Consider the following 576,716-nt stretch of genomic DNA (forward strand, 5'->3'; position numbering starts at 1 on the left):
AGGCCTCCCAAGGAAGAACCCCAGGGCACTCCAGAAGGGACACGGCTGCTGCAGAGCAGGTAGAAGCAACACCAGAGGGAGCTGGGAGATCTGGGGCCCAGCCGGGTCACTGGCCTCGAGCCAGGTCACGGGCAGATCAACTGCGTCAGCCTCTCTGAGCCCCAGCCCCCTTGTCTCTAAAACGGAAGGGAAAGACCCCTCGCCTGGGACCCAGCTGTGTCTCAGCAGGTCCTACCCTTCTCTGCGCCTCATTGTCTCCACCTGCACAATGGGATGGGGAAGCTGAGGCCCAGTGAGGGGCAGTGACTTGCCCAAGGTTGCGTCTTGGGTGAGCCACTGAGCTGGCACTTGATGCCAAGTCTCTGCCCCCGAGCCAGTCCCAGGAGAGCCCCTCGCTCCCAAGAGAGAGACCTCGGCCACCCGAGCGGAACCTTGGCACAGGCCTCGCCTGTGAACTCTCTGTTCCCTCCTGTCCTCTCTCCCACCCCCTCCCCCGTGTCCTCACCCCCAGATAAACCAAAGTGTTTTCAATTAGGGGTCTGCTCAGCGAGGCAAGCCCGGAGATGTCCAGACGGGTAACTCCCCCACCCCGCCCTAATCCTTGATTACCTCCCTGAGGGGGACTTAGTTAGAAACGGTCATTACCACTAATTACCAGATGACCGCATCGCCCTCCTCGGAGTGGAATCCACTGCCTCCCGCCTGCGCGGCCCGTGGCCGCCCCACACGCCGCGGCTGGTGGCCCTCTGCCCGCCCGGCCTCCCCCGGCGCTCCCTGGGCCTCTGCCCACGGGGGGGCCTCCAGATTGCTTCCTGTTTGTCCTCCGCAGCCTGGACCATCGCAGCCTCCTCTGGGGGTGTCCTCACAGGGTTTCCCTCAGAGCACCTCCTTTCACCACTGGCTGGGGAGTTAGCTGATGCTTGGTGACATCAGCGATGGACACACGGAGCCCAGAGTGGCCCAGGGTCCCCAGCCAGTGCGACCCCAGGCACCAGGAGCACAGAGCAGCCCTCCCTGGGAGCCACAGCACCCAGCACTCAGGAATTTTCTAAACAGAGCTCCCCAGGAAGGGCTCAGCCACGTTGTCCCACTTCTTGGCTTGAGCAGGAGCCCAGGGAAGGGACTGAGACCTGAGTGTCTCATCCCGCAGGGTGGTGTCTGTGCATCTCCTGGAATCCCTCAGCCGTGAAACAGAAGTCAGCTCAGAGGGCAAGGAGGACAGGTGGGGGAGGTGAGGGCTGGTGGGCTCAGGACTGGCTGAGTGTGGACGGCCCCAGCCCAGCAGAGAGGGGGCCCGGGTCCAGCGGAGGACAACTCAGGAGGCAACAGAGCACCTGGGCCCTGGAGCACCTCGGTGTCCTCCTCCGTGCAAAAGGGGATGGCCCCCTGGCCCAGGCCACCCCTCTGGGTGTCGTGAGAATCAGGGTGCTGTGCCCATGGGGGGGCCACACGTATGCAGTGTTTACTGTGTGGAGGAGGGTACAGGGGCTGACAGCCGAGGGGATGGCACCTGCTCCCTGTGTGACACCTCACCCCGCACGGGCTGCAGGAATTCAGGCAGCAGGGTCCCCAGGTGTCCCGACGTACTCGGGCCTGCGTGGCTCAGAAGGCCAGGAGGGACCGGACAGTTCAGTTTAGGTCAAGAAGCCATGCCTGAGGTCTGCTCTACGCCCCGCCCTGTGCCTGACGCTGGCGATCAGGGACACCAAACATCTCCCTGCTCATGCTTTGGGGATGGGGATGGGCAGGGGTCGCAGCGAGGGGAGACTGCCCAGGACTCACTCCCACGATCTATTCAGACAGGCTGGGCTCTCTCACCCACGCACACCAGGCCGTGCCACGCCCTGGTCTGCTCCCCAGGCATCTGGGAAGACCTCTCTACTTGGAGCTGTCAGATGCGGGGGCACAGCTGAGAGGGAGCGACAGGAGGAAGTACCCTAACCTCTCAGTGCTTGATGTAGCGCAGAGGATCTCATTCAGCCCTGCAAGAGCCCTGGGGTCCTCATTTTGTAGTTGATGCTTAGAGAGGGGCAGCAGTTTGCCCAAGATTGCACAGCACACAGAGGGCAGAGCTTGGGCTAGAACCCAGGTCTTCTGACTCCCTCTGTTCACCCAGCAACAAGCAGGGGGATCCCAGTTATGAATGTTCCAAATACTTTACATACGTTATCTTACTGAAGACTTGGCGTCACTTTTTTTTTTTTTTTTTTGGTGAGGAAGACTGGCCCTGAGCTAACATCTGTTTGGCATCACCTTTTGAGGCAGAAATGATCATTTTGTTGTAACAAAAGAGGACTGTGAGGCCCAGAGACACTGGGTAACTTACCCAGGTCACATAGCTGGTGCCCAAAACCTGTGCCCTTCCCTGGGCCAGCCCATGAGCTGGAGCGGTTGATAGGTTTATGCAACCATTAATATTAAGGATCTTTGTCATGTTTGTTACCGAATGAGTCTGGGAAGAGCTGGTGCTGCATACGTAGTCCTTTCACCAGAAGACCGAGTTCATTTACTCACTTAGCTGCAGGAGCAGAGGAAGGCATTCCTGGCGTCAGGAAAAGCTGGGCAAGGGCACGGCAGGAGGGCAGTCAGAGAAGCTGGGAGGGAGCCCGGTGTGGCCGGATCTGAGGACACGGGGAGGACAAGGACAAGAGGCTGGAGAAGGCAGGGAGCCGGGTTTTGAGGGGTCTTGAATGTCAGGTGGCAGCCCCTGACCGTGACGGAGTGGGGAAGGCCATCCCGGCAGTAGTCGCAGTGGCTTCCCTCACTGAGCGCTGACCACGGCCATCAGCCGGGCAGAGCCGTGTCGCGTCCCGTCTGAGTTAGTCCCCAGGGAACACCTGGGGGCTGCTGGGAGAGGAGAGGCTAAGCGACTTGCTCTGGGTCGCGAGGGGAGTGACAGAGCTGGAGCCCCTGCTGTTCCCTTGTCACCAGGCCCCGGCCCCCGGGATCTCAGCCTCTCCAGGTCTAGGCGCAGACCTGGGCGAGGACTGCGTGGGTGCAGCGGGCGGGGCACACGGCGCTGGTGGCGGCACATGGGCCTCTGCCTAGTGCCAAGGCTGGCCAGCTCGGGGCAGGGCGGGTCTCTGTGGAGCCCTTGAAGGCGTGGGGTGTCTCTAGCCTGCACCTCAGAGAAGGCCGGGGGAGAAAGGCGGATCCAGCATGGACCCCTGGTCCTAGAGTCTTGGAATCCCAGAGCCAGGATTTGGGAAGCCCTTAGGTCCTGGGACATCACCAGGGTTCATGCAGCCTCCCTAGACCAGCGTTTCCCAAAGCCTGGGTGAGATCCGTGCTCCAAAAATGAAGGGCTTTGTGCCCAGCAGACTCCAGAGTTAAACAAAACCAAGGCTGTCGCTTTGCTGCAGGACTTCTCAGCGCCTTTAAAATGTAAATGTGCATCGTTACTTTCCCACAGGGGTTGTAATATATCATGTTCGTCAAATGTGCTTGACCAGGATCCCTTTTTCAGACTGTCTTGCTGGAACCCATTCTGGGAAACACAGTTTATAGGTACAGACACTGAGGCCCAGAGAGGGACAGTGATTTATGGAAGGTCATACAGCAAGTTAATGTCTAAATCAGATTTAACCCAAAACCGGGTGGCTCCTTAATCCTTTAATAGCAATCCCTTGCATGTATGTCGGACTTTATAGCCTAATAAATGAGTTTAATAATTAAGTAAAGCAATAATGGGAAGCTCCTGACTCATGTGTGTAGCGAGTGCTCAGTGAATAGTAGCTATTATTATAATAATGATTAGAAGAACCTAGCACTTAGCACAGTGTCTGGCACGTGTGAGTGCTCAGAGCTGAATGAATGTTGAGTAACGGGTACTAATTCTCAGCTGTGTGAGAACTAAATCAGGTAATGGATGTGAGGGCTTTGTGAGCTGTACACCCGTTTATTGTTGGTATAACTGTCATAAAGCTTAGGCAGGAGTGAGGTCGGGAGTCTATGGTATGAATGCGGGCCGGAGGCCCAGAGAGGGACGGTGATGTGCCCAAGGTAACACAGGGTGGGAGGGGGAGCCGTTGCTCTGCTGGGACAGCCCTCTGCCTGCTGGTGTCCTGGCCCCTCCAGCTGAGGCTCCAGGCCGCCACGGAGAGGCTGGGCCCCGGGGCGCGAGGACTGGCCCCTCACGCCCCGTCTTTCCTCCGCTGTGGCCTCGGGCGCCGTGCAGGGCGCTGTCCAAGACGCCGGCGGCGCTGGCGCTGAACCAGACGCAGCACTGCAAGCAGCTGGAGGGCCTGGTGTCGGCGCAGGTGCAGCTGTGCCGCAGCAACCTGGAGCTCATGCGCACCGTGGTGCACGCTGCCCGCGAGGCCACCAAGGCCTGCCGCAGGGCCTTCTCCGACATGCGCTGGAACTGCTCCTCCATAGAGCTGGCCCCCAACTACCTGCTTGACCTGGAGAGAGGTAGGGAGCCAGCGGGGCCGCGGGGCCGCGTGCGGGCGCGGACGGCTGGATCCGGGCATAAATAGAGGTGTGTTTAGATAGGTGGGTGAGTTTGTGGGTGGATGGGTGTGTGACAGGCGGGTGAGTGAAGAGATGGTGATGGATGGAGACTCAGAAGGACGCGGGTGTGGGTGGACGGGTGGATGAATTAGGCGTAGGTGTGGGCAGTCAGGCACGAACTGATGAGTGAACAAACATACAGTGAATGAGTAACCGGTGCGGGGGGCCTGAGGGACAGGACACATGCACGTACAGCCTGAGCGTGAATGAAGGCATGGATGAGGTCAGGGAGGCCCTTGGGAGGGGGTGTGGAACCAGACTGCGGCAGCGTGCACTCTCGGGACAGGCAGCCGTGCCACAGGTAATTCTAGACCCAGCTGACTGAAGTTGCCGTGAGACGCACCAAGGGATGTAGGGGCTGGAGAACATCTGTGGGGGAGACTTCCTGGAGGCGGTGGCTTCTGGGGTGGCTTTGGGGGTCCCCTGTACGATAGAGAGACTGTCGATGGGCAGGAAGGGCCCACTAGACCTGACCTCTCCCCTGCACGGCACCGGCTAATGTCTGTGCAGCACTTGACCATGCTGCTTTCCTTCCCGGGTTATCTGACCACAGAGTACGCCTGCGAGGTAGGTATGGTCCTCCCCGTTCTGCAGTTAAGGAAACTGAGGCTTGAGAACGGGAGGTGACTTGCTTGGACCCAAGGGCTGGACACCCCACAGCCGGGGCACGTGGGGCTCTGCGGGGATTTCCCGAGGCTGCTGCAACGAAGTACCGTGAGCCGGGGCCTCAAACGACAAAAGTGGCTTGTCTCACCGTTCCAGGGGCTGGAAGTCGAAATCAAGGGGTCAGCGGGGCCTGCTCCCTCCGTGTGTCTCTGTATCCAGAATCCCCTTTTCCTGTAAGGACACCAGTCGTGGGATTAGGGCCCACCCGGGTGCAGTATGGCTCATCTTAGCTCAGTTACACTTGCAAAGACCCTATTTCTCAATGAGGTCACATTCACAGGTCCCAGGGGTCAGGACTTGACTGTATCTTTTTGGGGGATGCATTTCAAGCCACAGCAGGCTCTTGGCACGCTGGTCTTGCCCATCAGGTCGTGAGTTCTTGCCCAGCTCAGAGCCTGGGCCTTCAATGCTCTAAAGCAGCCCTCACACTGCTCGGAGGGCCGGCAGCTGGAGGGGTGGGGACTGTGAGTGTGCATGAGGGAGGGTGTGCCTGTGGCTGTGCGAGTGTGTGTGCAAGTCAGCTGGTGTATTCGTGGGAGGACGAGGGGCACAGATTCATGGCCCTCTCGTGCTGTCGTCCGCCTGCACCTCCCTGGCTGCAGCCCGTTCTGCCTGACCTCATGGGTGGGTGGGGGCCCAGGAGGAGGCCCTCAGGCTGGGGTGGGGTCCTATCCCTGGGTCGCCCAGCCAGCTGACCCTGCACCTCCCCACCCCACAGGGACCCGGGAGTCTGCCTTCGTGTATGCGCTGTCTGCGGCTGCCATCAGCCACGCCATCGCCCGGGCCTGCACCACCGGCGACCTGCCCGGCTGCTCCTGCGGCCCCGTCCCAGGTGAGCCACCCGGGCCCGGGAACCGCTGGGGAGGATGTGCGGACAACCTCAGCTACGGGCTCCTCATGGGGGCCAAGTTTTCCGATGCTCCTATGAAGGTGAAAAAAACAGGATCCCAAGCCAATAAACTGATGCGTCTACACAACAGTGAAGTGGGGAGACAGGTAACCACCCCCCCCGAGATGGTTGTGCTTGTGCCCATTGGCAGAAAAGGGCCACCTGGCGTGCCCTGGTGGAGGGGGTGGTGGGGGGACGGGCCCTGACCCACCCACACCGATGTGCTCCCGGCTTCCCCAGCTCTTCCCTGTCCAGCTTCTTGGGGCCTGCCTGGCTGTCCTCCTCCAGGGGGTCCACCGGGATTTGGGTTGCAGAACGTTGACTGAGCAGAAGGAGGACTGAGCTAGGAGTCAGGAGCTCCGAGTCCTACCTTGGCTCTGGCACTCAACTTGCTGTGTGACACTGGGCAAGTCACTACCTCTCTGGCCTCATTTGTTCCATCTATAGAATGGGGTGGCTCGGTGCTCTCTAGTGCCCGTCGGCCGTGTTCCTCAGGCTCCTCCTCTGGGGCTCCGGGCTGAGGCTGAGTCAGGTGGAGGCATGGACAGGGCTGTGGGCAGCAGCCCAGCCTAAGGAGCCGTCTCCCTCGCTCTAACAGGGACCCTCTCCCAGGCCCAAAACCCACCCCACCCTCCAAAACACAGCTTCCCCTTGACCTCTGCGCTTAGCGATGTTTCATTAATTCTTCACCTCATTCCACAGGAGGTTGGGTGAGCGGATGCGTGAGTGAATGAATGGACTGTTTTATTTTTTGAAAATTAAAAAAACCCAACTTTATACCGATCTGTGTGCCAGACACTGTGGTGGGTGCTTGGTTGGTCTCCTCTCCTGTGGTCCACAGAACAACCCTGGAGGAGGCAGTTTTCCCTCCTTGCAGGTGGGGAATGGGGTCGCAGCATCTCTCGACCTCTACCCCACAGCCCCGTTAGGCCCGTTAGAGTCACCAAGGGAGACAGAAAGAGCTTGGGTGGCTCGGCCAAGGACATGCGGCATGATGGAGCCCAGGGCCATGGGACTCTGTGTCCTCGCCTGGTCTCCCTTGTGTAAGGATTCTAGGATGTGCCGGCCATCTTTGGACAGTTGGGGAAACTGAGGCCAATTCACCCTGTGCCTCTGTAGCCGAGCCTGGCCAGGGACCCAGGACTCCTGCCTCCCAATGCTGCCGGCCTGCCCCCCATCCTTGAAATGCAGCAGGAGCCCTTCCCATCCCCCCAAGCACCCAGCCCACTCCCCTGCACGGCCAGGCGTGGGTCTCCAGCGCAACAGCCAGCGCCTCCCACAGTGCAGTCCACTGGGTCCTCAGCCTCGGGGGCACACTGGGCTGTCCCTGGGCCCTGCTGCCACGGACCTGGCCTCCCTGGGGCCGTCTGCAGACCACGCCATCCCCTTCCCCAGCCGCAGGCCTCTGAGGGTGAATGTCATCATCACAGCTACAATGTGTCAGAGCTGACACACCTGGGCCTCAGGGAGCTCTGGGCCCTCCCTCCGAGTGTGCCTCTCCTTGCCACTCAAAATGCCCCTGGGAGGCGGAACGGGCCCTGCGGGGGCTGCACTTCATTCCTGTGCTCCCCACAGGCCTTGCTGAGCCAATTCCACACTTTAGACCCAGACGGACTCCCTCACCCCCCACTTCCTGGCACTGGGGGAGGGGGGAGCCCTGGGCCCTTGACCAGCTCCCTGACTGATCACTGAGGGATTTGAGGCAAGTCCCTGCCTCTCTGTGCCTCGGTTTTCCCATCTTTCTGATGCAGGGGGGTAGGCCCAGGAGATCCATTAATACTTGCAGCTGTTGGCAGGAGGCAGGCAGGAGGGCTGGCCCAGGTGGAGGGCTCTGAATCCTGTGTGCAAAGAAGCGGGGATTAAAACGCAGAACTGAAAGACCCCTGGATACCCATGGGGAAACTGAGGCCCAGGGAAGTTGGTGGGAAGAATCTCTTCCGAAGCCAGGATTAGAGTCTCCCCAAGCGCCGGAGCCCAAGCTTCCCCTCCACCAGAATTATTACTTAGACTGATGTTTCAAGACCTGTGTTGGCTTAACTTTGATAGTCCACAAAACCCTTCCCCACACGTCCTCTCACTGAATCCTTACAACAGCTCTGCGAGGTGGCACTTACTGCCGCTCTGGAGGGCAGACAGAGGTGCTGAGAGGTAAAGTGGCTTGCTCAGGGTCACCAGGCAGTGGTGGGAAAGGCCAGCCAGGCCAGGGACCAGCCCCCGTGCAGTCTCCTCCTGCCCCTTCCCCGGCCCCCCCATTCCTCCCTCCCTCCCTTCTCCTCTTTTTTCCCTCTTTTTCCAGCAAGCATTTTGTGAGCCCCGTTTTTGTGTGAGAGAAAAAGGATGGAACAATTAAAAGCCATGGCTTTTGGCATCACCCTTGGACCTGGGCTCAAAGCCCAGCTCCAAGATTTTCTAGCTGTGCAGCCTTGGGCATGAGACAGCCTCTCTGAGCCTTCATTTCCTCTTCTTGCAGTGGGGGAAGTAATGATACCCCGTGTGGGGATGTCTCGATGATTAAGCCATATGTGTTAGAGCACTTGGTATACAGTAGGTGTATAAGCGGCATCCTTTACCCCTACAAATGTCACTCTCTTCCTGCCCCTCCCAGCTGCCCCCCAGGTCAGAGGAGGAGCTGAGGACCTACAACGCCCACCCAGCTTTAGAGTAAAAAGCCCCATCACTTGAGGCCCGGGCAGACAATGACTCCCCAAGAGCACCCGGCCCGCAGTGGGTGGGGGCATGGAGCAGGGCAGGCTGGGGAGGGGGCGCTGGCCGCCCAGCCCGACGCCCTCCCTGTCTGCAGGCTCTGCGCGCCTCTCTGGAAATGAAGTGTAAGTGCCACGGGGTATCCGGCTCCTGCTCCATCCGCACCTGCTGGAAGGGGCTGCAGGAGCTACGGGATGTGGCCGCAGACCTCAAGACCCGCTACCTGTCGGCCACCAAGGTCGTGCACCGACCCATGGGCACCCGCAAGCACCTGGTGCCCAAGGACCTGGATATCCGGCCCGTGAAGGACTCGGAGCTGGTCTATCTGCAGAGCTCCCCTGACTTCTGCATGAAGAACGAGAAGGTGGGCTCCCACGGGACACAGGACAGGTAAGGGCCGGCCGCCCCCCAGGCCCCCGACAGGAAGGGGTCAGCTATTCTGCGTGTGCCCCACCCCAGCTCAGGGCCAGGTGCACAGTCAGGCCTCTGTGGGCATCTGGGGAATGGAGTCCCTGCCCAGTGGAGGGAGGCGGCCCCAGGAATGCCAAGTGGAGGTGCCAGGGTCCCAGGGTCCCCCGCAGAGCTTCTGGGAGTGGCTGTTGGACACTTCGCCCAGGCAGGCGTCCCTCGGGGGTAGAGGCTGGTGGGAGGCCCCGCCCCACCTTCTTCCTAGTGGGGAGACAGATGGGAAGAGGCAGTGGCTATACTGGGAGACGGGGGTTAGGAGCGAGGCTGCCCGACGTAAACTAGATCCTCGGTAAATGTCTGTCAAATGAATTAGTGAAGGATAAGTGTCACAATCTGCTCACTGGACAAATGAGGAAGTGAGACACGAGGGGCGGTGGGGGCAGTGGCCAGCCTACCGCCACCCGGGAGGTCTGCACAGGGTGGAGGCAGAACCAGGGCAGCTGCCATCCAGAGGGGCAGCAGGAGAGCGAGGTCTGCCTGCATTCGTAGGGGAAGTGTTCCCATGTCCCCAGACATGCGTGCACCCACCGGGCCCCAGCGCTCTCCCCCTGGTCCCCAGTTTCAGAGCCAGGGCTGGGGTCCCTACCTCTGGCCCCATCACTGCTGCTGCAGTCGGCTCAGGACAGGAGAGGGAGTGAGCCAGTGGTGACTGCAGACCTACTGTGTGCTGGGCAGGGCTGGTGAGGATGCAGGGGAGCAGCATTTCCCAGAGGTGGTTCTGTAAGGAGTCAGTCCTGCGATGCTCTATCAGAACCAGTTCTGCAATCAGATACGTTTGGGAAATTCTCTTTGGCGATCCGCGAGGCACAAGAGCACATGACGGCTGGGAGGAATGCGCAGGAAAGGGGCTGTGGCAGGCGGCGTTTCCCAGAGGTGTTGGGCTGTGGAACTCTTCTATTAAGGAGCCCCTAATGGCATTCCACAAAACTCGCGTTCTGCGGGGTTAAAAGAATATTGAACCAGAGCGAGGGTGTCTGAGAACGTGTCTGGCACATAGTTGGTGCCTGGCCAGCCTTTGCTTCCTCCGCAGCCCACGTTCCTGTCTCCAGGAGAGGGGGGCTGCTGTGGGGGCCCCGTCCTCACAGGCCAGGGCAGCAGGCTCTGTGAAGACGCCCCAGCTCCCATCTGGAGGCCAGATTGAGGGGGTCGGGTGGAGTGAAGATGGAACCAGGTCGGGCCAGGGAGACGGGAAGGAGGGAGAGGCTGGGCTGAGGCAGCCAGGGGGCTGTGAGGAGGGTGGGGAAGCCTGTCGAGGACCCCAGATCTCCCTGGATCTGTGGGGGGCTGTGTGTGTGTCAGGGAAGGACGGTCCCCGCTGACGTCACAGCTCCCTGGCTCTGGGACCTGGAGCAGAGCCCTTGCTTCCCTGGGGCTCAGTCCCATCCTCATGCAGTGGTGATGGTACCACACACCTTGGAGGGGGATGGGAGGTTGGAGGCCAGGTTTTCAGACATCGTGTGTCAGGGATCCAGAATAAAAATGGAACTGGCCTCCTTCCCACCACCGTTTCCTGGAGGAATGTCCAGAGACCTTCAGGATAAGGCTGAGGGGGACTCATGGTGTAGAGTGACTAAACAAAGCCCAGAAAGGTTAAGTGACTTGCCTTCAGTCACACAGCCAGTAGGCAGCAGAGCTGGGGTTTGAACCCAGGTCTGTGTGGCTCTGGGGATGTGTTCTTCCTGCTGTTTCCTCCTGCCCGGAGCTGCTCGCAGCCTCCACGTGCAGGTCCTGTCACCTCCCGGCTCTCCCTCCAGGTGCTCCCCTCCTTCCGGCCCCACGGCCCTTTCCAGCTCAGCCCTCGGCCTCTCTTACTCGGCGGCTGTCCAGCCTCCGTGCCTCCAGCCCTACCATCCGTCTGTTCTCTCACCGCTGTTCTGTTAGGTCAGGGCAGGCTGTCTTTTCTCTGCCCCCAGTGCCCTTTCCCCTCCTCTGCATCTTAGATTCCTGCTTGTCTTCCTGAAATGGCCCGCATGGCCCCTCCTCCTCCAGGAAGCCTTCCGAAACGCTCACAGGAGTTCTCACCCCGTGGGACCTTGTACAGGCCTCCACTCCATTCTGTGCCTTAGTCTCCCCATCAGGAAATAGGAGTGTTGGATTTGGTCATCTCTAGGGCTCGCCCGTGTCGGACATCCTGGGATTCCTCGGCCACATGGCTGTGGGGACCGAGCTGCATCCCATGACAACATCCCTGTCTAGCCAGAGCCCAGCCAGAGGAGCTGCCAACCTGCACAGATGTGTCCTTTCTAGACAGTAGAACCAGTGGCAGCAGTAGGATATCTGGGTCTTATAGGGACCTCTGTGTCGTCTTCTCCCACAGGAGTGATGCAGGAGGAAAGGCAGCCCCTGGCGGCCTGGGTTCTCTTCCCTTTAAGGGAGGCCGAGCTCGCACTGGACTTGGTCTCTGGGCCCTGAGCTTAAGCGCTGCTTGTCCACAGGCTCCCGTGAGACCCTGAGCAGACCTCTGCCCTTCCCTGAGCCCGCTTCCATCTGTAAAATGGGCGTAATCATTTCACCGAGGGCCCTGCCCACCTCAGATAAGATAAAATCCTGGAGGGAGGCGCCTGGCCTGTGGGGGCAGAGGGGTGACCCTCTGTCATCGCACTGAGTGCCGGCCGCTCGCTCTGCCTCACAGGCAACGCCATCTGTCCATTTTGGAATTCACCCTGGGATTCTGAAAGTAAAAACCGCCTTTACATTTGTTACAATATAACTGGGGTTAGATATGAAGATGGGACTATAAGAGTGGTTTGAGGCTCCGTGGAGTATTTACAAGTAGAAGAAATAGAACAAAAGACCTCTTCAAGAAAACAGAACACCCCATCATTTTGACACATGCCTATGAGAAATACCAGGATGAGAGAGGTTCCCTCCGGGCAGTAGGGTATTTAAAATTCCCCAAAGACCGGACGCCTCCCGAGGGGGCTGAGTGCAGCCGTGGGGGAGGGTGGGGAGCTGCCGGGCTGGGCAGGGGCTGGGGTGGCCCAGTGCTCACTGACCTCCCCCCCAACCCCTGCAGGCAATGCAACAAGACGTCCCACGGCAGTGACAGCTGCGACCTCATGTGCTGTGGCCGTGGCTACAACCCCTACACGGACCGTGTGGTCGAGCGGTGCCACTGCAAGTACCACTGGTGCTGCTACGTCACCTGTCGCCGGTGTGAGCGCACCGTGGAGCGTTACGTGTGCAAGTGAGGCCGCTGCCCCAGGCTCCAGCGGGGCCTAGAGACGCCCGCCCGTGGGGCTTTGCTTGTGAATTCCAGATGCCGGGTGCGGGAGGTGCCGTGTGGCTTGCCTCCACTTGGAAGCCACCAGGAAGAGAGGCCTGGCCACCCTGGAAGGAGGGCCGAGACATCAAAGGACACCGACAAGATTAAAAATAACCTGGCAGCCTGAGGCCCTGCAGGGCCCATTTGCAGCCTCCAGGCTGGTCTACGGAGCCGAGGACATGGGTTTGGCAAAACTAGTATGGACCCGACCTTTCACGGCCAGAGACACCAGCCCCTGGGGAAAGGGGTCTGCCTGCTCTCCTCGGAACGGCCCTCGAGACCCCAGCCCACCCCAGGCTCCGAGCCTGCGGGACCCACCATGTGGAACCACTAGCTTGGGTTGTAAATGGTTTTTTGTTTTGTTTTTTTCTTTCTCTGGGATGTGGGAGCTACAGAAATATTTATAAAACATAGCTTTGTCTTTGGGGTGGCTCGCCTCAATTCCTCTTTATATATTTTATATATATAAATATATATATAATGATCTATATTTTAAACAAGCTTTTTAAAAACAGCTGTATGAAATAAATGCTGAGCGAAGCACGGCCTGCCCCTGCAGTTTCTGCCCTCCTCGAGTGAACTCGGAAGACCCCGGGGCTGGGTTCCGGGGCAGGCAGCTTACCATTGATGTCCCTGGCCCCCCGCTTCCCCGCCTGACTCTGGCCCCAGTCTCCCTGTAAGACCTCTTGGTCAAGGGCGAGGACAGACGTCTTGAAACATAAACCCAGCTGGCAGATTCTTTGTTCCTCGGGGACACACATGCAGGCGCGCATAGCCCAGCGGTGTCGTCAGACCCCCTAAGCCAGCTCCGAGAGGAAACCTGGCCCGGGAGCTGGGGACGAGGACCTCAGGGAGGAGGTGGCAGACCCAGGCTCCGCCAGCCCTGGCGTGTTTTCTGGGTGACTGTGGGGGAGGCTTTTCCCCTCCCTGAGCCTCAGTTTCCCCATGTGTAAAGCAGGCGGTAGAGATTGAGGTTGGCTGTTAGAGGCTGCAGCCTCTTGCCTGGAGCTGGCTGGCTGCAGGGGGCTGGGGAGACGGGCTGGGTTCCCGTTGGGGTTTGGAGGCGGAGCCATCAGGCTTTCTTCTCTTTCTGGAGGCGGGATGAGGGCAAGGAGGAACAGAAAGTGCTGGAAGCACTGAGGCCGGGCGGTGGGGCGGCTGGGGTTCAGACGGGACACTTCGGGGTTGTGATGGTGACCCGGCCCCAAGTGGAAGTACTGAGCAGATGGGCGATAGTCGAGTGTGAAGTTCCAGGGAGAGGCTGGGGCTGAGATGCACATTTAGGCACTGTCACTAAGGGGCGGGACAGAAAAGCACAGGGGACCGAGGCCTGACCTCCACAGGGAGATGAAGAGGAAAAGAGGCAGAGGCTGAGAAGTCACAGCCAGGGGATGGGGGAAACTGGGCCCCCAGCTACTGCCACGTGTAGACAGGGTCTCGAGGGGGCAGGCTCTCAGTGGGCACAGCACTGTCCCTCTCTGAGCTTTGGCTTCCTTTCCTGGCACGTGAATGGCCCTGAGGAGCAAGTGAAGGGTATCCTCGGCCCCCCACCCCCGAAAGTGGAAGCAGTTATCAATATTCGTCACCTGTATCTTGCTCTGGCTGTGGGGTGACCACACCAGACCGAGGATGAAGAGAATGTTGTAAACTGAACTTCTGTGTGTGGGGGAGGAGATATGAATGTGGAGGGAGGGCGTTCCCCTGCCCAGAGCCAGCTAGGACACTACCCAGAGGGTCTGGGTGGTATGGCACGGACACACCCTGAGGCTGGACCGATGGCAGGGCGGGAAGCGGGAGGGCTATGTGGCTAGGACGTCCTCTGAGTCCTTGCCTGAAAGCTTGCAGCACAGTGGCCAGAATCACAGAATCACAGGCTGGAAGGAACCTCAAGATAAGTCTTCTGGTCTCTCAATCTGTTTAGCCGAAGAGGAAATTCCAAGATGGGACGGGCCTTTCCTGTGGTCGCAGAGTTGATAAGGGGCTGGAGTCTGGTGGTGGGGTTGTGGGGCATCCCTGGGCAGGAGTCCTGCCAGCGTCTCTGCAGAAAATTCAGTCTCCATCAAACAAGCCCCTGGAGTGTGCTCTCTCCCAGGCCCAGGGCTGCCCCTACTCCACAGCCTTCATTGGCTCCCATGGCCCACAAAACCAATCCCAGATTCTCTGGCCTGGCACACAAGGCCCCTCCCCCAGGGCCAGGTGACTCTTCCAGCCGCATCGCCGGGAACTCTGCAGGCCTCCTTCTGCTCCTCCGCACATGGATACTGAAACCTGACTGCCGGACCTGCCTCTGGGCGTCTGCTGTTCTCTGCAGGCCTGGAATGTCATTTTCCCTGTTGTTCCCCCTCAGCCTTCACAGCCATCTCCACGGAGCCTTTCCTAGTGCCCTGGGTGGAAGGGATCTCCCCCTCCGTGGGCTCCCTACCACCCTTTGAACCTTTAAGGCAGCCGTCGCACTCATGCTCCCAGTGTCCAGCCACTGCCTGCTCTTCCTTCAAGGCCCAGCTGAATGGCCTCCTCTTCCAGGAAGCCTTCCCTGGTCACCCTCAGCCTGGGCCAGTGGCCTCCTCTGGGTTCCCATGGCCCCTGTGCTCCTCTCGACGTTGCACTGAGCCAAGGCGTTGTGGAGGTCTGTGTCATGTCTGTGTCTGCCCCCCACCTGTCTGGTCTTTCTCCTGTGCTAGAACGAGCCCAGTGCAGCCGTGGGGCCCAGGGATCTGGGGGCAGCACACTCAGCTGAGTGCTTGCCTCAGAAATGTTGGGTCTGGGGTTGTCCTTTGGACCTTAACCAGGACAAGCAGATGGGGACACCAGACCAAGGACCCAGAATGACTCTCAGAAAGGGTGGTCTTAATATTACAAATGCTACCCTTTGAGTGCACCTACTGTGTGCTATTCCACACACACTGTCCCAGGCGATGACAGCAGGCCCCACACACACACTGTCCCAGGTGATGACAGCAGGCCCCAGCGGGGATTGTTACCTCCATCTCACGGGAGGACAGTGAGGCTCAGAGAGGGGAGGCAACTTGGCCCAGATCTCATGGTGAGTCCCCAGCAGAGCAGGGCCATGGGGCCAGGTGTGTCTGACACCAAACCCCGCTCCCTTCTCATGCGTCCTTGCTCCAGCCAGGCTGGGGGAGAGCCGCATGGAAGGCAGAAGCTGTTTCCGGCTCAGGACAGGAGACCCGCAGGGCCGCTGACTCAGTGGGCCTGACGTACCCACCACTGGCCAGCGCCCAGGCCTGCAACGAAGGCCTCGCCTTTCTGGCTGGTCAGGGACTGGGCAACCCAGGGGCCTGGAGAGCTGTCCCTGGACCGCCCCTCGCGGCCAGGTCAGGGCTCCGAGCAGCAGCCAGGCTGAGCCCCCTCAGGTGAGGTGGGCCGGGGGGTCCCCCAGTGTGAATCCCAGAGCCCCAGGATCTAGGGTCTCAGGATCGCAGTGTGTTCAGAGATTTAGAGCCATAAAATCCTGGTACCTTGTCCTTTGGGAGGAAAAATCCTCCAGCCATTGCCTTGGAGGCCCTTCGAGGCCCCAGGCCAATAGCCACGGCGGAGAAGTTCGAAGGCCCAGGTACTGACCTGCAGGGTGGGAGTGCTTGTTGCCAGCAGGATCCCGACCCCAGCCGGCCTCCACCTCCTCCCTCCTAAGGGGGCGGCCATCCCGGACTGGGCTCTGTGACCCCCAGAAAGCCCTGGAGACGTGGAAACTCCCCAGGGATAAGAGCATAGCACATTGAGGAGGCTTCTGAACCAAGCGTGGGAGGCCGGCTGGAGACCTGGGAGAGACAGGCCTGGGGAGAGACACGGAGGCGGCGAGAGGAAACAGGAACTCTCGAGAAGAGGGAGAGATTAGTTTGGTGGGAAAGGAGGGAACGGACAGATAAGGCCCCCTGGGGAAGGAGGCCAGGTCAGGCCAGAAGGACAACTAAGGGGGGCCCGAGCCCAGGGGGGCCGGAGCAGGCTCATGGTCTGTTGTTCCTCAGGCCGTGGAGACCAGCTGCTGGGTTATACAGACCAGGCCTCCAGCAGGATGCAGGCCCCAGCCCAGGACCCCAGACCCAAGAGAGGCTGCGTGGGGTGGGAGGAGGCTGAGGCTGGGGGGCAGGAAACCCAGCATCTTTTCTATCCTCTTGCTGTGTGATTCCAAGCAGCCACTGGCCTGCTCTGGGCCTCTGCAGCATGTGCCTCATTTAATTCTCACAACCGTTTTGAGGGGTAGGGCCCAGTATCCATTTTATTGATGAGGAAACTGAGGCCCAGTGAGAGAAGCAACTGGCCCAAGGTTAAGGGCCACACATGGCAGAGCGGGCATTCAAGCCTCAGACTGCCAGGCTCCAAGTCTGTGATGGGCATCCCAGGGACGGAGGTGGCCTCTGGCTGAGTGGATAGTTGACCCTGAGCCATTTGCACTGGGTCTGGAAAGCTGAGGAGGATTTCAAGAGATGGAGAAGGAGGTGAAGGAGGGGGTCGACATGAGCAAAGGCACGGAGGCAGGGTTTGCTTGGAGGATGACAAGAAGTCGGGTGTGGCTGGAGTTCAGGGGCCTGTGGGCACCAGGGCAGCACAGGTCCAAGCCAGGCTGCCTCAGGCCCTGGGCTAGTACGTCAGAACCAGGTTGCCTAAGGTCACCCCCAGGTGGGCACTAGCCACTGGCTGGTCCAACCACCGCCTAACCGCTAGGCACCCACCCACCTGCCGAGATGGCTGGCATCAGGAGAGAGATTTAACAGACCACATTTAATGGTCCCTTTGCTCCCATAGAGCAAATCAATATCCGCTCGGCTCCCCAGGCTATGGCTGCTGAACACATTCTCCTTACGGGCCCCTGGGTCCCTCTGCCTCACCTGCTGGGCTCCAGAGGGGCTGAAGGGCTGGGGCAGGGCGGAGCGGGTGGGGGCAGGTGACCCATCACACAACCATCCCAGACACCCCCATCCAGGGGGCAGGAGGACCAGCCCTGGCCACAGGCTGGCAGGTGGGGACAGAACCTGCCAGAGGCCCAGGCCCCGGAGCTCCTAGACGGGGGCATGGCCGTAGTTAAAACCCAAGTGTTTATTTCGTGTCTCCACCTTCTTTGCATCCATAAAATTCCTCGCGGGGGCGGCGGAGCATGAGGCTGTCGTGGGAGGTGCAGGGATAGCAGCCAGTTAGGTGTCACGCCCTTGAAGGCACCTTCCAGATTTGGATCCAGCTTTTGTCAGCTCCTGACCTGCAGAGCCCAGGACTCCAGCACTGGAGGACAGTGAGCGGCCAGCATGTCCAGAATCTGAAGAATCAGAAACCGTATGCGTTGCTTTCCTCCCCCTGACGTGGGAGCCTGGGTTTTTCAGTGTTTACATCGTCCTTCCCTCCCACCATTTCTCCTCCCGCAAGAGCTGTCCCCCCTTCCAGACACATCTGACCCCAGGGAGGCAGCAAGCTTCCACTGCAGACTCTGGTCTACGTAGTACTTCCCTGGACATCCCTGGGAGAAAGGACGGGCAGCCTGGGCAGCAACAGATCGGAGGCCACCTCCTGGGGACAGGCCCCTGATCCAGATGGTTCCCCTGAGGGTCTGTGATGGGCTTACCTGTTGTTCTCCACATGACCACCAGCAGACCCCTGCCCCTTGCGAGTCAGTTCAAGGGGCTGTTCCCCTCCTGACCGTTGCTGCCCCCGAGGGCTCCTCTCCCTGCAAAAGAGACCAACCCATTGTCACCCCCAGTGATGGGGACCTGGATCCTCAGGAATGGGGCAAGGATGACTGCCCTCATCATTCCTGGTCGGGGTCTAAAATCCGTTTCTGGAGCAAAGGAAACAGACACTGCCACCTCCTGCATGCACACAGCTCACCTCCCGCCCCCAACACACATCCACTCCCACATGCCAGAGACACCCGCCACCCTCCCTGTCTCTCCCCAGAACACACCTTAAACACACAACTATGCTGGGGCTGCTTCATGCAGCAGGTAGGGGCCTGGCCTGTTCGAGTCACAGGGACAGCGTTTTGTTCCTGCCACTGTCTCTTGGAGCTGAGACATCCTGGACAACTTTCAGCTCCCAAGACTCCATGTGCTCAGCTCTAAAATGGGGCAAACACAGCTTCTCCTGCGCTCTCAGGGCTCCATGCCCCACCTGGGCAGCATGCTGGGGACACAGGAGAGCCAGGCCAGGCTCTGGGACGACACGCCTGTCGGGAGTGAGGGAGCACCACTGGGGGAGGACTCTGCCATGGGAGGGGCCAGGAGCACTGTGGTGGCTAGAGCACAGCGTTGCTGTCGGCCAGGTCTGACGGCCTCCTGGCTCTGCCCTCCCGGGCTGCGTGACCCGGAATAAGCTACTTAAGCTTTTTTTTTTTTTTTTAAAGATTTTATTTTTCCTTTTTCTCCCCAAAGCCCCCTGGCTTTGTTAGTTGTATATTTTTAGTTGTCCCCTTCTAGTTGTGGCATGTGGGATGCTGCCTCAGCATGGCTTGATGAGTGGTGCCAGGTCTGTGCCCAGGATCGGAACCTGCAAAACCCTGGGCCACCGAAGCAGAGCGCATGATCTTAACCACTCGGCCACGGGGCCAGCCCCAACTTAAGCTTTTTGACTCTCGGTTTCCTCATCAACTGTAAAGTGGCATCAGCAGCAACACACACCTCTTTGGATTGTTGTGAGGCTCAAACTAGATAATGGACCTCAAGCACTTGGCAGATAGCAAGTTATTTACCAGTGGTCATTGTTATTAAATCAGAATCGAGTCACTCGGTCAGTCAACAAACCTCCACTGAGGACTGTGTGGAGCCAGGCTCTGCCTGGCACTGGGGAATCAGAGCTGAGACCAACATGGCTCCAGGCCTGAGTCCCCAGACGTGGGGGAGCAAAGTGGGCTAGGAGCCTGGGTCCAGGGGCTGGGGAGGGAGTCAGGGCGGTCTTCCCAGAGGAGGCCCCTTGGCCCTGCAGCTGGATCGGGAAGAATGAGGAGCAACGCCCAGTGGACTGGAGGACGCCCAGGCAGAGCGGACAACATGGCACCGAGACGGCAGGGGCAGGGTCTCTTCCTTCGGGAGTCATGCTCTCAGGGTCCTTGTGGTTTAAGAAAAACCCCTCTCTGGGGGATGTTGAGAGAAGGTGGGTGAGGTCAAGGGCCGGGGACAGTGGGGGGCCGAGTAGAGGCCTTGTAGATATTCACCGTGAAGATCAGGCTGTGGGGACTTCACCGGGCTCTTCAGACTCACCCCCAGCTCGAAGCTGATCCCCTTAGCCGTGTCCACGGCTCCCCACTCCGGGGGAACCGAGGCCGGCCTCCTGCTGGGCCCTGCCACGGTGCTGCGACAGAGCGCGTGCTCTTCATTGTGTGGGGAGGCAGGAGAATACAAGCGGCATTAGCAGATGCTGTCTTGTAAGCCAGACCCTCCCCCACAAAAACGCCACCCTGGTAAAGAGAGTCCCTCCGAGGCCTTCTGTCCCTCTGTGCCGTCACCGGGTCCTCCCACCTCCCTGCTCAGGAGCGATTGTCCCCTTTGCAGGTCCTTCCCTGCTGTTTGCTGAGGGCCAACTCTGGGGCAGGTGCCCCACGGGGGAGGTTCAGAGGGGCCGTGGTCACTAGAGAGCTGGAAGGGACCTCAGAACTCAGCCTGTCCAACCCTCCTGCCCCTGCCCCACTCTATAGGTGGGGAAACTGAGGCCCAGAGGGGCAGGGCTGTGCCAGGTCCCACTGTGGCAGGAACGGATTCCCCGGCCATGCTCTGGCCTTCGAGCGGCTGGCGGGCGCTGGGGCCTGGGCTGAGCAGGACCTGCTGCGATCTGTCTCAGCCACCCTCCTGCCCTGCCCCCGAGGCAGGGTCCCCCCTCTCCCATAGCCCCAGAAGCCACACCAGAGGGGTCCTGGGTCCTGCCAGACAGGGGAAGGAGAAGCCCAAATATTTAGTCTGTGCGGAAGGGAGCAGGGCTCAGATCCCGGCCTGGTGGCCCTTCCCCAGGCCACGTGCCAGGAGCCACACCACAGAAGGCCACGAGCCCCGCCCCCACCGTGTCCTGGGGCCCCGTCACAAAGATGTTTTTACACAAGCCTGTTATGGTGCCTGAGATGCCACCATCCATTATTCCTCTGGGTCTTCCTGCTGACCCCACTTCCCTGAAGTCGTAGCAGTAATAATAATTATAATCATAATCATAATCATGTCAGCAACTCATGTACACACAGGGTCACACAGTTAACACAGAGCTGTCACATCCCACTACCTCCTAACTCTGTAAGGTGGGCACTGCTATTGCCATTTCACAGAGTCCCGCCCCTCCCGGGCTGGGAGGGTGTCACTTGCCCGGGGTCACAGAGAGCGGGAGGCGCTGGACTCAGGTCCGGTCTGACTGCAGAGTCCTGGTCCCGGGCCTGGGGAGCCATCGCTGCAGGGCTGGGCTCAGACCAGCTGGGCCTGTGAGGGAGGTGCCCCAGGCTGTGGCGGAGCCCACTGTGCCCCCTCCTCCTCCTCTTTCCTCTACAGCCCGCCTGCCCCTGGCCTCAAGCCTGGCTGCAGTGTGACACCCAGATCTGGATTCCAGTGGGTCCTCAGGGAGCCTCAGACTTACCCTCCCTTCAGCGTCCCCCAGTCCTGAGCCCCTCAGTTCCCATCACACCCCAGCCCGTGTGTTAGAAATGCAGATTCTCAGGCCCCGCCCCAGCTCTGGAGAATCAGACCCTCTGCGGTGGGGCCTAGCAGTGAGTGTTTAACCTCTGGGTGGTTCCAGTGCTAGAGATTGAGAACTGCTGCTCTAGCACACACATCCTACCTCTTCCTTCTCCTGTTTGACACCCTCTGTGGCTCCCCCTTACCTGCAGGATAAATCCTAGTTCCTCAGCCCGGCCCCTCTGATCTGGCCTCCAGCCCCTGTCTCCAGCCCCTCTCCCAGCCTGCTCCTCTCAACACCTACGGCCCAACACACGCACTCCGCTCCTTCCCCACTACCTTCCTGAGCCCCACGACTCTCACACGTGCCATCTCCTTGCAAATCTCCAGGCTGGTGCTCACATCATCTCTCCTGCAGGTCCCTAGGGAGCCCGGAAGCTCCTGGGATCCTGCAACCCCCTCTGTCTCTGGGAAGTCCTCCCCGGCCACTCCAGGCAGATAGGGCCCCAGTTTGGTATCCACAGGCCCAGGGCTTCCTGTGGGACAGCACTAGTCACCCTGTGTGGTCCTGCTTGTGCTGACATCCGCCTCCCCAACTGGTCTGTTCCAATATTCCCACGAGAGCTGGCCGGGGAGGCCCCGGTAAGCAAGGAGATGAAAAGAACACGGAATTTTGGCTGCAGGGGTCAGGGGCTGCGTCTTCTAACTGACTCTGGCCGGCTTAGACCCTCTCTGGGGACCATGCCCTCGGTGCCCCCACCACCCCTGCCTCACCGCGGGCCCTGAGCAATCCCTGCCCCGTGGGCTGCTGTCTCCCTGTGGGGGGTGGGGCGAGTGGGGCAGAGGCAGCCCCTTGGGGATTTCAGTGGCCCCTGGGTCAAGGTTTCAGGGCTCCAGTTCTGCCCACTTGCTGCCCCCACATCCCCAGGAAGGATGACCCCTGCACTTGCCCAGGTCCTGCACAGCCAGGGTGTCACCTACCCACCCCTCCCAGAGACCACTTTATAGAATGGAAGGGAGGCTGGGGAAAGAGGCTCCAGCTGCACCCCCTGAGGTTCGAGTCACCCCTCACTGGGAAGGCCGGGAGGAGGTGAGCTGTCCCCTCCCCAAGCTGGGAAGACAGCTCCCCACTTCATCTCTGAGCTCCCTGGGGCCAGCAGATCTGCCAGGACTCCTCGGCATCTGCCAAGTTCCTCAACCTCTCTGTTTCCTCTGCTTTCACACGGCCGTGACCAGGCTCACCCCACACGGCTGCACACCGCAGGAACCCAGCAAAGGCCAGCCTTCTCCCCCACACATCTTTCCTTCCATCTGCTCTGTGCAGGGTGCTGGAGACACAGGATGCTCTCCTGGTTGTGGGGCCCCTGTCTCCTCCTGGTATTCCTGGAGATCCTGTCGATTCTTCCTGCTCTGTCTACGAAGAGGTTCTGCCTCCTGGGTGGATCTGAGGGGCTGGGAGCCCCCTCCACCCAGCCCGAGGCTTCCTGCCTGGGATTCTGCCTCGCAGCTGCTTCCCCGGGAGAATTACAGACCCCTCCTCGTGTAACCAGGGCCACCCGACCTCTCCCAGCTGACCCTGCTCTCATAAACAGCCAGGCCAGACCCTCTGCCTACTTCCCATAGGGTCCAACTCTCCTCCAACTGCTCACCTACTCTGTGGGCACCCACACAGTTCCCAATGGGAGGGGCCAAGCTAGGGACAGGGAGCGGAGACTCCCGGAGGGGCACACCTCCCCTGTGGCCTCAGTGGTCACTTCTTGAGTGAGAGAGCTGGACCACGTGACTTCTGTCATCCTTTCTGGTCTCAAAGATAAACTGCGGGCTGGAGAGTCCGTGCTTAGTTTCTCCGGATCGCTTCAGGTGTGCGTGGCTGAGCTGTCAGATTAATAACGCGTGCATAAACAGACGAATGGGGAGGGGGTGGATGAATAAACTGACACACGGAAAAATGTACCCAGGGATGGAGGGATGGTTGGACAGATGGATGGATGGATGGACAGACGTTCTTTAAAAGTTGACCGAAGTCTCACCTCCCCCCAAAAACCATCCTGGATCCCCGGACTGGGTCAGGGCCTCCCCCAGACCCTGACAGCCCCTGGGCTTTTCTGTCTCAGGAGACTGAACACAGACTGGGCGGGGGTCTGGGTCATCTGTGTCCACAAAACTCGACCCAGGACCTGCCCAGAGAGGCCTTTAGGGAAGCTCTGGACAGTGAATGGCTCAGCTCCAAACACACAGTGGTCCAGTCCGACAGGAGAGGAGCAGGAGGGGAAGACCTGGGAGGTCAGCGGCGGCCAGCCATGATGCCACCCTGCTGGGGATGGGGACGGTGGGTTGAGGAGGAAGGCACTGTAGTTAAAAGTAACCCCCGTCAGAAGTGGTGTACCCACAACATGACTAACAATAATGTACAACTGAAATCTCACAAGGTTGTAATCTATCATAACATTAATAAAAAAAAAAAAAGTAACCCCCGTCAATGCCTTTGGTGCACTTGCCCTGTGCCAGGCACGTGCTAGACCCTTCACATATGCCGTCTTATTTAAGCAGACACTGTCGGCATCCCTGTTTTCCAGATGGAGGAGCCGAAGCATCCCACAGAGATATAGGAACTTGCCCAGGGTCACACAGCGAGGAGGTGGAGGCCAGGATTTGCACTCAGGTCTGAATGTGCTGTGCTGTGCGGTCCCAGTCAAACGCCAGGCTGGAGCTGAGGGCAGTGGGAGCCCTGGGGGCTGTGGAGGGGGGGGAATGCTCCAGATCTGTTACATACACCCTCCATCCTGGCAGAGAACAGGCACATTCAACGGGCTCCTCCAGGGAAGAAGTTGGCACCCCGGGGTCCTGGTTCCAGAAGAGTGTTTCTCATGCTCCCCCTTTTCCAACCTTCTCCCCTCCCCCCAGTTTAGAGGCTTCAGCGTATCTGCAGCTGGGGGTCCATAGGAGCTGCTGCTGCTGCCCTGGAGCAGGACAGCCTCCGCCTGGAAGCCTCCCACATAGGTGCCCTTCTGGTTCCGGATGGCTGTCCATCACCCACCCTCCTGCCCGCCCTCAGCCCCGAGTGCCCACCCTGTACCCCTCCCCTCAGCCTTCAAAGTCACATGGTCCTGAGTTTGCATCCCAGCAGCCCCCCTTATTAGCTGGGTGACCTCGGCCAGTGACTTCACATCTCTGAGCCCAGGTTTTCCCAAATATTGCTGAAATGTGAGTGATAACACAGGGCCCATCACCGAGGGGAACATGTGCCGGGTGGATGAGGCCGCCTGACTCTCACGGGCCCCCTCAGCTCCCTCCCCTCCTCTCTCAGCTCAACCCTGGGATAAATCACTCTCAGAGCTTAGGCTCCCCGGAACTGGTGTGCTTTCTTAGGTCAGACAATGCAAAGCATTTCACTCATCATTTCTTCCTTTACTGCCGTGGTTAACAGGAAGTTCTGAGCTAAACCCCATCCTAGTCACAGCCATTATAGAGGTTACTACGTGGTGACCAAGTTTACTTCCTACTCTGTCTAAGGGGTTTTAGTTAAAACCTCCATTGCATCCCTTCTTTTAAACTATCCTTAATCTTTAAAAAAATTATGTGGGGAATACGCTTATTTTTCAATCCTGCCTGCCATGTGCGGCTCTCTACTGTCCAGCCCAGCCTGCCTGTGCCTCTGGCCTGCCCTCACCTCCTCCCCAGCCTGCCTGTGCCTCTGGCCTGCCCTCACCTCCTCCCTAGCCTGCCTGTGCCTCTGGCCTGCCCTCACCTCCTCCCCAGCCGCCTGGCCTCCCCACTTTCCCATGTCCATATTTCGTGTTCATACCTGTCCCCAGGTGTTTGGTTGTGCCCCAGACTAGAGTGCCTTCCTTTGCCATCTAGCAAGTGCCAAACCTTCGCTCCAGGTCCAAGCCAGTGCCACTTGCTTCTCTTTTCTGAAGTCCTCCTGCCCTCCCGCCTCCCCCTCCCTGCCCATCCACATTCATCGATGCCTACCTCAATGAAGGTGCTGTCTAGGGACCCTGCAGTACGCCAGAGACAAAACCTCTGCCCGCGTGGAAATGACATTCTAGCTGGGGAGAATGACCATAAACAAACAAACAAAACTTGGGTTTTTGTTTTTATCCGGTGGTGGCAAATATTGGGGAGAAGGTTAGTAGGACAGCCTGGAGGGGGTGGGGAGTCCGAGAGTGAGGAGGGCGGTTGCTGGTGGGGAAGGAGTCTGTTCTATTTAGTTGTCCAGGAACAGCTTACAGAGTGAGCCGTGTGCTTATGGTGGGGAGGTTCCAGGCGGTGGAGTTAGCGAGGGGGCGGCAGTGGAGATGAAGTCAGACAGGAGGGGGTCGGGCTGAGAGAGCACGGGAGCCACTGCAGGCTTGGGAGCAAGGGCACTCCATGATGTGCCCTGTGCTTGACGTCCCACTTCTCACCTGATCCTTCTGGTAATCCTGTGACTTAAGGCTGATTTTCAGACCCATTTCAAAGGCAGCAGAGGCCCAGAGAGAGAAGGGACCTGCCCGAGGTCACACAGCAGTGAGGCCCTTTCTCCTGAGTCTGCAGCAGGGTGGCAGCTGGTGAGGAGAAGAGGCCTGGGGAGGAGCGTGCCCCAAGACTGCTTATTTTTCCCCAGCCTCTCCTCTCAGCATCTGCCCATAAATCACTCTGACACCCCGACAAGGGGGGTACGGACAGATTCCACATCACCTCCGTGGGTGAGCGCTTCCCAGGCCCCCGCCCTCCAGCCGAGATTGTGGTTCTTGGCTCCGGATGCTGGCCGCCCAGCCCAGGGCTCCGAATGCCGGGCCCACACCACCAGGGGAGTCATGCTTGCCCTGGGCTGGGAGGAGGGTTCTGGAGAATGGGGAGGACCCCACGGGGCCAGAGGATCTGGCCACCAGATGAAGGGTTGGAAACACTCAAGCCCTGCCGCCCAAAGATCCGGGTGAGACCCCAGTGTCCCCTGCAGGGTGTGGAGGGCGGGGCGGGCCGGAGCTCCGGGAGGGGAGGAGGGCCCCACCTCGCAGCTGGGGGCCTCCTCTCCAAGTTGCCCCCCTCCCCGCCTGGCCACTGAGACCTCCCCAGGGGTGCCGGGGGCGTCTGGGATCGTTTTGGAGCTGGTGCAGGAGCAGAGGCAGGCAGAGAGAGGGAAGACCCCCATCAATCCCGACTGCCCTCCACCCACCCACCCCCAAGGGGGAGTCACAGCACAGGAACCATCAAATGCTTGAACCAACCAAAAGCAGGCTGGGGGCCTTTTTAGAGAAGGCCTCGTGGCTTCCCAGGCCCCTTTGTCTGACAAACCTTGGGGATTCAGGGAGCGCCCATCCTCTGGGGGCTCTGAGCGGTGCTGGGACATGGTGTGATCAAGGCGCCCTGCACCCAAGGCCTTGGTAGTGGGCCTGGCAGCCCTATCCTGCCGCCCCGCCTCCCCACCCCTGTCCCCCAGCACCCCATTGCTGTCTACACATGCCTCGGACTCGGCAACCACCACACCTTTGTCCAGGCTGACCCCTCTGCCAGGCACGCCCTTCCTTCCATGGGCTTCTTCAGAGTCTGCCCATCATTCCCAGGCTGAACCCAGCCCCCCACCCCCTCGCTTGTCCTCAGGCACCTGCCCACACCACACCTCATTTCCAGGTTGGCAGTCACTGGGCACGGGTCACACCCGTTGGTAGGAGGCAGCATGGGGCAAGGGAGGTGGGAAATCATGGATTCAGGGGTCAGAGGGACCTGCTGACCATCTGGCTCTGCCACCTACCAAGTCATTTACTGGGCAAGTCTCTAGACCTCGCTGAGCCTCAGCTCACAGGCGGGACACTTGCTACCAACCCTGCCAGGACGAACAGCGTGGTTGTATCAGCACGCACTCGTGAAGGTTCAGTCAAGAACTTGGCAGGCACGCTGTTGGCAGTCATCAATATTCCATAGCTCCAGCTCAAGTGGTAGCCCCAAGGTCCACCCCCTACCGAGGGCCCTGCACTGTCACCAGCCCTGGGTGCGGCACCGTGAAGAGGGGCCCTCCCTGGATGCTGGGAGAGGAGGATGGGAGTTGCCCACACTGCTCTTTTCCATCCTCAGGAAGATGAGGCCAAAGTGGGTCCCCGGACCCATCTAGGCCCTTCCGGGATTCTAGAGGTCCAGGAGGGCAGGGTTGAAGTCTGTCCCCCTTCTGAATCCTCTTCCCTTCCAGAGTTGAGGGTGATAAGAGGCTGACCCCCAACATTCGCCTGTTCCTTACAGCCTCTCCTGCCCCGATGGTGGGTCTCCAGCTTTTTCTCTGCAGCTCGAGTTTCTCTAGGCCCCCGGCCTCCCTCAGCAAGGGGCAGAGCAGGCTGCGCCCCCAGCACCCCTCACCTCTCTGGGAGCCCGGCTCTGTGGTCCAACAACTGGCTGTTAGATGGGGTCAGGCTGGGAAGGAGGGGTCCTTGCCATCTTTAGGAGCCCCGCCTACCCTGAGTTTGTGGGGATCTGAGCCCCACGGCAGTGGTGAAGCGGAGGGAGCTGCCTGAGCCCAGCTCTACTTCCTCATGGCCTCACTGTGCAGCTGTGGACAAAGTGCTGCCCTCTCTGGTTGGTGGGAGGGTGGGCCTCACAGGACTGTGGAGGTGTCCATCCAAGGCGACTGAGGCTGAAGAGGCACAAAGGCCCCTTCTTGTTCAATCAGAGCTGTTAGTACACGGGGCGAGGGGGACCAGAGGGAGGAGACAGCAGGGGTCTGGGGGGGTAGTAGTAGAAGGGACTACTGGGGACGGTGGGAAGTGGGCAGGAGGGCAATGGGGGACCAGTGAGGGTGGGGGTTGGCAGGTGGCCAGCCCCGCTGCAGGCCTCCCCAGGGCCCCCTAATGGACCCCACAGAGGATGTTTGTCAAGGCCTCTTGCCTAATTATCAAATAGTTCCCAGATCCCCTCCTCCGGCCTGACCTCCTCCCAGCCTGAGTCTGTTGGGGAACCTCAAGCCCAGCCCGGAGGAGGGGGGTGGGACGCTGGTTTGCAGGGCAGCAGGGCCCTGCCCATGCCCCTCCTGCTCTACCCCACCCCGGCAGACTTCTGCCCCCCAGCCCTACTAGGGGGACCTTGGCTGGATTCCCCGGTTCCTGGTTTCTTCCTCCGTGAAACGGAGATTTCAGCCCCGACCTCCTAGGGTCATTGAGACCTGTGCTAACTCTTGGGGGAGCCAGTGCCCCCCTGCCTGCACCCGAACCAGACTCTAGGAGATGGAGTGGCCCAGGGCGGAACCAGGCTGCCCCCCTGCCCAGCCCTGACACCTGGCTCCTTTCACTCTCAGCGAGTGGCCTTCCCTCTTGGATCCTCCTAAGACACTCCACCTCCCATGGGCAGCCTCCCTGTGGAGGACTGGCTCTCTGCAGGTTGACCCCCAGGCCAGGAGAGGGGGTGCACTGGGGCATGCCCCCAGCCCCGGAGGCCTGCCGGGCCCTGCTCTGAAGCATACTGCTCAGGCCCTGGGGGCCTGGGCACGGATTGGGCAGGGACGCACCAGGGTCCCACCCTCAACCCAAGCAGAGCCAGCCCCATCCCCAGACCCCCATTTGGTGCTTGCCCCCCGGCTCAGTGCACCCTCATATATATGTGTAGACACACATCCAACACACAGACGCACACGTATCTGTGCACAAGCACATAGATGCACGATCGTGTGCAAGCGCACGCGGGATCCAGCAGGGGTAATGGGGAGCCGACATCTGCCCGCCAGGTGCACCCCAGCTGTTAATCAGTGCTTGGCAGGATCCGCCAGCGCAACGACCCCCAGGGAGATGAGGGCAGCCAAAGGTCACCTGCAGTTCCCACAGCCCCTCACGGTGGCCACACGGACCGAGCCAGGAGCCTGTCAGCCCCTCACTGCCCTCTCTCATTTCCAGATGGGGAAACGGGGTTCAGAGAGGGGCGGGGACTTAGTGGGGGGCCGCACATCGGTGGCAGGTGGGGCTGGACTTCCTGCCCAGCCCTTGTGGGCTGGGGGGGGCCTCTCCCCTCCCCACTGCAGCCCCAGAGGTCTGCCCCGCACCCTCGCCTGCTCTGTGCTCCCTGTCTGGAAGGAAGATGACCCAGGGGGCCTTGGCCGCTGTCCCCAGGCTCTAAAGGGCCACAGGGAGGCGCAGGGCACTCAGCCCTGGAGGAGGAAAGATATCCACCAATCAGAGCTGTCCCACAAGGGGGAGGCTGCCACACACTGAGAGAGGGAGATCCCCGTCCCTGGGGGTGCTCAAGCAGAGCCTGGAGGCTGCTGGGGAGTTCGGCGGGTGGGCTCAGTGACCACCAAGAGTCCTTCCAGGCAAGGCATTTCCCTGTTCTAAGATTCTGAGTGTTAGCTGAGAATTCCTCTGAGGTTTGGATTAAATGCAACGCCTTCCCCAGGCTCCTTCCGGTCCCCTTTATTCCAGGACTTTCTGAGCCTCTAGAATCCTCTCAGCCACGCCCCACAGCCCATGACAAATCGGGACTCCAGTTCCTGCTCATCAATGACAGCCAAGGACTTTGCCTCGCCAAGCCTTGTGGCTCTCTCTGTAAGATGGGGACCGTCACCACGGCACCTGCGTCATGGGTGGTTTTGCGGGGGATAAACTGAGGGGCCACATGTGAAAGCCACTGTGAACTAGACCAGGGGCTGTGAACCTGACTGTGGCTTGGAGGAGGAGGAGGATGTGGGAGCGAAGATTGGAGGTGGTTGGGGAGATGGATGGGCTGAGGTGACAAAAGGGCTGGGCATGAGCAAGGGAGCCAGGGGGGCCTAGGCTGGGGGCTTCAAATGCCAGGCAGAGGTCCTAGGGCCTGACGAGTGGACATGTGTCTCCCAGCAGGACACCAGGCCGGCACATCCGTCACTGCCCGGGGGCCTCCAGCCCAGGCTCCAGCCGCTGGCTATGGCAGCAGATCAAAGGGCTTGGAGGACGAGGCCGACAGCTGGGCAGGCCCACTGCCTTTGCTGACCCTGGGCTAGCGGCCCAGGCCTCAGGAGAGTGGGGCCCGGAGGGGCCTGAGGACAAGGCTGCAACAGAGCGGATTCAGCTTCAGCAAACAGCATCTACCGGGCACCAGACTGGGCCGGGTTTTGCTCCATCACTGAACTGGATGCCCACGTCGTGTTAACCCACATGATAGATGAGGACATCGACCCCAGAGGCCTGTTCTGTCTGTGTCTCCTCCTGCTGGCCATCCTTACCCACAAAGGAGAGGGTATATCCAGGGAAACCTAGTGGAAGCAACCAGATGGAGCGGGGAGAGATGCAGGAAAGCTGGGGAGGGGGAAGGAGGCCCTTGAACACCAGGATAGTGTCTCTGGACCTGATCTGTTCAGCTTGGAGGGCTCCAGAACCACAGCTCCCTCCTCACCTGGCTCGGCCCTCCCAGACCCACAGCTGGCACAGGGACTGGAGAGGTTGCTACAGGCCTCCAGCTCCCCGTCTGTGAAATGGGTGGGTCGGACTCTGCTCTCCAAGAGGCCTTCTAGCCCTGAGGTGGGGACGGGGGCGCAGAGGAGGCGTTCCAGAAAGGAGGCCTCTTCAGCTGAGATTTAACAAGCCGTCTGTTCCGTTGGAATTGATCAAAACCAGACTTGAGCTCAGCCGCGTCTCTGATTTGCACGGACCGAAGCCGCCAAGAATTCATCCCTCACTGTTTCCAGTAAATAACTGGGCTCCCACGGGGATCCCAGGGCCGGCAGAGGTCTCACCTCCTCTCTTCACGGTGAACCTGAGCAGGGGAGGCCCCCAGCCAGGCCCCCAGTCATGCTCCTCCCACTCTGGCCACGGTGGGTGGGAGCCGGCTCGGGCCTTCCCCTCGCATCTGAGCAGCAAGGCTGCCAGCTGGAGCCTGCATTTCCCTCATTCACACAGTCAACAAACCTTCCCGGAGCTCCCGAGAACTGTGCTGGGAGGCAGTGGCCCTGCCCCTCCTCAGAACTGGCCCCCAGCCTCTCAGGGGTCCTGAGGGGTCACCACCTCTTCCCTTGTTGTTCCTCTTGGTTTATAAAAGAAATGAAGAAATGCCCAACCCAGCTCCCAGCAGCGAGTTTGTGGGCGCTGCGCGGTGAGCGTCCTCTCTCAGCTCTGCTGGCCGTCGCTATGGCTGTGGGTGTGCGTCCTGTGTGCGGAGCCTGCAAAAGCCCAGGGGCCCGCTTAGTTGGGGTGATGCTTGGGCTGAAAGACCCCTGCATGGTGCACAAGCGCGTGCACGCACACACACACACACACACACACACACACTACTTTGTATCAGGACCTGGTTAACACAGGGATGCTGATTCACCGGGGTGGGGTGGAGTCTTGGAGGCTGTATTTTAACAAGGGTCCTGGGTGATTCTCCCTCCTTGCCATATTTGAGGACTCAGACCATAGCCTTAGGCTCCTGACCTTGAGAGGATCTCTACCTGGCCTCTAGGGTTGTAACCTTGGAGTTCTCTGGGCGTGCAAGTCGCCCTTCTTGCTCCAAAAAAAAAAATTCTATACAAAATACCAAGACGTGGGTGACGATGGGTCTCCATTGGCTGCCATTTCACACTAGAGTGAGTGGTTTCCACAGAAGAGAGTTTGCATTGAAGAGGTACTGACCAGCCCATGGAGTCTAAAAGGCTGACCTGTCCAAGGACAGTGTGGCCTGCAGGGCTGGCCTCTTGCAGTCCCTCCCCCATGAGGAGAAGGGACACGGGAACCCTGTGTACTGTGGGTCTGAGCTCTCCCCCTCACTGCTGACCTTCTGCAATGATTCTCTACAGGCAAGAGGGCAGGGGGCCCCGTCACATGAAGGCACAGCTCAGGCCTGTGGCTCTCACTGACATTTAGTCACAGCATTGAATTCATTTTGAATTTGAAATAATATTAAAAGATGGCACAAGATTGTATGTTTACCGAAGCGGAGCACGAATTTGAAAAGTTTCAGAAGCATTGTGGGGGTTGGTGGCTGCCAGCCCAGCCCACGCTCAAGGTCCTCCCTCGGGCTCCACATCTGAGTTCCAACTTCAGGTTCTGACTTACGAGTTCTGATTCTAAGCTCCAGTTGATTCAGACCAAGGTTTAACAGATCCTAGACGGTCCTCTGGGCCCCCAACAACACTCTGTGAATAAATCCACCGACCAACCGAGCAGGAGAATGAAGAGGGCGGAGGGAAAGCTGCGGAGGGCCCGCCAGTGGCCAGCGGGGGGGCATGCTCTGAGCAGCTCCACCTCCTGGGCCCTGGCTGTGCTGAGCGGCTCCATTTCCCCAGGGCCCTGGCCATCCGTCCCCTCTTTGGGTCTTTGGAGGCCCCTGTCCCCGCCTGGACCACTCTGGCCTCCCCCTCCTCCTCTCCCAGGGGCTCCAGAAAAATAGCACTTGAGCCCTTCCCTGCCCCGGCCCCTTCCCTGGCCCCCCTTCTCACAGGGCCGCCCTCCTCTGCCAGGCCCCCGCTCACACACAGCAAAGCTGGGGGTGTGGAGGAGACCCCTCCTCTGCCTCCTACCTCAGGTGGATGAAGCTCCAAGAGATCAGTCTATGACTGGAGGGGCCTTAGAAACGTGCATGTGTGCACGTGTGTGTGTTGGGGGCTCAGCAGGCATCACCTCAGTTGGTTGCTTGGTCCCTTCACAAGCCCGGTGTCTCGCTCTGGGGACCTGAGAGGAATCCCACTGGGGACAGGCCCACTGGGATCATCCCCAACTCTCTTGGACCCCAGGCTGGGGGCACTTCCTGGGCGAGCGCTGGGTCAGATCCTCCTCTGGATCCCAGCACCAGCCCGGGCAGGGAGGGTCTGAAAAGCTTTTGGAAAATATGAGCAGGAGCCCAGCCTCCCCCAAGGTGCCCTCCTCTCTGGGGGCGCCCCTCACCCCTCTGGGACACCTGCACTGCCTGCCCAGGCTGCCGGCATCTCCCACGGCCCCAAGGCCTCAGACGGGCTCCTGAGCCGCCCCGGAGGGGAGAGGAGCCACATCTCACAGAGCTGCCGGCTGGGGCTGGGGCGGGCGGGGGGACACACAGCCTAGCTTCCAAGAGGCCGGGCTGCCCCCTTCCCTTCCACACCTGAAATAACAGGCACGTGCCTGTGTTTCCAGTCTGGGACTTTTACTCCCTTGTTGTCCCCCTAGTCTGACAGATTAATATTTGAGGACACAGCCCACGCCGCTGCCAAGGGATGGTTGGAGGGAGAAGGAGGCAGTCCCCGTTCTGCCTCCTCTGCATCCCAGACCTGCAGATGGATGGCAGACAGGTGCCTGGGGTCCCCGCCACCTTCCTGCCCTTCCCAAGCCCAGCCAGAGGAAGTCAACATTGTGCAAGTAATTGGCCCCTAATGGCCTGTTGGATGCAGTTCTGGGCCCCCTGAGGGGAGGGGGCTGGGTGTCAGGCCGGATGGAGCTGCCCTGGGGTCCCTAGTGAGGGGTGTTGCTTGACTTCATCTGCAGGCCCTGCAGCCAGGAGACCTGGCCTCTACCTGGCCTTTGAGACGTCTGATCATGGGTCCCCTGACCCTGACGGCCCCTGACGGCAGCCACACCCAGCCCTTACTTCCCCAGGGAGGGGTTGGGAAGGGCGTGTTAATGGGCACAGCAGGAAGGACCCTGCCAAGCCTGGGGTTTGGGCTGGTCTTTAGGTTATGGACCAGGAAGAGCCTTGACATCGTGGTACCCAGAGCTGCCCCACGGCTTCCGGCCAGCACAGCCACTCCCTTGACAGGACAGATCCTTGGGCCCCTCTCACCTTCACCATTTCCCAGAGTCAGCTCTGCTTACACAGTTGACGGGTGGCTTTCCCCAAATGCTCAAATCCCCTAGGGCACCCTGCAGCCTGCTGGGTCATATCCAGATTTCAAGGCCCCCATGATCCCACCCTGTGGCTATTCAACCCTCATCCAAGAAGCATTTCTAAGCACTTCTCTCTGCCCAGTCCTTGAGGATCTCTCAGAGGAAGAACTGGAGTCAGAAGAACAGATGTCACAACCCCAAACCAGCCTTAAGTGCTGTGTGACCTTGGGCAAGTCACTGTCCCTCTCTGGATCTTAACTGAAAAGAGATGCCTGGATTCTGGGCCTATTATGATCTCATTTTTCATTCTGTCACTTTCACATGCCATCTTCTGGCGCTTTAGATGGTGGGTAAGCAGGGGTCTTACTCTCTTTATATCCTAGATGTAGGGAACGGAGGGAAGGGAGAGCTGACACATATGGACAAGGTTGCCCGCAGGGACCTTGCTAGGGACGCCCATCCAGCAATCCCATGAGGCCTAAATAAGGAATCCCAGCCTATGAAGAGGAACCCCAGCCCAGAGGGGTCAGGGACTAATCTCAGCAATAGTAACAGCCAGCATCAGCTGCCTGCTTGCCAGGTACCGTTAGCTGGCCTCACAGCTTTGCGTTATTAACTCCTTCAATCCTCAGAACACTCCAAAGCGTTTGGCCCTGTTATCACCCCTGTTCCACAGATGACAAAACCAAGGCTCAGAGAGGTGAAGTGATCTGCCCGCAGCCGCACAGCTTGTAAATGGTAGCGCTAGGATGTGAGTCAGCTTGTGTGACGCCCAGAGTCAGATCTTGTGACAGTCCCTGACAAGACTCGAACCCAGACATGCCTGCCCCAAAGCTCCCCAGACAGGTCTGCTCCGGCTGCCTCTGCAGGCTCATGTGGGGAGGAGACTCCCAGGCTGCAGACAGGGCGGCAGCTCAGCAGGGACCCCTCCCCGGGCTCCTTTTCCCAGCTACGAGCTTCCCAGTAGACAGCGGCAGCCAGGGTGGGAGGGCGCTGCCCACCTGGGGCCATGCCAAATCCTCCAGAGGCCAGGGCTGAGCAGAGAGTGGTCAGTGGCCAAGTGGTTCTCCTGGCCCAGCTGCCCTCCCCTCATGCCTGGCATGGAGAGCCTGGGGGCCTTGTTATCTCTGGGAAAAGGGGGGCAGCCATCCTGGGAGGGGGCTCTGCTAGTTCAGAACCAGGAAGGATTTTCCATGGGAGGAGGGGAGAAGCTTGTAGACCCAGTCAGAGAAGCCCCCAAACCAGCCAGCATTAGGTGGCCACAGACCCAAACCCCAGTCCCCCATGAGCTGCTGCCATCTGCTCCTCCACCAGCCCCATTTCTGCGCACAGAGGACAGAGGCGGCTGCCTATTGCCCTGGTCCAGACCCTCCTTACACCCCGGCCAGGGAGGCCTCCAAGCAAGCAGGCAGGGAAGGCGACACTGATGTCCCATAAAGCTGTGTGGCCTTAGATAAGTCATTTAACCTCTCTGAGCCTCATTTTATCACACAGCGGTATTCACACAGACCTCACAAGTGCCTTTGAGGCTGGAGTGAGAGAGGTATGCAGACGGCTTGATTCAGCACCTGGCACGCCGCAGGTGCTCAGCTGCGCGTGCCCATCACCTGCACCTCCGGTGGGCCGGGTTCTGGCCTCACGCTGGGCACCGGGAGAAGGAAGTCAGGTGGGCTGTGGCTGCCGGAAGAGAGGGCCCAGGAGACATCTAACTCCTCCCCACCCTCAGGGCAAGATGGAGACACTGGCCCACAGAGGATGAGTGTCTTGCCCAGGGTCCTGTGCAAGCCAGTGACAGTCTCTGCAACCTTCTGGGCCTCAGCGTTCTTATCTGTACAATCATTCCTCTCCCTGCCTGACTTGAGGAGGCAGCTCGGAGGGAGACGGGGTAGGGACCTTGCCGAGAAGAGCTGGAATTGCAGGCTTCTTCCTGCCCCACTTTGGGGTTCCTGTCTCAGGGCGCAGAGGTCAATCTCTGGCTGCAGGCTGTGTGGAGACGGGCCAGCTCCCTCCTCACACTCACCAGGACGGTGGAGGTGCTGGGGGCTGGGGGCCAGGGCTGGGCGCCACCCACAGTGGCCGTGAGCCGTGCTCTCTTCCCAGGGCGCTCGGCAACAGCGTCATCCTGCATCCCCGAAGTGCCACGTGAGCGACTCTGCGCACAGCCAGCTTGCACTGGGTAGGAGGGCCCTGCAGCGGGGACAGGGTCCTGGTCACACAGAGGCCTGGGAGCCCAACACGAGTGAGGCAGAGAGACAGACGGGGAGAGACAGACGCGGCTTGTGCTCTGCTCCAGCCTCAGGATTTGCTGTCACTTTCCCAGTCTCAGCGTCACATCTTCATGTGTAAAGTGGGGACGTTGGCCCTTTGTGGGAGAGTTGGGGTGAAGGTTAGACAAGGGGGGGTCCTCAACAATCCTAAAAGACTTTTTGTCAGATACCACTCTGGGGGTCCCCTGCCTCCCAGCCTCCCCTCTCCTGGCCTCAAGCTGTCCCTCTGTGCAATGGGGAGATTGGGTTGAGGGACCCAGAAGCCTGCCTCTTGCTCTTAAAGGTCGCTTGTCACCTCCCCAGTTGGGAAGGAGGGGCCCAGCAGGGTTGAGGAGGAGGGTCTGCAGAATATTAGGGGGTAGGCTGGGCTCCCAGAAGTGAGATTCTGGGGTCCCCTAAAAGACTGCAATGTCCAGCAGAGCCCCGGCCATCTGGAGCAGCCTGGAGCAGGGCCAGGCCTGCCTTGCTGGATATGAACAGGGCCCCAGGGATCGAGGTGAGGAGGCAGGGGCTGGGGAGGGGGTCCGTCACCCACTGGGCAGGCAGGATGCCGGGCGGGCAGAATGAGCCGAGTCTAAATAAATCACTAACACACGGGCGGAGAATTCCTCAAACAGGCGCCCTGGATTATGGACAACATAAGGGGGAGGGGCGGGGAGCTGTTCAGGGGGACCATCGCTGCAGCCTTCTCCCCCTCGTGCATCCTGGCCCTTCCCCCTCCTGCATCGGGGGCTGTGACAGTCGAGGACTGGCTGCCTCTGGGGGGAGGGGTGGCCTTGGTTGGGGGCCTCCTCCGCCCAGGCCCAGCCCCATGATCCATGCTGTGAGAAACTCGAAAAGCCCGGAGTCGGTCCGAGGGGAGAGAGGTGTTGAAAGCCGCATCCTGTTCCGAGGGCTGAGCCGAGGCCAGAGATAATATCGTGTGTTGGAGAGCGGCCCTCCTTCGCCACCGCCCCATGCTCTGCACCCCGCCTGGGCCTGAGCTTGAGCCATGGGGCAGGGGCCTGTTGCTTCCAGCCTGGGAGGTGGCCTGGCCCCTGTCCCACGGGACTCACTCCAAGCCTGAGAGCCCCCAGGCCCGCCCAGGGCCAAGGCAGAGACCAGCCTGGGGAGAGGGGAGGAATAGTCTGAGGCTGAGGTCTGGAACTGGCCAGAGCATTGTAGGATTCCCTCCTGCCTCTCTCTGGACCCCAGATGCCACATTAGGAAAATGGAGCTGGGGAACCCCAGGTCATTTCTCAGGGTACCCATGTGCTTGGAGGGCCTGTATGGTGGCGGGGGCCACGAAGCTGGTGCTGGGTGGTGCCTTCCAGGCTCCTGCTGCAGCCCCTGGAGAAGGGGTTACTGGCTGTTGGATGGATAGATGGGGGTATGAGTGAGTGAACAAGAAACAGTAAGGATCCATGAATCCTACAATCTGAGCACGAGTGGAGAGAGCGCCCAGAGCAAGGTGTCCCTCTTCCCTGCTCGGCAGTGACCCCTCATGGGCCCCGCACTTCCCAGTTTACAGAGGGCCTCTGCATTCCTCCCTCAGCCCTTCGAGCAAGGACAGGGAGGGCCCGATGCCCCCTGGGCCAGATGAGCAAGCTAAGATGAGCCCAGAGCTCAGTACCCGGCAGTCCCCCCACGGCTCCCACGTCCTGTCTCTGAGCTCCCAGGAGCCTGGAACTATGAACAGGGCCAGGAATGTCACTGTGCTCAGTAGATGAGACACCGAGGTCCCTGGGGGGTCAACACAGGACTAAAGGCCCGGGCAGGACTAGAACTCAGGTGTCCGGCTCCTAGCCAGGCCCCATCGAGCTTGAGCTGCTGTATGCTCGCTGTGGGTGACACGGGCACCGCCACTGCCCTGAGCCCGGGCTGCTGCATCGTCAGTGCCCCTGGGAATGTCTGCCACGGAGGCCGGGCCCCAGGGCTCTCTCCTACTTAAGCCCTTCCTTGCTCAGGCTCTATGCCCAACCCCTGCCAAGCCCTGTGGTGTGCCCACCTGAAGCCTGCGGCAGTGCTGGAACCCGAGCACGTGCCAGGAGCTAGAGGGAGGCCTGTTCCACACCCTCCAGCACGGGTGGGCCTCGCGACCCCAGATGGCAGCCCCACCCACCTTCAACACACCTCTGCTGGGGGCCTGAAAACGCCCCCTTGAAGAATGGCTGTTGATCCATCTCCACTCTCATCATGACCCAACACAAACGTCCCCTGGCGGGCCCCACGAGGACTGGGGAGAGGCTGGGCTTTGGCTTTGCGGGGGTAGACGATGCCGCTACCACCCGGGTAACCTTGGTCCTCCCACCACCCTTCTCTGAGCCTTGGTTTCTTCATCCAGAAAATGGGGTGATGACTCATACCTTGAGGATGCAGCATTGCAAGACTCGAAGGGAGGGAGAGATGTGAACGTACTTCACGAATTGTAAAACGCTGCTCAAAATACCGATGGAATGTGAGCCAAGGACTAGGGGACTTCCAGGACCACACAGGGGTGGGGAGGACATTCCTGTGTAAAGGCTGGGAGGTGGACAACCTCCGTGTGGGTCCTGGGGCCAGTCCTCCCGCATGGGAGGGCCCGACCACGGGCCGCCTTCCCTGGGAGGACTCACGGGCACTGGTCAGAGGGCTCCTTCTCCGAAAGCAGGGCCGGGCCCTGTCCTGTGAACTTCTCAACAGCGCCATTTAACCTCACAGGAAACAGGCCCAGCAAGGGAGGGACCCGCCCAGAGTCATGGGGCCACTTGGAGGGGGTGCAGGGGCAGACCAGGTCGGGGTGTCACCAGCTGGGTCAGCCGCCTATGAGCACTCACACCCCCTCAGGCCTAGAGCCAAAGTCCCCCACACCAGCCACTCCTGAGACTCCCACCCGAGGAGCCTGACGAGGCTCAGGCAGGTGGCCGGGCAGGCGGCCACGATGTGTGCAGGGGGGATGGGCAGGGAGGGCGTCTCCGGAGAAGAACCAGGAGTGGTGCTGAAAGGGGTCTGGAGGAGGCTGGTCTGGAAGAACACGAGAGAACGATGATGGGAACCAGAGGCCCACGGGAGGGGCTGCTCCGGGCTCATCCCCGCCTGCTCGCCCCTCGAGGGTCAGTCAGGGAGACTGAGGCCTGGACCAGCACTCTCCCTGCACTGGATGTCCCCACAGCGGAGGGGTGGGGGTCAGCCGGTGCCGGAAATTGGGCACTTTGTGGGGCTTTGGGAGTGGGCCAAGTGACATTTACTCTTCAGAAGAGTTTGTGAAGCTAATCGATAAAGTCAGCACGATTGCTTAACTCACTGAGGACGTTCAGCAGTGAGTCAGGATCACGGAGGGCAAGTGAGTTCAGTGTCCCCTGCCAGCCAGCAAGCAGTGAGACCCTACTGTGTGTCTGCACCTTATTTCCTTTGCTCCTCACAACAGCCCTGAGATGAAACAACTATTTCCTGACTTACAGATGAGGACACTGAAATTCAGAGCTGGGAAGTCACTTGTCCAAGATCACATAGTCAAGAAAAGACAGAGGAGACACTTGGACTCTGGTCTTTGAGTTTCAAGTCTGGGTCCTTTCCACTGCCCTCCCCGCCACCCCACCCCCGACTCCCCACCCCCAACCGCCACCCTATGGTCCAGAAAGGAATTTCACAGGAGAATGGGGCCCTGCCCTGTCACCCCCACTGGCCTCAGCAGGAGAAGATGCTGGCATCAGGAGTGTGGGTACCACCCCGACCCATGTGCCCTCACATCAGGTGGGTGCCAGGGTTCCTCGGAGATGGACAAAGGCCTCTCCTCACAGGGGCCCCTGGGGGTCACTGCCCCCTAAGGCCTGTCATCCCTGCTGTCCTCAGCATTCACCTGTTGGCCCCCTACCTTTGCTCTGCCCCCAAAGCCCACCTCTCATAGCTCCTCGGGGAACCAGGGGAGCTCATGAAGCCCCAAGGGGTGGACCACCAAGGACCAGAATGCCCAGCTATTCCATGAGGGCAATGGGGAGCCACAGAAGGGTGTTGAGCAGGGAGAGACAGGGCAGAACTAAGCTGGAAATCAAACCTGAAGTGGATTTCCTGAGAAGCTGATGAAGCTGGAGCTCCGGGGCCCTCACTCATCGGAGTTCCTCTCAAGGCCGCGGCTCGGGGTGAAGGGGTGGGACTAGCGACGTGTTCACACGATTATATGTTTTTGTAAAATTTGCAAGAAGATAGTGCTTTACCTGTAACCAGTTAAGACCGCTGTCTCTCCTGTCTGACGTCCGCTGCACTGCCTTCTCTGGAGCAGCTAGAGAGATTTTGGGCCCTGACTGAGGCGAAGTTGAACCGAGTTTGAGTTTCATTTGAAACGCATTGAGTTCATTGAGTTCAGGGGGGTAGCTGTGGACATGGTCGCGGTGTCTGCACATAGAGCTCTGTTAGCTGGCCCTCCTGGTGCGGATGGCTTCCAGGAATACTCCCACGGTCTCCTGCATAGGGACCCCAGCACCGTGCTGCTGGAGTGCCAGGCCACAGGTCATACTACGTCACCGACATGTCTTTCAGACCCTGGCGCTGGCAGCAAGGGGCAGTGCTGGAGAAGCACCGTTTAAAACAGATAGAGCCAGTCGACAGTCTGGAAAATTCTGCTGATCATCGGATTGTGTAAAGTTGTGGAAGCTTTGGTTCTCATCAACGCATACTCAAAACGCAAGCTATTTCCCGTCAGGGAGATACTTAAGACAGCGACAGGCTTAGCTATAAAAGCACCATTAATTTGTTCTCTCTTCTGCTGACAGTCCTATGAAATAAATCTATCAGAGGTCCTGCATTTTTGGCAAACCTGTAGCCGGTCTACAAACAGCAAACCTATCTGTGTACTAAGTTGTGCCTTTCATGCCTCCCGAGTGGTGGGACCCCGGGTTAGTATGCTGACTCCCCTCGCCCGACGGAGTCTGGCCGGCCCAGAAGAAACGTCGGGCAGAATTAGTTTCTCCACAAGGGCTCTCCACCCTGTACAAACTTCAGGCCCTCGGATGTCCATCTGCCCCTGGGCCACCTCAGGGGCCTCCTTGTAACCGCTACGATATGCTGTCTCTGGCGGTAAGCCAGGTGACCAGAACCAGGCACCCCAGGCCCCGTGTGCCCTCTTGGAACCTCTGCCTGCAGGTTCCCTCATCCCATACCCTTTGCCGTCCGAAGACCTCCTCTAGCCTCCCTCACTGGGGTGCACGGTGGCGGGCAGCACCCGGTGGCTGCGCTGGAGCGGCAGAGCAGGGGTTCTGAAGGAGTGGACACCAGGGCCGGCCCACCAGGCCACGGCAGCTGGACCGCACGTGTCTGATGGCACAGCCGGGAGTGCCGCTGGCGAGGGAAGGTGTCTGGAGGCCTGCGTGCCAGTGACCGGCTCTCAGGGCCGGGGTCCTTGTGTGGTCAGACCCTCACAGGTCCTCCTCCTGGGCTCAGCCTCTGCGGGCACCCTTCCACGCTTCCAGAGGTTCCTCTCCAGGAAAACCCTTGCACCCCTGCCAGCCACAGCTGCGAGACACCTTGTGCAGAGGCGACATTTGCCTCCTGGTGACCTCCACTCACCCTCAGGTCTTGGGTCCACCCCTTGGATCAAGTGGAACAAACTCAACCTCTCTTTCGGCATCTGGAAAACCCGTTCCCACTCATCCTTCACGGCCCCGGTCAAACATTGTTCTCTTTGAGGTTTTTCCTGCTCCCTATCTCACCTCCAAGACCAGGAGCTCCCGCACGGGGCAGAGCAATTTATCCACCTACATGGCCCAGGCCGGGAGCTCTTGGAGGGGGGCAGGGGCTGGGCCGGGTCCTCGCTGTGCCCCAAGGACCAAGCCCTGAGGCTGGGCTCAGCAAAGGTTTGCCAGCTGCCCGCCTGCCTGCCTGGTGAGATGCCCAGCCAAGGGCAGAGTGGGAGCCACAACCCCAGCCTGCGCTCCTCCCAGGATTGTCCCCATCAGCCCTTGGGGCTCCTGCCCTCTGCCCCCTCACCACACCAGGCCCGGACCAACTTCTCAGCAACGTTTTTGCTGCTGGCCACACCCTTCGTCTTAAAACACCCTTTCCTCTGGACTCCTGGGTGGTCCTCTCTCTCTGGCCATCTCTTCCTAATCTCCCGGGAGGGTTCCTTTCTTCCTCTTTCTCCCACCTCTAAGCAAACCCACTCCTCCCCGTCTATAAGGTCTCCCCGGCGAATGCCAGGGACCTCTTATCTGTGCCTCTAGTAGCTACCAACATCTACCTTTGTGAGTCTGACAGGCCTCTCAAACCGTGTAAGTATGAAATCAGTATTTCTCCCCATAAACCTGCCTTTCTTCTTCTTTGCGTTATAGCCCCATCCTGCCTAAGTTACCCTTCCAGCCTTCTACCCGGCTGCATCCACTATGTTTTTTTAAAAAAAGTCCACCCATTGAGGTCTAATTGCATACAATACACTGCACCCATTTAAAACATACTTTTATAATTCCTATGTCTCCCAGTGTATTGAGCTTTTTATTGTCATCATGGAATGTTCTTCTTTATTCCGCTAACATCCTCCTTCTCAAGTCTACCTGGTCTGATGTTAATGCAGCCGTGCCAGCCGGCTCGCGCTCACCGTTGGCACGGTGCGTCTCCTTCCATCCTTTTACTCTTGGTCTGTTGTGTCCTCATTTAAAGCCTGTCTCTCTGAGGCAGCACAGCATTTGCTCTTGCTTTTTCATCCAGTCTGACAACCCTGCCTTTTGAGTGACATACTTCTCCATCTGCATTTACTGTAATGTTGAGATGGTTTTATCTCAGTCTGCCCCTTTGCTATACATCTCGTGCTTGTCTCATCTGGGTTTTGTTCCTTAGTTCCTCCTTTCCAGCTTTCTTTTGTGTAATCAAATATTTTTCAGCATTCCATTTTATTTCATTTTTATTGGCTTTCTAGCCATATCCCTTTGCATAACTTTTAGCGGTTGCTCTAGAGACGACATATTGTATTCATACGTATGTGACGTATACATATGCATATCTTTATCAGAGTCGAAATAAAATTTAGGAGTGTTGCAATAATATCTTTCTATTTATCCCTCACCCCCACTGTCCTTAATGCTATTGTTGTCTATTACATATATATATACTTTACAACCCCCCAAATTTATCTGTAATCTTTTACTTGACCCACATATTTATCAACTCCTATTCTCTTCTTTCTTTACTGTAGATCTGAGTTCCCTTCAGCCTGAGAGATTTCCTGTAGCATTTCTTGTCATGAAGATCTCCTGGTGATAAATTATCTGCTTATTTATTTATCTTCAAATGTCTTATTTCACCTTCATTTTTGGAGGACAGTTTGCTAACCATAGACTTATTGGTGACGGGTTTTTCTCTCAGCACTTTGAGTGCGTCATTCAATGTCTTCTGGCCTCCATTGTTCCTGAGGAGGAATCAGCTGTAAATGGCATCACTGCTCCATGTGCAAGGTGTCTTTTTTTTCTGGCAGCTTTCAAGATTTTCTCGTTATCTCTGGCTTTCATTCCTTTGACTGCTATGTGCCTAGAAGGGGTTTTCTCTGTGTTTTCCTGCTTGCGATTTATTGAGAGTCTTCACTCCTGAAGTTAGTTTTTCACCAAATTTGGGAAGTTTTTAGCCAGGATGTATTCAAATACTCCTTCTTGCTTTTCTCTCTCTCTCTCCCTCCCCTCTGGCACTCCAATTACGCATATATTGGACCTCTTGGTATTACCCTCAGGTCTCGCTCAAAGGCTCTGTACATTTTGCTTCTATCTTTATTCTCTCTTCAGATGAAGTGATTTCTGTTAATCTATCTTCACGGTCAGGGATTCTCTTTTCGCCATCTCCAATCTATTGATGAACCTGGCCAGTGAAGTTTTCATTTCAATCATCGTACTTCTCAGCTTTGAAATGTCCATCTAGTGTTTTTAAAAATATATATACATAGTTTCCATGTCTCTGCTGAGATTCCCTTTCTCTTCGCTCAGTAAGACCACTTTTTCCTTTAAATCTTTGAACATATTTTCCTTTTGTAGTATATATAAAAGCTGCTTTGAAATCTTTGTTTGCTAAATCCAACGTCTGTGCCCACTCAGAATCAGTTGCTGGTTTGCCTTTTTTCCCCTGAGGATGAGCCGCATTTGCCTGTTTCTCTGCAGTCTGGAAACGAGACATTGTCGTAGTTCTGGGTTCTGTCGTGCTCCTCTGACGATTGTTGGTGTTTGTTCTGGTGGGCAGTTAATCTGCCCAGATGCAAACTACAGACTCTGTGCCCCCTACAGCACGCAGCTCAGACATCTCTGCCCAGCTCCTCCAGCTTCCAGCTGCTGCTCTTTTCAGCGTGGCTCCCCGGGGTCTCCTCGCACTTCTGTAACTTGACCATCATGCAAGGATGTGGGCAGGTTATATTCAGATTTTGGTGCTCACTTTTCTGTGGTTCCCTTGTTTCTGTGGATCCTCCCCTAAATTTCCAGCTGCTCTGCCAGCCTTGGGCTCTATCCTCTGACACTGCAAGCCAGCAAGGCTTTAGCTTCTGCGACATGCACTGCACACAGCGTGGGAAATTCACTCCATTTTTCGACCAGCCCACTCATATATCTTCTCCGTCTAGTGCAGCTGTCTTTCAAGGGCAGCTTCCTCTCTGGGCCCTGCCTATTTTTTCACCATGCCTTCTAGCATTTGCCTAAAGATCTGAACAGAGTTTATGCTCAGATTCTGGGTTTTAGGCCTTCTGAAATTCTCTCACTTGCAGAATTTCCCCCTTAAATTTCCAGTTGCTTTTCTAGCTCTAAACTCTACTCTCTAGTGAGGCCGTGGTTTTCCACCTGCCATCGCCACAGGGGTTTGGGAGCACCAGCGTAATTCTTATCTCTTTCAGTTGCAGTTTTTCAAAAGCAAACTCTCCTCTGGCTTTTGTCTGTTTTGAGACACTTCCAAGGGCCTTTAAATAATTGGTCTGTTTTTTTTAAATTTATCTATATTTCAGTTTCAATTGCAGGAAGGTTCGTGCAGTCTCTTCCTGTAGCCACCTTTACAGGAAGTTTCCCCCACTGCATTCTTTTTAAAGATTTTATTTTTCCCTTTTTCTCCCCAAAGCCCACCAGTACATAGTGGGTCCTTCTAGTTGTGGCGCATTCTTTTTAAAACACATATTAGAGCATGTCACTCTCCATGCTTAAGACCCTTCAAATATTTCCCACTGCACTTAAGATAATAAACAAAATTCCTGGTAAGACCTCAGACACCACACAAAAAGTAATGTGTAGACTCTTTTAAGGTGAAAAATTCCTATAGATCCCCTAAGGTTGAAGACTCATCTTTATTTATGATATTGCCTGAACAAGCCTGTGCCAGCACAGGCTACTTCCCTTCTCCCTCCCTCCCCGGAGCCTGGCACACACTGAAGCCAGAAAACAGAGGGGGCATTTGGGAATGTGGCCAAGGTGAAGCAAGAGACAGACACTCTCTTGGCACAACGACGCCAGGAGGGGCTCCATCTGGGCACTGCAAATGGTCAGGCTGTCAGCATGGTCCAAAGACCCCTTCCTTCTGCCCAGACCCTCCAGAGGCTGAGGGGAAGAAAAAGTGGAACCCACAGAGGGAGGAAAGCCCAGGATTTAAAGACATCCAGAGAAACCGTAGGGAGGGGAGAGGGCCCAGCAGAGAGGGGCTGGTTGCAGAGGGCACTCAAGGTTCTAGAACAAAGGCCAAGGATGGGAAAGGTGAATGCAGCCCCTCCTACAGCCTCCCCTCTCCTACTTCAGGGAGCGGCAGGTATGGTCCAACCCTGAAGTAAAGACTGTTTACATCTCCTCCTGGATCCCGTCTTGTTTGGGGGCACGGCGAACGCCTGCAAGGAAAAATTGTTCTCTATAGACTGTTCCACCCTTCCACTTTCACTCTCAAGAACATTTTACAAACAAAAAACTAAATACAGACTCATGTTTATAACTCTCCTACAACCATAAAGCCAAAACAAGGTTACCAATTAAAATCACTCAAAACGACAAGGCCAGTTAAATCCCTATTAGCAATATTAAGTGCATGTGATGGGTGGAGTTTTGCTGAGACTAAACCACCTGCCCCCTGTGACTCTGGCACTACCTGCCACGTGGCGGGTTCTTCAGCCTCGAACGTGCCCACACCACTGATGACTCACGTCTCCCGCCATTTCTCTCCCTCTGAACTCCTGGGATTCCTTTGTTTGGGCCACAGGCCCTGACGTCATTTGGGCCTCGCTCGGCACGAACGCTTCCCTGTTTGTCCAGTTGGCGCCCCGCATCCCTGCTCAGTGGCAGTGAGAGCGGTGAGGCCTGAAGCTGGGTGTTTCCTGGTCCTTCGACCCCTTCACCTGCCCCGCCGTTTTACCGCTGCCACCGCAGTGATGCAAAACAGTAAAGGGAACTGCAGTGTCCAGTGTCTCCAAACTCAGGCTTCCACTGCAAGGCCAGGCCTTGTTGAGCAAGAAGAGGCTTTGTGATTATGACCAGGCAGAGCTTGGAGCCTGGAGAACTTTGAGTGGACAACCATAAAAAAAAATAAAACGAAGAGGAGAGAAGAAGGCAGGCAGGCGATGATGCACCAGCGTTTTCCCACCTCTACAACAGGAGGTGAAAGTTGGAAGAGCTACGGCGGGGGTGGTGATTGGAAGGGGCAACGCCAGACCCCAAAGTCAAAGACTGGCAGGTCAGAGGGCAGCCTTGCAGAGCAGCGAGAGGAAGTGGGCCAGGTGCCCCGAGTCCGACCCCAAAGGAACCAAGCAGGGCTGAGAGGGTCTGGGTCTGGGTCTGGGAGAATGACATGAGTGTGAGGACCTGGAGGCCAGAACCACAGAAGGGCCTTGGTGGGAGAGGCCAGCACCAGGCACTCAAACGAGCCGCACCACCGGCCGGTCAGAGACTCTTGTCAGAAGCCTCAAACCTGGGGCCAGAGAGGGCAAAGGGCGGGCTCAGCGAGGATCTGGGAATCTGAGCACTTACCCCAAAGAGGATAAGTTTTAACCAGAAACTACTGAGTTGCCTTGAAGCGGCAAGATCAAGAGTTCTCGGCAACCAACTGAGAAAGGCCTTCACAAGCTTGGTTAGGGACAGCTTTGGGGAGATGAATTTACACGTCTGCATGTTGGGGCTGTGAGTATACATTAAGCCTATCACCTGTGACAGCATTCCTCGTGCCAGTGGGGTGGGCCACACAAAGGCAGGGGTCAGCACTGAAGCTGCGTCCTAAGGGGGCCAGCCAGAGGGTCAGGATGTCCCTTCACTGTTAAAAAAAATCAATACTCATTGCAAAATATGACTGGAAGAAAACAGCCCCGGATAGGGAGACGGTGATGTTGTGGGCCCCAGTTTGAGGAAACCTGGTCACTGTCCACCTGTGCAGCCTGAGCGCCCCTCACTGCACTCCAGCCCCACTGGTCGCCTTTGAATCCTTCACGTGGGCTAAGCTGCTTTCTGCTCCAAGGCTTTGCGTATGCTGTTCCCCAGGCCTGGAATGGGCTCTCTCTGACTTCAAATCCGTTAAATTTCACTTCCGCAAAGGAGGCTTGCCTGAGATCCTGGCAAAGCGGATCCTTCTTGTCATACTTCCACGGTGGCCGGTTGCCAGTGCTGTTTCTCCACGGTGCTGTTCCATGGTTCGTTCAGCCAGGGCCAGACCAACAGGGGGCGCCAATCAATGCTAAATGGATGGAGCAAAGGGAAGTGGGGGGCCGCGCTGATGTAATGTGGAGAAATGGCTCACCAGGTGCTGGTTTCAAGTCCTAGCTCTGTCACCTTCTTGCTGTGTGAACTTGGCTGCGACACTGACTTCTCTGGGCCTCAACTGCTTCATCCGTAAGGAGGGCACTCAGCACACTGACACTATCTAGCAAACTCTCCTGAGTGCTTGCTGTGCCTTCAAACAGGGTGCCTGCCCTCTGGGAGCTCACCGCCTACTGGAGGCGACAGGCAGGGAAGGACAGAGGAAACCAGCAAGGGCTGTGGTGGAAGCACACCTAGGTGGTGGGAGGAGCACAAGGGAGGAGTCTGGGGAAGAGGTAGGGAGGACTTCAAAGGGGAGAGGAGGATGGCTGAACTCTGGCTTACAGGTTATAGGACAAACAGACGTCTGCTGTGGGTTAGGAGAAAAGACAGTCCAGGCAGACACCCTGGGGGCAGAGGCCCCAAGGGACACAGGAGTAGGGCATTCTGGGAGTGACAAGCATCCACACGGCTGGAGGACAAGGTGTGGGCTGGAGGCTCCAGGGTGAGTGATGGGCCCCCATGGCCCATCACCCATCACCCACGGCCAGTCCTGTTTCATCTGCACCCCACTGCGCACTGCGCCCCCATCCCAGACTTGAGCATTTCGTCTGTGAGGACCTGGAGACCAGAACCATGGAAGCGCCTTGGCTGTGGAGCCCAGCGCCAGGCACTCTAACTCATTTCAGTATGCATCTCTCAGAGACAAAGACTTTAAAAAAACGATTATGCCATTTTTTACAATTAAAATTACTACACCTAAAAAAATTAACGTCTTTAATATAATCTGACATTTAGTCAGGCTTTACATTTTGATTGTCTCTTAATTTTTGTTTTTTTAGTTTAATTTTAGGGGAACCAAATGAGGTCCACAATGGGATTGACTGATATGCCTTTTCTTTAAAAACATGATTTTATTTATTTTTTTCTTCTTCTCCCCAAAGCCCCCAGTACGTAGCTGCATATTCTAGTTGTAGGTCCTTCTAGTTATGGCATGTGGGACGCCGCCTCAGCATGGCCTGATGAGCGGTGCCAGATCTGCGCCCAGGATTCGAACCAGCAAAACCCTGGGCTGCCGAAGCGGAGCATGAGAACCTAACCACTCAGCCACGGGGCCAGCCCCTGATATGTCTCTTTTTAACAGTTTTTTTCCTTCTCTCTATTTTTCCTCCCAATATATTTATTGGAGAAACTATGTTGGACGTCTTATGGAGTTTCCCACAGTCTAGGTTTTGCTGGTGGCACTTGCAGGTGTTAACACGCTCATCTGTCCTCTGAATTTCCCGTAAACTGGCAGTTAGAGGCAGGGCAGCGCCGGCCAATGGTGATATAAAGTGAGCCACAATCACAAGGCAGGTGTGCAATTTAAAATTTCCTAGTAGTCACATTTTAAGAAGTAAAAAGAAACTGATGAAATTAATTATAACATATTTTACTTGATTCAATATAACCAAAATATTATCATTTCAACACGCAATCCATATGAAGAATACTAATATAGAATTATTTGCATTCTATTTTTGTACTGTGTCTGAAATTCATTGTGTATTTTACACTTACTGCACGGCTCAATTTGGACTGTAATTTTCAATTACTTGCTAGCTCCATGAGGCTGATGTGCATGGTACTGGACATCACAGACAGAGGTTTGAGCACATTTAGGGTCAAGCCTTTGCCAAGAATACCTCATGGGAGTGTGTTCTTCCATCAGGCATAAAATGTCTGGTTTTCTCTCTTCTTGTGATATCAGCAGCCGTTGATGAGCACCGCCTTAGATGCGTGAATTCATCAGAAGCTGCGAAGTGCTGACAGTCTAATCTTATCGTCCCTCTGAATCTTTACTAGGAATATTTCTATAGGAGAAACTGCCCCTCATTGACTATTTGGTTAACGAGCGTGTAAATATACAGCAAAGGTGAGTGAATGTCTGAGTCTCCTTTATTTAACTGTTCTTACAGGATTGGAGCTGTGTTTAGGACAGGGCACTGTGTTTGCAGGGTGAACAGGCTGGAGAGCAAGAGGGTGGCCGAAGGGAGGCAGGGGAGGAGGTGACTGCAATCCAGGTGGCAAGCCCAGCCACGTGGGACCCCTGGGCAGTCAGCCAATCCTCTCCCCTACACCTCAGGAGTCTCCCCCAGAAGGCCTGGGGAGGTCCCAGCCACGCTCACAGTGCCCCTTCTGCCCTGGGCTGTCCCCTGGGAGGGTCACTCCAGTCAGGCCCCCACCCCAGGCTAGGCAGGAAAACCGGCAGCCTCCCACCTGTTAGTCCTGTCTTTCCTGCCCGTCCTCCTGTCCTTGGCTTAGCCAGGTGACGTCTTCACCAGAGGCAGGGTCTCCCCTCCCCGCCTCCCCCCCCCCCACTCCCCTCCACCCTCATTGTCTCTGAGACCTTGCTCCTTTCATTGCCCTGTCTTCTTCCTGAACCTTTTTCTTCTCCCCGCTACTGACTGGCTCCTTCCCGTTACCATTTATACCAAGTCTTCCCTCTAACTCAGTTCCTTTCCAGCTTTCTCCATCTCTTTACAGGTAAACTTCTTGCAAGGGTTGTCTACACTCGCTGTCTCCACTTCCTCACCATCCGCTCTCACTGGGCGCCGTCTCCTCGCTTCCTCGCTGCACGCAGGACGGTCAGCAACCAGTCCTTCAGTGAACGAATGAATCCAGGTCCCTGGCAAGTCCTCTTCTGCTTCTTACCCTGGCTGGTACCCTGCCTCCATCCCCCCTTGACCTACCCGTTAGATGCAGCTCAGGTGAGTCCTCCCCGCCCCTCCGGCTCCCTCTGCCTGCATGTCTGAGTCACAGTCTATGTGGCAGACCTCACAGACTTTTGACAGTTACGTCGCATTCCTGACAGTTACAAATGTACATCCCCCCACGCGGAAATTTGCACCACGTCCCATAACGCAATGCTCACGAGGAGCCAAGTTTTCCACTCTCTGGGCAGACCCGTCCTCCCGATTGGCTCCTCCTTCTTCGTGAGGGTCTGCTGAATGGGGAGGAGCTCCGGTAGCTGGCAGGGAGTTCAGACGGGTGGGGCAGGGAGGCAGCTGTGGGGCCTTGCTAGGATTCGGGTGCAGAAGAGGCCCCTGGGCAGAGGTCAGGGCCTGCTCTGGCCTCATGTGGCCTGGAGATTTGCATGATCTTGGGCAGGTCACCCTCCCTCAGGGGTCTCCTGTGGGCTGCCTGGTCAAGTGGTGATGGTACCATCCTCGGCATCACATAAGGGATCGGGTTGGGACAGGAAAACACTGCCCATGTTTGAGTGGTCCCTGCATCACCAGGGAGAGAAAGCAGGCGCCCCAGTGCAGATGTGTGCGGGGCCGGGCAGCAGAGGCTCAGCGCCCGCCCTGCTTCCCAGCTGGGGGTGGCTCATCACCACTCTGGATGTTTCCTGAGAATCTGTGATAAACGTGCACCTCTTCTTACTGTTTACAAAACCCAGCTCCACAGTCTCCTTTAATCCTCAGACAGTTCTGCCTCCAAAGGTCACGAATGAGTTTTGATGCTGACTCTGGGCATGCTGGGCCTTCGCAGGACTCCCAGGGCACCAGGAGACAGACCCAGGCTTGAGGAGCAGAAGCCTTGGATCTCTGTTCTGCCTCAATCTCCCACTCCACCCACTCCATGAGCAACTACTGTGCACCACTAAGGCTGGGGGGGAGAGGGCGGCAGAGGCGTCAAGGCGACCGGCAGGCTTCTGGAGCAAAGGGCCTGGCCTCGAGGTCAGCAAGCTCCAGAGACCCCTGTTGCATGAGGAAACGTCACATACCACCGTACGGTAAGGTAGCTCCGGGGTCTCCTCACATCGCAGCAACAAAGTGTGGCTGAGTTCCCGACCAAAAGAGCAAGGAATTTGTGGAAACACAGTGACACTGGTTTCTTCAAGGAGTAAGGTGTTCCCTGTGAGAGAATCTTTAAAAGAAGGTTTTTCAAGTAAATTTTCGAGGGGACAAGTTTATTCCTCAAAGCATCAAAACTTATTCCAACCATTTTGAATAATATACTACCTTAAAATATTTTATGCATTTTCCGATTGAACTGAAATTAATTGATCCTTTTTCTGATGACCGAGGGCCATGCTTAGGAAAGTAAAAGTCACATTCAAGCTGAATCTTTTAAGCTGGCTCTTTTATTAATTTCTGTGAAGTATTTTACAAACCCTTGTGTCAAGGCTCTTGAGTAGATGGGGGGGTGGTGGGGGGGGTGGGTAGCTGTTACGCTCTGTACAAAACCCAGGCTGTCATCAAACGGCTTAGCCCTACGTTTCACGACAGGTACAGCGCGACAGGTGAGACTCCTCTCGTTGCCTGCCACGCTCTGGGCCCCTAGGCAATCCGACAGCTTTTGAAAAAGGAATACAAATTTGCTCCTAGGACAAAAGCAGTCTCTGTCCAGGCCCAAGGGGAGACCTGAGCAAGGGGCTGACTCCACTTTTCGGAGGAGCACGTGGGAGAAGTCCAGCACCGGTGAGCGGCAGGCTGGGATCTGAAACGCCCCTGACCGGCTCTCTGTGGGGCTGACAGGCCCAGACTGCTTCCTTCCTGGTGCTCTGTATGCTTCTCAGAGTCAGGAGATCCATCATTTCTGCCCATTCCCACCCTCCCCTCCTTTCTAATTTGCTGCTTCTAACTTAATGGACACTGACGGAAGCTCCTTAGAATTGTGCTTTGTACAAAACCCAAAGGAGCCGAGCCTGCCACTCTGCCCCTTGTGGTTCTGTGCCTGGGCTGGCCTGGCCCACCCTATTTCACCAACAGGCTCTCTCCTTCCTTTTTATCTAGACTCACGACCGTTCTTTTTCTGGATTTCTGATACTGCCGCCCTCTGCAAAGTGTGATTATTTTATAGACATTTATTTTTTATTCATTTAAAATCCACAAGGCTGAGCTGTCTACCTACAAAACTGTAATTAGATGTGCTAGGAGAAAGAAAAAAAAGAAAAAGCTTCTATCTACTTCGAGCAAAATTAAGAGCTCTGGGCACCAATTCAGCGTTTCAGTGAGGCAGCCAGGAGCTGTGTTAGAATATTTATGGATGAGGGGGCCTAAGGAAGCTCATCTGCCAGGTGCTAAGAAACATGGAAATTAAGCTAATTAGGCTTACAGGCCATGTCTCAACACTGCGTCCACGCCACCCACCAAAACACTTCCAAACACCTGACATTTGTTTAGAGCTTAGGTTTTCAAAAGAACCATTTCAGCCCTGACACCTCCTCGGTGTGTAAAGAACGAGTGTGTGTGTTCCAGTGGTCCCACCAAAGCCTGACACTCGTGATGCAAGAAAAGCCTGTTGAATGACGAACTCCTCCCTGCCTGCACGGTGCTTTGTAAAGATCACTGAGTGATCTTTACCTAAAAATACGTAAAGATCCACAGACTTATTTCTCTGACACTGGATCCATCCTGGGAGTGGATGGATGTTATCCTCATTTCACAGATGAGCCAGATTCAGAGATGAGGCGGCTGTGCCGGAGCACTGGAACAGGGAAGGGTGATAACAGGTCTCTGGGGGGCCTCTCCGTCACTATGCCACGGCCGCCCACAGGACAAAAGGGAGCCAACGCTGATGGTGCGGGCCCCATCCAGACAGGATGGCAAGGGCAGAATTCTCTCCAATTTTTTTACAGATTAAAAAAATGGGGGTCCTGGGGACCGGCCTGGTGGTGCAGTGGTTAAGCGTGCACGTTCTGCTGTGGCGGCCTGGGGTTCACTGGTTCAGATCCTGGGTGCGGACATGGCACTGCTTGGCACGCCACGCTGTGGTAGGCGTCCCATATATAAAGTAGAGAAAGTTGAGCACAGATGTTAGCTCAGGGCCAGTCTTCCTCAGCAAAAAGAGGAGGATTGGCAGCAGATGGTAGCTCAGGGCTCATCTTCCTCAAAAAAAAAAAAAGCGGGGTCCTTAAAAGTTCAATGACTTGACCAGAGTCACAGCTTCAAAGTAGCTGAATTGGGGCATTGAGTTAAGCTTTTAAAGAACAGACGCTGGCTGCACACACTTTGTACCACAGGGTAAAAACCCAGTTCATTATTCACTATTTACCCTGAAAACATTAGGGACACAAGGATGCGTCTCTTTTCCAGACACAGATTTCTTTTTCTAAACAAAAATGCAAAGATTAAACAGACCCAAGCAAGCATCGTTACAGTCCAGCCTCAACTTGGCTGCTAGTCGTTCTCTTCTCGTGGCACCTTAAGTCCTTCCCCATTGGTCCACACTTCAACTTCTCCTCCCATCTTTCTTCACATCCATTCAGGCTCTAAGCACAGCAAACTCCTTGCTGTTTTGCAAACACACCTGAGGCCCTGCCTGGCCTCTGCACCTTTGCCCATGCAGTTCTCTCCGTCTGTGAAGTGAAATCTCATGCATCTTTCATCTGTATTACTTCCATGAACGTTTCCAGATCGTCGAGTCAGAGGAGCCTTCTCCGCATTCCCTAGCATGATGCATCTCTCCATCATAGCACTTACCACACTGAACTGTGAGTGAGTGTTAATACATAACCCTCCCCTCCCCCCGCTAGAGAATGTGGCAGAGGTTGAGGCTTATTAATTCTGTGTTAACTTTACTTGGCCCAGTCCCTGGCAGAGAGAGGGAAAGAGAGAGAGTGCGCTAGCTCAGTAAAAGCAGAATGTTTGAGAACTGTTTGAGGCGGACTGTTTGAGAACAAGGATTTCACAGTTCACTCAGCTTCCACACAAAATTTAAAACAATGAAGAAGACAGGACGCAAGCAGAGCAGGGAAATAACGTACACTTTTACTCTCAAAATAAATACTAATCAATTTTATTTTATAAATACAGATGCTGAGTTTTCTTCCAATGACCAACAGAGCAGTTCCACATGCCGTTTATTATTGGTGGTGGTTTAAAAAATCATTTAAATAACCGGTTAGGTCAGGATAAATGGGCACCCTTAGAATTGCTAAAAAAAATATAGCTGGATACAATCTTCCAAAACTAATATTCTGAGGGGGAAAAAAAATCTCTGGAATTTCTAAAGTGGGTAAGGGGAAGTGGAGAGAGAAAATACAATCAAATATTCATTTGATACTATTTGCCAGCTACTATAAGCATCTCAGCTACATGAAAACTGAAAGGGCTCTTAGCAGTTTGGAAACGGAGTAGTGAGTTTTCATTTCAACTGATACCCTCAAACCAAATTTTATCTTTTTTTAGTGATTTACAACACTAATTAAAAAGATCAGTAGGAAATAACAACTCATCCCATATTTGGCGGTGGCCACTTTAAACAGAGGCAAACTGATTCTGCAGCATTGGAAAATGCTGGACAGGTTACTCCTGGCAATACTGTAGGTTCCAGCCAGGTCATGGCAGAAGATGCAGACGTCAGACTCAAATGAAGACACAAAACCCCAACTAAACAAACCCAATAACATCATTGGACACAGTGTGGACCAAGAAAACGTGTAGGTAACTACTGATCAGTTCTGAGCAATCTAATCACATTCAACGACAGGGCTCCACACTGTGGGGGTGAAGAGCCGTGAAGCCCAGAATCAGGGGGTCCACAAAGGAGACTGACAGATGGAAGCCCAGAGCTCCAGGCTCTATCCGGCTGTGTGAAACCTCAGATGGACACTGTAAGCACGGGTGCCCCGGCCCTGGTCCCTCTGGGTGGTGCCAGGAGCCAGGCTGGAGGGCCTGCAGCTGAGTGCACCTTGTCTGTGAGTTTGGCATGAGGTTCAAAGTCCACTCCCTACCTGGGGAAATCACAAAGCATGTGACTCACCACTCACCGTTCACTATAACACAGTCCTTCAAAACCTTTTTTTTTTTTTTGGAGGGTAGATGTTACTTCATTGGAGGACCCCACACATCAGTCTGATGTACATCCAAGACCGTGTCTGTCTCCACCCTCTTTGACTCTAAAATGAATGACAGAACACTGCAAGGAAGCCACGACTCTACAGACAGCTTGTGCTCCAGTTTTGGAGCAGTCCCACCTCTTTCTGTGGCATGTATATGGATTTCTTCAGATCAAGTTAAAGCTTTTAATTGTTTGCAGGTTGGGTCTGTCATGCAATGATTCTGTGAGCTCTTTTTACACGGACAATAACAACAGGAACTATTCCGTTTCACAACGTAGCTATAAATTAAAACTGAGCCCAGGAGTGCTTGGCCAAAATATGAAAATGATTATGAAACCTATGAGTTCAGTGTTATGTAGGACACATGCAGCTGCTACACCTGGGAAGGTGTTTGTGTTGCTGTACACAATACGTAAACGCAAATGACGTCCACGACATTAGCTGAGACACAGTCATGGTTTTGTCCAGGCTAGTCCTGTCATGATGTGACATACAGAGATGTAGCTTCAAGAGGAATTTCAAAGCTGGAAAAAAAAAAATCAGGTCGAGTGAAGTAAACTCAATTTTTATTCTTCTATACAATACATGGATATATGGATAAATTTTCCTTAAAGAGCTTGCAACCCTGAGGCGATATCCTTGGGTATATAAAGTATAAAGCAACAGCGAATAAAATCTGAGCTCCAGGAATGACAATTGGACTTCAAAAACATAATTTACTATTTATGCAATTGCACACATACCAATAGCATTCTATGCCTCAGCTAGTCTTTAATCCAACTATCTCAACTGCCTTCCAGTTCGCGCACTGACAGTCTGACTCTCCACATATATTTCATCATATACAACGCCTTCCTTTCCAAAAGCAATTTAATAAATTAACATGGGATTTACATAGGGATTTTTGTTTGGTGAGTGCAATGCCTAGTCTTTGACTGCAGCATCCGCCCACAGAAAAACTTTGGTCCCCAGAGCGGGCTGGGAAGCCATCTGACTGCAGTAACCTTAGGGTCCTTGAGGGCTCCCCGGGATCCACCAGAGGGGAGGCTTTTCATCTAATCCGAGGCTGCATCAAGGGGAGGGCCGAGTAGAGGAGGGGCGGTCACGGATGCTGCATCCAGGACCCAGGGAATCTATGTCCTCAGTTTTCAGGATGCACAGCCACCCACTGTGAGGCTGGGGCACCAGTGGCGTCTACAGGTTGACTGCAGAGCCTGGGGGCGGGCGCAGGGGCAGATGGGCCTGGGTGTAAGGACACCATTGTGCTTCTTGTTCGCCAACCTAATGGCTGGCTAAAGATCCTTCCGTAAATGGTGGAAATCTTTTTCTGAATATTCATTTTTCCCAAAGTTTTATAAACTATGGTGAGGGCAAATGCTTATGAGAAACTAAAGGTGAGTTTATTATATTATTTATATATTATCATCTTCCCTCTGAGGATAACATAGAAGTGTAAATAAAAAAGCAGACAAGTACCTATAAGGTGACTCAAGCTAGAGAGTGACTTTTGCCTTAGAACAACTGTCAGGCCTGAAAAGCAAATCCCGTAAGCAAAGCCTAACTCTGTCTGGCCCACTGATACACAAGGATCCTGAGTCCCTTCTCGGTTCACAAAGTCTGTCTTTCTGAGGAATATCCTCCACTAATACGCATTTCATGTCATAATTATCACAAAGGGTAACCAGTGCAGCTTTAGCCTCCTTTTAGGCAGTGACCCCGTCCTGGTCCTGCAGCCCGTCTGCTCGCTTCACTTATCAGAGCTCCTGCGGGGCCGGCGGAAGCTGGAGACGTTTTCATTCAGTGCGTAGATCCTGCGCGAGAACTCTTCGAATTCTCCCAGCACCTGTTCGTCACACTCCACGGCCACGGCACTGTCCACTGGGATGCAGTTAAAGGCTTCAAGCTGGTCACCAGAGGTGAGCCCCGTGGCTTCCATCCCGATGATCTCTTCTGCTTGCTCCACAGCACAGCAGAGCTCAGCTTCGGAGACTGGGCGGAACTCACCCGGAAGCTGGACGCTGGAGGGGCCAGCCTGCTCGCTGGGCAGGAGGGTGCCATTTACTGTGGCTGGATGTCCAGAGAGGGCTTCTCCTTGCTCTTGGCTAGTGTTCACACTCTCACGGCCTCCATTTAAACTGTCCCCCAAGTCTACTCCCTTTTTCTTGTTTTCTTTGGAGAAGTCCAAGGAGGTATCCAGGGAGGAGGACAGAGACGCTGTCTTTCTCTCGGATTCTCCCACGGAGGGGACGGTGGTCACAGGCTGGGCTACCGCTGACTTGTAACTGGGAGGAGGGGTTCTGCACTGGAGTCTCTCATTCTCTGAGCTGGCCCGTTTTCGGTGTCCTTTGTCTGGTGAAGGGATCCCCCCAGAGAAGCCTACGTCTGCACCCCCAAACGTGGAGCTTTGCCTCTTTGGCACTGGGATTGCACTGGAGGTGTGGTGTCTGTCGCTAGAAGACAAACAAAAAGAGAAGTTACTTTCAACTTCAGAACTCAGCTTAAGCCTTCTGGATCCACAGAAAGGAAACAGCATATCTAGGTGTGATAATAAAAACTGGTAATAATCAATCTTAGTAGTAATTGTAGTGTCCAAAAGGTAGAAACAATATGAAGCATTCTGAGTTCAACTCTGGGAGCTTCCTTCAAGAAAGACATGAGACATACTGGAAAATATGCAGAAGAGAGTGCCCAGGGTAGCACGGGGGAGAGCAACCACGTCTGATGGGGAGAGCTGAAGTAACTGGAGGGATTGGATCTAGAAGAAAAATATATGAGGGACGTAGTCAACTCCACAATCTGAAGAGCTAACAATATTCCCACTCTTGTTCTTAACATTCAACTCTCACCCTATCTTCATAAAGCAGGTGTCCTTCCTCATTTGTCAGAGAGGTTAAATGACTCGCCCATGATACTTCAGTGAGGCAGTGGTGAGGCCAGACTAAAACCCATACTTTTCTTTTTTTTATTGAGTTATTGATAGGTTACAATCTTGTGAAATTTCAGTTGTACATTAATGTTTGTCAGTCATGTTGTAGGTGCACCACTTCACCCTTTGTGCCCACCCCCCACCCCACCTTTCCCCTGTAAAACCCATCCTCTTGACTCCACCATCAATGGCTTTCCCAATACCCAAATGCTGATCGCTTTGTATCAGAGAACTGGCAGAGGACCAAGAATATGTATATATATAAAATGTATTTAAAAAATATATTTTAATGAAAAATTAACTTAGGAAATGACTTCTTTATAAAGCTACTCTCACATGTTTTGCAACCTACTCTTCAGTGCCTTCTTTAGACCCTGAGTTACGTCTCAGGAAGATACTCTGGGTCAGCAATAATAATCACTGTTTAGCTATACAAAGCATTCTAGTTTCTGAAGTAATTTCATATACGTCATTTCACTGGGTCCTCATAAAAACCCTGTCAAGAAAGCAAGGTATACATTATTACTCTTAAATCTGAAATAATGAATTAATAATTAGTGATTGGAAATAGAGTCTCCAGACCTGAAAATGGCGGCCATGTGATACACTGTGCTAGTTAGGCCAGCCCTGGAGTGCTGGTCACAGTTCTCCATGCTGTATCGGAGGAAGCTGGTCAGCTTCAGTACAACAGTGAACAGACCGGGCTGGAGACAGAGGGAGGTGCGCACACAAGACCCATCTGACTCGTGGCCTTCAGATGAGGAAACACATACAGAGAAGTGGCTGCAAAAGGGCAATTACCAGGCAGGAGCAGAAGCTGGGCTGGAAACTATACCCTCCCAACGAGAGCGGCTGCCCGCGCCAGGCCTCGGGGAGGGAACAGATGCAGGACAGGGCAGGCCCTGCCTCTGAGGAGCTTCCCGTCTTGCAAGAGAAAGACACCTATTAATTATTGAAATACTACATTTTCAAATTACAATTGTGATAAGTGCCCTGAAAAAAAGAAAGGATCCAGGATTCCTTCTACCTGTGTCCACAGCCACAAGTCTTTGAACCAGCTCCTGCTCCCCCTTCTCTCAGATTTTCTTCTGATGCTGGATTATCCTTGTGGTCTCAGTCACTTAGGCAAGGGTTATTCTTTTTGAGAAAAGGCAACCACAAGGCTTCTAAGCCGGGGCCCATTAGACTCCCTTCCTCAGCTGTAAGTGTTGGTGCCAGGAGAAAATTCATAATTAGGGGTGGTCACTGGGCCGCATATAGAACTGGGCAAGTAGACCAGTAAATTACTGTTTTTAGTTTTCAAGAAAAACAAAACAAAATGGAGCAAAATCTGCTGGCCTTAATCTAGGTTTTCAGCTAATATGTTGTCAAAACTTGCAGTAATTGGGTAAGCAACACATTTTTGCAAACCTTGTTGTTTTCAATCTACCACTTGCTGACAGTGTCCCTCTCTAAATGATTTTGCAGGGGGCCTAGGTAATCAAACCAAAACGGAGCATCAGCACCACCCACAGACAGTCTGCTCTAGGCAGACAGGCCACGCTTTCAGTTGCCACCCTAGCCCAGGTGGGGTGGGAAGCACCAGGTGACCCAGCCTGGAACAATGAAGGTGATACTGCTGGCACGCGACCAGAGGCCAGGGCCTTAACCACTCACGGCTATGAAGGGTGACTGATGTGACCCACTCCTTGCCACCACCCCACCCAACTGTGTCCCCTGGGCATCCTGTCTGCTTCTCTGCTGGGCTCCAGGTGGGTGGATAAAGGGCAGTGCATGAGAGCAGGCCAGGGTACAACAGCAGTGCTCATGACAAAAGGGGGAAAGGGTTGTGTAGCCCGTTTTGATTCTGATACCCCCTGAAAGCTGTCCTCAGTTTTGCACAACAGAAAAGTAATAAAGTGTGGTGGCGTCCCTCCCCTAAAACCACAAGGGGAAGGGAACTACCATTGTCTTGCACATCAGTAATGTTGAACTCACCTCCACCCTGTGAGAAAGGTAGGCAGGCAGGTGGGTTATGTGGTTTGTTCAAGGTTGCAGACCCCACAACTGAACTAGATCCCGTCTGACTCCAGAGCCCATGCATCTGTTCTATCTCACATGGGAAACTCATACTCAAATTGAATTCACATTTGCGAAGTGCCAATGACATGCCAGGCATCAAGCTACAAGCCATTCTACGTGCCTGCTCATTTAACCTGCCCAACCTCTATCTAAGCTCTAAGGTGTCACTCTTATTTTAATGGATGGATTCTAAGGCTTTGAGAGGTAAAGATATCTTGATTTTGTGATATTCCTCTCCAGTTTCCTTGGACTTTTATGAGAATCCATGTAACGACAGTTTCAGATACAATTTGGAAAACCCAAATAACAGCAAAGTGTGCCCTTTTAAGAACAGTAAGAAAATGAGTTATTCTGAATAGACAATAAAGAAGTCTACATATCTAAAGTTTACCCTAGAATCACATTTTGTCTTTTTTTCCATTTTTAGCCATGTGCAATGAAATCTTCCCAAAAAATTTTATTGAAGCCCTTCTTATAATCTTAAAAGAGTATAATCTTATAATCAGAAAATGTATTTCCTTGATAACTGTGGGCCAACAATGTGAAGAGTACTACTAAACTATGACACAGGGAAGAGACGACAGGACCTCCAGCGGCGTGCTTCCAGGACCTGAGCGTGAGGCGAGGCTCTTCAGCGTGCCCGGATGCTTTCTGTGCCTCCCTCACGGTCACGCTGGCAGGGCCGCTGTGCCGTGCTCTTGCCCGTGGGGGCCTCTCTGTTTAATGTTTGCTTCCAATTAGCTGTGTTCCTGCAGAGTAGATGTCTTGAGAATTGTGTGCAAAGTGAGAGTAAACAGGATTTGAGGGACGGGCAGCAGATGTCCTGGGCATAATATGCTACATTACATGAATTTTGTAACATTAGTTTTGGCTGCTCAAAATTAGTTTTTTTATTACTTCCAGGATCTCAGCAATGTTCCAGATTTTTAAGATAGCTGAGCTCTAAACAGCTGAAGTGTCGAATGATTACATCAAAATATATACAAACACATGCATTTTTAACTATTATAATAATTTATACTCCCTGGAAAACTCGAAAAATATAAACCATGTAAAAAAAAATAAAGATCACTCACAAGTCTGTTATCCAGCAAATAATCACTATTAATTCTGAATATTTTCCTTTCAGACTTTGATTTTATGTATATGTGTTTAATTAAAAAAAAACCCTCAAACTTAAAGTTGTGTTTGTGGTATATATATATATATACAATTCTGTATCCTGCTCTTGGATGTTATTAAAACCTCTTGGTAAACAATTCTAAACGGCTGCTCCACTGAATGGAATATTATAATTTACTTAATCATTCCCTTTGTTTTGTAGATTTAGGATATTTCCAAAATCTTACTGCTTGAGCATCTCTGTATGAAATCATAATGCACAGATTTTTAATAAAACAATTTTTATTTCATATTTAATAGGTTTCCAGAAGGAACTTTCATTAATAAGCTAAATTCTTGAAAGAAAAAAAGGAGCATTTACTTCTACTATTGCCTAAAAAGAGAAAGGCAGCAACTGAAAAGGCAAATAATAGATCAAAAACAAACGCTTGGAAGGTTTCAAGATTCCTTTTGTCAGATTATGGTCTGGCTTCATGATTATTTCATCTAGATGGAAGAAGAGGTTGAAGTGCTTAGATTTATTAATCATATGACCAATTTTTAAAGGCTGCTGACAATTTATTTATCAAATGAAATCAGTACATGATAAGTGGTGATGAACAACTTAGAGGGGATTTCTACTCTTCGGAACCCCACAGTGACTGGTGCTCCAGGAGAGGGGAGGAGCGGCAGGAGGCGCAGGCGCTTTTCGGTACCCTCCACTCCCAAGGGTCCCCATGCATTCTAGGCGCTAGATCTGGGGGCGCAGAGCCTGAGGTTTAAGCGACGGGACCGAGTCCCCAGGTCACTGCACTCGTTCTCCGCGTCAGCCATTTGCCCCAAGTGGATGTCTCTCCCAGCTTGGCTTAGGTTCAAATTGGAAACCTGGAAACATGACATCTGGGGTTTAATGTTGAAATTAAAAGGAGTTTATTTAAAAACAACCCAAAGATAGCATAACTGCAAACTCACTAGGCCACAGCTTAGTGAAACACGGCAAAGGTCGCTGAATAACTGAACCACTCTGGGGACTGTTAAATTACTTAATACATTTTTTTGCTACAAGTAAGAAAGGATATCCTAGGGTCACAAACAATAGCAAGATGAGGGAGAAGCCAAGCAGTCGGGAGTTTAGAGGTCAAGGAGGACAGCCTGGTTTACATTTGGCCTCTTTGGATCAAGTCTTCTCTGATCTCCCTAAATTAAGGTGATTAATTTCGTTGTAATTTGTGAGTGCTTCTTTATCACAGTCCGTTACCTTTGGTTATCTCTTCAGCTCTATCTGAGATAGTGGTGGTGATGAGAAAGGATGCTGAAGACGTAGATTCTACTCCCAGCTCTGCCAACATGACCCTGGTCTGTCTGGAGTTAGAATTTCAGGTTGAACTCAGCACTTATTAGTTATGTGACTGTAGGCAGGCACTTATCTTCTGTTTGCTCCAGTATTCTCCTTCATAAAATAGACAACTAGACTGTGGTAAGGATTAAATAAGATAATGTACTTCAAATCCTCGGCAGAACAGTGGCATGGACACTGACGGCAGTAGTAGCTGTAATTGTGGGTTGCTGTCACTATTATTAGTTTCCATGGGCTTCAGCTTCCAAAAGTATGATCCTCACTTTACAGAAGGGGTCACTGAGGCTCAAAGACATTAACGCCTTGGGTGGGAACACAAGATCAGAGGCAGCAGAAGAAAGAACAGAGTCTAGACCTCCTGCCTCCGCTGCTTTCCCCGGACAGAACACTGTCTAAAGCGGGAACACCCCCCAGCCACCCCCAGCTCCACTTCCGCCTAGCAGGGAGCTAGCTGAAAGAAGCAGATAAAGAATTAAGAAAAGTGTAAAAGAGTTTTGGAGAAGAAGTGCTAAATCAATCAAAAGATGCATTCTGCCCAATGTGAAACATCAACTCTAGTTTCTTTTCTTTTTGCTTGAGAATATGGGGTGGGGAAGGCTTTGAATAAAGTAGAAATGCTCAAACCGCCCCTCTTTATATGATCTACCAAATACTTGGGGACTAGAAGAACTTCCCAGAATCCTTTGAGGTGTATTCCAACTGTCCCTAAACCCCGGACATATCATTTTTCTGTATGAATTTAGCTTCAGGGGGAGAAAGTTTTCGTAAGAGGGAGAATTTCTGTTTCCCTAACCTAAATGAGGAGGACCGTGTTCAGAGTTTTTATAACCATTGTACAAATACCCTGCCATGAAGCCGACCTGGGAGACAGTTCATTCCAATCCACCATCCTCGCCCCCAACACTTTCCCTTCCCCTCTTCCTCTTTCTGTTGGTTTTATTGCCTGAAGCTATAGCCTCCTTTTACAGAAAAGGAACTGGGAGAGAGAAAACAAGATAAGAACGCACTGGTCCCACATATGACATTCCAGACCTCCACACGTAGCTCCGCCGTCATAAAATATGGGCGACTGCTGAAGCACTTCACTGCTTGGAAACTGCTTCCTCTTCTGTGGAATGGGTATACCTCCCTGACAGTTGTTGCAATAGGGAGTAAATGAGATATACACGTAAAATTCTTGGTATAATGAGTAGGTACTCTATAAATTATTAATAATAATAAATCAGGAGCTGGCCCTGTGCCGAGTGGTGGGTTCACACGCTCCGCTTCGGTGGCCCAGGGTTTTGTTGGTTTGAATCCTGGGTGCAGACATGGCACCGCTCATCAGGCCATGCTGAGGCAGTGTCCCACATGGCACAGCCAGAGGGACTCACGACTGGAATATACAACTATGTACCAGGGGGCTTTGGGGAGAAAAAGGAAAAATAAAATCTTAAAAAAATAAAAAAAGAAAACAATAGCAACTAACATTTATGAAGTACTGTGGAGTAAGTACTCCTAACAGCTTTATATACGGTCTCATTTAATCCTCACATCTCTATTAAGTGTATTATGAACACTGTCCTCATTTTACAGATGAAGAAACTGAGGCACAGAGGTTAGGTAATATCCTCATTGTCACAAAGCAACTAACAGTGATTTAACAAAGGCAGTCTGACCAAATAAATGTTAGTTCCCTTCTCTCACAATCCCTAGGACTTGCCACCAAAACTACTACGTTTGATCTCTCCTTCCATCTGAGGGAGGAGTGAGAAGCAGAAGAATAATTTTTAGGTCAAGGGCTTGGTATCCTTTCCTTCTCTTGTCTTCTTGCCTACATTACGTTTGTGTGGCCTGTTTGATTTCCTAGGCCTTACGCTGTTACAGGAATGCTGATGCATTCTAAGCATCAATTACGACCAGAAATACATTCTGCCATGAAATGATATAAATGTGGAGACTTAGGGAAAAGTGAAATAAAAGAAAAATGTAAAGATTTACCATATCAACACAGTTCTTGAGGCTGGGGTGAATTTTCAGCTGTTTGAAAAGATTTTTTCCTATTCTTTTTCAGATTCACTTGTGCTTCTTTTATCTGTCTACGACCAGGTCTCACTCTGTAAAGTATTAGAAAAGGGTACGGTTCACAGTCTCAAGTATGCGTCTCTCCCTCCTACAGAATGTTTCCTCCGAGCAACATTACTAGATCACAGCTGGTCAAAAAGCTAAATCTTGATTGTCTGGATCTCGGCCAAAATCTACAGCTATAACTCCGTGGAATAAGAATACTTAAAAAGAAAAAAACCCCAAACTTTCAAACAACATTTGATCTTCTTCTTTCTCCCCGTCGCAGCGAGCTGTGACCTCATGGCAGTGAGACCCTCCATGGAGGTGTTTGAGTTGGTCTGTGGCCATGAGAAATGTTTGAAGCTCCAGGTACAGCTCTGTGCCAATATCATGTCAACTGTGCTAAAAAGCAATAATAGTTTCTCACCTTCTTAAAGATTACTGCTTAAATAATGCAGAGCAACGACAGGGCTGCACAGAGTGCCAAAAGCAGGTTGCCAAGGCGAAGCTGAGGTAGAATTACGTCTTTTGGCAGCTAAGAAATTATGACATAAAGTTAGTTTTTTCAAAAAAACAACCCCCATAAATTAGGCTACTATTCTTTTTCAAAATCCACAAAGGTTGGGATTTATCTTTTTCCTCTCTCTCTCTCTCTGATCAAGCAGGAGTACAGAGCCTCCTTTTGGGAAAGCCAAATTTAACAGCTAGGTTTTATCTCCCAGGAGGAAGTTGGGGGTTAACAGTTTACGCATGCCCGCTCCGGGCCACAGCGAGCAGTCTGAAGGCCTCTCACCATTACCTGATAAGTGAAAGTGCTTCATCTTTGCCCTGGACGTTAACAAAAACAAGAAACAAAATAAAAATAGAAACAATCTTAGGCCAAAAGCATAGGCTGAAATCTGTGCCAATGGTCACTTTTCCTCTGGGCTCAGCTCGGAAGGTTTCCTGCCAAAGTCCGACTAAATAAAAACAGAGTTTTAAAAGGTATAACTGAACAAGGGAGCCTTTACGTTTTATTTAAACTGAGTACTGATGGAAAGACGAATTTGTGAAAGAGAAAGTTCCACAGGCAGAGGATAAAACAAGCAGGCTGAAAAAATTCATTTCCCCAGACTATATGATGTGGAGGCCTGGCCATCAGACCTCCACGGCCCTGGGCAGCCGGGCCCAGCTTGGAAAAGACAGGTTCCCGCGCAGGCCAGTTGACAGGCGCTGAGGGGTGTCCACAGCCAAGAGCCCTTCGCAGGCCAGCTCGGTCTCAAGGCTGACCCAGGAGGGGTCAAGTCAGCCACTTTACCCACCAGCGTTCACTTTAAGAAATCAACATACAAATAATGTACTGAAATCTCAGTGAGGCAACAAACATCAGGAGGACGTAAAATGATCTGTAAAAACAGAAGGAGATGCCAGGGATGATGCCTGGGGACCCCTCGGAGAGTCTGGACAGCACTTGAGACAGGGGAGTCATAAAGTGCTTATGCAGAAGGCTAGGAAAAAACCCTCTACCTTCGCCAGGGAAACCAGAACAGCAACCACACAGAGCCCAGCCCCAGAAAGAACTCGACAGGGAAATTAAAACCCTGGTTAGAGCACACTTTCTGGATTTAAAGAGTAGCTTTGCAAAGAGAGCTAAAGGAAGCTTTGGACTCCAGAGGCTAACGACAGAATTTGTGAAGCTAATTCTTTGAAAGATGCTGCTCGGGCTGCACTGCCACCACATTTCTAATAAGCTCTGACATGAACCAAACCATGGGGAGTTGGCTGTTTGTTATTTTAAAGGAAAAATGGATAGCTATGCCACCATTTCGGAGATGCTGGAGGCCTTCGGAAGAAGTGCCTGAAACCCAGCGAGCCGCCGTGCAGTCACTGCTTAGTCAGAGACTGGGGGGGCTCTGGGATAAGGTCTCGGGAGCCGTACCTTTTGCGGTCCTCTTACTACTGAAAGAGGCACGGTATAAAGCTATATGCATGCTAACAAACATATTAACCAAGGAAATGATTTACTCCCTTATTCGAATACACACTGAGTAAGTACCATGCACTAGGCACTGTGCCTAGACTCTGGGGCTACAACAATGATTGAAAAAAAAGGCATGGCTCCTGCTTTTGTGGAGCTTACACCACAGTGGTCTGAGAGGACAGACATCTGTCACAACATTTAAGATGAGTGTAAAGCGCAACCTCTGACACGTGCTATGCAGGAGTGTACAGGAACTAAGAAAGCTCGTAACGGAAGTGACCCAGAAAAGGCCAAGATTCAAAGGGCTAGGAGAATTCTTCACCAGGTGAAGAATAGTCTGCTGGATGGGAGCATCTTCCAGGCAAAAAGAACAGCAAATGCTAAGACCCTGTGTCAAGAAAGAGAACAGGGCGCCAGCCCAGTGGTGCAGCGGTTAAGTGCACACATTCCGCTTCTCGGAGGCCCAGGGTTCACCAGTTCGGATCCCGGGTGCAGACACGGCACCACTTGGCATGCCACGCTGTGGTAGGCGTCCCACATAGAAAGTAGAGGAAGATGGGCACGGATGTTAGCTCAGGGCCAGGCTTCCTCAGCAAAAAGAGGAAGACTGGCAGTAGTTAGCTCAGGGCTAATCTTCCTCAAAAAAAAAAAAAAAATGAGAGAGAGAACAATGTTTGAGGATCCAAAAGCTCACCAAGTGATGAGCAGCATGGTAGAAGAGAAAGCTGGAGAGGAAAGCAAGGTCTAGACCAGGCAGAAGCCCACAGGCCAAGCGGAGAATTTTCCTCTTTATCTAAGTCATTAAGTGTTTTAGGCTGGGTGTGTGTGTAGACGTGGGGGTAGGGGAGAAAGAGAGAGATTAACTGATTGATTGATTTGGAAAGTGCATTCTGGCTAAAGTTGGAGAATAGAACGGAGGGGCCCAGAGTGGATGCCGAGGGACCACAGGCTGCGCAGTAGTATAGGTGAGAGATGATGGAGGCTTGGACCAGAATGGAAATGTATAGATACAGACAAATGTTCATATTAGGGGAAATCAGCAGGGGTTGCTAAGGCTGGATACGGGGGTGAGAGGGAAAGGGAGGAACCAAGAATTATGCCTGGATTCCTGGCCAGTATAAAAGAAAGGATGGAGATTCCATGTGCTGAAAACAGAGTACTGGAAGACCACAAGGCTTACGGTGGTCAGAGTGGAAGACGGGAATAAAAAACCATGGGCACAAAGAACGTGCTGTGAAAACGTCCAGGAGGCAGTGTGAATACAGGTCTGATATTAGAAAAGAGATCCTGGCTGAAGATTACACTTGTGCTTTATTTCAATGTGGCTGATAATTAAAATAATGGTTGTAGATAAGATCATGTCGGGATGAAGAGGAACATGAGAGAAAGGAGGGCCTAGGACTGAGCCTTAAGGAGGCTCCAGTCTTTTATGATGACGAGGAGAAGAGGAACCCGCACGTGAGAAAAGAAGGAGCTGTGGAAAAGGAATGAAGACTAGGAGAGGGCTATAATAACAGGCTTCCTTTTCTGGAATCACAAGATGCTAAATGATCTCTCGTGTAAAACATTTTACGCTTAACATAGATGTAAGAGAGGCCATACTGAGTAAGAGTCCAAGAAGGGGCCCTAAAACTCTTCTGCCTAGGTTCAAATCTGAGCTCTTTCACTTGATGGCTGTGTCACCTTTTAAACTATTTTAACTTTTCTGTGCCTCAATTTCCTCATTTGTAAGATAAGATAGGATAATGGGTCCTAATTCACAGGGTTGTTGTGAGGGTTAAATGAGTCAACTAAATATCATATTCAAAATGCTCTGGAAGAGTGCCTGGTTTGTAGTAACAGTCATTTGATATTAGCTCTAATGACATTACTTATTATTATATATTGCTATCCACCAGCAGAAGACTGGTTGAACAAGCATCATATAAAACAATCTTTAACAACTCCAAAGCTGAATCACAAGGAATTATACGTAAATTGAGCTTAAACTCAAAGGTCACACTGAAGCAGCCAGTGCTCATTTCTAACGCTGCATACCTGTGTCAGCTTTTGACGGGCAAAGACCATCTCTACAGCGCTTCTGAAACCCAGGACAGTGCTTCAGATCGAGAAGGATGCTTATCTGCTGACACTTAGCATACGCTAAAGAACCCCTCCTGAAAAACACTGACTTCTTAGTACAGGATTTATAAGTGGCTTTTCTGCTAATTCCTTCCCTCCATTCATTTAAGTATGCCCATGTTCCGAAGCCCACACCATTCCTACCTCCTTCATTAGGCCTTCTTCAACCATGCCCACTTAAAGTGATCTCTCTGAAGGCTGAACAGCTACAGCACTTGTAACTACACTGTCCAACTGATGCTTAATATGATCACTGGTATTTCAACACGTTTCGGTAGACATTACTGAAACCCGCGTTCACTCTCTGGCAGTCCACTCAGCTCTGGGAATAACGAGGTGTACAAAATAAGGTTTCTATCATTAAGGAGTTGCCACTCTAGTAGAGAAGGCAGAGAGTTAACCAATAACCAGAAGACCATGGTGCTTTGTATACAATATACATTTTGCCTCTTATAATGGAGAAGGGAGCCAGCAGTCATCTGGAGGACCCATCAGAGCAGGCTGTATGTGACTGATGCCTTGAAGGGTGAGGGGAGTTAATCGGGCTATGTGTGTCTGCAGGGGGGGAGTAAGAAACGAAGGCAAGGATATTTAAGACAATAAAACACAACACGCGTGCCACCCAACTGTGGAGCCAAGCCTTGTAAACGTTGCATGGGAAGGACTGGTCTTCTTCTGTTTCTTGAAATTCCCCCTTCGCTTTTCAATCCAATGGAGTACAGAGCACACAGTAAATACTAACAATATATTTGTCTTACGAATAAATGGATTTAATTAGTTGTACTCAAAAGGAATAATTTACGGTTTTTTCTTTTGGCGAGGTGTTGAAAACATTCAGTTAATGTAAAAAAAGAATACTACAGGGTTACTTCTAACATGAAAGACGTCTTTAGAAAAATCTAAAGACAGAGTTAGAGTAAATCTAAATGATGAAATATTGTGCATCCATTAAAACGATGCGAAAAAGTCTTTAGCATCATTGATAAAAGGCTTAAGATGTGATATGCACAAAAGCAGTACATACAATTGCAAGGACTGTGCTGTCTAATACTGCAGCCACGAGCCACAGCTTCCTGAGTGCCTGCAATGTGGTTAGTTGGATCTGAGATGCACTGTAAGAGTAAAATACACACTGGATTTAGAAGGCTTAGTATGAAAAAAAGGAATATAAAATATTTTATTAATGTAAAAAATATGGGTCACATGTTGACAAGGTATTATTTTATTGGGACTAAATAAAATATATTATTACAATTAATTAATCTATTCCCTTTATTTCTTTTCAACATGGCTGCCATGGCTGTAGGGTACTTGTCTCTTAAATTTACACCTGCAGCCCGGACTGTATTTCTATCGCATAGTGCTAGTAGAGAGGATGTCATCTCAGCTACGTAAGAAACACACAGAAAACTTAGTAAATTAAGGGTTTTTGTCTGCAGATTGTGGGGCTATTCTGCTCCCCTCTTCTGCATATTTTTACATCTTTCAAATTTTATTCATTGAGCACATATTATTCTATAATCAAAAGGAATGAACAGAAATAAAGAAGACAGAACTAAAAACAAAGAAAAAAGGATCTCAAGTTAGTTCAAAGACCTGGTTGCTGGGGGTTGAGAAAGGGAGCCTGGGGACACCCAAACGACTCCGTGTCACTGACGGAGGGTTAGCGCACAGAGGATGCTGGCCAGCTGTTCTCCATCCTGACTGGAGACAGAAAAAAGCGGAAATGGGTGTTAACCGCAGGAGAGGGCCTGTAAGTTCAATATAGGGAAGAATTTCCTGAAGCGAGGGTGTTTAAACTCTGGAATGAGTTATGGAAGAAGCCTGGTGCCCCAAGGTCTTTTAAAATACAGCAGATACCCATATGCCTTGTGCGTTCCTGTCTAGAGGCAAGGAGAGGACTTGTCAAGGTTCCTTCTAAAATAGCTATCTTAGAGTAAATAACTCCAATAAAACTTTCTTTCTCATTTATTTTTGACCAGGCTTCACTTTTCATATTAAAGATGCCAGGCTGCAAGAGTGCTCTGAAAGGCAAGCCTGTCTGGTGCAGCTACCTTCAGCAGTCCTCTGAGACTTCAAAGACAATGTCATTTGATCTAAATTTAAAAACCAACATCAGCTAGAGAGCATGTTGAATTTTAAGTCCCTCGGGGATCACCTGCCAGAAACTAGTTCTGAATTCAGCACAAGCATGAGGGAGGGAAGGAAAGAGGATAGATCTGCTTTTTAAAAGCGAGGTTTTTAAAAAATCTTAATGCTGGATACTGCTTCATTTTCAAAGGTGAGTGGTTTGGCTTAAAAGCTGAACTACCATATTGTTACCCTCTGACTTTAAAGAAAGTAGACTGGCTTACTTGCTCTAGATTTTCATTATTCTCAGTTACTGAAAAAACCATTTTCTTAAAATATGCCAAAGTTCTTAGGTACTTCCTTCTTATTTATTTATTTAAAAAAGCTGTGGAGCTTGATTCTCTTTACTTATAAAAAATAATGGAAGACGAGATCAGAAATAGCTCAGCAACAGCACTAGCTAGAGATTTTATGACTGAAGTGCGATGACTTCAGTTGCTTCTCCCACAGCCACACCATTAAACGCTAGAAGGAATCTGGAGAAGTATTCCCGCAAGCTGCAGAGTAGCCAAGGGTACTTCTCCTCGCTAAGGTCACTGAAACTGATGCAGTCACTATAAAAATGTCACACTTGGTCCTAAAACAACAAATAAACCAGTCCAAGGCTGGTGATCACTGTAGCAGAGCGTCCACTGAGGCGGGGGCTCAGGCTCAAGTCCCACGTGACAGCAAGAGTGAACAATGCACTGGAATATTTGTGCAAGTCATGTTCTTCAAAATATTTAATTTGTCTTATCTACTAATTTAGATTATAAACCAAACAACTGTCAGCTAAGCAAAGGCAGGGCAGATCTTACACTTCCGATTCGTCTTCCGTCTCTTTAGCAGTGCTGTCCACAGAGGAGACAACGGATTGTTACACGCGTGAATAATACCTAACACTCCTTTGTTTAGTCCTTTTTAGTTTATAAACCACTCGGATAGACATTATCTCATTCGCACCATACAACTATGCTTGGGAAACAGGGCTGGTGCTATTAACTCTATTTCTAAAAACTGATACTCAAAAACGATTTGTGAAAATTAAATGATGGCGCTGAAGCTGGAGCCCACATCCACTGCCAAGTCCAGTGCTCCTCCCACTGCACCACACTGCCTTGCATTAAGCTGCCAGAGAGCTTAAGCTTTATAGTCTGGAAAAATTAAACTTAGAACAAAAAATTCCATATATGCAGCAGGACAGATGGCTTTGAAATCTTGCTTTTATCACGTCTTACTCTGAATAAAGAATGTGAAATTTAAGGAAGACAAACACGACAGGGCAAACATGTTTTAGACCAACCTACGGGCTTCCTTTAGTTTTCTTGTTTCTTAACCAATGGAGTTGAAACATATAATCATTTTTGTTTCCTTTAGTCTTAAAGTCCTTAAACTCTTCACAAAGTCTCACGACTCTTAGCTTCCTAGTTCGCTGAGGGAGACGGTACGGGACGAGCAAGAGAGAAGGTTTTCACCAGAACTGTGGCCTCGATTTGGTGGCGCGTTTTTTCTGGTGCTCTGGATGGGACTTTGGTGGATTTCCCCGTGGAAGGGAACAGGTTTTAGAAACTCAGCAGCACAGAGGCGGGAGGGCTGGGGAAGGGAGAGAAGGGACAGAGTGACCACCGACTACTAAGGGGCAGCAGGGTACAGTAAAAAGAACGTGAGACTAGGAGCCAGAGAACCCGGGCTTCCGGTCCCAGTCCTACTGCTGATTACCATGAGATCTAGGCAAGTCACTTCGCATTTCTCAGCCTCGGTTTTCTCAAGTGTAAACAGTGATCACTATCCTTGCCCTGCTTCCCTCACAGGGCTGCTGCAAGCTTAAACAAAAACAGAACGTTCTGCAAATAACAGACTTTCATTATTCACAACTTCTAAATGCAGGAGAAAGTCACCTCAGAAGGTAGGCACCAAAAAAGTAGGTAGACAGACAGACCTGTGGGGTACTTGTCTCTAAGACTTCAGAACAGTCTTTAAAGGATTTGGGGAAAGCGAGAGGGAGATGGCGAATATTTTACTGCATTAATGTGCAAGACAGCATGAGACACTATTAGAGAAAACTGACCAAGAACCATATTCTATATCTATTTGTGAGGAGATGACTGTAGATTTTAAAGGAAAAACAAAACAGCTACAACAAAGAATGGATTTAATTTTTAAAACAGATATAACAACTATGACTCACTTATCCATTCCATTTTTATACTAACAGCCACCATTTATTGACTACTATTATGTGCCAGGCAGTATGCTAGGTATTTACATATTTAACCCTTATGCAACTCTATTGGGTAGGCACTATTATCGCCACTTTACTAAAGTCCCAGAGACAGTAGGCAGTGGAGTTGCTATTCAAGCCCAGAGTCTTTATATGCTCTTTACAACTAGGCAACTGTTTCTTTAACCTATTTTGTCCCATACCCCGACCGTCACATGTCCAAATCCCTCTTGTGTCCTAGGTCCACTCAAATGCTATCTCCTTAGTGAAGGCTTGTCCAATTCTCACCCACACCCCTCACACCAGGAAGTAAATGCCTTCCTCTCAACATTCCAAATAACTTCCTTTCTAATATTGTTTGTTCCTATTTCATTGCTTCAATTAGACTGACTATAAGCTCCTTGAATGCACTCAAAGAGCACAGTCCATGAATAGAACAGGACAGATGGCATGCTCATTCACTCACGTGCTCATCACTTACCAAGCACCTGCTGCCCTAATGCCAGGCTGGGACCACAGGAGGAGTAAGACACAGGCCCCAGCCTCAGGCTGCTCAAAAGCCTAGTGGGTGAGACGTGCTGGGAGAAGCAAATTCAAGCTACTGAGGGAGTATATGTTTATCCCCGTATCTGCCACTGTGCCTGCTGAGTGAATGAGGTAGGGTATGAGCTGGGTCCTAAAGTGAGAGCAACATCTGGGTAGGGCAGAGGCAAGGGCAGGCCATTCCAGGTAGTGGGAACTTGTCTGAGAAAAGCACTGAGTTCAGAAATGAGTGTGGTATGTCTGGGGGTCAGTTGAGAGGGGGCGAGAGAGAGGTGGAGAGACATAACGAAGGCACTGTCCCAGGACCCGTGTGCTGGGGCCCCAGCAGACGGCCCGCTCACAGCAGCCACAGCACATCATCTCCTCAACGCACTTCTACACTTAGCATCTTGCTGGCAGCTATCAAGTAGCAGCTTGCGTGTACATTCTTCTCTGACCATAATTCAGCACTAGCATCAGCTGTGCATGTGCATGTCAACTTGAATCTTGGACCACTTTGTAGTTAGTAGTAAAAGAAAGAAACATGGTATGTTTAAGTTGCATGCTGGTGGTTTTTAACCAAAATATTTAAGAGTACAACCTCTGAGCCGAAATTCTGCTTTTCAACATTGTGTTGCTTGGCAGTTGTGATGGAGTCAGTTACCCCAGGACGGGATAATGAGGACTTCTTTGGGACAGAGCTGGCATAAAGCACTGAGGGCTGTGCCCCACGTAACTGCTCATGGGGAAAAGGGGTTAGCTTCAGGATTAATCAGGTAAATGCTTTTGATATCAGATAAGAATTCTCTAATGTGAAAGGAAAAAACCCACTTCATTAAAGGAATTTCAATCACACTGTCTTTTCTTTAACAAACAAACCAAAACAAAACAAGCTGTCACAATGCTTTGAAGCTCACCACCAGGAGGAATTCAGTGACGGCACTGACCCTCAGCCAGTCTGAAATCCTCGACACCGAAAGAACATGCAGCTGTCCGCTTCCGCAGGGACCAATCTGTGGACGGCAACCACTACACAGAGAATGGAAGTGTTTCCTTTACAAAAGACGTCAGAGGCTCCCTCAGGAGCATGAGTTTCTTTACCCTTTGCCCCAAGGAGCACGGGCTCGGGAGGCAACTCCTCAGTCCATGGCTGCTCTCAAAAATTCTCAGGTTTCCTCTGAGGCTAGAAGCGCTTGTTCGAGCTTTGTTTAGATTTGTAACTTCCAGCCTGGGTTCCCGCGGTGGTCTTGACTCGGAATCATTATGCACATTCATTTTGTAGCACTTTGCGTCTATCTTAGTAGCCCATTTTTCATTAGAGCACCATAAAGTGGTACCTACGATTCATTCAGTGTTAATGCGCTTGGCACAGCTGGCACAGAGGGGCACTACAGAAATGTGTGAATTTGGGGCTTACTGGGTTTACTGCATCAGTGCCAGGAGACCTAGATTCTGGTTTTATTGCTACATGTTCACAGGTCAACCATGCTTGGAAAGTCATTTTATTCTCTGAGCCTCAGAGATGAGAGCTGCTAGAAATTACAGTGTTTTAGCGGGGGAAGGGCAGCCAGGCTGCAATGAGGGAGCATTTCCATGTAAGCATTTGGGGTAAATGGTCTAAAGAGATCTCCAAAGAAAGGGATTTAAACTCTAAAGTTTTAGTAATTTGTTGTGATGTTGTTCCTCATTTTATTTTATTTATTCATTTTTTTTTGAGGAAGATTACTCCTGAGCTAACATCCGTGCCCATCTTCCTCTACTTTATATGTGGGACGCCTACCACAGCATGGCTTGCCAAGCGGTGCCATGTCCGCACCCGGGATCCGAACCGGAAAACCCTGGGCCGCGGAGAAGCGGAACACGGGCACTCAACCGCTGTGCCACCGGGCCGGCCCCACTCCTCATTTTAAATATTTACTTTTATCTGTAATTTTGTATTTGCCGTTTTAAGCACTAAGTACCACAGAACTCAGATTCTCTCTGTTCCTCAAATGAATGTGCAATCTAGCCAAGGGGGTCTGTTCTCTGCCAATAAAGCGACTGTGCCTTTTCTACAGCTGTTCCCTCTACGTGAGGGGATGGGGTGAGGACGGTGGTGGGAGAGAAGAGGGAGAGCACATTCTAGGCGGCAGGACTGTGTGTGATGACTGAGTCAGGAAAGAATTGGTTCCTACAAATAAGAGGAGGTCAGTATAGTGACTACACGAGAGTGAGGGGAGAGTGGTGTCAGATGAGGCAGTGGGGGAAAGGCGGGGGCCAGGCAGACCACGGAAAAGAGCTTGAGATTTCATTCCGGCCACTGAAGCTAGGGAGTGACTAAGATACAGCTAAAATTTAAAAAGATCACTCTGGCTATTGTGGAGAATGAGCAGAAGTGGGACAAGAGTGAAATCAAGGAGACAAGCTAGACCAGGGCAGCGTCTGGATAAGAGAAGGTGGTGGCTTGGACTGGGGTGGCAGTAGCAGAGATGGTGGGAAGTGGTCAGATTTGACATATATTTCGCAGGCAGAGATGAGGGTTTGCTGAGGAATTAGCTTCCATTCGGTAGCAGTGAAGAAAAGAAGGGAATCGCGGATGACCCCTGAGTATGAACAAGTGGGTTGAGCTGGAGAGCATCTGCTGAGAGGAAGAAGACTGGCGGAAGGAGAGTTTTAGATATGTTGAGGCTGAGACGCCTGTAACACTCCAAGGGGAGCTGTCAAGTGGGTCTTTGATTACACAAAGTTTGTAAGAGAGGTTTACGCTAAAAACATAACTTTGGGAGACATAAGCATATAAACTGAGGGAATGGATGAGATCACATAGTAGAGAGAGAAAAAGAGAGGAGGACTTAAGATTGGACCACGGAGAACCCCATATTTAACGATCAAGTAAAGGGGGAGGAATAGGAAAAGCAGACAGAGAAAAAGCGGCTGAAAGGAAAAACCAGGTGAGGGTAGTACTGTGGAAGCCAAGAAGGAGGAAGGTTTCAAGAAGGCAGGAATGGCCAGCAATGCCAAATGCCACCAGATGCGAAACAGGACAAGGACAGAAAAGTGATCTTTAGGTCTGGCAACATAGGGTTCAGCAGGCACCTACCTAGATAAAAGGAATTTCAGTATACTGATAAAACTGGAAATCAGACTGGAGTAAGTCAGCAAGGAATTGGGAAAACAGAACATAAATTAACCTATAATCATTATAAAAATTAAATCAGTAGTTAAAAATCTATACTTCCTCCATCAACAAATAAAAAACGTTAGGTTTTCGCTAAGTTCTATCAGACCTTCAAGATATAGATAATTCCTATCTTATATAAACTGTTCCAGAGAATAGAAAAGAAGGGAAAGATCCTCAATTTATTGTATGAGGCTCTCATAACTTTGTTACCAAAATTGGACAAGGATTATTATACGAGAAAGAAAACATATTGGCTACTCTCATCTCAGTTCACAGATACAGATACTCTAAAAATATTAGCAAATCAAATCCAATAACATAGGAAAAAATAATATATCATGACTAAGTACAGTTTATCCCAGGAGGCAAATCTGGTTTAACATTAGAAAACGTGTTAATATTTATTAACACATTAACATAGTAAGGGAGAACAAATACGGTACTACCTCAATAGATTCAGAATAAGCATTTGATAAAATTCAAAATACACGCATTCATGATTAAAAAACAACTCTTAATGAGTTGGGAATAGAAAGAAACTTCCTTTTGCTAATAAAGAGTATCTATTCAGCCCTGCAATAAATACAATACTTAATGGTGAAAAGTGAGAAGTATTCTCTTTAAAGTTAGAAATAAGACAAGGGCGCCCACTATCGCTGCTGCTCTTCCATAGTAAAATATAAGACAAGAAAAAGTAAAGAAAATGGTAAAAGCAGAAAGGAAGAAACAAAGCCATCGTTCATTAAAAAAATACGATTGTATACATAGAAAATCCAAGAGAATCTAAGACAAACTATTGTAATTAATGTTAGCAAGGTTGCTGGATACATTCTCAAAATACAAAAATCAGTGGGATTCCTTTATACCAGCCACAACAAACTTGGATGTTGTACTGAAAAATTTATAACAGCAACCAAAACAGTAAGCTACATAGGACTAAGTGTCTATACAGATGTGCCAAACTTCCATGAAGAAAATTTACAAACCTCACTGAAGTATGCTTAAGAAGTAGTAAGAAAACATCTAAAGAGATACCATGTTCACAGTTAGGAAGATTTGATATCATAAAGCTGTCAAATCACTCAAACACAACTGATAAGTCAAGAAAAGTCAAGACAGTTCTGAAGAAGAACTGTAAGTTGGACCCTTACCCTACCAGATATCAAGAAAGTTGGGAATATCTTCCTTTTCCCAGCTATGAAAAAACATGATTTAGGGGGCTGGTCTGGTGGCACAGTGGGTAAATTTGCGTGTTCTGCTTCAGTGGCCTGGGGTTTGCTGGTTTGGTTCCTGAGCATGGACGACACACTGCTCATCAGGCCATGCTGTGGTGGCGTCCCACATACAAAATAGAGGAAGACTGGCACAGATGTTAGCTCAGGGCAAATCTCCCTCAAGCAAAAAGAGGAAGATTGGCAACAGATGTTAGCTCAGGGCCTATATTCCTCACCAAAAAAACACCAAAAAACAAGAAACCCCCATGATTTAGGAGTAACACTCCTGGTCTCTCTCCATCCTCTCATTCACTCACTCTTAGAGGAGGCAGGCCTCTTCTGGTTGGTGAATTTAGAGGGAAAAATAGAACCTGTGTATTCTTGGCTTAGCCCCGTCTGGGCTGTTGCAGGGGTCATCGGACTGCTCTCTGCAGTGTGCTTAAGGGCCTGCCTCTGTGGGGAGAGCCTGGGCTTCTCCAGTTCACACGATTGTGAAGGTAAGTTCAATTCTGAGTGACTCTTTGCAAGCTCTTGTTATACATCTAAAGCCATATTTTCCAAGCAGCTTTATCAGTAATAAAACTGAGCTTTTCATTTCTATTAGTCTGTCTCTTATATCTCTTCTTTCAAATGGTCCCAAATGTCAGGGGGAAGAGGGATGCTATTTATTGGGCATCCTCAAACCTCAACAAGACTTACAGAAATTCTATCTTATAATAATTAAAAACGTGGTACTAGCCCAAGGATAGACAAATAAAAGAAGGAAGCAGACCAGGGAGCCTGCAAACAGATCCATGTATATAAGTGAACTTGGTATATGAGAGAGATGGCATTATCCAACAGTGGACAAAGGACAGACTCCAACACACGATGTGGGACAATCTGCTGTCTGTACTGAGTGAGATTCATTTAGTGGTTAATCAGCTAGTGTTGTAGGCTGCCTCTTTTTTTGATCATCTTAGCTTATCTACCATTTGTGTTATAAACCTTTGATGAATTATATAGCTCGTTTCCAACTAGGTCACAAACCCCCTGAAGGGAGGGCTTGTGCCTTCTACTTCTTGTTTCCTCCAGAGTGCCTAACACAGAACCTCACACACAGACGATACTAAGTAAGTGTCTGCTAGTTCACTTTTATTATTACTATTCTTGTTATTATTTTACATTCAAACTCCATTTCTGTCTTTCATTCCTCAGGGCATATAGGTGCATATCATCACTCAGCTTTTCTAAGTATTTTCATATTCTGAGTAGAATTCTTTAAACAATTACGTATTTGCTTAACAGGAGTCCTATCTAAAATCAGACATCTGGAACTTGCATTTTGAAGATCATGTGAGACAGAAATCAAAAACATCACAGTAAAGGTTAATCATGGATGTCGCTTTCTTATTATCTTGAAGGCTTATCCTTATGGCACAGAAGAAAACAGAACCCATCTTGTACCTTCCTCCCCACAAACAGTTTTTCCATTTAATATCTCATTTCATGCTCACCACAAACTGGCAAAATGGGCAGGGCAGGGATTACAGATGAGGAAATTAAGTCTCAGAGAGCTAAGACTAAGCTCACAGAGAAGGTTAGAAAAAGATCTGGGATCAGAAGCTAGCGCTCTTTAGAAGAAAGAAACTATGCTGCTCCCAGCTGTCTAGCCCTAAGGCCTGATTTCCATTCACGTGATTTTATAAGTTACTGCCCATCATCCAAGGATTCAAACTTCAAGAATTACTAAACAGCGAGAGCCAACAGCTTTCCACTTACGTAAGTCAAGTGAATCAATCTAGGGTCTCTTTGCAGCAGACTTTCCCTTTCCCCCTCTCTCCTTAAAAGGGTCACGTCTGTCCTGACAAAGCGCTTTGAAGCAGCAGCTTGCCCTCATGGTACAGCAGGCACTGCCATCAAGTACTGTACAGGAAACATTCCAGTATATGCCTCCCGGCCTCAGGCTAGGTCCCAGCAACCTGACCTATTCCTTGTCTGCTTTCTTCCTTTAACTCTCCTAGCCATTGATCTTGACGCTCATTCTATAGTTTCGTCCTTTGTTGATTCTTTGGAGAAGTCCTAGGGGCTCCACGTCTCCCTTGTATGAATCACATCTGCTGTTCTCTAGTCTCTGCCTCAGCAATGCCCTCAAGGATTCCTTGCCCAGCCAACCTCCAAATGTTCCAACCATAGCCCCTCAAACCCGCCCCCTCCCGAGGGTGCTTCAGTCTCCTCAGCCAGCCTGGAGCTGAGACCTACACTAGCAGGAGGGCTGCCTTTCTTCTTCAGCTATCTTATCACAGAGAAAACCCAGACGGCAGGTGCGGAGCAACGTGGAAGTCAGGAAAGTTTCTCAGGATTGTTATCCACAATACAGTCTCTGGTTATGAGAGATGAAGGTACTTACCACCTGACCATTAGTCCATGCTCCATAAAGTTTTTCAGGTTAGGAAGGGTTTGCCTCAAGTCTGGAGTCCCTAGTCCATGTTGATATCTGAGCTGCAAAGGGAGAAAAATAGAATTAGAAGAAATTCTGGCAGATACTAGGCAATGCTTCCAAGATACGCACCACTAAACAAGTTTTCTTTCTTTTTTTTTTGGAACTCTAAAGGAGGAAATGTGAATGTATGATCTCAGTATCATCAACCACACTTTTGGGATGGTACTTAAAAGTAGTCTTTTCATTTCCTGCTCCCTTGCCGCCTAAACTTGGAGAAGACTAGGGATGACCAACCTGTAGAATCAGGGTATTTCAAAGACCTCTGGAGGGTTGCTACCATCAACTCCAGGGACACATACCAGTATGAAATGAAAACCAGTATTTCATTTTGGATACTAAAGGCTGGTATATACTCTGAGCACATTCAGCCCTTCTTTCATGGACTCTCCCTTGCACAATCAAGCGTGAGGGTCAGGTTGGATTCATCTCTGATTCCCAACAGTGTCTGACACAGTGCTAGTGCTCAGTCAAGGCTTATTAAGCAAATAAACAGCAAGCCACTTTCCAGAGGCTGTGCTCTGCATTTCTCTTGTATCTCTAACTCTCCTCTTTGTCCAGAAACAGAGGACAGAGCTGCAGAGCTAGTATGAGGAAGCTACTGGCTTGTGGGCTAGATCGGCCCTTAGTGTAACTGATTTCTGCTGGTAAGAGGCTGATCGTCTGAGATTGGTGTTCCTCCATGTCCTTCAGGTAACCTGCTAAACGGCTGTCCTCTGTCTGTTCCTTGCCTCCTCTCACTCCGTCTCCGAATACCATTTGCTTCCTTAAGGGGCCATAACAGAGGAAGTGTACCACACGGCCCCTAGAAATGTATTTTTCAAAGAACCTAAGATATCTGAAGAAAATACTTTGTAACCTGTATACTGGTGTACAAACGGGAAAGGTCATCGGTCTAGGTCTTACTTTCCAGCACCTACATTCAAAAGTGGCTAAATCGAACTTTTAAATATTTTCTTTTCTTAAAAAATAAATCCACCATCCACAAAAAAAATCAAAGTAAGTCTTCTTTTGTTTGTATCTAGTACTCAATCAATTTTTCTCTGTGAGTGCGTGACACTTAACAGAGAAAGAGTTCACTCTCACCACAATGAGCTTTTCAAGGAAAACCCCAAAACCGAATTGGGTCTCTTGGAAGGTCTGCACATACCCATAAAGTAAGGAGGGAAAACACAGAATGTCAAAGCTAAAGGGTATCTTGAACATTATTTAAGCTGACCCTTTCCTTTTGCAGATGGGGAAACGGAAGCCCAGAAAGGGGAAGTAAACTCTTGAGGGCCACATGTTTCCACGGCAAAGATATTATCAGACAGAAACCCCTTTTCACAACCACGCTACTCCGCCATCCACCCCAACGTCTGAGCGGAAAACTCCTCAAAATACTTGAGAAGACAGAGGGAAAATATTCTTTCCTTTTCCAAAGCTAGCTTGGTGACCTAAATCACCTCCTGAGATTTGCTGACCTTGAATTATACGATCTACTCCATATTACATGACATCATTTCTTGTACTAATATAAAAGCATTTTTTCCATACATTGATAAAAGCAAAATGGCTGATATCCCAATATGACATTCCTGAATTCATTGTTTCAATAAAAAAGTGAAATTGTTTACACATGGCATGGAAATTTCGCTTGTGATTCATACTGAAAAATATTAAATATCAAAAAAACCATGCAGAAATAACACTAAGCTATGTGTCCCTGAGCCAGTGCACAGTCAATGCCTGCCCCAGGCCCCACAGTGGAAGGCTGGGTGCTGAATTCTTTGCAGAGACCACAACGAAAATTTCCCTCCCCGTTTGATTTCAACCAAAAGAGGAAAATGTGGGAATTTCAAGCCTCCACCCGGGTCTTAACTCTTCACGTGCTGCACAGCACTATTATTTTTATCACAGAATCTTAGGACACTGGAGCTTAGAGAGATCCTGGAGGCCATCTTCTCCAAACTCCTTCCCTTCATACATGAAGAAGGTAAGACTCACTAAGGCAAGTGTCCTGCCCAAGGTCACAGAGCTAATAAGGGACAAAGTCAAGGCTACAATCTCTTAATAATGACTTCAAATTCCTTCTCCTGTGTCACTCTTTTAATTTTCAACATAGAGAACTAAAAAAATTCATACATAATACATACATATTAATTTAATTTCTAAAATAAAGTACATGTGGGGGCCAGCCCAGTGGCGTAGTGGTTAAGTTTGCATGCTAGACCTTGGAGGCCCGGGGTTCGTTGGTTCAGATCCTGGGTGCAGACATGGCACCGCTTGGCAAGCCATGCTGTGGCAGGCGTCCCACATATAAAGTAGAGGAAGATGGGCAGGGATGTTAGCTCAGGGCCAGTCTTCCTCAGCAAAAAGAGGATCGGCGGCAGTTAGCTCAGGGCCAATCTTCCTCAGCAAAAAGAGGAGGAGTGGCAGCAGATGTTAGCTCAGGGCTAATCTTCCTCAAATAAATAAATAAAGTACATGTACTGTTTAATAAGTCTAAACCACCATAAGGCTTATAACAAAAAAGCAACAGTTCTTTGCTCTTCAGTAGCAACCACTTTTAGCTGTGTCTTTTTTACCTCCATATTCCTAAATAATAGGCTTATATCAATATTTCTTGTTCTTTCCCTCCCAGTTTTAGACATCATCTACTATATTTCTACTACGACAAATGAGAAGCTGTCTCTCTCATATTACTCTTCTCTTACACAAACATTCTATCCCCTTACCCGTATGTTATGCATTGACTTTTTATTAAGGAATGAGGGTTTAACTCTCTACCCTCCCAAATACACATCGTCTTCCCACCCTCTCAAGATATTCAAGATCACATTTTTTGTTCGATTGGTATTTAGTGTTTACTTCATTATACCAATAAAAATACTGTTCATTGCTGAGCCATGTAATATATTACTCCTTTTTTGTAGTTTTTGTTTGTTTTTCCTGAAGTGCTAATTGCCATTTTTTCCCTTGTTGAGTACCCATCTTATTGACAGTACTACTTGTTTAGTACCTAACACAAGATCCTGCCCAAACTAGGACAAAACCTTAAAAATCCTCTCAATCTGATTAAATACAGCATATAACCCATTAGGTCCACTTCCCCCCTTGGATATTTCCAGAAGCACCCTTCTCTCTCTCCACTCCGAACTGGCTGCTCTCTAGCCTGCTCCCTTGTTCTCTTCCTAGACGGTCCTTCACCATCATCCTGGAAATCTTGCTTACTTCTCTTCTGTGCTGAAGCTGTTGTTTCCGAGATCTCATGACTTCTTTTGTGATTTACTGTCTCATCTTGGTGAAGCATATCCTATAGTAGCTTTCTGAGAAAGGGAAGCGTGGGTGGTATCTTTTCTGACATTTTGAATATTTAAAAATATCTTTATTTCGTTCTCACACTTGAATGATAGCTTGCCTGGGTATAGAATTCCAGGTTGGGAATAATTTTCCTTCTGAATTTCTAAAGCATTGTTTTACTGTCATTTAACTCTGCATATGGTAATTGAGAAACCTGATAACATTCTGATTCCTGACCCTTTGTATGTGAACTAACACTTCTCTTTGGAAGTTTTCAGGATTTTATTCTTTAACCCGAGTATTCTGAAGTTTCACAGTTGTAAGCCCTTAGTGAGTCCCTTCACCATGAAACTCTTATCCCTTAATTCTGATTACTTTCTTGTATTATTATTATTTTGTCTTTTCCTCCTTCTTCATTTTCTGTTACTTTTGGGTTTCTTTCTTTCTTTTATTTTTAGACTTAAAAAAAAAATTAGAGACTTTCCTTTAATGTCTAGTGATCTTTGGCTGTCAGTTCATGTTTACGAATGCAACTTTAAAAAGCTGATCAGATAGTCTACGTAATGGCAGTGCTTGTTGACTGGGGTCACTGCAGAATGAGTGGATGGAAACTTAGCCCTTTCTGTGGCAGACATGTCAGTCCCAGGAACTCTCATTGCTGGGACTTCTTTTTTCCAGAGGGAGTCCTCCGATCTTCTACCTAGGAGTACAGTCTGGATCCCTTTGGGGGAGGTAGCAGGAAAAAGTGGTTGGGGAATTCAGTGTTAGTATGTTGGGCTTTTCACTGAATTCCCTTGTTTTCAGTAAGGCATCTTACTTCTTGCCCCAGTATACCAGGCAGTTCAGGGTTCAGAGTTGCTTGGGTTTCATTTTTTAGAAAATAAACCCTCCGTCTCCCAGTGGGGTGCATGCAGAGGTAGTTGCTTGGCTATGCAGGGTGGGGAAGTGAACTGGCCGTTTTACTTCTCTTTCTATAGACTTTCAAGTAATCCTACTTTTAGACCTATTTCTTACCCCTACACTCTGTGAGGTACTTGGCACCTCCAAATCCTAAGTCCTTCTGGAGTTCTTTGGTTTGAATTATGCTGCTTCTTGAAGGCTACAGCTTTCATTTTTCTCCATTCTGCCAACTCAGTTTATCACTCATTTATTTGCTTGTGATTTTCTAAAAATTTGTGAACTTTATCATCTGCTCGTCTCTTCTATTCTTTTCATCTTGTGAGTTTACAATTTTTAAATTATTTTATCTTTACTAACAGCGTTTCATTAGGGAGCTGACATGAATAAGCACATTCAATTTGTTCATCGTCAAGTTCCCCACATAGAACAGCTTTTCAAGGGAGGCTAACAACCTCCCCTCACAGCCTTTTGCAGAGTGCTCAGCACGCTGGCAGAGAGCTCCCTTTCCTATGCGCAAGTCTCTCTCCAGGCCTCCTACCTCTGGTCACATTCTAGCCCTTCTCCAAGAGGCAGCACAAGCTCCATTTCCTGCAGGAAGCTCTCCCTAATTACTCCTCTCCCCAGATCCCTTCCAATGCCACCTTGCCATTTGCTGTCTTTGGAAAGCCTTAACTAATTGAATGGGCATTTGATAAATATTTGTTAATTAATAAGTTAAATTAATGCAGTATGGGAGGGAATGAGAGGCATCATGACACACTAGAATGAGCTGAGAGGCATAAGATCCAGGTCTGAATACCAATGCTGTCACTTACTAGTTGTTTGACTCTGGGTAAAGTCACTTCACTTCTCTGAGTTTCAGTTTCCTTATTTGTAAAATGGGGATGTTATCTGCCCTGCAGAGCTGTTGTAAAATTTAAATAAGATAAGTATATAAAGTACCCCAAACAATATCTGTGCACAGTAAGTGCTCAATAAACAATACCAGTTATGATTAGACTACATATGCACTCTCTCTCTATCATCATCATAGCATCTGCCACTAAGCTGGGAGTAAAACTGGTGCTCAATGGCTTATCACTTAACGAATAAGAATGAGAATCAGAAAATGGGGGGAAAAAAGTTCAAATCAAAGGGAAAAAAATCCTAAGTACACTGTTCACTTTTTTAAAAGCTAATTTCTACTAATGTACTAAGCTTTTGACTGTGAGGACTCCAGAGCGGCAGCAATAAACACATATAAATGTACTATCTTAAAATAATTACACAGAGAAATGGAAAGACTGATACGTGCCGTGGGTGGTCAGGAGACCAGGGTGACAGGCCTAGCTCTGCTCTGTGGTCACAAGGAAGGCCCCTCTCTGCTGGGCTGGTCAGATGATTTTCAAACTGTTTTTGGCAGTCCTGGACTCCTTTGTTCAGCTGAGATATGCTGTAGAGCCTGAGTATAAAGCAAACAGGGACCTGCCCGAATTGCAGGAGGTGGTGGTGGAGTGGACTCAGAGCCCAGGCAGGCATTCCCACCTTGGAGTGAAACTCCCCTGGCCTAGATCATCTCTAAGAGCCTTCCAAAGTCCTTCAAGTCCACTTTAAATGACATAAAAATTACAAGTGTGAACGAGGCATCTCAGGATTTTGATATAAGATTATGTTTAGTGTAGTGCACATTCACAATGGGAGCGACGAAGAGACATCAGCCCGTTCAGCCCCATCTCTGGTTTTGCCCACTTGTGATGGTGTCAGAAGTCAAACTTGGCTAAGAAGGTGTCAGATTTTTACGTATTTGCTTGAAGGGCAGGTCTGATGGAACAGCCTACAGAAGATCCCCTGCCGACACCTCAGGGGAAGTGTATAAAAACGGAGAGGGTGAGATGGGCTTCGTCTTACGTATACGATGTCAGGTAGAGCTGACCCACTATGAAAACGTAAATACTTCAGGAAGGAAACAAATCTAAATTTTTATTAAGTAATTCTTTAAGAAGTTAACTCCCTAGTAAGATATTAGTAAAAACAGGAAAGAGCAGAAAGAATGAGGCCAAGGAGGAAAGGACAAGAATGGGGAAAGGTGAGAAAGAACTACATTTACTAAACTCCTACCCATCCTGTTCATTCACTCAACAAATATTTATTTAGTTTCCACCAGGCTAGGTACTGTGAATCAGCTCTCTGTCCTCAGAACGACAGGCCTGAACTCACAGTCTATTCTTGCCATATAACGTATGTGACCCTGAGCAAGTGACATAACCAATCTGTGCCTTGTTTATAAAACAAGACCAACAATATTCGTCTCATAAGATTGCTGTAGGAGTTCAGTAAGAATTTTTATCGAGAGTGGAAACTCCTGAGGCCTGACTTTTAGAGGGTATTCATTAAAATCGCTGAAGGCCTAGAGTGCTAAGCTGAGTTGGGGCTTTATCTTCCTTGTCAGCAGTAAGAACCTACCATAGAGTTCTAAGCAGGAGAGTGAGTGAAGAAAACAACTCCAGAGGCAGCTGTGAAGGAGATTACAAGACTGAAGCACTCTTTCCTCTAAGAAATCTTACTGCGCATTCCATCAAAACCTGCGCTTGCCAACTATTATCGATACCATACCTCTGCACACGAGCGCTCTCCGCTCTCTCTTCTGAGAGGGGAAGGCAGATGCCAAGAAACCAGGCAAATAAAATATTGCTTCGGGTCTGTCTAACTGCCTCAAATTAGTCTCTGAAATAAACACCTTGTGTGACAACTTCCTGCCGCACCACCACCCAAAGAGTCTAATCAGTTTTTAAGTGGAATTTTGCTTTCAATTAGCTCGAATTTCAGCTTTACTTTGATTGGTTTAGAACTTCATGGGAGCAATTAAATTTTTGTTTAAGTCATATAGTAGGCTAGTAGGTGAAAACTACACAGAGATGATCAATTAGATGGGAAGTGGGGAGAAGCAACGTTCAGTGGTTTCCCTGGAAAAATGAACAAACACTGTTGTCTACTAGCAAAAGAAAATCCCTATAGTAAAATATCCAGAAGATCTGGCTTTACAGTCACTGGAACAAGCAAAAAGAAAGAACACCAGAGCAAAGAATACATTTAGACTGCAACAGACAACTATAGCCATCTCAACTACATTAGCTATCTTCTCTGTTTGCCTCTCCCACACCATCTTTTCATATAAAAATACAAAGCCACGTGCTGGTTTCATCTCAAATCACTATACATTCACTGTGCGTTTTACCAAATAAGACAGATCAACCATGATGTTAGAGCTCTTGTAGCTGAAACTAACTAGTTCATACAGCTTGATAAATGGTGCTCCATCGACTCAGTAAGACCATTTGCAGCTCTGGAGATCATATTTAAAAATAAACTGGGATTGCACTTCTGAGAAATAAATGCTGAGTTCTTGTACTCAGTGAGCACATTCCTATTGAGCTAAGAGGCCTAATTTACTATCAAAGTATTTCAATTTTATTTTTATTTTTCAAACACACAATTTTCTAGGCCAAGAAAGACTCTGGGGGTTCAGGAATCATTCTGTCATTTAGGTTTTGGCAGGAGAAATTCAGTTTAGACAACACACACACACATATCCTCTTCCCAACTATATCCATCTACACAAGGCCACTTATTGCACGGCTTATTAGTTCCATATGGGGCTTGAGCTAAGCTGCATGATATGCTTGATACAAACCGTCTGTTATCGTGAGAGAATGTGCATTAATACAAGGCTTCAATAAAGGTTACTAAAAGATCAACACTTTCGTGATGGGATCACAATGAATTTGACTACAAAGAGAACTAGTCTAGAGGAACTCAAAAGATAAGAAATTAAAAATGCACATATGCATCTAAAGACTACACGTTAGAGTTTTGGCTTATGTAGTCAAAAATCTCTGAAGGACTAGTTGCCAGTATTTCAATTCATTTTTAAATGCTAAGGTTCACTGACATAAAAAGAACTAGATTAAGAGTCTAAAAAAAAGGGCACCATCATATCAAAGATAAAATCTGCTTTTCTAGAAGAAAATACAACTCTTTTAAAGATGTGGACAATCTTCTTAAGGAATATTTAGTTTAAGCAGTAGTATTGTTTCTAACAGTGAGGTATTGCGATATTTACCTCTCAGGAAAGGTATACAAGCCTGATTATGGGCCTTTGGTTGCAGGAACAACCTAAGTGGTTTCCCCTGCCTATCTAGAAACCATATCAGTCCTTTTCCAAGATAGATATGTTCTACTGTAAACACTGGACAAAGCTGAGGCTGGCCATTCTGAGGTCTGAGAAACCTCAAAGCCAAGTGTAAAAGCTCTTAAGTCTAAGAAGTGGAAAAGTTTCTTCTATTCCTCCTCCCAATCATACTATCACCTGCTCTCAGAATCCTGGGATCCATGTTGGAGCTGAAAGGCCCCTCTGAGAGCATCAGCCCGCCTGCCTCATTTACCCCGTAAGGTAAGTGAGAAGTTAAGTGGCTTGTTGAACAGACTGAGTCCAGGGACCAGAATCTAAGTTTGCTGAGTTCTAACCACAGCTCTTTTCTTTATATCACACGTGGTATTTAGGAGGCACAAGTTATATATGAGCCAAATTTATCATTATAAAATCTGTCATATGAAAAGCACTTCAATTAAGATGGTCCTCTGCTTCAGAATCTTATGTTTGCCAGAAAACAACTAGAAACACTATTAACCTGAGGCAACTCTGGGTCAATGTGATCTATAAGTGTGGTCTCTATCACTACCAATTTTTGTGGGTTGCTAAAGAGGGTCAGTAAAGCATATTACAAATGGACAAGCAAAGCAGAATGGGAAATTTGTTAAAGGCAGGTAAATCATACTCTTGACAGCACCTGCAATCAGCTTTAATTAATGATCATCAAAGAAACGTTATGTTCTCTGGAGGCTAAAGGCTACGTGAGTGGACAAACTCGTGTAGAACCCATTAGAGCAGATATTCGCACTGTCAGGTGCAGCAGGCTCGACCTTGGCTCCCTGCCCTCAAGTTAATAGTCCTGTGCACCCTGATTTACCCCAAACTACCTTGTACTGACCTTTGACTCAATCTGGATTCCTGATTCCCTTGGGAGCTAAACCTTGCTTCCCCAAACTGATCAAACTAGCGTTTCTGCTTCCACTTCACTGACTTTGATGGAATCTTGATGTGAAGAACTGTATCAGACCAAGAAGATCACAGTCTAATAGGGCAAAGATAGTTTTCTAGAATGTCTTATAAATGGAATCACAGAATACGTAGCCTCTTGTGTCTACCTTCTCTCATTTATGTTTTTGAGATTCACCTGTGCTGTTGCATGTATGAGTAGTTCATTTCTTTTTATTGCTGAGTAGTATTCCACTGTATGGATGTACCACAAACAGCTTATCTACATGCTAGTTAATGGACATTTGGGTTGTTTCAAGTTTGGGCTATTACGAATTAAGGTACTATAAATATTTGGTTTATACCTGTGTATAGCACAGGTTTTTTCTGGACTTGTATTTTTATTCCTCTTTGACCAACATCTAGGAGTGAAAATTCTGGATTGAATGGAAGATATATGTTTAACTTAAAGAAAATGCCAAATTGTTTTCCAAAGTGGCTATACAATTTTGCATGCCCATCAGCAACGGATGAGTGTTTCAGTTGCTCTGCATCATCATCAGGACTTGACACTGTCAGTTTTAAAAATTTCAGCCTTTCTAGTAAGTATGCAGTAGTATCTCACTATAGTTTGAATTTGCATTTCCCTAACAACTAATAAGATTGAGCATCTTTTCATGTGCTTTTTTTTTCCTGCCATCTCTATCTCTTCGGGTCCTCCTGCAGTTTATGTGAGCTATCTCTGATGAATGCCTAATACATCTGATTAATACCTCTGATTAATTTTAACACTTTATTAGTATCCTTCCAATTAATACCATTTCTGCTTAATCTACTTAAGAGTAAATTCTGTTTATTGCAACAACACAACTCTTTTTGTAATGAGGAGCCACATGGGGTTCTTACACACATAGAAGACAAAAAGGAAAATGCTATTATAAGTGCCAGGATTCTTTCAAAGAGATTCGGGTAAATCTATGTATCAGAGTTTCAGCAGAATGAAAAATGCACTTAAATCTGTTGTCACAAATTAATTTACACAAGGAATATAGAAGCCCCTTCTGGCATCTCCCCAGCAACGTACAATGACCACAAACATCTGATGTGATCACTGGAAGAAATTACTTAATTTAATTCAACAAATAGTTACTAAACAGTGTGGGTGTGTGTGTGCATGGTGGTAATAATGGTGGAAATGTAGATATGTTTATGGTATTGTTTATAACAGGGGAAATTTGAAATAATTTGAATAATATATGCTAGGCCTTTGGCTGGGTTATGGTGGAACGACGACTATATTAATGATAATGAAAATAATGCTACAGCTGCTAACACATTCATTGAGAAATTAATTCTGTGCCAGGCATTATGCTAAACATTTCACTTTGTATTGTTTCACTCAGTCCTCTTTTATGGTTGAAGAAACTGAGAACCAGAGACAGAGTTAACAAGTGGTAGAACTTGAATGTGCCCTCAGGTTTGTCAGACCCTAGCACTCTGAACACTTAACCACTTGAGAAGGATGATGATGATAATGGTAATATCAATAGCAGCCGCCGTTCTTCTCAACCTGCGATCTGTGCCAGGCATAGAGCTTGACTGTTCACTTACATCATTTCATTTAATCTTCACAATAACCCCATGAGGTAGGGCATAGACTTCCCTCTCTACACATGACAGAGTTTAAAGGAGCTGCATGAAACGTCACGGGGAGCAAGAGAGCAGCTGGGGTTTGAATTCAACTCTGATACTCCACATCCCAGCACACGGTCTAAAGACTGCTTCCAAGTTGGTCAGAAAAGATTGTTTTCTCATTCCTCATTTAACTCCAATACCTAGAGTGAGACCCTCAGCTCTTCAGAGAAACACCTTCCTTCTCCTGATAGCAGACATTTGACAATTCGCTCCCTTCCCACTCAGCTGTTGTTCAGCTAAGTGATACATACTTAGTCTTTTAAAACCTCTGCTTGTAAGCTAACCCCTGCGGCCTCTTCATCATTCCTTATGTTTCTGAACTCTCTCCAGTTTCCCTTAAAGACTCTGGTAATGAGGTGCCCTAAATGGAACACAGTTTCCAGAATGCTCTTTTCTCTCATTTTTCCCTTAAAATATTAATTTCACTATTACATCTACTTCATGCCTTTTAAGTTTTTTTGTGGAATTCTTCTTACTTCCTTTGAATTGCATTAGAGTCCAAGCCCATGTGTCCACTGTTTAGTCTCTTTGGTTGATGATAAATAAATGTAGCTTCAAAAAAGGAGAAAGAAAAACAAAAACGGCAATGAACCGTCAAGTGCACATTGCTCCTCCAACGGGACTGATGTTCTTACAATTTAGTCTGGAACAATTTTACTCATCTTTTGATCTCACAATTCATTTAACAAAAAGTGACTCATTAGATATGCACTGAATACCTACTACGGGCAAGGTGTGCAAGGTATGATGGGGTATCCCCAAATGACTAAGCTGTGGATGCTACCCTGAAGGAGGTCACCTCTTAAACGAATGATAACTAGTGAACCTAGAGGGAAAGTACAACCTTGTATGAGTTTGAAGGGTGGGATGGTCGGCAGAATTTTAAGGTGGCCCCCGTGACCTTCATCTCCTGGTGTTATGCTCGATTATTTTACGTTTATGGCAAAGGGAGATAATCTGGGTGGGCCTAATTTAATCACATGAGCCCTCTAAAAGCAAGACTTTTCTCTGGCAGGCAGCAGAAGAGAAAGCTCAGAGACCCCTGAACTGGGAGAAGGGCTCGATGGGGCATTACTGGTCTGCAGATGGCGGGGCGGTGTGAGAAGGAGTGCAGGAGGCCTCTAGGAGCAGAGTGGCTCCTGGCCACAAGCCAGGAAGTAAATGGGAACCTCAGACCCTCAGCTGCAAGAAACCGGATTCTGCCAACAATTTAAATGAGCTTGGAAGCAGATGATTCCCCAAGAGCCTTCAGACAAGAGCCCAGCCTGAGCAACACACCTTGATTTTGGCCTTGTGAGACCCTGAGCAGAAACAACAGATGAGCCCACCTAGACTTCTGACCTAGAGAATTGTGAGATAAAAACGGATGCTGTGTAAGCTGCTAAATTTCTAGTAATTTGTTATGAAGGAAAAGAAAACTAACACCAGTAGAAAAGATTACTTCTACCTTCTAACTGAAGATAATGTGGAGTGAATTCACGGGGAGAAGTGGCCTGAGTTCCTTGACGGACGGGTAACATTTTGTGTACCTATTACATGTCAGGCACAATGGGAACAGCTCTACAGAAGGGCACAGAGGTTTTCAGTTAGCAAATAATATTTTGAACATTAAACGCACGCTGGGACACACTTCTCCAATGGCTAATGAAGTGCTCAGGGGGAAAGGGTTAGAGACACTGAGGAAGCATCCCTAACTTTACCTATTTTTTGGGGGGGAGTCTGAGGTTTTGTTCTCCAGAGACTATGGTTCTCTGAAGTATTCTGGAAGATCCTGTCAGGCTAACAGCCAAATTTAGATGCTCAAGTTTATGGAAGACAGACTGAAAAACTAGAAAACACACGAATAACTAGTTCAGAACAGGACAAAACCTCTGGTGGTTAAAGCAGAGCACACAGCACTAAGCGGCCTTGTTTATCAACTGGGGACGCCCAGCACACCCGAGCCGGCTATGGAAACCGGCGACGGCAACAACACCGAGTCTACTCCTTTTTGTCCGACTTTCAGTCTTGTATAGGTACAAACAAGCCCGGCAGCTGCAATCATGTATTCATTCAGTCAATGCCATGCACTAGGTCATGGGCTGAAATGAAGAAGAGGCAGTTCTGCTTTTAAAGTAATCACAACATAATCGAAAAGTCACTTAAAAATGAGAAACAATTATATTAAAGAATAGTAAGTATCATATTAGAGGAAATTACAGGACACAGAGGAGGGACACCTAACTAAGTCTAGGGGAGACAAGGACATTGGAAAGGAGGTGATAATCTCCTGAGCCACACAATCTAAGCTGGATTTTCCTAGGTGAGAGGGTCGTGGGGAAGCCGTATTCCAAACAGAGGAATTGCATGTGTAAAAGCCCAGAAGCAAAAGAGAACCTGGGAAACAGCAAGCAGTGTGGCAGGAGCCTAGAGCAACGCAGGGTTACCAGGGAGTCAGCAGTCTAGAAAGGAAGACTTTAGGCAAGGTTCCAAATTCTGAGTGCCCCAAAGAAGCACCAGCATGTCAAACGACAGTGACTAGGTGCGACGGAGAGCTGAACAGGTAAACAGCCTCAAAGAAGGATGACAGTTTTACACAAGGAGGGAAAAATAACGGTCTGGAGAAACGGACAAACTGCCCATCCCTCCTCCACTTCCATCACCTTCTTGCTCTGTGGCGAGTCAGAAAACAAGCTTCTGCTGGAAGGGGTTATAGGTTTCAGTTACGATTCAGACAAGGAAAGAGTTCCAGGCTACTAGGGTTCACAAGGGGCGGCAAGCCTTCTATCAAGATGTCTGGAGGCTCCTGTTGGTGTGAGGATGCTCTTGAGGTCTGTGGAGCAGCACCAAAGGCTTCATTTGGATGAAGACTGTCTCGCTGAGTTCAGCAGGACTGTGGAGAAGGCCCTGGTTCAGGCACCATCAGGAGCCTGTTCCAGTGAAAGCCACTGGAGGTCTCTGAAGCAGCCGAAAGTGCTGACGCAAGGAAAGGTCTGCCTCAGGGTATTTGTGACCATCGTCAAGGTCCTAGTTCATGGAAAGGATGTTCTGGGCAAAGCCTGATGCAAGATTTACAACCTAAATGACAGCAAGAGCCCTGGTTAGGCACAGGATCATACGGAAAAGAGCATAAGCTTAGCAGGCACACTTGGTTTCACCTTTTCACAGAACAGATCTGTTTTCTACAGCATCCCTGATAATCATCTAGCTTTAGCATGTTCACCTCTAATGACTAGATAATTCATTCCCAGGCTTTCCATTCCATTGCTGGACAGTTCTACCTGTTAAAAAATATTATTTCTCATGAGAGCTAAAAAAGTTCCCCTTTCTGATTTCTATCTATCTGTATTAATTTAATCCATAAGCAAGGTTTAATTTTACTCCTGCTTCCCCCGACAGTCTTTCAAATATGAAGACAGCTATCTCCTTCCCTTGGATACATTCTTTACTTATGTTCTGACTTATGTAGAACAACTATATATTTAACACACAATTTTTCAGGTTTATCAATAACTTCCATGACAATTGTGACCTCTATCAGATCGCGCTGTTAAAAAGCCACACTAAGTCAGCTTCAGCAGCGAAGGGGTCCCTGACTCTCCGCAAGAGCTGTGTTTGTCTGTGTCTCACTGAGCGTTGCGGCGTGAGAACACTGGCTGGTTTATTGCTAAGGTGCCCATGTCAAGGCCTGCCCGGCCTCCCTCACGCCACGGGTCTCCTTTCACGTGCTCTGCAATCCAAACACCTGGAAGCACTTGCCATTCCTTAAGTAAGCTCAGACTTCGCTTCTTTGACACAGCTGTGCCCTTGTCATGCTATTCCTTCAACCTGGAAGGTCTAGCCCTTTCCATCTCCGGCTCATCTGTTCAAATCTTACCCTTTTTTCAGGTTTCATCCAAAAGTTCTGCACTGAAAAGCTCTCCCCGATTGAACCGGCGAGAAGAAGAATGGACACCATCTAATGACAAGCTTCTACGTGCCGAGCTCTCTGCCAGGTTCTTTAGTACTGCATCTTATTTAAAGTTGATAAACTTCACAGACGAAGATACAGGTGGAGAGGGTTAAGTAATTCCTAAAGGTTATAACAACTAACCAAATGAATAAAACTCTGGGCTATCTGATTTAAAGCCCATGAATTTCAAATGATGCTGCTGCCATGATACTGTTTACCTTCTTCATAGCATGTTTATATGTTATCGATAAATATTACAGAGAGAGAAAACCGACAGTCCCACCTCCCTCCTTCCCTCCGTCCCTTCACAGTCTAAATGTATGAACTGTCTCAGAAGGTAATACCTTCCTCATCAATTACTTTTAAGAAGCACGATGAATAGCTCTTAGGAACACTGTAGAAAAGTGTTAGAAATCAGAGGAGATGTCTCTAATCTCCAAATTCCGTGACTCTGTGGACTTGAATTCTTGGCCAGGAAACGACAAATATTCGGAAAAACCTGGCTGTGGCTTTGGGACATTCACTAGCTGTATCTGGATCTCATTCTTCTACTTTTGAAAATGCAATAAAATCAGGCTGAATTCAGTTAAAATAAAGAGGACATCTTAAAGCCCACTGTTTTCTTATACCTTTTAAAAACCTTCTTCCTCCATTTAAAAACTTTTTTGGGGGGGGAACTTGTAGGTTAAGATGGCAGATTAAACATATACGTTTACTTTTGCAACCTCCTAAAACTCCAAAAGCAGTCGGCATGTTCATGCTTCCACTGTTTCTAATGAGAAGACAGTAATGTCTTAAATTATTGTGCCTCGTACGTAGTGTGCTTATATACAAATGAAACAAAGACAGAGAATAGGAGAGGGCACAACAGCAACAAAATTTTGGAAGCTGAAAAGCGGACGGACAAGTGATAACTAACTTAGCAGACTTTACAAACTTGAGTTCTAAGTCAGAGGAGGGGAGTTGAGGGGCAATCTGAGCTACCCCTCAGTAACTCCCATAAGGCTCAGCAACTGGCGGCCCCATGTACTTCTTGAAGTGGGAGCAAAACTGGGGTTAAGAACAGGAACACTGGTTGGAAATCTATAGGACAGTTATCATCTCCAGACCCCCTCCCAACTCCACAGAGCCAGGCAATAACCCCCTTCCAACTCCACAGAGCCAGGCAATGACCTCCTCTCAACTCCACAGAGCCAGGCAATGACCCCCTCTCAACTCCACAGATCCAGGCAATGATCTCCTCTCAACTCCACAGAGCCAGGCAATGACCTTCTCTCAACTCCACAGAGCCAGGCAATGACCCCCTCCCAACTGCGCAGAGCCAGGCAATGACCCCCTCTCAACTCCACAGAGCCAGGCAATAACCCCCTCCCAACTCCACAGAGCCAGGCAATGACCGCCTCCCAACTCCACAGAGCCAGGCAATGATGGCCCCCTCCCAACTCCACAGAGCCAGGCAATGACCCCTCTTGCACCCTAGCAAATAAACTAGAATTTTATTCTTTGAAGAGGGAAACATCAGCACAATTGAGAGCAAAGGCAATGTACTGAAAACACGGTGATTAAGTAAACATATGTATATTCAGTGCTGAGACCGTCAGTCCTTGTTCCCCTACTCGGCTTCCAGAATACGGGCAGACATGTCACAGGCCGGCACTCTACAGGCAGATAACTGAAAGACCCTTGACAAGCCCAAGAGGAAGGACCTAAGTAGAATATTAGATGTTCCCTAAGGAAAAAAGCCCAGCCGAATTACCCTACAGTAATCCCCACAGTTGACAACCTCTATCCACACACTAAGAGCTTCCAATGCTTTCTAGTCCTCTCCTCTTAAAAATAAATATGCAACTGAGTATCACCAAACTTCTAAGAAAAGCCTCTAACGCAAGATACATCAAGATCAAACCAAAACCAAAAATTTAAAAAGTCATTAATATGCTCAGATAGATAAGAGACGATACTACACTCATAAGACAACAGGATGCTATTCAGCAAAAAAGAGCTCTGAGAAATTTAAAATATGAAAGCAGAATATGAAAAGTGAAAAACAGAAGGGCAAGAAGATAAAGTGAAGGGAATCTCTCTCAGGAGGCAGAAGCAAAAGACAAAGAGATGGAAAACAGGAGAGAAGAGAGAACAACATTAGAGGGTAAGTGCAGGAAATCTAGGCTCTAAATAGTAGTAGTCCAGAAAAAGAGAAGAGAAAATAAAGGAGAAGAAATCATCAGTGAAATAATTCAACGACATTTCCCAGAACTTAATGACATGAATTTTCAGACTGGAAGATCCACCGAGTATCCAGCACAATGGATACAAATAAACCCATACAAAGGCCCATTAGTCCGAAATTTCAAAACACTGAGCACTGACTTTAAAATTAGGAAGGAAAATTATTTCCAGCCTAAAATTCCATATCCAGCTGAAGAAGAATAAAGGTGTTTTCAGATTAACAAAGTCACTCAAATTTACCTCTATCTACCCTTTCTTAGGAAGCCATAGGAGGACGTGTTCCAACAAAACAAGAGAGTAAACAGGGAAAGAGTAAGACATGGGATCTATCTGGGAAACGACTTCAACATAAGTGATGAGAATCCCTAGAATTATGATAAAAGCACAGAGCAATCAGACACATTGGAATAGGTCAGAAGGCTCCAAAAGAGGTTTCTCCCAAAGATGAAATTGATTGAATACCTGACATGCAATTCATCATATATCTGACAGGAGATTCCAATAACTGGTAGAGAGTTCAGGGTGGAATTAGTCACAATCACATTAAAAACTAATCAAAGAAAAAATACGCCAATCATAAATCCCAAAGAAAACAAAAACATTAGTTAGGAAAAAAACGTAATCAGAGTATACCACGTGGTTTATCTGAGTGGGATTTAGATAGATGTAGTAACTAAAATACTAACCTACATTGGTAGAATGGGGGAACAGAAAGGGAATATGAACGTAGTAAAGAGGTGGTGAAAGGGAGCTAAATTCTCAGCTTCCACTGGAGGAATTAGTGATAATCCTAAAACAAAACCCAACGAGTAGCAATATTATCAGGTTACTTAGTGATTTGGAGGCAAATACTAAGAGAATCTGCTACAACTGTTGAAAGTGGTTGCCTTTGGGGAACAAGGAGAAATACTTTTTTTCATAATAAGCCTTAAGGAACTGTTTGACTCTAAACTAACAGCATGTATAACTTTTATAAAACTAAAACCAAAGTGTTAATGGACAGAGCGCTAGGGTTGAGTTGTCTAAAGACGCAACCCCTTCCCCTCCATTTTCAGATCTTCAAATGTCATCATGTCATGTACCCTTGTTGAGCTGGTAACAGTCTGTCCTATGATGCCATTATAAATGCACTAGTTTAATTACACACAAGGGCAGTAACTTACCACTGTATCTGAAATAATGAAATAAAATTATCAGCGAAAGACAAACTATTAGAAAATGCTGATAACACTTTGAAAACATTTGTCAGCTCTCTATATTTGACTAGAAGCAGTGAAAAAGGCACTCAATAACTTATAACAACTTATTACCAAAGGCGTATGTTTTGGGGAAAATGCAGACTTACTGTATAATTTCTCCTTAATCTCACTTCACTTCTCAAAGGCCTCCATTATCTTCCTGAAGACATGGAAAGCCAAGCACATTGATAAGTGAAGACAGTAATTTCGTCTGACACAAATGTACATTCTCCCTCTCCTTTCAAATGGCAGGCCATTCCTTTTAGTGTTGAATTCTTAGTCCTTCATCCAAGTAGGAAGGTCACCGATTCATTCTACCTTTGATGCACAAACCTTTCCTAAGTGCATTTTATGTGCTACGTACCGTGTTAGGACAAAGGGATGAGTAAACGTCAGTCTCTGGGCCTGAAAGAGTTTACCAGTCCAGCAGGGGAGACATACACACACAGTAAATAATAAGAGACATCTAAGAATATTGATATATTTGACTGACTGGGTTCAGCAGGGAGAACAGCAGATGAACGATAAATTTGTTCAGGAGGGTAAAGCAAGGATCCGTAGAAGGGAAGGCGGCCTGGCCGGAGAGTGGAGAACGAGGAGGAGTTTAGCACACAGACCACGGGGAGACTTTAGGCAAAGGGAGGATAAAAGCAAAAGCAGAAGGAGGGCCTCACCTCAGTGGAGTAGTTCAGCTTTCCTGGCATAAAGGGCCAGTGGCAGGGGTTTTGGGGTAAGTGGCAGCAGGAGGTGAGGCTGAAAAGGGAGGAAGAAGATAGATAATGTGAAGCCTTTGCTATGCTAAAGTTATTACTTTATTTTTATTTTTTTAGGGGGAAGGGTCATGGGAAGCTAGCCTATGGTATTAAAAGGTTTCTTAAGCAAGGGGTTGACATGAATAGATTTGCAAGGCTTTCCCCCGCCCCCCTTTGTTGTTTCTTCTCATTATAAGTGTGCTGACTTGAATTCCAAGTATTTGAGCTGTGACTCTTCCGGGGAGGCAGTGAAGAGTCTCAACAACAACCAGTGACTGAGAAACCACAAGGGCACCACAAGGGTGTGACCAATGCCGTTACTGGCCTATCAACGTTTACAAACGCAAAGGACTATCAGGGAATCAGAGGATAGTCCTGAACTGAACCAGGCCCATTACAGTGACCATGGTTAAGTTACTAAACCTCTTTACTCAGTTCTAAAACGGGAACAGAAGCGCTTAAGGGCTGTTAAAAGGATGAAATAAAATAACGTACATAAAAATCTTTTGATAAAGTATCCTGATCCTTCACTTAGCAATTGTATGACTTTGGGCAAGATGTTTAATTTTTTTCAGCTTCCGAAGTGCTCACTTGTAAAGTGGAGACAATTTCATCTATCTTACTGGGTGCTACGAGGACTGAAACGCCTTGACTGACACCCAGTATTTCTGCTAATGTCTCAGCCGTTTGCACTGGCTTATAGAATATCAATTGGTCAGTTATGCAGTCAGTAAGTATTCACTGAGGACATCAAGTGTACAGAGTTCTGATCAGTCAGAATTCCTAGGAAAAACATGCGAAACTGGAACAAAATTTTAAAATACTACCATACTATTCATGATCAGGTCAATTTAAGAACATAGTAACAAGTATCTATAGGCTTAAAGATTTCTCCAGAATCTCATGCAGGAATTAACCAAGAATACAGCTAACTTTCTCGTTGGCATTCCTAAGTACCCACACACATTCATAAGCAAGTATCTGTGTGCGCGTGTGCAGAAACATTAGGACTCACTAAGGAAAAATAAATCTCTCACACTTGAAAATTAAGAAACTGCACAGGCAGCAAATGTCTGCGTGAAGGTGATGCAGTGGGTTATACTAGCCAATAATTTATGTTAGGGCTTCACAAAATGCTAGACACTAGGAAAGGAACCAAAATAAGTCAAATTACATCAATAAAAAGGTATGACTAGCTGCGCTGCCTGGGCTGGGATGCTATTTCTTGCTGTAAACAGAAATGGCTAGAATTTGGATGACTGACTGAACAGTGCAATAATGAAAACAAAGCCTGTTACAATAGCTGCTGCTAGAGCCACCACCTTGGGGATCAATGAAATGATGCCCGTTGCCATATATACTCGATCTCGTGGGTTTTTGTTTTTTTGGGAAAAACGAGTTCAGATCATTTCTAAACTAGCAATTTGTCTCCCTAGGTTTTGTTAAGTCTGTTATGGTTAGGATAAAATATGGTCTTCCATGTTAAATCACTTATGACCTTGGTAAAATATTACTTTATATTAACTTACTCTTGGGATGCTTTAATGTTATGAAACATGCACTTAGTAGACTAGGGTATTCCTAGTCTACTGCGATCATGTTAACAAGCCATCAAAGATCTGGGAACACATAGGAAAAATTACACCACATCTCCATCTAACTAGTTTCAAATACGAAGGGATACCTCCAATTAAAAATGACACACAACCAAGACTCTAAATCCACAAACATACAAGGAACAGGTCTGATTGGCTCCTGGATTTGTGTCTCCCCATCCAAGTTTATTCCACAGAAGAAGTTACCAAACAAAGTAAAAGGCTGTGGGAAAATCCGACACCCACTTCAGGGCAGAGGTCAGCAGCTCTACAGATGTGTGACGACAAGTATTTCTGGAATACATGGTGAAAAGAACTAAAGAAAGATTCTGGCCCATAGATTAAGCTAGGACATCCACACTTCAAAAATATACCTTATATAGTTCCATTAACAGGCTCACATCTTACACTACAAATACATAACTAGAAGGCAAGTCGTCTTTGTATTACTTATTTTAAATCAGATTAATTTCCTCTTACGTGGTGACCTACCTGCTTACTGAGGGAAAGGGACTCTGAGGACCCTGGAACTGGGAGGGAAAGTGGATTCTGGTGGGCCATCACAACCTGGAGGCTTAAGGTTCTAACAGGCCAGCATGAGAACACTGGGCCTCAGCAGGCACATGGTATCTGGCAGGTAGCAGGAGCTCAATAATCACAAGCTGATAGATGAGCTGGGAAAAAGCCCTGGAAATACGGCAAGGACAAATATGCCTACTTTGATATTTAATCACAGGACCTGAAACTGACAAACGCTAGAGGTGCCGCTGGCTGCCACTGACATAAGTAACATGAATGGTCAATGCTCAGGTTAGAGTGGTTTGCTCTGTAGCAGACAAGCAGAAATACATATGATAAAGCCCCATATATAATGAAAAATAAAATCTGTTTTTTAAGCTTTTTAAATTTTTATTTTTTTTTTTTTGAGGAAGATTAGTCCTGAGCTACATCTGCTGCCAATCGTCCTCTTTTTGCTGAGGAAGATTAGCCATGAGCTAACATCTGTGCCCATCTTCCTCTACTTTTTATAAGTGGGATGCCCACCACAGCATGGTGTGCCAAGTGGTGCCATGTCCGCACCCGGGATCTGAACCAGCGAACTCCGGGCCGCCGAAGTGGAACATGCGAACTTAACCACTGCGCCACCAGGCTGGCTCAAGAAAATCTGGTTTTTGAAAGGATCTTATATTTTGCGTTTTATATTTGACTAAACCCCAATGCCATTCAAAGTGCCAGTATGTAACAAATAAGGACTTGTGGCAGAATATAATAAATGCACTGCTTCGTTCACTGAGAATGTCTTCACAGGAAAAAAAAATTGCATCTGAACTAAGCCGTGTGTTCAGTGACATAGCTGATTCACATTTGGTACAAGCTCCTTATCTTGCTGCAGACTGATAACAAGCAGCTATGTGGACAGCAGATGGCCTGCTGGCCTGTGGACCACACTTTGAGCAGCACTCGTATAGACAACCTCAGTGCAATTTATACCCTAATGATGTTTTTCTAAGGAAAGCAAGTTAGACTATTTGAAATAATCACATGCTAATAGACACGGGGACATAAAGGGAACTAACAATTATCAAGTATTAATATGTTCCAAGGTTTTTACATATATCATTTTATTTAACCTTTATAATAACCCTGTGTTGGCAGTACTGCCATGCTGAATTGAGGTTCAGAAAGGTGCTAAACTTATCTTAAGTCATGCAACTAGTCTGGACGCCATGAAACGTGCCCCTCAGATCTCCTGTGGTGGGGAGTAGAGTTGACTAAAGGCTTCAGCATCTGCAGCTCTGGACTCTCACTGCATTCATGCCACCCTTCCTGCAGGCTGCTCCCAGCCAACGACGGTGCACAGCAGTGGAGCCAAGGCAGGCCTATGCGGGGGAGACATGGGACTCCTTCAATGCGCAACTTTGGCTTGAAGACTTCCCATTAACCTAGATGCACCCTTCTCAGAACTGAGCTGCAGTCCGAGACTCTTCCTACCCAGTCCTCCTTCCTTCTCTCTCCTTCTAGAAGCGTCATACCTGCAGTGCAGTCTGAAAGCTCTTCCCACCTTCCTCCACTCCCTCCTCCAACAAATCTTCTGTCCATCAAATCTCCTCTTGGAGCCTGCTTCCTGTTGAAGCCACACTAAAGCAGTGAGTGAATGTGGAGACTGGTATTGAACTGTGTGACTGTTTTGGGGGAAGAAAATGTTAGTATAAAATTAACCACAGTGAATCTAAGACATTCTATTTTACTCTCAGTAAAGGAAGCCCGATACAAGGAGCAAATTAAAAAGGCTACCACTGTCTAACTTTCTCTTTCTGCACCTGGGATAATATGTCAAGCATAAGGACCAGAGCTGGAAGGTAATGATGCTGGTAGTGAGACTAATACAAGTGCGTGTGCTAGCAGATTTGCAAAATTGCCACTTGGTATTATTAACCTCATATTTCCAGTTCTGAAAAAGTAATAACAGCAAAAACCCCAAGCAAAACATAAGGGCACCAGGCTACGACGGTGGGGCCAAAGCCTCCGAAGGCAGTAATTGACGGATTCCTCAAAGGGCAAGTCACATTAGCAACTTTGCTAACTGTCTCAAATGGACATGATAACGAACAGAATTGAAGAAATATTTACTGAATATATATTCTGGTTAAGGTCATGTGGTGGGGAATTTACCAGAAGAATGAGATTTTATATACATGTGGACTATTTTTCATATGGGGCAATTTCTTTCATAACCCCGCACCCAGAGTCTAGTATAGTACATTCAATTATATTTTTTGGCTGATATATCCAAAAGGTATCCCAAACTGTATATATTCTGAGTTTCAGACTAAAATTAGAAAACCCAGATCACTTATAAAGTACAGGGAAACTAGGATAATATATTTTGTTTAGAAAAGGAGATTATATAAAAGTAAGATATTAACTAGCTTTAAAAATAAATGATATTATGTATATTTTAATAGCTATGTTTTACAGAAGGAAAGAAAATAAAAATGACAACATAATAACAAATATCTTTGCTTTTCACATCTTCTAGTCTTAGCAGAATAAAAGATCTTAGACCATCACTAAAAGCTCTGCATTCTCTTGGACTCAAATTCAGATATTAATAACTCCTTTATAGAAATAAATAAAAAAGCACTGATGGAAGATGTAAAGTGCATTAGTGTTCATGTTATCTCTCCTGGTACGAGTTTAATGGGTATCTTAATAAGGAGATATAAACTAATGTCACTGATTAGGAAACACATCCACTCACATCCTTTAGTAGCCTCCAATGCAGCTTGATGATGACGTCTGAGTGGAATTACTATAAAGCAAATGATGAATTAATGTCGGGGCGAAGGGACACACAAATGTGCCTCAGAGATGAAACAATTATGTTCTTTATCACAAGTTAAAGGTCGGCTCCAAAGACAGTGCAGTCGGCCCTCAAGCAGGGCTAACCACTTTGGCTAAGGCCACTGCTTGGAACTCCCTGAAGCTGAGCTGTTTTGATAGCTGGGCCACAGGCTTCGTCGGCTGTAACAACCCGAAAGTAACATTTACGTGTTTTAAGTCTCTCTTAATCTCCTAAATACCATGAAGTGATGTTTATCAGATTTTAAGACATAGGCACATTCCGCTCAGATGACTTCATTCTCAGCGGCCTGTCATTCCCAAGGCTTATCAAAAGAAGGCAAAGGTTCACAAGCCTTTAAGAAGAATCCTAAGTGACTTACAAACTAAACCTAAAAAACTCTTTTTTGGCTTGGCTATACAAAGTAATTTCCTTTTCGTGGTTAGTTCAGCAAACTTTGGATAAAGTGACCACCACAATTAGTATATTAAAAACGTAGACACTGTTTCTCTCACTTTCTCTTCCAATTAGGTTCAATTTTAACACTCAGTGCAGGGGCTTGACCTACAAGTGGTAAATGGCCAAATACCCACAAAGTCATTTACTACTAGACACCTGGGAAATCTTCCATACTTTTAGGAAAATTTTAAAGAAAAGATACCTATCCCAAACTCAGTCAATTCACTTATTCAGAGCTTATTTTTAAATCACATATACTTAAAAATGGTCACAAACGTCATTCCCAATTTATCTTTCCATAACATGGAGAAAAAAATATCAAAAATACTCCACGCAGATATGTTTCAGTGATTTATTTAAAATTCCTTCTCTACCAAGGAATTATTTAATTACCCCAAGCCTCACTTTCCTCTTTTGTAATATGAGGATAATAATAAAAAACTTGAAAGGGTTATAGTGAAGATCAGAGATAAGGAATAAAAAGTGCTTTGTATATAGGTAATCAACAAAAGCAGACATTCTTATTTTGAAGATAAGACAAACTTCCAAATGCACTAGTTCAAATTCTTTTTCTTCCGGTATATGACAATGAAATATCAAGTCCCTAGTAATGCAAATATTTCTCAGAGACTACAAGAATTCAATGAAATGGTGTCACACATACATTTTTTACTGTTATAATTTTTTAATGTCAAGATATAGCATGCATATAGCATAATGCTTACAACACATATATGCATTGTTTAAAGGATCTTATAAAGCAAACCCCTGTGTACCCACTACTCAGTCAAGAAACAGAACGCTGGGCCGGGCCCTGTGGCCGAGTGGTTAAGTTCGCGCGTTTGGCTGCGGCGGCCCAGGGTTTCATCGGTTCGGATCCTGGGCGTGGATATGGCACCGCTCATCAGGCCATGCTGAGGTGGCATCGCACATGCCACAACTAGAAGGATCCACAACTAAAATATACAACTATGTACTGGGGGGATTTTGCGAGAAAAAGCAGAAAAAAAAAGAAGAGTGGCAACAGTTGTTAGCTCAGGTGTCAATCTTTTAAAAAAAAAAAAAGAAAAAATGCTTCTGGTGCCCTAGAAGCTCCCGTGAGCCCCTTTCTCATTATAACCCCATCTCTCTCCCTTTCTCATTGTATAGTTTTTCACCCCTAACAGTATGGTTTAATCTTGCCTATTTTTGAATTATACATAAATACATTGTGGAGATTCTCTTTCATTTTGTTTCTTTTACTCAACATTATGTTTGTAAAATTTATCCTTATCATTGCAGATAGCTATGGTTTCATGGCTGCACAGTATTCAATTACATAAATAAATCATGATTAACGATAAACATATTGTTGACAGATTTTAAGTGGTTTCCAGTCTTTGGCTATTATGAATAATGCTACCATAAACATTCTCATGTGCATGTCTTCAACTTCACTAGGTAATGCGAAATCGTTTTCTAAAATGATCTTATCAATTTACACTCCCATCACCTCTACTTCAAGAGTAATGAATTTATGATGTTTTCTTCAATCATGTATATGCTCAAAACAAGATTGAGCAGAATCACAGAGCACTACTGTAGAAGGAAACACAGACATTACTCACTACATCTTCCTTATTTTAGAAGAAGGACCTAGGGCTTAGAAAGATGGAGAGACTCGCCTGATGTCACAGTAAGGGAGGCACATTGAGTTAGAGAAGCAAAGAGAGGCAACTCTGAAGCTAGAACACAATCTCGGGCTCTTTCTAAGACATTGACCTGCCTTGCAAGGCAGTCTGGAAACACTGAGATGCTATTATCTATAAATATGAACGCAGTGGGGACAAAGATAGAATGTTTTAGAGCAGTTTACAAAAAGCCAACCACCACCTTATTTTGTACAATAGAGCTTTGTAAGTCCCATTATATAAATAAGGACCCAGAGGCCCAGAGAGAAAGTTCTTATACAACATCACAATTATCAAATGGCAACAGTGAACCCAGAATTGAACCCATGTCCGTTTGTCCCTGTGCTCCTAACCACCTTAGACTGCCCTAAAACCTACTCAGCCAGGGGAACACAGCTGTATTTTAGAAAGTAGGAAAAATTAATGTTAATTTTGTTAATTTTACTAAGAATTAGTGAATTAAAAAGGGGAAATACACAGTATCAAGAAAAAAAATGTATCCAGGCAACTCCTTTATAGCTAAAATCTTAGCATCTGCTGGCATGTCTTCTAATTTGATGGCAGAAGCCCGGCACTCACAGACAGATTAAGAAACCTGGTTTCTCGTCTCAGGTTCACCACGAAGCGCTTGTGCCATTTTAAGAATGTCAAGAAACCTCACTGGGCCTCAGTTTTTATCTGAAAAAAATTATTATTCTATATATACACACACATTTTATTATAAAAGCAATATGTACTCAATAAAAAGAATAAGAAATAAAAAGCAGAAAGATTACCCCAAATTCCACAAAACAAACATATAATACAATTTTGGAATACATGTGAGCAGTCTTTTTTCCCCTATATAAACAGTAAATGTTTGGTGCCTTTAAAACTCATTTTAATAACTGTAATCATAGCATACATTTAATTTCACACTCTGCTTTCTCCACTAATAACAAATGTATTTCTATTACTTAATCTTCACAAAAATTTTAAGGACTGTGGACATTCCTCAGTTTATTTAACCTACCCCTAGACAGTTATTTTCAGTTATGATAAGTGTCTTTTAACTGCTTTCAGGAAGTTAAAATTATTTCCTTATTATAGAGTTCCTAAGAACTACTAAATCAAAGGTGAAAATTATTAAATTCACTTTAGAGAAGAAATTGTGAGGATCAGTGTATGAGCTTTTTGTGTGAAAGCATTACATAAATGGATGGTGCTATTATTGGTATTATTATAAATTCGTATTGTATTGGACTTACATTGACCCGTTATTTACCTGGTATGGTACTCCATAAATCTCTGCTTATTTTCTATAAACAAAGTCACCAACGCACATCATACTGTTTGTCAATTTATCTTAGAGAATCTTAAAATCTTTTTGGTCATGTAGTAAGTAAAAAAACTTGAACTTGATGATAAAAAACAATAATGAACAGACTGAAATATGAATGGTGAAGTTAAGAAGCATAGATTCAAAGAATACTAGGACTGATATGGACCTCAGAGTACATGAGGCCCAAGCCCTGTATTCTTGAGATGAGAAGACTGAGGCCCAACAGAAAGAAACCAGGTGCCCAAGGCATTACCAAGTTCACCAAAACTTCTAATTGTTGGCATGATATTCTTTCTACTAAACCATTTTATCCACCTTTTTCGGAGATCGTGGATGACAAAATTTCCTTCCTTCCATTGTATCTACCCAAGTTATTTAAATGCAAAATGCTAGCCTGAGTTTGGCCAGCCCTGGTAGTCTGGTGGTTAAGATTCAGTGCTCAGTGCTGCGGCCCGGGGCCCCGTCAGGGAACCACATCACCCACTTGCGGGTTGTCATACTGTGGCGGCTGTGTGTTGCTGTGATGCTGAAAGCGATGCTACCACTATTTCAGATACCAGCAGGGTCACCCATGGTGGACAGGTTTCAAAGGAGCTTCCAGACTAGAAGGACCTGGTCGCCCACTTCCGAAAAAACAAAGCCATGAAAAGCCTATGACTACCAGCAGAGCACTGTCTGAGATAGAACCAGAGGGTGAGAGGATGGCGCAAAAGACTGGGCAGGGTTCCGCTCTGCTGTCCACAGGGGCGCTAGGAGTCAGAACCGACTGGACGACAGTGACAAGGCTGAGTTTGTAATATAGTACACATCTTTTAAACTGACAACCTATACAGGTTATCTCCAAAGCCATTGTTCTAAATATAGGACTTTCATTTGTGTCTATCCACACATAACTGTGAGTCTGTAGGAGAGGATAATTGTCTTTTCTCCCTCTTTTGTTAAAAAAAAAGATAAATTAGCAAAATATAATATAAGTTCCAAAATCTAGAATTTCAAATCAACTGTGCTGTTCTCCCCTAAAAGCTAGAGATCCTGGGTTCTGAATCAGAAGATCTAGGTTCAAGTTTTGGCTCTCCCACTTAACAGATCTGTGTGACCGTGTGGCACTGCACTGAACTTCTCCAAAGCTGAGTTTCCCTGAGCAAAAGAAGGCAATGGTAATCCTCTAACTCATAGGGTTATGGGAGACTATAAGGAAAAGAGCCCTGTGACCTGCACAATGCGAGGCTGTAAACATTATTGTTAATCTGTAGAACTATTATACTGAGCAAGAGAGAAGAGATAAAAGTTTAATACTCAAAACCCAATCTACCATGCTTAATCCAGCTGAGTCAAAGCCTGACTCAGTTTCTGTTTTCATAAGGATGAATAGAATAAAAGGAGATTTGTACTTTTTGTTTTAATACCTTGAATATATAGCACCACATTTTTTATACAGTTCTAAAATGGTCTCAGTTTATTCCACTGTGAGTGTAAAATATCGTATCAGTTTACTAATAGCAAAACGGAAAGAATACCACTAAATTTGGGGGAAGCATTCCAGGAATGCAATATTCCACCTGATTAAAAACGTAATGACCCAGAAAAGGGGAGCGTGTGGCAGTCATTCAATGCAGATAAGGAAACAGTGAGAAGGGGCTTTATTGCCCAGGAACAGAGTGCATCAACAAGAAGCCTAGAGGACAGACACTGACTGATCCCAGCAGCTATGTCGCCTCCGAGCTTTGCTCACACTGCTGCCTCTGTCCGGGAGTCGTCACTTTCCCGTCTCCACTTCCCTCTCCTCTGCTTCTTTCAGAGCAAACCGTGACTCAGCTTTACAGGCCCGGCCGGAAAGCTTCCTTCAGGACTATGTCGCAGAGAACTCTTCACGTATCTATCATCAGCACACACTACACTGTACTGACTCCCCAGCTAGAAGGTGAGCGCCGAGTGTAGGAACAAGTCCTATTCATCCCTGTCTCCCAGCGCCCAGCCCAGCGCCTGGCACAGAGTAAGTGATCAATCGGCTCTACCTGGAGCCACAGAAACATCGAGAGAGTAAACAGAAATAGTCACTCGAGTTGTAGGACTCAAATGAAAGAAAGGAAACATTTAACAGCATACGAAAAGTGCCAAACAGAGGAAAAGAATGAGGAAATGACCCGGCAGTGGGAGAGGGAGTTTACATGCTTCCTCCAAAAGCTGTCTTCAGTCCAGCCTTTGCCCTACTGCCATAGACCACCTTTATATAGCAAGGGAACTGACAATCCTAGAGAGGACTGGGCGAAAAAAGGAGGTAAAAACAGAAATAAAGACTGACACAAGTCTGTGACTTAGCAAATTCTTCACACTTAGTTGCAAGGCCAATGCATTATTTCCTTAGATCTTATTCATTTTGGAGGTTCCACAGTCTACCTATAATTTTTTTTTTTTTTTGAGGAAGATTAGCCCTGAGCTAACAACTGCTGCCAATCCTCCTCTTTTTGCTGAGGAAGACTGGCCCTGAGCTAACATCCGTGCCCATCTTCCTCTACTCTATATGCGGGACACCTACCACAACATGGCTTGACAGGTAGTACGTAGATCTGCACCTGGGATCCGAACCAGTGAACCCAGGCTACTGAAGCAGAACGTGTGAACTTAACTGCTATGCCACTGGGCTGGCCTCTCTACCTATAATTTTTAAAAAGGCATATATATCAAAAGTGTATTGGGTGTTCACAAAATATCTTGAAACAACAAATAAATATATGTAACACATAACATTCAGTAATAATCAGAGCTAGAAATAAAAGCAGAGAAATACTTTCTTCTCTCATATAAAGAAGGTTAATAACACACAATATTGGCAAGAGGGTAAAGAAAAAGAAATGTCAAACTTTAAAATGTGTATATTCTTTGAGCCAGCAATTAGGTATTTATCCTAAAGAAATAACTGAGCACAGGTGTGAATAGCTAAGCAGAAGGATGCTTCCTCACTGCAATGTTGTTCATAACAGGGAAATCTTGTAAACAATCTAAACGTCCATCAACAAGGAAACTGTTTATTACAGTATGGCCATACAACAGAATGTAATGCAGAAAACAAAATTTTATAGAACTATATTCATCAACACAAAACTATCCTCACAATATAGCTAAATGAAAAAAGTAGGGAAGGGGCTAGCCCTGGGGCTGAGTGGTTAAGTTAGTGTCCTCCACTTCGGCGGCCTGGGGTTTGCTGGTTTGGATCCTGAGCGTGGACCTACACGCCGCTCACGAGGCCATGCTGTGGTGGCATCCCACATAGAAGAAGTGGAATGACCTACAACTAGGATATACATCTATGCACTGGGGCTTTGGGGAGAAAAAAAAAGAGGAAGATTGGCCACAGATGTGAGCTCAGGGCCAATCCTCCTCACACACACACATACACAAAAAGAAGGACAACAAAAAAAAGTAGGAACACAACAGGGTGCACAGTATGAAACCATGTATGTAATATTTTACCTATTCAACTTATACATGTATATTCGCACAGATGTTTGGAAAGATGTTCACAAAAATATCACAATGGTTATCTCTGAGTAGAAGAACCCCACTGGCTTTAATTTTTTTCCTTAATGCTTTTCTGTATTTTAAAACAAATTGATACTGGGATTGGATCATTTATATGATAAAAAAGTTACTTCTATTTTGAAAAAAAAAAAGGAAGAAAAAATATCACCTTAATTTGAAACTAAAGGCTCACTGAGTCAACAAGGTGTCTGAATACCCTTCCTTCCTTATTCATGGTACTCTCACTGATACAACTCAAGGCAACTTCCCCCCCTTCTTTGGCCACTGACAGACGAGTGGTGTAGGTCCACGCCCAGACACGGAAACTGGGCTGCTGAAGCGGAGTGTGCTGAACTTAACCACTAGGCCACCAGGGCTGGCCCTTACTTATTCTTAACTTGCATTCAGCTTATAATCTACTTCCACACATCTTCACCTCATTTCACATTTATGGAATATGGGATTTCTTTATCACAAACATTACACTGAACTTTGCATTTTATTTATTTAGCGAACACTTAGCACTTACTCTGTTCCAGGTACTATTCTAAGTGCTTTACAAATATTATTTAATCCTCATAACAACTCAAAGAGATAAAAACTACACCTATAATTATAGGTATTACTTTTATTATCCCCATTTTACAGAGGAGCACACTGAGGCACAGAGAGATTAAGTAACTTACCAGTCATACAGCTAAAGTGACAGAACTGGCATTTGAACCCCTGCAGTCCAGACCCACAGCACCTGCTCTTCAACACTTAGCTATGCTGCATTTATTTCAGTTCATTTCATTCTAGGGTTTTGGCTTTTCACTTGATAAGTTTACGTTAATTAGGCTACTACCTTTATCCTCCCTGAAAACCCAAGTCTGCACTTTAAAATGCTTTTCTCTAATCGGTACCAAAATTTACATATAAAAATTTTTTCAAGTTCATTTCCTTAAATAGCTTAAATCTAAGCTATACTGATCCCTTTGATGCCAACTAAAATCATACCAAATTCCCTTTTCATATATATTATTTTTCATAATTCATTTTATGAGGCTTAACCATAAAAAATAGTTAGAATTTATATTCTACCTTCTCTGAACCAAGCACTGTGTATTTCATTTCAGTTGAGGTGCATTCTTTGAATATTTTTCTCTTAGCAAAAAACATCACTCATGGTGATGGTTTAGAAAAGGCTATCACTAGTGAATAAGCAATTTATTTCTTTAATCGAAGAAAATAATTTGCCAGTTTAAACTAGTAAAATATGCAAAGTAAAAGGCCAAAGTGAATCTTTTAAAACAACTAGGATAAAGGAAGAGATAGAAGTTATCAAAGATGCTCAACTAAGTAGCGTACTAAATTTATCCTTAGTTCTTACATAGCCACAGATAAAAGGCAAGCCAGCAAATATGGTGCCCTGAACTTAAGAGCCAGATGATCAGGGTCTGAATTTCTTTGCTCACCCTTAAGAGGCTCAGTTTATCTAAATGCAAAATGGGGATAACCATACTAACACTTTTAGGGCTTTTGCAAAGGGAAAAAAGGTAATATATGTGAAACACTCCTGTGCCCTAAAACAAGCTGTATAAATGTAAGACAATTGTTTTATTTTTCATTTGGAAAGATTTTTTTGGCACTGGATTTCTAGTTTTACTTTACAGTGGAAAAATGTCCAACTTAAGGTAAAATTATTTTATTTTGTCAATTTATCACTCTCAGCATTTGAAGAGTACAGTGAGCGCAGCCAATATCATTAAAAATGTCTAGTCCACTGGTTAACAGCTGCTATGGTTCTTAAAAAAATTAATATAAGAACACAACCAATTACTTGCAACCACAAAAAGGTAGAATGTTATCCCCTTAAATACAGAATGGAACTTTCTGGAAACAACTATATACATAATTTTTCTACTCAATTAAAGCCTTCATTTAAATACACATATGTAAAGATGCACTTAAATATATATTTAAAGGCACACACACATTTACATAGAAACAAGTTCATTAACTATCAGTCTTAAGGAGGAAAGAACAATCTCCTGGCTAACTCATTCACCATTCATTCTTTCAATAACTATGTATTGAACATGTGAAACATGCCCCAGGAGCTCACACAGACTACTTTTAGGTCCGAGTATAACAATGGGTAACCACATGTTGCCGGGCCGATCCGTGTTAACCAAAAACACCTTTCCTATGTCACTAATCAAGTAACCTGCTCCCGCCAGGCTGGTCCTGATATGCCTTAAGCAGCCCTTCCTCTGCACGCACTTAGCTCCCTCTCCTCTCTCACCAGCCAGATACCTCCATCCTTGAATTTCCAACTCAGCAGCCCTATCTTTCTCCTGAAGCACTCCCTCGCCACATCAGCTTAACAGGAGTAACAAGAACAACATGAGGAACACAAACAGCAGCTACCGTTTACTGAGTCCTCTTTCTGTGGCTACAAACTCGGCATTCATTGTTTCTAGTCCCCACAACAATCCTCTGACGAGTATCCAATCTCGATAGAGACAAGGGAAGAGAGGTGCAGCAAGATTTTATTACACGCTCAGGGTCAGCCCAACAGTCAGTGGGATGCACAGCCAGGACTGTGGGGCTCTGAACTACCACAGGGCTCCCCCTGCTGCGAGCCAGAGTCGCACTTTGAACAGAACTTCTCCTTCGACAGTGATCACTGCGTGCCTTGTATTGTTGGCTAACTATTTACATACTGTGCTTATTTTTATCCATCCCCCAAATATAAGCACCTTGAGGGTAAAGTCAGCCTCTCATAGGCCTCACACAACTCAGTCAGATATCTGTGGACTGAGATATATACACATTCAAGAAAATGATCCTTCTACTCCTAAAGAGAAAAAAAAAAAATCACACAAAAGAATAATCATGAGTTATCATTATCTTTCAAAGTGAGGATTTGACTGAAAATTTGCTTTGATCACAGTAACATAAGGCTTAAGGTTGAAATGATTTAATGAAAACACTGTAGGACCCACAGAAAAGCTGAAGAGACAGGATTTCTGTCACTATGAGCTGCTTTAATGTTTACCTTCCTGAATCTCTTATATCTGAATATGTTACTCTACAGAGTGGAAACATATTAACATATGTATATGTAAAACACATTATGAGTGCTAACTAATATGTAACTGAAACTTTATTTTTAAGAAAAACCTGGAAGAACAAATGTCCAAGACTAGAAGAATGTTGAAGTAAATTATAATATATGCACGCAAATGAAATACTACATATTAAAAATACTGATTAAGGGGTCAGATTGGTGGTGTAGTGGTTAAGTTCACACACTCCGCTTCGGTGGCCTGGGGTTCACAGGTTCAGATCCTGGGCACGGACCTACACACTGCTCATCAAGCCAAGCTGTGGAGGTGTCCCACATACAAAATAGAAGATCAGCACAGATGTTAGCTCAGCAATAATCTTTCTCACCAAGAAAAAAAAACTAACAGTTTTTAATGGTTAGTAAAATGCTTGTGTTTGAGGGAAAAAAGATATACAGCAGTGTATATAATATTATCTGAACTAGGTAAGAAAAAGACAAAAGTTTGGAAGAACCAGAAGGTGCATGTGAATGGTGAGACTGTGGACTATTTCAAAAATTCTGTTCTTCTATTTTCTTTTGTACTTCAAAAAATTTCTATAATTGGCATATGGTATTTTTGAATTTAGAAAATATTCTGTAAAGAAAAGAGATATAGAGTGGTACTAGCATAAGAAGAGACCCATAGATTAATGGATAAGAATTTAGAGCTCAGAAACAAATTCTCGCATTTATAGTTAGTTAATTTTCAACAAGAGTACCAAGACAATTCAATGGGTAAAGAGTAGCCTTTTCAACAAAGTTTTCTGGGACAAACAGTTATCTACATGTAAAAGAATGAAGTTGGATCCCTTCCTTACACTATGCAAAAAAAATTAATTTAAAATGGATCACAGACCTAAACGTACAATTAAAACTACACAGAAAAAGTCCTAAAAGTACTTGGGCTAAGCTTTCTTAGATATGACACCAAAAGCACAAGGAAGAAAAGAAAAAATAGATAAAACTGGACTTAAAACTAAAAAACTTTGTGCTTCAGTGGACACTATCAAGAAAGTGAAAAAGGCAACCTGCAGAAATGGAGAAAATATCTGCAAATCACAGACCTGAGAAGGGACTTGTGTGTAAGTTGCATAAAGATCTCTTACAATGCAATAAATAAAGACAAATAACCCAATTTAAAAATGGGCAACGGTCTGACCAGACATTTCTCCAAAGAACATACACAAACATCCAATAAGCAGATGAAAAGATGCCCAACATCATCAGCCATCAGGGAAATTCATACTAAAACCACGATGAGATACCACTTTACATCCAGTAGGATGGTTATAATCAAAATGACAGAAAATAACAAGTGTTGGTGAGGACGTAGAGACACTGGAGCTCACATATTGCTGGTGGGAATATAAAATGGTGCAGCTGCTTTAGAAAACAGTCTGGCAATTCCTCAAAATGTTAAACACAGTTCCCACATGGCTCAGCCATTCCACTCCCAGGTATATAAGCAAGAGTCATGAAAACATATGTCCCCACAAAAACTTGCACATGAATGCTCATAGCAGCATTATTCATAATAGCCAAAAAGTGTAAATATGCCAGATTTCTGTAGCCTGATGAATGGATGAGTAGAATGTGGTATATCCACATACGTCTTCAAATTGACAAAACGATTTGGCAATAAAAAGGAACGACCGATACATGCTACAACACAGACGAGCCTTGCACCTACGGTAAATGGAAGAAGTGGGTCACAGAGACTACATATTTTATGATTTCATTTATATGACATGCCCAAAATAGGCAAATCTAAAGAAACAGAAAGCAGAATGGTGGCTGCCTAAGAATGGGGGTTTTGCAGGAATGGAGAGTGACTGCTAATGGGTACACGGCTTCTTTAGGGGGCAATGAGCATATTCTAAAATTGACTGTGGTGATAGCTATGCAACTCAGTGAGTAACTAAAAACCACTGAATTGCACATTTTAAATGGTGGGTTGTATGGTATGTAAATGATATCTCTGTAAAGCTTTTTTTTTTAAGATATAGGCATAAGACTTTCAAAAAATCATTTCTACTACATTACTGGCAAATTTTGTAGGCAGCAGGGGGAAAAAAGACATTTTTAATTAAATGTATTAAACCATATTTGGAATTTGTATTCTTAATTCCAAGGAGAATTAAGAAAATAAAAATGCATTTTCTCCCCATGTGTCATATAGACTGGACTATATGTTGAAGAAATAGGCATGAATTTAAGCTGCTGGGTAGAAGCTGGCATTGATCCCCTCTAAATAGTGTGCACTGCGGGCCCACGAGTCGTCAAGTTTTAGAGAAAGACCATGGCCTTGGCAGAATAGAGGTTTCCAACTGTTTTTGGAAGGAGAAGCTACTTTTACTTTCTATGAAGTCTTAAAATAACTTGGAAAGAGGTAAGAGAGCAAAAGGAAGAGAGGTGAGAAAGTCCTCACATTCTAATCCTGGTTCTTCTACTTAACTCAGGGTCTCCTCTGTAAAAGACAGATAACTGTCCGTGCCCTGTCGACCTCACACGATTATAAGAAGGCCCAAATTAAAAAAAAAAAAAAAGAAAAGAAAGAAAGAAAAGATACAATGTTAGTGGGATATAGCTGGATTTGACCTCAGAAGATTTGGTCTTGGGTTCTGTTTGCCACTTAACAGCTTTGTCATCCTGGGGAAATTAGCATAACAGCAGCTCAATTCCTTATCTCTAAAGATAGACCTGGTCAACACCCTTCAGAGAACATGAAACGAGATACAGAAGTAAAAGTATACCAAAAGCCACTACACTCAACACAAACGTAAAATCATCACTAGTATTTGTAAACTATATCCTCAAAATATTACTCTGAAGTCCCTGGGCTTTCAAGAAAGGAGAGAAGAGCTCTGGCTTAAGAAAAGCCAAAAGCAGTCGGGAAGAATCCAGCGTTAGCTGCCAGTCTTAGGGCTTGTTCTGCACAGTATCGTCGGAATTCAAATTGGTAGGTCTCCAATAATGTTTCCACATTTGGGGAGCTGACACACGTCTTGGTTTATCAGACTATGAGCAACTGAGGTGCTTCATAGGAAATCTGGATGGTCACATTCTCAAAAGCTTTTGGTCTCAAGTTCCTTTTACACTCTTAAAATTATTGAGGACCCTAAAGAGCTTTTGTTTATGGGGGCCATAATCATCAGTATCTACATATTAGAAGTCAAAATTAAGAAAACTTTGAAATGTGTATTAATTTATTTAAAAATAATAATAGAAATCAATTACTTAATATAAATAATATTTTTAGTGGGAAACAAGCATAAGTTTCCAAAAAGAAAATTTAGAGATGAGTGACATTGTTCTACAGTTTTGCAAGTCTCTTTTGCAATGTCTGCCTTAACAGGAGACAGCCGGATTCTCATATTCATCTGCACTCATTTTGCTACCATATGCTGTTTCCTAAGAAAATCCAGCCTCATACAGATATGTAGTTGGAAAAGAAAGGAGTATTTTAATAGCCTTTTCAGATAATTGTGGATATTCTCCTCTGATACTACTCCCAAATTCAACAAGTAGCAGTTTCTTAATGTTTAATAGCAATGTAGTCTCTGAAACCATATCAACATGCTTTTCACATTTGTTACATTAAAACCCATTGGGGTTTTTTTTTGTACTTTGAACAGATCTTTACTTGTACATGATTTTAGAGCATCATACATTAGTCATTTGGAAAATACTAGCTCACTGAGTTATATAGATTTTAAATGTCGACACATTCATTATAAAATATTTAAAAATCACATTTGTTAAATATCACCACCAACCTCAACAAAAACATCTTTAAGGAGTAGGAAGCTCTCAGTCTCATGGGGGCAAACACAAGTTTTCTGAAATACTAATTTTCATTCAAAACCTTAGATTTTATCATAAGTTTATTTCTTTTAAGAGAGAGGCTCACTTCATTCATTTTTGGAAAAACGTCTGCCAAATACCCAAGTCTGAATAGTTTGTCATTTGTCTGTCAAGTCATTCTTTCCAGGAAAGATGGCGCTCCATGAAGAAATGCGCTAGTGTAGTCAGCAACTCAACTGAACGAGTGCTGTTCCTCGAAACCACCACTACACTTCAGTACACAGCAGACGGCTTTATGTATTTCCCCCTTCCATCACATGGAATATTAAAAAGATATGTAGTCAGGGTCAAGATGTAATATAAGTAACAATTTTTACTCATCAAGGACATTCTTAAGTGGAACTGGCTTTTTTTTTAAACTATGAGTTTGTTGAAAGCGCCTCCTTTTCCTCTCTTAGATCAACACGCTCACTTACGTTCTGTATCCTATTTCCTCTCTTCTCAAAAACTTTACTCCTTCAAGCGTCCCTTCTTTCTCTTGTATTGACAATTTCTCCCTCTCTTTGATCTCTCTCATCAGCATATAAACATGCCCTGATATCTCCCATCTTAAAAAACAAAATGAACCATCAACTCCACATCTCCACAAAACAAAAAAATTAAAGAGCAAAAAACAAAAAAAACTTCCCTTAATCCCACAGTCTTTTTGAGTTATGAACCCATTTACTTATCTCATTTCACAAAAACACCTTAGAAGAGCCGTCCACAATCAATGTCGCTTCCTCACTGCCCATCCACTCAACACACCTACTGCTCCACTGAAACCGCTCTTGCCAGTGACTTCCACGTTCCCACGTCCACTGCACACTTGAACTGACAGTAGGATCTGACAGGTGATTACTCCTCCCTTCCAGAAATTGACTTTTCTTAGTTTCCAAATCATTAAGTCTTTGCTGGTTTGTCCTCCTCCATCCAACTTCTAAAAGTGATTTCTGGGCTAAATCCCATTCCATGTTTCTGTATGTCTGCATCTGCCTCTCTTCTCAGCTCTGCATTCTCTCCTTCATTGATCTCACCTGGTTCCATGGATTTAAATATCTTTATATTGATGATTCCCAAATTTGTATCTCCAGTATTGACCTCCATTCACTGACTTGTAGACCCATACATCCTGTTGCCTATTTGATAACTCTACTTAGATTTCTAAAAGGCAATTAAAACTTAACATTTCCAAAGCAGAACTTTTGATTCTCCTACCCATCCTCTGGACCCTTCCTTAACTCAACAAATGATATGTTCATCCATTCAGTTGCTCATACATGAAATGACTAGGAGTCATTTTTGATTATTCCTTTTCCCTCACCTCCCAAATTCAATCCATTAGTTCATCTGTCATAATATGGTTTTATTATTTTTTATTAAGATGCAATTGACACATAACATTATATTAGTTTCAGGTATACGACAATGATTTGATATATGTATGTATTGCAAAATGATCACCACAATAAAAGTCTACTTAACATCCATCACCACACAGTTACAAATTTTTTTTTCTTGTGATGAGAACTTTTAAGATCTACTGTCTTAGCAACTTTAAATATACAATACAGTATTATTAACTATAGTCATCATAGTGTACATTACATCCCCAGGACTTATCTATTTTATAACTGGAACTTTGTGCCTTTTGACTACCTTTACTCATCTTGCCCACCCCTCTATACTCCACCTCTGGTAACCACCAAATATGTTCTCTGTATCTGAATTCGGTTTTTGTTTTAAGATTTAACACATAAGTGAGATAATATGGTATCTGTCTTTCTCTGTCTGACTTATTTCACTTAGCATAATGCCCTCAAGGTCCATCCATGTTGTTGCAAATGGCACTATTTCCTTTTTCACGGCTGAATAATATTCCACTGTATACACACCACATTTTCTTTACCCATTTATCCACTGATGGGGACACCTAGGTTGTTTCCATATCTTTGCCATTATAAACAATGATGTAGTGAATGTCAGGGTGCAGATCTCTGTTCAAGTTAGTGTTTTCGTTTCCTCCAGATAAAATAGTCAGAAGCAGAAGTGCTGGATCATACAGCAGTCCTACATTAATTTTCTGAGGAACTTCTATACTGGTTTCCATGGTGGCTGCACCAATTTACACTGCCACCAACAGGGCACTAGGGTTTCCTTTTCTCACATCCTTGCCAACACTTGCTATTTCTTCTCTTTTTGATAACAGCCATTCTAACAGTTGTGAGGGGATGTCTCACTGGTTTCAATTTGCATGTCCCTGACGATAAGTGATGTTGAACGTTCACAATATATTTTAAATCTGTCACTTCTCTCCATCTATATCCCTACTATCCTAGTCCAAACTAATGTCAACTCTCATCTGGTCTTTTGAAATGGCCTTTTAAGTGGTAACTTTGCTTCTACTTCTAGTTCCCTATAATCCATTAGAGCAGCTAGAGAGATCTTCAAAAAAACAAATCAAATCAAGTCACTTTCCTGCTTAAATTATTCAATGGCTTCCCTTCATATTTAGAACAAAATTCAAACCCTTTACTATATCTCTAAGGCCTTATATGATATGCTGCCTGGCTACCTCTACCCTTTATTACTATGCTCTTCTACCAGATTAGCCTTCTACCTGTTACTTGAATACAACAAGCTCTTTCCCACCTCAGGGCCTTTGCACTAGTAGCTGTTCCCATGGCCTTAGGAAACTTACTGTTTCCAAGCTCTTTGCATGGCTGGTTCCTTGTCATCTCCATGTCTTAGCTCAATATCACTTCCTCAATAAGGCCTATTTGACAACTTTATCTAAAGTAGGTACCTCTCCAGTTACTTCCTATTATATCACCTAATTAATTTCTATCATAGCACTTATCACAATCTAAAATTATTTTGTTTATTGTCTGTCTCTTCCCATCAGATGGTAAGCTTAATGAGGTAGGGACTTTTCTTGTTTTCAAACAGTTTTATTGCAATAGAACTTACATACCAACAATTCATCCAATTAAAGTGTATAATTCAATGGGTTTTAGTACATTAAATTATTTTTTTAATTTTTGTAAAAATATACATAACATAAAATTTGTCATTTTAACCATTTTTTTTTTAAGATTTTATTTTTTCCTTTTTCTCCCCAAAGCCCCCCGATACATAGTTGTGTATTCTTCGTTGTGGGTTCTTCTAGTTGTGGCATGTGGGACGCTGCCTCAGCGTGGTCTGATGAGCAGTGCCATGTCCGCGCCCAGGATTCGAACTGACGAAACACTGGGCTGCCTGCAGCGGAGCGCGCGAACTTAACCACTCGGCCACGGGGCCAGCCCCGTCATTTTAACCATTTTTAAGTGTATAAATTCAGTGGCATGAATTACATTCACAATATTATGCAAGTATTACCACTATCTATTTCCAAAATTATTTTAACATCCCAAACAGAAACTGTACGTGTTAAAGTAATAACTCCCCCCAGCCCCTGGGAACCTCTAATTTACCTTCTGTCTCTATGAATTTGCCTAATCCAGATAGTTCACATGAGTGGAATCATACGACATTTGTCCTTTTGTGTCTAACTTATTTATGACTCAGGGAACGTGTGTGTCTTATTGCCTACTCTATCTGTTGGAACCTAACTCTCTCTTTCTCTATAGCACACAGTAGATGCTCAACAAATATTTGCTGAATAAACTAATTCGTCAATTTTAAGCAAGTCACAACTTTTCTGGATCTCAGTTTCTTAGCTGTGTGATGGCCTATATCACCATTTATTCATTTATTAAATATCTTTTGAGAATTTACAGTGTTTCAGGCATTGTACTTACTAATGGAAATAGCTTAACATGCAAAATAGTCATTGTCTTTGCTCTTAAGGAACTATTCAGTTCCTCTTCTATCTGGGAATCATCTTCTTTGATTCTGTGCACTTTTAGGATGGAAATATATAGAACAATGAAGTATATGCAAGTAAAGGAATCTCTGCCAAGCCCATCAGATTATGTGACACCACACTGGAGTGACGGATGTCAAAAGCCATACTATCTTCAAATTCATTTAACATTAACTGCCCTTTTCACTTTTCAGTGTGATACTGAGGGTCACATGGATATATATGTATGTACCTTAAAACTATAAAGCTCTTCATAAATATAAGACAAAAATTATTGTAATTTTTGATTCTTTTTTTATGCTCTGGGAACTAAAGGCAAACTACTGTGCTATACAAGAATTCTAATAAACTTACTGACAATTATAGGAGGATCTGGTTTTTAAAATCAATGTTAATTACACTGTACCTGAATTTTGCCAGGCACATTCCTATAATGTTACATGCTGACCAACCGAAGGCGGCTATTTCCAGACAAAGAGGCTGACACTTGAAAAATATTAGTCAATGGTGCTAAAAACAAAGCATTTTGCTTTATTCCCTTTTAGTACCCAATCCAGCCTACACAGACACACACCTTCAGACAGCAGTGACAGGAAGAGGACAAGCAGGCCTTACCAATCCTCTCAGCTCTTCAAACAACACTTGAGGATTTCTACTTAAAGGCCTGTCTTTCTAAGCCTGTGCTTTCAAAACCTGGGCTGGACTGATCCCAAATACTGAAGTAACAAATATTACTAAATTCTGTCATTTCCTCTACCAAAAAAGTGATTTTACTACTACTTCTGGTTGTGATGAAAGGTCCTATTGACTATTCAAGTCCTCAACCAAGTTATGGATGCAGTATTAAATGACTTCACTCCTTTTTTCTCTGGCACTTTAACACATGCCAATGCTTTCATCCACCTCCACTAACATGGCTTATAAATTACTGAGGTGGGGCCATTTTAACAGTATGATTTGTTCACATCTCTAGAGATGGGGTATAAAGGAAACTGGCTGAGAAGACAGACTCCCCTTTGACAACATGTATTGGTATATATGTATATAAAAACAAACCTTCAAAAGCTGGAAATATCTTATTGATATAATACTTGGTTACAAGCCATCATAATTAATGGTTCTTTGATTTGCTATAAATTCAGATGTAGTAAAGTGATGGTAGTACGGCCAAAGACAAAATGAGACAGTTCCCTAAAACAGTAAGAGATGGTACAGAGTTAAAGCAAAAAAAGGTTAAAGGTCATAAATTTGCTAAAAGTTTTCTTCCAAATGCTCAGAAGAAGTTTCCTGAATGAACCACGAAATCTAAGAAATTCTGTTTATAAGAAGTCTATTGTCCTCTCCTTTTAAAACTACCATGGCAGTGATGAAAAAACACCACAGAGCAAGATAGTTGCTCCCTATGGATTTAGAGAGGTTAACCTATTCATCTTAAATACATGCACAAAAGTAATTTCTCAATTTTCAAAAAGAGTATAAAGTTGCAGAGGATATAAAATTACTAGAAGTAATCCATTTTTTAAACAGATGAATAAAACCAGTTCAGCATACACGTGGCCTTGGTTCAGTTAAGAATAAGGTCGAGGCTAATTAGGAAGTGCTCCAGAGTAAGAACTGAACAGGTGCCAGAGCCAAGAGTCTAACGTGAAGGGCTGTCTTTCCCAAATTTTCTACTGCACACTGTCAGCCTCCACCTTTGTCTTGCTTTCAAAGCAGGCTGGGCTATTCTGGGAACCTCTTTATACCATCTTTTGGCATTGCTAGTGGGCTCTGAGAAGAAAGAACTAAGAGTGTGTGTGTGTGTTTGAAGCTGGGATTTATGAGGAAATCCAGGCATTTCGGACCTAGCCTTAACGAGGAGTTAGTTTTACCTGGAAGCTTCCAACAGACTTGTGACCTTAGGGCCTATGTGCTTAAAGCAAGAAATACAAAATATGGTTGGTGTCAAGGTGACAGCATAGGCGGACTCTGAACTCACCTCAACCCACAAACACAACCAAGTCACAGCTATTCTTGGAAAAATAACCCCTGAGAGAGAACTGAAAACTGGATAAAAAGGACCCCCGCAACAAGGGACAGACCTGACTGAGGTGGAAGAGGCAGAAATTCCTTTCTGGAGAGAAAAAAGCCACTGTTGAGAGCGGTGAAGCATCACAGCCGACCGGGAGCAATCCTAAGGTATGCAGCCTTCCCTGGAGGAGTAGGGGACCTGAGTTGGGGACTGTTACTGCTATAAGCATCCTTCAGACTCTGCACAACTGAGATGAATGTCACAATATCTGGCTTTACTGGCTATTAACTACAGTGGGGAATATCCCTAGAAAAGCTATCAGGCATAAGTAGAAAAAAGCCAGCTGTTAAAGAGCCCATGCACAAATTTACCCATTTTGGAAAGCAATGTAAAATCGCCAGAAAGAAGGGTACACAGTCCTTTGGTGAAAAGAGACTCACTTGATAGGCTCTGGGTGCATCTGAGTGAAAAGTGAGACCTCCCCAGGGACTGAGACATTGGCAGCAGCCATTACTGTGACCTAGTAAAGGTGTGCTGACACAGACGCTAGCAGATGTCATTGGAGTTCTTCCCCAGGCCTGTTAGCCCAGGGTCTGCCCCACCCACTAGAGCACCAATTTAATCCAGCTCAGCCAGGGCAGGAAGCCCACCCTAGGGACTGGCAACACCCAATAGCAAGCCCTTGGGTGTTGCTGGATCCACTGTAGGCAGGCGAGTGGGTCCATGTCTGCAGGGCATGGTGTGCGGGTGGAGTGTGTGGGGTGTTGGTGGAGTGTGTGGGGGGACCTCTGCAGTGGGGTCACTGGGTATCCTCCAGGGGGTCAGGATGTAAGCAGGGGCCTGGACTGTATTGACAGTGTGTGTGGACCTGTGGGCCATGGGGCTTGTCAGCAGCAGAAGACCTGTACTTCTCAAACAGTCACTTAGGGGATCAGCCCCACCTTTCAAAGCATGAAACAATTAGGTGCTCCTGTGCCTGGGGCCAGCCCCACTCAGATGCAATCCTGAGAGTGCTGACAACAGCCTTGCAGGCCAGAGGCCTACAGTAATTGTAAGCCCTGAGCCTAGCAACCAGCCATGCTGGGGGCCTACTCATTTAACAGAAAAACTGCAACAGGAATGTGCTATTAGACCTTGCAGCCAACTATGCTGGGGCTCCCCAAACCCAATAAAGCGACTGAAGGGTCCATAGCAGCCAGATGCAGCTGAGCATTACAACCAGCCAGCAAGGGGGACAGCCCAGATTCCCTGGGCGCCTGCAGCAAGAGCAACCCCACCAAACAGGAGGACACACACAGCCCACACAGGGGACACCCCTGGAACATTTGGAACTGGTGATGAGAGGGAAGCACATTGCTGGGCTGCAAAAGGTGTCCGTTAAATAAGGACACTTCTCCAAGATCAGGAGACACAGCTGACCTACATAATAAATAGATTTAAGCACAGAAAAAGAGGCAGAACCAGGAGGCAAAGGCATACGTTTCAAGTATGGGAACAGGACAAAACTCTAGAAAAAGAACTACATGAAACAGAAATAAACAATCTACCTGACAAAGAGTTCAAAGAAAAAGTCATAAGGATGCTCACATCTTGGGAGGAGAATGGATGAACTCAGTGAGGATGTCAACAAAGAACTGGAAAATACAAAAAAGACCCAATCAGAAATGAAGAATACGATACTGGAAATGAAATATCCACTAGAGGGACTCACTTAGCAGAGTAGATGATAACAGAAGAATGGATGAGTGAGCTGGACAAAAGACCAGAGGAAATCACCCAAGCTGAACAGATAAAAGAAAAAAGAATTAAAAAGAATGAGAACAGTCTAAGGGAACTCTGGGACGACATCAAGTACACTAACACTTGTATTACAGGTGTCCCAGAAGGAGAAGAGAGAGACAATGGGGCAGAGAATCTATTCGAAGAAATAATAGCTGAAAACTTTCCTAATGTAAGGCAGGACAACAGGCATCCAAGTAAGGAAGCACAAAGAGCATCAAACAAGACAAACCCAAAGAGGCCCACAGCAAGACACATTATAACTCAAATGTCCAAAATTAAAGATGAAGAGAGAATCCTAAAAGCTGCAAGAAAAAGGCAACAAGTGACATACAAAGGAAACCCCATAAGGCTATCAGCTGACTTCTCAGCAGAAACCTTACTGGCTGGAAGCGAGTGGCACAATATATTTCAAGTGCTGAAAGGAAAACACCTACAGCCAAGAATACTCTACCAGGCAAGGTTATCATTCAGAATGGAAGGAGAGATAAAGAATTTCCCAGACAAGCAAAAATTTAAGGAGTTTATCACCAAGAAGCCAGTTTTACAAGAAATGCTAAAGGAACTTATTTACTTATTGTTTTAATAAAGATTTTATTTTTCCTTTTTCCCCCAAAGCCCCCTGGTACATAGTTGTGTATTTTTAGTTGTGGGTCTTTCTAGCTGTGGCATGTGGGATGCTGCCTCAGCATGGCTCAATGAGTGGTGCCATGTCCAAGCCTCAGATTTGAACCAGCAAAACCCTGGGCCACCGAAGCAGAGTGCACGAACTTAACTACTTGGCCACAGGGCAGGCTCCCTAAAGGGGCTTATTTAAGTGGGAAAAAGAAGACCACAAATAGGAATAAGAAAATTTTCAAAAAAAAAAAAAAGGGCAATAAAATCACTGGTAAAGGCAAAAATACAGTAAAGGCAGCAGATCAATCACCTATGAAGATAATAGGGAGGTCAAAAGACAAAAGTACTAAAATTACCTGTTTCAATGATAAGAGGGTAATGGATACACACACACACAAAATAAGAGGTTAGATATGATATCAAAAACATAAAATGTGGGAGGAGGGGAGCAAAAGAGTAAAGCTTTTAGAAAGAGGTCAAACTAAAGAGACCATCAACTCAATATAGATTGCTATTTAGTTAGGTTATTATATATGAACATGATGGTAATCACAAATGAGAAACCTATAATAAATATACAAATAATTAAGAGAAAGGAACCCAAACATAACACTAAAGAAAGCCATCAAACCACAAGGGAAGAGAGGAAGAGAAGAAGAAAGGAACAGAGAAGAACTACTAAAACATCCAGAAAAAAAGTAACAAAATGGCAATAAGTACATATTTATCAACAGCTACTTTAAATGTCAATGGACTAAATGCTCCAATCAAAAGGCACAGGGTGGCCTATTGGACAAAAAACCAAGACCCAGATATATGCTGTATACAAGAGACACACTTCAGACCTAAAGACACTCACAAACTGAAAGTGAAGGGATGGAAAAAGATATTCCATGCAAATGGCAAATAAAAGAAAGCTCGGGTAGCAATACTTATATCAGACAAAACAGACTTTAAAACAAAAACTGTCACAAGAGACAAAGAAGGGCACTACATAATGATAAAGGGAACAATCCAACAAGAGGATATAACACTTGTAAACATCTATGCACCCAACTAGGAGCACCTAAATATACAGAGCACTTATTAACAGAAATGAAAGGAGAAATAGACAGTAACACAATGATGGTAGGGGACTTGAACACTCCACTTACCAATGGATAGATCATCCAAACAGAAGATCAATAAGGAAACACTGGCCTTAAAGGACATATTAGACCAGATGAACTTAGTAGATGAATATAGAACATTCCATCCAAAAACCAGAGAATACACATTCTTTTCAAATGCACACAGAACATTCTCCAGGATTGATCACACATTAAGCCACAAAACAAGTCTCAATAAATTTAAGAAGACTGAAATAACACCAAACATCTTTTCTGACTATGAAGGTATGAAACTAGAAATCAACTACAGGAAGAAAATCAGAAAAGTCACAAATATGTGGAGATTAAACACAATGTTACTGAACAACGACTGGGTCAATGAAGAAACCAAAAGAGAAATAAAAAAATACCTAGAGACAAATGAAAATGAAAATATGACATGCCAAAATCTATGGGATACAGCAAAAGTGGTTCTAAGAGGAAAGTTTATAGCAAAACAGGCCTACCTCAACAAAGAAGAAAAACCTCAAACAATGTAACAGTGCACCTAAAGAAACTGGAAAAAGAAGAAAAAACAAAGTCCAAAATCAGCAGAAGGAAGGAAATAATGAAAATTGAGCAGAAATGAATGAAATAGAGACTAAAAAATGGCAGGAAAAAAATCAGTGAAACCAAGAGCTGGTTCTTTGAAAAGATAAACAAAATTGACAAACCTTTAGTTAGACTCGCCAAGAAAAAAAGAGACAAGCCTCAAATAAATAAAATCACAAATGAAAGAGGAGAAATTACAACGGACACATCAGAAATACAAAAGCTTCTAAGAGAATACTACAAAAAGCTAGACGCCAACAAATTGGATAATCTAGAAGAAATGGATAAATTCTTAGAATCATACAACCTTCCAAAACTGAATCAAGAAGAAACAGACAATTTGAATAGACCAATCACCAGTAAGGAGATCAAAACAGTAATCAAAAACGTCCCAAAAAATAAAAGTCCAGGACCAGATGGCTTCCCTGGTGAATTCTACCAAACATTCAAAGACTTAACATCTATCCTTCTCAAACTCTTCCAAAAAATTGAAAAGGAGGCAAAGCTTCCTAACTCATTCTACAAAGCCAACATTATCCTGATACCAAAACCAGACAAGGACAATACAAAAAAAGAAAATTACAGACCAATATCACTGATGAATATTGATGCAAAAATCTTCAACAAAATACTAGCAAATGGAATACAACAATACATTAAAAAGATCATACACCATGATCAAGTGGGATTTATTCCAGGGATGCAGGGATGGTTCAACATCCACAAATCAATCGTGATAAACTACATTAACAAAATGAAGAATAAACATCACATGATCATCTCAGTAGACGCAAAGAAAGTATTTGACAAGATATAGCGACAATTTATGATAAAAACTCTGAATAAAATGGCTAAAGAAGGAAAGTACCTCAACATAATAAAGGCCATATACAACAAACCCACAGCTAATATCATTCTCAACAGAGAAAAACTGAAAGCTATCCCTCCAAAAACAGGAACCAGGCAAGGATGCCCACTTTCACCACTCTTATTTAACATAGTATTGGAAGTCCTAGCCAGAGCAATCAGGCAAGAAAAAGAAATAAAAGGGATCCAAATTGGAAGGAAGAAGTGAAACTGTCAGTATTTGCAAATGACATGATTTTATACATAGAAAACCCTATAGAATCCACTAAAAAACTTTCAGAAATAATAAATGAATATGGTTAATTTGCAGGATACAAAATCAACATACAAAAATAAGTTGCATTTCTACATACTAATGACAAAGTAGCAGAAAGAGAAATTAAGAATACAATCCCACTTACAATTGCAATAAAAACTTAACCAAAGAGGTGAAAGACCTGTACACTGAAAACTATAAGACATTGCTGAAAGAAATTGAAGAAGACACAAAGAAATGGAAAGATATTCTGTGCTCTTGGATTGGAAGAATTAACATAGTTAAAATGTCCATACTTCTTAAAGCAATCAACAGATTCAATGCAATCCTTATCAAAGTTCCAACAACATTTTTCACAGAAACAGAACAAAGAATCCTAAAATTTATATGGAACAAGAAAAGACCCCAAATAGCTAAAGGAATCCCAAGCAAAAGAAGAAAGTTGGAGGTATCACACTCCCTGATTTCAAAATATACTACAAAGCAAGTGTAACCAAAACAGCATGATACTGGCACAAAAACAGACACACACATCAATGGAACAGAATTGAGAGGCCAGAAATAAATCCACCTATCTATGGGCAGCTAATTTTCAACAAGGGGGCCAAGAGCATACAATGGAGAAAGGAAAGTCTCTTCAATAAATGGTGCTGGGAAAAACTGGACAGGCACATGCAAAAGAATGAGAGTAGACCATTATCTTACACCATACACAAAAATCAACTCAAAATGGATTAAAGACTTGAATGTAATACCTGGAACCATTAAACTTCTAGAAGAAAACATAGGCAGTATGCTCTTTGACATCCGTCTTGGCAGCATTATTTTCAAGTACCATGTCTGACCGGGCAAGGGAAACAACAGAAAAACAAACGGGACTACATCAAACTCAAAAACTTCTGCACAGGGAAAGAAACCATCCACAAAATGAAAAGACAGCCTAAAAATTGGGACAAGGTATTTGCAAACCATGTATCTGGTAAGGGGTTAATATCCAAAATATACAAAGAACTCATACATCTCAATAACAAAAAAGCTAACAGCCCAATTAAAAAATGGGCAAAAGATTTGAACAAACATTTCTCCAAAGAAGATATATGGATGGCCAACAGGCTCATGAAAAGATGTTCAACATCATTAACCATCAGGGAAATGCAAATCAAAACTCCAATGAGATATCACCTCACTCCCATCAGAATGGCGTTAATTAACAAGACAGGAAATAATAAGTGTGGGAGAGGATGTGGACAGAAGGGAAGTGCTGGTGGGAGTGCAAACTGGTACAGCCATTATGGAAAACACTACGGAGATTCCTCAAAAAATTAAGAATAGATCTACCATATGATCCAGCTATTCCACTGCTGGGTATTTATCCAAAGAACATGAAATACAAATGCATAAAGACACATGCATCCCTATGTTCATTGCAGCATTATTCACAATAGCCAAGACTTGGAAGCAACCTAGGTGCCCATCAAGGGATGAACGGATAGAGAAGATGTGGTGTATATGGACAACGGAATACTACTCAGCCATAAGAAACAATGAAATCTGGCCACTTGTGACAACATGGATAGACCTTGAGGGTATTAAGCTAAGTGAAACAAGTCAGAGGGAGAAAGTCAAATACCGTATGATCTCACTCATAAGTAGAAGATAAAAATGACGACAAACACACACATAGAGACAGAGATTGGATTTATGGTTACCAGAGGGGAAGAGCGGACGGAAGAGGGAGAAGGGCCAAAGGGGTGAACAGGCACATGTGTGGTGATGGACTGTGATTGGTCTTTGGATGGAGAACATGATGCAATCTACACAGAAACCGAAATGTATAATGATGTACACCTGAAATTTATATAATGTTATAAACCAATCTTACCAAAATTTTGAAAAAAGAACAAAAGAAAAAATAATTACTTTCAACTTGTTATATTTTAGAGTCACATACCAAAATACTTAACAATTATGGCCATAATTTCATAACTGCTGAGGCTTGGTAATGGATACATGAGCGTTATTATTCTTCTTTCTATTTTGTATGTGATTGAAATGTTCCACAATAAAAAAATTTTTAAGAAAAAAAAAAGAAATAGCAAATAGGGCAAGGAGAGAAGAACTTCTGAACTCAGACCAGAACTCAGTTCCACTAAATGAAGCCCACCTTACTGACGTCCTGCCTCCCAGGTTTGGCGCCCCAGTGTCCACGTGCTCTTTTCCACCCTGGCTGACTTCACTGGAGGTGCTCTCTAATCTACTTAGACCTCTTCTCCCTTAACGCACTCTTAGTCTGGCCACTTCTTGACCAGGTCTGTCTAAGCACTGTTTTTCCATGGTAGGACAACTGTGATCAGTGGTGTGAGCTAGACAGCCTTGAAATCAAACTGCTATTTCTTAGACTAAGATACTTCTCTGCAAAAAATGGAGGAAGGGAAAGCATCAGTCGTGGGATGAATGGCACATGGAAAGATGAGTCATGGGCTGGAGACTGTGAGCAAGGGTGCTTGCCTGGAGTAAAGCACGTAAGTGGAGCGGCAGTAGCCCTTGAAAGCAATGTGACTGAGAGGGCAATGAGCGTGAGGTTATAGATCAAATGATTAATTGAGGACTGCAAACCAGAAATTTGATCTAATATCAGAAAAAGACAAGAATCTCAATAAAAACCAAATTAAAAAACATTAAACTGAGGCTGGATAAGGGGAAAAAGGGCAAAGATGACACGATATGGAGGAATAGTTCTAGATCTATCAGGAATGAATAAGGGAATTGTTCAGTGAATTTGAGATTCATATGGATAGAGGCAACTCGGGCTCATAAAAACAAAAGCATCACAAATCTTATTGCTTCTATAAAAAGAGAAGGTCTGAGGATACGGCTAATAATGTCTTTAAGTAACAGCCAAACTGTGGATACCGATCCAGGTGATATTCTAATTGGAAGGAAGTCCAAATAAAAACAAAGCATTGAAGCTGATCTTCCTTTACAACTGGAACATTCACAGAATGTCTACCTCTCGGAGTAGAGGCAAGTGTGCTAAAGAAATACTGCATATTTCTTTCAGGAAAATGCAACCCAAGCATCTGTCAGCTTTCTACGGCGTGTAGAAAGATGTTATTTAAGTGAGATACTAACTGGTGTGATGTTGAGAGAGCCACAAAAATCCAAGATGGATTGGAAGGACCATGTGCTTGGCCTTTTCTTTTGGGCCCTCGATAATAAGGTGAGGAGACCATTGAGGATTTGCCAAAGGCACCAAACTTGACACCGTAAGAATTCCCAACGCAAAATGGGTCTCTAGAAGCAGTCTAAGAGAAGAACGCTATTACCAGTCAACGCTATTACCAGTCAAGGCTGCAGAGACAAGCAGTTATGAAGCCCACACATTCAAGTACAGTCTACCAGCAACTAACAACTCAGTGAACGGCTTCTCAGCTCAGCAGGAGGATTCCAATTTGTACCCATTGCTTCTCTGTAGTATTTATAATGGTATAAAGTAAGACTGCGGACAAAAAAGAACTCTGCATTATCTCTGTAACTGGTTAAATAAAAGAGCCAAGTGTAGTACTTATTTCCAAAGAAAGAGGGTTAGCCATCCAAGGAAGCAAGGACGTGGGAAGTAGGAGGGGCATGAAGAGGAGTTACTCACCTGTGCTATATTTTTGTTCAGAAGATAGACACCGTAATCAAATTGCAACTTCTCCCCTCCTTTTGGGTATAATGGAAACCTAAACAAGATAAAATAGGATCAGAAGTTGTCCAAAACTTGAGTTAATCTCCAGGTTGTTGACAAAGGTGGACGTTTCTCGGATACAGCAAAAACATCTGAAGACTTGGACTAAATCATTTAATTATAGTCATTGCCACCTATTATCGTAATATCTTCATAACATTAGTCAAATCAGAACAATGGCTGCTTTGTTTCAAAGGAAAAATTGAATAGGTCATGCAACAAGGGACTAATACATAAGAAAATGACCCACCAATCCCAAGGAGGTGAGGCCACTATGTTTCATATTTACATATCATAAACTTACCCCCGGAAGATTAAGATCCTAGAAATTTTTTCCTCTAATACCTTGGACCTAACATCTCAACTTCTACTCAATGAGAGAGGAAGATTTCAGAAGGAAAAAAAAAACCAGACTTGAATGCAATATATATAAGATTTTTGTTTCTTTTAAGGTGGCCAGTCAAATCAACAGCACCAAATGAGTGAAAATTCATAAAACATTCATTCCCATCCTCAGGGGTGGCTATTTGGATGTTACTTCTACGAGGCAGTGTACTCATGCCATAGAGCTCTCAGCAGACTTTCCACTTTAAGCTGACTCACTGAAGTAACAAAGGCATGAGATCCGTGGATCTTTATAAAGATGATGAGTTATTTTAGGGAGGAAGTTTCTCTCACTATTTCCCTTTTCCTGCAAAGAAGAAGAAAAGGTTAGAGTATACCTATATTCTAGTCATATTTTCCTGATTCTCAAGACCAAGCATACATTTTTATCCTCTGAAACAGATTTCTCTACAAGCAGATCACTCACAACTTAGCTGAAATCAAGAAGAAAACTTCACCTTTCTTAGTTTTGCAATTTACAATTACTCTCAAGAATAAAATAATCCTATTGAAATGAATGGTAGGTGACAATTACTGGATATTCTTCATTTCAACTGCCTGAGGAAAAGATACATCCCATAAAGCTTGGGGAATATTGTTTTCTAGAGAAAATAAAAGAAAGGAAATAGAATTTAAAAGCTTTATCTTGAATTCTGAACAGCTGCCGATTACATACTGTCCAAAAGGTAAATCTGTTGTGCTGTAAAACTGCAGGCACTGGGGAGTGAACAAGGGCATGAGTTGTCTTTATTCTCTACTAATGGAACAGCAAATGCTTCACAGGCGCATCTAGAAGATACAGCTTTGCATTTAATTGAAGCAGTAAAAAATAAACTAGGACATGTGGTTTGGTCCTAAATTGAGATGCATTAAAATGACAGCAAAGCACATTCAGGCTAAGTAAAGTGCAACACCAGGCTTTTACGGGTGTCTGGGAATCATTTAAATTTGTATGGGGTAGCTCGCAAAGACACTACCTAATTGCAAAGACACAACAACATGGGCGCATTTGGAAGGAATCTACTAGAGTTCTAAGGCTCTGTACTGTGTAGTTGTTATTCTATAAACCATCACATATAGACCAACTGCACAGCTCTCCAAATCTACACACATCTCTACTTTCAAGTTATAAATATAGAAACTGTTTTAAATGTTGAAAGAGTAAATAGAAATAAGCATACATTGAAAATCAAGCCTCTAAATTCCAGAAAAATGGATCTCACAACTCTGACTTTATTACTTCATTGGGACTTCTTTACGGAAAGAGTCGCAAATCTAAAGAGCGAGTAGAGTGAAAGGTTCAAACAGGGTAATTTTAAGACAGATCAAATATTAGGACAGAGTTTCACATTTCAGACTGCTTTCAAATTCTTAAGGAGTCACTTCAAGTTGAACAGTATAATGGCTTATAACCAGTACATATTCATCTTACTTTGAAAAAGTACATGGATTTACAGATTAAGCAATCTAGAAAAACGAAATCCATTTTAAAGGGTAAAACCTATTACTATCAGGACATAAGATACAAATCAGAGGCATCTTAATTCAATATGGAGAGAGACTCACATAAGCAGACGGTAGAAGGTTTAGATAAGAATGTGGTCATTCAAGCACAACCAGAAAAGTGTCCTTAGCAACACAAATAGGATTCACGAAAGGGGGTATTATATTAAATGACTGGGGGAGGAACTACACCTTTCCCACTATCACAGTCTAACGGAAAGGCAATTAAAATGACCAATATTAAATTCTTTTTCAAATTAAATTCTATTTCCAAATTATTTGAAAAATTCACTGACTTTACATGGCAAAAGTTAATTAATTAGCAGTAAATAGATTATGTGTGAAGATTATTTGGAGCTCTTTAGTACACAGTAATTTCAGTATGAGTAAAGAATTACGGGGCCAGCCCGGTGGCATAATGGTTAAGCTCCTGCGCTCTGCTTCGGTGGCCCGGGGTTCATGGGGTTGGGATCCTGGGTGTGGACCTACACACTGCTCATCAAGCCACGCTGTGGTAGCTTGCCATATATAAAATAGAGGAAGATTGGCACAGACGTTAGCTCAGGGCCAATCTTCCTCACACAAACACACATAAGAATTATGACATGAATATCAAAAAACTAACGTGATCGCAGGCTGTATGAACAGAAACAGAGCAGACAATCAGGGAAAGTGCTGCTACCAAATACTTTGTACTGGGTCAGACTCTACTGAGAGGTCTACGTTCAGTTCTGGGACTCAAGGCTTTTGTACAAGTATACAGACAAATAATTGGAAACTTTCTTAGGGGTTATGTTTCTTATAGGTTTTGTAATAATCTCATTTGACTATAAAAAGCATGCAGTGCACAAGAGTGGTCCAGTGTTTTTCTTATTTAAAAGAAACTGACTGACTTAGTGGAAGAGACATGACCTCAGTACTAGGTCTTCAATAACAAATTCAGTGTCCTCTCTGTTGCCTCTGAGTCCTTCCGAGAAGAACCACCAGGCTGACCAGAAGAATGGGAGCCACCATTTTGACAGAAATGGTTGAAGGGACCAGCAGTGTTGAGCCTGGAGGACAGAGGTCTCAGGTCAGCAAATGAAGGGCTTTCAGAGAGATAAACGGTGGGTTTTGTTCTCACAGCTTCAAGCAGGGAGAACCAAAGCTAACAGTAAACTTACAGGAAAATTGCTTTCACCACAGAATTAGACAAAATCCAAAAGAGCTTGGGTAGAGGCGGCCACTCAGAGGCTGGGAGACAAATAATGGACAAGTATTCAGATTTAGTGGGCCGACTGCTGGCCCCCAAAAGACGCATCCATATCCTGCTCCTCAGAACCTGTGAATGTGACCCGATTTGGAAAAATGTCTGCAGTTAAGGATCCTGAGATGAGATCATCCTTGATTATCCTGGTGGGCCCTAAATCCGCTAAGTGTCCTTGTAAAGACACACAGAGAAAAGACAGGAAGAGGAGGAGGTCGCGTGACGATGGAGGCAGACATCAGAGCTACACGGTCTCAGCCAAGGAAGGGCTGGGGCCACCAGAGGAGGGGGGCATGGGAAGACGCTCCCCGAGAGCCTTCGGAGGGAGAGCGGCCCACTGACACCTCGATTTTGGACTTCTGGCCTCCAGAACTAGAAGAGAATAAATTTTTGCTGTTTTAAGCCACCGAGACTGGTAATTTGTCCTGGCAGCCCCAGAAACTAACGCAGGGGAATCACACACTAGACGACCCACTGGACCAGATGAGGCATAAGATCTCCTCCATCCCTAAGAGTGTATAATTCTGAATGTTCAAAACTAAACGTACTGAATATAACTTCCCTTCCCTTCAGAACCAAGAAAATATATCAGACTATAATGCCAAAAGGCCATCAGGATAGGCATCGGCTAAGGCTGCAAGGCAGACTTACGGAAGTGCTAGTAAATGGAATGTGAGAAAAAGAGATTCATATGCATGGTCTGAAAGTAGGAAATCTGTAAAATTACAATTTTTTATATGTATGTTCCAATTATTTTAATAAGAGTGTGTGTGTATATATATCAAGAATATGTCACACTCAATTTGGAAAAAAAATAGTAAAAGAAACTAATTTTGAATCATTCTTACTTTAAAAGATACAATTATTACAAGTGCTACCCTCTCCTGCCCAATCTTGACATCTTTACAAAGGACTCCAAATTGGCAACAGTTTCCTGCCTTCACAGAGCCCCACCTCCAGGTCTGGCTCTCTGATGCTTAACTGGAGATGAGGATGTGGCTACAGTTAATTTAAATTTTTCACTGTGCATATTAGGATCACTTTTGCCCACTGTATTTGTAGCAAATGTGACAATACATACTTACTACGTTCTGAGGCCATGACTTTACTTCAAACTCAACATACTTTTTCCCGTCCAGGTTAGTTTTCCACCACAACTTTCATCAGTTACTCAGGCTTAGAGTGACATTCAATTTTACCCACTTGCTTTGCCCTTTATATATGCAGTGATTCACCAAGTCAACAAGTCATTTTTCCTGTGAAAAATTCTTATCTCTCCATTCCCACTGCCACTCTGGAACATTCTTTGTTGTTGTGTGCATTGGTGGACGTTCGGCAGCATTCCTGTCCTCTACACACTAGAAGCCAGTATTATTAGTTTCCCTCTCAAGTAAGACTTTATCATATCACCTAGCTGCCCTACTTCCTAATCAGTTATTGTTTTAAATTTCACCTTCTCTGCCTAGCTTTCAAGACCTAAGTGATCTGACCTGCCTGCCTGATTTATCTGCAACTTTATTACGCTCAAGTGGTTTCCTCACAATTTCATAAACACACCGAGATCATCTCTCTCTGCCTTTGCTCATTTCCTGGAAATGCCCATCCCTCTCTTCTTCCACCTGTCATGACTAAAGAAACTCACATTTTTCTGCTAAGTTGCATGGTATCACTAAAGATTTATCTATAACTCACTGCACCGTAAGGCAGGCCATGGGCATACAAGATGGGAAATGGCTGGAGCAGAGTGAGGGAAAAGCAGACAAGGTTAGTAAGGTAACGGGTCCAGTTCATGCAGTGTCTTGTAGGTCACAGTAAAGACTTTGGCTTTTACTCTGAATGATACGGGAAGTCCTAGATAGTTCTGAAAAGAGGAGAGACATGGACACTTTGGCTACTCTCTGAGAATAAACTGCAGGGCAGCAAGAAAGAAAACATGGAGTGGTTACTGCAAAAATCCAAGCACGTGAACGGGGTGGTTTAAGCTAGGTGGTTTAAGCTAAGAGAAGTGGATGGTTTAAACTAGGATGGCAGCTGTGGAAATGGTGAACAGTGGTTGAATTCTCATATTTTGAAGACAGAGCTAACATGATTTGTTGACAGATCTTATACAAGGTGTGAGGGGTAGAGGAGTCAAGGATAATGCAAAGTTTCTGGTTTAAGCAACTGAATGAAAGTCGTCATCCTAACTTTGATAAAAGTACAGGTGACATTAAAATAGACGGCTACAGGCTGCAGGGAGTAACGGAGAACGAGGACTCAATCCTTGAAGATGAGGCTGGAGAGGTCAGCAGGGACCAGAATGCGCAGGGTCTCGTAAACCATAAGACATCCAGACTGCAACCTTAAGGACAATGGGAGGATAATTAAAGATTTTTTAAGCATGAGAGTGACAAGATTCAGGTTTATATTTCTTAAAGACCACTCCGGCTACAGTAGAGTAAAAAAGGGGAACAAGACCTGGTTAGTAAGCTGTTGCAATGGCCAGAATGCCGATGGTTTTGACTAGAGTTCTAGTGGAGGAGAGGAACATATGTGAATAGATTTGAGCTATAATTTGTGGGTAGAACTGAAAGGACTTTGTGATAAATTGGTTGCGACAGTGGTGAAGAGGGAGGAGTCAAGGATGACCCTTTGGTTTCTCGACTGAGTAACTAAGAAGATGCTGGTGTCTGTGAACTGAGATGGGGAACACTGGAGGAGGAGCAGGTGTATATATTATCCATGTGTATGATATAAAACACATTATTATATAAAGTTTTATTATATATAAAGTTAGGAGAGAAATTTGGGATGAAAATATCAATTAAGGAATTATAAAAATTTAGATGGAAATTAAAGCCACAGATATGAATGAGATAGCCTAAAGAAATCACAGGGAAGAGAGTTGTTTCAGAGCTTTGAGAATACCTACAAGGGACGGGGAAATGAAAAGGAATCAGAAAAGGACTGGTCAAAAAAGTTTGAGGAAAACCAAGTGTCTCGCCAGAAAAGCTCAGAGAAAATGTTAATTTAACAAGGAAGATATCATCAATAGTCAAATGCTGCTGACAGGTCAAGCAAAACAGACATGAAAACGTGTCTACTGGATGTAATTACATGAGTTCACTGGTAGGAAGTTTTAAACACTAGTTTAAATAAAGTACTGAGGGGTGAAGTAAGACTGGTGTGAGTTCAGGAGTAACGGGAGGTGAGGAAATGGAGATAATGAGAAGCTTGGCACAGAGGGAGGAGCGCTCAGTACCTGGAGGGACACAGTGAAGCACAGCAGAGAGAACGTCCTGAAAAGGTGAGAGGGGACAGGCTCTCCATCCTTCAGGTGAGAGTAGTACAGGACAAGGATCTGCCTGGGATGGCAGGTGGGACAGCTCTCTCATTTTAACGGGAAAGACGAAAGAAAATGATCACTATGGATACAGTTTATCCATTCAACAAATTTTCACTGAACTCACACTACGTGCCAGGTGTAGTGCTAGGTGGTAGAGATATAAGGGTGGGCAAACAGACAATGGAGCTTACAGTCCAGGGGAGTAGACAAACACTGCTCATATAATCACACCAACAAATATATAATCTACAAATTAAGTACTCTGAGGAAAAAGACACTATTCCAGAAAAGAGGCAGACAAAGGACTGAGAAAGTCAGGGAAGACTTCTGAGAGAAAGTGACACTTTAGCTGAGATCTCAAAGACGGGCAGGAGTTAAGGGAAGGAATGTTCCAATCGGAGGAAGCAGCATCTGTGAAGGTCCCATGGCAGGAGGAAGCATGCTGCTTCCAGGAGTCGGGAGAAGGCCAGTATAGCTGGACTGAGGAGAGCTGTGGGAAGAGGCGAAGCTGAAGATGGACAGAAAGGTAGATTACAGGGTCGGCCCCGTGGCTGAGTGGTTAAAGTTCCATGCACTACGCTTCAGTGGCCCAGGGTCGTGGGTTGGGATCCTGGGCGCAGACCTGCTCCACTTGTCAGCCACACTGTGGAGGCACTCCACCTACAAAAAATAGAGGAGGATTGACACAGATGTTAGCTCAGGGCAAATCTTCCTCACCAAAAAAAAAAAAAGGGCCCTCTAGACCATGTCAGATCGTGGTCTGATTTTTTTCCTAAGAGAAATCAGAAACCATGGAAGGACTTTAAACAAAGGTATAACTTGGTCAGATTTGCATTTCATACTTTCCTTCTTAAATGAACACTTTCTCTTTGAACTTTCCTGGCAGTGATAGATTTGCATTTTGAAAAAATTATGCTGATCACAGCGGAGAAAGGTCTGGAGAAGGCGAGACCAGTTTGTTGCAGTAATCTAAGTGAGAGATCACGGTTGCTTGGACTAAGGCGGCAGTATTAGAAACGGAAAGGGAGACAATTTGGAAGGCTTTTAGGAATAAAATCATTTGGCTCTGGTTTGGAAGCGAAGGGTGACGAAGACGGAGGGATTATGGATAACTCTTCATGTTTTGTTTTGCCCAAGTGGATGGAGAGCTGATCAAATGGCAGAACAACTTGAAGAAAGAAATGTAACAGAACTGCTGAGCACTAACGAGAGCCCCGAGTGGTTACTAATCAGGATTTTATAATGATAATATTGTGCAACTTTCTCTAGACATCTGCCTGGGTGCAGCAGGTATATAGAGAACGGACAGCACGTCTGAAAGGATAACACAAATCATAGGGGGCAAGACAAAGGTGTCACTAAAATAACGGGCCATAAAATCTAAACAAGATGAAGGTGGCAGGGCCTGAAGGTCACCAAGAGGAGCAATGAACAGGTGACTGAACAAACAAACTGAAGGAGAGGAGGCAGTCAACAGAGAGCAAGATGCCTGAATCATATTCTGGACGTGGACTGCAAGGATGACATGACTCAGCGTGTAACCACGGGAGCAAACGAAAGCGATGGAATGCAAGAGGTCATTGGTGACAAAGATCAAGAAAATGAGAGGCCAAGGTGTTGGATGAATCATCCACTTGTATGTTAAAGTCACCCATAATAGCAAGACTTTGACTAGAGAGAAAGACTGTTTCTTTTCCCTGTGTCCTCTGTTTCCCTGTTGCCAAAATACATGATGAGTAAGACAGTTAAAACCGAGAGATTGGTAGGAAAAGTGGTATAAGTTGAAGAGCATGTGTCTCAAAGGAATAGGGTTTTTCTACATTTGCTTTACCAAAAGGGAAGTAAGAGTCTAGAAAATGCAACGAGGAGCAAGAAAACCCCAGCTTCACCTCCTGAATCCAACTACCTAGCATATACGAAAATGAATAGCTACCAATGGAAAGGCTACATGAGAACTGGAGTCCTCAGGAAAATTCAGGTTCAGTTAGGGCAAGAGGTCGGCTGAGCTCCGAGAAGAGCCTGAAGATCCAGGAGAGTTTATTGATAATACAGACGCACTTTCAGAGGACCCAGCCGAAGGACTGGAGGGCTAGGTCAGGGTTGAGGAAGCGGACGGCATTCTGAGGACGATGCAGACAATATAAAAGGTTTTGAGGCGTTATGGGGGAAGGCTGAGGCACTCCCACCTGACGGCTTCCACCTTCTCTGTAAAGTCAGAAATGAGGTGATTTAACAAGAATGAAACTGAACCTTGTGGGTGGAGGAGAAGGAGAGAAGGCTTGAGACAGGCACGTGGCAGGAGGACCAGATATCCGGGATGTGCCAGTCCAACTGAGATAGACGACAATTTACAGTGCTACCAATCTTTCCAACTGTTTGATTTTTTCCAGTAGACAAGTAGGTTAGAGGGAAGACTGATGGGATGAGGGTGTTTAGGGTATTGACAAGAGAGAAACTCTAGGAGTGAGGCTGCTAGGGTAGAAGAGTAATGACAGTGGCCCAGCAAGGGCAGGATGACGGGGCAGCCTATTAGGGGATGCATTATCTGCAGAGACTTAAACCGACAATAAAATGAATTAAAAATTGGTCTGCTTTTTATTATCACTGCGATCCAAGAAATCTAAACAATGCCAGTGACAAAATATTCCTCCAAGAAAAACATCTTTTGTTGGTCTAAGTTCTAAGCAGTTGCTGCAGTGACTGTTTAATTTCAATATATACGTAAGTTTCAATTTAGGATGTTTCCATTAAGTATACTCTAAGAAACATTCTCTCTACCTGGAGGCTCATTCAGAGAACTCCCAGGGATAGTGAGTGCAACAAAGTGGACTAAGCCACACACTTCCATTTCCGCTGTAAGCCACACACTTCCATTTCCGCTGTTTTGAATGGTTCGGAATCTTCCAAGCTTACTTTGGGCACAGTTTGTGTCTCCAAACTGTGTGGTGCTACATACGCCCATGTTTAAACAGTAGATTCAAAATAAACAATGATAGTAGTGTGCAATTTTTCTTTTCCAAGTTATTTTTTTTCTGGGTGTAGATTTTTAGATAAGGTTACTCAGATACAAAAATATTTCCAATCAGTCTGGAACAAGGTACAGTGAACAAACGTTTAAAGTTGTTCCTTGAAGATGAGCACATAGGAGTTGTGTTCAATAAAACAAGTAAATATATATATATTCCCCCCCCCCCCCCAGTAAAAGAAAATTTTCTGCTTTTCTTTTTTGGCTATTATTGTTTCATTCATAATCATTACTGAAAATAATTTGATCATGTAAATAGGTGTTAAAAATGATCCACTCCAAGTCAAAAAGACTCGGTACAAGGCACAGAGAAATGATTTTTGAGCTGACACTGGGAAACACACAGGCTATGACCTGCTCTAGACCCAGAGACATGGGAGGTGTAAGAAGAAACAGTCTCCCCTTGAGAAGTCTCCAAGGGTAAGTGACACTTTCAGGAGAAAGCCTGTTGTATACGACAGCTGTACAGCATAGCTGTATACACAGTCATACAGTAGAGAGGCTGAGGACTTGTGTGCACTATAATCATGGAAGAGGGGTTTCAGAAAGCACTGAGAGAAGACTTAGGAGAGAAGTGAAGAGAGAGAGAACAGATCAGAGGAGAAGCAGCAAAGGAAAAATAACACTGTGGAAATAATTTACGGGCAGGGGGTGACAAAAGTCCTTAGAGGAGAAGTGGAAGAGTGATTTTTTCCCCTCCTCCTTTAGGGGAAGAAAAGTGAGCGAGAGAGAACATATAACAGGAGCTCACCCACGCCAGTCGAAAGAGATCAAATTTGATATGATAGGTCATAAGATGCCAGCCCAAGTTTTTAAAGGAGAAATCGTGTAATGAAAAGATTTACATGAGATTATTCCCTTTGCCAATATTAAATATAGTTCTTTAGACAGAGCTCTACTAAAAAGAGAATGGAATTTCAGGGAAATAGAATTCCAAATAATTTCAGTAAGAAGGTTAAAAATAATCCCCATTTTTTTTACTTGGTAAGTTGCAGGGTTATGGAAATTGTTAAACAATTCAATACCGATTTCCTCGTAAACCTTCCAGTTTTCCACACCCTTTTGGTAACTGTTGAAAAAATAGTCTAGTACAGGCAAATTTCAGTGAATAGAGCAAAATTAAAGGATGGAAACCATGTCTTTTTTAATAGTCAATTTTGTAAAATAAAAATTCTGCCAAGTAAATCAAAATCACATTCCACAACATTAACAGCCATCCTGCCTTTGCCCAGCTTTAACAGCACCTGTTTCCCACAAAATCCATAAATGTTTAAAAAAAAATACAAAGAAGCCCCTACAATTAAGCATGCAAGGTGCATAAACCTACCCTACCTGGTAATGCCAGAAGATATTTCCATCTGGAACATGAATTTGGAAGAAAAGCCATTCACCATTTCAGACTTCTAACGACAACCTCACAATGCATGCATGTACTGTAGGTCGCTTAGCTCCGTCAGCGCACCTATGGTACATTCTCTGTAAGTCACTTCCTTATCTGTGCTGGGAACGTAACAGGTGTTCAGTCCTTTATAGCAAAACTATTTATTTACTTATAACGTCTCTTTCTGAGGGGAGAAGAAGAGAAAAGCACATAGGAGATTTCGGAGCAATATGTTAAGGCTTTAAGATCACAGAGGCATAGGCTCAGATCGCAGCTTTGCTACGTTACTTGTAGTGTGAACCCGGGCATACTACTCTGAATCTGTGTCCCAATCTCTAAATGGGTTTAATAATACCAACCCTGCAGGACTGCTCTGAGAATTAAATTAAACAAACAAACAAATCTAAGCCCCAGAACAGTTACTAGGACACAGTGGGCATTCAACTATTATTATTATTATACCTTATTTTCCCCTTTGCCTCTCCCCCACCTATCTGTAAGTACCATATTTTATTCATTTTGCTGCCTCCTGAAATCACAGAGCATCTTTATGCATGCAGCACTTTCTACACTAGATTTTGGTTGTTTATACAAACGTCTTATTTCCTCTATTAGAATGTAAGCTCCTTGAGGACACATAGGTGCTAAGCTCAAAGTCTTATCCATAGTAGGTATTCGACAAATATCTGTAAATAAATGAATAAATTAAAGAATGTAAAAATTAAATATTGAACAAATATCTAAGTGACATACAGCCTGCGTAATTTAAAAGAATAAGATTTTAAGATCCAGAAATATTTTCATCATTCATTCTTTCTTTCTTAACTTTAATACACCTAGACATCCAATTCTTATTTTTAGAAAGTGCTTTGAGTTTTGCTCAAAGGAACATTCTTTGGTAGGAGGAAATTTCCAGTTATGAATGGTGTTTGCTGTGATTAACAGGAGGTACACCCTCTGGCACTACGGAGCAGTGAGCACTGCCAAAACAATGACAACAACAACGACACTGATGCTGGACCATATTTACTGCATCTATCATGCGTTAGGTACCCCACTTAGCCTACGTTATATGTACAGTACAAGCATTGTCTTACAGGCACTATTTTTGAGGTGCCCATGGTCACAGCCTTTCCTAACACTCGATTCTGACCACGGATCCCACTCACTCGACCTCACCCCTGCCTGAGTTAGGATTAGTTATTCCTCTCCCGTGTGCTCTCACAGAACCCTGTGCACGCACTAACAGTACCTTTACACTGTATTGCAATTGCTCGTTTATTCCTTTATATCTTCCCCAAGAATGAAAACTGTGAGCCTAAGTCTTATTAATACTGCATCCCAGTTCCTAGTGCACAAGGTCTGGAACGTATTTATTTGTGGAATGGGGAGAGGAGTGAATGTATGGATGGAGTGGTGGAGCTTGAATTCCAACCCGTGCCTGTTGGATTCCCAATCCTATGCTTTCAATTCTACACCATGGTCCATGCCCCGTCCTGCCCCCTGTAATTTTGAAAATTTGTACTATTTTATAAGCCTTAGTTATTCAAGATTTCTGTAAAAATTTTTGGGATTTCTTCATCCTACGAATCGGATGTTCATGAACCAAATTATTACCAAATTCATAAGCTGGCACCTTACAAATCGCCAAATCTAGGTTTTATATGACAACATTCTGGGTTTAGCACTAAGTTGAAGAGGCAGAGATTGTCGACACCAATAACTATAGACCACAGGAAAGTCCAATACTTAACTTCTAAAGTCCTAGTAACAATATTACACACATTTATTACTTTGGAGACTTACATAAAGTGGATAAAAGATTTGGAAATAAATCTGCAAGTTTTTGAAATACCCACTTAATTTCACTAAATTGATTTTTCAATCACTGTGTGCATAAATCTGTTAACTATGTAAGTTTTAGAGGTTAATTTTAGATCATCTATCAGAAAGCCTAAAAACTTCTACCTGCTTTCTAGACGTCAAAGCTCAAAATTACACACATAAGTTAACTAAAGTCAGTTTTTTAGAATGAATATGCTGCCCAGGAATTCTATATATTCAAAATATATTTGAAAAAGACATAATTCAATCATGAAATTGCAGAAGGAATCACCTCAAGTCATCATTTTACCCAATTTCAGGCACAGAGGCCCCTAAAGTCTTTCTGTTTAAGTATGGATTTCATAGGAGGAGGAAACTCCAAGGATCATTGATCTGACAGCAACCAATGCTAATATCTAGGTTGTCATAATCAATCTGCTTTAATTATCAACAAGTTTTTCCCATTTCTGACCAGTCATTTGGAGCTGACCTCTGACAAGTACTTACAAGTCATCGAAATCTCATTTTATTTTACAGCCTCATATTTGTTATTGGGCTAATCTTTACCTGTTCTACATCACACAACAGCTTAAATATTTGAATGGCCCGGCAATAAATTTCCACGGTCCCCCTGGGTCAGTCAGATGTTAGCTGTTAAGTAAAGCTAAAAGGATCTATGCTTCATAAATTTCCTTCAGGGTCCACATTTGCTCTTACAGGCTAGGCTTTCAAGCCCAAACATCTTTATAGCTATGTGCAGTGATTTATTAACTCCTCCTTGTTTTTATCCAAAAAGATCAATCACATATGTATCAATATGCTGGTGTGCTGGTGACTGCTTTTTATTGTACATATAACCACCTGCCTTTAATACAAACTTGAGTCTAAAGCTTTTGTAAGCTCTTGCTGGATTTTAACAACCTTCACCTGTTTCTAATTTGGTATAAAACATATGGTTTAGCTCTGCTATTTGGTTCTAAACCAGCCTTTCCTATTATGGACCCAACAATATAAAAGAAAACAAATCCAGAGCACAAAAGTCTAAATTTGGAGGATGTTACACACACAGACACACACAAACACACACATATAGACACACACCACATTTACTTGCCCAATTACTTCTGAATAGCACTTTTGACAAATAACAGGAATAAATTATTTTACAGTTACAAAATTGTTACTTTTCTCTGCAAACAACTAGAAGTGTCTCACGTTACTCTCAAGGATTCTAAGAATTATGTTCAAACTGTGAAAATGCCTGTTTAATCTCAGGATCTCGAAAAAGGTAACAGCCGTATCTAGCTGCCTGTAAGGTCAGGGAAGAGATTTTCTATTTTTACACTCAGGAATCTACAGTTGGCCAGGTGAAATCCAGATTTTCTTTTCCTTCCCTTATCCTTCTCTAAATTAGACCAAAAGTTTAAGAGGCAAGTTGCCAGCAGAGAGAGAAGCACCCCTAACCAAGCATGGTAAAGTCAACACTAAAATTAAGAGTGTCTGTGTGATAGGGCAGGGAGGAGTAAATCCTCAGGAAAAAATGACTAATAGAAATGTCTAGGAAAGGCAGAGAAGTCAACACAGCCTCCCACAGCTCCACCAGACTTCTTTCCTGCACACATTTACTTTTCCAGTCATGGTGGGACCTGACAACACCAGCCACAGCTGGCATTTAATCTCCCATTCAAATTCCTCTCATCCTTTGAGGTCCAATACAAACACTCTCCCCACTCTGAAGCCCTCCCCAAGTCCCAAATCAGAATCGATGGCACTTCCATAATACTTATCAGTGTTGGTCCATCATTTGGAAGCATGCGATCCCATTAGGCTTTGCTTTACACTCATATACTCACATGTCTCTCTCTTGTAAAATGATCTAACATAAGAGGCACTGAATAAATGTTCACTGAATTGTATTAAATCGGTTTACAAATAAAAAGGTTTTGTATAAATGAAGCACACTTAAAAATTACTATCTATTTTTTATCAAAATAACACACGCACAGTCATGTGTTGCTTAATGACAGGGATACGAATGACAGAAATGAGTTGTGAGGCGATTTCATCATTGTATGAACATCCCAGAGTGCATCTGCACAAACCTAGATGGTATAGCCTACTACACACCTGGACTATTCAGCACTAATCTTAAGGGACCATCATAGCATATGTGGTCTGCTGTTGACCGAAACGTTACGTGGTACAAGACTGTACGTTGTTTAAAAAGTCAAAGTGCTCTACAAATCTGATAGCAAAAACATTAGTGTACATGTTTATTAGCTTACATCTTAGTTCTACTTTAATTTCTAGACCCCAGAGCTAATTATTCTCAACACCTTACGCTGCTTTTTTTCTTTGTGTTTATCCTACATTTATCTAATTAATATCCTATATTCCTATTCTTGATTCTATGGTTTTAAAAATAATCTATTAACAACCTCCTGGGGAAGATGAGGGTTTCTCTCTCTTACACATTGCCTCTCATGTCTTCCCAAACACCCACACTTCCCTTTCCTCCCATTCTCTCAATAAGACCAACACAACAATTTTTGGTTGAATCAATACACAATGTTACAGTATTATAACCATGTAATTATTATTTTGAGCTGAGCCACACAATATTTATATATTCTTTCTTTCAAACTTGGTTTTTCTGGGAGTTAATAACCCTCAGTTTCTTCATTGGCTGAATTTATTGATGTACCTCTCACTAATTCATTCCGTGACTCTCTGAAAGCAATAAAAATTCCCTCTCAATATAGTTAAATACATCAGATAAATCTACCCATTTCAGTCCTTCTTGAAGTCCTTCATCCTCCTGCTCTCTGGGCCAGCTGAAGAGCCGACTTCCTACGATTTCCCTTCACCATCGTCCTGAGATCCCTCTGCCCTGCTGTGTTGGAGTCCTTCATTTACTTGAATGACGTTTTCCTTTTACTTGGTTTATTCCCTTGTAAAAATAGAGCATAACCCCTAGGAGCTTCCTAGGAAAGGTGCATAGGTAGATATATTTTTTAGGACTTTCACGTCTGAAAAGTCTTTTTTCTATCCCTGTATTTGATTGATTGTTTGACAGATATATAAATCTAGTTTATAGAGACAATTTTCCCAAAGTACTTTGAGGGGCTTATTCCACTGCTTTCTAGCTTTCCGTGTTGCCTTTGAGCAGTCAGATAGCACGATTCCTATTTCTTTATATGTATTTTTCCCACTCTGCAAGCTTTCAGAATCTTCATCTCCAGCATTTTAAAATATCACAGTGCTGGGCACTCACTGGGCTCTTTTGACTTGAAACCAAGTCTTTCAACTACCAGAATCTTTCTTATATTATTTCTTGAATAATTTCTACCCTCTGTTCCTCTTCTGTACTCACTGTTATTTGGATGTTGGGTCATCAAGTATTTGGGGAACGCCTCTAATTTCTTTTCTCTCTTATTTTCAATCTCTGCCTTTTGGCATTTTTTCCCAAGATTTCCTCAACTTTACCTTCCAACTTTCTGTCCAATTATTTTTTTTATTCCATCATTTTAATTTTCCAAGCTTTGTTTGTTTGTCTTTCAATGAATGCTCATTTTACACCACCTTGTTTTTCTTCTTGGATGTAGTATTTTCCCTTGTTTCTTGGAAGATATTAATAATGTCATTTTTTTTTTAATTTTTGCTTTTTATTGATCCTTATATGCTTTCTTCCCTCCACATTTCTTTTTTGGTTATTTTGGCTTCAGTATTTCCTGTGAGAGTTCTCCCCAAATATCTGATGATCCCTGGCTGACTATTCATTTTTAAAGCTGAGGCACTAAAAAGCTGTCTGAAAACTGTGCACAGACAGGAGAGGTGAGACAGCAAGTTTTACTCTGCGGTGATGGGCTGAGGCTCGGCAGTGTCACTGGGGGATGGACAACAGTAAGGAGTTGTAAATATCCTCTCCTGGACCAATCACTTTTGCAAGCTTTCATTGATTTCATCCTTCAGTGTGCAGGCATTCACTTAACTCCCTTTTGTGACTGGCACCTCTGCCCTCAGTTATGCTAGTTGTACCTGAATCCAGGGTTAGTCTGATTCGACCCCTTAAAAGTAAACTTCAAGTGTTCTGCTGGTGTAAGGAGAGGTATTCACAAGAAAAAAGGGTTTTTAGGATATACTGACTTCCAATACAGATGTCCAGCCACACCTGCATCACCCTCAAAGATACCAAATCTCCAAGCCTGAGCTTTTCTGGATCTCTGCAACATAAATCAGCTTAAGCGTCTTAGCTTCCCCCTTGCAGGCTCTTAGCTTTGAGTTTTTCTAGTTGGCTAAGTCAGTTGCTACTCCTCCACCTGTTTCCCAGTTGTCACAATTTTGCGGACATCTCTTTTCTCTGGAGATTGCCTCTAATATTCTTTTTGTCACTATGGACTTACGCTCCTTAATTTCAATCCCTGTACTATTATTTTAGTGTCATTAGGGGGGAAAGACAAGTACATTTGTTCAGTGAGGACTGTGAAGTTATTATTAATGATTAAAATTGCAGCTTCCTTTGCTTTTTTCTGTGTCAGGATCTTGTGCTGTGCTTTACATGTATCTTTTTAATTTTTAAAACAACCCTATGGTAGAGACTGCTGATTGCTACGCAACACCCATTCTCCTCTTCTGTGGTCAAGAGAACACCTAAAGTTCACTAGTCCACTCAGAAGAAACAGCTCTCTCAGACTCTTGTGGAGACTAAAGAATGTGGAAGTCTTTACAGAAGGAAGAGTGCCCATTTTCCTGCTGGTTGCATAATGACTGACACTCCAACACCATCTTGTATGACGACAGCCACACTCAGGGATGGCAGACTAGAGAGCTTGAAGGAGCCTGAATTTTCTGAAGCATTTATGGAACTGCCATTCCAGTCCTGGATTACTGATCCCTGCATTTTTATGTGCAATAATAAAATTTTATATGTTTAGGTCATTGTTAATACGAGGTTTCCATTACATATGTTACAGACCCCAAACTGATACTGTTTCCCCAAATTGAAGGTTGGAAAGTGACTTGCACAAGATTAGGGGTAGAAGGAGGAAAGCTAACTCAGGTCTTACACCAAAGTCGATACTTTCAACCAGGGGCTTTCTTCAAATTATTACATCCTAGAAGCAGATACACATATGCGTCATGATGTAAGGGTTGAGTATGATCACCATGCTAAGAAAGAATAGATAAATTCAGGAGTCAGAGTTCTGCTCAGTCGTCCACCAGAGGTAAGAATAATTTGTTTTATGAATTTTACTTAGCTAAATGATGGGGATAAATACGTTTTTGAATCATGCTAAAACGGTTACATAAGTTTTTCACCAAATTTGGACATATTGCTGGAGATGATCTAACTGAAAATGCAGACAGCAGCGCAGACATATAGGAAGTTATCCCATCAAACATTGAAGACACATACCGATATATTAAGATGCTCTTTACCACACACAAAAAAACCCCGCAGTGATTTCAAATATAAGCCCCAAAATGAATGTCACAGTAGCTTCCACACTAAAAGCCCACTAGGTATTTACTAAACAAACACAAACTGGTTCTTGATTCATTTGCTGAGAAATATTTCCCAGTTGCCCTTCAACTTACAATAATTATTCCCACATCTTTGTTCCTGATGTTTATACGACTCATCTGGCATTCTCTTTCTTCCTTTTTATTTTTAAACACATTTTTAAATTAGTGAATAATGCGCAAATAACTATATACCCACTACTCAGACTTAACAATTGATATCATTTTGCATTTTTTGGTTAAAATAAACAAAACATGACAGATCAAGTGAGCCCCCTTGGTTCCCCACCCCTACTACCTCCTCACTGTAACCATCAGTTAGGATGCCTGCAACCCCACGTGACAGAAAACCCAAACCAACTGATTTAAATAATTAGAAGGACAGAGACAGACCAGTTCCAGAATTGGCTAACTCAGGAACTTGATGACTTTATCCAGGACTCAGGTTTTCTCATCTTTCCATCCTGTCATCCTTAGAAAATTGGTTTAGGCCCATTCATGGTCATAAAATGTTTGCTACGTGTCCAGGTCTCATTTGTAGAGACAACATCCAGTAGAAGATGACATACTTTTCTCCTGTGTCTCATATGTATATATATCAGACATATATATGCAAACTTTTTATTATTAAAGTACAACATACAGATAAGTGCAAACCCACTGTATTTTCACAGAATTAATACTCCCATGAAACCAGTACTCAGATCAAGAAATAGAAAATTACTGGCAACCCAGTCATGTTTGTCCTAGTGCATAAAACCATTCCCAGAAACACCCCCTAGAAGTGGCCAAAACTGTGGCAGATTTTATGCCTAGACCAATCACAGGATTATCCTAATTGGTAAAAAGTCAATTGTGGTTTACTCCCTGGGGCTGGGACTGGTTGGAGCCCACCTTCCATACAGCAAACACAGAGAAAGATCAATTGACAAGTGGAGCTCTACTGATAAACAGGAAGCCAGGAATGGCTGTGGGCAGACAACCAACTCCATCTGCCGGAGCCTCCCCCACGAGCCATTAGCTTTACAAATTTGGTGAACATCTGTGTACATCATTTTTTATACTTTTAAAATACAAATGTTTATATGAATAATAATGGACCATGCCATCATTCTGCAACTTACTTTTTGCCTTCAATATTTGAGAGCTATTTTTGCTGGTGTATGTATCTAATGCATTTCTTTAAACTCCCAATTAGTATTCCATTTTAAGGATAACGCTAGATTTTATTTCTTCACTCCCTTACTGACAGATATTTAGGCTGTTTCTAATTTTTTCACTAATACAAATAATGATACATTTAACATCTTTATATGCTCTCCTTTGAGCAACTTTCTCTAGTATGTAAGTACAGTTTCTAAGTATGTCCTCATTTTACTAGATTTTGCCAAAATGTCGCTGCTGCTAACTGTAGAGAACAATGTGTAGCCTCAGAAGTAAATTTTTTGACCTCTCTGTGACTCTGTGACTGTGACTGTTTACACATCAATATAAAAGAGATAATAACAGCATTGAACTCATACTGCTTTTGTGACAATGGAGTGAATAAATATGTATACGTGTGTGTGTGTGTATATATCTATCTATATCTGTAACTATATATATATATATATATACATAAAATTTACAAGAGTGCCTGAAACACAGCAAGAGCAACCATAATTTTCTGAGTGATTACTACTGTTGTCATTAATCTTTCTATTCCTAGAAGAGAATACAGGGCCTGTTTATGCCTGTTGGCAGTTTAGTTCACTTGGCTAAGCTAGAAGTATTTCCCAGAACACCACTGCCTGTATGGGTCCAGGCTAGTGTTGAACAAAAGATAAATCCGCATGAGGTTTGGAAGACAGAAGTGAAGCAGCAGCCATTGCACGCTGGAGTTAATGGTGGCCAGACACGCTGAGAGACAGCCACGAGGCCGCCTGCACGTTCCATCTGCTCTTTGAGCTCCTGTCCTGCATCTAGCTCTTGTTCCCAAACACTGGCCCTGCTGACAGACAGTGACTCCAGACCCTCCACCAGATGCAGTGGCAAGAGTCTTCCACAGACGTCTCCACCTGCTCTCCTTTGGAGTTCCACTGAGCCGCAGGATGGATCTTGCTTCCCACTTCCTGGCCTGAGCTGTCCACCTGCACTGAGCTTCTGAAGAGCTGCTTAGTGACTTTCTCTGATCCTCCAGCTCTCGTTTTTGGACTCCTCTCCAGCTTCTCCCACAATTGTGTAATATCTCATTCCTATAATAAATCCCTTATTCCATAAACAGTCATAGCGATTCTGCCTTCCTGACTGAAATCCGACTGACTTAATAACCTTTCATCATTTTTCGATTGAGCCATTTCTTTTAACTACTGAATCAAAAGATAGGTTCTTTATATTGTCTGGATTCCTCCCTCCCTCCTTCTCTCACTTCCTTCCTCCCTCTCTCCCCTTCTTTCTTTCTTTCACTATTTATGTGCTAAAATTTTCACTCACTAACTTATAAAAGGAAACTTTTCATGGAATCCTGGCAGGAAGAAGAGGTCCTTCTATGGTTTTTTGGACAAAAACCAACATCTCCAAAACAAGTTTGGGTATCCTATTTATTTTTAGCCTAACTAATTTCTGATATACTTTCATATAACTGTTGGTCAGTCTCCCACGGTTGCAGTAATGTTTATGATCTCCTCCTCAATGTCAAATAACTCACCAATCTCTGCTTGCCTACTGATCATTACTCTACGTGTTCTCACTATTTCCATTTTAACACTTGAGTTTTTAAATCCATATAATATACTTCTATTTCTTTGCTTGCAGATCTAGCGTTGTCATTTGCACACTTTCAGTTAGCCATTATGGGTCCAAACTCTTCTACCTGGTTATTGGCAGAGAGCATCTGATAACAGTGAATGGGGAAAAAAAGAGATATTTACAATACACCGTAAGAGACCGTTTCAAATTCAAAAACAAGAAATAACAAGTGTTGGAGAGGATGTGGAGAAAAGAGAACCCTCATACACTGATGGTGGGAATGTAAATATGGAAAACAGTATGAAGAGTCCTCAAAAAATTAAGAACAGAACTACCATACAATTCAGCTATTCCACTTCTGGGTATTTATTCAAAAAACAGGAAAACACTAATTTGAAAAGAATACCCCTATGGTCACTGCAGCATTATTCACAGTAGCCAAGACCTGGAAACAACCTAACCCACCAACAGATGAATGGATAACAAAGATGTGGTATACATACATAAGGGAATACTACTCAGCCATAAAAAATACGAAATCTTGTCACTTATGACAACATGGATGGACCTCGAGGGCATTATGTTAACCAAAATAAGTCAGATGGAGAAAGCCAAATACGGTATATTTTCACCCATATGTGGAAGAAAAAACAAACACACACATAGATACAGAGGATAGACTAGTGATTACCAGAGGAGAAGGGGGAGTGGGAGGGTGAAAGGAGTAAAAGGGCACATGCGTATGGTAACTGATGGCAATTAGACTTGGGTGGTAAACATAATATAGTCTACAGAGAAATCAAAATATAATGATGTAGACCTGAAATTTATATAATGATATAAACCAATGTTACCTCATTGAAAAATTAAATTAAAAAAATTTTAAAAAAGAAAAATATGAGGGCTGGCCTTGTGGCCGAGTGGTTAAGTGCGCATTCTGCTTCGGCAGCCCAGGGTTTCACCAGTTGGGATCCTGGGTGCGGACATGGCACCACTCGTGAGGCCACGCTGAGGCAGCGTCCCATATGCCACAACTAGAAGGACCCACAACTATGTACCAGGGGGCTTTGGGAGAAAAAGGAAAAATAAAACCTTTAAAAAAAACCCAATATATCACAAATAGTGTTATAACAAATCAGAGTAGCATAAGATACTGTTAAACCAGGTATGTACGTGTGTGCATACATATATTCAGATTTCTTTATATCCTTCATTATCATTTTTATAATGTTTTACATTTTTCATTGATAAAGATCTTTCATACTTTTTATTAAATGTAAAGGTACTTATGCTGTGCTTCTTTTCTATTTGGTTGTTGCTGGTATATAGAATTTACTTAAGTGCGTGCTGCTCTTTATGCAACAAATGTGCTAGATTTTCTGATTCTAATAGTTTGCAGCTTCCTTCACATTTTCTACGTAATACTCATGTCTGCAAAAGAATTTTGTCCCTTTACTTCAAATATTTACACCTCATCTCTTTTCCCCGTATAGTTATATAGAGCAAGACCTCAAGTACAATGTTTTATTGTAAAGATAATAACTGGTATCCTTATTTGCATTCTGACTTTAATGGAAATAGCTTCACCAATAAGCCTAATGCTTGCTATAGGTTTGATAACCATTCTTCAGCATTTTCAGGAAATTCCCTTCTGTTTTTAGTTTACAAAGAGTTTTAATAACAACTGCTGGTACTATTTGCAAACATTTGAGGCTTTACCATGTGCTACATACATTTTACATGTATTGACTCATTTAATCCACCCAGACACCCTAGGAGGTGGATACTGTTATTATCTCCTTTTATAGACAAAAGAGGAAAGCACAGGGAAATCAAGTAACTTGTCTAAGGTCACACGATATAATAATTTCCTATTACTGCTTTAAAAAATACAACAAATTCATCAGATTAAAACAACACCCATATATTAGCTCATAGTTTCTATAGGTCAGAAGTCCAGGCACAGCATAGCTGGGTTCTCGGCTCAAGGTCTAACAAGCCTGAAGTCATGACATTGGCCAGGCTGTGCTCTCATGTGTAGCTCAGGGTCATCTTCCAAGCTCATTCAGGTTGTCGGCAGAATTTAGTTCCTGCGGTCGTAGGACTGAGCAGGTTCCATGCTAGCTATCAGCTAGATTTCACTCTCAGCTCTTAGAAGTCGGCCGTAAGTCAGCCACGTGGCTGTTCCACATGCAGTTCATGACATGGCTGTTTGTTTGTAGGCTAGCAAAGAGCGTCTGCTACTGCTTCTTGGCTCTTTTAGGGGCTCGCTTGACTAAGTTAGGCCCACCCAGATAACCTCCCTTTATACTAACTCAAAGTCAAGTGATTAGGGACCTTAATGATTCAAGGAGTGAAATTCCATTATATTCACAAGTTCTGCAAACACCCAAGGGAAAGGAATTATACAGGGCATGTATACCAGGAGAATAGGAATCCCGAGTGTTGTTGTGAATTCTGCATACCACATAGAATAAATAAGAGTCTGGGTTCAAACTCAGACCCCCTGGTTCCACAATGTATGCTCCCAATCAAAACCCATATTACCTTTCTAAATAAGTGTGGAATTTTATCGAATGCTTCTTCAACATTTATTGAAATGACCATACGATAGTTTCGTTAATGAGTGAATTATGTGAAAGGCTTTTTTAACATTGAATCACTGACTCTTTCCTGAATTGCCAGATTCAGCATGCATACATCTTGTTTTGTACTTTTGTAAGTAAGACCATAAATGCGTTTGTCTATCAGTTTTGTTTTTCATATTGTCCTAATCTGATTATTTTATCAAATTCAAATATGCTATTTCCTCCTTTATCTTTGAGAATTCTGAATATACTTAAACATCTTTCTTCAGATTATTATTCCTATTTCCTTAGGTAAGTATTCTTCTATTTTTTAGCCTTTTCTCTCCCAAGTCCTTGGATTTCCGCTTTGGATTTCTAACCCCAGGACGTTTCATAACAGATTAAAGTGGAAAAGAGTCAACTGAAGGAGCCATAAAACGATGTAACCTTCAGTAACGCCTAGATAAAGATAGTAGACTGGGCAATCTTTAAGTGTATCTATGGTCAAATCGATTTTTAGTATCTTCCAGGAGTTCAAGTGTTTGGAACACAACAGCGAAAAGAGGGATATCCTACTCAAAAGACATCTGGTGAACATAATGATTGGCTGAGTTCTAAGAATTCTATGTTTTTCTAATAATGCCTGATATTGCTCTATGTGTGCGCATGCGTACATGTAGGAACACCCATGAGAGAAACTCATAATAATGAATCACGGCGTTTCTAATTTAATATTTGTAACCTTTTATTTCATTGGCTAGTTTTGAGTGGATAAACACCATTGTTCCTCTAAATTAGTCTTGTCGTATAAATAGGTCCTGATATTAGCATATTTTTGCAGGGAGTGAGCACTGGGTCATTTAAGCATAATAAAGTTTTCACTTGAAAAGCCAAAAAACTAAAATAGATATTCCAAGCAAAGTAACTTTTAAGTTAGTCCCAAAATGTCAAAAAGTACTTTGCAGTCAATAATCAGGCCTCTAGTCTCAACAACAAAATGACTGCTGAGACTGGTCCCAAACTACCTATCAACCAGCCATATTTTTCTCTGCTCAAAATCAGATTTTTTTCCTTTTGTTCTCCCAGGGTGATGCCTAATAAATCCTGCAATGTGCTCACAAGACAAGGGGATACCAGGTAAAGAAAGGAGTGTTACTGAATAAAAGGCATGAAATAAGTTAATTTTTATTATCTCTCAAAGTAGATAAGTGCAGATAATACGCTCACTGTCTTAGTCTGTATCTCTTCTGTAAAAACATCTAGCATAAAATCTATTCATACAGCAGATACTCAGTAGCATTTACAGAATTTATTTTAAAAACTAAGTTATGTTGAAGAAAAAGATCGTTTTAACTGTTGATAACGTTCATTACTATATTCTGAAGACCTAGAACAATGTCTGTCACACAGTACCTACTTACTAAACACGTGATGGATGAATGAATAGGTAAGCAGGTTCATTTCTGCATTCATAATTCTGATACCATGAACCTTGATTCTGAACCGGCAGTTAAAATAATGCAAAATTGAGTTAAGCGTCTATTCCAAATTGCATACGAAAAACACAAGTAGGCTCCCTCCCCCCAAAATGATGCAAAATGGGAAGAGAAACTTCTTCCAATTAAAAGTGACCAATATGTATCCCCTTAGAACGGAATATTACCTATCATTTCCCCTAGAAATCTGAGGGAAAATAACATGCTATTTACCAAATTCCTTTTAAACCAACTTACGAAGCTCCCATTTTGTGATTTATGCAGAGACCACAAATAATACAGAAATTAGAAAATAATAAAAGACATTCTTGTATATTTCACAGAGAATAATATTTAGCAAATTCCATATTACAAGATGACCTCTAAAAAGTTTTTCCTCTAGTGAGTTTTTAAAGCCAGAAATGACAAAATTATGCTGCTGCATACTCAAAAATAAATATTCCCTGTATGGAATATCTTACAACAGAAGATGTCTCAATAAATTCATTCGTCATCTACACGTCTAAAAGAGTTTCAGTATACGTGTCAATCAAACTCCAAAAGACCTGCCACTTCACATTAGCTTACCAACCTTCTATTTATACAAATTAAAATAATAAAATGCTTCAGTTGCTTACTGGTGTGTTTAATTAACTTACAGCAGTAAATTCCTATAACGAACTACAGTTAACACTTCTAGTATTTCATCGCTAGACTGCCCACATCATGACCCCGGGAGCCATCATTTACAGACGGGACTTACTAACAGGCAGCATGGGGAGAATTAATTTTTCTCTAAGTCTTTTATAAAAAGGTTTCCATAATATAAACAAGCAGCACTCAAAGTCCTAGGCATTATTAACATTAATATTTGCTCAAAAGAAAATACAGAGAACTACTGTCATAAATTTTAAACCAATCAAGAAGGAAGAACTGGTATATAAACATGATATGAATTATGAGAAAAGGTAACCACCCATGTCAATCCTGTGTTAATAATGAGAAAGAAAGGAGAAGCTTTATACAAAGAAACACGCATTTTAGTCCTTCAGGACGAAGCTTTAAAACAATTAAAAGAAAATAATGTTTCACAGTAACGGAGACTCTGAAAATAATAGGTAAAAGGATAGAGGGACTTTAAAAAAACTAAATACCAGCTATTTAATTGTGAATAATTCCAATACAGAATAACAGAAGTAACCAAGAGATAATCTGTTTAATTATGTATATAATACAGACAAATATATAGAGACTGCATATATGTCAAAGCTACTTAAGACTATAGTATATAACTGGGAGTGAGGTTGCTAGTTTGAGAAAGGTTTGTGCACATTTAACTGTATTATCAAATTGCCCTTTGAAATAGATGAACTAATTGAAACTTCCACAAAGGATGAGAGTTCCTTTTCCTACACATGCTCACCAAATTAAGTAATAAGCAGACATTCTATTTTTTGCCAGGTTGATGGATATAAAATGGTATCTCTCCTGGTGTTAAACTTGCATTTTGGCTGATTACAAGTGACGCTGAGTACTTTTTCTTAAGTTATTAGACATTTAGGGTTTGTTCTTCTGTAACAGCTTCTTTATATACTATGTCCATATTTCTAATGGGTTGTTTGCTCCTTTTATTATGGATGTATAAAGGTTTTTCTTATATATTCTGGATAGGGACCAATGGTTAATCAACGTGCTACAAATATCTTCTGATATATGCCTTGTCTTTTCATTTTGTTTATGTTTTCTTTAGTTGTAAGTTTTTTTAAATGAAATAAAAATTACGGATCATTTCACATACTATCATCTGTGTGTTTCTGTGATTTAAGAGATCCTTTCCGAGTTAAAAGCCAGGGACTTTCCAAATTTCTCATTTCTACTGGAATGAAATGAGATTAATACATTCAGGTAGAAGGGAAAGAAATTAATGTTGTGACTACTATATGTATTTATTCATGTACAAATATTTACTGAGTGACTATTATATGCAATTTTAGTTCTATATAAACTTTTTTTTCCTCACATTTCTCTAAAGCCATTATATCCATCTGCATAACAGTGCACTGAGGCTAGGGAGGTGAAATAAGCTGGTTCGATGTGTTTTTGATGCCAAAGTTCTTTCAGAAAAGTGAAACGGGAATGCCATGGTTTCTCCTTTCCTAAGTTTAGAATACACAATTTCTATTATTTAAATGCCAATATAGTTTATCCCTGTCAGATTATATATGGAAGTGACCATATGTTTAAGTCAAATTAGTCATATATTTATTATAACCAATCTGTGCTCCAAAACACTTTATAAAGATATATTACTATGCTTTGAATAAACGAATAAATATATATTGATATTAACCACTTAAAGCTAATCATCTTTGAAAGTAATTTTTATTTTTACACAGACTAAAGATTGAATTATAAACTTATCCTTCTTTTATCTATGCCTAAAAGAAAACGGCTGAGCAACTTAAAGTGAAGTCACTCAAGCAGGCTGGGGGAGAAACCGGAAGCCTGGGTCACTGGAAAGGTGCGATAGCCGTTTTGTGCCAGTGTGTGTGTCCTTCTGTTGCCTCTAACCTTCGCTTGGACAGCTCCCAATCCTCTTCCACACTCAGCAGCTCAGATGTTTAGGGACCAACTCATCAAGCATGCTGTTGCTGCTACCTCCAACTCAACCCGATGCTAAGCCCTAACACGGTCCTAACAAGGCTGAGTATGATTGTCTGCCGACTTGCTGTCCATCCCTGACTCCACTTCAGCAGCTGAGTCATTTTACCTAATGCCAGCATCTTGTGCAGTGACTACTGTGTACAGATCACGTCCTCAGTACATGGTCTGACTTCACTGTAATATAAACTTTTTGTAATTTACTTCTCTTGTGATTTAACTGCATGTGAACTAACTCTCATATCAATTTTTCATTTCAAGAAATTAGAGTAGAAAAACACTATGAAAACCAATTGATCATTTGATCTGATTCAGAAGTTACATCTGATGATCTTCTTAATCGTAAATTATCATAGGGGAGAGGCATAAAAACATGGCAGTGAGTAGAACTATCTGGTTAAGAGAAGGACGTAAATTTGTTTTACAATGATACTACTACCCAGAACAGAAATTTAACACTTAGAAAATTACCTTAAGAATTATTAAAATAAGATGCTTTGGGAAGTTAAAGTAAGTTCACATCTACCTCAAAATAATTTTCTTACTCTTTTCATCCATTTATTTCTTCAGATAACGAAAAGATTCCATAAATCACCTATTCTAAACTCTCTCACTTGATATAATTATCCTCATATTCCTCTTTATTTGCCTACCAAAAAAATCAAACATATAAGAATTAAAGGAAAGAATGGTGCTACTTTCAATGTAATACTTAAAAAATAGTCATTTATTAGAGTAAATGATTAATTCATATCAAAACCCAAAGCATCTAGGCTGTCATATGAAACATAAGAATAGACTGCAAAAAGCCAGTCAGTCACGGACTACCTGGAGAGCTCGCTGACGCTCTGGGACCTCCTGCTGGGAAACACTGATCTCACACATTCTAATAACGTAACAATCTTTAGCCCATGACATAGCCCACTATTAACTAAACATATCATTCCTCTTTCTCCTCGGCCCCAGGCATTACACTGAACCTCTGTTCTGATCTGAGTACAAGGCAAACCAGAAAAGCACTAAGTTCAAGTTGGGGTCACATGTCAGAGTCATCTGGTTTTCTTTTTTATCCCACTGTCCCATTACATTACTGTATTTTAATTTAGTTAGTTGCAGAAAGCTGAGCTGACAATAATACCAGAGAAGACTTCCTCATCCAGATAATAACATCAGCACTATAAAAGCACACTTCATTAAAAACGACACACACGACAATATGCTTCCAAGTGTCAGCAATGAAATAGCTGCACCATTACTTCTGACTCATTTTCCACATTTCCCCTCTCTCGGTGGAACGCCTAATCTTCACAAGGGGTTCATTTCCTGTCTCACCCAGCAACCACCTTCTGCATTTTTATTTTGTTGATCTCTCCTGCCTAAATTTCCATGGGGATTCCTCATTTTAAAACACGGCCTTTGCTCTCATTCCTGAACGACCCCATCAGCACTGCCGCCTGTGCCGTGGACTACAACAGACACTGAAGTTAATAGCTTGCCCCGGTCCTGAGGGACTGCATGAAATAACGACTGTCCTGGCCAGAGCATCCACTTAAAACTGTGGGCTACAATGTGGAGTGTCAGATTACCTAATAGCATTTGCAAAAACGAACACCCCTTTTGCTCTTCTAATTCAATTCAAGAAATATTTATTGAGTGTCTAAACAACACAAGGCTCTCTGCAAGGCAAAGGAGTAAGTTTAATGCCAAGTAAGACGCAGTTTCCATACTGAAAATATTTCAGACAAGAATAAGACAAATAACTCTAATACCCCACTTGTATCACTGAGCTGTTGTTAAAATGAAATGAAGGCTATGAGAGTATGCCAAACTATGGGAAATCCAGAAAGTTTATGAATAGTTTTGGATAATAAGGAAGGGCTTTATGTACAACCACAATTTTGATCCTAGAGATGGCTAGGGAAGGCGTTCCAGATAAGCAGAATAGCATGGACAAAGAGTATCCAGGTGGGAAATAATGCAGTGTGTTCAGAAAACAAGAGTTTGACTGAAGCACAAGTTATGAACTGAGAGAGAACTGGGATAAGACTGAAAAGTAAGCAGCAGGCCAGGTTAGGAACTATTTAGTTTGAACATGTTCTCCATTCCTTTTAAGAATAAGGGCTTCAGCATTCACTAACCGATAGCTTCTAAGATACGGCCACTTGTTTGACTCAGTGGATATTAGGCAGTAAACTCCCTGAGTAGTTGAAATAAAAGAGACAAGCCTTCAGACCCGCAACAGTTTTTTTCGCTGCACTCTGGGAAACTTCATTAGTCCTGTGCATGTATACCACCGTTGAAAGGTGCTGTACCTCATTGCATTATTACAAAAGGAAATCTAGGACTATGCTACTGGATTGCATGTTTGATTTTCCTTAACCTTTTCTTAGGCCCACCTTTCCATTTAGCACCTAGAATTATTAAAAAATTACATGGTAGGGCCGGCCTGGTGGCGTAGTGGTTAAGTTCGTGTGCTCCACTTTGGTGGCCCAGAGTTTGCAGGTTCAGATCCCAGGTGCAGACCTACACACCACTCATCAGCCATGCCGTGGGGGTATGCCACATACAGGAAGATTGAGGCAATAGAGGAAGATTGGCACGGATGTTAGCTCAGAGACAATCTTCTCCAAGGAAAAAGAGGAAGACTGGCTCAGGGCCACTCTTCCTCACACACACGAAACACAAACACACAAAAACTACATGGCCACTTAGAATTCCTATTGCGAAACTCAATATATCCATAATATTAGTTGCAAAATTTCATTGAGCATCTTCTACGTACCAAGCACTGTGCTTCATTTAATCCTCATAACAACCTAGTGAGATAGGTATTACACCAAGTGAACCAAGACTCAGAGAAGACAGGTCCATAGTATCTCACTGATAAGAGGTAAAGCCAACATAACTCCAAGGCCATAAATACCTGGAAATAAAAACAAAAACTAACTCTGCCAAGTTTAAATAAATTGAGGCAAGAGAGAAGGGAAAGAGCGGCATTTCATGCTGTACCTTTTAGAGAAATAACAAACGTTAGGTGAACCAATAGATAAATGGGACTTAAGTAATAAACATTTTCACTGAGAACATAGTGACTCTGCTTTTACCATCATGGCATTTTTCATCAGGTGGCTTTCCCTAAATTCGGAAAAGGGTTATTTTCAGTCTCATATACAGACTGATTTTGAAAAACACACTTCTTCCATCTCCTAAATATTTGCTTAAAAGTACTACACTTCCAATCAGCATAACATCTTCTGGGCTTGCTTTCCTCGGTGGGTCACATCAAAGCAAGTGTGTAGTTAACCTGCTACATAATCTCACTTCATCTTTCAACCTGTTCCTCCATGTGTGACATGAAGGGTTGAATCCTATGACCTAAGAACGTTCTGTCTGCTTCTAAAATACAGTAAGTCTACAATTCTCCATGGACATTCTTTTCATCTTCATTTCTGTTCCATGGCGTACCCTTATAATGGAGTTGGACTATAGACATTTAAGGAAAGTTTTCACGTGAACAGAGATTTTTCAACTTAGGTCACATTCCTGTAATCAAGTAGAAAATCCAAAAGAGCAAATAATTTCATTCATTTCAGTAATACTAGTCACCCTGAGAAATATCTGTTTGATTATATTTTTAAGTTGCACAGCAAGGAAAAACAGAAAACCAGAGCGTTTGGTCCACACTCTTCCACTGCCTCAAGTCATCACATTCATTGTTCAACTTAGAGGTTTGAGTTCTGGGTCACTGAGGGCTCTAAACGCCAGCACCTGAGCAACAACCTAGAATAAAATGAAGATGAAAGGTTATAAGAAATGCTCTAATTTATAGGATAAACAGTAGAAGAGCTGAAAATTAAAGCCACAGCACTTAAGCCTAAGCACGATGTGAAAATCTCCCACTTCTGGAAGGAAGCCATCAGATTTAATCGGATGTCATGAAAGCAAACAGATGCTAATTTAGTGAAAACAGCAACCATTTCTGAACTCTCTGCATTAAAAATAGCTTGATTAACAAACAGAAGCTGAGCATTTTTATAGGAAGGAATCTATAATTCTTAATATAAGATGTTGTCAGCAGGTGTTTAAGTATGCCTGAAGCACGTACCAATAGAAAAATGAAGCGTCAGAATTACAGCAGTCTGAAAACATTTATATTTTCAATATAAGCTTTATACCAACAAAATCCCAGGTGCCAGTCGCTATGCCTACAGAGAATTTGCTACTTATACAAAATAATGTTCGAAGTATTCTAATTGTGTCAAGGAGACACCATCAGAAAAAAATTTCATTCATTTATTCAACATTTCAGTGTCGCCAGGCCAAGAGGTAGGCTGAAGGAATACAGAGACAGGGGATCAGTCTGCTCACAGCCACTCTGTGAATTCCTTTGTCTCTTCCCTCCTGGCAAAAAGCAACCTAGTTATGCTGGAGGGGAAGCTCCATAAACCTCTAGACATGCCAACGTGACTGCAAGAAAAATAAAAGACTTAAGTCACAGGAGTGGGGACCTATCTGGCCAGCCCCTTTATATATAAATATGTGTGACTGCCTACGTACCCACTCACAAAAAAGGTGAGAGATCATTAAAACAGACCATCCCTCCTCTCATGAGCATCAGATCCGTATGCGTTGACCATGACATGGGCCCAATATTACCTGATTTTGGACATATCACAATTTCTTTGTACTCTAGAATTTCTGTCTCTAAGAGAAATCAGAACCAATGAAAAAAGGTCACTCTTGGAGTTTTAGTCAAGATCTTCCAAAGGAATAAAGTACAAAAAAAAAAAAAAAAAATCAAGGAAATGGGAAAAGCAGAATTAACATTTCTCTAGGTTCCAATAATTCCAGCACAGAAAAAGAGCTGGCCATCATTTAGAGATTTGTAAAAGCCTTGTCGTGGACAGGCCAGGAAGTTTCAAAGTGCCTGCCAATTATACCACTCCCTATTTCTCCTTCTGAGAACAAAGCAAAAATTTCAGACATCTTTTGAGGGCTTGAAAAGGCCATATGCTCTGACAGCTATGTCTTAGCTCAGTGACTGTTTAACCCATTCTGAATGTATTATCTAACAGATAGTTAAGTAGCACAATGACAATGACTAATACATTTCAAAAATCACTTTAAAACCCACTTTTCAGTCCTCAGTGAAAGAAGAAAGAAGAGGGGAAAGCATACTGCAGCTCAACTCTAGTAACATTCCTTCAGGTTTTGTGGTCTGAGGCTCAAAATGAAACACAGCAAAGATTGCAGAGTTTCCCTTTACAGTGTGCAGGTGCACAAGCAATGGTTCAGGCAAGGCATCTGTCCAGACCCAGGCTTCAAACAGGCCAGACAACGGAAAGAACTAGCTGGTCTTTTTCTTTCCCTAGCAAAACTGGCTAAATAGGGCTTTGAACTCTAATATCTCACACGCCAATAGCCAGATGAGGCAGGTAATCAGATAGGGCAGAGGCTGAGGATGCTGAAGCCTATTACATTAAATATAATTAGTCCAATGAGTCATTCAATTCCTGTTTTCCATCTCCCATGAAGACCTGATTCCACCTAATACCTTGGAAAGGTTTACATCAAAACTGACACACTCAGGAGAAAAGAAAACCATGCCTAATCTGCTTTTTCAGTGATCCAAGCTAAGAATAATTGATAGGTTGATTCAATCAACAACTATAATCAATAAATACATTTTTATATATTTATTTATACATATATGTCATTCCAAAAAGGATTTGAAGTGCTTTACTAAAGTGCATAAAACTAGCTAAAATATCTGATGGTTCACAAAATCTAAGGCAGCATCATTAACTTATATACCACTAAGAAACAATAAATGCTATCAATCATATTATGACACACCATTAATTCTAAGGTACATCTCATTTTTAGCAATTTAAAATGTCAGAAACATATATATTGGAATCAATAAAATACAATATGTGTTTCTAGTAAAAGGGAGATGACAGAGGCAGAACATAAAATGAGTTCACAAAAACGCAATTCTTGTGGTTCTCCTAGCTGCCAAAAAAACCAACCCCAAACCAGGTAATCACCTAAATCTAGCTGGCCTTCCAAGATTACTTAGGAAAATCAATCAATCAATCAATAAACAAATCATCGCTACTCCTCGCACTGGGGCATACTACTTGGAGTTGCCCACATGTTAAGCTGCTCCTTCACAAATTAAAGTGTGTAGCTGATCTGGGGAAAGAGTATTAATCAAGTTAAGGGACACCTCTCCTTCAAGCTCCCAAAGTGATTTTCCCACGTAACTAATATGTGAAGTCAGGTCATCATGCACAGATTTGATAAAAATCTGAAGAGACACTTAATTTTATTAATATGGAACCTAGGGAAGGGTGACCATTCTCCACCAAACTGCAAGCTGACCTTTGTCAAAGACATATCTGGTCATGGTTCTCTCTCTTGCTTAAAATCATCTAGGGGTCCTTTCATCCCTTGTCAGTAATGCTCTTCATCATTAAAACAAGAAATGGAATGATGTCAGCAAAATGACAGAGTAGGCAGATCTAAGGACTTGTCCCTCCAGAGATGAATGAAAAAAAATCAAGCAAAACTGTCAGAATCAACTCTGCCAAAACTCTGGAAAACAGTCCAAGGTTTACAACAACCGGCTGAACACTGAATTAAGAAAAAGGAAACTCAAAATCAGAAGGAAAGCTTTGCAGCATTTTTACTGACTCTGTCTCTAACCCCCACTCCAGCTCAGCAGTGGTCTTGAAGACAGCAGCCCGCATTTCCAATGTTGGGGCCCTGATCCCTGGTTCTTAAGGCAGCAGGGCAGATCTTCCTCTAACAAAGCATGTGTTTGTCTGTTCTAACTTGTCTAGGGGCCACCTGAAGGATAATGAAGGTGCTTGCCTTTGGCTTGCCTAGTCAGAATTCACTCAGAGGTGAGAAGCAGGGGACATCGTTCAAGATGTAAGGCAAACAACCCATAGCCTCTTATGTAAAACGATTAAGGCTGAGACATACAACAGACTGCCTAAAGCCTGGGAGGAAAAGCTGGGGACAGCTTGAGAAATCAGTGCATTCAAAAATGCCCAGATATACTGGGGAAGACAGAAGGTACTCACATGCCCAGAACAGAATGCATGCTCCAAAAGACCTGAGAAGACCCCAGGCTTTCACCTTTGACTGATCACTAGCTAACTGCAAGAAGTGAAGGCTAAGGCCTTCAGGTCAAAATGATGGATACTAGACAGTTACTCAAAGCTGCACAAAGAAATAAGATCCCAGAAATGGCAACTACATAGGTAAGTAAAAAAGACAGTGTTATGGGTACACAATGTATAAAGATATAATTTGTGACAATAACAACACAGAGGTGTAAACAGGAGCAGACTTTTTATAAACTATTGAAGTTAAGTTGGTATCAATTCAAGCTAGATTTTTATAAATATAGGATATTAATTGTAATCTCCAGAATAACCAATAAGAAAATACCTTAAAAATATACTACTGAAAAGGAAATGAGAAGGCAATCAAAATGGAATACTACAAAAACATCAATTAAACAAACAAAAAAGAGGCAGTAATGGAGCAAATACACAAAAAGGGCACAAAAATGTTGTAAAAAATATGGAAAACAAATAGCCAAATGGCAAAAGTCCTTCCAAAAGTCCTTCCATACCAATAATTAAGTGTAAGTAAATTAAACTCTCCAATCAAAAGGCAAAGATTGGCAGAATGGATAAAAAACATGATCCTAACTATATGCTGCCTATAAGAGACTCAGTTCAAATCCAAAGACACAAATAGGTTCAAAGGAAAAGATATTCCATGCAAATAGCAACCAAAAGAGAGCAGGAGGGGCTATACTAATATCAGACGAAACAGTCTTTAGGTCAAAAATTGTTAGAAGAGGCAAAAAGGTCATTACATATTGATAAAAGAGTCAACTCATCAAGAACAACAACTAAAAACACAGGCAACAAATGACAGAGCTCCAAAATATATGAAGGAAACGTTGACAGAACTGAGGGGAAAAATAGTCCTACAATAATAGTTAGAGAGTTTAATACCCCACTTTCAATAATAGAACATCTAGACAGAAGATCAATAAGAATAAAGAAGACTTGATAACACTACAAACCAGCTAAACCTAACAGACATATAGAGAATATTGCATCTAACAACAGCAGAATACATATTCTTCTCAAGGGCATGTGGAACACTCTCTAGGATAGACAATAAGTTAGGCCACAAAACAAGTCTTAATAAATTTAAAAATACTGAAATCATACAAGCTATCTTCTCCATCATAATGAATGAAATTAGAAGTCAATAACAGAACAAAAACTAGAAAATTCACAAATATGTCAAAATTAAACAAACTCTTGTAAGCAACTAATGGGTCAATGAAGAAATCACAAGAGAAATTAGAAAATACTTTGAAATGAATGAAAATAAAAACACATCATACCAAAATTCATGAGATTTGGAAATTTATAGGTGTAAACACTGAGATTAAAAAGGAAAAATATCACATCGATAACCTAACTTTACATCTAAAGCAACAGAAAACAAAACCCAAAGCTAGCAGAATGAAGGAAATAATAAAGATTAGAGACAAACAAAATAGAGAATAGGAAAACAAGAGAGAAAATTAATGACACCAAAAGTCAGTTCTTTGAAAAGTTCAACCAAACTGACAAACTTTTAGCTAGATTAAGAGAAAAAAAGAGAGACGACACAAATAACTAAAATCAGAAATGAAAATGGAGACATTATTAGAGACCCCACAGAAATGAAAAGAATTGTAAAAAAAATACTATGAACTATACGAAAACAAGTTAGATAACCTAGATGAAATGGACGTATTACTAGAAACACACAAATGATCTAAATAGACTCAAGAATATAAAAAAACATGGACAAACCTATAACAAGTAAAGAAATCGAGTCAGTACTCCAAACCTCCCAACAAAGTAAAGTCCAGGACCACATTGCTTCACTGGTAAATTCACACAAACATTGAAAAGAAGAATTAACAGCAATCCTCAAACTCTCCCAAAAAATCAAAGAGGAGGGAATACTTCCTAACTCATTCCATGAGGCCACTATTGCCCACATACAAAGCCAGACAAAGACATCATAAGAAAACTACAAACAATATCCCTTATAAATATAGATGCCAAAATCCTCAATGAAACACTGGCAAACTGAATCCAACAGCTTATTAAAAGGCTTTTTTGCAAAAATGCAAAAGATGATCCTCAAATTCACATGGAATTGCAAGGGGCCTGGAATAACCAGAACAATATTGAGAAAGAAGAAAGTTGGAGGATTCACACTTCCTAATTTCAAAACTTATCATCATATTGACATAAGGGTAGACATACAGACCAATGGACTACAAGTGAAAATCTGAAAATAATCTATGGCTAACTGATTTTTAACAAGTGTGCCAAAGTTATTCAATGAGGAAAGAATAGTCTCTTCAACAAACGGTGAAGAGACAACTATATATCTACATGCAAAAGAATAGAGTTGGACCAATACATCATACCAAATACAACATTAACTCAAAATGGGTCAAAGACCTAAATATAAGAGATAAAATGATAAAACTATTATAATAAAACATAGGGATAATTCTTCACGATCTTGGATTTGGCAATGGATTTTAGATATGAAACCAAAATCACCAGAAACAAACAAATAAAACAGACAAATTAGACCTAATCAACATTTAAAACTTTTGTGCATCAAAGGACACGATAAAGAAAGTGAAGGGAAGGAGCGACATCACCATCGTGGTGTAGAGAGCTGTTTCCTTAGTCTCTCCCCGCTAAGTTACAACTAAATGAACATTCAAAAATCAACAGAAGATTCCCTACAGAGCACAACAGGACCTCTGAGAGACCCACACAGCCATATATCTGAAGGTGGGGATACTGGATCCCAGGAAGGAGTGGAAGGGAGTGAGCGGATCCCCTTCCCCTCCACAGTGGTAGCAATCTAGGTCACAGGTCCTCATACGGCAGCTGTAGCACAACTGTAAGAGGAGGCAGGGGAGTAGGCAGGACTGTGTGCAAATGCATACGCTTTCAGAGATGCAGTGTGGCCCACAAGAATGCTCCACACTAAGTGGTGCAGCTCAGCCACTGCATGGGAACCCCCACCAAGTGCAGCAGCCCAGGCGAACTGCCTATGAGTCAAGTGGGGGCTGACATGTGCAGAAAAGAAAGTCCCCCCCTCCCCCTACCTAGCACCTAAGCTCAGCCAGTCCCTGGCCAAGGCAGCGGATCCATGCCAGAGCACCTGGGTGTGCGTCTGTGACCCACCAAGTGGCTGCAGCCAGCCGGCAAACACAGATGAGCCCTACTGGCACAACTTTCAGCATACACGGCAGGTTCAGAAAACACAGTTCCTGCCCTCCCTCCCCCCAGTGGTGGCATGTGGAATATGTGACCTGATGCTACCACTAAGCACCGGCAAAGGATCATTTCATCAAACACCATGAAGAACTACAATAACACATCAGAGCAGGAGGAAAACGACAAGTCTCCAGAAACCAATCCTGTAGCCACAAAAATGTATAATCTAAAGGACAGAGAATTCAAACTAATTGTCATAAGGAAACTCAATAAGTTACAAGAAAGCTCAGAAAGACAGTTCAAGGAACTCAGGAATAAAATTATTGAGCAGAAAGAATTATTCACAAGAGACTAAAACTCTTAAAAAACCCCAAAAGATGCAGAACACAATGAATCAGATAAAAAACTACATAGAAACCTTGAAACAAACAGAGCTGATGTTATGGGGGACAGAATTAGTAATTTAGAGGACACAAATTTAGAAATGCTTCAGATGGAGGAGGAGATAGAAGTAAGATATTAAAAGAAAAATGAAGAAGTTCTTCGAGAAACGTACAACTCAATTAGGAAGTACAACATAAGGATTATATGTATTCCACAGGGAGAAGAGGGAGAGAAAGGAGAAGAGAGCTTGTTCAAAGAGATAATAGCTGACAACTTCCCAAACCTAGGGAAGGAGCTGGACTTACAGTATATGAAGCCAATAGAACTCCTAATTACATCAATGCAAAAAGACCTTCTCCAAGGCATATAATGGTAAAAATGGCAAAAGTCAATGACGAAGAAAAAATATTAAGGGCAACAGGGTAGAAGAGAATAATCTACGAAAGAACCCCTATCAAGCTTTCAGTGGATTTCTCATCAGAAACCTTACAGGCTGGGAGAGACTGGAATGATACATTCAAAATAATGAAAGACAAAAACTTCCAGCCAAGAATACTCTATGAAGTGAAATTATCCTTCACATATGATGGAGATAAAAAAACTTTCCCAGATAAACAAAAGTGGAGGGAGTTCATTGCCACTAGACTTCCCCTACAAGAAATGATCAAGGATGCCTTCATATCTGAAACAAAAAGGCAAAAGTTTACAAAACCTTGAGCAAGGAGATAAATAGATAAAATCAGAAAATTGCAGCTCTCTATCAGAAAAAGTTAGCAAACACTTAATTATAAAGGATAAAGGGAAGGAAAGCATCAAACATAACTATAAACACTTCATTTTATCCAAAAACTCACAATACAAAACAGAATAACTTGTGACAACAATAACTTAGATGAGGAAAATGAAAGGGATAGAACCTGCTTAGGCTAATGGAGATTACAAGGGTATCAGAAAATGGACTATCTCATTTATAAAATCTTTTTTTTTTTTTTTTAAAGATTTTATTTTTTCCTTTTTCTCCCCAAAGCCCCCCGGTACATAGTTGTGTATTCTTCGTTGTGGGTTCTTCTAGTTGTGGCATGTGGGACGCTGCCTCAGCGTGGTCCGATGAGCAGTGCCATGTCCGCGCCCAGGATTCGAACTAACGAAACACTGGGCCGCCTGCAGCGGAGTGCGCGAACTTAACCACTCGGCCACGGGGCCAGCCCCTCATTTATAAAATCTTTTATACAAACCATGATAACCACTAAACAAAATCACAGCAGAGACACAAATAGTAAATAAAGAGAAAAATGAGAAAACCATCATAGAAAATCACCAAACTGAAATGGCAGTCAGAAATACAAGGGAAGAGAAATAAGGAGAATATAGAACCAGAAAACAACAGATAGAATGGCCATATTAAGCCCTCATATATCGATAATCACTCTAAATGTAAATGGGTTAAATTTGCCAACCAAAGGACACAGAGTGGCCAGGTGGATTAAAAGACAAGACCCCACAATATCCTGCCTCCAGGAAACATATCTTAGCTCTAACGATAAACACAGGCTCAGAGTGAAGGGATGGAAGATGATACTCTAAGCTAACAACAAAAAAAAGAAAGGAGGTGTTGCCATACTTATAGCAGACAAAGCAGACTTCAAGATAAAAATGGCAGTGAGAGACAAAGAGGGGCAGTATACAATGATAAAAGGGACATTCCACCTCTGCTATGATTGTGGATTTCCTTGTAGTTCTGTCAATTTTTGTCCATATGTCTGAAGTTATACTTTTAGGGCCATAAATATTTAGAATTGACTGTATTATCATAAAATGTCCCACTTTGTTTATTAACTTGCTTTAATTTTACTTTGTCTGATATAGTATAGTTATACTAGTTCTCATTTGGATAATATTTGCATAATATGTCTTTATTCACTCTTTTCTTTCCCATATTTCTGTGCCCTTATATCTGAGGTGTCTCTTGAAAGCAGGATGAGTTTAGATTTTTACTCACATGACAATCTTTATTTTTAACTAGAAAATTAATGACATTCACATTTAATATAATTACAGCATAAGTTTGGGTGCATATCCACAAATTTACTATTTGTTTTGTTTGTCCCAGCTGTTTAATGTTCATTTTCCTTTCTTGTTTTGCTTTCTTTTGAATTAATCAAGTATTTAAAATTTTTTTCCAGGCATCTCCTCTATTAATTTTTGGCTTTTATAAAACAACTCTTCTAGTAGTTATGAGATTATAATATGCATCCTTGATTCATTAGAGTCTAATATAAATTAGCATCTTTACCGCTTTCCAGACAATGCTAGGATCTTAGAGCTCTTTAACTTCATACCCACTTCCCAGCTTTTATGTTAGTCATGCATTGTAACTCTAAATATATTTTGTGTATAACTATCTTATATTTAATGAGACATTACCAGTTGATTTAGATAGGCTCATATTTACCCTTTCTGTTGCTCTTTGTTCCTTCTTGCATTTCCACCATGGAAAATGTGCGAGATTACTTTTCTTCTGCCTTCAGTATTTCCCTTAGTAGAGGTCTGCTGGGATGCATTTTCTCAGTTCTGATGGTCTGAAATGTCTCTATTTTGCCATTATGTTTGAAGGATATATTCACTGGGTGTAGAATTCTAAGTTGGCAGCACTGTTTTACAGTACTTTAAAAATGTCATCGCATCACCTCTTGGCTCCCAATGTTTCTATTGAGAAATTAGCTTCCAGTCTTGCTCTTTTCCTTCTAGGTATTTTTAATATTTTCACTTTGTCTTTGGTTTTCAGCCGTTTTACTACAATTTCCCTAAGTATGTTTGCTTTGTACTTATTTTGTGTTGTATTTAATATTTCTTAAATTTGTACCTTGACGTCTTTCATCAAATTTGAAAAATTGTCATTATCTCTTAAAATATTGCATTTATCCTACGTGCTCTCTTCTCCCTCTCTGGGACTCCAATTATATGTATATAAGGCCTCTTTATTGTGTCCTACATTATATCTAGTACTTTTCAGTATAATCTATCTCTTTTACTTTGGTCAGAATATTTCTACTGATCTATCTTCCCATTCACTAACCCATTTTTCATATATGTACCATCTGCCGCCAAGCCTTTTATCCTCTTCCTGGTTGTCTTTCTGACAAATCTTTAACCATTTCACTTGTTGACTAGCAAGCAACAGGTACTACATGAATATCTGCAGAGTATGTCATACTTGTCCTCTCGAAAGCAAATTAAACTGAAGCCACTTTTGCGATCATTAGCAATTTTAAGCAGCACAGGAGTTGCTCCATTACAATCTAAATGAACATCTACGTTCTATTTAAAAGAAATGGAGCACTTTACAAAGAATATACAAAACTTGCCACAATGTAGGTCACATTTTAGATTTTTATACCATATTTCATGTTTCACACTGGCTTGATGTTAAAAACATATTAAAAAATGATACTTACTCTCGCTCTTTTTCAGTCAGCTTGTCATTGATATTATCTTTGATTGTTGATCTAGATCCCTTATGAATTATAGGGTATCTGAGGGGCACTTGAAGGAAAAAGGAAATCATGGAGACCAAGTGTGCAGTGTAACCAAGGGCCACAGCAATGCTTCCATCATCTTTCGCTGTAAATTCAAAAGCAGAGGAAAAGAAAACAACTATTCACCTTATAAATGTAACTACAAGATCATAATAAATGAACTTCAAAAGAGATTTTATAAGAAATGACTGGTAAATAAAATAATCACTTATCTAAATTCTATGAATTTTATACTAATCTAAACACATTAATAAGACCTGAAATTTCATCTACTATATTTAAAACTACTTCACAATAATTAATGTGATGAGATTAACATTTGATACATATTTTAAAAAAGAGTTCTTCGCGCACTCAAATATCCATTACTTTCTTTCCCAGCATTTTTAAAGGCAAAAATAATACTTGAGCCTATTATATGATGTGAAAATTAGTTTTAGAGGTTTAAACATAATGCACTATATAAGCATTATGTATTATTCATTAACAACTTATAAACAATATAGTGGTACTGCCGTACTATTGTAGAACATTATTAATTCTAAGGTGAAGTGAAATAGTATAATGTATCCTTATGCAGTATGTTCTCAATAATCATAAAGATAGCATTGCATAAATGAGTGTGAGGTTTGAGATAGGATGGGGGAAAAACATTTTAAACAGTAAAAGCAAAAGGTCAAAAACCACACTGTTAATATACATCCCCTATTTATGCAATTTAGGTGGAAGCAACTGTTGGAAAAAATGCATGTATCCTATAGTCCAACATAAGCATCTATCATTTAAGAAGTCATGGATAATTACATTTTTAATTCCGCATCCAGATTTCTGCTACCACCTACCAAGTGATAAATAATCACCCAGGTACTCAGAGCTGAGAGTAATACAACAAAAAGTTTTAAGCTTGCCCCAGGAAAAAGGAAAAAGTAACTGCTTGGTACACAGTATTCCCAAAATGCTTTAAAAAGTTCACACACAAATGCACACACACACACTAAAAGATTTAACACAAAATCTGGAATAAGTCTGGCTAGAGAAAGGCTGAAATGATCGAGATAACCTTAGGTTGAGTATTCTCTGATTTCTATGGGTACCTTTAACTTCAATTATTAGCAATATTTTCCACATTTTTCTTTTATATTTATACTTAGTTATCTAAGCAATACCTTCTTATTGTAGAAATGCCATTATACTCATCTATTCCTCAGTGAATTCTCTACCCTGACTACCATAGCAGACACTTGTTTTCTCTCTGATCATACTATAAAAATAGGTAATTTGTATTATATACTTTTATTCCATCAAGAATTGACCACAGCAGTTTAGCTATGACAGTCATTCATTCATCAACAATTACTAAGCTGGGCACCTTTTATATGGTATTTCATTCATTTTACAGATGAAGAAACTAAGGCTCAAAGAGTTAAGGAAACTGTCCAAAGTCATACAGCTAGTACACAGGCTGGCCTGAGAGACCCAGGCCTCTGTTTTGTTTTGCTTTGTTTTTTGAGGAAGATTAACCCTGAGCTAACATCTCTTTTTGCTGAGGAAGGCTGGCCCTGAGCTAACATCCGTGCCCATCTTCCTCCACTTTATACGTGGGACGCCTACCACAGCATGGCTTTTGCCAAGTGGTGCCATGTCCGTACCCGGGATCTGAACCCCAGGCTGCTGAGAAGCGGAATGTGTGCACTTAACTGCTGCGCCACCAGGCTGGCCCCCCACGGCTCTGTTCTTAAGCACTCTACCATACTGTCTCAGAATCTGACTGTGGAATAGATAACATTTTTTAACTTGGGAGTCTAGAACATCTCAAGCATATGACACACATGTACCACCTGAGTTTCTTCACCTTTTCTAGTAAGGGCAAAAAACACATAAAAAGTCTTCGAGTCCTTAGGTGACTGGCACAGTGCTTGACAGAGAATGGGCTTTTCAACTAATGTTTGATGTTTTCTCAAATCAAACTGATGAAAAAAATCAAACAGAGTTCATTTCAGCTTACCAAGTCATGTCCTAATTGACTAGAATTCTAACTATTTTTAGAGACCATGTCCTCTTGCCCCAGTCCCACTCAAGTACCTTCAGTCCTACAACACTTTACTTCTGTTGAAATGTCTATCACACTACCTTAGAGACTAAAATTACCATACATTGTAAGTTCATTATATTATAATTTAATCATCATATCATATAAGAGCTAGGAGAAACCTTAGAAATCACTGAGTCTGATGCTACCGATTCAGAGATGAGAAAAACGAGATTCAGGTGGTATATGTGACTTGGTCAAAGCCATACAGGCAAAAATCATGCGGGATGGACTAAGAGGGAGAATTGTGTCTACACCCTAGCCCCCAAAATATCTATCCCAGAAGTCACAGCTGAGACGGTGAGTTCCATCAGAGGTCACTGAATCCCGCCACTTGCTTTCTGTAAAGAATAGGGCTTATTGAGGCTGGCTCCGTGGCCTAGTGGTTAAGTTCACGCACTCTGCTTCAGCAGTCCAGGGTTTTGCTGGTTTGAATCCTGGGCGCGGACATGGCACCGCTCATCAAGCCACGCTGAGGTGGCATCCCACATGCCACAACTAGAAGGACCCACAACTAAAATATACAACTATGTACTGGGGGGATTGGGGGAGAAAAAGAATAAAGGAAAAAAAAAGAATAGGGCTTATCAAATTTAAAATATTCCTGTCAGTAAAAGAACTCAGTCTTTCAGAAGCTTCTTTTGAGGGGAGAGAAGAAGAGGACCAATAGGAATGAAGGATAATACTACACTAAGTTCAGACTTCCTTGCATGTGCTTTACACGAAGCTCTTTCTTTCCTGTACGACTTGACAGAAAAAGATTTGAAAACTTCCAGGAAGATTTGAAATCAGCCTTCCAAATAGGTCAAATGCAAACTATGAATGGTCAAAATCTTCTGTCCAATGCTAAACACTCAAGAATCTATATTTTTTTCCATATCACTAAAGGGGTAACACTAAAGAATTATATTTGCTTGCTTTGAGACTATATTCACATATATACGGAAAGAACAAAAATTGTTCTTCTAACATCACCTCCCTTCAATGATCAACACAATTTTGCTTAAGTTTAAAGATAAAAAGGTATCTCTAAGAGAAGTCTTAGAGATACACGTGCAACTCAAAAACCAAAAAGAAACAGCAAAAACTGAAAACTGGCTAACATCGGAGATCAGCTTTGACTCGAGTTATTCACACTCACCACTGTTTCCACCACAGGACTCCCCGCTCCATCCATTAAAAACCCTAGGTTGTTTCCCATTTCAGATCATAGTGCTCAGTCATGGCCTCACTGTTAAACACTGTGGTGTTGGATTTCCAATATCGAAGGTTTATATTAAAAAGCATTTTAAAAGGACCACGGGTGAGGCATTACAGGGCCCAAGGGTATTCCGATACTCTCAAAAGGAAAACCACCTCCCGGGAGGGAAGTCACTTTCATCACCCCAAGACCGCTGACCCTCCAGTGGGAAAACGTGAGCTCGTGTGGTTAATTATGGCTATTGCTGGCCAGAAACCTCAGATGTCACATTCTGTTGCCAACCACTTTAGCTAAAAAACCAAAGGGTTTAAGGTTTCCAGCATTCCAAGATCTAAAAGACTTTTTACCTGCCAAAGCCAAAACCTGGCTCTCTGCGGTGTACTTTTCCAGGAAGCATTAATGACATCCCTAACACCGAATGCAGAGCAGAGGTTTGTGCTCCTTACGTTGCTCTGGGGGTTAGAAAGGTCGCAGATGATAGCTCTGTTGGTGAGAAGCTGGAGGGGGAGTGGGAGAATTCAGGGAAGGACAGGAAGACTGTAAGACTCAGGTATGTGAAAAAGATCCTGATTAAAACAATGTTTTAAGGGACTTAAAAACAAAACAAAAATCTGCAGTTTCCTCTTAATAAATATTTCTCATTTGTTTCTTTTCTTTTTTAAGATCGGCCCTGAGTTAACATCTGTTGCCAATCTTTTTTTTTTCCTCCTTCTCCCCAAAGCCCCCCAGCACATAGTTGTATATTCTAGTTGCAGTTCCGTCTACTTCTTCTATATGGGACACCTCCTCAGCATGGCTTGATGAGTGGTGCTAGGTCCGCACCCAGGATCCAAACTGGTGACATCCTGGGCCACCGAAGTGGAGCGAGCAAACTTAACCACTCGGTCACACTCCTAGCCCCTCATTTGTTTCTTAAATGTAGGTAGTTACTCAAGACTACAGCTTTTGTGTAATTTTTATGATAAACTGCACAAATACACAACAGCCGTGACAACATTATAATTAAATTCAAATGTCCCTTTGACTTATGTGTTGGACAAACTATTAATATTCAAACGCATCCAAGTACAATAAGTGATCTAAAAGCTCTTACCATCCTGCCTTCCCAATCACTGAGGCAGCTGATTCGTTAAGGAACCAAGCACCCACTGATCCAGACAGGACAAAATATTTAAGATTCTAATCACTGCCACAGCATCTATGGAATCATTCCATGTTCTCAATGAGACACTGTTTGACATATGGACTCTCCTTTCCAAGAAATCATGCCTGCATAAAGGGATACAGACACAGAAGGAAATCTGGGTCTCATTACCACAAAAGGCTCTTGTGTTATGGATTACTTAAAAACACACACAAACATTTTTTTTTATGAGAAATGTCTCGGCCAATGGAACGCAAATGAATACCCTTTGCTGGACAACTTTCTCCCGTCGTGTCCCAGTCTCTTTGGAGTACTCTAACAGTAACTTACCCATCGAGAAACGCAAGGTAAATGCTGGGCCCCTGTGGCACAGTTTCAAATAGCACCAACCCACGCAATGTAAAGGCTATCCCAGCAAAGCCCCCTGAATGTCACAGAATAACCAGTTTAGAGTTCCCTCACTAGAGGAAGCTTCTGCTACAGAACACTAAAAAGCTGTCAGAAGTTTGGAAGAGATTATTATTCAAAACAAGGAAGAAAACTGCATCATCACAGGAATAATATGGACCTTAAAATGAGGCCCACAAGGGATGACTTCAGCTCTGCCACTGGCTAGTACAGTCTTTAGAAAAATTAATCTCTCTGAGCCTCAATTTTCTTGTCTTAAAAAAATTGAGTGTAATTCTTTCTTTCACAGAAGGAATTAATTCTCGCAGTTGGGAGGATTAAATAAACAAGATAGCGTCATGCATGATGTTCCATGGTACCATATTTCTATTCACCCAACCAAAATCTCCCCCCTGCCCTTCTTTCAACAGAGGAATACATTTCATCTTTTAAGACACTTTAAGCATCTTCTTCTCTGTAAAGGTTTCCCTGATTCCCTCCTAATAGAACTGATTATTCTCACTTCGAGTCCCATGTACCTGGTACAAACTTCTCAGTGCCTGGCACAGAGCATGAATTCAACAAATATTTCTTGATTGGCTTGATGGCCTCAATTAGACTGAAATCTCACCAAGGGAGGACCACTGTCTTAATCGTCTTTGTATGCTCTCAGCCCCTGGCACAGGAAATGACACAGACAGGGCACTCAGTAAATTCAGTATACGGAAGTGCCTTACAGAATGCTAACGTAAGATTTTGATGTCCAATACTACCATATGCGCTTAATAAAATTTCTGATTCCTAGGAGTCATGGGGAGTGAGTAGGGCCTCACAGTAAAATTAAACATTTATTTCATTTTTCAGCAATTGCACTAAAATGCAAAACTAATTTTTTTAAAGGGTAGGAAGAATGTATTCAGCTTCTTGGGCATACTAACCCTAGACAGCTAATAAAAGTTATGAAAAACTATGAAACAAAGCACTTCAAAGAAAACAAAAATAGAATGAAGAAACAACCCAGAGTGGATTAAGTGACAGTCCACCAATACTGATAGCCCTGCTTCCCTTCCTGCCTCCCTTCAAATTATCCTGTATTTAGCAGCCAAAGTGACTTTTAGAAATATCAATCAGCTCTTATCATCCCCCTTCTTAAAGTCCTTCAGGGGTTTCCCACTCCACTGAGAACAAAACAGAAACTCCTTACAGTGCCCTCCAGGCCCTGGCGGACCTCCCCCGCCTCCCCCATGTAACTCTGCCCCTTGCTCACTAGGCTCTAGCCACACAGATCTGGTCTGGGGTTTTCTGTCTTTCCTTCTTTCCCACCTTCTCTTCTTTCTTTCTCTTGCAACTAATTCCAATTACATTTATTGAGCACCTACTATGTGAAAAGCTCTTTCAAATGTTATCTCATTAAATCATCACAATGAATTGGAGATGTAGATATTACCTGATTTTACAGGTGAAGAAATTAAGCTCTAAGAGATTACATGATCTGCCCCAAATACAGGTCTTTTCTTCCATACTCCCCACCCTGAGTTTTTCAGACATATCAAACCCCTTCCTCCATCATGACGGTTGTACTTGCTACTCCCTCTTTTAGGAATGCTCCTTCTCCAGCTGTAGTACAGTCGGTTCCTTTCAGCCTGCAAATTTTCTGCTGAATGTTTCTCCTCCGCGAGATCTTCTCTGACTGCTGTATCTAAAGTAGGTTTCCCTATTCTCTATGATAGCATGTTTCCTTATGAAATACTTCTTAAATACTTATTTTCTTGTCTATTGGCTGTCTCCCTCAACAGGTTATATGCTCCATTAAAGGAAAGAACATATTTGTTTTCCCCACCATTATATCTTCAAAACGCAGCACAGTGCCAGGCATACAGGTGCTCAATTAATATTTTTCCAATGAATGAATATTCTGTATCCCTGGAACCTGGCACAGGGGTGAACATACTCAATGGGTTTGTTGAATGAATGAATGAACAAACGAGGAAAAAGATGTAACATGGGCTTCAAGACTCCATACCTTTGCCTAAAGTTAACACCAAAGCATATCCATGTGACTTACAGAGACTGCAGGGAACATCGTACAATGGAAACGGGACAAACCCTAGCAAGGTCATTTCCCAGCTTTGTGGCCTCAAGCAAGTCACTAAATAGTTAACTTACACATTGCAAAATGAGATTACCCACCTTTCTTATAGGTTTCCATTGTTTGTTTTTGTGAGGATTATAGATAAGGCAAAATGTCATGCTTTTACAGATATAATTGTCACAACAATCATGTAAAACAGGTAGGACATAAATTATTATGTTCAGACTGTTGATTAGGAAATCAACTCAAAGCTTAGATGGCTTGCTCCAAATTACATGGTTTCTAGAAGGGAACCAGCACTTGAATATAAGTTTTCCTATTCCTGTCTTATCACTCTTCTTATAACATGTCCCAACTACTTGTAAGGGCTGTTGTAAAGGCCAAAGGCGGCAATAAATTAAAATAATCTTAAATGTTAAAGGACCACAAATAACATTTTCTTTCTAAGGAAATGGAAGAAAGTCCCAATCAAAACTAGTATGCTCTCTTCTTGAATGATTTCTTCTCAAATAGATAATATGACAGCTTTGAGAGTAACCTATAAAGCTATTTAACAGGCCTCAAAGCATTGTTTAGGGTAGGGGAAAAGGACCCACTCTGCTGACGATAAAAAAAAAAAATCTCTTTACTAACATGCTAAATAAAACAAGTTCTTTTCTTGGGCATACTGGTAAAGAGAAGAGGAAAAGTAAAATATTTTTTTAAATAGTAATTACTATGAATCATAGTCTATAATATCTTTAATGTAAATTTTTTTTAATTAAAAGAGGACAGAAATGATAGTACAAGTTTAATCTGTGGTAGTGGGAATGTCATAAAATTAAATTTTCAAATACTTTTCATGTCAGCAGAAATATGATTTTCTAAATAACAATGGAATAGATTACTGTTTGTCATTCTTCCACTCCCAACCACACACAAAATTCTCATGAAAGTCAAACCAAAATTATAGGGAGATTATTGGTATTCTTAAGAATCCTACTGTCTGATTTTCTGAAAGCCCACTTAAAAACTATTTTCTTTTAAATTTCAAATATAAGGTCAATAATTTTTTTCCCATGATTAGACCAAATATTCTCTTTAGTCTCTCATCAGGGAATCTTGAATTTCTACTTACAACTGGGAAGGATCAGAAGGTCCAAAAACCTTTCTGGATAAAGTGCTAGGCAACCAACATTTCACGATATCACTGTTTTCCCTGTGGCACACCCATATATTATATACACCAAATCTTAGGAAATTAAAAGAAATAAAGTACCTTGAAAGTCCTCAGAATTGGGCAACTTTACACCACATACAAAGTAATCCTTATGCTCATTCTGTGAATATAACCAAAGAATAAAATCAATTCTTTCTTTGTATAAAGCAAAGAAACTCTAAGTCAAATCTCAAAGGATTCAGCAGGTCAGTGTTACTTCAAAGACAATACTCTCCTAGACTCAAAATATTATCATAATTGTTGAAGCTGGATGATGAGTACATGATGCTTCATTATACTACTATATCTGTATACATACTTGAAACTTTCTATAATATAAACATTTAAAACATCATGTCTAAGGAAAAAGCCATGTAAAATTTTTATTATAAAAATATCTTTTGATCAATTCATAGCTATAAATGAAAATTTTTTAATGGAATTAACAAGATTCTATGAGTAACCTAAAGTCCTATTAGCTTTCCTCTCAGAAAATTAGTCTTTTAAATCTCTTTTCATTATAAAGAAAACAAAACCATCAAATTTAGCAGATTTAGTTCTCTAAAAAGGAAACAATTTTATTGAAGTTTTACTTTTTGCATTTACTCTAAGAAACTAGATTCAAAAACTTAACATTCTGATAGCTATCCCAGGAATGGCTTAGGCAAGACTAATAAATAGAAATTAACCAGGACTTATATTTTAAAAGCAGTGCACGGGTATATGCATGTATGCATCAGAAACGGTGGCAGTGGATAATGCGGTTGAGTGAAAAGATCCTAAAGAAACCAGAAATAATTTGGCATTCTTTCAGATGAAGATGAGTGAATCATACCACCAAATTGATGTAACAAATCAAATGGTGGATCCTAATGCCAACTAAGTCTAAATTTACTTTTTAAGTAGATATTAGCTTCTGAATGAATCATGACAGAGTATGTGATTAAGACTAGAGCAATGAGTTTTTTCATTAAGAGGAAATTGCAAACAGAAATCATCTTAAAAAAAAAAAACAATTCTGGGGCCAGCCAGGTAGCATAGTGGCTTAAGTTCACGTGCTCTACTTTGGCCGCCCACGGTTTGCAGGTTTGGATCCCCAGCACGGACCTACACACCGCTTATCAAGCCATGCTGTGGCAGCATCTCACATATAAAATAGAGGAAGATTGGCACATATGTTAGCTAAGAGACAATCTTCCTCAAGCAAAAAGAGGAAGACTAGCAATAGATGTTAGCTCAGAGTCTATCTTCCTCACACACACAAGAAAAACTCCACAACTTTCCAGAAAATTTGAAACTTACCAAATCAATAGGGTAAATGTAGGAAAGCTCAGATAGCAACTGCCTGCAACGAATTGTCAACTGAGCGTTGGTCTTCACAAAGAGTTCTCTAATGAGAAAAGAAAAAAGCACATTTGTTAAAAAAAAATATGCTTGCACGGTTTTAACATTTATTTCCACAAAATCAATGCAGAGGGAAGATTAAATGGTTTGTACTAGGCCACAGAAATTCAGAATTAGAGGCAAGAATAATAGCTAACATGAGTCCTGATCTATCTCTAAATACTATCAATTCAGCTAACTATGCACCGAGGCCTAATACGTGTGCCCAGCACCACACCAACAGATATAAACCACACAAATCAGCACTGACTGAGCCCCTCTACCATGTGCCAGGAGCTCCACAAACGGCTTTACTTAATTATTCTAGCAACTCTCTTAGGGTGATATTATTATACCTATTTTAAACAAGGAACCAAGATTCAGAGGGGCTTAGTGAGCTGAGCAAGGTCTCATTTAATCTGAGGCCAATCTGATTTCAGGAAATATCCATACATATTTCCTCAGGAAACTATGCTATTTTTCACTCTCAGCTACATGTTATAAGTACCTCAAAAAATAACCTGCCACACTGTAGAAAAATGATAGAGTAAAAAGAACAAAGAAGCAAAAGGCTGTGGCACGAGATGAGTCAGCTCCTCTCTCGAACCGCTTAAGAAACACGACCAACAGATAAAATACCCACCGAACAAATTTCTGCTCAACAACGGGACAAACAGCGACTTCCCTCAGCCGTGTCCTCCTATCCGCGAACTGAGAGAATTAGACTAGATAATCTCCAAGGTCCTTTCCAGGTCTAACATTCCTGGACCCTCAACTGCTAAGGTTTCTCAAAGAAAAATGCAAAATGGGATGACCTTCCAGGAAAAGTGAGTGAAGATGAGCAAAAGAACAGAGGTAACAAAAAATTAAGCATGTGCTGGAAAAAATAAAGGGAAAAACGATTAGCATTTGTTGAACGAACGCTGTGGAGCAACTGAAATTAGCTGCAGTTGTATAGCGCCAATTTAGTGAAGGTTTACTTGGAAGTTAAGCAAAACAATCAGCACCAGTTCTTAAGAAGAGAAAAAAATAATGGTAACAATAGTATTTTAAGAGAAGAGATCCGATAACAACATGGAGCATGACCTGGAAAGATGGAGAGACTGACGAGAGAGACTCTAGGAGCTCCTGAGGTAATCCGAATGAGCGATCAGGAAGCAGCAGTAAGTCTGAAGAAATTACTGAAGGAAAAACTGTCAGCTACACCACACAAAGAAGACAGGAAGAGAAGACTCAAACATGAAGTCGTGGTGCTCTGGCCTTGAAAACCAGACGGACACCCTCCTAACTATGACTATATTCTAGGAGCTCTCACAACTGCCTCTAGCACAGTGCGTGACACACAGGAGGTGCTTCATAAATATCTGTTGAATAAACGAATGTGGTGCTGAGGTGTGCGGAATATAAATTAATACCAGCCACTTCTGAAGAATGCTGTTTTTCCAAATCCTGCCCTCAAGGTAAACTCAACACTCACGACGATTCCTCTCAGCGTTGCGCTTACCTTTTCGCAGTACACTCCTTCCTCAACTCGTTTAGGGATTCCTTCTGGAGCTGAAGCTTGAGGTGCTCAGCTGAGAACGCACTTCCTAGAGAGAGACGGAAGGAGACAATTCCGGATGGAACACTGTTCAAAGTTCAAAGGCAAAGTGGGCCGGGTACAGAGGTCTTCCGGGGGATTAAGTAGAAGAAACTTCCCTACTGGTTCAATTTTTACACAAGTCCAGCCTCCAGCAGGAGTCAAAGAGCAAGTGTCTAAGGTTCTCAGTCTATAATTTCTGGACTGCTTACCAAGAAACTCTGATGAGACTTCAAAATTCAAACAACTTCTTTTATTTTAAAAACAGCGGCTGTGAGCGTTAATGATGATCCAGTAAAGGTTCGTCATTGTAAGAAGTGTACCGCTCTGGTGGGGGATGCTGATACTTGGGAAGGCTGTGCACATGTGAGGGTTGGAGGTCTATGGGAAATCCCTGTACCTTCTGCTCAATTTTGCTATGCACCTAAAACTGCTCTAAAAAATTTAAGTTTATTCTTTTTTAAAGTGGTTAGGGGCTGGCCCCATGACTGAGTGTTAACTCCACACACTCCGCTTCAGCTGCCCATGGTTTCGCCTCCTGGGCACAGATGTGGCACCGCTCATCAAGCCATGTGAGGTGGCGTCCCACATAGGACAGCCAGAAGGATCTGCAACTAGAATGTACAACTAGGTACTGGGGGGCTTTGGGGAGAAGAAGTGGAAGAAAGGAAAGATTGACAACAGATGTTAGCTCAGGTGCCAATCTTTAAAAAATAAATAAATATAATTAAACTGGTTAATTTCTTTTCAACCACAAATGCTATATAACATTATTATTGAAAATGCATAAAGTAGAGCAGAAAAACTTGCCTGCATTTTAACTATCATAATGTAGTTCATAAATATAAGTTGTTTTTTAGGAACTTTCATCTTGTTCATGAATATAAGTAGTTTTTAGCTACAATCACAGTGTGCAGGAAATGTATATTCTGATTTTTCCATATTATGTCACAAGCAGTTGTACATGTTGACAGATAGTGTGAGTTATAATGTTTAATGGCTGTGTAAAGTTCAACCCCATGGACGTGAATTATAGGAATAGTCCACGTTTTAACTGATACCGCATACCTCACTCCCATTACAGGGCGTGTAATTTCCTTTAAGTGTTTACTTTAGCACAGCAGTGATTAATATTTGTGTTTATATGCCTGATTTTTTTTGTATTTATACCAACTTTTGGAACTTCCATTTCCCTTTATGTGATCCTAAAATCCTTTTGCATCTTCCTACTCCAAGAAAACGAGAACGTCCTACATTCTTGACAATCTAGGCCTGGTACTCCAGAGGTTCTGAAGCACAGAGAACAGTCTTAGATCCTGACACACTCTGCTCCAGACCTCATACGGGAGTTTAGTTTCATGAACTGTGATCCAACAGGAAAAGCTGCCCTTAACTCTTCTCTACATCTCCTATGGGGAGGAATAAGAAGTAGGTTAACTGATCAGAATACAGTTTGAGGGGCCGGCCTGGTGACGTAGTGGTTAAGTTCACGCACTCTGCTTTGGCGGTCAGAGGTTCGCAGGTTTGGATCCCCAGTGCGGACCTACACACTGCTCACCAAGCCATGCTGTGGAGGTGTCCCACACACAAAATAGTGGAAGATTGGCACAGATGTTAGCTCAGCAACAATCTTCCTCAAGCAAAAAGAGGATGATTGGCAACCGCTGTTTGCTCAGGGCCAACCTTCCTCAAGAAAAAAAAAATACAGTTTGAACCTTAGTGCTAAATTCACCAATCCCAAGTAATTATATCAACATATTTCTAAGCATCCTAGTCTTCTCTCTCAACTGTATTTAAATGACCAGTAAGTTGGTAACTCGGTCCCAAAAAGAGAACTTAATCGAGGAACACCACCTATCTTCTTTAGGCTCAATGCAATTCCTCCCCAAATCGTCACCCTCAATGATTTCAGAGGACATTTAGCTTGACAACCTCTACCCTCTACCTTGTATACTTTTACTAGATTGCACATGAATTCTTCTACCACTGCAGAAATTTGCAACAGTATTCTTCACCTCAGACAAATCAGGCCTCTTCAACTCTCATGCTGCCAGTGTAACCACAAACAGGGAACAAGGAACAAAAAAATAGGGTCAAGACTGATCTGGGCTTCAAAATGTATGTACCCTCCTCAGTTTTGAAGACTCATTAGAACATATTACATGACCGAAAGAAAAAAGAACCCTGCAAAGTGAAGGAAGGAAAATTAAATTAAAAAAATATACTAGCCAGCTAACAAACAGCAAAATGTTAACAATAGGTAGATTGGGTGAGGAATATAGGTGTTCTCTGTATCTTATTTTTGCAATTTTTCTGTAATTCTGAAATGATCTCCAATAAAAAGAGTAGATCCAAACCCAGAAAGCAGTCGCCCGAGAGGCTGCGGTTCTCCCCAGGCTTCAACCGAGCTAAGGCTTCAGAATGCACACCGGCACCGTCTCTCCAAAACACATCAGGGTCAAAAGGGAACACATCTCATCGGTTACGGGCTGGGCCCTGGAGCAGAACTGAATGAGTCTGGTCCAGTTAGGCTCAGACAGAGAAAAACTAAGTATTTGAAGATACCTCGGAAAACTCAACCTAAATTCCACAAGTCCCTTCATAAGGAGTAATAATCTGAGGCATTAATGGGCTCAATCTCCTTAGATGTTGTTCAGGTTCTATATTATCAGCCTGAATACTACATGGTTGGTGCTGTATCCTTCTAACGGCATTACATGTAGAAGCAATGATGTCCATCTTTAAGACAATACAGATGTCCTGCTTCCCATCTAAATTTCTCCCCGGATTTAGCACTGATTGGCGTCTTCTGCTTGGATCAATCTTAACTATGAAGGTTGCAAAATAATATTATTCCAACTCTAGTACTCCCTCCATATTTTTCAGTCAGTACTTAGCATTCTTCTCTAAGCAAGAGCACTCCCTTCCCCATTAGCTATTTATTATCAATATGGATTCCACTTTATTTTTCAATGATTTATAATTCATTACTGTATATAATTTTAGTGCTCAAGTCGTCCTAGATTTGGCCAATGGGGCTCTCTTTAGCCTTGCTCCAGGGTCCTTGTGACAGGCTATCATTGTGTTATTCAAAACATTACCTTATTATCATTTTAATTTCTGTAGGATCTGTAGTGACGTCCTCTCTTTCGTTCCTGATATTGGTAATTTGTGCTTTCTCTCTTTTTATTTAGTCAGTCTGGCTAAAGGCTTATCAATTTTATTGACCTTTTCAAAGAACACCTTTTGTTTTCATTGATATTCTCTACTCTTTTGTCTTCAATTTCACCGATTTCTCCCATTATTTCCTTCCTTCTGCTTGATTTGGGTTTAATTTGCTCTCTTTTTGTAGTTGTTAGGGTACAAGCTTAGATTATTGATTGAAGACCTTTCTTCTTTTCTAATATAAGCATCAAATGTTATAAATGTCCCTCTAAGCTTGCATCCCTTGAAATGTCGATGCTATATTTTCATTTTTATTCAGTTCAAAATATTTTCATTGTTATTTCTTCTTGACCCATGGTTTGTATGTATATGTGTGTGCGTGTTGTACAATTTCCAAATATTTAGAATTTTACAGATATCTTTCTGTTAGTGATTTCTAGTTTATTTTGGTGAGGGACTACACTTTGCATTATTTTGATTCTTTTGTATTTGTTTCTTTTTTGATATCAAATATGGCCTAACTGAAAGTTCCATGTGTACTTGAAAAAATGTGTATTCTGCTGGTGCTCAATTAAGTCAAGTTAGTTGACGGTGTTGTTAAGGTCTTCTATCCTTACCGATTTCTGATTTTCTCTCTACTTGTTCTATAAATTACTGAGAGATGAGTGTTGCAGTTTCCAACTATAATTGCAGATTCGACTATTTCTCCTTTCAGATATATATAGACACAGATACAGATGTAGATAAGCTCTGTAGTTATGTTCATACATATTTAGGATTGCTCTGTCTTTTCATAACTGACCTCTTTATTATAATGTAATAGTCATCTTTATTGCAGATAATATTCATTGTTCTCAAGTCTACTTTGCCTGATACTAACATAGCCACATTAGCCTTCTTTTGATTAGTATTTGCATGGTGTATTTCCATTCTTTTACTTTTAATCTACTATATCTTTATATTAAAAGTAGGTTTCTTACAGATAGCATTTAGTTGGGTCTTTTCTTAATACATAAAATCTGGATTTTCATTAAGGTATTTAGCCCATTCACACAATATAATCATTGATATATTTAGATTAAGATCTCTATCATTTTGCTACTTGTTTTCTACATGTTCCATCTGTCTTTGTCCCTTTATCCCACTTTTTTAATGCTTTTAGATTTAGTATTTTTTAATGATTTCCTTATTCTTCACTATTGGCTTATTCCTACCTCTATCTTAAATTTTTAATGGTTGCCCCGGAGTTTACAATATATACTTTAATTAGTAACAATCTACCTTCACATAATACTATACCACTTCATGTAGGGTATAAAAATCTGAAAATAGCGAACTCTCAATTCTTCCCTTCCATACTCTTTAAATTCTTCATACATTTTAGTTTATGCATGTAATAAGCCCCAAAACATTGCTATTTTTGTGTTAGAAAATCAATTGTCTTTTAGAGCAATTAAAAATAAGAAAAAATAAGATAAATGTCTTTATAACATCAACCATTTCTGGAGATCTCAATTTTCTTGTGTAGAACCAAGTTTCTGTCTGGTATCATATTCCTTCTGCTGAAGAATTTTCTTTAACATTTCTTGAATTGTAGGACTGCTGTTGATGAATTATCTTAGTTTGATCTGAAAGAGTCTCTGCGCTTTAGTTTGGGTAATTTCTATTGTCCTGTCTTCAAATTCAATGATGTTTTCCTCAGTTGTGTCCAATCTACTGACAAATTTGTCAAAGGCATTCTTATCTGTTATTGTGTTTTTTATTTATAATATACCCATTAGATTGTTTCTTATAGTTTCCATCTCAACTGAAATTTACCATCTGTTCATGCATGTTATCCACCTTTCCACAAAAGCCTGAAGCAATTAATCATAGTTATTTTAAATTCCCTCTCTGATAGTCCCAACAACTGAGTCATTTCTGAGTATTTTTCTGTTAATTTCTTCTCTTGACAATGTTCTGTTGTTGATAGTGGTAGTGATGGTTTTTTGTTTTGCTTTGTTTTTGCTTTTTTTGGTGTCAAAAATTTTGATTGAAAATTGTCCCATTCACAACAACATGGATGGACTCTGAGGGTATTATGTTAAGCCAAACAAGCCAGATAGAAAAAACAAACACTGTATGATTCCACTCACATGTGGAAGATAAACAAACACATGGACAAAGAGAACTGTTTAATGGCTACCAGGGGGAAGGGGGTTGGGGGTGGGCACAAAGGGTGAAGGGGCACACCTATAAGACAACTGACTAATAATAACATACAACTGAAATTTCACAATGTTGTAAACTATCATAACCTCAATACAAATTTTTTTTGATTGAATGCTTAACATTGTTTGCAGGGCAACAGAGAAAGAAAAGGGCGTGCCTCTTCTTTTACTGTTCATCTGGGGGTTGATTCAGTACAATCAGAAACTGAGCTAGATCGGGGTTTTGTTGCTGCCATGGATACCATCAGTGCATTACATTCTTCAAACTTCCTCTGACTTTTCCTTTTTGGGGATGGTGGCGGTGAAGATGGTTTGCCAGAGGTTTTTCTCAATGAGCTGTTTGATCCTCAGATTTAGGTATTCTCTGTGAACCTGCACCTAAGTAATGGTGTCTCACCAGGCTCTTGCCACTCAAGTGGTAAACTACCGTGGTTTGTTATTCTCTGCTTTCTAGTCTGGTTGGGGAGGAGGGTAGGAAGTTTCTGTGTGTCCTGGTTAACCAGGCACACCCTGTGTCCCTGGGTATCAAAGTAGGACTTCCTCAGCTGTACTATCTCTCCCGTGGCGATGGGAGATGTCTAATAGTCCAGGTACAACACAGTTTCCAGCCCCACTTCCAAGGGTAGCGGGTATTTCCTTTTTCTTCCTCCAGGCACAATAGGTTTTCATCTGTACCCTGGGAACTGCAGGGTTTACGCTCTTCCCCTAGAAGTCTAATGCTTTTGTTCTTAGGGATGAAGGGTTATGCTTTTCTTGCAAAAGAATCCACTGCCCTCCTCCAGACTACACCACAGAGGGAGGCTTTCTACAATTTTCTGAGCTGCCTCCAATTTTTCTTGTGAATATCCAAGGTAGGTCCATGCAGAATAAACTGCAAGCAGGTGTGATTGTATCTGCTCTAGTCTCACTGTAACCACCCTTGGTGGTTAGCAATTTGTTAAAAATTGTAGCTGAATTATTTTACCTTCTTACACAGTGGCCCCAGCTTCCTCCCATGCTCTGACTGCTAAGTCAGTCCTCACATCCTGTCTCTGCTTGGAGACACCCATCCTTCCTTACATATCAGGCTACTTGGTTACCCTACAACCTTAGCTCTCTGATAGCTTCAAGAAAAGTTAAGATTTTGTACATTATCCAGCTTTCTCTTGCTCTTAGGGTAAAAGTGAAGCTCCTTCTTCCTTTCCACATCCTATGCAGAGGCTGGACGTCAAATCTGAGGATATTACTCTGAGCTTTTTAAAGCTCTTCTCTCTTCTTTGTATTTTCTGTTTCTTTTGGGGAAGCCATTCTGGTTGTTCAACTTGATCTCATTTATACTGTTTTCCTCAGATATCTGATGACCGTTGGTTTTCCCCTTCAAATCCATTAATCAGTGATTAGATTGACTAATACAGGCAATCAGTGCAGGTCTCCTTTGAAGCTATGAAGATCTATTTACATAAAAGCCTTCATCTTTGAGTGCCAGATCAGGGTAAGCAGGCAGGCCCCATTGACAATCAGGCTTTCCTTTAGAGCACAGATGCTGGGAGAAGGGAGTACCTGTACTTTAAACCACCACAACGGTCAAATAAGGAGAACCATACCTTGTGGTTGTGTTACTTTAGGGTATTTCACTCCTAAGTAGAGCTGCCTTTTATGGTTTCCCTCTGGGCCAACTGTAAAAGGTCACAGTCAGACTCTGCTCCACCTTTCTATGTCAAACCCGTACCACGGGACCTAACCAGGTCAAGAACCCATTATGCTTAGAAGGCAGTTGAAGCAAATGTTATAGGAAGTTACTCCAGATTCACAGAGGAAAGAAAATGGGTCAGTAGGCCCGGCTACCCTAATTACTACTCCACCGTTCCTGATTTCTATACTTGGAAATTCCAAGCTGAGGCCTCTGAGAGCTCTACCAGAAACCCCCACTGCAGCCTTTATCATCTGTGTTCCAGGCTGCAGTTTCTCTCCACTCTAGTTTATTCGCCAATACAATCTTATCAGTTCTGTGTCTTTGAGAACTGTGTCAAAATCTTTGCTATTCTGATGGCACCCTCTTTTATTTTCACCATCACCATGGATTTATTCTTTATGCGAGTATCTTTACTATCCTATCAACGGGTCACTGAAAGGGAGAGAAAGCAAATGCACGTGTTTGGTTTACTATAATCCAAACGTGCTTCCGAAACGTCTGGCCCCGTGCAGGCACACACCAGCGTTTCACTGTTAAGATGGCCCCTCAGTTCAGCGAGAAGGCAAATCAAGCACTTTAATAACCAAATGTCAATGCTGTCTCCTGTATATCTAATACACGTAAAGAATATGAATCTCGCTTCTATCAACAAAACAAAACACAGACTCTCCAGGCTCTCTCTCACCAGAGTCTGGTCTCAGACTGGCCAATGGCCAGCTGTCAAAATTACAGTTAAAACCAATAAACTGTCATTCTTCTGGTTTTTCTACGTCAAGGCAGATAACCAAAAAGCAATATACTCTGACTATTTTAGTTTCCCTCCCTGCAGAAACGTCTTTACTGTACTATGATTTATGATGCTGCCCTTCTTAAGGGTTAATAAATATTTTTTGCTGTAACTTTTGCAAAATTGCAATCGACTATATTTCATATGATATTTAATATCCTGCAAATAAGAAACTGCATTCTAAACTCCTCTAGGAATTTAGTGCCAAGATAAGATTTTTTTCTCCCCGAAGAACTGATACACTTCCTTCTAAGAGGCAATGGAAAGCAACTGATGCCTTTCATAACTCTCCACAACTGGCTGGATGACTAAGAAGGTCAGAGCTAATCTTAGAGTTTAAATACAACAGGCAGATGCTGCGGGAGGCAGAGTGCTCTAGTGGGAAGCCCATGGACTTAGGGATCAGAAAAGATCTGCTAAAATCCTACCTACACCACTTTCCGGACTCTAGACGTGTCTCAACTTCTCTGAGCTTCATCTTCCTCATCTGTAAAATGGGAATAAGCTCACTTTTGTTCCATATTTGCATTCTCTCAACCTGCCCTTCCCCATGAAGCTCTAAGAGGGTAGAGAAAATTAAACTAGTCTGACTGATTTTACTTTAAAAACAATAACCACAAAGCACAAACAGGCACACTGTCCAGCAATTCTCCCACAATTCTCACATTAGTTTGCTTCCCACTCTGACAGATGATTATCCCATCCATTCCCCTCAAGCCTTACACCTCCCCTAAATCCAGTGTAAGGACCTCATCTCCTACTGCCATGAAATAACAGAAGGATTCCTACACAGTCCCACCCACTACCTAACATGGAGACGCACCTGCCCCTGTGCCATTTTATTAGCCTGCTCCTCCTGTGCAACGGATAAGGCAAATATCTTCATTCATACTCTGAATTTCTCCTCATTCCAACCGCATCTTACACTATCCTCTTCCTAACAAATTATGTTCCAGCTACAACGGCCTCTTGTCTATTCCACGGTCCAAGCCTTTCCTAGGTGCAAGCCTTTTCACTTGCTGTCCCCTCTGCTGGCACTCCAGCAGTTCTTATCTTGCAAGACTGAGCTTCTCAAGCAAACCCTGTCTGAGTACCACCTGTGAAAACAGTCTCCAGGGACCGGCTCGGTGCTGTCATGGTTCAGTCGGCATGCTCCGCTTCAGCTGCCTGGGGTATGCAGGTTTGGATCCCAGGTGCAGACCTACACACCGCTCATCAGCCATGCTGTGGCAGCATCCCACACACAAAATGGAGGAAGACTGGCACAGCCGTTAGCTCAGGGACAATCTTCCTCAAGCAAAAAGAGGAAGACTAGGGGCCGGCTCAGTGCAACAGCAGTTAAGTTCGCGTGCTCCTCTTCGGTGGCCTAGGGTTTGTCAGTTCAGATCCCAGGTGTGGAGCTACACGCCACTTGTCAAACCATGCTGTGGTAGGCGTCCCACATACAAAATAGAGAAAGATGGGCACAGATGTTAGCTCAGGGACAATCTTCCTGAGCAAAGAGAGGAGGATTGGCAGCAGATGTTAGCTCAGGGTTTATCTTCCTCAAAAAAAAAGACGAAGATTGGCAACAGATGTTAGCGCAGGGCCAATCTTCCTCACCGAAAAAACAAGGTCTCCCATAGTTATCTATCATCACAGCTTGTTTCTAGCACGTGTCACAATCTAATATTTAGTTTATTTGTTGGTTTGTTTACTGTCTTAATCACTAGTTCAGTACCCAAAATTGAAGTCTTAATTAATTCTTCCCAACCCTCTTTACCCTAATACCTGCTTCTCCTCCAGTATTTGTCTTGATGAATGGTTTAATCATCTAGCTAGTTGTCCAAGCCAGAACCTGGGAACTATACTAAACCCTTCTCTCTCCCTTTCTCCTCCTAACCACTAAGCCATTAACAGTAGAGTCTATCATCTAAACATCTCTTAACCATACACTCCCTCCTCCCTTTACATTCTCAACCCCTTTAGACTTTAATTATTACTGTAATAACTTCCTGACAATTCTCTACCTTCAACTCTTCAAAGAGAACTTTCTAAATCATACATCTAATCTCCATTCTGCATCACAGTCATCAATATAGTCCTATCTACTTTTTGTCTTTGAGAAATTTGCTTAAGTTATTTCAGCAGATCTTCACACCTTTCAACATAAACTTCCTTTATGATTAGGTCTTTCTTTATCTCTCCAGCCTGTCCTATGGGCCCTTACTGAAATGTATCCTTAGTTGAAGCTTTGCTGGAATCAGCCTCAGTTCTGTAATCTACCTCCATGCCTCTGTATAAACTGCTCCCTCTACCGGGAAAGACTCATCTCCTCCTCCTACATATTCTTTTAGACACAGATTAAGTGTCACCTCCCTTACCTAGGGTTCTGATACTCAGATGCTCATCTTCTGTGCTCCTGTGATACCCTCTACATATATCTGTCATGTAGCATCAGACATGTCATTATGTTTTTAACATCTTACACAGTGCCTGGTTCTTCATAGGTGTTCCATAAATGACGAATAAAGGAACTGACAAAGGTGTATCACACACACTCAAACCTCTTCCCACTTCCTTTATGCGCCTTATGATCTCTTTTTTTTTTATTGAGTTATTGATAGGTTACAATCTTGTGAAATTTCAATTGTACATTAATGTTTGTCAGTCATGTTGTAGGTGCACCACTTCACCCTTTGTGCCCACCCCCACCCCACCTTTCCCCTGGTATCCACTAAACTGTTCTTGGTCCATAATTTTAAATTCCTCATATGAGTGGAGTCATACACAGATTATCTTTCTCTCGCTGGCTTATTTCATTTAACATAATTCTCTCAAGGTCCATCCATGCTATTGCAAATGGAATGATTTTGTTGTATTTTGCAGCTGAGTAGTATTCCATTGTATATATGTACCACATCTTCTTTATCCATTCGTCTGTTGCTGGACACTTAGGTTGCTTCCACGTCTTGGCTATTGTAAACAGTGCTGCAATAAACATTGCGGTGCACAGAACTTCTGGGATTGCTGACTTCAAGCTCTTTGGATAAATACCCAGTAGTGGGATGGCTGGATCGTATGGTAGTTCTATTTTTAGTTTTTTGAGGAATCTCCATACTGTTTTCCATAGTGGCTGCACCAGCTTGCATTCCCACCAGCAGTGTATGAGGGTTCCTTTTTCTCCGCAACCTCTCCAACATTTGTTGCTATTAGTTTTAGATATTTTTGTCATTCTAACGGGTATAAGGTGATATCTTAGTGTAGTTTTGATTTGCATTTCCCTGATGATCAGCAATGATGAGCATCTTTTCATGTGCCTATTGGCCATCCGTATATCTTCTTTGGAGAAATGTCTGTTCATGTCTCCAGCCCATTTTTTGATTGGGTTGTTTGATTTTTTGTTGTTGAGTTGCGAGAGTTCTTTATATATTATGGATATTAACCCTCTGCCGGATATATGACTTGCAAATATTTTTTCCCAGTTAGTGGGTTGTTTTTTTGTTTCAATCCTGTTTTCATTTGCCTTAAAGAAGCTCTTCAATCTGATGAAGTCCCATTTGTTTATTCTTTCTATTGTTTCCCTTCTCTGAGAAGGCATGCTGTCCGAAAAGATCCTTTTAATACTGATGTCAAAGAGTGTACTGCCTACGTTTTCTTCCAGAAGCCTTATAGTTTCAGGTCTCACCTTTAGGTCTTTAATCCACTTTGAGTTTATTTTGGTGAATGGTGAAAAAGAATGGTCAATTTTCATTCTTTTACATGTGGCTTTCCAGTTTTCCCAGCACCATTTGTTGAAAAGACTTTCTTTTCTCCATTGTATGCCCTCAGCTCCTTTGTCAAAGATAAGCTGTCCATAGATGTGTGGTTTTATTTCTGGGCTTTCAATTCTGTTCCATTGATCCATGCACCTGTTTTTGTACCAGTACCATGCTGTTTTGATTACTGTAGCTTTGTAGTATGTTTTGAAGTCAGGGATTGTGATGCCTCTAGTTTTGTTCTTTTTTCTCAGGATTGCTTTAGAAATTTGGGGTCTTTTGTTGCCCCATATGAAGTTTAGGATTCTTTGTTCTAATTCTGTCAAGAATGTCATTGGGATTCTGATTGGGATGGCGCTGAATCTGCAGATTGCTTTAGGTAGAATGGACATTTTAACTATGTTTATTCTTCCAATCCATGTACATGGAATGTCTTTCCATCTCCTTATGTTGTCATCCAATTCTCTCAGAAAGGCCTTGTAATTTTCACTTCCTTAGTTAAATTTACCCCAAGATATTTTATTCTTTTTGTTGCGATTGTGAATGGTATTGTATTCTTGAGTTCTTTTTCTGTTGGTTCATTACTGGAGTATTAGAAATGCTATTGATTTATGCAAATTGATTTTATACCCTGCAACTTTGCTGTAGTTGTTGATTACTTCTAAGAGTTTTCCAATGGATTCTTTGGGGTTTTCTATATATAAGATCATGTCGTCTGCAAACAGCGAGAGTTTCACTTCTTCCCTCCCTATTTGGATTCCTTTGATTCCTTTTTCTTGCCTGATTGCTCTGGCCACGAGCTCCAGTACTATATTAAATAAGAGTGGTGATAGAGGGCATCCTTGTCTCATTCCTGTTTTCAGGGGGATGGCATTCAGTTTTTGCCCATTGAGTATGATGTTGGCTATGGGTTTGTCGTATATGGCCTTTATTATGTTGAGGTAGTTTCCTTCTATGCCCATTTTGTTCAGAGTTTTTATCATAAATGGCTGTTGGATCTTGTCAAATGCCTTCTCTGCATCTATTGAGATGATCATGTGGTTTTTATTCCTCAGTTTGTTGATGTGGTGTATCACGTTGATTGATTTGCGGATGTTGAACCATCCCTGTGTCCCTGGTATGAATCCCACCTGATCCTGATGTATGATTCTTTTGATGAATTGCTGAATTCTGGTTGCCAAAATTTTGTTGAGAATTTTTGCATCTATGTTCATCAGTGATATTGGCCTGTAGTTCTCCTTTTTCGTGGTGTCCTTGTCAGGTTTTGGTATCAGCGTGATGTTGGCCTCATAGAATGTGTTAGGAAGTGTTCCATCTTCCCTAATTTTTTGGAATAGCTTGAAAAGGATAGGTATTAAATCCTCTCTGAAAGTTTGGTAGAATTCCCCAGGAAATCCATCTGGTCCTGGGGTTTTACTCTTTGGGATGTTTTGATTGCTGTTTCAATCTCTTTCCTTGTGATTGGTCTGTTCAAATTGTCTGCCTCTTCTTGAGTGAGCTTTGGGAGATTGTAGGAGTCCAAGAATTTATCCATTTCCTCTAGGTTATCCATTCTGTTGCCATATAGTTTTTGGTAGTATTCTCTTATAATCTGTTGTATTTCTGCAGAGTCTGTTGTTATTTCTCCTCGCTCATTTCTGATTTTGTTTATTTGAGCTTTCTCCCTTTTTTTCTTTGTAAGTCTGGCTAGTGGTTTGTCAATTTTATTTATCTTCTCAAAAAACCAGCTCTTTGTCTCATTGATCCTTTCTACTGCCTTTTTCATTTCAATAGTATTTATTTCTGCTCTGATTTTTATTATTTCTCTCCTTCTGCTGACTTTGGGCTTCATTTGTTCTTTTTTCTCTAGTTCAGTTAGGTGTGCTTTAAGGTTGCTTATTTGGGATTTTTCTTGTTTGTTAAGATGTGCCTGTATTGCGATGAATTTTCCTCTTAATACAGCTTTTGCTGTATCCCATGTGAGTTGGTATGGCATGCTATCATTTTCATTTGTTTCCAGGTATTTTTTGATTTCTTCTTTAATTTCTTCAATGATCCATTGCTTGTTCAGTAGTGTGTTGTTTAGTCTCCACATCTTTGTGCCTTTCTCAGCTTTTTTCTTGTAATCAATTTCTAGCCTTATAGCACTATGATCTGAGAAGATGCTTGTTATTATTTCAATTTTTTAAATTTGTAGAGGCTTGCCTTGTTTCCCAACATATGGTCTATCCTAGAGAATGTTCCACGTGCACTTGAGAAGAATGTGTATTCAGCTCTTTCAGGGTGGAGTGATCTATATATGTCTGTTAAGTCCAATTGTTTTAGTTTTTCATTCAGCTCCACTATTTCCTTGTTGATTTTCTGTCTGGATGATCTGTCCATTGATGTGAGTGGGGTGTTGAGGTCCCCTACTATTATTGTGTTGTTTTTAACATCTTCCTTTAGGTCTGTTAATAGTTGCTTTATGAATCTTGGTGCTCCTGTGTTGGGTGCATAGATATTTATAAGCGTTATTTCTTCTTGATGAAGCGTCCCTTTGATCATTATATATTGTCCCTCTGTGTCTTTCTTTACCTGTCTTATTTTGAAATCCACTTGGTCTGATATGAGAATTGCAACACCTGCCTTTTTTTCCTTGCTATTTGCTTGAAGTATTGTCCTCCACCCCTTCACCCTGAGTCTGTGTTTCTCCTTGGGGCTGAGGTGTGTTTCCTGGAGGCAACAAATTGTTGGATCTTGTTCTTTAATCCATTTTGCCACTCTGTGTCTTTTTATTGGAGAGTTCAATCTGTTCACATTGAGAGTGATTATTGATGCATGTGGACTTAATGCTGTCAGTCTGTCGCTCATTATCTTGTTTTCCTGTGTTTCTTTTCCTGTGTGCTTTAGATTACCCATTTAATACTGCAATTTCTTATGCTGGGTTTCTTAGATTTTTCCTTATCTATGATTTGTGACTCTGTTCTGTACTTTATTTTAGTGTCTACCTTGAAGTTTGTATTTAGAATCTCATGTATAATATAGTCTATTCTCTGGTGGTCTTTTACCTACTTGACCAAAACTGATTTAGACCCTTTGCTCTTCCCCTCCTAAATAATTATTTTCATTTTTCATTCCAACTCGTCTTATTAATTTGTAGTTAGAGTGCTAAGATCGTCCTTGTTTTGGTAGTTTCCTTACCTTTACCCTAATGCTATAATTGAATATTTGCTATCCTGTTCTGGTTCTATCCATCGGTCTCCCTAGTCTGTGGATTGTGTCCCCTTTCTCCCTTTTTTCTTTTTTCAGGTATGAGAGCCTTCTTGAGGATTTCTTGTAATGGAGGGCTTTTAGTTACAAATTCCCTTAACTTTTGTTTGTCTGGAAAAGATTTAATTTCTCCCTTGTTTCTGAAGGAAATTCTTGCTGGATAGAGTATTCTTAGCTGAAGGTTTTTATCCTTTAAAGCTTTGAATATGTCACTCCATTCTCTCCTAGCTTGTAGGGTTTCTGTAGAGAAATCTACTGACAGTCTGATAGGGGCTCCTTTATAGGTTATTCTCTTTTTTTTCCTTACTTCCCTGAGCATTCTCTCCTTATCATTCCTATTTGCCAACTTTACTACTATGTGCCTTGCCGTAGGTCTTTTTACACTGACAAATCTAGGAGATCTAAAACCCTCCTCTACACACATTTCTCCATTGATCCCTAGATTTGGGAAGTTCTCTTCAATAATTTCGTTAAGCACACTTTCTGCTCTATTTTCCTTTTCCATATTCTCGGGAATTCCTATGATCCTTATGTTCTGACTCCTCATTGAATCCATTATCTCTCGGAGATTTTCCTCATTTTTTTAAATTCTTAGTTCTCTTTCTTCCTCTGTCTGGTGCCATTCAGCCTGTCTGTCCTTGATTATGCTAATTTTCTCCTCTATGTTGTCTACACGGGCATTCAGGGAATCCGTATTCTGTTTTATCTGGTCCATCGTGTTTTTCATCTCAAGTAATTCTGTTTGATTCTTTATGGTTTCAATCTCTTTTGTGAAGTAACTCCAGAACTCGGCTTGTTTCTCTATCTTTCTCTCTACCTCATTGAGTTTTGTGATTATAGCTGCTCTGAACTCATTATCACTTAGTTTACCTAATTCCAAGTCCTCAGGACTTAATTCTGTGTTTTTATTGTTTTCCTTCTGGTCTGGGGCTTTTATAAATTGCTGGATGGTAGAGGAGTGGTTTTTTCGCATGGTGGTAGAATTCAGTTGCAGTTACAGCCTGTCGCCACTAGATGGGCGTCGAGAGCCACGTGTTATGAGCTCTCTGCCTTGGGACAAGATGGCTGCGCCCACTGGCTTTGCTGGGGGGGAGGGGCTGCTACTCACACGCAGCAGTCTGGATTCAGATCAGTTCTGTTCTCTGGTCTCCCAAGCCCCTTGATTTAGATGCTTTCCCCCCATCAGCGGGTCTCCACTGAATCAGCGGCAGGAGTCCTGGATGATCCCCTGGTCGTGCGGCCCCTCCCTCGCTCCTTCCTGACCTGCGCTGCAGCGATCACAGACTCTAGGGGAGGGAGCGATGTTCTCTCCTACCGTTCCAGCGCCTCCGAGGCTGTAAGTAGGGTTTATGATCGCCGCCTTCTTTGTATTGTAGGTCTCTAACGAGCTGGCATTATGTTTATTCTCTGAAATTCAGTTCTTCCAATCTTTTATTGTATTTTGGAGGGGAGAGAATCCCGGGTCAGCTCACCCTGCCATTTTGCTCTGCCCACCTCGAGGATGTTAATCCTTATGATCTCTTTTCAATCCATATTGAAACTGTAAATGTATTTTTTGTAAATACCACTTCCAATGTTTTCTAAGAGGTAAGTGGAGAAAAAATGATGACAAACCAAAATAAAATTCTGTCAGGTGGCTTATTTCTACACATCTATACTTTCCAGTGCAAAAGGAGGAGATCAAAATATGATAGCTTGCCTTTCCTATAATCCAGTCAAAACATTACTGGAATAAGTGATTACAAATACATGAAAGCTGAATCATTCTAAAAAGAAAACCTGAGGTTTACTAAGGACTCACATTTGCCCTCCCTAGTGCCAAGTTGTCTGGCTTTACTGCCTTTTACAAGCTGCATATAATGCCAACAGTTAAAAGTAAAGAAATTTTAATAGCATATATCCCAGAGAAAAATTGTTCTTAGGTCCAGAAATTTTTGAAAGGCAGATATTAATAATTTTGAAGGAAGTCTGTTTAGGAATTTGTCAAATGGCTATAAAAAAAATCAGAAAACAGGGCCAGCCTGGTGGTGTAGGGGTTAAGTGCACACTTTCTGCTTCAGCAGCCCAGGGTTCACTGTTCCGGATCCCAGGTGCAGACATGGCACCACTTGGCAAGTCATGCTGTGGCAGGCGTCCCACATATAAAGCAGAGGAAGATGGGCACAGATGTTAGTTCAGGGCCAGTCTTCCTCAGCAAAAAGAGGAGGATTGGCAGCAGATGTTAGCTCAGGGCTAATCTTCCTCAAAAGGAAAAAAAAATCAGAAAACATACATAGACTAATAAAATTTAAAATTTGCCATCATTTCAAAAAATATACCTTGAATTACAAATTTGTGAGAAGTTATTTTTCAATTTCTGATCATGTGACCTAAGAAGGGAAAATTGCTAAACAGTGCTTAATAATGTCTTTATAACATTCCAAATAGCAATCTACAACCTTTTGATAGAAACTAAACCACCAATTTAAACACACAGTCATGTGTCACTTAATGACAGGGATACATCGTGTGAACATCACAGAGTGCACTTACACAAACCTAGATGGTACAGCCCACTACACACCTAGGCTCGATGGCACTAAGTTTATGGGATCACCGTTGCATACGCAGTCCATCACTGACCAAAACGTCACTATGCAGCACACGACCATACGGTGTAATTCTTCTTTTATCTGAGATGCAGGCCAAAGGGCACAATAATTTACTCACCAAGCAGAAGCTAATTAAATAGAACTAACTAGATATATAGTTCAATAATGACAATAAGAAATTATCACAACCGATAGAAACTTCATATAAAACCTTTTTTATTTTGGCAATAAAGGATCAAAACTTTTTATTCACTGAAATTACCAAGAGGAATTTCTTTCCCCAAATCTGAGCAATGAAATCTGACATATCTGACCTCTTCTACACACTACGTCACTAAAGGAATGTGCTTGTTTTTGCTCTTGGTTACCAAAATGAACTGAAGAATCTGTACAATAGGAGTTGAGTGGGGATGGTTAGAGGATTCCTATAGGTTGTTCCCACCAAATGGCTTTCCAGTTAACAAACACTATGTATAAACAAACTTGGGTCACAGAATCTTTTCTTTTTTTTGCATCTTTCATTGCTGGGAAGTAAATATCGTTGGCATCAAACTTTGAAAAATAAAGAAATTCATTAAAAAAAGGTTAACAGATCCCCACCCTTTTGCCAATCCTACCCTCCTAAGGTAACTAGAATCTCAAAGCCGCAGAAAATCTTGACTGTATAATTCAAAATTTTTCATCTGGTTTGTGAAAAGGAAATAAGCCTAAAAAGGCTGAAGGACTTGTCTAAGGACAAACTGACAGAGGGCAGATCTTTAAGTCAGGTCTCTTAATCAACTAAAACGCAACCAAATCAAAGAAATCTTTGGGGAAAATTCACTTGACCCACCCTGTAAAAAGAAGGAACAAAGCAGCACAAAGTCCTCCACCTAACAACCCACAGGCCAAATGGAAAACTCACACACCATCAGGCAGGCGATCCGATGGACACACACTAGAGGAAAGCAACAGTGATAATTCGTTTAGTGGAAACAAGATAGGCTTTGGGGTCAGAGAAATCAACATCTGAATTCAGATCTGTTACTTATTTGTGTGACCTAGGGAAATGTCTCCGAGCCCCAGTTTTTCTCATTTGGGAAAAGGGGCTGAAAATTATTATCTCTTAGGACTATTTTAAGTATTAAATGATATACCGTAAGTGAAACCTGGCATGTTGCAGGATTTCAATAAAAGTTATCTACTTCATGGGATTTACGTAAGATTTAAATGAATGTATTTGCAAGGCTTTAGATAGTATGGAATAGTGAGAAAGGCACAGAATTTGGGACAAAATGGTCGACATCCCAACTTTACTGCTGTCTGTTTGTACGTGGCCACGTCTCTCACCTGCTCAGTATCTCACACGAGGAATGAAGATAACACTCACCACACTTAGCTTTCAGGGATGCTTTAAGGATCAAACACGATCATCTTTCTGCAAGCACTTTCTAACTATAACGTGCTACATATATGTTACCGTTACTAACAAGAAACTAACTGCATTAAAAAGTAGCTTCTTCCTACAAAGATTAGGGAACTCTGCTTTTATAAAGTAAGTATCACTCCCCAGGCACCACTGAAGAGTTCTTGGATTTATCAACATTCATAAAATGTCTTTAGGTTCTACTAAACACATTTCCTTAAGAACAATGTTTCATCTAACATTTTCTAAACCAAATTTCAAGTAAACTAATTTAGATAGAGTGTTGCTTCTCAAAGATTTGGGGGTTGAGCTCAGGCAAAAGATCCTATAAACCATCATATAATTATTTAATGGGAAGATTATTCAGCTTGAGACACTAATGAAGGGAAATCTGGTCTTTATTAAACATTATAAGTGAAACTACTAAAACCTGCCAGAAATGCAAATATATATATATTAATAAACATTAATACTGAAAAGATCAGCTCACAACCCAGCTGGAAGCTGCTGCAGACCACCTTTGAGGTGTGGCAAGGGGAAACCAATGCGTGTGGAGTAATGAGGCCCCTCAGAGTACGTGGCCATTCAGCAAGTCAGCAGTACAAATAGAAATTATCTTTTTGCCTCTTTCTAATAAATCATACTGCTGCAATAAGTTTTTATAAACAAAAATATAAAATATATAAGAGGTACCTAGTTTCTTCCAAATGTTTAAACAAATTAATCCATATGGCACTATTATGAGCCGCTATCCTTACCGCACAGATGTGTAAAAAGATGCAGAAGTTAAGTAATTCCTTTATGGTGGCTCAGAGGAAATCTGTTGCAAAGATTAAATACCATATATTACTGATTGAGTGTTCTAACTGAGCTCTTGGGCTGAGTAGCAAGTGCCTAGATAAACAGCAAGTGCTAAAGAGAGGTCATAATACGTAAGAAGCCACTAGAAATAGTCATACAGCAAATCATTTTACTACTGGCCAGCAAACATACCTAATCAAAGCTGCAAACACAAGTGACAAATACATTTTTCCCCTTCATGGTATCAATACCAGTGACTTAAGTGCTTCTAAAATATCCTAACTTGGCTCAAGATTCATTAAATAGTCCATTCATGTATGTACAAGAACAATGTTCAAAACAAATGTACTTTTAGGAGACAAGAGTAAGTACGTCTCTGGTTAACTGGCACAATCACTATGAAGAACAGGGGTCCCCAACAAGTAGACTAGGATTTACTGGTACTTAAATTTGGTTATCTGTGTCTGCCCAGCCCCGCTTTCCAAGCCACCAGTGCTGACCACCACAGTCTGCAGAAATTCCCAATGGCAGAAAAGTGCGGCCAATGGCAGCACTCTTTCTACTGCTTCTGTTCGAGACCAAAGTGCGAACATCAGATCCTAACCTTCCAATGATTTTAGAGTTCAGGGAAATACAAAATAACAGTCATCTCAAACACACATATAGAAGTGAGGAGAAAGCTCCTGAAATACAAAGTTAGTGTTAAAAATCAACAATTCTGACCCATCCTGGCAAATACACATTTAACTTGAACATTACTATCCTTTCTTTCTGTGATAAAATGGAGATACAAGAATGTGCTAATTCTGACTTGACTGTCAGAATTAAAATACTAGAATAAGTATCTACAAAATCCTCCTCTTTCTTTGCGGCATCGTTAAGACACCAGTAACTCTGAACACAGGCTCCGCTACAACTCGCCATAAGCTTGGGAAAGTCACTTCACCTCTCTGATACCTAGTTTCCTCATCTGTAAACTGGATAATAATATACAATAGCTTTATTATTATGAGGATAATGATAATACCTTTAATTCACAGGACTATTAGTAGGAACCAAATGAGATAAAGAAAACACATAACACTGCCTGGCACCAATAAGCATTCTATAAACATGAGCAATAATTAGTATACTTCAATCTTTTAAATGAGATAGAACCAACTGTTTAGAAGTTCACCTGCTTATAGGCGACAGGCTTCTTGGGACTTCCCTCTACCATTAAAAGAAAAAAAACAACCAGGAACACAATCGAAGAGCTGCACCTCCCTGTCTTTTACCATACGCTAGAGTAATCTGCATTCCATGGGGCTTTACACATCAGCTACAGGTAGTAGAGGGTAAGTCTTACACTGTGATTGAGAATTTTGGAATCAATACAAAGATTTTAATCCCACTATCACTTGTCATTGGCTGTGTGAACTTAAGTAAGGTATTTAATGTCTCAATGCGTCTGACCCTGACGTAAGAGTTTCCTCAACTGCGAACTGTAAATAATAATAGTATCCACCTCAAAAAGTTACTGTGGTGATTAAATAAAATCATAGCTACACAGTGATAAGTACTGTAATCGAAACATTGTACCTCTTATTATTAAATTACTCCTACTAGAAAAAGGCAAAAGCCCCTAAATCGTCTAAAACCCTATAGTGTTTTCCTTTTCAATATTGAGGATCTTGAAAAAGATATGCAGAAATACATGCTACAGGTGGCAGGCATCTTGAATGTAATAAAAGTTGATGGTCCTTCTGAAGCACCATAAGAAATGTGTCCTTTCACAGAAGGTGAGACCTCTTAAAGCAGGTCTTGTATGTACACAACTACCTATTTATTTGGAGTCATTCTAACAGAGATTCCATGGAAATGGACTTCATTCACAATGTCTTACGATTTTAAACAACATTATCCTATTAGACTCTCATGTGTAAACGTCAATATGCAAGCTATATTGGAATGCAGATAGTTTTAACAATCACTGACAAACAATACGTACTTTTTCTATGGTATTTCTCATGAGAGTATCAGTTTTCCCAAATGAAGGTTAAGCTAGAAGCTACAGAAGGCTTCATTCTTTAGTAACATACCTGTGACATCAGACTGTTAACCATGAAGTATGAGTCATTCATTCAACAAATATTCATTGAATGCTTACTACGTCCCAGGCACTACACCATGCCCAAAGAATATAAGTGTTTAACACAGTACCTGGGCAGTGCCTACCCTCAGAGATCTTACACTCTAGAGAAAGAAACAAACAATTACAATGCTATAATGGAATAATGCAGGGTGCTGTGGAAACGCACAGTAGTACATCTAACCTAGGGGATAGATGAGAGAAGGAGAAAGGAGCTAGTGAAGCTTTCCTGGAGAAAGCAACATTTAAACAGAGGCTTAAATCCCAGTGAGAGAGACTAAAGCATACTGAATGAACTAAAAGAAGTTCTGCATGGCTGAAGCATTCAGACTGAGGTGGGCCAAAGGATGCCTTTGTAAATCATCTTCAGTCAGGACTTTATCTTAAATGGTACAGAAACCCAACAAAGTGTGATATAGGAAAAAGACAGAGGTATTTTGTTCCTATTTTTATAAGATCATTTCAATTTTACAACTAATCTGATCATCACATACATCCTTGCTACATAAAGTGTGGTCCACAGACCAGCCATATCAACAGAACTTAAAAGTCCGTTAAAACTCAGCAAGGCATAGTTACAAGTATTATTATTAACTCCATCTTAGAGGTGAAGCTGAGTAATTAGACAAAGTTACATAGCTGGTAAATAATGAAGCCAGGATGAATCAAGACACTCAAATGAAAATCGATTCCTTTACCATCACAATCCCTGACTTCAAAATGTACTAAAAAGCCATAGTAATCAAAACAGCACAGTACTGGTACAAAAACAAACACACAGATCAATGGAATAGAACTGAAAGCCCAGAAATAAAACTGCACATCTATGAACAGCTAATCTTCAACAAAGGTGCCAAGAACATGCAAAGGAGAAAAGATGGTCTTTTCAACAAATGGTGTTGGGAAATCCGGACAGCCACATGCAAAAGAATGAAAGTAGACCATTATCTCATGCTATACATAAAAAGAAACTCAAAATAGAAGATAAGTCCTGAAACCATAAAACTCCTGGAAGATAATATAGGTAGTACACTCTTTGACACTGAACTTAAAAGGATCTTTTCGAATACCATGTCTTCTCAGACAAGGGAAACAAAAGAAAAAATAAACAAGTGGGACTTCACCAGACTAAAGAGCTTCTGCAAGGCAAAAGAAACTGGGATCAAAACAAAAAGACAACCCACCAATTGGGAGAAAATATTTGCAAATCATATATCCTACAAGGGGTTAATCTCCATAATATATAAGGAATTCACACAACTGAACAACAAAAAAACAAACAGCCCGATCAAAAAATGGGCAGAGGATGTCAACAGACATTTTTCCAAAGAAGATATCCAGATGGCCAATAAGCATACGAAAAGATGTTCAACATCACTAATCATCAGGGAAATGCAAATCAAAACTACACTAAGATACCACCTTACACCTGTTTAAATGGCTCTAATCACTAAGACTAAAAATAACAAATGTTGGAGAGGGTGTGGAGAAAAGGGAACCCTCATACACTGCTGGTGGGAATGCAAACTGGTGCAGCCACTATAGAAAACAGTATGGAGATTCCTCAAAAAATTAAAAAAAGAAATACCATATGACCTACCTGTCCCACTACTGGGCATCTACCCAAACAACCTGAAATCGACAATCCAAAGTAACATATGCACCCCCATGTTTGTTGCAGCACCATTCACAATAGCTAAGACATGGAAACAATCCAAGTGCCCATCGACTGATGATTGGATAAAGAAGATGTGGTATATATATACAACGGAATACTATTCAGCCATAAAAATGACAGATTCATCCCACTTGCAACAACATGGATGGACCTGGAGGGTATTACGCTAAGTGAAATAAGACAGACTGAGAAAGGCAAACACCGTATGATTTCACTCATGTGTGGAAGATAAACAAACACATGGACAAAGAAAACAGCTCAGTGGTTACCTGAGGGATAGGGGTGGGGAGTGGACACAGGGGGTGAAGGGGAGCACTGATGTGGTGACAAACAAGAAATAATGTACAACTGAAATTTCACAATGATGTAACTTTTATGAACTCAATACAAAAAATCGGTAGAAAATATAAAGAAAAATAGACAAGCCCATTATTGTATTGAGAGTTTTAGTATGCTTTTGCCAGAAGTGATAGAATAATCACATAAAATTTTAGTAAGGATATGAAAATTAAATACCACAATCAATAAATGTGACTATTTAACAAACAGAGCATACAGCACTGAACCACTTCAGATTACGCATTCTTTAAAAACTTACACAAAACACTGAGCAAAAGTTTACTACATACAGGGCCACAAAGCAAGTTTTATTAATTTGCAAATGATTTGCCTCATTATTTTTCTTTATTACAACCAAATAACACTAGATACTAATTCAAAAATATTGCTTTAAAAATCCATTGGAAATAAAGTAAAGCACTTCTAAATAAGTTGTAAGTCAATGAAGTAACAAAAATTTAAAATATTAAAAAATGAAAAGAGGGGCCGGCCCTGTGGCCGAGTAGTTAGGTTTGCACACTCTGCGTTGGTAGCCTGGGGTTCGCTGGTTTGGATCCTGGGCATGGACATGGCACCATGCATCAGGCCATACAGAGGTGTCGTCCCACATAGCACAACCAGAAGCATCTACAACCAGAATATACAACTAGGTACTGGGGGGCTTTGGGGAGAAGAAGAAGAAGAAGAAAAAAAGAAGACTGGCAACAGATGCTAGCTCAGGTGCCAATCTTCAAAAACAAGAATAAGCAAGGTGATCTTGAAGAAACAAGCTGAAGAACTTTAACAGACAGCAACACCAATTATAATATAAGAGAAATTCAAACAGGGAGATAATGGCAAAACAGCAGACAAAGAGATCAAGAGAACAGAGCAGACGGTCCTGTGACAGACACGCAAGTATACGGTCACCTGATTTATGACAAAAGTGAAACTGTGGTGCAATGGAGAAAGAATGGTCTCCAATAAATGGTGCTGGGTCAACTGACTATCTATATTAAAGACAGGAATCTTGACTCTTACCTTACAAGCAACCACAAAAAATCAATTCCTGATGAATCACACATACAAATGTAAAAAGCACAATAGCAAAGCATTTAAAAGAAAACATAAAAGAACATCTTTATGACATTAAAATAGGCAAATAATTCTCAAACTACACACAAAAAGCCTTAAATATAAAAGAATAGACTGATAAAAGGGAACTTCTGTTTATGTAAAGGTTTCATTAAAGAGTGAACTAGCAAGCCACAGAATGGGAAAATACATTTTTAATACATATTCAAAGAACCCATATCCATAATACATAAAGAACCCCTATAAAAAAATTGCCAAACCAATAAAAAAATGGGCAAAAGACTTCAACAGGTACTTCACAAAGGAGTGTATCCCAAAGGCGTTCAACTTCATTGTCTTTAGGTAAATCAAAATTAAAACTGCAAGGAGATACTACAACATACCTATCAGAAAAGCTAAAATATAAAAGACAGAAAGTACCAAACACCAACAAGGCTGCGAGACGAGATCTGATGCACTGCTGGATGGAGAGGGGGTAAACTGGTACAACCACTTTGGAAAACTTTTGGACACAATCTAGTAAAGCTGAAGAGGTGCACATCCTATGACTGTATAATTCTGCTCCTAGGTTTATATCCAACAGAAATGCATAAGAAATCTTCACTAAGAAACATGTACTAGAAAGTTGATGAAATCATTATCTGGAACAGTACCAAACTAGAAATTAGCAAAATGCCAAATGTAAGAATAAATTCCTATTCATACAATGGAATACTATTGGCAGTAAGAATGAACTAAGACTATACTACATGCAGGTAAGAATGAGTCTTACAAACAAAATGTTGAACTAAAGCCAGCACATAAAATGTACATATTATATGATTCTATTTGTATAAAGTCCAAAATTAGGCAAACCTAATCTTTGGTATAATAAGTCAAGGTAGTGGTTAGTCTGGCTGGAGATGTCCTGAATGGAAGAGAGCATGAGGAAGCTTCCGAGATTCTGGGGTCCTCATAATTCTGTTTCTCAATGGAGATTCTGACTATGTAGTATGTGTGTTCATTTTGAAAATTTAAAATATAATATCTGAGTATGTTTGTATCTGTATACTTTTCTGTACGTACCAATTTCAAATTACTTCAAGAAATACTTCAAAAATGAAAAAAAATTATATCCCCACATTTATGCAAAGATGACTATTTGAGCCTGTGGAGAAGAAAGGAAAACTACTGAATGTGAGGTTAGGCTGTTTGTGTGGTGTTTTTACTCACCTTTGTCCTGTAATGCAATTTGTTGCTTATGCAGTAATGCCACCTCCCGTCCCAAAGCTTTCTTCTGTCTTTCCAATTCATTTCGAAGCACCAAAATTTTTAATTGCAGGCACTCACTTTCTTTTTTCTAAATAATTAAAAGCACAGGTAAATTTGTGAATATAAAAGTCATGACTGAAGAAGTACACATTCACAATGTTTCAAAATGAACAATGGCTTAACGCACTTTAATACTTATTTACAATATGAGTAACTTAATTATCACCACCCATTATTAATGGAAAAAATATAGATGAAGCAAAGAATAAGAGTAGAAATAAATCTAAAGTTTGGAGACAGTCCTTTCTAAAAACCCAAAAGACACTACAAAATATCTCAGGCCTCTTTCCTGACATTACAATACAGTAAGACAAATCAATAATAAAAAAAAGATGGAGGTGGCAAAGTGTTAAACATAGAGTTACCACAGGACCCAACAAGTCCACTCCTAGGTATATACCCAAGAGAATCGAAAACATGTCCACAGAAAAACCTGAATATGAAAGTTCAAAGCAGCATTATTCATAATAGCCAAACAGTGGAATCAATCCAAATGTCCACCATCTGATGAATACATAAGTAAAGTGTGGTATATCCATACAATAAAATATTATTTGGCAATAGAAAGAAATGAAGGGCTGATCCATACTACAACACAGATGAACCTTGAAAACATTATGCTAAGCGAAAGAAGCCAGTTTAAAACCCATTTATAAGAGACGTCCAGAATAGGCGAATCCATAGAAACAAAACGTAGATTTCCACCTTTGCCAAGATGAACCAAGGTGCTCTAATATCCCACAGATTTCAGAGAAGGCCAAGTAGGGACCGGGGCTTTCATCCCTTCTAGGCGGTAATCAACCAAACCCCCTATAGCGTCAGTGGATACCACAGAGGGAGTCTGGACTTGCAGCAATAAGGAGATAACCCTCTCTCTCCCTGCTGGGTGATATCAGAGAAGGCCTGGTGGAGAGTCAGAACTTCCACTACTACGCAGTGCTAATGAGGTCATCCTATCCCTCACGATATCAGCGGGGATCATGTGGCGAGCAGTGCCAAGGCATTCCTACTCCTCCCAGCCAGACAGATGTCAGCGGAGACCTAGTGGAAAGCTGGAACTCCCACTCCTGGCCAGCAGTGATGAGCCCCCAACCCCACATCCACCACCTGGGTATCCACGGAAGCTGCCTGGGGAACCTGGACTTCTCCACCCACCTGGCAGTAATGAGATGGTGCCTGTCCCTTCCCCTATCAGACAGAGAGGTGTCAGAGGAAGCCAGGTAAAACAGAAGGTTTAAATAAGATCCGGAGACTCATGACATAATAACTAAAATGTATAAATTTCAATCAAAAATCATTTAATCATAATAAGAACCAGGAAGATGTCAAAGTAAATGAAAAAGAATTATCAATAGATGCCAACACTGAGATGACCGACATGTTACAATTATCTGACAAAGACCTGAGAGCAGCCATCACAAAAATGCTTCAACAGCAATTAAGAATATGCCTGACGAGCCAGCCCTGATGGCCTAGTGGTTCAAGTTCGGCACTCTCACCGCTTCGGCGGCCCAGGTCTGTTTCCTGGTCGTGGAACCACACCACCCACCCATTAGTTGCCATGCTGTGGTGGCAGCTCATATCAAAGAACTAGAAGGACCTGCAACTAGATAGATACCACCATGCCCTGGGGCTTTGGGGAGGAAAACAAAAAAAGAGGAAGATTGGCAACAGATGTTAGCTCAGGGTGAATCTTTCCCTGCAAAAAGAACATGCTTGAAACAAATGAAAAAATAGAACATCTTGGTGAAGAAATAGAAAGTCTCGGTAAAAAAAAAAAAAAAATAGAAGATATAAAGAACCAAATGGAAATTCTAGAACTGAAAATAACTGGAATAAAAAACTCAGTGAATGAGCCCAACAGCAGAATGCAGGAGACAGAGAAAAGAATCTTTAAGCTGTAAGGCAGAACAAGACAATCAATCTAAACAGCAGAGAAAAAACAGACTGTAAAAAAATGGACAGAGCCTCAAGGATCTACAGAACTATATCAAAGATCTAACGTTCATATCATCAAGTACTGGGAGGAAAGGAGAAAGATGGAAGGAGTGAAAAAGTACTCATAGAAATAACGGCTAAAAACTTCCCAGATTAGGCAAAAGAAATAAATCTACAGATTCAAGAAGTTAGTTAACCCCAAACAGAATAAATTGAATAGAGAAAAATCACAAAACAAATGAAACCAAAAGCTGCTTTTTGGAAAGGTCAATAAAAGTGATAAAAGTCTAGCCAGGCTAACCAAGAAAAAGAGAGAAAAGATAGAAATTACTAATAAGAGGAATGAAAGAGGGGCCACCACAACTTATCCTATGGACATTAAAAGAATAATTAAAGAATACTATAAACAACTCTACGCCCACAAATAAGAGAACTTAGATGAAATGGACCAATTCCTTCAAGACAATCTACCAAAACTCACACCGGGAGAAGCAGATAATCTGAATAGGCCAACAGATACATATATATGAAATTAAATCAATAATTAATAACCTTCCAAAACAGAAGGTACCAGGCCCAGATGGTTTCACTGGTGAGTTTTACCAAACACTTAAATAAGAATACCAGTTCTTTAAAATCTTCCAAAATACAGAAGAACTTCCTAACTCATTCTATGAGGCCAGCATCACCCTAACACTAAAACCAGATGAAGACATCACTAGAAAGGAAAGTTACAGACCAATTACTCTCATGAATATAGATGCAGCATCCTCAACAATATTAGCAAACCAAATCCAACAAAGTATAAGAAGAATTATACAGTCATGTGTGGCCTAACATCATTTCGGTCAATGACGCATTGCCTATATGACAGTGGTCCCATAAGATTACATGAGATTAGTACCATAGAGCCTAGGTGTGTAGTAGGCTATATCACCTAGGTCTGTGAAAGTACACTCTATGATGTTTGTACAACAGCGAAATCGCCTAATGATGCATTTCTCAGAATGTATCCCCATTGTTAAGCAACGCATGACTATGCACCATGGTCAGATTTATTTATTCCAGGTATGCAAGGCAGGTTCATCATTCAATAATCAATTAATGCAATTCACCACATCAACCAGGTTAAAGAAAAATCATATAATCATATCAACAGATGCTGAAAAAGCATATGACAAAATTTAACACCCATTTATGATTAAAAACTCTCCAAAACCAGGAATAAAGGAAAACTTCCTCAACTTGGTAAAGAACAGTTGCCCAAAAACCTACAGCTAACATTATACTTAACAGTGGAAAACTAGATGCTTTCTTCCTAAGTTGGAGAACAAGGCAAGGATATCCACTTTCACCACTCTATTAAATATGCACAGGAAGTTCTAGCTATGCATTAAGGCAATAAAAGGAAATAAAAGCTATACAGATAGGGAAAGAAGAAATAAAATCATCTTTGTTTACGGATGATACTGCTGTGTACAAAATCCCAAACAATCACAAAAGAAACAAACAAGCAAACACCCAAAAACCTCCTGGAACTACTAAGTGATTATAACAAGGTTGCATGATACACGGTTAACACACTGAAATCTTTCTTATGAAACAGCAAGGAACAGTTGGAATTTGAAATTTAAAACACAACATCAATTACATTAGCATAAAAAATGAAATAATTAGGTATAAACCTAAGAAAATATTTTTAAGATCTATATGAGGAAAACTACAAAACTCTGATGAAAGAAATCAAAGGAGATCCAAATAAATGGAAAGCTGTCCATGTTCGTGGATAGGAAGAACAATATTATTAAGATACCAATTGTTCCAAACTTGATCTGTAGATTCAGTGAAATCTCAACCAACTATTTTGTGGATATCAACAAACTGATTCTAAAGTTTATATAGACAGGAAAAAACCCAGAATAGCCAACTTAGTACTGAAGGATAAGAACAAAGTTGGAAGACTGACACTATCCAATGTCAAGACTTACCACACAGCTACAGTAATCAAAACACAGTGGTGTGGGTGAAAGAGGAGACAGATAAATCAACGGACTAGAATAGAGAGCTCAGAAATAGACACACACAAATACAGTCAAGTGATCACCAACAAAGGAACAAAAGCAACTCAATGGAGAAAGAAGAGCCTTTTCACCAAATGGTGCTGGAATCAATGGACAGCCACATGCAAACAAAACAAAACAAAACAAAACACATTTAGATACAGACCATACACCTTTCACAAAAATTAACTATAAACAACTGGGGACTTTCTGTACTTTCTGCACAATTCTTCTGTAAACCTAAAACTACTCTAAAAAATAGTTTATTTTTTAAAAAGTGATAGAACTGTACCTCAAAAAAAGGCAATTTTACTGAATGTTCATTTCATAAAATAAATCCCAGATAGATTATATCAGAGATACAATTAAGTTTTGCTAAGTAAGTTTGTTAACTTATCTTTCCATAAAAATATTTCCCACTTAAACCTATGAAATCATGGTTTAACGTCACTAAGATTCCCCCTTTTAATCCAAACACCTTCCAGAATTGGCCTCCAGATAAAATCTGAAATCCTGCCCTACAATGAACATACATGTGTTGCACATGTTTGCATTCACACGCAATTACAGCACTATGAATGCATGTGCCCTTCTCTCCTGGTCTTTATCAATAGTGTCAATAATATACTTTTCATGGTTTTCCATGACATAAATCTTAACCAAACAGCAATTTGGCTGTACTCAGTAAATTTCTGTCTCCTTCCTAAGATATATGCTAACTAATTAAAATTGTAATGGGAAAAAAAATCCATTCATTAAAATAATTTGAATAGGTTACCAAGCCCTAAGATAAGCTGGTAGAACACTTCAAAAGAGACAAGTCAGCATCACAGACAGTGAGGAGGTCCGGGCACTAGGTGAGATGAGTAAGGGTCCGGCCTCACTGAGGCAGCAGGCACGGCAAACGACTTTTGGCAGTTGTGTGGAAAGTACTTTACAGCTATCATTTCTCACCCAAAACGCCTTCTTCCTCATCTCTGAAACACTGATTCTAAACAGATGGCATGGAAATCCAAGCCAAGAAAACAAGCAGAAAAGCTTATTTCCACTCATCTTGATTATATTTGACTGGAAAATTCTATGCAACGATCCTGAGCAATTTTTCCTGAACAGAGCAGACCCTTATGAAGGACGTGCTTCTGGGTGATGAGAAACGGTTTCTGCTTTCTAAGAGCTTGGGTCCAGTGGAGACAAAAGCCATTTTGCTCTGCCAACCCACTGTAAAAACAAAGATGAAAAGTCAATGAGGTTGCTTATCATTAAAGAAAAAGGAGCCAGGAAACAATCAAGTTTCCTTACAACCCAGCAGTGTGATAAAAGCCCTAGGGTGCCTTTATCTCACTGAGGAAAAAATACTAAATTCTTAGGAAGCAATTGTTTTCCACAAAGAGATAAGAGTTCAATTTCTTTAACTTGAGTTGTTCCACAAAATATTAAACTGAATTCTACTTGGGTAGAGGGGGAAAAAAAGTAGAAAAAAGAAAAGCAACTCTTCAGAGAACACAGGGATATGCCTGAGCAGGGGGTTAATTTGCTGTATTCCGGGGTACACGCTCAAATTGGAATATGTTTTCTAGAATCAAAGGACTAAGGATACAAGTTAATCTAAATATTAAACCAATACAGGAACGCATGTGTATAGTGTGTTTGTGTTATGGTCCGTGTGCAGAAACTGGCCCAGTTACAGAAATATATCAAGTCATTCAAAACCAAGATTGTTGGCTCTAATTTCTGATGAGTAGAGTAAATAAATGCTGCCCAAGTGGGATCTGGTGCTGCTTCCTTTCTACTGCATCTAAGACAAGTGCTCAAAGATCTTAACGTTCCTTAAGCATCTTCTAATGGGTTTCAGTGTTCTACTTATCTGTTTACTCAAAGCATAGTTAATGTCACATATGCATCTCCAATAGATCACTTTTAACTGGATTTTAGTGTTTTTATACAACACTGATCAGAAAAGCAGAGCTACATTCATCTCTTTGCAAGCACACACGTTCCTTTACACTGTCTTTACAAAGACAGTGATGGGCAATGTTAAAGATTCATTTCAGAAGGACAGACTAACTGTAAATGACACATTAAAGGAAATAATTTTCTCCTCATAGATCACATTGGAGCTGAAAAGCCTTAGGCAAAAGTTCTGAAAGCATGGTCCAGGAAACCATGAGGATTCCTGAGACTGCTTCAGAGTCTGTGAGATCAAAAATATTTTCATAGTAATACTAACCCGTTATCTCCCTTTTTCATGCTCATTTTCTCATAACTGTAGAGTGGAGTTTTCCAGAGTCTACAAGATTAGTGATATCACAACAGACTGACTGCAGAAGCAAATGTGAGAATCCATCTGTCTTTTATTAAGCTAGACATTATCAATAGATAGACCCGAAGTTCTCTGAGGTCTTTACAATTTTTAAGAGTGTAAAAGGGTATTGAGACCAAAAAGTTTAAGAATTAGTAGCTTAGGGCATATTCATCTGTACTAGTTTTCCCACCAAAATTGTAAATAATTAACAATCTGGAAAAAAGTTCTACAGCTATAGCAGTTGTCCTATAAGTTAACGAAATTTGCTTTTAAATGTCATTTATAGGCTGTTTCTATCGCACCTACACCTACTTAACCACTAAGAACGGGAAAAAAAATTTCCTTAGAAAATATTTAATCCAATCCACTAATTTTATAGACTCAGTGGCAATATCAGGCCTAGAACCCAGGTCCAGCTAGGGAGATAAAGCAAAAAGTGTACAATAATGTACAGGAGTTCTGCTTCTGGAATAAGAGAATGAGAAGCCAACAAACTGGTCCTACCATAAATAAGAGCCATAGACTCTAGACAAAATACAAAAAGCTACTTACTTGAGTGTTCTGGAGACAGATCACTGGCAAGAAGAGACTCAGAAGCTAGTGCAAGCAACCAACACACAGGGTGAACCTGCCCTCTTCTGTGGCACTGCCCTGAGGGTGGCCTGCAATCAAATCCCAACAGAAAGACAACTATCTTTCCAGCCAGAGGAGCCAGGGAAAAGAGATCAGGCGATCCCTTGAAGGACACCAGCATGGACGAAGCCAGAGAATGGGTTAAATTCAGGTAAATTCAATCCTGAATTTCACTGAGTCTCCAACTGAATCCTAAGCCATACATATGCAGGAGACAAAAGGAAAGCAGCTGTGCCCAAGGGTAAACGTACTGAACTGAAATCTGAGCCAACGTCCACGGCAGGAACGAGAATCTGAGCCTAACCAAGTTAACTACCTGCTAAAACAAAAATACCAATATTCTTTGTAGCAAAGTAACAAAATCCAGAGATACCACAAAATTACATTCACAATGTCCAGGATACTATGCAATACTACCCAATATAAGAGGAGCCTGGAAAATGCGACATATTCTCTAGAGAAAAGACAACCAACATATGCCAATCCCGAGATGACCCAGAGGTTAGAATTATCGGACAATGACTTTAAAGCTGCTACGATAAATATGCTGAGAAAAAGTAAATTCTTCTCATAATGAGTAAAAGATATAAAATCTCAGCAGACTACTAAAAAGTATTAAAAATCCAGGAGACTTCTGCTTCTGGTCAAGACGGAGTAGAAAAAAGGAACACTGCCCAACTAATTTTACCAGGCCACCACAGTCCTAATACCAATCTGATCAAGAAATTTAAAACACGGCATCACAATATCCCTAATAAATATAGACACCCTTAAATTATTACCAGATGAAATCCAACATGATACAAAAAAGATTATATATCATGAATATGGCCAATAGACACATGAAAAGATGTTCATCATCGCTAATCATCAGGGAAATGCAAATCAAAACTACACTAAGATATCACCTTACACCCGTTAGATTGGCAAAAACATCCAAAACCAAGAGCGACAAATGTTGGAGAGGTTGTGGAGAAAAAGGAACCCTCATACACTGTTGGTGGGAATGCAAACTGGTGCAGCCACTATGGAAAACAGTATGGAGATTTCTCAAAAAGTTAAAAATAGAAATACCCTATGACCCAGCCATCCCATTACTGGGTATCTATCCTAAGAACCTGAAATCAGAAATCTCAAGAGTCCGTTGCACCCCTATGTTCATCGCAGCATTATTTACAATAGCCAAGACGTGGAACCAGCCTACATGCCCAGAAACTGATGATTGGATAAAGAAGATGTGGTATATATACACAATGGAATACTACTCAGCCATAAAAAAAGACAAAATTGGCCCATTCACAGCAACGTGGATGGACCTCGAGGGTATTATGTTAAGCGAAATAAGCCAGTCAGAGAAAGACGAACTCTATATGACTCCACTCATAGGTGGAAGTTAGTATATTGATAAGGAGATCTGATCGGTGGTTACCAGGGGAAAGGGGGGGTGGGGGGAGGGCACAGAGGGGGAAGTGGTGTACCCACAACATGACTAACAAAAATGTACAACTGAAATCTCACAAGGTTGTAATCTATCATAACATTAATTAAAAAAAAAAAGATTATATATCGTAACCAATTCAAGGCTATTCCACAAATGCAATGCTAGTTAACACTTAAAATTAAATCAATGCAGTTCACCCTATTAACAGAATCAAAGAGAAAAATCACATGGTCATTTCAATAGACGCAGCAAAGCACTTGACAAAATTCAACATCCATTCATGATAATTTTCAGAAACTAGGAATAAGAAGGAACTTTCTAAAATCAATAAAGGGCATTGCTAACATTATATTTAACGGAGAAAGGATGAATCGTTTCCCTCTACGGTCAGGAAGAAGGAAAAGATTTCCACTTTTATCACTTTTATTCAACAGTGTACTGTATGTCCTAGCTATTGAAATAAGACAGAAAAATTAAACAAAGCTCATAAAGCAGTTCAAGATGGCAGGCATGACTGTTTACACAGAAAAATCCCAAGAAATCTACACAATAACTACCAAAACTAAAAAAGTTAATATAACAAGATTGCAAGATACGAGGTTAATAAATTAAAATGAATTGTATTCTGATAGCATACAAATAGCAAACAAATGAGAAATAAAAATTCAAAAACAATCCCATTTGCAATAATGCCAACAGAAAGAACAAACTCCCATAAAATACTTAGGAATAACTCTAACAAAAGATGTCCAAAATCTCTCCAGTGAAAGCTGCAAGATATTATTGAGGGAATTAAAGAAAAATCTAAATAAAAGAGACATATGCCATGTTCAGGGTTGGAGAACATGATATTGTTAAGATGGCAACTCTCCACAAACTGACCTTCAAATCCTTATCAAAATTCCAGCAGGCTATTTTTGAAGAAACTGACAAAGTAATTCTCAAATTCACTTCGAAATACAAAGAATCTAGAAAACTCACAGTAATTTTTAAAAAGAACAACATTGGAGGACTTATCCTATCTGGTTTTAAGATGATGAATCTATAATAATAAGAGAGTTTGGTGTTGGTGAAAGACAGACATACAGATCAATGGAACAAAACAGAGAATCCAGAAATACATGCGCACATATATGATCAAATTGATTTTAGACAAACTTTTCAAAACAATTAAATGCGGAAAGACTGTTCAACAAATGATGCTAAATCAACTGGATATTCATACAGAAAAAATTTACCTTAGTTAACTCGTACAAAAAGCTAACAAGATGGATCATAGATCTGAATGTAAAGCCCAAAACTATAAAAATGTTAGAACAAAACACAGGACAAAATTTATCTGACTTTAGATTAGGCAAAGATTTCTTACTAAGAACACAAAAAGCCCTAACTTATCATACTACAAATTTTTTTAAAAACCACATTAGATTTCATCAAACTTAAAAACTTTTGCTCATTAAAAAACATTGTTAAGAACATGAAAAGACAAGCCACGGACTGCATGAAAATATTCCTCAAGTATCCATGAAACAGATTCTTGTGCAAACCGGCTCTGTCCACTGAGAGGCCCTGGAGGTAGTGACAAGCCAGCAGCAGCAGCACACCCGGCGCACAGAGCTTGTCTCTAACACCATTACTCAATGGAAGGAGCAGGGCTCCACGGAGAAACGGCTGCTTCTAGGGCTGAGACAGGGAAAATACAAGGTGAGCCTGGATCATATAGTGCCAGAAATTAAGGAGGCACAAACAAACAAAAAAAAGATGGGGGCATGTTGAAAAGACACAGGAGCCAACTTGAAAGAATTCTCAATGCCCTAAATTGAGCACAAAAATAAGTAACATAGTATTGGATTATAACCTAAAGTATAAAATAAATATATACAAGTCCATATTGATAAATAAATGACTGACTAAATAAATAAATGGGGGGAGGGAGTAGGAAAAGGACATTAGGTAAAAATTAAGGAAATCTGAATAAAGCATGGGCTTTAGTTAATGATGATTTATCAATACAGGTTCATTAATTGTGACAAATGTACCATACTAAGGTAAGATGTTAATAACAGGAGGAACTGGGTGTGGGGTATATGGGGCAACTCTCTCTACATGCTATCTTTAGAATAATTCTATAAATCTAAAACTGTTGTAAAATAAAAAGTTTACCTATGTGAAAAAAAACCTTAGTGGAAACACTGGTGAAACCTGAATGAAGTCCACAGTTAACAGTAACATATCAATGTTAATTTCTTGGTTTGATGATGTACCACGTCAAATATAACATGGTTAATGTAAGAGGTCAACATTAGGGAAAACTGGGTGAAAGGTCTATGGAAACTCTCCAAACTACCTTTCCAAGTTTTCTGTAAATCTAAATAAAGTTTATTTTTTTTGATGGGCAAAAATATTTAACACTTACACTTCTTAAAAGATACGAGTGACCAATAAAGCTACGAAAAATGTTCATCATAGAAATGCAATTATAAACCAAAATAAGAAAACACCACACATTCATTAAAATCGCTGAAATTAAAAAGACTGACCTCTTAAACGAAATGACAAACCTTTGACAGACATAAGCTACGAAAGCTCATTCAAGAAGCAGATAACTGCAATAACTCTACAACTATTAAATGTTGAACTCCTAGTTCAAAACCCACAAAGAAAACTTAAGGCCCAGGGGGCTTTACTGGTAAATTCCACCAAATATTCAAGAAATAATCCCAATTCTACACATGTCCTTCCAGAAAATAGAAGAAATACTTCCCAACTCACTAGTTGTGGCTAACATTACCCTGACAACAAAACCAGACAGAGATTACAAGAAAACAAAACTACAGACAATATTTCTCATGAATACAGATGCCAAAATCCTTTAAAAGCTTTTAGCAAATTGAATCTAGTAACAGAGATAAGAAGAATAATTCATCTGGAACAAGAGGGGCTTTTCCCAGGAATGCAAAGTTGGATTAACATTAGAAAACCAATCGATGTATTTCACCATCATAATACAAGAATAGAAAAAAAACCCATACAATTATCTCAACAGATACAGGAAAGGCATTTGACAAAATCCAAAACACATAAGCAAAAATTCGAGATGACAACAGCAGAAATTTCATAAGAAACGTAATAAAATGCCAAAAAAATTATGCTGGATATTGACGTAATGTGGGAAGATGCCAAGAAGGTCATCAAGTACAAACCCAATTTCTATCACAGAGTTAATTGCATTGATCTTAGACGGTCATCCGATGACTTCTAGCATCAAATATGCCTTCTGACGGTGTTTATACTTAGGCTAAAACTAAAATTAATTCTTACATATTGAAAATGCTTGAGTTGGAGTATGATGACCTTGGGCCATTTGGAAAGGGAATGATGAAAAAAGATAATACTAAAGGTTTCTAATTCACTACAGGTAAACTTTAAAGTAGATAATTAACAAGTACATGGCATTATTCCCCGAAAGGAGACAAGTTCACCAAAACGTCTGTCTCTATTTGTCAAATGATTATGGGAAAGTTGCTTCCTTTATTCAGGCCTCATTTTTCTGTCCTTTTATAAGGAGATTATGCTAGATTCATTCTTAAATTCAACAAATATTTATTGAGCACCTACTATGTGTCAAACACTTTTCCAGGCACTGGGGAATACCGCAGTGAAAAGAAAAAAGGAACCAGATAAAACTCCCTCCCCTCACAGAGTGTAGAAAGACAGACAAATAAAATACGCATGTCAAGTATACAGCACGCTAAAGGGTAATAATCACTCCGGAGAAAAATAAAGCAGGGAAGGAGGTGGAATGTACTGAGGAGGTGCGGTTCTAAGCAGGGGCTATACAGGAACCAGATGATTTCTAAGTTCAGTTTCAGTTCAAAAATCCAATGACTTCCTTCGATGTCAACTGGGCAGCATGAAAACACACAGTGAGCCCCTGAGCCTGACCTCTGTAAACTCACACACTCACATTCTATCACCTTGCTCTGCGTGTCACCACTTGTATTTTAGAAAAATAGGATTAAACATGCATTTTTCCATACTGAGACAAAGCATATGCTGTCATTTAATGAAATAAGTAATTTCCCAGTCTTGCCTTGGGAGAGGAAAATAAGAAAAATAAAACCTAGCAATTTCTCCCCAGACAAAGGTTCTAAAAATGTGGCATTTTTGTACTAGAGAAAAGATCAAAATTAGCTGTTTTTTCTCCTCCTCCAATATATTTGTGGTCTGGAATCTGGTCCTTTATTGAGCCTAAGTTACAACAAGAGGTAGCTTAACAGCTGCTCCAAACTGGAAGATTTTCCAGAGGCAAGAAAAGTCATATGAATAGTATTACTACGAATAGTTATTGCAGCTACCATATTTTGTACGCCTGCAAGTGCCAGGTACAGCAGTAGCTATTTTATGTATTACGTTGAACTAAATGAAACTGCTATTTATAGGTCAAAATCAGCAATTTTATATCGTTTAAATATGTTGTCACCCATTAATTTCAAATTCCATGAGAGAGAAGTCTGTAGGTTAATTGCATTGCTGCTTTTCTACTATTTCTACTCAATTATTATCTTGGGCAAATCTTCAAGGTAACACAGAACTTTCGTTTGGGGATATAAAGGCCCTCTGACAAGTTGACAGTGCTGTAAATGACCCCCGGAAGATACTCCCTCGCTATGATAATAAGTTTGTGCAAACAAATACTTAAAAATTTTTAGATAGAACTTAATGTGAGGATTTGAATTTTAAGTATTATAATCCATAGCACAAATTTCGTCAAAAGCTATCCATAGCCATGTGGTTTCATTTTGAGAAAAGCTCAATTTATTAGTTATACCCACTATTCTGCTTACAAAGACAGAGTCTTCATTCCAAAATTAATATTTTTTTCTCCACTAGAAAGACTATAAAGCCACCCAAAATCACACTAATATCTTAAATCTGTCCATTTGGATTTGAATTTCTATTTCTTCGGAGAATCTTTCCCAAAAGAGAATAGTGTCCATAAACCATCTTACTAAGTTCAACCCAAATAATTTTAAATTCATCTTTTGAAAGTAGATTAGTGCTTAACGTTTATTTTTTTTTCTTCTGGCAGCTATTTTTCATTCACTACACAGTTTGTGTCTAGAGTTCACATTTATAAGACATTAATAAAATAGCTTTTAATTATCTCTAAGTAATTGTATGTAATCTAAAGTTTCATCTAGCAGAAAAGGGCAGGCACTTTGTATGTTACATTATTAACAGATGGGAAAGTTTATTTCCAACATTTAAATGCCAACAGAAGTGTCACTGAAACATTAAGAGAAAAAAAGAAAGAAAAAAAATACAAGAAGAATACGATGATCACATTTAGAAATCGAGGAGTTTAAACAGGCAAATATATAAAAACCTACCAGCTCGCTGCTTGTGGAGGAGAGTCGCAGTTTTTCCTCAATTTCCTTTCCAATTTTCTGAACAGTTACCTGAGTCTGTTTAATTGCACACTGGGCTCTGTGAAGCCTAGAAATAAAAGTTGTACGAAAACGTAAGTGAGTTAACTATGAACTCTCAACACAGAGCCACGAATGTAAATGGAACAAAATGAGGACAAACCTTTTGGGATAAACAGAATAATGAACTCAAACTGACCACTTCACAGTTCTCTAGCATGTTTGCAATGAAATAACAGGAATTACAACCTGCCCTAGACACTCTCTGCACCGCCTGACCACCTCTGACGGATAGAGTCAAAACAAAGAACTCACAGAAGCCTGGAAGACTCCTCGGGAAACAATCAGGTTGAATCCTATCATTTTATAGACGTGAAACGTGAGGCCCAGAGAGATTAAGTGGGTTGCTCAAGTCACCAGGGGAACATCACTGCTACCAAGGCTGAAGATTACTTACGGGTATCCACGGAGAAAAAAACAATTAACAACAACCCCAGTTAAGAAGGTGAAATTAAAGCAGCAGCCACTTTGAAACAAGGAACATTGAAAAACTTAACAGCTATTTTTCTTTTCTGCTTTAATGATGGGTTTGTTTTTCTTTGTCCTTTTGTCTTCAAATACAGCTTATATATTTCTTACACATGTACATATTAAAAACGGTCAAATTATCTTTATTCATAGATGACATCATTTTCATGTAGCAAATCATTAGGAATCTACAAAACAACTACCAGAACTACTAAGGTCCCAAGATACAAGGTCAATATACAAAAATTCAGTTATATTTCTCTACCTGGGTCAACAGTTTCACAATCCCAAGCTCAATCCCAACAGGCTGGGGTCTGTTTGCAGACAGTAAGAAGCTGACACAATATGGTACCGGCATAAGGATCAAAAACCAGACCACAGAACTGAATAAACAGCAAAGAAATAGACCTACACATAATATATGGCCAACTGGTTTTGGACAAAGAAAGCCAGGCAACATAATAGAGAAGGACAGTTTTTTAAACAAATGGTGACACTGGCTAAACATAGTTGGAAAAAGGACATCGCATTCCCTACACCTCACAGTATACAGAAAAAATTCATTCAAAAAGATCACAATAAACATAAAAGCTAAAATAAAACAACTTGCAGAAGAAAAAACAGGAGAATCTCTTGCAACCTTGGAGTAGGCACAGATTTAGAGAAGACAGGAAAAGCACCAGCCATAAAAGTAAAAATGGATAAACTGGACTGTACCAAAATAAACAACGTCTGCTCATCTAAAGACGCCATTAAGAAAACATGAAAAACTCTCCACAGACTGGGAGAAAATACTTGCAAAACACCAATCTGACAAAGGACTGAATCTGGAATATATAAAGAACTCCAACAAATCAATAACAAAAAGACAATCCAATTAAAAATGGGCAAAAGACTGAAACACTTCACAAAAGAAGATAAAAGAATGGCCAATAAGCATAGGCAAAGGTGCTTAACATCTTAGTCATCATGGAAATGCAAATTAAAATCACAATAAGATACCAACTCACATCTATTAGAAGAGCTAAAATTAAAATGACAACACCTAATGCTAGCAAGGATGTGGAGCAACTGGAACTTGCATGCATTGCTGGCAAAAGCATAAAATAGTACTATCATTCTGAAAAACTGTTTCCTATGAAGAATTCTATTCAGCAATAAAAAGGAACACACCACTGATAACACACAACAATATGAATGAATCTCAAAAACATTACATTGAGTGAAAATGCCAGAAACAAAACGTACACACTGTATGATTCCATATATGCAAAGCTCAAGAACAGGTAAAAGCAATCAATGGTGACAGAACTCAAGAGTCGCTAGTTGCCCACGTGGGGCATGACTGACAGGTAGAGAGCAGGGGGAACAAAGGAAGTGTGTGAGGTGATGGAAATATTCTACAGCTTGATTGGGGTGAGGGGCACATGGGTATATATAGAATTTACACTTAAGATCTATGCATTTCACTGTATGTAAGTTTTACCTCAGTTTAAAGAAACTGGTCAGGAGAGATCCAAGATGGCGCCGTGAGTAGTCCTCTTTGTCTCTCCCCCTTCGAGTCTACAATTATTTGGACACTTATCGCTTGACAAAGGATATCCAGACAGCATCTCAGGATGTCTGAGATACCCACGCGACTATACATCGGAAGGCAGACGGACTTTCCTCCGGGAGGATGTGGAAATAGGTAAAAACTCTCTGACCCCGACGAGCAGCCTAGTACCCGCAAGCGGCTTTCTTCCAACGGACGCCCCCAGAGGATCTACACACATCTAGGGCAGGAGCGAGCACACAACAGAGGAGCGACGGTGGAAACAGGTGACCAGAACCCTACCTAAACCCCCCGCAATTACTCCTAAACGCAGAGGGAAACTTTGGAGTTGCACACCTGAGCCCGTGGGGAGAGTCTCTCCCCGCCATTGGCGGGGAGACCCCGCCTGGTGTTCGCAGCGCCTGGAGGGTCCCAGAGAGAGTCGCTGAGGGTACGGAGGTCTCCCAGCTGCCATTGCCCGCCCCTTGGGAGTAGGGATTGCCGGAGATCTCGGAGAGTACCGGGGCTGGGGGAAGTTTCAAAGGCCGGCTCTGCGACCCGGAGGGGAAGCGCCGGAGTTCCGCCCGGGCAGCAGACAAAACTCTCTGTCTGCCATTAGCAGAGGGGCCACGCCGAGCATTCACGGCTCCGGGAGAGGCCCGGAGAGAATCCCAGAGGGCGGGGCGACCCCCAGCTGCCGTTGCCCGCCCCGTGGGTGTAGGGATTGCCGGAGATCTCGGAGAGGACCGGGGCTGGGGGAAGTTTCAAAGGCCGGCTCTGCGACCCGGAGGGGAAGCGCCGGAGTTCCGCCCGGGCAGCAGACAAAACTCTCTGTCTGCCATTAGCAGAGGGGCCACGCCGAGCATTCACGGCTCCGGGAGAGGCCCGGAGAGAATCCCAGAGGGCGGGGCGACCCCCAGCTGCCGTTGCCCGCCCCGTGGGTGTAGGGATTGCCGGAGATCTCGGAGAGGACCGGGGCTGGGGGAAGTTTCAAAGGCCGGCTCTGCGACCCGGAGGGGAAGCGCCGGAGTTCCGCCCGGGCAGCAGACAAAACTCTCTGTCTGCCATTAGCAGAGGGGCCACACCCAGCATTCAAGGCTCTGGGAGAGGCCCGGAGAGAATCCCAGAGGGTGGGGCGACCCCCAGCTGTTGCCCGCCCCGTGGGACTAGGTATAGCCGGAGATCTCGGAGAGGACTGGGGCTGGGGGGAGTTCCAGAGACCCAGCTTCGTAGCCTAGGGGGAAACCCTACAGGCTCACAGCAGCCTTAGGGAAAGCCTCTGCTCAGCACCAGTAGAAGGCACCCAGCCACCAGCCATAAGGCTGGAAGACCCCAGGGCAAAAGCAGCATAGCTAGGTGAACTAACCACAGACTGTAGAAGATGCCAATAGCTCTCCTGCGACCCATAGAGGACAAGTGAGATTTTGTGGGTGCCGACAGCAACGGAGCGACAAATATAAGTGATCCCACCCCTGGCCGCTGGAAAAGCCCATAACACCGTTGCAGACCCCAAGGAGAGAGCACATCTAGGTGGGCTGCAACAGTAGGCACCAGCAGCCTGAAGCCCCCCTGTGACGGCCCCCATGGCAGAGGAGGGAATCCAAAGGGCCACTGTGGCTACGAGGAGGGGCCCAGGCCCAGTTAGCAACTGCGGACAGGGTTCCTGGTTGGTGCAGTATAAACAGCTGCTCCCCTACCGCAGCAGCTGAAACAAGTGAAAGGAGCAACTAAACTCTATCTCCATGCGGAGGCACAAATCAACAACATCAAGCAATATGAAAAAATACATTAAATCTCCAGAACAGAAAGAAAGTAACAAATACACAGAAAACAATCCCAAAGAAAATGAGATATATAACCTAAATGATGATGACTTCAAAACAGCCATCATTAAAATTCTCAATGAGTTAAGAGAGAATTCTGACTGACAACTCAACGAGTTCAGGAGCTATGTCACAAAAGAGTTTGATACGATAAAGAAGAACCAAACAGAAATATTGGAAATGAAGAACACAATAGAGGAGATTAAGAAAAATCTAGATGCTCTGAACAGTAGGGCCGATAATATGGAGGAAAGAATTAGCAATTTGGAAGATGGCAATATAGAATTGCTGCAGGCAGAGGAGGAGAGAGAAGCAAGACTAAAAAGAAATGAAGAAACTCTCCGAGAATTATCAGACACAATTAGGAGATGCAACGTAAGGATTATAGGTATACCACAGGGAGAAGAGAAGGAGAAAGGGGCAGAAAGCCTATTCAAAGAAATAATGGCTGAGAACTTCCCAAATCTGGTGAGGGAGATGGATCTTCAGGTGACAGAAGCCAATAGATCTCCAAACTTTATCAATGCAAGAAGACCAACTCCACGGCATATAGTAGTGAAGCTAGCAAAAGTCAACGATAAGGAGAAAATGCTAAGGACAGCCAGGCAAAAGAAACTAACCTACAAAGGAACCCCCATCAGGCTATCAGCACATTTCTCAGCAGAAACTTTACAGGCTAGAAGAGAGTGGAATGATATATTCAAAAATCTGAAGGACAAAAATCTACAGCAGAGAATTCTCTACCCAGCGAAAATATCCTTCAAATATGATGGAGAAATAAAAACTTTCCCAGATAAACAAAAATTAAGGGAGTTCATTGCCACAAAACCTCCTCTTCAGGAAATCCTCAGGAAAACCCTCATTCCTGAAAAATCCAAAAAAGGAAAGGGGCTACAAAACCAAGAGCAGAGGAGATAAGTAGAAGGACAACAACAGAGAGTAGCAGCTCTACATCAGAACAGATTAAACCATGGGACGAGAAACAAAGGAAACTGAAGAAAACCGGAAAACAAGACACAAAATGGGAGTGGTAGGCCCCCACGTCTCAATAATCACTCTAAATGTAAATGGATTGAACTCCCCAATCAAAAGACACAGAGTGGCAGGATGGATCAAAGAACAAGATCCAACAATATGCTGCCTCCAGGAAAAACACCTCAGCCCCAAAGACAAACACAGACTCAGAGTGAAGGGATGGAGAACAATACTCCAAGCTAATAATGAACAAAAGAAAGCAGGTGTCCCTATACTAATGTCAGACAAGGTAGATTTCAAAGCAAAACAGATAAAGAAAGATAAAGAGGGACAGTATATAATGATAAAAGGGAGTCTCCACCAAGAAGACATAACACTTATAAATATATATGCACCCAACACAGGAGCACCAAAATTTGTAAACCAACTCTTAATAGAACTAAAAGAAGACATCAACAACAATACAATAATAGTAGGGGACCTCAACACACCATTAACACCAATGGACAGAACATCCAGACAGAAAATCAACAAGGAAATAATAGAATTAAATGAAAAATTAGACCAGATGGACTTAATAGATATATATAGAACACTTCATCCAAAAACAGCAGGTTACACATTCTTCTCAAGTGCACATGGAACATTCTCAAGGATTGACCATATTTTGGGAACCCAAGCAAACATCAATAAATACAAGAGAGTTGAAATAATATCAAGCATCTTTTCTGATCATAATGCTATTAAACTAGAAATCAACTACAAGAAAAAAGCAGAGAAAGGTGCAAAAATGTGGAGACTAAACAACACGCTTCTCAACAAACAATGGATCATTGAAGAAATTAAAGAAGAAATCAAATTTTATCTGGAGACTAATGAAAATGAGAACATGACATACCAAATCATTTGGGATGCAGAAAAAGCAGTCCTAAGAGGGAAATTCATCGCAATACAGGCTCACCTCACTAAACAAGAAAAAGCTCACATAAGCAACCTCAAACGACGCCTAACAGAACTAGAAAAAGAAGAACAAACAAAGCCCAGAGTCAGTAGAAGGAGGGAAATAATAAAAATAAGAGCAGAAATAAACGATATTGAAACAAAAAAGACAATAGAAAGGATCAATGAAACAAAGAGTTGGTTCTTCGAAAGAATTAACAAAATTGACAAACCCCTAGCCAGACTCACCAAGAAAAGAAGAGAGAAATCGCAAATTAATAAAATTAGGAATGACAGAGGAGAAATCACAACAGATACCAATGAAATACAAGAGATCATAAGAGAATACTATGAAAAACTATATGCCAACAAATTGAACAACCTGGAAGAAATGGACAAATTCCTAGACTCCTACAATCTCCCCAAACTGAATCAGGAAGAAATGGAGAATCTGAATAGGCCAATCACAAGTAAGGAAATAGAAACGGTAATCAAAAACCTCCCCAAAAATAAGAGTCCAGGACCAGACGGCTTCTCTGGAGAATTCTACCAAACATTCAAAGAAGACTTAATACCTATTCTCCTCAAACTGTTCCAGAAAATTGAGAAAGATGGAGAACTCCCTAACACATTCTATGAAGCCAACATCACTCTGATCCCCAAACCTGACAAGGACAACACAAAGAAGGAGAACTACAGGCCGATATCACTGATGAACATAGATGCAAAAATCCTCAACAAAATTTTGGCAAACCGATTACAGCAATACATCAAAAAGATTATACACCATGATCAAGTGGGATTTATACCAGGGACACAGGGATGGTTCAACATCCGCAAGTCAATCAACGTGATACACTACATCAACAAAATGAAAAACAAAAACCACATGATCATCTCAAGAGATGCAGAGAAAGCATTCGACAAGATGCAACACCCATTTATGATAAAAACCCTCAGTAAAATGGGTATAGAAGGAAAGTACCTCAACATAATAAAGGCCATATATGATAGACCCACAGCCAACATCATACTCAATGGACAAAAACTGAAAGCCATCCCACTGAGGACAGGAACAAGACAAGGGTGCCCACTTTCACCACTCCTATTCAACATAGTACTGGAGGTGCTGGCCAGAGCAATTCGGCAGGAAAAAGAAATAAAAGGAATTCAAATAGGTAACGAAGAAGTAAAACTCTCGTTGTTTGCAGACGACATGATCTTATATATAGAAAACCCCAAAGAATCCACAGAAAAACTATTAGAAATAATCAACAACTACAGCAAAGTAGCAGGGTATAAAATTAACGTGCATAAATCAGTAGCATTTCTATACACTAACAATGAACTAACAGAAAAAGAACTCAAGAACTCAATCCCATTCACAATTGCAACGAAAAGAATAAAATACCTTGGGATAAACTTAACCAAGGAAGTGAAGGATCTATACAATGAAAACTACAAGACTTTCTTGAAAGAAATTGACTATGACATAAAGAGATGGAAAGACATTCCTTGCACATGGATTGGAAGAATAAACATAGTTAAAATGTCCATACTACCTAAAGCAATATACAGATTCAATGCTATCCCAATCAGAATCCCAAGAACATTCTTCACAGAAATTGAACAAACAATCCTAAAATTCATATGGGGGAACAAAAGACCGCGAATTGCTAAAGCAATCCTGAGCAAGAAAAACAAAGCCGGCGGAATCACAATCCCCGATTTCAAAACATACTACAAAGCTACAGTGATCAAAACAGCATGGTACTGGTACAAAAACAGGTCCACAGATCAATGGAACAGAATTGAAAGCCCAGAGATAAAACCACACATCTATGGACAGCTAATCTTCGACAAAGGAGCAGAGGCCCTACAATGGAGAAAAGAAAGTCTCTTCAACAAATGGTGCTGGGAAAACTGGACAGCCACATGCAAAAGATTGAAAATTGACCATTCTTTTTCACCACACACCAAAATAAACTCCAAATGGATCAAAGACCTAAAGATTAGGCCTGAGACAATAAGTCTTTTGGAAGAGAATATAGGCAGTACACTCTTTGACATCAGTTTCAAAAGAATCTTTTCAGACACTGTAACTCCTCAGTTGAGGGAAACAATAGAAAGAATAAACAAATGGGACTTCATCAGACTAAAGAGCTTCTTCAAGGCAAGAGAAAACAGGACTGAAACAAAAAAACAGCTCACTAATTGGGAAAAAATATTTACAAGCCACTTATCCGACAAAGGGTTAGTCTCCATAATATACAAAGAACTCACACTGCTTAACAACAAAAAAACAAACAACCCGATCAAAAAATGGGCAGAGGACATGAACAGACATTTCTCAAAAGAAGATATGAATATGGCCAATAGACACATGAAAAGATGTTCATCATCGCTAATCATCAGGGAAATGCAAATCAAAACTACACTAAGATATCACCTTACACCCGTTAGATTGGCAAAAACATCCAAAACCAAGAGCGACAAATGTTGGAGAGGTTGTGGAGAAAAAGGAACCCTCATACACTGTTGGTGGGAATGCAAACTGGTACAGCCACTATGGAAAACAGTATGGAGATTTCTCAAAAAGTTAAAAATAGAAATACCCTATGACCCAGCCATCCCATTACTGGGTATCTATCCTAAGAACCTGAAATCAGAAATCTCAAGAGTCCGTTGCACCCCTATGTTCATCGCAGCATTATTTACAATAGCCAAGACGTGGAACCAGCCTACATGCCCAGAAACTGATGATTGGATAAAGAAGATGTGGTATATATACACAATGGAATACTACTCAGCCATAAAAAAAGACAAAATTGGCCCATTCACAGCAACGTGGATGGACCTCGAGGGTATTATGTTAAGCGAAATAAGCCAGTCAGAGAAAGACGAACTCTATATGACTCCACTCATAGGTGGAAATTAGTATATTGATAAGGAGATCTGATCGGTGGTTATCAGGGAAAAGGGAGGGGTGGGGGGAGGGCACAGAGGGGGAAGTGGTGTACCCACAACATGACTAACAAAAATGTACAACTGAAATCTCACAAGGTTGTAATCTATCATAACATTAATAAAAAAAAAAAAAAACTGGTCAACAATCCTCACCTGAAAATTATTTTATAGATGAGGAGGTTAATTTTATTAGGAATTTGATGGCATCAATACCGCTGCCAACATTATTATTATTATTATGACACTATGCACTAAAAACATTCATGACATGTTCTGCTCTGTTGGAATTGCCTGATGCCTGAGGATTTCTTAGGTCATCTAAAAGGGAGCAAGTCTTACTACAGCTGGTGTGCTCATGACATCAGGTGTTCAGCAACTTCCTGAGGGCTCCCAAGGAATCCAACAGAGGAGATTACACTCCCTCCTACTGCCTGCTGCTCTGGGTGTGATGTGTACACCCTCTCTTAACTGTAATATCCTCTTACAGAGGTGGCTCTAAAGAAACTTAAAAGCAAGGAAAGGCCCTTTGTGATGTGGTCCCAGCACACATCTGCAGCCTCATTTCCTGATACTCCTCACCTTGCACACGCACTCCAGCAATGGTGAGCTACCGATAATTCTTCAAACACATCCGGCCATTTCTTGCTTCTCTACCTCTGGGCGAGCTGTCCTACCTGCCTGCAAGTCTCCCCTGTCTCTGAGCAGACAGGTACACTCCTAAGTCCATTAAGAGGCAGCTCACGTACAACCTCTTTGTCAAAGGCCTCTCCTGACTGTTCCAGACAGGCAGAGGCACCCCTTCCTCTGGAAATCTGCAGCATCATGTAGGTATACAACACCACTAACAAAGATTATAGAACCACATTTTACAGCAATTGTTGACTTCCTGATGTATTTCCTTACGAGATGTTTCTGAGAAAAAAAAGTTCATTTTTTCATATGCATTTCCAGTGCTTAGTACAGAAGTGGCAGAAAGGAGGCACTCAAAGTATACTTGCTGACCGAATGTCGCTCATGCCTAAATATAAAAGCACAGTCCCAAGATCTGATTATTTTTTATTGATATCAGTGGGAGATTGAAAGATTAATGTAATAGTTTTCTATATTTATAACTTCAAAATATTACATTCAAAACAAAAATCACGTAAATTAAAGATCACTCATTCAGGCATGGAAACAAGCAATTTTTATTAAAAATGCTATCAGAATTCTAATAATGATAGGCCTTACCAACCCACCAGAAATCACCAAAATAGCCTGTTACTTTAAAAGGGGGAAAATACTGCCTAAGACTCACTGGTACTATGCAAACAACCTTGTCAAATGGTAAAGACTTTAAAAATAAAAATGATTCATGACCATAATTAATGTATGACTTCAACTATTTGGCTCTCACTGCCCCAGACGCTTTCTGATCTTACCTTAGGGGCTTAAAACACACAGACAGAGTCACATTTCCTCCAGTCTTCAGTGTTATCCAAATAGACTTTCAGAGTCCCTGCTACATCAGCACAGAGCTAATAACGTCCCCCTTTCAAACCCAACTGAGAATAAAAGTTTGAAGTGTTTAGGCTTTTAAACAGAACGTAGGACATCCTGATTCCACTGGGGGAGAGGAGGTGAAGGACTGACAAGAAAAGAAACAACTGCATTACCTCCAAACCAGCTAGCCAGTTTCAGAGGAATGTTTCTCGATTTTGCAAACTATGAAATGATACTGTAATAAGGAAATATACATCATCTAGTCATCGGGGTGACCAGTCAGTACTAACACTAACACTCCCAAACTGAACTAGACCTCGTCGTCACTGGTGTGGCGAGGAGGGGTCAAGCAGGTATCTGATGAGCACTCTGGTTGTAGCAAACAGATGCATCCCTGTTACTTAGTAGGATTTGAGATAACAGTAAAATTGAAACTGGGCTAAATATAATACTTTGCAGTTAGATATTGCTGTGAATGTAGAGATACATTGACTAACATTGACTAAAAGGTATTATGTCAAATAAATAATAATAAATGTTGAGATCATACCAATCAGATATTAACAATAATCTAAGTAAAGAAATTAAGAGACAATTTTTCTTAATCACATCGTATCTGAAATGCTGCATTCAATTTTAAGATGAAGACAGACAAATCAGAACACCTAGAAAGGCATTGAGTACAGTTCCCTATGACTTGCAGGGAGACACAAAAAGGAAGAAGAAAATACAGGTAAGACTGGAGCCTACTGAGAGAAATAAATACCTTATCATTAATGGCTTTGTCTTCCATATGAAGGAGCTTAGATTTTTACTCTGAGGGTATTAGGGAACCATTAAAAAGTTTTAAGCTGAAAAAGATTCAATTACATTTGCACTTTAGAAAGATCTTTCATCCTGTAATAAGGTGAATGGGATGCAGAGAAACAAGGCTATAAACAGGAAGGCTAATGTGAGGTTATTGCAACAGTTGTAGTAAGAGTTTAGACATCGTCCTAAATTAAAATAGTAACAGGAAGAATGGTGTAGATGTGAAAAGCAAGAGGAAAGAGAAAGAATGACGCCTGAAAACAAACTACCAATACCAAAAATGCAAAAGAAGACATCCCTACAGACCCTACCGACATTTAAACGGAATTAAGGGGAAATTACGAATATGCCGATAAATTCGACAACTTAGATGAAATAGACAAATTGTTGAAAACCCACAAGTTTTCAAAACAAACAAAATAGAAAATATAAACAGTAGTTATCAGTTTAAGAAGCTAAATTTGTAATTAAAAACCTTCCCACATAGAAAACTTGAGGTTCAGACGGCTTCACAGGTGAAATACTAGCCTTAACAAAAATCTTTCAAGGAAAAGAGAACACTTTTCAATGTTTTATGCAGGTCAGCATAACCCTGATAGCAAAACTTGACAAGAAGAGAAAATTACAGACAAATATACATGAACATAAATGCAAAAATCATTAACAAAATGTTAGCAAATCAAACCTACCAATGTATGAAAAGGACTACAAATCTTGACCTTATATTCCTCAGATAATATATATGAGGAGCACAACATTGGTTTAACATTTGAAAATCAATGATGACAGAGTGAAGGAGAAAAACCATGTTATTATCTCCAAAGAGACACACACAAAAAAAGCATTTGATAAAATTCAATACCTGTTAATGATTAAAAACAAAAAGACCTCAACAACTAAAGCAAAAAGGAGAACTTCCTCAATCTGATAAAGTGTTTATACAAAAAAATCTACAGCTAATATTATACTTAAGATCAGGAACAAGGAAAGATGTCCACTTTCAGCACTCTATTCAACACTGTACTCAAGGTTCAAACCATTGTAATAAGGCAATAAAAAGGAAAATTCATAAATACAGGAAAGGAAGAAGCAAAAATGTCTATTCACAGATGCCATAATTATGTACACAGAAAAATCCGAAAAAAACTCTATAATCAAACTAATAAATTTAGCAAGACTGCAAGATTCCAGATTAATATACAAAAATCTATTGGTATTTTTACATAATATCAATAAATAACCAGGAATAAATCTACTGAAAGATGTGAAAGACCCATCCACTGAAAACTATAAAACATTGCTGAAAGAAATTAAAAACCACCTAACCCAATGGAAACATATACCATTTCATGGACTGAAAGGCTCAATATTGTTAAGAAGTCTCCCCTAAATTTATCTGGGGGGTTAATGTAATCCCAATCAAAACCTTAGCAGTCGTCTTCTTTTCATTGACAAGCTGATTCTAAAATTGATATGGGGGGCCCGCCACGTGGCCAAGTGGTTAAGTTCGCACGCTCCACTGCAGTGGCCCAGGGTTTCACTGGTTTGGATCCTGGGCGTGGACATGGCACCGCTCATCAGGCCATGCTGAGGCAGCGTCCCACATAGCACAACCAGAGGCACTCACAACTAGAATATACAACTACGTACCGGGGGGCTTTGGGGAGAAGAAGAAAGACAAAAAAGAAAAACATTGGCAACAGATGTTAGCACAGGTGCCAATCTTTAAAAATAAATAAATAAATAAATAAAATTGATATAGAAATATAAAGTCCTAGAATAGTCAAGAAAATGTTGAAAAAGAACAAAGTTAGAGGGCTTACACTACCAGATTTTATGACTTATCATAAAACTACAGTTTGTAAAGTAGTAGTAGTTACATAAGGCTAAACAAACAGATCGATGAAACAGAATACAGATTATAGAAATAGACCCATTCATACATAATCAATTTGTTTTTTTTGATTAGAGAAAGAAAAGCTTTGTCAATAAATGACACTGAAATAACTGAACATCAATATGGGGGAAAAAATGAACCTTAATCTCTACCTCTCACATCATACACAAAAATTAGTTTGAAATGGATCAAAGACCTAAACAGAAAAGCTAAAACTACAAAGCTTCTAGAACACTATGTAGGAAAATATACTCATGACCTGGGATCAGGCAAAGATTTCCTAAACAGGATATAAAAGGCACTATCCATAAAATAAAAACTTGATATATCGCACTTATCGAGATTTATTAGACCTTCCACTCATCAAAACGCATCATTGAGAAAATGAAAACTCAAGGCACAGAGTGGAAAAAATATTTGTGTTTTATCTATCTATCTATTATATATATATATAATATAACAAAGGACTTGCATCCATACTAAACAAAGAATTCCTACAAATCAACAATAAAAATACTAACAACTCAATAAATAAAAATGGGCAAAATATTTGAACAAACACTTCACAAAATTAGATATAAAAATGGCCAATAAGCACATGAAATGGTGCTTAATATCATTAGTCATCATAGAATTAAAAATTAAAATCAAAATGATATACCATTACAAGCCTACAACAATGGCTAGAATCTATAAAACTAACAATACCAAATGATGGCAAGGAGGAGAGCAACTGAAACTTTCAAACATTGCTGGTTAGGATTATAAAACTGTATAACTACTTTGGAAAACTGTTTGGCAATTTCTAATAAATTAAACATACACCTGTATGGAGCCCCACTGTTAGGTAGAGTAAGAGAAATGAAAGCACGTGACCACGAAATATTCGTAAGGTTGTTGCTAGCAGCTTCATTCATAACAGCCAAAAAGCGGAAACAATTCAAATGTCCATTAGCAAGATAATGCATAAGAAAAGTGTGATATATTCATAGAAATACCACTCAGCAATAAAAAGAAATAAACTACTGATCTATACCACATGGATAAATTTCAAGAATTGTATGGTGAACAAAAGAAGTAGAAACTAAAAGAGTACACTGTGTAATTCCATTTATAAGAAGTTCAAGAAGAGGAAAAGCTAATAAATAAGGGGACAAGAAGAAAAGTGTTTGACTCAGCCAGGAGTGGGAACGAGGGAGGAAGAGTGACCGGCAAAGGGGTATGAGAGAACTTTCTGGAAAATGAAAAATATTCTACATCTTGATTGAATGATGACAACGTGGGTGTGTATATTTATCAAGACTCATCAGACTCTACATTTTAAATTCTCTGCATTTTACTGTGGATAAATTATACTGTAAAAGAAAAAGGAAAAAAAGCGATAGTTGGTTTACAGCTTGGGGAACCAAGGAAAACAGTGCTGTCATTCACTGAGGTGGCAACATTGGATGAGCAGTTTGAGAAGAAAATTCTACTTTCAGTTTGAGGAGCATGTGCGACAACCAAGAGGAGGTGTTGGATATGAGTCGAATAGAAGGATCTGGAGCTTAGGAGACAGATCTTGGCTGGAGATAAAAATGTGGCAATCATTAGCACACAGATGGTTATTAATGCTGTGAAAGTGAGTGAGATCATTCTAGAAGACTGTGAGAATGAGAGAGAACAGAGCCTAGAACAGAATCCTGAGGAACATTAATATTTAAGGGATTAGAAAAAAAGAAATAAAAAGCTGCCAAAAATTCTGACCCAGAATATCCAGAGAAGCAGGACAGCTAGGAGAGTTGGCGTTACAGCAGTGAAAGGAGCAGTAAACACAAGGAAGGAATGCCCACCGTCCTAACAGCCAGCAGCCTCAGGCCTAGACAGAATCCGCAGATTTAGCAAGCAGGACTTGATTAACACCAGTTCAGATCTGCTCACTTCGCTCCACGTCCACTGCCAGCATCATCTTTCACCGAATCAACAGCCTCCTAACTGGTTTCCAAGCTTCAACTCTTGCTCTTCTCAGTTCCACTCTCTGCTGCGTACCAAAGGTAACCCTGTGCATCATTTGGTCAGTACTAACCGTAGCTCACCTGCCCGAGCGGTCTCCAGAATGCCTGCCTTACAGAGCTGTCTCTATAGTCTGACACCACCTGCATCACCATGCACATTGCAACATAACAATCTTCCTAGCGAAAGCAGGGAAACAAAACATGAAGACTAAAGACTCTGCCGCAGCCAGCAGCACAGTCCGGGAACCCAGGCTTCTCTTCCCACGGGCTAACAGAGAGAAGCAAGTCCTCCTTTACACTGCACTACAGAGGCTTTGAAACCTGTCCGTGATTAAACTTCCTTAGAGACAGCTACAAATGTCACAATCTACAAACCTCAAACTTAAAAGATTAGCGGGGTCTAGTGCAGCTGGACCTAACCACTTTACTACTCTTCATCTCTGACTGACACTAAATGCTTTAGATACTCTAGGCTCTCTCACAGCTAGTGTCTGATTGTCTGCACAGTTCCTTTCAGTACGTAATATATCTAAAGGTACTTAACACCTATGTACTTCTAGCCACGTTTATAACACCTTCCATAGAGAATAAAAGGATTTCTGTGGTAACTAAAAAGGCTGTGACCTATAATTTTTTCCACACTAAATACAAACTAAATATTTTTGACATTTTTTTAGAATTCTAGTCATATAAATCTAGATACCATGATAGTCATGAATCACCACAGTGCTCCAAACTTCTGACCTAAAGAAACCACAAGAGAAAACATGGGTATTGTTTTAAACCACCAAATTTACAGTAAGTTATTATCCGTCAATAGAAAACTAATACTCTTTTCCAATCCAAACCTCTACTACCCTTCTTTCAAGGCCAGCTCAAAGAGCATCTCTTCATGAATTCATTTACAAAGCACATTATTATCACATTGGTCAAGATAACACTGATACTTTATAAACCTTTCACTTAATCCTTTATCTGATAATGGTCAATGTATTTTTTAATTTATTCATTCATCCTATCTTCACACTGAGCACCTTTCATGTTGCTAATACTGAGTCTGATCTTAAGAGAGAAGACAGTGGAGACAGTCTCTGCTCTCCAGAAACATACAATTTATTTATACATTCATGCAACAAACATTTATTAAGTGCCTAACTGTGAGCCATGCCCTGTGTTAGGTAACGGAAATCCAGACTCCAGAGATAGACATCTTACGTTCATACTGCTCATGCTTTGTGGAGAAATGAGTATGTGAACAATTACAATAATGGGATACATATTACAATAGAGGTGTATATACAGGGTAACAGCTGAGTATTTATTCCAGAGTAGAGTCTAGCAGAAGCAAAGGCCTTCTAGGAAGAAGTAAAAGCCAAGGTGATACTAAAAGGAAGAACGACAATTAGCTAGGTAAGAAAGGGGAAAGATATTCCAGACAAAGGGAAAGGCAAGTACGAAAACAGAGAAAAACGTAGCACAACATTTTCAAGACCTGCAAATAGCTTAGCAAGGCTGGAGCACAGGGTCACATAGGACGGGACTGCAAGAGATGAGAGTCTAAAGGGAGGTAGAGGTCACATTAGGAAGGCCTGGTACATTAGGCTAAAAGGTTTTATTTCCAAGGCAAAAGCATAAGTTTTAAACTAGGAAACCTGACCGAATGTACGTTTTAAATTTAAGACTACTTGGCTGCAGTGTGAAAAAGACCAGGTACTTCCCAGAACAAAAAAGACCCAGAAATTCCTTTCGGAAGAGGAGGAACTCAAGCAGAAGCCCAGGAATAGTTAATATTTGGTAAGGCTTACCTGAGTGTGGTACTCCTCAACAGCCCTGGGAGCATGGCTCTACCTACAGTTTATATCATGCTGTGATCATCTGTTGCTGCCTTTCTCCACAACTGGATTCCACACTCCTTAGAAACCTACACCAACGCCTTCTTGGTGCTGTGCTCCTGAGTGTCCCGTGGCACCTGGCACAGACCTTCAATCCCAGTGCTTCCCCTCCCTTCCCTCCCTCAGGAATAGGGAGGGCCCATCTCAACCTCTAAAACCCTCAACGCACAGCAGACAAAAAATAACACACGACTATTTTAGGATTTCTTCTGACTCTGTTTTTCTCAGAGTCTATGAAATATTTCTTTACTGACAAATTTACTCATGTTTTCTTCTAAGTGTATCAAGTATAGAAAAACTCCAGGAAAACTGCCTTAAGAACATTTTTAAAAGTTTGCAAATCACAAATTTCTCATTGTCAAAATCTGTCTTGAGGAGTGACGTCAGCATCCTGGCAGAGTGAACTTGCCCGGGATTCTCTCCCCTCCAACATGCAATGAAAAGGGGCATCCACACTCCAACAGAGGACGTCCTGACACAACACAAAAACGTCAGAGAGACACGCAGCCACATGATGGAGGGCAGAGAGGCTGGAGGCCCCTCGGAGGAGCTGGAACGGGGTAAGAGAAATCTTCGCTCCCTCCTCTAAAAGACTGCGATTCACGACTGTGGGAGGTGTCCAAGAGGGAAGGAACGGAGGAGGGGATGTTCGTTCTCAGGAACATCAAGGACTCCTGAGGGCCCATGCAGCCTAGAGGGAAGATCTCTACTGGAGCAAGAGCTTTTGGGGAGGGTTACCTTATCAAGCCAACACCTGAAGAGAGCAGAGCGAGAGAATCCTGAGAGCACACAGGAGACAGCGTCCCTCCCTCCACCCACCCTGCCACTCCCCTGCCTGGGATATTGGGTGAAGAAGGAGGGCTCAGAATATGTGGCTCTTGACCCCCACCCAGTGGCGATAGGCAGTAACTGCGACCAAATAATATCAGGATATGTAACACCATCGCCACCCCCTCTAGCAATATCAAACATTATATTAAATCTCCAGACCAGAGAGAAAATGACAAGTACAGAGAATTCAGTCCTGAGGACACAGAAATACATACTTTAAATGACAATGAATTCAAAATAGCTATTATTAAAAAACTCAAGGAGGTAAAAGAAAATGTAGAGAAACAATTCAATGAGTTCAGGAGCTACTTCACAAAAAATATTGAAATTATAAAGAAGAATCAATCATAAATATTAGAGATGAAAGACACAATGGAAGAGATAAAACAAAATACGGATTCCCTGAATGCTTGAGTGGACATCATAGAGGAGGATACCAGCACAATCGAGGATAGACATGCTGAAATGCTCCAGACAGAGGAGGAGAGAGAACTAAGACTAAAACGAAATGAAGAAAGTCTTTGAGAAATACCCGACTCAATTAGGAAATGCAACATAAGAATTACAGGTATAAGAGAAGGAGAATGGAGCAGAAAACATGTTCAAAGAAATAATGGCAGAGAACTTCCCAAACCTAGGGAAAGAGGTGGAAGTTCGTGTGGAAGAGGCTTCCAGATCTCCCAGATATGTCAACGTAAAAAGATCTACGGTAAGGCATATAGTAGTAAAACTGGCAAAAATAAATGACAAAGAAAGAATACTAAGGGCAGCAAGGCAGAAGAAAATAACCTACAAAGGAATCTCTATCAGGCTTTCAATGGATTTCTCTGCAGAAACCTCACAGGCTAGGAGAGAATGGAATGACATATTCAAATCTTTGAAGGATAAAAACTTTCAGCCAAGAATACTCTATCCAGCAAAAACGTCCTTCAGATATGATGGAGAAATAAAAACTTTCCCAGATAAACAAAAGCTAAGGGAGTTTATAGCCACGAGATCCCCGCCAACCCCTCCCACAAGAAATTCTCAAGAAAGCCCTCATACCTGAAAAAAGAAAGGGAGAAAGGGGTTGCAAAGCACAGAGTAAGGAGATAAATAGGTAGACAGAATCAGAATAGGACAGCATACTCAAGTATAGTATTAAAGATAAAGGGAAGGAAAACAAAAACAAAGACAATCTTGTCACTTCAACCACAAACTCACAACACAAGATGGAATAAGATGTGAGAAAAACAACTTAGGAGGGGAGGAGGAGAGGGATTGAATCACTTTAGCCTAAGGAAATAAGAGGCCATCAAAAAAGGGAGTATCTTATACAAGAGATTCTGAATACAAACCTCATGGTAACCAGTAAACAAAAAAGCAGAACAGAGACACAAATAATAAGTAAGGAGAAAACAAAGAAACATATCATATAAAACTACATAATTCAATGGGTAGACCAAAACACAAAGAAGGAGAAACAAAGGAAATGAAGGAGAACCAGAAAACGAATGATAAAATGGCAGCATTAAGCCCTCATATATCAATAATCACCTTAAATGTAAATGGATTGAACCCTCCAATAAAAAGACACAGAGTGGTGAGATGGATTAAAGAACAAGACCCAACAATGTGCTTCCTCCAGGAAACACACCTCAGCTCCAATGACAAACATAGGCTCAGAGTGAAGGGGTGGAAGACGATGTTCCAAGCTAATGGCAAACAAAAGAAAGCAGGTGTCACGATACTTATATCAGACAAAGTGGACTTCAAGATAAGATGGGTAAAGAGAGACAAAGAGGGGCAATATATAATGATGAAAGGGACACTCTATCAAGAAGAAATAACACTTCTAAATATCTATGCACCCAACACAAGAGCACCCAAGTACATAAAGCAACTATTAACAAATCTAAAAGAGAATATTAATAATAACACAGTAATAGTAGGGGACCTCAACACTCCACTCACATCAATGGATAGATCATCCAGACAGAAAATCAACAAGGAAACAGTGGAATTAAATGAAAAGCTAAACCAGTTGGACTTAACAGACATATGTAAAACACTCCATCCAAAAACAGCAGTGCACACAGAAGATTCTCCAGGATAGACAATATGTTGGGGAAAAAGGCAAGCCTCAATAAATTTAAGAAAATTGAAATAATAACAAGCATCTTTTCCAATCACAATGCTATAAAGCTAGAAATTAATTACAAGAAAAAAGCTGAGAAAGGGACAAAGGTGTGGAGACTAAACAATATGCTATTGAATAAGCAATGGATCATTGGAGAAATTAAAGAAGAAATCAAAAAATATCCGGAGACAAATGAAAATGATAACATGCCATACCAACTCATATGGGATACAGCAAAAGCCATTGTAAGAGGGAAATTCATCGCAATACAGGCACACCTTAACAAACAAGAAAAATCCCAAATAAGCAATCTCAAATTACACCTAATTGAATTAGAAAAAGAAGAACAAACAAGACCTAAAGTCAGCAGAAGGAGAGAAATAATAAAAATCAGAGCAGAAATAAATGCTACTGAAACAAAAAAGGCAGTAGAAAGAATCAATGAAACAAAAAGCTAGTTCTTTGAGAAGACAAATAAAATTGACAAAACTCTAGCCAGACTTACAAAGAAAAAAAGAGAGAAAGCTCAGATAAACAAAATTAGAAATGAAAGAGGAGAAATAACAACGGATACCATGGAAATACAATGGATTATAAGAGACTACCATGAAAAACTGTATGTCAACAAAATGGACAATCTAGAGGAAATGGATAAATTCTTAGACTCTTACAATCTCCCAAAGCTAAATCAAGAATAAACAGATAATCTGAACAGACGAATCATAAGTAAAGAGGTTGAGACAGTCATCAAAAGCATCCCAAAGAATAAAAGCCCAGGACCAGACGGCTTCCCTGGGGAATTCTACCAAACTTTCAGAGAGGATTTAATACCTATCCTTCTCAATCTATTCCAAAAAATTAAGGAAGATGGAACACTTCCTAACACATTCTATGAGGCCAACATCACTCTGATACCAAAGCCTGACAAGGATAACACAAAAAAGGAAAACTACTGGCCAAATTGCTGATGAACCTAGATGCAAAAATCCTCAACAAAATTTTGGCAACTCAAATACAGCAATACATCAAAAGGATCATACATCATGATCAAGTGGGATTTATAGGAGGGACACAGGGATGGTTTAACATCCACAAATCAATCAACGTGATACACCACATCAACAAATTGAGGAATAAAAACCACATGATCATCTCAAAGATGCAGAGAAAGCATTTGACAAGATCCAACAGCCATTTATGATAAAAACTCTTAACAATGGGGATAATTTTAATACAATAAAGGCCATATATGACAAACCTACAGCAAACATCATACTCAATGGGCAAAAAGTGAATGCCATCCTTTTGAGAACAGGAATAAGACAAGGATGCCCGCTATCACCACTCTTATTCAACATAGTACTGGAGGTTTTGGCCAGAGCAATCAGGCAAGAGAAAGGAATAAAAGGAATCCAAAAAAGGAGTAAAGAAGTGAAACTCTCACTGTTTGCAGACGACATGATCTTACATATAGAAAACCCTGAAGAATCCATTGGAAAACTATTAGAAATAAGTAACAACTACAGTAAAGTTGCAGGGTACAAAATCAACTTATAAAAATCAGTTGCTTTTCTATACTCTAATAACAAACTTACAGAAAGAGAACTCGAGAATACAATTCCATTTATAATCACAACAAAAAGAATAAAGTACCTAGGAATAAACTTAACTAAGGAGGTGAAGGACTTACACAATGAAAACTATAAGACACTATTGAAAGAAACAGATGATGACATAAACAGATGGAAAGACATTCCATGCGCATGGACTGGAAGAATAAACACAGTTAAAATGTCCATACTACCCAAAGCAATCTACAGATTCAATGCAATCCCAATCAGAATCCCAAGGACATTATTCACAGAAATAGAGCAAAGAATCCCAAAATTCATATGGGGCAACCAAAGACCCCGAATTCTTAAAGATATCCTGAGAAAAAAGAACAAAGCTGGAGGCATCACAATCTCCGACTTCAAAATGTATTAAAATCTGTCTTAAAGAGTGATTTCTATAAAGGAACATAGCAATTCAGATATGTCTGCCTGGAACAAAGCAGAGAAAGTCTATGATTTCTCATTCTAGATACTACACATTTATCAACATAGCCTGAATTTTTCTGGCAGTGACATTCCATTGATTATGAACATTGACTTGACTATTGCCTAAAGGTTCTACATCTTTTTTTATACAGGCTGTGCCCATATGTCAAGTCTTCCTCTTCTCATACAGTTGGTTTGAGAACTCAAGTATAAGGCTACATATCCTTATCCCAATTAAATTTCATCTTGAAATTTAAGATGGGCTGAATGTATATTCTACCTTTCCAGTCCCCAGAGATCTTTTTATATACTGATCCTGTTATACAAAGTAATCATCATCTTCATAACCTCCACACTACCATTGCATTAGCTTTCTAAGTTTTCAAGCTTTGCATAAGTTTTCTACATCTTTGTTCAAATGCTTAGATTGTAATATCCTGAAGCGAAGAACCATATCTCCCTTGTTCTCCACTATATCCCCAGCATACTGCAGTTTCTAACCTATAGTACTCGATAAACATTTGACCAGTAAATAACTGAATGAAGGGACATGTTGAACAGACCAGATCGAAAGCAGAATCCTATGCCGTGCTGTTAGGAACCTCCCTCTAGGTTGATAATAAGTCACTAAGCAGTTATAACTCTTCCTATCTTTACCACCATCTAGCTTGTACTTCTTCATCTTGCTCCCAGAACGTTCATTACATAGTCCATCAAACACCTTGCTGAAGTTATTGTCCAGATCTACAAATCTAACACCCTTTCAAAATGGAGACATTAGTCTGAAACAAGTTGTTCTCAGGAAAGGCTCACTGAAGGGGAAGGGATTTAAGCTTCAACTTGAAGGAAAGGTAGGCAGGACTCCGAAAACTGTATGTAAGAGAATAGCCATTTAAGGCCTCGGGAACAGCTTTTCAAAGTTACTAAAGGAGCAACGTGCGTTGCATGCTCAGAACAGAAAGCAGGCGGTGTGCTGAAGCAAGGGTACATGAGAGCAGTGTCATCAGAGCAGTCCGGGAAGGCTGAGAGAGCCGAATTGCTGTGGACTTGAGCAGCCTGAGAAATGCCTCACCTCTCCCCAGCACCTACAGCAGTCCTGGACACATGGGCATCACTTGAACACTTGTTGATGGGTTTATTAAATATGACAGTTTCTCAAAAGACCAGAAGTCTACCCTAAAGCCTGCTTCTACATTCTTCTGTCTAGACCATGCACATAGTTGAGAAGAACACACAGTCTCATGGTAATGGCATCAAATAAGACAAAACACTATTGCCACTTATGAAATTAACATCCTTTCATGGAAAAGTAAACGGTAGCATCGTGGGTGGGAAAGTTCTACTGAGGGGACAGTAGGTGTTGTGAAAGTATGCGATGACTGTGTCAGGTCTATCCAAGATGTGCCCTTGAAAACGAACGAACAACACCGACGAAGCAACAGTTAAAGAACAATAATCAACTCTTCGAATTTCCAACTTACATCTCAAATAACTCATTTCAGGCAAGAAGAACCACATTTGGCATCAGAGCAGGCTAAATCATTCCCAGATTTTTTCATAACACCATCCATGTGTTAAAATGCAAGTTTAATTTAAAATATATTGAGGGCTGGCCTGGTGGCGTAGTGGTTAAGTTAGTGCACTCTGCTTCAGTGGCCTGGAGTTCACGAGTTTGGATCCCAGGCGCAGACTTACACACCGCTTGTTAAGCCATGCTGTGGTGGCATCCCACATACAAAATAGAGGACGACTGGCACAGACATCAGCTCAGCGCCAATCTTCCTCACCAAACAAACAAACCAAAAACATTTTCAATCTAACCATCCAAATGCTTAAAATTAGGGGATAAAGTGAGAGATATTTCAACTCTCTGAAAAGCGAATGTGATCCCTCATTCCGTTCCATTGGCTTAAAATGCACTGTAAATGAGATGGTTCTAAGAACAACCAGAGAAGCTGGTTAAAAAAGGGCTCCCAGACCCCATACCTCACAGTGTATTTTAATGGGAGCAGTCTTTTTAAAAAAAAATTCATTTTACAATAAGTGTACTTAAGGAAGAACATACAAAAGTACTTTAGAATTAGAAACAAGAAAGGGGGCAAACTATGATATGAGCAAGATTTTAAAAATTAAAAGAAATACTATATACAACTTTATGCCAATAAACTAAAAAACCCAGGAAAAGTAAATGATTTTCTAGAAAACTATAAATTACCAAGTTGCCTCAACAAGAGATTGAAAATCTGACTAGATCAATAACCACAAAGAAATTGAAAAGGTAACCACAAGGTGACACAATGGGGAGTAGAGGGATTATAGGCCTTGATGGTTTTATAGATGAGAACCAACTCCTAAATCTAAATAATATAAATTGTCTCAAATCAGAGGAAAATATAGAGCACATCTCAACTCATTTTAGGCTCACTTAATCCTTACCAGTTCTGATTTGGATAGGAATGCACACAAAAAAATTAAACCATATGCCTGTCTCACTTATAAAGAACTGCAAAATACTAAATAAAATATTAGCAAACCTAACCAAGTGCTGTATTAAAAAATTCATCATAATCAAGCAAAATTTATCCCAGGATTATACAGATGGTTTAACATCATTAAGTCTGTGTAATCATTACATGAATAAAACAAAGGAGAAAAACTAGACTTATTCCTGATAAAAAAAATCCTTAGTTACACGAGGCATAGAAACTTTATTTGATAAAAAGAACTTTTCCGAAAACTGCAACATATATCATAATGAAATGTCAGAATATCAAGGATGCCCTCCGTGGTAAATTGAATTTTCCATATATGATCACAACAAAATCTCCCATCCTACATGGTCTTCTGCAGCGTGGCCTTAATATTTTCCCACCACGAGGCGGAATCTCTCTACCCCTTTGTAAGGGCAGTGGCCACGTGCCCGATAGTAACCATGAGTCCTTCTGGCCGCTTCTCGGCAGAACACCAACCAACCGGTATTGTAACAATCCGGGGCCTAGCCAGCCCAGATCTGTTTATCTCAAAGAATACCACATCCTGAAGGAACAGAGAGCCCTTCCATGTGAGCTACCGGTCCTCGGAACGGTGGTCATGCAAGGACGGCCCCTCTCGGCAAGCACACAGCCTTTGCTCCCCTGCTTGCTTACGCAACCCTCCCTCTGTTTGTAGTAGCAGGTGCACAACTTCACCCGGCCAGCCGCTCCTAGACTCCCTGTCCCTAAGGCCCAATAAGCCCTGATGTCTCGTACGCCACCTCTGGCTGTTCTCTTCAGTCTCAACAACCTGTCCCTCATGCTCGCACAACTGAGCACGCTGTCAGACGCCCTTGAATCTGGGTAGGCCCTGCGACTGCTCTGACAGATAGAATATGACACAAGTCACCCTGTGCTGGTGTGAGGCACAGCAGTAAACTGGCCTGGAAACTTCTACTTCCTCCCTCTGAACGCTCACTCTGGAGGAAAACAGCCTCCACGAAGAAATGTGACCACCCTGAGAACGCGATATGTGAGGAAGCCCAAGCTGGCCACAGGGAGAAGCTGCTTGTAGAAAGAGAGAGACGGCTGGCCAGTTTCCACTGTTCCAGCCATCCCAGCTGAGGCACTACCCTGTCAGGGAAGAAGCAGCCATCCGTCCAACCCAGCTGAACCCAGATGACTCCAGCCATAGCTGCCATCTGACTGCAACTACTTGAAAGGCCCCAAGTGAAAGCCACTCAGACGAGCTCGAGTCATCCCACAGAACTGCGAGGCTCTAAGAATAACAAAATGCTGTTTTCAACTACCGAGTCTGGGGATGATTTGATACGTAACAAGAGAACACTCACTGTGGAGGACTTCGTGTGATAAGGCATAAGAAACCAGAGGTGTACACTTAGAAACTAAGAGACAGAACTGTCACCATTTGCAAAAGATATCATTATCTACCTAACATACCCCAGGGAGTCAATTAAAAACTATTAGAATAAAAGACTTCAGTAAAGTACTGGATGCAAGATCAGCCTGCATAATCCAGAATGCCTTTAATTTCAAGAGTTTCTCCATTAACCTTACATGGTGTAGTGAGCAGCCTATCTCAACTGGTGAAACCATGGTACCAGTGAGTATAAAATGTAATTACATTACCACAAATGCACTTTGCTTTGGCTCACAGCCACAGATTCTATCTTTAACCCTGGTTAACTGGCTTATAAATGTAAATCTGTGATCACAAGAAAGATGGGGCAAGAGGAGTGTATTTGAACTAGCATATATTCATTCCAAAAATACCGTTTAAATCTGATCACTCTCAGGCCTCATTAAAAATAGTCCACTGCCCCCATACAGCCTATCCCACCAAATTAATACTTCTCAAAGTGAACCTCCCTCCATCCCGCACTCTGCAATTTCAAGGTGCTGCAAGTACTCCAGCAGAATCTTCCCATTGCATTTACCTCCTCCTCCACCTTACTGTCTGCTCTTTACCTCTCTAGAGACCCTCAAAACTCTTCTGATCTGAGAGCTTTCTTTATTCCTTACCTAAGACTTTTGGGAAATCACACTGGCTTCTTCTTTTTCTAAATGTTTTAACGCTCAAAACAATAAGGATACTAAGTATGTGTTATCTCATTCAATAAGCAGATGTACCACAAAGTTCAGCACTTGATTATGTTTGTCTTGCCACTAATTTTCCCATGTACTAAATCTTATTCAACTAGGTAGACAGCAAGCTTTTTGCCTTCTTGTTGCATCCTCTCTCTCACTGTGTCTAACAAAGGGTTGTACAATTAGCAAGAGTTTAATATGTACTTGATGCTTTTTTTTAAAAAGATTTTCTTTTTCCTTTTTCTCTCCAGAGCCCCCCAGTACACAGTTGTGTATTTTTAGTTGTGGGTCCTTCTAGTTGTGGCATGTGGGACATCACCTCAGCACGGCTTGATGAGCAGTGGCCATGTCCGCACCCAGGATCTGAACCGGCAAAACCCTGGGCCGCCAAATCGGAGCGTGCAGACTTAACCACTTGGCCATGGGGCCGGCCCCATGATGCCTTTTTAAATCATTTTAAAATTGTAATTTAAATAATATTCATCAACTAGTCGGCTTTCATAAGAACAGTGTTTAAAAACAAATTACTAAACTTCAGTTTTTTTTAATTGAAGCATAATTGACATATAACATTCTATTAGTCTCAGGTATACAACATAATGATTCAGTATTTGTATATATTGCAAAATGATAACCACAATAAATCCAGTTAACATCCATCATCATACATAGCCACAAAAATTTTTTTCTCATGTTGAGAACTTTCAAGATCCACTCTCCAACTACTACTTTCGAATATGCAGTACAGTATTATTAACTATAGTTACTTGATTAAATCTTAACAGAAAGTAAGTGGTTGAGCTGTGAAATAAAGACATGAATTTGTAAACCTTTTAGAGAGATTCTCCCTACGTGAGGGTGCTTTTTTTGTAGAGACCCCAAGGAGAAGCCACAAACACCATGTCTAAACCAAGAGGCAAAAGTTTCCACCAAGGAAGTGAGGTACAAGAAAGAAAGAGAATACATCTAATTCAAAGTCATCAGATAGGACAGCAGTGAAAGTCACTTCAAGGGAAAAATGACAACACATCTCAAGAAACTCAAAAAAATCATACTATCAAGTACATCGAGTTGCCATGAATTCATTCATGTTTCTCTTTGCTGATACTCACACTCCAAAAGGACTGGCAATGAAGCAGGAAGATGTGACTGAAATCTTTCAGGAACAAACAGGGGTAGGTTATTCAACAACTTGGATATACTTATTTTTTTCTTTTCCTTTAAGTCTTTTTTATTTTTAAAAATGGTTCTTTGGCAATGTAATATTCAAAACTGAATTGCTACTGGTACCCCATTTCTTTTAGATGCCATGTACTTTGAATTCTAATGCTCATTATTCATGATCGTGTGTTTTCATGGTCCTAATCTTTTCTGATCAAGCCTTAGTCCCCTCCATCTCCTTTTTGGAAATTACATGGTGCAGAGAGAGGTTACGTTTTCCAGGATTGCACATTTTCAGGCTTGTGATCATCAGATCAATGCAGGGTTCTTAATGATTTTCCACTTGGTCCTGAGGTTCTAGCACGTGAAATTATCCTCAACAGTGCCTTTCAGTGTAAAATGGAAGTTTTTCAGATTACTCAACTGTGGAGAAATGACATTTCCTTAATTTTAATCTTAATTTTAACTCTGGACCCAAAAAACCAGTAACAGGTCGGAGGGGGAGATGACAGATATGGTAACAGTAATGATTAACTTTAAAGGAGGCTTTATTGAAGAGACGACACACGTAAGACTTTTTTTAGATTGTGTCAGACACTCCCAGAAGAGTTCTAATTTCCAGGGAAATTAATGAGAAAGATATGGAGAAGCATATACAACAACAACAACAAAAATCTACAGAGAGAGAGTTCATTCCGGCTATGTCCTTGAGTATACACAGACAACAAAAGTAAAGTTAGAAAGGCATTTTTATGGAGTTTATTCCTGAATGTAAATCTATGAATGATGCCGCCTTCATTGAGAAAAACTTCCTACAAAAAATGTCAGCCGAATTAAATAATGTGCTTAATGATATAGCTGAAAACATTTTGGCGCAAATTGATTTTGTTAACAGAATGGTAACAAACAGTTCAGACTGACAGACAAGCCAGAGACTAACCAATAATTCATTTTCGGGGTGTGCAGCAGAAACACCTGAGCTGCTTTTTACAAGGCATAACGATTAATTCATAAACCCCCTCAATCAGAATCTAGAAAAATTAAAATGATAATTATCTATAAACATGCAAAAATGTATAATAATGTCATGATTTTTCTTAAAGCGCAATTTTACAATTAATACAGTCTCTGTGGAAACACGTAGGCAGTCAGATAGATTCGGATTTTGTAAATATAATAGGTAGCAGAATGTAGTGGTTAAGCACGTAGGCTGTGGCACCAATGATGGTTCAAACCCCAGCTCTGTTGTTTATTAACCATGTGACTTTGTGGAAGTGACCTCGCCTTTCTGTGCCTCATCTGGAAAATGAGGATAAAAATAGTGCATTCTTCAAAGGTTTATTTCTGAGGATTAAATACTTATTAAGCATCCGTGATTTTATCATTTGAAAAGTACTCAAACATTAGCGATGATTCTAATTATTATTATCCTCTTAAAGCCTATACATTTATACCAACAAGAATGCCACTGTCCAAAGCACTTTGGGGAGCTGCCCACAAAACCTGCGGTACGGTCTCTGAATATCTTCAATAATGGCAAATCTCCATCTCTGCTGGAGGGCTTGATATTTTAGGAAGCATCACAATTAATCTGGGCCAAATTCTGGTGACTCAATCAGGCTGAATAATGACCTTTTAAGTGAAAAACAAAATGTGATGGCTTAGTAAAGCAACTTTCTGCATGTTGTCAGTTCTGGAAATAACTAGGAAATTGACTCATTGTCGATTGAGGTCACCTTTATGGTCAAAGGAACATGACAGTGTTAGTATTAGGACTTATTTTAGAGGTCTTTTAATTCAAAGTTCTCATTTTAAATATGAAAACAGAACCCCGTTAGCTTAAGCAACTTGGCCAAAGTCTCAAAGCGATGCCACTCAGAAAGCTGGGCCGAAGCCCAAGATCCCTAACTTCCAACTCACTTTTCCCTCCTCTGCGCCACACGGCCTGTTGTCCTCTTTGTCACACTCGCATGCCACATTATACTTATACAAGTGGTCTTATCACTGGTATTAGAAAGTAAAAAGCTGCTCCCGGAAATTGAAATGTTTTCATGGACGCCCCTTTTGCCAATACATGTGATTAACTGCTCATTTCGGTTTTTAGTATAATGTTTCAGAATAGGCTTAACAAATTTCGACATTTGGCCTACTATCTGAAGAAAATGAGCTAATACAGAATTCCTTTCAGATTGGTAGTTTTGTTGCAGTTTTAACTGGACACAAATCAAAATTACTGCAGTGTCTCTACAGACATGTTTCTACAGCATACTACTACTTACAACTCTTGAAGTCTGTTCCCAAAAAATTAACCAGCACAACTCTCCTTTTTCCTCTTTTTTGTCCCATTAGACCCCTAGTTCATTACCAGTCTCACACACTTGCAAATGCCTCATAAGTCTCTCCGTGACTGATAAGCAAACAATAATCTGAAGAAGGCGAGACTCATGGACTTACAGTCTTTAGACCACGTGTTCCTGAGGCCTCCTGGGTTCTACAGGGTGTGCTTGTGTGTAAGTACGCACATACATGTATAAAGACACATGTATATATGTTTTATGTCTGTATGCATAAGCACAGGGGACTCTCTAAGAATGTACACTATAGTGAAAGGACATTCGACCGGAAGCTAAACAATCTGGTTCAAATTCAGTTTTACCAGTTTAAGAGCTATGATTTAGAGGAGATTATATAACCTCTCTAATCATCTCTAAGCTCTGAGTTCTCTATGGAAAGGGGTCAGACCATATTAATCTTTGGCCCACAGGAGGCTTTCCATAAATGTGGCTCAGTTCAAATGTGAATGGGAACAAAGGGAGAAGAAGAAAATGATACAGAGGTAGCAAAGTAAGGTCTACACCTCTCACTAAAGGGGAGCGTAAAGCCATCTTTTACCCTGAAGTTACTAAAATGCTGTTTGGACACCAAAATCCTTAGGACCAGCATAACTCATTCTACTTCTGGCCAAGATAGAGTAACAGAAACTAGATTTATTCTCCCCCAGAAACAACTAAAAAAACCCTAAGAAAACATGGGAAACAATGGTTCTCAAGACACTGGCCACCAGGCAACAAAGGACAGTGGTACCTAGAGTGAGGGAACACGAGAGGCGAGCCCCATGACTGCCCCAGCTTACCACCTGGAGAAAGTTTCCAGCCGAAGGCACATGGAAGGGGATTCCAACAGAGCAAGGCAGTCTCCCTGGGTTGAGAAGAGAGGTGGGAGTCCAGGGCAAGCACAAGTGCTCGAGTTCCCAGCACACAGCACGAGAGAAGAGAGCGCACACAGAAAACTCCTGAGATCTGCAAGGGGTCACACTCAAGGATTCAGTTGTGTACCGATCAGTAAATAATGGGAGGAAAATACTAATATTGTTCAGAGTTGACTTCAGAGCAAAGAATATCACCAGGAATAAAGAAGCCAATTTCATAATGATAAAGAAGTCAATCTGTCAAGAGGACATAACAATTCTAAATGTTTATGCACCTAACAACAGCTTGAAAACGCATGAAGCAAAATGTGACAAATCCAGACTTCAAGAAGAGATGTTAACACCCCTCTCTGAATAAGTAAGTGAAAAGCTAGAAAGAAAATAAGCAAGGATACAGAACACCTGGAGGACAAATGTGACCTAATTAACATGTAAAGAACACTCTCCTCAACAGCAGCAGAACAGATATTCCAGCGCGCACAAAACGTTTAACGTTAAAGAACAACATTCTGAACCACAACACAAGGCTCAATAAATTCAAAAGGATTCAAGCATACAATGTTAACTTCTCTCATCACAATGCCATTTAATTAAAAAATCAATAAAAAAAATCTGGAAAATACGTGAAAATCAAATAAATTTCTAAATAACCCATGAGTAAAAAAAATCAAAAGGAAAACTGGGTAGTTTAAAATGAATGAAATTGAAAACATGACACATCAAAATATATAAAATCCAGCTAACATACTACTTGGAGAGAAATTTATAGTACTAAAACCATATATTAGAAAACAAGAAAGGCCTCAAATCAATGACCTGGGCTTTCACTGTAAAAAACTGGAATAAGAAGTGCAAATTAAACTAAAAGTGAGGAGGAGGAAGAAAATAATAAATATCAGAGCTGAGATCAATGAAACAGAAAACAAAAGCAATAGAAAAAAAATCAATGGTACCAAAAACTGTTTCTTTGAGAAGATCAAAAATATTGGTAAACCTCTAGCTAGACAAAACAGGAAAAAAAAAGAAGGCCCAAATTACCAATAGCAGGAATAGGAGAAGGAACAGCACTACAGATTCTACAGATATTAAACTTTACCACTTAGATGAAACGGACAAATGCCCTGAAAGACACAAACTACCAAAGCTCACTCAGGAAGAAACCAATAAACTGAACAGTCCCACAGCTAGAGAAATTTTAGTTAAAATCTTCCTACAAAGGAAATTCCAGGCCCAGACGGCTTCACTGTGAATTCTACAAAACACGTAAAGAAGAATACCAATTTAACACAGTCTCTTCCAGAAAACTGAAGAGGGAGTATTTCTTAATTCATTCTATGATTCCTTACAAATGTCAATGGACATTTGGATTATTTCCAGTTCTTGGCTGATACAAATAAAGATCTTATGAATATTTGTATACAAGTCTTTATTTGTACATATGCTTTCATTTCTCTTGGATAACATCTATGAGTAGAATGGCTGGGTCATGCGGTAGGTATATGCACTGCAGAACATCCATACAATGGAATACAACTTAATAGCAACAACAAATGAACTATTTTGATACACACAACACGGATGAATCTCAAAATAATTACCTTGAGACATAGAAGGCAGAAAAAAAGAACACATACTATATGATTCTATTTATATAAAATTCTAGAAAATTCAAACAAATCTATGGTGACAGAAAGCGTATCAGTGGTTGTCTGGAGATGGGGAGAGAACAAGTGGGAAGAAGGGATTACCAAAGGGCACAAGGAAACTTTCAGAGCTGTTGGATATGTTCATTGTCTTACTTATGACAATCAAAACTTATCAAGTCGTACACATTAATCATGTAAAGTTGATTACGTCAATTATATCTTAATAAAGCTGTTTTAAAAAAAATCCTTAGCACCAGAACTCAAGACCCTTCACCTCTATTAACTCTGACACAGGAACACAGCTAGCCCTGCAGAGAGAGATATCATGGTACTTTCCTAAAAACTACAGTGGAAAATTCACTAAGTACTTGTTAGACACACTCAAACAATAGCATCCATTCATTCTTTCAACCAATATTTACTCAGAACCCAAAAAGAAGAACAGTGCAGAGCTAAATGCCAAAAATGGTGCAAAGATGAATTCGGGGGCTGGTCCCGTGGCCGAGTGGTTAAGTTTGCGGGCTTCACTTCTGCAGCCCAGGGTTTCGCCGGTTCGGATCCTGGGAGCAGACATGGCATGGCTCTTCAGGCTGTGCTGAGGCGGCATCCCACATGCCACAACTAGAAGGACCCACAGCTAAAAATATATAACTATGTACTGGGGGGCTTTGGGGAGAAAAAGGAAAAAGAAAATCTTTTTAGAAAAATGAATTAGATCTGATGTTTCTAACAATCACTTTTAAAAGATTTAATTAAATGTTTACTGACAATAGGAGACAATGACCTTCTCACTTTCTGGTCCCTCATTTACAGACGTGCACACACGTGCTGACTATCCACATCTCTCTACAAAACTGAGGCAGTATTTTGCTCTGTATTCTAAATATCCCTGGTAGCCAGGCTGGCAGGAAACTTCAGCATTACTATGTGCATTAGGAATATGTGAGGTGAGAGTTTTACCACTCACCTTGTATTCTGAGATGCATGGCCTGCAGCAGCATGCCTTTAGCCATCATACAGTTGTGTCATCCAGGGACATCTGCTAGTACCTATGTACGGTCCCTTCAAAGACAGATTAATGTTTCTAATGAAAATATCAACATTGAGAATACTTAAGATGAAAAGACTAGATAAAAATAAAGTAAGATTTATTACAGTTATGACCTCATGTTAGCCACCATCCCCATCCAAATAGGCTGCTTTACCCATCACACCCACCTCTTGCATGGGACTATACAATGAAAACAATTGGCTTCAAAGAGAAAAGCCACAAAAACTGTAAACCATCCTTTTTTCCTTCCATCCTTCTTCTCTTCTTGAATAATTCAGTCTAAGAGCCTTAGTGGAGCCAAACAAGTCAGACTTCCATGGAGTACTGGAAATGGCAGGGAAGGGAGGGCAGCCTGACCCAAAGTATAAGAGCCTAGGCAAGGTCATAGGGGAGTCCAAATAGAGGGTGGAGGATGATGACCCACTGCAGGGGACAGAACCTCAGTGGGATAAGGACAGTGTGAACTCTTCACATGCCCTATATCATACAGTCCCACATGCGGACTCGTGGTTTTCAACATAGGTAGGTAGGTAAGTAGGTAGGTAGACAGATAGACAGAGGATACAAAAACATAGATGAGCCTGTGTGTGTGTGTGTACATGCAGATATTTCCGAGCTCTCTCCACTGAGGGCCCGGGAGTAGTGACACCCCAGTTACAAAGAAGACACACAGACCCAGATCTTGGTTTCTAAAAAACTGTTTTTCCTAAAAGAAACCAAAGCTCCTTGGAGAAATGACTAATTCTAATGCAGGCACAAAGGGAAAATAAACCTGGAATATGCTGTGCCCGGGAATAATGTTGCACAGGGGCAAAGGGAATATAAGCCTGGAATATGTATATGTACTCAAAGAGTGATGGAAATATGTCATAAGAAAACAGAAGCCAGCTTAAAAAGGTTCCCATGGCCAAACCTGGAATAAGTTGAGTATCAAAATAAATCATTATAGTACAGATTATAACCCATTGGATAAAATGGGAACCCATGAACTCATACTGATATGAACAAATAAATATGAAAGAGAAGAAAGCTTTCCCTTACAGTAGACTATCAACTGATGAATATAGAAAAAATTAGAAAATAAGCGTTTGGCAGCTATCATTTTAATAATTAATTCAGCCAAGAAACATCAATGTATCTTAACACTAATGGGTGGAAATTTGATGAGAAATAAAATATTTACATTATCTAAAAGCAACTTTCCACAAAATACTTAATAGATTGTCAAGCAAAAAAGGGTAACTTCACAGAGAAGAAATTTGGCAGACACCACACTAATCAAGTGATCTGTACACCTAGATCTATAGTAATATAATGTATATTACTAAATACTGTAATATACTATGTATATTAACGTATACTTGGATCTATAGTACTGTTGTAAAGGGGGTTTCTTTGTGGCTCAGTGTTTTAAGTAATCTTACAGACATGAGAGAAGAGTTAATCATAATCACATAACAAAATGTAATTTTTAAAAAAAAACTTAATAATGTAACAATAAGATAACTAACAAAAACATACAGGTGGAGGGAGAGAAAGAAGGTGGCAGGTACTATAAATGCGCTAAATTCCTCTTCTTTCATTGTCTAAAGCCAAGTTTATTTATCAACTAACAGAAACAAAATATATTATTTCAAGTTTTTATCACAACAATCATAAAGGAAAACAAAGAGTGTTAAAGGTGGTTATTGCTAAGGAGTGAGACTGGGGCAGGGTTAAGGGAGGGTAGAACAGGACCTTTTTTTTTTAAAGATTTTATTTTTCTCCTTTTTCTCCCCAAAGCCCCCCGGTACATAGTTGTATATTTCGTTGTGGGTCCTTCTAGTTGTGGCATGTGGGACGCTGCCTCAGCGTGGTTTGATGAGCAGTGCCATGTCCGCGCCCAGGATTCGAACCAACGAAACACTGGGCCACCTGCAGCGGAGCGCACGAACTTAACCACTCGGCCACGGGGCCAGCCCCAGGAACTTTTACTTTTAGCTTTAGAATTTGGTTTTAAAAAAAACAGGGGGCCAGCCCCTGGTGTAGTGGTTAAGTCAGGCGTGCCCCATTTCGGTGACCCAGGTTGATGGGTTCAGATCCCAAGCGCAGATCTACACTACTCATCAAGCTATGCTGTGCCAGCAATCCACAAACAAAACAGAGGAGGACTGGCATAGACGTTAGCTCAGGGCTAATCTTCCTCCAGCAAAAAAAAAAAGAGAGGAGGATTGGCAACAGATGTTAGCTCAGAGCAAATCTTCCTCACGGGAAAAAAAAAAAAAAAACCCCGCAGGTTTCACTTTCATTTTTTTTCTTTTTTTACTGAGGAAGATTTGCCCTGAGCTAACATCTGTTGCCATCTTCCTCTTTGTCTGTGAGCCGCCACTGCCACACTATAGCCGCTGACAGATGAGTGGTGTACGTCTGCATCCAAGAACCAAACTGGCCACTGAAGCAGAGTGCATCGAACTTAACCACTAGGCAACCAGGGCTGGCCCTCACTTTAATTTTTTAAAAGGAGCTGAGGAAGGGGTGGAGGAGAAAAGAAAAGGAAAGAAATTATCATTTCTTCCAGGAAGTTTCCTGTGACTACCTTGGGGCCTCTTTCCTTGTTTCCCAGAGAAGAAAGTATGGGACACTATCAGAGCATTTATTAGAAGGTACTGTGTTTTTGCGCTTAGTTGTCTGACTAAGCCATAGATTAAAATCTCCTTGAAGACTGGGGTCAGATCTTACATACATTTGTATTGCCAGCACATAACTAGTACAATAACTAGTAGAAGAGCAATAAATAGCTGTTGAATAAATGAACAACATATGAATAATGGTCACAGTGAATAAAACTGGCAATATCAACTCTTCATTTGGAAAACTGCATTAAAAAAAGAAAACAAGGGGCTGGTCTGCTGGCATGGTGGTTAAGTTCACGCGCTCTGCTTTGGCGACCTGGGGTTCACAGGTTCGGATCCCAGGCGCAGACCTAGCACTGCTCACCAAGCCATGTTGTGGCAGCATGCCATATAAAATACAGGAAGATTGGCACAGATGTTAGCTCAGTGCCAATCTTCCTCAAAAAAAGAAAACAAACCAAACGAAAAAAAATAAATCAAAACATCAACATTTACAGTTGTGTCATGCTAACTGTATCTCACCAAAAAAGTTCATTTTGAAAAAAAACTTTTGATGAATTCCCAGGAAAGGTCAAAAGAAATTTAAAAAGCAAACAAAGAAAAGAAAAATCCCCAACACCTTGCCTTTCCCATTTGCTTTCTATCAAAGGTCCTTTTCGCCACTTCCTATGAGTCGTCTAAACTCCGTATCAAATGCAGGCTGACTTGCAGATGCCAGCACATACTGTGCCTGTTCAGAGTATTTTTCAGAGTGGTGAATTTATTTATGTATAAACAATGTTTCAAGTCTATTCAAGCGGCTCCACAGAGTAATTCCACATGACAACTTTTTTCTACCATGAGAATCTACTTATAGTAAAAAGAAAACCATAGTTTGAAAACAAGCGCTGAGAATTTACGGTTTCCAAGGCTACAGGGCACAGTTTAACGTTGAAGCAGCAAAAACGGAATGCCTAACACTTTCAATAAGTATATTTTTTCTCTGAACAATTATAAAACTTTCTTTTTCTGTCTGCTCTCTATAAAAACAGTTCTATAATAATAGTTTATCATATAAGGGATCACTAAGTTAAACATTCATTTTTAGCCTTGAGAACAACACATTCGTAGTTCGCTATTTCACCACTTTGCTGTTCAGCTCCACAGTTTGAAGAAGTGTTAGGATTACATGGCCCTTTGATCAAATAATAGTAAAAAAACACAGAATGGAACTGTGATGAGGTCTAAAAAGTACAAAAGACATTCATTAAGCACATAAATTCTTCTGATGTCCCGTTAAACACAGCACAGGCCAGCAGAAGGGGCCTCGCTCCTGGGGGGTGCCAAGAAAGTGTTGTACAACCTTGGGCAAGTCCTTGAACCTTCCTAACCCTCAATTTCCTCATTTGCCGATTGTGCAAGGTTGTTGAAAGGATGAAATAGGATAAATAAAATATGTACAACACCTACTGCAATATTTGCACATTAACGGGCACTCCAAAAAAAAGCAGCTAGCATTGAGGAGACAGGGCGGCATCTATACAAAAAGATAATAATGCAAGGTTAATAAAGTAAGTGTCCACGGCACAGAATACTTGTTAAGTGCAATAAAAGTACAGGAAATGAAGTGAGATCCAAGAAGGCTTCCTAGAGCAGAGGAACGTGATCCACATCTGGAAGAATTTACTGAACGTGTCAGGCAAGCATTCTCCACCTTTCCACAGGCCGTTACCTGGCGTAATCTGCTGCTCCTTGCATGGCCTGACAAGCTCGCGTTCATTCTTGATTAATTTATCGCTTACCATGTGCTGGGGGAGAGGCCAAGCAGCAGAGGCTATAATAGTGAGCAGGGTAAACCAGCCTCCCCGCCCCACAAAGGTTACGATGTATTGAGGGAAGCAGAGTAATTCCACAAGCAATGACATCACCATGGAAAGTTCTCTAAGAGAAGATGTCAAGGTGATTCCTTTCTCTCCACCCCAAAATGAAGACCCGACTGAGCACGCGAAGGCCGAGACTGAGACGTGGGGTAAGTCAGGAGGCTCCCTTGGGCCTACACCGCGGGCTTTCACGCAGCCCTGCGCCAGAGAGCTGCCCTTCGGGCACCCACTCCCAGGGCAGCGCACTGACCTTACTTCTGCTGCTGTTCACTCTGTGCACAGCTCTGCTGGAGCTGACCGGGAGCGGAGCGACTGGCGGAGTAGCACAAGGCCCTACTAATGACAGGTTCTCAGTAAAGATCTGTTGCTAGTGACATTTTATTTCAAAGGATTGAGCAGCATTCTTTTCTTAGATTACTGGATTACTAAACCCTTGCACCTAATTCATCCTAAAATTTTCATCTGCAAAGTGTATCACACTGCACGCTCCATGAGCATATGAGTAACATACAGTAAAATTCCCAACTGTTAGTTTCCATACACATTCTCACAATCATATTATCATAACTGTTTGATCATCAAAAATGTTAGAAAACCCATAAACCCAATCTAATAACAAGAAAAACATTAGACATCTCAACAGAGGGACACTGTACAAAATACCTGATCAGTAATCCTCAAAACTATCAAGATCATCGACTACAAGCCTGAGAAACTATGACAGCGAAAAGGAATCTCAGGAGACATGATGACTAAATGTAATATGGCAACCAGAACAGACCCCGGAAGAGGAAATCTGAACAAAATATGGACTTCAGTTAATAATAATATACCAATATTGGTTCACTAGTAACAACAAATGTACCACTGTGAGATAGTAGAAAATGTGTGTATTGGTTTCTGCCCCTAGTTCCTAGCACAGGCTCCTAAGACCCCTGTAATTTCCTAAATGATAAAAAGCGCTAGGAGCATCTTTTGTTCTAATATTTGGTCTCTGACCCTGGTTCCTAACACAGAGTTCCTAAATCCCTTGGAATTTCCCCAGTGATAGCAGTGTCTTTTGTTCTAATGAGGTGACTCCTGGTGGGCTCCTAGATGGGGGACAGTCAGGAGAAAGAGCAAGCCATGATTAGAAGCTTGGAATTTTCAGCTCTATCCCCCATTCTCCAGAGAGGGGAGAGGTGCTAGAAATTGAATTAATAATTGATCATAACTATGTAATTAAGTCTCCATAAAAATCCCAATAAAATGGAGTTCAGAGAGCTGGCTAGCTGTACATGTGGAGGTGCTGGGAGAGGGGCACTCCAGGAAAGAGCAGGCACTCTTTGCACCCCTTCCCATATACCTTGCTTTCTGCCTCCATTCCATCTGGACAGTCATCTGCATCCCTTACCAGATTCTTTTATGATAAATTAGTAAACAGTAAACTGTTTTCCTAAGTCTGGTGAGCCACTCTAGCAATTTGACTGAACCCAAGGAGGAGGCTGTAGAAACCTCCAATTTACAGGCCAGAAGCACAGGTGACAACCTGGACTAGAGACTGGTGTCTGAAGTGGAGGGCAGTCTTGTGGGACTGAGCCCTTAACCTGTAGGATCCGACACTAACTCCCAAGTAGACAGTGTCAGAATTGAGTTAAATTGTAAGGCACTCAGCTCGCGTCACGAAATTGCTTGGTGTGGGCAATGTGGGCAATCCCCCCACGGCTGGCGTGAGAAGTATGTGAGTGAGGCAGTGTGGGAGTAAAGCAGAAAAACAGGAGGAGGACTATTTTTCCTACTCAACCATACTGAGGAGAGAGACTACGAATAGGGGAAACGGTACACAGGGTACATGGGAACTCTCTGTACTATCTTACAATGTTTCTGTAAAACATTTCGTAAAGTAAGAACAGATATTTTCAAAAATGAAAACAAAATAAAGACCAGCTGATTTTTCATAACATCAGACTCAGGATGTTTATAACACCACTGTGAAAAATCAATACCTAAAATACTCACAGAAATTACCCAACGAAACCTGAACAAATAGTCCTCTTTATTTAAACAAAGAATATATTTTCAAAAAGATCCTGCCAGATTGCAATCAAGCCTAACAAAAACACAGCCATCCCTGCAAGACCAACAACCCTGTATTTCTGCCACTGAGTCCTTTCCCCAGGGATTAGGTGACAAGATTCTCTGTAAAAATATCAACTTGATCCTCCTCCACAAATTTTTGAACTGATGTCACAGTTCAAGCTTGAAGAGTTTGAAAACTGAGCAAAGCGGGCTGCCTCCCATTCTAACACTGAGAAAAAGCAGGACATCTGAGAAGATGTTGTGTGACACATACACTGAGGTAAGAAGAGGTAGTGAGACCCAAGTGAGCTCTTCCTCCTAGGAAGTTCGACCAACAGCAATGATTTACACCACTTTGGGGACACTTACGAGTCACCACCTTGTGTGACCAGTTATCTCTTCATATGCATACGCATATACACACCTACCCAAACTCTAAGTTCCATGAAGGCAACAAGTACCTTTCCACATTTTTGTACCCAAAGTGCCTCATATGTGAAATCTTGTAGGATGATGAATTGCCAGCAAAATGAAATGGAAATAATCAGTTTAATCATAGATGTTTTTAAACTGAAGTGAAAGTCACATGACATGCAATTGACCATTTTAAAGTGTACAATTCAGTGACATATATGCACTCACAATGTTGTGCAACTACCACATAATCACAGACTCTTATCTTAGAGATAATTGAATCCGGCTCTCTCTCTCCCTTGCCCCTCCTCCAAGAGCTAATGAATATCAATTCCCTTCCTCCTTACTATAAATTGGCTTTCTCCTTATACCATTCCGTAATTAAATTTGTTTGCAGTGGCAACAACAGCAGGCAGACATCCACTCCAGCGAGAGGGAGCTCACTCTCTCCTCCAAAGGACACTTCCGTTGGTGCCACCTCTAACTGCTAAAAAGTACCTTCTCACATCAAGTCAACATCTGCCTTCCTTTGGCTTCCACTGGACTCACATGATGCCACCTCCAATATTCACAAGCTATGACTGTCAGGCCAGTTATTTTAAGCCTCGGTTTTCTCATCCGTAAAAATGGGGATAATAATACCTACTGTTACAGGGCTGTTGTGAGAAACAAGATCATGTATGAGTCAAGTGGGGCTCATGTGTTTCCACCTACACCCTAACACTGAGCTTGGAGATGAAGCAGATGTCTTCCTTGCAACCCACTGCTGCTTCAAACTGCTGCTCTCCCTAAAAAGCCTTCGTCCCTTTAATGCACACACTGATTATGCCACTTCCCCTTCTTGCTGCTATCTACGGTCCTCCCATTCCAGGTTAGCAATTAAAGATTTTAGCACCTGACACCATCTTTCTCTCCATCACTACTCCTGCCATTGTTCTTGATGACTTCTACACCAACATAAAAGATCCATCCAATACTCAACCTCTCAGATTCTTGACCTCCACTCAGTTCAGCCATTGATTCTCTTACTTCAAATCATAATTAATAACTGCAGCAGCTTTAAAACCTCAATTTCAAGCATCCCAACCTCTAATCACCACACTACACTCCATATTTCCAGATCCCTTCACTCCAACAATTCACTCTCACCACCAGAACTTCCAATCCATTAAGCCTACCACTTTTCCACTGACCACCACTTCCTTCATGTCCTCACTTCTCTCCTTATCCAGCTTAGATTCTATGGTCCATCGTTATAAATCACTCCTATGGCCCTCTCTTCTTCCCCTTGAATTCACCTAGCAAAACCCTTTCCTGGTTAAATTCAACTCATTGCCTTCTTCACCTTTGCACCCAAGTGGCTGAAGACAGCTGGAGAAATACACTCAGCATGCTGAATGGCCTCCATTAAATTTATAACCAAAGTATGGTCCCTGGACCAGAAGCATCAGGTTCACCTGGGAGAGCTACAAATGTAAATTCCCCAGCCTCACCTCAGACCTAAGGGATCAGGAACCTTGGGGGCGGGGCACAACAATCAGTGTTATAACAAGCCCTCCAGCTGATTCTGATGCAGGCTAAAGTCAGAACTAACGCGTCTAGTTAATTCACTCTCTCATTCTCTAAGATGACCATTTTAAACCTTCTCTTTTCTCTTCAATCCTTATGCATTCCTTCCACCTTCCTTCTACCTGGCTGAGGACCCTCCTGAAGGACAGAAGCAGTGAGAGGACAACTTACGCATTCTCCTATTACCAAGTCTACCATGTGATTCTGTATACGTACCCACGTACTCTGCGTTCCCCACAGGTGCAGCCCTTCTTCCTCAGGCCACTCGTACAGTGGATTCCCCGTCTTTCCCTTATCAAAGGTTTCTGTGCCTGCTACTAGACCCTCTCTTTCTCATGCATCTACAAACTTTCCTTCAGCACGTGACCACGCTAACCTGACCCTCCATTTCTCTCCAGCTTTAGTACCATTTCCCTGCTCCTCCTCTGTACAGAAAAATTTCACAAGAGTAGTCTAGATTTCTTGTCTTCATTTCCTCACTCCGATTATCTCCTTAACCTGGTCCTACACCGCCACCAAAAGTGCTCTCGTAAATGTCACCAGTGAGCTCCAAGTTGCTCAATTCAGCGTTCAACTCTCAGCCCTCATCTTACTCAACCGATCAACACCATTTGATTCAGTTGATCATTCTCTTGACAATAACTTACTTTGGCTCTGGGACACCATGTTGTCCCAGATTTACCCTGACCTCATGAGCTGCCCTTGTCCTCTGCTACATCCTCCTCTTCTTAAATGTTGGAGAACCTCGAGCAAAGTCTGGAAGGTGGAACGGGTGGAGGCCACTCTTCCAGTAGCAGTGACAAGCTCTCTCCCATAGGAGTTCCTGCAGGACCCAGTTTTCTCATTCAGGTGTCTGGTGGGTGTGGAACGGCTATTTCACCAGCAGCAGTTTCACGATCACTGGATCACAGCTGTGGTGGGTTGACCTTGAAGCCGAGTGGTAGTGTGTCCCTGAAGCCTAGCAGCAACCCTCCAACTCTACTCCTCCAGCCCTCTTATCATTCTATAAATACCCAATTCTCTGCATTAAATCTCTTCCTGATGAAAATATCTAGAGTGGTTTATGTTTCCTACACTGAATCTTGACTGATACAATTCCCAAATTCCTATCTCTGGCACCAATTGGCCCCTGAGATCAAAACTGCATATCCCACTGCCTTCTCAGAACCTCCACTTTCATAACTAATGCACATCTCACCCAAACCTAACATGTCGCAAATACACTCTCAATTCCTCATTACCTGCTCCCCCTTCCCTCAGGAATCTCACACCACTTATTTTCATATATACCACCACAATTCCCCTAGTTGCTCAGACCAAATATCCTTAACTCCAATTTCTCTCATACCCCAGGTCTAATCCATCACCAAGTCTGGTTAGCTCCAACTTCAAAATATGTCAGGAATATAACCACTTCTCTTCATTTACTTCAGCTGCTACCAGACCAGCGTGATCACTCTCATCTCTTGCCTGGATGCTACAATAGTCTCTTAACTAAGCTCGCTCCTGCCACTCTCCCCACCCCACTCATCTATTCTCCATGCCAGAGTCATTTTCTTCAAATAAAAATCGCATCACCACACTCCCTTGCTCAAACCCTCAACATCTTCCCATTATGCTGAGAAAAAAACTAAAACTCTACAAGATCTGAGCTCTGCCAACTTTGCTCACTCTGCTCAAGCTAGACTGACCTCTTAGCTGTCCTTGCAACAACCAGCCTCACTCCCACCTCAGGGCTTTTATACCGGCTATTTCCGCTCTCTGCAATGTTCTTTCCACAGATACCCACACAACTTGCTGCCTTATCTTCTTCAAGTCTTTGTTCAAATCTTTTCTTCTCAGTGAGGTCTTCCCTGACCACCCTATCTAAAATAACTCATCCTACCATCCTCAGTACTCTCTGTCCCACTTAGCGCTATCATTATTCTACCCAGAGGAACAATACGCCTATATACTTTTTCTCTTCCAAATTACATCCCTTCAGAAAAAGCCCAAAGCCTCAAGAATATAGGTGGCAGCATAGAAGAAAGGAAAAAAGTGTCAGAAAATCCGGCTGGCTCTGTCACAAGGCAACCTTAGGCAAGTCAATTCCCTTTTCTGGATCTGTTTCCTTATTAGCAAAACAGGGATAACAAAAAATAGCATCAATCTCATAGGTTTGCTTTGAGGATTAAACGAGATAAAGCATGGAAAGGATTTACCTGACAATGCATATTCAATAAATGTGTCTATTTTACTATTATTACTCAATAACTGTTTGCCAAATTAATTAAATAACTCTTTAGTTTAAAGACAGCAACCATATTCCCGAAGTCCTCTCTTCTCCAAGCTAAACATCCTTTATTCCTCACTCCTTTCATAGGACTCTTTTCAATCCCCTCATCACCCTGGCCACCTCCTCTGGCTCCTTCTCATCAAAGTAAACTGGGGCTTACACAGGATATTCCAAATATGATCTAATGAACACAAAGTCCAGAAGACTATTACTTCCCTTGATCTGGACAGTACATTTTAATTACTGCAACATAAGATAACCTTAGCTCCTTTTTGAAAGCCATTGAGTCGATTTCTTGGCTTACAGTGAATTTTTCATAACTTTAAATCTCAACATGTTCTCATAAACTATTTAAAGCCAGCTCTACTCCAAGGTCCACATCTGATTCTGTCACTAGAGTCAAGGAATCTCTGAGACAGGAAAATCAGTGCTACCATGGAAAAGTCCCTTTGCCTCTATGGTGTTAGTGTGCTTCTTGCCGAGTCAGAATTTAGGGGATGGGAGCTAGAAAACAGAGATGCCAACTAAGGAAGAATCATTGTGTCTAATCACTTCACACTTACCATACTGAGGGAAAAGAAGTAAAAGAACCCTGTGGTCACACAGTTATAGAGACACTCCTCAACAGCAAACCTATAGGCTTTGGTTAACCCTCCCAGCACGGAGAGGTGGAGAGGTGAAGAGTATGTTAAGCATACTATGGACGGCTCTGGGAAAGCCTATTCTGAATGCCTCCATTGTGCAAGTGCCACAAGACTCTCTAAGAAACGCCTCCCCATTTTACAGTCAGGTGCACCACCAAAGACATTTCACTGGAAGGGGTACGGGTGCTGTTAGGCAGTCTCAAGGAGAGAAAGGAAGGTCACAGGGAATTCTTCCACATGAGATGGAGGAATATATTGGAAAGGCCTTTGCCATTGGAAAGATCCAGCTTCTGAATAACAACCTAGCTCAAATTTTCCAAGCTGCAATGTGCTTACCAGTAGAATAGCATTATAATAGTAGCATGGTATTGTGAATATTATGAAAATAGGCATGCTAAGTTTTAGCATTTAAGCGCCTTTCATATTTTAGATACTCAAATATTACTTTATTTCCCTACCACCTGTGTAGGCATAGAAAAGGATGGGATTATGACTTATTCCTAAAATACCAAGAAAATATTTAGAAATTATTATTAACTTCTCAAAGAATGTAAGACTCCTTGCTTGCTGTGTCTGTTAATCTGGCCTACTAGAATATAAGTCCCCAAAGTAAGAATCTGGCTTCTCATGTTAATAGAACACTTCCAGTCATAAAGAATCAACTGTAGGAATGAGGTTATCACAATGTCCACTCTGCTCAACAGATAAACACGTTGAGTCTCAGATTCTCTTCAAAGGTAAAACATCCCACTTTTAGCATAAAGGTTACTCCAAGGGCCAGATGATACCCTGAAGAGCACAATGTATTAATTCTCCTAAAATCTCTGATAAGTTCTCTTAATAAAACAGCAAGTAAAAATCAAGTTATGGGTGGGGTAGGTGTTTAATGGTAACTGGTTATTTTTACTGGCAGAGACATTAGGGTGAAATCACTAAACGTTGGACAGCTGCCTTGGAACATGCCTGGCACCAGTGGGAATGTAGAAGTTACAAGGCAGCTACGAGGGGTGTGAGAGTAAAGCCTTAATTTGCAGTGACATCTTAAACAGAGCAGCCTCAGTAAAGCGACCCTGTGAATTCAAGCCAGAGCTGAAGGACAGGGGCGGGGACCGAGAACATCTCTTGGGCAGAAGACTACTCATAACTTACTGCCCTCAAAGGATGCTCTTTACCTCTTTACACTGATTTTACACACTTCTTTCACCGTTCCAACAACATCTGAAAACTGACTACTGCTCTGAGCCAGGAGCTCTGAACGCTGCTTTGAGGAGGGCTCATTTAATTTATCCACTGTTGAGTTTCCACTCCCTGTCGAACATTCAGCACGCAAGAGAAAAGAGACATAGCAGCATGAACAGCCTACAAAAGGTTTTAGTTAAGGACTATGAGATCTACGAGCAAGTCACGACTACTGGTTAACTCATTTAACAAACTGGAGTTAATTTACCACACGATGCCTCTACAGGACTTTCATTAGCAAGTGCTTTGCTTAAAATTAAGTACTCCAATACTTTATATTCAAAACTTACTATAATTGTGGGAGAACATATCCCAGGTTAGTATTAATTATCTTTGGAAAGGTGATTAAAGATCTACCATTTAAAAATTCCTCCAGGGGCCTGCCCGGTGGTGCGGTGGTTAAGTTCAGCACATTCTGCTTCAGCAGCCCAGGTTCATGGGTTCGGATCCTGGGCACAGACCTACACCACTCCTCAGCCATGCTGTGGTAGCATCCCACATATAAAGTAGAGGAAGCCCCGCACGGATGTTGGTTCACAGCTAATCTTCCTCACACAAAAAAAAGAGGAAGATTCGTGACAGATGTTAGCTCAGGGCTCACAGGGCTAATCTTCCTCAGAAAAAAAAAAAAAAAGTCCTCCAAAAACCTACTTGTAATTCAGTTATTATACAACTGAACTGCATTTCATCCATTCATTCATTAATTCAATCACTTATCCATTTAACAAATATCCATTAACAAATATTAACTGAGTTATCTATCCTGAGCCAGATTAGTGCTATATGCTGGGGACAAAATTGTAAACTAGAGATATAAATTCCCTAAACTTATGTTGTTTATGTTCTCCATTCTCATTCTGAGAAAAATTTTAAAGGCAAAAAGGATCTCAAATATTTTGTTTTAGCTCACACAAAAAAAGTATTATAACTTTAACGCCAGAAAGTATCCAGTCCAAAAAGAGTTCATAGTATAACAATATTTCTAACTGAAATACTAGTTTCTGGGCTTTATTAGAAAATGTGCTCTAAATTATTGAAATGATTAAGAGAATTATAAAACAAACTATATGCACTGTTTCAGCAATAAATTTAAAAATCTAGAGAAAATAAATGGCTTCTGGGCAAAAAATAAATTGCCAAGAATAAACCATGAAGAAGTAGGAAAAACGGACAGAGCAAATAGTACTAAAGGTAGGAGAGTCAGATTTATCATTACAGAAGGCATCTGAACTAGATGATTTAATAGCCAAATTCTAACAAAACTTTAAAGAACTGAAAATTCCCCAAATTACTTAATGTGTTTCAGCTAATAGCCATCACATACAGTGCTACCCATACTCAGGCACTGGACTAAGCATTTCATGTTAATTCATTTAATCCTCCAAACTACCCAATGAGATACATGCTGTTCTTATCATTTTATAGATTAGGGTCATAGAAAAAGATGAAAAGCTTCCCAATTTTACAATCTTAGAAAACGTGATTACCTACCCCACCCTCCCCCCTCAAAAAATCCCTACTATTACTACCACGAATACTGTATACCAATCTCACTTATAGTAGTGACTAAAAGAATAACCTGGGGCTGGCCCCGTGGCCAAGTGGTTAAGTTCACGTGTTCCGCTTCAGCAGCCCGGAGTTTTGTGGGTTCGGATCCTGGGCGTGGACCTAGCACTGCTCATCAGGCCACACTGAGGTGGCGTCCCACATAGTAGAACTAGAAGGACCTACAACTGGAATATGCAACTATGTACTGGGGGGCTTTGGGAGAAGAATTTTTTTTTTTGGAAAAAAAGAAGATTGGCAACAGATGTTAGCTCAGGTGCCAATCTTTAAAAAAAAATCTAAAAGAATAACCTATAAATAATTAGTAATGCAGTAAAGTATCAGGAAATATACACACCTTATTGCAACTATAAATTAAAGGGAGAAAAATATATAATGTTAATAAACGTGGAAAGGCATTTCCAAAAATTTAGCATCCATTCCTAAGAAAAAAGTTAAAGGGGCCAGCCCCGTGGCCAAGTGGTTAAGTTCATGCACTCCACTTTGGCAGCCCAGGTTCACCAGTTCAGATCCTGGCCACAGACCTGCACATCAAGCCATGCTGAGGTGGCATCCCACACAGAAGAATTAGAATGACCTACAATTAGGATATACAACTATGTACTGGGGCTTTGGGGAGAAAAAAGAAAAAAGAGGAAGATTGGCAACAGATGTGAGCTCAGGGCCAATCTCCCTCACCAAAACAAAAACAAAAAATTGAGAAGTTAAATTTATAGGAAGAGCTATTTATTTTCTAAATTAACAGAAAATACTCTCAACAGCAAAATGCTGAACACTTTTTTTTCTTTAAAGATTGGCACCTGAGCTAACAACTGTTGCCAATCTTCCTTTTTTTCTTTCTGCTTTTTCTCCCAAAATCCCCCCAGTAAATAGTTATATATTTTAGTTGTGGGTCCATCTAGTTGTGGCATGTGGGATGCCACCTCAATGTGGCCTGATGAGTGGTGCCATGTCCGCACCCAGGATCCGAATCAGAGAAACCCTGGGCCACCAAAGCGGAGCGCACGATCTTAACCACTGGGCCACAGGGCCGGCCCCTGAACATTTTCGATTAAAATAAGAATTGGACTAGAATGCTCACTATGCCCACTACTTTTCAACATTATTTTGAAAGTTCTAAAAGGTTTAGTAAATTCAGTAAACCTTTTTTACTGTAAAAATGATAGATATATATATCGTGATATATATAAACTGTAAGGCTAGAAAATATGTATAAAAATTGGAAGGGAACAGATAAACCTACCCTTTTTATTGATGATAATGAGTGCATGACAAGAAAATCAAAGAGAGCTTTCCTTAAAAAACAACAAAAATAATTTGATATAGTCTGAATATAAGATTTTCTTAAAATTATAGCTTTCCCCTATAACAGTAATAAGCACATAATGGAAATGGAAAATATACGTTACACAAAATAGTGTAAAAACTATACTTAAGAACAATTTTAATGGAAAGGCACATGACCATATGAAGAGAACTTTTATAAAATCTTATTGAAGGAATAAAATAAAATGTGAACAAATATAAGACATACCATATCTTGGATGGGAATGCTAACATCATAAAAATGACAGCTCTCCCAAAATATAAAAAGTCAATGAATACAAAAGTTCCCATTAGAATTCCAATAAAGCCTTTTTTCCCTCAGAATAGGATAAAATAACCTTAAAGTTCATATGAAAGATAAAGTTCTGTGAATAGCCAAAAAAAATATGAAAACAGTAGCAAGAGGGGGCCTTGTCTTACTTGATATTAGAACATACCAAAACACCACTGTAATTAAGTCAATCTGAAATTTGCAAAGAAATAGACAAAAAGATCAGGAAAAAAAGAGAGAATCCAGAAATGGATCCCAGGATATATGAGCTTTTTTTTTTAATACTGTTTTTTTTTTTTTTGAGGAAGATTAGCCCTGAGCTAACATCTGTTGCCAATCCTCCTCTTTTTGCTGAGGAAGACTGACCCTGCGCTAACATCCGTGCCCATCTTCCTCTACTTTATATGTAGGACGCCTACCACAACATGGCTTGACAAGCAGTGCCATGTCCCCACCCAGGATCCGAACTGGTGAACCCCGGGCTGCCGAAGCAGACCATGCACACTTAACCGCTGCACCACCGGGCCCCAATATGAGCTTTTAACATATGACATATGACAAGGTAGTATTTAAATTCAACAGGAAGAGGAAGTTACTAGCACAACTGGATATTCATCTGTGAAAAAAATTAATCTCTACCTCACCATATATGGAATATCTACACAATGTATTTAAGAATAATTCCAAATGTATTAAAGATTTAATTTAAAAAGTAAAATAATATAAACCTCAAAAGGAAACTTAGAAAATATATGTACAACCAAGGTATAAGAGAGATCTCTTCAACCAAGACAGAGTGCCCAGAATATACAAAAGAAAAAAGAGTTATACAATATAACAAATATAAACTTCTTGTATAAGGTACACTAAGTCAAGACGTAATTGATAGATTTGGAAAAAATACCAAGGATTATTAAAAATTTATGAAAAAAATCCAAGAAACTCAATAAAAAAATAGATAAAGCAGACGAATAGGCAAATTCACAGAAGAATACACTAAATGGCCAAGAAACTCAGAAAAAGATGTTCACTTTCACTTGCAGCTCAAACTGAGCACTCGCAGTGAGGCTAATGAAAAGCAAAGAAACTGAGGCGTCACAGTCATCAGATTAATAAAACAATCACAAAACAACGCTGATGCACACTGCCAGCAGGGACGCAGGGTGAGAAGTAACACCACATCTTATTTGTGCGCTTTGGGAAAACAACTGATATCTCTTAAAACTAAAATTATACATACCCTTTGACTCATAAATCTTACTCCTAAAAATTTAATCCACAGAAATAAACACATGATAAATATAAGGATATGTATGTATATAAATATTTACTGCAGTATTGCGCCTACTGGCAAAACAAACAAAAACACCAAAGTCAGAGTAAATAGGGTAATGGTTGAAAAATATGGTACACGCTCACCACGAACTATTAGGAAACCATTAAAAGAGTGAATTGAAAAGATCTGTACATTAAATATTGCACAAGAAAAGCAAGATGTAGAGTTAGGTATATAATATTCACTCCAATTTTGTAAAACAGCAATTAAAACTCTTAATATACACACACACATATATGAATATATGTATATAGTGATATCCATGACATATACTTAGAGACCATGGGAAAAACAGACAGATACACATCAGATATTGAACATGGATGAATGAGTGCCTAGGGGTCACGTGGACGTGTGTTCTGTGTTTGGGAAGCATTTTACCTCAGGCTGCTATAACAAAATACCATAGACTGGGTGTCTCACAAACAACAGAAATTTGTTTCTCACAGTCCTGGAAGTAAGTCAAGGCCCCAGCACGGTCGGGGTCGGTGAGAGCCCGTACCCTGGTTCACAGACAGCTGTCTTTTCACTATACCCTGACATGGTGGGAGGGGCAGGGATCTGCCTGGGCTTCCTTTATAAGGGCACTAATCCCATTCTTGAGGGAGCCGCCCTCAGGGCCTGCTCACCTCCCAAAGGCCCCACCTCCAAACACCATCACACTGGGGATTAGGTTTCAACGTATGGATCTGGAGGGGACACAAACAGTCTAGAGCTGGTGGTTTTTTGGCAGAGTTGTGGGAGAGAAGGGTTCAAGGAAGAAGACAAGCCTAAAAGTCAAAAGAAGAAAACAACACCTGCACCGAAAATTACTCCAGTATTTTGATAAAATTCTATTTTTGTAAACATATGTTTATATATGTGTCTTTACATGTATGTAGACACGTGTGTGTAGAGAGAAAGATGAATAAGAATAAAATGTGCTATTACACACCAATACCAATTTTGTTAAATCAAAACTTACATTAAATACCAAAATTTTCTCATTTTAAATTTTGACTGAAAACCTTTCTAAAACTTATCACATCCCCCTGCTTTCCCACATAGGCTCTAATAATCACATTATATTTTACTGATGATTTGGCATCAAAATGGCATAAAGGAAAAAAGCTCCCACACAGGAACCTGGCAGACCTTTATTCAAACCTGCTTTAACACTCATTCGTCCTGTGGTGCCTGGCAAGTCTCTTCACCTTCCTAAGCCTCAGTTTCCTCATCTGTTAAATGCAAATAGCATTAGTGAAAACTAACCTAGTGCACTCGACAATTCCCATCACTCACTTCAGTTATGAATGGCAACACGGAGCTGAGCTCGGGTAAAGGACTGCTGCTCAGACATACAAGAGGTAAGCTGGCTATGCTTTTTCACTTAGTTTGTCCTTCTTTACAGTAGGACTATTTCTCCCCTGTCCTTCTTTTATGTGGAGCAGTGACAGTGAGCTGTTTATGAATCCAAACATAGCGACTATAAAGGCAGGAGGGTAGCTAATATGACTTCTCACTCAGCTGTATTCCAGAATCAAAGAGCAAACAGCAAACGACCAGCTTTCACTCCTCCCTGCTGTCAGTGTGTCTGTCCGCCTCAACCTAATCGTCCCAATTCCCCTTCTGGTTATTAAAAATGTGCACACAGATACCAGGTCAGACGGTAGTCTCTACAATGAACACAAAGGAATATGTTTTAGTACGTAAATATTACGACATCTTTTGCTAGAGCTGGCTTCTCAGCCATACACCGTTTACCTGCAGTTACTCCCTAGGGAGAGATCATCAGGTGGGGAGAGGGAGAGCTCTCCCCAAAACCCAAGAGCTGGTTATCACGTCCCAAACTCCACAGACAGGTATGCACTTCTGTATCTTATCCCCTCTGTTCTCTAAACATTATCCTAAGAATAATTGATTCAATGTAAGCATTTCCCTTTTAAATTTTATAGGATAAAGCATTTTCTATGAAAGTTGGCGGGGGGAGCAATTTGCCTTCAGGCAGCCAGATAAAGATCTTCCAGAAAAATCTACATAAGGAGTGAGAATAAAGGGCACAAAATCCTGAAATCTCACCAGATGTTACGTGGAGGGTATCGACAGAAAGAAAAGAGGCAGCTGAAGATTTAGAGATCCAATTGCATTTTCAACACTTTCTAGATAATAGCCTAGAAACTTTTTACAACTCTCGTTTTGCCAGATGCAAACCAGTAAGAGGAACAATAGAACTCTAGTGCTTTGTAACCCGACAAACAGTTCAATTTGATCAATAAAGCAGCATTTTTATCTGATTAGTATATATGATACGCACTGTGATAGGGCTAATACAAAGATCGATAACACAAGAATTCTTGCCTAACAGAGCTCTCCGTCTGGAGGTGCTGAGAGGAGAGAGAATTGGACAATGAAGAACTAATTGTAACACAGGAAGAGCTCAGTAAACCCTACTATTAACCGCACAGGCAGTGGTAGTAGGAAGTGAAACAAAAGCACAAGTCCCTGCAGTGTTTATAACAACGTCCTTTGAATACCATATTAACAAGTGTGGACTTGGGGCTGGCCCTGTGGCCAAGTGGCTAAGTTCACGCGCTCCGCTTCGGTGGCCCAGGGTTTGGCCAGTTCGAATCCTGGGCGCGGACATAGCACTGCTCATCAGGCCATGCTGGGGTGGCGTCCTGCGTGCCACAGCTGGAGGGACCCACAACTAAAAGTGCACAACTATGTACTGGGGGGCTTTGGGGAAACAAAGGAAAAATAAAATCTTTAAAAAAAAGAAGTGTGGACTTGATTCCATATGTGATGGCTCAAAGATTTCTAAGCCTAATAAGCAACAAGACAAAAGGTCACTCTGGCAGCAATGTGAAAGACGAACTGTACTAAAGCAACGTAAAAGACTATAAAACAGTAAAATACACTGGTTAAGAATATGGGCTGGGGGGGCCAGCCCCGTGGCCCAGTGGTTAAGTTCACGCGCTCCACTTCAGCGGCCCAAGGTTTTGCTGGTTCGGATCCTGGGCGCAGACGTGGCACCGCTCGTCGGGCTGTGCTGGGGCAGCGTCCCACATGCCACAACTGGAGGCACTCACAACTAAAATATACAACTATGTACTGGGGGAATTTGGGGGAGATGAAGCAGAAAAAAAAGATTGGCAACAGTTGTTAGCTCAGGTGCCAATCTTTAAAAAAAAGAAGAATATGGGCTGGGGAACTAGACTCTGGGTTTGAAGACAGGATAACATGAACTAGTTGTGTGACCTTGGGCAAGTAACTTGACCGTTCGTGCCTCAGTTTCTTCATCTATAAATAGGAGCAGGTATAGTTCTTACCATAGAGGGTTGTTGTCGGAATTAATAGAGCTGATTAACGTAAAGCACTTAGAATAGTTCCTGGCACAAAGTAAGTGCTCAATAAGTAACAGCTATTAATTGCTTGAAGGAAAAACTGAAAGTAGGGAGACTAGTTAGGAGTCAGGAAATAGTCCAGGAAAAAAGAGGGGTATGTTCGCTTGGATGCCTGAGATGACGATAATATTATCAGACAAACCAGGGAAAAGGAAAGGAAGAGGAGGATTAAGCCGATGAGTGTAGCTCTGGACATGTTAGGGTTGAGGTTCCTCCAGAACATGAAAGTATAAATGTCTAATGATCATTGGGAAATACAGATCAGAAATTCAAAAGAGAGGTAGAAACTAGAGATATAGATTTGAGAGTTATTAACATGTGGATATGTTCATTAAAGCTGTGGTAATAGGGGCCGGCCCAATGGCGCAGTGGATAAGTTCGGACGTTCCGCTTCTCGGTGGCCTGGGGTTCGTCGGTTCAGATCCTGGGTGCAGACATGGCACCGCTTGGCAAAAGCCATGCTGTGGTAGGCGTCCCACGTATAAAGTAGAGGAAGATGGGCATGGATATTAGCTTAGGGCCAGTCTTCCCCAGCCAAAAGAGAAGGATTGGCAGTAGTTAGCTCAGGGCTAATCTTCCTCAAAAAAAAAAAAAAAAAAAAAGCTGTGGTAATAGAAGAGAGTACTCAGAAAGAGTAATGCAGAAGAGTCCTAGGACCCACAGGACCCAGGGCTCTAGGATCAGAACAGGATCCACAGGAACTCCAACATAACCAAGAATTGCTAATAAGATAGAAAAAGAGGAGAAAATATAGCCATTGAAATAATCCCCTCCTCCAAGTTTTCGACATCATTAGGGAGAAAAGTCACGCACACGTTAAACAATTTTTATCATGATTGTTTAGGACTAATAAAAGATTCTAAAAGCAGAGGTGGTAGACATTAGACTGGCAAGAAGAGAAAGGGAAATTAATGCTGAAAATTGGAAAAGCTAGTGGTGACACAAAAAAGGAACACTATCATAGAGGAGAAAGCTAACTCCAAGATGGGGCAAGTAAAGGGAAAAGGAAAACTATTATTTATTGAATGTTTACGATATGCCAGTAACTGTCCTAGGATGTTTCAAGTATTTTATTTTATTTAATTCTTGTAATCTTCCCATGAGCCAAACAGTGTCCCCATTTTACAAGAGTAGTTTGAGGCACACCAAAGTTAGTAACCGGCCCAAAGTCTTGCATCCCGTTACAGGCATGCGGCAGTTTCAGGACTGGAACCCAAACGGAGGGCTTACGGCTTCTCCACCACACTTCCACTTATTAAACTGGCAAAAGTAGGAGGGGAAGGAAAAAAAAAAACAATAAAAACTACGCTAGAAGAAAACCAGAATTATCCTCACATCTCTCGCTACAATGGAGCTACGCTTTTGAGGAAGCATGTAAGGGAAAAAAAATGAGTTTTTAAACACCAAAAATAATCTTCCCATCTCAGAGAAGAGGGAGGATTACAGACGTGTCCTCGCTCCAGCCTCATCCCTCAGGCCAACCCCACACTGTTGCCACGGTCAGAACTCTGGACTGCACAGCTGACCGCGTCACTCCTCCTCTCTTTATCATCTTTCAAGAACTGCCTATCACCAGGAGGACAAAAAAAAGCAAGAGAACCCAATGGAGAAAGAAATCTAATAAATGCAGACACTCCTTAACCTAGAAGGAATAACTGAGAGAAAAAAGGCAACTTCTAAAAATAAATGCTCAGTTTTAATGTATAACCCTACTTTTCTTACTTCAAAACTTTAAAAATAAATGAAATTTCAAATGCCAATGCAACACTGACACCTTGTGGTGAACATCCTAAATTAAATGTAACAATGAGTAAGCGGGCTCCTAATTAAATGTCTGCTTCAATGAAAACCAACCCAGAATCCAGGGATTTCCAAAGGTCAAGAAGGAAAAACTCAATCACCGTACACACCCTGAATATAAATTCGGAAAGAGCTGCTATTACTTTGCAGACGTTGAAAATAACCTAAATTCTTAACTATGGGTGAAAGAATCTGAGTAAAACCTCGGGTCACTGTTTTCCTACAACACATCCACCTGAAGGAGATTTAATGCCTTGTCTTAGCTACTCCAAAAGCCTTGCCTTAGTCAGGATTTCCTATTTTTCCATGACATTCACACATAAAAAGTGGAAGAAATATATGCACACTAGCAGCACAACAACACAGTGAAAGTTATTAACTAGAATATACTCTCAAAAAACAGAATCAGGAGACCTGAGTTCTAATCCTGTCTCCAAATAGCACTGAGACTTTCGTGGAGTCAGGTGATAGTAAAGAATTCAGACACTCTGAGTGTCTTCACATAAAATTAACAGATCAAGAAGTAACAATTTTATAAACCAAGAAAGCATCAGAAAATGACTCCATCTAGGAACAATGTTGCCTGAGTTAAAGAGGGAAAACTACGAACAAAATTGATCAGCACAGAATTAAATTTCCCAGCAAGCAATTTATATATATCCTGGCAAAACCATGGGAAAAGAAGAGCTTTTGATTTAACAGATAGATGATGGTTACTCTTTACTAATGTCTGAGAGAATTATCAGAAAAAGCTCCATTTTACTCATTAGCTTTGACAAGTACAATTTAAAGTTTCCAGTTTCAGAATAACTCTCTGGGTTTGAGTAATTTGGTTGATAAACAGACACTTGATCTGGTTCAGAAAAAGTATATCTGTTCCCAGCTATAAATGATTTACACAGTGGTGACGAGGCCACTGTGAATAAGGTAATCCAAACGGTGGACTCATCTGAGGAATATGGAAGGCACTCTAGAACGAAACCCCCAAGGGCCACATCATTGCAAGATCAATGTTAAATAATCGAGCACTGCCAAATTAACCTGATGATTTTGTATTTATGGAGGGCTCCATGATTTTCAGAAAATTTTCTCCATCATTATGCTATGTACACCTTATAACCACCAGTCTAGCAAAGTAAGAGAGACTGTGAAAAGGATCTGCAAAATCTGTTTGTCAGAAAACCTCCATACCAACCTCCAGACTGGCTCTTACTTGCTGTGCCCCCCAGATAAATAAACCATCCAACCCTCCTGGCCTCAGCTTCTACACTGAAAACAAAGGCTGATCCCTGACTTGAACACAAAAAGCTTCTAAGAGATTAAGATAACAAATGTGAAAATGCTTGTAAATTACACAAATTTGTAACTCACTGCTTCCACCTTTTGGAAGAATCACAGGTTAGATGGATTGGGATAAACCAGGGATAATTAAAGTCGAGGTGAGGTTAGTCAAAGCCTTCTCTATTAGACCAACTTGCCTCCCTACTGGCTTTCTTCTCTTTGAATCTCTATCCTCTTGCCTTCCATGATGCTTACCCTTCCCAAATCCTCCTCCTCTCACTGACTTTGCATTCCTTTTTCTTTTAATTCTATTAGTTTCTCTAATAAGACCACACAACCTCATAATTGGAAACTATCTTTAAAATAATAGTATCTATACTCATTTTACAGATCAAGAAATTTTAGTGCCTTACTCACATTTCAAACTATTTCCGTACATTCCTCTTTTCAATACTTAAAATTCAAAGTAGTCCCAAACTGAACAGGCTCAAAAATATGAGTTATCTATTTTGACACCTCCTGCCTTCTATCTCCACCATCCAATGACTAAATCCTGTCCATTTTGTTACGTATCCTAAGAAGTCAAAGTGAAAGCACTTCACTCAGATAAGAATCAAAAGTCATCAAATGTGTGTGGTTACTTTAGTTGGAATCATTGTCCCTTAAGAGCAATTTACAGAGTCCATGTGACCAAACTCTCTATCATCATGTATAATAAGATTCAAGATTTGCAAAGGAAAGGTCCATTTCATAATGTTTATAAAAGAAACAATCATCCAATCGGACAAGAGCCCAATCCATCCTTCTGGATTCTTCCTCTAGTAGATATATAGAGGATGTCTAACGGTCTGAAATTTATGATGTGTTATGTAAACATTAGGGAAATACTGCCAAAACCAAATTTCAATGAACCATCTGTCTGAGTAGGGTGAACATAGGTTGAGTGTCACTATTAACTTTATTTTAAATTGCATTTATTTTGGTAGCCTGCCTCCTGGGAAAATGTCCTTGATGATCTACCACACTGAAAATTAAAACCAAATTTAAAAATCTTTCAAAATTACCCTAGACATTATGAAAATATAGAGCTGAGGCAGTTAAGCCTCTGAGCATGAGATTCATGCAAAGCTCCTTTGCCTTGCCAAACACAATCCTTTTAAGATGAACTGCAGGTCAAAACTCTTAAGCCATGTCCAGGGCTGTTGCAGGGCTTTTCCAGTAATGCTGTAGTTGTTAAGATTTTGATAAACCTAATTTTGTACCTCTGGTTGCTGCTCTTTATAGCGCAGAAGACCGGAAACAGCTCATGTCCCTGTTTTAAGATCACGGGCTTCCAGTCACTCTCCCTCACTGTCCAGAGAAAGGAAATGGCTTTCCAAAGGCTTTGTGAAAGAGATAAACTTAAATCACTGCAGCTACAAAATTTATGAAGCTCTCACTAAAAAATGCTAAGCCTGAATAACAGCTTCTAAAGCTCCCATACATTTCCTCACACTGAAATGTCACAAACTCAAAATGAGGAAGATTCTTTAGAAAACACAGGAGGACTATAAGAAGTTTCTTACCGCAGTAAAGAGAAGACATCATAAGAATTGCGAACACAATTCTGATCCACCTGAAGAAGAATATTCTTCTGAGCATTTGAATAACCCTGAAAGACATTAATCAACAAATTAATCAAAGGGAAATAAAATATGTGCACAAATCAATCGTAACGTTTGTCTTTTTACAATTATAACTTACAACACTTCAGTAAATTCAAATCGTTAAGAGATTCCAAAAAGTTAAGCACAGTTTCCATATAACTGAAGTTTAACCTTTCAGGCAAGTGAATTTAAAATAAATTTCCTCTAATATTTTCCCACAGAAACGATGCTTCACATTATAAATTGTGGTGAACTTCCCAGGGAAGCCCCAGAAGTCTTTTTAACATATTATGTGACTGAAGAAAAGTATTAATAATAACATTTCAAGTATGCATAGCCAAGATATGTAACATTTTTATGGGGAAAAAGGCATTCCAAGTTCTAATTAGGAATACCAGAAACAAATATATCCGCTCCGTGGTACAAAGGTGGTGGGAGCAAGGATGGCTTCTGGAGAGAACACAGCATAATTCCATAAGAACAGAACAGGTGTCTGTCATTCAGGAAAGGCAAAGTAGACAGTAGTTAAGAAAAAAGGACTTGGGACCCAGATCACCTGGATCACAGTTTAAGCCCTTGCTATACCAGCTCTGTGATCTTGAGAGAGGCACCTAAGCTCTCTTAGTATAAACTTGGTTTCTTCATCTATAATTTGGAGATGACAATATTACCTATCTCACAAATTGCTGTGGGAATTAAAAGAGTTAATACTTGTACAGTGAAAGGTATGTAATAAGCACTACAGAAATATTTGATATAATACTAGTATTAGCATTTTTTTAAAGTTACATTGCAACAGACATTAAAAGGTCATGAGAAGAATATTATGAACAACTTTATGCTAACAAATTGGACAACTTAGATGAATTAGACAAATTCCTTAAAAAAACACAACATGCCAAAATTGACAAACAATGAAACAACAGTATTTGAATAACCCTATGTCTTTTTTTTTTAATGAATAAGTAATTAAAAATCTTCCCACAAAAAAGGTCTAGGTACAGATTGTTTCACTGATGAATTCTATCAAACATTTAAGAAATAACATCAATTTAACACAGACTCCTTTATAAAATAGAAAAGGGAACAATTTCCAACTCATAATACCAGCATTACTGAAACTAAAATTTGTCAGACTTAACACACACACACACAATTATAGACCAATATCCCTCATGAACAAAGACACAAAAATCCTCAGCAAAATATTAGCAAATTGAACCAGCAACACATTATAAGGAAAAAACAATGACACATCATTATTGACCAAATTTATTCTAAGAATGCAAGATTGGTTTAGCAGTTAAAAATTACTCAACTAGACAAATACAGGAAACAATCATAACCTATCTTGATGAGTATACAATTATAAAGATATAACTTGTGACAATAACAACAACAGTGGGGGAAAGGAGCTAGATAGAAGAAAAGTATAACATTAAAACTAAATTGGTATTAATTTGAACTAGATTGTTAAAAATTAAGATGTTAATTGTAACTCCCAAAGCAACCACTAAGAAAATAACCAGAAGATACCCAGTAAAAGAAATGAGAAGAGAATCAAAATATTACATGAGAAAATATCTAACACAAAAGAAGGTAGTAATGGAGGAAATGAAGAACAAAAAAGATAAAAATAGAAAAATGGCAGAAGCCTCTCCATACCTATAATTACATTAAGTGTAAACGGATTAAGCGCTCCAATTAAAAGGCAGAGATTGGCAGAAAGGATTTTTTTTTAAATTATCAACTATTTGCTGTCTACAAGAGATGCACTTTAGAACCAAAAACATAAATAGGTTGAAAACGAAAAGATTTGGAAAGCTATTCCATGTAACCAGCAACCAAAAGAGAGCTGGAGTGGTTATACTAATATCAGACAGCCCTTAAGACAAAAAATGTTACAAGAGACAAAGAAGAACATTATATAATGAAAAAAGAGTCAAGAAGATATAAATGATTATAAATATATATGCAGCTAAATCATAACAAAACATATGAAGCAAAAACTGACAAAACTAAAGTGAGAAATAGCTGGAGACATCAACATCCCACTTTCAATAATAGATAGCACAACCATACAAAAGATAAAGAAGGAAAGAGAAGACAAGAACAACACTGTAAGTCAACAAGACCTAACAGATGCATACAGAATGCCCCACCCAACAACAGCCATATACACATTCTGTAATGCAAGTTTGCATGGAACATTCTTCAAGATAGACCACATGTTCAGCCACAAAACAAGTCTCAATAAATTTTTAAAAACTGAAATCATACAAAGTATCTTCTCTGACTACACTGGAATGAAACTAGAAATCAATAACAGAAGGAAATTTGAAAACTTCACAAACCACAAAGTAAACAATACACTCAACCAACCAGTGGGTCAAAAAACAAATCACACAATAAATTACTAAATATTTTAAGATGAATAAAAACAAAAACACAACATATTAAAATATATGAGATGCAGTGAAAAAGTGCTCAAAGGGAAATTTATAGCTGTAAACATCTACATTTAAGAAACAAAAAGAAGAGCTTAAATCAATTACCTAATCTTCCACCTTAAGGAACTAGAATAAAAAGAACAAACTGAACCCAAAGGAAGGAGAAAAGAAATGATAAAGATTAGAGCAGAGATCCACGAAACAGGGAATACAAAAACAAGAGAGAAAATCAACAAAACCAAAAGTTAGTTCTTTTTTAAAAAGCAACAAAATTGACAAACCTTAAACTAGACCGACCAGGAGAAAAAGAGAAGACTCAACTCACTAAACTCGGGAATGAAAGTGAGAACATTATCACCCACCTTATAGAAATGAAAAGCATTATAGAAGAATACTATAAACACCTGTATGTCAACAAATCAGACAACCTAGATAAAACGGAAATTCCTAGAAACACACAAACTCCCAAAAACAACTCAAGAAGAAACAGAAAATCTTAACAGATCTACAAGTTGTTGAGAGTTTAGCTACGCTTCCCTATGGATTTGCTGCCTTGGATCCATTTTGTTTGGCCAAGTGGCCTGCAGGGACATTAAACTGACACTAGACCCCTCAGGGAATGCCCTAGATAGCCCACTGCAGAGTCACAAGCAAATACAAGTTCCTGATATGACTCGTTATCAACAGTCTCCCCTGCTTCCCAGCACCTATGTGCCTCACACGCTCCTAGATAAAAATCCCCATGCAGCTTACTGAAACCCTGCTCTTTTGGTCTGACGGATCAACCCAGCCATCACCCAGAAACCCCAAAGCACTCCATCAACAGACCCTAATAAGGCATGTGCCCCACGTCCTGCCTCTCTGTCTGCACTCTACCTTGACCTTCCTATGTGGTCCCTCAAGGCATACCCTGTAATTCCTCCAGGACCTACGAGTAATAAAAGTTCTCTAGCTGTATTTCTCTTGTGGTTCGTTGTTGAACCAGAGCTCATCATTTGGCACCCTGTGCTCCACTTAACAAACGTTAATTTAACAAAGTCATAACACAGCAGGTTGAATCAGTAATCATAAAAATCCCAGCAAAGAAAAGCCCAGAAATACTTGATTTGACTGGTGAATTCTACTAATCATTTAAAGAAAAAAGTCACACCAATCCTTCTCAAAGTCTTCCAAAAAATGGAAGAGGAGGAAATACTTCTTAACTCATTCTATGAGGCCAGTGTTACCTTCATACCAAAGTCAGATAATAACATCACAAGAAAATTATAGACCAATATCCCTTTGGAATATAGATGCAGAAATCTCCAAGAAAATACTAGCAAAGCTAATCCAGGAGTAAATTAAAAGACACATAATTTGGTCAGCAATTCTACTTCCGGGTATACACCTAAAAGAACTGAAGCAAAAACTCAGAGAGGGGCCAGCCCCAGTGGCCTAGTGGTTAAGTTTGGCACACCCCACTTCAGCAGCCCGAGTTCGGTTCCCAGGCATGGACCTAACACCACTCGACTAGCAGGGGCCATGCTGTGATGGCAGCTCACATACAAAATAGGGGAAGACCGGCAACAGATGTCAGCTCAGGGCGAACCTTCCTCAGCAAAAACAAGCAAACAAACAAAAAACCTCAAAGAGGTATTTGTATATCCATGTTCACAGCAGCATCACTCACAACAGTCAAGGGGTAGAAGCAACCCAAGTGTCCATCAAAAGACAAATGGACAGACCAAATGTGGTATATTCATACAACGGAATATTATTTAACCTTAAAAAGGAAAGAAATTCTGGGGCTGGCCCAGCAGCGTAGTGGTTAAGTTCGCGCACTCCACTTTGGCAGCCCAGGGTACATGGGTTCAGATCCTGGGCACAGACCTAATCACCACTCATCAAGCCATGCTGTGGCGGCATCCCATATATAAAGTAGAGGAAGACTGGCACAGATGTTACTTAGATCAGGGACCATCTTCCTCAAGCTAAAAGAGGAACAGTAGCAACAGATGTTAGCTCAGGGCCAACCATCCTCACCAAAAAAAAAAAAAAGAGGCGGGGAAATTCTGACATACTATAACATAGACAACCCTTGAGTACATTATGTTAAGTAAAATAAGCCAGTGACAAAAGGAGAAAATACTATATGCCTCCACTTCTACAGTCATGCGCCACATAATGACATTTTGTTCAATGACAGACATACACAACAGTGGTCCCATAAGATTAGTACCACACAGCCTAGGTGTGTAGTAGGCTATATACCATCCAGGTTTGTGTAAGTGCATTCTATGATGTTCACACAATGACGAAATCACCTAATGACACATTTCTCAGAACATATCCCCGTTGTTAACTGGGGCATGACTGTACAAGGTAGTCATTAGAACAGTCAAATTCATAGAAACGGAAGGTAAAAGGGTGAGTGTCAGGGGCTGAGGCAGAGGGAGATGGGGAGTTATTGCTTAATGAGTAGAAAGTTTCATTTTTACAAAATGAAAAGAGTTCCGGCGATAGAGAGTGGTGATGGTTGCACAACAATGTGAATGTACTTAATGCCACTAAACTATACACTAAAAATGGCTAAGACGGTAAATTTTACATTAGGTATATTTTGCCACAATTAAAAATAATTTTTTAAAAAAGGATTATATACCAGGAACAAGTGGGACTTATCCAAGGTATGTAAGGATGGGTCAATAAATGAAATCAATCAACATATACCCAGTTGGAGGACTCACGCTTCCCCAAATCAAAACTTACTACAAAGCAACAGTTATCACAACAGTGTGGCACTGACATAAGGATAGACATACAGATCAATGGAACAGAACTGAGAATCCATCAACTCATATACTCATGGTCAACTGATTTTAGACAAAGGTGCCAAGACTATTCAATGGGGAAAATAATAATCTTTTCAACAAATGATGTTGAAACAACTAGATAGCCACATGCAAAATAATGAAGTTGGATCCCCATGCTTAACACTATACACAAAAATTACCTCAAAATGGATCAAAGACCTATTTGTAAGAACTAAAACCATAAAACCACTAGAAGAAAACACAGGGGTACATCTACATAAACTTGGATTTGCCAATGGATTCTTAGATATGACACCAAAAGCATGAGCAAGAAAAGAAATAATAAAATGGACTTCATCAAAACTTTCGTGCATCAAAGAATACTATAAAGAGAGTGGAAAAAAATAGCCCACAAAAGAAGAGAAAATATTTGCAAATCATATATCTGATAAAGATCTAATATTCAGAATATATAAAGAGCTCTGATAACTCAACAACAAAAAGACAAACAATTTGATTTAAAAATGGGCAAAGGACTTAAACATTTCTCCAAAAAAGATACAAATAGCCAACAAGCACATGAAAAGATGCTCCACATCATGAGTCATCAGGGAAATGCAAATCAAAACCACAATGAGATACTATTTCATACCCACTAGGATAAGTAATAAATAAGGAAAGAAAACAAAATTTTTTTAAAAAACAGATAATAAGTGTTGGCAAGGATGTAGATAAATCATAATCTTCGTTTATTGCTGTTGGGAATGTAAAATGGTCAGCCATTGTGGAAAAAAGTTTGGCAATTCCTCAAAAAGTTAAACATAGAATTATCATATGACCCAGCAATTCCACCCTTAGGTATACATCCAAAAGAACTGAAAACAGGCACTCAAACAAATACTTGTACACAGCGTTCACAGCACCACTATTTAAATAGCCAAAAGGCAGAAACCACTCAAATATCCATCAAGAGATGAATGGCTAAACGCAGTGTATCCATACAATGGGATATCACTCAGCAATAAAAAGGAAGAAACACAGACACATGCTACACATGGGTGTACCTCAAAACATTATGCTAAGTGAAATCAGCCAGACACAAAAGGGTACATATTCTATGACTGCATTTATGTGAAATACTCAGAACAGGTAAATCCACAGAGACGGAAGCAGAGTGGTGTTTGCCAGGGGGCTGGGGAGGGCACGATGGAGAGTGAATCTTAATGGGTAGGAGATTTTCTTTTGGGGTGATAAAAATGTCATGCATGTTAAGGGTTAACATATTTAATACTCACACAATCCTGTGAAACAGGTACTATTCTTACCCCCACTTTAAAGGTGAGAAAGCTGAGACACAGGGAGGATTAAGTAGAAGAGCCATGCAGTCTGGCTCCATGGCTCATGTTCTTAATGACCGTTCTATACTTGATCTCTAAGACCTTTTCCTGTTCTAAAATTCTGGGTCCATGTACATTTAAGGCAACTTAAGGACATTATTAAACCCTTCTGCTTCGGCCACCACTTAGCAATTAACATTCTTGAAATATGCGAAGAGCCTTGTTCTGAATGACACCTAACTTCACCAGATGTGCGATCCCGACAGAGCTCTGATGAAGGATTACAATGCAAAGAAATGGCTCATTTGTATCTGGTTATCTGGGTGAGATACTGCCAAGTGCCAAAGAGCCCAGAGGAGATTAGCATGTCACTCAAAATTCTTCTGAAGCCAAGCCTAATAATTCTTTTTCAAGGAAGGAAACAGGCACTGGTCTGGGTGTCTATTTAACTGTTCAAGGAAACAGATAATTTCACACAGCCAATGAGCAGCAGTAATTCCAGGCAGATGACCAGGTGTGTTTCTAGACCAGCGGTCAACAAACTTTCTCAGTCAATGGCCAGACAGCAAACGTTTTAGCTTTGAAAGCCGCATGTCATCTCCACTGTATATTCTTCTTTTTTTCTCCTTCAAATTCTTTACAAATGTAAAAACCATTCTTAGCTTGCAGGCTGAATGAAAACATGTGCTGGACCGTAGTTTGCTTACCCCTGTGCTAGATCACTGGACGAGTCACCTTTTAAAACACGTTACTGTACCTTTTGAGACTTTTTAGCCTCTGCAATAGTCACAAGACTGTGCTTAACTTTATTAAAACTATAAGAGTTATACTGAAATAATCCAGTTGACAGGATAACTGATTATGAAACAAACAGCATTATACATATATTTATCCATTTCAGTGTTTTCTGAATGCTTAATAAATACAGGGTGTCAGGCAATTGCTATCACCCTTATAAAAGTATACAAGCCAGTAGACTAAAGTATACGACCCAGTTAAGGCTCCAAGTGAAGTAAAAATGCTAAGGTGCCATAAGAAAGCTTAGGAAAAAAGGTTCTAACGTGGTAAAGATTCCATCTATTAGGACTAACATCAAAGGCTGCAGGGTGGCAATATTTGGGATAGATTAAGGAGCAGTAAAAAGCTGAATGGCAGTGACGGGAAGTCCCACACAGACTGAACACCATTAGCCAAAACATGACAGTGGGGAAACAGGGCATTCAGAGAAAATTAAATAGAGGTCCAATTAGTTCAGCTTCAACGATGTGGAAATCACTTGGAACCCGGGAGAGGGAAGCAGTGGGAGATACGGCTGAACAGGTTGGGAGGGCCAAAGCACAGGAAGCCTTGAACGCCATGCTAAAAAGTGAAGATAACCCACAGGCAATAGGACTCGTGAAAGGCTTCCGACAGGGTAAGACAATGGTCAGAGCCGCATGCAAGGTGGTCAGAGCCGCATGCAAGGAAGGTTACTCCGGTAACGACGGACACAGTGGATGGAGGAGCAGAATGTGCAAACAGCAGCTGGAGGGCTAGTCTGAAAGTCCACACACGCTGTAGGTAATGAGAGCTCCAAGTACGAAGCAAACAAGCCGGAAAAAGAGAAAAGAAGTTAAAGCTGAGAAAGAACCAAAAGGACTGCACCACTGACGGAATGTGGGCTGAGGGCGGAAAGGAGATCAGGTCAGGGAGTGGGCACATGCAGCAGGCTCGGAGAAGTGACTCCAGACAACCTGGAAGCGAGGGAATGAAATGAAAGCACGCTTTAGGAAGATTCATCAGGCAGCGGTGAACAGGAGAGGGCGGACACAAAGAGACCAGAGTGCCCAGGCAGCCAGGAGACGATTGCAGCAACCCAGCCTTGTGCGGGTGCCGGTGTGAGCTCGGATCACGGCAGTGGAGATGGAAAAGCAGCCACGGATACGAGTTATTGCAGAGAAGTACTCCAAAGAGTCTAGTGGCTGACGGGATCAAGTGGATAAAAGAAATCAGTCAAAACTAACTACAAGATTTGAGGCCTGGGTAAACGAAAAAGTAGTTAATAAAGATGTGGAAAACTGGAAGGAAAAGCAAGCCTGGAGAGAAAAACGCAGAGTTCTATTTAAAGTATAATAATTTGCAGCTGACAAGTGTCTATGCAGAAATGGTCAGAAACTACTTAAACAGAGAACCAGAAGTTTGAGTAACAAACTATACAACTGATGACAACCAAGTAATATATCCCAACAGAATTTGTAATGACCTGCTGCTACAGAAGCTCTATTGAGCTTTATTTATTGAGTTCTTACTATATGCCAGGCACCGTGCTAAGCACCAAGGATAAATGAGTGATAAAGACAGACACTGGCTCTGCCCTTACACAGCTTAGAATCTAGGAAGAACGAGAGAAGAGTAAACAGGCAAGCAGAATATAACCGCATAAGGGTCAGTGACAAGGAAAAGGAAATGCAAGGTGTTATGGAAGCTCAGAAGAGGGGTATCCAAATTGGACTTAGGGGGTATGTCACAAAAAACCTTTGTATGGAAATGGGATCTAAGCTAAAACTGAGATGGACAAACTTTAGCATTAGAAAGTGTTATGGGAGTGGTGTTTAGAAATCTGAATCAGGTCACAGCAAGACCTTATAAGCCATTAATTACTTTGAAATAATGTGAATAAAAGAGGGACATGACTGGCATTTTACAAAGATAAATCCAACTACAAAGTAAAGAACCAAGAAAGAAGTAAATACTTAGCAGATACCATAAGCAGTGATTCAAAAAAGTGATTCGGAAAAAGAGGGAGGGGTTCAGGATGACTTCCCCATTCTGACCTGAGGAAGCGGATGGAGAGCAGTGCCATCAATAAGGAAGGAACACGACAGGAGGAGGTTTTTCAGAGGGTGAAGGGAGCTGAGCTCAGCTGGGGACTTGAAGAGTGTACGTGTCTCTGAAACATTCAAGCGATTTGACACAAGTCTAGAGATTTGGAGATGCAGACTTGGGAGGGATCTAAACCACCCAGACACAGCGCATTAATAAGACAACAGAAGGCCCAAATGGGAGCCTGAGGAGAGTAACCGGAGGGCCCCACCAGGAGCTTCCCGCAGCAGGACCGACACCCGTCTATAGGGTGTTCCTAAAACTGTAAGTGAACTTTGCCAACAGTCCTTCTGCTGCTTACTTAGGTGGAATAAAAAATTGATGGACGAGGAAAAAAACTAATGGTTCATTCTACTATTCGAGCACATTTTCAGACACAATGAGTGTACTTTTTAAAAATATAGTATTTATTTGGACAACTCCTTCTAAAATAGCTACCTGATGAATCAACAGACAGCCTGCGTTCCTATGTGCATATGTTCACTTGGACATTAAGACACTTTTAAGTGTCAGCCCAGTTTAAACTGAGGAAAATTGTGCAACCATCTCTGTCAAGCACCTTCGAGCCTTGGATACCCTCTGCCCCTGAGCTCCTTCGACGAAGCCCAGATGCTGAGCTGCTAAGGGGGGAAGGTGAGACCTCTTTTGAGACACGGAACCAGAGCTGAATATGCGTCTGCCTCCAGATTTGGCCTGACGTCTGAGACAACAGAGGATGTTCTCCTCTCCTTCAAAACACCGAGAAGCAATGAGAAATAGGAACAGCATTAGTAAGCAAAGGTATACAGATCCTGAAACTAAAATCGATCCTTTTTTGTTGTTGTTAATTCAAGTCAACAGAGATGAGGAGATTCCTGTTTACACTTCAGTGTTTTAAACGACCCTGAAAAAAATAATCACAGTGACACACTCCAAGTATAAAGTGGAGTGAATGTCATCAACGCTCCTCCATGACAAGAGGACTGAAAGGGACCCTGCTAAAGCAGCCACCCTTTACGTGAAAAGTATGCTCCAGAACAGGGAGAGGAACCATGTGACCCTAGTAGACTCCATTCATGAACAGAGAAATATTTACTAAGCAAAGTCTACGCTACACCATGGGACTAAAAAAGTGAGCAAGACCACCTCAGGCCTAAAGAAGCTCAACCCTAAGTGAAGGAAACAGGGATACACACATTGCTTTAACTGTGAGAGAAGAGAGAAGGGGGAGCAGAGAAGGCAGCAGTGACAGCACGTTAACTAGCATTAACAGAAAGATAAAAAAAGAAAAGAAGGAAGGATTTCCAGCTTTGTAGAAGAACAATTTAAACCAAACCGACTATCAGAGGGAGAAAAAAGGTTATGAATGCCCTGATTACAAACCTAAGAGAGAACAGGAACAACAAGTTTTCAAAACTTTAAACTCTGTGAATCCCCTAGTGAGGATAAGTCTGGAGCTCTGTTTCTGTTTACTTTTCAAGAATCTAAAACATCTATATGAAAAACCATACTTGGCTTTGAATTTTTCAATATTAAAATTCTGAAAAGCTCAAAAATTGTGCTAAGAAGACAAGATCCTCCAAATTCATAACAGGAAACGTGGCATTTTCCCAGATTATTCTCTGGCTTCGACGTAAAGAGAGAATGGGGACCACACTGCAGCAGCAGGATTTATAAATATGAATTACAGGATAAGACGATTTTCCAAACATCTGTCAGAAGTTAATTTGATCCAAGAGAAAAGGGGGGAAAAAAAGACTCAGAGGGAAGCCAAACATAGTGACTAATGCATGGGACTTTTGTGGACTTTGGTGGGTTGATGGCCTCATGGGCATTGCATGCCCACTCTACAATAATAAATACCCAAAGTCTGTACAATAATGCACTTTATACTATTCAAAGCACTTCCCCATGTACTCTCTCATTTGATTCTCACCATGCACATAGTAGATATCTCTGGTTAAATGTAAAAACAGAGACTTGGTACTTTGGCATACTATATAGAGGGGGAAGAAATGGAGCGACGCCATGTAGCATACTGCTTAAAAGAAAAGGCCTCTGAGTAAATCAGACCTGGGTTTGGATCGTGGTTCTGCTACCTATGTATTACTAGGCATGTAATTTGGGTTAGTAGTATAAGGTTTTCTTCTAGGGTACTTTACCCATAAAATGAGGATAACAAATCACAGAGTTACTACACGGATTAAATAAAGACACATAAAATAGCTGCCATAGTGTCTGACATATTGTAGGTACTCAGTAAATGACAACCAGCAATGGTCGTTCTCAAAAGCTCTATGCCACCTGGTGTAACACTGTTACTAGGATATCACACCAGCTCAACAAAGTTTTACCCTGGACTTTAAACGAGCTCAGACACCCAGACGTTTTATTATAAAGCAGGCAGCTCTCAGACACAGCCCCGAGGATCTGTCTAGTCTTTGTTCCCTGTATTTTGTAAGGAGTTTGGCAGGGAGAGACGGGGCGGTGCTGCACAAGGAAAACTGAATAGAATAGATACAGGAATGGGCTATTTTTGTCATTTTTCCAACTTTTGCTTGATGATGTACTGAGAGACTTGGACAGAAATTACACCATATCCCTTTGCTGTTAAAGCACAGGCTACTTGGGGCACTTAATCCCTACTGAATGTTCTGCTTGAGTTCTGTTGGGGTCATGCTTTAAGAACACATTAGTATCCACTAATTTGACTAACAAGAGAAAACAGCCTTCTTGTTAATATTTCAGTTCCATAAAGTTAACTAAATGGAAATCTCTTAACTTTTCTAGATTTCAGCATCCTCAGCCTGAAAATGAAAATATTAATACTTGCCCACCTGAGTTGCTGTAAGTTAAAGACGACACCTCTAACAGCATATAATCACAATCACAGTTAATCAAGTAAAATGAGGGAAGAAACCTCAAAAAGAAATTAAATGACGAAAATCATCTGGCCATCACCTTTACACAGGTGACATGGTATAATGAAGAAAGTCCATTTCTCTAGAAGGAGAGAGACGTGTTCTGCCACTGACTCTTCCTGATATCTCAGCCATTCGTTTATCCCCAGAATACTTATTATACACCCATTAGATGCCTGCTACTGCTACCGAAACTACTAACAATGGTTGCTCTGTCCTCCTCAGAGCCTATTGTAAGGATGGAGTGAAATAATTTGTAAGCATATCCGTAACAGTAAATGAGCTATGAAAGGAAGTAGGTAGTGATTTTATTATATTATATATTACATATGTGTGATATTATTATACTATGTCTAAGTTATCACCTATAGCATGAAACTAGCTTGCCATGTCAAGTTCAAGAGATCATGAGGCTCCCTGAGCCTCTTTCTTCATCCATGAAATAAGAGTGTTGGTTGAGCTAGATAACTCTAATATGGCTTCCAGCATTAATCAGCTAATCAGGATTTCTTTACTTTTGAGATGAAGAACCTAAAACTAAGAGAGGTTAGGTGATGTGCTCAAGGAACAAAGTACCAGAACAAAACCGGGATTAGAATCCAGGTTTTCTGCTTTTCAGTAGTATTACGCCTGGAAAAATATAAAATAGGGAATTTCATTTGTACAAGCTCTTAAGACAGACCCTGAAACTTGCCGTTGTCCCTAAATCTTCAATCTTGGCATGACTATCAACTTGAGATGATCAAGTTATGTGGCTGCGTTTGTGAAATTAATCACCAAATTGTTATTTCAATCTCCTGAGAGTTTTATTCGAAAAGGATTTGGTCCTTTTCACACTTAGATTCTATTCCTGCTCTAATTTTTTTCCATTAAAATGAGAAAGCATTGCCATCTACTGGACTGTGAAGACATTGCTACTATACTTTTTAGTCTGAGAAAAGAATTCTTACCAAGCTAACGCTTTTTGCACTTTGTCAATAACACAATAGTTAAGAGTTCTTATGACAGTATGAGTTACACAAAAATAAAACTCCAAAAGTTGGGGCCATGGTAAAGTAGGGTGGGAAAGAGAAATACCATCCCCTCAAGACGTTTAATCTCAATTATTGCTATGACAGTCCTAAATACAGCAAGCACGCACCTGCATTCATTAACACAATTTGACTGAGCGCCTCCTACGTGCCAGGCACTGTGCAAGGGACACGATACTGACACAACGGTAAGCATTAGAGATGCAATCCCTCCTATCACAAGGTTGAGAGCCCAGTGAGTGGGAGGTGCCATTTATTACTGAACTCTACTCACGTGCCAGGCTTGGAATATACTTTGTTACCTTCAATCCTCAGAATGATTTGTGATGAGGTAGAAATTGTCATCTCCATTTACAGATGAGGAAACAAACTCAGAGATGAGTCAATTTGCCCAAGATCTCTCTCGTAGGTAAGCAGCCCTAGAGCCTGGAATTAAACTCACATCAACCTGACTCCAAAACCACTAGAGTGTACATTCACCCAGGTAGCTATCAGCATCGTCCCAGAAAGAAGAGTGGCTGCCCAAAGGAAATCAGGTACAGAGAATCTTACGTGTCTATATGCAAGGCAGAACTCCTGAACTGGGATCTGAAAGGTTTCCAGCTTATTGGATAGAGCTGGCCCAAAGGCCTCTCGTTACCCACGCTCCCCTGAGTGTCATCCTAGCAGTTAAACCCACCTAGAAAACACCTCTCCAGGCCACCGAGCCTCAGTTGCCAACCTCCATCCACCCCAGTTTCCAGCTACAACAGTGCTCCTCTCTGCTTCTCCACAGTCCCCAGACATTAGAAAGAACACCTCTTCCTAAGATGCTCTTCAATTGTTTCAGGTTCTGCTATAATTCACCTGCACTATCTGCAAGACCCAAACAACTCACATCAAAAACAATTTTTCAGGCCAGCCCCGTGGCCTAGTGGTTAAGTTTGGTGCACTCTGCCTCAGTGGCCCGGGTCTGGTTCCCAGGTGTGGACCTACACCACTGGGTGGCAGCCATGCTGTGGCAGCGATCCACATACAAAATAGAGGAAGACTGGCACAGATGTTAGTTCAGGGCAAATCTTCCTCAGCAAAAAAAAAAAAAAAAAAAAAAAACACAATTTTTCAAACTAAACCCATTTGTAAACTGGAGCTCTTCGGAATATATGCTGTTTTATCTCAACTAAAAAGAATAAACACTTGTGAATCTGTCTAATATTTTGTATCCCACAGTACTTATTTTAATAACAAGCATATAGTAGATACTTGATATTTATTGACAGAAATAAAATCATAAGTCACTTTTAGAACTAAATGCAGAAGAGTTTCATCATTATTTATTCAATTATCTCTGTCTGCATTGCTGTTAAACAGTTATGAGTTCCACATCTGTACGCCACATTAATGAAATTTTACTACATAAAATTAACAAGAACATACCACTCCCTAATAATGCCAGCAGAGGTTACTGAACACAGGATTCAAACTCACAGTGTATATTTTAGCTGAAGATTTTCAATGTATTAAATAGTTACCAAACACACTCCTAGAAGTGAGACTGAATTACTTGTCCATTACAGTATACAGTTGAGAGATTTACTAGGTTCCTAAGACTCAACAGAAATGAGAAAAGCCTTTTTGAGAAGCAGATAAACAAAGAGGCAAAAGTTCTGAGCAAACGACTTCAGCTTTTGGACTCATCGTGGCTGAAGGTACTTTTAAGTAACAGGCACAGAGGAAGGATGAACAGCAGCATCATCACCAGAAGTAATAACAGAAGTGTTTCTGCTTATAGCTAATGTTACACAACGAGAACGCTGACGAACTGGCCAACAAAAATTTCAGTCACTACTTTAAAAGTTGCTTTAAAACACACTTCCTTATTGCTTCACAAGTGTGAATTCTCTTCTGTATGGAACACGCATTCGTAAAATGTAATTCTGTTTCCAAAGCCTTGTCGCTTTAGCATTTTTTAAGTCCTCTATGAAATATTTCCAAAGCAGAGATGACAGCCACTTGCAATATTGTGATTGCAAATATATTTGGACTTATTTCTGCCACTGTGCTCCATGTTTCTGTTTACCACTTGTTCTCCTTTTCTGTCTCCCATCAAGATAACAAAGTGTTCTACTCTTTATATTCCCTTTTTTCTCTGCTACTTAAAAATCTTTATTCTCTGTTTCTAGTCTTTACTAGGTATCTTTAAATTTTTAACATGCACACTTGACCACACATTTTTCTAAGAAATTCTTAAGTTGTTGACCATCTCTAGCCATTTTCCAAACAAATCAGGACCTCAGTGAGTCTGAACTCTCTAAACCGCCTCCCTCACCTTACTGTGGTCTAGAGCAGAGCTTCTCAGACTCTCTGTGGACAAGGACGAGTTGCTATTCCTTCAATTCACTATGAACTGATACTGAAAGTTCTGAAAGACTTACTCTCACTTTTCATACGTTGCTCCCCACAGACAGTTCTGGCACCAGCTCTGGTCTACAGACTATAGTTTGAATGACAATGGTCAGTTTGCTTTATCTTAAAATACATAAACTTAGTCTAAGTTTTTGTTTGCTTGTTAGTTTACAGTCAGTAGTTAAATTCAGTAACATTTTAACCATTTTTATACACCTTGCTGTAATTTGCTGTTAGATGCCACATCTTCCCTTTGGGATCGCTTCTCTGCCCGCACCATTCAGTACTGATAAAGGGTCTGCGGGCAGTAAACACTCAATCTGTGTGTATTTAAAATTCTCTCTCTTTTACCCTCACCCTCGGGTGAAAGTTTACCAGAAACAGAACTACACATATACACTTTGAAGATATACTTCTGGTATCAACTGTTGCTGATGAGAAGTCTGCTATCGGTCTAATTCAAAGGGAATATTTCCTTTCTCTCTGCTAGCTTTTGAGATTTCCCCTTCTAATATTATCCCTAAAGATCTGCAGCTTCTCTAAGATGTCCTTTGTCAGCCTCTTTGTGTAACGGGGAGAGTCCTGTCTCAGCCGCTGGGCTCATTTAGTGCTCATCTCACCCAGAGGAGCCCATCTCTCAACCAAGCAGGCCCGAGGCCTATGGTCTCGCCTACTTCTTTGTGTTTCTACTCCATTTCTGTTCCAGACAGGTTTATTATCTTGCTTTTTGTTTCTTTGTTTTAGCAAGATGTCTCTTTAGATTCCTCTGATTTCATCAATCCTTGCTTTTGTTAGGTGCAGAAGAGGGTCTCAAAGTGTGCACTGCCATCTTGACTGGAAACGCTGCTTATGGCTTTCTTAAAAGTGAAAAAAAAAAAAATGCTTTTTAAGGTTCAGCCTACACATCAAGTGTCAACTGAAAACTGGTATGGGGCAAGATAACCTGGACTTAGAAATTTATAAAACTCATTAACTGAAGGACTATAGAATAAAATTTACCACTTATTATAATCATATATTCAATAAACATTTATTGACCATTTGGTCATGAATCCCAGCTCTGCTACTCAGTAGCTGTGTAATCTTAGGAAAATCACTTAACTTCTCTGTGCCAGCTTTGTGAGGTTTAAATGAGGTAAATTATGTAACACTACTCAGAATAGTGCCTGGCACAAGTGCTTACTAAACATTAGCTATTATTACTATTGTCAGGCGAAACGCTCTGCACTCCCATGTTTCCACACAGGAGAAAAACTTTCCACTCCATTTCTCAGGAGAGAAGCTCACAAAAAGAATGTTTCAGGCTTTTCTGTGTCCTTCACTCACTCCTCCCAGGACAGGTAGATGACCTGTCTGACTGCCGAGCTTCAGATGAGACTGAGTGTGACTGCCAGAGTTCTTTCCAGGCCCCCTCCATTCAGGAACAGCCTGTCTGGAGCACACTGACATCCTGCCTTTGGCTGGGAGGACCAGGCTCTGCCCTGTAAGTGGAAGACCTCAGTTTTGCTTGCTTTGTTATTTTTGGGGGGAGGTTCAATTTGGAAGAAAGTATATACGAGCTCTTTTAGCTACAGAATTTAAGCCACATTTGTCAATTAGTTTTATCAGTAATAAAACCTACATTCTGATCTCCATTCATCTATCATCTGTCTTATTCTAACTTGTTCCAAACTCAGGAGGAGAAGAAAGGGGTATTAGTTATAGGCCTACCTAAAACCTCAACTAATAGCATCTGGCTCTAGGGTTCTTAGGGAGATTAAATACAATAATAATAAATATAAAGCTCTTAAAACAGTGTTTGACAGATAGTAACATCCAATAGACATTAGCTTTTAATATTATTACTGTGTGCCAGACCTTGTGCTAGACGGTGAGCTGGTGACCAGTTGCAGGAGTAACTAATCCTTCAACAGTGTCCACACGGCTAACCCCATGAATGGGGTATTACAAACAGAAGCAGCAGTAGTCCCACAATTCTCTTATTCAACCAAACATTTTTACTAAGCAAACACCATGCCTCAAAAAGTGTGACAGATACTGGAAATTCAAAATTACATATGGAAATCTGTCCTCAAGAAGTTTACAGGCTAGAAAGGAAGAAGGAGTTATAATGTGGTACAGCTCATCTCAAAGGTATACACAGGGTGTTGCTATCTACAGGAACTCAAAAGATGGGGCTTTAAAGGAGAGAAAGAAAACAAGCATATCAGAGCTTGAACTGAATTTTGATGAAGTCACCTAGAATACCTTCCATTTTGCCAAATCCAATGGGCAATTCTCAGTTCTCATCTTATTTAACCCCCCCCCTTAAAAATCAAAAAAGAGAAAAACTAAAAGCCTCTCTTCCTCTGGCCTCTGAGATTCCATAAGACTTCACTCTACTTTCCTTATATATCTCTCACCACTCCTCCTCAGTCACCTTTTCCAATGCCTCCTCCTCTCTTTGGCCTTTTAAAAAAAAGTTAGAGTCCTCAAGATTGGTTACGAAGCCCCCTTTCTGCTCACGGTACAGCTTGTCCCTAGTCTATCTTACCTGTAACTCAGGATTTCAATGACCATTTCCATGGGCCCCACATTTATATCTCTAACTCACTTCTCTCCTCCGAACTCCAGACTCGTATATCCAATGCCTACTTAACATCTACACATGGATGTTCAAAGGCGTCTCCAACTCCGTAGGATCAAATCTCAACTCGCGACCTGCCTCCACCATCCCCGGGCTGCCTCTAGCTCCCTTAGTTCTCTCAGTGCCTGGCAGCTTCGTCCATCCAGTTCTTCACCCAAGCCAGAAGCCAAAAAGTCATCCTCAGCACCTTCTTTCTTCCTATACCCTAAATGCAAACCATCACCAAGTCCTAATAACTTTACCTCCTAAAACGTTCCTAAATCTGTCTTCTCTCTAGTCTACCATGACCCTGTCCTGGAGTATCAGCATCTCTCATCTGATATACTTTAAGATCTTTCTTACTGTTTTCCCACATACATTCTTGCCTCTTCTATAATCAGTCTTTACTGGTAGCCAGAGTGAAATTATTAAAACACAAACCTAATTATACCTCTGCCGAGCTTAAATATCCTTCAACACACTCCACTGCTCTTAGCATAAAATCCTTTAAAAGACTCTGTATTATGTGGCCCCTGCCAACCCTTCCAGCCTCATCCAGTATCACTCTCCCTTATTACCCTGACCTTCCTTCAGCCCCTCAAACTTACCACTTCCCCTTTCATTTCATGGCCTTCCAACATGTTACCCTTCTCTGCCTGGAATGCTCTCTCTATTCAGCTCCCACTCCCTCCACATTATTCACTTCCACTCATCCTCAGGATTGTAACCTTGAAAGTCAAGTGCCCGAAGGCCTTTCTTGAGCCAACAGAGTAGGTAAGGTCCTTATTTCACGCTTTTATAGGACTTACCAGCCTTTGTGTTTATACATTTAGGTTAGGTTACTTCATCAGTGTCTGTCTCTTCCATACACTCCCTGACAGCAGGAAAATATCCATTTGCTCCCCACTGTACCCTCAGCCCTTAGAGCACAGTGGCTGACATACAGCAAGTGCCCAATAAATAGTTGTTGAATCAATGAAGCATTCTAGCAGTAGCATTTCAGACAACCAAGAATTATGAAGCAACGTGATCACTAAGAGGAAGTAATGTAGAAAACACCTCATTTGTGAGGCGGTTTGTGGCTAGAGTTAAGCGGTCTAAACAACATGAATCACCCGGCATGGTACTGGGAAATATGAATTCTCTTCCCTCGTCTTTCTCTAATCATCTTTAGATATAGAGACAGCACTGACTGTAATATAACTTGACTCAAGGTTTCTTAAATTTATTGAAAGTTGTAAAAGATATCTGAAACATTCAATAAAATTGTATTGCATTTAATAAAAATTCACCATTCTTTCTTAACCCCCAAAGAGTTATGTAGAATAAGAACAAAGAGCTAGTTCAGATTTTCTTTCAGGAAAATTAATATAATCTGGATTTAGAAAAGATGAATTGGGGTGGTTACATAATAAGTTTTCACTTTAAAAAGCATTCACCTTAAGCCACACTAAACAACAGGCTTAGAATAATACCTAAAACATGCCTGTATTTACACAGAGCTTTCCCCCCATACGTCAAGGCACACCTGCACTAAACAAAACTCACAACATTAGGAAAATCCTCTTACCTTATGTTCAAATGGAGCACCGTAGTAGCCATCATTCAACCCAAAAATTATTTCATTTTGGTTGCGGGCATGAATCTGAGAAAGGAGGAAAAGATGTTATTAGTTCGTCTCATCGCAATAGAGTGTTAACATGATCGGAGAATGACTGTTATAACAGGACCTGCCTCAATGCTGAGAAACAGGCTGGCTGCATCTAACAAGGCAGCAGAAAACAAACCGTTCATCTTAAGACCACGTAAGCAATTTAGAGTGTCCTGCTTTAGTGGACGGGCTCCAAAATCACCACAGGAGATCAAGGCACCGACATTCATACATATTTTCCACAAACACTTCTCAAGTCATTATGGAAAGGCTATTCCTGAAGTTCAGGGGATTCAGAGGCATACTATACATTCTCTCATCTCAAAGAAATCGCAATCCAGTTAGTCAGTAAGACTGCTTTAAAATATAAGAAGCCCTAGAAAAAACATAAAAGATTATTTTCTATTTTTAAAAAGACAGTTAAAAAAATAATATCCAATCCCTAAAGTCTTTAAGCGCTTATCAATTATTGTCTGCCTACTACCCTCCTTCAAAGGCAACTGATTTGAGCCTCCGTCAGTGCCACCCCAAAGAGAACTTCATCTAAAAGGTGGGAGGATTAAAACTTTAAAAACTGAAGAACTAAGATTAAAAAATAACTCAAAATAGTATAAAGTGTCCAATTGTGAAACATAAAAATAGATTTAGTTACTTGATCAGAAAGAGCTGTTGGCTAAAAAATCTTTTAATTGTTTCTACAGTGAAGTGTTAACACAAGGGTTCAAATGGGAGAAAGACAAGAAGGACTGCCAGAATAGACTATTCCATCTCTTCTTTCTGTAGCCAGAGACAGACAGGCCAAAGCCAACAGCAGCAAAATTCCTGTGAACATTTATCTGACTTCCATACCTCCTACATCTATTACTAAAGCAAAATTAATCATACTCTCCCTGTTTACCTACATCATCTACTTAACTGAATACAATACCAAAAGATGAGTCTGTAATAGTAAACTCATATCAATCTCAGGAAGTATTTCATTTTATGAGAGAAAAGGAAAAACATTATGAAATCAGTTTCAATATTAGAAGTGACCCAAAATTTTAAAAACATAAAATTTTGTGTGTGTGTGTGTGTGCTTTTCTCCTGGAATCCCCCCAGTACATAGTTGCATATTTTAGCTGTGGGTCCCTCTAGCTGTGGCATGTGGGACTCCGCCTCAACGTGGCCCTATGAGCGGTGCCACGTCCGCACCCAGGATCCAAACCGGCAAAACCCTGGGCTGCCAAAGCAGAGCGGGCAAACTTAACCAGTCGGCCACGGGGCCGGCCTCTGCATAAAATATTTTATAAACGTATACACCGGGGGCGGGGAAGATTAAAATCATATGCATCAAAATATTAACAATGGTTGTAGCTGGGCAAGACAATTACACATAATTTTCTTATTCTCTTCTCTGTGCTTTTCAAAATTTTCAGTGTCCACAAAGAATAGGTATTACTAAAATTAAGAAAATATCCCATTAAAGAAGGGGGTGGGTGGCACTATGGGCAGGAGCAAATCTTACAGGAAGGTGAAGTTCTCAAAGCATAAGCCTCATGAAGATGCACATTAAAATAGTTTGTTGAAAAACAGGAGACAATTTGATTCCAGTGCTTGAAAAGACATTGGGCTAAAAAACATCAAGCGGTCTGGGTTCTAATTTCGACTCCAGCTGTTTCATAAGGAACTCTGACCTGTTTATCCTTATGGTACACTCTAGTGACCAGCACTCTACCCGACATACAGTAGTTACTTAATGGGAATGGTCCATGCTTTAATTCCCTCATCAGCCAAAAGCAGAAACACCCCTTGCTCCATCTTACAGGGGTGTCATAAAGATGAAATGAGGTAAGTGGACATGAAAGCCCTTTTGGAAGTTAGACATGAACAATACTGGGGGGAAAAAATCTAATCATGTATCAGAATCAGGCAACCATAAAGCTCAGAAAGATCCCTTTGTTCCTCACTAATCCAGAAAAAGAAAAACGTGCTTAACACAACAGGCTGCATCATATTCCACACTACCATGTACATCTCGGAACTGCTGAATTACGCTAGTAAGAAGTGTGGATATATACCACCCTCTACTCATGAATTATAGATTACTGACCCAACAATAACTGTGTTAGAATCTTACTATGGAGATTACAGAACACGGTCTCTGTTAATCCAACCACAACCTCATATTTTGATCCCTTTATGAAAAAGGGCACACTTTTTAAGACAACTGATTAGAGCTGGTGAAATGAATAATACAGTCTTAGCAAGGGAACAAGCAATAGCCTAAAATCCACCAATCACTGTGTGACCTTGAGCAAATCACTCCATCTCTGAGCTTCTGTTTTCTCATTTAAATACTGAGGAAAATAACAACACTTGCTCACATGATCTTCAAAAGGCCCCGGTCACTGTGCTCATGTAGAATGACTGTGTAAATATAAAAAGACACCCAAACACGAAAAGGGTTTAAAGTTGCTGTTGTCATTAATACAAAGTTCTAACCACTTAAACTAAGGACAAGAACTTCTTTCACCATACATGCCCCACGTAAGCAACATCAACAAATTCTCCCAATTCCCACCTGGAACAAAGCTATTTTCAAACCCCTCTGCCCCTCTGTCATCAATATCCAAGTCAAGACCAGCTTAATTCATGACTTCTGGGGAAAACACCCTGATTAAATCTATTATCTCTAAAGGCTGTTCAGGAAATTGGGTTCCAACTGTAGCTCTAACACAAGTATGTGACTCCAGACTAGTTGCATCGCCACTCTGGGCCCTTGTTTCCTCATCTAAAAATGAATGGATCAGATCATGCTGTGTTATGTCATAGTTTGTGCCTATCCCCATCATTCTCCTCCAGCTAATTCCAAACTATCATTCAAAATTCACTCAGGACTATCAACCAACTTAGCCCAATTGACATTTTTAAAATATTCCATTCAATAACAGCAGAACACACATCACATACGTGAAACACTGACCAAGACAGACCACCTATTCTAGGCCATAAAATAAATCTCAAAAAACTTAAAGGACTGAAATCATACAAACTATTTTCTCTAAACTCAACAGAATTAAAGGAGAAATCAACAAAATAAGGACATCTGAAAAATCCATAAATGTTTGAAAATTAAACCACATACCTCTAAATAATCCTTGGGTCAAGAAGACATAAAAGGGAAATCAGAAAATATTTTGAACCAAATGAAAATGAAAATGCAATATCAAAATTTGTGGGTCACAGCTAAAGTTAATGCTTAGAGGAAAATTTATTAAATGCTTATTTTAGAAAAAAGAAGTCTCAAATCAGTAATCTAAGACCCTACCTCAAGAAACTAGCAAAGAAGAGCAAATTAAACCCAAAGCAAGCAAAAGAAAAAACACACAAGGAAAAAAGCCGAAATCAATGAAATTGAAAATTATAAGAAGAATCAATGAAACCAAACACTACTTCTTTGAAAAACTGATAAAAATTAATAAATCTCTAGTCAGAGCGATCAAGAAAAAAAGAGAAGACAGAAATAGCAAGAATGAAAGAGGAAAGGATCATTATATATCCTACATACATTAAAAGGACATGGTAATACTGTAGAAAATTTTATACCAATAAATTTCAAATCTTAGGTAAAATCAACAAATTCTTTGGAAGACAACAATCAAAGCTCATTTAAGACGACACAGATAATCTCAATAGCCCTATATCTATCTAATAAAGTAATTGAAGTCACACTTTTAAACTTTCCCACAAAGAAATCTTAACACCCAGATGGCTTCACTGAAGAATCCTGTCAAACATCTGTGGAATAAATAATAACTCTACCCAATTCCTTCAGATAATACAGGAAGAGTAAACACTTCCCAATCCATTTTACGAGCAGCAGTACTCTGATACTAAACCAGACAAGGACACTGCAAGAAAAGTACGGACCAATATCCCCCAGGGACATAGATGAAAGAAGCCTTAACAAAATACTAGCTAATCAAACCTACCGTGAATGAAAGAAAACTTTCTCAACCTGATAAAATGTCACAAAATTTACAGCTGACATTACATTTAATAGCGAAAGACTGAATGCTTTCCCCCAAGAACAGCAACAAAACGGGGATGTCCACTCTTCTCACTTCTTACTCAACACTGTACTGAGGTCTTAATCAGTGAAATAAGAAAAAGACATACACATGAGAAAGGAAAAAATTAAACCATGTGTTCATAGAGAGCATGATTGCCTACATAGAAATCTACAAAGAAATCCACAAAAAAACTTACTAGATCTAATAAACAAGCTTAACAAGGTCATAGAATACAAACTCAACACAGAAATGTTTCTATATACTAGGAACAAAAATTGGAAATAGGAATATTTTTTAAAGGAATATCATTTGAATTAGCATCAAAAAACATGAAACCTGTAGGTCCAAATCTAACAAAATATGTGCCACATCCGTAAGCTGAAAATTACAAATAATTGATGAGTGAGATCAAAGAAGATTTTCATGATTGGAGAGATATAGCATGTCTGTAGACTGAAACACTCGATACTATCAAGAGTCAATCGTCCCCCAAATTTTCTTAGATTCAACACCTATAAAAATCAAGCAGGACTTTTGTAGAAGTTGACAAACTAATTCCAAAGTGTGTACACAAAAGCAAAAGACCTAGAACGGCCAAAAGAATTTTGAAAAAAGAACAAAGTTGGAGAATTCATATTACATGAATTCAAGACTATAGAAAACTACAATAATCAAGATAATGTGGTATTGGTATAAGGACAGACACATAGATCAATGAAATAGAACAGAGTCCAGAAACAGATCCACACAAATGATTTTCAACAACTGATTTTCAACAAAGCCAAAAGGTAATTCAATAGAGAAATAATAGCCTCTACAACAAAGAGTACAGGAACAAATGTTCATCCATCTGCAAAACAATGAACCTCGCTCTTCACATAAAAGTTAATTCAAAACGGATCCCAGACATAAATGTGAAACTATAAACTTCTAGAAGAATTTCACACAAGAAAATCTTTGTGATCTTGGGTTAGGCAAAGATGTCTTGGATAAGACACAAAAAGCACGAAACATAAAAGAAAAAACTGATATAGTGGATTCAATCAACATTTAAAAACTTCTGTTCTTTGAATGACACTTCAAAAAATGAAAAGATAAGCCACAGACTGGCAGAAAATCATTGGAAAATACTTATCTTATAAAGGACTGACTGATATCCAGAATACATAAAGAAATAATATCAACAACATTAAATTGTTTCTTTAAAAGAAATACATCAGAAAGTATATACTGAGTAAATATTAAGGAACGTCAATGTTGTCTGTAGAGAAGACTAACATTTTAGGGTTACCTTTAATAGCAGTCCCACAGGAATCACAAAATAGAAATGGCACTCATTCCAAGGTGGGGTGAGTGGCTACCACAGACTACATGTATATACCAGTGCGGCAGAGCACAAGGCAATGAACTTTTAAGTCAGCCAGGCCTAGATTTAAGTCCAAGTCCACCTAGCAGTATGATCTTGAGCAGTTTCTTAAACTCCTGGAGGCTCAATTTTCCCATCTGGAAAATAAGGGCGTAATATCAACCTTCACAAGGTCGCTATAAACATTAATCGTAATGACCTATGTCTGGGGATGGCAAAGAGGTCTCATTTCATATACAATTCTGATTATCGCTAGTTGGGTCCTGGAACACTGTGTTGAAAAGGATTAGGGAGCTACTTCTGAGCTTAGCTGGAAGAGTGCTAGGACTAGTGAGCTCCATCACTCACGGGGAACGGGAAGTGGTATGGAAGCCAGGCATCTGTCATCCTTGTGCCCAGTGAACAGCAGCTCTTCTTATTCCTGCAATAACCCAACTCAACTGCATCTTAAGAGAAGTGTTTAAAAGCATGTTCCTTATTTTCAACTTAATTTTCAGATTCTAGGGGAGAACATCCAGTACGACAGAAGAAGCAGAATGCTATAAGAAAGCACGCTCTTCCTATGAAAAAAAATCCTCTTAAATTATCAGCTTAGGGCACTTCTTCATAAGTTTCTTCAGTTAAAGGTTACTTTTTAAACTTGGCAATGACTCAAATTTCTATAATTAAGTAAACAATCATAAAAGGTCTCTCTTCATAACAGGAAATGTAGAATTAGAAGCACCAACAGAATTTAGAGAAGACAACTACTCAAAACTACAGTCTGAAAATTACCTGCTGACCCAAGTATTTCAGCCCATCCAAACAGACTTTCCACTCAATCAAGAGCTGGTAGACGTCCTCCTTTCCACCCCATATCTTCACCACGAAACAAGACACGGATGTATCAAGACGGTCCGGCATTATTCCAAAGTCGAGACTCCGCCACGTTGGATTCTGTTGATAGAAATGAAACCATGCTTTACGAAGACTCCAACTTGTTTACAGTTATTTCAGTTAGGTTGTAAATCACTTTGTTTATAAAAACCAAAAGACCTCATAAATACATTAAATTGCAAACTTAAGTGAACCGAGAAGACATTCCAATTAACATGACGGGGTGATAACGGTACTTCTGAATTTCTCTGCTTATTTATTATAGTCATTAGAAGGAGGATACATTCTAATCTCTCATTAATATGGCTTCATAAGGTATTTCATTTACTTATTCAACACTTAATACACAATTATTAAGAACCACCACAGAAACAATGCCCTTAAAGTACCTTCAACTTATTGCTGGATTCAAATATCTATTTAAATAATTACGTTGTTCCGTGAAAAGTTCAACAACAGAACTATGCAAAAGGTTACACGGTGGGACAGGAGGGAATAATAAACTTTGATGGAACAGGGGAAAGACCACAGAGGCTGTGAAACTTGACTTTTAAAGGACAGATAGGATTTCACCACCAGTTTAAAATAACGAGTTCTAGGCAACTGGGAACCTAACAAACAAGGGCTCCGAGGCGTGAAACAGCAAGGTGTGGGCAGGGAGCTAAGACAACTGCTGCAGCACGTCACACAGAGAGGCAGGACACAAAGCTGGAGAAATCAACAATGGACTAAACTGAAGGATCTTTCATGCCTTCCCAAGGAGGCAGTCCTTTACTCTGTACAAGATGTGGGGCCACTGAAATGTTTTAAGGTTAAGATGACACGGTCAACTTTATGCTCTGAAGTAACTTTTCATTGAGAATCATCCAGATGGTTGAAACAGTCTCTGAAAATTGAAAATGTTAAGAAGCTTTAATAACATCAATAGACATGAACTACAATGCATCAATTACCTTCATTTATTTCCCCCATATTAAATGTTAGGGCTTTTATTGCTGAATGTAACCATAATCAATCTTATTAAATTAGCAATTTTCACATTACATAAATCAGTGAATCAAAGGCTCCTCATATAAAGGTAACTGTTCTTGGTTTTGTGGCAGTTTTTCCCTGACCAAATGGGAGAAGAGAACAGAGTAGCGTGTTTTTGTTTCAGGGGATACACTGATGTATGTGTTTTTTCGGGCTGGTTGTTGAAGTTTCAGGAGAAGAGACATGACTTCCAGTTTCATAGCACTTATGTCTGATCTATCTTTTTCACTTATATTTTGATACTTTTATTGTCTGATTTCCTTCCACTAAAATAAAAGCTCTGATAGACAGGAACATTGCCTGACTTGTTTACCACAAGACTCCCCAAAGCTCCAAAAGTACCTGGTGTGCTCAGTAAATATTTGCTGAATGAGTGAATTAATGTCCAATTAACTGATATGGATCTGAGGACTCTCAAAGACTACTGAATAGGATAGTAATGACATTTAGTAAGCACATTTATGGAAATCAGTTTGATTCTGGATCATATCAAAACTAAATTCCAGTCATCCAAGAATTTCAACCTAAGATCAACAGAATTCCATTCTTCTACGACCCCCAGACTCTATCCCATTATTACTGTTTTAGCGGCCCTGCTAAACAGGGGTAAAGTTTCATTTAAATATGAAGATGAGCATTAAAGTCTAGGAATAATTATGCAGACCTGTACTACAAGAAACGCTAAAACAAGTTCTTCAAGCTGAAGGGAAACGACACCTGACAGAAACCTGGATCTATAAGAAGGAATGAAGAGCCCAGCAATGGTAAATATCGAGTAAACAGAGAAGACTATGTTTTTCTTATCCTGTTTTCTTTATATCATATATGACTGTTTAAAGCAAAAACTATAACTGTACAGAGGGTTTATAATCTACGTCCAGGTCACACACATGAAAGTAACAGCACAAACGACAGAAGGTGGATAACTGGAACTATACTCTCTCCAGGTTCTTCCATTTTACACGAAATAGCTGAGTGCATACAATAATCCCCAGAGCAACAATTTAAAAATGAACGCAAAGAGTGCAGCTAAAAAGGCAAAGAAAGAATCTAAAATAGAATATGGAAAAATAAGGATATTTTATATACACATTATATACTTTATACATATACACACTGTATAATGATTCCATTTATAGGAAGTTCTAAAAGAGGCAAAACTAATCTGTGGTGAAAAATGGTTTCCTCTTGTTGGGGGAGGGATTGAGCACAAGGGAACTTTCTGGAATGATGGGAAATGTCTACATCTTGACAAGCATATATGCATTCATCAAAACTCAGCAAACTGGGGCCAGCCCCGTGGCCTAGTGGTTAAGTTTGGCGTGCGCCGCTTCAGCAGCCCAGGTTTGACTCCCAGGTACAGACCTACACCACTCATCAGTGGCCATGCTTTTGCAGCGACCTACATACAAATAGAGGAAGACTGGCACAGATGTTAGCTCAGGGTGAATCTTCCTCAGCAAACAAAAAAGAAACTCAGAAAACTGAGTTTGAGTTTCAAAATTTATGCATTTCACTGTACATAAGTTCTACTTTCTTAATAGAAACCCCATAAATAAATATTAAACTCTAGTGCATAGGTCTGCTTTTTGTAGTGATAAGGGTTGGCATTTCTGAAGCCACCTGCTGTACATTCTAAGCGTGAGTGAATGAGTGAACATTCTGAGGACAGTGAGAGCCAAGTTTCTCACTGTTGGGGAATGGAGCCACAAACCAACTGAAAGTCCAGTTGGACTGAAATTGGAGATATTGGTATGGACATATGGGTTTTAAAAGACAGAGCAATAGCTATGGGGGGGGGAGGAGCATTTCCTAGCTCAGTACCCTAAGAAAATCTACAAGGAATGAGCACCCCAGTAACAACAAGCATGCCCAGATCTTGCTGCCTTTTTAGCATTTTCACTAAAAGGAACCACTTCTTTGAGGAAAAGGCTTATTCCAGGGCTGCAGCTGGGAAAGTAGAAAATGAGTCTGGAACACCCTGTGCCAGAAAGTAAGGAAGCACTCAAAGAATGATGGGGACGTATCAAAAGGATACCAATTTACAGGGACCTCATTAACCAAACGTGGCGTAATTTAAGCAAAGTTAGTAATAACAGTAATGGATTATAAGCCACCGAATAAAAGAAGAACCTATGAGTTCATAATGATATAAATTAATAAATAACTAATAAATGGGAGATTAAAGTAAAGTTAGAATGCCAACTAATAAATATAAAAGAAATGATCGGAGTTAGAAAATCATCAATGGATGCTAAAACTGGTGAGCAAGCATGTGTTGAGAAGTAGGATATATACAAAGTCTCAAAGTATCTGCCCCACAAATCACTTATTAATTGTAAAAGGAAAAATTGTAACTTCACAGTGGAGCAATCTGACAGGCCCCACCTTAATCCAGTGATGAAAGTTAACATCAATATTGGGAGAAGCCAACGAGAACTGCCTCCTACAGCAAATCACTGAAAAGGATATAGCATTACTTCTACGGTTTTCCTGCCAAAATGCATAACTTGAATCAAATCATGAGGCAACATCAGAAAACAAAGTGAAGGACAGTCTATAAAATAACTGGCCTGTATAGTTTTAAATGTTGAAGTCAAAAACACCACGAAAAAAGGCTAAAGAACTGTTCTAGACTGACGGAGAATAAAGCAACATGACAACTGAAAACAGTATGGAGGTTACTAAAAAAATTAAAAATGGAACTACCATATGATCTAGCAATTTCAGTTCCAGTTACTTATCCAAAGGAAATGAAATCAGTATCTCAGAAATATATAGACTCCCATGCTCACTACAGAATTGTTCACAACAGCCAAGATACAGAAACACCTAATGTCCATCAACAGGGCCAATCTTCCTCACCAAGAACCAAAAAAAAAAGGAATAAAACTAATTTTTAGAAGACCCAATAACGGAAAAGATACATCTTACAAGGAGATGCCTGCAGAGATGAATCAAATGAAGGCGTCTCCTCATGACGCAGTTTGAGGCCCTAAAGCCTAAGAGTCGGAGGGCCTTCCAGGCCTTCGAATTACACCTCCTGAAAAGGCAGACAATTATTCCTAGTGCGTAAGGAGTTTATCTCTATGTGTAAGGAACATTTATTTCTATGCCTATGTGTAAGATCACCTCTCAACAAAAGTACACGTGCTCTAGAATATGAGATAGACAGTATAATTGCAAATTCTCACTCTCAGAGTGACAAAGCACCGTAAAAAGCATGAAATAACCACCCCTTTTCAAAGTGAAAAAAGGGAAGGCTTGGTGAGTGCATCTGAAAGGCCACGTTTGCATGGGGGGAGGGACGATTTGGGGAGCAGTTGTATTAACTATTTGTAAATACTTCATTCTACAAGAAATTAAAACCCTTTGGAGGGGTAGGTAGCCTTTTGAAGTCATTTCATGTGGTTGAACAGATGACCTGGCTTTCCTTTCTAAGCCAATACAGCATTAGTACAATAGAGCTACTGTCAATCTTCTCAGTACAACGACCTTCTTTTACACTTGTATAAAATAGCTGCCAGACAGTGAGCACTAATTTCTGAGTTGGTACATTCAGAAACAGGCAGATACAGTCCGCCACACAGTTAAAGACATTGTTGCCCAATAATGTTACTGTAAACACCCAGATGATTTTTATTCATATTTAACCTGTACACATCAGCCCATTTTCCAGACAGAACAAATGATTCAAACACTAACATCATCTAAGGACCTATACCGTATTAACCAAAAGTACAGTGGCAGAATACCAGGATATTTATCGGGATATTACAGCTTTGACTGCCTGCTAACCACCCACAAGAGAATCTAAAATTATTATTTATTACCAGGACAACTCATCTATAACACCACTCAACAACTGCTCAATTGATCTCCCTTATTTATTAAACAAACACACGTACTGAAAAATTTCAAAACACACACAAACTAGCTATCACTGTGCTTATCACTCAATAATAAATGTATGATCACAAGCAACAACTGAGAATTCATAAAAGTTATTCCAACTTTCTCGAAACACACAAGATAACTCTCAGGAATCACGTGCTGAATTTATAAGTAGGAGTTATTCCTCAGCCCAATAAACTCTCTTTCCCCTGTGTCACTCACGTCTCTTCAGCCTTCATGTCTCAACTTAGGAATTACTTATTGTTAGAAACCCTTCCTAACCACCCTCTCCCAAACTAAATAATACTCCTACAGGTTTTCGTAGAATCCTGTTCTTCCCCGGTACTACAAACGCATGTGTCAGCTATCTTAGTCTCCCTCCAAACCGTGTAGCTGAGCAGACAGAAGGTGGAACACCTTGAAGATGAAGCAGTTTAACACAGGGCAACATAACTCGGCTCAAGCAAGAGGAGCCAACTCCCTACTCACATGCACACACCCACAGAGAGGAAAGGTTAATTCACTGGGTCACAATTCAGCTGAAACATAAACTCGGTTTGAGAATCACTCAAGCCAGTTAACTCATAAATAAGTATTTGTACTGCTCAGTTCAGTTTTTTCCCAAAGGTTTAAAAACAGCTCAGGCAGTCACAATTCCAACAGAAGTTTATGGTTCTGATAATTATGTCACATGCTTTCCCTAAAAATACAGGCTCTAAAATTTTGTTTATTTAAATGTAAGGCCCATCACCAACCTCCAGTGGACCTCTAGCAGACATGATCAGCTGAAGGAAGTGTGACACAAGGGAAGCAGCAGGATGCTGTGAAAGAGCGGGGCTCCTGAACATCGGTTCTACCAGTCAGCGCTAGCTTTACGGCCTAGAGCAAGTTCCTCAGCCTGTCTTAACCTCCGTTTCCTCACCAGTAAAACAGGCATATCTCTTTCCTTGGACAAGAAATGTTCACATATTGAGGTATACGGGGTGGCTATTCTGGTTTAAACCTGACTCAGCCTGAACTAAAAAGAAACCTGACTTATGGCCTATCAAACATTAAAGTAAACGCATTAAACATTATCTCAAAGTGAAAGAATGCTCACTTTGAAGATAAGGACACATACTTCCTTTCCTACCACCAGTACCAGTATCAGTAACACCCGTACCAGTACTCCAGAAGATAAGTTTCCTTTCCCGGACATCAGGGTCATGTGGACCTGCTAATGTGCAACTGAGCGTCTCTTTGAAACTGAGGAATATGTATCCTGGGTATGTCCGTTCTTTGTTCTAAAAAGGTATAAAACTGTACTGAAAACCATACTTTTCCAGAACACTTTCTTCCTTTGTGGAGAATGCCTTCTCGAATTATAGTTCTCAACCTGGCTCAAGTAAAATTAACTTCCTCTCCCTTACCTATGGAATGGTTGTTGGTTATCTGCCTCAACACCTTGCAGCACTGTTACCAGGATGAGAAACAATGTACATAATGCATCCAACACGCCACTTGAATCACATGTGAGTACTTAATAATCGGTATCTCTTATTTATTAAAGAAACACACAGGAACTAGCTATCACTTTTCTTACTCCACCAACATGAGATTTTTAATTTCCTAATAGTTAAAAACTCCCTTTTTGTAAAAATATCTAATGATTAACTTTATAACTGTTAAATATGGGTACATGCGGGTTCATTACAATTCGTCTTTACTTTCCAGTATGTACAAAATCAACTTTAGAGAACTTAGTTACTTTCATTCTTATTGCTCCAATCATTTCAGTTAATACCGATGACCCTTCAATCACTAAGAATCTAACCTCTTCCTGAACCAAAAGAAAAAGTTCCCAAAATCTAATAAGTGGTTTGGAGGGTATGGCTAGCTGAAGCCAGAGACATTAAAGCTGAATTAGACATTCCCCAGTAATTATTCCATACCAAATATATCTGAGAAGAAACCAGGACTGACATATAACTTGGAGACACATCTTCACTACCTGGCCTGTCAAAGGTGGATTATTCTTGTTACTCAATGCGACAGACACTTATGAGACTTCTCTGGGTAGAGCATTACACTCGGCTCATTAGAATAGAGAAAAATGAGTAAGTGGGGGTTCTTGTCCACCAGATGCTCCTAATATTCTGTGACCTGTAACAGTATCCCTTCCAAAATCTGACTCTCATGCCATCCAGCCCGTGGCTCCTCTGCTGCCCTGCTCCTCAATCCCCTTGCCCCTGTCTTCGTCATACTTGCCAAGCAAAATCCCAATCCACCCCTGCTCACTCCACTTCTTAGCCATTTCTTGAAAACCTCAAGCACACTCCTGCCTTTGTACTTTCCTGTTTCTTGGTCTAGAACAGTCTTCTCCCACACAGACGCATAGTTTGTTCCCTCACTTCTTTCAGGTGTCTGCTCAAATCATATCCTCTACATGACTACCAGAGAAAAAAACAAGCAAACACCCCTGCCAGATCCTCCCTTTTCCTGCTTTATCTTACTACATTGTATTTATTACCATTTAACAACATATTCCGATTTCTCATCAATTCTAACATGCACTTTGCTTCACACTGTAAGATGAATTCTGATTTTAGGAATGTTAAAATCAATGAGGTCCTACAATCTTTGACCACCAGGTGGCAGTCATCAGGTGTCACTGTTTCTACATGCACAACCTTAAAAATTGCTGGTCTCAATATCAATTCTTTCAAGTTAGATACATTGTTGGCACCACATGTGCTAAATTTAACTGCCACTTAAAATATCTCTCTTGATTCAGATTGAAACAAAAAAAAGTCCCATACATAATAGCTATCAAAAATTCAAATTCAAAAGATTAAAAAAATACCAATTGTTCACAACAATGTAGAGTAACCAGAACTCTCATAAACTGCTGGGCAGAGTGTAAATAAAACAATAATTTTGGAAAACTGTTCAGCAATATATATTAAATGTGATCATATGCATATTCCCAGAAAGTCCACTCCTAGATGTACACCCAACAGAAATGCATACATACATTATGTTCAACCAAAAGATATACAGGAATATTCATAGGAGCACTATTCATATTTGCTCAAAACTGGAAACTAACCAAACGCCCCGTCAGCAGAAGAATGGATAAATTCTGGTGTATTCAGACAATGGAATACTATAGAGCAAAAACAAACTACAAATATGCCCCACAATACGAATGACTCTTACAATGTAAAGTCAAGACATGGAAGTCAGACTCAAAAGAGTGTGTACTGTATGATTTCGTTTCTATAAAGCTCAAAAACACGTAAAATTACTTTATGGTGTTAAAAGTCAGGAGAGGAGTAGTAACTGAAGAGGGCATGAGGGGGCTCCCAGGACACTGACAATACTCTGTTGTTTGACCTGGATGCTGGTTACACAGGTGTACTCAACTTGAGACAATGTATCAAACTGTACACTTAGGAGCTAGAAATGCTTCTGGATGTACAGGAAACGGCACTGAGAACTATTAAGTTCGTGTCAGTAGAAAAGCACAGAAACACAGCAACAAGGCATGAACTTGGTATTAGAAAAGCAAATATCTGTCAACAGAGAAATAATGTCATCCATCTTCTTTACAGGACTTAAGGAAATTCCCACAAATTGAGGGGACTGATTAATATTTTATTGCTGAGATACATACAAAAGATTCCCTATCACAGGGCAAGCAATGCATCTGAGGGAAGGAAAGATACCCAAACACACACCTTGGAACGGGTGAAATAAATTTCATAGTAAAAAGAGGCTGGTAAGACTGAATCATAGCTCACACAGGACTACTGCAAAGGCCCTGTGTTTCTGTTTAATTAGAAATATTTATTTTTTCTTGGTGAACATAAAGTCTTACAACTGACAACTTGGATTAGGATATATATTTTTTTCCTCTGACATCAGAGTGGCAAAACCAGGCTACTCTGCTCTGAGGACCAAGCTCAGAATATAACACTAAGAGAAACAGTCGAAGCCTTAAAGTTACAGGAGTAAAATAGAATATTCACAAGGTCACGAGAGCCCAACTTAGTTCACTAGAGTGGAAATTTACCCAAAGCTTTAGCTACAAATAACGTATTACTTTGCCTAAGCCTTTAATAGCTAATTAGAAGTCAGTCAATAAATACATTTACGAAAGAGTCCACTCGTTAAGAAACATTTGCTGAGTGCCTTCTGTGTGCCAAGCACAATGGTAACCAGTAGGAATAAAAACATTTAAACCACTATTCAGCAAACATCACAACAGCTTAAGAATAACAAACACCTAAGCAGGGAAGAAACCAACAAATGCTGCTCATCTGCGGTTCTTCAGAGACAGTACGAAGAGAGGTAACAATGTGCATATTCGCTGAGGACTGCTGATTCCTGTGGTGTCCAATGGCCATTAATCTGAACCAGTCACAATGATTTAGCAAAAAGCTAAGAAAAAAAGAGTCCTTTCAAAAAGAAAATAAAAAATGAATTGAGATTTATTGATTTATTTTTTCAAAGATTGGCACCTGAGCTAACATCTGTTGTCAATTTTTTTTTCTTTCTTCTCTCCAACCACCGCCCCCCCCAGTACATAGTTGCATATTCTAGTTGTAGGTGCTTCTGGTTGTGCTATGTGGGATGCCACCTCAGCATGGCCTGATGAGCAGTGCCATGTCCATGCCCAGGATCCGAACCGGTGAAACCCTGGGCTGCCAAAGCAGAGCACGCAAACTTAACCACTCGGCCACGGGGCCAGCCCCAAATTGAGGTTTATTAAACCTTTAGTAAGTTATCAAAGAAACAAAAAACAATCCTTGCCAAAACATCATAATCTCAAAGAATATCCTAAAAGGAAATACAGACAAATCAACATTTACCAAACAACTACCCAATAAGAGAAGTACACTGGGAGCTAGAGGGCCAGAAAGATCTTCAGGCAGTCTCTGACCTCCAGGAACTTTCGTCTGCTTTGGGAGATGAAATGTTCATGAACAATTACTATGCAAGCAAATGTTGTAAGGATATACGTATACTAAGGAAACAATTACAGAACAAACTGTAAGTTGAAAGGACCTAGGAAGTCTTTTTGTCCAATCCTCTCCCTTTTCTACACTGTTCAGCTCAAGTACATCAGGGATGACGATGTCACACTTCATAGATGGTTCAGAAACAACTGAAGATAGGAGACAAAAGGAGTTGAAGACAGGAGTTAATATTCAGAGATGATGTTTAGAAACATGGATTTGGAAGTCGAGTGACTATCAGGTAAATACAACAGCACTAATGTTGACCCCACGCTGAAGGCCCACTGCATCACAGCTTCCGTTCCCACGCAAACCCGGAACAAAGTAACGGGACGCTGCAGAACCAGCCCAACTAGAGTTCTGCCTACAGAAAAGGGGGGAGATAAACGAAGGCGACGTTCTCCTCTGTCTGCTCCCTAAACCTCCACTCACCCGGCTCTCACTTCTGTTGCCACCTGAACCAGAAGAGGAGGAGAAACTATCATTTACCCAATAGCCACTACGTGTCAGGCATGGCGCCAGTCACTTCCCATGAATCAGTTAAGGTATGTAGAACAAGAACTTTACTGGTGACTGAGGCTCTGAAGAGATGGGCCCAGGGAACTCGTCTGGCCTAGGATCCAAATCTATTATGATATTTTAGAGGCATTTAGAAGATAGCTTGATGAAGAGGAAAGAGAAGCAGAGACTTGAAGGCAGAAGGTCTAAGGACTGGGGTTCTAGTTTTGTGGTTATGTGACTACAAAAGTTGTTGGCCCTCTCTGGATATCAGTTTCTTAAGATCTATCCCATCTAGCCTTACAGGTTGTTCTAAGGATCAAAACGGGATATTATATGTAAAAGGATTCTGTAAATATAACACATTACTGATATCCATTTAGTCATCTAACAAATATTCACTGAGCATCTATACTATTCTAGACGCTAGGGTTTCAGTGGTGAACAAGACTGGCAAGGTCTCTGCTCTCAGGGAACTTTCACTCTGGTAGGTGGGAGACAGATAATAAACACAAACAAATAGTGAACAAGAGTTTCCGATAGTGAGGAATGCCCTAAAGAAAATAAAACGGGCAGTGTGAACAAGAGTGTGACTAGGGGAAAGGGGACTACTTAGATAGACTAGTCACAGAAAGCCTAGCTGCAATGACATAGCTGAGACCTCAAAGGAATCGTCAGCCAAATAAAGAACCAGGGAAACAAGGGTTCTAGGCATGAGGAAGAAGACAAGCTTGGCACGTTTGAAGCACTGAAAAAACGAGGTATGCCTGGAACACAATGAGTGAGGGAAAATATTAGGAGACGAGGCTGAAAGAGTAAAGAGGAGTCAAATCCACTATGGTCTCGGACCACTAAAAGGACATTATCATTACCATAAAGCTTTTCTATTTCCCAACATGGCCCAATAAATTGAGCCATTTATGCAATTATCTAGTGTACACATCATCAAAAATAGGACACTTTCAGATTTCTAACTGAGCAATGCCATTGCCAAAAATAATAAGTAGAAAGATCTTATATGATGGCCCTAGAAATAAAATCCTTAAGAACTATATCTAAACAAAGATATCATTTATTATGATGTTTCGTAAGTCAAATGATCAAAAACCTCTATAGCAAATAGAAGTGATAGAATTATAGAATTTGAGTTGAAAGAACGCTAAAATTTTTAACAGAAAAAATCAGTTCATTCAGCAAATATTTATCAAGCACTTACTTGTGCCAGGCATGTTCTAAGCACCAGAGATACAGCAATGAACAAATCAACGAAGATGTAAGCAATAACTGAGCATAAGATCTAAAAGCAGAAATACCATAACGCCAGAAGTGAACTTGAACTTATTTTATATGTCAGCATTTCTGAAACAGGAGTTATAGGCTTAGTCCTATGTACCTGTCAGAAAGCAAACTTACCAAGGAATTCTTAATCACTTCACTTCTATAAAATTCTGGAAAAAAAGAAAAAGAACAATAAGTGATATGGAAGAAAACAAGCTCATCAACTCTTAATCCTGTAAATTTTTTAACATGTGTTCAGCAAACATTTAAAACATTTTCAAGGAATCTATTCTCTCTATATCTTTATCTGCAAAAAATAAAACAGAAATAAAGATTAAATAAAAGTGTTTTAAAGGGAAAAATATTAGTAAAGAAAGGCCAAAACCTGTTAAGATTTAATTTAGGTTAACCTTAATTTAGATTTAACCTTACTGGCTACTTTTACCCCATATTCAAACCTGAGCCCTTAAAAACTCAGACTTTCTTCTCCCTTGCCTACTGCCACTCTCTAAAACTGATTCCATATACTCTGTTTTTCTCAAATATCTCCAATGATTATCCATTGTAGTGTGCGGAATGAATATCGATCTAGTAACCATGTAACCTAAGTGCTGGCTCTACCTGTCATTAACATTCTGTCTCTTTAACTTCCTTGGGCCCATTTTTCATTAGACAACTTCGAGAATTAGACTAAGCATCAAAATTTCACGATTCTACAAACCTTCGTATATGCTGTAAATGCTACAAAACCTGAAGACACGATCAAAAGAGGGAAATGTGTCAGAAGTTCAGACACTCCCAGCACCCGCCCCCCACATTCCCTCTGCTGCCCCTGCTGAAGGCCGCTCCACGATGCTTTGTCTCTGCAGAGCCCACAAGAACTCCTGTATCCTCAAGCTGCTATGGGGCTGTATCTCCCAAAGGTGATGCACGGACCACTGGTACTTCAGATGATTGTAGGTGATACATGGGTGAACTTTACTTTTTTCTAATGTATTGAAATTTGTATCTCATACATTCAAACCCTAACTGCAAGCTCCATAAAGAGCAGTAGTGTTGTTTCGTACAACTGCTGTCTCCTCAGCAAGCAAGACCATTCCAGGCACAGGGCAGATGCTTGATAAATACTTTTTTATCGAATGAACAATTTCACAGATGATGCTTAGACATAAGTTTAAAAATAATGAACTTAAAAAAATATATTAATATATTAAGTAGTAAAGTATAGATGAAACTCAGATACAGTGGAACTTGTCAAAGTGGTCCACCAACGACTGCAGCCTGGGAGTCATCAAGCAGTAAGGACAAGCAGACCCGGACACAACACTCTTCCGGGCAAACTCTTGGTTAAAGTACTTCTTGACAAACACACCATCTACATTAATCTATGCTTATCTTCCTTAAGGGAAAAAAAAAAAAAAGATGAAGATAATTATTCCGTTTTGTGGCAAGACAGTCACAGTGTATTCAGTTAAAAGAACAGGTTTTAAGAGAATTTATGACAGGATCCAAATTTTTATAACTACGTTAACAATGCTTATCTCAGGTGACAGAATTAGGCTGCTCATTTTTATTTTTTGCTTGGCAGTTTTCTAATTTTTCTATTTTGAGCAATTATTTTAAATAAGAAAAGAGATCATTCTAAGTGTTTTTAAACGAAATCTCGCACTGATGATCTTTAAGTTACTGCTAAGTTTTAGATATTTCAAGTAATGTTACAAACAATCTTTTAAAGATATATATCCTGAGACATTTGAATCTATAGGATAACTTTTAGAAGTAAAATTGCAAGAGAAAAAGAATATATAGTTGGAATTTGATAGATATTGCCAAATTATTCTCTAAAAATATTGTACCAATTTACAATCCCACTTATGAAAATACCTTTCTCCCCAACACTGGGCAATCCTAACTATTATCCTTTTCACTTTTTTGCCAAATGGTTAACTAATTATTCCAACCATAAATTAACTGTATAAACGCATGTGTGCATGTGTGAATGTGTGCGCATACGTATATTCTAATTTACATGTACCACACATATTAACTGTATAAACGCATGTGTGCATGTGTGAATGTGTGCGCATACGTATATTCTAATTTACATGCACCACACATATTAACTGTATAAACGCATGTGTGCATGTGTGCATGTGTGCGCATACGTATATTCTAATTTACATGTACCACACATATTAACTGTATAGACGCATGTGTGCATGTGTGAATGTGTGCATACGTATATTCTAATTTACATGCACCACACATATTAACTGTATAAACGCATGTGTGCATGTGTGCATGTGTGCGCATACGTATATTCTAATTTACATGTACCACACATATTAACTGTATAAACGCATGTGTGCATGTGTGAATGTGTGCGCATACGTATATTCTAATTTACATGTACCACACATATTAACTGTATAGACGCATGTGTGCATGTGTGAATGTGTGCGCATACGTATATTCTAATTTACATGTACCACACATATTAACTGTATAAACGCATGTGTGCAGTATGAATGTGTGCGCATACGTATATTCTAATTTACATGTACCACACATATTAACTGTATAAACGCATGTGTGCATGTGTGAATGTGTGCGCATACGTATATTCTAATTTACATGTACCACACATATTAACTGTATAGACGCATGTGTGCAGTATGAATGTGTGCATACGTATATTCTAATTTACATGTACCACACATATTAACTGTATAAACGCATGTGTGCATGTGTGCATGTGTGCGCATACGTATATTCTAATTTACATGTACCACACATATTAACTGTATAAACGCATGTGCGCATGTGTGAATGTGTGTGCATACGTATATTCTAATTTACATGCACCATACATATTAACTGTATAAACGCATGTGCGCATGTGTGAATGTGTGCATACGTATATTCTAATTTACATGTACCACACATATTAACTGTATAAACGCATGTGTGCAGTATGAATGTGTGCGCATACGTATATTCTAATTTACATGTACCGCACATATTAACTGTATAAACGCATGTGCGCATGTGTGAATGTGTGCGCATACGTATATTCTAATTTACATGTACCATACATATTAACTGTATAAACGCATGTGTGCATGTGTGAATGTGTGCGCATACGTATATTCTAATTTACATGTACCACACATATTAACTGTATAAACGCATGTGTGCATGTGTGAATGTGTGCGCATACGTATATTCTAATTTACATGTACCACACATATTAACTGTATAAACGCATGTGTGCATGTGTGAATGTGTGCGCATACGTATATTCTAATTTACATGCACCACACATATTAACTGTATAAACGCATGTGTGCATGTGTGCATGTGTGCGCATACGTATATTCTAATTTACATGCACCACACATATTAACTGTATAGACGCATGTGCGCATGTGTGAATGTGTGCGCATACGTATATTCTAATTTACATGCACCACACATATTAACTGTATAAACGCATGTGTGCATGTGTGAATGTGTGCGCATACGTATATTCTAATTTACATGTACCACACATATTAACTGTATAAACGCATGTGTGCATGTGTGAATGTGTGCGCATACGTATATTCTAATTTACATGCACCACACATATTAACTGTATAAACGCATGTGTGAATGTGTGCATGTGTGCGCATACGTATATTCTAATTTACATGCACCACACATATTAACTGTATAGACGCATGTGTGCATGTGTGAATGTGTGCGCATACGTATATTCTAATTTACATGCACCACACATATTAACTGTATAAACGCATGTGTGCATGTGTGCATGTGTGCGCATACGTATATTCTAATTTACATGTACCACACATATTAACTGTATAAACGCATGTGTGCATGTGTGAATGTGTGCGCATACGTATATTCTAATTTACATGCACCACACATATTAACTGTATAGACGCATGTGTGCATGTGTGCATGTGTGCGCATACGTATATTCTAATTTACATGCACCACACATATTAACTGTATAAACGCATGTGTGCATGTGTGAATGTGTGCGCATACGTATATTCTAATTTACATGCACCACACATATTAACTGTATAGACGCATGTGTGCATGTGTGCATGTGTGCGCATACGTATATTCTAATTTACATGCACCACACATATTAACTGTATAAACGCATGTGCGCATGTGTGAATGTGTGCGCATACGTATATTCTAATTTACATGTACCACACATATTAACTGTATAAACGCATGTGTGCATGTGTGAATGTGTGCGCATACGTATATTCTAATTTACATGTACCACACATATTAACTGTATAAACGCATGTGTACAGTATGAATGTGTGCGCATACGTATATTCTAATTTACATGCACCACACATATTAACTGTATAGACGCATGTGTGCATGTGTGAATGTGTGCGCATACGTATATTCTAATTTACATGTACCACACATATTAACTGTATAAACGCATGTGTGCATGTGTGAATGTGTGCATACGTATATTCTAATTTATATGTACCATATATATTAACTGTATAAACGCATGTGTGAATGTGTGCGCATACGTATATTCTAATTTACATGCACCACACATATTAACTGTATAGACGCATGTGTGCATGTGTGAATGTGTGCGCATACGTATATTCTAATTTACATGCACCACACATATTAACTGTATAAACGCATGTGTGAATGTGTGCGCATACGTATATTCTAATTTACATGCACCACACATATTAACTGTATAAACGCATGTGTGCATGTGTGAATGTGTGCGCATACGTATATTCTAATTTACATGTACCACACATATTAACTGTATAAACGCATGTGTGCATGTGTGAATGTGTGCGCATACGTATATTCTAATTTACATGCACCACACATATTAACTGTATAAACGCATGTGTGCATGTGTGAATGTGTGCGCATACGTATATTCTAATTTACATGTACCACACATATTAACTGTATAAACGCATGTGTGCATGTGTGAATGTGTGCGCATACGTATATTCTAATTTACATGCACCACACATATTAACTGTATAAACGCATGTGTGCATGTGTGCATGTGTGCGCATACGTATATTCTAATTTACATGCACCACACATATTAACTGTATAAACGCATGTGTGCATGTGTGAATGTGTGCGCATACGTATATTCTAATTTACATGCACCACACATATTAACTGTATAAACGCATGTGTGCATGTGTGCGCATACGTATATTCTAATTTACATGTACCACACATATTAACTGTATAAACGCATGTGTGCATGTGTGAATGTGTGCGCATACGTATATTCTAATTTACATGCACCACACATATTAACTGTATAAACGCATGTGTGCATGTGTGCGCATACGTATATTCTAATTTACATGTACCACACATATTAACTGTATAAACGCATGTGTGCATGTGTGAATGTGTGCGCATACGTATATTCTAATTTACATGCACCACACATATTAACTGTATAAACGCATGTGTGCAGTATGAATGTGTGCGCATACGTATATTCTAATTTACATGCACCACACATATTAACTGTATAAACGCATGTGTGCATGTGTGCGCATACGTATATTCTAATTTACATGTACCACACATATTAACTGTATAAACGCATGTGTGCATGTGTGAATGTGTGCGCATACGTATATTCTAATTTACATGCACCACACATATTAACTGTATAAACGCATGTGTGCATGTGTGCATGTGTGCGCATACGTATATTCTAATTTACATGTACCACACATATTAACTGTATAAACGCATGTGTGCATGTGTGCATGTGTGCGCATACGTATATTCTAATTTACATGTACCACACATATTAACTGTATAAACGCATGTGTACAGTATGAATGTGTGCGCATACGTATATTCTAATTTATATGCACCATATATATTAACTGTATAAACGCATGTGTGCATGTGTGAATGTGTGCGCATACGTATATTCTAATTTATATGTACCATATATATTTTTAGGGAAAAAAAGACAAAGGGCTAAAAAAAGTACCATTTTTATAACAAGGCACTTTCACTTCATTCTTAATACATTTTTGCATTGTTTAAGTTTTGCAAGTATATATTACTTTTGAAATCTGTGAAAAAAATAATAAAATACTCCTTTTTTCTTTTGAGAGAGAATTCCTCAACTTAATATGCAAAGTGCCCAAATTAAACAGTTCCCAAAAGAAATATCCCTAGCACTGAGAAGAGGAATAGTATCATTATTTCTTCCAAAACGTTGCTGACTGCCTGACTGTGTACAAATGAACCTGAGCAATCTGCCTTCTCCATCAGACCCTCAAAATGCGCTTGCTAATTCAAGCGGAGAGAGGCCGACAGAGGAGCCTTACGGTGTGGAAAGAGATCGCCAAGTCTAAGGTAACTTCTAACATGCCAAACGTGGGCCGACACTGCCTATCGTTCTGTTACATCTAAAATAGCAGCACGGTACAAAACAGAATAGTGAACTTAGGAGAATTTAAAGTCAAAAGTAGTTCCGGTCCCCAATCCATCACATGTAAGTTTGACCCTGGACAAGTCAATTAACCTTCTTGGGCCATAGTTCCTTCACCTTTCAAAGGAGAAAGACACCTGGAAAATAACAGGGTTGTTGTGAAGCCCACATGAAACAGTGAATTAAACACTCTTTATAAACTCTAATTTTTATTCATACAATTCTATTAATTTTTATTAATCCAATTGGAGCAACACTACTTGACAAGTAAATTTTCAAAAAGATATCATCCAAGACCTATTTCTACTGAAAGGGACCATGAGACTTCAGTGCTCCTCTATGCACGCCAAGACCTAAAGAATCGAGGCAAGCAGACTGCAGAGCACGGTCCCGGGGCGCCACGCGGCTCTGATGCAGCATTCCACTCATTCAACAAACGCTTTCTCAGTACCTCAATCTCACGCATCACAGATGAAAAACAAACTTAAACTATACTATAAAACTGTTTTTCACCTATCAGATTGGCAAAAAATTCAAACGTTTCATTGCAGAGTCTGTTGGTAAGGCTGTGCGTAAAAAGGAACCCATACATAGCAAGTGGAAATGTAAACTAGGACAATTTTGCAATATTTACCAAAACTAGAATTACACACTCTCATTGTACTTCCACTTCTTGGAATTTTCCCGTATACTATAGCTATACCAGCACTCACACAACATAACAAACAAAGTTACTCAATGTAGTACTGTGTGTACAGCAAAAGACTGGAACAACCTATAAATGCCTACCAATGGGAGCTATTCAAACACTTTATGGTACATCTACTCAATGCAAAACTGTGCTGAAAATCTGGGAAGCTCTCTATGAACTCATATGGAAAAACATCTAAGACATATTAAGCGAAAAATGCAAGGCATGGAAATATATATAGCTTGGAACTATTTTTACTTGTATTTGCATAAAGAATCTCAGGGAAGATAAACAAGAAACGAGCAACCGTGGTTACCACAGTGGGGTGGAAGACTAAGGAGAGATGGGGCAGGTGAAAAGAAGACTTTAATATAAACCTTTATATATTCCACGGACTACATTAGCTTTTAAAGAATTAAATGAAAAAAATAAATTTGAGGACTTAGTATGTGCCAAGCGTTGTTCCAAGCACTGGAGACAGTACAGTGAACAAAACTGACCTAAACACTTCTGCCCTCATGGGGCTTCCACTCCAGCGGAGAGGGACGCACATTGACCAAATAAACAACAGTATGTCAGCTCATGTTAAGTACTGTGGAGAAAAATAAAGCACAAAAAGACAGGAGGAGAACAGCCACAATTTTGAAGAGGGTTACTCAGCGATCAAGGAGAGTCTCTCTAAGAAAACATTCGGAGTAAAGACCTGAGAGAAGACGGAAAAGCCAGTCATGTGGTGTCAGGAGCAAAGAGTGCCCAGGTCTTCAAAGCGAAGTAAACTCAAGGTACTCAAGGAACAGCAAGAAGTCCAGTGTGGCCGGAACACAGAACTAGAGGAGTAGGGGGAGAGGAGCTCCAAGAGGTGACAGAGAGCCAGATCATGACAGGCCTTCTAGGAAACCAGAGGGATTTTAGCTTTTACTCTGAATGAGATGGGAAGCCACTGGAGGGTTTTGAGGAGAGGAATAACATGATCTCACTTTCATTTTAATAGGATCTTGGTTGAGAACATACTGCAGAGGGTGCATGGGCAGGCAAACCTGTTAGAAGTCTACTTCAACAATTCAGGCAAGAGATGATAGTGGTTTGGAGATAGTAAGAAGTGATTAGATTACAGATACAGATATAGTGTTGTGTTGGGTTGTTTTTTGTTTTTGTTTTTGTTTTTGGTGAGGAAGATTGGCCCTGAGCTAGCATCTGTGCCAAAGTTTCCCTATTTTATGTGTGGGATGCCACCACAGCATGGCTTGATGAGCAGTATGTAGGTCTATGCCTGGGATTTGAACCCAAAAACCTCAGGCCGCCAAAACAGAGAGCATAAACTTAACCACTACACAACCAGGCCAACCCCAAGATTATAGATATATTTTTGATAATAAGAGCCAAAAGTATTTGCTGAAAGATTGGATGTGAGATATAAAAGAGAACAATCCAGGATGATTCCAACGTTTTTGGCCAAGGAAATGGAATGATGGAGCTGACATTTTCTGATAGAAGGAAGAATACAGATTGGATAGCAGAGACTCAGTTTTAAATATACCAAGTTTAAGTTACCTACTAAACTCCAAAGAGAGATGTAGAGTAAGCAACTGAACACAGGAGCATTAGTTCAGAGGGGAGAGCCAAGCTAAAGATACAATTTGCGAGTTGTGAAAGTGATAAATGCTATTTAAACTATGAGACTTGGGTGAGATCACCAAACTGGATTATTTCTCACCAAACTGGACCACCAATTGGATTATTATAATCCAAACTGGATTATATTCATCATCTGATGTATTCAATATAGCTGGTTAGGATTTCAGGAGAGGACAGACACTCATATTTCACGGGTGAGAAAATAACTATGGCTGAAGAACAAACTTGATTTTATCAATATTCCAAATATAAGAGAGAACCAGAATTGGAACCCAGGCCCTCACACATTAACACAAGGCTTTGCTCTCTGGGGATGTGACAACTGGTGTTTTGATTTGAACTACCTAACAAGCAGACGGCCTCCTAAGAGCACTACAAGATGTCAAAATCCAAAAAAATTCACACATAGCTTCTTAGGATATGCTGTGAATTCTTCTGAAATAAAAGAATAACTTAGAAATCAACATTTCAGATATTCTTCCAACAAAAAAAAATCTTTCTTTTAAAACTAAGAAACACCACCACTAAGCAGGTGGTACAGGTGGTTTTGTGGGAAGAGCCAATTGGCCTTCTACTGTGGTCATCCTACACCAAGGGCCACATAATGATCATGAAATGAATATTCGTGTTTGTCATCACATGGCTAATAAGATAAGGTGGTATTAACTAGGTTTACTATGGAAAGAGCTTCTGGGCTCTTCCTACACTAGTTCAAAGCTATAGAGCCCAACATATGGACCCAAAAAGAAGACCACGAATAAACTTAATTCAACCATGACATTTTGGAGCAGGAGGAAGTCTCAGAAATCATCAGTCCTCTCGTTTTAGAGATAAATTAACTAAAGCTCAAAAGGGGAACTAAATGCCATAGCCAAAGGGCTGGCCAGTTAGTGACAGGCTCATTACCACTACCAGACACTAGACTTCCCCGTGGTTTGTCACAATCAAATGATGACTGTGTCAATCATCATTTTATTGAGATAACTTCAAGAAGCAGTCTATGATAACTTTTAAGCTGAAGATGTAATCTGAGCTAGAAGGAGACAAAAAGCAAAAACAAGAACAAACAAAAAAAATCACTTTAGGACCAGCCCCATGGCCAAGTGGTTAAGTTCGTGCACTGCACTTCGGTGGCCCAGGGTTTTGCCGGTTCGGATCCTGGGTGCGGACATGGCACTGCTCATCAAGCCATGCTGAGGTGGCGTCCCATATGCCACAACTAGAAGGACCCACAACTAAAAATACACAACTATGTACTGGGGGGCTTTGGGGAGAGAAAGGAAAAATAAAATCTTTAAAAAAAAAAATCACTTTGCTTTCATCGTATCTCTCAGACAAGTTTTTACATCACGGTCATCAATCAGCTGCACAACTACTTTTTTTTTACAAACTACTATTATATTATTAACATTACAATTCTAATAATAATTGCTATCATTCAGCAAATACCTAAAATGTACTAAGTACTCTGTTAATTACTGTTATCAGAGAGAACACCAGAGCAAGGAAGTTCTATGAAGACAATCCAGGCCAGATCATATAGGAACCTATCCAAAATCTCAAATACTCTGGCACTATCATCACATTGCTGAAACCAATCAGTGAGCAGTAGACTAAATGGATTAAGGTCTGCAAAAATGCTTATACGCTTAGGACAAATCATGTCCAAACTGTTTCATTTTCCATCTGGGCACATAGGAAGAGACACCTAAGAAGTCCCTTTTTCATTTAAAAAGGACAACACAACTGATTTTTGTCTAACAGAATGTGACGGAATTGATGTGGGCCATTTCCATGAAGAAACCTCCCTCAAATAACTTCTCCCTCCTGCCGGGCCAGAGGCCACGTGCTGACAACAGAGGCATGGCAAGAGAGACGGAGCCTGGCCACCCGAGCCACCACTGAGAGGACGCTGCCAAGACAGGACCTGACCAAGACCACCTGCAGGGGCCGGCTCCGTGGCCAAGTGGTTAAGTTCACACGCTTCGCTGCGGCAGCCCAGGGTTCGGATCCTGGGCGCGGACATGGCACCACTCCTCAGGCCACGGTGAGGCGGCGTCCCACGTCCCACAACTAGAAGGACCTGCAGCTAGGATATACAACTGTATACGGGGGGATGGTTTGGGGAGATAAAGCAGGAAAAAAAAAAAAGGAAGATTGGCAACAGTTGTTAGCCCAGGTGCCAATCTTAAGGAAAAAAAAAAAAACCACCTGCACCGGCGGACCACATGTAAGAAATGTATGATGTTAAACCAGTGAGATTTACGGTATTTGTTATAGTAGCTAGCATTAATAATTCAGATTAACACAACTGTGTTTTTAAAATAAGCAATGGTTAGAAGGAAAAATAAGAACGAAATAAAATTATGTGAAGACAGAAGTATTTAGAGTACTTTTTTTCATCCTTAAAAATTATTTTAATGCTATTTACATTGGGGGGGATTCGACTCTAATTAACTCCTGACAATTTTATAATGAGCATATAGTGGTATTAAAATTTTAAAAAAGAAAAAAGTTGTTAAACAGCTACTGATTTAATAAGTTTTCAAAAGCAATTAAAACCAAAAAGATAAAGTGTCATTTGAATTTTTCAAATGAGTCCTTAGTACCGCTTATTAAAATAACACCACCTTTTGTTAACACAGACTTTTAATCACATCTTACCAAATGCTATCCCTTATCTCAGTGGCTCCTCATAAAAATCTGTCTTGCAGACTTCATGAAACCTCATTCTCTCTGCTTTACAAATGGAAAAAGTGAGGTTCAAAAAGTCATGCTCTTTCTCCAAAGTCCCAGAGCTGGTAAACAGCTGAGCGAGAACCAGCATTATGTATTTTCAATCCTAGTCTAATACTCCTGTCATTATACCACACTTCCTCTCTTACACCATCAGACATAAATCACCTGATTATACCAAACTCCCTTCCATCCAATACGTATTCAAAAGATGCTTGCGATTTTGAAACAAATATTTGGTCTATTCTTAGAACTGTCACTTACGAAAGAATCCACATTTCAATATGGGAAACTGAATTCAAAGAAATCATGCAATTCTTCTAAAAAATGACCATGTATACCCTAGGAATTACAGATACAAGAAGAAACATACTAGGTCCCAATTTCACCATAATATTAAAGAAATCTATTATATTTTAAAGAAAAGCAAATTAGTACTGCATACCAGACTCATATGATCGATTTTAAAAGACAGCTACTGGAATAAAGAGGTGAATAGCTAACATTCACAAAGGAATGACAAACAATGTAAGGCTCAGTTAATCTGAAAGAACTATCTAAAAGCTATTTTTCTTTAATATATATAACAACATCTCATGAAATATTTTCAGACAGCATGACAATTTAGCTTTCCAATAAACAATAATAGCAAGAAGCACTGAGAATCACTTGTGCTAAAAAAGAATAAAAAGGACAGAGCTGGCCAGGTAGTGTCATGGTTAAGTTCCCATGCTCCACTTCAGCAGCCTGGGGTTTGCCGGTTCACATCCTGGGCGTGGACCTACACACCACTCATCAAGCCATGCTATGCTGGCGTCCCACGTACAAAGTGGAGGAAGACTGGCACAGATGTTAGCCCAGTGACAGTCGTCCTCAGCAAAAAGAGAAAGAGTGGTGGGGCCAGGCCACTGGCATAGTGGTTAAGATCACACACTCTGATTTGGCAGCCCAGGGTTCATGGGTTTGGATCCTGGGCGCGGATCTACACACTGCTCATCAAGCCACACTGTGGCAGCATCCCACATACAAAGTGGAGGAAGACAGGCACAGCTATTAGCTCAGGGACAATCTTCCTCAAATAGATGTTAGCTCAGGGCCAATCTTCCTCACAAAAAAAATAATAAAACTGAGATGTAACCATCTGTGGGTAGCAAGTCCACAGATCCCCTTACCTTTATATATCTTCTCAGTGTTACACAAGTGAAGTGTGAAGTAGGTATCAAGGAGCTGATGGCCATTTCTATTAACAATGTTCCGGGCAGCGATGTTCCGAAGATGTCTAAGACGCCGCTAAAAAATAAGAACAAAAAGAGCGGCATTCAGCTTTTTCCTCCTATAAAATTTTCTGCAAGTTACCATTCAAAAAGGAAATATAGTAAACTGTCCCCATCATTTATTTGTTGAGCCAGCAACCCTAACTCAGCCCCTTATTTATGCCTCAGCATCCCCTCTGTCAAACAGGAATTCTACCTGCCCTACCTCATTTACAAGGTGGTTGTGAGCACAAAATGACACGATACGAAACACTTTCACAAAGCATAAATGTTATAGAAGTGCTATACACCTTAGAAGAGGATCAGTATTTCCTGGAAGATGGACTAAGTAGTACTTTGCTTTGTTCCTTTCAGAAGGATGCTGTAGACATGCAAAGTCCAACTCATACCAAGAGAAAAGAAGCAGGTATCACAGACACATGCCCCCACTGCTAGTTTAGTCTAGATGCTAGATAATCTGTACAACCAGGAAAAGAAACCAAAGGCAAAAAACAAAAACAATAACTCACTGGTCACTCCAATAACCCAACTGTTGTGAGCTGAAATTAAATTCTCACTTGACCAGCAGCCAACCAATCTCTTTCCTAATCAGACTTCCTTACCAAAAATTTCTCCAAGTAGGACGCACAAATTATCCGGAGTTACAAGTGTTGAAAAGGCAAAAAGCTCCATGAGCAACAGTAGAAATCAACAAAAATATAAGACAACTTAAGGGGGAACCAAATCACTCCTATCGAAGAGAGAAAATGTTGGCGACGCTGAAGTCTGGCGCATCAGATTCATTCCCTAAAGCTAGTTCCTTGTGTCGGATCATTATTTTCAGACACATAAAAATAGAAACCAAGCGCTCAGTTTTAAAATATGCTTATGCTTAAAGCCCTCCCTGCAGGCTGAAGGGCAACCCGCTCTCTTGAGCTAAATTCATCTTAATTACACGCACAGTCAGCCAGAAAAGAACAGTGCTTTCTTTCCACACACATGCCAACCCCATCCTTCTTCCCAATCTAGAGACTAAGATTCTTTCAGAGAGAAGGTTATTGTCTAACAAATATGTTTAATCCTCTAAGTATGAAAAGTCCCAAAAGTATTTACAAGAAGTTCCTAGGGCTTACGCTAAAAGACTCGTTTTTCCACAATCTGCCAAGTTTCCATTTCACACCCTGGATTACAGCAACTACTTCCTTCTATTATACATTTCTCATTAGCCCTCTCAGTCAAAATTTTTAATTGACAAGAACCACTAATTGTCTATATACAATAATGACATCCATTTTGCTGTAAGATCACAATCTTGGTCCTCTATTCAAAGACCTGAAAATATTACCCAAAGCCTCGAGCATAAAGTACCAACTTCCCATTATCGCTTTCAAAGCCCTGTGCACTCCGACCTCTCTGTATCCTGTCCTGACTTCCCACCGGATCTTCCACACACCTAACCCCTCGTCCTAGCTCCATGCTTTGGCTAATGCTAGCCCCTCAATCTAGAATATCCTTCTCTTTAAGGAGATCCTATTTCTATTTCAAAGTTAAGGAGAGAAGCGTCCTCCTTCCTGATTCTCTCACTGAAACTAGTTGCTTCCTTATTAGAATAAATAAGAAGAGCTTTGCTTCCATCTCCACCACACCGCTTCATTCAGCCTTGTTGTATTATACGTAGTTGTTTACAGTTATCTTCCCTATTAATCTAGGAGGAAAAGACTGGGTGACAGAGACCATCGCCATCACTACACTGTTAGCATTCATTAAACGCTTACTGTGTGCCATGTACTATGCTGAACACTTCATACATGTGATCTTATTTAATCTTCGTAACAAACCTACGAGGTCAGGAATGCTCATTATCATTATTCATCTCTTCATCCTAACATTTCTAAAGAACCAAATATAAACAAAGAAACAAAATAGTAAATAATAAATGAGAGGGATACCTCCAAAGAAGGAAGGAAAGAAAGCAGAGAGAGAGCAAAGGGGTCATACCTATACACGTAGGCACCTACACACCTCTATCTACACCTACCTAACTAACACAGATATAATTTCGTCTTTACATTCCTCTGTTGCTAAAGAGGACAGAGCAATAATGACCTATCCTTCAACTCAGGAGAATAATTATACCACAAACATAATGCTAATGGAACTGCCTGCCTTAGAAGCAGTATGCAGGGCTTGGACAGAGACTGAATCTGTAACGGACGCATGGCTATTGCTGCAGAGATCTTTGCATTATGTAGGAAGTTAGCACAACACCTCCAAGGCACCTTCGGACTCCAAGCTCCAGGACTGTAAAATCAGCGGTGGAATCGACAAACGCTCATCTGGGTGCATTTCCAGCGTATCACTATCATTTCCACGCTTCCCTCCACTGAGGTGGATACAATGGAACTGACCACATCAGGGCACTTTATAAAAAGGTTTATAAAAAAACAAAGACTCCTCCACAAATTAACTAACTATACTTGAGGCACTGACTTTGGGTTGTATGACTTTTTGCCTTTTCCCTTACTTTCTTTATTTCAAAAGCATTATGGTAAGTATTCTCATTACATTATGACTAATTAAAATACAAGATGCTTCCAGCCGCTGGAATGGACAAAGGAAATCACCTCTTCACGGGCAAATTACTGCCGTAACCTTGGTGAGAGGCCGTAAGTGTGAACATGAGCCCTCCTGTGCCCTCTGCCTTGGCTGCTTCTTTAAGAACATTCATTCCAATTTTACCATAAAGCTGCTTATTATTTTTAAAAAACGCTAAACTGCAATAAAGCAGAGTTTAATCAACAATAACGTGCCAATGTTACTATTTAGTTTTGACAAATGTAAGATGTTAACATTAGGGGAAATTGAATGAAGGGAATTCTCTGTCTCATCTTTGCAACTTTTCTGTAAATCTAAAATCATTCCCAAATAAAATGAACGGTTTTTTAAAAGTTATTGCTTTTTTCAGAGTTAGTAGAAATGCAAGTGGGACAAAAAGAGTGCCAATAAAACATTTCACAAACATTACTTAAACAGAACTCTTCTCCTCTATTCCCACCCATGTACCTCTTTCCTTCAGTCTCCCACCTCCTTCCGTCCTCCCCTTCCCCCAAGATTTAATGCAATTAAAGAACACTGGAAGGTTAAAACAGAAACCCAGAAAAATGATGACCTATGGGGGTGAGCACAGGCTGGAGGAAATAAGAGACAAAAACAAGACTCCCTGACACTTGTTTATGTACTTGTGACTTCTGTACCACATAAATGTTTTACATATACAAAAAATAAAGTTAAACAAATAAGAAAAAGTTTAAATCAGCTACACCTGGTCCTGAATATAACAATACTAAAAATTACCACCAGTTTTAGGATATATCGTCCACCTTCGCTCAAATTATTACCCTATCATCCAAGGAAGTATTAAAAAAATCAGGGCGACCTAAAGGACCCTCTCTGGTTCTCAGCTCCCCAGAAGATCTACACTTGACCAAAACAACATGTAATTATACCTAACAGGGAAATATGGGTAGTTCCAGATATTTGTCTATCTCACCCAACTAGAATATAAGTTCTACGAGAGAAGAGACTTCATTTTATTTACAGTTGTATCTCCAGCACCTAGATGAGTAACTAGCAACAGCAGGCAGCGAATAAATGTTTTTGATTGAATTAATAAATCCCGAGTGAATTAACCCAGTCAAGAAGGTCTTGGTATGACCTAGGCCTTGCCACGATCCTGAGGGACCCTTAGTGGATGTGACACCCACCCACCAGACAGTGGGAGAACACACAGCACCTCAAACCTAAGAAGGGCCCTAAGAACTGAAAGCAGGTGAAGGCTCAGCAGGGCTTCTGGACTCCAGCACATCCTCAGGACGCGTGTGCCTTCAACTGCACGGGGGAGCACCATCCAGCGGTACCTCATGGCCTGGTGGCAGCATCTAGCATAAATACACTGCTGTACACCTTGTCTAAATACAATTAAATATCAGATTAGCTCTTCAAAAGGCCCATCTAAAGATAACTAAAATCAAATCTGTCTTATTATTTAAATCGGCTCAAATATCTCAGAAAAGTAAAAATATTCTGAGTAATTAAAATTTACACAGACTTTGGAATTACCCTTTAAGATAACATTCCACACAGTTTTCTTTACCAGCAACCTCCTTCAACGTTCTCAAACGCTCCACACTGGCCAGGTGACCAGCAACGCTCTCTGTGTACCATTGTAAGGGAGCAGCTCGAGGCAGCCAAGATGTGCTCTACTAACACCGACCCCAAAGCTCAAGCTGACCGGACTTCAAATTGTTAAGTTGCAATTAACATGGCTTCAAAATCTTTGAAGCACTACCTATAAAACGTTCTATATAGAGGTTGAAAAGCATTCACAAACATATAAAATCAGCACCTCCTGTTCCGCTTTGACCTGGAGGGGTGACAGATGCACTCAGAGCACAGCTCTGCCACCTGAAATGCCGGCAGTGGGCAAAAGGCCAGAAGGACCCTGAAGTCCTTAACTTTTTTACAAATCTTTCAAGCATAAATTCTGAAACAAGACTTAAGGGGCATGCATGGTAGATTTGAAACATTTGCTTTAGTGAAAAAACAAGAATTACTCACTCACTAGTATAATTGTAAACCGGTGCCTCTAAAGAACCTAAAATGGTTGTTTCTCTTAATACTACTAATGTACTTAGAAAATGGCTTTAAAACATAACAGTAGTCTAAAAGAAATTTTTTTGTCTTTTGCATTTTTTGTTTCGTCCTGTTCAGCACCCATGTGGTTAAAAAAAAACAACTTGGGGGGCTGGCCCAGTGGAGTAGCAGTTCAAGTTCACATGCTCTGCTTCAGTGGCCCAGGGTTTGTAGGTTTGGATCCTAGGCACAGAACTACATACTGCTCATCAAGCCATGCTGTGGCGGCATCCCACATACAAAATAGAGGAAGACCGGCAGAGATGTTAGCTCAGGGTGAATCTTCCTCAAACAAAAAGAGCAATATTGGCAACAGATGTCAGCTCAGGGCCAATCTTCCTCACCAAAAAAACAAAACAATAGGGGCTGGCCCAGTGGCGCAGCAGTGAAGTGCGCAAATTCCACTTCGGTGGCCCAGGGTTCGCTGGTTCGGATCCCGGGCGCGGACATGGCATGACTTGACAAGCCATGCTGTGGTGGGCGTCCCAGCTATAAAGTAGAGGAAGATGAGCACAGATGTTAGCTCAGGGCCAGTCTTCCTCAGCAAAAAGAGGAGGATTGGCAGTACTTAGCTCAGGGCTAGTCTTCCTCAAAAAAAGATAAATTAAATAAATAAAAATAAAAAACAATAACTTAGGATTTCCTTTGTAGAACCACCCTCCTCTACTATCAATCCATAAACTTCCTGTAGAGTTAGCTCCACCTCCAACTGCAAGGGTGCTCATGTGACTCAGATTAGCTAATCAGCACATCTCATCCGCTAGCAACACCACATGATTTAATTAGGGTCCATGAAGACCTAGAGATTGTATTAAAGTATTGAGAGTTCTTTTTTTGTTTGTTTTTTGGTTTTTTGTGAGGAAGACTGTCCCTGAGCTAACATCTGTTGCCAGTCTTCCTCTTTTTACTTGAGAAAAATCGTTGCTGAGCTAACATGTGAGTCAATCTTGCTCTATTTTATGCGGGTTGCCACCATAGCGTGGCTTGACTAGCGGTGCTAGTCCACGCCTGGGATCCAAACCTGCAAACCCTGAGCTGCCAAAGCAGAGCAGGCAAACTCAACGCTCAATGCCACCAGGCAGCCCAGAAAGTTCTTTTTTAACTCCCCCGCTGGCCCTGAACCTGGAAGGACACAGGGCTGGAAATGCTGGCGGCCATCTTTCCACCACAGTGAACCCTCAGAATGAAACCAACAAGGAAGAGAGTAGAGTCAAGAGACGTGGAATGCAGCTCCTGCAACAGAACTTAAGTCTCTGGACCAAACCACACCTAAAATGAGAACTATAATGACAAACACCAGCCACGTCCCTATAAAACTGCCAAAAATAACAACTGGGGAGAAGACACATAATGTAACTGTTTATTAAGAATTTATCCCGTAATGGGTTAGTAGAGGAAAAGTAACATTCTAATTATTTAATGGCAAAGTACAAAGAAATATTTCATTTGTTAAACATCCTCACAATTTAGATAATGATCATTTCTGGTGGGTCAATCCATTTTTCTTGATACAATTTTGAACCTCAACATGGGTGACAGCAAGGCTCAAAAACTAGTCAAATCACACCCCAGAGCTAAAAGAAATCCAAAGCAATCTTCGGCAGTGAAATATGCCATCAGGGCTCTACACTCCTCCCAAGTTCTACCTTTCCCTCACAGGCACCTAAAATTTCCTGGCTTTTGAGGCATCATAACGACCACAGAGGAGTGAGGTGTCTTTGATCTCCTCCTCATCCCTGCTAGAAGTGATTCGGGGAGGCTGCCGGGCAACAGAAGGAGGAGGAAATGGCTGTCATTCACCCTTCCTTCCCTGTACCCCCTTGCCTAAAAATAAAAGTACTATGGTTCTTAAATACAATTACTCCACAATCCCCACCATCGCCAAACTGAACAACCATCCCACACACACCTTTTATGACTGCCAAGGCCACAGTGAGGTATTTTCAAAACAAATTTTGAGTCTAATTTGCTTAATCTACAAGAGCTATTACAAGTCAGTAATACAATCCATAACCTATAGTCCAGTAGAAAAGGGAGCAAAGGATATAAAAAGGCAGCCCACAGGAAAAGAAATGGAAATGGTCGATAAACACACACAAAGATTTATAGTCAAACTCATAATTAAGATATGCACACGAAAACAAACACTCTCCTTCGTGGCAGAGCACCATTTCCAAAGAATGGCTACACCAACACATCCCATCCCACATGCTCTCTTTCAGTGCGAGGCTGCCGCTCCTCTGTTACCGAGTGGGGCCTCTGTTACCGAGTGGGGCCTCTGTTCCCTCCCCCTTACCTGTGGGCAGGCCTGTTGTGACCAGAAACCAGGTAAGGAAAGGGTTAAGGAGCTACCCTTGGTGTTCTCCATTGCTTGTGCAAGCAATAAACCTTTTTCTTCACCCACTTCAGCGTGGATTGTGCTTTTCAGCTCCACACTCACCAAGAGACCGACTCACTGAGTTCGGTTACACTGTGACTACGGCAGAAATGACGCTATGTGACTTCTGATGCTAGATCACAAAATCACCTGGTCCTCCTATAGGATGCCCTTCCTTAGAATCCACTCACCCTGCTGTGAGGATGCCAAGCAGCCACATGGAAAGGACTTCGCAGGTATCATCCACAGCCCCAGCTGAGCTCCCAGTCATGGTCAGATGTGGACACGACCATTTCAGCCCCAGCCTTTGAGACGCCAGAAATGACATCAAATAAAGCACACAGAAGTTGTTCCCACCAAGCTTCAGATTCGTGAGCAAAATAAATGCTGATGTTGTTTTAAGGCACTAATTTTTTTGTCTATTACTCAGCAATAGAAAATGAAGAGACCTATCTGATTAAACAGTCAAACTATTTTAGTCTCTGTGAGGGTTGATATGAGTAAGAAAAACAAGGTTGGGGGACATATAAAATGGTCCAATTTCGAGGGAGGGCAATTTAGCAACAATTATGACATTTCAAATTGCATATAATATTTGACCAAGCAATTCCACAAGTCATGAAAATGTGCACAGATATACTTATTTCCATACTGGCTATAAAAGCAAAACCGAATAACCACTCTTAAATTGTGGTACACTCCTAAGTGGAAAATTACATAACCATTAAATAAAGTGCTAATATGGAACACAAACAACAGAGCAGGAAAGTTCAAACGTTCAGATAAAGAAATATTACTATATACCGTGAATGATACAGATCAAGGGTTGGCCAACCAGTTCTATAAAGGGTTAGAGAGTAAATATTTTAAGCTTTTCAGGGCACATCCAGTCTCTGCATATTCTTTGTTTTTTCTGTCTGTTTATAATCTTTTAACAATGTAAAAACCTTCCTTAGGTCATCAGTTGTTATAAAAACCAGTACCTGTTGGCCACAGTCTGCTGACCCCTGATGTAGATAATCAGAAATATTACGAGATAATTTTTTAAAGTAGTATTTGGTTTGGAAATGTAGTCAAACTCGTTCTGGACCCCTCCCCCCTTTCCTATTCTCCACTCATTTCTTTTTCTGCTCAGGCATTACTCTCAGCGTGGGTGAGGGGAAAGGGCACGAGGGATTAAGGCCCAGGTTGTCTCAGGTGACTCAGATTACTGCTACTTTAGTTACTTTGTTGAGGGGCGACAAAAGCAAACCTGGGAGAAAATTAGTTTTCCATATTTCCACAGAAGATAAAAACACTGACTTAAGGAATCAAAAACTTAAGCTTGACAAATTAGGCCAGTCTTTTTAAAAAACACAAAAGCCCCTTCTATATTATAGCACTCTCAATCACCTATTTTTTCTAATCTTCTGAACCCACCTGAAAGACTCACTGAAAAGTTTTGAAAGAACACAAAAACGCTTTAAAATGAGTGCTTGGTGCTATCGAACACAAGCAAATGGTGCCCAGAGCCAACGTCACAGATTTAAACCAAGCCCTGCCAGCTCTGATCTCCCATACGATACTTCAGAGCTCCTGGCCTAACTGAGGACTTTCTCTCACACAAATTGCACAACGTTGAAACTAAAGCCCTTGTTCTGACATTAACTCTGCTCTCACCCAAGTTCAAATCCGTCGTAGAATTTAATTCAGTCATTTACTGCGCACTACTAAATTATACAACAGGCTTCCCCACAAGGAAAAGACAAAATCTCTCTCTGAACTTTCCACAGTTCTCATGCACTGAGGCTCTGGGTTTTTTCTCTCCACCCTATTCACCCCCCATCTTGGTGGAAGGTCCGAACGTGCCCCTTTTCCCTCCATGTTTGCTCTGAGTAGTCTTGTTCTAAGAAACAGGCCTTTGCAGTGACAGATCCAGTCATTCTCTGTGTCTCTCTCATCCTCCCCCCCATCCCTTCATTCTTCTATTCTATCTTGCTGGTATTTCCTTCACAGACTTGGCTAAGAACTGTGGGGACACAAACACGCCATCCCCCATTTTCAGAGTATGTGATCTTACTAAAGAACTGGAGTTTGTGCACATGAAAAGGCCAATTCGAGGCAAAAGTATACTTTCAGTGAGTGTCTATTGAAGAACTGTTATTTTAAAAATGTAAGACCAAAGAAGAAAGACACAGAATTACATGGGATGACCTGGAGGATAAAAATCGGAAGACAGAAGACAGCTGTGCGTGGGTCCAAGTGTTAAGAGTAATATCATGCCTGTAATTTGTTTCAAAGCAACTGGGGGGAGGGAGGACAAGTAGGCAGGCATATAGATAAAACAAGATCTGCCGGGAGCTGAGAGTTACTGAAGCTGGGTGACAGGTACCTGAGAGTTCCTGTACGCCCACACCCAGCCCTACACATATGCATTTCAATATATATTGATACATACAACATACATTTCAATACACATATTTCATTATTCGTTGAAATTTCCATAACAAAAAGCTTTTAGAGTTGATATCAATAGGAACAGAAAGAAAGGATAAGACTATACAGAAGCCTAAAGAGGGCCAGCCTGGTAGCATGGTGGTTAAGCACCCCTGCTCCACTTTGGAAGCCTGGGGTTCTCAGGTTTGGATCCCAGGCACAGATGTACACACTGCTCATCAAGCCATGCTGTGGCAGCGTCCCACATGAAAAACAGAGGAAGAAGGACACAGACGTTAGCTCAGCAACAATCTTCCTCAAGCAAAAAGAGCAAGATTGGCAACAGATGTTAGCTCAGGGCCAATCTTCCTCACCAAAAAAAACCAAACAAACAAACAAAAAAGAAGCAGTAGCAGCAGCCTAAAGAAAAAAATGGGCTTAATGGGGAATCTAATTAGATAATGGAAATGGTTGAGGAGGAAGAGAAAACTGATAAAAGAAATAAGGGGGTCAAAGGACCCCTAGGGAACTGAGAACTAATCAATAAAGACATTGGGGCAACAGAGTAGCCATCAAAAAAAAAAAAGAAAGAAAAATATAGATATATATGTGTGTGTGTGTATATATACACACACACACATACAATATACCTTATACTGAATTCCAGATAGATTAAAATAATATAAAAATATTTAAATGCAAATAAAGCACAAAAGTACAAAAAGAAATCATGAAGAAACCTCAAAAAGTCTAAAAATGACATAAAACTTGGAAGCTATAAAAAGAAAAAATTAATAAATTTACTAAATAAAATATTTTTAAATTATGCACAGCAAAAACTATCACATGCAAAGTCAATGAAAAAACCAACAAAAAAATTTTAATTCACACAACAAAGACAATTTCAGGGGCCAGCCCGGTGGCACAGCGGTTAAGTTCGCACCTTCTGCTTCTCGGCAGCCAGGGTTCACCGGTTCAGATCCCGGGTGCAGACATGGCACCACTTGGCAAGCCATGCTGTGGTAGGTGTCCCACATATAAAATAGAGGAAGATGGGCACAGATGTTAGCTCAGGGCCAGTCTTCCTCAGCAAAAAGAGGAGGATTGGCAGTAGTTAGCTCAGGGTTAATCTTCCTCAAAAAAAAAAAGAATTTCACTAAAACATAAAGAGTTCCTAGAAATCAATAAGAAAAGGTCCAACAACCTAACAGAAAAAAATGGTGAAGAATATTAACAGATAATTCACAGAAAAAGAAATACAAACAGTACTTAAACGTGAAAAGACTCTCAACCTCACTCATAAGGAAAATGCAAATTAAAACTACACTAAAATCAGCACAGATCAGAAAGTCTGAAAACACATTCACAGGCAAGGCAGTGGAAAAACAGGGACTTTGCTGAAAGGAGTAAAAGATCTACAGATGGCAGTCTGGCAATACCCACCAAAACTACAAATGCACATATTCTTTGACCCAGCAATTCCACTTCTGCATTTTTTTAAATATATACTTGCAGGTATGTAATATGATAAATGTAATACACTGTTGTTTATATTAGCAAAAAACTCGAAATAAGCTAAATGTCCATCAGTAGGGAACTAGCTAAATGATGGTATATCCTATAGTGGAATGCTATGTGGCTGTAAAGAGCAAATTATGTAGCAGCACTCTGAGTGCTGATATAGAACAATCTGTAAGATATACTATTAGTTGGAAAAAAAGAACAAAACAGTTTATAAAGTCAATATATAATATATATAGTAAATACAGCTTAGGTAGTCAGTGTTTAAGATGTTATCATTTGTTTCATAGGGAAAAAAAGAATACAATTTTGTAATTATTGGAGATGCACAAAATATAACTGATAATACTGGTTGCCCCAGGGAAGGGAAAATGGGTATTTGGGACAAAAAATGGTATGGAGGCTCTTTGATGTGTGATCCATATGAATATATTATTTTTAAAAATAAAACTAAATTTTCATTTTTTAAGAAACAGATGGCAACCAATGTTTAAGCACAGATATCAGTGCTGGCCATTATCAGAAGCAGTGTGACACAGTAGGACGAGAGCAAACTAGAGCCAATAATCCTAACTCTGGGGCGGTTCCCCCACTCTCCAGTGGGCAAGTCACTCACTCCCTCTGAGTCTGTTTCACTTCCATAAGGTGGAAATAGATCCTGCATGCCTACGTCTGTGGGTTATTTTAAGGATCAAATGAAATAATGGATATAAAAGCTCTCTGAAAAATTTTACAGTACCTTACAAATATAAAGTATTAACAGAAATACGGATGTCAAGAAAGGGATGTGGTTATCAGTGTAAGAGGATGAACTGGTTTAGGCATTTCCAGTTTCAAGTGAAGAGACGGATTTAGAATTCTTCTGTGTAAACAGAGGTGGTAAAGTCACGGATCTCCAAAGGACAAACACTCAATAAACAGAATTACGGAACTGGAAAGGATCCTGAAGGTCACGTAAGTCTTTCTACTCAGTATCAGCTGGGAGCCCGTTGGAAACGCAGAACCTCAGGGCCCACCACAGACCTAGCCAATCAGAATCTGTATTTTAACAAGATCCCCAGGTGATCTGTATGCACGTTTTAAGTTTAATAAGCACTAATCTAAGCCATTTCACTTATTTTCCAGATGATAAAATTGAGGCCGTAAGTAAAGGATTCACCCATGTTCACACTGCGGGTAAATAGGAAAATCAAGTCTTGGAGCCTGAACTGCTCGGCTATGTCTATGCATGTGCACGCACACCACGCACTTGCTTCCCAGATACCCTGTTTCAAAACCCTCAGGACATCTTCGCCTTACAGACGTCCCATGCCCCCACTCACATTTCTAATCAGCCACCCAGCCCATCAATTCTTTCTTCACAATATCCCAGGCATACGCTTCTTCTTTACCACACTCTCATTCATTGCCCTAAACCTACTGCTGTTCATATTATGAAAAATCAGCTTCCTTCTCTTATGCGTGTATTAACTTCCTCTTCTGCAAACAAGCACTCTCTTACAAACAGTAAGCTCTATATAATTCCTTAAGAAGGTGCAAGGCATTACAAAGCATTAAATATTAACATACTGATTTCAGGCAGAATATATGTTCGAAACCTACCAAGACTAGCAAACTATAACTTGGTAACTCTAGTCCAGAATCTTCTTGTCTTCACTTCCGTTACTTCTTTCCCATTACCTCCTTCTCTTTGCCCCAGAACTAACCCAGGTTGCCTTCATCTATAATCTATAATCTATAAGGTCCTCTCACTATAATCAAGCTATACTAAATACATCCAAAGGCCCCAAACCTACTTTCCAGTACCATCTTCTACCCCAATCCGTCCCAATGAGCTCTCAACATTCACAGATTCTCCTATCTTCATAATTCTCTCCTGTACACTGTACCCTACAAACCAAAGTATTTGAACATTTCCTGAGTACCCATGACGTGCCAGGAACTACACAATAAAACAGAAGGCTGAATACCTTTCCTACATAAATTCAATAAAATTGAAAGCCCTGGTCTGCCCCATTTCCATTTCTACACCAAGAAGTTTTGACTTTTTTGAGAGCAAACAATATGGGAAGACTTTTATAGATGCTCAGCCGTCTATAAAAGATGAACAGACGGAATAGGCCACCCGCAACATGAAAACTAACTCTCGTGCAACAACAGCCTGCACACTCCAGCACTAGGATGAGAGTTCTGGAGACTCCCATGTACAAACTGAGTTCCATTAAATCAACCCGAAAGACCAAAGGCGTATGCTTCAGTTTAAAATCAGACTGTGAGCTATTTATTCCAATTATACCAAACACTGGGTTTTTTGTTGCAGTATAAACTTAGCAGACTTGAGGTGGAGTCCCAACCCTGGATGTCACCTGGGAATGTGTTTAACCTGTCTAAGCTTCAGACACCTCATCTGTAGAATGGAATAGTAACAGTTTCCACCTCACGGGGTTGTAATGAGGAGTAAAGGGAGGAGCTGAAAAGGGCTTAAACAGAGTGCTGGCGCACGTGACCGTTCAGTAACGTCACTGTCATCATCAATCACCCCGCAGTTTCCTCAGTCTTGAGTGGTCCGTGTACTCGTAGGTTCAAAATCTATCCGCCTAACTCAAGCTACACAGGTTTGTGAAGGTAGAGGCAAAGATGAAACTGGAAAATTGTACTCCGAAGCCAACACGCAAGCAGAGTAAGACAGCGGGAAAAGCTCTGAGTTTAGCACCAGAATGACTGCGTATGAACTCTGCCTCTTCCACGTTCTGTCTGGGCCTTCACCCTCGCCCCGGTAAACGGGAGCGATGGGTCTAACTACTGTGGCTAAAAATACAATGAGAAGGGTTTTAAAGAGATTAGCTACTAAAAACACAAGGCAGCGTGGCAAAAGACAAAAAAGCAGGAGTGCAAAACTGATTCAGGAATGATTTTTAAAGGGTATTTCTGTGACACTGTGAGATGGTGAGCCCTAAGACCTGACTGGAGGAAAATATGGCAGCAAATGGTAATCACAAAGCTGGACTGAAATGCATACCTACAGCTAAGCAGACAAACACCAAAGCATTCTTCATGACCCAGTTCCAGAATCTCCACTTTTAACACATCCTTCCTGACCTCCCTGCCCCACCCACGAACCTAAACCAAGATGCCAAGCCCGCGCCCCCCCCCCCCGGGCCATGACTATACTGCGTACGAGGCACCAGCACAGCACTTACCACAATCACGCTTTATTGACTGTTTATACACCTGCGTCCCCCAAAAGAGGAGGGATCCTTAAATACAGAACCCAAGTTTTATTCCTCTTTCTACCCACAGCACTTAGCACAGGCCTGGCACAAAGGAGGTACTCAGTAAGTGTTTGATGGATGAACCAAAGAGTAAACCACTGACAAGATCAGACGTTTCACTGTGCCATATAAGACAGTACCCTTAAGTATATGATAACATTCAAAGTTATATTTTATAAAATAAAATAAAGTTATATTTTATACATAGCTTATATTTAATAGCACTTATATTTTATCACAACTCTGCCCTTCTATAGCCTCAGTGACTACAAGCTCCTTAAGAACCAAAATGGTCTTTTTATCCCAAGTGGCTACTGTGCAGCCATACAGATATTCAATAAACACCTGCTGACAGAACAAGGGAATGATGAAGGAACAAATACCACCGCCTCAGCTTAGGCCTCAACCTCCCCTTATTCAGAAACTTCATCAGCAATCTTCACCCCACTCTTCTCAATCTCTCTTCTCACCGCCAGTCTCTCAAAACGGTCCTCCCGCTCTGGCTTACAGCACAATGCCAAGCACAGACTGGTAAATGTGGAGGGAGAGTCAAGAGCTGGGAAACCATAGTTTTGCCACAATCACAGCCAAGATTAGTTCAGGCAAGAATCATCAATGGATGATAAATCTAGAGGGGGGAGCAGGACACATGCATGGTCTCAATGTGTCTACCTACAAACTGTTTATTAGTCGCAACAGTGCGCACACACACACAGTTGTTGAGAAATCAGATAATATCCTGACTGGGTGACCAAAATTAATATCACCAGTGAGGGATAAATGGACATCATGTGCCTTTAGATGAAGGACACAGCACCACACATGAAACATTCCAATTGAGAAGCACAATCTGAATTTAATCATGAGGAAACATCAGATAAACAGAAAACAAGGAATGATCTATTTTAAAAAAGGAGGAAGGGGTCTGTATTATGACACTGATATACAAAAAAAAAAGATAAGGGACCGGCCCGGTGGCATGGTGGTTGAGTTCGTGCGCTCTGCTTCAGTGGCCTGGGGTTCACAGGTTCAGATTCCACGCGCAGACCTACACACTACTCATCAAGCCATGCTGTGGCGGCATCCCAGATACAAAAAGAAGGAAGACTGGCTCACCTGTTAGCTCAGAAACAATGTTCCTTGCAAAAAAAAAGATAACGACGACAAAGAAAGGCTGTGAAAATGTTCTACCTTAAAGAAGAGATAAGACAGCTAAATGTAATATCTGACTCTATACTGGATTATGAAATGGAGGAAGAAAATTTCTATAAAGGATATTATGAGGTCAACTGACAAAACTGGAATATGAATCACAGATAAGATGAAAGTATTATATCAATGTTAAATTTACTGAAGTTGAAAACTAGACTGTGGCTATGAAAGAGAATATACCTATTCTAGGAAATATCTACTTAAGTATTTAAGAGTATGGGATCAAGACGTGCGCAACTTAACTTCAAACGACTCACAAAAAATCCCTTACCTAGACTTGTGTATACGGAGAAAGAAAGAGCTTGCAGACAATAAAGCAAATAGAGTAATGTTAACAACAGATGCATCTGTGTAATGGGCATAAAGGTGTTATGGTACAAGTTTTATTTTCGCAATTTTTCAATAAGCTTGAAATTCTTTCCAAACAAAAAGTTTAAAAAGGAAAAGAAAAGGGCTGGCCCCATGGCCAAGGGGTTGAGTTCACATGCTCCGCTTCGGTAGCCGGGGGTTTCGCCGGTTCAGATCCTGGGCACGGACATGGCACCGCTCGTCGGGCTGTGCTGAGGCAGCGTCCCACATGCCACAACTAGAGCACTCACAACTAGAATATACAGCTATGTACTAGAGGGGTTTGGGAAGGAGAAGAAGAAAAAAAAGATTGGCAACAGATGTTAGCTCAGGTGCCAATCTTGAAAAAAAAAAGAAAAACAAGTCCTAGCAAATGCAGTAAGACAAAAAAAGGATAAAAGGTACACAGATTGGGAAAGAAGAAGTAAAACTGTCTTTGTTCACAGATGAAATGATCATCTATGTCAAAAATCTGAGAAAACTGACAGAAAACTCCCAGAACTAAGAAATGATTACAGTAAAATTGCAGGATACAAGGTTAATACACAAAAGCGAGTTTCCCATATACCAGCAGTGAACAAGTGGAATTTGAAACTAAAAACACAATGCCATTTACATCAGTACCTCCTAAAAATGAAACACTTAAGTATAAATCTGACAAAATATGTACAAGATCTGTATGAGGAAAACTACAAAACTCTGATGAAAGATATCAAAGAAGAACTAAATAAAGGGAGCAACATCACATATTTATGGATAGGCAGACTGAATATTGTCAAGATGTCAGTTCTTCCCAACTTGATCTATAGATTCAATGCAATCCCAATAAAAAATCCCAGCAAGTTATTTTGTGGATATTGACAAACTGATCATAAAGTTTAGAGAGAGAGGCAAAAGACCCAGAGTAGCCAAGATAACATGGAAGAAAAAGAACGAAGTCAGAGGACTGGCAATACCTGACTTCTAGACTACTATAAAGCTACTGTAATCAAGACAGTGTGGTATTGGGGAGAGAATGAACAAACAAATCAATGGAACACAACAGAGCGCCCAGAAACAGACCCATGTAAGTATAGTCAACTGATCTCTGTCAAAGAGCAAAGGCAATACAATGGAACAAGGACAGTTTTTTTCAACAAATAGTGCTGGAACATCTCGACATCCACGTGCAAAAAAATCAATCTAGACACAAATCTTACACCCTTCAGAAAAATTAACTCAAAATGGAGTATAGGGCCAGTCCCTGTGGCCTAGTGCTTAAGTTTGGCACACTCCACTTCACTGGCCCAGACTCAGTTCCCGGGCATAGACCTACACCACTCATCTGTCAGGGGCCATGCTGTGGCAGCAGCTCACGTATAAAAAGGGGAAGATTGGCAGCAGATGTTAGCTCAGGGCGAATCTTCTTCAGCATAAACAAACGAACAGAAAAACCAAAAAAACCAGATTATAGACCCATATGTAAAACACAAAACTAAAAAAACTCCTAGATGATAACATAGGAGAAATCTAGATGACCTTGGTACAGCAATTGCTTTTTATATACAACACCAAACACATTCTCCATTAAAGGAATAACTGATACACTGGACATAATTAAAATTAAAAACTTCTGCTCTGCAAACAACAATGCGAAGAGAATGAGAAGACAAGCCACAGGCTGGAAGAAAACATTTGCAAAAGACACATCTGATTAAAGACTGTTACTCAAAATATACAAAGAACTCTTAAAACTCAACAGTAAGAAAACAAAACAACCTGACTGAAAAATAGACCAAAGACCTTAACAGATGCCTCACCAAACAAGATATGCAGATGGCAAATAAGCACATGAAAAGATGCTCTACATCATTTCTCATCAGGGAAACAAAAACTAACACAACAAGATACTACTACACAGCTATTAGAATGGCCAAAACCTGGAAAACTGACAACATCAAATGCTGATGAGGATGTGGAGCAACTCTCATTCATGGTTAGCGGGAATGCAAAATGGTAGCTCCATTCTGAAAGTCAGTTTGGCAATTTCTTATAAAACTAAACATCTACTCTCACGCTACATTCCAGAAATTGTGCTTCTTGGTATTCACTCAAAGGAGCTGTATGATTCCAATTACACGACATCCTGGAAAGGGCAAAACTATGGAGACAGTGAAAAGACCAGTGGATAGCTGAACCTATTGTGGTAATCATTTCACAACATACGTAAATCAAACTATCATGCTGTATGCCTTAAACTTATACAGTGATGCATGGCAATTATTTCTCAATAAAACTGGAAGAAAAAAAAAGAGCAGTGGTTGCCAGGGGTTACAAGGGAGGGAGGGATGGACAGGTGCAGCACAAGGGATTTTTAGGGCAGTGAAACTACTCTGTATGATGCTATCAGTGAATACACGACATTATACATATGTTCAAAATCACAGAATGCATAATACCAGGAGTAAGCCCTACTGTAAACTATGGGCTTTGGGTGATAATGATGTGTCAGTGTGGGTTCATCAATTGTAACAAATGTACCACTCTGGTGGGGGATGTTCATAATGGGAGAGCTATGCATGTGGGGGAGCAGCAGGTACATGGAAAATCTCTGGACCTTCTGCTTAATTTTGCTGTGAATCTAAGACTGCTCTAAAAACTAAAATCTATTTTAAAAAGAAAAAAGACTGTCCTACCCTACAGCATAATGTCCAAATTCCGAGGCATGGCACACATGGCCCTTTATCCCAAACCGTACCTCTGCAACTCATCTGTTCCCACCACCCTCCTCCAAGTCCCTTACACTCCGCCTCACTTAATTATCTGCCATTGCCTTTTACACCTTCTTCCCTTTTTGCTCAAGCTGGGCCCTCTGCTAGAATGCTTTTCCTCCTCTCTTCCACCTCAGCATTTTGTTCCAACCATCTCTTATATAACACTAAAATGGTCTGCTGATGTAGTTGCCTTAACCATTAGATTACGAGTCTCTCCTGGGCAAGGACACTCCTTATTTATCCTGTATCCTCAGTGCCTGACCAATAGTAATAATAGTAATGATAGTAGCAACAGCTAACCTTTCTTGAGCACTTACTGTGTACCAAGCACCTTTTTAAGCAAATTTATGACTCATTTAATCCTTTCAACAACCCAAAGGGTAGGTGCTATTATGCCCATTTGATCTGAGCCTCCCTGAGGCACAAGGAGATAAGTAACTTCCAAACTGCTCAAGTAGGAAATGGTGGGACCAGGCTTTGAACCTCAGCAGTCAGGCTCTAGAATCTACATTCTTCGCCACTGTGGGATACACGGTAGAAACTCAAACAATGACTGCTGAACACATGATAGTGTAGAACAGAGGTGAGCATAATGTTTGTGGAATGAAAATACTAGGAACAAAAGTAAAGTAATTGGTGATCGAGGAAATGGAGTCACACAGAGGTTAAAAACGTGCACAGGACACAGATAACCCAATCTTCGCACTGCAAAAGTTAAGAACCGAAGACCAGAACAAAGTGCTTTTCCCAAAGTTACCTAAGTTACACCCAGAACCAGCCCTATAAGTCTTCCTACCACACCATATGAAAGGAATAATTATTTGCTTTCAAGAAACTGTAAAACCATATTCAGAGATATCCTGGTATTCCAACAATAAGAGAAGTTGGAGAAAGAAGTACACCAGAGTCTAAGGCAGTATTTGGTACACAGTAAGAATTCAATATCAATTAATTAAATTTTCCATTTTTTTAACAGATCTTACATTTACTTCCAAGTACCAATTTATTTCACTTTTATTTTTGATATAACATCTAAAATGCACTGCATATTTTGCTACCTCATTAAAGAAGATATTAATAATGTAAACCTTTTCTTGAAAATACAAGGTAATAATAGTGAACGATAATTTTTAGCAATTTTCAGGTAGTTTTAAAATACCCAAGTTCATAAAATTTCAAAAATGCAGCTGAAGTGCCATCAAGAAATTCTGCAATTCTAGTGCCCCTATCTGATAATCCGACTGATATCTTTTGATAGAAATACATGAATATCAAAAGTAAACCAGTCATTCTGGAGCATCAGGACAACTCTTCTTTATTTTCATATTTATATTAAATACCTTCCATGTAGATTAAACTCTATTAAGTCAATTCATGAAAAATAAGCCTGAAATACCTACTGTATATACAATTCTATAATGGGACCAACTCTAACCTGTATGAGCATAATCCTGTAAAATATCCCAGACCTGTAAGGAGCACCCCACAGCCTACCTGCCCATCTTGCTTTGTGATCTATTTTCAGACTGAAAAATTAGAAAGTCTTCATATTGCTGCTTCTCATATATACCTAGATATTAACATTTTGTGGGTAAAAAGAGTACCAATTTTCTTAATGATATTATCCTATTAATTAAGGTAGACAATCAAAGTTTAAAAAAACAGTTTTTTCATAATCCTAAATAAAGTTATTTTCATGTTGTATTAAAAAAAGTTTAGGGCCAGCCCCATGACCTAGTGGTTAAATTCGGCACACTCCACTTCAGCAGCCCAGGTCCACAGGTTTGGATCTTGGGATCAGACCGACACCACTCATCAGCCATGCTGTAGTGACAACCCATACATAAAATAGAGGAAGACTGGCCCAGATGTTAGCTCAGGGACAATCCTCCTCAGCAAAAAAAAAACCTTCTGTTTTCCTAAACTTTTGTATTGTATTACCTCTCATACAAAAAAATGACTGGAATTGTGACAGGAAATAATTCATATCCCCTGAAAGATATAAGTAGGTTGGAGGAAATAAGACATACAGTTGCTAATCCTATGCCTAAAATAAGTCAAAGAAGCTAATTTATAAATATCTGTTGAATAAATGGATGACTCAGTCAATTTCTTCTACTCCTGCACTTAAAATTAGTTTTAACATAGGCTAATATGAACACAAGAATTACCTATAGTTCAGAGTTAAACCCTTAATAGAAAAAAGCATAGTCATGTTAAAGAGCACCAAATTTTTCCTGGAAAAAATAGATCATAAAAGTCTGATTTCCACTTTCACTTATTTGTCTCTTCTCTTTTTTCTTACCCAGGAGTCTACCAACAAAAGCCAAAGGCAGCTGCCAGTTTCAGCTACTTGGTTTTCCTCATAATTTTCAAAAAAGTCTGATTGCATTTTTTAGGACAATCTAAAAACCACGGTGGGAAAAAGTGCCAGATATTTCAATGGAGCAACAAACTGAGACTCCTAAGTCTCAGCTTCAGCATTATGTCTCACCCTCTTAACCAATACACTCACTTGACTAGAGTCTTCAATGCCTAATAACATTACTGACAAATGAGGACTGTGGCAATCAGTGTCAAATACTACACAGAATAAAATTCCTCATATCAAAAAACCCACAAATCACCAGATGGTTGCTGTTTCAGAAATTAATGGAAGTAAAGAATCTGGACTTCTTAAGTGGAATATTCAAAAAAGGATGGGAGGGTAAGTGCCCAGCGACCAACAGGAAGACTGACCGCTTGAACCAGAGGCGCCTTCCAAAGTCTCTGCTGTGATCCACACCACGAGAGAGGGCGCAGGGGGAGTCTCAGTGTCCCGCCTGTAATGAGAAGTTTAAAATACAGCCTTTCTCCCATTTTAATTCTAGCCTAAAATCCCCAAAGCTGCGGGGACAACGTGTCAAGGCACAGAGATAAACCTAAAAAACAAGTTCTCAGGATACCCAGCCAAGCACAGGGGGGCTGCTCCCGAGAGACCCAGATCTGGTCAGGTCTCTGCCGCTAGCAGAGCAGCAGGACACTCAGTTCAGATTCATTAAACTAACGCTCTTTACTAAGTCCTTGAGGGCGGGAATAAACGAAGGACGGAGTCTATGGCCAGGGGAGTGGTCTCACCTCTGAGACCTTCCGATTTTGCATCTATCAAATTCTATGATTCAAAATTCATGTTTCCATCTTAAGATGGAAAACAAGGTTATATAACACTAAACCAAGAAGGTATTCTATGAATTATGTTTTTAAAAATTCCACTGTCAAGTTTTCCATTCTCTGTGTGCTCCTCTACCTGCATAATCTAAGGATGCAACTGTTAAAATACAAGGCATCAAAAAAATTTAACTCTATGGAGCCAGCCCAGTGGCAGGGTAGGGGTTAAGTGTGCACAGCCACCAGTGGTGGCCCAGGGTTTGCCAGTTCGGATCCCAGGCGCCGACCTACACCATGCTGTGGCAGGCATCTCACGTATAAAAAATAGAGAAGATGGGCACAGATGTTAGCTCAGGGCAAATCTTCCTCAGCAAAAAGAGGAGGACTGGCAGCTGATGTTAGCTCAGGGCTAACCTTTCCTAAAGGAAAAAAAAAGAAAGAAAAAAAATTCAACTCTGAGACATTACTCATGTCATTAAACCTAAAACAAAGTATAAAACCTAAAACGCTTCAATTCCTCTCTTAATATAGATCTGTCTTTAATTTTTCTCAAACACCCCTAGTTTGTAGCCGCACTTACTCAAATGACTTATTTGTCATTAAAAATGACAAATATTTCTTTTTCCCCCCAGTGGTAATATGTCTGACGGGTAAAAATACACAGATTATCAAAAACTACACATTTGGAAACTATGAAAATCTTTTTTTTTTTCATTTTACCACACACTTCAGGCCCAACTTATTAGTTTCAATTCTGCTCTTGCTCTATTTCCAGTCAGTTTCACTTCTGAATTTTTTGCCACAAAGTTAAGAATTGTGACCCTGTGGAAAAATTTTAAAGTAAGCACTAAATAAGAACACAGCTTTTCCTTTGAAAGAAAATAATCAAAAAAAACAAAATCTTAAATTCCTGATGGCATTTTTATCACATAAAAATAACGATTTTAGAATGCTGATGTTTCCTTTAGGTCTGAAGCTTCCTCATATAGTTTTGTTCATAAGAACCAAAGCAGCTCAAAAATTGCCATCATTTTATTTTACAGATATACAAATATATAGCTGTCTATGTATTTTTTTTATTTGAGCTACAAGGAAAGGGCCTCGTAAGTCTCTGTGAAAGGAATAAATGCACATGACACGGTACAGCCTGCATGGGGTGTACGTTCCCAATACGACACAGCTTTCTCTGCCTTCAGTGGCCTTACAAACAAAACAGGTCTTCTGAAAACATAACAAAAGATGATTAAATTACAGTGACAAAAGTAAGATATCTAATAAACACAAACATGTAAGGCGAAAATACCTATCGTGCACAGCTAAATTAAGCTTGATAAAGCTTTTGTTTCTACCATTTTTTTCTTGTGTGTTTCAATCTCATTTCCTTCCTCTCTTTAGTCTGTAAAGTTCTCTTTTTTTATTGCAGTAAAATTGGTTTATAACATTACATAAATTTCAGGTGTACATATTTCGATTTCTGTGTAGATTACATCATGTTCACCATTCGAAGACTGATTAGATCCATCACGACACACATGTGCCTAATCTAGTCTGTACAGTTCTTCAAAGGAAAGACTCTCATATAAACAAATAAAAATATAAAAATATACTGAGTTCTTACTATGTAATCAGCACAGCACTGGGTAAAGGTGCGGTGGGAAATAAAATATAAAGTATGATGGTCCCAAATCTTGAAGTAACTTAAAACTTTTGTTTTTCACCAGAACCCTGCAAAGAGTGGGAGGCTATGGAAAGTGGGATTCAAAGACCCAGGCTGCAAACCACAGACAAGATACACCCAAAGAAAGTCATGTCAAAACAAATTATAATTAAATTTCTAAAAACTAAAGACAAAGAAAAAAGCTTGAAAGAAGCACAAAAGAAATGACGCCTTACATACAGTAGAAAAACAATTAGAATGCTCCAGACTTCTATATCCAGCGAAACAGTGATCAGGATGACAGAAAAAATAAAATATTCTCAAGTGAAGCAAAACCATGAGAATTTATCACTAGCACATCTGCCCTAAAAGAACGGCTAAAAGAAATTCTTGAAAGAGAATGAGTACAATTAAAAAAAAAATCAACAAATATTGGAACAAGAAGAAAGAAAGCACTGAAAGCGAAAAAAGATGGGTAAATATAGTAAGTTTTCTTTCTCCTCCAAAAAAAAAAAAAAGGCCTAGACTGCAGTCCCTGTGTTGACACTGTGACTTTCGGAAAGTTACCCAGACCTTAAACCCCTCATCTGTAAAAGGAAGTGGTCACTGATAGAAATCTCCTGTGCAGAAGGAGATACTCGGCTCTCCAACAGGGAGCACGAGTCCCTCCACCTTAAGTGTGGACTGTGCAGGGACTTCTTTCCCAAGAGGACAGTACGGAGGGGGAAGCAGGAAAGAGAACCTGACAGCAGAGTACCTGACAGACACTACCCCAGCTGGGGAAGATGAAGGTCACCCTCAACAGGGATAAGTCATGTTAACAGTATGTACACTTGATACGATATGAAAATGGCACCTTACCTCTCCGGCCTTCCTCCCCAAAACCCATAACCCTAATCTAATTGTGATACAAACAAAACTATCAGACTAATTCCAATAGAGGGGCTCCTACAAAATACCTGACTAGTACTCAAAACTGTCAAGGTCATCAAAAAGAAGGAACTGTCAGAGCCAAGGGGAGGCTAAGGAGATAGGACAACTAAATATAATGTGGTATTCAGGATGTGATGCTGGCACAGAAAAAGGTCATTAGGTAAACCTAAGGATCCACCAACAGATGAATAAACAAAATGTAGGATATACAGACAATGGAATATTATTCAGCCTTAAAAAGGAATGAAATTCTGATACATGCTACAACATGGATAAATGTTAAAAATATTATGCTGAATGAAATAAGTCAGACACAAAAGGGCAAACATTATATGATTCCACTTAACGAAGTACCTAGAATAATAAAATTCAAAGAGACAGAAAGTAGACCAGAGTTTGCCAGGGGCTGGAGGGAGGGGAGAATGGGGAGTCGTTTAATGGGGACAGTTTCTATTTGGGATGATGAGAAATTCTGGAAATGGACAGTGGTGATGGTTGCACATTAGAATGTACTCACACACTTAAAAAAGATTAAAATGGCAAATTTTATGTCACGTATTTTACCACAATTTTTTTTAAAACTAAGGAAATCTGAATAAACTCTGGACTTTAGTTAACATTAATGCATCAACATTGGTTCAGTAATTGTAACAAATGCACCATACTAATGAAAGATATAGAGGAAAACGGATGTAGGGTAAACAGGAACTTTCCGTACTATCTTCTCTATTGTTCTGTAAATCTAAAACTGTTCTTAAAAAATAAAGTCTATTCGAAAAAACTCAAGGTAGCTAAAGGCTAACAGCACTAATATACCCCACCTCCTGCCCAAAAAAGGGATGAGAAAAATGCTCATCAATGAAAAACATGAGCCAGCAACCAGAAAAATGCCAGACATGAACAAGCAATTCACAAAAGAAATAAAAATGTTACATAAATCTACCAAAAGATACTGAAACTCAAAGGGTTGTGTAAGGATAAATGAGATCATGTACTTAGCATGGTGTCTGGTATACAATAAATGACGCTACTGAAATACAACTAATAATTAAAGAAATGCAAATTTAAATAACAAAAAAATACATATATGTATATGTGTATGCAGGTTATATATATATATATCTCCTTTGAGTAAGTGATTTCACTGCTCAAAATATATCCTACAGAAACATTAGTACAAGCGTACCAAGACACGTGTATATGAATATTCACTGCAACAATGTAAGAGAAAAACTGGAAATTGTCCAAAAGTCTACCAACGGGAGTTAAACAAACATAAATGAACGCTCTTATGCAAAAATGTAGCAGACATACAGATACTGACACGGACAACTGTCTTAAGAAAAATAATAATGAATTGCAAAATTTCTTGACTTGTTTAAAAGGAAGAGATTAAACCACTTTAAGACTATTTAGTCTGGGGTCTTCTTCCATTTATCCTTCAGGGAACCAAACCTGCATGCAAAACTGTGTTTATGTATGTATGTAAGTGCATTTTCTAAGGAAACAGTTTTTAGCTTTTACCAAATTCTTAAAGGAATCTGTGACCCCCAAAAAGGGTCACTAACAATCACCAAAAAGCCTCTCCAGCTTTGAATATCCGAGAAAAAGTCAGGTTATACTCAAGCGAGGAAGCCTTTGGGGAGAAGAGAAATGCTCTCGATTAAACTTTTACGGACACATTAAATGCCTCGACCACAAAACACAAATTTTTATTTCAAGACTCCTAAATCTAAGGATATGAAGGAAGTTATTCTGCAGTGAGCCTATATTCACTAATTACAAACCTCAACCAAAAATTAAAGAGCAAAAACCGTCTTCAAAATGTGTAACTCGTTCATGCTTAAATTACAGTTGAAGTCAAAGCACACAGAAGCAAAAGGAGAGAAAGATTAAGTAGTTGTCCCATTTGACACAGTCAAGCAGCTATTATGGGCTATTAGTAGTTAGTACTCATACATGCAAAGGTCCACGAGTTATGCAGTCTTAACTAAACTTTTTTAAATTAAGTGGATTAAAATAAGACAAAAATAAGTTAGGTCTTATAAATAATTCTGTGGACTTTTCTTGAGTAAAAACAAAATAAGTCTTTTTCTGGAGGCAGATAGAGGGGGAAGCGCAACACTTTTGGAACTAACATATAGTAAATAAATATCTTAAACATTACAGCCACTAGAACCAATGGGACTTTTGTTTAGAAATACTGAACCTGGGGCCAGCCCCGTAGCCAAGTGGTTAAGTTCAAGCGCTCTGCTTCGGTGGCCCAGGGTTTCGCCGGTTTGGATCCTGGGCATGGACATAGCACCACTCATCAAGCCATACTGAGGCGGCATCACACATGCCACAACTAGATGGACTCACAACTAAAAATACACAACTATGTACCGGGGAGCTTTGGGGAGAAAAAGGAAAAATAAAATCTTAAAAAAAAAAAAGAAAGAAAAAGAAATATTGAACCTTATCAAATAGCATGGGATCTACTAAAATGACACGATTTTCAAAGTATTATTGGATTTCCAATTTCTCTAAGCCTTTGAAATTTTGCAGAAGCCAAAGGCAAAAAAAGACAATGAATTAATGCTAAAAGAAAAAAGTTTTATACACACACACATTCTATGACTCTCACGAACAATACTGACCAAAAGAAACCCGACACGAAAGAATACATTTTGCATGATTCCATTTATATACAGTTCAAGAACAGGCAAACACCTATCTCTTATGTTAGAAGTCAGAATAGTGGTTCCTTTGGAGAGAAAGGAAAGGCAGAGATGGGAGAGAATATAAGAGGGACTTCTGGGATGCTAATAACTTTATATTTCTTAATCCGAGTAGTACTTATATAACGGTGTTCACTTTGTGACAACTGATCAAGCTGTGTACCAATAACCGGTACACTTTACTGATTACAGAAAACACTTTAACAAAAATATTTATTTTTTTTAAAGGTTATATATTTATATCCTAAAAACCTGAACATTTTGACCCAGAAAGCTAAATTAATTTCAACTGTAAAAGTAAAACTGCCTTTTGTTTAAAAGGCTGCCTTCCAAGAATTCAAGAAGGGTGACACCCCCAGAAAGCTGTAAATAACATACTCAGCGCTCATACAGCATTCAGCCGTACACTTAAGCCACTATACACTGACCTCGGCACAAATCCAAAAGTTTGACAAACGCTTACAAATGCAGTTGAATTTATTCCACGGACAGTTTGTTTGGATGATTTCCCCCAGTGTTAAACTGTGAGCTGTTATCACAGAGCAGGCTCTATAAAACAAATGATGCTTTCTCTTATCTAATCCCACATTTTCCCACAGCTCGCTCAAACTAAACCCCTCTTGGCTCTCGACCCCTCAAGATTTCTCCAGGATGCTTGTTAACAGTGTCCACCATTGCCTCTCCCAGTATCCACCCTCACAATCCACCTACACACACACACACACACACACACACACACACACACACAGGAAAAATCACATTAATGCTCATTCCAGAGGCTAGGCTTCCCCACTAGATTTTCACTCTCTCCCAGCACCTCATTAACACAATCCAAACCTCACTACCCTCAAACTCCTAATATTTTCGGCAAACTCCCTTCCCAACAGTGCCACAAAACCAGAGCACATGCTATCCCAGTCTTTTAAATCCTTCTCTACCACACAGAAAGCCTTGGCTTCTACAAACAGTTCAGCTCCATGGCCACCACTGTAGCTATCATCTCCAACCCCCCTCTTCCCTTTAGCACCCTCTCCACTTTCCCGTATTCAGATCCGTCCCATTTCCCCCCTCCACCTCTGCCCCTCAACCTCTGCTTTCTTCTTTATGAATCTTTCCTAAGTACTCGGCAGGGATCGAAAGCTGGACGAAGGGTACGAAGGAACGTGCTCTATCCTGTGGGAAGGTAGCTGCTCCAGTCTCAAATACACAACCACGTGCATGGGCTACAGCGTCAGACGCTGGATTCTGAAACCCAGCCCCACCGCTTACTAACTGGCAAGACTACGGAAGAGTGATTTTACATCGTGAAGCCTTGGTTTCCTGAACTACAAAATGGGGAATAATAAACATAGCTGTCTCATAGAGTTGTGAGGATTGAATGAACTACTGGCTCTTGAGCACTTCGTACTAACCCAACATGATAAACTCCATAACTGACGGTCTTTCTTAGGTCCTCTTCTTGGAAGGAGGAATAAAGAGGGGGTGAGAGAGACTTTAAGACTCTTTAATGCTAGCGTTCCTGCAAAGTCTCCTCTCGGCGGGTAGAAGGAGGGCAAGGGAGAGAAGGAGGGAAAAAGTACTCCTGTTCTCTCTTTTTCATCCCCCTGCACCGTGCCAGAAGCCCTGAAAGCCCTTGCTGAAGGATGGGGCAAGACACGACACATACATGAAATCCTCCTTCCACAGAGGGGCACTTGAGGGAAGGAAGTAGAAAAGCGCCCCCGAACTCGCTAAAATGCGTTCCTTGGGAGTCTGAGAATTAGGAAGGAAACCCCAAGTCCCAAAGGATTTCTCTTGAGAAGTTGAGGGGAGTGCTTCATAATAAGGAGAGATGCAAAGTAACTGGTAGAAACCCTAAGGAGGAAAGAGTACCAACCGGTCTCTCCGCAAGTGGGCAGAGAAAGGAAGAGCGCTTTCCTTGTCTCCCGTGGGACACCAGGGCTTCCCCGGGCCCCTTCCCCCGAGGGCCAAGGGGGACGGGAGAGGGGTCTGCGCACGGGAATCCCCAGCTCCCTACCGGGGAGACGCGGACTCGGCCGGGCCCCCGGAGTCTCCCTGGGTCCCTTCGAGTCCCTTCACAGCGCATCTCCAGCAACGGGATTTCTCCTGGGATTCGGGGACCTCCCAGAGGCTCGGCCATCACTGGCTCCCTCCCCTCCCAAGACCTGCGGACCGCCCTCCTCGCCGCCCGAGTTCTCCGCGGCCACTTCTCCGGGTCTCCCGGCTGGCACAGGGGCAGCCCGCCGCCCACGGATCCCCTGCCGGGGCTCCTCCCGGCCCCTCCCGAGCGCCGCGAGCCCGCGGGCTTACCTGCTGAGACGGCAGCTCCACATGCAGGGCCCGCGCGGCAGAGCCGGGGGGCAGCGCGGCGGCCGGGCCCGGGGGCGGCGGCGGGACCGGGCCCCCGACCGCCGCGGAGGCGCTCATCGTGACCAGGGGGCCGCCAAGCGGCGGGGCCGGCGCTCCTCCGGCATCCGCCACCACCGCCTAGCCACGACCCGCCGAGCCCCTGCAGCCCAGAAACCCGCCACCCGAGAGGCAGGACTGCTCTACCCCACCTCCGCCCGCCGCCGCTGGCTAAGGAAGAGCCATATTACCGCAGTGCAACCCCCACCGCCCCGCCGAGACCTGGCTCGCTCATTGGTTCAGCTCCCACGGGGGCGGGACCCAGCCACAGGGAACGGGCACGCTATTGGGTAGAAGGCCTGTCCATCGGCGGCCGGAACGGGCTGGGGGCGGAGGGACCGGGGGATGGCCTAAATTGCGTCTGTCAAGCCTGGTGAAACCTGGGGCGTTGCTTCTTTTTTTCCTAGTCTAATTGGTTCTTTCGCTACCAAGGGGCGGGGTCTCCTGGGGGAGCCGCCAGGGCCATTGCTCTCAGTCGCTGTCAGTTGTCAGTAAAGGGAAAGAGGGGCGGGGTCTGACTAGGTAGAGAGCGCGCCTGGGCTCTGGTGTCACGTGCAGGAGGCAGGAGAGTCACCTGATTAGTGAGAGTCAGTCGGAGCCACTTCCGCCCTAACCTAGTTGCCATGGTAACCGGCCTCCCGAGGAGGGCGGGGACCCTCGGCGCCAGTTGGATCGTGATGATGGCTGGTTTGCAGTTGCCAGCTCCCTGAGCAGTCGTTTCCTAAGGTGCTCCCGTCAACGTGCGGAGATTGAAAAGGAATTCTTTATGGTTCGGCAGAAAGCCACCCCGCAGGATGCACGGAGACCAGAAACCTGACCGGCAGTCCCACCGGCAGTTCCACGACCAACTCCAGCCCACAACTCCATGCCCCTCCTCGCACTCCGCTAACTAGTACGCTGAGCTCCGCGGTGTGCCGGGCACCTGGACGCTGTTTGTCCTCTACGAGTGGATTGCTTATACTGTCCCTAGAAAGCCTTTTCTGCTTTTCTCCTCACTAATGCTTACTTACTCATCAAATCTCATCCGGGGCTGGGGTCCCGTCGTCCAAAAGGTTTCTCCCATTCACTCTGGGACTCTGAGTTAGAAACCTTGCCTCTACCATATTACTAATTATTCTATTGGATTGTCTTTTAATAAGTGTTAACACACATGCAGCCACACACACCCCTCCCAGAAAGACACACACAAGTACTGTGAATTCCTCAAGCCAAAGGATTCTGTCTGATTTGTTTCTGGATTCCCAGGCCTGAGAGAATCAGGATGTCTTTTTGAAGTGAAGGCCCAGCTCAAATGTCGCCTCTTCCACGAAGACTTCCTTGATCATAATGATAGCATCTATAGCAATTGCTTCTATAATAAATAGCACTGAGTCATTCTGCAGGATAATGTTTTTTCCCCCTAGACTGTGAATTTCTCCACCACCTGGACTGATGTAGCGGAAAGAACACAGTGTTTTAGAGTCAGACACAACAGGAATTAGGCCCTTTTGGAATCTTGGCTCTGCCAACTTCCAGCTACTATTCCTGGGCAAGCCAGTTCCCCTCTCTCAGCTTTAGTTTCCCCATCTGTAAAATAGTAATAGAGTTGCTGTGGGGATTAAGTCAATCAAAATATGTAAAGTGCCCAGTGCAGGACCTGGCACATAATAATTACACTAAAAATATACTAGTAAAAGGTAGACATACTGTCTTTCCAGGGTGTTCAGAAGCCCGAAAACACTTTGGATCCGACCCCAGTGCTAGCTAACTTGGCTGTCACACAGTCTCCTTTTCCGAAACACTGCGTGGTTCCTCGTGGCTACAGCCTAGGGTGTGTGGTCAGGTGTTTATTGGGAAGGGAGTAGTTGGGAAATCCCAAATCTCATCTGGTTCAACTCATATAGTGCCAAGATCTGGTGGAATTTCACAGAAAACGCTTTTCTGTTTCCAAGCTGTATTCGTTTCTTGAGGCTGCTGTATCAAATTACTACAAACTGGGTAGCACAAAAGAACAAATTTATCCTTTCACAGTTCTAGAGGCCAGAAGCCCAAAATCAAGGTTTCGAGAGGGCTGCGCTCTCTCAGAAGACTCTCAGGAGAATCCTTCCTTGCCTTTGTCATCTTCTGGTGGCTCCAGGTATCCCTGGGATTATGACTGCACCGCGTAGCTCTAATCTCTGCCTCCATCTTCACATGACCTTCTCCTCTTCTTCCTGTGTCTTCTCTTCTTTTTCATACAAGGACAGTTGTCTTTGGATCTAGGGCCTGCCCAGATAATCCAGATCTCATTTTCAGATCCTTAATTGCAAACACTGTTTTTCCAAATAAGGTCACATTCATAGGTTCCAGGGGTTAGAGCGTGGGCTCATTGGAGGGGGCGGGGGACGGTGGACATCCACTATGGAAGTTAAGAAAACGGGCCAATAGAGACAGAACACTGAATCACTTCTTCTTTTGGGGGTGAGCTCTGAATATTAGCTAAGTTTATTACTTCATTCATTCAACAAATGTTCATTGAGGGCTTCTGTGTGTCAAGCCCTTTGCTAGGTGCTGGGAAATCAAACCCAGACTCATCCCCAAAGGAGCTGCCAACTCCTTATAGGGGAAACCCGTAAGTCAACAAAGACGTAATCCAGTTGCTCAGTGCTGGGTCTGAGGGAAGTGCAGGGGCTGTGGGAGCCAGAGAAGAGAGTCAGATTTCAGAGTGGAGGTGACATTTAACCTGGGAACTGAAGGACCAACAAGAGTGCCACAGGCAGAGAGGAAAGGAAGGATGTTCCGACAGAGAGAGCAGGATCGATTCTTTCTACAAGCCTTTGCTGAGGTTCATCTCTCCACCAGGCAGATTACTGAGCCCTGCAAATACAGACCTGAAGTAAACAACACTTTTCAGACTTTTCCACCCACATGCCACAGACACTAGGAGAGCTGGAGCACTCACCCACAGGGACATGGCGGAGGACTGAAAGAGCCTGCTGCTTGCAAAATATTCAAGGTAATGCATGTGAAGTGTTTAGCGTAGTGCCTCGGGTATAGTAAGTGTTCAATAGAAGCTTCCTATTAGGGCCCAGCCCGGTGGCACAGCGGTTATGTTTGCACATTCTGCTTTGGCAGCCCAGGGTTCGCCAGTTCAGATCCCAGGTGCAGACATGGCACCGCTTGGCACACCATGCTGTGGTAGACGTCCCACGTATAAAGTAGAGGAAGATGGGCATGGATGTTAGCTCAGGGCCAGTCTTCCTCAGCAAAAAGAGGAGGATTGGCAGTAGTTAGCTCAGGGCTAATCTCCCCCCTCCCCAAAAAAAATTGTTAAAAAAGAAAAAAAAAGCTTCCTATCATTATTTTTATATGTCCTATTTCATTCTAAAAATTTTTGTATTATTTTGGATCCTATTCCATAACATGGCTGTATTTATTTCAACATAAAATATTTTTAATCACTTAGAATTAAATTATTACAATATTTATATAGTGCTATATATCCGCTAAAGAAACATGAATCCAGCTTTATTTTTTGTTGTTGTTGTTTTTTTGGGGGTTTTTTGTTTGAATCCAGATTTAAAGAGCATGGATTATAAGGTGGTCGAATACAGTGTACATGCAATGATAGAAGAAAGATCAAGGTCAAGTGGTAAGAGAGTGACCAACTCTACAAGGGCTGGTGGACAAGGTCAGAGCAGGCTTCACAGAAGTCCTAAAGCATGATTAGGAGTTTGGTAGATGAACAACAGGGGGTTAGATCTATTTGGTTCAGGGATGGCTGGTGTTTCAACAACTAACTAGGACCATGTTGGGTACTGTAACCACAATTTCAGTTTGCAGGGCCAAAGAGCCACACCTGCCCTGATGCGTTTTGCTTCCTCTTCCTCCTCCCCCCTCATTCTGCAGATCTCATGGGTGTGACGCATTGGGTAAATAAGAGCAAGGTTGGGCAGATGGGTCTTTATAGGTGTCAAACTTAATTAAGTTAAGTCTATCGCCTTCCTTTCAACAGAGTCCTCTTTCTTCCATTCACTTACTCATTTAGTGAAACACCCATCACAGCTTTACCTGGTGCCCAGGCTGGGCACTACATTTGCTAAAATGATGCAGATAGAATCCCTGACTGCAAGGAGTTCACAGATAACTTCATTACCAAGTGGTAAGTACAGTCGCTGGGATGATAAATAAAGTGTAATGGAAGCACAGAAGAGGAGGATGCAAACTACAGTGTGTCGTGCAGGAAGGCTTTCTAGAGGAGCAAGAGTATTTTAGGCCGAAGGAGCAGCATGAGCAAAGGCACCCAGGCGGAGGACATGGCATTCGCGTAGTTTAACATGGTGGAAAACAAGGTTGCAACAGGCCATCTTTGGGGCAGCAACAGGCAAAGAGGCTGGAAGAGGAAGATGAGGCCCGGTGAGAAGAACCTGGCTACCAAGCTGAAGCACTTGGGCTTAAACTTAGGCAACAGGAAGTCATTAGAAAGATCCTCAGGCAGCCCTGGGGATGCACCTTTGAAGGGGCAGGCCTAGAAGAGGAAGATTCTTCAGAAGGCCAGGTGAGAATTGTGGAACTAAGAGACGGTTCCCCAAAGAGCCTGCAGACACCCAAGAAACCTGAAAGGCAGGTTCCTGAGCAGCATTTCTCCTTTTCCTTTCTCAGCCCTTCAAGGTCCCTTTCTCTGAAAAGCAATTGCTATAGATGCTATCATTATGATCAAGGAAGTCTTCATGGAAGAGGCGACATTTGAGCTGGGCCTGGTCATATACTGAGTGGCTTATGTTTGTCTCGCCCACTCTACTGTGAACTCTTGCTTTTGATCTCATTCTGCATCCCCAGCATCCTGACACAGAGGACAGGCTCCATGAGCTTCAATGAGCAAATGACTGACTGAGTGACTAAAATCAGTGAATGAATGAATGAACGCTTGAGTAAGTGAACGTTTGGATGACACGGGGCCTCCATACCTCTCCCACTGCACACAGCCCAGAGAGAGGAAATGAGCTTGCCCAATGTCACACAAAGTTTGTGGCAAAGCTGAGACCAAGACTGAGGCTTCCGGCCCCCAGGCCAGCACCCCTTCCTCAATTGCAGTGGTTTTCACTCTGTCACGGACTATAAATGTGCCAGTGTGAGCACAGGAGCTTGTGAATTTATGGGCCAGCTGGGGTGACACGTTGGATACAAGCAAGCGCATCTAACCCAGGGGGCTGATTTAGTCAGAGTCACCCAGAGAAAGCTTTCCCTGGGAACTGACTTTTGCTGTGAGGTCTGAAGGACAAGCAGGCGTTAACTGGACAAGGGAGGTGGTGAGAGCAAGAGGAACAATTTGGGCTGAAGAAGGAGCACGGAGCGTTGAAGGAACTAAAAGAGAAGGCCAGGCAGGAGGAGGCAGAGGGAGGCAGCAGGTCTGGAGGAGCAGGGGGAGGAGCAGGGGGAGGGGGGAGAGGAGGAGGAGGGAGAGGAAGAGGAGAACATTTTTTTGAAAGAAACTGATGTTTCAAAAGTAAAATCAAAGACCTCCTTCAGTTTCTTTTACAGTTTGGTATTGCTTTTATTCCTAATTTCCTATGGCAGCAGCAGCATTATCTCTTCTGAAGTTTTAATCCAGCCCTGATGGCACAGAGTGAATTGGAGATTCTGGCAGGGGCCAGATGCTGCCAGGTGTCATAGCTCCGGTGGAGTTTGACTTTGTTTGAGGCACGTGGACAACTATTGAAGGGTTTAAGCAGGAGAGTGACACGATCTGATTTACATTTTAGAAATGTCACTCTGGCTGCTGTGTCAAGAGCGGATTCAAGGATGGGGTCGCATAGTGAAAACGGTAATAATAAATTGTGACATTCCGTCATTGAGTTAGAGGACAGTTTGAACAAGGATATGGCTGAGTTCCCAGGAATAAAGGGGCTCAAAGGCTGCCCAGTTTCCCTTGTTCACTGCCCCCAGCAGGCATGGCTTCACAGGCTTCCTGAGAATGAGCATCCTGGATGTAAAGTGGTGTGACAGAAAGAGCTCCTAGCCAGGGGTCAGGAGAAAACAAGATCGGTCTGAGCCTGCAGCTTATTGGCTGCACGATTTTGGGCAAATTGATTCCTCTCCCTGACAGGCTTCCCTGGGGCCTAGAGAGAACTGACATTTGCTCAGTACCTTACATACATTACTATGGTCAATCCCCACAGGATCCTGTAAGTGGGTATTATTGCCCCAGTTTTACGGAAGGCTAAAAAGAAGCTGTGAAAATGGTACTGAGCTGCCCAATGTCACATGGTTCTTGGTGGCTGATTGACTTGTGAACCCAGGTCTCCTGTTCCCTGGGTCAGGGCTCTGTCCCTCATCCCACACTATCTGCATTAATCAGAATACTCTATTTAGGACTGAATTTTACCAAAAGAATGAGAATCTTACTCCCGTCAACAGCAAAGTATAGCTGCAGAAAATCTGAAGGATAAAACTCCTTATACAGTTCTTCTTTCTCTTTCTCTTCCTAAATAATCTAGTCCAAAAGCCCTTTGGGTGGAGCTGAGAGCAAGGTCAGGGTAAGTACCTTGGGTGGGGGGCGGGGTGGGGGCCCAGAGCAGGGAGTCAGAACCAGAGCCAGGCGAGGAGGGTGTCCACACAGGGTGAGACATGGGTGGAGGGGAGGATCCTGGCACAAGGTTGGGAATTGGAGTGAGTGAATAGGATGTCCGCATGGGAGGGCAGCCCGGAGCAAGATGTCAGAGTCCAAGCAGGACGAGGAGAGGACTGGCTCCATGATTTGTGGGGCCCAGTGCAAAATAAAAACGTGGAATGTCTTGCTCAAAAATTATTAAGAATTCCAAGTTGGCAATAGCATTAAATCAAGCATGGGGTTCTTCTAAGCACCAGGCCTGGTGCAACTGTGTAGGTCGCATCCCACGAAGCCAGTCCTGAGAAGGAGAGCATCAGTCCTGGGGTCAGGATGGAGGACAACGGCAGCAATGGGAGACTGGTCACTTACAGACAAGTTAGTCAAATAAATAAATAGATATATTAAGACTAATGGGAGCCAGCAAGCCCAAAATGGAGTCACTTATGCTAAGCCCAACTTACCAAACCAAGACTTAATAGCTAACCTTACTGCAGCTTCAGCCTCTCCCAGGAGTGGAATCTTAGCCGGTCAGGCTGGAGTTCCCTGGTCAGTGCAAGTGAGGTAATCAACCTGATGGACCCTGCCGTCCCCCAAAGGAAGGTGACCTTGCCTGAAATAATCTACTCTTTGCTAACAACTTCTTTGTCCCGCCTCCTTCTGCCTATAAAAGTCTTCCATTTGTACAGCTCCTCAGAACTCCTTCCTATTTGCTAGAAGGGATGCCGCCCGATTCATGTATCATTGAATAAAGCCAATTAGATCTTTAAATTTACTCAGTTGAATTTTGTTTAACATAATGATAAAACAGCTTATAGCCCATTGAATAAAATAGGGACCCATGAATATTGATATAAATAAATAATAAACTAAGTGCTTCATAAGAAAAAGGATATTTACATAGTCTCAAAGTATGGAAAAAGAGTAACTTTACAGTGTAAAAGCCTGACGGTCACCACCTTAATCAAGTGATCGACATGAACATCATCCAATAGGACGAATTGAAACCGTGTACCACCTGGGGGATGTGGTGAGGAGACTCCATTATCACCTCTGTGATATTTCTACTAAAGATGGATAATCTGAATCCATCATGAGGAAAGATTAGACATAATAAAACTAAGTGGTGTTCTACAGAATACCTGGCCTGTAACCTTCAAGATTGTCAAGGTCATGATAGTCCAGGAGAGACTGAGGAATTGTTTCAGATAAAAGGAGTGTGGTATTGTAATTTATAATAAGAAATATATATTTGGTCTTTGTTCACTCTTCCTGGCACCAAGCTCCTAATACTCTTGTAATTTCCTATATAAGAGCTACAGGGGCATCTTTTGTTATAATATTTAGTTGTGTCCTCAGTTCCTGAAATAGCTTCAGAGCAACAAAAGTGAAATGGATGTGTTGTTTTCATAACCAGCGCCTTTCAGCCAAGCCTGAGCTTACGTTAATGGGGTGTCTTTTGGAAAGCCCCTAGAAAGCTTAATGTTGGGGGCTGGTTGCCAGGAGAACCAACTCTTATTAGAGGGTTGGAACTTCCAGCCCCACCTCACCTGTGACCTCTGGGGAGGGGAGAGGGGCTGGCAATTGAGTTCAATCACCAGTGGCCAATGATCGAATCAGTCGTGACTATGTAATGAAGCCTCCCTAACAACCCAGAAGGATGGAGTTTAGAGAGCTTTGGGGTCAATGAAGCTGTGGAAGTGCTGGGAAAGTGGCCCACCCAGAGACGGCATGGAAGTTCCGAGCCTCTGCCCACATACCTTGCTCTGAGCATCTCTTCTGTTTCTGGCTGTTCCTGCTTTTCTGAGTTCCGTGAGCCACTCTAGCAAGTTAAGGGAACCCAAGGAGGGGATCGTGAGAACCTCTGATTTACAGCTGGTTGGTCAGAAGCACAGGTAAACAACCTGCACTTGCAATTGGCATCTAAAGAGTATCGGGCGGTGCAGTCTTGTGGGACTGAGCCCTTAACCTGTGGGATCTGACGCTGTCTCTAGTTAGACAGTGTCAGAACTGAGTTAAATTGTAGGACACCCTGCTGGTATGAGATAATTGTTTGATGTGTGGGCAAAAAACCCATACGGCTGGTGTCCAAAATGAAGTAGCGTTGTAGTAATGAGAGTAGAGAAGAAACACGAGTGTGTTTTTCTCCAGAAGGAAACTTAAGCAACATGTGACTCTGAACTTGATCCTTTTGCTAAAGTGGTCATTATTAAGATGAATGGTGAAACCTGGCTAGGAGCTGAGGTAGTAGTGTTTCCATGTTGATTTAGTGATCTTCACGGCTTTTTTGGGGTTGTGTAGGATGAGTTCTTGGGGTCAGCCCAGTGGTGTAGTGGTTAAGTTCGTGTGCTTCTCTTTGGCGACCTGGGGTTCCCTGGTTCAGATCCTGGGCACGGACCTAGCACCGCTTGTCAACCATGCTGTGGCAGCATCCCACGTAAAGCAGAGGAGGATGGGCACAGATCTTAGCTCAGTGACAATCTTGCGATTGGTAACAGACCTTAGCTAAGGGCCAATCTTCCTCACCAAACAAGACAAAAGTTAATGTCCTTGTTTGTTGGGTATGGGGCATCATGTCTGCAACTTACTCAAATAGTTTATGAAAAAAAATTATTTGTTGTACCTGCTACTTTTTTTTGTGAGATTATTTCCCAAAAAATGATAAAGAAAAATCTTGCAATGTCCATTGTATAATCTATTTCCTATAAGCAAAGTGAAAATGTATTTATATTTTACTTTTTTCATAACATTTTGCTCACTAAAGCTTATATTTTCAAAAAAAGTAATAACTTACGGAGCGCTTGGTATGTGCCAGGTGTCGCTGTGAGCGGTTTTTGTGTTTTCTCACAGCAGCGCTGTGAGATTAGACAGCTAAGGCAAGGGTCCTGTCACTTGCCCAAGGTCACGTGTTTTGCCAAGTATTGAGCTGGGATTTGAAAGCACTGTGACTCCAAGGTTATGAATCCCACAGTTTACTGCCTCTTAAGAAAGAGTGTTACAGCATATATTTTAAATTTTATTTATACGGTGAAGGCATATGTATTTTCAGAATACATTTTTATACCATATACATTAAAAAATATATTATTCATGTTTAATTAGAGGAAAAATACTTTGTATCAGTGTTCATCAAAAGTAATTAGAAATCTCAAAAATCATTTGATAATTTAGAACTGAGAAAAGGAACTTTTTCTGTTTGCTTTTAACTTTTTATTGAGTGTGATAGTTTACAACCTTGTGAAACTTCAGTTGTACATTATTGTTTGTCAGTCGTGTTGTAGGTGCACCACTTCACCCTTTGTGCCCACCACCCCACCCCACCCTTCCCCCGGTAGCCATTAATCTATTCTCTTTGCCTGCATTTTTAAATTCGTCATATGAGTGGAGTCATACAGAGATTGTCCTTCTCTATCTGGCTTATTTCACTTAACATAATTCCCTCAAGATCCATCCACGTTGTTGCAAATGGGACGACTTTGTTCTTTTCTACGGCTGAGTAGTATTCCATTGTGTATATATACCACATCTTCTTTATCCAATCATCAGTTGATGGGCACTTAGGTTGCTTCCACGTCTTGGCTATTGTAAATAATGCTGCAATGAACATCGGGGTGCATGGGACTTTTGGAATTGCTGATTTCAATTTCTTTGGAGAGATACCCAGTCGCGGGATGGCTGGGTCATATGGTATTTCCATTTTTAATTTTTTGAGAAATCTCCATACTGTTTCCCATAACGGCTGCACCAGTTTGCACTCCCACCAACAGCGTATGAGGGTTCAGAAAAGGAACTTTTTGAATGTGTGCAATTACAATTTAATATTATGTGAAAAATGGAGGAGATACAATTGTGTGTCGGCATGATAAAAATATTAGATGCAAATACACAAACCCAAACTCCCTAAGCAGTAAGTGGTGAAAAATATCCTGAAAAAGAGTTTACAAGGAAGGGAAACAGGATTATGAAAAAGAAGTTTGCAGTATATGTGGGGCTGAGGTTTGTTATAAAAATTGTGGTTGAAGCCCAGGGATGAAAGAAATTCCTGTTTTTCTCCTCCTAGCCTTCCTATTATAACACATTAAATGGGAATTTCTTCCACTTTCTCACAAGTATTAGGAATGAGTGCATTTTCTTTTCTTCTTTTTTTTTTTTTTGAGGAAGATTAGCCCTGAGCTAACATCTGCTACCAATCCTCCTCTTTTTGCTAAGGAAGACTGGCCCTGAGCTAATATCCATGCCCATCTTCCTCTACTTCATATGTGGGACGCCTGCCACAGCATGGTTTGCCAAGCGGTGCCATGTCCGCACCCAGCATCCAAACCAGCGAACCCCGGGCCACTGAAGCAGAATGTGCGCACTTAACTACTGCACCACCCGGCCGGCCCCTGAGTGTCTTTTCAATTTGCAGCCCACCCCATGTAAAGAAAAGTGACATCTTTTACTGATGAGACCACCAGACTGTGCCATCCACTGATACAACTCCTCTATTAGGTGATATATAAATATGTTGAAGGTCACTGTTTGTCTTAGTTTAAGCTGTAAACAGGCTGGCTTAAAACAACAGAAGTTTATTTTTTTACAGTTCTGGATGCCAGAAGTGCAAAACCAAGGTGTTGGGAGGCTGTGCCCCTCAAAGACTCTAAGGGAAAGTTCTTCCTTGCCTCCTCCAGCTTCTGGTGCTGCCAGGCGTTCCTCGGTTTATGGCAGCATCACTCCAACCTCTGCCTCCTTTACACGGCCTTCTCCCCTTTTCCCTGTGTCTTCTCCTCTCTTTTTTTTATAGGGACACTTGTCACTGGATTTAGGGCCCACCCAGATAATCTAGGATTATCTCATCTTGAGATCTTTAACTTAATTATATCGCAAAGAACCTTTTTCCAAATAAAGTCACATTCTCAAGTCCCAGGGATGAGCACTTATCATTTTGTGGGCCACTATTCAACCCATTATATCATTCCTATGTGTGGCCTGTCCCTCTTTTCTCTCAGGCCAGCCTGCCTAAAAGGTAGAGAAATTAAGTTGGTATTAATCTGAACTAGACTGTTTTAAATTAAGATGTTAATTGTAACCTCCTGATTACCACTAAGAAAATAACTTAAAAACATATAGTAGAAGAAACAACAGGAGAATTAAAATGCTATATTAGAAAATATATATTTAACACAAAAGAAGGCAGGAATGGAGGGTGAGAGGAACAAAAAAGACGTAAGACACACAGAAAACAAATAGCAAAATGGCAGATGTAAGTCCTGCTTTATTGATAATTACATTAAATGTAAATAGACAATGCTCCAATCAGAAGGCAGAAAGTAGAAGAATGGATTTAAAAAAAAAGATCCAACACTATATCTACAAAAGACATACATCCAAAGACACAAATAGGTTGAAAGGATAGAAGAAGATATTCTATGCAAACGGTAACCCAAAGAGAGCTGGGGTGGCTATGCTAACACAGGCTATACAAAATAGATTTTAAGACAAAAATTGTTACTAGAGACAAAAAAGAACGTTTTATGATGATAAAAGGGGACTCCACCAGGAAGATAAAACAACTATAAACATATATGCACATAACAGCAGAGTCCCCAAATATACGAAGCAAAGCTTACAGGATTGAAGGGAAAAATAAACAATAGTTGGAGACCTCAATACGCAACTTTCAATAATGGATAGAACAACTAGGCAGAAGACCAACAACGAAATAGAACACTTGAACACTGTAAACCCACCTGACCTAATAGGCATCTGTATCTATAAAACATTCCAACAACAAGAGCAGAATACACATTTTTCTCAAACGCACATGGAACATTCTCCAGGACAGATTATATATTAGGTCATAAAGGAAGCCTCAACAAATTAAAAGATGTTGAAATCATGCAAAGTATGTTCTATGACCACAGTGAAACGAAATTAGAAATAAATGACAAAGGAAATTTGGGAAAATAGCAGATATGTAGAAATTAAGTAACATATTCTTAAATAATCAAAAGGTCAATGAAGAAATCAAAAGAGAAATGAGAAAAAACTGTGAGAGGAATGAAATGTAAACACAACACACCAAAACCTATGGGATGCAGCTAAAGCAGCTCTTAGATGGAAACTTATAGATGCAAACACCTATATTAAAAAAGAAAAAAGATCTCAAATTAATAACCTAACCTTCCACCTTAAGACACTGGGAAAAGAGGAGCAAACCAGCCCAAAGCAGGAAGGAAATCTGAAGACTCAAAGCACAAATCAATGAAAAAGAGAATATAAAAACAGAGAAAATTAATGAAAACAAAGTTGGCTCTTTGAAAAGATCAATTAATTGACAAATCTTTAGCTGGAGCTGTCAAGAAAAAAAGAGAGAAGCCTCAAAATACTAAAATCAGGACTGGAAGAGAGGACATCACGACCAGCCTTTCAGAAATAAAAAGCATTACAAGGGAGCAGTACGAATAATTGTATGCCGACAAATTAGATTATCAAATGAAATGCACACATTCCTAGAAACACACAAACTACCAAAAGCGATTCAAGAAGAACTAGAAAATCTAAATAGACCTATAAAAAGTAGAGTTTGAATTAGTAATCAAAAAGTTTCCCCAAAGAAAAGCCCAGGCCCCGATGGCTTCACAGGTGAATTTTACCACATATTTAAGAAAAGTTAACATCAGTTCTTCACAAACTCTTCCAAGAATAGGAGACACTTCCCAAATCATTCTATGAGGCCAGCATTACCCTGATACCAAAACCAGGCAAAGACAAGAAAATACAGACCGATATCACTGACCCATTATGAATACTGACATAAAGATCCTCAACAAAGTACTAGTGAAACAAACCCAAAAATATAAAAAGGACTATACACCATGACCACCTTGGATTTTAGCAAGAATGCAAAGTTAGTTTAGCATACACAAATCCATTAACGTAACACTCCATGTTGATAGAATAAAGGACAGGTAACCACATGATCATTTCAGTAGATGCAGAAAAGCATTTGACAAAACCTAACATTCTTTCATGATAAAAATGCTTTAGAAACTAAGAATGTAAGAAAACTTCTATGCCCTAACAAAGGACGTTTACAAAAACTCCACAGCTAACAACTGCAATGGTGAAAGACTGAAAGCTTTCCCCTCTTAAGATCAGTAACAAGACAAGGATCTCTGCTCTCACCTCTTCTGTTCAGCATCCTACGGGAAGTTCTAGCCAGGGCAATTAGGCAAGAAAAAGAAATAAAGGCATCCAGATGGAAAGTAAGAAGTAAAACAATTTCTATGCACACATGACATGATTTTGTATACAGAAAACCCTAAGTAATCCACACAGAAACAATTAGAACTAATAAATGAGTTCCACAAAGTTGCAAGATACAAGATCAATATGCAAAAACCAATTGTATTTCTATACGCTAACAACAATCTGAACATGAAATTAAGAAACAATTCCATTACAATATCATCAAAAGAATAAAATGCTTAAGAATAAATTCAATAGAAGTGCAAGACGTACACTGAAAACTACAAAACACTATTGAAAGAAATTAAAAACTAAATAAATAGAAATGCATCCAGAAGACTTAATATTGTTAAAATGGCAATATTCACCAAATTGTTCTTTAGATTCAAATGCAATACTTCTCAAAATCCTGGCTGTCTTTTTTGCAAATGTTAATAAGCTGATCCTAAAATTCATGTGGAGATGCGAGGATAACCAAATACAATAACCAAATTAATCTCCAAAAAAATCTCAAAAAACAACAAACTTAGGACTCACACTTCCCAATTTCAAAATTTATTACAAACCTGATCAAGACAGTGTGGTACTGGAGTAAGCGTAGAAATATAGATCAAGGAATAGAACTGAGAACCAAGAAATAAACCTTGACATTTATGGTCAAAGTATTTTTGACAACAGTGCCGAGACAATTCAACGAGGAAAGAATAGTCTTTCCATCAAATGGTGCTGGGGTACTGGATATGCATGTACAAAAGAATGAAGTTGGACCCTACCTCCACCGTATATAAAAATTAACTCAAAATAGTTCAGAGATCTAAATGTCACAGCTAAAATCTCTAAAACGTTTAGAAGAAAACATAAGAGTAAATCCTTGTGACCTTGCGTCAGGCTATGGCTTCTTGGATACAAAAGGACACACTCCAAAAGAAAGTTAGATAAATGTGATTTCATCAAAATGAAAAACCTTTGTGCTTCAAAGGACAAACGATACATTTGACTCATGACACATGCTACATCATGGATGCAACTCAAAAACATTATGCTCAGTGAAAGAAGCCAGACATGAAAGGCCACACATTGTATGGTTCCATTTATATGAAATGTCCAGAACAGGCAAATTCATAGAGGCAGAAAAGCACATGAGAGATGAGCCAGGGGCTGAGGGGGAGTGGGCAATGAGGAGAAACTGCTAAGGAGTATGGGGTTTCTTTAGGGGTGATGAAATTGTTCTGGAATTAGAGAATGGCGATGATGCGCGACTTTGTGTAGATGCTAAAAACCACGGAATTGTACATTTTTAAAGGGTGAACTGTATATGTAAATTATATCTTAATAAAACTTTTATTTATGACAAAGTTAGGAAAGCTGGCTCCTTTGGCTGCTGCAGGAATAGTGAACTGGAGAGGGGCCTGGAGACAGGGAGCTCCGCTCAGCAGGTCAGGGAGACCCAGCAAGGGAGAGATGACCATAGTGATGATAGTCACAGCTACCATTCACTGTTGAGGGACTATAGGTCAAGCCCTGGGATGAATACTTTCTCTATATATCATATATTTAGATACATATTATCTCATTTACTCAAGAATATAGATTATCCCCATTTTACAAATGAAGAAGCTGAGGCTTAGAGAGGTTAAGTGACATGGCAATGCAGCCGGTAATGGCAGTGTCACCGTGTCATTAATACATTAGGGGTGAGACAGGAGGGAATGGTTTGAGAGACGAAAATTTCCACAGCAGCATCAACAGGCAGGTCTTAGAGTAGGGCAAGGAGGAGGAGGACAGAAGCGTCCACCATGACTGGGCGTAAGGTTCTGCTGATAGAGGGGCAGTATGACTTCTAGAACCTAGACAGGGACTATCAAAGAAGGCAAAGGGGGCCGGCCCCGTGGCCGAGTGCTTAAGCTCACGCGCTCCGCTTCAGCGGCCCAGGGTTTCACCACTTCGGATCCTGGGCATGGACATGGCACTGCTCATCAGGCCACACTGAGGTGGCATCCATATGCCACAACAAGAAGGACCCACAACTAAAATATACAACTATGTACCAGGGGGCTTTGGGGAGGAAAAGCAAAACAAACAAACAAAAAGATTGGCAAGTTGTTAGCTCGGGTGCCAATCTTAAAAAAAAATAAAAAGGAGGCAAAGTACCGAACAAGATGCTTTACATGTCTGCCTCCCTAATTACATTACAAACGCCTAAGAACAAGGGACCTTCAATTTGGAAGCCCTCATTCCTGTCAAGAGGAGGCGTGTGGTAAATGTTGATCTGCTGTGTCATTAGAGGCAAGTCCCTTGGCCTCTCTGCCAAGATTTCCAGCTTAGGAGGAGTTGCTCTAGATGAATCCTACACTAATGTCAAAATGTAAAAAGCAAGTTTAGGAAGCTGTGCAGCCGTTGCCTCAGAACCATCCTCAGTGCCCCCTAGTGGCCACATCTGGGAACCACGAGCAGAACCAAGGAATTGAAGACCTTCAGGCTGAGATGGCAACCCACTCCCACCGTCCAAAGGCAGAGGATCTTCTGGAAAAGTAGGTTTCAGTTCCTTCTCCCAAGGTAACAACTCCCAACCCGAGGAAATGTCCACAGCACTTACCTAGAGTCTCACACACAGCGTAGAGCCGGGCTGGCCTCTGCTCTGCACAGGCTCCTGCTAGACAGTTGCCCTGGGTGAGGCAGCCCCTCTGGGATGTGGGGCCTGGTTATCGTTGCTGTTCTTAGGCAGAGACTGCAGAGTTCCCCAGCGCACAGTAAGTATTCAATCCCCATGAAATTAATGCTGAGAAGAAGGGCCTACCTTTGTGGGTGGCCTAGGTTAGGGCCAGGGCTTAGCCTGGAGCCACAGGTGGAGGGTCATGGCTAACCCCAGGCTGGGGTGGGGCTGAGACAGTCACCAGAAAACAGGACTTTCCTCCATCCTAAAGGAAACAACTGTCCTCTGACCTGAGCTCTGCAGCTTGAGGCCTGCCTGGTGCTACAGGATCCAGCCTCTGGGGGCTGCTCCAGTGGTGTAGCAGTTAAGTTCATGTGCTCTACTGTGGCAGCCTGGGGTTCGTGGGTTCGGATCCTGGGCACAGACCTACACACCGCTCATCAAGCCATGCTGTGGTGGCATCCCACATACAAAAAAATAGAGGAAGACTGGCATAGAATGTTAGCTCAGGGCCAATCTTCCTCACCGAACAAACGAAAAAACAAAACCAAAGAATCCAGCCTCTGTTGGCCCCTCCAGGGCACCTCCTCACTCTCCTCTGCCTCCTGCCTACCTAGAAACTCTGGGGAAGCCACTCCCAACTCTTCCAAGTGAAGCCCCACCACAGACCTCTCTGCTGCCACCCCTCTGTCGTTCAAATCAGCAAGATTGGCCGCCCCATCTGCACTTGCTGCTCTGACCTTCAACTCCTTCCTGCAAATTTACAGTCACCCTTTGAGTCCCAGCTCAGGCCATGGGGTCTCAGCTCAACCAGGCACCCAGGGTTGGATTAGGGGCATCTCTGTCACAGGTCTGACCACCCTGTGTATCCTCAGCTGTTTCTAATGTTTCTGCCCCCAAGCCGCCTGCTCACAACCCTGGGCACAGAGGAGCAGTCTGTGGGGTGGATGGATGGCAAGGACAGGCATTTAGGCCGTGGGAAAGTTGGAATGGAGGCCTTTAGTTTCAGCTGGGGAGGGTCACCAGATGCTTCGTACTCACTGAACTGAATGGCATTAGAACAGAGAGAGGTGGCATCTTGTGAGACCCGGGCCTGGCAGGAACCCACTAGAGTGACAGCAGGCCAGGTCTCCCCCTTTGTGGTATAACTGAGGCCGGGGCAAGGAACACGGTTTGAGCAATCCATAGCGACCCTTCCAGCTCAGCCATTCCAGGACCTTCCAGCTGGAGAGCAGCCCTTTACCACACGTGGGAGGCCACTGTGAAGGGGCTCCGAGGCCCCCTGCCTCCTGGTAGGCACTCCGTGTGTAATCCTCTTGAGGGTGAGCTGGACCCAGTGACTGGCATCTAATGAAGAGAATATGGCAAAAGTGACAGGAGAGCAGTTCTGAGATTAGGTTATAAAAGACCCTGACTTCTGTCTTGCACTCTCTCTCTAATGAAGCTAGCAGTGTGTGTGAGCGACTCTGTGGAAAGGCCCGTGTGGCAAGGAACTGAGAGTGGCCTCTGGGAAGCAGCCAGTGAGGAATTGAACCCTGCCACCAACCACAGGAATGACCTCGGAAGTGGATCCCCAGAGTCAGGCCTTGAGAGGACTGCAGCATGGCTGATAGCTTGATTGCAGCCCGTGAGACCCCGAAGAAGAGGGCCCAGCTAGGCTGGACCTTGACCACTGACCCTGAGAAACTAGACACGATGTTGTGTGCAGCCACGAAGTTCTGGAGTAGTTTGTTACACAGCAATAGATAACTAATACACCACACAGGGCCCCGTGGGCCATTGGAGCAAGAGGGAGAGGGCTCGGCAGGCAGCTCAGATGGGCCCTGGTCTCCCCAAGTGTCAGTGGCAAGATGCAGATGCGGCCCCCAGCAATCACTCACAGAAGTCTCTCGTTTTTGTTTATTCATTTAGGAATATACAAAAGTCTGACATGTACAGTGATCTCACCAAGGAAAAACAGAACTCGGGGGGCGCTGGGCTTCCTCCCTGGCCCCCACCCTCTCATAAAGGCACAAATATGTGAGACATGGCTTCAGAGGCCTCCTGTCCTGGCACCAGTCTGCTGCTCAGAAGATCAGGGCCCTCTGTGGGCAGGAAGAGGAGCCCTTCCTCATACCTGCACTTGGGGGTGGGGCTTAAACAAAATGAGGCCACTGGGAAGTATGCAATTCAGGCCGAAGTCGGGCCAGGGCTGGGTCCACGGCGCCAGAAAATCAGTCACTACAACCAGAACGTGGTGGCTGGATAATCCCAGAGATGGTGCATCTAAGACAGCTCTGCTCGCCAGCACGGGATCACTGCCACTCCCAATCTCGCTCTGGAGGCCAGCCAGGCTCAGATTTGAAAGACTGGCGGGGGGCGGGGGCAGACAGGAGAGCAAGCTGGAGCATCCCAGCTGCTCATCAGTGCACTCTTCAGAATGGGACTAGTCTGCCCTCTGAGTCTCCCTCTTGGCAAGAGGAACCAGTCCTGCGGTCTAGGGTGGGGTAGCTGCGAGCAGAGGTGTTTGTATGGCAAGTGGCTTCTGCCCCACAGGGGCAAAAAGCAAATCATCTAACTGGCCTGAGTCACGAAGGGCTGTCCTTCCCCAGTTAACAGGACTGAGTTTTTTCCTGCAATTTTGGGAAGGGAAGTAGACAGGTTGGTTGAGAAAACCATAAAGGACCAGATGTGTTAGCCATCACCTAGAACAGGACAACTGGAAGTGAAAGAGGGTGAAATATTCACTTTTTCCTTCTTAAAAAAGACCTAACATTATAATGGTTTAACAAAATTGTTATAATTTCTTTTAAATAACCCACAGACACCCATGACGCTTTGAAATTTACAGAACAAAAAAAGCAGTGGAGAACTTGGTAGAAAACAATCTGCAGCTGGTTGCTCCCAGGACCTGGTCCCTGAGGGCTGGCTCAGGTCACCTCGAGGACCTCAGTCTCCGGGAGGCCAAACTTGGTCTTGTGCCTGTCGAAGAGGTTCACCAGGGCCTCCATGTACATGGCGTGGTACAGGTCGATGTCCTGCTGGGTTGGGTGCTCCAGCTTGGGGATGGTGATGGGCTCACCCACTGCAGGGATGAGGCAGACGCTTCTGGTTAGTCAATTCCCTGGGCCCACCCTCCCTGGGCGTCCACCACGCTATTGATGGCAACGACCCTGTGCTACACGCCAACCATGTGCAGGGACTGTGCTGAGTGCGCTGCCTATCAGGTTGACCCTTTTATAGATAAGAAGATGGAGGCCAGGAGCACACAGCCCCTGCCTGAGGCCACACAGCCACTGAGCAGCAGGTGGGATCAAGACTGGCTGCCCCCACTGCCCTCAGCTGGCAGCTCCTCTGGGAGTTACGGGACCAAGTAATGGCTTTGCTTTTGCCCTGCTCTGGGCAAGTCACTATGCCTCTCTGAGCCTCAGTTTCCTCATCTATCACATGGGCAACCTTCCTCATGGGGCTTTGCTGAGGATTCTGTGAAAGAACATGACATGCTTTGAACAATGTAGTAAGGGTGGGAGAGGGAGGTGGGGACCAACACTCAGCCATCTATGTGCATTGTCTTCTTATCCTGCTTTATCTCCATCCCAACTCATCCTGAAGTCCTGTCAAAGACACTTCTGAAATTTCTCCCAAGTTCACGCACTCCTCTCCCATCTCCATGGCCATCCCCTTGGTCCAAGACATCTGCTACCACAAAGGCTGTGGACTGGTCCTGTGTCTTCCATGGTTGCCCCTTCTAACCCACGTTCTATCCAGCAGCCAGCCCCAAGGATCATTTTAAGATGCAAATCTGAACCTCCTCTCCCCAAAAACCTCAAGCAGCTTTCCATTCTTAAGGTGAAGAGCAAACTCCTTCACAAGGCCCCCAGGACAGGGGGCCTCTCCAGCCGCACCTGTGCACGGAAATGTCCCTGCTGCCTCACAGAGATCAGACCTGCTGTGAGAGTCAAGACTGAGTCTGGGTCATGTGACCTAAAATGCAGGAAGTTTCTGTGTACAAGTACAAAGCAGAAGACCAGTCCTGATAATCTGAAGTGTCTACGTGAGCTTTGGCCCCTACAGTCCATGGCTTGTGACCCACACACTCCTGCGTGATCTCTAGCTCGTGAATCGTTAACACCCACACATACGCACCCCCCTCCCATAGGTAATTCTTTGGAATCCTGTGAACGGTTCCAAACAAACCCAAAACAGCACAGCTGGGGGTCAGTTTTTTGCTACCCTTCTCACAGGCCTATGCTCCACTCATGTAGGTTCCTTTCTTTCTGTTCCTCAAAAATGGACACCACCTTGCTGCCGGAGCTTCACTTTGGCTACTGTTTCTGATAAAGACTCCCTTCCTCTTCCTCTTTTGCTGGGTAATCCCTATTCAGCTAACAATGTAAGAGTCACCTCCTCCCGGGGTCCACCACGGCCCTCCAGAGCCCCCTGCACATCCCTGTCACACCCGTGGGTCCTTGCTGTAAGAGGGTCTTCCCTGAGACTCTGCTCTGCAAACAGAGAACTGCTGGGTCTTGTTTGCTTGCCTAGCACAGCTCGGCTCACCGCCATGCGATGATCCCTACGCTCCCGCCCCCACCACTCCTCCTGATGGGCACGCAAACCCGTCCTCACGGTTTAGAGCATGGCCATCAGAGCCAGGCAGCCTGGCTATGAATCCTCACTCTCCCACTAGACAGCTTTGTGGCCCCCCGAGTTCAGGGTCTGCAGGCATGGAGGCTCACCGACGGTGGTGATAGGCTTCGGGTAGGGCAGGAGCCCCCAGGTGTCGGAGGAGAAGAGGCCTCGGCCATGGAAAATGCACGGGGCGAAGCCGATGTACTTCTGGAACTTCTTCTGGACCCAGCGGCCCCAGGAGCCCTCCTCAAAGATCACCTGCTTGTACACCTCGTTCTCCCCGAAGGAGTAGATAGGAACCAGGTCGGCTCTGGAAGGGAGAAGTCAGGATCCGTCACACTCCAATCACTGCCTTCGGCTCCTCCTGTCAGCCCCAGAGGCGGGGACAACAGCCAAGTTCCCCTCCCCCAGGGGAGCAGCAGAATCAGCCAGGGGATGCCAAACCACAAGTCCCCTCACTACAGATTCGGATGGGCCTCTGTCTCCATTAGAGACTGGGGAGCATGTCAGGGCTCTGGGACCACTAGGCAAAGGGCATGGTGAGAACCCTGTTCTGGAATGCCTGTTCTCTCATCCTTCAAGCCTGCCTCTGCCAGGAAGTTCTCCTTGGTCTCTCTGAGCCCTGTGTCATAGCCCTCAGCACACCGTCCTGTCTCTGTCTGTCCCTCCTCACTCCCCCCACCCTGAAGGCAGGGACTCGGTCAGTTTTGATTGTGTCCCCAGGGCCTGGCACCAGGCTGGACCCTGAAAAGCAGCCTCTTCTGAAGCCTGAAGGAAGGCCCCGAGGAGACAGACAGAAGGGCTGGGTGGGGCCTAGGTGGCGTGGTTAGTGCCATCTTTAACTTGTGTGTGACTGAAGGCTGCACCCTCTCCCACCCCAGCTACGTTACTGCTGGAGGTCTGTCACCCCAGGGCCCTCCTCCTGAGGTCACCCAGGGCCCAGATACGGGAGGAAAACAGTGGACCTGGAGTCCAAAGAGCTTGGCTCTGCACTTTACAACGTGGCCCTGCCCAGGTCACTTGGCCTTAGTCAGCTTTCTCAAATGGCAAATGGGGACGTCATCACCTGCAGGGTCACCTGCTGGGGAATCAGAGGGGCCCACAGAAGTGAACGTGCTCCACCAAATGAGATGTGCTGCACAGGTGGCTACACAGAATGTGCCTCTGGTTTTCCAGAAAAGGTCACAGAAATCCAAGCTGTCCAGCTCCTCTCTGCCTGTTCTCAGTGTCACCCCTCCAGGAAGCCTTCCTTGATGTTTCCAGCCATCCTCCTTCCTGGCCTCTTGCTCTCCTAGCAGCATGACACATTTGGGCACCACGGCATGGTCCCGCATGAGCCTGGCCTCTTAGCCCACCTGCAAGGGCCCAGGGTACAAAGGCTGCGTCTTTGCCCCACTCAGAAACCCAGGCTACACTTGGAAAAACTTGGCCTGACCCTCTGGGCTCCAACCTCCCCTCCCTACAGGATGGTGAACTCCCTACCACGCCTTCCTGGGGTCTGGTCCTTGCCTCCAGGAGCTGAGGAGCTGATGCCCCAGGCCAAGCAAAGCTTTGGAGGGTTGCATGTGCATGTACAGGTGTGTGTGCGTGTCCATGCATGTGTGCGTGTGCAGGGAGGCACCTACCCATGGCGCAGGGCCAGTTTCACAAAGCCCTTGCGGTGGCGCAGGGTGACCGCGTTCTTGCCGGGCATGGAGCTCAGGGACTCGGCCGCGCCCCCCACAACGATGATGATGGCATTGCCACTCCCATTCTTTGAAAGCAAGTAGTCTATTGTGTCCTGGTTCACAGGGCAGATGCCTGGAGGGGAGGGGGACACACAGTCAGGGCTGCCCACGGACGCACTCCCTACCCCCTGCACACGGTCAAGTACAGACAGAGCGAGCCCTGGCTTGAGCCCGGAGCTAACCCAGCCACTGAGTTGAAAGGCCCTGCATCAGCTGTTCCTCTTCCTGAGCCTCGGCTTCCCTATAACATGGGGATAATGATACCAGGTTGTTTAGGGAACTCATTCATTTGGAAAACATTCCCTGAGCTCCTAACCCTGCCAGGCTGGTGCCAGGTGCTGGGAATCCCAGTGAATCAGGCCGTGGGGGTCACAGATGGGTGGATAACGACAGAGCCAAGGACAAGGATCAGGTTGTGCAGAGGGCAGCACAGGGGCTGGAGGCACCCAGAAACGGGTGAGAGGCGGCTGCCTGGGAAAGACGTTATCCAAGTTGAAGCTGGCAGACCGTAGAACAGCTCTTCTGCTCAGCCCTGCCCACTGCACCTGGAGCAGGCTGCATCCCAGCACAGGACCAGCTGCGGGGCACGGTATATCGGCTTCCCAGCCTCTCTATCACCTGGCCCAATGGAGAGGCTCAGGCCTCGACCAGGGCGCCCAGCAGGGGTAGGCAGAGGTGGATGCTCACCTCCAGACATGAGGTACTCCCTCAGCACTGGCATCCGGAAGTTGCCGGCCAGCGTGGCCAGGTAGGGCCTTATGCCAGGGAACTTCTTGCTCACTTCCGTGGCCTCTGTGCTGAAGTTGCAGAAGGCACCGAGGCCCATGATGCCGTGGGGGTGGTAGCCAAAGATGTAGTTCCTGGTGGTGAGCAGGTTGTGCGTCTTCACCAGCTGCAGGCAAAAGCTCGGGTCAGAGGAAACAGGCCAGGAGAGGGGTCCTGGGGCACACCCAGAGGGTAGGGGAGGGACTGGGTGTGCCACGGCCCCTGGAGGACTGGAGTGACTCTCCACACCAAACCTCAGACTCTCCTCCCTGAGGCCACAGTGCCGGACACTCAGTGGTCACCGCTTGGAGAGAGGAAGGGAAACTTTCTCACTCGCTCCCCTTATTTCTCCAGCTAAACACACCAGGTCATCTTATCCACGCTCTGCCAGCCTCCTGCCTCCCCTGCCTCCAGGCCCATCCTCCTCACCACAGCCAGAGAGACTATTCTACAACCCAAACCCAACCCCCATCACTCTCAGATAAGGAGGGATGTCCAGCCCTCTTTATCGGGGTAAAGTCCAAGTCCCTTAGTTTGGCCAGAGAAGGGACAGTGCAGCTGGCCTGGATGGAAACTTCCTTCCAGGCAGCCAGGCTCAGCCTGGACTCTGATGCAGGAAGGACAAGGACAAGCAACAGTCACAGTGGGGGCAGGGAGGCAGCTGCACAGCTGGGCCAGCTGACCTGCGCTACTATCAACAGGGCTGTCCTGGGATGCTCTGAATGACGATCGGCTTGTTCGGGGCCCACCCCCTGCCCCGGCCTGCAGCTCAAGGGGCGGGTGGGTGGTACAAAGTTGCCCTAAGTTCTGGACAAGGAGAGCCACCCACCCAGCATTACAGGGAACCCGATGGGGGTGAGGGTGCTGAGGGGGATGCAGAGCAAGGGTATTTTGTTCAGAAAACATCACTTTTTTTTTTTAGAAAAATAACGAATAATCAGAGAACGTAAAAAATATGGGAAGGTAAAAAAAAAACCCAAAGCACCAGTCAGATCTCCATCCAGATGAACCACTGATGGGTTGAGTCTTTTTTGCACTCAAATAGACACATGCTTTTTTTAAAAAATCATGAAATTGAGGTGCTGGGTTGCTACCACTTCTATGTAATTTTCTACCAAGCACATGATACCTATTTTTCCCTGTCAACCTCCCTCAGCAACATGTCTCCTTGCGGCTGTCATTCTCTCGCACAGCTACGCCACACGTCACAGAATTGTCATCAAACTCTGATTGATGGACCTTTAAAAAGCTTCCAGAATGTCCCTCAGAAATAATCAATCCCTAAATACCTTATTTTTGTCCACATATCTGATTGTTTTCTCGAGACAAACTTGTAGAAATACAATTCCTGGGTCAAAGGGAATGAACATTTTCCTCTGGTGGGCTACCTGGCCTCTAGAGAGGTGACACTATGACATTCCTGCCTGCCGGGTTTGAAGGTGCCCACTTCCATGCACCGGTGCCAGCTGGAGGCAGAGCCACGGGCCATTGGCAGAGTATCAAGAGCTTGGGTTTTCCATGACTCCAGATTTGGGAATCTCCTGGCTGAGGGAGGGACCTTGTGCTCTGTTTTGGGGGAGGGGAGTGCCAGTGGGTGGCTTTTGGGAAACTGAAATCTGAATCTTCAGGTGATGGAGGCCCGAGGGGGATGGAAGCAGCGGGGCTGGCACCAGCCCCAGCTCTGTAAGTGCCAGTGCGTGTAAGTGTGAGCAAGACCCTGAGTTTTACCCCCTGTTGCTTGGGACAGTCTACTCTTTCTCCCACTTTGCCTTTGGCAAGCAGATTAAAGCTGCTCAAACACGTGCCCAATTCCTGGCGGCCTAGATCATGGCTAGTGGGGAGGGGCGGCGAGGGGGCCCTAAGGGAGCCCAGCTGTCCACCAGCTTTGCAAGGCGCTTGTTCTGAGGGTCTGCCTCCTGAAGAGCAGGTCTGCCCAGCACATGAGCTCTCAGTAAAGCTGGGATGAAAAAGCACCTTGCGCCAGCTCCCAGGGAAAGGCAGGCCTTGAGGCACGAGCTGAGACACCAGTACCAGACTGGGAACCTGCCCCTGAGCTGAAGGCTGGGCCTGCAAGCCCAAAGCACAGAACTAGCTGGAGAGCCCCGATCGCGGCCATTCCTTTGATTACGAGGTGGAGACTGAGGCTTAGAGAAAGGAGTCGCTGCTTCCCGGGAGGTCACAGCACATCCCCTCCCATCTCTAGATGAGGCCACTCACCTACGCTTGTCCCTGGGCCTGGGATGTAGACGTGTCACCTGGTGGAACCCTAGCTGGCTCTTTAAATCCGTCCCTCCGCCAAGTCTCTATGTGGCAGGACATCTGGTTAATGAGGAGCCTTGGGGCACAGTGCAGGTTAACGGCCCTCGGTGGGCAACCCAGAAGAATGTGGGCATCTGACACAGCTTTAGTCTTGTCTTCAGTCCACACTCCCCTCGCCCCAGGGCTGGACAGGGTGTCCGTTCTGGAGGGGGGAGGAGGGACACTGCTGATGACGGCTCTGCTGACATGCCTACTTTCATGTCCCCTGTTTTTCCATGGCAAAGTCTCAACCCAAGGGGGTGCCCAGGCCAGGCCTGCTGGCTAACACGAGCCTGCGACACATTCCTGGCAAGTCACTCCTCACACCCTGCCTCCTAGGGCAGGACAGTGTTCAGATAGACGTGTCCCACTCTGGCACCATAAAGAGGAAGAAGCTCAGGCCCAGAGAAGAGCAGAGACTTGCCTAAGCTTCCACAGCAGGGCACAGTGGCAGAGGACTGCAGGAGAGAGAACACGGGCCCTGAAGCAGACAGCCCCAGGTTCTATACCAGACCTGCTACTGACTTGCTCTGTGACCTGACGACAGTCTCTCCTCTCTGGGCCCCAAGAGGCTCACCTGTGAAGCGAGGCAGATGGGCAGAGAGAGGATTCTAAGCTCAGAGAGTCTTTCCTAGTCCCCTCTCCAAAGATCCTACCTATACCTCAGGGAGAAGTGACCCAGCACAGCCCACTCCTCTTCCAGCCAGCCAGTGGTCCTGGTGGCTGATGCTAACACATGAGCCCCACCTCTGCTGGGAGAAGGGACGCCCTCTGGGTCAGCTGAGCTGCTCTGGTGGCAAAAAGCAAACAGCTTCACCAAGAAGGGAGTGGGGAGGGCTGGGGGGGTGGCGACAGCTGGAGGCTCTTATGACCCAACCACTGGCAAGGGGCTGGGAAAAGGGGGTGGGGGACAGGGGGTCATATACAAAGCCACAGAGCGTCAGCCCTGACGTCAGGTCACCAAGGCCAAACCCTCCCTGAACAGAAGGGGAGACTGAGAGCCCTAAGGGGCAGGGGCTGGGCTGCGGTCCCCAGCAGGCAAGAGCAGAGCCCACACGGGCTCAGTGCCCTGGGCCTGCCGCAGGCCCAGCTTGGCTTTGGTCCCAGTGCCCAGGAGCCCTCAGAGGGCCAGCTCTCATGTGCCCTATGGCCACTACTCTCAGCTGCCTTCTGAGAACAGAGGTGTGATAAGGGACACGGGCTTTTGTTTTGGTTCTTTTGGAATGGTGCCTGCCTGTCACAGGTCTGACCAATGGTCACCAGGTCATCCTGTTCTGGATAGAGGACGCCACTGGCCTTAAGGAAGCTTCCTGAGGGGCAGGTCACTGAACATGGGGGCTTGGCCCTGGAGGTAAGGGCCCCAGCAGAGAGACCAGAGTCCATAACCCCTCAGACTCAACCATAATTTACCACTTTTTATCACAGGAACAGCTCCACTTTGCAGACAAGGCAGGTGAGGCTCGGTGAGCTTCAGAAGTGTGCCTGTGGTCCCATGGGCAGAAGGGGACCAAGTCTAGCAGGATCCTCTAGGTGGTGAGCCCACCTGAGAGCAGAGCCCAGGACTGACTCTTCTGGGTCCCCCTGCCCAGCAGAGCTTAGCTATGGAGGTCAGTGAATGGAGTGACAGAGCAGGAACTCAACCTCAGTCTCCAATAGCAGAGCAGAGAGGGGGAGACCCAGGGCGTGGGACTCAATCCAGGGGGGAAATCAGGGACCAAATCTCTCCCAGAGAAACAGGCAGTAGGAATGCAGTGGGAAAGAACCTGAGGCTCAGATTCAGGAAGCCCAGATTCTAGTACTAACATGGGCAGGGACTCACTGGGCAACCTGGACCAGTCCTTGCTCCTCTCTGGGACTCAGTTTCCTCACCTCCAAAATGAGAGAGCTGGGTCTTATGATGCAACATCCTCCCAGCACCAAGAGCCTTGCATTCCTTGCAGCTGGAGAGACGGGATCAGGAAAAGGGAGGAACAGGAACCCTGACCCCAAAGGTCCTGGGAAAACTGGGCTCGGGCTGGGGTGGGCAGAGGGAGCCAGCCCTAGGGCCGTCCTCACAATACTGAGTGCAGGGGAGGAATGTAGGGTTACCCGGCCACCTCCCCCAGGCAGCACGCCAGGATGTCTCAGTCGCTGACTCACAACAGCAAACATACACCACCTACATCATGCACAAACCCTCCACACTCACACACACTGCCTCTGCTCTGCAGACCCCACTGCCTTCTGCTGCGTCACCTCAGCAGCTAGGATGTGCCGGGGCTGGGGTGCTCAGTGTGGTGGCCAGACAGGTCTTTCTCTTGCAGGAAAAACCTTCAGGATTCTGCCAGGTATCCACAATCCACCAGCCTCGCCCATGGGCACCAGGGCCCAGATGCCTCTGCCTTGCCAAGCTAGCTTGCAGACCACAGGCAGGGGCCAGACAGAGAGGAGACTGAAGCCAGACCACCGTTTACCCTGGCAGGACCTTGAGGTTAGCCCCAGAGAAGATGGGTGCTCCGAAGACCAGGGTGGGGGGCCCACAGCAGCCAATGATGCATCAGGAAGGAAACCCAGAGACCAACTTGGTCTAAACTCGCTTCCTATGAGAAGACTGCACCCTCGAAGGGACTATGCCTTGTCCAGGGTCACAGTGAACTTTTCCTGCCTCCGTTCTCCAAGGCTGAGGGAAGCCTGAGTATCTGCCCAAGCTTATTTCCCACAGCTCTGCTGCACAGAGATGCAGCATGCTGTCCTGGGAAGAGCCCAGCCTTTGAGGCAAGACAGTAACTGGAATCTTGGCTCAGCCCCTCACTAGCCTCATTCAGCTTTGCTACTCTCTGACCCTCAGTTCCCTCTTCTGTGAAAAGGGGATAAAGCGAATACTCGCCTTACAGGGGTGCTGTCAGGCTTAAAGGAGACTCCTTGGGGAAAGACGCTGGCTCCTAGAAGGCCCCCAGTAAAGATCCTCCCTCTGCCCTCCACCTCCTCACCAGTTCCTACACCCCAGGCTTCTTCTCAGTCTCAGGCCCTCTGCTCTCACTATTTTCCCCACCTCTTCAGTGCTACTATTTTTAAGATGGAATTCTAGGAGCATCTGCTCCAGAAGCCTTCCCCAAGCACTTCAGCAACTAGGGTCTCACCCTTCTTTCACTGCACATCAAATTTCCTGGGCCCTATTTCCGTGGCCATGACCCCCAGCAACCCACCTGAAACCGGCTGAGAGAAGTGATATTTCTGCAAAAGCTTCAGAAGGAAAGAAAGCCCCTCCAACCTATTGCTTTAAGCTCTATCCTTAGTTCAGGCCAGATGGACTTGGGACCACCTTGGTGCTGCTCTTGACAAATCACCTCTTTTTGCTGAGGAAGACTGGCCCTGAGCTAATATCTGTGCCCATCTTCCTCTACTTTATATGTGGGATGCCTACCACAGCATGGGGTGCCAAGCGGTGCCATGTCCGCACCCGGGATCTGAACCGGCGAACCCTGGGCCGCTGAAGCAGAATGTGCGCACTTAACCACTGCACCACCAGGCCAGCCCCTGAAACATCTTTTAGATCCAAATGCTAAAAGAAGTCTTGTTTCTCTAAGGAACTAGCAAGCCTTTTCCAAAATAAGAACCAACATCTATCATGTTTCCCTTTTTGCCTCGGCTGCCAGGAAGCTCCAAGCTGACTATGAAGCTCAACCACTGCAACTCTGCTGACCCTTGTGGCTGAAATACCAGTATTTTTTTAACCCTAAGTCTTGATTTTTCTTTTTACCCTTTATGACATTATTGGTATCCTGAATTGCCTCAAATCTGCATCAAGTCGGGTAGAGTATGAATAGTGAGAGGCGTCACATGGTTTAACTCAGCACATGTGGTCACTGTGGATGGGTGGGTTAAGGCTTGAGTTCAGATTTCCCAGGCACTCCCACCCTCCCAAGATGACCCCCACAAGTCTTTACCTGGATGGGAAAGTAGTCTCGAAAGTAGCGCCACATAGCCCAGTTTCGGACCCACTGTGACCTCCTGCCACCTTCCAGGGAACAAAACACAGTGTTGGGAATGGGGGGGAGGGACAGGTGACGTTTGGGCAAGGGAGACAAGACAGAGCCAGCGTGAACCCTGAGGTAGGTGACTATTGCCCTTGGCAGCATCTCCCCCTCCCTCCGGGCCCCTTTCCACGCTCGTTCTTTCATGTTCTGCAAACCCTTGACCGAGCGTGAGCTCCTATGAGGGCAGGACGGTGCCCTCTGAGTTTTTTACCACCCCACCCCCACCACCACACCCTGGCCTGGTGCTCTTCACACAGTAAAAGGGCAGCTTGTGTAGGAAGGACCGTCCCAAGGGCAGGGGGGCGTGGACAGGGGACCTCTGCTCTCACCTTTCTTGGGCGTGTTCCAGTCGAACAGCAGCCAGGTGAAGTAGAGCACGGCGATGAGCCAGCAATCAGTGCAGAACGTGTACAGGAGGATGGCACTGCAGGACACTCCTGGGGGAGGCAGGCAGCCACGGGTCAGGAAGGGTGGCCTCAGTCTCCCCTCGGGCAAAGGTTCTGGGGGTGAGTGAGTGGGTGTTTACAGTGGCACTAAGCTAGGCACAGCTGGGGGCCATGGGCAGGGGACCCCCAGCCCCGGCCTGGGGAGGAGCGCGCTGCCAGGGACAGGAGCCTCATCTCCTACATGCTGATGGGCTGGCTGCCCTGGCGCGGAGGGCACGCGGGCTCCCTGTGGTCTGGGCAGCAGTGTGGAGGAGCAGACTCCAGCTTCTTGTGAAGCTGTCCTCAGAGCTGTCCTTTCCGCCCCCTCCTCGTGCGTCTGTCTCCCCACCCCGGTACCTGGCACAGTTCCTGTGGACAAGGGGAGGGACCTACCCAGTGCCCCCCCATCTCAGGACTTGGGCTGAACCACTGTCTCAAGTGTGTAGCAGAGGGACTTCCACCCCATTCTAGAGACAAGAACAGTGAGGCTTGAGGGGGAGGTAACTTCCCCAAGGTCACCCAGCAGGACAGAGGCAGAGCCAGGATTCAAACCCAAGTCTGACTGTTAAGTCCCTAATCTGCCCAGGCTTTAGAAACTCACCAAATATTAGAAGCCCTGTTCTGCCACTGGAGGGACCTGAGACTGGTGGTCGGGGTGGGGCAGGGGTTCCCACCCCAGAACAGGGGCTGGCCCCTTCCAACACAGCAGAGTGCCCGGCAGGCCCAGACCAAAGCCCAGAGCCCATCAGCCCCCTCTCAAAAACCCCAGCAGGACCTTGGAAGACTCCCTGGGGCCAGCTCCCCGTGGTCACTTTGCTCTGGGCCTCCCGGCACTAAAAGGAAGGAGGTCCGTGCCAAACCTGCCTTGCCTCGTGGCTCCCTGCAGATGCCCTCTGCAGGCAGTCCACCTTCCCGGTTTTTACCCAGCCTTCAACGCCTCGCTCAGCCCTCCTCTCTTCCAGAACTGTTCTCTAATATCATACTGTCCTCCCGAGTGGATCTCTCACCTCTGAACTCCCCACACGAGGGGGGCCACATCTTCTTTGCTCCCTGGCACTCAGTACAGGGCCAGGGGCAGCAGGTACTCATGCCTGGTGGAAGTGTGGCCTGCGTCCAGCACCCTCCCCACTGCCCAGGGAGGGAAGCCAAGCCCTGCCACGCCCCCCACCTCTGCTGGGCACTATGCTGGTCATGGGTGCTCAAGGGCTGCCTGGCCCTGCATTCCGCTCTGGTCTGCCCCCCAGGCTGAGCCTCCTCTGGTTTCCCGAGGGAGAGGGGAAGGCCAGACACAGACTCTCCATGGGCCTAAGGGCAGCAAAATGGTAGTCACTTGTTGTCCACGATCCAGTCCTGTTCTAGCCTCTCCCCAAGGGAGTGAAAAGTGGCACGACTATCTTGGGAGGGGCAGTGAACAGAGAGTGACCAGGTGTCCAGTTCTTCAGGACCAGATAAGGAGTGTGACATCACTGATAAGGACGATGAATCTCTAGAGAAGCATTTGCAGCCTACAAAAACCTGTGAAAGGCAAACTGTGAAGTACTTAAGGCTGCTTGGTGAATGGCTATGTCTAAGTTAGGGACACTTACAAAGTCATTCACGTTGTTGAGCAGTTTGCCTCTGGTCCCCTTTCTTAGGTCTGCAAAAAAGGTCACTCTAGGCCCCTAGACTCCACAGGTGTCCAAGCTCCTTTGGAGGCTAGGTGGATGCTCCAGGTGGGCCTGGGCGGGGCTGCAAGGCTCAGGCTCAGGGCTGAGCAGCCCAGAAGCCTCGCTGGTGTCAAACTCCTAACTTTCTTGGTGGGTAGAGCGACCAGAGCGGGCTGAGCCCCAGGGCCCACTGCCTAGGCGTCTGGGCTCTCTGGGAAGGCAGGCATCCCTACCTACCCGTCCTCACACTGGTGCTAAGGTGCCCTGGATGGGGGAAAAACAAACAGGGAGCCCGAGACTGCATCCAAGATGGGGACCTTCTCACCTGGGGGCCCACTCCCCAAACCCTCCGTATCCACAGCCCCTCTCGCTGCACTTGCCATCTGGCTCCTCATTGTCTGCCTCCCCGTGAGACTCCTTCCAGCAGACAGCCCTTCATCCCGAGCTCCTCAGGAGCTGGAAGCAGGGCACGTTAACCTCTCCAGCCCCAGCAACCAACACAGGAAAGATTTATTGAGCAAAAAAATGAACTAAACCCATCAAACAACCTTCCTTTCTCAGAGCCTAACCCCTGCCCTCTGAACAATGGGCTCCCACTCCACCCTCGTGGGGCTGCAGCAGCAACTACCGCCACTGGGTCCAGGAGAGGCAAACACCTTGTGGACCCGGCTGGCTCCCAATGGGGACAGTTCAGGACCACCTTCACAATCATCTCCTCCATGGGGAAGTCTGGGACTCAAAACTCTGATCCCCGAGGCCCGTCAGCCGGGCGGCGTGTGGCTCGCTCAGTGGTAGGGAGGCAGCAGTGGGCCCGTGAAGAGCATGGATGCGTTCTTCCAGGAGGCCCCGGCCCTGCCACTCCCTGGCCAGGCCCATCCCTGAGCCTCGATTTCCTTACGGGGTGTTGGGAAGATTACAAGAGACGAGAAGAGGACGTGACACACTGATAAGTGTCCCATCTGGGGATCTGTGGTCTTGGACGGGAGAAAAAATGACATCTTAATCTTCACCCATCTCTTCTGGAAATCTATTAGTATTTCCTTCCTTTACAAATGTAACAGAGCACAGCAGTATAGCAGTACCTGCTGACTGTGACATCGACAGAAAACAACACATCGCATTTACAGCAGTCGCAGACAGCTTGAAAAATCACTTATTCTCATCATTACTTAAGAATTATGATAATGATTACGCCTGCTGCTGAGTCTTTTTATTTAATGCACTAATAAAAAAGCATGTGTTACTATATATCTAACTCAACTTCTTAATGTGTGCATGTTTATATTTCAGTATCATTGGGTTACTCTGGAATCCAATGTATTTTGTATCACACATTTAAGAACACTGAGAAAGGTTTATAGCCTTTACCAGAATACCAGAGGGTCCCATGGCCCAAAAATAGTGAAGGGTCACTCTGTTCCAGAGGGAGGCCGACTGGCCCACAGCAGCCTTTGCAACACCAGGCAAACCTCAGACAGCAGATCTGGGTGGTGGTGGGAGGGAGCGGCTGGGCTGCTCAGGGCAATAATCTCAGCAGCAGCACGGGAGTCCTGTCAGCCCAACCAGGCTTGGCTCCCTCTAAGAAAGGGCGTTGGGAAGATGCTGGACCAGTTTCTGGGCTGTGGTTGGGCTTGGTGGATTGTTAACCTACAGCAGGGGGCCAGACCCGGTCGTGTGCTGCATGGTTGGGGTTCTACCAGCTGCTCAGCTCCCCAACAGCCAAGTTCTGACCCACTAAGACAGGGGTAGTGGTGGCTTCTCAGTGCCAACGGGGACTAAGGGAGCTGGTGCAGCAGCCTAGGCAGGGGGCTGGGAGGCTGGAGTCCATGGGGTCTTGTCCTGGCCCCACCACATGCTTCTCATGTGACTCTAGGCAAGGCTCTGCCCCTACTGCTCCCTATCTGACAATGGAGGGGGCTGCACTGTGCTCTCGACCCCAGGATTCTAATAGGTGACTGAATGCAGGACAAATTGGGGGTCTGAGCCCTGAGGGAGCCAGACTAACCTGCTCTGTTCTCCAGACCAGTGTTTATCTTTTTGAGGCCATAAAAATCTGAGGATAGCAATTGCTCTTCACCCCAGAAAAATGTGGACATACTCTCATCAATAATTCTGCACCTAATTTTAGGGGTTCATAGACCCCCCCCCCCCCGACTAGAGCCCACTCTTGGGCCTAAAGGTGAAGACTGGCTGGTTCAGACCAGCTCCACTCATTCTGGGCTCCTCGGAAAGCGCTGTGGGCTTCCGCTCAATTCCCAACTATGCCACTTAATGAGCTTCACAGTCTCAGAGTCACTGGACCTCCACCAGTTTGCATTTCCTCACCTGGGAAGAAGGAAGTCAAGAAAAGCCAAGTCCAGTGCCTGGTCCATGGTGGGGCTTGAGAAATAGCACCCCTGGCCCATGCCTCTGCCCTGCAAAGGGCGGGAGGGCAGCACAGAGCTGCCCTGGCAGTGGGGTCTCAGAGGCCCCCAGGCCGAGTGGAAGGACGGCTGCTCATCAAGGCCTTAGTGACTCCTGGTGGTCCCCATTGGGCTGGACAATCCTGAGGGGTGGGCTGCCCACAGCACTGGAACAAGCAGGTCTGTCTGCCCCAAAGTGCTGGGGAGGCCACCTACTCTGCTGAGGACACAGGGGCCTCAGGAAGAGAAGAGGCTGCTGGGAGAGCAGGGGTGGGCCCAGGCACAGGCCCGACCCTCCTCCCAGACAATCCCTGACGTCCTGACCCTGGTCTGGATGGCAACCCAGGGAATGAGGCACCAAGCCAGAACTGTCGGCAGGTACTGCTAATGTTACTGTGCTCTGTTCTATATGTAAAGAAGGAAATACTAAATTTTCAAACAAAATGGGCAAAGATTAAGATGTCATTTTCTTTCCCATTCTGAGTCCAACCAGAGCACTAGGTGGGAGATGCTGAGAGAAGGGGGTAAACACTAATCGGGCCGTGGGAAGCAGCTGGGGACGGTGTTCCGTGGAGGGTGGGTGAGGGGTGGGAGCGGGATCTAAGGGCACCTCTCCCGGCAGCTCCCATGTCATGGGGGCCCACCACGACCAGGCCCTGTGCTTCTTTTCTTCAATCCCCACAAATGCCATATGAAGTCGGCAGCATTTTCCTTCCACTTGAAACAAGGAAACTAACTTCCAGAGAGCTCAGGGAAGCTGTGGAAGGTCACAGAGCTGGTCTGTGATGGAGTCGGGCACCACAGCCCCTGAGACAAAGAAGCACACCTGCTGGGAAATCTTCGTTGGTAGGCAGGGTGGCACGGGGGAAATGCACAGGCTTTGGGGGTCCTACAGACCTGGATTCAAACCAGTGTGACTAGGACAAGTTACTTAGCTTCTCTATGTGTAAAATGGGAACACACCACCAGCTCCCACGGAATCACACTGACCCTGGCCCTCGGCGCCCTGGCTTACCCATCACGAGGAAGGTCAGGACCCACTGCAGCACCGAGATGACCTGTAGCTGCTTTTCCACCTGGGACCTGTTGAGCCAAGTGATGGAGAAGAGGTCCTGGAGGGCGGAGAGGATGCTGGAGCCAGTGCCTGCAGCAGAGGGGAGCGTCAGCCTCCTGCCACCCTTGCCTCCAGCCTTAGAGTCCCCGATACCTACCCACCTCCCACAGGCACCTTCCCAGGTGTGACAGGAGCCTGGACCACAAAATCAGGCAGCCCTGGGTTCAAATCCTAGCCCGGCCACCCAACAGCTTTGTAATTCTGGGCTGTTCACATGCTTCCCTGTGCTCCAGTTTCTATATATACCCAATGCGAATGGTGTCCCCGCCTAGGGTCATTTGGAAACCAAATGAGGTATCCAAAGGGCCCAGGGAGAGCTCTCCATAATTGCCAGTTCTCTTCCCTCCCCTCCACCCCAATCAAACTCCTGTCCTCATTCTTTATCTGGACCCAGTACAAATATTTAATCTTTGCTATGTGTGTCTGTGAGGCCAAGGACAGAGGTTCAACATCCCATGTGCAATGTTTTTTTCTCCAAGTGTACTTTGAGCACCCCCAATCCCTGCCCCACCCCTCTTATCGCCAGGGCTGACACCCTGCCCCAGGGTGCTGAGCCCTTGTGCCTCCACCCCAACACCATCAATATCACCACCACGACCACCTTCAGAGAGAGCGACACTTTGAGCTTCATCTCAGTGCCCAAAGTTTGCAGCCCAGAGAGGAATCAGGCAGGGGCTTTGCTTCCCCAAAGGACCCAGTGGCCAGGGAACTTTGGGAAGCCTGGGGCACGGAGGCTGCAATTATGGTCGCTACCAAGCAAGTGCCAAGCCTAGAAGTTAGCACAAGATGTGCCCATTTAACTGGCTCTGTGCCTGTGCCCCCAGGATGACGCCCTGGACTCCAGCAGCTGATGAGCAGTGGGACCAAAAGGCCTGGTGACTGCAGAAGAGGCAGCACCGGGGAACAGCACGGGCAAGGCCCTTAGTCCATACCCCGTTCCTCCTGGCAGCTGGACCAAAGGAGCGGGCCGCTCCAAACGCCCCCATCTGCTGAGCCCTAACCGCACGCTCCTCACTCATCACATCTTCACTGACTGCCCAGTGTGTGCCGGGCAGACACTCCTTCACACCACCCACTCTGCAAGGCCCCAAGCACGAGAGTCACAGTCTTGTCCTTGAGGGTCTCATGACCTTTCACCCTGGCCTACTGCTGGGAGGGGACGGGGCAGGAGCTTCGGGGCTTACACTCAAGCCTTTGCGTTTCTTCAAAATCTGCAGAGCAACAAGGTCGCAGCAGAGTTTAGAAAGGAAATAACCCTTGCTTTGACTTTTAGGAGGCACATAGATAATGCCAGGCCTCAAGGCAGACAGGCCCGTCCTGTCCCCTTTAGCTGGTCTAACAGATCAGAGGGAAGGGGCCTGGTACAGCAGAGGAGCCAGACTCAGGTTCAAACCCTGGTTCCACACATTATGTGACCCCAGGCAAGACTGTGAGGACTCACGGCCATGTCCCCAGGGCATGGCCTGGGTCTGATCCACTTCTGGGTCCCCAGTGGCCTGGTCCAGAATGAACACTCAGAAAGGTTTGCTGAGCGAGAGGAAGGGGAGGTCTCTGCTCAGGCAGTTCCTCAGGCCCCTGGGCTCCCTCCCCACAGGGCTGGGTGACAGGTATGCTGCCCATGTGTCCGTGAAGCTTTGGGGCACAAAGCACTTCCCTAGACACCCTGATTCCCCACCAGGCCTGTGAGTTTGGCATCATCACTCCCATTTTGATAGTGATAAAGGCGGCTCAGGGAAGTGACATGGCCAAGGTCACTCAGCCAGAGGGAGGCAGAACTGGACTCAAATTCCAGTCCTGTGTTCCATCCCTATGCTGCAGGTCCTCCCAGGTTTCTTCTCTCTTCTCCGTACAAGACAGTGGGGAAAGGCTGGGGGGAGACAGGGGAAAATGAATGACCTGTTTTCCTTCAGAGTGGGGGGCTAGGAGCAGGCATCCTGTGCAGGGAGTGGCAGCAAGCCTTGGGGTTCCAGTCCCAGTTCTGCCACTGACTCGTGTGTTACCTCAGCCAAGTCACTTCACCTCTCTGGGCTTCAGTTTCCCCATCTATAAAATGGGGGTAGGAAGGATGAACTCTACAACCTCTTCGACTGCTGGGACTCTGGTGTCCACCCTCCTGAGGGTATACCTAGAGACTCGCCATCTCCAGGTGCCCAGCAGACGGTAAGTGGAGGTTCAGTTGAACACCCCTAGGCCGCTGCTAGACCTCACCACCCAGCTGTCAGCACCTCTCTGCCCCAGCTGTGGCTGGGAGGGGTCCAGCAGAAGTTGGCATGGATGCCAGCGCTGCAATCAGATGCCACCACTGCCACCACCTTCACACCCAGCCTGTCTCCAAGTCCTGGGTGGGGCCAGCAGGAGCCTCAGCATCCAGCCGAGTCTCAGCTCCAACCTGCTCCCTTGGCACCCTGCCCCCTCTGTGCCAGTCCCACTGCGGCCGGTGTCTATTTACTTGGTCATCCTCCTCTGCCAGCGACTCCTGGGTGCCGGGGCTGGTACCTGGTTCATCCATGTGCCCAGAGCCCTGCCCAGAGTCTGGTGAGAGAAGGAGCTCATAGAGGTTTACTGCACGAACGAACAAACCCACAAGCCCCAGAGGCAGGTGAAGGCCTGGATGGCCAAGTCAGACTGAGCTGCCCGACAGGAAGGCCCCTGCCCCATCCCTGAGGCCACCGGAGATGGGGTCGCGGAGAGAGCCTCTCCGCCCTCCCTGAGCAAGAGTTTCCCCAGCTGTGATGAGAATACAAGTCACTACCTACAGGTGTCTTTTTTTCATGGAGGGAAAGACGACAGGCCACAGAGTAACTTCGCTAGTCCTGTGAAGAAAAGTTCCCAATGTCCAATGAAAACAGCTGCTCCTGGGCACCCTTTAATTTACATAGCTCATCTGCTCCTAGACTTAGGGAGGGCCGAGGCAGTGGAGCTGCCAGGGGCCCCAGAGCAGTTCTCTTACTCCCAGGAAGGAATCCCCTCCTGTCACTGTCCCACAGCACTCCCTATGAAGTAGACAAGGCAGGCTTGGGCAAGCCCATTTCACAGAGATGGAAACTGAGGAGAGGAGAAACCACCTGCCTGAGGGCAGGATCCAGGGGAGCCGGGAGTCAAGGCAGGTATTTGGGCTCTGAGTCCCATCATTTCCATGAAGCCACGCTACTGAAGGCTGACCCCGCGACACAAGCCAGTCCACACCCAGACTTCAGGAACACACTCACGGCTTGGGGGGCTGACTGCTCTGCCCTAAACTATGCCTCAGGTCTGGTGGGGACATCCTCCTGCAGACCGGTGTGCAAGGAATGTGAGCCCCCAACCACAGGCTCCCACAAGTCCAGCTCCTGCTGTGAGGGCGAAGCCAGAGCCGCCCGCAGCAGTGGGCCAGACCACCCTCGGTCCCAGGGCCCAGCTCGGGGTGGGGGTGGGTGTCTCCAGACGCCTGCCTGCCCAACAGCTGATAGCAGGGTGGCCAGGAAGGTGGCACCTAGGGCTGACGAAACCAGGGTTTCCTGGGCTTCCTCTGAGGGGGCACAGTCTGAGCTCTAATCACCTTAATCTGAGAAAGGGCCCTGGGCCAGCTCTGCCCCTATGTGGCTCTGTGACCTTGAGCAAGTCACTCAGCCTCTCTCAGCTTCAGTTTTCTCATCTGCAAAATGAGAATAGTCCCCACCTCACAGGGTTGTTGCGAAGATTAAATGAAAAACACGTGTGTCAGGTGCCTTTGGCATTCGTTAGGGGATTAAACGGTAGCCAGCGCCATTGCTTCTCCCATCGAACAGAGTGGGAAGGGGTGTAATGAGCAGACATAGCATTATGTGTTTGGAGAAGAGAGAGCAGAGTGAGGGTGGTGGCAGGGGGGCTCCGAGGAAGCAACGAGGCCCTGAAGACAAGACGTTGGAGGCGAAGGGGAGGAGAGTGGGCATTGTGATTAAGGGGACAAACTCAGGGAGTTAGAAAGAGGCAGGCCCCAACACAGAACACTCAACACAGCAATGGGGGTTCACGTCTACCCAAACCAGAAGCTGAGAAAAGAGGAGCTGGAAAGGGGTCGAAAAGTGGCCTTCTGGAGGAGGTGGGCAGGACAGAGACAAGACTTGAAGCAAGGAGCACTTAGGAGGCGCCACGCACTGCACTAGCCACCAGGGAAATAGCACCAACCTGGCAGATGAAGCCTCACCTGTTAGGGGCTTAGGTAAAGGTAGGGGGTGTGACGTCAGGCAGCGATGAGCGCCATGGAGAAAAATAACTTGAGGTAATGAGCTCGAGAGAGGAGAAAGGGTACTCTGACCCGTGCATGGAGAGGAGGCACTGAGCAAGGCTGGCCTCCACCGGGAGGCAGGGGCACACACGGGCAGCCATGGGTCATACCCCCGGATGGCCTGCACGGCTTCCTCCACCCACCTACCTTCACCACCAGCATCACCAGGAGGGGGTGCGCCAGCCTGGAGAAGGCGCAGAGGACAGGAGGCTGGGCATCAGGAGAACCTGGCCCCTAACTCACAGGAAGTACAGCCTTGGTGAGTCACTTCCTGTGCAAGCCTCAATTTCCTCATCTGGAGAGTTGAGCTAATACCTACCTCGCCAGATTGTTGTGAGAATTAAATGAGATAATATATAGGCAAGAGCTTCACAAAGAGTAAAGACCTACATGAATGCCGGAAAGTTATCAAGCGGGCCTCAGTGTTCTCTCCTGTCTAATGGGTACAACACCCTCCGTCCTGCCTTGGAGCAGAGGTGTTGGCGCCAGCAGACTTGGGATTCCAACCCTGGCTCTGACTCTTACCTGCTGTGAGACTGGGAAAGCCACCTCCCCTGTCTGAGACTCAGTGTCCTCCTTAGTCATGATCCAGGATCGTCGCGAGGAATCTAAACAACTTACGGAAGAGGGACAAAGAGAGTCTGGCACATCTGCCAGAGAGCTAGAAAGATGCCAGTGAGGTCACAGAGATGTGGGCAGCCTGTAGGGGCTCCTTGAGTGGGGAAGTCATCCTGGTCATGTCCCCACCCCCAAGGGTGCCACTCCTGGGCCCACTTGGACCTAAGTTCTGCCCTGGGCCACCAGCTGCCAAGTGGACAGTGAGGAAGTCGCCCTAAGCTACTCCAAAGGGCCGGGTACAAGTCTGCACAGAGGCGGAGAGATGGACATACGGACCCTGCCAGACCCTTCCAGGCCCAGGGAGGTCCAGGAAGCTGGGCCAAGTGCCAAGGAGACTCCACTTCTTCAAGGCAAGCTCCCCTCCAGGCCCCCAAGCACCTTCCAATGGGAGTCCACACGTGTGATGAGAGGGCCGGGCACAGCTCTGGACAGGCACGCCTGCTGATTTTAGAGTCCCACTCGAGGGCTGCGCTCCCGCAAGCCTTGCACATGAAGCTGTCCGCATTCTGCACGCCCCCACAGGCTCAGCCAGACACTCCTTCCCTCCAGGAAGTCTCCGCACACTCTCGGCCCTGCCTGCAGTGCCCCGAGGGAGAGTCCCGTCACCTCCAGGTCCAGTCCGGTCAGTTGTCTACCTCACACTGACTGGGCACCCCCAGGCACTGAGTGCTGGCCCCGAGGCCTTCCTGGCCCTTCCTGGCCCACTCTTCCTCAGGGAAGCCTTCCTCCCCGCACCCCCATGTGCCCCTACCTCACCCCTACACTCAGCCTTTCTCATTATGGGAAAGAGTGTACATTTGTTTGCAGGAACCATGTCCTGTTCATCCGGGTCCCTGTGCCCAGCACGGGGTCAGGCACAGAGTGGGTGCTCGGTCAACGTTTGCTGAATGACTGGATGCTCAAGGGGATGGCGTCGAATAAAGGGGCCTGGACCACAATAAGCCCAGTCAACGGCTGACTGACCTGAGCCATGACAGAGGGTCAAACAGCTTTCTACAGAATCAGGAGGGCAGGGTCTCCTCTGGCCGGAGCGGTCAGGGTTAGAGGCAGGGGCAACAGTGGAAGTCTCCAGAGGGAGGGGAAGGGCGGAGCCCAAACATTAACATTCATTCGACAAGGGTAGGAGATGCGGGTCCTTGGCACCTGCTGTAGGCTGAGCTCTGCTCCCGGGCCGCCCACCCCAGCTCCTGCTGGGGAGACAGGCCGTGAACAATTAGGCACTGAGGGTCAGTCAGGGCCAGGGAATCCAGGGGAGGCCCCCAACCCGGCCTGGAGGATGTTCTCAGGGATGCCTTCCTGGAGGAAGGAATGGGTCAGGGGAGATGTAAAGGATGAGTAAGAGTTTGCCAGGCCGACAAGAGGCAGGTACGGGGGCCGGCCCGGTGGAGCAGCGGTTAAGTGCGCACATTCTGCTTCAGCGGCCAGGGGTTCGCCGATTCGGATCCTGGGTACAGACATGGCACCGCTTGTCAAGCCGTGCTGTGGCAGGTGTCCCACATATAAAGTAGAGGAAGATGGGCATGGATGTTAGCTCAGGACCAGTCTTCCTCAGCAAAAAGAGGAGGATTGGCAGCAGATGTTAGCTCAGGGCTAATCGTCCTCAAAAAAAAAAAAAAAAAAAAAAGAGGCAGGTACGGGTACTGGAGTCCAGCAAACGGCATTTGCGAAGGCCTGGAAGGCAGAGAGAGCACAAGTGTGGGGAATCAACTGCACGTAGTTCAGCCAGGCTGGAGCACAGAGACTGTGTGCATGGGTGGGTCTAGTTGAGACAGTGGGAGGGAGCCATGAAGGACGGGGATTGCCAGGCCAAGGAGTCCTGGACTCTGCCCTGAAGGTCAGAAGATCACTGGCCACTCCTCCCGTTCCCTCCGCCAACTTCAGTTGGTGCCTAAGGGGCCCGAGGCAACTAGCCAACCATTCACCTAGTCCCAACACAGGTGAATTCCTTTCTGGAAAGACCAGTAGTCTCCTCTTTAAGGGTTAGGTGTCCTTAAAGCAGGGCCCATTTGGACATCTGGCTCAGAGGGGAAGCCAAGCCACTGGGAGCCAACACAGAGCTATGGTGGGTGTGCTGACTGGGCAGCTTCTGGCTTGGCCATCAGGACCCTGCATGGGCTCAGTGGATTCCTGCGTGTTGGTCCTCACGGCCTCCTGTGTAAGATCCTGCCAGAAAGTTGGGCATCCTGAGCATCCACAGACATGCTGAGATCCTGGGCGCCTCCTCCCCTTCTAGGTCTGTTTCCCCAATGGCACTAAATTAGGGGTTTGGGTTAGGTTAGCTGAAATCTGGGGTCCTGACAACTTGGGCCTTCTATGCTCTGCTAGAATCTACTAATGACTTTTTATTCACAAAGACTCCCCTAAAGAGACTCCAAGCCCCTCTTTGGGCTATCCCAGAGGCCTGGATTTTCAAGTATTTGCTTTTCACGAAGGAGGGTTGAGTCCTGGGAGGGGAGGTCAACGAAGCGAGGCTCTTAGGATGCCACGTCCCTGAGACTCTGGAGCTGCAACTGGGACCCTGGAGGTGACTGCTGAGGACCCCAATAGCCCGCTTTCCCCACCCCCACCTTCTGACACATTAAAAAAAATAGCTACTAAAGTGGGAGGGGTTGTCACGGCAACACCACCAGCTTGCGGGTACGTCACCACGGCATCCTCAAAATAGGCCCTGATCATAATGCATGAGCAAGTGTGGGGAGCTAGATTCTTCTGGGGCACTTAACTGGGCCCCAAGGAGGACATGAGCCCATTTTCACAAGGACAGGTTGAGGGCAAGCAGCAGTCAGGGGCAGGGTTGGAGCCCCATTTCCACAGCAGAGCTGGAATGAACCCCAGGGGACTGTCTCATCCAGCCCTCCTCACTGTCCAGATGAGGAGCCTGAGGTCCCAAAAGGGCACAGTCTGGCCCAAGGTCACATGGGAAGAGGGTGCAGAGTTAGGTTCCTGGCCCTTTGCTCAGGACTGTTAAACTTGCTCTAACAAAGGAATTCACATTTCCTGCTTCTGTTGATTGCCCAAAGGGTACCTGGGTTCAGCTTCCCTGGGTCTGTGCCACAACCTGAGGCGATACTCTTATCACGCTTTAGCCCATTTTACAGATGAGGAGACTGAGGGTCAGGAAGAGGCAGTGGTTTGCTAAGGCGGCACAGCAGTTCAGCAGCAGAGAAGGGGCTGGACAGACCCCAGGCCTAACTCCTAGCCCCAGGCCCCCAAATTTGCCAGCAGCAGCTCCATAGCCCAGAGGCCCCAGAAGTGGTGGAGATCAAGAAACTCTGAGTGCACCAGACTCCTTTCCCAGGAGCTTTCACATCTTCCCGCCAGATGTGCACAGGTGAGCCACCCCAGGCCTGGATGCAGCATCCTCTGCCTCCCTTGTCCCTGCCTCTCAGCACACGGGGGCCTCAGCCCAGGTTAGCTGCTTGGAGGCCCCACAGTGCGACTGCCCCTCCCACCCAAAGCTCATGCCTCTATTCATGCTGTTCCCTGTACCTGAATGTTCTTGCCTGTCTTGCGAATACCTATTCATCTTTCAATACGCACACGGAAAGGGACCTCTTCCTGGAAGACTTCCCTGACCCCAGGATGATGTAGCTGCCACACCCTCACCTCTAGTTCCCTGTGTTCCTTCCTCGTCACTGCGTCCATCACTGTACACTGTCATTCTGTGTACTTCCCCCCAATCTCACTTCCTCAAAAGTAGGGGCCAGGCTGACCAACTGTGTGCTGCAGAGTCTGACACACACAAAGTGCTCCATCAATAAACCGACGGGCCCACATTCCACGTCCCCACCACAGAGAAGCCTTCCTGGATGACCCGCAGCAGAGTCTGCTGCTCTCCAGTGTTGGAGACTATTGTACCTGTCACACACGACAAGTGACAAGAACTAACTTGAGTGTCACAAGTTAGTTTACAAAATACTTTCCACTCTAGTTCACCCAAACCCTTAGATGCTTAAGAGTCTGAGATTCCTGGTCCTATTATCCCTACAGGGGGAGTGAGCTGCCCAGCCACATCGCAGAGGGAAAGCAGGGCTAGAATCCTGGCTCTCTGGCTTCCAGGTCCTGGAAGCGATGAGGAGACCATGGTGAGCCAGGCTCTACCCACTTGGCACTCTGTCCTGGAGCCAGCTCCTCATGAGACTGTGGGTGTCTCCAGGGCAGCAAACAGCTGCAGCCCCGGCACCAAGAGCACCAAGGAGGCCTGAGGAAGGATCGAGGAATCACACTGACGCTGGAAGCAGGGCTTCCTGCCTAGAGGACGGGGCAGCTCCCAGGAGGGCTGAGGGACCATTAATGATTCATTCACTCAGCAAATATTGACTGAGTGCCCACCGCACACCAGGCTGTGCTGGATGTCAGCAACACAACACTGAGAAAGACGGGCCAGGGCCCCATTCCAAAGGGGCTGACATTCTCATGGAGGAGACAATTACCTAAACAGATAACTACACACGATAATTTAGGTCATGATGAGGACTCTGAAAAATAAAACAAGATGTGGCAACCAGGGGGCGGCTCTCCAGAGGGCGAGGTCAGAAAAGGGCTCTGAGAGGAGACTGAGTGATGAGAACCAGCCACACAAAGGTCTAGGCGGAAGGGCAGCAACCTCCACAGCCCTGAGATAGAACCGGGTCAGCGGGGATGCTGGGGGAACGGGAAGACCACTGGCAGTTCTGGAGAACAACATGGTGGGAGATGAAATTGGGAGGCAGTCAGGGCTACTCACAGGGGGCTTCACGGCCACAAAGAGGAGTTCAGAAAGTCTGAAGTATGATATGGGGCAATGGCCGTTCACGTGGCCTCAAAGCTCTGGGGACTCATGGGATCTCCATCCACCAGGGCAAGCTAGGGGAGCTTCCTCCAAAACCTTGGGAAGGGGCAAAATGCACCACCCCCATCGTGGAGACTGGGGGCAACCTTCTCTCATTCAGGAAACTGCTGAGCAACGACAATGGCCACAGTCCTGTGCTCAGCCCTTCCCCGCCTCCCCACACCTTGCTCTAGGTTTGAGGAGGCAAGTCACAGACTGGGAGATGGATCTGGGTTCTAACCCTGAACTGGATAATCCTGGACCAGTCCCTTCTCTCAGGGGCCCTCAGCGTTCCATCTGTAACATGAGGGCTGGGCCAGATCCAGCGCTAATAGATAGTTGTGATTTTATGACCCAAATACTTGCTGCTGAATGTGGAGGTGGGGCAGGATTTCCACATTGGCCACTGACTCACCCAGCCTACCAATAAAATAATACTCTTGGCCCTCCTTCCCCTGCCCAGCAGAGCCCTCGGAAGCACAGGTAACTCCAAAGCACCTCTGTGCAGCTGGGGAAGTGGTGCAGGGGAGGTAAAATCTACAAATTAGGGGAGAGGGAGCATGAGAATGATGCTCTCCTCCTGTGATTTAGGACTGAGTTAGTGACTGTCAACCCTCAGTTCCAGAGTTAGCTCCCAATTATCTAGTCTCTTAGTTTCACCCCCTACCAAGCTCCTGCTTGCATACCCCCGGTGATGGGGAGCTCCATACTCACCCCCGTGGAGGCTGCTGTGGTCCTCAACAGCTGTTAGAAAGGATTCCTCTACTACATCAACACCTGCCCCCTGCCATCCCACACCTGTTCCTGGCCTTGCTCTTTGGAGCCGCACGGAACAAATCAGCTCAGAATTTTACTGGGGCTGCCAGCATTTTGTGCTGGGTACTGTGCTGAATGTGGGGACACAGGCAGGCGTCAGAGCGCTCTGACCTGCAGAGCTTCCCATCCAGGGGCAAAGGGAGGCATGTGAATGTGCCTAACTCTGCAGCCTCCACCCCTGTCACAGGGCAGTCCTTCAGAGATTAGAAAATACCACCAGACTCCAGCCTCCCCCAACAGATACCCACCCACCCATGGCTCCCACAGCTGGCCTTTTCTTTTGGCCAAGAAACCAGACACCGAGAATCAATCTCTCACCCATTACAGGCCTTCCCGTCATAGAATCCATGGTCTCTCCTTCAATACCACCACTGACAGGGTGCTCACCACCTCACCACAAACGAACCTTACCTGCAGAGGGAAACCAGGCCACTGGGGAGTGGCTTCAAAGACTAAGGATGTCGAGAGCAGACCTAATGCAGATGGCTAGATAACACAAAATTTGCTTTCACACCCTCCCCTACCCCACCTGCTCTTTCACCAAAGGAGCTCCCAGAGAGCTAAACGGACTGGTTGGCATTTCATACCAGCCCTTGCAACATCCCATGATGGAACTCCCTGCAGCTAGTATTGAAAAAAAAAAAAAAATGTTTTCAAGATCTGACAGCAACCTGGGGAAATTCTCCTGATATGATTACTATGTAACTTGGTCAAAATCATTCGCTAGAAGTCCTCTTGGATAACAAACTTTAGGTAAAAATTGTGAGGGTCAGGGTCACTGGCTTCTGGAAGATTCAGCTCACAGCCTATGGAGAGCAGAGGCGAGAGAGGCGGATCTCCAGGAAGGAGCAGCACAGAGAGCACTCCATCCCATTACCTGGAGACAAAAGCATCCTTAAAAGCATGAACGCCCTTAAAGGCAAGACCCTTCCTTCGTCTGTTTGGGGCATCAGTGGATGGAAGGGCACTCTTAAGTAAGAGAAGGGTCTCCCAGAGGTTACTGGACCAGGTGAATAGGACAGCTCAGGCATCTTGTTCCCAAGATGGTGACAGCAGCTTGGTACCTCTCCAAGGGCAATAAGCAGCACCCAGACCAAGAGGGGAAGATAATCACAGCGACAGTCACACTGGGAGCACCACCAACGCCCAGTACATGGTCAACTGAGACAGCTCCAGAGTGGGTTACCCTGCAGCCACTAGAACATTAGAAGCGATTTTGTCAACAGAAGCAAATACGAAGTACCACTAAGAGGGAGAAAACAGGAACCAGAACTATATCTACGGCACGCCTTCAACTTTACATAACGTGGATAAATAAAATTATAAAGAAATATACTCAAACGCTAATAGGAAGCTATCTTTGGACAGTCGATTTACCAGCAATTTTTACTCTCTTCCTGTTTTTCTGTATTTTTCAAAATTCCAATCATTACATTTTACTCTTGTAATGAAGGTGGGTGGAGGAGGCGATTGTTAGTTACTAAAGAAAAATCCTAAGTAGGAGAGGTTCAACAAGCAGCAGAAAGACTTAAGAGGAAGGAGGGAGGCTTCAAGCAAGACAGACACACACACCAGGACAGTTGTGACCACAGCCCAGGGTCTCTCGGATTGTATTTAATCCCCAGGACAAGTCGTCTGTTAAGGAAACCTTGGGCAGGTCATGCCTCCTCCCATCTGTCTCTCCAACTGTAGGCCTGGCGTGCTCAAGAGATGCTCTTTCTCGGGTGGGAAAAGCTCTCGAGCTTGATCTCAGCTCTGCCCGATTCCCTGAGGGCCTCAGTTCCACACGGGTCAGTACCTCGGGTCCTCTGGCCCCTCTTTTTTAAGTGTGCCAGGCTCACAGTTGCCGCTTCGTGGGCTCCCAAGCCTGGGCTGGAGGACAGGTGTGGGCAGAGGACAGTGTGGGCACACCTGTCCCAACCAGGCATGTTCCCCGTCTGGTGGCTGTTTCATGGGATTGCAAAACCCTTGCCACTCTGCCCCATCCAGTCTCTCACGGCTTGCTCCAGCTGGTGAGAAGAGAAGAGAGGGGAGGGAAGGCCAGAGGCCAGAACAATGCTATGGGCTAGAGAGGAGTTCTCAGACTATCCCTAATTACCGAGGGGTGGGAGGTATCACCCTCATTTCACAGATGAGGAAAACAAGCCGGGGGAAGAGAAGTGATGTAACAGAGGTGGCAAAAATTGACTAGCGCCAGAGTGGAGAATTAGCCCAGACTTGACTACCATGGCAGGCTGCCTGGATCAAACTAGGTAACGATTATTCTTCTTTCATCCCAGACCCAGATTTCGGGGGTGGGCTGAGGGTTGGGGGAGGGAGAGGCAAGCTTTCCCCGAACAAAAGGGGTTAGGACCTTAAGGTGCACAGCGGCCGGTCCTCCAGCAGCACTCTCATTATGAGCACACTCTCCTACCTGCCTTTGAGCCCTTCATGGTATCCTGTCCTGAAAACCTGGCAGCTTCACAGCCCCAGATGAAAGCCCCCGCGGCCTGCAGACCCCTCGGCGGGAACGGCTCATCGCCCAGACCCTCCATCAGAGCCCTCTCTCCGGGCCGCCTGGGCCCGATGCTCACCTCGCAGGACCCCGGAGTAGGCGGCTATGAGGGTCTTCATGCTGAAGCGGGGGCACTCACGGCCGTGCGGGAAGCTGCCTTACCCCGCGCCCCTGGCCCATGCGCCGGCCCCGGGGCCAGGGCTTCGCGCCGAGCACGGGGGCCCGGGGACGGCGCCGACGCGGCGCGGCTGCTGCGCGGGGAGCTGCGGGTGCGCGGCCGGGGCGACCCGAACAGCAAACCAAACCGGAGCCTCGGCTGCGACCAGGACGTTCAGTGCTCGCAGCGCCGCACTTTATAACCTCACAACGGGGCGGGGCCGACGCGGGCGGGGGCGGGCCGGCCGTTCCACGGCGCCCCTCCTCCCGCGGGGGAGCGCGCCCACCGAGCGGCTCGGCTGGGTCTTCTGCCCCGGCGCGTCGGTGGCGTGCGGAGTCCTGGGGAGCTCGAGTCCATCCCCCCAGAGGCGCGGCTCGCCCCTCCTGCGCCTCCAGCTGGCCCCGGCCTGCGCCCCCCCGCCGAGATTGGTACGGCCGGCAGCTGGAACGTGGGCCGGCAAACCGAGCACGTGCGGGGCAGGCCGAGGGCGTGCGGACGCGGGAGGGGGAGGGCTGTGCTGTCCATTTGGCGGGACCTTTTCTTGGCTACAGATGGTAAGGTCCCGCCTCCCGTTGGTGGTCTTCGGCTTCGTTAGGTGCGGGCTGGGCTCCTAAACACTGCACCCCACCCAGCTCCCTCTGCCTTTCCACCTGTTTATCGAGAAACCTCACAGAGCATCTCTACGCTGCTGAGTCCTGGGAACCCTGCCCAGTGAGCCCAGGCGCTGCCCTTGGGATGCTCAGGTTAGTGAGGGTCGCGGGCGTGAGAGATCCCACACAGATGCTGGCGGCAGTGCTGGGAACAGAGAGAAGCCAGGGGGCTATGCAGCCAGAGGAGAGAGGCCCCTGCCTGGGCCGGGGGCTGGGAGCGCTTCCACGAGAGAGAAGTGCACAGCAGCTTTGGAATCAGTTAGACCTAGAGTCCAGTTCTGACCCTGCCTTTCCCGAACCTCGGTTTCTGTATCTGTAAAATGGAAATAATAATTATTTTGTGAGGTGCTTTGAGAACTAAATGAGGTAAAATATGCAAAAAGCCTAGCATAGTGCCAGGGACACAGAAGGTGTTCCAAAATTATTTTCGTTGCCCATGGATGAGTAGTTTTGCAGATGGAGGGTGTGGGGGCAAGGCAGAAGGGTGGGCCTAAAGTCTTAGAAAAGCTAGCGTGTTTGGGGCAGGGCTCGGGTGGCTGGAGCCAAGGCAGCTGTGGGAAATGAGGCTGGCACTTTATCTTAGGAATGTCCTTGAGTGCCAGTCCTGAGACGTTGGGGTGGGAGTGTGGTTCTTAGGATAGCTTTGAGCAGGGAAATGACAGTGGTCGGATTAGGTTTTAGAGCCCTCCAGCCATAGTGTGGGGAATGGACAGGGGAGGCCGGAGGAGGGACCCAGGTGACAGAGGATGAGCCCTGAGCTAGGGCAGCGGTGGAGGATGAGACCTGCTGGAATGTGATGGAGTCGCTTGTTGGATGTGGAGGATGAGGGAAGGGGTGGGACAGCAAGCATGAAGAGATGCATTTCTTCCCACGGCTTGAGCGAGCTGGTTGTGGAGTCACAGCATAAGAGGAGAGGGACTCTGCTGTTGAGGTCTTTACCATCTGTTTGTGGGGGTTGGGGGGGTTGATAGAAGTCACAGTGCTAGGCAGTGTGTGACAAATGCCATTGATGGGACATAGAAACACTCCCATTTGTTCAATCCTCTTGGGGCCATAGGAGTAAACCTCATTGAGAAAGTGTCATTGTGAGGGCCAGCCCAGTAGCACAGTGGTTAATTTTGCACTTTCCACTTCGGCACCCTGGGATTTGCAGGTTCGGATCCCGGGTGCGAACCTACACACTGCTTGTCAAGCCATGCTGTGGCAGGCATCCCACATATAAAGTAGAGGAAGATGGGCACAGATGTTAGCTCAGGGCCAGTCTTCCTCAGCAAAAAAGAGGAGAATTGGTGGCAGATGTTAGCTCAGGGCTAATCTTCCTCAAAAAAAAAAAATTAAAAAGCCTCCATGAAAAAAATTAAAAAAAAAAAAAAGAAGGTGTCATTATGCCCTGAGGCATGAGTTGACCAAGAGTAGAAAGAAAAGCATTCCAGGTAAAGGGACCAGCATGTGATGAGGCTCTGAGGTTGCAAAGAGCTTGGTGTCCTTAGAAAACTGAGGGAAGGCTAGTGGCATACGAGGTGAGTGGGAGACCTAGGAAGCTAGTATGTGCAAAGGCTGGGAGGTAGGAACACATGTGATGTATTTCTGGGTAAACAGGATTCTGGAGGTGCTAGTGAATTCTTGTATCCTCTCTCCAGAGGTGTTTTGAGTCCTCTTGGAGGTAATACTCCTGCTGGCCTGGAAGGACCCCAGGTCAGTGTGTGGCTTGTGCCAGCTCCAGAAGGGTCTCCTGTGGGGGAGGCCTTGGGCTGGAATCCACAGCCCACCCACTCACCTTAGTAAGATCTAAGGGGCAGAGCTTGGGCTGGGAAGCAGGAGGCCTAGATTCTGGCCTTTCCTCTACCACTGACTTGCCAAGTGTCCTTGGGCAAGTCACTCACCTTATCTAGGTTTCAGTTTCTGCATCATGAAATGGAGGTGACAGTTCCTATCTTGCTGACTTCATTTGAATATTTAAAGATCAAATGAAATATTGTTATGTGAAAGGGTGCTACCACTATGCTATGAAAGGTAAGATATTATTATTTTAAATGGCAAGACTTTAGGTCACCAAGTCCCCTTTGAAACATTGAGATCCCAAGTTCATCTACTTCAGCACATTTTTCCTGTGCACCTTCCTGGGCCAGGCTCTCATGGGGACACAGAGGGTAGTCCGTGCCTTCAAGGAGACCCAACCAAGAGACAGTGTCCCAAAGCCAGTGGTTGCTGCAGGACAGCCTGGCTGCTGTGCAGGGAAACCTGTGAGGCTGTGCTGAGGTCGGCCCTTCCCTCCTGTGCTGTCACCATCTGTCTGCAGTGTCTGCCTCTCCCCTGGGCCAGGCGCTTCCCAGGTTCGGGAACCTCATCACTCTGCCCCAGTGTGGTCCCGGCTCGGCATAGCAGCTCCGTCAACAGTGGACTGACCAATGGATGAGTACAGTAGAGTCACAGACGAAGAGCTGTGGGAGCACTGAGAAGAGAATGGTAAATTGGGAAGGTTGAGAGGAGATGATGTTGCGGCTGGACCTGAGATGATGAGTTCAATTCTGCCAGCTAGAGAAGAAAGAGAGGGGCGTCCAGGCAGAAGCTACAGCCTGGGTGAAGGCCTGGAGGTGGGAACCGTGAGCACGCTGGCGTGGCTGGAAGAGGGATGCCGGCAGGGGAGGAGGAGGAGATGAGAGTGGAGAGGTTGACAGGGACCAGATTGGAAGGGCCTTATAATCCCGCTAAGAAGCTTGGGTCTCATCCTTTGGGAACTGGACCAAAGGAGGGGTGTGAGCAGCAGGGCACCCTCATTAGATTGGGGGGTTTGAAAGATCAGATGGGTTGGTGAGTTGGTGGTGTGGAGGTGGGGGCTTGGGGAAGGGGACAATAAAATCTGGTCCCAGTGTGGGCCCTTCGCGCTCAGGTGGGAACATCCACCAGGGGAGCAGGGGCAAGTCCGAGGCCCGAGAGGGGCAGCTGCTTCCTTCTGGGTCACCTCACAGAGTGACAGTGCCCTCCCGTTGGCCCCCAGCTGCCACGCCCATGGCTCCTGCTTAAGCAGCTTGGTCCAGATTGCCTTTGGACAGAAGACCTGTCCCAACATTAGAGCAGCCCGGAGCGGAAGTTTCTCGGCAGGTTTCTGTGTCCTGGGCCTGTTCTCCCCTGTGCGAGGTGGACGTACAGGCTCAGACCAGGCACTGCCTTCTCTGGCCCCCTCCTCACGCATCCTGACGTCCCTCCATTCCTGTCTATAATGGCCTCCCTGCCCCTCCTGCTGGTAGGAGAGCAGGACGGCTCTGGGACCTGGGTCACCTTTCTCTCGTCATCTCCCAACCCAGCCCACGGGTGCTTTGGCCAAACCAGAGATAGAGAGGTCGAGTCTGGCCACCAAGCAGGGTTTGACTGGGGTGGGCTTCAGCAGGTTGGCACGTCCCACCACCGCCTTCAGTCACCCATGTTGTGCTGCCGTTAGGAATTATGGGTGCAGCTCTGAGGTTTGAGGGGCTGGACACTTGCCCCTCTGAGACTCCTAACAGGCACGGCAGCCTCGGCCCCTCCATCGCAGAGAGGAGGGTAAGTGGCCGGCCTGCATGTCAGAGAGAACGTGTGCCCTAAGAGAGGCTCAGGGTGACAGGCAGAAACAGATGTTGTCCAGCCCCCTGCTCCATGCTGGGCCCTGGCCTGTGAGCTTACCCAGTCCTCAGCCACCCTGCAGGGGGAGGTTGTCACCCCGCTTTGGAATGAGGTGAGGAGAAGGATGATGTCCAGGGTCACAGCGAGTGAGGAGTCGAGCCTTCCTGAACCTCGAGCGCATGTGCTTCCCTGCCTCACAAGGCTGGGAGAGGGGCCCCCTGTCACGGGAACCACTTGCCAAGAGCAAACGCCTGTCCATGCCCTCCCCTGAGCTCCCTGTGGGGTTACTCCCATTTGCAGTTGGGAAAACCAAAGCTGAGGGAATTGAAGAGCTTGTCAGATGTCAGTGTTCAGGCTGGGATTGGAACCACTTCTCATGCCCCAAGACCAGGGCTTGTCTGGGTCACACTCGTTCCCAGGGCTCAGCTCACTTGGAGGGTGGGAGGACAGAGGTGATGGCATGGCTCTGTGGTCCGGAAACTCACCCACCTTCTCCTTCTCATTCAGGAATTCGCCAGCCAGGGCTGCTTCGTGGCATGGCTGCCCCCCTCCTGGGACTCCCCTCCCCTTCCAAGCCACCTCTTCTCCCCCTTCTGGGTGACTGTACCACACGCTGCTTGGTCACCAGGGGCTAGATGCTGTATAGTCTCGGGTGCCCAGGCTAAGGAGTGTGGACTTTATCCACAAAGCAATGAAGGATTTTAGCAGGCATGACATATGGTCAGTTTTGTGGTTTAGAAAGACTGTGGTCCATGCAAGGACACCTTCAGTTGTCACCTCCCTGACACACTTCCTGATTACCTTTGCCCTGTATTAGTCAGGATCCCTGCAGGAAACAGCTCACCTGTGATTGGATAATTGAGGAAGTTTTAGTACAAAGACTATTTGCATAGATGTAGGCAGGGGATAGGGAAAACTCAAGGGATGGTGCAGTACCCCAAAGCTAGTGACATCGTAGGGGGTGTCGCCTGGAGGACCGAAGGGAGGAAGCCATGTAGAGAGGGAACTATGTGGAGAGGGCTGCCTGATGGAAGCTGTGGCTTTCGTTGAAGGGGCACAGACAACCCACGGTGACCTGGCAGAGTCACTCTCTGTCCCTCCCTCCAGGCTTCCCACTGGCCCAAGGGTAAGGGAGCCCATCGATACAGTCCATACACAGAATCCAGGAGGAGTGCAGTATAGAGAAAGGTGGAGAATGGGTCTGGTGATAAATGGAAGGTAAGCAACACATGGTGCTAGAAGGACCCCCTCCCACCTCTGTGCTTCCATCAGACCCATAGCTTCTGTCTTTCAGAGCACCTGTAACTCTTCGTGTTTACACACCTGTATTGCCCAGGAGAGGCTCCTTGAGGACAAAGGTGGAATCAGAATGGTCCCTATGCCCAGTGCCCAACACTGGGCCTGGCCCACAGGAGGGCCTTGGCTGATGTTGGACGGAAGAAGAGAAGGGAGAGAGGGGAGAGATGATGATAATGCAGTGTGAACTAAAGGCATGGCAAGGCAAAAGCTAAGAAGCGAAGGTTGGAGAGATGCTGAGGCCTTCGAATCTCTAGGACTTGGTGACATGAATGTCGGGCAGAAGGTGCAAAGGGGTGATCGAAGGTGACTCTAGGTTTCAAACCAGAACCTAGGAGCACTGACCTCCCAGCCATAAGACCAGGCCTTAGCAGGGCTCGGTAGTGGCCTTTGGCCCTATCTTGTGTGACACATGTAGCCAGCTAGAGAGGAGTGGGGCTGAGACCCTTGGGAACCAGCCGTCGGAGCAGCCCCGTTTTAGAATGCCGTGTTGCAACATGTACAGAAATTGCCCCTTGCATCATTCTGTCTGCAAGTTTCTTACTCAACTCTCCCAAGACCTTTCCCCTGCAGGGAAAGAGGGGTCACCTTACTTTGCACAGAGCGCTCTTCATACAGTCATTTTCATCCTCCTTTCCCTCTGGCCCACTTTTCCTGGGACCCTCTTAGCCCTGTGCTGGTCTGTGGGTACAGACCCTGCTCTCCAGGAGCCCACGTTCTGGGAGAAACAGATGCATTGAAAGACAGTTACTGTGTGTGGTGATCATTTCACAGGATATACATATATGAATCATTATGTTGTATGCCAGAAACTGTTACATGTCAATTATATATATATATATATATATATATAATATATATAAAGGACAATCACTATTCAGGAGTAGTCTTCTCAGCTTTTTTGAGCAGTGGAACCTTTTCTTCAAATACAGTCTTGTTTAGCCCACAAGGTGACACAGATGCTGGGGGCTGCCCTGGTTCATCAGGGGTGGTCTGAGTGTTCCGCGTGGTCAGCCTCTCACTTGTCCAGCCCCCACACCCCGGTCTCCAGAGCTCTGAGAACACAGTTGGAAACTCTCAAAGTATAGAATAGTAAGCGCTGGGCTAGGGACTCACTGAAGAGAGATGGTGAGGCCATTGCTCCCCACACGAGGGGGAAAGTGCAGCCCCTGGTGGGCTGAGACCCGGTCAGATGCAGCTTACTGAGCAGGGGCTCAGGACAGGTTGTGAGTGGATCATTTTTCTGGTAACTATAATAAGTATGCCTAGACAAGGTACTTCTCCTAATCTGTAGGCACCCAGACTGAATGAGCCCTAACCTCGCCACACGTTAATGTTGCTTCTGTGTTCAAAGTTTCCCTGTGCTCCATCTAATTGGGAATAAGTTAAGTACCTCTTTCCTAGGGTGGTTGTAAGGGCTAAAAGAATGAGTGTAAAGTGTCTAGCACAGGGCCTGGCTTATAGTACTTGACAAATGTTGTTATGAGTAGAAGTATTATGATTGAAAATAAGTGGGAGGACAGGTTTACCTGGGGATGGGCCAACTTGTCCAAAGGGCTTTAGAGAAACATAACGGGGGGAGGAAGGAGTAAAAGTGAAACTGGAGGACTTGAGAAATGACAAAGATACAGGCATCTCAGCATGGAGATGACACAACTCTTAAAGGGAAACCGCAACTCCAGTGAGCGTCCTGGAAGGAGCGGAGGCCCCGTCAGAGGAAACTGGAAATGTTGCGTGCTTGACTCAGCATCTCTTTCCTAAGCGAGGGGTTAGTGTCCCAGTGTGGGCGCAGGGAGGGATGTACCTCAACCCTGCTCTCAGGGAATTTGCAATCCAGAGAAGCACTTCTGGGCACAAATGACTACAATACGGGGAGGAAGCTGGAGAAGTGAGGAAGAGGGGGCCCTGGGGGGGATCAGGGACACTTCTTGGAGGAGTGGGCGATGGCACTGGGCTGTATCTACTTAAATCAACCACTCTGCTACACCACATGGCAGTGGTTCTCAAAATTCCATGTGCATCCCAATCGCCCGGAGGACTTGTAAAACCGGGCTTGCTGCGTCCCACCCCCAGAGTTTCTGATTTGCTAGGTCTGGGGTGGGGCCAAGAATTTGCCCTTCTGACATCCTGGGGGATGCTGATGCCGCTGGTTTGAAGGCCACTCTTTGAGAGCCGCTGCTGAACGACTTCCTAGTGAGGCGCTGACAGCGCAGCACTGGTGTGCTCTGCTGCATTCAGTCGCTCAAACTGCATCTCAGAGAACCTGCGGGAGAAATCTATAATTTCTGGGGGCTGGGGTGCAGCTGGAGAAGCGTTGGGAGATGAGAGGTCTAGAGCAGTCCTGAATTTTCCAAAAGGATAAGCAGCGAGTCTCATGAACTACAGCAAATAGTAACAGGTGCTAAACTGCAGTGAGTATTTCCTATCGGCCAGTTAGTATTCTAGATCGTTCACACGTGTCGATTTATTTAATAAGTCTTACAACAACCCCGTGGAGTAGATTCTATAATCAGTCCTATTTTACAGATGAAGAAATGGAGGCACAAAGAGGTTAAGAAACTTGCCCAGGGTCACACAGCTATAAGTGGCAGAGCCAGGATTTAAACTCAGGTGCTCTGGGTCTGGAGCCCATGCTCTGCAATAGCTGCAAAATCCTGGCCGATTCTGAGGTCAGTGGTATAAACTGCATACTTGAGAGATGTTCATGTGGCCCTCGAGAGAAGGAACACTGGCTATCAGGAGCTGAGGTTGAGTCACCGAGAAGGAGTGATATTAATGCCCCAGTTCCCTCTTCAGTGGCTTCACTAGATTCCCGAGCTGGCCTCGGCCTGTGGGTATCAGCATGGTCCCTGAGCGTGGAGGGTGACCAGCAAGCCAGCGTGGTCCCTGCCAGGGAGGAACAGCTGTCCCAGACAGGAGCTTATCCTAGAGTTGCGGTTTCCTGGTGATTCCAGCCTCCACCCTCAGTCCGGCCTTGTGGGGTTTGTTTTTTTTTTTAATCAGCAACCCGCACAAGGATTTTGACACAGAGCATGCAGGAGAGACAAAGAAGTGTGGGAAAGCAAATATTTTACGTGAACTAACTGAAAGCCTGCAGTGAAGCGTTGAATCTGGCAGGATGATGTTGAAGAGGAAGAAATGTAAAATCAGCTGTTGGTTAAACGTGTCTTGGCCTCTTTCTTTGGTACCCTTGGCCTCCCCCAGGCTTTGGGGTGTGGTGAGTCATGAAACTGAGCAGAGTTGGGATTTCCGATTAGGCTGACCCTCTGAAAGGATGCATGTTTAGAAACATACACAGTGACCTCTCTACCCTCAACAAGCAGGAAGCAGTTGTCTCCATGCCTGCTGGCTTGGCCATGCCACCTTCGCTTGCAGAGACAGCTATACTAGCCTCTTCACTGGTGCCCCATCTCCAGCTTTGTGCTCCACGCTGCTTCCTGGAATGATCTTTGGAACACACAGGCCAACCATTCTCTCCCTTGGTTCCCATAGCTCTCAGATGAGGCCCAATCTCCTTAACTGAGCATTCAAGGCCTCACGTGATCCTGCGCCTGCCACCCTCTCCAGCCTGCCTCCGCTGCCTCTCTCTGATGTGGATCCAGCTCTCTGGTTGCATCAGGTCATTTGCTGTGTCCTTGAACGTGCTTTTCCACCTCTGGGTCTTTGCTCACACTGCGCTCTTGACCTGAAGTGCCCTTCCCCCAGCCTCTCTTTTTCCATACCCTGCCCATCCTTCCTATCTCTGTGCATCTTCCTCAAGAAGCCTTCTTTAGAACCAAACCCACTTCAAAAAAACTTTCATTTACACTTTAACACTAGGACCTGGGCTGGGTATTTGGAGGTGTATAGGACAGGCTCCCTGCCTTCTGGAAGTTCACAGCTTGGAGAAATACAGTTTGGGGGAGCACACGTTTTGGAGAGACAGTTTGTATAACAATTTGTCTGTGTATTCCTCTCTCTCCTGTCTGACTGTAGGCAGGGACAACGCTGATTCGAGGATCCCGGAACCTAGCATGAGACCTGGTACAGGGAAGATGTCAGAAAAAGCTTATTGACTTCCTCAAGGGTAAGGACTGTATCTTTTTCATCTCGTTGCCCACTCCCTGCCTCCGCAGTCATGTGCACTCTAGGGACTTGGGAAATACAGTGTGGGATCCAGTATTACATTTTGTGTTACCCGGAATAACTGTTGTCATCGTTTATCCATTTATTCACTTGTTCACTCATTCAATACATTTATCAGGTAAGTGCTCTTTGCCAAGACCTGTGTAGGTACTGCAGATATACTGGTGAGGAGAAAGGCTGGGTAGACCCAGTCTCTGCTCTCCTGGAGCTTTTGAAGTTCAAGGTCAAGCTGAGAAGAGGGAGTACACTCCTCACTAGAATGTTCAGCAAAGGGGTCCTTTAGGGAAAGACCAGAAACTGATATGAATGTAGCCCTGACCGTGTGTATTACACTGCATATGCATCCTGTTATTTAGGCTTTACAGCCCTGGAGGTAAGTGTTCACAACAACCTTAAAATGAGATGAAGAAACTGAGTCTTACAAAGGTGATAGCTAGTTAGAAGAAGAGCTGGGACTGGAATCCTGGTTGTTCTGATGCCAAAGCCCTTGCTTGTTCTAATTCACCTGGGCCTGGATGGGAGGGAGAATGGCAGAGTGAGGGGCAGAGGGAGAGAGGGAAGGAGAGAGAGGGAACCTGAATCTAGGTTTTTAACCACCTCCTCAGTCCTGTATTGGGATGGTGCTGTGGAGGTGGCTTGGGCAGGAGGCATAGCCTAAATCTGGGGCTTTTCCATCACTGCCATTGGGCAATCTCCAGAATTAAGGTTGTCATTTCTTGTGCACCTAGTGTTGAGAAAGAGGCTCAGACCTGAGATAAACTCAGGGGAATTTGAACCCAGGCAACTAGCCCAGTGTGGCCTCTGCCAGGCTACTCCCCTTGGGCCTTGAGGCATGTTTTCTACAGCAGTTTGGACACTCTTTATGGCCCACACTTCCCCTCTTGTCTGCCCAAACCTCAGTCTTATACAAGGTGCAGATGGGGAAGAAATGGCTTGGCCACTCTGAGAGCCCTCCATTAGGACATTTCAACTAAGATATCAAATATCTTGGCACAAACTTGCTCATAATATTTACTCATTATCCTTTTGATAGCTGTAGGATCTGTAGTGATGTTCCTTCTTTATTCCTAATACTGGTAATTTTTGTCTTTATTCTTTTTCTCTTGACCAGTCTGACAGGAGGTTTATCAGTTTTTTTTTTCCCAATAACAATGTTTGGTTTCAATGATTTTCTCTATTTCCCTGTTTTCAATTTTATCTACTTCTGCTCTTACCTTTATTATTTCCTTCCTTTGTTTTGCTTTGAATATAATTTTTTTCCTATTCTTAAACTTAGATTATTGATTCCAAGCCTTTATTTTCTAAATATAACAAATGTTATAATAAAAAATAAATATAATATTTTCTAAATATAAGCATTTAATGCTATAAATTTCCCTCTACAAACTGCTCTAGCTGCATCCCATAAATTTTGATATCTCGTGTTTTCATTTTCATTCAGTTCAAAATATTTTAAATTTTCCTTTGTATTTTCTTCTTTGACCCATTGTTGATTCAGAAGCATATTGTTTCCAAATATTTGGGAATTTTTTAGATATCTTTCTGTTATTGATTTCTGGTTTGATTCCATTTTAATTAGAAAACATGCTTCATGTGATTTCAATTCTTTCAAATTTGTTGAGGTTTGTTTCACGGGTAGAATATGGTAATGTGATGTGTCTTCGCAGATCTTTTTTCCCCCAAATCTTTAATGTATACTTGAAAAGAGTGTTTATTCTGTTGATGTTGTGTGTATGGTGTTCTAGAAATGTCACATCAAGTTTGATGTTCTCATTTGAGTCTTCTGTATCCTTGTGATTTTCTGTCTACTTGTTCTATCAAACGCTGAATGGAGAGAGGAAATTTGAAGTCTCCAACTATAATTGCAGATTTATCTACTTTTCCTTTCAATTCTATCAGATTTTGCTTCATGTATTTTGAAGATCTGATATTCGACTATGTGTAATTAGGATTATTATGTCTTCTGGATAAATTGGCTCCCTTATCATTGTATCATATTCCTCTCTCTTTCTGGAAATATTCCTTATTCTGAATCTACTTTGTCTAATATTAATATAGCCACCCTAAGTTTCTTTTGATTAGTGTTTGTGTGGTGTAACTTTTTCCATCCCCTTTTAACCTATCTATGTTTTTATATTTAAAGTGAGCTTCCTATAGATAGCATATAATTGAGTCTTTTGTTTGTTTTTGAAGATTTTATTTTTCCTTTTGCTCCCCAAAGACCCCCAGTACATAGTTGTATATTCTAGTTGTGGGTCCTTCTAGTTGTGGCGTGTGGGACGCCACCTCAGCATGGCTTGATGAGCGGTGCCATGTCCGTGCCCAGGATCTGAACCAGCAAAACCCTGGGCCACCAAAGTGGAGCACGCAAGCTTAACCACTCTGCCATGGGGCCGGCCCCGAGTCTTTTGTTTTTATCTAGTTTGACAATCTCTGCCTTTTAATTGGGTGTTTAGATTTTTCACCATTAGTATAATTATTGATGTGGCTGGATTGAAATCTACCACCTTGCTAGTTGTTTTCTATTTTTGCCATCTGGTCTTGTGTCCTCTTTTCCTGCCTTATTTTGGATTAATTCAGTATTTTATTATGATTCCACTTTATTCTACTACTAGGTTATTGATTATACCTCTTTTAAAAATTTCTAGTGGTTGGTCTGGGGTTTACAGTATACATCTTAAACTTATCACTGTCTATCTTTGAATAATAATGTATCATTTCATGTACAGGGTAAGAACCTTATAACAGTATCCTTCCATTTTCTCACTCCTATCCTTTGTGCTATTTTTGTTATACATTCTACTTCTACAGATGTTATAAACTCTATGATATATTGTTACTATTTTTGCTTTGAACAGTCAATAATTCTTTAAAGTGATTAAAAATAAGAATAAAATCTTTATATTTGCCTTTCTTTTTTGTTGCTTTCCTTCATAATTTCCAGTACTCTTCATTTCTTTGTGTAAATCTGGATTTCCATCTGGTATATCTATTCCATCTAAAGGACTTCCTGTTACATTTCTTTCTGTATACATCTTGCTGGCAATGAATTCTCTCAGTCTATGTTTAAAAAAAGTCTTTATTTTACCTTCTTTCTTTCTTTTTTTTTTTTTTTTTTTTTTTTGCTGAGGAAGATTTGCCCTGAGCTAACATCTGTTGTCAATCTTCCTCTTTTTGTATATGAGCTGCCATCACAGCATGGCCACTGACAGATGAGTGCTGTAGGTCTGCACAGGAACTGAACCTGGGCCCCCAAAGCAGAGCACACTGAACTTAACCACAAGGCCACCACCTCTTTGTTATACCTTCATTTTTGAAAAATATTTTCATTGGAATAGATTTCTGAGGTGACAGCCTTTCTGTTCAGCTCTCTAAAGATGTCACTTCATCATCTTCTGGCTTGCATAAATTCTGATAAGAATCTGCAGTGATTGTTATCTTTGTTCTTTTGTATTTTTCTCTGGTTGCCTTTAACATTTACTTTTTATTTTTGGTTTTTGGCAGTTTGACTGTTTATCTAGGAGTGTATGTGTTTTGTATTTATCCTGCTTGGGGTTCTCTGGAATTCTTGGATCTGTGATTTGTTGTCTTTCATTAAATTGGGAAAATTCTCAGCCATTATCTCTAAATATTTTCTCTTCCTTCTCTCTTTTTTTCCTTCTGAGGCTCCAGTTGTGTAAGTATTTTGACCTTTTGATGTTGTCCCAGTTCTTGGATGCGCTGTTCTCCCCTTGCCATCCCCACTCTTTTTTCTCTTTGTGTTTGAGTTTGGTTAATTTCTATTGATCTAGATTCAAGTTTACTGATTCTTTCCTGGCTGTTTCCAGTTTGCTGGTGAGTACGTCAAAGGACTTCTTCATCCCTATGTTGTTTTTCACTTCTTTTGTACTTCATTTGACTCTTTTTTTAAAATAGTTTTCATCTCTCTGTTAAAATTCCCCATCTGTTTCTACAGGTTGTCTATTTTTTGCTAGATTCTTTTACTTATTAATCATAGTTATTTTAAAATCTCTGTCTTATAGTTGCAACCTCTCATAGCTCCAGTTATTTCTCTCTCTCTTTCTAATAGCTTTGAGCTATAATTCACATACCACACAATTCAGCATTTAAAGTGCACAATTCAGGGGATTTTAGCACGGTCACAGAGTTGTACAACCATCACCACAGTCAATTTTAGAATATTTCATCACCTCAAAAACAAACAAACAAACAAAACAGAAAGAAACAAAAAAGTGAAAACCCTATAGTTGCCAGGGCAACTGGAGGGAAGGGAGAATAGATACAGAATTTCGGTTTGGGGGATGAAAAGGTTCTGGAACTAGATAGTGCAGTGTTGTGAATGTACTTAATACCACTGAATTGTACACTTTAGGATAGTTACAATGGTACATTTTATTTTATCTGTATTTTACCACAATTACATAAAAAAAGAAAAAACCCTGTACCCTTTCATCCCCCAGTTCCCCATGCCTCACAACCCTAAGCAACCACTCCTCTACATATTTGTCTATTCTGGACATTTCATGTAAATGGAACCATATAATATGTGATCTTTTGTGTTTGACTTCTTTCACCTAGCATTTGTTTTCAAGGTTCATCCTTGCTACAGAATGAATGTTTGTGTCCCCCCGCCCCCCCCCCCAATTCATATGCTGAAAACCTAATGCCCAAAGTGATGGTATTAGAAGGTGGGGCCTTTAGAAGGTGATTAAGTCATGAGGGTGGAGCCCTCATGATTGGGATTGGGGTCTTGATAAAAGAGACCCCAGAGAATCAGCTCACCCCTTGCACCATGTGAGGTGATAACAGAAGTCAGCAGCCCAGGAGGGGGCCTTTCCCAGAATCCAACCATGCTGGTGCCCAGATCTTATACTTCAGCCTCCAGAACTGTGAGAAATAAACTTTTGTTGTTTTCAGCCACCCAGTCTGTGGTATTTTGTTATAACAGCCCATATGGCCTAAGACAATCCTTTTGTACCACGTATCAGTATCTTTTTATGGTCAAATAATATTCCATTGTATGAGTACTGCATTTTGTTTATCCATTCATCAGTTGTTGGACAAATGGGTTATTTCTGCTTTTTGGCTTTCATGAATAATGCAGCTATCAGTATTCATGTACAAATTTTTGCATAAGCATATGTTTTTGTTTTTCTTGGTGTATACCTATGAGTGGAGTTGCTGAGTCAAATGGTAACTCTATGTTTAATTTTTTGAAGAATTGCCATACTGTTTTTCAAAGTGTCTGCACCATTTTATATTCCCGCTGGCAGTGTTTGAGGGTTCCAATTTCTCCATATCCTTGTCAGCACTTGTATTTATCTGACTTTTTGATTCTAGCCTATCCTGGTGGGTGTGAAGTGGTCTCTCATGGTTTTGGTTTGCATTTTCCTGATGACTAATAATGTTAAGCTTCTTTTTATGTGCTTATTGGCCATTTCTACATCTTAATTGGAGATATGCCTATTGAGATCCTTTGCTCATTTTTAAATTGAGTTGTCTTTTTATTATTGAGTTGCTGGAGTTCCTTACAGATATTATATATTATAGATACCAGTCACTTATCAAATATATGCTTTACAAATATTTTATCCATTCTCTGGGCTGTCTTTTCAGTTTCTTGATGGTGTCCTTTCAAGCACAAATTTTCAAATTTTGATGAAGTCCTTCCCAGTGCCCTTGCCCCATCCTCAGTTTTCCATAATCCCTGTCCTCCTGGGTCACAGAGGGCATCTCCATGCTCTTCCCGTCCCTGAGTAGTAGCCTGCTGTCAGCTTGTTACTTGTGCTAGGGTCATGGTGGGCCTAGTGGGCTCTCTATTATGCAGGTTCGACTGGGTCTTGAGCAGGCCCTGTACGTCTTGATCTTGGAGATAGGGCTTTCCCAGCGTTCCTGAGCCTCTTCCCCATGGCAACTATCTGCTGCTGCCTTAGTCCTGTGGTTGGTCTAGGGTGGGGAAGAGTTTCACCCAGTGGAGTGACATCAAGCCCACCTCTGTTTGGTGTCACTGCAGGTCCCTAGGCTGGAGACAATTTCCTGTCTTGCCCCCAGGGGCAGGGTGTTGTCTATCCTTTCTACAACAACACTGGGTCTTAGACTGTGCCCTAGGGGTGACAAGAGGGTTTCCTACCCCTCCCCTAAGAAACCATGAATTTTGCTTTTGCTCCTGCCCGAGGCGCAATGGACTTTCGCCTGGGCCCTGGGAACAAAGTGATTTTCTGTCCCTCTCCTAGAGACTTAGGCTTTTGCTTTGTAGAAAGAAGGGTTGGAGCAAAGGATTAGGGTTCCTTGACTGTCCGAAGCAGTGCAGGGTGGCTCTCTGTAGTGCCCCATCCAGTCTTTCTTGGGAGTGTTGGTGCAGGACTATGAAGAAGAGCTCCTCAGTCAGTCTGAGCGGCCTTATATCTGAGGCTGTCAGTTATTCCCAGCTGACATGCTAGGCCACACTAGACCTTTAAGAATCCATTAAGATTTTCTCTGATTTCTTCTTATCCACTTGTATGGTAGCCGCCTTTCTTCTGTGCACTGCCAAGACTGAAAGCGTTCATGTGTCCTGTCACGGAGGACCTGTCACAGGGACCCCAAGCAGAACTCCAAGCGTGACCTCTTGAGCAGAAGCAGCACAGTGCTCCACTGCGACACCTTCCTGACTGTCTACAGGGCTGTCTGTCAGGGCCTGAGGGCTGTTGACGAAAATAATCCATAACCAATCTATAAATGAAAATTTGGGTGAGTTTATTCTGAGCTGAAATCTGAGGACCATGGCCCGGGGCCTTTCTTTTCGAAGGAAGAAAGGGCACCAAAGAAGTGGGGTGCACAGAGTGGTTATATACCCCCATACAGGACGTTTCACATGTGATTGAAATGTCCCTCCCACAATAGTCACAAGATTGCCCTGTCGGCACAGCACTTGATGGACACAGCAGGTAGTGGGTCTGCTCTCTCAGAGGGCGTAGCAGGAGGCAAGTCTATTGGCTCGAGCTGGGTGGTCACAGGTGAGCCCAGCAATCAGTTTCTAGCCTGAGGAAAGATGCTTAATCCTTAAAGAAATGCCAACGTTGGGATGGGGAGGGAAGTTGCACCTTTATCTCAAGGGCCTTTGCTCTTGCCATAGGGAATCTCTAAAGCAGATATACCATGCATGCTCACTGGCCTCGGTCAGGCCCTTTTGGAAAGACAAGGTCAGGCCGAATTAGGTTTACACAAAATGGCTTCCTCATATACTCCAATATATCCTATTACTTGCCATTTTTATTTGTCAGGGCCAAGCATCCCTCCGTGTGACCTTGAGCAAATTCCCTCAGCCTCCCCTGCTGTGCCACACAGCCGCATGGAAGGGGGTGGGAGGACCTCCAGATCTGAATGCCTGGGTTTGAGTCCCAGCCCTGCCCCACACACCAGTGTGACCCCAGGCGAGTTTCTCAGCCTCTCTGTGTCTCAGATACCTCATCCATCCAATGTGGGTAATGGTAAAACCAACCTCAAGGGGATGAAGTGAAGCTTGAATGAGGCTGTCGAAAGCTCTCACCACAGTGCCTGCCCTGTAGCATCCGCTGCTGTTATCATTCATGGTAGCAGTGGTAGTAATAGTAGCATACTGTATAATAGCAATCTTACTGTTACTATTACTGTTACTCTTGATGGTCTCCAAGGTTCCTTCCAGTGCTCACTATCTGGGATAATATTGAGTATTCATTTATTTTGGTGAGGGCATCTGGGTAGGCCAGGTAATAAAAATGACTTACTTGGGAAGAGGCAGGCAGGCCGTGTGGCCTTTGCTCAGTCCCTGGCCGACTCCCAGCTGTAGAGTGCGGGCTGAACCAACGCACGGGGGCTGTTTGAATCTGTGTCGTGGCGCCGGGTGGGAGGAAATAGGGGCAGCTTTGGAGTCAGCAGCCCACAGAGACGGTGATGCCTGTTTCTCTAAACGGCAAGTTACAGAATGTGGGTAATCGGAGCCCTCACTTCACCAAGCCTTTTAGTCATCAAAGTTCACGCGTATTCATGATCTCGTGTAGCCATGACCAGAGCGGTTTGGGGTGTATGTGTGGGGGATTGTTGGTTCCAGTTTGACAGCAGAGTGGGATCCAAAGAGAGGAGGGGTTTTGGCCAAGGTCACCCAGTGAGATCGGAGTAGAGCTGCGCTGGAACCCAGGGTCCAGACTCCCTGTTCAGTGCTCTTCCACGAGCTCTGGGCAGTGAGGTCCCTGCTCCCTTGGATTTCTGCAGCAGCTTGTGCCTCCCCCTGTAGGTCTGTGGGTAGGATCTGGTGAAGCAGAGAGCCCCGGGGCGAGGAAGCCACGAGGGTTGGTGGTTATGTCAGGGACTATTTGCTGCTCCCCCCCCCCCCCCCCCCCCGCCCCCCAAATCAGGGATGGTAACTGTTGTTCCAATTTGGTTTTTTTTCCCCTTTGTTGTGTTAAAGAGATGCAATCACCAACACCCTGAACCACACCAAGCCTCACAACCAGAGCTACGCCTATGACCTTTGCCTTGTTTTAATGCTAAGATCTCTCCAGGAGGAGCTTGGGCCTTATTACCATACCCTGCGGTGTACATGGAAGCATGTTTTCCACCTGAGCCTGTGCAAGCAAATGCCCACCTCTCTCTTTGGAATATTCATTCCCCATCAGAAATAAAAGCTCCCTGCTTCCCTTTGTTTGGGGACGCCATGACTCTGGAAATGATTCTGCATGGTCTCCCATTTGCTGCAAATATACTTTACTCTGTGAGACAACTACCTCTGGCTGAGAGTCTGATTTAACTCACCAGAAGGCGAATCCGCTTTGGTTTCAGTAGCAGTTGGAGCCACTCTCCCGCCCCACCCCGACCCCCACCCCGCACCAGGTGGGGAGGGGGTGTCCTCCGTTGCTGCCTCCCACAGCCCCAGGCCCTCAGGAGAGTTTTGCTGAATGAAGAAATGAAAACATTTCTCTTCCATTTTTGTTCAGGCTTGTTGAATCCTAAACCTTCAGTCTGGTGATGAGTTCGTCCTGTGGTCCGGGCCTAGCACAGAGCCAGGCACATTAGAAACCACTAGTAAATATTTATTAAAGGGATCATCCCACCACACTCAGTTCTTGCACAGATTAAAGAAAACAAAGACCAGGGGAGGGAGAAGGGGGAGGTGGTGTTTCGTGGGTACAGAGGTTCAGTTTTGCAAGATGAAATGAGTTCTGGAGATGGATGGTGGCAATGGTTGCACAACAGTGTGAATGCGCTTTATGCCACTGAAGTGTACACTTAAAAACGGCTAAGATGGTAAATTTTGTTACTTATATTTTACCATGATTTTAAAAATTTTAAAGGAAATTTGACAAAATAAATACATTCTCTAATCTGAAGAAACAAAACAAAGTGAAGTATGCATCTTTTCTGTCCACTTCACAAATGGAAAGGGAACGGGGACTGACTGTGCACCACAGTGAATCCTGCCAGACACACAGACACACACCTGTCCCACCCGGGTGCGCCCACCGGTCCTGAGGACCCACTCCAGCCCTGGCCTGGAGCCCTGGGGAATCTGCTTCTTCCTCCTGAAGCCAGGGAGGCGTGAGGGAAGCCCTTGAAACTCTCTCCCCCAGGTAGTCTCCCCTGTGTCATGTCCTCTGGCTTTTACAAGGCATGGGAGTTGTGTCAAGTCATTGTGGCCACAGAGCCAAGCCAGTTATACAACCGTGGGATGGTACATAACAGGAGCAGAAATAGCCACCCACGACTCCAAGCTCGCGGTGTGCGGGGACCTGCCAGCTGCTCTGTGTGCGTTGTGCCCTCTAATCCTCACAACAGGCCGTGAGGTCAGTCCTGTGGTCATCTCTGTTGACAAATGAGGAAACTAAGGTTCAGATGGGGTAAGTAGCTGGCTCATTCATTCCAAGAGGGCCATGTGCATAAGAAGTGGGTTCGTGGCTTGAATCTTGTGCTCTGAATGCCGTGCTTTGCTGGACTCTGTTGCCGGCATCCCGTAGATGGGGAAATTGACTTCCTTGGAGTGTCTGTTGACTCCCCTACAGTCACTCAGCCAGGCGATGACAGAATTGTAGTTGGGATCCAGGTTTCCCAATTCCCAGGATAGTGCCTTTTCTACCATACGAGGCCTCATCAGAGAAAAAGGTCTGGATTTCGTCAACCAGAGCCCCATCTGCCTCTTAGTTGTGCACCCCTGAAGGCAGTGTCGTGCGGTGTTACTGACAGAACAGTTCTTGCCTTGCTGACCCCCACCTTGAAAGATTTCTCTTTCCCTGTTTCTGACCCTGGCTGCTTCATTTTCCAAGGAGAGATGATGGTTTAAGGGGACGCCTTCAGGCATGGTGGCCCCAAACAGGATCAGAAAACCTTTGTAGCCCAGGGCTGTTGAGGGTGTTGCAGAGAAGGCCTCCAGCCTGCAGAGTAGACTGGTGGCAAGGTGGGACTACCGCATGCCAAAGAGGGAGCCCCTGGAGACACGTGTGCCCTCTCTGGGCCTCAACATCCTCTTTGTTCAGTGGGATTGTGGGCAGATAGTTGGGGTAGGTGGTTTCTTTTTGTTTGTTTTTTTTTAATGAGTTGGATTTTATTACTCTCCCTATTTTATTTATTTATTTTTTAAAATTGAGACATAATTGACACATAACCTTGTATTAGTTTCAGGTGTACGACGTGATGATTTGATATTTTGATATATGTATATATTGTGAAATGATCACCTGTACAATAAGTTTAGGGGACATCCAACACCACACATAGATAGAATTTTTTTTCTTGTGATAACAATTTTTAAGATCTATTCTCTTGCTATTTTTCAAATATACGATACATTTTTATTGTTGTTAACCGTAGTCCCCATACTGTACATTACATCCCCAGGACTTATTCCTCTTACAACTGGAAGTTCGTAACTTTTGACCACCTGCACCCATTTCTCCTACCCCCCCCCCCCCGCCTCTACCTCTGGCAACCACCAGTCTGTTCTCTATATCTATGAGTTCAGATTGTGTTGGGTTTTCTTGAGGCTACATATGTAAGTGATGTTATGCAGTATTTGTCTTTCCTTGTCTGACTTATTTCACTTAGCTTGATGCCCTCAAGGTCCATCCATGTTGTCGCAAATGGCAGAATTTCCCCTTTTTTGTGGCTGAATGGTATTCCATTATATATTGTGGGGGCCTGGAATTGGCCACCCCAAGATATGTCTCTTTGGCATGAAGATTGTTTGGGGCTGGTTACTTTTAATAAACTGCAGACAGGAAAGCAACTGAACAGTAGAATTTACTTACCCTTTGTAAGAGACATTTACATTTGTAAGGGAAATCTCCATCTGTAAAGGTGTCTCCCTCTCTGTACCAGGAAGAAGGGGCATGACCTTATCTCTAGAAACTCTTATCAGTGCAGAAGGCAAAGACTTAAATCTGCATAATAATCTTATTCCTGTTTACTGTGCTTGTCTGGTAACCTCCTGTAACTGACTCCCCCCCACCCCCAACATCCTCCTTTGTCTTTAGCTGAATATGATATTTAAGGTGGGGGCTTCAGCCATTTTGGCGAGTTCCTCAGGTTACCTGAGCCTCTCCCATGTATACATGTTATAAAGCTTTGTTTAATTTTCTCCTGTTACTCTGTCTCATGTGAGTTTAATTTGTTCTCCAGCCAGAAGAACCCACAGTGGATAGAGGAAATGTCTTCCTCCCCTACGCTATGTATATGTATGCACACCACATTCTCTTTATCCATTCATCCACTGATGGACACTTAGTTTGTTTCCATGTCTTTGCTCTTGTCAATGATGCTGCAGTGAACGTGGGCGTGCATATGTCTTTTCACATTAGTGATTCTGTTTCCTTGAGATATATTCCCAGAAGTGGAATTGCTGGATCATACGGAAGTTCTGTTGGAATAAGTGGTTTCTAAGCCCATCTCCCTGTTTTAGGTCGGGTTCCCTAGAAGGAGATCCTGAGTTGAGGAGCCCCTATGAGACTGGTGTCTTGAGGAAATGCCCTCAGGAGAAACTGGAGAAGGAGTTGGAGCAGCCAGGCAAGGAAGGGGAAGAGTGTAAGCAGGATGTAATTCTAGACCAGGAACAGACTCAGCTGGACCTCCCCAGGGAGCTCTGGAGTGGAAATTATGCCCCATGTTTGTTCCAGCTTAGAGCAAGGCAGCTAACCTGTGTGTCTTGGCTAAGGGTCACCTGGGATGGGGCAGGGCGGGGAGATGTGAACACCCAGGTATTTACCTTACTCTGCACACAGACAAAACTGTCTTCTATAGTCCCAGGCAAGCCCAGGAGAGCTGCAGGGGCGGGTGGTTAGAAGGAAAAGTCCACAGAGGCACACAGAATGGGGTCCAGAGCAATGATCAGAGGGAATCTGGGGGAGCACTGACAGTGTCTCCTGTACCACCCTCAGGATTCATCCTGTTATTTCAAGCGTCTAGGTCTTTCCCAGCAGCACTGGATCAATGGGAGAAGGGGTAAGGGCCACCTATAGACTGGGAGCCTGGGGTTCAAGTGGGAACTTTGCATGAGAATGGAGGCTACAGGGTCAGGGGAGCCTCAAAGAACCACATGTCGCAATTTGGCAGGGCTGAGGGGTCTTGATCTCCTCTACCTTCTGCTTTACACATGCACACGGCCATACACACCCAGATGCATGGGGCACAGGAACACCGTGTGTCAATATGCGTGGAAGCACACACTGGCACGTGCAGACATGCACATGCTGACTCATGCACAGGTGTGACGTGCTTTTTTTTGAGGAAGATTAGCCCTGAGCTAACTACAGCCAATCCTCCTCTTTTTGCTGAGGAAGACTGGCCCTGAGCTAACATCCATGCCCGTCGTCCTCTACTTTATACGTGGGATGCCTACCACAGCATGGCTTTTGCCAAGTGGTGCCATGTCTGCACCCGGGATCCAAACAGTGAACCCTGGGCCACCAAGAAGCGGAACATGTGCACTTAACCACTGCGCCACTGGGCCGGCCCCTGTGTACGTGCTTTTACACAAGGCCATGTACACACAAGGGTACTCTTGCAGAAACATAGCCATAGAAGTGCACATGCATATTGCTGAGCTCGCACCAGAAGCATGGCCAACCAAGGTCCTTTTTGTTCCTGGCTATTGGGAGGGAAAGGTCGGGGGATGGGCAGGGTCCAGGGCCAGGCCAGTTGCAGCTGGCCCCTGAGGACTGACCTTTGGCTGGAATGGTCTAGATCACGTCAGTCCCATGTCTTTCTGGGGTTGCTTGTGGAGAACTGATTACAGGTGTCTGGAAGCTCAGCTACCACCTCCCCACCCCATCTCTGTCCCCTTGAAGCTCTACTCCCACCTTTGACCCAGGCCTTAGTCCATCAGCAGGCCAGAGGCCCCCTGTCCCCATTGTACAGATGGACATCTGCAACCCAGGAAAGGAATGGATCGGGGCCCCAGCCCTGGCCTGCTTCCTCCCCACATAGCGGGAGCCAGCGGGAGCCAGCAGGAGCATTGCCACTGGGAAGCAAGGCACATCGGTACAGCATCAGACTGACTGCGGCTCTGAGGGGCACCCAGTCTGGTGGGGGTCAAAGGCATTTAAAAAGTGTGATTAGTGCCCGGCTGGAAGGAAGCAGGTAGACTGGACTGTGGAAGCCCAGAGAAAGCACCTAACAGCCTGGAGGGGGTGGGACCGGGCAAGGCTTTCCAGGGGAGGTAACATCTGAAAAGACCAAGAGGAATTGGATTTGGGTGGAAGGGAGTAGAATAAAAGGCATTTTAGGCAGAGAGAACAGCTTGTGCAAGATGCTGGCGCTCATGGAAGCAAGGTGCCCTAGGGAACTGGCAGAAGTTCCACAAGGCTGCAGGAGGGTAGGGAGCAGCCGGGAAGGAAGGCAGAAGCCACAGCAGGAAGGGAGGAAGGGCTGTAAGCCAGCCAAGGGCCTAGAGGCACTCAGAGGGCACAGAGAGGCCGCTGACAAGTTTTAAGCAGGGTTATGATTTTATCCGACCTGCGCTGGGAAGACCTTACTGGTTCCAAAGTGCAGGGTGGATCTGGGACGGCTTAAGACAGATTTGAGATGGAACGCAGAACTGCTTGTTACATGGGGGCTGGCAGGCTTTTCAGGCCAAGAGGCAAGTCGAGGATGTCAGGTAGGTACTTCTACAGCAAGAGAGGAAACTAATTTCCACAAAATGTTAATTGACAAAACAGAGTAAATAATTGAGTACAATTTTTTGTAATATGGGTTTACTAATGAAAATAATGGAATTTTTAGGAGGATGAAATTACTTAACTGGGGCTCGAAGTTAGTGTTCCCTGCCATCAAATTGATTGCAAATGTCCATCTGTAAAAATCATTCTTAGCCCCCAGGTCATTCAACTCAGGCTGTAGTTTGCTGACCCCTTGTCTAGGCTAATGGGGCACAGGTGGAATCCAGTGAGACAAAGGAGGCGCTCCCCTCCCCACCTCCTGACCACCTGCAAGCCACAGCGCCCAGACCTCCGCCATTCCTGCCGCTCCTTTGAGAGGGGTCTTTGCTTCCAGGGGGCTCCAGTTAAAATGGACCCTTGTTATTAGGAGGGACCAAGATCCTTTAGCCAATAGGAAGACAACAGAAATATGAACATCTGTGATCGTAACATCTCAGGGCAAGAGGGACCTCGGAGGTCCCTGCCCACCCCTCTCCCAGGGCAGGACTAACATACATGTGTTTTTTGGAATTGCTCTATATCCCAGATAAGGAAAGTGACTTGCTTGAGGTCACACTGCAAACTGCTGACAGAGCTAGGATCTGAACCTAAGTCTCAGCATTCCCAGCTGGAGTTCCTTTCCTATGCCACCATGTCCTCCCCGTGGACCCTGCCTAACTTGGAGGAGAGGAGCACAGGGGAGTAGTGTCAGGACTCATCTCTCCAGGACATCGTGCTCTTCAGGCTCCTGCCAGCGGCAGGTCACGTCTCCTCATTTACATATATTTGCATATATAGCTTCCAGGTGAGGAATCTCTGGAGGAATCTGAGGCTCCAGAGAAGGAATAACTTACTTGGGAGAATGAATAACTTAATTGGCATCCGTGGTAGGTTAAAAATATACCCCTCCCCCGGCAACAAAGATATCCAAATTACAGTCCTTAGAACCTGTGAATGTTACCTGATACAGGAAAAAGCAGTCTTTGCAGTGTGATTACATTAAGGCTCCTGAGATGAGATTATCCTGGGTTACCTGGGTGGCCTCTAACTGTACTCGTATGTATCCTTATAAAAGAGGAGCAGGGAGAGATTTTACTAGATACAGGAAGCAGAAGGAGATGTGACAATGGAAACAGAGAGGGTTTTTTTTCTTTTTTTTTTTTAAAGATTTTAATTTTTTTTCCTTTTTCTCCCAAAGCCCCTTGGTACATAGTTGTGTATTTTTTTAGTTGTGGGTCCCTCTAATTGTGGCATGTGAGATGCCACCTCAGCATGGCCTGAGGAGCGGTGCCATGTCTGCGCCCAGGATTCGAACTGGTAAAACCCTGGGCCGCTGAAGTGGAGCTCGTGAACCTAACCACTTTGCCACGGGCCAGCCCAAGAGAGTTGAAGATACTCCCCTATTGGCTTTGAAGATGGAGGAAGGGCCCCTGAGCCCATAGCTCTACAAGCTGGAAATGGTAAGGAACAGATTCTCTCCTGGAGCCTCTGAGGGAGCAGGGCCCTGCCGACCCCTTGTAAAACTGCCACCAGTGCAATTGACCTCCGGCTCCTGGCCCCCAGAATGGGGAGAGAATATATTTCTGTTGTTTCAAGTGGCCAAGTGTGTGGCAATTTGTTACAGCAGCCTCAGAAAACTAATACAGCATCCCATAGCAATTTTTCGCAATTTAAATAAACTTTTAATTTTAGACTAGTTTTAGATTTACAGGAAAGTTGCAAAGACAGTACAGAGTTCTTATATACCGCTCACCCAGTTTCCTCTACTGTTTACATCTTGTGTTACTGTGGTACATTTGTCACAGCTAAGGACCAAGATTGGCACATAACTAAACTCCACAACTTTATTCCAATGTCTCCAGTTTTTCCTAATGATATTTATCTGTTCTAGGATCTCACTCAGGACAGCACCTCACCTTTAGTTGTCATGTCTTAACTTCCTCTGTTCTGTGACGGTTTCTCAGGCTTTCCTCACTTTGTGATGAGCTTTAGTTTGGAGGAGTACGGCTCAGGTGTTTTGGAGAAGGTCACTGCCTTTGGATTTGTCTGACGTTCTTTTGGTTAGAGTGGTGTTCTGGGGTTTGTGGAGGAAGACCACAGAAGTTAAGTGCCGTTCTCAGCTCACATATCAACAGTACATACTATCAACGTGACTTTTCACTAATGATGTTGACCTTGATCACTTGGCTGAGGTAGTGTTTACCAGGGTTTTCCACTGTAAAATTACTCCCTAGGGGCTGGCCTGGTGGTGCAGTGGTTAAGTTAACCAGTTCGGACCCCAGGCATGGACCTGTGCACCGCTTATCAAGCCATGCTGTGGCAGGCATCCCACGTATAAAAAACAGAGGAAGATGGGCATGGATGTTCACTCAGGGCTAATCTTTCTAAAAAAAAAATTCTCCCTATCCCTCCTCTGTCCCCAGATCTTTCCATACTCCACTCTTGGAAGCAAGCCGCTAAGTATATCCCAAGTGGGATGGCGTTATGCTCCATTTGCCTGAGGGGACAGTATGTACATAAATTATTTGGGATTCTTCTGTAAGGGAGATTTGTCTCTTCTCTCCATTTATTTATTATTCAGTTATTTGTTTATATCAGTGTGTGCTTGTGGACATTTATTTTATCCTTTGGATTATAATCCAAATACTACGTTATTTGCTTAGTTGCTCAAGTTGTCCCAGCATGGCCATTGGGAGCTTTTTCAGTTTGTCGCCTGTGTTCCTTTGCGACGCCCCCATCATTTTGTCTTTTGAGCGCTTCCTTACTTTCTGGCACTAAAGGATGCTTCAGGCTTGTCTTGTCTTTTCCCTGCCCCAGCCCTAGAATCAGTCATTTCTCCAAGTATCTCAGGAGTCCTTTCAGTAGAGAATGGTCTTAGAAACCAAGATCTGGGCTGTATGCTTGCTACATGCTACTGGGGTGCCATTGCTTCTAGGCTCTCTGAGAAGACAGAGCTAGGAAATGCAAGTATGTAAATGAATCCACGCGTACGTACATGTTTATAATTATTTCTCTATCCATCCATCTGTGTCTGTGTTAAACTGAACATGAATTCATACTGATGTCTCCCCGTCTAGTCTGTTACCACAGGGATCATTCTAGCCTTCCCTCCTGGCTTATCTGTAACCTGCCTCTCCAACAGTGAGAAAGCCGGCCCCCACCACCCGATTATTTCTTCGTGCAGTCTCAGCTGACGGGGACGGCAGTCTCCAGTTAGGTCAGTCCTCTTCCCCCACTCCCTTCAGTGAGGTTTTCTCTTACATTTGTAATACAGCCTGCATCCCATCCTGGGATTTCTCGACTTCTCGGTTGATTTCTTAAATGTGATTTCTATACCTTAAGATTCACTCTTGGTGGGTTTTGACAAATGCACAGTGTCGTGTATGCACCACTATGGTACCGTATAGATTGTTTCCACCGCCCTAAAGAATTCCCTGGGCTCTCCCTCCCTAAATCCCTGACAACTTCCTATCTGATCTGTTTCCCATTCCTATATTTTATCCTTTTCTATGAATGGAATCATATAGGATATGGCTTTTTTGCTCTGGCTTCTTTCCCTTAGCAAAATTCGTCCATATGTTGTGTGTGAATTAATAGCTCGTTTCTCTTTATTTCTGAACAGTATTCCATTGTATGGGTGTACTACAGTTTGTTTATCCATTCACATACTGAAGGTAATTTAAGATTTCATTTATTTAAGATTTTATTTTTCCTTTTTCTCCCCAAAGCCCCCCAGTACACAGCTGTGTATTTTTAGTTGTGGGACCCTCTAGTTATGGCGTGTGGGATGCCACCTCAGCATGGCCTGATGAGCTGTGCCATGCCCACACCCAGGATCCAAACCAGCGAAACCCTGGGCTACCGAAGTGGAGCGCATGAACTTAACCACTGGGCCACAGGGCCAGTCCCCTAAAGGTAATTTATATTATATTTTACAAATGGATAGGTCCATGATGGATTAAGAAAATACCCCTCATAAGAATCTGGTCCTTTACAACAGACATTTTGAGAAGCATTGATCTAAGTCATGTCCAAATGCAGGCTTCTGACAATTTTTAGGGCTTTTTTTAGGGAGGGGCCTCTTTTGACCCTTAGACATTGATATTTTATTGATAGGGCCAGGGTTTGTTGCTGTTTTTTATTTTATTTTATTTTTTAAAAGATTGGCACCTGAGCTAACAACTGTTGCCAATCTTCTTTTTTTATTTTCTGCTTTTTCTCCCCAAATCCCCCCAGCACATAGTTGTATATTGTAGTTGTGGGTCGTTCTAGTTGTGGCATGTGGGATGTCACCTCAGCATGGCCTAATGAGCGGTGCCATGTCTGCGCCCAGGATCCGAACCAGCGAAACCCTGGTCCACCGAAGTGGAGTGCATGAACTTAACCACTTGCCCACGGGGTCAGCCCCTGTTGCTGTTTTTTAAAGGGGCTTCTGGAAAGGGTCTGCATGCCCATCTGGTTCTGTTCATTCTCTCACTGAGGATGTAACTGGATGCACATGACACCAGTTCAACTAGTTAAAAAGGGAAGCACTCAGGTCAGTTTCCTTGCAGGGAGCAATGGGGAAGGTACAGAATCTAAGACGTGCCCAAACCTAGCCTGTGATAGACACCAACTCTCACAGGCCTCTCCACACCATTTCCTGGCATTTCTACAGGGACGGGGCAAGGAAGAGCCAGCATTTATTGACGTTCTTTTATGGATGAACCATCCACAGGTGGGGAAGCTGAGACCCAGCGAGGGGATGTGACTTGTGTGGGGCCACACAGCCAAACAGATGAGTTTGGGCACCGTGTGCCTTGCTGGCTCAAGGCCTCTGCCATTTCCAACGTGCCGCTCTGCCGGCCAGAGGCCAGAACTAGGCAGATGGGAGCCACGTGTGGTAGCTCTCTGGGCAGGCAGCCTTCATGTTGGGACCGGGATTCCAGAGTCTTTTAACTTCTCTGACAAATGAACCTCATTTATTATAAAGAGGTCACTAGGGGCATCACTGAGATAGTACATACAGAGCAACCCACCCAGAGCCCAGCACACAGTAGGTTCTCAGAAAGTGGCTCAGGGTGCTGACTCTGCCCTGTTGTGGGCTCTTGAACACAGATGCCCACTTCAGCCCAAGGCATCCTTTGGCCCTCTGGCCTGGCTCATGGCCCACTCCAGCTTGAGGACCTCCTGGGGCTCCTCCCTACCCTGGGGATACATTCCTGACTCCTTGACTGGACATTTGAGTTCCACTAGTCAGTAGGCAAGGCACAGTCAGGGAACCGTCTGCCTTATTCACTACCGGATCTCAATACAAGTTTGCTGCACAGAGGCCTCAACCTCCAGCCTCCTCTTCTTAAACTCACCCTTGCCTGCTGAACCATGCGAGTAACAGTTGTGGACGTGTGTCCTGTGCTTTCCGTCCTCTCTGCCTTTGCTTGCTCAGCAGCTTCCATCCTCCCTGCCCCGCCTCTTCCTGAACCCTAGCAGAGCATCGTCTCCTTGAGCGGCTGAGCCTTGGCCCGTGCACGTGGCTGCTGGCGGTGCTATGCTGGCTGACCCCTGTCCTACCCATCACCATAAAGTAGTGCCAGACAGGCTGGGCCCCAGCAGGCCCTTTGTTCCCTGTGGGAAATGATATCTGAGAACTTCTCCCCAGGTCAAAGGGCAGCCTGATTTCTACAGGCGATCCAGCTGTCCTTGTCACTTGAGGGCCTCTGACCCACTCTATCACGCCTGACAAATCCTGTTGTCCTCTGGCTGTCTGAATCTGTGTGTGTGTTGGGGTCGGGGAGACTATCTTCCTACACAATTGTGAGCCCCCTGAGGCAGGCCTTGGGGGCCCTAAGGAGGTGTCAGCTAGGAGATGCTAAATTAATAACCGAACCCTCATTTGTGCAGCTACGGGCACACTGCCTTGATTGGGAAGGCCAACTGCTGTAACAAACACCCCCGATCTCCGTGGCTCAACATGATAAAAGGACATTTTTTGCTCAAAGTCCAGTGTGGCTGTTCCTACTTGATAACTCTCTTGGGCAGTCCTGATCAAGGCTCTCTACCCCCATCTTGTGCTGCTCATGTCTTCACCCTAGGCCTCCAAGGTTCCTGGGAAAGAGGAGAATTCTCTTCCCTCTGACCCCTCAAGTCTCTGCCCATCCCACATCCCGGCACCCTCAAGTCTAATGGCCACCTGTACTCCATCCCAACCAGGCCAGAGTGTCACAGCCATCAATCCCACCTCCGACCTTTGCTTAAACTGTTGCCCCACCCATCTGGGGACCCTCTATGGCCAGCACAGCCTCTGTCCTCCAGGCGAGCCACCTGGTGCCTCAGTACACAGCACTGGTGTAGCCCGGTCTAATCGCTGAGGGCTGTGGCCGTGGCACTGAGCCGCCAAGCTGGCCCCCAACAATCTCACCTCCTGATGTCCACACCCTTGTATGGAGTGTGACCTAGACTTGGTGACTCACATCTGATCAATAGAGTAAGGCAGAATCCGTGACGTGTGACTCGGAGGCTAGATCAGACAGGGCAGTGTGGCCTCTCTCTCTCTACTCGCTTGCTCTGGAAGGAGCCGTGTCATTGGCAGCCCTATGGAGAGGCCACGTAGTGAGGGACGGAAGCCTCCTGCCAGCAGCCACATGGCTGAGCTTGGGAGGGGATCCCCCCCCCCGCCACCCTCAAGTCTTCCAGGACTGCAGCCCTAGCCAACAGCTGGGCTGCAGCCTTGTGAGAAGCCTGAGCCAGAACCCCTCTGCAAAGACACTTGCAGACTCCTGACCCTCCGAAACGGCGAGACAATAAATGTTTGTCAAAAGCAACAGGTTTTGGGGGATTTGTTATATATACAGCAATAGAGAACTAGTTCAGTCACCTCCAGAGGCAAAGTCTTGGTCTTCTCCCCTCATCCCTGCCCCAGGCCTAGTGTGTGCTGGACCAGAGGAAGCATGTGAGAGTTCATTTATGCAACCAGGCCCCGTTTGCTGGGGCTGCAGAGGTGCACCAGGCCCTGCGCTGGTGCTGGGATGGGGCTTAGGGCGACAAGGATGGAGTCTTGGCCCTCGGGGGCTTCCTAGTCCACTGGGAGACAGAAGAGTCACTCACCCCTTAATGACCATGGCCCTTTCACCCCAAAAACTAGTCCGAAAGAGGGGTAACTAACTGATTCAGGGCAGTGGGGTGGGAGAGCGGGGTGTGAGGGTGGGTGAGGTGTGCTGAGGTTTGACAAAGGAGGTGACCTTTGCGGGTCAGTGACGTTGACTAGGTTGAGGAGGAAGAGCATTTTGGGGAAGGGGAACAGCGTGCCTCGGAACACAGCAGATGCAAGAGCAGCGTGTGGTCAGCAATCAGTGAAGGATGTACAGGGGATAGGATGCAGGGGAGAAGGTCTGGGAGGTGAGGCTGGGGAGGTCGAGGGGGCAGATGAGAAAGGGCCTCGAATGCCAGGCTGAGGAGGAGTTTAGAAATCATCCTGAGGCCTCGGAGACCGTTTTAGGGAGCTGGGTTTTGCTCGAGAGTGAGGATGCAGGTTCCGTGTGCGGGTTGCTGGAGGGAGGGCACTGGAGAAGGGGGCATCAGTGCGTGGCTTCACAACTGCCAGGGTGCTGAGTGCTGTGACAGAGGGAGGGCAAGTCTGGGGAACCCAGTGGGAGCCCCTCTCTCAACTCAGGCGTCAGGGGAGGCTTCCTGTAATAGGGGAAACCAGGCTCGAAGAAGGAGTAAGAACAACCCAGACAAAGAGATGGGGTCGGGGAAATGCCATTCCAGGCAGAGGGAGCAGCATGGGCAAAAGCCCAGAGGTGAGAGAGCATGGCTGATACAAGGAACTGCAAGTGGGTCAGTATAACGCGAGGAGGAGGGATGAGGATGGAGAAAACTGGGCCAGATGGTGGAGAGTGGCGAAGGGCAGGCAAAGAAGCTTGGGCTTTGAGGTAGGCATCTTCTGTCTTCCGTTGACCCCCCCAGATCCACTCTCCACCCATCTCCCCCCTGCTCTTCCTGGGAGACCCACCTGTGTGGCCTGCACCCACAGGCCCTTGTGCCCTCTAGCTTCCAATTGGGTTCAGGCAATAAGGAGCCTTGGCAGGAGAGGGAGGGAGGAGAGTGAGGGGGGAATGCTCATTCCTGGCCCCCTCCCTGCAGCGTCACCCAGCCCTGCCTGTGCTCCTTGGCCAGCCACGGCCCCTGCACATGACTCTCCCCTGGTTCAGGTGGCTGCTGCCTCCACTTGTCCTTCCAGGCCTCAGGGTGGTAGCTGTACTTTGCGGCTGCCACAGCCCTGGGTTCCTGCACCGTCCTGTGTGGCACACCCTGCACACGCCGCAGAAGATTGTTCTTTTCTTAAACCCTCCTCATATTATCCTAGTTTAATATGCCATCTACTCCCTGTGGGATCCAGGCTGATACAAGCTCCAGGAGCAATGGCGAGCCAGAGAAGGATTGTGAGTGGGGGACAGGGTTTGTGTTTTGGGCAGCTCACTGTGGCTGTGCACGGAGGATGGACTGGGGAGAGCGAGGTGGGGATGGCCGCGATGCAGAAGCTATGGGGTAAACTACGGCCTTTTTCACTGTCATGCAGGGAATTCCAGGCTGTGTGGGAGGGTGCGGCTTGGCTGCAGGCTTTCCTTTATAACGTTTTGTTGGCTTGTTTGCAAAGATGACCACGAGAATCCCTGCACGTGGCCCCAGCCTTTTGTATCATGATGCTGCCACTCCGCCCATGCAGAGGGGGAGTCCACTGCTCACCCCTGAGTCTGGCCGGGCCTCGTGACTTGCTTTGAACAACAGAATGCAGCGAAGTGACCCTGTGCAAGTTGTGCAGCCTAAGACTTAAGAGACCTTGCAGCCTTGCTCTCACAGTTCTCAAAATGCCCCCATGTGGTGGTTATTGGTGTGATCTGGTCCTAGAGGGAAAAGAGCCTGCCCCCGTGGAGGGCAAGGGGGATTCACAAGTACGGTCCTACCCAGCCATGCGGTCCTCTTGCTACTGATGCAGGTCCCAAACCCAGGAACCCAGAATTCTCGCCAGAGCCTCTGTCTCCATCTCGCCCACCCTGCAGACACACACACAGACGTACACTCCCCACATCTGGGCTTCCTTCTCTGGGCCGGTCTGCCCTCTGCCTTTACGAGTCCTTTCCCCTTCTTTCCCAACAGGACAGGGTCGGACGTGGTCAGCTTGAGGTGGACAGATCGGGAAGGAAGGGGCAACACGGTATCCCTGGCCCAATCTGATCCACCTTCTCAAAAGGTGAGACAGGGCCAGGCTGGGGTCAAAGGTGAGGCCTCGACCAGCCCTCTTGGCCGGGGGGTGGGGAGGAAGAGAAGGCTAAAGTAGAATCCTTTCATTTATTGAACTGACATTTATGGAGCCCCCTTTCTGTGCCAGGGTCAGGGGCTGAAGTTACAAATGACGAGTAAGAGGTGCCCTCCTGAGCTCTCGGCCTGAGATGTCAGAGCCGAGACTCAGAGGTCATCTTTGTTGGGGAAACTGAGCTGCAGAGGGAGGGCCAAGAGGCCCCGCTCACGGTCCTACAGCCAGTGACAGAGTGCATTTCCGCTTCCCCACCTTCCAGGCCCCTCTGGCTGCCACTCCAGAGCCCAGAGGACCCAGAAACTCAAAGCTGCCTAGGGTGACTACAGGGCCTCCGTGGCCGCGCCCTCCTCTCCAGCTCAGGCAGGGAGGAGCTGGGTCTCCAGGGCGCACGATGAGGGCACTTGTAGGCGAAAGGGCTGGAGCTGCTGGCTGCTCCCATGCTGTCACTCAAGGTAGAGGAAGAAAAATCTGGTAATTGGTTGCTGCTCTTTTTTTCCTGCCCATTGAGTGCCATTACAACAGAGGACAGAGACCTCAGAAACCATTCTCTTGCAGCCCTCTCTCCCATTTCACAGATGAGCAGACCGAGGAGACAGGCCCTGTCAGAGGTTTCCCAGCAGGGCTGCAAGGCGCCGGCGCTGGAGTCTGGTCTCCTCGGCCACGTTGCCAGCCGTGACTTGGGGCCTGGCATGCGTTGGCTTTGCAGGAGTCTGGGAAGGACTGGAGATATGCTCAACAGACACCTCCAGGAAGCCTTCTCAGATCACGGCACTGCCCACGGGGCTCCCTAACGCCAGCCTGTCCTCTGGGGAGGCGCTCAGCAGAAATCCAAGTGTTGGTCGATGGGGACGTTGTACTTGAGCTTGTGGGCTTCGAAGAGGTCGCACAGTTCCTTGATGTAGCGCTGGTGCAGCTGGTCCACCTCCTCCTGTGAGGGGTTCAGGGTCTTCTGCACTGCAATGGGCTTCCCCACTGCAAGACACAAAGGTGGGCGGTGGCTGCGAGCAGGAACCACCAGGGTCGCAGGGGCCCTTGGAGCAGGTGCCCACCCTCGGGGTCAGTCCTGCAGGAAAGTGCTCTTACTGCCATCCCTTTTGACACGAGTTCAAGTGATGGATTCTAAGATGTTAGAGCAACTCCAAGATTCTGATAGAACAACAATGGCGCACCAGGCAACGTGCTAAGTGCCTTACGAGCATTGTCTCCTTCAGTCCTCATAATGATCCTACAGGGACAGAACCTGTTATCATTCCCATCTGACAGGTGAGGCAGTGAGGCTCAGAGACGTTAAGTAACTGTTCAAGGTCACATGGCCAGGAAGAATCCGTGCCAGGCTTTAGACCCTGGGGGTGTGCTCTTAATCTCTGGCCATATGGTTCTAGGAGCCTATGATGCCTAAAAGTGAATAAAAGTGTCTGTATTTCCATGATGAGGTGGGCCCACAACCCAGGCGGCTCTTCCCCCCTCCCTCCATGATAGCCTGCACTGCCCCCCTCATTCGAGGGAGGAGTCAGGGAGGCCCTGACTAACCTCTTTCCTCTGATTCTGCCTGGCTGTGAAGACAGCTCCCCTGCCTTCTCCTCTTGGGAACAGCTCTGGAGGCAGCAGCAGTATTAACATTCATAAAAACATTGCCACACAACACAGGGAAAGTCTGTGCTCAACTGACAAATAAGTGAGTGGATGGAGATGACTGGACCTCTCTCTATAGGCTTTGTCAGAGGAACCGAGTCAGAATCCAAGAAGAAAGCAAATGAGCGATCCAAATAACTGAAAAAGTTGGTGCTCAGTCCATGCAGTAAAGCTCAGGCCCATTATTTACAGGAAAATCCCTCAGGCTCTAATTCATAGCCTCTTGATCGCCACTTTACACACAAGTCTAACAGACTTGGAACGCCCTTCCCTCGGATCCACCTTCTTCAATAAGCCTTAGTAGAACCTCTGGGTCAGAATTAAACCCTCCTTCTGCCTTCATAATTATTAAACCCTCCATAATAAAAAGTCAACTAGATCCTGATTCAAATCCCAACTTTGTTACTCAAAGGCAGCAGCAGCTTTTGGAAGTTACTTAACTTCTCTGAGCCTCAGTTTGCCATCAGTGAAATAGGGCGTGTAGTCCCTGCCTTGAAGGTTGTTAGGATCAACTGAGCTGCTGCATGTAAGGGAGCCAGTGCTGTGCCTGGCACACAGCAGGGGCTCAGTAAGCAGTGACCATGGTTCTTTGTGCCTCTGTTACAGTTCTCATCCCAGACTGCCTTGTACTGGGGCTGTCTGCTTGTGTGCCTGTTTCCCAGTCTAAAATGTGAGCTCCATGAGGGCCCATCTCCATGTCCCCTGCAGCACACAGCCCAGGCCCCTTTCCCTGTAGCCTATGCCCTCCCAGCCTGGGTCTTGGCTCACCTACGGTGGTGATGGGCTGGCGGTAGGGAATAAAACCGAAGCTGTACTGGAAGATGCCACGGCCGTGGAAGAGTGGGAAGGAGAAACTCGTCGTCTTCTGCAGCTTGTCCTGGATCCAGCGCAACCAGGAGCTGGGTGAGTTCTCAACCTGGTCAAATAGGTCATTCTCCCCAAAGGAGAACATCGGCACCAGAGCAGCCCTGGAGGAAGGCAGGAGAGAGGGTGTGTGGGAGGCCCCTAGGAAGGCCCAAACTCGCCACCTAGCTTCCCTGCTAGCTTCTAGCAGGGACCCAGTGACCAGGAACTGGAGCAGAGGACAGAGCCCTAGGCCAGAAGTAGGAGGCCTGAGTGCTCTCCCAGACCTGTCACCGCCTTGCTCTCTGACCTCGGGCAGGTCCTGGCTGCCCTCAGGCCTACACCTCCCAGTTGCAGCATGACAGGTAGAGCAGAATGGTTCAGAATCCTCTCGGATATAAAACATCTGCAAACCTTGAAAAATCTCGCCTGCCCCAGCTGGCTTATATTCTGCAAAGATGCTTCAAGGTGAGATAACAGCTCTGCGATATGCCCCAAACTCTGTTCCCCTCGCTCCCGTAGGTCTCAGATCGAGTACTGGCTTTGAGCAATACATCCGTCCCCACCTAGTCCCTTTGATCTCCTAGTGTCCCTTCTGGAATCTTTCCTGGGTATTTGGGCATGAGACAATACATCTCTCATCAAAATACAGTCTTCATTGTGAATGGACTGAGAATCTCCCTACCAAAATAGAGTCCACGTTAATCTCTGCTGTCCTCCCACCAAAATATAATCCTGCCAATCTGCAGCTGAACCGGGAGCACCCTTCCCAGATACCCGTGCAGCAGGGCGAGCTTGATGAAGCCCTTGCGGTTCCGCAGCAATAGGGTGTAGGCTCCAGGCCTGGCATTCAGTGCCTCCTGGGCGCCTCCTATAATGATAGCCGCCGGGTTGCCACCGCCCTTCCGGTTCAGAATATGAGCAATGCTCTCCTTGTCCGATGTGACCAGCCCTGGGGAGAGAGGAAGGTGGTCAGGTATGCGGTGAGGGGCAGGGGTCGTGGGGATGCTTGTGGCCTAAGGAAGAGATCACCAGTGGTGCCCACAGACGCCTGGGTCCCATACCCCACCCACTCCAGCTGGGACTTCTCTGGGTACTGGAACTGAGTCCTCTCCCTCTTCCTCGCCTCCTCACCGAGCTCACTGGCCCAGCACAGTGCTGTGGGAAGTGCTTCCTTGGGTCTAGCCTCCTTCTCTTGCTGCACATGCTCTTACAAGAAGTACACAACAGTCCTCCTCCCCAAAACCCCACTCCCGTGCCTCCAGCCCCATTTTCCTGGGCTACCCAGGGCTGGGAAGACTCACCCCCCATCATGAGGTACTCCCTGAAGAAGGGGACCCGGAACCAAAAGGGCAGCATAATCAGATGAGGGCGGATGCCGGGGAAGAGCGAAGAGAAGCTGGTGCTCTCCGTGCACAGGTTGACAAAGGCTCCAGGGGCCATGATCCCTTGGGGGTGGAAGCCAGCAAGGTAGTTCCGGGAGGGGTCCAGCTCAGCGGTCTTGACCAGCTGCAAGGACAGCAACCTGGTGAGCCAGGGTTGCACCTGCATGCCCTCCCTGATTCTGCCACTCGCTTATGTGACCTGGGGCGGGTTGCTCCCTGTCTCTGAGTTCAGGCCCTTAGGAAGATTGAGATGTGGTGTGTGAATGCACCCCGCGACACCGAAGTGCCCGCTGGGCTTCAGACTCGCTGCTGGCTTCCGACAGACTGCTCCCCTCTCAGGCTCTTCACCCGTGAAATGGCCACACTGGCCCCGTCCCGCCGACCCCCCAGGACTGCCAGGAAGCTCCTGTCTGAGCGTGCCCTGGAATCCCCAAGGCTACAGCATGACAGGGTAAAATTTGAAGGCACCAAAGAGCCACACGGGGGCAGCACCATGCTGGAAGAGCCGCATTTTAACAAAACTCCGTATGAGAAAAATTGACTCTTAGGACCTGGGAGTGAGCGCGAGGTCTATCAGGGGCCGCTTCCTGTGAGGTTGAAGAGCTGCAGACCAGGAGGCCGCCTCTAGTCCTGCTGACCCCTTGCACAACGCAGGGGTCTCACTGTGGCTCTCTACTGCCCCCCTGCCAGGCTTTCATGGCTCACTTGCCCCAGCCTGGGGCAGCTCGGCTGGCACAGAGACTTGCCCGGGTCTGGTCAGGCCTGCAGCCCAGAGGATATAGTAGGGGCCACCAGACACTGCAGATTGAGTGGGAGAGGAGAACCGTTTGTCGTTAGTGGTTTCTAGGTGAAGTGGGGTGAGGATGGAGGGGGCAGGAACTGAGTTAACAAATGCTGTTCCCGGCTGGTTACTGGACAGGCTGCAATGTAGCCTAGTCTGTGAAGATCATTGCTGTGGGCAGTGACTCTGCGTGTGTGTGTGTGTCTAGGGGGGACCAATCCCTTCCCACCTTGCCAGGAACCACAGGGCACCCCCTTTACAGTGCTCTGCCCTCTGGGAGCCACAGCCATCAGAGTTTGAAGCCCCGGGTGACTCTGGACCAAGTCCCAAGCCCCTGCCAGGAGGCTCCCTCACAGGACTGCCCTATAATTCGCACCCAGAGCCTGGGGCAGCCCTTTCATCGTGGTTCAGCTTTGCCAGGGTGTAAGTTCATCCTGTCATCGAGCTGCAGCTTTCAGTGGGTGACTCCTCAAGGACTCCTGTTGCTGTTTTGGGGGCCACAGAGGCCTGGCTGCCTGCCTCCAAGCCGCCTCGAGGGACCTGGGGGACAGCAGTGGGTCTCTGAGCCTGTCTGTGCTGTCCAGGCTGAGCCACTCCAGAGTATCCTGTCCTTGACTTCGACTTGGTCTCTGCGAACCCCCACCCCCAGCATGCCCTCCTGGTTACCCACTGACCCTTTGCAGAGAGGCTGCGGGGACCGCAGGTGGAAGGACCATTCCCACCCAATGACAAACCTCTTCCACTCAGGCAGAGGGGGACTGGCTGATGTGAGAAAAACACACAGAGCAGAGAAACCTCAGATCATTCTCACTGGGAAAGGGGCTTCCTCGGGAACCCATCCAGTGGTGTTTCTTTAAAAACATACCTGGCTCCCAGCTCTGAAGCCCTCGCTTATGAATCCTCTTTCTCAGCCAGTGGGAAGGCAATTTGGTACAACTTCTGTAAAGGTGATTTGCAATATCTATCACAACCAAAAAAAGTAACTCACCTTTTCACCCAGCAACTCACTGCTGAGTTGTGAGCCACAGAATTTCTCTCACTTGTGCAACATGACATCTGAACAAGATTATTAACGGAAGCATCATTGTTTGGTAAGAGCAAAAACTTGGCATCCACTCAAACGTCCATGTACAGGGTCTGTTTAGACAAATTATGAAACATTCAGATGCTGGATGACTGTGCAGCCGTAGAGAAGCATGACGCAGCTTTCCTGTCCTGATGGGGGAGGGTGGCCACGGTCGCTTGTCAGGTGAAAAAGCGACAGGCAAGACGATGCATGTAGAATGTCACCAGCTGTGCTGCGAGGGGAGCATACGTCTACTTGCGCATGGATTCACCAGACGCTGGCAGCAGAGGTGCCTCTGGGGAAGGAACTGGGGAGATGGCAGGTGGAATGGGACGGGGCCTTTTCACTACATACCCTTTTGAATTTTGAACAAGAATGTATTACCTATTATAAATGAACGAAGAATGAATGAAATGAATAAAATAACAAATGAACGAAGGGATGATTATCCCCTTAATAAAGAAGGCTTTGTGTATAGAGTAACATCCTGGTGAGGGTGAGGGCCTGTGTCAAGCCAAGTGTGCCAGTATTGGCACATGCATCAGCATGTGCATGTCCAAGTGGGCACACTGATGGGGCCATTGCTGTCCCACTGATGCCCGGTCTGGACTTCCTCACATGTAGTCCCCACTGCTGTCTTTCTGTGCTGATCTCCTCCATCTGTGCCCTGTGCCTGTGCTATGACACCATTACTGCAAGGGCCATGAGATAGAGACCACCTGGCTGGTGCATCTCTTGTCCCCTTGCAGGCCTGGAGCAGAGGAGATGCTCTGGAAAGACTGTGGAATGAAGGAAGAAAAGCATTACCCATGGATGGATGAGGCTGATGAGCCTGCCTTGGAAGGAAGGCCCCCTGCCCCTCATCCTGTCCTGACATATCACCTGGGTTCTACTAGCAGGGAAAAGGACCCTGAGCTGGGAGTCAGGAGACCTGACTTCTGCCAGTGGCTCATCACATGACCTTTGCCAGGCCGCTGCCCTCTCCGTGCCTCAGTTTCCCCTCTGTCCCACAGGACAGTGATAATTCCTCCTTAGCAGGGTTGCTGCTGGGTTCAGTGAGGGAAGCCGAGGGGCAGTTTGTAAAGTGCTGTGCTCTCTATCTTGCTCCCTCAGTTCTCTCGGGGAGGGGAGTGTGACAGGGCAAAGATGGATGCTGTGTGGGGAAAGAACCTCCCTAGGGACACGTCCTGGCTGGCTGGGCTGGGTGCCCGTCTGCACGGCTGGGAAAGGGGACAGCCAGGCTAGGCTAAGCTCTGGGGGTTGCTATTTTTTTATTGATATAATTCATACACCATCAAATTCACCCTTTTAAAGTGTGCAATCACCACCACTGTCTAATTCCGGAGCATTTTCAACACCCCAAAAAGAAACCCATACCCATTAGCAGTCTCTCCTCTTTCCCTCGGCCCCTGGCAACCACTGATCTATTTTCTGTCTCCATGGACTCGCCTATTCTGGATGTGGGATACGAATGGAATCACACAATATGTGGCCTTTTGTGTCTCTTCTTTAACTTAGCAGAATGTTTTCGAGGTCCAGCTATGTTGAAGCGTGAACTGGCATTTCATTCCATTGATACAAGGGAATACTATTCCATTGTGTGGACAGACCACATTTTGTCTGTCCATTTGATACTGGCTCCACACAAGGTTGACATAAGGGAAGCCATATTGTAGGAAAAAAACCATATTGTAACTTTAAATGACCTCTGACTAACTAGCCCAGACATGCTCTGTAGATTTTGTGGCCCCTCCCAGCTGCTTTAAGATGATAACTTTGTTCTTTTGAGTTCCTTAGGAATGTGATGACCCCCGGCAGAGAGCTATGCTGACAGCCATCATCAACGACAACTGAATGATCAGGGTATAGGGCCTCGCTCTAGTCTCTGATGCACATCCAGTAAAACAAAGAACTATCAGGAACTGGGGCCAGATGTCTGCCCCACCCAGAGACCAGCCATCTCGCCCCCCTGGAGACTGGCCCTGTATATAACTGCCCTGTAGTGTTTGTTCTGGGAGATGGTTCTTTCGGACATGAGTCAGCCATCTTCCCTCCAGCTGGCAAGCTGTAATAAAGAAACCCTTTCTCGGGGCTGGCCTGGTGGCACAGCGGTTAAGTACGCACCTTCCGATTGGCGGCCTAGGGTTCGCCGGTTTGGATCCCGGGTGCGGACATGGCACCACTTGGCAAGCCATGTATGGTAGGCATCCCACATATAACGTTGAGGAAGATGGGCACGGATGTTAGCTCTGGGCCAGTCTTCCTCAGCAAAAAGAGGAGGATTGGCAGATGTTAGCTCAGGGCTGATCTTCCTCAAAAAAAAAAAAAATTTGAAAAAATAATAAAGTTGAAAAAAAACCCACAAAAAACCCTTTCTCTCCTACCACCGTGCCTCCTGACTATTGGCATGTATTGCAGTGAGCAGAGGACCCCCCTTGGGCGGTAACACATTTATCTATTTCGATGTCCAATGTCGGTGGACATTGGAGATATTTCCACCCTTTGGCCATTGCAAATAATGTGGCCATGAATAACTTGTGCACAAGTCCTTGTGAGAACATGTTTTCAGTCCTCCTGGGGACATTGCTACTTTGAATCCCAAGACCCTTGCCAGAAGACCACAGCCCTGCAGCAGGCCCTCCAGAAGAGGGCATCTGGACCTTGGGTGGGAGGGAGGACAATGAGGGGCTGTGTCTCTACCGTGTCGGCGCAGTCTCATCTCTCGACAAATGTCCTTGTGCCGTCTCACACCCTTGGGGCAACCCAAATGCCTCAAGAGCCCACTGTCCTCAGGGCTCCTTTATGGTTTGCAAAGCACCCACACCACTAGCCTCTTTAACCGTGGCCTGTGGGAGCCCCCATTTGGCAGTTGAGCAAACTGAGGTGCGGAGGGGTAAGTGACCCCGCCCAGGCCACACAGAGGACCCGAATCTGAGTTCCACCGTCTCCTGCAGACCACCAGAAAGGGTCAGGAAGCCTTTGTTCCAGACCAGGGGAGATATCCTGAGACTCAGGACTGTCTCTGGGCCCTTTTCCTTTTTCGTCCAACTTGGAAGGTCTGGGGCTCCCAAACTTCCCCTCCCAGGAGAAGGTGATTCTGGCATCAGCCCCCTGCCTCTCCCTGCCCCGGGGCCCAGGCCTGGAGAACCAGCTCATGGCCTATTTATGTACCTCACACATACATGCTCAGCAGGTTAAAAATGTGGGGCAGGGGCCGGCCCCGTGGCCAAGTGGTTAAGTTCACATGCTCTGCTTCGGCAGCCCAGGGTTTCGCTCGTTCGGATCCCGGGCACGGACATGGCACTGCTTGTCAGGCCATGCTGAGGCAGCATCCCACATGCCACAACTAGAAGGACCCACAACTAAAAATACACAACTATGTACTGGGGGGCTTTGGGGAGAAAAAGGAAAAATAAAATCTAAAAAAAAAAAAAATGCGGGGCAAGCAGAATCTGATTCAGCTGGTCTGGTTCTGGCTATGGGCATCTGATTTGTGACAAATTTCCCAGGGGATTCCGATATACCTCAACAGCGCCCTAAAGCATAGGAATCCCCTTCCAGGTTCAGGCAGTTGGCCGAGTGCGTGTGCGTGTGCGTGGACTGGAGTCCTTCAGTCTCCTGCCATCACTGCCGATGGAAGGACAGGCTCCACGGCGGATCAGCTCCGAGCGCCGCCCCTTGCCCTCCACAGGCAGGCACGCATTAGCAGATGCTCATCCACATCTGCGGATATATTCCCTCCATTCTAAGATGCACCTTTTTTTCTTTTTACATCTTAACACTTTGTTAACAAGATGCATTTGACAGTTCTAATTGAAAGAATTTTCTTCTTAGTGGTCCATAAAATACTGGTATGTTTTAGCATCGGGCCATCTTAGCGTCGAGGAAGTCCAGTGCGTCGGGCACTGAGTGCCGGAACGAGGCCCAAGGGGATGAACACTCCCGGCCCCTACTGGGTGCCGGGCCCCTGACGTACCCTGACTCACTCCATCCTCTGTTAGCCTTCGAGGGGAGAACTGCTGTCACTGCCCCCATTTTACAGGTGAGGAAACTGCGACACAAGGTTAATTAACCTGCTCTAGGTCACACAGCCATTAAGTGGCAGAGGCAGGATTTTAACACACACAGCCTGGCTTCGTGTGTGACCAGCGGGCTCTGCCACCTTGTAGGAGTCCCAGAGTGAAAGGTGGTGGGTGTTAACGGGGTGAAGGGGTGCACTTCAGGCAAAGGAATCAGCACAAGTGACAGGGCTCATGCCTGGAGACCTTGGATGCAAAGTGGGGAGGAGAGGGGCACGGGGAGGAGAGGTGTGCGGTGTGGGCCGAGGTCCAGAGCACGGGGATCTGAGGGCTGCAGCAAAAATGAGATTTCAGCTACAGTGTGATGGCAGTCGCTGCTGTGTTTTAACATTTTGCGAGGATTATTCTGGCCAGTGTGTGGAGGATGGAGCATAGCGGGTGTTGGCGGAAGCGGAGCCCAGGTAAAGAGATGGCTGTGGTCAGGACTTAGGGAGGAGGGGCGGAGAGAGGGTGAGACCTGGGAGGAGCTTGGGACAGACCCCAGGCTCTAGAGCAGTGGCTCTCAACTAGGGCTGGTTGCCCCCCTCACCCCCTGCAGGAGACATTGGTAATGTCTGCAGCCATTTTGGTTGTCACCACTGGTAGAAGGCAATGCTACTGGCATCTAGTGGATAGAGGCCAGGGATGAAGGCAGACCCACCCCCCTCAACAAAGAATCTCTCAGCCCGAAATGTCAGTGGCACTGAGATGGAGAAGCCTCTTGGAGAGCTACCTGGCTGGGAGAGCGAGTGCGGGAAGGGCTGTGGGAGTGAACAGGAAGGGATGCCCCCAGTCCCGCGGGACAGCCCTAGGGCTGAGGGGACAGCTGTGCCCAAGGCAGAGGTAGGACCCCTGGGAGGGCCAGAGGAGACAGGCCCCGGCGCCATGTGAAGGAAGACCTTCTCCCAGGCAGCGCCCTGCCATAGTTGAAGGAGCCATCGCCGGAGGAAGTGAGCGCCTCGTCCACGGCCAGCCTGGGAGTCCCCACCTCCCGCCCACCCCAGGCTCCCTGCAGGGCCCACGCTGTGAAGGTGCGTGGAAGAGTTGGAGGGTCTCCTCGGAGGCTGTGGGGAAGGGAATCTGCAGGCCACAGCCCCACCCCGGCAGCCTCCCTGCCTGGGCCAGGCAACGTCAAAGTGCGTGTCATCTTGCCCTCTGCAGGTGCTGATGCAACAGGCCTACTGTGGGCAACAATCCTGAAACACTGTGTGCTGGGACTCTCTGCAAATCAAGTCTAGGGTCAATAGTACCGAGGGTGAGAAACCCTCCTCGAGAGCCACCTGGCTGGAGGAGGAGCAGGAAGGGCCGTGGGTAGGACAGGCCCAGAGCTACCTCAGCATCACTTTTCTGCCAGACCTGCAACTGGCAGCGTCTCCAGATGCAGAGACCAGATGCTGACCTTTGGAGGCTGTGGCTGCCCAGAAGACAGCCCCCTGGAGAACGTGCATTGGAAGAGCCCTAGTTCTGTGGAATGGCCTGAGTGGCCTCTGTTACCTTATCCCTGAAAACCCCTCCAGCCTCATCCCAGGGGTCCCCTCTGCTGTAGTCACACTGAACACCAGGCCTGTTGCTCCAAAACCACGCCCAGTGGGCTCTGGGCCTGCGCCCGTGCTGTCCCTTCCCAGGGCACCTTCCTTTCCTTGGGGAACTCGGGATTCAGCTCGCAGTGGGGGGTGAGACCACGGAGCCAGAATCCACAAAGCTGTAGCGGAGGCCAGAACCCATCTAAGGTTTCCTTTGGCTTGGTGGCTGACGTCACACACACTCCCAGGCTAAGGCCACACTTTGCCCTGGGAACTCAGACCTTCCTGGCACAGAAGAGCCCTGGCCTGGGAAGAGGAGAGGGAGGGAAGGGAATTCAGAATCGCAAAGCTCAGAGGTCTGGGGCGGGATAAGGGACTCTGCCCATGACGTGCCCACGGCTATCTTGGGGCCCAGCAAGCCCTGCTTGTGTTTGCTGACAAGATCCTGGGAGGGTGCCCTGCAGAAGAGGCTGATATGGGGGGTGGGGCAGACTGCCCCCCACCTGGGCCCCTTGGGCTGGCTCAGCACTGCCCGCTCGCTCGGCCCTTCCACATCTACCACCCCTCACGAGCATGGATGTCTCTATTGGCCAACTTCCTGCCCTCTGCCCAGCCGCCGCCCTTCTCCGTCCCGTCCCGTCCCGTCCCGCCCTTGCCCTTTGCCCAGGAGGCCTTGCTCACTGGGGCGCAAGGGGCTCCTGTGCCCCAGCTGTTGCTCAGCCTTTGCTAGTCCAGGCTGGGCCCTGGGATTCTCAGAAGGGAGCAAGGCGGGCAGGATTCCCAGAAGGGAGCAAGGCGGGAGTCCTGACGGCCTCTGAATGCTCATGACTTGGACGAACTATTTAACCTCTATGAACCTGTTTCCTCCGCTCCCTCCCTCTTTACCAGCTGGGGACCTAATTCCTGGAGGGACAGGAAGACGGGGAGCTGCTGGAAGGGGTGGGAGAAGCCATGCGGGTGTGAAGGTCAGAGCAGCAGGGCTCCGGCTGTCAGAGTCCTCCCCAGACCTGCAGTGACACCCCAGTCCCCGCAGAGTCCCCAGTGATCGGTAAAATCATACCAGCTACTAGTTTACTGAGGACCTGCAAAATGCTTTACCTGCTGTCTCATTGTATCCACATGAGCGAATGATGCATGTGACATCATCTTCACTTTACATATGAGGAAACTGAAGCTCAGAGAGACTGCATAACTCACCCAAGGTCACACAGATGGTATGTGGGCGAACTGTGGGCCACACTCTATACCTTTCTTGTCTCTTGTTTGCAGAAGAGGACCCACTGCCCCTGCCTGGCACCTGTCTTCCCCATCCTATTCCATCTGGCCAGTAAACCATCCCTGCCCAGCCGCTTGCATCCGAAGGTTTAGTCTGTCAGAGATTCAGTAAAGCAGCTGATGGGTCCGTTCCCTCCAGTCCAGGGGTCGGCTGCTCTTGGGGTCCAGGGTTAAGTGTTCACAATGGCCATCGGGTGCCCTGAGTCTGAGTCAGAGATTCAAAGACACTCAGAATAGGAAGGATCAGTCTGCCTACTGGATACATGGGAAAACTGAGGTTCAGAATGAGGCAAGGCTTTGCCCACGGACACATAACATACCAGAGTCACAGGCAGGACAGAACCTGAGAACCAGCTCAGGCTGTCTCCTCTGACCCTTTACCCATGGTTAACATGCAAACTTTAAAGCCAGTGAAGGAACTTACTGTGTGACCTTGGTCACATCTTTGTCCCTCTCTGGGTGTCAGTCTCCTCATCTGATGGAGTGTGGGGCTAGATGGTCTCTTAGGACCTTGAGTTTATTACCTTCACCCCCAAACTTGGGCTGCTGAGGGGTTTACACCGCTAAGATACATATGTGTGCCAGACTATATGCCCCACATAGTCCTTCAAATCCTGTACATTCCTCATTCCTCATATTGGCCCCACATCCCCACAGATGGCCATGCTTCCCCACAGAGATGTGGACCCCTCTGGCCCTGGCCACACCACAGCCAGCCCCAGTACTCACCGAGATGGGGAAATGGTCCCTCATGTGTTTCCACATGACCCAGCTCTGTAAGGCCTTGCTGCACCTGCCCCCCTGCTGTGGCTTATCTCGGTCCAGGTACCACCAGATTGAGTACAGGATACTGAAGAACCAGAATCTCGTGAACAGGAGGCCTATGAAGACCACAAGACTGATCTGGCCTGGGGAGAAGCAGGAGCCGTCAGTGGTCGGAGGCACAAGAGGAAGGAGGTGAGGCTGCCTGGACTGAGCTCTCTCCCTGCGCCCAGCACTGCACTGTCCTGTCCAGCCCTTGGCCCCAGAAAGAAGAGACCAGCTTTCCACGCCCCCAAGGAGGGAGTGCAGCCGGCCCAACGTCACACTGGGAGCACAGATTTGAACCTAGGTAGGCCTAACTCCAAAACATTTTTCCCCACTGCATCAGGCTGTCTTAGTCACTCCAGTCTCCCGCTCCCCCTCCTTCTCTCCAGTAAAGTAGTCTGCATTCACCAGGCACTCAATAAGTGCCTGGTGGGCAACTGATCAGATTAACTGCTTCTAGTTTCCATCTTTTGCGACCTCAGAGAAAAGGTGCCCAGCCCTCTTTCTGTCCACCCTCTGTCCCATCTTTCCAGAGAGAAATCTGGCTACATTCCTCCTCTAATTAAAGCCCTTCCATGGCTTTCCCATAACTCCAAGGCACAGCCCAACAGCTCCGCCAGGCTTTCAAGCTCCCCGTAAACTGGCCCTACCCTCTCCTGCTCCAGCCTCACCCCGCCTGCATACACACCCCGTGCTCTGGCCACACTAAACTGCTCAGTGGTCCTACAACTCACTGAGCACCTTCAGTGTCATAGCTTTTGCTCATTTTGTTTCCTCTGCCTGCAATGCCCTTTCCTGGGGAGGGAGGGAGGGAGAAAGAGACGAATCTCTGATCGGCCTACGCGTCAGGGGTGCAGCAGGGCCCTGACCAGGCCCAGTGAGGAATTTCCCTCTGACCTATGATCCTGAATCCCTTACTGCAGGCTAATCCCAGCTTCATCTCAGGGTGAGATGGTCTGTGGGTCGTCCCTAAGCTGATGGTGATAGAGTATCATTCCCATAGAATATTGCTCCCTCCCCATCCCATTCCCTCTACTCAACACCATGCACTCATACTCTTAAAGGTCAGCTTCCAGATTTGTATTTCATTTGAAAGTAGAGAGGACTGGGCCTATCATTCCTGGAAGGCTTCCTGGAGGAGGAGACTTTTGACCCCGTCTGAACAGTAGAAAAAATTCATAAGCTAGATGACGTAAGCTGGGGCTCACAGATGTTGCCTTTACACAGAGCACCTATGATGTGCCAGGTGCTGGTGGTACAGCCGTGAACAAACTCCTGCCCTCATAGAGCTGACTTTCCAGTGTCATGTTTGGGGCACTTCGTTTTTTAAATTTTTTTGTGGTAAAATATACATAACATAAAATTGATCATCTTAACCATTTATAACTGTACAGTTCAGCAGCATTAAGTTCATTCACACTGTTGTATAAGCATCACTACCATCTATCTCCAAAACTCTTCATCTTCCCAAACTGAACTTCCATACTCATTAAACAATAATACCCCATACCCCGCCCAACCACCCTTCTATCTTCTCTCCCTATGAATTTGACTATTTGAGGAACCTTAAAAAAGAGAAGCCATCAAGTATTTGTCTTTCTGTGACTGGCTTATTTCACTTAGCATAATGTCCTCAGGTTCATCCATGCTGTGGCAAGTGTCAGAATTTCCTTCCTTTTCATGGCTGAATAATATTCCATCGTATGTATACACCCTATTGTCTTATCTGTTCATCCGTCAACGGACCCATGGACACTTGGGTTGCTTCTACCTTTGCACTTTATTTTAAAATACTATTAAATTACTTACTAATAATGAAAAATGGGCAGGCTTCACATATAAACCCTGACATCTGATGTCTCTTGAGACACTGGAAGAACGGGTAGCCCTGAGTCACTATTCTCCCCGGCAGCTCCTCCCTCCAGGCATTTGCCCCTCATTCCCAGACTCTGCCCCACCCCAGGTCAGTCGGTCAGTGGTCAGTGGCTGCTGTAACCAAGGCTCAGTTCTCGCATCGGCCTTGTGGTTCCTGGAGCAGGCAAGAGAGGACCACTAACTGCTTGTGGCTTGGTCAACTTTGTGTTTGTCTTAAATGTTCTTTAATAAAAATTTTGAAAGAGAAAGTTGTAGAAGAGCGGGAATAAAATGGCACTATTGATATGAAAAAGAACATTTGCACATACATGGTTGCGAGTGCGCAGAGGATGGAAGGAGCCCCGCCCATCTGGGGGAAGGAGACACGATGCCAGAGGCAAGGATGGCGGGGAGATTGACTTCAGTCTCATTTATTTATTTTTTATATTAAAAAATTTTAATGTGAAAAACATAATAAAGAACCCCAGCGAGGGCTCTCTCTCCCCTCGCGCAAAATCAGAAGTCTGTGTGGGCGGCTCCTACGTGAAGAAAACCAGCTCTATAGAGAATAAAACAAATTGTTAACAGTCGCCACCTGGAGGGCAGGATGGGGCGAAGTCTTTTACTTCTAGGATACACATTTTGTTCAAATGTTTTGCAATAGCATGCATTAGTTTTGCAGTCAGGAAAAAAAACAGGTTAGGAAAAAAACACAGGGCAATTGCACTTGACCAGAAAGACGGCTCCCCAACCACACCATCCCCCTCCCGCTGGGCTCCCTCTTCAACTCCTGTTAGCCTGCAAAACCCAGACTGTAGGGCACTTAGGAAGTGAGGCGCTTTCACTTAATCCACACAACTCTGAGAAGGAAAAATTTTAAACCCCACTTTATAGAGGTCCAGAGAGGATGTGGAAATTCGCTAAGGTCACACAGCATAATAGTAGGATGGGACCTGTGCTCTGCTGGGGCTGAATCCTTTAGCTGCAAAATTGTGGGGAGTTCTAAGGGAGCACCTGTGTGTATGGTGTGTGTGTGTGTGTGTGTGTGTGAAATGGCTGTTGACCAACCTGTACGTCCATATTTTATGTATGTCCATATCTTAGCACCAGGATAGTGGCATCTGTGTGCAGCCTGAACACCAGCCTGGGGGGTAGCAGTTCCTATCCAGTCTGATGCTGGCAGATGAGATGAAGAATCCCACATACTCCCTCCCAGTCACTCTCTCTTCCCAATCCTCGGTCCCGGGCCCTCCTCAAAAATAGTCCCTCCGGGGGCCATCCGAGTGGTGCAGTGCTTAAGTTTGTGTGTTCCACTTTGGCGGCCTGGGGTTCCCCTTTGGACATGGCATCGCTTGGCACACCATGCTGTGGTAGGCATCCCACATATAAAGTGGAGGAAGATGGGCATGGATGTTAGCCCAGGGCCAGTCTTCCTCAGCAAAAAGAGGATTGGTGGTGGATATTAGCTCAGGGCTAATTTTCCTCAAAAAAAAAAAAAATTTAAATAAATAATGTTCCTTTCAGCAGAGCCAGAGTTTGGGCAGGTGTGGTTTCCCTGGCCATGATGGATGTATTCACCTGGCGGGTGGAGTGCGCAAGGGGAACTAACCCTCAAGCGTGATCCCAGACCAGGGGGAGCAAGCACATTTCCTCATTTCACCCCACAGCAGCCCTATAAGGTCAGCATGGTTATTCCCTTTCTGCAGATGATGAAGTAGAGGCCTGGAGATGTCGGGCGTGGGCCCACGAAGCTCACATAGCTGGTCAGTCTGACCCAGTTTTGCCTGGTACCCTGCTGGCTCGCCAATCCACTTTGAGCCCATACCTTCTCTCCCCTCCCAGTTCTTTCCCTGTTCTCCTATCTTTCCCCACCCCCCAGTCTCAGTTTCCCCCTCTTTGAAAGGGAAGAAGGAAATCCATCCCCTCTGAGCAGCCTCAGAAGCCTGGACGTTTCCCACAGTCGCCTAGCTCGTTCCCCACACCACCGGGCAGCCTAAGGCAGGCTCTCCGTCCTAGTGCTCAGGGGGGACCCACAGCCCAGGAAAGCTAAGTAATCTGCCCAAAGCCACAGATGATAGCTCCTACCCCACCCTCGCCCCACACCCTGTGAAGGCCTCTGGGCAGGTCCAAGAGGTCTCTCTGGGCAGGGTCTCTGAGTGTAGCAAAGCCCCCTTCGGGATGAATGTCTTCCATCATCAATGCACTGTGTCCCTAGCCCAGGCCTCCTTACCCAAGACCAAGAAGGAGATCCACTGCAGGACTGCGAGGGTCTGCCTCCTGCGCTCCCAGGGCACGGACAAGGGTGCCAACTCCACCATGCTGCTTCCTCTCCTGGCTCCAGCCCCGGGGACTTCTCTGAGCAGTGCTGTGCTCCGAGGCACACATTGGTGTTTATTGCTGAAGGTTGCGTAAGCATTTGTGGGGTGGGAGGAGGGTGCCCCGCCCAGCCTAGCCCAGCCCCAGGACTTCCCTGCCCCACCCCTGGCAGGGACCTGTTTTCTGGGAAAAACATGTGAATCCACCTGCCCTGGGCCCAGCTAAAGGAGGGAGGAGGGAAAGGAAGTGTAGAGCCCTGACCCGGGGGCAGCTGCCGCCTCAGGCAATCCCTTATGTGCCGGATCACCTTTCTCTGATGAAGCCCCAAGTATAGTTCAATCCTGTCCTCTTCCCACCCAGTGACTTAGCTCCAATGATTGTCCCCTCTCTCTCCTGCTACGTACACTGCTTCCCCTCCACAAACATGCAGTCATAGCTCCCGTCTAAAAATCCCCTGTCCGCATCATTTCCTCTATTCCTGCCCCATTTCGCAGCTCACCTGCACAGCAAAACTCCTGGAAGAGCCATCTGCACTCCATGCGTTCACCTCCCATGCTGCCCTCCCCGACTCCATACTTCAGATGCCACCATTCCGTGGAACTGCCCTTGACAAGTTCACCCATGGCCTCCACGGCGCTCAACCCATTGGTCAGTTCTCAGATCTCATCCTGACCTATCACCAGCCTCAGACTCGGGTGATCACTTCCTTCTGTCAACGAAAATAATCCATAACCAATCTATAAATGAAAATTTGGGTGAGTTTATTCTGAGCTTAAATTTTAGGATTATAACCCTGGAGAGTCTTTCCACAAAGGAACAGAGCACTCCAAAGAAGTGGGGGTAAAAGGGTGGTTATATACCCTCAAAGAGGGTGTTTCACATATGATTGAAATGTCCCTCCCACAATAGTCACAAGATTGCCCTGTCGGCACAGCGCTTGATGGACACAGCAGCTAGTGGGTCTGCTCTCTCGGAGGGAGGGCGTAGCAGGAGGCAAGTCTATTGTCTCGAGCTGGGTGGTCACAGGTGAGCCCAGCAATCAGTTTCTAGCCTAAGGAAAGATGCTTAATCCTTAAGGAGATGCCAACGTTGGGGGGGGGGGGGGGGAAGTTGCACCTTTATCTCAAGGGCCTTTTGCTCTTGCCATAGGGAATCTCTAAAGCAGATATACAGTGTATGCTCACTGGCCTCGGTCAGGCCCTTTTGGAAAGACAAGGTCAGGCCGAATTAGGTTTACACCAAATGGCTTCCTCATATATTCCAATATATCCTATTACTTGCCATTTGTATTTGTCACTCCTCCTTGAAACCTCTTGGCCTATGGCCACCACACTCTCCTGGTTTCCTTCCTACCTCTCTGGCTGCTTCTTGGTCTCCTTTGTGGCCCTTACCCTTCACCGACTAAAAGTTTGAGCACCCTCCTGCCCCCTCAGTCCTCGAACCTCTTCTTTGCACACTCGTCCCCTTGGAGATCTCATCCAGGCTCCTGGCCTTGTACTCTACCTACACAACAAAGGCTTCCAAATCTGCATCTTCAGCTCTGACGTTCCCCCAGGGCTCCAGACTTGAAAAATCTAGGTGGCCTCTTGACATCTTCACTGGAACCCGCTGGGCACCTCCATCAGAGCACCTCCATCAGAGCACACTGTTAGTGTTGCTGAGCGTGATTTCTCCTCAGCGGCCCACACAGCCTTTCCTCTGCTCTTTGCTCTCTCAAGAGAGGGGTACTCCATTGACTTAGCCCCTCAGGCCAGAACCTTAGAGTCACACTAGACTCTTTCTGTCCCTCTCCTTGCACATCTCTCAGTCAGTTCTCCTAAATCCTTTTAAATGTACACTTTCAATGGAAGGACAACAGACACACAGTACAACACACAAGTCCTGAGTGTGCAGAGTGTGCATTTTCACCAAATGAACACACTCGTGTAACAACCCTTCTGATCAACAAACAGATCAAGATAGCACCCCTGCGTCCTCCCCAGTCACGCCCCCCCGTAGGGCCTCACCGCCCTCATCCGTTTTCGAACTTTATAAAAAGCGAATCTTACAGTATATACTCTTTTGGGACTGACTTCCTAAGCTCAAGATTATATTCTTGAGAGTCAGTCAAATTGTGTGTATTTACTGTAATACATTTGTTCTCATTGCCACATAGGATTTCGTTATCTGAATATGTCACAATCAATCCATTTTTCTGCTGAGAGGCATTTGGGTTGTTGCCTGATCCTGAGTAGTAGGAATTGTGCTGCTATGGGTTCTTTCTTTTTCTTCCAGTTTTATTGAGAAATAACTGACCTACATTGTTGTATAAAGTTTAAGGCATACAGCATGATGATTGATTTACACAGGTTGTGAAAGGATTACCACAATAGGTTATTGTCTCTCATATAGATATGACAAATAAAAATGGCAAGCAATAGGATATATTGGAGTATATGAGGAAGCCATTTGGTATAAACCTAATTCAGCCTGACTTCTCTTTTTTTTTCTCCAAAAGGGCCTGACTGGCTATTGAGCACGCATTGCATATCTGCTTAGACATTTCCTATGGCCAGAACAAAGGCCCTTGAGATAAAGATGCAACTTCCCCCCGACATTAGCATTTTTCCTTAGGCTAGGAACTGATTGCTGCACTCACCTCCCAGCTCACCTGTGACCACCCAGCTGGAGACAACAGACTGCCACCCTGCTGTGTTCACTGAGACAGAAGACCCACCTGCTATTTCCATCAATCGCTGTGCCGACAGCGTAGTCTCGCGACTATTGTAGAAGGGACATTCCAATCATATGTGAAACATCCTCTTTGAGGGTATATAACGACCCTGTAAACCCCCCCACCTCTTTGGAGTGCTCTGTTCCTTTGTGGAAAGACTCTCCCGGGTTATAATCCTCAGATTTAAACTCAGAATAAACTCACCCAAATTTTCATTTATAGATTGGTTATGGATTATTTTCGTTGACAGATACAATAAAAAGAAAAGAGGGCCAGCCCAGTGGAACAACGGTTAAGTTCAAACGGTCCGCTGCAGCAGCCTGGGCTTTGCCAATTCGGATCCCAGGTGCAGACCTACGCACCACTTGTCAAGCCATGCTATGGCAGGCGTCCCACATATAAAGTAGAGGAAGATAGGCATGGATGTTAACTCAGGGCCAGTCTTCCTCAGCAGAAAAAGGAGGAGGATAGGTAGTAGATGATGAGGATTTTAGGCTGGTTAATTTTAAAACTGCAGATGAGAAGCAGGCTCCGAGGAGCGGAGTTTGCTCACCCTTTGTTGGGAGGCATTTACATTTGTAGGGGAAACCTCCGTCTGTGGGGTTGCCTCCCTCTCTGTGCCAGGAAGAAGGGAGATAACCTTGTCTCTGGAAGCTCTTAATCAATGCCAAAGGCAAGAACTTAAGCTGGTTACTGTCTGGCAACCTCATGTAACTGATTTAGGGTGGTGGCTTCTGGCCTTTACTTAATCCGATTTGATTCTTATCTAAAAGTTGTGGGACCACCCAATGGCCAGACCCCCACCTGCACTGATACCATTTTAACTTTTTTACATGTTCTTTCCTTTGTCTTGTAAAGAGATGGCTCACATACCTATGCCTTAAATTTAGCCTTACTCTCCACCCATGTTTGCAGCAGAAGTGGCAGCAGCAACATGCCGGCAGCAGCTCTGCTTGCCCATGGGTCCTGTCCCCACACAGCAGCTCTGACTGCACATGGGTCCTGTCTGATGCGGGGTCGGTGAGCCGAGGAGTTGAAAGAAAGATTTCTTAGACTTTCAAGACCTGGCAGTAGTGCTCTTTTATTTAGAGAATAGTGTGGAATAGCATGGGGACAGGACCCATGGGCAGGTAGAGCTGGTGCGTGGGGACAAGACCCACGGGCAGTCAGAGCTCCTGCTGCTGCCCCAAGTTGAGGGTTAGAGCTAAATTTAAGGCATAGGTATATGATTCATCTCTTTACAAGACAAAGGAAAGAACATGAAAAAAAGTTAAAATGGTATCAGTGCAGGTGGGGTCTGGTCATTGGGTGATCCCATGACTTTTAGACAAGAATCAAATCGGATTAAGTAAAGGTTAGAAAGGTTAGACGCCACCACCCTAAACCAGTTACATGAGATTGCCAGACAGCAACCAACTTAAGTTCTTGCCTTCCCCATTAAGAGCTTCTAGGGACAAGGTCATCTCTCCTCTTCTTCCTGGTACAGAGAGGGAGGCACGTTTTACAGGTAGAGATTTACCTTACAAATGTAAATGTGTCCCAGCAAGGGCAAGTTCCATTCCCCAGAGCCTCCTTCCCTGTCCCAGTTTATCGAAAGCAATCAGCCCAAAACAATCCTGATGCCAAAGAGACATATCCTGGGGTGGCCAATTTCAGGTCCCTACAAGGTCATCCCCCCTTCCTTCACAAACGCAAATGTCTCAAAAGGGCAAGCAAAATTCCAGTCCTCGGAGCCTGCTTCTCATCTGCAGTTTTAAAAGTAACCAGCCTAAAAATCCTCATCACTGTCCCCATGCTATTCCACACTATTCTCTAAATAAAACAGCACTACTGCCAGATCTTGAGAGTCCAAGAAATCTTTCTTTCGACTCCTCTGCTCACCGACCCCGCATGATTTCATGTTAGCTCAGGGCTAATCTTCCTCACCAAAAAAAAAAAAAAAAAGTCTCCTTGTGGTGAGAACTCTTAGGATCTACTCTCTTAGCAGCTTCGCCTTCATCACACAGCAGTCTGGGTGTTCTGTACATGGCTTGCTGCACATTTGTACACGTTTCTGTCGAGTATGTGCCTGGGAATAGAATTGCTGGGTCTCCTGGTGTAAAGCCATATAGTTTTCCAAAATGGTTGTACAAATTGACATTGCCACAAGCCCTTGATGAGAATCCTGCCTGCTCCACATCCTCCTCAACATTTTCCCTATTTTACGGAGTGTGTGGAGGTACTTCATTGTGGTTACAGTATTTTCCTAACGCCTAATGAGCTTCAGCACATTTTCGTATGTTTATCAGCCATTTGGATAATGTTTTCTATGAAGTTCTCTTTCCAGTCTTCTGTTGCTTTAGATAGCTCTTGCACTGGAAAGCTGCTTTCCGCCCCCACGCAGCCCACTCTGTCACCAGCTTCTTGCTTCCTCTTTGCCCCTCTGGCTCTTCTCCATCCCACAGTCTCAGCACAGCTCAAGGGGATGCTGGGTCAAAGGGCAAGTCAATGCTCAAGCTCGGAAGGAGTGTCCAACTGTTTTCCAAAACAGTTTAGAAACCAATTTACACCCTCACCAGAAATACATGGGAGATCCCATAGAGGTATATACTCTCTGACCCTGGGTATGGTCGGGTCAGACTTCTTCTTCTTCTTTTTTTTTTTTGGTGAAGAAGACTATCCCTGAGCTAACTTCTGTGCCAGTCTTCCTCTATCTTGTATGTGGGACACCTACCACAGCATGGCTTGATCAGCAGTGTGTAGGTACGTGCCCAGGATCTGAAACCACGATCCCCAGGCTGCTGAAGTGGAGCACGCAAACTTAACCACTACACCACCAGGCCAGCCCCAGATTTCCTATTTTTTTACTAGAATGCAAAGTGATATCTTGTTGTGGTCTTTTTTTTTTTTTGAGGAAGATTAGCCCTGAGCTAACATCTGCTGCCAATTCTCTTTTTGCTGAGGAAGACTGGCCCTGAGCTAAAATCCGTGCCCATCTTCCTCTACTTTATATGTGAGACACCTACCATAGCATGGCTTGCCATGTGGTGCCATGTCCACACTGGGGATCTGAACTGGCAAACCCCAGGCTGCCGAAGTGGAACGTGTGAACTTAAACTCTACGCCACTGGGCTGGCCCTCCAGGAAGAATTTAAAGTGTTGTTTTTCATATGTAAGTCCTAATTCATCTGGATTTCTATATAATGTGAATTAGGTTTCAATCTTTGGCAGCCCCATGTGTTGGACACTCCTCTGTTTCCCTAACAAGACAACATGCCACCTCTGCCATATGACAGAGCTCTACACGTCCATGGTCTCTGTCGGGGCTTTATTCTCCCCCACCCGTCAATTTATCTATCTCTGCCAGTGCCGCACCATCTCAATTATTTAGTTCTAACGTCTCAGAGGCCAAGCCTCTTCCTTGCTCGTCCGCCTTAGAAGTGTTCAGGCTATAATTAACCCTTTACTCTTCCACATACATTTTAGAATAATCTTGGGGCTGGCCCAGTGGTGCAGTGGTTAAGTTCCCACATTCTGCTTTGGCAGCCCGGGGTTCGCCGACTTGGATCCCCGGTGTCGACCTATGCGCCACTTGGCAAGCCATGCTGTGGTAGGCATCCCACATACAAAGTGGCGCATAAAAAAAAAAAAAAAAAGAATCATCTTGACAAATTCCAAAACATCTCTCTTGGAATGTCAGAATTCATAAAATGTTGAATCCACACTTCATCTTGAGGAAACACATATGAAAATAAAAATGAAAGAAAGAATAAATGACTTAAATTCCAAGGTCATAATGTCTAGCACAAGAGCAATAAAGAAACTCAACAGAAAGCACAAGGAAAAAAACTAACAAAGATAAAGGCAGAAATTAATGAGACAGAGATTAGAAAAAGAATAGATCTAATTAATAAAATGTTGGTTTTCAAAAAAAATTAACGAAATAAATAATTAGCTAATGTAATCAAGAATAAAAGGGACAAACGACACATATACAAAATAAGAAAGGACAGTGGAGAAATAACTGGAACAGAAGAAATTTTAAAAATCAAAAGAAGCTAATTTGCAAACTTCAATGAAAATAAATTTGCATTCTTAGATGAAATCGATAGTTTCCTAGGGAAATACAAGTTACCAAACTGACTCAATTAAAGATAGAAAACTTAAACAAAATAATTTCCATAGAAGAAATAGAGAAAATTATCAAGGAATTTCCCCACAAAAAAAGCACCAGGCCCGGATGGTTTCACAGGAGAATTTTACCAAATCTGTAAAGACTAGATAGCCCCAATGCTCCATAAATTGTTTCAAAACTTCTAATTTCTTTCTTATGTAGCAAGTCTAACATTGATATTTAAACTCAATTTTTTACAAAGCAGCACAAAAGGAGAACTATAGACTTATTGAATTGCTTATGAATACTAATGCAAAATATTTAAATAAAATATTAGAAAACAATCCAACAGCAATTACCATATACCACAAACACGTGGGATTAGGGAAACCATTAATATAATACATCAGATTTTAATAGGTTTAAGAAGAAAATCATATGATTATCTCCATAGATGCTGGAAAAGTCCTTGACAAAAACTCACCATAGAGTGAAGTTGATGAGTGTCTTCTTAATATAATGATACATATATATATATATTGCTCCTAAAGCTACAATCTTACTTAATGGGGAAATACTAGAGGCATTTCCGCTAAGATCAGCAATAAACCAAGGAGACCCTCTACCATTCAACATTGTACTGGAGGCATTAGGCAAAACGGTTATAGAAGAGAAATCAATAAGAAGCATAAGAATTGGGGAGAAAAAGAGTAAACCTGTCCCTTGCAGATGATACAACTGTGTACCTGGAAAGCCCTAAAAGTATTTTATATTTGTCTTCATTTTTACCATTTCTGGAATTTTTCATTTCTTAGTATAAATCCAAGTTTTTGCCTGGTGTCTTCCTTCTACCTGAAGAACTTCCTTTAAAGCTGCTTATGGCACAAGTCTGCCGGTAATTACTTAGGTCCTTCTTACCCCAGAGCCTTCTTTCTCCTGCATCACGCTCGCCGTTCCGTGGTTGTAACTGGTTTCTTTTCTTCAACAGTCCACGAAATCTTCAAGCTCAGGAATCCTGTGTCCTCAGTATGAGAGATAGAGTCTAGCAGAGAGAAGATGCGGGGAAAGTTTTGATGAAAGATACAGAAGAGGGGAAAGCGGGTAGAGGGAAGGGGAGAGGGAGGAAGGTGGGGGGGGCAGCCCGAGGAGAGAGCCAGCGAGCACCAGTCACCAGGAGGCGCTCTCTCTGGTGGTCGTTCTGAGAAGCTGCAGGTAAGCCGGATATCCTCTGCGGGACATAGCACAAGAGGGATCAGAGCGTGGCTGAGAGGCAGAGCTGTGGGGGGACTTACTCTCAGAGACGGACAGTGAAGGATATCTTGCTGCTGGCCTTGGCTGGAGAAGATCTAAGTCTGTCCCTTTGTGGCCTTGTCAGGATGGAGAATTCTGAGCCCTCCTAGGGCTGCGTCGTTTGCTGCGTCCGATGCTTTGGAGCATTGTCCTATGAGGAAGGATTATGGTCTCATTTTACAGAGGTGGGAACAAACCCAGAGCAGTTAGACAGGTTTCCCCACCTCACCATGGGAACGAATATGACCTCTTCTGTTTTTGTTTGTTTTAAGATCTTTTTGAACCCGCCTAGGTCCTGGCACTCTTCTCCCTACGTCCACACTCTCTCCCTGGGTGATCTTGCTCATGACGGTTTTTTTTTTTTTATTGAGGTCACATTGGTGTATAACATTATACAAATTTTCGGTGTACATCATTATATTTCAACTTCTGTATAGACTACATCCCGTTCACCACCAAAAATTAAGTTTCCATCTGTCACTGCACGTGTCCCCCTTTACTCCTTTCACCATCCCCCCAGCCCCTCTTCCCCTCTGCTAACCACCCATCTGTTCTCTACATCCGTGAGTTTGTTTTTTATTGGTTTTTTAAATCTTCCCCATATGAGCGAAATCATGTGGTATTTTTCATAAGAGTTTTAACAGCCATGTGTGCATGATGACCCCCAAGTTTATAATTCCAACCTGTACCTGTCCCCTGGGCTCCAGATTGCCAGCCTGACACCTGCGCTAGGAAATCTCAAGGCATCTCACACTAACATGTTCAACGGTGGACTCCTGGTTCTCTTTCCCACCTGCAGTACTGTGTTCCTTAACCTCTCCTGATCTTCCCCTCCGCAGAAAATGGCACCATCATCTACCCCGAGGCAGAAACCCAGGAGACATTCTAGATTCCTCCCTTACCTATCCCTTTGCCTTCAACTCATCAGCAACTCCGGTCACTTCTAGTTCCAAAACACATCTTGAACGTCCCCACTTCTTCCCATCTCCGTTCTCCATCTCCAAGACACCATTCCCTGCAGGGATGACTGCAGTAGCCTCTGTACTAATGCTCCTTCTTCTGTTTTGATTTATTCACGCCACAAATAGTTGTTGAATGAGCACATACTATTTACCAGGCACTGCTCTGGACACTGGGAACACAGTGGGAGCAAGGCTCATCCTCTGGCTTCTTGCAATCTAATCTCCAAACCATATTGTTGTTGTTTTTAATTATGAAAATTCCCTGCTTAACACCTGCACAATGATTTCTAAACTCTTCACCTTGGCCCACAAGCACCCTCCCACCTCAGGGCCTTTGCTCATACTGTCCTCTCTGCCTGGAGTGTTTTTTCCCCAGCCTTTGTATTGCTGTCTCCTCCTCCTTCAGGTCTTTGTTTATATGACACTTTCTTTGAACACCCTGTTATTCCTTCTCTTTGCATCCTGAACATTTCCTCTGCAGCCCTGTCTCCATGGGTGGTATTAAAATCAATATTTGTACTTATATCTATTACATAGATGGTAAGCTTCTTTAGGGCAGGATATGTGATTATGTGATTCACCAATCCATACCCAGCACCTAGTACCTAGAAAGTGCCATTTATTATGTAGGGAAGGAAGACATATCCTCTACCCTCTGGGTCCTTCTGGCCAGGCTATGAATTAAATTGACATGAGACAGAACAACAGGAGAAAATCAAACAAAGCTTTATAACATGTATACATGGGAGAGACCAAGGAAAACCGAGTAACTCACCAGAATGGCTGAGGTCGCCACCACCTTAAATACCATCTTCAGCTAAAGACAGAGGATGTTGCGGGTATGTGGAGTCAGTTACGGGAGATTACCAGAAAAAGCACAGTAAACAAGAGTAGGGTTATCATGCAGGTTTAAGTCCTTTCCTTCCACATTAATAAGAGTTTCTAGAGATAAGGTCATCCCCCTCCTCCTGGTAGAGAGGGAGACACTTTTACAGATGGACATCTCCCTTACAAATGCAAACGTCTCTTACAAAGGGGAACAACTACTTGGTTTTCAGAGCTTCTCCCATGTCTGCAATTTCTTAAAAGTAACCAGCCCAAAATAATCCTCATGCGAGAGTGACACATCTTGAGGTGGCAAACTCTGCTCCCCTACAAGCACGTTTAGCTCTCTTCAACCCCACTGTTCCCAACCTCATTTGTCTGATTATTTGAACAAAACTTAATGAGAAACTAGGCAATCTCTGAGCTCAGGGACAGTGCCGGTTTCTTGGAGTAGGGACTGAAAGCCTGGGCCTTGGACCAGACAGGCTCCCAGGATCTGAGTGTGGCTCTCCATACCCTGGAGATGACGAATATGCTGGGCACCTATGGCAGGCTGAACAGTAGCCCCCAAAGATGACCACATCCTAAACCCCAGAGCCTGTGAATGCCACTGTCAGCGACTAGTTGCCCCTGGGAAGTCAGGGATGGGTTTGGAAGCCTTTAAATGTTGTTCCAAATTGTTCTTTTTCCTTTTGTTGTGTTAAGGAGATGCAATCACCAACCACCATGAACCAGACCAAGCCTCACCACAGAGCTACGCCTATGACCCTTGCCTCATTTTTAATGCTAAGATCTCTCCAGGAGGAGCTTGGGTCTTATTATCATAACTTCAGTGTACGTGGAAGCATGTTTTCCAACTGAGCCTGCACAAGCGAATGCCCACATCTGCCTTGGGAATATTCATCCCCATCAGAAATAAATGTCCCTGCTTCCCTTTGTTCGGGGATACGAGGACTCTGGAAACTATTCCTCATGGTCTCCCAATTGCTGCAAATATAGTTTACTTTGTGGGACAACTACTTGTGGGGGTGAGGCTGATGTAACTCGCCAGGAGGGACCCCACTTTGATTTTGGTAACACTACCTTCTATGGCAAAAGGGACTTTGCAGATATGATTAGATTAAGGAGTTTGAGATTATTTTGGATTAGTTTGTGTTATCCAGATGGACCCAAAATAATCACGATAGTCCTCATAAGAGGGACGCAGGGGGTCCCAGTCACAAGAGAAGGGGGAGTGATGATGGAAGCAGAGATTGGAGTGATGAACTCTGAAAGTGAGGAAGGGGCCACAAGCCAAAGATCACGGACAGCCACCAGAAGCTGAAAAAGCAAGATCGCAGATTCTCCCCTCAGAACTGGAAGGAACCGGCCTTGCCAATACCCTGACTTTAGCCTGGTGAAACTGATTTCATACTCATGACCTCTGGAACTGTGAGAGAATAAATGTGCCATTTGCTACAGCAGCAGCAGGAAACTCATGCAATGCCTTGTAGGGCTTTAGTAAGTCTTGGTTCTGCACTTTTTCTTTTTTCTTACTCTCCATGGCAGAAACCTTAGCCAATAATCTGTGTTCTGTGAGCTGGCCTGCTCCTGTCTCTCTGCCCAGACCAACTCTCTCCCACATATACCCCACCCAACCTTCCAGACCCAGTTCAAATACCCTCTCCTCCATGAGGCTTGTGATGACCCCACCATACCCCACCAAGTAAAACTGGAGACCCACAGCACTCAAAATGAGAGCCCCTTTCCACCTCACAGCACAGTGGCCCTCATTCATGTCTCGCTCTCCACCAGGCTGAGCATCAGTAGAGGTTTTGTGGATGGAACGATGAATGGTACATAAGATGAGAGCCCGGTGGAAGAGGGCTCTACCCTCTGGTCCTCCAGTGAAGTGAACACGTGCTGTCTCTGACCTGGGTGGGTTCCCTCATCTGGGCCTGCCCCTTGGGCCCACCTGGTGAAGCCAGTCCATCACTTTGCATCCTGTACAGTTTCCCTTGGGCATTCCACGAGCCTTTCCACGTCCCAGGCTGACATCAGCATGTACCACACCTGTGCCCCTCCTGCATTCTCTGGCTGCCATGGGCACCAGCTCCCAGTCCCTCCTCCCAGCCAGGACTCTGGAGTCATCTAGGACTCTTCCTTCTCCTTCAATCTCCACATTCAGTTATTTAGAAAGTCTGGCCATTTCTTAGGCACGTCTCTCAAAACCACCTTCTTTCCTCTGTCTTCACTGCCTCTACTGCAGGCCGGACTGCCACTGCCTCTTCAGTGGACTCCACTACTGCCTCCTCCCTCGTCTTTCTGCCTCCAGGCTGGCCCCAGCCAACCCCTTCTCCACACAGCAGCAGCCAGAAGGAGTTGCTAAAACTCTCATCTGAACATACTGTTCTCCTTGCTCAGGCAGAGCAGATGACAGATAAGTGTTTGGGTTTCCAGTAGCCAATGGGCTGCCTTGCTCCTTGCCCTTCTCCAGTATTTCCTGAGACCACAGCTGTTGATGGCAGATGGTGCCCAGCCACATCCCTACGTACTGAATTGTAACACCCAGTTCCACCAGGAAACCAGCTGTAGCCTCCTTCCTCTGTGGTCACTGCTGTGACCAGAAGGGACCCTGCGCTGCAAGGCCAGCAGGGTCTTTCTAAGGCTTTCATAGACTGGGGACCCACTCTTGTCATGACAAGCATAATAAACCACTCCTGCATCAAATAGCATTTACTGCAGTAAAGTTTTGAAAAGGATTTCTATAATTTTGAGTTTTATGAAGAGTAAATTATTCATTTTGCTTTCTAACTTGAACTTAACTATATTTATGATAACTAAGAACTGGTTGGGGTTGCCCGTGACTAGTTAGTATAATATTGTGTTTGTAGACATTAATTAAGCATATATTAATTTTGATGTTGCTCTTTTTCTGCTCACATTTTGGAGCCAATATATTTTTCTTCTCAGGGCTTAAATATTTGTGTAAGTTCTTGAAAAGCTCATGGGCCCCAAGCCATGAGGCCATGAGACTATTACCTGGGTCTCTGTGAAGGGTTCTGGCCCCCTGGAGAGCTTAGGGCTGAGCTCCCATCAGAGCTGGATGGCTGGGGTGGGAGGGTTCCTGCTTCTCTCTCCGCCCCGGCATCAAGGCCACTCCTCCTGTGCAGAGGAGGGCCTGGGGCTGAGAACAAGGAAGAAAGAGGTTTGGGTGGGGAGGAGATCCAAGTAATTCCAAGCACCCCCCACCCCACCTTGTACCCTCCTGCTGTCCTCTTGCCCACCCTGCCCCCATCCCACATGTTGCTGGCTCAGACATAGCTCTCTGGAAGTTTGGCTCCTCGGAGAACTCAAGGCCCTGAGCTGACTAAGTAGAAAGAGACCAGAGTCGTTGGCTCTCCCACACCTCAGTCTCATTTCCAACACCCCGTTTCCCCAGCATTCCAACTTTACAGGGCTGTGTAAAAGAAAGAGTGGAGGCTCTGGGTTCAGAAAGGTCTGGACACATATGCTGGCTCAAACTTGACTTAGTTCCATGATTTGTGGCAAGTCACTTCCCCTCTCTGAGCCCTGATTTCCTCATCTGCAAAATGAGGTAAATAATACCAACTCGTGGGTTATGGTCAGGATCAAATCTGAAGCCACTAGCACAATGCTTGGCAGTCTGTAGGCACTTGATAAAGAGCAGTGTCCTTCCTTGCAGCCACTTTTGAATCCACAGTCTCACCAGTCATTAAGTTTGGCTAACCATGTCCTGGTTTCCTTCTCTTTTTAGGTGGTCCCTGCCACCAGGGCACCAGGATGCCAATCCTATATGAGATAGCGGATGAGAAATCTATTTGCCATGTAACTGATGTATGACAGGCACAGTGCTGGGTGCTTTAAGCAGGTGACACTATCACTCTTTAAGGCCTGCCTCACAGAAATATTTACCTTTTCTCAACATGCCCTGCTTCCCCTTCCCCACCCTCAGTACCCCTAGTGCTCTGCCACTTTGCAGGGGGGCAGAAGGCAAAAATGTAGATCATCTTGGTCAAGTTCCAAGCCACAGTCCCCATATTCATCTAGAGAAAACTGATTCAAACTAAAAACTGCTTCCCCCACCATTGTGTTTGACCCTGCTATTTAAGTCCAGCAGAAAGGCATATCTTTTCAAATACAAAAAAATGTAATCACTTAATTTCAGTGTTCATCACGAGAGATTTTGAGTCAGCAAACCAGTGTGATGGATTGTGGCTAATGCATTCTCCTTGCAGAAAGTGGATGGCTGGTGTCCAGCTTCCATCAAAACTGCGGTCATCCTGCAAAAGATGGCAGCACAAACTTGGCCCACCCTTCTGCTCTCCACCGAAACTTTATTTGGCATTCTCATATCCAAGGGCAATGCCTCAAGAAATTCGAGTCAAATACTGCTCAAAAAGCAAGGAGTAAGGTCTCTAAATTGTCTTCTAGTTACTATCACCACCATCTTCATCTCTACCACCACCACCATTGTCATTACTACCACCACCATCATCACCACCATCATCATCACCACCATCATCATCACACCATCATCATCACCACCCTAAGCAACGTCTATGAACACCTACTATGTATCAGGCAGGGTCTATTCCACAACACGGCTATGAGGTTGTACTATTATCCCTGTTTTCCAGGGAGGAAACTGAGGCTCAGAGAGGATAAATCTTTTCTCCAAAGTTACTCAGCTGGTAAGAAGCAGGACTGGGATTCCAATGTGGTCGCTCTGACTCTAAAGCCTAAGTTTTTCTACTGTGATAGAATTTCTCTCCTGTTTCTCCTTTCATCACCCTGATCCACATCTTCCTTTGTGTGTCAGCTCTCGTCAGCTCCTCCTCTTCAATACTGCCTAATTAATTTGTCCTTAAGATTAAATTCTTTATTTTCACCCACATGTTTTCAACTCTGCTCTGTATGGCACACTCGTGGCTACCTCATAGCAGTGCTTACTACAATCTAGTATAACTTTCTGTCCACTACTCTCCGTCCTCTCCAGACTTATAGTCCTTGAGGGCAGAGACTGTCTATTGGCCAATGTGCCCCTGGTACCCAAGGCTTGGCTCATGATTTACTCAAAAGTTTGTGGTGAATCCATGAATGAATATGTATAGGGATGCATAGACAAATGAATGATGAGATAGATGGATTAATGGATTAGTAGATGGCTGATTAAGTACATTAATAGATGATTAAGGATAACTCTCAAATCTACATTCAAAACCCTCTCCGATTCACTCTATTATTATATCTCCAAATGCCCATCAGAACCTTCCGCTTGGCTCCTTCGCTGTCATCCAAAACGGCACCTGTATAAACCTGACCTCCACCCTAACTGATGCCTCACCTCTGTTCTGACAATGGTACTGTGATTCCTCCCAGTATCCCCTTCACTGGTCCTCTGATTGGTTCGTTCAGTCAACAAGATTTTTTGCTTGTTTGTTTGTTTCCCTTTTTTGGCTATCTGCTATGTGCCAAACACAGTTCTAGGGAATGAAAACCGAGTAAATAAGACAGGCAAGGTCCCGAGGAACTCAAAGGAGTTCACAGTCAGCAGTGGGGTGCAAGGTGGTGTGTCAGACAATGAGCAAGTCAAGAGCTAACAAGATCATTACAGAGAGTAATGAGGGATGTGGTAGGGAAATGAACCGAATGAAGAAAGAGCACTAAGGGACCTCACGATAGATAAGATGGTGAAGGAGGGCTCTTGTGAAGATGTGATATTAAGCGAGACCTGAAGGATGAGAATAAACCATCCAGTGTAAGGGCTGAAATAAGCACATTCCAGGCAAGGGACTAGCAAGTGCACAGGCTCCTGGGCTGGAAAGAGTCTGTGTGTTTCAGAAACAGAAAGGAGGCCAATGCGGCTGGTGTGCAGAGAACAGCAAGATCCTGTACGAGAGCGGGTTGTTAATAGACCTGAGCCAGGTCATGTAGGGCCTTGAAGGCCATGGTAAGGAGTTAGATTTTATTCTAAGGGTAGTGGGAGGCCACTGAAGAGTCTTGAACAGGGGAATGACATGAGCCCTCTGGCAGATAGGCAAGGAGCTGCCCCCCAACAAGGAGCATAGGTACAGATGACTCGTAGGAGAGTTATCTCCAGTCATCAGGAAGGGGATGACTCCAATGTCATTTAAACTGTTAAGAGTGCACGGGAAAGTAAAGCACCCAAATGCTTTCTGTAAAGTCGTCATCACGCTGTTGGCCACTATGACAAAAAGGTGCAGCAAAAAGAAAACAGACTGAGCTTATTCATAAGTATTAATATAAAAAAATCCATAGCATTTTAGTAAATAGAATTCTGAAGCACATTAAAAGAACAGCACACCACAACCAAATGGTGTTACGGCTACAGGCCAGAATGGTTGAATATTAATAACCCACGTTATAATTAAATATATTGAAAGATCAAAGTGGAAGAGACATGATCATCTCCAAAGGGAGTGAAAAGACATTTGATAAATTCACTATATAGACTTGATTTTAAAAATATTTCCTATTCAAACTGGAGTAGATGGGTAGTTTCTAAATATTTTATACCCAAAATCAACATCATGCTAATGGTGAGATACTGGAAACATTCCCGTTAAAGTCAGGAACAATAATTCTAGAGGTACATTAGGAGCAACTGAATAAGAGAAAGAAATGAGAGGTATAAATAAGAAAGGTGGCAACCTGTCATTTTTGTGGACAAAGTCCAGAGCATCTATAAACAATTAAAACTAACTAGAGAGTTTAGTAGGTTTGCCGAATAGAGATCAATATATGCAAAAATTCAACAATACTGTTGTTTATAATTACAATAAATATGTAATTTTAAAATGTCATTTCAAAGAGGCACGTGAAAAGATGTTTAACATCACTAGCCATTAGGGAAATGCAAATTAAAACCACGATGAGATACCACTACACACCTATCAGAATGGCTAAAATAAAAAAGAATGATAGCACCAAATGCGGGCAAGGATGGAGAGAGTTGGATCTCTCATCCACTGCTGGTAGGATGTAAAATGGTACAGCCACTCTGGAAAACAGGTGGCAGTTTCTTAAAAAGTTAAGCATACACTTATCACACAACCTGTAAGCATACTCCAGAGCTCTTATCCTAGAGAAGCGAAAACGTGTTTACAGAAAAACCTGCATATGAATGTTCATGCGGCTTTATTTGTAATATTCCCAAACTGGAAACGCCCAGATGTCCTTCCATGGTGAGTGGTCAACCCAAATGTGGTATATCTATACCATGGAATACTGCTCAGCAATAAAAAGGAGCAAACTTGATACACGCAACAACTTGGGTGGATCTGAAGGGAACTATGCTGAGTGAAAAAGGCAACCTCAAAAAGTTGCATATGATAGGATTCCATCTAGACAACATTCTCAAATGTCAAAAACTTAGAGATGGAGAACAGGTCAGCGGTTGCCAAGGAAGCCAGGGAAATCAGGAAAGGGTGTGACTATGAAGGGGGAGCAAGGGGGAGATCCTTTGTGGTGATAGAACAGTCTCATCTCTTGATTGTGCTGGTGTTTATACAAATCTATATGTATAATAAAATGTCATAGAAGCATACACAAAGGTGCATTTAAAAAATGTGTGCACACAAAAACTGGTGAAATCCAAGTACAGTCTGTAGTCTAGCTAGCTGTGTGGTACCGATGTCAGTTTCTTTGTTTTGATAATGTACTACAGTTATCTAAGATGTTACCATTGGAAGAAGCTAGGTGAGGGGAAAGGGGGGGCCTCTCGTAGTATTATTACAACTTCCTGTAAGTTCATAATTACTTAAAAATAAAAAACAGAAGAAAATGCCATTTCCAATTAGAGCAAAAACCATTACAGAAGAACGTAGAGAACTGAATAAAGAGAGAGCTTAGCTGTCTTTCTGAGTAGAAAGTCTCAAAATTATAAAATGGAAATTCTTCGTAGGTATTCAATAAATACGTTGTGATTCCATAAAACTTTTAGTTTTCATAAAAGTTTTCGAAGAATTTGACAAGCTGATTCTGAGAGGGATGTGGAAGGAGCAAGAGAAAGACTTTCAATGTAATACAAGCACCACAAGAGCAGAGGGCTGTGTCTGTTTTGTTCACTTCCACGTCCCAGAGTCTGGAACAGTGCCTGGTACCTCGCAGGTTTTCCAAAAATATTTGTGAACAAATGAATGACAACTTAGAAGAAGAAAGAGAAGAAAAGAAAGAGGAGGAGAGATTTCCCCTACCAAATATTCAGACCTTTGAGAATTTTAGACTATAATATAGGCACAGGGGCAAATGCATAGACCAATAAAACAGACTATAGAGCTTAGAAACAGATCCACATCTATATGAAAACTTGTTCTACACCAGAGGAAGCATTATGAGTCAGTGACGGAAGGACAGACTACTCAAATAACCACGCTTAAAGAATTGGCTGTTTATATCGAAAAAAAACTAGATCCTTTTCTATGTCAGTTAGGATTTACATTCTGCTACAAGCCACATGAAAGCGGCCTAGCCAAAAATGGATTTATTTTCTTTCATAAAAGGAATTCTAAAAAATGGACAATAGAAAAGAATTATAAAAATTAAACAAAAAAGTCCAGAGGTAGACTGGGACAGCAGCCCCACAATGTCATTAATGTTCCAGGTTCCTTCTGTCTGTCCCGCCACAATCCTTAGCTTGCAGCCTCTGTCCTCAAGCTTGTCACCTCATGGTGGCAAAAGAAGTAGAAGGAAAGAAGGGAGGTAGAAGGGAAAACACCCTTATCAGGAAAGCCAATATTCTCCCAGAAATCTCCTGCAGTCTTCTGCTTATGCCTCATTGGGCAAAACGACATCACTTCACCACTTCTGGCTGCAAGGACTTCCGCAAAGGCAAGTATGTACCCTGCTGACCTGAAGTGAAATAACTTAGGGTACTGTAGGTGAGGTAGAAGGGCAGTCTGCCACACGACTTTACATCGTACACAAAAGACACATTAAAAACAGAAAGACAAAAGCTTCTAAAAACAACATAGGAGAATATCTTTATGACATCAGAGTAGGGAAGAGTTCGTAAAGATGCAAAAAGTACTACCCACAAAGTTTGAGAAATTTTGGTTTGATTAATAAATTTGACCACATTACAATTTTGGGGGCTGGCCCCATGGTTGAGCAGTTAAGTTAGTGCACTCCGCTTTGGCGGCCCAGGGTTTTGCCAGTTCGGATCCTGGGCACAGACCTAGCACTGCTCATCAGGCCATGCTGAGGCGGTGTCCCACATAGCAGAGCCAGAAGAACCTACAACTAGAATACAGCTATGCACTGGGGGGCTTTGGGGAGAAGAAGGAAAGGAAAAAAAAAATTTAAACCTCTGTATGTCAAAATATACTTAAACAAGGTTAAAAGATAAGCCACATGCTGGGAGAAGATATTTGCAATATATTTATGCCATGGGTGATTAATATGTAGGCTCTCTAAAGAACTCATATAATGGGCTGGCCCAGTGGCCTAGTGGTTAAGTTCACGTGCTCTGCTTCGGTGGCCCAGGGTTTGCAGGTTCAGATCCTGGGCGCAGACCTAGCACCACTCATCAAGGCATGCTGTGGTGGCATCCCACATGAAATAGAGGAAGATTGGCACAGATGTTTGCTCAGGGCCAATCTTCCTCACACACAAAAAAACAAAAACTCAAATAAAATAGTTCTTTAAAGTTAAACAACCTAACAGAAAAATAGGTAAAGGATATGAACAGGCAATAACACAGAAACTCTAAGCGGCAAGAAGCACATGGAAAGATGCTTAACCTCACTAATATTCAAATTCAAACTCTCATAATATAGATTTCACACCCATTAGATTGACAAAAGTTAAAAAGCCTGGTAATACCAAATATTGGTGAGGATATTGGGAAACAAGAGCTCTCTCGTGTACAGGTGGGAATGCACATCGGCACAACCACTTTGGGGAGCGAGTTGTCCCTCATACATTCCAAGAGGCATATACCATATGGCCCAGAATTTTTACTTCTGGATTATCAACCCTAGAGAAATGCTCTCACGTGGGCAATGGAGACATACATAAGGAAAAATTTGTAGCTATTCGTAATAGTGGAAGCAACCTAACTGTTCCCCAGCGAAGGAATAGAGTTTTTTCAAAGTGGTTTCTCATAAACAGACTAGTAGAGAGCAGTTAAAATGGCCCAACTAGAGCTAGAGGTATCAGTGTGGATGAATCTCAAATTCCCATTGACGAATGAAAAAGGCACATCATAAAGGCTTCAGACAGCATGGTACCATTCAGGAAAAAACGTTAAGTACACAAAGAATATACTTTTATTACAGGTACATGGATAGGGAATAAAAGGACAAAACCTGCCTCCCCAGCATCTTCCATTTGGTGGTACCACTGCAGGAAGGAAGGCAGCGAGTGTGTCCTCTCTGGAACATAAAATGTGTCGTTTATTAAGGCAGCTGCAGAGCCATCACCAAGGGGCTCCCACTGCAAAAGTCTGGAGCAATTTGAGCATCAAAAATAAAAAGTGATAGTAATGGGTTAAACACATTGCAAAAAACAAGAATTCATGAATCTATACGGGTATAAACAAAGAAGCCAAGCAGTAAATATAGAAGGAATGATGGAGTTAGAAAAATCACTATTTGGCAAACACCATAGGAATAATTGTTTCAAGCAAGAGCCATCAATAGCCGTGAAAACCAATGGATAAAAGTTTGATGAGTAACAGGAGATCTACAGTCTCAAAGTATCTGGCTTTAGTGTAATATTTGGATTTTATGCTAAATGAAAGAACTGGGAATATTTACCCTGAGAAAAGAAGACCAGGGGCTATAAAAGTTGTTTTCAATGATGACTTTAAACTGCAGTCATAATGTGGTCTCAGGGAAAGATGGAAATTGCAAGTGTTCCTATTTTGGCTCAATAAAAGGAAGAATTTTTTAGCCTGCAACAACAAGTAAAAAAAAAAAAAGTTTAGAAAATTATTCCCCGATTCTAGGAATTTTAACATTCATTTATTCTAGGGTGCTAAGTCTGTATCGTCCTATTATGCTGAGATCCTAGGACTCCAAACGAATATTTAGTGATTCTAAGATTCTATCTCCCTTTATTCTGATTCCAGGATTCAAAGACTTCATGATTTTGCTATAATTCCTGTTTCTGTGGTCATAGCAGCCACAGCAAAAGCACCAAGGTATTTGACAGTAATCCTCACCTGATTTCATAACTAGAAATCCAAATCCATCGGACCTTCCTACCCAACCCTGATGACAGGGATCAACTCTCCCTTGGTTGCGTTCCTGAAGACAGAGGGAAGGCCTCCAGCATTTCCCTATGAAATATACTATTTCTGGTAGGGTTTTGTCAGATAACCTTTGACATGTTAGGAAGTTCTACCTCACTAAGATTTTTTTAAATTAATTAATGGATGTCAACCTTTATCATGTCTTTCAAAACATATCTTTGAGATGGTTGTGTGATGTTTCTCCTTAACCTGTTAGCATGTAATATTATGTTTATAGGTTCTCTGTTATTCAACCAGTGTTGATTCTTGGGATAAACAGTACTTAATATTGATAAATTATTATTTTTATATATAATTCTTCTTCTTCTTCTTCTTCTTTTTTTTGCTGAGGAAGATTAACCCCAAGCTAACATCTGTGCCAATCTTCCCCTATTTTTTATATGTGGGTCACCACCACAGTATGGCTGACAAGTGGTATAGGTCTGCGCCTGGGATCCAAACCTGTGAACCCAGGCCACCAAAGTGGAGTGCATCGAACTTAACCACTAAGCCACAGGGCCAGCCCCCAGTGTATAATTCTGAATTGTTTGCTAACATTTCATTTAAGATTTTTATATCTGTGATTGGCCTATAGTTTTTCCTTCTCATATTATCTTTGTCTAATTTTGGTACAACTATTTTTTTTTGTTTTTTGAGGAAGATTAGCCCTGAGCTAACATCTGTCACCAATCCTCCTCTTTTTGCTGAGGAAGACTGGCCCTGAGCTAACATCCGTGCCCAACTTCCTCTACTTTATATGTGGGATGCCTACCACAGCATGGCGTGCCAAGCGGTGCCGTGTCTGCACCCGGGATCCAAACCGGTGAACCCCGGGCCACCAAAGTGGAACGTGCGCACTTAACTGCTGTGCCACGGGGCTGGCCCTTGGTACAACTATTATATTGGCTTTTTAAACTAGGATGGGAAGTTTTCCATTTCTTCTGTTTTATGGGATAGTTTACGTAACGTAGTGACTATCCGTTCCATGAAAGTTTTGTGAGACTCGCCTGTAAAGTCAGACGGATCAGATATTTTGCTTTGTTTGCCTTTATTGTAGATTTTTAACTACTGATTCGATTTATCGAAATGTTCAGATTTTCTATTCCTTCTTAAAGCAGTTTTAGTAAGATATATTTTTTTCCTAGGAAAATTATCTATTTCCCCTGGGTATATTAGTTGTCTACTGCTGCCTAAAAAAATTACCCCAAAGCTTCAATGTAATCGCAGTCAAAATCCCAGCAATCTATTTTGTGGATATCAATAAGCTGATTCTAAAGTTTACATGCTGAGGCAAAAGACCCAGAATAGCCAACACAATATTGAAAGGAAATAACAAAGTTGGAGGACTGACACCATCCAACTTCAAGGCTGACCGTAAAGCTACAGTAATCAAGACAGTGTGGTATTGGCAAAAGAAGAGACAAACAGATCAATGGAACAGAACAGAGAGCCCCAAAATAGACCCACAAAATATAGTCAACGGATCTTTGACAAAGGAGCAAAGGCACTACAACGGAGAAAAGATAGTCTTTTCAGTCAGCGGTGTTGGAACAACTGCACATCCACATGCAAAAAAATGAATCTAGACACAGACTTTACATCCTTCACAAAAATTAACTCAAAATGGATCATAGGCCTAAATGTAATGCAAAACTATAAAACTTCTGGAAGATAAACATAGGAGGGGGCCGGCCTGGTGGCGCAGCCGTTAAGTGCACACGTTCCGCTCCAGCAGCCCCGGGGTTCATCAGTTCGGATCCCAGGTGCAGACATGGCACTGCTTGGCAAGCCATGCTGTGGTAGGTGTGCCACATACAAAGTAGAGGAAGATGGGCATGGATGTTAGCTCAGGGCCAGTCTTCCTCAGCAAAAAAAAAGAGGAGGATTGGCAGCAGATGTTAGTTCAGAGCTAATCTTCCTCAAAAAAAAAAAAAGGAAAATTTAGGTGACCTTGGGTATGGCAATTACTTTTTAGGTACAACACCAAATGCACAACCCATGAAATAAAAAATTGATAAGGTAGACCTCCTTAAAAGTAAACACTTCTGCTCTGCAAAAGACACTGTCAAGAGAATGAGAAGACAAGCCATAGACTGGAAGAAAGTATTTGCAAAAGGCATATCTGATAAAGAACAGTTATCCAAAATATGCAAAGAACTCTTCAAAGTCAACAATAAGAAAATTAACAATCCAATTAACAAATAGGCAAAAGACCTGAACAGACACCTCACCAAAGAAGATTTATAGATGGCAAATCAGCATATGAAAAGATGCTTCACATTCTACATTGTTAGGGAAATGCAAGTTAAAAAAACAGTGAGATCCCAATATACACCTATTAGAATGGCCAAAATCTGTAACATTGACATCACTAAATGCTGACAGGGATGTGGAGGAACAGGAACTCCCATTCATTGCTGGTGGGAATGCAAAATGGCACAGCCGCTATGGAATACAGTTTGACAGTTTCTTACAAAACTAAACATACTCTTATCATACGATGCAGTAACTGTGTTCCTTCGCATTTCCTCAAATGAGTTGGAAACATATGTCCATACAAAAATTTGCACACTGATGTTTATAGCAGTTTTATTTATACTTGTCAAAACTTGGATGCAACCCAGATATCCTTCAGTAGGTGAATGGCTAAATTAACTGTGGTACACCCAGACAATGAAATATTATTTGGTGCTAAAAAGAGATGAGCTATGGAGCCATGCAAAGACATGAAGGAAACTTAAATGCATTTTACTAAGTGAAAGAAGCCAATCTGAAAATGCTACATACCGTATGATTTCAACTGTATGATATTCTGGAAAAAGTAAAAGCATGGAGATAGTAAAAAGATCAGTGGTTAGTGGGGAGGGAGGGATGAACCTGCAGAGTACAGAGGACTTTTAAGGCAGTGAAGCTATTCTGTCTAATACTATAATGGTAGATATGTGTTATTATACATTTGTCAAAACCCACAGAATGTAAAACGCCAAGAGTGAATCCTAATGTAGACTAAGGATTTTGAGCAATGATGTGTCCATGTAGCTTCATCAATCATAATAAACGTACTGCTCTGGTGCAGGATGTTGATACTGGAGGAGGCTGCGTGGGTGTAGGGCAAGAGGTATATAAGAACTCTGTACTTTCTGCTCAGTTTTGCTGTGAACCTAAAACTGTTCTAAAAAAATTAACTTTATTAAAAATAAAGAAATACACAAAGTCTAATTAAAATTTTAAAAAATATCCCCAAATGAAGCACTTTAAATAACAATAAATATTTATTACTCCACGCAGTTTCCATGGGTCAGGAATGACTAGCTGGGCGCTTCTGGTTCACGTCTCACATGAAGCTGCAGTCAAGATGCAGCCGGGGTTGCGGTCATTTGAAGGTTTGACTGGGGCTGGAGGATCCACTTCTAATTTGGGTCACTCATCTGGCTGAGAGCAAGAGGCCTGGGTTTCTCATCATTTGGAGTTCTCATGGGGTTGCTTGAGTATCCTCACAATATGGTGGCTGGCCTCCCCAGAGAAAGTGATCCCAGAGAGAGCAAGATGGGGGCGATAATGTCTTTTCCAACCTAGCTTCGAAAGTCAAGCACCATCATTTTCATACTGTCCTCTTGTTTCCTCAGGTCAGCTCTAGTCAGTGTGTGAGAGGACTGCCCAAGGCTGTGAACACCAGGAGGTCAAGATTATTGTGGGCCATGCTGGAGGCTGGCTGCCACGCAAGCATCTTCAGTCAGCAGAAAGCAATTCTTAGTATTCGTCAATGATTCTTTAAATCTCTGCTATATGTACAATTGTCCCTCTTCACAACCCTAAAATTGTTGATGTGTGATTTCTTTTTGTATGTTTGTTTCTGGATGAACATGTGAGATTTGTCTATTCTAAAGAAGTTGTTTTTGGATTCTTTCACAGTCTCTAATGTATGGTTGTCTTATATTTAATTACCTTGGTATTTTCTCTATTTTTTTCCCTTCTACTTTCTTTGAGTTTGCTCTGTACTATTTTTAGCTTCTTGAATGTAATCACTAGCGTATTTTTAATCTTTCTTTGTTTCTAAAGTATGTATTTAGGTTATGTACTTCCCCTTGCATGTTGTTTTTAGCTGCATCCCATAAATTTTGATACGCGAGGTTTTCATTTTCTTTCAGCTCTGAATATTTTCTGGTATCTATTATAATTTCGTTTTAAGCCTATGAATTGATTTAGAAGTATTTTATTCTTTGTTTAATTTCTAAACATGTAGAGGTTTGTGATGATCTTGTGTTATTTGTTCCTAATATCATTGTCCTGTCATCAGAAAAAAGTGATTTTTATGAGTCCTTATGATTGTTATGAGTGGTAGTTGTTTATGTTTGTTTTGTGGCCTAGTATATGGTCAATTTTTATATACTCCATGAAGTTTGAAAAGAATGTGTACCGTCTAATTGTTGGATGCTGAGTTTATTAGATCGAGCTTGCCAATTATTTAAATCTTCTACTTCCCTAACAACATCTTAAGTGTTTGTTTTATCAGTTACTTAGATGTTTAAAAAAATTTTTTCCTCTCTGATGGTGATGGATTTGTGCATTTCTTCTTAAAAGTCTACCAAGTTTTGCATTATATATTTTGAAGCTGTATTGTTAGAAGCAAACCATGTTATATATTTCTGGTGAATTGCTTCTTCTATTTTTATGTGATGACCATTTTTATCTCTAATAATGCTTTCTGTTTTAAGTTCAATTCTGTCTGATATTAATATAATGGTACCAGCTTTCTTTTTGTTAATATTTATCCACTACACCTATTTCCATCACTTTTTTCTATATCTATGTGTCATTATATTTTAAATATGTCTCTTGCAAACAATGCACAGTTGCATTTTGCTTTGTTTTGTGTTTTTCTCCAATGTGACATTCTTTTTATTTTTTTAAGATTGGCACCTGAGCTAACATCTGTTGTCTGTCTTTTTTCCTTCTTCTTCTCCTCCTCCTCCCCCTCCCCGCCCCCTCCCCCTCCTCCTCCCCCTCCCCTCCCCATCCTCCTCCTCCCCTCCCCCTCCCCTCCCCTCCTCCTCCCCTCCCCTCCTCCCCTCCCCCTCCCCTCCCCTCCTCCCCTCCCCCTCCCCTCCCCTCCTCCCCTCCCCCTCCCCTCCCCTCCTCCCCTCCCCTTCCCTCCCCTCCCCCTCCCCTCCCCTCCTCCCCTCCCCTCCCCTCCCCTCCCTTCCCCCTCCCCTCCCCTCCTCCCCTCCCCTCCTCCCCTCCCCCTCCCCTCCCCTCCCCTCCCCTCCTCCCCCTCCCCTCCCCCTCCCCTCCCCTCCCCTCCCCTCCTCCTCTCCTCCTCCCCTCCCCTCCCCTCTCCTCCTCCTCTCCTCCTCCCCTCCCCTCCCCCTCCCCTCCCCCTCCCCCTCCCCTCCCCTCCTCCTCTCCTCCTCCCCTCCCCTCCCCCTCCCCTCCCCCTCCCCTCCCCTCCTCCTCTCCTCCTCCCCTCCCCTCCCCCTCCCCTCCCCCTCCCCCTCCCCTCCCCTCCTCCTCCTCCTCCTTCTTCTTCTTCTCCCCAAAGCCCCCAGTACACAGTTGTATATTCTAGTTGTAGGTCCTTCTGGTTGTGCCATGTGGGATGCCACCTTGGCACAGCCTGATAGTGGTGCTAGGTCCATGTCCAGGATCCAAACTGGCAAAACCCTGGGCTGCAGAAGCGGAGTGCATGAACTTAACCACTTGGCCATGGGGCTGGCCTCCTATTCTTTGTCTTTTAACTGGAAAATTTTGACCATTTACACCTACCGTTTACATTTACTTGGAAGTATTACTACCATCTTCTATTGTATTTGCCATTTGCCTTTTTTCCTTTTGCTTAATTTTACCTCTTTTCTGGCCTTAGTAAAGTTTTCTATATTCCCTTTTCTTTCTTTTGATGTGCACTTTTAAACTAATAAACATTTTATGTTAATAAGTTAACCAATATCTCTACCCTCCTCACAAACAAATAAGGACTTCAGAATGCTTTAACTCTGATCATTCCCTCCCATCTTACATGATATCATTTTCCAGTATTTTTGTTCCATGCTGTTTTCACACACTTCAAATTAGTTCAAGCCTGGCCTGGTGCCAAATGCTCAAATGACTAAACTACTAAAACAGAGACGTCCCCAAAGCAGTGTTTCAAAGAAGAGAGAAGTGTATTTCTTTCTCACATAACCGTCCAGGAGCAGGCAGGTGGTCCAAGGCAGCTAGGCAGTTCCATCTCATGAGGTCAACCAAGATAGCTTTCTTCTGACTTGTTATTGTCCCCTCCCCTATCCAGGGTTAAATCCTGGCACCAAATGTTCTTAACCACCACGTCATAGTCATCTTAACCACCCAGATGGTAATTCACCTCTACCATGACCACATTCTACCCTGTGGGAAGGGAGAGAGATAAAGTTGAACACAAGCAACTGCTTTTCAGGAAGTGACCTGGAAGTGCATATGATTGCTTTTTGCTGCAAGGGAGGCTGGGAAATGTAGTTTCTGGCTGGGTGACCAAGAGCCCAACTAAAACTTGGAGGCTTCTGTTACTAAAGGGAAAAAGGGGAGAACGGGCTTTGGGGAACAAATTGCAGTCTTCCATAGACATCAGCATCCTGAATCCTCTTCTCTGCGCTTTCCCTGTGTTTGCTTCAACCTCAGGCAGCATCCCCTCAGTGATGGCAAAGATGGTCACTAATAACAATAGCCTCATTGTCTCCCATTTTAGCAATTTCAGTAAAAAAGAGAGTGGCTCTTTACAAATACTTCCAGCTAAAGTCTAGGATTTCCTCTTATTGGTCCAGTGTGGATCATGTGCCTATCACTGAACTAGTTGCTTTGGCCAAGGGGATGCAATGACCTAGTAAACAGGTGTGGGGCCACAGTCATCCCTGGAAGGTGGACTGAGTAGAGTTAACCCCACCCAAACCATATGGACTGAAAGTAGGAAAGGGGTGGTCCCCAAAAGTCACATAATGAGGTGCTATTATCCTCAGAATGGGTGCAGAACAAGCCACATTACAGACAATCATTAGACTTGTCTATCCCATCAGGCCGTTGAATTGTTCAAGGAGGTTGTACGATTGAATGTCTTTTAAAAATCCAAATGAATGAAGGTGGAAGGTGATATTGATGATGAAGTTGCCTGGAACACTCTTACTTACCCTTCTGTTAGGAGGGCTCCTACTCATCTCTTATTAGCCATTCATTCAGCACCTTGTGAAGGAACTTCTGCTATGCCGACCATATTGCTTGCTAATTATCTGTGTGTCTGTCTCCCAGCCCTCCCATAACACACCGCTCCAATTGAGGGCTCCCCCAGAGCTGGAATCCATCTGTGTCTACGGTGCCCAAGGCACAGAGTGAGCATCAGGAGACTAGACTTGCTAAATGAAAGAAGAGTAAAGTTTCAATGACTCTCAGCCCTCCTCCCTTCAAGTTCTAGTCCCTCTTTTCACCTTTGTAAATCATGATTGGAAAGACAGCAGCCAAATCCCACGGAGTTCTGCAGAATTGGGGGAGGAAGAATCAGGCCAGTTTATGTTGTTTATAGAAATGCACCACCTAATGACTGGAAAACAGTGCCAGGCATCATTTTATTTGTGGAAGTCAAATCAAATCATCAAGAGGCAGACCCAAGTAGGAGGAAGGTCAGCAGATAATTGACTAATCAGAGCTGTCTGCTCATCCTGTTTGATCCTAAGCTTGTTGGGGGTGGGCGAGCTGTGTTTTACAATCAATTCCCAGTCTAAGCACATAAATGATTTTTCCCCCAAAAGCACTAATGCCCCCAGCTTAACTGATGCTGAAAACTCTGCCTTTATTGGAGAGAAATAGAACTGAAGGCCAGTGTATGTAGCCAGGGGCAGGGAGAGGAAGGCAGCGCAGGAGACAAACGGAGGGATATCAAGGAGACACCAAAAGCTACTCGGAAGAACAAGAGGTCTTCCTGGAGAAGGTGTCCATGTGGCTGGCCTCCTCAGGAAGCTCCAGCTAGGGGTCTCCTGGGTGGGCCCTTTGCATACTAATTGCTATCATTTATTGAGCCATTGCTACATGCCCGATGTTGTGCGGAGTGCTTTTATCTCGTTTTAATTCTCAGAACAAGCTTGCAAGTTGGGAATTGATTCTCCCATTCATCGATGAAACTAAAGATCAGAAAGTTGCAGCGATGTGCCCATGGTCAGACAGCTAAGGAGTGCAAAGGCCAGAATTTGAATCCTCACAGATCTGTTTTCACTCAAAGCTCCTGCTCTGAGTCCTTACCTATATTCACAAAACCCCTTTGAGGCAGCTATTATTTCCTGCATTCTACAGATGAGGAGACTCAGTTCCAGGGTTGTCCCAACTTGCCCAAGTGTCACAGCCAAGTCGGGTCTGCCTAACTCCAAAATCTCCTCTGCCTCCCACGTGGAGGAAGAGCAAAAGCCAGGGGGCAGGAACATGTCAGAACGCTGCTGCATGTCAAGCCCCACCCTTTCCCAGGACACTGTCTGTTTCCCACCCACCCCCAGCCTCCATACTTGGGCCCCTTGCAAGAATCCTGTTTGTACTGCCTCTCCCCTAGTGTGGCCCCTGGGCTCTTGGGGGGCTCTAAGACACCCCTTGTCCCCTAGGAAAGGAACAGCCAGGGTACCACCAGCCTGGAGGATCCCATCGCCACACATCTGAGCAAGGCCTGTGCCTAAGACTGGCAAGTGCTTGGATCAGGAGCCAGACAAACCTGGTTCAAATCCAGCCCAGTGACTTTGACCTATAACAGTAGCTCCCTTTTTAAAAAGCATCTACTCTAGGACAGATATTTCACTAGGGCTTTCCTCCATATTTTGTTATTTATTCCCCTCCCCCCTCCATGATTGGTCCTATCTTACAAACGAGGAGTCTGAGACACCCGGAGAGGAAGCAACCAGTTAAGAACAGCAAGTCTTCACGAGCCTGGGACTTGAATCCACCTAGGCCCCAGATTCTGCTGTTGCCTAGGAGCGGAGGAGGGAGGAGCAGCCAGAGCAGAGGGAGGAGGGGAAAGAGAGAGGGCGAGCTCCCAGCAGCGAGCCCTGACGACAGCAGGTGATTTTTTTTTTGCAGCGCTCTTTCTCTCAGCATCTTTCCTGTATTTTTTTTTTTTTTTCCTGCTGAGCGGCGGAAAAGGGTGGGGCCGCTTCCCTGCAGTAGAGACGGCGGCAGCAGCGGCTGCAGCATCATTGGGAGCAGCGGCGGCGGCGGCGGCGGCAGCAATGCTCCGTCTCCGCTGGAGGTGATCGCCTCCGAGCCCTGCTAGGTGGCCGGCTGCAACGGGACGCCGGCGGGAAGGAGAATAGAGCTTCATCCACGGACTCTGTAGCCACACTGCCCGGTCCTTCCTCTGCGCCATGGCTTAAGCCCGCAGCCACCTCTCCTCGCGTCGCTTCGCTTGGCCGGGGTCTGCGGGCCGCCGCAGCCTCAGGGAGGGGCGCGTCCCAGACGCCGGAGCCTGGGGACTTGGGGACGCCGTGTCTCTTACCCTTCGGTGCCTGCAGCAGACTGCGCTCCCAAGACCTTTGCAGGCGGCTCCGGGAGGTGATTGCAGCTGGTAAAATCGAGGGACTTTATAGACTTTATCTCAGTGATAGCTTTGCCGGGCCGACCTTCCCGGGTGCTCTCTGAGGGAGGAGGGCGAGGTACTCAGGCCACCAAAGTAAAAACGGTGGGAAACAGATCGGCTGGTCGAGGGCCAGGGGACTGAAGGAAGATTAGAGACTTGCTTTAGAACCACAAAAAGAAAGAGCTAGCAGTTAGCATCATGGCGTGGCCGTGCATCACACGGGCCTGCTGCATTGCCCGTTTCTGGAACCAGCTGGACAAGGCGGATATCGCCGTGCCGCTGGTTTTCACCAAGTACTCGGAGGCCACGGAGCACCCGGGGGCCCCGCCGCAGCCGCCGCCGCCGCAACAGCCGGCGCAGCCGGCGCACGCGCCCCCCTCGGCTCGCGCGGTCGCCATAGAGACGCAGCCGGCCCAGGCCGAGCTGGATGCAGTTGCCCGGGCAACAGGGCCGGCGCCCGGGCCTAGCGCCGAACGTGAGGCGGCGGCCGGCCGGGGCCGGAGCGGGCCGGGCCTGGGTCCGGTCTCCGGCTCCACCTCCGGCGCGGGGCCCGCGGACTCGGTGATGCGGCAGGACTATCGCGCCTGGAAGGTGCAGCGGCCCGAGCCGAGCTGCCGGCCGCGCAGCGAGTATCAGCCTTCCGACGCGCCCTTCGAGCGCGAGACCCAGTACCAGAAGGACTTCCGCGCCTGGCCGCTGCCGCGCCGCGGGGACCACCCGTGGATCCCTAAGCCCGTGCAGATCGCCACGTCCTCCCAGGCGGCGTCGGCGCCCATTCTCGGGGCGCCCAAGCGCCGGCCGCAGAGCCAGGAGCGCTGGCCAATGCCGGCCGCCGCTGAGGCCCCGGAGCAAGAGGCGGCCCCTGGCCGAGCTGGTGTTCTTGCGGCAGGAAAGGCGTCCGGTGGGGACGAGCGAGACACACGCAGGAAGCCCGGGCCCGCCTGGATGCTGCGTCGCGCCGAGGGGCTGGGGCCCGAGCAGATACCGCTGCCCGCAGCCCAGGCCCAGGTCCAGGCTGCGGGCCCTGAGGGTGGGCCCGCTGCTGAGGCCCCGGAGCAAGAGGCGGCCCCTGGCGGAGCAGGTGTCCTTGCCGCCGGAAAGGCGTCTGGTGGGGACGAGCGCGACACACGGAGGAAGCCCGGGCCCGCATGGATGCTGCGTCGCGCCGAGGGGCTGGGGCCCGAGCAGACACCGCTGCCCGCAGCCCAGGCCCAGGTCCAGGCCGCGGGTCCCGAGGGTGGGCCCGCAACTGAGGCCCCAGAGCAGGAGGCGGCCCCTGGCGGAGCAGCTGGCCTTGCGGCCGGAAAGGCGTCCGGTGGGGACGAGCGCGACACACGGAGGAAGCCCGGGCCCGCATGGATGCTGCGTCGCGCCGAGGGGCTGGGGCCCGAGCAGACACCGCTGCGCGCGGCCCAGGCCCAGGTCCAGGCCGCGGGCCCCGAGGGTGGCAAGGGGCGTGCAGTGGCGGACGCCCTCAACAGGCAAATCCGCGAGGAGGTGACAAGTGCGGTGAGCAGCTCCTACAGGTGAGACGCGGGCCACAGCTCACGCGACAGGGCTGGCCATCCTTACTCTCTCCCACAGACTACCCAGGGCTCATGCTCCCCATCACAGGCTTCTCACTCAGCCTTCCCTTCCTATCCCAGGCCACACCCTCTCCCCAGCCCCATCCCAGACAACCTCCCGTGGCCGACTTCTCTTTTGCTCCTTCCCCTGTGAAAGCTATATTATCCTCCCCAGCCTGCCTAGGTCTTTCTTTTTACCACTTCAGCCACCTTTCCCCCATCTCCACCCCACCTCAAACCCCTGCCTGCCCAGGTCTTTCTTTTTACCACTTCAGCCACCTTTCCCTCATCCCCACCCCACCTCAAACCCCTGCCTGCCCAACAGAGACCCTTTGCAATTTCTTCTCAGTCTGTGCTTCCATTCTGCCCCATCCAACTCACCAGCTGCATCAGCCTAGATACTGGCCTTTGCTGGCTCAGCAGTCCCCCAAGGGCCTCAGTGCCTTCCTGCAGGGCTCCGGAAAAAAGAGTGACCTCTCCTGCTCCTCCCTGGCCCAGTTCACTCAGCCTTTCCTTCTTCCCTCTCCTCTCTCAGTCCCTGGGAGACACCCAAGCACCACACCCTTTTCCAGATTCCCTGCAGGGACCTTGTAAATCACCCTCCTCCTTCAACCACTCAGGCTTCAAAGCCAGATTCCTTATGCCTCTTACTCACTCTGACACGTTGGGCAAGTTTCTTAACCTTTCTGGGGATAATAGATTCTTCTCTTAGAATTGTTCACCCATTTATCAATTTAATATTAAATAGTCAACATATTTTTTGAGCACTGTGCTAGACATTGGGAAGATCAAATGAGATGATTCAGGAGGAGAATTGTGCCTGGCACATAGTAGGTGATTAGTACAGTCTTGGTTCCCTTCCACCCTTCTAGATGATGTCTCATTATTCCAATTACCACTTCCTGGATACCTCCAGCCTTCTCCTCTATTGAGGCATCTCCTTTCTCCTTCCCTTCTTGTTTTCCAGATGTGTTTCTCATTCTCTTATCACTAAGAACCTCCTCTTTAGCACATTTAAATTCCTTGTAAATAAATGCCTTTAAGCAAGAGCATATTCATTCTCTGTCTCTTTCTCTCTCTCTCTCCATCCTTCTAGAATTCTCCCTCTGCTGCAGCCTCAGCCCTTCCAGCCTGCTTTCTCATCCTTCATCCATCCAATATATATTTCTGAATGCTTAGCTTTCAGTCCTGCCCTTATGTTTCAAACCAAATCAATTAGCTAACAGATCACAGCTGACTCTGAAGGTGTACCATTGGGCTTGGGGTCTCTGGGGAAGCAGATGGGCATGATGAATAACTGGGCTAGAGGTGTTCAGAACATGGCTTATGGGGCCCTTCATCAATGCCACAGCCAGTTGCCTTTTTCCGGCAGGAGGGTGTGGTCAGGAGGACTGCAGAGTTAGTGTCTTTTGCCAAGACCCTACATGTAGCCTCAGGTCAGACTGATGTCCTTCTCCAGTGAACAAGACAAACACTCCCCCATTTGCTGAGGAAAGAATAGCATAGATAGACATCGTCTCTTGTTAACACAGAATCTGCCCCGCCCTACCACCCCGGGTTTTAACTCTGGAAAGCATTTCTCAGTAAGGGGCAGCAGCTAATCCATTGGCCCCTACTCCTTCTTCCTGAATTCCACCTCCCACTTGGTGTTTCTGCCTTGGTTTATTGTTATCGTGACCACACTGATCCCCCAGGAGTACACCACTTCCTTTTAAAGCTCTGGGTCAGGCAAGAACACAGATCCTTTTCCTTGGTTCATAGCAATGAGGAGGTGGAATTTTCACAATATCTTTATGCTGCTACTAAGGAAGGATCAAAAAGAAAAGAAAGGAAGCAAACAATTAAGAAGCATCAAAGACAAAGCCAAGATACAGTTTTGTGGTTCTGCCATGGCTTTCTTGTTATCCAGACCCTACTTTGTTCCCGAGAACCCTAGGTTTGGCCCAACCTCACAGACTCCTGGCCTGGCCTCTTCATCATCCTACTTCCAGTCTATTACCCTGTGGCAAGTGGAACCTGACCACCTACCAGGCAGAATCTACCTCTCCTCACCTCCATAGCGCCAGTGCCCATTAAGGAGATCCCGGATTCTCAAATCTTTGGTGATCCTACTCAGTTCATGTATCCAAGTTAGTAGGACTTGCTTTGTCCATGGATGGTTGGCCAGGCAGTCCAGAAATAATCACCCTTCAGATACAACTCACTCCAAATATTTTGGGTTGTACCTTTGTTCCATATAGCGTCTTCCTCCCCCAACAACACCTTAACTGTACGGTAAGCATGTTCTGCTTCACGGTTAAGAATCACACACACACTACAAGTGATTGGGTTAAATGGGGTGGGGGCGGGGGATGCTATGCTCTCGCAGCTGGTGAAAATTATTATTTTTAGTGGCTATCAGAACTCCATCAACCTGTCAAAAAAAATCTCTGAGTACCTCAAAAAATATTGTTTTGTAATTTGGGTCTTCTGTAAAATTTAATTATGCATATGACTTTGGGGCCAGCAATTCCATTTTGCTGTATAATCAGAAGGGTTTTCAAACATTAAGAGAATGACTTGCTAAGGGACAGCAATTTCTTTAATGGACAATTTAAGTGCATGACAAATTTGATGTGAAATTTAGCATTATTTTTGGTCCAGAAGAAAAATTAACCAATAAGAGGGAAATGCACTTTGGGTGAAAGTAGATACGAAGAAATAAGATAATCAATTAATTAAATATATTATAAAGAAAAAATGCCTGGGAATATAGGCTTATCTGGAACATTGATTTTCCTTCCCTATTGTCTCACATTCTTTTCCTTGTTCTGATACTGAATATCTCCTGAATTTGAGTATACCCCGTGTCTGCTGTAGATGAGCCTTATATGGCCTTGGAAGCCAAGATGGGCTCCATTTCAATGATAATTTGATTTACAAACCCTTTTCTTCTGCCACTCTACATAAATCATGGTGATTTGCACCATGGTGACTGGTTTATCTCATGGGTTTTCCAAATGACATCTGTCACATGACATCAGTGTGAGCAGTTTGCTTAAATAGAGAAATGACACATAATCCATCAGCTTAATATATTGGTATATAATGTAAAATATACTTTTAGCACCCAGGGTTGTACGTGTGCTAGTTGATTTTCACCTACAATCTACAGTCTGTAGATAACATCAAATGTCGTTTGACACTGTGGCTTTGAGAAAGCTTCCCTAGTCAACAGTTCAGCTAATTCGTAACCTATCCTAGCTTGGGATTTTTGCATTCAAGTGGTATCTGAGGTATCTTTAGAATTATTCACCATCATGAAGTTGATTAATTTTAATACATTCATGTTACATAGATGATATTATAAAATTGAGGAGCATGTCTTTGTTATCATCTTTAATATTCAGGATGGATTTCACTGGGCAGCCATTTGTGACTTCAGACCTAGCATTCTCAATTAGAAAATAGATGAGTCGTAAGGAGGGGATTACAATTCCCCCCTCAGTCCGCCCCCTTGCCCTAGCCCTCAGTTAATAGGGATAGATGGGGTAGCAGGTGCTCCCCATAGAAATGCTAATGAAAACTTTCCCTGGAAGAAATCAGCTGAGGCACCAGGAGGTGGAATTAATAAAGCAGAGGTAAAATATTTGAAAAATGAGAGCAGTAACGAGGAAGTCAGACAGAAAAGGGGCCTTTAATATCTGCCCCGCAGTCTTCCATGAAGGTTAGAGAAAGGGCCATTGGGCTTGGCTTATGCTGTGCAGGACTGCCCTATACCTATGGGACAACTGCCAATTTCCCTGGTTTCTTCCTGGGCAAGTCCCAGTCATTTCAAGTCCAGTCTCAGGTACTGAATCTTCAACAACGTCTTCCTAGGTCCTGCCATTCAGGATTAATTTTTCTTTGATTCCCTTTTCATTTTCTGTACGCTTCTTATTGTCTGCTCGACTGTAGGATACTTGTATCTGTATCTGCCTCCCTCATCAGATCCTGAACACTTGAAGAGAAGGGCTGTATTTTGTGCATCTCTATACCTCTCACAGTGCGACATTGTGCCTAGGAGCCACGTAGGTTTGTTGAGTCCAGTGGAAATTTTGGAGTTTGATGAAAATATTCACCTACATATTGATTCGTTTCATTCATTCTCACTTAATTGAATTTATTTCAGAAAATGACCAACAAGCCCCTGTTTTGTATCAGACTGGATGCTGAGGATAGAAAATAAGTTATAACCATTACGTAAGGAAATTATGTCTTCCTTAATCAAGATAAGTCCAAATCCCACGAGGCTAGCCCTAGAAGTAAATGCGCAAATGGGGAGGGGCAGCGAACCTCACAGACCTGACTCTGGATGCACCTTCTTCTAGGGCAGCGGTCCTCAACCTTGGCCACACATTGGAATCGCTGGAGAACTTTGAAAGTGCTGACGCGGGTGCCTTGCCCAGAAATTCTGGTTTAATTGTGCTGGGGTGTGGCCCAGGATCTGAACTTTTAAGGACTGTCCCAGATAATTCTCCTGTGCAATTCAGGTTATGAACTACTTCCCTAAGGCAAGGATTTCAAAATTTAGTACCCAAAAGAATCACCTGGAGAGCGTTCCAAAATGCAGCTTCCTGGGCCTGGTCCTCAGACATGCTGATTCAGCAGGTTTAAGATGGAGCCTTAGGGGGCTGGCTGTCCCAGTGGCGCAGCGGTTAAGTTCGCATCTTCTGTGTCTTGGCGGCCCAGGGTTCGCAGGTTCAGATCCCGGGTGCAGACATGGCATGGCTTGGCAAGCCATGCTGTGGTAGGCATCCCACATATAAAGTAGAGGAAGATGGGCATGGATGTTAGCCCAGGGCCAGTCTTCCTCAGCAAAAAGAGGAGGATTGGCAGCAGCTAGCTCAGGGCTAATCTTCCTCAAAAAAAAAAAAAAAAAAAGCGATGGAGCCTTAGAATCTACATTTCAACAAGTCCTCAGGTAATTTTGATGCAGGTGAAGTTCAGGCTTTGCCTGGGCACACACTGCTTGAGGAGATTTGCTATCTTTAAGGTACTGAGTTTTCCCATATGCAAACATGGTATCTCTTGCCATTTATCTAAATCTTTTATGTCCTTCACTTACATTTTGTAATTTTCTCCACAAAAGTTACACACACACACACATAACAGTTTTTAGGTTTTATTTTTCTTTCTTTCTTTTTTTTTTTTTTTATCTCCCCAAATCGCCCCTGGTACAAAGTTGTATATTTTAGTTGCAGGTCCTTCTAGTTGTGAAGGTTTTATTTTTCTATATTTAAGACTTTGGTAATCTAACTGGATTTTAACTTTATGTATGGAATGGGGTAGGGATCTAATTTTCTTTTTTCCCATATGGAAAGTTGTTTATCCCAATGCCCTTTTTAAAAGTTCAACTTTCCCCCACTAATATCCCCAGTAACCTCTCCTCTGTCACGTAAGGGTCACGTACACTTGGATATCTTTCTGGGCTCTCTGTTCTATTCCATGAGTCTGAGCTAATGCCACACTATCATCTTTTCTTTTTTTCGAAGCTAGTTTTAATTATTCTTCCTATTGTGAAGAGTATATTGTATAACATGTTCCAATTTGCTATTGCTCATATGCATTAATTTTTTATATGTTTATCTTTGTTTTCAGCAAACTTACCACACTCCAATTACAGTTAGTCAAAACTCTGTGGTTTTGTCTGTGGACTCTCTTGGACTGTCTATGGAGATAGTATATGTTTTTAGCAAATACCAATTTATTGTCTTCCTTTACAATATTTATATGTCTCGTTTTTTATGTGTGTGTTGCTGCATTGATTAGGACATCTGATATAGTTTTTGATAGTAGGTGATAACAGGCATCTTTGCCTTGGGACATGGGAATGCTTCTAAAATTTTATCATTAAGTATGAGGTTTGCTCTGTGTTTTTATGAGATAGCTTCATATCAGGTTAAGCGACTTCTCTTTATGCTAGTTTATTAGGGGTTTCTAAAAATGTGGATGGGTGTTGAATTTTATTGAATGCTTTTTCTGCATCAACTGAAATGATCATATAGTTTTTCTTTTTTAATCTGATAATAGATTTTTTTTTATATTGAACCATCTTTGCATTCCTGGGATAAACCTTGCTTAGATAAAAATATATTTTATGATACTGAATTTGGTTTGCTGTTTTTCATTTGAAATGTTTGCATACATATTCCTAAGTGAAATTAGTCTACAGTTTTTTCCTTTTTTATATTGGTCTTATACAATATTGGGATCAAGGTTATTTCTATAAAATAAGGTAAATTTCCCTCCTTTTCAGTTATTTGGGACAATTTATATAAAAAAACCTGCTCCTTAAATATCTGATAAGATTCTCCTGTAAAGCTTTTTGTGCCTGGTGTCTTTTTCATAGGGAGATTACTTTTTTATTACCAATTTGATGCCTTTTATAGTGATTCATTTGTTCAGGTTTTGTATTTCTTCTTGAGTCAATTTTAGTAATTGGTATTTTTCTGGAAATGTTTGCATTTCTTCTAATTTTTAAATTTGTTGACATAAAATTGATGATAGCATTATCTTGTGGATTTAAAAATAACCTCTACTTATCTGTAGTGATGTTCCCCTTTTCCCACCTAGTATTAATTTGTGCCTTCTCTCTTTTTTTATGGTTAGTCTTATTTAGGTTTGTTTAGTTTTTTAGTCTTTTCAAAGAATCATATTTGGTTTTGTCGATCATCTCTTTTTTCAGTAAGTTTTGCTCTTGTTTACTGTTCTTTCTCTTTATGCTCGGAGAGGTAGCCATAGGCCAGGTTAGGAACAGCTTTGCTTTCTACTAAGGAGTTTGGATTTTCTTCTAAAGGAATGAGTCACTGAAGGAATCTAAGTAGGGGAACAACATAATTTGATTTAAATTTTATAAAGCTCCCTCTGGTTGGCTGACCTGGGGAGGTTTGAGAAAGGAAGGCCAATAAGGACGCTGTTGAAATAATCCAGAGAAGATGATAAAGCCTGAACTGTGGCTGGGGATTGGAGATTTATAACATAGTATGGATACAAAACAACAGATCTTACTGACCAAGTGAGATGCAAGGAAGAGGACGTCATCCAGGATGACTCTTGTGTTTCTGGTTTGGGTAAGTGGTAGTGGTGCTAGTCACTGGAACAGACTTTTATTTAGACTTCTATAGTGACTATAGAGGAGAAAAAAGTCAGAAGTGGAAGTTGAGCTTACATTTTAGTATCTAGAATTTGAGTTGTCAATGGGATATCTGACAAGAAGTGCTCAAGGGTGGTTGAGTAAATGGATCTGAGGCATAGGAGAGAGATCTGGGCTGTAAATATAGATTTGAAACACCCTGTGGAAGTTATGAAAGCCATAGGAGGAGGCAAAAATCCTCCGTGGATAAGGAGTAGAGAAAATTGTCCATCAGAGAATGGAACCCTGAGAGATATAGGTAGTTGAGAGTACTGACAGCAGAAGGAATAGCTATGGAAAAGATAAAGAAGGAGTGATTAGAGGGGAGGGAAGAAAACCAGGAGAGAGATGATCATGGAAACCACATCGAGTACCTAATTCAGCAATGCCTTATGCCTACTTGGAAATTTTTCCTGAGGAATTACTGTGTGCAAAGCATTTTGCTGTATCATTGGTTGACTTGTGCTGTTAACTCTCAGAGATTCAGTGTTGACTGAGACTAACCAACAAAGAAGAGAGGAGATAAGATGCACACAATTAATTCTTGGATGCTCTCCTAGGAAAACATAGCATCAATGCATATATGAACTTAAAGAAAAAGTCAGGCTTATAGAAAACTAATCCAGCAAATGTTTACGAGGATTAAGGAGCCTTCTCCATAATCAATGCAGCTTTGGCTTTACAAATTATGTCAGTTGTATAAATGTAGACAGGTGAGCTTCTAATTCTCTGCTGAATGAAGAAAACCACAAGATGGACCTCAACCAGCAAACTGAAAATTCTGTTGGTATTCACTGAAGATGCTGGTTTTTTCCATTAGAAATAATAATAGTAGCTAATTGAGTGCCTATTCTGTATCTGGTAGACTGTTAGAAAGCTTAGATGCATTTTCTCCTGTAATCTTTATAGTCGCCCTGCAGAAATGGTACTATTATTCCCTGTTAGAGCTTAGGACCCACAAGGTCTCCTGTCTGCCTTAGGTTTTAAGAGTCTTGAAGGCACAGAAGTTGTCTGCTAGTCTTTCTCTTCACTGGGCACTTTCTCCATGTTATATTTACATGTATAGTCCCAACTGAGTTTCAGTCTTGTGAACATTGCGTAGTGTCTATTATATATCAGGCTAAGTCATAGGATGACAAAGTAGTCCTTGCTTGCAAAAGGCTTGGGTTTATTAGGTAGAGACAAGTGTGCTGAAAAGTTATAAGTGCCCTGATAAAATGTCTGTGCGGGCTATGGTGGGGCACAGAGGACAAGAGGGCCTAAGTCTACTTGATTTGAAGGTTATCAGGGGAAGGGTTCAGTAGAGAAGGGACTGGTAGGCTGAATATTCAAGGATGAATAGGCATTAAATGGAGAAGGGATCAATTTGAGTAAAAGTAGAGGAAGAGAAGCAGTAAGCAGTTCTGTGCAGGTAGAACCTAGGGGTCTCATTGGATGAGGATAGAATGGTGAGAGGTGGGCCGGGCAGGTAGGCTGGGGCCAGCTCTCCTATTCTGTAAGCAAAGACAGAGGATTAGGTTTGGATTTTAGAAAAGGTGACTTTGACAGCACTGGGACGGCTGGATTGGAGGGGATTAGGCTCGGAGCGTGGCGTCCAGGGAGGAAGCTGGAGTCCAGGTGAGAGATGATGAAGATCTCCAGCAGGAAAGAATGTGAACAGGCCCTGATGGTGCAGAGTAAAATCCTGTAGCGGCTGATTGGAAGTAAGCAGAAAGGGGAAGGGAAGGGTCTAGGATGTTTCCCAGGTCTCATGCTTTGGATGTCTGGGGAGATAGTCATTCACTGGGCTGGACAGCACAGTTTTGGACAAGTTGAATATGAAGTGTCTTTGAAAGGTCTACATGGAGATGTTCAGTTGAAAATGAAAATGGAAACCCACACTGCTGGTAAGGGTGTAGATTGGTACAATCACTTTATAAAACTTTTTAGCATTATCTGTTCAAGTTAAACGTGTGTTTCCCCTGTGACCCAGCAGCTGTTATATACCTTCCGGAAGCGAGAGCAGAAGGCTTGTACAAGAATGTGTATAGCAGCCTCATTAAAAATAGCTAAAAGGTAAAAACAACCCAGATGTCCATCACCAATCGGAGAGAGGAATTGTGGTGTATTCATACAGTGGAATATCGTAGAGCGTGGTATGGTAGGCAGAGTAATGCTCCCCTCCCCCACCCAAAGATGTCCACATGCTAATTTCTGGAACCTGTGAATGTGTTATATTACAAAGCAAAAGGGACTTTGCAGATACCATTAAGTTAATGATTTTTTTTTAAAGTGAACAGTTGTGTTTTTTTTAATTTTATTTTTCCCTTTTCTCCCCAAAGCCCCCGGTACATAGTTGTGTATTTTTAGTTGTGGGTCCTTCTAGTTGTGGCATGTGGGATGCCGCTTCAGCACGGCTTGGTGAGCAGTGCCATGTCTGTGCCCAGGATCTGAACCGGCAATACCCTGGGCTGCCAAAGCGGAGCGCGAGCTTAACCCCTCAGCCACGGGGCCAGCCCCTGGATAACTCTTTGTGGTGAGGAGCCGTCCTGTGCATTGTAGGGTGTTTGGCACATCCCTGGCCTCTACTCACTCAATGCCAATAGCATTCCCTACCACCCACCGTCCGAGTTGTGAGAATCAAAAATGTTTGCAAACATTGCCGAAAGCCCCCTGGGAGGAGCAAAATTGCCCCTGTTTGAGAACCACTGTTGTGTAGCAATGAAAAGGAAATTATTACTACAATACTCAAGAATGTGGATAGATCTAACAGATATAATGGTGAGTGAAAGAAACCAGATACCAGGGCGCTTACTGAATGATTCATTTATATGAATTTCAACAGGCAGAAGTAATTGATGGGGATGGAAGTCAGAAGAGTGGTGATCTCTGGGGGTAGGGTGGGCAGCTGGCTGAGAGGGAGCTTGAGAGAAACTTCTGAGATGTTGGAAATACTCTTTGTCTTGATCTAGGTGGTGGTTATGGGCATCTATACATACGAACAATTAAGATTTATGGACTTTATTCTATGTATGTTATACCTCAACAAAAAAATAAAAACCAAATTACAAACTAAGTAAATGGAGATACAGGTTTGATGCTCAGGAGAAAGGGCAGAATAGAGAAGATAGATGTGGACATTGAGCTGTCAGTGAGGATCAAACTCACAGGCATCAGGGTGGGTGGGGATAAGGAGGGTGAGAAGGAGAGATGCCGAGGCCACGGCCCAGCAAGCACTGACGTATCAATGATGGGCAGGAAAAGAGTCAGTCAAGGATGAGTGTGCGTTGTCCCCATCTGAGAGCGGGAGCACAGACCCCACCACCATCCCCACCTCCGCCGCCCCTGCCTCTAGCCCTCTGTGTTCCCTGCAGGAGCTCCTCCGTGTGCATATTACATAAGAGAACGCCTCTTCAACCTGCCTTGTCCTAGCGTAGCCCACGTCAGTGTGTATTTGCTTTCAAACTGAATGAAGAGGCTTTTGCAGGACCGCAGCTGGGGTACCCTCTTTTGGTGGGGAACTTGGGCCCAGGCCTCAAGCCACGAAACCTACCACAAGTGGCTCCATGAAACACTGTCTCCTCCACCACCTCGTTCTCTGTGGTCACTGTCCATTTTGTGGAGTGACTTCAAAAAGTTGGCCAAGCTGTGGCGTATCCTGGAGTGCATTTTCACAACCTTCTTAGCCCCTGAGAATTGTTCTCTGCTAAACCATAGGAATGGGTGAAAGACAGACACCAGCGGAAAGCCAAGAGCAGCGTCTTAGGGAGAACAGGGAAGCAGCGGGTTGCAGCCTCGTTTGCTGAGTGCTTACCCAGTGCCAATTGCTCAATTGCTGTAACATCTCTTTTTATTTATACTTCATAATGACCTTGTAAGGTAAACGTCTCTATCTTTAAAGATGAAGAACAGAGTCAGGGAGGTCTGGGGACTGAGGTCACACCTAGTCAGTGGCCGAGCTGGCTCAGGAACCTGGTTCTCCTCTTTCCAGCTTACAGCCATGTCTTACTTGTGCAGCTCATGCAGAACCCTGCTCTGTCCCCCCAATTCTCCAGGCCATTCCTCAGACGTCTGCCGTGCCTCCCCCAACCTTCATGCTGTCCTTCTGGCCCCCTCTTTCCTAAGCCCATGCCATCCTCTTTCACCCACATGTTTCTGCAGTGGAGAGGGGTGGGTGGTCTCACTGTTCCTTTTCCTGAACGCTCCACGGATCCCCTTCCGCTCCCCGAAGCCTGCAGTCAAGGCCCCCCGGGATCGGACCTCGCTGGTGCTTCCAGCGTTTTTGCCCTCTGCTCCCCACCCACACTGATGCTTTTTCCTAGGGGTTCTCCGTTCTGGTTGTACATTAAATCACAGGCCCAAGCGGTTGATCTGACCAAATCACAGCCTGAGCTGGGCCTTGACAAGCCCCACATGTAAATCCTGCTGGATTTTGCTCGCAGTTTTCCCTCCTGCCCTCCGCCCATCTTCTTCCTAAATCCTTCCTATCCTTCAGGGCTTTTAGTCCATTGTGAAAGAGGCTTATACTATAAAAGCAGGAATTAGGTTGGATTTATTTGATTGTAATATCATAATAATGTTGCAGTGGGCTTAATATTATTTTTATTCCAAGTTCAGTGCCGCATCTAAGAGCCTGCAAAGGCTGAGGCTGTGGGCTGTGAGCACTCGAGGTGCAGAGCACATGGCCCCTGCTCGCGGGAGATCGCCATCTTGTGAGGGAGACAACAGGGACGTAGGTATCTAAAGGACCAGGCAGGCCCTGGCGAGGGTTACCATCTGGGGCCAGAGGTCTCTAGGACCACAATAAGGTCTAGTCCATTCTGTTGGAAGATTCATGGAAGGGGTTGTATGAGTTCTGGGAGGTGTCCTGGTGTCCTGTGAAAGATTTGGTGACCATTAAAACTGGGTTTGGATCATGTCTCTATAATTTAAAATCTCTGTGACCTTGGGAAAGCCTTTGTTTTCTCATCAGCAGAATGGGGATAATTGCATACTCGTGACGTCATAGAGCCATAATGAAGATAGAGGGAGCTAATGGTTGTCCACAGTGCATGCCCATCACAATTAAGTGCTGGCAACTTTTATTATCATTGAGAGAATGGAATAGAGTAGGTTATCAGTGAAAGTCTTTCCTTTATTCATTCAACAAACATCTGTCACATCTTGTATCAGGCAATATGCTAGGACCTGAGGATAAAGAAATGAATTACATGTGGTGCCCGTCCTAAAGGAGCTCCTGGTCTAGTGAAAGAGACACATATTAAGAAAACTATAGTAGTGGTAGTATGTGCAATAAAAGAAACATGCACGAGGTATTGAGGGGATCTGACTCAGTCTGAATCGGGGACCCCTCCCTGAGGAGGTGTACCTGTGCAGCGTGTCAAAAGCATGGAATTAGTTCCATTGGGAAGGCAAAAGATTAGGAGCTATGTGTTCCTTCCCAGAGGTCTTTAACAATGAGATAAGGATGAAGTCGGCTATCTAAGAATACAGTCCTCGCTAGTACATCCAGCTCCTCTCAGATGCCTACCTTTATTTGGGGCTTTTGCTTTAAATTCTACTCACCACTTATTAATTATATGACTTTGGGCGAGTTACTTAACCTCTTTTCTCTGGTTTTGCTTCCTTGTTGGTAAAACAGAAACATCAATAAATACCTCGCAAGGTTGTTGAAAGATTTAACATTCCATTAAGTCTTAACTCTCTTACCTGTCTTATTTACCATTGCATCCCGGCACCAAGCTTAGGCCATGGCATTTAGGAGATTCTTAATAATATTAATTGAACAAATGAATGAATGATGTATGTACAGCACTTAGCATCCAAATGGCAACCATCCTCATCATCGTTATCTCCAGTGGGTTGAGTACCACTTGGCTAATAGAAAGAGGTACTTTTGCTCTTCTGTGGGCATACATTCTGAATTTCTGGGAAGACGATTGTGAAATGCTCAGATAAAAGATTTTCTTTCTTTCTTTCTTTCTTTCTTTTTTTTTTAAAGAATGGCACCTGAGCTAACAACTGTTGCCAACTTTTTTTTTCCCCCTTCTTCATCTCCCCAAAGCCCCCAGTACACAGTTGTATATTATAGTTGTAGGTCCTTCTAGTTGTGGCATGTGGGACGCTGTCTCAGCATGGCCTGATGAGCAGTGCCATGTCCACACCCAGGATCCGAACTGGTGAAACCCTGGGCCCCCAAAGCAGAGCACACGAACTTAACCACTTGGCCGTGGGGCTGGCCCCAAAAGATTTTCTATGAGTATTTTTTAGTCCAACAAGCATCTCTGAGTCACTGGGCAAATATGCATTGTGTGGAGAGGTCAGGCTTTTGCAACTTTGTATACATAGAAACATTGCATGCATACAACAAGAAACATAAAATTAGAATCTTAATGAAAGAAATTAGAAAAGAACGATTGTTAAAAATTTAAATTTGCTCTGAAAATGAATTTGGAGATGTTTCTATGTGTAAGTAAAGTGATGTTACCTAATTTTTACCCGGGTCTGGATTTCTAACTACCTGCGTGCCACTGGTCAGAGAATGGGTTGATTGTGTACAATCTCTGGATAGAATGAATTTCCTCTGTTGGACTGCAATGACTGTGCCTCTTTGGCAGCATTATGCTGATATCTCCTCAAAATCCCAGGGGCCCCAAGGACACCTCCCAAGGATTTGGCATGTTTCACGTGAGTTTGCCTGGCTGTTCCTTGTATAGGAAAGTCCCTTTAGCCTGAGTTCCTTGTGGACAGGGCCTGGCCTTGTCGTTTCATCCCTTTCCCTGGGCCTGACACAGAGGAGAGCTCAACCAGTGTTGACAGAACGACTCTCAGCAAGTGACAGGCCCGTTGCCATTCTTCTCAGAGCTCCCCGATAACCACCTCTCCCTTGTGGATTTAGTGAGCCATGGGGTTAGCTATGCAGTTCAGATGCTGAGATCCTGTTAGGGGCCGCGGGAGAGGGAAAATGAGGAGTCATGGATGTCGTATCAGTGGGAGAGAGATCCAGGTGGAGGATAAGGAGTAGCGATGGCAACAGGAGTATTTCTGCACATACCCGGCACGTATGTCCAACAGCCCAATGGTGTGAGAAGGCAGTATTATCAAGGTTTCTAAGGATGGATGGCAGTGTTATTTCTAAATGGTACTCACTACTGTAGTATGTGTGTCAATAGACAATTTTCCATCCTTTTAATTTCCTACATCTGTGCTGTGGAGAGGACATTCCTTCCTGTGAGTAGGCACATAAGTCGCTGGCAAGAACAAAAGCCAGACAATCATTTTAGAGTTTAGCTCACGCTTCCAACAGAAGTCAGATTAGTTTTTTATTATTTATTCCTTCATTTCCTGTTAGTGTGTCAGTCAATTATTCATCCATTAAACAAACATTTGTCAGTCTCCCACCGTATATATGAGGCTACCTGCCCAGGAGAGAAGACAGCCATGGATGAGAACTCCTAACTGTAACAAAGTGAATTAAGTTCTATAGAATATCACTTGCTTTTTGAACAGAGGAACATTATCAGTTCTGACTGGAAGGATCAGGGAAGACTTCAGAAGGGAGAATAGCGTCTGAGCTGGACCTGGAAGGGTCAGTCTGATTTCAGTAGGCAACAGAATCAGGCGCGCAGGGAGGTGACACATTCCAGGCAGAAGGGACAGCTGGAGCATGGAGAGCTAGATGTGCATTTGGGGACCCACAGATATTCAGATATGACAGGCGTTCCACGTGTGAGGAATGACACAGCAAGAGATGAGTCTGGAAAGGTCTAGACCCACGGTCAGCATACTTTCTGTAAAGGGATAAATAGTAAGTATGTTTGGCTTTGCTGGCCCTTATATGTTACATAACAAGAAAGAACAAATTTCCCCAAAATGTTATTGCTGAAATTCAAAATATAATAATAAAAATTGAATACAATCTTTTGTAATACTGATCTGCTAATGAGAAAAATGGATTTTTTTAGGGGAATAACAATTGCTGAAACAGGTTCAAAATTAGTGTTCCCTTTCATCAAATTGATTGCAAATATTTATCTACAAAAACCATTCTTAGCTGACGGCTGAACAAAAACAGATAGAGGGCCAGATTTGGCTCATGGACCACAGCATGTCAGTCTCTCATCTATATTACTGAAGGCAGAATATTGTGCTACCAAGTTTCAGACTCCGTATTTAAGTAGCAAACAACCTCCTGAACAAAGTGCCCGAGAATACTTGGTTTGGCTGTGCCTTATTCCTCATTCTTCCCAAGTGGCATAGTTGCTCTCTTGTTTCCTTACAACTGAAAAGCAACAGGGCATTAATGTATGTGTGAGAGTCTCTTTGTCTTCATATATAATGGGTAACCAACGCATCTCTCGTAGCAACCACGGATACAAGGTACAGGAGTCACCATTGTCGATAATATTAGACTCTGGTCGCTATGACCATTTTGTGTGAGGTTCTGCTGGGAGCTGGAACAAGGATTTAAAAAAAAAAATAGGCGAGGAATAAGTGGCATTAAAAGGTGCAGGGGGACATAATCCACTTGCCTAGGATTCAGCACACAAGAATAGCACAGAAGAAAGCTCTACCGTAATTGGATTGTTTTGACTCCTCGAAGAAGCCCTAATCCAGCATCTATCTCTCTAGAGGTGGCCACAGGCTGGCTGTGAGTTGAAGCAAGGCCTTGGCGATTGTAGCTGCTGAGAGTCTAATCTAACAGCATCGTTCTCTGGGGAGTGCTGTAGCACGTCGTGATAGTCCCAGTCCAAACTACATTTGTAAGAAGATGATGCTTGATAAGCACTACCATCATCTCTATCTAGACGGAGGGATTTTGTTAGAGAGTGAATGAATGAATGCGTTTTTCACGTTTAGGTTTGTGATACACCTGGAAATAGTTTTTGTGTCTAGTGTGAGATGGGGATACGTTTTCACCTTCTTCCATGTAGAAAGCCAGTGATCCAAATGCATCTGTCTGACAGGTCATTCTTCTCCCCTGATTTAAAAAGTTCCCTCTGTCTTAGCGCCTGTTCGCTGTTTTGTGTGGGTGTGTTTCTGGGCTCTCTATTTGTTGTGTTGACCTGCTTGTCTATTCCCAACAAATACTGCACTTACCTAATTATTATAGCCTTGTAATATGTTTTTATTTTGACCAGGGCAGGTCTCCCTCTTGGTTGTTCTTTTTCAGAGTTGTCTTGGGCTTTCTTAGACATTTATCCTTCCACATGTATTTTGGACTCAGTTTTTAAGTAACGTAAAAATTGCTATTGAGATTTTGATGGACTTGGGGTTAAAGTTATAGATTAATCTGAAAATTGACATCTCTATGATACTGAGTCTTTCTCTGTATAAACGAGATATGTCATTCTATTTACTTGGGTCTTCTTTTATATCCTTCAAAAAGGTATTTTTTTGTTTTTTCCTAGATGTTTTCTGGATTGTGTTGCTATTGTGAATGAGATTTTTCTTCTGTTTTCCTTTCTCTTTGGTTGTTGGTGATGTGTAGGAACAATGCTGATTGCTGCATATTCATCTTGTGCCTGTAAACTTGTTGAATTCTCACTACTTGTAATATTTTCTCTTCTGGTTTTCTTGGATTTTCTATTTACCATGATTTTCCTTTGCTCCTTCTTTGGCCCATTCCATTACATTTTTCTGTCTTCCCTCCTGTGTGCAAGTAACATATTCTATTTCTGGTTTCTGTTGGGTGGTTTGTTTTGGGGGCTCACCTTGTTTTTAATCTGCATGTCGGACTTAACAAGGTTTCAGGTTAGTCAAACTTTACCTCTGATCACTTCCCCCAAATTCCGTGTTCTTGTTGTCCTATATTTTAGCTCATCTTTGCTTTATAAGTCCTCTAATTTAGAAACAACTAGTAATAAAATTTTTATATCCAATGCTCATTTAGACTTGCCCCAATATTCAGTAGTATTTTGCTACCATTGCTTTTTGAATCCCACTCTCGACTTCTGGAAGTATGTCCTTTGTCAGAAATATCTTTGTCTCGCCCTCATGCATTAGTAGTAATTAGCTGGGTGAAGAATTCTAGGTAAACAGTAGTTTTCTCTTAGCACTGTGACGACACCATTCCTCTGTGTGCTGGCCTCTGTTGTCGCCTCTGAGGGGTCTGCTGTCACTCTAGCAGTCACTGCTTTCTGTAAAGTCTCTCCTCCCTGTTTTATTTAAGGCTTTCTCTGTCTTCGCTGTTCTGCAGTTTGCTATAATGCATCCATGCGTGGATTTATTTTTATGTGTTATGCTTGAGACTCATTGTTTTCCTGAATTTGAAGATGCGTTGCTTTTCAGTTCCGTGAATTTCTCAGCCTGTATCTCTGAATTATGCCTCACTCTGTTTTCTCTATTCTCTCCCTTGGAACTTACATTAGACATTTGCTATTTCTTCTTCTTATATCCTCCCTGTCTTTTAACCACTCCTTCTTATTTTTCACCTATCTTACTTCTTTGTGCTTCATTCTGGATAACTTTTTCAATTTATCACTAATTTTCACAAATATGATTTTACCTTATCCACTGAGTTTTGAATTTCTATGATATTTCATTTCTAGAAGTTCTACTCGATTTTTGTCAGATATGCTCTTCTTTTATCATAGTGCCCTGTTGTCTCAATATGATTTCTTTATCTGTGTCTTTAAACATTTATTTTATAGCCTCTTTCAGGTCATGATTTTATTTCAAGTTCTTAGGATGCTAGTCATCCCCTCACATGGTTTTAAGTTTTTATCGTGGGTTGTAAAAGTGGCCGTCTGGAGCAGTGATGGGTTAGCTCCAGAGAGGTGTTTCAGGGTCCGCCTGTCCTATGCGGGCCCTGCAGTTAGGGTCCACACCCGTGCTTAGGGTATCGAGGTATTGGTTGATTCCGGCAGATTGTACCCGCCACCCCCCGGCCCTACACAGAAAGGGGCTTCCTTGTTACTTCCCTGGACCGGCAACCCCCCCACCCAGCAGGGCAGCCTTAGTGGCCCTGCTTCACACAGGAGTTTCTGTTCCTGCGCCCCAGCCTCCAGAAGTCCTGGGCTCCTCCTCTGGCCTTGCCATGCAAACTGCTACTGGGGTCCAGGGGTCCCCCTTGGCCATAGTGACTTACTGCTCTGACATTGGGGTGCCTTTGCTGATGGCACCTGAGGTTTCCCTGTGGTTTGTTTTGAGTTCATTTCTGAATGTAAAAAAGATTTTGATTATATTTTACTATATTTTATCCAGCATTTCTATGTGTTTTTAGGGGGAGAGGGGAGCTTAGCTCACTTAACCAAATTTTCTTTCTTGGGTTTTCTATGTAAATGATCATATTCTACGAATAATGGCAATATTGTCTCTACCTTTACAATCTTTCTCCCTCTTATTTCTTCACTTTTGTCATATATCACTGTCTGGGAATATAACTACAACGTTGCAAAGCTTCTGCATAGACTAGTAGAGTGGAGGAGGAAGTGTAATGTAGTGATTGACTTTGGTATCAGGCAAGTCTGGATTGAATTCAGACTGTGTCTTAATACCTCTGCTTTTGTGCAGGTTGCTAACTTATTTAAACCTAGTTTTCTTGTTTATAAAATGGAGATAATAGTATTTACCTTGAAGAATTAATTATAGGATTAAATGAGTTACTATATGTAAACCACTGGCATTAGTACCTGACACATAATAAAAGTATCATAAGTATTAACTATTAGCAGTGGTAGTTATTGTAGTAGTAGAAATAATAATAACAGCTTTTTGTACCTTGTATCCAGCCTTACCAACTCTGTCATATAGGTATTGTTATCTGAGGCTCAGAGAGGGGGAATGCCTTTCCCAGTGTCACACAGCTAATAACTGAAGGCATAATTTACACCCCTGAACAGGTCCTCTGAAGCCTGTGTCTTTCCCTTCCTAGATCATGCTGCCCCTATTAGGTTAGTGGTTTGTATACTGTTGCAGAATCAGGCTCTGGGAAGAGTATTTGCCAAGGACCATCATTGGGAAACTGGAGGACAAGCATCCTGGTACCAGTGCTCAGCACTTCCAGAGCAAGCAAGATCGCTTGAAAGGGATCTCAAAGAAAGAAAGTTCATAGCCATGTACCTCTAAGAATAAGAATTCTTGTTTTCCAGGGTTTTGAAAAGATAAACTGTAGTATATAGAATCGGAGGCTACCTAGGAGAGGAGCTGCTTTGCAGATCATCCATCCATCCATCCATTCATTCATTGGTTCCTAGAGCCAGACGACCTGGGTTCTAGTCCTGCCTCTGTTCCTTAACCTTGGACAAGCTCTTTGACTTCTCTAGGCTTCACATTCCTCATCTGTAAAATGGGAGTAATCACAACAGCACCTACCTCAGAGGGGTGGAGATTATAAATGAGTTAATGCGTGTAACGCACTCGGGAGAGTGTCTGGAGCGTAACATGTACTCAGGAGATGTTAGCTTTTATTATTATTGCTTTGTTCAACATACAGTCAAGGACCTGCTCTGAGCTCCATTTCCGAGACTGCCCCGTGGCCTTGGGAGACATGTGGAAGTCGCTGTGCTTGCCCAGAGTGGCTGGTTCCTCAATCGTGGGTAGTAGGAAAGACTTCATAGCCAGGTTTGCCTGCAGCCCTTACCAAGGTCCTCCTCTGTGCCGAGCCCCTTACTGATCAGTGGGGTTATGAAGGTAGAGAGTCTGGGGTCCCTGCTGTCAAGGAACCTTCATCCTGAATGAAAAACAAATATCTAGGTCAGGGATTTATAAATGTACCGGCTCATAAGTGTACAAAAAGCCAAGGTTGGGCTGCTGTAGGAAACAAGGAGGGGCATCTGCAGGGGTGTGCTGGTACACGTTAACAATCGGCCGCCAAGAAAAAAATGCACAACAAACGTTACCGATATAAAGGATGCGAACACACAATTGACAAATAATAATAACGTACACATTATTCTTTATTGTAAATTCCAAACACCTATAACTTCCATATGACTTTATGTTTCTTGCGAAAACCATCATAGGTTTTTACAGTTCTGTTGCCAAGAAATAATGTCACGAAACCAGCCTGTGACTACGTGCTTGATTGCTGTGTGATTCAGCAGAGAAGTTACTCATGTTACCGAGAAACAGGTGTAGTTCTGACCTAGATGTTGGCTGATGTATTTGTTTATTCTGAGGAGAAGGTGAAAGGCAAGCAGGGATGGTGCACAAAGACGTGTCAGAGGCTCACTCATTCGTCGGTGCTGAGCTGCTTTGCTCAATCAGATCACAGTTGTGAATACCGGGAAAATATTTCCTCAGTTTTTTGTGCTGCTCACAATGTAACAGCCACAGATACATCACACTCTGAAGTTTAATCTTCATTGTTAACATTTACTCCATCACTTTCTTAAGTCTAGACCAAACAAAGCAATAAACCTACTCCTGATTTGTAGCATTTGCCGACTTCCCTGGCGTCAGTACTCCCACCATGGCTAATTTCAAACTGCCCATGTGACATTACCTCCCACAGAGCTGGGAAGAGCTGCCCAGGAGCTCCCCAGCACGTAGCATTTCCCTCCAACGGATACAACGGACCGAAATCATCTCCAGAGCATAGTACAGCAGTCCCCCCTTATCTGCAGGACATGCATCTTCCAAGACCCCCAGCGGATGCCCGAAACCACGGCTAGTACTGAATCCTATATGTGCTGTTCTCTTCTGTACGTACCTATGATAAAGTTTAACTTATAAATTAGGCACAGTAAGAGATTAACAACAATAACGAATAATAAAATGGAACAATTATAACAATATACTGTGACAAAAGTTATGTGAATGTGGTCTCTTTCTCTCAAAATATCTTATTGTACTGTGCTCACTCGTCTTATGGTGATGTGAGATGATACAGCACCTGTGTGATGAGGTGAAGTGGGGTGAATGACGTAGGCACTGTGACATAGCATTAGGCTACTCTTGACCTCCTGATGATAGAAGGACGATCATCAAGCCAAGACGATGTCAATGGTTGGATGTCAGGAGCAGACGATGTCGATGGTTGAGGATCCAATAAAGGGATGATTTGCGTCCTGGGCAGGATGGAGTGAGATGGCACGAGATTTTGTCATGCTGCTTAGAATGGCAGGCAACTTAAAACTTATGAATTGTTTATTTCTGGAATTTTCCATTTAATATTTTCAGACCGCAGATGACTGTGGTAACAAACTGCAGAAAGCGAAACTGCAGATAAGGGAGGACCACTGTAATAGTAAAATGTGGTAAAGTAGTTAGAAAGTGATGCGTTTTGAGCATTTGTTATCTTTATTTTTAATATGATTTATTTAATCGTATGTTTATATAATTAAATTTTTTGTAGTGGCTGTGCTTAACCCCTGGCTCAGAAAATTTAGCAGTTGGCTCTCTCGAAATAGTCTGAGCTGGCTCCAGCACACCACTGACATCGGAAATAGACGTGGAGAGGAGAGAAAGCTTCTGAAGGGCTGCTGTTTGAGCGAGGGTCTGAGGGTTGAGTAGAAGTCTACTGAGTAAAGTGGAGGGAGGCCTCTCCGGCAGAGGGAACAGAATGAGGGCGGGCACATCCCAGTGCTCCTGAGGAACACGGGTGGAAAGTAAAAGACCAGAGAAGTAGGACAGAGCTGATTCATGAAGGGGCATGTGGCCCCCTTATCTCGAAAGCTCTAGGGACCCATTGCAGCATGTTAAACAAAAGTGAGTGACTGGATTTGTGTTCTCGAGAGAGCTGTCTGGGAGCTGTGTGGTCAGAGATTTGGAGAGGGCCAAGGCTGGAAGCAGGCCGTGCTGTGGTGCTGTGGTGCAGTGGAGGTCAAGTGGGAAGGGAATTGCAAGCCAGATGCCCCAAACAGCATGTGCAAAGGCCTGAGGAGTGAGGAACCAAGCACAGGAAGCAGAGATAGTATGGGAGGCCTGGATATATATACTTCCTGCTGGGGAATGGCAGGGATGCAACTAGAAATCTGGAAACTGTTGGCACAGTGTCAGGGACTCTTGTGCCAGTAGACGTGTTGGAGATAGTCCTGCTCATGGAGTGTACCGGCAGGAAGTGGGGTCAGTGTTCTGCACTCTCTCTAAACCAAACTCTTGACTAATTGCCAAGTCCTTTGGCATTCCTAATTGGGCTGTTGGCAGGTGAGTGCTCTATGAACCAGACCTAAGAGGCTGACCTTCTAGGTTCTTGTTGCTCAAAGTGTGGTCCATGGGCCTGCAGCGTCAGCCTCACCTGGGAGCTTGTCAGAAATAATGCAGAATCTCCAGCACTGCCCTGGACATGCTGAGTCAGACTGCATTTTAACAAGACCCTGGGGCACTCTGGAGTCTGGGAATCCTGAACTAGGTCAGGCTTTCTCTCAAGACCGCCTGCATCCCACTCATGGAGTGCTTATTCACGATGCAGATTCCTGGGCCCCATCCCGGACTTCTGAATCTGAATTTCTCAGGTTGGGCCCAGGAACCTGAAATTTCAATATGCTTCTGAGATTCTGCCTATGCATATCAACAGTCCACACCAATCCCAAAAAGACCTGGCCCCAAACAGTTATGTTTGAATTGAGTCAGAAAAACTGAACTCCTTAAATTGTCCTGGTAAATTATTTCCTTCCCTTTGTATGCAAAGCACTTCATAGGTCATTGTCTGGGAGATGGTAGGTGCTCAATAAATGTTAACAATTGTTGTAGTCTTTGTGATATTGCAAATGTCATGAGTTCCTTGTCAAGGCCAGAACCAAGCGGGATCTAGGGAAAGGTGTGTGTGTGTGTGTGTGTGTGTGTGTGTGTGCGCGCGCGCACAGTGTGTTGGGGAGGGGGTGAACAGAAAGATGCAGAGTGCTGGATAACTCAGATGTCCCCTCAGCCTGTTCCCCGCCCAGTGCCGGCGACCATCTGCTCTGAGCAGCCGCCTGTCTGCGAGTCGAGGGTATCCATGGGAACCAGTCTGGAGGTTGCCAAGAGGACTGCATGGCCACCAACCAGAGGGAAGAGTGGAAATCAGTGGAACCGAAAGTGGCAGACCCGTGTGTGTTCAATGGAGTGGGAGGTAGTCAGCTGTGAGAGCACGGGTGGGGCCTGAGCACAGCCCGCCTAGCATCGGGCTCCCAGAGGGACCCTCCAGACGACACTGACTGCACAGCTGTGCCAGGAGCATGAGGCAATCTGAAGTGTAGGATTCCTCTCTCTTCCTGCCTCCCTCCCTCCCTCTCCCTCTCTTCCTCCTCTCTCGCCTTCTCTGCTTTAATAGGAAATTTAATTTTTTTAAAAAAAGCACAACTTAGTAGAAAAGTAAAAAACAAAGATTTTAGTCACCTCAAATCCCACCACTCGTAAGCACTCAGTGCTTTAGTTTTGGTGTTGGTTCATCTTTTTCTCTATGCATATTTTTATAAGGTTGAAATCACGCATTTCTGGTTCTGTATTCTGCTTTCTAAAAAGTTTTTTGAGTCAGGTGTTTGGCTTTGAGGAAGAGCGTGGGACTGGGAGTGAGACGCCCCTGATCCGCATCCCAGCTCTGCCTGGTTAAATATCAACGGCTGAGGCCAAAGCGACAAATTGATCCAAAATGGGTGTTCCTGAGTGAGCGCTATTGTGCCGTCTTAGCCAGCGGTGCCCACTTTAGTCCTTTCACCAGTTTTTGAATTGGGTGTTTCTTGTGTATTTGAACAACTTTGAGAAAGCCTGTGCATAAAGAAAAAAAAACCACTTTCAATAGGGAGAGAAGAATGGGGAATTGTTTTGCTTAGATCTTTCTGTAAAGGGCATTAAGATTTAAATACTGTATTGTGACATTCTAATCCTAGAATGTGACATAATGGGGTAAGAAATGTGTGTCTGGATCATTTCTCCTTAATTTACTAGCACCACCAGAGGCCTCATGATTCTTCTTACCCTAAGAACACTTGTGCCCCACAGTGGGTGACACGTCCTCCAGAGACCGGTCGTGTTCAAGGGAAAAGCGGGCACCGCCGGCTGAAGCAGGCAAACCTGCAGAGCCATTTCACCCAGACTGTGTCTCAGTTTGATTCGTTGTTTAGGCCCGTTCTTTTTCTGCTCAGTCTATCTAGTTCTGTGTGATCTTGAGCAGGACCCTTCTCAGGATGAGCACAGCCACGAGAGCTGAGGTAAGAGCTGGCGGCCACACTCTTTATTTACATCATTTAAGTGACCACATACTACTCCATCGTGGATGTAGCACACTTTATTCAACAGTGGACAGTTCACTTGTTTTCACTTTTTCACCACTGTTAATTCAAAACATCATGATGAGCATCTTTTCCCCTCCCTCCCTCTCTCCTTTCTTCCTCCCTTCCTTCCTTTCTTTCTCTTTGTTTCTTCTTTCTTTCTTCCTTCCTCCCTTCCTGTCTTTCTTCCTTCCTTTCTTCCCTTCTTTCTTACAGCTCCATTTCAAAGCCTTATTTTTATCCACTGGCAGTTTGGTGACCAGCAGGAGTTAGCAGCACTGGCCTGGCCTCCTGTTTCACAGCTGTGACGGCTGAGGCTGACAGCTGGGTTATGATTTGTCCAGTGACACAGAGCTGGGCTTCAGAGCAGGGAAGTCAATGTAAATCTTTTTGGACTCCTGGTCCAGTGCCCTCTTCTCTCTCGCCAAGTAACCAGCAGCTCCATCTCTTTGTTTTGCTCGCTCATATATTTCACATCCCATCCCACGGAAATACTCCAAAGTTAGCCCATTCAAGATGCTATAAATAGCTGTTTATTTTATTAGATGTGTTTCTGTCCTTTTAAATATTTTTATCCTTTTAAATGTTTATGAGTCAATACTGTCTGTTTTCATTGCAAACTAGAAAGCAGGATCTGTGTCTTTTTCAACTTAGTGTCAGTAAATACGTTCCTTACATGATTGAAGGGAGCCTATGAAAACCCAACCATTCCATATGGTCTGCCATTCAGTTTTACACTTTTGCTTGAGAAAAACAACACAAATTTGGGAGCAGCTTAAAAATTGATTTAAAATTCTAACCCATCGTAATGTGAACAAAATCACCGATGGAAGGCTTCATTTAAGCTTCTTGACTAGCTTTTAAAATTAATTCAACAAATGTTTTTTGAACACACAGTGGATAATTCACTGAGTTAATCGAATAGCTGTTCAGAGAGAGAAAGAGCTTGCCCTCAAATTGTTTCTACGTTAGTATGGGAGGCTGCCTTAAAATGTAGGCTTTATTATTGTCTGGGTTTGGGAAGCCAACAGATCAGCAGACGACTACCACTGAAAAAATAGTTTATTCTCAAAAGGAGGGGAGAGGCCACCCCATTGCCACACAGGGCCACAGGGGAAGCACCAGGGTTAGTCACAGGGCATAAGGAGGCAGAGAAAATGTGGACAAGAGCCTGTATTGTGCTTTTCACAGGGAGAAGTGGGCGAGGCAGGGTAAGCAGGCTGAGCAGGTTTAGGACTGCCTAGTCTGAATAATTCCGGTGCGCTCTGGGATATAGGGGCTGTCCATCCTAGTCTGGTGTCTGGCCTTGGGGTGATTAGGGCAGAAGGATAGTGGCCCAAGTAGGAGAGCCCAAAAAGGAGGGTCGCTAGGCTGTGGGCATTGGATTGGCTGGTTTGCATATGAAAGGCCAGCTCATAGACAAGCTGTTTACTATCTCTAGGAATTGGCTAGCCGTGGGGTGGGGGTGGGGGGCAGTTTCCCCTGGGTCAGTAAGGCGCCAGATGCTGAAACATTAGAATAAAAAAACATGCTTGGTACAGAGGCAAGGCAGGCGCTTAATTCTAGCATCGGTATAACGTGGAAACAAAAGAGAAGCACGCTTGAAGAGGAAGGATTATTTCAGGAATACTTGTGCTGACAAAGGCTTAATGGGAGAAACGGCTTTTTGGCAGGGCGGGGTGAGGGGAGGGAGTCCCAGCTCCCATCACTCATTGGCAAGTGACCCACCTTGGGCAAATTACTTAAACCCTCTGGGGAACATTTATTCTGTTTATTTCCCAAAGTCATTGTGCAGATCAAGCGAATACCTGGGTGTTTCTCTCGCCGTGCACAGTCCATGGACCCGCAGAGAAGGACCTGCATGGAGTGTTTGCTTAAAATGCAGCTTCCTGGGACCCAGAATCAGATGATAAGGGTGGGCCCCAGGAGTCTGTATTTTAACAAGCCCCTTACTCCCACCCTAGGTGATTCTTGGGAACGCTCAAGTTGGAGACCAGCCTAGAGAAAACAATGCTAGGTGCATTCTAGAGTCTAAAGGGTAAAATACGTGTGTAAAGAGGTTCTCAGGTACTTGTCACAGCCATGGCCTTCACTGCACTGCAGTGTCTTACACGTATCGGCTCCTTAAACAAGAGTTCTGTTTGGGTTGCCTGCCTCCTATAGCATCTGCTGGGCTAGGTTTTAAACGCATAGACAACAAGATGTGCCCACAGCCCTGCTTCCTGCGGCTTGGCTATCGGAGGCCAGAGGCTGGGGGAGGCAGACGTTCCAGGCAGACGTTCTGACAGGCCTCCGGAGGGAACGCAGCCAAGGCCCCGAGTCCTCTGCCCGGAGCGCGAGCCACTCAGCGTGGCCTCCGAGGCAGCTGTGTGATTTCAGATTCCATGTTTATCTGCAAGGGTTTTTATTTTTACCTCGAATCATTAAAAAATATCAACTGACACACTAACCAAAAGTGATTTTGGCACTTTCAAGGGAAATTATATGGGTAAGAACTATTGAATAATGGCTAAGTCCTCGGCCTCGCCTAATTGGGGTTTCGGCAGGCTGGCGCTGCGTGAACGGGGGTGGGGGACTGAAAGGGGCCAAGAGTGACGCCTAGTAAGCACCACCTGTTCCACCTCGGTCTGGACGCCTTTAACCCTCACCGGAGCCCTGGGACATCCATCGCTCTCCTTTTACTCTGACGAAGTGAGGCTCAGGCATACTCGTCGCTCGTACCTGGTTTCCTGGGAGGCAAGGCTGGAGATCTCAGGTGGTTCCTGCTTTCCCCGCCTCCCAGAAGGTGCTGGATTCCCAGGGCGGGGGGCGCTGAAAGCCTGCTGCTAGCCCATCACTCTCACAAAGCCTGGTGAGATCTCTCTCATTATATGAGCTGAAAAACTTTCAGTTTGGTGACTTTCAGGGATAATTCCTCTCAGAGCTCTGACATAACAACCCAAATCCTGGCTGCTTGTTTTGCTCCACATTTTCCTTCCCACTCCGCTAGTAATTAGGCAGTAATTATGATGTTGGTAATTACCTCATTAGTAATTTGGCATGAGAAAGCTCAGAATAATAAAAGAGCCTCTCTTTATAGCTACAAGATTACCAATGACAAATGCAGTTTTAATAGCCCTAAACCCTCATTGAAAGAAAAGGGAGAATTTTTTCCTGCACAATATTTTGAGAAGTGTCAGCCTCTCTCTTAATCGATACTACATGTTTCTGTAAAGAATCCAATTTTCCTTGTGGTCTGAAGAGCCCGTTTCTAAGTAAGCGAAGGCTCTCTGAAAGTTCTAGTAAAGACCAGCAGCGACAACGGTGAACAGCCTCACGTGCCCCACAGCTCCCCTGTGGGTGGCGGAGAGGGGACAAACGGCTTCCTAGGAACTGGAAAACACACGCCCTGACAAGGAACCGGTACCCCAGCCGTTGGTCCCCAGCCCCTCAGTGTCCCTTCAACTGAAACTAGGCGGGAAGCCCTGAGGGCAGAGCCTCTGTCCTCCTCGGGCCCACCCTACCCTGCAGGCGTGGCTCTCCGATCAGGATCCAGAATGGATAAATGTGCGTCAGCTCCTCGGAGCAGCAGGTGGCTGCCCCTTGTCTGGCTTCATGGACTGCCATGCACCCCCACGTTCCCCACCCTCCAGGGCCCTCACCACAGCCACACCTGGGGGTCTCTGTGGAATTTATTTTCACCATCATGGCCATGGAAAGTCCTGTGTCTCCCATCTTTGGGGAATTCTTAATCATCAAGTTTCAACTCATGTCCTCTTCGACCTTTCTGCCCTCTCTCCCATAAGGCAGAGTAAATCTTCTCATTTGTTTGTCCTTAGCACTTTTTACACGCTTCCTGTGTGGTACTATTCATTCATTCAGTAAATGTCTCTATGCAGAGTCACTCCTGCCCGGCCCGTGGTGGGGACACCGCTGCTGTAGCCCACCCAACCATGAACTCTCAGCGGGATCGCTGAGGCAGCCTCCCGGCTGGGCTCCCTGCCTCCTCCTGGCGCAGAGGTGCCTGTTCTTCACCTCCTAAAACGCGCACTCAGCGCTAGCTGGGGTCCGCTCCCATGCTCCCACGGCTCCCCGGCTCACATGGAAGAAAATCAAATCCCTCTTCCCTACATGCAAAGACCCATCCGCCCTCCTCTGTTCTTGTCTCCCGCTCCTTCCCGTCTTCCCCTGGCTCGATCCAACCGGTGGCCCTGGCCTTGCCTCCTCACACACACCTCCTGCCTCAGGGTCCCAGCGTTCTGCCTGCAGCTGCCTTCAGGTCTGGCTCAACTGTCAACTTGATTCAGGAGGCTGTCCTTGACCCTAGGTCATACAGCACACATACACACACAAGCCCATGTGACGTCTGGTCACCTTTCTTAGTCTGTTAGAACTTACTGCCACCTGACATATTCTATAACTGCTTGTTGGTTTATTGTCCATCTCCCCTCCCTGGAACGTAAGTCACTGCTCTCTGGGACTTCGTCTGTTCTCTGTTGTACCCTAATCTCTGACCTGAACCTACGTTCGTATGTGTTGAATAAATGAACGACTGAATTATTGAGCATGACTCGGCGATCCTTCAGTGAGTAATTACTGATGGAAAATCATAAGTTTGCTCAGAGTGTCTGTCAAAGGGGGAGATTTAATCTCAAGTTACATGAGGATTAACCTAAAGAACAAGAGGCAGGTAGACCTGTTGGGACATTTGCCTTCACGTGTCCTGTGGGATGGGGATTCACAAACAAACAGCAAGAAACTTGGAGAACAAAACGGAATAATTTCAAATACCCTGTAAATAGTAACTCATATGAAATACTTATATAAAGGTACTTTGCAAACTTTTAGGTTTTGTGCAGATATTACCTACCATTGTGTTTAATGATAATATAATCAGCAACTTTAAAATAATCAGTCTAGGGCCAGCCCTGGTGGCCTAATGGTCAAGTTCAGCATGCTCTGCTTCAGTAGCCCAGGAGGGGTCCCGGGCACGGACCTACACTGCTCGCCTGTTAGTGGTCCTGCTGTGGCAGTGGCCCACATACAAAAAGAGGAAGATTGGCAACAGGAGTTAGCTCAAGGTGAATCTTCCTCAGCAAAAAATAAATAAATAAATTTTTACAAAGGACTAGGAAATGAGAGGCCTGGGTGCTGGTTCAACCTCTGCCCCTGGTTTGCTCTGTGACCTAATTTCTTTCTCTCTCTCCACTTCATTTTCCCAATCTGCAAAATTAACATACTGGATTGAAGCATCTCTGGAATATCTACCAGCTCTAAAATTCCAGACTCTAGGAATTGCTGGCCAGCTGGAGGGATGGACAGATGACTCTAATTCCCATGACGTTTCCTGAGTCTTAATTCCTCTGGCTGGTTCTGGTTTCTTCTTCCCACTCTTTCCTAGTTTAGAAGAGCATTACTCTTGATCTGCAAATCTGTTATGTACACCCCTGAGGTCCTTATATCTTCTCTTAGTAATAGACAGTTAGAAACCAGTGGATTATAGAATCATAGAAAGCAGAAATGATGGTAACTGAAGGATATTTGTTCTGTGAGAAAGGAAGAAGAGGATTAGATATATCGACTTACATCTAAGAATCAGGGGAGCATATCAAGTTCATGGAGCCTGCTTCACTGGTTGCTGTCTCGTTTTGCAAGTCATTTCTTTATACACTTTTGCACAAGAATTATGGAGAATTACACATTGAATCCTCCCTCTGGCAGATTATAACCTCAGATGGTTGGACATGGAAAGAGATCTTGCCCACAAAATTGAGTGTCCTTGGGCAAGTCCCCAGATTGGAATGGATGAGAACATGGAGGAATCCTGCCTGGGTTCAGGTCTGCCACTCACTAGCTAGGTGACCTTGGGTCACCCCCTGTACCTCATTTTTCTGGAAATAGAATAGAGTTAATAGGGTTGAAGTGAAAGTTAAATAAGAAAGCTTGGTGAGGTATAGTAACTTGCCCCCAAAGTCACAGAACTAATCATTTGAACCCCAAAGGCCTAGTAGAAAATGGATATAAAAAGAATCAAAAGAGACTCTCTTATAGTTTTAGACAATCTGTTGATTAAATTAATGGATTTAAAGTAAAAAGTATCTATATGGTACTAACAGAAGTCATTTCACCATTGCTAGCGATTTCCTCACTCACGAACTTTGTGTCCATTGTGCAAAATATATCAGAAATGCCTTTGCAGGTGTTATTTGCTGGATGGAACTGTATTATTCCATCTCAGTAACATAATTGGATACCCAGAGGCTATCTCTTGGGACAGCAGAAATGATCACTTTTCATTGATCTCCTTTTAGACCTGACCTTGAGATTCCTCCCTGTCTCCCCTTAAATACATCAAAGCACCCGAGGATATTAGGGTGTGCTCCTTCAACTGAATTTGAATTGACTGGTCTCATGTTGAGGTTTGTGTTCAGAAGCAAGCCCATCAGCTTCTAGTCCCCAGCTTTTGAATCTGCGTCTTTTTCCCTCCTTTTCATGTTTGAGTTTTGTTATGGAAGACAGCCCCCTGGCAGCCATCCATCCTCATAGTTGTGAGTGTGCATGTGCGCTGTGTCCTGCTGGCGCCATGTTCCGTGATCCCACCTGGAGGAGGGGCATGGGGAGGGTGTTGGGCAGAGAGCAAAGGTCAGTTAAGAAAAATGCTTCCACTGTATTTTATTAAATCCTCACATTACCAAAGTATGGTAGATGACATTATCTCTGTTTTACAGATGAGCAAACTGAGGCTTACAAAGGGCAGGTGACTTTCTTGAAGTTACCCAGCTGGTAAATGGCATATTTGGGCTTCCAAACCCAAACTCTTTCTGCTAGGCCATGCTCTGTTATTGTTGAGAATGAGTGGAGATTGTGGAAGAGTGGCCAAAAATACCTAGATATGGCCTACCTGCAATCCTACCAACAATTGGACTTTTGCCCAGGTGTAACCATCTTCAAGGTAATTCAGGTTACACTTGGACTAGTCATCCTGGTGCCCTCGCCGTGCTGCTGAGCCGGTGCCGGCCAGGCCCTTTACAGACGTGTTTCCTGTTATCCACATGGTTGCGATCACTTTAAAGTGACGTTTCTCCAAGAGTGGTCCTCTGACCGGCTGTATTAAGATCTCCCGAGGAGCCTGTTAAGATGCAGATTCCAGGGATTCACCCCAGGATGGGAACAGTGGAACCGTCCTTATGAAGAAATTCTCTGGTAATGTTTGCTGCTCAAAATTTGAGAATAGCTGTTCTTAAAAGATAATAAATCCTTGTAATTAATGAGACCCTTAAAATCACTACCTCTTTTGAAGCCTTCCTAAGTTAACCATGTTGTATTTAAAACGCAGTTATGGGATCTTTTAATGAATAATGAGTTTGGGAAGGACGAAGGTAGGAAGCTGGAACTCAGTGCAGGACTTAGCTGAGTGAGTTTACTAGACACTTGGAGGGGTCTGAGGGAATTTACTTTTAGGACTGCTTAGTAGGTCACAACTGTAAAATTCACGTCCTGGTATGAATAGTCTGAAACTTGGCCTTCAGTCTGGACTTTTGTAATATTCTATGATATATCAAGTACCCTCTTTTAAATATTTAAGTAAAATATTCATAATAAATTACATCAGGTAAGATTCAAAATTATAGAAACAGATTCATTTCAACTCAGTATCCTTTAGTGAACATCAACTAGGTACTAGGTACGATGGGTTACAAAAACAAATAAGCTGATGAATTCTGCCAAACGTTCAAAGAATACTTACTCCCAGTGCTTCACAAACTCTTCTAGAAAATAGAAGAGGAGCAAATACTTCACAACTCACTCTGTTAGGCCAGTATTACCCGGATACCAAGAACCAGAGACGCGAGGTTCCCCAGTAAGGGTGGGAGGTGTTAAGTCCGCGTCACCGGCTGGTTCTCTGACTCTGGCAGGCAGATTTCAGGGAGCAGATAGAGATGGAAAGATCCGTTACCAGACCATGATGAGGACAATGATAATGATGGTGGAGGTGGTGACGGTGGAAGTGACTATAATTACAACAGCGCACGCACTCACGCTCACACACAGATTCGAAATCCAACAGTGTGTTTTTGTCAAGCATTCTTCTCTAAGGTACGTCCTGATCTTTTCCTTGCCCTAGATGTCTCATTTCTGTAGGATATTTAAAATGTATTAACAGGAGATATTAATATTAAATATACATCTTATGAATGAGAATTAAAACTTTTTCTCCCGTGTCAACATTTACTCTCAGTGGCTTCTTTTCTCCTCTCCGTATCCTCCTCCTCACCCAGCTGACACTCCCCTCCGTTACTCTCTTGTCCTGTAGTGAGAGCTCCCTCCATTTAACCCACCATCACCCCTACCAGCATCTCTCCAGCCCTGTTTCACAAACTTGAATTCAGCTCTAGATCTCGCCTCTTTCCTTGTTTTGTTTGGTTATGACTACTGCAGTTTCTATTAATCCTTTGACAAATAGTCAAGTGATGGCTGCTGTGGAATAAACTCTTGTCTTTCCAATCCCTTTGGTCTCAAAATGAAAAACTCTATTTTGTGTCACTTAGTATTTAGAGCAAAGCCTTTTATCCTTTATAGTGAAATCTTTATTAAATACATGAGAGCAGAATTAATTCAGAATAAATGGACTCTTGATTTAGGATGCCAAAAAAGCTCCCATCCTGGGAACCACTCGCTTCGGCACAGGTTGACCTGCTGGAGCCTGAAGCAAAGATGCAATGGAAAGGTCCAGGCTTGGAGTCGTTTGAGTCCTGGCACTGCCACTTGCCACCTCTAGGACTTTAGACAGCCTCCGTGTTCTAATCTGTAAAATAGAAATAATAACTTCTGTCTTAAAGAGTTGGTTTTATACTGAATTAGGCCAAGTGTGTAAATCAATTATTAAAGCTTCTGACACAGTAGGTTTTCACTAATTGTAAATGTAACTTTTACGTTGAACAAGCGCAGCTTGTAGGATGTAATTGTAAGGTGGCTTTATTTTTGCCTCCCACTACCCCTTTAAATTTATCCTGGGGGGCAAGTTCTCCTACCCGTGCATGAAATTTTGGGCAAGTTTCATAACTTGTACAGCAAATTTCAGTAAATAGAAGTCAAGCCTTTAAAATGTCCAGTCCCGTGTTATAGTCCAGATGTGAGTCTATTTAAAGTTTATCCTTTCTCCCTCCTGCAGCTCTGGTCTGCTCCAGAGCAGAAGCCTACAGTGGGGCTTCTACCCCGCCTGTCCTACTCCCCTCCTCCAGCATCACAGCTGCCCAGGGCTGGGTTCAGGGAGCAAGAGCAGGAGGCGAGGGGAGCAGGAGGGTCTTGCATGGCTGGTGTGGTCACGGTGACCGCTGCTTTCTGGATCAGCAGGTGTTCTGGGTGGACTCTTTCTCTCGTGGGCACTTTTCCGGGTTCTCTGGATGTCATCACTGCAGATCTTGCCCTGTAGGTCACTTGATAAAGGTGAATCCCTCTGGCTGGTCCTATACTCCTTCCTCCACCCTGGGCATTCTACAGTCCCTCCAGCTTCTTTCTGCTGAGATCTATTTGCCCCTTGAGGTGGTCCTCTTGACCCCATCTGGTGCAGGGAAACTGCATCACGCGTTCCCTGCCCTAACCAACAGACAGCGCAAGTTGCCTCCAGCACAGCCATCTCTCCTTCTCTCTGCTCCTGGACGGACTGGCCAGCCGTCTCTGACCCTTCAGATTTCTCAGGAGAGTCACTGTTGGTTCGGCACATCCCCCCAAATCCAGGTGTCCTTGAGCCTCCCTCTTGATTTCACTTGAAGGGAAAGCGGCCCCTTCATGGTACACAGAGCTCTCGCCAGTATCCTCTCCCTCCACTGCTCTCAGCCTTTCCTTTGAAAATCCTGCATTGTGATCTCCTGTCTTACTTTGGAACGTGGTACTGTCTCAGCGCCTCAGTCCTGGCACACAGCCATTAATCATATTATTCTTGTTTAATCCCAGCATCTCCACTTATTGCTATTCAAGGTCATGACACTTAACCACCCTCAGCTCCTGCTTCCTCATCTGTAAAATGAGAGTGACGATAGCAGTGCCTCCCTCATAGGGTCTCCGTGAGGATTAAGTGAGATACGCATGGAATGTCCTTCATACAGTTCCTGGCTCTGAGAAGGTTCTGTGTGATGTAAGCTGCTTTCACTCTCACGACCATTATCAGCACTAATTTCAAAGCACATCAGTTTCTAACGGGGAAAGACCCCTTAGTTTCATGTCCTTTTGTTACGAGCCCTCCCTCCTCTCACTCTTTGGCCAGAGCACCCACACAGGGACATACACACAAGCACAGCTGTATGTGCAGAGTGGTGGCTGTTTGGGGGTGTCTCAGTCCCTGACCTTTGATCCTGGCTCTCCTACAACCCGTACCTTGTGCCGCGTCCCCCACCATCACTAACTCATTTATCTCTTTACACTGACCCTCGCAGCAACCTAATTAAGCGGTGGGCCGGTGTGGGGCCATCTGCTGCTGGACTGTCAGCCATCTCTCTCCCAGGACCCCTGGGCCTCCCCTAATGGCCCCCAAGTTTCCTGAGGCGGAAAGATGTGGCTGATCCCATTGTTGGGAAATCATGTGCCGGAGCCTGTGTGTTAAACGATTATAAGTGTGAAGATGACTTCTGAATCCAGGCAGTGATGATCTGCATGTTTCTCCTTCTGCTTTCGGTCGTTTCTTCTTAGGTTTTGCATACTCTGATTTTGCTCCAAAAAGAGAAAAGATAAGTAACAGGATGGCAGCCCTGTTTCCAACTTGCAATGCATTTTTTTTATCACCTGTCACGATGAGATATCATCCGTCACCCCTGAGAGCGGTCAGAGGCCCTGCTCTGGACTTTTCTGCCCCTGTGTGTCTCTGTTACAGCACCTCTCACACCACGTGACTCAGGTCTCTTTCTCCTCGGCCCCTCACTCGACGTGAGCTCTTCATCCTTTCTCCCCAGCGCTTGGCTTGTAGTCCCTCTGAGGCCTTAGTAACTTCACCTCTCTGAGCTTAGTTTCCTCATCCATAAAATGGAAAATAATCATGTCCATCTCAGAAGGTCTCTCTGAGAGTTAAATTAAACAACGAGGGCAATGCACCTGGCACACTGTGATCTTCAGGAAAGAGCAGCCATCTCATAACTGCTGCAGGCACTCAATAAATGAATTAGATAATTTATTGGCAGAGTTGACCCTAAGTTTGTGATTCAAGTCATCATTAAATAAAACATACATGAATCTGCAGCCTCCAGTCTCTCCCTATCTCCAGCCTCTCATTGTCCCCAAGTGGCCTGAGTCACCCAACCAAAGTACCTCCCAGGCCACACCATCACATCACATCACTTCCCGGCTCCAGGGTCTTGAGTGGCTCCTGCTGCCTCCAGGGTCAAGTCCCAACTCCAGTACTTGGCCGCGCCCACCTGCACACCGTCTTTGCCTTCGCCGCCTTTGTGTAATTCTCGGCTGTAAACACGGTGAGAAAGTCTCCAGGTGCCCGTCCAGCTCTGCTGCTCCGTGATTCTCATGCAGTCATGCTCACCCAACAAGCCTTTTCTGAGTGCCTGCTCTGTGCCTGGCCCTGGCTAGGCCCTGGGGACACAGCTCCTGCCCTCAAGGGCATTCAATCTAATGGAGAATATGGGCTTGTCAAGAGGTGGCTGCAGCCGAGAGGGATGTGCTGTGGGAGCTGGGGGCGGAGTCCTCCGCCTGTCTGGGGGATTAAAGGCGAAAGCGTGTTTTTGTGAAACATCTGGCACGCTGTAGGCCCCGACACTTCCCTTCTCTTCTCCCCCTTCTCTGTTACTGAGTTTCCAGCCACTGGGACGCCAACCTGATGACCGGCACAGTGTGACAGAGAAAGAACACAGGGCACCGATGTGAAGGAGGTTTTCTATGAAATATTAATTGCTTCCCCCAACAACTAGCTGTCTTGAGGGCTTTGTTCTCCCAGCTGAAAGCTCGTGACCTCACCGGCTGGTACCTGCCGTTCCAGGCTGTCTGGGGCAGGAAGGCCACTAAGGCTACTCCTAGCCCTGAGGCTGCCTTCACGAGTTTGTAGATGTGAATGTGACGTTCTTTCTGTGACTAGCCCTGGAAAGCTCAGAGGAGGGAAGGACTGCAGGAATTTCAGTATTTCTTCCAGAAGTTTCGATGCCTCCCTTCTCTGCCTGAAAACCCCTACTCATCTTCCCAAACGCCCTCAGGTCCCTCTGTGAGACCCTGAACTCCCAGAACCCTTGCTCTCTTCAGGCCTGTTGTTCACCTTTGTTTTCTTGTGGCCGGGAGGGTCAGCAGGGACCTGGGTGCCGCGTGATGCGGGCCTTCTCAGGCCGGCCAACCTTTTCCTGAGGGCCCTGTAAGTTATGCTGGCTTGTGTCTTTAACCTCTTTCTCTCTCCTGCCTTCTTTGCCTTTATTTGAGTTGCATCTTGAAGAAGCAGTTTCCCCAGTAGAAAAGGGAAAGAAAAAAATTCAAGGTTGGGACAGGCCCATACAAAGACACAGACTGAGGAAAGTGTTTCAGGCTTTCCTGGGGTGGCTGACAGAGCTTGAAACGTGGAGTGGAACAGAGATGGCTTCAAATCTGGTCCTGACTGACCGAGATGCCCCAAGTAAGTTCTTGCATTAGTCTGGGACTGAGGGGACCTCCAGCCTCACAGGGCTGCGCTGAGGGTTAAAGAGTGAAGTGTGTAAGTGCCTCCCACCCACCCCCCTCGGTATGGAGAGGAAATAAGGAAGTGACGTGGCTGTGGCCCCTCTGTTGCCTCTTAGCAATTGGCCTCTGGCGGTGTCAGCCGTGCCAAATCACGGTCCCCCTGGTTGCTGGCCCAGGCAAGTGACTAACAAGACGGAGTGTTACCCTGCAACTTCATGAAGAGATTCTGGATCCCATTTTTGAGGAAACCCCTCTGGATTTCGTGGTCTGAAAAGCAGTCTTACATATTTTTCAGACTCTGAGTATGTCTGTTACTTCTCTTAGAGCTGGCAGGTTGCCAAAAGACTTGCTGGAGGTAAAATTACAGTGTAGGAAGAAAGAAAGGTGATGAATCCGTGCAAGGTTAGTTGTGCCTTCGTAAGTGGAGTCCATAATTCACTCTCCGGACCGCCACCCTTTGCCGCCAGGCCGCGCTTCCTGTCCTGCGCCCAGAGCTCCCATCAACTCAGACGAGAGAGAGCATGGGCAGCCAGAGGCCGAATCTCACGGTTATCACTCCCAGTGAATCACCAGCAACAAGAAACAAACGTGACATTAAGTGCCGCAAAAACGACATCGTGAGGATCACCTGTTTAATATTTTCATGCCCGGTATTATTTAATAAGTTCTGAGACTTAGTCACGCTCCAGCACTGTCAGACCTGGAATTCGTTCATAGTCCCAACCAAAGGAATGATTTGCAGCCTTCACACATGATGATAATCAAGAGTTTGTAATACATGAGAAAATGCTTTCTTGTCCAGTTATTTCTTTATGACAAGTTCCTAGAAATGGAATTGCTGGAGCAAAGGATAGCGATTTTAAAGGCTTTGTTCATTAGTTCATGTGTTCAACAAATGTGCTTGGAGCACTTGTGGTGGACCAGGCACCCTGCTGGGCCCTGAAGTTGGACCGGGTACACCTTCTTCACGTCCTTTTCAGTGGTGGGTACCGTTAACACTTTTTCCATTTTGGCAGTCTACGTGAAAATAGTAATATATTCCCAACGGCTTGAAGATTTAAATGTAAAAAGTAAATACATAAATGTACAAAGAAGAAATTACAGATAAATATTTATGTGATTGTGGCATAGGGAAAGACTTTTAAAGCATAACCTCAAGAGTAAACAGGATAAAGGAGAAGATTGATAGATTAGGCCATGTGCAAATTTAAAGTCTATATATGGATATATAGATGTATAGATAGGGATATCTCTATCGATATAGATATAGATCTTATGAGATCTATATATATATATCCATATATATATAAGGCAAAAGACAAACTGAAGCATAGTCGCAAAGACTTATCTTTTATTTTTATCTCTAATACTTATAGAGAATTCTTACAAATTAATAAGAAAAAGAAAAATGGAAAACTGACTATAATTGCAATTAAAAAAAATAAAGAGAAGGGTGTTATTTGTTCAGCAACACTGGCTGAGCACATGCTGAAATCGTCCAGCTCCAGCAGGCACCAGGGACACGGAGAGCGTGGAGGCCCCTCTGTCCTCTGAGGTCACATGGGTGGGCTTGGAGACAAGTAACCAAGATCACAGTGGGAACAATCAGACAAAGAAGCTGGGCAGGGAAGCCCAGGCACCTAAGGAGGCAGGGTCACCTCCCTGCAAGGGGACGGTTGTCAGGGAAGAGGATGTTCCAGCTGGATTTTTTTTTTTGAGGAAGATTAGCCCTGAGCTAACATCTGCTGCCAATCCTCCTCTTTTTGCTGAGGAAGACTGGCCCTGAGCTAACATCCATGCCCATCTTCCTCCACTTCATATGTGGGACGCCTACCACAGCATGGCTTGCCAAGTGGTGCCATGTCCACACCCGGGATCCAAAATGCCAAAATCGCAAGGATCCGAACTGCCACCAAATTGGAACGTGCGAACTTAACTGCTGCACCACCAGGCCGGCCCCAAACGCAGAAGCCCGTCAGCTTGATTTTTTAACAGCTTTTTTGAGGTACAACTTACTTGGTATTAAATTCACCCCTTTTAAGTGTGCAGTTTGATGAGATTTGGTAAATTTATACAGTGGGGCAACCATCCCTGAAAGGCAGTTTTACAAAACGGCCGTCTCTCCTCCTCATTCACGGTCCATCCTCCCTCCCACACCCAGGCCTGAGCAACTGCTGATCTGTCTGTTTCTATAGTTTGCCTTTTCTAGACATTTCGCATAAATGGAATCATATAATATGTAGTGTTTTCTGTCTGGCTTCTTTCATTTAAGATGATATTTTTGAGAGTCATCCATATTGGTTCATTGCTTTTTATTGCTGACTATTATTCTATTGTATGAATTTACCCATTTTGTTTATTCATTCATTAGTTGATGAACATTAATGAACATGATTCATTAGTTGTTTCTGGCTTTTTGGCTACCGTAAATAATGTTGTTACTAACATTTGGGTACAAGTTGTTTATAGATCTGTGTTTTCATTTCCCTTTGGTCGTCAGGAGTGGAATTGCTGGGTCATGTGGTAAGTGCATGGTTAACTTAAAAGCAGTTTTTCCAAAGTAGCCGTATCATTTTGCGTTCGCATCGGCAGTGTATGAGAGATCCAGTTGCTCCACATTCTTGCCAACATTCAGTCTTGTCAGCATTCTTTATTTTAGCGTGTGTTGGTATCTCACTGTGGTTTTAATTTATTTCCCTAATGACTAGCAGTGCTCGCCATCTTTTCATGTGCTTATTTGCCATTTGCATATCTTTGGTGAAGTGTCTATTAATATTTTTCCCATTTTTAAACTGAGTTTTTTGTCTTCTTCTTATTGAGTTTTAAGAGATCGTTATATATTCTGGATACAAATCTTTTATCAGATAGACGTTTTGCAAATATTTTCTCTCAGACTATGGCTTGTCTTTTCCTTGTCTTACTGGTGCCTTTCAAAGAGGAAAGTGTTTAATTTTGTTGAACTTGAGTTTATCATGTTTTTCTTTTATTGTTTTTGGATTTTGCATCGTAATTAAGAGATTTTTTTCCTACACCAGGGTCACAAACATTTTCTTCCATGTGTTCTTCTAGAAGTTTTATGGTTTACACTTAGGCCTATAGTCCATTCTAATTAATTTTTGTGTATGGGATAAGGTAATGGTTGAGATTCATCTTCTTTTCATATGGATATCCAGTTTTCCCAGCACCATTTGTTGAAAAGACCATCTTTGCCCCATTGAATTATCTTAGCACCTTTGTCAAGAATAAGTATATGTGTGAGCAGTGGTATTATCGTGGATGTTCAACAAACAGCTCTCTGGAAAAAGAAGGGGCCTGGCCTGTAGTGTTGACCGATTTCCTGATATGAATACTCTCAGATGGCTGATTTCAAGCTACCAATAGTTTAACAATCAGCTCACCAAATTCATGAAAATTTGACAGTCATCTCTGTGAGGCAATGTGAGCCAGCTTCAGTGTGCTACTGTATGCACATCTCTGCTCCAGAACTCTCTATTTTGTTCATAAATCTATGGGTCTCTCTTTATGCCAGTAACACACTTGACTACTGTAGCTTTAGAATAAGCTTGGAAACCAAGGAGTGTATCTTGGTTTCCATCTTCAGACTTTGTTTCTCTGTGTCAAAATTGTTTTGTCAATTCTAGGTCTTTAAATTTCCATATAAATTTTAAGATCAGCTTGTTTTTTTCTACAAAAAAGTCCCGCAGGGGTTCTGATAAAGACTGCTTTGATTTTATGTCAGTTTCTTAGAATTGCCATCTTCACGTTATTGAATCTTCCCATTTATGAACATGGCATATCTCTTTATTTATTTAGGACTTAATTTCTCTCAGCAACATTATGTAGTTTTCAGTGTACAGGTACTGCACTTCTTTTGTTAAATTTATTCCTAAGTATTTTATTCTTTCTGATGCTATTGTGAATGGATTTTTAAAATTTTTATTTTCCCATTGTCTCTTATGAGTCTATAGAAATATAATTAATTTTTGTGTATTGATTGGGTATCCAGCAGCCTTGGAAAACTGACTCATTTGTTCTAGTAGTTTTTGTAGATTCCTGAGCTTTTCTGAAATGTAAGATCATGTTATAGGCAAAAAATGACATTTTTACTTCTACTTTTCTAATCTGTATGCCTTTAATTTATTTTTCTTGCTTTATTATACTGGTTATGACCTCCAGTACAATGTTGAATAGAAGTGAGGAGAGTGGACATCCTTGCCTTGTGCCTGATCTTAGGGGGAAAAAATGTAGTCTTTTACCATTGAGTATGAGTTAGTTGTAGGGTTTTTGTAGATGTCCTCTGTCAGGTTGAGGAAGTTCCCTTCTATTGCTAGTTTGCTGAATTTTTTTTTTTATCATGAAAAGGTATTAGATTTTATCAAATGCTTTTTCTATATCTGTTAAGATGATCATATGATTTCTGTTCTTTCTTCTATTAATATAGTGTATTACATTAATTGATTTTTGCATGATAAACCAACCTTGCATTCCTGGGATAAATCTCACTTGTTCATGGTGTTTAAATCTTTTTATATGTTGCTGAATTTTATTTACTATTTTGTTATGGGTTTTCATATCTATATTCCTAAGGAATTTTGGCCTATAGTTGTCTTTTCTTGTGATGTCTTTGACTGGCTTGGTATCAGGGTAATACCTGATATTATCCATCTTAAAATGAGTTGGGAAGTGTTCTCTTTTCCTCTATTTTCTAAAGGAGATTGTTAGGATTGGTATTTATTTTTTCCTTAATGTTTAATAGAATTCACCAGTAAAGCCATCTGGGGCTGGATTTTCTTTGTAGAAAGATTTTAGATTACTAATTCAATTTCTTTACTTGATATAAATGTATTCAGATTTTCTATTTCTTTTTAGTCAATTTTTGTAATTTGCTCTTTCTAAGAATTTGTTCGTCTATATTGTGAAATTTATTGACATAAAGTTGTTCCCACCATTCCCTTATAGTTGAGCTACATTTTAGAATAAATTAGCATCAGTCTCAAGAGGTCATAGAATGATGTTATTTTCAGCACCAGCTTTCTTTGTTTAAAAAATATTTGTTAAGTACTTCCTACACCCAGAACAAAGAATGAGGAAACTTAGGTTTATTGAGCACGTCACTAGGTGTATCGTACCATGTTCTTGGCACTTCCTATAGATTATCTCATAGGAGTGCACTCGCAGAGTCCTGGGTTTTCCCCCAGAAGGAGGCCGCACTCCTTCCCGCCTTCCAGGGCACACTCTCAGTGTTCCCCATTGCTGCCCAGGGTCCATCTTTCTGCAAGTAGTGGACGCAGATCCTTGGGGACCCCACTAACCAGAAGAGTGCAGCCTTCCCTCTTCACTCCCAACCAGATGACTCTGTGGCCTCCCTGTGCAACCACCCCGGCATTGTATGACTGGTAAACTCCAACAGTAATGGGGAAGTGGGCGAGGCTGCAGAGCGAGGAGGAAGTAACGGTAATTTTCTAGCATCCTCTCCTCTAGCTCTGATCTTTGTCCTGCTTGAGGTGTATTTGTATGTGTTCTTACCTTAACCACTATCCTCCCCTGCTCTTGTCCTCCACCTTTGCCGGCTATAGGTTTCTTATTTTGCTTCCTTTTTCTTCCCTACCGTTCCTGGCATAGTACCTAGTAAATACTGCAGCCTAAATTAATTTGTATAGGATCCAATTGACTCCTAGTCTCAGCAGTTTTTATTTTTAGTTCTCTGTCCTCATTATTCTCTACATATTGTGCACATGGGCTTTCTCTATGTGAGACACTGTCCCCAAGTACACAGGGGCCTGTGAGCAGCAGGCAGCCGATGGCAGGACTCAGACAGCAGGCACCTACAGAAGCAGCCGCGTGCCTCCTGAGGGGACCCGAGCCCTGACACCCCTCACTGCCAGCCGCTCCCCATGCCCGATCCTTCCATAGCAGGGAAAAGGAGGCTGCTTTTCCTCTCCCTCTATTCACATTGGATTCGTTTCAGACTTCTCTTCACATGCTGACATTTTTTGCCCAAGCGAGTGCTTTCCGCATGGTGTGCATGTGTCTGCTGGATATTAATGGATAAGAAGAGCAATCCTAAGTGACTGGAATGTCAGCATTCTCTGTGAGATCCCCTTTTCTCCCTTTCACACAAAAGAAGCCGAAAGATGCATGCAAGCAGATACTCATGCCGGATCAGAAAGCCCCTCCCTTGACGCATCATTTCTGCCAGGAGGGAGCCATCTTTGGCTCCCCTCTAAAAGGAGAGAGAAGCCTTTCTAAGCCCCCTGCAACCCTCTAGCTCTGGAACATTCTTTTCCTTTTAATCTACAGATCCCGCTTCCTTTAACCAACTGCTGACAATACCTTAGCAACCGACAGCATTCACTGCCTGCCTTCATCAGAGTTCATGAAGGAGCCTGCTTCCCTTCCTCGAGAACGCTTTAATAACAAGTGTAGACAAGATTTTTGAACAGAGACTTAATATGTTTCCATGACAACAAAAATTACCTATGAAAATCTGTAGGAAGATTTTAGACCATTAAGAGTTAAAAGCACAGTTTTCTTCCTTCAAAAGCAGTGGAGGAATGTTGAAAATTTTGTTGTCAAGAGGATGGGGAAAGGATTTTATTTCCCGAGGACTTAGATACACAATAAATAAGTCTGGGGCTTATGGACAGAGAAAGGGAATTTAGATATGATTGTCGTTGGCAGTAATCCATTATTCTGTCTCCACTTTTGTCAAGAAGTGATTTGTACCAATTAACACGTGTAGGTATTCTTCATAGCAGTAAAATTGTCCTTGTATAATTCTGTTTCCTTATATCTTGTAAATGTCAGGCTTTTTCAAATTAGAAATGAAAGAACAGCCTCTATTCTCTTCTTTTACGACGCTTTCTCTCCAAGGCCAGCCCTCTCGCCTTTCTCCCGACGCCTCCCCTCCTCCCTCTCCTGGGACCTCGCCTCATCAGTCACCGGCTCTGGCCTGTCTCCAGTCTCTCCCTCTATAATTGCTCTTTCAATATCTCCCCTTGAATCACTGCAAGAAAATGTGCTTAAGTGGGACAAGGCCTTAAGAAGCCAACGTCTGTTTATAGTGGACACCGTATCGGAGATTCAATTAATCAGGCATTCCCTGAATGCGACTTTGTTCAAGTCTCATGTGAAATGCATTCAGAAATAAACCTGGCCTTGGAAGCTGCTGCCCAAATTTTGCCCTCACCAGGCACCAGAACATTGACAGCCAGTGGTCAGAAATGTAAGAACAGCTGGACAGATAGTTGATTGTGTAATTGTTTACATCTCCCCACCTGACCACCAGGTCAGTAGCGGCAGTGGCTGCATCTGCCTGCTCACGCTGTATTTCTAGCTCTGTGCCTAGAATGTAGAAGATATTCAATAATTTTCATGAACAAATGACTCTGTAATGAAAACCAAATACATTATTATAGAGTTACCCACCATGGACTTTATAATTCTGGCACAAATAGCCAGGTCCTCTCCACCTAATACAGTCTCATTTAACCCCCATGTCAATCCGGTGAAGTAGGCCTTGTGAAATCCTTTCCAAATGAGCTCACTGAAGTTCAGAACGGGTAAGGGACGGGCCCAAGGGTTAGAGCCGGAATCGAGCCAAGCTTTCCCTCATTCCAGAGCCCTGCTCTTGCCAGTGATCCACTGTCTCTGTTCTGGCCGTGGGTCCGTGTTTCTTCTCACCCTGTTAACCTCTGCCTGCACGTCCCTGAGCCCTGTATGTACTGTGTGCTCGGAGACGTCATGTCCTCCTGTGAGGGCCTGTCTTTCTTTGTTTCTGCTTATGACCTGCCCTCGGGGCAGGTTCATCTTTACCAGCTTTACTACCTTCTAGTGAAAGCTGCACAATGTCCCACCTTGGCTTCTTACGACCAGAGCATGACCCTCTCTGTTCACTCTGTGCTGCAGCTGTCCTGGGAACTTGAACTTCCTGTGCTCCACACATGCCAGTGCTTTCCGCCTTGCTGATATGAAGCCTGGGTGTTTCAAATCCCTTTTGATGGGAAGAATATTTTCTGATTGGGGTCTGTATCAGAATCTAGTACTGTGTAACAAATTACTCCAAAACTTAGCAGCGTAAGCCAACAAACATTTATTATCTCATATAGTTTCTAGTGACATCTTAGCTAGGTGGTTCTAGCTCCAGGTCGCTCATGAGGTCATCTGAACACCTGCCTGGGGCTGAGGATCCACTTCTAAGAAGACTCACTCACATGGCGTTTGGCAAGAGGCCTCAGTTCCTTGCCTCATGGGTCTCTCCATAGGGGCTGTTTGAGTGTCCTTATGACATGGCACTTTGCTGTCCCCAGAGTGAATGATCCAAGAGAGAGAGAGCAAGAAGGAGGCTGCAGTGCCTTGAATGGTCCAGTTTCAGACGTTCCATACACCACTTCCACCATATTCTGTTTGTTGCAAGTGAGTCAGTAAGTCCAATCACGTTCAAGGGGAGGGGAGTTAGGCTCCACCTAAGGGAGGAGCGTCAAAGAATTTGTGGACGTATTGTGAGAAGTGGTCTAGATGCCAGATGCCATGAGATACTTGTGTCGCAACTCTATGCCCTCTCTCTGGCTGGGCGGCCCAGGGACTTCCTGTTTAGCTGTTCCCATGGGTGAGGTGGAGGCTGCATTCTGAAGCCCTGTCCTAGGCACAGTGAGGGCTACACTGATGCAAAAGGACGGTCCTGATCCTCGACAGTTGCACAGTCTGGGAGGGAAGAAAGATACCTCCACAGGTAGACACTGTAAGATAGAGCATGGTGAGTCTCCAGAGGGAGGAAGTTCAGAGGAGGACAAGCTTGAGTCAGCGGTGGGACTGGGGAAGGCTCCCTAGAGGGGACAGCACGTGAGCCTGGCGCGGAAAAGCGCATAGCATTTCAGTAGCTGGAGGTGTGGAGGGAAGAGCATGCCAGAAACGGAACAGCATGGGCAAACACTAAGCGGTAGAAAGTGCAGTATTTGTTTGGGGAAGGGCAACATGGTGTTCTCAGTGGCCAAGTCGGTGATAGCGCCTATGGCACAAGGTCACTGTGAGGACTACATAAGATAGGCATTTAAAGAGCTTGCACAGTGCCCGGCACGCAGAAAATGCTCACTGAATGGTGATGCGAATGACTGATGAAGACACAGAAAGAAGCCTGGAAAGGTAACTTGGGGCCAAGTCACAGGGCCCTGCCTGTCATCCTGAGGAATTACAACATGTGGGAAGTAGGAGGGACCTCAGTTTGCACTACAGTTGGTCCCGTAGGAAATGGGGGTCTGCCGAGGTGTTTCACTAGGGGCGTGGTGTGCTCCCAGCCCAGCTGGAGGCAGACCTACCCGGTCAGTCGCATGTGCCTGATGAATCAGAGTGAGGAGATGGGGACCAGGATTCTGATGCTGCGATCCTGATGCCATGGGCCAGGAGAGGAGGTACTGAGGGCCGGGTGAGATGGGGCGGAGGGACTGGACAGGAGGAGGTGGAGGCACAGACTATTTGTTGATTCCTTTATAAGCTTTGCCTGGTCAGCGAGATCCAGAAGTCCTGCCTGCTCTGAACGCGACTATGCAGCTGTTAGAGGCCCTGAGGGGGCAGCCCAGGGACATCCGATCCACCAAGTCTCCGTGAGGTGGCTCACACTGGGCCTGCTGCTGCCAGTCCTTGGGGTTGGGGGGAATTTGGGGGCTGGCCCAGGCGTCTCTCCATGGGTTTTCCCAGTACACATGAGCCATCAGAGGAGTCATGTGCGCACTGTGTCCACTATGCCACATGTCAGGTGTTTTCATGCCTCCGAGGAGCAGGCACCTGCCCCGTCTGGGCAGGGCAGGAAGGGCTCAGAAGGAGGGCCATGAGTTGGCCAGAGCTGAAATGGAATAACGACTACTTCATTCAGTGCCCACTCAATGCCAAGCCCTTAAATCCTGTGAAAAGTGTGAGAACGATAGAAAGCGTGGTGCTGAGCGGTGGCCTGGTGGTGGAAGGGCCCTGATGGGGAAGGTGGAGGCTGGAGTTCTTGCCCGGCTCTGCCCCTGACCCACAGCCTGACACAGGATCAGTTAAAGGACATCCCTTCACAACCATAGAAATGAGATTGGCCTTGAAGGTAGGGTTCTGTCGTGAATTTTCTATTAAGAATCTTATGCCTCAAGAGAGACGAAATGAACTCATGAAAGAATTAAAGAACTACTGGAAACTGCCTAGGTAACCACAAAGTTGGACAGTACAATAAAGGGTCCAGGAGCCCAGAGTTGGGAAACTTTGGGTTGAGAAATCCAGGAGGGGTTCCTGGAAGAGGAGAGCCCCAAGCTGGGCTTTGAAGAATAACTAAAATTGGGGCAGTCTGAGAGGAGGAGGACACCGTCAATGGAGGCATCGTGCTGCCTTGCTCAGAAACATTCACTGGCTCCCCAGGCCTACACGAGCGTCCAAATGTGGCATTCAAGACTCTGTACAGCCTGGCCCAGCACCTGCCCAGCCCGCTCACCTTGACCTCCCCCCGAGAACCCCGCCCTCCCGCACCCTGAGCCGTTCCCCTGCCCTGAACCTGCCACACAGACGCAGACTGCTGCCTGAATTCCCTTCGTCCTCCTCTATCTGCATTGGTCAGTGCCCCCTTCCCCGCTTCCCCCCTTCAGCTTTGAGCATCCTGTTCCCTCTTTCTCTCTGACCTCTGTCCTGTTTGCTTAGGGTCACACATGGACAGATCCTGACCCGCTAAACTGTAGACACCGCTGTGGTTTACTCCTGCCTGGGGGCCGCATGCCACACCCATGGCTGGTGTTTGACAAATGCTGGATGAGTGATCAAGCTGCAACCCAGGTGCACAGAACAGGTTATTCATGGTTATAGGGGACCATGAACTCGTGGCAAGAGGCACTGAACACGACTGACCTGAGAGTGTAGCCCACGCTGCTCTGGGAGGAGCATCCCAGGGCTGGAGGGCTCAGGTGCCATTTAGTCTAGTCCATGTCATATAAACCCTCCATGGCATTGCAGACAGCAGGCCGGACACCACACAAGCACCTCCAGCGGGGGCAGGCTGAGCACGCTGCAGCTCCAGCACGCTGCTGAGGTACAGCAGGAAGGCTGTGGGCTGTGGGGCCTGACTGCCCTGGGCTCAGATTTCAGCTCTGCTATTTGCCAGCTGTGTGGCCTTGTAGAAGCCACTTAACCTCTGTGAGCCTTGGTTACCTCTAATATTTCCTCCTTTCACAGGTGTTGTAAAGATTGTAGAAAATATACCCAAAACCAAAAACAACCCTCCAGCTCATAAAAGGTGACCAATTAGTAGTAACTAATTCTATTTTTATGACATATGATTAGTTGTTGCACATGGCTGGGGAAGGTTTTGTGGAGGGTTCAAAGAAAGTTCTAAGTAACGGAATTTGGGTTTAAACCCAACAGTCTGTCATAATTACAGTGACCTTACTGTGGGACTTATTAATGGTCTCATATGAAGATGATGTATCAAAGCTGTTCGAGATCGTGGGTTTCCAAGCTTTTCCCACAAGGACACAGCTCTCAGTGAGACCCCTGCTAGCCCACCAGGGCCGCTGCAGAGATACAGAAAGCTGTAGAGGCTGGCCTGGGAGAGGGGACCCAGAAACAGTGCTTACGGCCAGTGTCTACCTCTCTCAGTCCTGATTCTGGGGGCAGGCAGGGTAGGAGCAGAGAACGCAGGTTTCTGCCATCAAATATTCGGGAGCCCGGTTGTTACTGGTTACGCTGCTGGGAGGTCCAGGCCAAGCATCAGGGGTTTGGGCAGGCTTTGGTCCTGAAGGGCAGGAAGGAAGGAGGGAAGGCCTGGAGCCTTGGGCAGGTGATGGTGGCCTGAGCCCCACATGTGACCTGGGCCAGCCCTAGGCCTGTGTGTAGAGCCAAAATGGCTCAGAAGTCAGGTCATAGTAACTGGTTGAATCTGTGGAAGCGGAGAAGGGAGGAGGAGAGGAAAGGACAGGATCACAAAGCAGCCTTGATGCCGGAGTGGGTGGGCGCCGTTTACAGAATCAGGAGGGTCTCAACCCTCCTCCCAAACCACCTCTCCTCCCATTTCCCTGTCTTGGTGGGTGGCACTACCACCCGCAACCAGAATCCTGGAGTCTCCCCAGACTCCTCTCTGACCCTGGCCTCCCACCACTCAGCTGTTTTCAAGTCCTGCCCATCTCCTTCTTGACTCAATGCCCTGCTCCCTGTCCCCACTGCCGCTCCCCTGTCCAGGCCTCCGCTTTCCTCCTGGCTCACTGCCATCTCCCGCCCGGCCTGCCACCTCACCTCTCCCCTTTCGTCCACCATTCGCACTGCTGCCAAACTTTTCCTCCCCAAAACTCATCTAGCCATCCTCATCCTTGGCTTGAAGTCATTTTGTAACTCCTTGTTACAGTACAAACCTCTCAGCATGGCTTCAGGACCTTCGTGATCTGTCCAGCCACTTGTGCCCTTCCCCACTGACCTCCACCCAGCCACCTCGGCTGCCTGCAGCTCCCCACAGGGTACTGTGCCTCTCATGAGCCTTCTTGTGCACTCCTCATCCTACCTGGAACCTGCCCCCGCCCCCTTTCCGGCCAACTCCTGGGCTGGCATAGGAGCTCCTGCTCTATGCTCCCCACTCCTCCCCACCCCCCCACCCCCACCCCCGTGGCTCTTATCTGATTGTCCTGGAGTAACCTCCCATCCCTCCCCTGCCACACCTTGAGCCCAGCCCAGAGCCTGTTCTTACTCAATTTGGGCTCCCCAGAGCTCCGCATCCTGCCAGGCAGAGCTTAAGCACTCAGTAAATATTTTGTGAATGGGTGAATGAATGAGTGGGTGAAATTGAGCCATGAGGGAATCCAAGAAGACGATTTGGCAGGGGAGACAAGAAGATTTGGTTCTAGGGAGGTTGAGTTTAAGCTGGTGGGACACCTAGTTGGAGGTCCAAGCTGCACTGGAAAGGCGAGTCTAAAGCTTGGGGGAGGGTCTCTTAAGAAACCGGGTTTTCATGTCCTTTGGGTAAATACCCAGAAGTGGAATAGCTGGATCATGTGGTAGTTCCTTTTCTAATTTTTTGAGGAATCTCCACACTGTTTTCCATAGCGGCTGCACCAGTTTGCATTCCCACCAACAGTGTATGAGGGACCCCTTGTCTCCACATCCTCTCCAACATTTGTCATTTCTTGTCTTTTTAATTATAGCCATTATGATGGGCATGAGATGATATCTCATTGTGGTTTTGATTTGCATTTCCCTGATAATTAGTGTTGTTGAGCATCTTTTCCTGTGCCTGTTGGCCTTCTGTATATCTTCTTTGGAAAAATGTCTGCTCAGATTCTCTGCCCATTTTTTTGATCAGGTTGTTTATTTTTGTTGTTGCATTGTATGAGTTCTTTATATATTTTATATATGGGGAGGGTGAAAGGGGTAACAGGGCACATACGTACAGTGACGGATGGCAGCTAGACTTTTGGTGGTGAACATGAGGTAGTCTATACAGAAGTCAGAAGTCGAACTATAATGAAGTACATCTGAAATTTATATAAACCAATTTATTATAAACCAATATTACCCCCCCCCCAAAAAAAAAGAAAAGAAAAGAAACTGTGTTCTCTTTGCTCACATATGAGCCAATTCCCTGAGGAGATCAAATAACCAGCAAGTGGCTCGGTTACCAAACCAGCTTGATCAACTCAGAGAGCCTCAGGGCTGGAAGGACATTATAAGGACATTGTCTGGTCTAATTCTTTTATTTGACAAATGAGGAAACTAAGGCTGAGAGAAGGGAGAGGCCTGCTCAACAGCTAGTCAGACAGTGCCAGGGCTAGAACCTGCGTCTCTCTTGCAGTCTGAGCTCTCTCTCCTCTCTGGCCCCTGTGGCCTCCTCTCTGAGCCCTGAAGGAGGGAGTTATCACTGAGGGTGAAAGAGGGTCCTGGAAGAACCTACCTCCACAGGTATGCAGACGCTGACTCTTCCTTTCCCGTAGCACAGCTTCTCGTGGCCCCAGAGCTTATGCTTTGAATGGCACGCACTCAACAGACAAGATGGACCCCATGCCCTCCATCAGCAGCTGCCTTTTTTGACTCTGTTTTGAACACTTGTCACTATCTACTCTCCAGCCCTATAACAGATCAGAAACAGCTGATTAGAAACCGTGAGAGAGATTGCTGTGAACAAGAAAACTGACACCCTGACTCAGAAAAAAGCAGCAGATGGGGGTCATTTAGGGTAAGGACCAATAGCCTTTCACACCAAAGCAACGAGAAGACTCTCCTTCCTGTTCAAATCCCAATGCAAGTCCTAATAGTGATATCCAAATTATGTTCAGCACATTTTGCTTATTTATGATCTGCAAGCATTTAGACATTTCATAAGGATTTTCATCTAATGTGATTAAGATTATTAAGGTTCTGGCGGTATAACAAGTAAGCCCTCTGCTATGGAAGGGAGGAATTATCCCTAAGGATTCCAGATAGCACAGGGTCTTCATCATGACAAAGGGCAGAAGGGAACTGGCATTTGTCATTTGGCCACAATATACCCGGCACATCGTCTGACACACGTTCTCATGTAACTTTCACAACTCTAACCTCACACACAGCAGGCGCTCAGTCATGTCTGTTGGGCCCATGAATGACTGAATGGATTGAGTTGTTTCGGTCTCATTTTAGATATTGCAAAAAGGAGGCCCAAAGACTAGAACTGCCTCTCCGTGATCACCCAGTGGCAGCTGGGAGCCTGAGCTCCAGCCACAGCCTGCATTGACTCGGCAGGAAGGACAGCTGCAATTCCCCAGAGGGAACAGTGGAGTTGACTCTGCAGCCATGCTCACCAGCACCAGGAGCACCAGCTGAGGGCCCGCTGCGTCTGCAGCCCAGCATGAGGAGCACCGCTTCCAGGCATGTGATGTTCCCTATCACTTATGCTTTCTTTGATTCACAGGAATGAATTCAGAGCATGGACGGACATCAAGCCCGTGAAACCAATAAAAGCCAAGCCCCAGTACAAGCCCCCAGATGATAAGATGGCTCACGAGACCAGCTACAGTGCCCAGTTCAAAGGGGAGGCCAATAAGCCGACACCAGCTGACAATAAGGTCATCGATCGCAGAAGAATACGCAGCCTCTACAGCGAACCTTTCAAGGAACCCCCAAAGGTGAGAGAGATCCTGTGGGGAGCCCACCAGCACAGCTTGGAATGGAGGGCTAACTTGGCAGAGCGTGAGGGCCGGGCTGCTGCCAACTGGCCCAGCCCCCCAGACTCTTAAGATCCCTCCATTTCTTTTTAGCACACTGAGACGGAGGGGCTTGTGAACAGGAACCTTTGTTAAAGTCAAAGGGAATGTTAAAAAGGAATAGTACCTAAAATAAAAACAGCTTGAAGACTGGCAGATTTCCAGAGAACTAGCTTCTGATTTTGAGAAACCCAGAAAAAAAAGGGGGCAGAAATCTCACGTGAGCCCTAAATCCCATTGCTTTAAAATAACTGTGCTTTTGCCCCTGAAGCGCTGGCCCAGTATGGGAGGCATCCTCCCTGGCTTCCTTCCCACCCAGCCCCTGCCTCGTCCTCAGCTCCCGTCACTGGACGCTTCCTTACCTCCTGAGTCCCTGAAAACAGCCTGCCCTTTCTTATCCCTGCCCTCGGTAAACACCCTCTGTCGCAACACACCTGTCACATCATCTGCAAGATGTGTTCCGAGTAATTTGTGATTCTCCTGAACGGTTTGTGAATGACTTCCATTTCTGAGTAACTTACAGTAGATGCGGGATTTTCCTGTAATAACACTGCTTTGCCCCGTTTGCATCCCAATATGCATTCGTGAAAGGGAGAAGCAGGTTGGAGCTTCAGCTGCTGAAGCAGGAATCATACATGCCAAAGCTTATTCTAGGCTGTCAAGCCGCATGGAATTGTGCAAATATCAGCTCTCCTATCAATAATAGCAGGAGAAGTCTGAGAAATTAGCCTTTTCTCTGCTTTTGCCCTAAAGTCTTGCACTCAGGTGGAGTTTCCTACTTGGCCCAGGACTGGTTTACAGGTAAGGTAACTAACCAAGCCAGTTTGCCTGGACTCCTCCAGTTGCAGCAGTCAAACATGGTTCCATGAAAGCCCTCAGTGTCGGGCAAACCAGGACAATTGGTTACCTTATTTACAGGTCAGGGGTGACGGAAAACGCCCAGACCTCATTGAGTGAAAACCTGGGCTGTGAGGTTCAGTGTCATCTCTGTCCACCTTCCACAGATGAGCTGGGACCCAGGACGTGGGGTTGGCTTTGGACAAAAGAAGATTCAAAGGGAGGAAGGAGGGAGGATGGGGGAAAGTCAGTCTAGAGAGGGATGGGAGGCGGCTGGCGTATTGAAGGGTCATACCTGGTGGCTCCAGAGTTCTTGAGAAAGAAAAAGCAAGTCTGTCTCCAGGGAATGAGGTGGCAGAACGAGAGGAGGGGGCTTGAAGAGAGTGGCGTGGGCTTGAACAGCTGCTCTGGGGAAAATGGCCCAGGGTTCCAGCCAGAAAGGAGGAGCGGGTGGCTGCGCACTGCTGAAGGCCTTGCTGAGACGAGCCCACTGGGCCAAGCGTCTCAGCAAGGGCACTTCTCCACATGAGCTCACCATCCTAGAGACAGACTCAGAGGAGAGGCCGGCTGAGGCTGTGGTGTAAACCACCCCAGAATCTCTGTGTCTTCCTCCAACAAAGGTTTATTTCTCATTAATACATGTCCTTTGTGGGTTGGCTGTCTGTCACTTGACTCCTCATCACCTGTTCAGTCTGGGCCTCTCTGTGGCAGAGGAACAGAGAGCACTGGGAAGCACAAGCTGACTCTTGATCTGTCTGGAGGTGACCTACGTCACTTCTGCTCACATTTCATTGACTAAAGCAAATTGCTTGCCTGCCTGAGTTGAACAGGGCGGTGAGGTCTAATCTTCCCACAGGGAAGGGCAGCAGATGGAGCAGACTAGTAACATGGTCCAGTGCCAGGGGTGGTCCAGGGGGAGGGCTACCAGGCCAGGGAGTCAGTATGTCCTGCGAGAGTGTTACCAACGTGACCGACCATGGGGTTCAGACAGGAGAAGCCAAATGACCTCACGTCACTGACAGTGCTTTACACACTGTGCTCCCTCGGGGTCAAATGTGATTCACCATCACCGTTATCCTTTAATTCACCACGTCTTCTCTCTAAATTCTCTCTCCACTCCCACCCCTTTTGTGTTTCTGTATTTGTGGTCTGTCTGTCTGTCTCCCCATGCAGGTGGAGAAACCTAGCGTTCAGAGTTCCAAACCAAAAAAGACCTCAGCGAGCCACAAGCCCCCCAGGAAGGCCAAAGACAAGCAGGCGGCGTCGGGCCGGGCCTCCAAGAAGAAGAGCGCGGAGGGCGCCAGCGCCGCCCCGCCCGACAACAAGGAGCACAGTAAAGAGATGAACAATAAGCTGGCTGAGGCGAAAGAGTAAATGTCACTGCATTTTTCCTTTCATTCTTCTCTCCTTTTCTTTTTTTTTTAACCAACCAACAAAAAAGGCCACAAAATTGATTAGAGGCTTCTCATCTGCCTTGGTCCCGAGTGTCCCAGGAGCTCTCTGGTTTGGTTTCTTTGAATGGAGGAATCCTCTTTCAAAGATTGTGTGGCATGCCTCCTGTCCAAACCAGAGCAGCCGGCCGAGCGTGGCAGCGGGGTCCACGCCTCGGGCCCCTGGACCCCTGGGCGGCTGGCTCACCGGCTGTGCCTCGGAGGCAGCTGGGCCTGCACGCGGGGGAGGGCAGGCAGGGCGTGGCAGAGGCGGTTCTGACCGGGCTGCAGAGGAGACCTCCTGCTGGCGCTCGGAAATGCCTGTGGCGTGGCCTCCTCCTATCTTCCCCCCAGGAGATCAATTTTGCGTCCGTGATCAATTTTGAACTTTAGGTAAACGTGTTCTTTTCCAAAATTCAGAGAGTTATCATGTGCTACAGAAGCTCAACTTGGGCTTCAGCACTTGGCAAAATCTGTGGAAATATTTAAAAAAAAACAAAAAAACCCTCGGCCTTAACGTCAATAAAATGAGTCGTGTCTGTTAAGTTTAAGTCAGTTTTTCATAGAATCTTCTGTTAGAAACCTGTGACTCCCTTCGGTTTCCTATCAGTAAATTGTATACCAAGTAATAGATGTGCCACTGGTGACGAAACCTAGGCCAGGTGAAAGGTTAGGTGTTTTAGGTACGTTCTCGACATCACAGGGAGATGACGAAAGTAAGGAGACTATTTTCCTCTGTTTACCCTCAGCCTACCCAGTGCTGCCGATTTTGCAACTGGTTACAGGTGACGGAGGAAGAAAGCTGGAGGTGTAGGGGTGATATATTTAGAACGTGGCTTTCTTGCTTCTGAGAAACACGAGGCCGGAGGTAGACATAGTGGCCTGTGTGGCGATGTTTACTTTCCCTTCCTGCACTGTTCTCACTCTGGCCCCCAGGGAGGACAAGGACACTGAGCTTCAGGCTACGGGAAATGTCTGTGACTTCGCTGAAGACTAGGAGAGTTCCCTGCTAAGTGCTTAGCCAGCATATTTGACCTCATTCATGTATAAAAGCAGCTCTCACTGTATTCTGTGTCACGTGTCTGTGCTGCCAAAGCCCCCAGGGGCGGCAAGTGCCACCTTAGCCGTGCTAGAGTCGTGTCGTAGGCATTAGAGAGTTGTGAGAAGACCCCCAGTGCTCGTGAGGGAACCCAAGATACCCCAAGAGAAATTACATTTGCAAACCCCGTGACGTGTATTACCCAGTCCGCTGTCTTTCTCCTGTCCTTAAAGTGCTTGCCGCTGCCAGCGTTCTGGAATCGCTGGACGGCTGTGGGACGCCAGGCCTCTGTGCAGGCTGGCTTTTCCTTCGTCGTGAAAGTGATGTAGAGTGAAGTTCTCCCCGTTCCTTACCTCAGAAGTCCCTTCAGGTCCTCCTGGTCTGGAGGAAGTGGGGGCTCCACCAGCTCTCTGTATCCTGACTGTTCAAGCAGCAAAGTCTCTGTTTGCACCATCTTGTTTGTCCCCTTGGGGCTGATTGAGAAGTCTTTTGCAAATTAATTGAGCGTGTGCCACGCGGGCCATATTTCTTAAGGGAACAGGACCAGTAGCACTGATGCGCTTGGCCAGGCCCGAGGCCATCTTCCTGTGTATCTCCGGGGATGGAACTGTGAGGAAGGAGAAGTATGGAGCAAGGTAGGAAATGCTAGTGAGTTTCAGTGTTCATGAGTCACACATTCTGATGCCTCTCTGGAAATGACTAGCGTGGATCTCAGTACCGATGCCAGCTATTTGCTAGCTCCTCTTAACATTAACCAGAGAGCTCTATCAACAGGATCTTAACTTCATCCAGAGAATTTGCCAATGTATGTTCGTTCTCTCAAGATCTAGCATTAGTCAGACAAGTTGTTGTTAGCCACAATTTGGATTTCTCCATAGAATAGTCATATATTTTTTGCAGATCAAGCAAATCAGAGTTTACAATACCCAGGGAACATTCATTCACTTATTGAGTGCCTGTGTTCCAGACACTGTACTAGACGGGGTGGGTGGTGTAAATAAATCTGTCTCCACGGCAGCACAGCCAGAACTACATGGCTGACTTGATCCCTGTGTCTGATTCAAGCTTGTGTTGCCCAAATCGTAGAGTCTCCGCCCACCTCACAGCCCCAGGGATGTCTCGTACCCTGCCCGACCTGAGGCTTTACGTGACAGGTCTCGTGTCTTTTCAACCCTCAGTATCCCCGTCTTTTTAACACCTCCAACCGAGAAAATCCTGTCTGTATTTCACTTTGACTCTTGAATGTGCCCCTTCGCTGGCAAGAAACTTCCTTTGATTTCTACCGTTTACATATAAAACTCAGCCAGTCTCCTTCTGTATTGCAAACCTACCGATTGAAACTGATTTCGGCTTCACAAGCAGAGTTTTGGTTTTGCCTTTCTGAAGGTGACCAAGCTTCCAGCACTTGTTCTGCCTGTTTTTGCCCGTTTCCCCGTGGGTTCCTGAGCTTTCCCAGCAAAAGAGCAGGGGCTGAAGCTTTCCCATTGTCTGCTTCACTGGCCTGCAAAAATAACCCCTAAGGCTGTGCATCGGCTCCGAAGCTTCTGTTATCCACTGGTGCTCCCATTCGGTCTGTTCCCTGTGCCTCTCCGAGGCAGACAGGAAGTGTCTAATTATGATTTTGTGGCCTGGATTTTGTTGCATACCACAGATTGTCTATGTAATGCGTAGCGCACACCTCTCTTGGTGCTATTTCATTCCTGCTGTTAGTAAGAAAATGACGAAAATATTCATGTATAGCCAATTGATTGTGACGTGCTTGTGGTCTGTGCTTGCTCAGAAAAAACCAACCAACCAACCAAGAGTTTTTCCGATTATAAATAAATGCTAAAGACGAACACCACTTTCTTGATCTTATTTCCTTGGTAAGGCCCAGCCGAGTAGGTGAAGGAACCAGCCTTTGCCATTTGAGCCACTCTCCACGAGATGAGCTGTGCCCTGCATTTTTTCGGGGTCCTCCATAATGCAGCTTAACTCTCTTAGATTGCCTCTCAGATACTAATTGCAAGCAGTCAGAGCTAAGTGTTGGGAAAGGCGAAGATGGACCGGGAGACCCACTGGCCGACAAGGTAGTGTAACATTTTGATCCCATGTTGCTGGGGGTGAGCGATCGCCAGCGCCCAGCGCCGCCTTGCCACAGCTGCCGGGAGGCTGGGCCCTGACTCTCCACCCCTTTCCCGTGAACCTACAGCACCATCGGTTCTGGCTTTTTCTCCTCCCAAGGGATGGCAGAGATGCCTTCACTTACCCATTGATCTGGTCATTGTGGAGGGTCCCCCCTCCAGAGGTTGGCTCACTGTATGAGTTATGAGTGTGCCAGTCTTGTGTGTGCCTTATATGCCCACTTTGACATCCTTCTGCTAAAGTGGGAGACAGAAGGTTCTATACTTTCATACGGATCGCTCTTCCTTTTTCCAACATATGTTGATTGAATAGCTATCATGGACCAGGCACTGTGCTGGGCACCAGGGAAACTAGGATGACTGCGAGCACACCTCTGATCACAGTGGTGCATGAAGGAGGAGTCTGTTCTAGCTGGTTCCGTGGATCTGGGAGGACCTCAGTGGACAGGCAGCTGATGACCAGGTGAACAGAGCCTGGGATGGTGAAGGCATGCCAGATGGAGGGAACTGCACGAGCAAAGGTGTGGAGGGGTCCAGCCCCAGGTGAGCTCAGGTCCTGGGAAGTAGTTCGCTCAGGGAGGGTCAAGGCAAAGGCTGGAGGTGGCAGAGTCCGTCCTGGAAAAGCCCGGTGCCCGTGAGTGGGTGGCTGCTAGCTGGGGTCTCCATCCATACACCCACCTCTCCATGCTCCCTGCCGTCATGCTGCTCACCCTCACCCACATGTCGGGCAACAACCGCCAGTCTTCTCATGCTCTAGGCTGGGACTTGTATTCTATTGCTGGTCTCCAGTTTCTGGGTTTTGGGGAAGACCTGTGGTAGGAATCAATCGACAGTCACATATACGAAAATCCACTATCTGTTTGTCTTCCAGATGGACAGAGAGCACTCCACCCACCTGCCTGCCTTTGTAGGGGCAGAAAACACAAAATACTGTTCAATAAGTAAAACAAGTACATAAAAGTATATTATTCAGCTCGCTTTCGATCAGTTAAGGATTGTTTTGATCAAAGCCAGGGAGTGAGAGAGATGCAAAGAAAGACGAGAGAAACAGAGAGGTAGAAATAGAGGCAGAGAGAAAAAGACAGAAAAACACATATATGGAGACACCAAGGATAACCCGCGAGAAGGTGAGATACGCTCAGAACCAGAGAGAGTGCAAGGGTGGGGCAGCGGTGAAGGCAGGAAGGCGGGGAGCCTACCTGGCTTTGTCTGTGCCTCCCAGGGGTCGGTGCTCAGCCAGGGCCTCGGCCTGCAGCTCCCACCGTGCTCCCCGATGCTGCCCGAAGCCAGGAGGCAACCCTATAACCCATTCCTAATATCACCCCGCTAAAACAGCAAACAAGATTAAAACCAGCCCTCTGGTTTTAAAATAGGTCATCGTTACTAAATGAGTTATAAGTGTTTTTTAATTCTTCCTTAGCGTTTGTGTGTTCTTAGAGAAATTCTTCCCTCATTTTTTTTCCCACTAGGGTTTAAAATTTATAAGCTGCTTCTCATAGATTTGGGGAGTGTCAAGTCCCATTTCACAAAGGCTATGAACTTCCTTAGCGTGTCGTCGTGATTTCAAGGTCCTTTTACTGCTAAAATGTCTTACAGCAGTTTAAATTTTCAGGACCACGGGTATTAAAAGCTTCTTTCAGGATGTAGCTTGTGGGCCGTCTACAGTTAAGGTGAGCCCCCACCCCCAGCCCCACCTGAGGCCAGCAGGGCTGGGTCAGCAGCTGGAGCAGCCAAGGCCACTGAGACAGGAAAGGCAGCTGTTTCAAAGGAACGGAACCAGCCCTCTCTTAGTGGAGTCTTGCAGAACCAGGCACATCATCCAGACCACCTCCATCCCACGCATAGATCCGCGTAACACCTAGGCCATCCTAGAATACCTGTAACGGCAGAACTGACAGCACTGCATGTTTGTTCTTTATCGTGTGAGTACTGGTTAACTCTGGCAGTACACTCAGGTGTTTACAAGGTTTGTGGGTGGAAAACAGTGCAGGCTGTGCAACTCTGTCATTCACTGAACTCTTTGAGTCTTGGTGTCCTCCTCTGAAAATGGGGACACCAATACCCACCTCAGAGGAGAGGACTGAGGATGAAATGACATGATGGCTGTAGGGAACCCCAGTGGACACTAAATACAGGTCACTTCAGGCCCCTCCCCCTTCCCTTCACAGCACTTGAAAGGGCTCTGCTCATTCTCTCTGATAGATAGTTAGCTATGAGTAATCTCTGACATTACAAGAAGTTGATTAAGGCAAACACTCTGATTAAGAAGATCGCTTTTCAAGGATTCCCACTGTTGAATTACCTTGAGCCCATAGACCTAAACAATAATATTCTAACGATTTATATTTATTGCTTACGCAGCATTTCCTCCTGCGCTGTTCTGTTGACTCCTCCTAACACTGTGGAGCAGGTGTTTACCCCAGGTAATGGACAGGAAAGGGATGCTCAAAGAGGAGGGGCGCCTGCCAGCTCGGTCCAGCTCAGAAAGCTGAAGGAACCTCGGAGCCCAGGCCTTCCCACACCCCGGGCTGTTTCTCCCCTTCACCTGCGGGAGGCTGGGGCTGGCTTGAAGTGAATCAGGTTTCAGACAGGTTGGACTCATAACTAAAACTACCCCCATGCCTCCCAGTGCTGGCTGGTCAGGCCATTGCAGGCCCTCCGGCAGGCTCACCTAGTATCCTCTTTGAACCTTGGGACCCAGATACAAACCAGGGAAAATAAGAACTGGATCAGGTCTTCTCAGACAACGGAATTAATTGACCAATCATCTCAGCCAAATATATAGGTCTTCTCATTTGGGTACTAAATTAACTGACTGGGTGATTGAAATGCATGGCTGTTGAATACAGAATGATCCATCAGATTTTTGACTCATAAGACATACACTTGGTACTGGAGATACCAAGATCAAGGTGTCTATTACCTGAGGCATTGGATCAGAGACCACCATTTTGTGCATTTTATTTCAAACAGAGGAACTGAGCTTAAATCTCTCTCCTGTGTCCTCATGTAAGTGGCCCTGAGTCACTGTTAACATGGCATTGTATATTACTATCTCAACCCAGACATCTTATCTGGGGCCAAGGGAGCTTCAGATGCTGAGATAAATAAATGACCGCCACTGCTACTGGTTTAAGCTGCTGGAGGGGTCTTTAGAACATGCAAATCTGGCCATGTCACACCCTGCTTTAAACCATCTGTGGGCTGCTCGGGGCCTGCAGAAGGGTATCGTCCCCTCAGTGCACCATGCCGCTTCTCACCTCCATGCCTTACCCACGCTGCCCCACCTGCTCAGACTGCCCTTCTGCTTCTCCACCCGGCTAACTCATCCTTCAAGACTCCGCTCAGGGGACCGCTCCAGGAAGCCTTTCCCGCACCTCCCAGCCTGGGTAAGATGCTCCCTGTGTGTGTCTTCATCATGGAACGTACCACATGTACTGTGTCATCTGCTCACGTGTGTGTCCCCCCACTAGACTGTGCTCCCCCCGGGCAAATGCCAGGTCCTTCTCTTCATCTTGGTAGCCCTAGCTCCTGGCCCAATGCCTACCACAGAGAGTGTCTTCTAAAGTGTTGGCTGAATGAATAATGAGTGAGTGAATGAATGACGGTATTCACCATCTGCGTCCGTATTCACCACGGTGCCTCCACAAGGCTTTATTCTGCCTAATAATCATCTTGCTCACATGAAAGGGGTGTTTTCAAGAGAGGTCACGGCCACAGCAGAGCACAGAGCAGTCAGCGGCTGGTTTTATAATGGCCAGCCTCTGGGCCAGCCTACCCCTGTACTTTATGTGGCCACTTTTCCTAAACTGTCCTGACTTCGAAAAATCATAGACTCTTGGTTAGAGGGTAATCTTCCGGGGCTGGCTAATCCCACCCCCTGCCCAGGGCAGAGCTCCTCACTCCACGATGGCAGAGAGGCATCCCTCTGGGGCATGTCTTAGAAGAAGCACGGGGAATTAGAGCCAACGAGCCTGGTTCTAAGTCCAAGCTCTCCTGTTTACTGCCTGTGTGACCTTGGCGGAGTCTCTTAGTATTTTTGAGCCTCAATGAGATAACAATAATACACTGCTGTTGTATAACAGTAATGTAAGTATCCATCACTATCCAAATCTGTGTGGTTCCCAAATTCAGAAAGTAGGGGTTTGGTCAGCAAGGGACACAGTGTTACCCGACTCTGTTTGGTTCAGAGTTGGGATAGCAGGTGGTGAGAGTCCTGTGAGCAGGGGTCCCTGTTTCTGAATGACAGGACTGTTCTGAGGGCCTGAAGAGGACGCATGCGAAGTCCTCCGTAAACTGTAAAGTGGAATGCCCGTGTCAATAGTCATTTATGGGTAGTTTTGCTGACCACCGCTTCCCAGTTACTTACCACCCTTGGTCCCAGTGGTGTGGTGCTGGAGCTACATGTGGTGAATGCACTCCCGCTGCCACACGACAGCCCAGGTGCAAGCCCACGGGTACTGGCTCTCGCTGCCCCGCCCCCTCCCTTCCCCGCTCCACTCTGAGCACACCCTATCAGTCACCCGTGCAGAGTCCACCCTGCAATTACACGCTCATTTTAATTGATCCTCTCTGGACGCGTGAAACCAATTTTGATTAATTGCTCAAAATCTCATCCTTTGCTGTAGATGGGGTGGGGGGAAGGACAAAAATTGATTGGCCAGTTCCAAGGAGCGCAGAAAAGAACTGAGCGTTGCTGTCTGGTTGCCTAGTCCAGCACTTGACATTTTAAAAGGGTCATCAGCAGGATTATCAGATTCTTGTCAGCCCCTTGAGACAGTCAGTTATGCCCTTAACTTTGCCTTCTTGGTGTTAAAATAACCAAGGATGCTTTTAAAAATATTTATTATACAACTGAGAATTTATTTAGTTCCTTTTAACAGGTTATACCTAGAAAAGGTATTTAACAACAAAAACAACACAGGGCAGAAAACATAACCATCTAGCCACCCAGTGCTACCACTTCCCTGCACGGAAGAGCGTCCCTGCCTCAGGAACCCGGAGTCCTGAAGAACACTCTGGGCTAGGAATCTGCCCCAGGTCTCTGGTTCTACTTTTGTAAAAGGCAGAGTTGGCACAGCCCAGGGGAAGGGAGCAAACACCGATGCGGCCTCTACACGTGTTCTCATTCAATCCTCACAGTAGGGCCAGAGAGTGTGCAGGTGTCACCCCCATTTCTAGAGAAAGAGATCCAGACTCAGTGACTCAGTAACAGAGTCACACGACGGTAAGTGGTGTGCCAGGATGTGCAGCCAGGTTTGGGTGACTAAAACCCATTCTTGGCCCAGATCTTGAGACCATCTCTAGGATTCCTGTGGTAAAGAAGATGTGCATCCTCCTGAAATAGCCGTCTCCTCATTCTGTCCCTGTCCCTTCCTTCTCCAAAACCTTCGATGACTCTAAATACTCTCAGTGTCAATGGAAAATGAGTCAGATGAAGGCCACAGATGATGAGTTCGGTCAGCATAGTTACTATCCCTCCCCCGCTCCCGGCCCCCTGCCCAGAATTAAGCCTTGTGGTAGCAGCATCTTTCCTAGCTGTGGTCCTAGCTGCTCTTCCTGTGCTGATGAGCCACATCTGGGTGGACTCTGTGTGGCCCGGGGCTGGTAGACCGATGGGCAGCTGTGCAGGTAGGGCTTATAGGTGTGGGTGTAAATGGGCACTCAGACCAGGATGCTGCTGCTCTCTGGGACTCTCTTCTTTGCCAGAGTCTGCTGAAGGCTTGGAGGTAGACCTGGGAGGGGAGGGGGTCCTTGTGTAGTAGAGGCAGGAATGGCTGAGGCGAAGGGAGGCTGGCTGTTGCGGGCCTGGCCCCTAGAGGGGCAACTCTCTCAGGAGATGCTGTCTGGATCTCAGAGCTGGGGACCTGCAGAGGTCAATGGCTCCAGCCTCCCACCCAGACAGAACCAGTCAGGGTCCTCTCAAGCCAGACCCAGTTCAGACATCTGTAGATAAATTTGGAATCTCTATAGTTGAAGTCACACCCATGAGAGATGTTGTCAGAGAGAGGAAAGAGCTTGACTGGAAGTCTGTTATCCTCAGTTAAGGTCTTGACATTGCTACAAACCTACGATGTGACCTTAGGCAACTTACTTCCCCTTGCTGAGCCCCAGGGCCCACCTCTGGAAAATGGGCGTGTGTGTGGACCGCTGACTGCCTGGCTGACAGTGCTGCTGAGACCACAATGTGCCACACTGTGTGTAGAGTCCTCTTAGAGAACCACGAAGAGGGGTTACAGTTTGGGAGGACAAAAGAGGTGCTAAGGCAGCTAAAAATAGGAAGTCATTTGTGTGTCATGTAAATGTGGTTTTGGGATTTGATGTTGTGCGAGTTACTTTGAAAACTTCTCATTGAGGACAGAGGGCTCCTACTAGGCGCCAGCCCTGTGCCGGAGCTCTCTGGCCTCCACACTAGTCAGTGGCCTGGCACATAGTAGGCATTTATTAAATGTTTGTGGAAGGAAGGAGAGAGGAGGCGGGGGCAGAGAGGGAGGGAGGGAAAGAGAGAGGAAGCAGACGTGGTCCCTGCCCTCAAGGAGGCCCAGTTTGGAGAGGCGGCTACAAACAGTTGGCAACTCATGTGATGGGGCTGCTGTGAGGGGTGAGGGGTCGGGGGGTGCTGTGGGAACACAGGAGACGAAGGACTCCACCCCTGGATGTGGAGGGTCGGGTGATTTCGCTGAGGAAGCAGCCCTGGAACTGAATCTTCAGTGGGGGCTCCTAGGCAGATGGGGAGGGGTGGTGCTGGGCAGCAGCGCTGATGTACCTGAGGGAAAGTTAAAGCAGTGAGGGCTCTATCAATGGAGGTATAGACTGCCCAATGGAGGGCAGAGGCGGTGTGTCCCGCTTGGAGACCACGCCTGCAATATCACGTTCAGTTCTGGGGGTCACACTTTCCAAGGGATGGGGAGCCAACTGAGATGTGTTGTGAGGAAACCAAATGTCTGAGCTGTCAGGGGGCGTGTGTTGCCCAGAGAAGCCAGAAATAAGTTCACACTTGCTGCCCCTTCAAATATCTTCAAATACCTGAAAGGCTGTCCCAGGGCAGGCGGCATAGCAGAGGGTGGCCCCAGAATTCAAACCCGGATCAGGACAGGGATGGGAGGGAGTGGAGCTGACAGAGATACAGGTTTCTGCTCAGGGTCTAAACACTGGGTCCCCAGGAGTGGGCTGCCTCATCGGGGTGTGTGCCCCACCCTGGGCAGTGTGGGCAGTGGCTGGGACCAGCTAGGAGGGAAGCGCAGAAGTTCGGGAGACCCGAAGACCCTCACGTCTGTCCTTCCAGCCCTGGGTTCATTTGACTTGGCTCTATGAAGTTGTGTATTCATAGGACAGAGAGGGAGGACCTCTCCCACTAAGGGACCTGCGGTCCTCTCTGACAGAAGAGACACAGGCTGATGCAGGCTTAGGCTTAGGGCCCGGGCAGGGGTGGTGCCAGGGCACCAATGGCCTTGCGGTGTTTGTGGTGTGCTCTCATGGGTCTGTCTCCTGCTCCAGCCTCGGGGCTCCTCAAGTCAGGGCCCAGGTCCCATCCCCTTCTGTGCCCCCAGCACAGGGCCTAACAACAGAGTGGGCACTCAGCAGACTTTGTCTAACAAGTGGATAAAAGAGAAAAAAATAAAATAGAAAAAGCTACACACCAGCCATCCGTTACTCCCACCAGTATCTGCCAGGTACTCCTATGAGCCAGACGCCAGATACTGGCGATGCAAAGATGAACAAAACACAGCCCACGGACTAGCGGAGAGGCGGGTAATTACCAACCCCCCCGCCCCCAATAAGGCTGAACCCGCTCCGTGGATCCCGCGGGGGAACGGGGCGAGAGTTCTTGTTTTGAGAACGCCTTGTCTCCTGCAGATTCTTCATAAGAATAAGGAGCCTTTCAAAGACGGTTTCCTTGGCACACCCCCTCGGGCAGCCGCATTTCCCATAAATGCATTGGGAGCTTTGTTTGTGTCTGGGAAGCGTGGGCGCCTGTGCGGGGCCCATGGAAGCAGACAGGAGGAGAACAAAGCTGTGAAATGGCCCTGTCCACTGTCCCCCCACCTCCTGCCAGAGTCCCTGAGGTGCAGTCGGCCTGGGCCCGGCTCAGCTCCTCCTGCCCATCTTTGCTTCAAGAGAGTGTGCTCCATCCCTCTACCTCCTCATCGAGATGTTGAGGGGCCTATATTTCAGTCTGGGACCTGCTATCCACTATCTGTGTGACAATGGCAGAGTTGCTTGCCCATTCTGGGCCTAGTTTCCCATCTGTAGAGGAACAGAATTGGACCAGATCTCGAAGCCCCTCTTCGGAACTAACATTTACAAAACATCACCCATTTTCCAGGGGTCACGCCATGAGCGTTCACATAAACTAATCCTTCCTGGAAGGTGGGCACTGTAATCCCCATTTTATAGGTTAAGGAAACTGAGGCTTGCCCACGATGACATCCCACAGCTAGGAAGGAGCTGGGTCAGCATTTGAACCCAGCTCTTCTGGCCTCGAGCCCAGTTGGTGCAGCCTCTCCGCCAGCAGGCTGCTCTGCACATTATAGGAAGTTATCTATGCTGAGACACCCAGCACGTAGCCTGGCACACAGTTATTGCTTAGGAAAGAAGGGTTTCCTTCTTCCACACTGTGGAGGCAGGGGATTGAAGAACAGGGTCCCCAGGTCCCCATTTCTGAATAGGACCCTACGCCAGGAGCACTGCCCAGCTCTGGGCTGCTTTGATGGTGCATCAGCAAACAGTCTGGGGAGAAAAAACCCACCTGGCTGGATTACGGGATTAGAATTGTGGGTAAGCGCAAGAATCAGCCCTTTCTCCAGACGGTCTCGGCACGGCTCCATATCCTCCTTCCAGACTCTCCCAAAGCAGGGATCCAAGGTCAGTGTGTGTGTTACCCAGGGGGCATTGTCCATCTCCAAGGAAACAGGAAGAGGTGCAGAAAATTAAGTTCCTAAGATTTAGGATGTCTCATGTAACTGTGGAACAGTAAATTTTGCCAACAGGACAGAGCCTGGCACAGAAAAGCCTCTCATTCATTCCTTCATTTGACAAGGTTTGTCAGGGCCTTCCCTGGGTCGGGCGCTGTTTTAGGTGCAGAGGATAATGATGTGCAAAATTGACACGGTCCTGCCCTCCGAATGCTTCAGTCTAGTAGGAGAAATGTTAATCCAAAAGAATGCAAGTAATTAGCCATGAAAAGGGGGAGGAAAGAAAGTGCCAGGGACTAGGAGAGTGGGGAGCAGGGGACCTCCTCACCTCTGCGGGGTTGGGGAAGCCTTCCCTGAGAAAGTACTCCAGGGAGCCAAGAGATGGAGGATGACTAGGCACCCACCAGTGGAAGAGGGAGCCAGAGAATGTTCCAGGAGGCGACAACAGCATGTGCAAAGCCACACATGGAAGGGAGCAGGGCACACGGAGGAACAGAACATAGTCCTGGGAGGCTGGGACACAAGGGGCGAGGAGGCTGCAGGAGCAGGCTGGTGAGCTGGGCAGCTGGGCCAGGTAACAGGTTCTCTTTATTCTGAGCGCAAGCAGGAGCCATTGAAGAGTTGTTAGCAGCGAAGAAGGGATTTGCTTTTTTTGAAAGGCATTCTGATCTCTGTATGACAAACAGATTGGAGGATGAGCAGGGGGTGCCAGTTAGGAGGCTGTGACAGGCAGCGGTCCAGAGAGAGGCTGGCACAGCTGGTGGGGCGAAGGGAGGGAGGGAAAGAAGTGGGAATATTCAAGAGATTAATGTTAGGAGCTGGAACAGATGGCTCTTGAAGGCTCGGGTGAAGGTTTTGGGGGAGACGGAGGTGTCAAGGGTGACTGGCTCCGGCTGAGGCCCGGGGGTAGATGATGAACCAGGTTTCAGCAACAATACTATGTAAATCTTTCCTTCCGTTTGACCTTTGTTCCAGATACTCTGCTGGGCATGGGGGCTGCAGGCAAGGAGGGTGGCCCTGCCTCCAGGGAGCTCACAGTCTAATGGGGGAAGGTTGACATGTAACTGGGGTATCTGTGAATGTGGGGAGAGACCATGAAATGGCGCTGCAGGGGAGACACGGACAAAATGAATGCGGAGGGACACGTCCAGGAAGACCTTGTGAGGAGGTGGGATCTGAGCCGAGCCGTCAAGCACAGACAGGCAAAAGTGGTGAAAGAGGGCAATCCAGGCAGCAGAAATAAACAGAACATTGGGAGTATGTGAAACAGCGTGGAGTGGCCCAGGACAGTGCAAGGAGGGGGAGGCTGCAGGGCTGGCTTCCTCCAGGGCTGCTGTGGGGTCCAGTGAGCTAAAGGAACAAGCATGGGAGCATTGAGCAAACTGTTACTGCAGTCATTATAGTAAAGGACTTATTCGTGTGATGCCCCCCAGGCACTCTATGAATATCAAGAATTATGACTTCAGATCCCTGCCTAACAGGGTCGTCTGATCCTCTGTCCTAGAAGTCCCTGACATTTGTATTGTTGTCCCCATCTTACAGGTGAGGACACAGAGGTCTATTGTGGTTGAATAACTGCCCAAGATGTTGCAGGCACCAAGCAGCACAGAAGCCAAGATTAACCCAGCCGGTGGTTCTAGTTCCTGAGAGAGCACGCGGGCTGGGAGGCAGAAGGGGCTGTGTCATAGGGTGTCTTGAGGAGCCCTGCAGCTGGCTCAGAGCACCAGAGTTGCTTGTGCAGGCTGGGCCATGCCCAAGGACAGCGGGCCTGTGGGCTGCGGGCTGAATCCAGCCCATCTCCATTTACCCATCATGCACCCGGCTGCCACCCTTGGGTGTGACTTTGTCTCTCTCCACAGAGGGCACTGTGAGTGTGGCTCCTGCCAGCCTTGCTGGGAGTGGTGGGGCAGCTTTCAGATGGGGAGGCTGGCGGGCACTGTGGACCAAGTGATGGCCAGTCAGTGTCAGTGAGAGTTTTATGTTGCCCTCGAGCACAGTTTTGTTCATAGGAACCAACCCGGGCTGCTTTGGTTTTAAAATGAATGCTTAATTTATAAAAGTAACAAATTTAAAAAATCTAGTAAAATGTAATTCTGTGTTTTAAGGGAGGTTTTATAACTTAATTCAATTCTCTTACATAATTTAAATTAAATTATAAATAATTTTAAGCCAAGGTTAAAAATATGATAGCTGTTGGGTTGTCATAAAAGTTCCATCATTGTTTATAAAATTATATTTTCAACTTAAAATCACGTCTAAATTAATTATTCCATTATGCATTTTATATTGGTATCACAAAGCTAATCTGTTATATATTCTAATATGCCAATTTATTTTTTTTTTTTTGAGGAAGATTAGCCCTGAGCTAACTGCTTGCAATCCTCCTCTTTTTGCTGAGGAAGACTGGCCCTGAGCTAACATCCGTGCCCATCTTCCTCTACTTTATATGTGGGACGCCTACCACAGCATGGCATGCCAAGCAGTGCCATGTCCGCACCCAGGATCCGAACTGGCGAACCCTAGGCCACCGAAGCAGAACATACGAACTTAACCGCTGCGCCTCTGGGCCAGCCCCTTCCAAATTATTTTAAACATTACAAATACTTTCAAACTAAATCTACACAGATTTTCCTAAACTTAACACCAAAAAAAGGAAATATTATACATTTGATTTATCATTTCTAATCTTAATTCTAAACCTTCCCATGATTAAAGACACTTCCTCACTAAGGAAACAAGTTTACTAACCAAAGCAATACAGGATGTTACATCTGAGAAAATTTGAGGCTAGCTCACACTGGCTGAGAGTGCTCGTCAGACAGAAATCTGGGGTGTGGCCTGGGAGCCAAGGCTGCAGACATCCCGGCAAGTGTATTCTGCCACCCACGCTGTGGGGCTGGCCCTCTTTTTAATCTCCCTGCCAGCAGGGATGCTGGGTCCATGTCCTGCCCATGGGACAGCTTTTGCAACCCAAGCCCTGAGATCAAGCGAAGCTCCGGTCAGCTTTTTGGTCTCCTGTCTCAGCTTTGTCACCCCTTCAGGGTAACCTCACCCAGGTCACTCACTAATCAATTTCCTCTTGATTCTATGCTGAAGGAGGTTTTTCTTTTTCCTCTCTGGCCAGCCAGCAAGTATTAGAGGTATTTTCATGCCCCCCTTGGATTCTGCATGCTTCTCCTGGCCTTGCCTGGCTCTCTCTGCACATGCTGAGGTCCTACTGATGGCAGCCAGCTGCATCTGTCCGGCCAGGGCAGCTGTGCACTTGTCGTGCAAGAAGCCGCCCTGGCCCTCTCTGTCCCCTGCGATGCTCAGAGACATCAAGAGGGACTGGCTGGACAGGCTGCCTGTGCCACTGTGTACTCTGCTGAGACACGTCGGTCTCCAGGTAGCTCAAGATGCTAAATACAGTAAAAAGCTGCTGCATCAGGATGACATGTCAGACTAAAAATAGTCCAAATATGTGTAATTTTACTTCTAAGTAAACATAAAAACAATTCTAATATCACATAGTAATATCATGGTACAGGGTGGTCTGTGTACATGATCTCTCATCCTCGAAACTGTCTGAGTAAATATCATTATGCTCAATGAAATAGACAGCAAACTTGAGGCCCAGGGAAATGGAAGCATAATGAGCTAGGAAAGTGGGACCAGTAGAGGTCTTATTGGAGCAGCTTTGATAAGCAGGTATGACACAGTCCTGAAAGCTGATAGGAGCTGTTAAAATGCTGACCTAGTTTGATAGGCCACGAGGTGTAAAAGGGAATAACAGCTCCCCTGTACTGCACCTACTGTGTGCCAGGCACCGTGAGGGAGAAGGCACGGACTTCAGGAGGGAGAAGACCCAGATTCCAGAGCCCAGAGCCCAGAGCCCAGGCAGGGGCCCTCACCGTCCCCATCGTGGGCCCTCTCTGGACCTCAGTTTCTCCCTCTGACAAGTAGGGGCAATAGAACCCTCCCCGCGTGCTTCCCAGGGCTGCTGCGTCACTGAAACGAGCTATGAAAAGCAGTGATTTGGGAACTGGAGTGTGCTGTAGGTATGCAAGGCCTTGTGACACTGGCTGAGTGGCCACTCGTGAGTGGCAACTTTAGTCCAGCCTGTAAGAAAGGAGCATGCATTTTAACCTAGACTGGCAGCGTCTGAGTGCACTGTTTGCCCTTGGTGTCAGGGCTGTCACCTGCTCCCCACGATGTGGGTGGGCCCAGGGATGGGGCCGGTGCCCACAGTGAGGCAGACGGAGCAGCCAGTGAGGACTCTGTGAGAGGCCTGGACTCCTGGCTGCAGGGAAATCAGCCCCGGAGCCTCGTGGAGTAAGTGAGGGCAAGGGCCCAGGGAGAGCAGAGGGAGCCGAAGTGGGAAGGGAGCGAGGGGAGAGGGCCTCTTCCCTGCCCAAATGGGGAGTCCCAGCCAGTCATCTACCAAAGGTGGGGGCAATGGCAGTGGCGTAGGCAACAAGGGGGTGCATTGAAGATAGAGAATTTAAAAGCAATAATAAAACCAATTAAAAGCCGGTCTGCTTTTTATTCTTGCTGTGTGCCGGCTATTCTAAACGTCAGTGATAAAATGCTTTTCCCCCTGCAGGGGAGAGTGGAAGAGGGACAGCCACTGCCCTCTTTCTTGGCGTGCCATGGACCCCTTGCCCCTCCCCACAGTCAGCCCTTAGCAAGGGGGACGGGAAGGGGAAGGAGCCTTGGAAGGCCCCGAGAACAAGGCAAGAGCCCTCTGGCCTGGGGGGGCCTCAGGGTGGATGGGCCCGGCCATCGTGGAGGAAGAGCGGCCTGGGTGGCATGTGGGGTGGACAGGCTCCTGGGATGCCCACTGGGGGACTCTGAGTCCTGCTGTCATACTGCCCTTGTCACCTGGGCACGTGCCTCTGTGCCACGTGCAGGTTATAATCAATTGGCAAGCACATTGAATGACTGATCCCTGAGCCTGCCCCTCACCCTGCCCCACGTGCTGTGCTAAGAACATGGAAAGCAGATTCTCCTCCTGGCTCTCCAGCAAGAGCTGCCCTGCCCAGGCTCCACTAGGCCAAGACTCATCAGGCAATCTGTGCTCTGCCCCACCCTCGGCCTGAGCCCTGGCCCTCACAGTGACCACCTCTCTCTCCTCTGCAGGAGCCTGGTCGAACCCACCGGTGATTCCCGTAAGATTCAAGGTCCTGTAGCCACAGAGCCAGACAAGGATCAAGGTCCCATGGGCCCGGGGCCTCTGAAAGATCAAGGTCCTGTGAGCCAAGAGCTTCCAAAGGATCAAGGCCCCACGGTCCCAGGGCCTCTGACGGATCTAGGTCCCACGGTCCCTGCACCAGTTAAGGATCAAGATCACGTGGTCCCTGAGCCTTTGCAGAATGAAGGTTCTGTGATCTCAGCGCCAGTCAAGGACCAAGGTTCCTTGGTCCCAGTGCTTCTAAAAGATCAAAGTCCTATGGTTCCAGCAAGAGTTGAAGATCAAGGTTCCATGGTGCCAGAGCCTCCAAAGGATCAAGGTCCTGCGGTCCCAGCACCTGCCAAAGATCAAAGCTCCATGGTCCCTAAGCCTGTGGATCAAGGTCCTTTGGTCCCAGAGAATCTGAACGATCAAAGTGCCATGGTCAGAGCACCTGTAAAAGATGAAGGCCCTGTGGTCTCTGAGCCTGTAAAAAGTCAAGGTTTAGTGGTCCCGGAGCCAGTCAAGGATCAAGGTGGAGTGGTCCCAGAGCTTCTGAAGGATCATGATTCTATGGTTGTGGTACCTGTAAAGAGTCAAAGTCCTGTGGTCCCAGCACTAGTCAAGGAGCAAGGTCCCGTGGTTCCAGAGCCTCCAAAGAGTCAAGGTCCTGTGGTCCCAGCACTAGTCAAGGATCAAGGTCCCATGGTCCCAGAGCCTCCAAAGAGTCAAGGTCCTGTGGTCCCAGCACTAGTCAAGGATCAAGGTCCCATGGTCCCAGAGCCTCCAAAGAGTCAAGGTCCTGTGGTCCCAGCACTAGTCAAGGATCAAGGTCCCATGGTCCCAGAGCCTCCAAAGAGTCAAGGTCCTGTGGTCCCAGCACTAGACAAGGATCAAGGTCCCGTGGTCCCAACACTAGTCAAGGATCAAGGTCCCGTGGTCCCAGAGCCTCCAAAGACTCAAGGTCCTGTGGTCCCAGCACTAGTCAAGGATCAAGGTCCCATGGTCCCAGAGCCTCCAAAGAGTCAAGGTCTTGTGGTCCCAGCACTAGTCAAGGATCAAGGTCCCGTGGTCCCAGAGCCTCCAAAGACTCAAGGTCCTGTGGTCCCAGCACTAGTCAAGGATCAAGGTCCCGTGGTCCCAGAGCCTCCAAAGACTCAAGGTCCTGTGGTCCCAGCACTAGTCAAGGAGCAAGGTCCCGTGGTCCCAGAGCCTCCAAAGAGTCAAGGTCCTGTGGTCCCAGAACTAGTCAAGGATCAAGGTCCTGTGGTCCCAGAGCCTCCAAAGAGTCAAGGTCCTGTGGTCCCAGCACTAGTCAAGGATCAAAGTCCCATGGTCCCAGCACTAGTCAAGGATCAAGGTCCTGTGGTCCCAGGACTAGTCAAGGATCAAGGTCCTGTGGTCCCAGAGCCTCCAAAGAGTCAAGATCCTCTGGTCCCAGCACTAGTCAAGGATCAAGGTCCCGTGGTCCCAGAGCCTCCAAAGAGTCAAGATCCTGTGATCCCAGCACTAGTCAAGGATCAAGGTCCTGTGGTCCCTGAGCCTGTGAAGAATCAAGTTCCTACCATCCCGGTGCCTCTGAAAGATCCTGATCCTCTGGTGCCACCACCAGCAAAGGACCAAGGTCCTATCCCCGAACTTCTGAAGACTCAAGGTCCCAGGGTCCCTCAGCTGCCCACTGTCTCACCTCCACCCCCAGTCATGATCCCAACTGCCCCCCATGCGGAATATATTGAGGGTTCTCCCTGATTGATGCTCACGCCTTGACATGCCAAGGAAGGAGCCGGCAGGGAAAGTGCTCCTTCCCAGGGCAGCAAAGACACATATTTAATCTGCATGAAACATGTATGGTATAGTCTTGCTGGAATCTAATAAAACTGGTCCCTCTGGCTCAGCAGTGTCTCTCTGGCTCTGTTTGAGTGTGTGTGTGCGTGCGCATGTGTGCACGTCTGTGTGCTTGCCACGTACATTTGAGAGTGGGCAAGCAGGACTGTGCATTCACCCACCTAGGCAAAATCTCCAGCTCCTGTGAGTTGTCAGCAGCAGCTGGAAGTGGAGGGAGAAGCTAGGAGATTGAGGACAGGGCCCCATCTTGAGGGCGTGGGGCAGGACAAGGCAAAGGTCACACAAAGGAAAAACTCCCCGTTTCTCCTGACTCTCACACTCCTGTCACATTGCACTTCTCACACCAGACATGGGGGGTTTCCACACATCAGGCAATTCTCCAACTCCAGCTGGGTGTCCTACGATCTGACTCACAGGTCTGACAGGTTAAGGGCTCAGTCCTACAAGAGTATCCCCTCACCCACCCTCACTTCAGACACCAATCAAAAGCCTAGGTTGTCACTGGCACTTCTGACCGACTGGATATAAATTAGGGTTCCTACGACACCCTCCTTGGGTTTGATAATTTACTAGAATGGCTCACAAAAACACTCAGGGAAACACTTATGCTTACCAGTTCATCATAAAGGATATGATAAAGGCTACCAATGAACATCCAGAAGGAAGAGATGCATAGGGCAAGGTGGGGGAGGGGCGCAGAGCTCCCAAGCCCTCACCAGGCAGGCCACCCACCCAGTTCCACCACGTGCTCAGCAACCTGGAAGCTCTCCAAACCCCGTACTTTGGGGATTTTTATGGAGGCTTCAGCACGGACGACAATGCATTATTAACTTAATCTCCAGCCCGTCTCCTCTTCCCAGAAGAAGAGAGGGTGGGGGTCTGAAAGTTCAAGCTTTTCATCCTGGCTGGGTCTTTCTGGTGACCAGCACCCATCCAGGAGCCACCAAGAGTTGCCTCATTAGAACAAAAGACAATCCCATCACCCAGGAAATTACAAAGGTTTTAGGAGCTCTGTGCCAGAAACCGGGGGCAGAGCCCAATACTTATATTTTCCATCATTTCCCAAGTCAGGTCCCGTGAAAGCCTGGGAACAGGTAGCAAACTGCAGCAGGCTGAGTCCTGGAGGGGTTGGAGCTGAAGCCTGCAGAGGAAACAGGAACCAGCCCCCGCTGGCCCAGGGTGATTCTGGGTGACAGCTTTTTGCCAAGGGCTGCGTCTTAAAGTTCATCCAGAGGTCACGCTTCTTGAGAAAACTAGGGCCCTGATCAGAAGTCCCAGGACATTCATGAGGCTAGACCCTAACATCGCTGATCCTCATCCAGCATCCAGGACAGCTCAGCCAGGGCTTCTAAAACAATGCATCCAGCAGACTTGTCCTTAGCACCCACTTTGGGCCACGCTCAGTGCTGGGCATTGGAGTCACCGTACTAAGGGAGTCCTGGCCTTATGATAGTAAAAGGTGGTGTGGGATGGGGCCCAAGGACAGTAAAGAGACGACACCTGGTCAGGGCAGCCAGGAAGGCTTCTCAGAGAAAGTGACCATGGCGTTCTGACAGCCCAGGCAAGGGGTAGAAAGGGGCATCACGGGTGTGGCCAGAGGGCCAGCTAAGCCGCTGTCTGGAAGTCCTTGAATGAAAAGAACCTGGTTTGCATGAGGCCTTGACCAAGGGGTGTGGCAGGTCTCTGGAACGGAAAACTGGGACCAGGCAGGGGTGACCGGTTTTTTGAATCCCAAGACCTCAGGGAGGGAGTCGGGGGTCTGTCCTGTGGGCTATACGTTGCTGGCAGGCTGGGCCAGAAGACTGGGGGGGCTGCCAGTGGGGCTGAAGCTCAGCCTTGGTCAATGATGGGTCCTGCAAGGGTCTCACTGGTGTGGGCCACGATAGCCTTTAAAGCCCAGAGCCCTCAGGCCCCTGGGGGCAGAGGGGGAGTTCTACCTGTTGCCCCCACCAAAGCTGGCTTCCAAGGAACACTCCTACCCCTTTAAGACCTGCGGCCCCGTTTTGGACACTAACCCCTTTAAAAGGTGGTTTTTTTTTTTTAAGGGCTCCTTTAAAGGAGTTCAGCTTGGTTCTAACAGAGAAACCATCCCAGGAAGTACTGATGACTTCCAAATAATCCAATTTTCTGAGCAACTGGCCCCAGGCCTGCCTCCCCACCCCTCTCTCAATAGCACCAAGGCTTCTGGCCCCAGGAGCCCCCTCCATAAACACACATACACCGCGAGGATTCTGCCTGGCCCAACACAGAGCTTGCTGCCATATGAGTTCTAACAGCTAAGGCCCTGGAGCCAAGAAGAGGCCACACTGAGACTAAAGTGTTGTGTATGGACGGCTCCCTCCTGCTCTCCGTCCTCCCTCTGACCCACACAGCCCGTGACACGACACACACACTCCCATGGGCCACACAGACGACAGCGCTGTCTCTGAGACTCCGGACATCCGGGGCAGATGTCCAGGAGGCTATTGGGTACCGGGTCTCCACCTCCGAAGCAAGAGTTGCCTGGAAAAAGGTCTGGGAGTCAGCCCTACTTGAGGGAGATGGAGCTTTTCCGGCGACAGTGTCAGGTGGAAAGAGCAGCCGGTCCAGTTCAAAGCTTAGGAGACTTTTAAAAGATAGGAAGAGACGTGCACAAGGAAGCTGAGAAGCGCTGGCCAGAATTGTAACGAGACATCAGGGGCTTCTGGTGCCAGGAGCGACTCAATAAGGACAGTGATGCCCAGTGTCAAAAGCTGAGAGGGAACAGATGAGGACCAAGAGGTGGCTGTCGGATCTGGCAGCTTCCGCCTGGGAGCAGGCTGACCTGGGCCCCAGCCCGGCGCCGCCGGGCCCCTAGACTTCCCCTTTCCCCTCGACTTCCCCCTTCCCCCTTCGTAAAATGGTCCTGACGATTAGAGGAGATCCTGAGGCGTAAAACCTGCAGCCAGCTCAGGGGTGAGCACAGGCTGCCGCCCCACCAGCATCACTTCCAGCTCTCCACTGCAGAGAAAGAGGGCCCAGGCAGGGAGGGTATGGGCGAGGTCGCGGTCACGGGCGGGGCCCGGGGGAGGCGGGAAATAAGGTAAACTCTCTTGGCCCTTCTCAGACGCAGGCTGCATTCACGGCCCGGCTCTTCCCAGCTGCAGCCATCTCCCAGCCCCTCCCCGGCATCCATCATCTTCTCCCCGTCCCACTCCTTCTACCTCCCCTCGACGGCCCTGCGAATGCAGACAAAGGGCCCCGCCGCCCAACGCCGGCAACTCCCCCGGCACACACGCGGCCGCGTGGAGGAGGGCGAGGGCAGCGGCGGCGCCCCTTCCCCTGCCCCCGCCCCGGCCCTGGCGGGCGGCTTCCGAAGCGGCTGGGGCCCGCGCGGAGGAGGCGGGAGCGGCTGGGGAAGGCGGCGGGCCGGCTCTGCCAGGGGAGGGCCCCGCTCCCGGCCCAGGATCAAGCCCGGGCGGGCCGGCGTCCCAGCCCTGATCCGACATGCGGAGGCTGAAGATGCGCAGACTCCGCCCAAGAGTCCCGGACCTGGCTCTCGGCTCGGAAGCTTCCAGCTGGTCTCCGACCCCGCGCCCCAGGGCGGGAATCCCCGCGCTCGCAGCCCCAGTCCCTGCCCGGGCCCCGCGCCTGCGCCCGCGGGCAGGGCGGGCTGGGCCGGGGGAGAGGTGGGCGGAGAAGCCTCGGGCCCCGCGGGCGCAGGCCACGCCCCGGGAAGGGCCCCTCTGGAGGCGGGGCTTGGAGACCCTCTAGGAGCCCGGCCGAGGCCGCGCTGGAGCCCCTGGTGGCTGACCCGGGAAAGGCCGCGGTTTTATTCCTCTTCTCACACACATGTGGCCCCTTAACCTGCCCGGTGCCCGCACCGCCTCGGCATCTTATGACATTTCGAGGGAATGAGGAGACGGTCCGTATGGACTGAGGGTAGGCGACAGGGAGCAGGTCGCACTGGAGTGACGCCTTCGGGATTTTTTGTGGTGGCGCGGATGGATCATCTAGAGGAAAGGGATGGAGCATGCCCTCTGGTTGACCCAGTTCTCAGTCAGAAATCTGGAATTTTTTCTTTTGCACCAATCTCCACCTCTCCATTTCCAGTCCATCACTAAGACCTCTCCCCTCTACTTGCTAAATGGTGGATCTGCCCTCTTCTCTCTGTCCCTATGGCCTCCCCCTCTTCCCTCACACATGTCACAACTCGTAATTCTACGTACGAACTAATCCTGGCCCTCAGCACCTAAGGAACCCTGCTCTTCCTTATTGTGATACATTAAGTCCTGTTGGAGCCCCTTCTCTCTTTGCTGGAGTTGGCAGGGGCTCTTGATACGGTCCTTTTCCTGGAGCCTCCCCCTATCTCGGGGGCAGGTCACAATCCCAGGAGGCGTTGGCCATCCTGAGAAGACACATAGGTGGCCACTATGGCTGCCCCAGCCGAAGCCAGAGGGCCACAGGCAGCCCCACTCCCCTGCACCATGCTTGGCAGGGGGCGCCCAACGCCCGTCCAGGTTGTGTGGTGTTTATGCTGTTTTTCCAGACACCCCTGGAGCCATCCACACCTGAGGCCATCCCTCAGAGGCCCCATAATCCAGCCCCCCAGTTCCCTGCCCTTTCTACACAACCCCATTCCCCAAGTCAGCCCACTGTACCCCCTCATCCATCAAAGCATCTACACTTTACTTCCCTCTCCATCTCTGGCAATCTAGTCTAACATCTTCCATGGGCTTAGGCCTGATTTTTGGGGAGCAGGGGCTGCCCCATCTTACATTCCCACCAGCAACATGTAAGCGTTCCGATTTCTCCACATTCTTCTCAACACTTGTTATCTTCCATCTTTTTTATTATAGCAGTGATTTTTTTGCTTATTCCAAATTCTTCCATTTTTTCTTACACACCCAAGAGGGATGTAGTAACTATGTGTTGAGTGGATGAATGGGAATACAGAGAGCAGCGGGTGTGAGCAGCATGAACTCAGTTTGGTGCATGTTGAGCAGGAGATGCCCCTGGGACAGCCGGGGAGAGGTGTGTAGGAGACTTCTGGATGGAGCGGTCTCAGCCTGGGACAGGGGTCTGGGCTGAAGGCAGAGATGGAGACCTCACTGAAATGTGGGCCTCGCCAGCCCTTGGAAGGTAAGTGAGGCCATGAGAGAGGGTGTCTTGGAGGAGGGTCCAAGACAGACCCCTGGGAAACACTAACATTTAGGGACAGGAGAGGAAGGAGGACCCCAGTGGAGCCTGCCGTGGAACAGCAGAGAGGTCAGAAGAGAGCGAGAAAAGAATGTCACCTTGGGGAAAGCATCAATGAGGAAGGGGTCAACAGGATCAGAAGGCATGAACACTTTCCTACGATATGGATTAAAATGCATCTATTAAACAAAGTGGGTAAAATGTCGATACGTATTGAAGTTTTGCGATGGGTACGTGGAAGTTCATTATACTCTTCTCTCAACTTTCATGTATGTTTGAAATTTTCCATATTTCCAAAATAATTTTTTTAAAGTATCCATTGCACTAGCAATAAAGAGATCACTGGTGAACCTGGCAATTGCGGAGTGTCTGGAGGAGAGGAAATAGAAGCCCGAGTCCAGTAAACAGAGGATGAAAAAGGGAGAGATCGAGTGTGTTTCCACACCTGATGCATGATTCACTGATATCTCAGTGTAGCAATCGCTGGGCACATACACCCCGAGTATTCCGGAGAAAGAGAACATTGTGTGTGACTGTCATGAATTACTTTTGTAGTCGCTGGTGCCTCCCAACTGGGGACCCTTCTCAGCTGGGCCCGGCAGCAGGCCAAGAGCTCTTCCTGAAAAGTAGGAAAACGGCTTGCCAAGGAGAGCCAGGCTCTGCTCCAAAATCCTAGGTACTCTGTGTGGTTCTTCCATCAGGGTTTGCTGCAGGCCCCAACATCATCCTCAATTGCTGGGTCATCAGGCTGTGTGGACAGGCTGCCTCCCCTCCAGCCTGGACCACCTGGAAGCTGTCTCTTGCTCTGGGCCCCACACAAAGCTGGCAGCCTCATAGGATACTCAGTGAGTGAATGAGAGCAGCACCCCAAAATGTGACATATATTGCCTCCAAAATACACAGAAGCCCAACAAGTGTGTTTCTTTCTTTCTACAACTGAGAGGATGGAAAGCACAGCAAGTTCTTTCACGTTGCAGGATGCAGTGGTTAATTTTATGTTTCAGCTTGACTGGGCCTCAGGGGTGCTGAGATATTTCGTCAAACATTATTTCGGGCATACCTACCTGTAAGGGATGGGATTAACATTTGAGTCTGTAGAC

General features: G+C 44.7%; 5 protein-coding genes, 2 long non-coding RNA genes and 1 pseudogene across 27 annotated transcripts in view; 4 read left to right on the plus strand and 4 right to left on the minus strand.

Moving 5' to 3' along the window:
• Nucleotides 1-13,048, plus strand: part of WNT11 (Wnt family member 11) — a 20,613-nt gene extending 7,565 nt beyond the window's left edge. For all 3 annotated transcript variants that reach the window (XM_014855835.3, XM_070490658.1, XM_070490657.1), the window contains exons 3-6: nt 4,178-4,413; nt 5,897-6,174; nt 8,868-9,160; nt 12,255-13,048. In XM_014855835.3, coding sequence (XP_014711321.1) covers nt 4,178-4,413; nt 5,897-6,174; nt 8,868-9,160; nt 12,255-12,429 — 982 coding nt within the window. In that variant the 3' untranslated portion in view covers nt 12,430-13,048. The remainder of the gene's footprint in view (nt 1-4,177; nt 4,414-5,896; nt 6,175-8,867; nt 9,161-12,254) is intronic.
• A 43,063-nt stretch (nt 13,049-56,111) lies between these two features.
• UVRAG (UV radiation resistance associated) lies at nt 56,112-365,767 on the minus strand. Of its 11 annotated transcripts, none has more exons than XR_011495820.1 (16): nt 365,458-365,767; nt 336,020-336,137; nt 323,419-323,453; nt 311,480-311,641; nt 305,204-305,278; nt 285,191-285,276; nt 226,481-226,586; nt 212,615-212,741; nt 186,510-186,594; nt 184,925-185,012; nt 183,683-183,743; nt 175,431-175,596; nt 133,527-133,605; nt 99,863-99,941; nt 80,750-80,841; nt 56,112-58,012 (listed from the first exon to the last, which is right to left on the minus strand). XR_011495820.1 is itself a non-coding variant. In XM_070490659.1 (16 exons), the coding sequence occupies exons 1-16, from the start codon at nt 365,572-365,574 to the stop codon at nt 57,310-57,312; spliced, it is 2,211 nt and encodes a 736-aa protein (XP_070346760.1). In that variant the 5' UTR covers nt 365,575-365,767; the 3' UTR covers nt 56,112-57,309. The 11 variants fall into 11 exon arrangements, 9 of the variants coding, with proteins under 9 accessions (XP_070346760.1, XP_070346763.1, XP_070346761.1 ...); XR_011495819.1 differs by lacking the exon at nt 99,863-99,941 and adding an exon at nt 103,569-103,718; XM_070490659.1 differs by lacking the exon at nt 99,863-99,941 and adding an exon at nt 124,731-124,841.
• On the plus strand, nt 251,584-254,302 carry LOC139041171 (small ubiquitin-related modifier 1-like; annotated as a pseudogene).
• Nucleotides 365,768-383,886: 18,119 nt separating the features above from the next.
• On the minus strand, nt 383,887-414,344 carry DGAT2 (diacylglycerol O-acyltransferase 2). 2 transcript variants are annotated; one of them, XM_014855840.3, is made up of 8 exons: nt 414,066-414,344; nt 400,904-401,032; nt 395,745-395,852; nt 395,326-395,396; nt 389,024-389,228; nt 388,235-388,409; nt 386,717-386,919; nt 383,887-385,065 (listed from the first exon to the last, which is right to left on the minus strand). In XM_014855840.3, exons 1-8 carry the CDS (start codon nt 414,103-414,105, stop codon nt 384,911-384,913), a joined length of 1,086 nt encoding a protein of 361 aa, XP_014711326.1. In that variant the 5' UTR covers nt 414,106-414,344; the 3' UTR covers nt 383,887-384,910. The 2 variants fall into 2 exon arrangements, with proteins under 2 accessions (XP_014711326.1, XP_070346768.1); XM_070490667.1 differs by having other exon boundaries at nt 395,745-395,915; nt 414,066-414,311.
• A 142-nt stretch (nt 414,345-414,486) lies between these two features.
• LOC106840402 (uncharacterized) lies at nt 414,487-433,503 on the plus strand. Its single transcript, XR_001400383.3, has 3 exons — nt 414,487-414,886; nt 423,665-423,755; nt 430,322-433,503. It is a non-coding gene; the product is annotated as an uncharacterized lncRNA (long non-coding RNA).
• An 11,652-nt stretch (nt 433,504-445,155) lies between these two features.
• On the minus strand, nt 445,156-473,916 carry MOGAT2 (monoacylglycerol O-acyltransferase 2). 7 transcript variants are annotated; one of them, XM_070490674.1, is made up of 8 exons: nt 473,786-473,916; nt 472,886-473,034; nt 464,702-472,635; nt 460,540-460,718; nt 451,027-451,231; nt 450,500-450,674; nt 449,648-449,847; nt 445,156-448,219 (listed from the first exon to the last, which is right to left on the minus strand). In XM_070490674.1, exons 3-8 carry the CDS (start codon nt 464,787-464,789, stop codon nt 448,065-448,067), a joined length of 1,002 nt encoding a protein of 333 aa, XP_070346775.1. In that variant the 5' UTR covers nt 464,790-472,635; nt 472,886-473,034; nt 473,786-473,916; the 3' UTR covers nt 445,156-448,064. The 7 variants fall into 7 exon arrangements, with proteins under 7 accessions (XP_070346775.1, XP_044607787.1, XP_070346772.1 ...); XM_044751852.2 differs by lacking the exon at nt 460,540-460,718; XM_070490671.1 differs by lacking the exon at nt 460,540-460,718 and adding an exon at nt 455,079-455,266 and having other exon boundaries at nt 448,077-449,847; nt 451,027-453,025; nt 472,512-472,635.
• Nucleotides 473,917-493,488: 19,572 nt separating this feature from the next.
• MAP6 (microtubule associated protein 6) lies at nt 493,489-570,530 on the plus strand. Of its 2 annotated transcripts, XM_070490675.1 has the most exons (5): nt 493,489-497,021; nt 548,830-549,043; nt 551,132-551,328; nt 568,584-569,512; nt 569,546-570,530. In XM_070490675.1, the coding sequence occupies exons 1-5, from the start codon at nt 495,694-495,696 to the stop codon at nt 570,361-570,363; spliced, it is 3,486 nt and encodes a 1,161-aa protein (XP_070346776.1). In that variant the 5' UTR covers nt 493,489-495,693; the 3' UTR covers nt 570,364-570,530. The 2 variants fall into 2 exon arrangements, with proteins under 2 accessions (XP_070346776.1, XP_014711329.3); XM_014855843.3 differs by having other exon boundaries at nt 568,584-570,530.
• On the minus strand, nt 542,020-551,125 carry LOC139041132 (uncharacterized). Its single transcript, XR_011495821.1, has 3 exons — nt 550,254-551,125; nt 547,834-548,008; nt 542,020-542,680 (listed from the first exon to the last, which is right to left on the minus strand). It is a non-coding gene; the product is annotated as an uncharacterized lncRNA (long non-coding RNA).
• Nucleotides 570,531-576,716: the final 6,186 nt, after the last annotated feature.

The sequence above is a fragment of the Equus asinus genome, chromosome 20, assembly GCF_041296235.1.
Source record: "Equus asinus isolate D_3611 breed Donkey chromosome 20, EquAss-T2T_v2, whole genome shotgun sequence".
Lineage (NCBI taxonomy): Eukaryota > Metazoa > Chordata > Mammalia > Perissodactyla > Equidae > Equus > Equus asinus.

Coding starts and splice junctions, on each gene's coding strand:
- DGAT2 (XM_070490667.1), bottom strand. CDS start 414,105: ATGAAGACCCTCATAGCCGCCTACTCCGGGGTCCTGCGAG. Junction 401,033..414,065: donor CTACTCCGGGGTCCTGCGAG/GTGAGCATCGGG, acceptor CCTCTGCTGCAG/GCACTGGCTCCAGCATCCTC. Junction 388,410..389,023: donor GGAGTACCTCATGTCTGGAG/GTGAGCATCCAC, acceptor CCTCCCCTCCAG/GCATCTGCCCTGTGAACCAG.
- MOGAT2 (XM_070490669.1), bottom strand. CDS start 464,983: ATGTTTTTCCCAGAAAACAGGTCCCTGCCAGGGGTGGGGCAGGGAAGT. Junction 450,675..451,026: donor GGAGTACCTCATGATGGGGG/GTGAGTCTTCCC, acceptor CTCTCTCCCCAG/GGCTGGTCACATCGGACAAG. Junction 449,848..450,499: donor AAGCTCGCCCTGCTGCACGG/GTATCTGGGAAG, acceptor GCCTTCCTCCAG/GGCTGCTCTGGTGCCGATGT.
- MAP6 (XM_014855843.3), top strand. CDS start 495,694: ATGGCGTGGCCGTGCATCACACGGGCCTGCTGCATTGCCCGTTTCTGG. Junction 497,022..548,829: donor GCGGTGAGCAGCTCCTACAG/GTGAGACGCGGG, acceptor TTTGATTCACAG/GAATGAATTCAGAGCATGGA. Junction 551,329..568,583: donor AAGCTGGCTGAGGCGAAAGA/GTAAATGTCACT, acceptor TCTCCTCTGCAG/GAGCCTGGTCGAACCCACCG.
- UVRAG (XM_070490659.1), bottom strand. CDS start 365,574: ATGAGCGCCTCCGCGGCGGTCGGGGGCCCGGTCCCGCCGCCGCCCCCG. Junction 336,138..365,457: donor TGGAGCTGCCGTCTCAGCAG/GTAAGCCCGCGG, acceptor CTTATTTTTTAG/CGGCGTCTTAGACATCTTCG. Junction 183,744..184,924: donor ACATTTACCCTATTGATTTG/GTAAGTTTCAAA, acceptor TTATATTCACAG/AATGAGCATAAGGATTACTT.